Source organism: Crotalus tigris, unplaced genomic scaffold, assembly GCF_016545835.1.
Source record: "Crotalus tigris isolate CLP2741 ecotype Arizona unplaced genomic scaffold, ASM1654583v1 scf7180000020550.821452, whole genome shotgun sequence".
Classification (NCBI taxonomy): Eukaryota; Metazoa; Chordata; class Lepidosauria; order Squamata; family Viperidae; genus Crotalus; species Crotalus tigris.
This window is the reverse complement of record NW_024098074.1, coordinates 12,846-550,898: the sequence shown is the minus strand read 5'-3', so window position 1 is coordinate 550,898 and position 538,053 is coordinate 12,846. Positions and strand designations below refer to the sequence as shown.

Here is a 538,053-nt window from a genome sequence, read left to right as displayed (position 1 = left end):
TTTCCCAGCATTAGGCCCTTCTCCAGTGAGTCCTTCCTTCTCATTATGTGGCCAAAGTATTTGAGTTTCAACTTCAGGATCTGGCCTTCTAAAGAGCAGTCAGGGTTGATCTCTTCTAGGACTGACCGGTTTGAACGCCTTGCAGTCCAAGGGACTCGCAGGAGTCTTCTCCAGCACCATAGTTCAAAGGCCTAAATTCTTTTGCGCTCAGCCTTTCTTATGGTCCAACTTTCACAGCCATACATTGCAACTGGGAAAACCATGGCCTGGACTATACGCACTTTGTTGGCAGGGTGATGTCTCTGCTTTTTAGAATGCTGTCTAGATTTGCCATAGCTTTCCTCCCCAGGAGCAAGCGTCTTTTAATTTCTTGGCTGCCGTCCCCATCTGAGGTGATCTTGGAGCCCAGAAAAATAAAATCTGTCACTACCTCCATTTCTTCCCCATCTATTTGCCAGGAATTGAGAGGGCCGGATGCCATGATTTTGGTTTTCTTAATGTTGAGTTTCAAGCCAACTTTTGCACTCTCCTTCTTCACCCGCATCAAAAGGCTCTTTAGTTATTAATCCTATACAATGGTATATAAAACATTAGAACTCTACTTTTCTAGCAAAATCTAAAGAAACCTAGTAGCAGTGATAAGGAGAACATGAATGAAAATTACTGAAAATGACAAGGTAGCTTGTCATGCATGAATGAAACTTGAAAATAAATTTGGAACATTAGGATTTCAGAAAAGTCTGTTGTTGAACTAAGAATGGTTAAGACAATGGTTAAGGAGATTTCATTCACCAGCAAATCATTTATCATTTGAAATCCAAGGACTGTCCTGGATTTTGAACTTCTGTTGTGGCCAAGAGGGTCTTGGCATATACTCATCTAACATGCCAATTGCACCCATTGCTAGAGTAGGAGGATCTTTAGTTACTTATATCCAGACTCCTGCAATGGATCTACAATGGTCTGCCCTTGAAAACTACTACTGATTCAGAATACAGAAAAACACCAATGTTGAGCAGGCCACAATATGCCCATGTGCCATCACTGCTTTGTTAAAATAAGCTAGTTACCATTTGGCTTCCAGAAGCATTTCAAGGTGTTGGTTATAACTTATAAAGCCCTTCATGGCATAAGGCTTGATTATTTGAGGGACTTCCCATTTCCAATAATTTCTTCCTGCACATAAGATTGGGCAGAGTGGATGCCTTCCACATTCCTTCAACCAAACAATGTCTCCTATCAGGTCCTAGAAGCACACCTTTTCTGTCCTATGCCTGTCTTTTGGAACAACATCTTTCTGGAGATCTATATGAATCTCAGCCTGCAATCATTTTAAAAGTCATTGAAAACATGGTTTTACTCCAAGCCTGGGCTAGAATAGCTGTGGAGCCTCTGTTGGTTCCCCGCACTCAACGCCCATAGTTTGGGCTTGCTTCCCCCCCCCCCGCTATCCATGTTGCTCTTCTCATTTTGTTTCACACTTTTAAAGGTAAGCCACCTAAAGATGTCTGGGTGTTGGGTAACCATGGAGTCCAAAAATTATAAAACACTGTAATTAAATAGAATTGATTCTGATTTTCATGCATTTTCAAGCATGCTCTGAAAAGTTGGGGGATTTCAGAAGATTTGAGATGCACATAGGGAGAGTACCGTAATGGAATTCCCATTGTAGGAGTTGAAGTCCTCATATGACATTAGATGTACCTATGTAACAGGTAAAGTATTATGAATGCACATGAGTTCTAAAGATCAAACCAAATCAAATCTTTATTTGATCACAGACTAACAAATAAAACACTTTGCAATTTCTAAAAAAAGTCTGAATTTCTAATTCATCTCTTAATTCCTGAGATGAATTGTTTTAAAGAAAAAAACTTGTACAACTAATAAGAATCAATGACTGGTGCTAGAAGTGCCAGGATTTTAAAGGGAAATTAAATAGCAGTTTATATAAAATAGAAAAAACACAAATGGAACATTAACTATAGTTCCTCTCTTTAGATTTTGATAAAGGAAATGCAAGGAACTATCTTAAACTTCGGTTCTATTTTCTAACACGAATAATTCATTTACAGTTTTTTAATATGTTTTTATTTTTTCCAAGTTAGCTGTTTAATATATTACCAAATATGAATAATAATTATAGAATGCAGATAGTAACTGAATATAGAGGTGTTTATACAATAAAAACTGGAAAGTTAGCTCTGTGATTATTTAGATCAAATAAATATTAAAAGATGAGACAAAATTAAATCAGCATTAATATGATTTCTAGGACATTGATTAATATAAGGTTAATTGTAGTATTAATATTACATAGGACTGATAAAAATTTGCAAAATGCATTATATTAGATGTTTAAGCTCAATACTTAAGTCTCCACTATGTGGAAATTAAAAAAGGAGCTACTTGGAAAAAATAGACATTTATCCCTAACTTCCCCTTTCTTTATACTTCAACTGATTTACAATATAGTAATTCATATATATTCTTCAGCTGAAGTCCTTTGAAAAGAGAGTATGAAGAGGTCCTTCTCTACATTAACAATTAACGGTGTCCTCAGCTAACAGTGGCAGTTGGGACTGGAATTTCCATTGCTAAGCGATGCTGCCATAAAGTATGAAGTCACATGACCATGCTGCTTAGCAATGGGATTTCACCAGTTCCAACAGTTGTTGATAAGCATATTGTTACGTGGTTGCTGTTTGCAACTTCCTGTAACCACATGACATCATGCTTAACAACAGCTTCCCAGCAAATTTCCCTGTTGATGCTGCTTGTTGGAAGCCAGCAATAAAGGTTGCAAATGGTGATCACATGACCATAGGACACTGCAACATCTTGTGAGAAGGTTGCAAAACACCCAAATTACAATCCTGACTGTGGAGACGCTATGAGGGTTACAACTACAAATATTGGTCAGAAGTGCCACTTGTTCAGTGCTGTCGTAAGTTCAAATGGTTGCTGAACAAGTAATCATTAAGTGAGAATCACCTATATTTAACAGTGATAAATGTATGTTTATTAAGTTAAACAGTTTATTTTCAATTAATGATAGGATTGTGAAAAAGTATTAAAATCTGTATTTACCAATAAATAATGCTACTCTGCATCATACTAAACTGGGTTGGACCTATTTAGTATTTTTGTATGGGAGAACACCAGGAATTTCAGTACCGTAGGATAGACTGAAAAGTTGAAAAATATTCTGGAATAACAAAACACAACTATACTACTGCCAAGAAAACCACATGCATATATTTATATAGTCATCAAGAGTTGACTTTGATCCAAAATTGTCTCTATCTTTAAATTAAGCATTAAACAAATTATTCATATGTCCATCAGTTTTGAATGGGAATTCCTTTTGAAATTAAAGGCCTTGTTTCTGAATGATTATGTTTATGACACATTGCTTGATAAATTATTCACCTTAATATCTCATTTTATTCTCAATTCATCAGGTAATTTTCTACCTAGAAAAAAATGTCAAATTGGAAAATTATTCCAAATTATGAAAACATATGTAAAACTCTTTGATTTTTAATGTTTTTGTAGTTAATGCCCAAACACGTGATAGAGACCTTGAACAAAAGCTAAACATTTCTATTGCTTTATTTTACCCTAGTTCACCTCACCTAACGTTTGAGAACTTGGTGTCTCTTTCAATTCAGAATTCAGGGAAAGAACTAGCTTGCCCAGTGACTCTGATATCACTGTGAACATATGATGCACTGCAGTGGCATTGGCTTAATGACTTTAAAAAAATTAGTCTGATCATTCACTCTACAAAGAATAAATTTATATATAGGTAAAAATTCTTCACTTTTTGGATGAAGGTACAACTGAAAGCCAAAAAAAGAGGCAGAGGCAGCAGATTACAATTTTAAAACTATATGTTTGCAGTTGCATAATATATTTATGTCAATACACTGAAGAATTGAAGAAATAAACTTTGAATATAAATGCAGCAATTATGACTATCAAGGAAGCTTCCAATATAGATAAAGGAACAGTTAAGAGGTTGTTCCTGCTTATTAGTGCATGGGTGTGTGTTGTTAGGACAAGGACAATCTTAGCACACTGATTACTAACACAGATTTAAAATACTGTGTTTGACATGGGCAACAGGAATACACATATATTGCTGAATTTTGGTCATATGTGAAATATATCACTAGTTTTACAATATTTTTACACTGAAAATTTATCTCTAATATTTAACTAGTAACAGACACTAAATATTAAAAGCACAGTCCTTTAGTAACAGTTTAGTAAGCCTATTACAGAATACGTATAAAAGGAAAGTACTGTACTAAAATGATTATTAGAACAAGTCATCAATGAGCTCAAACTAAATGTTCTCAGAATTCCTTCAATATTCTAGGGCAACTTTAAAGATATAATATATAAATATACATGTTTTTAAAAATTATTTAGAGGTCAGATGATTAATTGCCTAACAAGCTTTAATGGATAGATAGCCCCATATATAATTGATTTCATAAACAACGGCTGTAGGAGTAAAATCACCAAAGACAGCAAATGTACACAATAGAGCCAATAGAAAAAATTGATTTTTTCCCTACAAATATCTTGTAAATCTTATAATAAAGTACTCTTGCTATAAGATTTATTTTTGGTTATATTTTATATTTATTTTTGTTCTTTAATGGGCACATAAGATTCATATTTAAAAATACACGAATGTTTTAGTGTTTTAATGAATTCTAAAATAATTAAAATTGACTTTAAGACTTCTGAAATATATTTTAGAACCAGATGACTTCTAAGAAGTTTGGTTAGACAGAATCAATTCGTAATATATATATATATATATATATATATATATATATATATATATATATATATATATATATATATATAATAAAATATAAAAATGAACACTAGGGTAATAAAAACTAAAGAAGTTTTTAATGGGTTAAAACTATAAAAGTTTTAAAAAGCGCCAAGCTTTCGCCGTCACCTGCCGGCATCCTCAGGGCTGGCGTGCCAGAGAATGAGAAGGTCTTTTTATAGGCGTGCCGAGGCGTGCCGATATGGTGGATCTAGGCCATAAGTTTAACTTTAGTGACGTCAGTGTATTGGCAAATGATAACACCAAAGGGGGCCGCCTTCTTAGAGAAGCATGGCTCTCAGACAGTAAGTCTATTAATAGGCACATTGACCTATGCCCATCCTATTTAGCCTTAAGATCATGGAGTGCCAATAATCGGCGGCAACACCCCCGACGGCTTGATAACAATCTGGGTAGCACCCGCACCGCCCAACGAACCAGGTGCAATTCGAAAGAAAGGAAGCAAACGCGAGGCCCCTTGACCATCCCCGCGGGACTGCCGCAATCCCAGAAGATCAGGGGAGGGACAAGAACCAAGGTCCGGACCCCCGGCTACAAAGAGGAGATGAGGGAAGATACGGCAGGTGGAAATGCGGAGGAATCACCAACCGCAATGGCCTGCCCACACACCAAAAGAAACATCGCAGCTGGTCGGGAAAGGAGGAGAAAACCTCCCCATGTAGCTGGAACGATCAGCTCCTCTGAGGACAAACCATGGGAGGTGGTTGATGATGAACCCCTACATACCGTTGGAGAGGAGGAAGGAAAGTCGGAGAGCGGCAGGGGGCGAGAGATCGAGCTGTCATACCCCCTACCTGACGATCCTGAGGACTCCCATAGAACATACGCGAGCGCTTCCAACAAGGTAAAAAAGGGGCGAACTAAGGAAGAACACGGTAACCAGGAGGGACGCGCCCCGATGACTGTGCACACACCCCCAGGATTGAGCACTCGGAGTAAGACACGTGCGAGACAGCTGGGCATGACAACGAACAAGAGACGACCCCTCCACCATGCGGAATACCCCCCCACGCTATACCAGACTCGTAACAATTTACGGGATTACCAGGATGATAAACATATTAAAACCGAAAGCATTGAGACCGGAAATATATGGGACTCTAAAAGTAGCAACCGGACAGAACGGGGAGGAGAAAGGAACTTGGAACGTCCACCACCACCCAAGCCTGAGGGGAGATCGGAACATGAAAGCAACCGAAATAACTGGAATTGCCATTCAGCTAATCTGAGGTTGGGAGAACTGGAGACGGACGAGGATAAAAATACAACTAAGAAGAGAAAAAAAGCGCAGGCCAACTACACACGGCTGAACTAATCAGGCCCCATAACAAGATCAAGGAGCCGAGTGCAAACCTCGGCACGCCTATAAAAAGACCTTCTCATTCTCTGGCACGCCAGCCCTGAGGATGCCGGCAGGTGACGGCGAAAGCTTGGCGCTTTTTAAAACTTTTATAGTTTTAACCCATTAAAAACTTCTTTAGTTTTTATTACCCTAGTGTTCATTTTTATATTTTTTTTTTTTTTTTTTATTAAAAGTTTTATAAATTTTACAAAAAAAAACAAGAACAATACAGAACAAAAAAAAACATATACAAAAGAAAAAAAAATTAAACAATACATATAAAAAAAACCCCCACCCCACACCCCTCCCAAAAACCCTCCCTTCCCCCCCCCTGAGCTTCCCAGAGCAGAATATAGGCTTAAGAAAAAAAAAAAAAATAATAAAAATAAAAATTAAATTAAAAACTTTATATTTATATATATAAAAAAGATATCTATAATATATATAAAAATAAAACTTATGACAAAGATATATAATATTTTTGTATACCCAATCTAAATTGTATAAATTTTATCCATTTGTCCCAGATAGCAAAAAACTTCTCTTGCGTTTGTTGCTTTAAGAAAGCCGAAATCTTTGCCATTTCTGCCAGATAAGCTACTTTAAAAAACCATTCCTGCAATGTAGGCAAAGATTCCTTCTTCCAATATTGTCCAATTAACAGCCTCGCGGCTGTGATCAAGTTTAACATCAATACAACCTCCTTTGTATCACAATCTGTAACAATACCTAACAAAAATAATTGCGGAGTAAATTTTACCCTCCTTCTAAAAATTCTCTGGATATTCCACCATATTTTGATCCAAAATGCTTTTATCTCTCTACATGACCACCAAATATGATAATAGGAAGCCTCCTTATAACCACATCTCCAACATTTAGGTTGCACGTCAGGGTACATGTAAGACATTTTTTGTGGATCAAGGTGCCATCTATAAAACATTTTATAAAAATTCTCCCTTAGATTCTGTGCTTGAGTAAATTTGACATTTCTCACCCAAATAGTTTCCCAGGTGTCCAATGAAACTGGCTCACCAAAGTTCTGCGCCCATCTAATCATACAATCTTTAATTAGTTCCGTTTCTGAGTCCAATTCAACTAAAACCCCATAAATTCTCTTAATGTGGGTTTGTCTTTGATCCTTCAGTTGCTTAATAAGATTTTCATCTTCTCTAAGAAAACCCACCTTACAATCCATCTTCCATCTATCTAGTAGTTGCCTATATTGGAACCAAGAATAAGTAAAATTTTCTTGTGCTAATTCTTCCCGTGATTTTAATTGCCAGTTTTGTCCATCCCATTTAAGTAACTGTCTGTAAGACACCATATCCATTTTAACCCCTCTTTTTATTCCTTCTATCGCATGCCAAGGTATAGCCCATAATGGTACTTTAAAATCACTTTTATAATATTTTCTCCAAATCCTAAGTAAAGAAATTCTTAAAATATGAGATTTAAAAGCCCAATCTATTTTTTTATTAAATATTAAATAGGCATGCCACCCATAAAGTAAATCCCATCCCTCTAGATAAAGTATCTCAGAATTTGTCAAATTTACCCAGTCACTAATTAATGTTAAAACCACCGCATCATAATATAATTTCAAATTTGGTACCTTGAGTCCGCCCCTCTCACGGAAGTCTTGCATAATTTTGAACTTAACCCTTGGTTTTTTCCCTGCCCAAATAAATTTATTGAGACCCTTCTGCCACTCATTTAAATTAATCTCATTTTTCAAAATTGGTAACATTTGAAACAAAAAAAGAAACTTGGGTAGAATATTCATTTTTATCACTGCAATTCTTCCCATGAGGGATAATTGCAGCTTTTCCCAATTCTTCAAGTCTTTCTGTACCCCGACCCACAACCTTTCATAATTATTTTTAAATAGTTTTGCATTAGAAACAGACAGCATCACCCCCAAATATTTTACCTTATTAACAATCTCAAAACCCGTCGAGTTAACCAAAATCTGCTTCTCCTGACTCGACAAATTTTTAGGTAAAATTTTAGTCTTATTTACATTAATCTTAAAACCCGAGACCAAACCATAATGGTGAATCAACTGTAATAAGTTTACTACAGAATAATAAGGTTGCGACAAAGTAACAACCAAGTCATCCGCAAAAGCTCTCAACTTATATTCTTTTTTATTAACATATATTCCTTTAATTTCCTGAGACTCTCGAATTTTATTCAATAATATTTCCAATGTTAAAACAAACAACAATGGCGATAAAGGACACCCCTGTCTAGTACCTTTCTCTATTGTGAAAACCTCCGACAAACCTCCATTAACAATAAGTTGTGCTGTTTGTTTTTGATATATTACCTTAAGGGCTTGTAATATGTTTTCACCAAAATTCATTTCTTCCATTACTCTTAGCATAAAATGCCAATTCAGTGGGTCAAATGCTTTTTCAGCATCTAAAAATATGAGCCCTGCAGGAACTTGGTTGTTCTTATCTAAGTATTCTAATAAGTTAATAATTTGTCTAACATTGTTTTTCATATACCTTCCTGTTATAAACCCTGATTGATCTTTATGCACAAGATGATGCACCACCCTCATAAGCCTATTTACCAAAATTTTTACAAATATCTTATAATCCACGTTTAAAAGAGATATAGGGCTATAGTTTTTTGGTAAAGTAAGATCTTGATCCTCCTTTGGAATCAATGATATAAAAGCACTACGCCATGAAGGAGGAATCTCTAAACCCTGTAAGATACCATTAAAAAGATCATTTAATGGTTGAATCATCTCCTCCATTAAAGCTTTATAATAAACAGCTGTTAACCAATCCGTACCCGGTGCTTTCCCTAATTTCAATTGTTGAATTGCTGAGGCGATTTCCTCCTTAGTAATTAAACCATTAATTTCATATTTCTGATCCTCAGTCAGTTTAGGAAAACTTGCCTCAGCTAACTATTTATTTATATCTAACAGTTGTACATTAGTAGATTTGTATAGGTTTTGATAATAATCCAAAAAAGATTTTTTAATTAATTCCTTCTGAGAAACTAGTTTACCCTTATAATTTATTTTCTCTATTATTCTCAGTCTCTGTTTCTTTCTTAATTGATAAGCAAACCATCTCCCCGGCTTATTAGCATTACAAAATGTATTTTGTTTCATAAATAATAAATTGGTTGCAGCTTGATCTGCTATCAACATATTAAATTGTGAACTTAATAACTTTACAGATTCTTTAGTACTTTCATCAGAAGGATTTAGAATCAAAGCCCTTTCTTTTAGTTTAATTTCATCTTCAAGGTCTCTACGTTTCTGAATCTGATTTCGCTTATAAAAATTATTCATTTTTATCAAAACACCGCGCATAAATGCTTTACCTGCATCCCATACCATTGACATTGACGTCCCCTTGTACATATTCAAAGCAAAATAGTCCTTTAAACACTCCTTTAGTTTTTGAACATTCTTCTCTTGTCTAAACAAATTTTCATTAACTCTCCAGGATATTCTTTCCTCTTTCTCTTGAATCAACTCCATCCAAACTGGACTATGATCCGTCAGTGATCTAGGAAAAATCTTTACATTCTTTACTTTATTATACAAATCCGTGGTAATCAAGAAAAAGTCAATTCTTGAGAAAGATTGGTGTCTGTCAGAAAAAAAAAGTAAAGTCTCTCTCCTCTTGATTACGTTCCCGCCAATAGTCCCTTAATTCCCAGTCTTCTTTCATATCAAAAAAGGCTTTAGGTAGCCTTGCTTGTTTAAGAAAAGGAGAGGAACCTTTCTTATCCCTTTGTGTATCTAAGACACCATTCCAATCACCCATGAATACCACCGATCTATAATCAAGCAAAGTTATTTTTTGGTGTAACTGTTTATAAAATTGTTCCTGTTGTTGATTTGGAGCATAAAGTCCAACTATAAGTACTTTCTTACCATAAATACCAAGTTCAATCATCACATATCTCCCCTGGGGATCTGATTCTACCAGACAAGCTGGCAGGTTTTGTTTGACAGATATAACAACTCCCCCTTTCTTCCCAGGTGCAGGAGATATAAAATGAGATCCCAAACGAGCATTAACTAAATATTTCTGATCTTTAAGTAGAATATGAGTTTCCTGTAAACAAATAACATCATTGGTATGTTGTTTCAAATAATACAAGATTTTTTTCCGTTTCTGAGGAGAATTCAATCCATTAACATTCCAGGTCAAAAACTTTGCCATCTCCCTTGGCACGCAGCCTGGAGAAGACACCATCAAACTCTGACAGAGCTGCGTGTGTTGCATAACTCTTGGGTCTTGCTCCTCCCACCGGCGGTGATGCACTTCCAGGAGAATTCTCTTTGGGCTCTTTTTTACGTTGCTCTGTCTCTTTACGCTTATAAGCTGCACGAGTCATCCTCTGCTCTTTAGCCTCCGTTTGGCGTTGCTTTGCCACTTCTATCATCCCTGCGGAAACCAAATCTAGTGCCTCAGATTGCTGCTCAGGGTCCTTAGCACTCAAAGATTTCCGACCAGATGAAGTTGAGCCTGCACTCAGGACCGAAGTATAGAAATCTCTAGCTTTGTCAACTGTGTTCAATCTGTAACGTGTCCCAGCATGGCTCAAAACGATACCCATCGGATTTTCCCATCTGAATGGCATCGATCTAGCTTTAAGCTCATTGGTTAAAAAAGCAAAGTCTTTCCTACTTCTTAAAATTTTAGATGGGATTTCCTTTAGAATGATGACATCTTGGGCGGCAATCTGAAATCTTTTGTTGAAAAAAGCTTGTATAATCTCATTCCGCAGGGACTTCTTTGTAAAGTAAATCACCACATCTCTGGGCAAATTCTTCTGCTTAGCAATCCAGGAGTTGAGTATATAAATTTTTTCTACTTCTCTCTGTAATTCTCCTTTATCCATATCCAAAGCCAGCGCCAGATCACTAAGAACCACCTCCATCAAATCTTGATTCATATCTTCATTGAGGCCTCTAATCCTCAGAGCATACTCCATTTGTCTGTATTGAAACATCAAAATATCTTCTTGTGAGGAGTCCAGCTTCCTTTCCACGTCTTGAATTTTGTCATCTAAAGAGTCAACTTTGTCTTCCACTTCCTCAAGCCTTGCATCGAGCTTAACCACCACAGTAGCCAAACCTGAAACAGCTGCCAGTATATCTTGTAGTAATTCATTATTATTTTCTTGCAATTTAGACTTTATCCCCGTTATCTCTTCTTTGAGATCAGATTTAATTTCTGATTTAATCTGTGAAACAAATTGAGTCATTTCCTCTCTCATTTGAACTACAATCTCTCCCATTATGCCTCTAAACTCTTGCACTGAAAGTCCAGGTAGAGGAGGGGAGGGTGGTGGCTGAGCCGGTGGTGCATGTTTAGATTGTTGTTGTAGCTGTGCAGTGGAAGTTAGAGGAGAAGAAATAACCTTGGGTACTGAGGAAGGCTGCTGCCTCTTTGAAGCCATTTTAAAAAGCACAATTGTCACTTCCCTTTCCCCTCCAGCCAAAAAGGGAGGATGAAAAAAAGAAAAAAAGAATTTTTAAAAAGAGACAAACTATAATCATTAAAAGTCCAGAATAAATCCCAAGAATAAGTAATAAAAGAACAAACAATTCAAAAAAAAAATTCTAAGCCAAAAGCAAAAGCAAAAGCAAAAAACAATCCTTAAAAAGGGAAAGTAAAACAAAAGAGAAAGGAAAAAAAAACTCCGACACTTTCAAAACGCCATCTTAAGTCCTTTCACTAGTATAACAAAGAAAAGGAGGAAAAATAGTAAAAATCAAAAGATAAAAAAATAAACACCTAAAATATAACAAAAAATCCTTTAAACTGCTCCGTCCGTTTAAAAATTACTCACCAAAATGCTGTAAACACGGAGATAGAAGCGGCGGTTTCTTTTGCTTCCAAGGAAGCAAAAACAGCTGGGAGGCGGAGATCAGCAAGAGCTCCGAGGGAACACTCCTTTCACCCCCTCTAGAAATAAATCCAGAGGGGGTTCAGGGGTTCTACCTCTACTCTTGCGTTCTCTATCCCTTCCCTTTGCCCGGGAAGGGATTTCCGAGCCGCGGGCCAGCTGATGCGCGCTGCGCTCCGCGGCTCTGACACTTCCCCAGCTGGACGGCTAAAAGCTAGCCGCCATCGCCGTCGCCTCCCACCGGAAGCTCCCCTAGTGTTCATTTTTATATTTTATTATGAATATCCCTAGGGTTCACATTTTTAACCTTTTTAATCATATATATATATATATATATATATATATATATATATATATATATATATATATACACACACACACACACACATACATATATATATATACATACACACACACACACATACATACATACATACATACATACATACATACATACAAACTTAATTTGGATTACACTAATATAACTAAGTAAAAAGCAAAGTGAAATCAAGCTTCTTCAGGCACTTGATTGGTCTTGAAAATGTGGAGGTTGAAATTTGACAGTGAAATTTGCAAGAAGGCATCTTTCTACTCATGCTTAAAAGCATTTCTTAGGTATGTAAAACTGGAAATGTTTCTTCTCAGGAAACACCTACAGAAAATGTTACATTTATTTATTATTTCAATTTTCTGCCCCCCCTCATTCCAGGCATTTATAGGTAAAATATAAAAGAAAACAAAATAGTTTAAGATGAAAAAAGAAGACAGTTTAGACTGCTCTAAATCTGAACATTTGGAAATTTAAGTTTAATGCAGAATCAGATAAGTGAACAAGCAATGTTTATCATCCTTATTTTTGTAGAAATTAAGACTTATTAAGATGAGTCTTACAATCTCTTAGGCCCAGTAATGCCCATTTTGGGGCCCTCCCAAAGTGTTGGATGCTGTTGTACCCTGCTCCCAGAGTTGCACAGGAAGACAATTTTAAATATGGTAGAAATATATTAAACATAATGAAATACTCATATTAATTGTATATAATTATATTTAAGACAATGTTTGTCTAGTCTTCACCTTTCTGGAATGCAGTGTACACTTCACTAAAATATCACAGGCAACTTCTACCAGAATATGATTGCCTCTGCACTATACATGTCTATACACTATACATGTAATAATTGAATTATGTCTTCAAAAAGCTATCTATGTGTAACTGAATCTTTATACAGAAAGTCCAACTTTTTACAGAATGAACGAAACACACTTGAAAGTTAATTCTTTCTAAATTAAGGTTTATAATGATTTTTTTTCTCTTGCTCCCTATCTCTACATGTATATTAGCTCAAATGCTTCAGTATGAACATATGTTAACCAAAATTCATAACCAAGAAATTCTGACTTAATATCTCATATAGGCAATTTAGGATGCTGAAAGAGATCATAGAAGTTGAGGCAATGAACAAATCAAGAAAGATGATTAGGGGACTGGAGGCTAAAGAATATAAGGAACGGCTGCTGAAATTGGGTATGTTTAGTTTAATGAAGAGAAGGACGAGGGGGGACATGATAGCAATGTTCCAATATCTCAGGGGCTGCCACAAAGAAGAGGGAGTCAAGCTATTCTCCAAGGCACCTGAAGGGAGGACAAGAAGCAACGGATGGAAACTAATCAAGGAGAGAAGCAACCTAGAACTAAGGAGAAACTTCCTGACAGAACAATTAACCTGTGGAACAACCGGCCTTCAGAAGCGGTGAATGCGCCAACACTGGAAGTCTTTAAGAAGAGATTGGACAGCCATTTGTCCGAAATGGTATAGAGTTTCCTGCCTGAGCAGGGGGTTGGACTAGATGACCTGTAAGGTCCCTTCCAACTTTATTATTATTATATGATTAATTGTGTGAATAAATTTACATCACAATACTGCATAACTGTGTTATGGCATACAATAGAAACTATTGATATATGTAACAGCAGCATAAAATATCATAATGTTCTATTGCATGATACTACAGCTAAATGGGTATATTATGGGACAGGTTAATCATTTGGCCAATCTCTGAAAAGGTTGAAAAATGCTGATTTAAGATTTAAACTACATAAATGTGAGAATTATTTTAAAATATTTAAAATTATCCTTTTGTGAAAGGTAAATAAGTTTTGAATTCACTTCTTACACAAAGACTAAGGTGTTTGAAAAAGCTTTCTAGACACATTGGAATATTTTAAAAATGGTTCCAAAGTGATTCTCAATATTTCAAAAGCTATGAAATAAATATTCCAAATGATTTCTATGGCTCAGTAACCTAAGTTTTATAAGCAAAGAACTAGATAAACTTGGCTTGTTTTGTTCTTTGTATTTATTAGATAAAAATGTATGATTTCATTTGAACCGCCCAGAGAAAACTGAATAGGCACACAAATGACACAATAAACAAATAAATAAAAGGGTTATTGAAACTAATAGTTTTAATTCAGAGTTCCCCTCAAAATCTTGTATTAGTAAAGAAAATTCCCCTCTTCTCAAAAAAAAAAAAAAAATAGAAACTTAGTCTTGATTTTAAAAGCAGACATACTGAATCAGGAACATTTTATTATACATTTAAGTCTTTATCATTACAACTTCTCATAATATTGGTTTACTGTAAGCTATAATACACTGCTACTTAAATTGTTGTGAAGTTTTTTGTTCTTTCTGCTTTTCTTGTAACCACAGTGAAATATTGTAGCCAATTGCAAGAGGCAAAAAATAGCATGAATCAATCACTCTTTTCACAGATACATCAAAATATAAATTGTAGATCACCTGATCTACATATTGCATTCAAATGTATTACCTTGCAAAGAGAAAAAACTAATCTAAAAGATAATGGAGAAAAGAAAACCCAATTGGTATCAAATTTGATTACCTAATTTATTTATTGATAATAAAGTAATATATGCCTAGTATAATGCTTCCAAGTATGCATAGTTTGGTTGTTTTAATATCTAACAACAGTTTGAACTATGCAGATTGACTATCACTTGTCCTTCATTATAAAATGAAGAAATTCAAAAATGTAATTAGTTCCAGGTAAAAGCTAAAAAAATGTTGCAAAAATATTTTTATACAATAATTTTTAAGCATTTACAGCAAGAATCTTCATTTCACTGTTTTGTAAAGGATTCTTTCTTGAAACATATTTTAATGCAGTAATAGTATACCTTAAATAATTTTGTAATATTTGAACTAAATAGAATGTATTAAAACTGTATCTTCAATAGTATATATCAATATTACACATTATATGTGTCATTTAGTATCATATTTTACAAAAACCTTATCCCCCAGTTCATAATTGGGTAGAAATATTTTCTAAGAAAAATGATCAAAACTATCAGAAGTGATTTTGACTTTTCAAGTTTTGAACAACTATTTAAAGTATATACCATTTTTAACTTTTAACTACTGTAATTTCTCTAGATTAATCAAATGTTCTAGAGGCTGAATTGAAAAGGACAAGCAGTTGCTACACACAGAACAGGGAAGCATAATTGATTCTCTCTGGACTAGGCAAACATCTGGTAGAGAAAGTTAGACATTTTCTAAAACAGCATGGGATATAGTGCAAAAATGTTGGAGAGGGAGATGGAATTGGCAACAAATGTCTTTTTCATTGTCCCTTCAGAATTTGCTAATGTATCGAAGTTCTTCTCTTCACAAAAAGGCTTTTTTTATCCTATATATTTAAAAGTTCACTCATAATATCCTATTCATATTTGCAAAGCAAATTCAAATAAATTAGGTGCCACAAGTTCCTTATTACAAAGCAAGCTATAAAACTGTGATATAATTACTTCTGCACTGGAAAGCAAATCATGAAATGCAAAATTACATAAATCCAAATTTTTAATAGGAGTTTTACAATAGGCAAATTATTTAAACCAACATTTATTCCTATATGTGGCCCTACAGAACTATCACGTGCCTAAATAAATCATATTTGGATACTATACTATAGTTTAGATAACATCATTTTTTTGCATGACAGATCAGGTATTAATAAAAGAGTTCATATAATTGTCCTAATTAAGTGAATACAAGTTCAGTCATGAACTTTATCTTAATATTCTTCAGAAAATATCCTATAGAAATCAATTATTCAACATTAATAGTTAGCAGATATAAATAACTGTGAATGTTATTTTATGATTAATATTTCTAATTTCTTACTAAAGGTAACTCATTCTCTTTATAAAGTAAGCATTATCCTCTAGCAGTACTATCATGGATGGGAAATAAATTTCCTGATATTAATGACCAAAAAAAAATGAGATGCTCCCATTTAGCAAAATTAAAACAAAATCATATGTCAGCAATAGATTCCCATAAATATAATACGATTTTGTAGAAAATTATAAAATCACAATTATAACATACTATATTTTGAGCAGTCATTTTAATTTAAAAGAGACAATGTTATTCATATAAAGCAAGGCTCATTTATAACAGAATTGGCTCACAAAGAATCATCTCATCAAAATGAATCAGTACAACTAAAACTGATGATAGAAATAAGAATTCAAAAGCAATACTTTGTGAGGAAACCTGGAAAATCTTACTGAGATTAAGTACTTTACACTACTAAATTCTATTGAAAACCAAATTAATAGGATATGGTTCTAATTTCAAAATTAAATATCACCAGTAATCTCAATTTGTTACAATATCAAAAGAATACTTAACCTTCTGTGGAAGAAATAATAGATTGCATACAAGAATAATAAAGAATAAAAGTTCACATCTCTTGAGTGTAACTCTTCATTTATATGATTAATATTTTTGATACAGATTTTTGTATATATTTCAAACAGATTATGCAATATGAATTCAAATAGAATTATTATGCAACTTGTAATACTAAACTAGTAATTTCAAAGTAAAAATTTAAAATCTTTCCATATTACCTAATAATGAAATATACCCTCAATTTGACATAAACATAATTTGTTAGAACGAGCTTATTTTGCATCCATAAGCAATTAAAAAAGCAGGTATGACCATTTTTTAAATCTATCAGCACAATTACTGAGAGATGCTTTTTATATTCTATATCATAAATAAAGAGTTACAGAATACTTTATTAAAAGTAAATGTTTATGGAAAAGAGCAATGGAAGTAACATTTGTATTCAACTGCATATTATAGGAAAATATTAGGACCTAGAATCAAATGGAATCCAAAAAACAGTAGTATAAAAAAGGACTGATATAATGGTTTTATTATACTACCAGCCAGTTAAAATGTTACAAAAGTAACATTCAAAATACATGTAACTTTAGTTTATATTATCATATTAATCAAAGTATCATAAAAGCAATGTTTATTTTTTCCAGATGTAACCTAAATTGTGTTGGACTAGCTACATACAATAGTGTATTTAATTTTCCTATACATATTTTCTAGTGTAAAATGAAGCTGAAACATTATTGCTATAATTCCTCTTAAAGCAACAGTTTTATGCTAAAACAAGCATTTATGTAGTAACTGTTTCCTTTTTTGGGCCCAGTTCAGAGTAACTTGATCTATAACTTCATTTTAAATCATCATAAACATAACTTAGACTGCAATACTAAGTGGTTGTTAATTGCTATATAGTTTGCATCAGTTAAACAGTTTCTCTAGTAAGGAAAAAAATAGCATTTTAGCTTAGTTTTACTGTTAAATATTCACTGATCAAAATTTAAGTGTAAGTGGCCTGTAACTAATGCAATCCAATTATTCCAATGGCTACATATCATTCTTACTGGAGGCAGAATATACAAAAAATCTTATTTTCAAATTCCAGTCACAGATTTTTCACACAATCAGTAGGTACTGGACCGCTTTTGGCAGAACATAAATAAATCTGCTCTTCACAATGAAACAAAATGGGTCATTTTTGGGAGATTAAGTCTATTCATTGTTTATATGCAGCATAAAAGACAAAAAGGAAATGTGACTATTAAGCTTGCCTAACGCTTCTGTTTGTTATTGATCCAGCTGTAAATTACCTCACCTCAAATCCAACCATACTTTCATCCCATCCTTCTCAATGTAGTCATTTTTATAAAACTGTATTGTTCGTACAACATACGGGGGAGAGCCCCACCATCTCCCACTACTAAACTGGCAGTGTCTAGGAAGAATACTGAGGCTAAAATTAAGCACAATTGATAACAACAGGATATTATTCATCATCTCAACCAGAGGAAAAAAACAACAAAGGACAATTTACAGAAAACGTTTAGCAAAACTAGACATTTTATTTGTCACTCATCCCGATTCTCTCATTCATACTGAGGAACACTCACACAGGAATATATACATATAACTATATACATATATATGTATATATTTATACATGACATGATAACTTACAAGCAGATGGAAAGCTGTATCATATAAAGGCGGCAAGGAGGGCCATGAAAGCAAGAGAGCCTGGCAGGACTCTGCTCAACCTTCCTCCCTCCCTCTTTCCAAAAGGCCCTAATAACGAGGGCTAAGTGGAGCTCCTCATGCCCGCCTCACCCAGTGAGGCCTACGTTCCCTGGGGGCATTTTTGCCTCATTTGGTTCCTATTTCGGCTACATTGAAACTAAGCAACTTCCAGCGCCACCGCCGCCAACGGGCCTCTTCCCCTCCCCCTCTCGCGCGAGGTATCCTTCCGCCGAGGCCTCCCAGCTCTTTACAGAGAAAGCGCCTTTCTGCCGAGCGAGTTTACCCGCCCACCCTCCACCCCGCCTCTGCTGCTCCGACATCTTCCCTCCGCTGTTGAGCCGGCACGCGAGTGCTTTCCGCCTCCCCTAGCACTTTTGAGGACCGGCAGCCGAGCCCTTGCGGGGGGGGGGCTATTGGGAGGTCGAAGGCGACGCGGGCAGGGGTGTGCGGGCCAAGGGGGTGTGCGCGCCCTGAGGGAGGGGGCCGGGACTCTTTGTCGCGGCGGAGGGATCGCGCTTGCTGGCGCTGAGGCAAACGGTCAGGAGCAGCGGCGGCGGCGGCGGCAGCGGCAGCAGCGGCGGGTTTTGCTGCGAGTTGTTGTTTCCTCCTCCTGCCCGGAGCTCGAATGGTGGAGCTCCGATTCTCGTTGCTGCTGAACAAACCGTGACAGCTACTGGGGGAGCGTGCTTTTCAGCTACAGGGCCCCATCGCCGAGGAGCTCGGCCTGAGCGAGCCGAGCTCCTCCGCTCGCCATGTCCGGGGACAGCGGCTCCAGCAGCGGCGGCGGCAGGCACACGGCGGAGCTGCGAGCGGGTAAGTGGGTGCCGGGCCGGGACTGCCGCCTTACAGGCCGCCTCGCCCCGCGCCTCGCCCGTGCTTTCACGACGTGTGTGTGTTTTCTCCCCTTCTCCCCCTCCCCTCTGCAGAGCTTTATTTCCTCATCGCTCGCTTTCTCGAGGACGGACCCTGCCAGCAAGCCGCGCAGGTAAGGATCGCCCGCCGGGGCCGGGCCTGGGAATGGGGCTACTTCCCTCGCCCTGGCGGCGCTGCCCCTGACCCTCTCCCCCTTTTTGTTGTTCCTCCAGGTCCTGATCCGAGAAGTCGCCGAGAAGGAGGTAAGTGATGCAGCGCCTTCCCCGCGTTTCTTCCCTTGCCCGCCCGCTTGCCGGAGTGCCAGCGGCTGCGGCGGCCTCGCCTCCTCCCCCCTCGCCGGGGGGCGGGCGGGCGCTCCAGGGGCTATTTTCTGGGGGGAGGAAGGGGTCGCTTTTAGTGACCGGCTATGTATTTTTCCCCCGCAGCTGCTGCCCAAGCGTACGGACTGGACTGGAAAGGAGCATCCCAGGAGCTATGAGAGCCTAGTAAGAGAAGCGGCCAGGCGGCGTGGTGCGGTGTGATGTACTAGGGAAAGTTTGCAAGCAGCCCTTTAAAAATTGAATTTCCCGCAATTTTTTTTAGCAACTAAAAAAAAAAAAAAATAAGGACAATTCTTAAACTCCTGTTTTCTGCCCGCGAACCAGGCGAGTTTGTTTTCTTAGTCGAGCAGGTGTTGTCTCAGGAGTCATCTGTCTGGGGTCCTGCAGTTAGGGTAAATAATAATAATCCTACTAATGCGAGAGCCGTAGAGTCACTATGCTAGAAATAAAGGTACGTCATGGATGTTGTGCAGGGAGAGCAGGAGGCGGGATGGGAGGAGCGAATAAGAGAGCTTGTGTGAGCCAACTAGGCCTGTAGGAGCGCTCTCTTGTATGCAGTCCTATTTCACATACACAATAGGGCTGTGCAGTTATTGAGGAATTATAAGCAGTCTTTAGGGACAAAATCTCTCTGTTTTCCATTTGTAATTTTGCTGAAAAACAAAGCAAAACAGGTGCAGAGAAAAGCTGCTTGTCTAACCCTGGCTGATAAGTGTTAGTTAACGATTGCACAGCTAACTCTTTCTGTCTGAATTTGGTGGGAGCAGAGTATTATTCTTAAACTGATATCTGTTTGACAAAAACAAACATGTGAACTGTTGTGTTGTTTTAAGGCACACTTGGTTTGTGGTATGTACAATGATCTTTCTGATCTGTTTGTAGTTAGTTTTGACTAGAGACATTTCTTGTTTTACATTCAGGAAGGGAACATCTATGGGACTAAGCTAAAAAACTTATGGATCTATAATGGACTATTGCTTGGGATAGTTTTGAGGGGGACTTTTTGGTAGTTCAAGGCAATTTTTCTGGTGTACAGAATGCATTTCTCTTTACCCTTTTTCAGAAGAAATGCCATGAGTTTGGTTGATTTTAAATGAAAGGAAAAAAAGCAAAAGGGTAAAAAGCAAAAATCTCACTTGTAGAGGAGGCAGGGAAATCTGATTATGGATTCCCTAGGACTTTTTCCTTGAATTAGAATTAATCCTATGTCACATTTTTAGCCAGATAAATTTTATTTCCTCATATTTAGACAAGCTATGGGTTGGATTTAGACTTCTTTCAAGAATCAAGAAAGAGACAACTTGGCCTAATTCTTTTTCATACTGGTATACCAATGCCACTTTTAAATTTAAAGAGGATCCTTTAGGTTTTTTTGGTATATGTTGGACAGCAAATTGTTGAAGACAAGTTTCTCTTAGGATTAGTAAATGGGACAAACTGTTAAACGCCACTAACCTTACTAGATTCAGTCTCCTCCCTCCACCCCCATCCCCCTTTATTTCACTATAATGCCCTTGCCTGACAAGTAGAAGAAAGTGGTCCCAGAGTATTAGCTCATGTAGAGATACAGTGATCTGACACCTTTGAAGACAAGATATAATGTTTCAGAAGCAGATACCATTAGATAATAATTTTGGACTATAGATGCAGGAAAATTCATATTGTGAATTTTGTGCTAGTAAAGGCTGATTGTAAGATGTATGGCAAGGCAAAACATTATAAAGATAGTTTATAGCGCCTCCTTTCCAAATGGGTATACTTCTCACAAAAGCTTTTAATCTATTGTTTGTGACAAACTAGTTTTTTAATGAGCTAAGTTTGGACATTGTTGGTAGAAAATATTCGTAAAACATGAACTGCTTGCTAAAAATAGGTAAAGATTAAGAGATTGGGTTTTATTTTGTATTACATTTTAAAATTAAACTACATGACTTCATATATTAAATTGTTCCAATTTTAAGTACAATTTCACACATTTAGAAGAGGTAGCTTTTGAATTATATTGCCTAGTGATAATACTGTTTGAATGGAGTATATAATTATAAGGAATGCAAGAAGATAAATCCAAGGTAAAATTTATAGCTGCTTACATTTTTAAAGTAACATTTTGTTGCTGGTTACCTGCTTCAATTTCAGAAATCTGATCATAAGAGTGCTTATTTAGTAAGGGATACATTTTTATTTTACTTAGGAATTGTATCACTTTGGTCTAGTTGGCTTAGTCAAGCTAATTGCAAAGCATATTTTAAAGTTTATTTAAAAACTTAGCTTATTAAGAATTGTTAGAACAAAATCTGTGGCTAAAGTAATATATTTAGTTTGATAGGTCAGAAGTTGCATATGTAAGCTTTATCTTTTAATTTTTTAAATGCATGTTATAAATAAATGCTACTAAAGGTGGTTTTTAATCTTATTGAGTATGCATTGTTAAACACATTAAGCTCTATTTTTATACAAATGTTATTTATCATTGAACATTAGTTCTAAATTGTGCAGTTCATATTAAAAGTATTTCAGCTGAACAGCAATGTTACTATGGTCTTATATAAATAGCATAGTTCTAACTATAAAAAATCAAATGAAAGAGCATGTTTTGCTTTTTAAACAGATGATTTCTGTGTAGCTAAGATCTTAACTGGTGTTTGAATTGTCACAAATGAATTAATCTGTTCTGGGCAGCAGTGCCCAGCTCTATTAGCAAACTTTAGAAAAGTTAAAAGGATAGTGCTGTGTTAGATCTATTAATTTCTTTTAAAATGTATAAGTATTTTATTGATCATATTATAGAAAAACATAAATCTTAGCATATTACTTAAATCATTGATAAGAACCAGTTATCAATTCCCAGTTATGTTACTGGAGTTTTAGAATGTGAGGACAACTGTTTTTAGTATTAAAGCTCCAAAATCATAGAAATCTGCAGAATGAAATAGATGGAAGTATAAATTGTTAATAGAGGTCTGTCTTATTTCAAATCTAAATTGCTTTACTTAAATTTTTTATCCCAGTGATATGACATGCTGAGCAATATTGTGAGTTATCTGGGTTGATATGTTGTGGAATTCAGCCTCTATAATTTGTAGATCATGTTATAGTGATTTTATGTTATGTAGTAGTTTTGCCCCTTAAAGTTAATCATGCTGAAAGTGTTCTAATTTTTAGAGGATTTAGATACCCATTTTTCTCCTCCCTGTCTTCTAAATTTTTTATGACCACCCCCTCCAGGACATGTTTTTTAAAAATAAAAGCAGCAGCAGTGTGCGTGTGTATTCTGTGTTTTTTCCTGAAGCTCAAGGTGACATACATAGCACTTTCCATAATTCTACAGAGTATGTCACCATTGTAGAAGCTGAAATTCAGAAGGGATTGTATAATATACTAATAAAAAAGTCTTCTTTTTTTGAAACATTGGAAAAATTACACATGCACTGAAGTACTTTTGTCTTGAATTGTTAGATAAACAATTGCATGGTTTTAATACAACATCTACATTAAATATTGATAGTTTTCTTCAGTAGACAGGAAATATGTATTCTTTTTTAAGACTGGGTACTTTAAAGTGGTGAAATGAAATTAATGTAAAATAAAATTTTTAGGTACTTTTACCAAAGTTGTTAAGTACACGAAAGACAAAAAATACAGCATGAAAGTTGGTGAGCAGCATCAATAATCCTGTGAACAGTTTACACAATTTTGAAAGTGTAGGTTATACTGTTTTATAGATGCTAAATATTTCCAAAATAGTTCTTCAGATTTATTTCGTATTTCTCCTGGGTAAATATGGAACAATCAAAAATTCACACTTCAGGGGGCTAAATGTTCCAATCTGAGAATGGAAAACCATTTTGCTGATTATTTTAAATATCTAAAGGTCCTTTTTTCCTCTCTTGGTGGGCATATTTATAACTTTGAGAAAACCAATAAAATTCTAACAAAATGACTGCCATAATGGTGCTGACAAATTAGTAAAGGCTAAAAGAAAATAAAACTATTTCCCATACATAATTATATGAAGAATATAAACTAACAAGGCCCAAGTAATTTGTGCATCTGAGTCTGAAGAGAGCTAAAAGTGTGAAAGCTAAAAATCAGAGTACATAAAGCCTAGTGGAAAATCCATTTTACAGAAAGTACATTGTTGATAATCTGAGAAACAACACCCAGGCAAAATATGTACTACCAAAATATGTACTACTAAAACCAAACATGACTTTTATCTCTAGTGGCTCAACAGAGACAAAACCCAAGGCTAAGTGTATACTGCACAGATGTAATCTCCTCCCCTTCATCATTTTTAACCTTTAAAGATGTTTCCTAGTATTTCCCAGTGTATCTTGTTTTCCATGTACATTTTAAAGCAAAAAGGCTTGTTCGTATTCACAAACCTTTTTAATATTCTAAAATAGTTTCAGGCTCCGTGTGGGATCTGGTGGCATGGTTGAAAGTAAACAGCTTTAGAGATTTGAGCTAAACTTTGATATATTCCAATTACTACCTAGTTATTTTAATTTCAAGAAAAAAGAAATGGTTCAGGAACTCTATTAGAACCTAGAGGGAAGTACAAAGATGCAGTGTTGCCCATAGACACCAGATTAGGTCTGTATGTTTGTGAATTGGAGACTTGTTACTTTTTATATAGTATTCACTGCTGTTAAATTCTTTACAGATATATAAGTTACACTGTAATAAAAAGAAATTGTGATATGGAGAATAATTTACTTATTCTAATCCTATTGATTTATGCTATAATTCATTTTTCTTTTGTAGTATTATAGATTAGTTTTAAGCATGGTTTTGAGATACCAAGATTCCAAATATGTATATAATTCAAGAATAGTTTTTTGTCTGTCAGTGGAAGTACAGTATTAATTTAACTGTAACTTCCTGTACCCTTAAAATTTGAGGTTTCAAGAGACCATTTTCATCATATTTTGACAGTGCATGTAAGGAAGATGTAATTGTTATCTTTGGATCTGTGAGTAGATTTGGCTTTACAGAGATTTAGTCTCAATTTTTGCTTAACTTAGAACTTTTCGAATACCCAGCAATTTTTGTTTATAAGTTAAAAGGTAAATATAGAGTCAGTACAATCATACATGTCCACATTATTTAGAGCCTGTTTCTTGTAAAATGGCAGTATTTAAAATCATGCATGTACCATTATTTTTCTTGAAATGTTAAACCTTGAAAATTAGCATTCTATAATTATTCTTGCCTACTATAACAGCGATTGATAAATGAAATCCAAACCATTAGCTTACATTTGTAATTTGGGACTTCTTGTTTATGCTTCCTGAGGAAGAAAAAAGTTTTCAGAGTGCATCTCAGAACTTGTATATTAGCTGCCAAGTTTTGGGAACTGAGATGGACAACAGGTAGTAGATAGAAACTATATGTTAAGGCAAGATAATTGAATTGGCTAGAAAGGAAAACTAAATCTTTTGCTCTGGAGTTTGTGTGATAGAAGAATATACTGGATCAGATTCAGGCAAGAATCATTGTGTTCTCCTTATTGTGAACAAAATATGAACAAATTGCATATCCATAGCATTTCTTAGGACAGCTAGCTGTTTTCAGATTCAAAATTCCTTTGCAAGAAATTCAATAGAACCTGAAACTCAGATGTATGTAGGGAAAATATGTTCCTAGTAGAACAGTCAGATACCCTAAGTAGGTGAAATGCCAAATCGATGGGACCCATCAAGAAAAAAATATTAGGAATAGCAAATTAAGATGAGGTAAAAAGATAGTTGAAAATACAACTAAGGGCAAAACTGTGTAGTTCACTGAAATTCTATTACATAATGAGATGTTGTTTCAACACAAAAACAATCTCAGTTGGATTACATGTGGAGCTATAATCTGCAATTTATATCGCCACTTCCTCTGGAGGATGTGGCTAGATTGTTTAAAAAGCCCTTGTCTGATTTTATTATTAAACTTCCCTGAAGCTTAGTAGAAGATTAAAAAAATCTTCTAAAAATTAAAAGTACTATTGTCTTAGTGGAAGATTAAAAAATCCTTTCATATGCTTGGAAGTGCCGTCAATATGGCAGAAACTGTCTTGAAAAAATGATATGAGCCTTCTCTGGCATAGTATTTTGCTTTACTATGGAATGTCCAATTGCTATAACTTCAGGGCTAACTAGCTCAATAACTCACAAATCATGTTAGCTGTGAGAGATTGGGGAAAGTTGGGAAAGGAATTGGCCAAAAATAGAGAGGGGGTCAGTTGACCACTTATTTCGTAAACTATATAGCCAGGTAGAAAGAAGTCTGGGAATAAGCATTTCAAAGAGGTTCTACCATAATGAATGCAAGTGCGAAATTCCTTTTTCAGTTTCTAAAATTTTGTTTACCCTATATTGGCACTGTAGTTCTTCCTGTTTTGATTGTAACAACTGTGGGATTTACACTAACTGACATTTATTTGATTATATGAACCCAGGTATCACGGTTTGTAAACTTGTATATTCAATCAATTGTGGTTTATTTAAGTAATCTAGTCCTTTTTTTCTTTTGGGGGTATGTGTTAAAATTTCAGATGTACTCTGTATATTGAAATATTTTGATTATCTTTGAATCATCATTGGACACCCTCTAATTTTACTTTCTGTGAGTCTGGTAGGATAGAGGGCCCCAACCTTTTGAGCACCAGGGACTGGTTCTGTGGAGAGAGTTTTTTCTGTGGACCAGAGGGGGCGTGGTTTCATGTACTTCCTGCATCCAGCGGATGGGGCTTTGCTTGTTTGTGCGGACCAGTTTCTGGCATGCCACAGCACAGTGCTGGTTCATGGACTGGGGGTTGGGGTCCCTTGTGGTAGGACCACAACCTACTTTTCCTCAATGTCTAACAGAACAGTAAAATTGTCTGGATTTTGGAAAAATATTATCCCGTAGGCTAATGGGAGAGGTAGGGTGTAATGAAGCTCCATAATCGCTTAGGCCTAGAAGTTACCATTGTACTTCAACTATGAGAGTTGAGCAGAATGCCTGGAAAGAGCAGCAAGTGTTTCTCCCTTCTCCTGTGTACAACAGAAGTTTGGTCAGTACAGTCATAGTGTGCTGTGGTCATGGATGATTGCATTATTTAAAAAAACACAAAACTTTAGAACAGCTGTGTCCAGCCTTTTGGCTTGCCTGAGTGAGTGAAGAGGAATTGTATGAGGCATATAAAATACATAATAGAGTTAATGTACGTAAATAACAAATGTATATGTGTGTTTGTGTGTGTGTGTATATATGTGTGTGTGTGTGGGTTTGTGTGTGTGTGTACAGACACACATACACACACACACACACTGTACACACCAGGAATGGAGACTAGAGCCAGGTAACTTTAGCTTCTCTGCTAGCCAGATGGGGATAGATGAGACAGTGTGAAAAAGTATGTAGAGTTAACTCACAGATTTCTGCCAGCTTGGCACTGACTTTTTTCTTCTGGCCTCTCATGTTAAATGGTTATGTTCAGGAAGAAAGAAATAGTATAGAAAAAAAAAATTGTCTAATGAAAACGTATGGTACCGTATATGCCGCCGTATTAGGCGACCCGGCGTATAAGACGACCCCCGTCTTTATAGCTGGGCCACATTCCTAGAACGTCGTCTTATACGCCGGAAACTACCAGTATTTCCGGCGTATAAGACGACCCCCGTCTTTGCCGCCGATTTCAGCGCTCGCGGAAGTCTTATACGCCGGCATTTACGGTATATTCTAAGAAGAATATGGTTCAACAGAAAATGCCAGTGCTCAATTAATTAATGTTAAATTACATACGAATATTGAAAATAGTTTTCAGCATCTTGACCTGAAGAAATTATAGGTAGACTTGTTTCTTATTACAGTTACAGGTAATCCTTGATTTACGACCACAGTTGAGCCCAAAATTTCTGTTGTTAAGCGAGACAGTTAAGTGATCCATTTTATGACCTTTCTTGCCACAGTCATTAAGTGAATCACTGCTGTTAAATTAGTAATGCGGTTGTTAAATGAATATGGCTTTCCTATTGATTGCTTGTCAGAAGGTGGCAAAAGGTGATCACATAACCCCAGGATACTGCAACTGTCATATAAATATGAATCCATTTCTGAGCATCTGAAATTTGATAATGTGACCATGGAGATGTTGCTATGGTTGTAAGCAGGAAAAACGGTCATAAGTCACTTTTCTCAATGCCGTCGTAACTTTGAACAGTCACTAAATGAACTGTTGTAAATTGAGGACTAACTGTATTGGAATTCAGCCTTATTACGGTGATAATTTATTAATAAGCAAATAGTATAGATTAATTGATAGTATAGATAAATTGAATTATTTTATTCCTATAATATACAGAAATGTTTTGAAAGCAGTTTATTTTGTAGTTTACATTATAGGAAGAAAACTTGATGTTTCACATTCTTGAAAAATGTAACGCTGTGACAAATGGCTAGAATCCTGCAGTATTCCTGACATCTAAACTAGCAAAAGGAATAATTGAAAGATGGTTTGGGGTATGAAGCCATAATAGCAAAGATTGGACTTTTGTGTATTGCAGAGTAAAAATTACCTTTCAATAAAGAGCCGATGGGGTTGTGTGTATGTGTGTGAGTGTGTGCATGTATGCTTTTTAATCCTCTTTCCCATGGCAGTATTTTGGAGGAATTGTATTTCTTTCCCATACTTTTATATAACCCTATCAATAGGGGCTATTCTTATCTCTTCCCATTTGTCAATCTGACTTAAAAAAGTGAACAAGTGAAGCTTCTTTTAGCCCTCTGATTGATATGTGCGAAAGACCTGAGATGAGTTGAGAATGGTTGTTTCTGTTGTTACTTTTCCATTGAGATTTGGTACAAAAAGTACCATTGCTGCAGATGGTTCTGCCCTTAGAGAGGCGGCTCACAATCTCTGCTGTCCTACAATTGTTTTTTAGATTCTGGCAATCAGAGTTTTATTTTATTTTGTTTCTTCAAGCACTTGACAAAGGTAGATAAATGGATGTTGTGGTATAACTGCTTAGATACTCAGATGTGCACCAATGATACTTAAAATCTATGGTCAATTATTATTTTTCACCCTATGCTTGATTTTAGTTAGCAGCATTAACCAGTAAGCTGTACCCTGTATCAGAGCTCGCTCTTTCGATGCTGGAATAATGCCAGGAAATTCAGTTGTTGTTGTTAATTGCGAAGTCGTGTCCGACCCATCGCGATCCCATGGACAACGTTCCTCCAGGTCTTCCTGTCCTCTACCATCTTCTGGAGTCCATTTAAGTTCACACCTACTGCTTCAGTGACTCCATCCAGCCATCTCATTCTTCGTCGTCCCCTTCTTCTGTTGCTCTCAATCTTTCCCAGCATTAGGCCCTTCTCCAGTGAGTCCTTCCTTCTCATTAGGTGGCCAAAGTATTTGAGTTTCAACTTCAGGATCTGGCCTTCTAAAGAGCAGTCGGGATTGATCTCTTCTAGGACTGACTGGTTTGTCAGGAAATTCAGTAGAGAGGTACAAAACTTGGCTCTGGTTGGAAAGTCAGTCAGTATTCTGGCCTGTGGGAAGTGGAGCCTTTTCAGAGTAGTGCATTCCATGCAAAGCCATCAGTGTGCTAGTAGTGTTTGTTGGGCCCAAGTATTTCTATCCAGCATATTTTTCGGTATATATCAGCTACTGCTGTCTGCATCGTGCTCCTACTTACAGTCCTATCAGCTTTCTTTATCTTTACTTTTGTCTTTGGAAAAAGTGAATTTGCTACTTGGTTGGGATCACTCCAGGTTCTGCTTAAGGTTTCTGAGACGATTTGCAATTTTAAGCATCATGGGGATTCCAGTGTTTTTGAACATTGTTGTTAGACCAAATTTCTCCCATGGGGGTCAGTTGGCATATTTCAGTATTGGTTATCCTAGTGTCTTTTAGACATGAAAGAGGCAATATTTTACAATAAAGATGTAGATTGCTTTAAACCTTGAGTCAGTGAGAAAAAATCCTGCAAGGAGGGGAATTTGGAAAAAAACAAAACAATGTGGCAACAGAAAGTATGTGGAGTATTTTAAAGATACAGATGCATCTTCAGATATCTTCCACACTCCTGTGCTTTGAGGCTTTGTTCCGTTTGGGAACAGAAGCCTATGAACAAAGAAAGAATGGGTTCTTCCTTCCCTTGTGAATAATCAGTAATATTGCCCTTGCATTGAGAGGTTTTACCAAAAAGTTTGACAACATGTATGGAATGTTAAAATTCTTATATAAAAAGTCTTCATGTTATATCACTTTGATTATGTACTATATAAACATGTTATATATTTATGTATCACTTAATAGAAACTACTATTTTCCAAAACTTGATTTTTGTGGGAAAAATATAGAAAATACCAAAGAAAATAGGTCCCCTCTTCTCCAGTGTTTTGATAGCAGACAAATCTTGATTTTCCATTTTTCTTGTAGTTGAATCTGTTGGCTTTCCAGTTCTTGTGCTTTTTACCCCAACAGTTGGAATAACTCTTTTTCCATGCTCTGTGTAGAGGAATTTAAATTTGCAGCTGCCAGGCCTGCTCGCCTTTTTACCATCTCTTCTTCATCCGATAGTGCTAATCCCAATTGTCATGGGTCATATGATCAAGATTTTTTTTATTTTTTAAAAAATGTACAAATTCTTTGCATTAATTTATTGAGCGCAACTTTATAAAAAGAAGCTTTTTTACATGCTGAATATCATGTGACTTATACCCACATGAATTTATGGTAATGTTTGCATGGGCTTGAATAGAAACTGAGCCAAAATGTTGCAAAAGCATACCGTCCAATTCTTAACTAAAAGTTTCTCGATGTTTAAAGAAGTAGTTATCTTGAATGAACTTTACTGAAGCTTATTTTCCTCTTATTATTTGTTCAGATTTGGTTTGATCAAATTGGGTCATTTGTTATACAATTCAATGATAAATGTAAGGAAAAATACTTGTATTACAAAAGAAATTTTAAAAAAATGTAAAAATCTGTTAGGTATTCCCTTTTGCTTCAGTTTTGCGATGTGAGAAAGCTTAACACCGCCAAATTCTTGGGAGAGAAAAGCCCTTAAAGAAAAGGCATTACACTTCTGAAGCAGAGAGTCTCTGATTATAATGTAAACTGACTTCATTAGATATCTGATGCACTTGGATAATTACATTTCCATGTGACAATTAAAATAATAATGAATATTTTTTTATCTGGAGAGAAGTATTGCATTTTCTTGGATTCAAAATACATTAACCTTAGAACTAAAATGCTGTTGGGAGAAGAGACATGCATATGTGCACACATTTTTTAATTTTTATTTTTTAGATAATTATTCACTCGGAAGCCATTTGTTAAAAGAATATCACACCAAATATTGCTCAATTTATATAACTGGTATGATGCTAAAAGGGAATGAGAGAAAAAAAATACTTTTACAGAACCAAATTCAGAGCTAAATTTTCTGAATACAGTTAAAATATAATTAAAATCTTCTCTTGATTTCTAAAACTTGCATTTAGGGGAACATTTTGCACTTGGGGTTTTGTACCAAGAACTAGTTTTAAAATAAGAAGGGGGCATTGGATTTAAACCACTCATGAAAGCATTGACATCCACAAGAAAGAAAGACATTCCAGTATTAATGATACAAAGTTTTGTTATTATATTGCAACATAACATACATACATATATATGAGGATGGTACATGTATTGTGACATCACAATGCACATTTCTTTTTACTTTAACTCCTTGACTTGCTGCAATGCCTTGAATAAGTGGACATCATCTATCATAATAATTCATAGAATTTTAGTCTGGATGTAAAGTCTAAAGTAGTTACACTTTCACTTATGTAGGAAATTGCACAATTGAAATAGATCCATTGAAATAAATTCCTTTTGGAGAGGAGCACTTTTATAATATCTGCCCTTTTCATTGCTACTGAGTCGTTTATATATTTTTTACTACCCCAAGTTAGTAATTCCCTTAGTGCACTGATGGCGAACCTTTTAGAGACCGAGTGCCCAAACTGCAACCCAAACCCACTTATTTATTGCTGGGTGCCAGGTAGGTGTGGCCCACTGGGTGGGTGTGGCCAAGGCAGGCGTGGTCACCTCGATGTTGCTCATGGGGAGGGATGCCTGTGGGGGCCAGGCAGGGTTGGGGGAGATCCAGGGGGTCTTTGGCAGGTGGGGCGGTGGGCAGGAGGCTTGTCCTGCGGGGTGAGGCAAGGCAAGGCGGGGGTGCCATTGTCACAGGGCAAGGCGAGGCAGGGGCTGGGACAGCTGCAAGCGCATGGGGCCTGACAGTGTCCTTCAGCAGCCACAGCCTGCCGGCCCCTCGACTGGCGCATTCTGGGGCAGCCCACCACCAGCAGTTCAGAGAAGCTGCCTCTGAGCTGGACGGACAGCCGACAGCTGAGATGATGCAGTGGGTCGTGCCCGGGAAAAGGAGAGCATGTGAGGCCAGGAGAGATGGGACGGAGGGGGGGGAGGGAAACCATACATCCAGCCACGTGGGACCTCGGCGAATTAGCAGGCGGTTGGTTGAAGAGGATGGTTGCCATCTCTAGGGCATGGTGTGCGTGCCCACAGAGAGGGCTCTGAGTGCCGCCTCTGGCACAAGTGCCATAGGTTCGCCACCACTGCCTTAGTGTAATCATCTACCTCTCTTTCTTCTTAACTGAAATTTAGGAAGATACGTTTCTACAGAAGAGGTAGATATGCCAACAGATATTGTCTAATTCTATCTAAAATGCATACAACTAATATATATCTTTAATTAATAATATTTTAGAACTTAAATGAAAATGACTCTAAATCCTGGTTCCTTTGTAATTATGTTTTTATTCAATGGGCACATTCATAATATATAAAATTTTTATAAATGTTATGCACCCAGAAACCAGGATTCACAGACCTTGTTCAGCCATAAAGACTCCCTTAAAAAATCTCGCCTGTCTGAAATTTAATACAGTTTATCTGTAGAGAAGAAAGTTTAGCCAACTGATATAACTTCATTCTGCTAAAAATCCCCCACAATTTTATAGATACTTTACTTTTTCAGAGAAAAGTTTTTTTTTTTTAAAAAATAGATCAGTGTTGTTTTCCCATTCTAGTTTACAGAAGGCAAAAATCTAATCTCAAATGAGCTCCTGAGTCAAAGGAAGTAACCTTCAATTTAGTTAGAGTAAAATTCTGCTTATTCACATCGGGTCTGATTTTTTACCTGTATGTCTTCACGTAAGAGAAATTTCACTTATTATAGTAACTGTTAGAATATTATACTATGTGAGAAGTCTTATATGAATGTATTCACCTTTCTAGCTTACATGTAAATAAGTATTCCTTGTGCACATTGTTAAAAGGATGTAAACTGAATCTTGAACAGTGAGTTTAATTTTCAAGAAAACAATTTCTAAAATATTACAGAGAAAAGCAAGCACCCTTTTATTATGTAGGACTGTCATTAGTATAGTGTAATTACTTGGATAGTGTAGTAGAAACTAAGAACTTCATAGTTAAAATTCATGAGTTTCCATGAATACATTAGATTATTTATTAGTAATTCTTTATGTCTTAACTCCAGTCGTTGTTGTGTAATAAAGAATTGGGACTGCTAATGTATCTGCACCATTTTATAAAGATTATGCACATTCTTTTAATGATACAAATATTCCAGTTAATGTTATTCTGTATTATATATTATTTTTGTAATGGTTAAAATGAAAACAATGTTATGATTTATGGACTGTTAATGGTTTTTAGCAAATTATTTATTTATTGTATATGTATCCCGACTTTATTATTTTTACAAATAATTCAAGGCAGTGAACATATTCAACATACCTCCCTCTTCCTATTTTAACAACAACAACAACCTTGTGAGGTGGGTTGGACTGAGAGAGGGTGATTTAAATTTAGAGTATAGTTTGTTTCAAGATACGATGTTTTAAATTGTTGTTGTTGTTGTGTAGGGTGTAAAAAAACGTCCTATGTGCCAAATGCACCTCTCAATTTCAAAATATTTTTTCACTTTCAAAAGTGAGAGTAAAACCTTATACCAATAATTTTTGGTTTATTAACAGGTAAAATACTATAGACACTTGGCACCTGATCATCTCCTGCAAATATGCCATCGACTTGGACCTCTTCTAGAGCAAGAAATTCCTCAAAGTGTCCCAGGAGTTCAAACACTATTAGGAGCTGGAAGACAGTCTTTGCTCCGCACAAATAAAAGTATGAGTATGCCCCCCAAAAGAAAAAAAATGGCTTGATCATCTTTTTCATTGTATGTTTATATGCTTATATTTGTTTTTTATATTTAAATAGGTTGCAAACATGTTGTGTGGAAGGGGTCTGCTCTTGCTGCATTGCATTGTGGGAGGCCTCCAGAGTCACCAATAAATTATGGCAGTCCTCCAAGTATAGGTAAGAATATTATTGCATAATTGTAGTAGCTAATATTGGCAATGTAACACTATAATTGTGGCAACAGTTTTTGGCATGTACCTTCTCCTGTGTAGGTTTCTTTAAAAAATGTGTATATTAAATCTGATTTTAGATTTTAAGAAACAGTCTTAAGCAACTGGAACTGACAAGGATATTTCTGAATGTATTTGGAAGCCTATCTGAAATAATTAGACAGCATACAATAACTCTCATTCTCCCTCCCTCTCTCTTCCCCTCCCCCCCTCTGTCTCATAGGGAGTTGAAATCCGGAATGTGGCTTCTTCAAATTTCTTAATAACATAAATATGTCATTGGAGCTATTCTATCTTAATCAATTTTTAGGCTGAACAAAACTGTTTAAGATTTTTTAGAAACAGAATAACAGAGTTGGAAGGGACTTTGGAGGACTTCTGGTCCAAACCCCTGCTTAAGCAGAAAACTCTATAACATTTCAGACAAATGGTTGTCTAATCTCTTCTTTAAAAGTTCCAGAATTGGAGCACCCACAATGTCTGGAGGAAAATTGTTAATTGTTCCAATTGTCAGGAAATTTCTCCTTAGTTCTAGGTTGCCTCTCTCCTTGATTAGTGTCCATCCTTTGCTTCTTGTCCTGCCTTCAGGTGCTTTCGAGAATTGGTTGGCCCCCTCTTCTTTGTGGCAGCCCCTGAGAATTGGAATACTGCTATCATGTCACCCCTCATCCTTCTCTTCATTAAACTAGACATATTCAATTCCAGCAATTGTTCTTCATATGTTTTAGCCTCCAGTCCCCTAATCATCTTTGTTGCTCTTCTCTGCACTCTTTCTAGAGTCTTAACATCTTTTTTATATCACGGCGACCAAAACTGGATGCAGTATTCCAAGTGTGGCCTTACCAGGCTTTATAAAGTAGTACTAACACTTCACATGATCTTGATTCTATTCCTCTGTTAATGTAGCGTACAATGCGTTGGCTTTTTATAACACATAGCAACAGCTTACATTGTATGCCAGTATGGAATGTGTACAGAATACATTATGGTTATGAAATCAAATATGTTAATTGTGATGCTACTGTTTGGAAAAGTGGAAATGTAAAAGATCATTTGCAAATGGGATATGTCAAAGACATGTTGCTTATTTCTACTGAAGAAACAAAATAATAAATGGCCGTGGCCGCAACCATTTTAGAGAATAACTTTCATGAAATTATCAGAATAGATTGTCTTCAAATAGCTATTCCTTGCTTAAAACCATGAAATGCTTGATTTTTCAGGTTTTGGTAGTTTTTATTTGGTAAATAAAAAAGGTTTGATTTTGCTCTTTATCCTGATAAGGATAGGATAGGATTATGATGCTTTGCTGCTGACACAGAATCCAGAATAAATTGAGTGACATTAAAGCTTATATAATAAATAAAATATTTTGATTTGCTATTAATTATGCACTATTGTTGATATAAATATCATCGATCATGTAGAAGAAATTGTAATAATATATCACTATGAAGTAACTTGGGATTTATGATTTAAAATATAATATGAACTAGCAGATGGCAGTATTTGATATTTGTTTCTAATTTTGCATTAGTAATTAAAAAAGCAGGAGGAAATAGCTTCATTTGTTTTATCCCAGGATTATGTTAAATATATTCAAAGAAGCAAAATTGCACAAGGTATCAGAAAAATTAGATTATGATCTCAGTACAGAACTTAGATGTAATATAAAACATTGCTTTTTGGTGCTTTAATCAGGGATGCTTAAGGTAGGGCTGAATAGCTCACATGTGCTTGTTTATTAAACAAGGAGTTTTGGTTGTACATGGCATGCAAGTATATAAATAAAAAACATTTTTATCTCCATTGATCAAAGTCTTTAAAACAATCAGTTATAGTAATTAGAATGGCATCATAAGTAGTAGTAGTAGTAGTAGTGGTAATAATCACTAAATCCTTAACAAATCAAAGTGCCATATAGGTAGCCCTTAAGTTATGATTCTAATTGGGCTGCTAATAACTGAGGATCTTTCACTCTAAGAGAAATATATTGGTCAGATGTGTGTGATTTTTTTCAAAGTGCAATAACTTTTCTGTTTGTTTCCATTATTGTTGAGACCTGTGAAGTGGTACTGTGTTTTCCCCAAAATGAGCCCTAGATTTGGGGCGAGGCGCACATCTAAAAATCAAGCTGGAGGGTGGTGGAGCTACCCCACGCACACTGCACCTGCATACCTTACTGATAGGACCGCAGCAAGCAGGCCTCCTAGCGGCAAGAGGCTGTATGGTGCTTTGAGCCATTGCTGCCGGTTGCGGCAGGACTCTGTGCAGTGCTTTCGGCCTTTGCCGCTCCTCACGGCAGGATGCCATGCAGCGCTTCGGGCCATTGCCGCTCAACACGGCAGGACTCTTTGCAGCGCTTCAGGCCATTGCTCCTCACCACATGGTGCTTTGAGCTATTGCCGCTACTCACGGCAGAATGCCGTGTGGTGCTTCAGGCTATTTGCAGGAGGCCACAAGGTGCTTCAGGCTGTTGCCAGTGGTCACAGCAGGCCGCTGTGTGACATCCTGTGACTGGCGGTGACGGCCCAAAACACCATGCGGCCTCCTGCAAATGGCCCAAAGTGCCATGCAGCCTCCTGCCACAACTGGCGGCACCAGCATGAAACACTATGCAGCTTCCTGCCACAACCGTTGGCGCTGGCGCAGTGTGCCATATGGCATCCAGCTACAAGTGGCGACAAGCAGCCGCTGAAGAAGTCAGACAGAGGCACGACAGGTGTCGGGGTGTAGGAAGCCTGGCTGCAGCATTCATTTGGTAGGACATCCCTGAAAATAAGAACTAGTTTCTCTTTTTGAGACAAAAAATATAGCACTGGGTCTTATTTTGGGGAAAACACAGTATGTACCTATGTTTTTGTTATATTCTGACATAATACAACAGTGGTTCTCAACCTTTTTAATGCTGCGACCCCCAACTGGTCGTATGTTGAGGACTACTCAACCGGTCGTAAGTCGAGGACTACTCAACTGGTGCAGCACCGTTTGCAGAATGGGACTTTTAGCGGCCTCAGCAGGGCAGAGACAACCTGGGCAATTCCTATTGGCTTTTGAAAGCCAATAGAATTAGACTCTATTCAAGAGAGTCAAAAGCCAATAAAATAAAAGGGAGTAGCACAGCGAAGGAAAAGGGGGGAAAAATGGCGCACTGCGTTGTTTGGCGACCCCCGTGAAATGGTCGTTCGACTCCAAATGGGGTCCCGACCCACAGGTTGAGAACCACTGTAATACAAATATATATTTAATTACATGAGTTATGTATATGAATAACTGCTGAAATCTTTCTTGATATTGCTTAACAGATATATCTTTCTGAACATATATCTAAATATATCAATTTTTTTATAGCTGAAACTCTCTTTTCAAGAAAGCTTAATGGAAAATACAGACTGGAACATCTTATTCCAACTGCTGTGTATCAGCATATGAAAATGCATAAGCGAATCCTGGGACATTTGTCTTCGGTATATTGTGTAACATTTGATAGGACTGGCAGACGGATATTCACAGTAAGTGCAGATTCATGAAACTATTTAAAAACATAGTTTTGCAGTGGAAAAGGAGTAAAGAGTGATGAGTACAAATTAACAAATAAAATGAAAGAAAAATAGATGTGTTTGAGAAACCAACAGAAAGATGGAGAATATAATTGATGTGAATTAGTAGAATTGAAACAAATGAAAGGAAGGTTAGACTTAAGAACAAAAGAGTTGAAATAGACATAAGAGAATATGGATTGGTATCACCTAGTTACAGCTCTCTATGAAAATAGGAAGTCATAAGTTGATGGAAAGTACATGTATTGCAAATAATGACAATGGAAGAACTGGGATTAGTTTTGGTAAAAACTGTGCAACTTTCTGAATGAATATGATCCAGGAGAAAGAATTATGATTAATAGATATGAATGGATGTCATGGAATAAGGTGAAAGAGTACAGGAAAAAGTGATTGGGCTGTCCAGAGATTCAATAATTAACATAGAGGATGATGTTAGGTTTGTTTATGAAAAAGAATAATAATAAGAAAGGTTGATTTGATCTTTCATAATGAAAGATTGAAGAAAGGTTCTGAATTTTGAACAGATCATAATTTGGCAGTTTGAAACATGCATCTTGGGGGCGGGGGCGGGGGTAAGTATGGGAGGGAAAAAAAGACCCCAGAGTGAAAGAAGAATGACTACAGGAAAAGAAAGTTTGAATCCTTTGTCCAACAGCATTAAAAGATATATAAATCTCCTAACAGAATGTGTGAAAAGTGGATATAAAAGAAAGGAGGATGTGGAAGTTACTTTAAAAGAATTATTTTGAACGCCATACATATGTGTGGAAGTATAAAAAAGAATGCTTAGTAAAAAAAAAGTTGTGGATGAGGAAAAAGAAGAGAATGCTATAAAAAAAGATAAAGGGTATTTTTTTAAAGAAAAAAAATGTATTAGCAACTAATCTATTCAAAGAAAGCCAGGAACAGGTAAGGTTAAAATAAGCAGAAAGAAAATTTGATGAAAAAAAATAAATTGTTCCAGGAGCTAAAAAAGGAGCCTCTCTCATGTTATTGTGGTCTTCTGACCTAGCTAATGTAATAGTTTGGCTGCCAAATTACCAGCTCTCTTGTAGGAAATGCTTGTGAGTTTCCCAAGGCGTGCCACAGAGGGCAAGCTGACTTTGCACCAGAAAGAAAGATGAATGGCTCTTCCTGCAGGGTCAACCAAGCCCCTCTCCTTCCCTGGAGCTGCCTCGCAAATGGGCGCAACAACTGGGAAGATTCAGAGCCAGCAGGAATCTGCCTGCCTGCATGGAGCATCAACTTGTCTCTCCACCAAAGTGGTTCCTATTTATCTACTTGCATAGAACATACTTTCAAATTGTTAGGTGGACAGAAGCTGAGGCAAATGATGGGAGCTCACCCCGCCACACAATGCTAGGACTCTAACCACTGGAGTAGAGACCATCTGCAGGGTCATTAAGTCACTGAGCAACTGTGCCTCCTTAATAAAAGGGATAAAATTTGGGATGAAAATAAAGTGAGGAAATGTTAGAAGTGGTAGTTTAGGGAGTTTAATGGGAATTACAGTGTATTTGTTGACATCTGAGAAAAAAAAATATGAAAAGAAAAATGATTTAAAATGCCAGATATAGGCAGGGTAATAAAGGCTGCCAGATATAGGCAAGATAATAAAAATGTTAAAATATAATATGTTTTGCTTATGAAGTTGTATGAAGATAATACAGGATTGTGCAGGTAATTAGATAAAAGTATATGTATGATATTCTGTTGGTTATTTAATTAAGTGATGGACAGTTGTATAAGAAATACTTTTGGTGACATTAGAAGTAACATTGGTTAGGAATATCAGCATATGTCCACATTTCTATGCAGGTAAAGCTGTGTTCTTGGCTATGAACTTGAATGATTTACAATGAATTTTAATTAGATTATACAATACAGCAAACTATATGGATTTGGTAATTAATGTATCAAAGACAAAGGTAATTATGTGTGAGGAAAAATTAGAGTGAATATGTGACAAAAAGATAGAGCAGGTAAAAGAATCTGTCTGCCTCTGGGCAATGTTTATTAAAGATAGGATAGAAGCTAGTTTGGCAGGACAAGCCATATCCAAATCATTAATTGATTTTAACAATACTGATTTTAATTGTGGTGCTCCATTTTTTATATAATTATAAACCTTGGATGCTTATAGAAGGAAGAAAGGATAAAAATGTTATAATTAAAATAAATAACGAATTGCTGTTAATTCATACTGAATTGGGACAAACTGTGATCACTTTCTCTGAAAGGGTTTCTGTTAATAGCAGACATGAGAAACTTGTTATTTGCTTTCTGGGGGAAAAAAAAATCCAGAGCAGTTTTGATTTGCTCTGCAAGTGAGATAGGAGGATTAGAAATACAGAAATTACAATATTTTTATTGACAATTTGAACTTACAAACAATATGTTCTGAAACTCAATGCATCCCATAAGCCTCTTTTATTTTCCTTAACAAAGACTACTACTTCCTTTCTCTTACTTGTCTGGAGAGAGGCATAATAAACTTGAATCATTTGCTTTGGATGGTTGAAGTAAATGATGGGGTTTATAGTAGCAGCTGAAGAGGCTTCCTGCCAGCATTTTCCTCTACAGAAATGAGAGGAATGTTTGAAATGATTTTATTTTAATTTTTACCCAGTATCATTAAGATAGGCAAGCAACACTTTCAATAAAGAATGAATATAACACTGAAAGGAACTGCTATTGGGCATAGTAGTGCTTTCCAGTGAAAGTTAGAATAAAAATGTACAGTCTGAAAAGACATTTGTTATTCTTTGCTGAGTTGCTTTCTACTTATCTGTTAAGAATGTATAAATAATAGTGATGGGAAAGCTTTGCCTTAACTTAATAACAGGGAAAATTATTTCCAGTCCTTCTTGGACAGAGCTTCTGACAATTGCAATGCAGTATTTGGAATTAATGTTGTTGCTTTTCCTTAGTTTTTAGCATATATGTAATAGCTTTAATGAGGCCGGTCAGCTTTATATAAATAAGTTTTTCTTTTACTTCCATGTAACTAGATTTAAGAAAATCATAACACTTCAAGGCATTTAAAATACTTAGGTTCAAAGAACTATAAGCAAAGCACTATTGATAGTAGCAGACCTTTATCTGTGTGTTCTTTTGAACGCTCTCAAAAGCAAGAGAAAGGAGTCTAGTATATTGTGGAGTTTAAAATTATACCATATACATTTCAAGTAATTTTTCTTTTCTTACCTAAAGGATTCCTTGGATCCGAGGGAGGATCTCATAGCCTAGCTAACCTTATAAATAAATTTTGATGATTAATCTGTTTATAGGGTTCTGATGATTGTCTTGTGAAAATCTGGGCAACAGATGATGGACGGTTGCTTGCTACTTTAAGAGGGCATGCAGCGGAAATATCAGACATGGCTGTTAATTATGAGAATACCATGATTGCTTCAGGGAGCTGTGACAAGATGATCAGAGTGTGGTGTCTTCGAACATGTGCTCCTTTGGCTGTTCTACAAGGACACAGTGCATCTATAACATCTCTACAGGTAAAATAGATGACTAAGCTTTAAAATTTTGGAAGCAAAAGGACCAATAAGGAAGTAAAACAGTTTATGCTTTTTCATGTATAGTACTGTAATTAACTATGTATTTTAATAAGGCAAGCATGTCTTTGATATAGAAAGATAAATGCATTGTGGGGTCCTAGGTGTTCTCTGAGCTTGCTTGTTTTCTTGCCGACGTTTCATTACCCTAACTAGGTAACATCATCCGTGCTGTTTGCTATCAGTTTATATTCTGGTGTCTTGCCTGTCTGTGTGGGTGGAGGCGGTCTTACAGATTCTTTGGTTCAGCTGTTTACTGATGTATCTTTGGCAGTTTCTTGATTGGGGTATTGCTTATTTGATTGTTGGTCTGAAGTTGACCTTGGAGTTAAATGCATTGTCTAGGCCAGTGGTTCTCAACCTGTGGGTCGGGACCCCATTTGGGGTCGAACGACCATTTCACGGAGGTCGCCAAACAACGCAGTCCGCCATTTTTCCTCCCTTTCCTTAGCTGTGCTACTCCCTTTTATTCTATTGGCTTTTGAAAGCCAATAGAATAGACTCTCTTGAATAGAGTCTAATTCTATTGGCTTTCAAAAGCCAATAGGAATTGTCCAGGCTGTCTCTGCCCTGCTGAGCCTGCCAAAAGTCCCATTCTGCAAACGGTGCTGCACCAGTTGAGTAGTCCCCGACTTACGACCGGTTGAGTAGTCCTCGACGTACGACCGGTTGGGGGTCATGGCATTAAAAAGGTTGAGAACCACTGGTCTAGGCAAATTTATAATTGAATTACTTGTTTTCATTATTGGGAAAAAATAATATAAGGCAAAGTGTATGTATGATCATACATAAAAGAATACATGGAAGAGAGAACTATTGCAGCATTTTCTGACAGAGCATTGCATTTGGTTCTAACTACTTTTCTATAGAAGTGGTAGTAATGACATTTTAGTATATTCCAAATCAGTTGATTACTCATTTCCTTGCTTACTATAAATCAAAGAATTACCTAACAGGTTTTTTTTTTTTTTTTTTTTTGCAGTTTTCTCCCTTGTGCAGTGGCTCAAAGCGATACTTGTCTTCAACCGGTGCAGATGGCACAATATGTTTTTGGTTGTGGGATGCTGGCACACTTAAAATCAAGTTAGTTTATATCTTCTATTTCTGTAAGATTATATACAGTATTTTGCAAAACTGTTCAGAAACTGCAAATGTTTTGTTTGCGTTTGTCTATGAGTACAAAATATTTTATCGAAAACAGTAAATTTGCTTTTTTTGGTGGAAAAATGGGGGAAATTTCTGAATTACAAGATTAGGATTTATAAATGCAGTAGGCCATGCACTGATATTAGTAGTTGATATTGTATCAACTATTGTGTCATATTGGCTACTTCTGTGTCTTGTAAAATACACAGTGCAGCTTAATTATTAGTAGGCTGTGGAGCACTTCAGGTATAGCACTTTGAAGGATGTAGAGTATGAATGTAGCACCAATCACCAGCACCTTAAATCAGCTGCCTTTGCACTCCCACATGATCAAATAGATCTGTTGCAGATTGAATCTTAAGCATTTTATAGCCTATTCTTTTTCCTGAAAACTCTTTAATGCTCAGCCAATCATTCAATATAGCTAGGTGGCAACACCTAGCTATCCTTGTTTGCTCTTGAAAAGGAAAGCAGAGTTGGATCTGATTAATATTTTTATAGATGATTGTCAAGAAAAAAGCATAGTCTGTTGACTAGAAAGGAAATCATATATTCTAGAAAAAAAGTATTGTAATTACTTCCATTTTGTTGCCAAGAAATATATGTGGATGTGTGCATGAAATAATCTTAATTCAAACGAGACTAAGTGGAGAGCCATTAATTTTATAGCTTGAACTCTTTTCAGTTTCTTGAAAATGGTGTATTTGTGCAGTTTAAAAGGAATGTCAGCTGCATGACCATAAGATTTAGTATATGCTTATACTTTAGAAATAACTTGATTGTAAAACAATGCACTTACAGTATACATTCCTGCTCAGGATATATACTAATTATGAAATAAACTTAAGTTGAACGTAATTTAAAATTAAATCAGTATACTTTAGTTTTCCTATAATAGAGCACTGAAAGGGTGGGGTTGGACATATGTCAACAGGTATTCAGAGATATATAATAGATGAACATCAGAATATAAAAAGGCTGCAATCCAATAATGCACACCCTTTGTGGATGTGCAGTGTATATAGTTCAATATTTTTATTATATCTTGCAGAAGTCATGAAGTTTAGTTTGACTCAACAGGAATAAATCAAAATGTTAATAATGTAGATGATGTAGAACAGAAATTTCCTCCACTCATAAAATGTCTTTAAATCCAAAGTATTTTATACACTGGCTTATAGTGTGTGTGTGTGTGTGTGTGTGTGTGTGTGTGTATGTGTGTGAGAGAGAGAGAGAGAGAGAGAGAGAGAGATTATTCACTTTCTCTGAGAAATTTGCTCATATTTAGTTTAATCTTTTAATAATTACTGTTTAATTCAGTTATCATTTTACATTGTCTTAATATATTTATTATATATTTTCAAATCTTTGCAGGACAGAATGTAGAACAGAAATTTCCTCCACTTATAAAATGTCTTTAAATCCAAATTATTTTATATACTGGCTTTTGATGTGTGTATGTGCATGTTATCATTCACTTTCTCTGAGAAATGTGCTCATATTTAGTTTAATCTTTTAATAATTACTGTTTAATTCAGTTACCATTTTACATTGCCTTAATATATTTAATTATATATTTTCAAATCTTTGCAGTCCAAGGCCAACAAAGTTTACAGAACGGCCAAGACCTGGAGTCCAAATGATCTGCTCTTCATTTAGTGCTGGTAAATTGCATAATTCTCCTTCCCCAAATTAATTGTATTACTGGAATATAATGAAAAATATTTACAATTAAAAAATGCCCACTATGATCCTATTCACGTTAACCACAAATGGCAATATTCTTAACTGATGCATAGGCGCTTTACCTGCATGTTTGATACATTTCTATCCTGCTTTTCTTTGGAGAGCTCAAAGTGACATACATAAATTCCTTCCACAGTTTTTCCACAACAATCCTATTTGGTAGGAGAAATGACCACCCATTGAGTTTTCACTTTGCCTTCAGCAGCACGCTGGTTCTCAAAGATACTGGTGCCTATGAAAGTTTAGAAAGAATTATGTAATAGTGTCAGAGTCCATCTTGCTATCTTAAATTCTAACACAACTGAAACCTTTTGTGTAATAAATATAATTTTTAGTCATGTTCCGTTTCTTCATGGGAGAAGCATCCTGGAATAAAGTTAGGGAAATAGATGTATGATTGTGGTTAAAAGTCAGTGTGGTATACTGCTTATTTGCAGTTGAGTGGAACTAATGTTAAAAGAACACATGGTATAAAATTATAGTACTATAGTAAATCTCCTTAGCAAATTGATAGTGATATTTCTTTCATGTTTGCTTTTCTTTAGGTGGAATGTTTCTGGCCACTGGAAGTACAGATCATATCATTAGGGTTTATTTCTTTGGATCAGGTCAGCCAGAGAAGATATCAGAGTTGGAGTTTCATACTGTAAATACCTTCTCTAAATTGTTCAGCTATTCGTTTGAAGTAAATTAATAACCTATAGTTATGTTGTTAATTTTTTCTTGTTCACATAGGACAAAGTGGACAGCATTCAGTTTTCTAATACTAGTAATCGGTAAGTAAATTACTTATATATTATACATATTTCTCCCATTGTGTTTAGGAAAATTGTACTGTTACATAGTTGTTAAAATTCAACGTGCTAGTTTAATTATCAAGTTTAATTTTTTATCTAATTAGACATACGTTGAGCTTTTTTTTTATTTTGCATTCTGTAACATAGTTTATATTATATAGAATTTATTTCCCATTAAATGTACATGATGTTGCCCTTTAATTAATATTTGATAGCTTCAGTGTCTGATTTTGGTTGAATTACTTAAGTAGCCTAAGATTTGTTTATGAGAAAGATACTTATAAGATATACATTTCACAATATACTTTGTTTCTGAAAGGTCTTGTAAGAAAGTTTTCATTAATTCCATTGATGCTTGCTTTATATTCTTGCATGGATATGTGGGATTATGTCAGGCTTGACAAGTTGCTTTGTTTTGAAAAAAAACTTCAATAAAAACGCACTGTTAAAGCAGAAATCTGTTTTGAAGTAATACATCAAATAAGGTAGCTACAAAATGATATAAAGATTTGAGATTTTCAGTACACCAGGAGTTGCAGTAGGCACATAATACATTGTAACATCATTTCTTGATGTAAACGATGCCAAGGGGATTTGAATGATTTGATGAGTTTTATCACATTGTTAAACCCTTGATCTTCATTCAGTTTTTCAGATTACAACTTCTTTTTGGTGGCCTGTTAAAAATCCCAATTTTACTATTTCTTGTGCTAATGGAATATTACACAGTTAGGAATTTAATTTAGCTCTCACTCTGAATATGGATTGAAGGCTGTTCATCCTAGTTGGTCCATGTTATTGGATGAAGCCTTAAATATTTGACATGATTGGGCAAGGTGTATGTCTTATGGCAAGGAGGAAATGGATACTGGAGTAGCATCATCAAGCTTGCTGGAAAGTTTACTGTTTGTTTTTTAAAGATTAGGGGTAACAATGCTACTTTCTCTGTTCTACCTTTTTTGTCTTTGGATTACCTATCTTTGTGAGACATTTTCATGATGCCTTTCTGCTAGAACAGGGGTAGGCAACCTTGGCTCTTTTATGACTCGTGGACTTCAACTCCCAGAATTCCTGAGTCGGCTGACTCAGGAATTCTGGGACTTGAATTCCATGAGTCATAAAAGAGCCAAGGTTGCCTGCCCCGTGCTAGAATATTACCATTGAGTCATGATTGCATATATTAAGTATCATGGTGATGAAGGAATTTCCTCCCAAGAGGATACTTATAAAGCCAACTACGTCAAGTTAGTAATACAGGTAGTCCTTTGAGCCAAAAATTTCTATTGCTATTTATCAAATGAGTTTTGCTCCATTTTGCTCCATTTTCTTGCCACCATTGTTAAGTAAATCACTGCAGGTGTTAAGTTGTAATACAGTTGTCAAGCGAATCTGGCTTCCCCATTGATTTTGCATGTCAGAAAGTTGCAAAAGGTGATCACATGACCCCAGGACACTGCAACTGTCATAAATATGGGTCAGTTGTCTAGTGTCTGAATTTTGATCACATGATCATGGGGGGTGCTGCAAGGTTCGTAAGTGTGAAAAATGGTCATGTCACTTTTTTCAGTGCTGTTGTAACTTTGAACAGTCACTAAATGATCTTGTAAGTCGACTACCTGTAATAGCATAGTTTCTTATCCAACAATGTCAAGTCTCTTTAAGTGACTGAACACTATTTCAATCAAGGTGATGGTCACTATTCACTCTCATGCCCAGTGGTCACTCTCTCTCAGCCCAATTCACCTGACAGGATTGTTATTGTGGCAAAAATAGGAGGAGAAAGGTGTATTATGTGTGCTCACCACATTGAGTTATTTATGAAAATAAAAAGGCAGGAAATAAATAAATGCTACTGCTAGAAATCAAGTGGAAAAGAATTTTTCACATAGTTTTTGAAAAAAGTTTGCTTTTAATCTGGGATCAAATATTTTCTGCATTGTTTCAGCACAATTTAAATTCTTTGCTGGACAATTTCCAAACCATTTATCTTAAAAGATGTCAGTGAATGTTTTCAAAATTTATTCCAGGGAAACCTGGAATATAGTAAGCTTATATATGGTACTTTTTTCATCTTATTTTGCCCCCCCCCCCAAAATAAGGCAATTTGTTTTACTGTTTCCTCAATATATCTTTTCAATGAATATTTTTTTTCCAAATTGAATATTAAGCAATTTGAATTGAATTGGTTTGCCTTCAAATCAGGAATCAAAAAATGCCCTTTTGATATCTTGAATTCATTTACATGGACCTATGAACATTTCTCTCCATACAGGGAAAATTACATATTTTGTGAGTAAGATTTTTGTTAAGTGGTTCATTCATGCTGTAGTTTTTGTTGGTGCACACATGCGTGTGTGCAGACACACACACACACACACACACACACACACACACACACACATGTATTTTAATATGATTATCCTTTTTTTAAAAAAATGGGAAATGGAAATGATCTGTGTATGTGTGGTCGTTAGGCAAGAAACACATTAAGTATATGTGAATATGTAAAATTAAATTCAAGTATTATGTTTTTTTCTGCTGATTTGTTCTTATAAGTAGCAGGAATAGCAGTACTACATAAACATATTGATAGTAACATATTCTGTTAAATATCTGCAAATTCTAGAGTCGATTAGATACTTGAATAAATAATAATACTCTTGACTAGAGTTTCAAGGTCACCAAACACAGGACAATCAATCAGTAGGCAAGAGTATTTCCGCATCAGTATTTCACAGCTTTAAAATGTCTTGTGTGTTACTTTGTCATTTCCAAAATCAAAACAATACTGGACATGACTTCTAGTGAAGTGTTTAATAACAGTGTAGGTTTATTTGGAGTAGGCAGTCTTTCAAGAATCTTGGTATCAAAGCCAGTATCTGGAAAGCTTGTGAGGGCTTTATGGGCCAATACCTTCACTTTGAAAAAGAAAGGAATTAAACCCAGTGATGATGATTAAGAATTGATCTTGAATTTTGTTGGTTGTATTTTTCTGAATTAGCAGCAGTTTGGCTGTAATTACTATTTATAAACTAATTTAAAAAACTTGCAGATGCTGTCATTTAGGTAATTACCAAAGACCATATGTAGTTTAATATCCTTACCAATTTCATAAATTATTATTTTTTTTAAAAAAAATTAATTAAAAAATTGTAATACAGTACTTGGTTGCTTTTTATGTTTCTAAATTCTATTGTACACAGACTCACTGACTCATTGCCTTCTCTGTATTACCTGCTTTTGATTTCCTACATTTCTTCAAGGAGTTTCACTATCCAGTGCCTTTTATTTTGGATATCCTCGTGTTCTAATCCCATTCATTTGGTTCCTAAAATTTATGAACCTGTAAATTAATTATATGGCCTAATATTGCTAGACTACATTTTGGATTTCTATGATCAGTTTTAAATGTTTGCATGGGGAAACATATGCTGTATGAGGATATATATTTTCTATTTTTTTTAGATTTGTGAGTGGAAGTCGTGATGGAACAGCACGTATCTGGATGTTTAAGAGAAGGGAATGGAAGAGCATTTTATTGGAGATGGCTACCCGTCCCTCAGGGTAAGTTATTTTTGTATTTACCTACATATAATATGGTTAATGATGTTAAAGTAGGAATAATTTTGTGGTAAGGGAACAAGCTAGGTGTCATGGTTCCGACAGACAGAGACAAATAAAGCAGAACTCCGAGGCTTGGAAATTCCTCAAAGAACATGTTTATTAGTTACAAAATATTGGCATGTCAAAAGTGAAACCAAGTCTGAAGGCACACTTAACAATTCCCCAATACAAAGTAAGAAATCCCACCCCTAAGGCTATGCAAGCAACTACATTCCCCAATACATCTTCTTGGCGGGCTTTTCACTAAACACCCAACCTGCAGCCTCAGGAGCAGCCAATGGTTCCCATGGGACAAAGGTTTATTTTGACTAGCGAAGCACCTGGAAATCCCCCCTCCCTTCTTTCAATGCGTCAACCGAAAATGAATAAGGAAGATGGTCACAGCCATGCTCATTTTCAAAGTTGACACTAGGACTATTTCCCAGATTTCTTTCAATTTTGAGTTTGTAGTTGATGCAGTGAATTCCTGACTCTTGGGAAACAAGATTGTTCTCTTGAAAAGCATGATGGGTGAAATGGAGAGATAAGTAGATGAGTTTTGCCAGGATTTAGTAGTTTTGTTCTACTTCCAGAATCACGGTTCCCTTGCTGTCATTTCAACAAAGGAAGGACACAATATGAGAGAGCTTTTAGTTATTTTGGTTAGTGATTTAGTTATCAGTAACACAGAGATGGATTTATTATGGTTCTGTCAATTTCATGGTGATATGAAAAATGCAGATAACACATACTGTTTAGATATGCTGCTGGATAAAGATGGGTAGGAGGCATTGAGGACTCATTGAATGAGTTTACCAAAAACGTAAATATTGCAGAATATACAGCCTCATGCTACATAACTCAGCTCCATTTCATGCTGAATAAACTAAATTATTAATGTATCTTAAATTGAAAACTACCTTTAGATAGATTTTTTTTACTGCAAAAGCATTTTATTAAAATAAATTCGATAAAAGTAAGAAAAATCCTATTTAAATTTAAAAAATCTTTTTTTTTCCAAAAATTGATTGTTATGCACCCTGAACTATAGTATAGAGTTTTTTCCCAGATCCAGAACTTGAAGTCTTAACCATTTTCTTAAAAGTTTTACAAAACTGAATCAAGAGGAAGTGATTTAGACCTGATTTCACCGAACATATCTAACATAGATGTTTCTGCTACCCAAAAATTGTAATAATGCTACAAGAATAAAAGTAGGCATGTAGCAATGAAACAAATACTTTGGAAACTAGTTCTTCTGAACTCTCACTGAGTCAAAGGCCCCTAAAGGCAACCATAATCAAGAGGAAGATTTAGGAAACTAAAACTTTTATCTTTGAAATCCACCAAAAGCTAATATATATCATCCTCTCATCTTTGTTTTAAAAAACCCAAACCAAAGACTGTCAGATGGGATTAGATCATACGTGGGACATAATTACTTTCTGTGAAGATGATTCCTGCCCAATTTCTAAATAGTTTGTTAAGTTTATGAAGGAAATTTGGCACCTTTGGAGGATTCAAAATACAGGTTTAACTACAGTTAGTCCTCAACTTACGACCACACCCAAAATTTCCGTTGCTAAGGAAGGCAGTTATTAAACGAATTTTGCTCCATTTTATGATGTTTTTGCACAGTTGTTAAGTGAATTACTGCAGTTGTTAAATGAATCATGTGGTCATTAAGCAAACCTGGCTTCCCTCATTGACTTTACTGGTGGGAAGATGGTTGAGAAGATTACAGATGGCAATCACATGACTCCATGACAATGCAATTGTCATAAATACATGCCAAGTGCTCAAATTGTGATCCTGTGACTGAGAATGCTTCAATGTTGTAATTATAAAAACCAGTCATGACACTTTTTTCAGCGCTGTTGTAACTTCAAAAGTCATTAAACAAATGATTGTAAGCCGAGGACTACCTGTGATCTTGTCTACTGTTTGATAAATAGATGGACATTGCAAATACAATACAAGGGTCCTTAAATAAAGAACATGTCAAGGATAAAATGTGGATTTGGGGGCTTTGGTTTCTCTGGTTAAATGACATACTGTGTGATTAGAATTTTACTATTTCTTGCTCCTCTCTGAGAAGGGAAAATAGGGCCTGTTTGCAGGCATGGATGGAACCTACTGTTCTGCAGTACCTCTGCGAATGAATAAAAGTGCTAGCCTTGCTTAATTCTCTTTTTGCAATCTCTTGGGTAGTAGGGTACAGTAATTACAAGTCATAAACCACGGCAGGAGAAAACTTTATAGCTTCCCCACTTTGGCTCACATGAACTAGTGGGACTTGCAGAGTTATGGCGATTTTCCTGTCCATTGTATCTCGTTCCTAATATTGATAGGCATGTTAAATCATCCACTAAAACTTTTAAAATAATCTTTAACTCTGCGTTGGAAATTTTCTCATTTTATAATGTTTCTATGTTCTGTTAATTCTTTATTTTAGGCAAACCCTACAAGGAGTAGAAGACAAAATCACAAAATTGAAAGTCACTATGGTGGCATGGGACCGTCATGACAACTCTGTTATTACTGCAGTTAATAACATGACTTTGAAAGTTTGGAATTCTTTCACTGGTCAACTTACTCATGTTTTACTGGTAATGAAACAATAGGATCAGTTACTTTTCTGGAAATAGCTCTGTCTTCCTAATCAGTTAAAATTGAGGTGTTTTGGTTATATACTTAGTATAGAATTTAAATTTCAAAATAATATACAGTAAAATCTTTTTTAAAAACACGTAATACATTCTTGAGTTTTTTGCATGATTTTTTGCAGATATGATAATCTTAACAATTTAATGTATGTGTTTATACATGAAAATAAACATTTTAAGATATATATATTGGAGGCAAAGGCTAATTTACATGTAATGATAAACAAACATTCTTTCGAATTCTAGCTTATTGTGGTCAAATAAACATGTTAATCTACACTGTTCATTTGATTCTTTTTGGTTATTCTTGGCAGCAGGAATAATTATATGAATTGGGAAGCCTTGCAGTGGATGAGAATTTGGATCCTTAAACTGGAGGCCTGGTTTCAAATTCTGTCCTTTTACTAGAGAAACTGTCTAGAGCAGTGGTTCTCAACCTGTGGGTCAGGACCCCATTTGGGGTCGAACGACCATTTCACGGGAGTCACCAAACAACGCAGTCCGCCATTTTTTTCCCCTTTTCCTTAGCTGTGCTACTCCCTTTTATTCTATTGGCTTTTGAAAGCCAATAGAATAGACTCTCTTGAATAGAGTCTAATTCTATTGGCTTTCAAAAGCCAATAGGAATTGTCCAGGCTGTCTCTGTCCTGCTGAACCCGCCAAAAGTCCCATTCTGCAAACGGTGCTGCACCAGTTGAGTGGTCCTCGACTTACGACCGGTTGAGTAGTCCTCGACTTACGACCGGCTGGGGGTCACAGCATTAAAAAGGTTGAGAACCACTGGTCTAGAGATTGTGGTTTACATGATTATTAAACTACTGATAGATTTCTTCTGTTTGTTTAGACATTCCTGCTGGTAGAAGAGCCAAAGTGGGGTAATATCAGGTTATAGTTGAGGATGCAAAGAACATTCACTATTAGAAATCCTACTGTTTAATTATATTCTAGTAGTTTCAACAGCTGAAGTTCCTACAGTTCTTGCTGGACTGAACAGCATTTTGTTGATCAAAATTTGTATATTGCAAATAGCAAAATCTGATGATTATTTTCATCTATTCTTCAGTGTGGCGTTATCTCTGATTGATTGGCTGTATGGATGAATATTTTTTGTTTTAGTAAATTGATTCAATGTCTTCAACTGAATTTTATTTCTAACTTTTAAAAAATTATTCTAGGGTCATGAGGATGAAGTATTTGTACTTGAAAGTCACCCTTTTGATCCCAGGGTTCTCTTCTCTGCTGGTCATGATGGAAATGTTATAGTATGGGATTTGGCAAAGGGAACAAAAATTCGTTCTTACTTCAATATGGTAAATATATTATTTATATTAATATGTTACCAAAGCTAGTTCTATCAGTTACTAATCTAATACAAAATGATAAAGTTGTGTGGTAAATATTTAAGCATTCATAGTAAGCAAGTAAAAAAGTAACTTTTTTACTTTAAATATTTTGAAAAGGTAATTAAACATCTCAATTTATTAATAATAGTAATGCCAAGAATAAAATTTAATTCTGCTCCTCTTTGGAGCTCCTTTTTATCAGTTGGGTAATAAGATATATGCAAGTAGTTCAGAAAAGCTAGCTCCAATTTTGTGCTCTCCCAAAATTTCCAGAATATCTGGAATGTGCAAAATAAGGAATAATGGCTTTAGATGATAGTATATTAGTTAAACTTTTGTGACAGCCCATCCTGTTACATATATTTAATCCTCAGATTATTCAGATCTAGTTTATAGCTTGGATTAAATCAGAATAAATGTAAAGATATCTTGGGCCTTCAGAAAGAAATTGTGGAAAACATTATGAAGCCGTCCCCCATCACTATGAGGAGCTTCATAGTTTCCCTTATTCACTGTGAAGATCTGAACAGAGTGTTTTCATTCAAGTTGTACATCAGTCAGCAATGTTTATAATTAACCATAATTATAAGCACAAGCAAAATACAATATATAATCGGAAAAATACAGTTTAACACTTCACAACAACTCAGGCCCTTCAATTATCTAAGGAATTTGAATGGTTTGGCACCATTATATTCCAAACAAAAAAAAGGTGTTGTAGAAATTGGATACAGAGTAAGCACATATTTTCCTAAGCCCGTGCATCTGCTTTATAAGTTAAGGGAAATATGCAGTCTTTTGAAGGGTTGTTGACAGATATTGTGAGAGTGTTTACACCAGACCTATAGCATCTTTGTTTGCTTTAGATCCAAAGACTTTACACTTCTACTTTGGAATTTCATAGCCATGGTTTAGGTAGATCCAGAATATTATAAATTGTTTAGGCTTCCTATATTAGCCATTGCTTGTTCAAAGAGTAAAGCAAATTAGTTCATTGTGGACATAAAAAATAGTTCATGCAGTGGCTTATTAAGCTGGGATACAATGCGGTTGCTTATTAAGCTGGGATACAATACACCAAAAGAATCATGTTCTATTTATCTAGAACAGTTTTACTTCTAATAGTTTTAATCCTGGGACATAAAGAATCAGAAATATGTTTCCCTTTTGTAATTTGTACGTATACTGCTTGTATCTTGATGAATTCCGTATTTAAAAGAGTGTTGAAATGTTATAATTTTAAACTGTCCTTGGATAGTACGCTATCTATTAATTCAGAGCAAATGGGTTTTTGTAAATCGAGCAGAAGCTTCTGGTGCACAAGGTAACTCCTTATCTCATTGCTACTGACAAAAGTGTTTGCATTTTTCATTTTTTTCTTCACACACACACACACACACACACACACACAGGCAATAGAAAAATGTTTTTAATCAAAGGATTTTGCTTTTACAGACTGTGGGTGTTATCATAAATTTGATGTAAATGTAGCAGACAGCAGTACAATTTATGGGAAGTCTTCCTTTAGACATGAACTATTCAACACTTTGATTGCTAATAAGTACTATTAGCACATTAATAAGGAAGACATGCTTGTAAGACATGCTTAACCTTAAGGCTGTACTATTTAATTTCCACATGAAGGGAAGGCCTATTGCATTAAATATATTTACAGTAAGGCTATCCTAATGAAAAGCTTGTATCCCAGTGCCTCAATGGTTATAACCATATAGCTTTCTTGGCAACAGTATGGATGTGGTTTCTGCTGTTTATTTGCTTCCTAAATTGGTTTACAACTCCTGTATCATCTGTTAATCTCTCCCATTAGATTAGTAGTGTTGATAGGCTCTTGCTGCTTTCATCAGAATGACAAAAACAGTTTTGCAAGTGCCACCCTTTTGAGCATATGTCCACCCAACACAAATAGAAAGTTAGCTTGCAGTGTGATACTGCTTACATTACTCTGGCTCTAGCCAGGCCTGACCCAGTTTTATCTTTCAAGCTATAAAGTCAGCCAGATGTGCTAGGTAAACATGCATCATCTTTAAATTGCAAATGTCATATGAAGTTAAGCTTGTTCAACTGGGCAATCAAATGTATCTTCTGAGTATCACCTCAGTTAAAATAGAAACTCTGAAATATGAAATAGAAAAATGTTCTTAATATTTTTTTCTTTGGATTCAGCACTGTGAATATAAATGTATTATAGAGGAGAAATATATTTCATGAACTCATTTGGATTCCTGCCATTCTGTATCTGTTGGAGTTTAGATCAAATTTGCTTGTTTTTTAAATGTGTCTTCAGAAGTAGATTCTTGAAAAAGTCTACTGTTTAAGAAATAGCAAGATGCTTAGAGTCAAAACAGATAGGTAGAGTTTTGGAGAACACTACTATATAAAAATCTTGCCCTTATAATGTATAGCTATACATTTTACTTATGCTAGTGGCAATAGAATAGTTCAAGTTAGCAACATTGCTTAAGAGACATCTTTGTTTTTTAATGGCTTTCCAATAAATTACTGCTATTATGATCCCTAGCTTTTATTTTAAAAAATATGAACATTTCTTGTGTTCTTCACTACTGTTATATTTATAAACTTAATTCATTAGATCACATTATAATAAGAATTTCTTAAATTTTAGTGTAGTAAGTCACTAATAGTGACTTCTTTAGAAAAAGAAGTATAAAGTTAAAAAAAATAGTTTAGGTCTAAGTATATGGAATCCAGTCAGTCTTAATGAGACACGAGTAAGTTTCCTGCATGTAGACCTTTTTTCTTCTTTTGTGTGAATATGTGAATGAAACAAGAATTTGCTTGTTTCATGGATCATGTTGTAGGAGAAGAGGAGGAGCTTGTTGATATCTCAGTTTTAGTTTCTATTTTTATGACTTTAAGAATCTTTCTAATGTGTGTCCCTAAATAGTGTACTATTACTGAAAAGCTGCTCTTTCTGAACTTTATTCACCAATCAATTCAGATATAATGAAGTAATGAATTTGATAGAAGGCAGTTTCTTATATTATAACTTTTTAAATCTGGAGAATACTGAGAATTGCATTTTAGGGTTTTAAAAAAAGTTAGCCAGTTTTATTTATATATATATATATATATATATATATATATATATATATATATATATATATATATATATATATTTATTGAAAATTTTTAAATTTTACAAAAACAAATCCCCTTCCCATACCCCCCCCAACCCTACCTCACCCCCCTCCTACCCAACCTCCCAAACCCTCCCCTGGACTTCCCAGAGCTGAGTACAGGCTTAATTGAGAAAAAAACTTAAAACACTTTTAAAACCTAAACAAATTTAAATACAATCATCATTCTATATAAACTCCCTCCAAAAACGCAAATTTAAACATTACTTTCTTTGAATATCTATACCTATAATGTAAAATCTAATTTCTCCCTCTTTCTTTATCCTAATACAAAAAAATAAATATATAAACCTTTGTTATACCATCAAAACTAAATACTCTTAGAAAACTTAAAGTAAATACATATTTCCTTCAATCTTCATAATCTTCTCACCTATCCAAAAAAAAACTTAAAAATCCTAAACAAATCTAGACACATTTAGTTAAACAAATTATTTTCTCTTAAAGATATTAATAATATTTAAAAACTTGAAACACTTTTGAATCCTAAACAAATCTAAATACAATCATCATTCTATATAAACTTCCTCCAAAAACACAGATTTAAGCATTACTTTCTTTCCTAAACAAATCTAGACATTTAATTAAACAAATTATTTTCTCTTAGAAATATTAATAATAATATTTAAAAACCAAATTTAAGCTTTACTTGGAACTTAAACAAATTATACTCCCTTCAAAACACAAATTTATTAGAATCCCCTCACTGAAATAAACAAATTATAATCCCTTCAAAACACAGGTTTAAACAATATTATCATTAAAGGTTTAAAACTTAAAGCTGAAATATATTATTATCCCAAAACACATATTTAGACATTACATAAGACATTTTCCAAAAACGATGTAAGTTTTACTTCTCCCACAATCTCAATAGTAAACTTCTTGTCTAAAGTTCTCATTCAATGTCCATAATTTTCTGTCCGATAACCAGTTGCACCCACTATAAACACAAACTTCTTATCTAAAATTTTCATTCAATATCCATAATCTTCTGTCTAATAGCCAGTTACATCTACTATAAGCACAATCCATATCGGTTTCTCTTGCCCGCAAGCATCAAAAAAAAATGCGTGGAATTCTGCCCTTGAAGATCGCTCCAAAGAGTTTGTAAGTCCTGGTTGACCCACAAGCTCAGGAATCAGTACCTGTGAAACTTCCTCAACCTCCTTCTTCTGTTGGTCTTTCTCTTTACATTTATATGTTACTTTTTCTTTACATTTATATGTTGGACAAGTCTCAGGGACCGATACCTGTAAAACTTCCTCAGTGAATTCCTCCTTGTGTTGATCTTCACAATTATAAGTTGTACAAGTTATCCTCTGCCCGTTCCTCTCTTGTTGGTGCCCCTCAAGCTGAAATTTCCCAATTTCCATTTCAGGCAGCAATTCCACCCTTGAAGATTGCTCCAGAGACTTTGTAGGTCTAACTTCTCCCAGAGATTCAGAGACCTTCTTCTGTTGCTGCTTTTCTTTGCAATTGTATGCTGCACAAGTTGTCTTCTGTTCCTCAACCTGGACTTGTTGGGGCCTCTCAAACAAGGGTTCCCCAATTTTCATAAATATAGGCTCTTCAAGCTGTAATTCTACATTCTTTTCTTCCAAAGCTTTAAACTTAATAGATGGCGATACACATACCCCCAGGACCGAGGTATAAAAATCTTTTGCTTGAGAAACAGTATTAAGTCTATAACATGTCCCCAGGTGGTTCACCACCATTCCAGTCGGGACATCCCATCTGAATAGTATTTTTCTCTTTTTAAGTTCATTTGCTAGAAAAGCAAACTCCTTTCTTCTTCTTAAAATTTTAGATGGGATCTCCTTAAAAATTATAACATCTTGTGAAGCAATTTGAAATCTCTTCTTATAATAGGCTTGCACAATTTCATTGCGTAGAGATTTTTTACCAAAGTAAATTACCACATCTCTTGGCAGATTCTTCTGTGCTGCCACCACAGAATTAACCCTGAATAATTTTTCAATTTCACTAAGTATTCCCTCTTTTTCTTTATTCAAAATCAATGCAAAGTCCTTTGCAACCATCTCTTTCAAATTTCCTTGCAAAGACTCTTCCAGGCCCCTGATTCTTAAGGCATATTCCATTTGTCCATATTGAAGCATAAGAATTTCATTTTCCATCTCTTTTTCCATACTTTCAATTTTCCCCTCCATTATCTCCACTTTTTCATCTACCTCTTCCACATGGGAGTTCATCTTTTCAAGAACAGAAGCAACTCCTTTTAAAGCCAAAACAAAGTCTTGTCTCAAGATCTTATTGTTTTCCTCTAAAATCTTTTTCATTTCTGCCCTAATTTGAATTATGACATCTCCCATCATGTCTTGCAAATCCTTCATAGTTGTTAGCTGACCCCCAGAAGAGGGTGAGACTGTTAATTTAGAAGCTGTAGAAATCCCTGGACGCTTTGGAGCCATCTTAAAAAAAAAACCCTTTAGTCCTTCTTAAAAAATTATAAAAATTCCTTCAAAAATCATAACTCCCTCCAAAGAAGGTCATTATAATAAAAAGAAAAAAGGGGGGAAAAAAAGAAGAGAAAAGGAATTAAAAAAGCTTTACTCCTCCTTAAAAATTGCAAAAATTAAGCAAAAAAAAGGAGTTAACTCCATGAATTCAAAAAGAAAGAGGGGGGGAAATCCTTCAAAAAGGGGTCATTGCAATAAAAGGAAAGGAGTTCAGAAAAAAAGAAAAGAGAGAAAGAAAAAAAAAGGGGGAGAAGAAAAAAATAATTAAATAGAAAAGGTCCGTTCCATTTTTTTTTTAAAAAAAAATACTTAGAGATACCAAAAACAAACACAAAGATTAAACAAAAATAATAATTCTAACAGTCCATTCCAATCATAAAAAAATAAAAAAGGAAAAGGGAAAGGAAAAAAAAAAAAAGCACCAAAAAGCCTGCCGGTCAGCATTCTAACTTCCAAAAAAAAAAAAAAAAACACCGAGAGATTTGCCGATCGCCATTTTACTTTCCCTTTCAGCAAAGAAGGAGAAATAAAAAGAGAGAGTAAAAATAGAAACAAGTCTTAAAAACTTAAAATCCAAATAAGTCAAAGAAAGCAAAAACTAAATCCTCTACTCAGCTCTGTCCGTTTAAAAAAAAAACTCACCAGTTCTCTTTAAGCACGGAGGTGTTTGCAGCGGCTCGTTTTGTCCCTGAGGACAAAAACAGCTGGGAAGCGGAGACAAGTCTGAACTCCGTGGGAGCACTCCTTTCACCCCCCAAAAAAAGGACTTGGGGGGTGCAAAAGAGGCTCTACCACTATTCAGACACTCTCTGCCCCCCCCCTTTGCCCGGGAGGGGGATTTTGAACCGCTGAACAGCTGATGTCTGCTGTTCATAGCAGTTCTTACACTTACCCAGGAGGACGGCTACAAAGTAGCCGCCATCGCGCGCGCAAAATCCACCGGAAGTCCATTTATATATTTTTTTCATCCAAGAAATGTCTGGGTGCATATAATTTTAAGGGATGAGGGGAAAGGCCCTAAACTTGCCTTACTTTTCTGCATCTCTGTTTCATATATTATATGCAAGTTATAGTGGATATAAAAAGTCTACACACCTGTGTTAAAATGCCAGGTTTTTGAGGTATAAAAAAAAATTAAATTACTTCAGAATTTTTCCTCCCTTAACATAACATTGAAGTTTCACAATTCAATCGAATAGCTGAAATCCTTTAAGGAGAACAATAGCAAAAAAATGTACAATAACTTGTTTGCACAAGTGTGTACATCCTTAAATTAATACTTTGTTGAAGCACCTTTTGATTTTATGACAGCATCCAGTGTTTTGGGGTAGGAGCCTATTAGCATTCCACATTTTGTCTTGGGAATCTTTGTCTACTCTTTCTTGCAAAAGCACTACATGTTACATTGTAAGAACATCTCCTGTGCACAGCCCTCTTCAGGTCACCCCACAGATTTTCAATTGGATTCAGGTCTGAGATCTGACTGAGCCATTCTAAAACTTTGATTTTCTTCTGGTGAAGCCATTCTTTGTTGATTTGGAGATATGCTTTGGTTGTTGTGTTGAGAGTTGAAATTCCTCTTCAGCACTTTAGCAGAGGCCTGAATGTTTTGTGCTCAAATTGACTAATATTTGGAACCGTTCATAACTCCTTCCACCTTACCTAAAGTCCCAATTCCAGTGGAGAAAAGCACCCCCAGAATATGTTGCCACCACCATGCGTCACTGTTAGTGAGGTATAGCGTTGGTTTCTATGCCAAGCATCCTTTTGGAATTATGGCTAAAAAGTTCAACCTTGGTCTCATCAGACCATAACACATTTTCTCACTTGTTTTTGTCAGACTTGATGTAGGTTTTTGCAAAATGTAATCAGCCTTGGATGTTTTCCTTTCTAAAAAAATACTTTCATTTTGCTACCCTACCCTACAGCCCAGACATATGAAGAATATGGGAGATTGTTGTCACACCTGGTATATAACCAGTACTTGCTAGAAATTCCTGCAGCTGCTGTAATGTTGCTGTAGGTCTTTGGTAGCCTTTTGAACCAGTTTTTTTCTTATTTTTTTTTTCAATCAATTTTGGAGGGACATCTGGTTCTTGGTAATGTCACTGTTGTGCCACATTTTCTCTACTTGTTGATGACTGTCTTCACTATGTTCCATGGTACCATGTTTCCCCGAAAATAAGACCCGCTTATATATTTTTTTTTGCTTCCAAAAGAGGCATTAGATCTTATTTTCGGGGATGTCTTATTTTTTTCACTGTCTCACCTCGCGGCAGCGGCACCAACCTCGTCCAGCAGGAGCCCACATGGCCCAGTTCTTCTGTGGCCTCTCGCCACCACTCGTACGCATTATCCTGGTCTCCCTTTTCATTGGCAGAGGCCTTCAGGAAAAGCTTCTGCAGCCGAGAATGGGGCCTTGGGTTGCCTGCCTCCATTTTGCCAGTGAAACAAAGGTCGGGGGCGATACACGCGTCAACCCAGGGCTCCTTCTTGGCTGCAGAGGCCTTTCCTGAAGGCCTCTGCTGATGAAACGGAGGCCGGGGGTGACATGCACTAGCGGCGGCGAGTGGCCACAGAAGAAGTGGGCCAGCAGTGGCCATGCGGGCTCCTGCTGGATAGGGTTGTTGGTGCCGCCGCGAGGCGTGTGTTAACTTGGGGCTCTGTTCTCAGCTGCAGAGGCTTTTCCTGAAGGCCTCTGCTGATGAAACGGAGGCCGGGGTTGACATGCACTAGCGGCGGCGAGTGGCCACAGAAGAAGTGGGCCAGCAGTGGCCATGCGGGCTCCTGCTGGATAGGGTTGTTGGTGCCGCCGCGAGGCGAAGCAGGTATCGGGGTGTGAGAGGCCTGGCTGTGGGTGCCCTGAAGTAAGCAGGTGCAGGGCCCTTGGGGCAGTTCCACCCCCTCCCCCACTTGCCTTGCCTCATCTTGTGGTGGCGGCACCGGAAACAACCAGACGGAATGGGCAGGCGGCCAGCTGCATAGGCTCTTAACTAGGGCTTATTTTGAGGGTAGGGCTTATATTAGGCGCACATGTAAAAATCAAGCTAGGGTTTATTTTCAAGATAGGTCTTATTTTCAGGGAAACACGGTATATCAAATGTGTTGGAAAAAAATTGTATCTTTCTCCTGACTGATACTTTCCAACAATGAGAGCCCTTTGATGATTTGTAAACTGTTTGCACATCATGGTTTTTGCTGTAAAAGGCAACTGAGTAAATGTTAGAAAAAACCTATTACAACAGCTGAACTTTTGTGAGTTTGATCAGAATCACTTTAATTGATGGCAGATGTATGCTATTTACCATCAGCTTGAATATGATTGATTAATTCTGAACACAGCCACGTCCCTAATTGTAAGAGGGTATGAACACTTAGGCAACATTATTGTACACTTTTATTGCTATTTACCCCACTAAAATATTCATTTGTTTTGCAGTTAAATTATATGGCCTATATGTTATATTAACAGTGGGAAAAATTCTGAACTGATTTATCGTGGTCTGATTTTTTTACATCTCAAAAATCTGGCATTTTAATAGGGGTGTTTAGACATTTTATATCCACTGTAGTTTTCAATACAAAGTTGTAAATTATGTGAAAGATTGGACTGAATTTTTGGTGCTTGGTGCAGTTTTTAAATTGCACGTTATAGATTAGAGTAATATAATGTGATCCAGCTGTTCTTTCAACTTTTTTTTTTCAGAAATACTTTTCTATGAGTTTTTTGCAACTCCAAAATAGACAAAAAAAAGCCCATACAGCCTTCATACAAATATGTGTACAGCAACAAAACTAAGACACTTCAGTTCCTGTCTTTTGTTATAGAGAGATAATGAGAGAAAACAAACTATTCTGATTCTGTTGATTTGTTGAAGCTATGTTGAAATAAGGTAATGCATGTCCTCCAAATTATTTAAAAGTAGGAAACTAATTGCATTATATGCTGCATAAGAAAGCACATATGACCATCAGCAGCCATTTTTTTATAGGCAGAAAATGCTATAATTTTAAGTTTTTTTTTAAAAAAAAACTTCTGATACACAAGAAAAAAAAATCCAAATATGCCCTTTTCTTCATATTAGGGATTTTTTTTTTTTGTCTCTGAGTCATAGCATGATATAACTGGGAACTACATGGACAAGCCTTACAAATTACATGGACAAGCCTTGCAAAGAATAGTGAATAGGAACTTTTTCTAAATCCATACTGTATTACTTGGAAATCAGTTCCATTTGATACAAGTAGAAATATGATGAAGTAATATATCTTTGTAATTTTGAAGCACACCTAACTTCGTTGCAAACTTCTATATATTCAGAAATAATCTAATATTATTAAGATCATGAGATTTTAGACTATCCACATCTGACATAATATATAACCTAGTACACTTTATTTTGTCAGGACCTTAACTTTATAGTAAAATAAAGGATTCCTTATCACTTTTTACCCCTGGGATTTTAATGCTCAGCTGGTTAGATTTATAGAAGGAAAAATTTATTCACTTTATGTGCATTTCTGCTTCATAGCCTTCCCATAGATAGGAAGAACAGATATTTGCTTACTGCTACCAAAATTATGGGCAACTAGGAATATTAGTAGGCTATGAAAGTTCAGAGTGGTGATTGGTCACCTGTGCTTGATTGACAGGTTACAGGGAAAAACAAAAACCCATTTGTTCTGGATTAATGGAAGTGGAAAACAGAAAATAAGTATCAGGTAAAATTCTTTTTAAAATATTTGGAGTTCTTTAGATGAGTTGCAAGCAGTCAAATATAGAACTTGTGTTAAACTGAATAAACAACTAGTCCAGCTGTGTACATACCATCTAATTGCAGTTGGAAACATTGGGCAGGTGTAAATTATACAGAATTCCATGTTTGTTTGTTTTTTTACCAGAAAGGCAAATTGCTATTAATAATTGAATTCTGGATAGAGTTTTCATACAGGTATACAAAAACAAAACAAGAAATAGGCAACTGTTCTGCTGGGTCTAGGATAACTCACTGAGGCCATTTCGCCGTGGCCAACTCTACTGTGAAACAACTTGTTGCAGCCAACTTGCTGTGGAATAACTCGCCAGGGACAATTCCACGCAGAATAACTGTTATCCACCACTTTTACTTCAACATTATTTCCATTGACAGAAATGAAAATAATGTCAAAGAAACAGTGGCAGATAACATCACGTTGAGTTATCCTGTGGCAAGTTGGCTATGGCGAGTTGCCCTGCAGCAAATTGTCCCATTCCAAAGTTCTATTAACCAAGGATGGATCCCCCTCCCCCTTTTACAGCTTCTTATTTTAATAATGAATTAAATAGCCTGATTCTAAACATGTTTACTTTGAAGTAAGTTTAGTGAGGTATGTTTGGTCAAAAATTAATTTGATGAGTGTTCTTTATAGTTAATTTTAATTAATTTTCAGGGTTTTTTTAATACTATCAAAAACATAATCAAATATAAACATAGTTTCCTGATTCTGGGAACTTGATTTCATTTACAAATAAAAATGAATGATATGTTGATTGTTTCGATTTAATAGAATTTTTCTTTTTTAATAGGTTGTGTCACATCTTGAAAATGGGATAGATTTCTGGTATTTAGTAATAATTTGTGTGCTGCTGTATTTCAGATTGAAGGACAAGGACACGGGGCTGTGTTTGACTGCAAGTGCTCTCCTGATGGCCAGCATTTTGCATGTACAGATTCCCATGGACACCTTTTAATATTTGGGTTTGGTTCCAGTAGCAAATATGATAAGGTATTGTACGAGAAACTGCTTAATTTGTAATTTTTGCATAAGAGATACAAGCTAATTCTAACCAAATGATTTCCAATATGAGTGAAAATTACATTCAGATTCCATTCCATTACAAATTAAATCTTAGTTTTTTTCTTTTATAATGAATGGCTTAGAAATATGCTTCTGAAATTCCATCTGACATCTCAAGATTCTTTTATTATATAATATTGAATGATAACTATTATATTTAATCTAATATTACAGGAATACTTAGTCATTGCTTTTAGAGAGATTCCATGTCCTAGGCTGGAGATGGCAACTTAATCTCTTTCAAATGTTTGAGAATAAAATTCTAATTAATTTCAACCATCTTGGCTGAAGTCTAGGAATTTGGTAAATTGTCCAAAATATATGGAAGTGCAGGGATTACCTATTCCAATGTCAGAACTATTCAGGGTACATTTTAAACCTTTTATTTCATCATCTCAAATGAACTATGTGAAAATTGTTTCATATAGTAAAGCCCTAAATTCAGGCATTTTTCACCCTACCCAAGTGTTTACAGTCATTCTCTTTCTATTTCATTGAATGAACACCTCAAAGGCTCTTAAGATAGAAAAGAAAAAAAAAATTCTCTCTGATCTCCAAACGCAGGAATGGTACCTGTGGGTTCATTTGCCCACTGACAAAGAAGTGATCAGTCTATCATTTTAATGGTAGTTTTATTTTAACAGTGAGAGATAGAATAACAACAAAAAATCCAGAAAAACGCATTTCAAAAAAGATATAAATTGATCTGCACTTTAATGAGTGAGAAGTATTTGATCCCCTATCAATAAGCAAGATTTCTGCCTCCCAGGTGTCTTTTATACAGATAACGAGCACTCTAGCTCGTTACCTGTTTAAAAGACACCTGGGAGGCAAAAATCCCAGATACAGGGAGTCCTCAATTTATATCCACAGTTGAGAGCGGAATTTTGGTTGCTAAGTAAAGGGATCAAAGTGAGATGTCTGATGACTGCATTGTTTAGCAATCAAAATTCCAGCACTCCTGGCTGCTGTCGTAAAGCAAAATTACAGGTCTTTAAGCACCAAGATTCCCAGATAAGAAGCATAGGAGTTTCCAGATTGTAAATTGGGGGGCTTTAGTGTTCCCTAGGGACCCTCAGCTGCTCCAGCCCAAAGCTGCTGTTCCCCAGGAAATCACAGCTGCCCAGTCAGTCCAGCAGCATTTACGACTTCAGGGATCCTACAACTCTCCATTCTCTCCCCCTTCCTGAGTGACCGGCACAGTAGCACTCACCAGTGGCAGCACCCAGACTGGACCTGAAATAGAGTCCCATGGTCTTCAGCAGTCTCAGTCAGCTGTCATCATCCCAGGCCTGTATTTCAGCCCCAGGGCTGCCACTGCCGAGTCCCACTGTGTAAGGCAGCCAAAAAAACATTGATCAGGGGGAGATAGGTGGATGGGAATTCCAGTGCCCCTGCGGTCATAGGTTTACTAGGCTGCCAAGCACTGGAATTTTGATCATGTAACTGCAGGGACACTGCAATGATTATAACTTTAGGCAGGGGGAATAAGTCTGGTTTTTTTCAGTGCTGACATAATTTTGAATGCTAAACAAATGGTCATAAGTCAAGGACTGCCTTAGTACCTTCAAACTATTAAAAAAAAGAATTACTAATGATATTTTAGGACAGTTTCAAAAATAAAAAGAATTTTAAATATTTTCACAAATTGATCTATCTTCTCATGCAGAAATAAGATGATTGGAAGAATCAGATTCCAATTCTAAATCAAACATCCATTGAGCTCCAGTCTGACTGACACTCTGGATTCTCAGCTTCTCTAAAGGAGCAAAAATATGTAAACATGCAAATAAATCCCCAGCTACAAAATCCTTCCAACTTGATTCCAAAAAGAATCAAGAATTAATCAGGATCTCTCTTCTGCCCTCCGTTTATGAAGAATTGCCTGAATGTGTTATGCACAAAAGATTTCAAAAATTTCATTGTTTTTAACCTTTGTTATAAAAAGATCACATCCTTGTATATAAAATATACCTCTTTACAATGCCCTGGTAAGGCCACACTTGGAATACTGCATCCAGTTTTGGTCACCATGATGTAAAAAAGATGCTGAAACTCTAGAAAGAGTACAGAGAAGAGCAACAAAGATGATTAGGGGACTGGAGGCTAAAGCATAGAAGGAACGGTTGCTGGATTGGGTATGTCTAGTTTAACGAAAAGAAGGACGAGGGGGGACATGATAGCAGTGTTCCAATATCTCAGGGGCTGCCACAAAGAAGAGGGAGTCAAGCTATTCTCCAAAGTGCCTGAGGGCAGGACAAGAAGCAATGGATGGAAACTAATCAAGGAGACAAGCAACCTAGAACTAAGGAGAAACTTCCTGACAGTGAGAACAATTAACCAATGGAACAACCTGCCTCCAGAAGCAGTGAATGCTCCAACACTAGAAGTTTTTAAGAAGAGACTGAACAGCCATCTGTCCAAAATGGTGTAGGGTTTCCTGCCTGAGTAGGGAGTTGGACTCGATGCCTCCAAGGTCCCTTCCAACTACTACTACTACTACAACTACTACTACAACTACTACTACTACTACTACATCATCTTCATCATCATCATCATCATCATCATTATTATTATTATATTTTCCCCCTATCTTGGAAACTGAACTTTTATTGATTTTTTAATGACATAGTTAATTCAAAATGTCTAGATCTCTAAAAGTTAAAACAATAATTTAGAAACTCAGTTTTGCTCAAAAAGTCTGCAACTATGGAAAACAGATCATAACAGCTTGAATTTCTTCCATTTAATTTCTTAGGATAACTAATGCATCTATAATAGCACTAACCCAAAATTAAAAACTTTTATTTGATTATTGTTTAGATATGGCAATTCAGAATTAAAAAAACATTTTTAGAGAGCTAGTCTTACCTGTATTTATATTGAAACTTTGAAAAAATGATAAGTAATTACAATTCATCTACAGCAGGGCGTTTCAGCCGGTGGCATGCGTACCACCTGTGGTACTTTGCCACGTGGCAGGTGGTACGTGACTGCTAGCCAAGTGTAGCAGGGGAGGGGAATGAGCCTAAGCGAGCTAAGTCTGAAGGAAAGGCAACTGCAGCTGCATGACTGTCTGGGCTCGACAGAAGCCACAGGAGCCAGCAGAGCTCCAGGTGATTGGCTCCAGCTGATTGGCACTTCCGGAAGCAGCTGGGAGCTGGAGATGAACTGAAGAAAAAGGAGGAGAGGAGAGGCTCTAAAAGGAGGTGGTTTGGGCAGGGGAAGGGAAAAAAAAGACAACAGGAAAGGTTTAATCCTTTAAACAAATGTAATTAGTTTTACCCCCTTAACTGAGTCTGTCTATGGCTTTTAGAAAGTTATCTTTGAAGGTAAACAGGCTTAATTTTAAAGCTAAAGCTTTTCGCAATTGCTGGAGCCTTTCAGTCTAGAATTGCAACATTGTGACACATGACTCGCCTGAAGCAGCTTAAAGAGGACCCCCCCCCCCCGAGTTTGTGTTTCTTGCTTTGCACTTGATTCCTGTGTCTTTAAGGGTACAGGGAAGGGGTTGGGAGAGTGCATTCTGACTATACTGTGGAAGAGCTCAGAAGGGAGAGAGGAAGAAGGGCTGACCAGCTAGCTCAGGAGTCTCAAACTTAGCAACTTTAAGATATGTGGACTTCAACTCCCAGAATTCCTCAACTAGCCATGAGGGCTGAGGAATTCTGGGAGTTGAAGTCAACAAGTCTTAAAAGTGCCAAGTTTGAAGACCCCTGAACTAGTTGGTAGTGGTGGATATTAATAAACATGGATGAATTCATCATACATTTGTCAGTTTAAAGGGAAAGTGATTCAGCAAAGGAAAAGCCACTGAAGAAATTAAAACTGGTACTTTTTTTCTTTTTTTCTACAGTTTGAAATATTTTATTAGATTATAGAATAAAATACAAAAATACAAAAGCAAATAGTAGGACACAATAGGGAGAAAAAGGAGAAAAAGTGAGGGGGAGAAGGGAAAAAGAACAGACTTCCTCTGTTGTAGAAGGAAGCATTAACATTGAACCTCAACTTTTTACTTTTTCATAATATTATAAACTAGCCATTTCTATAATAACAAATGAATCTAATCAGTAAAACTGAAAATCCGCCCCCCCTTTTTTAGTCATCAAGTTTTTGACACCTTGCTAAGCACTGGTAGTACTCAAATATTCTCATGTCCTAAAAGTGATACAATCTGTGAAAAGGTTGAAAAGCCCTGATCTACAGTATTAGATGTAAGATCTATTATATCACTTATATCAATTGGCCATGTTTTTCTTGGTAGAATTTTTTTAAAGTACTTTTTTTAATGTCAGATATATCATTCCATTATAAAATAATTAAGATACTAAGATAGATGTGTAAAAGGAGCTCATTAACCAAGTCTATATCTTTATGGAGAATTAATTAGTATTTATTTATATATCACTGTGCAGAAGTATTTCTTATTGTCTTCGTGAACCATGGCTCTCAAATATATATTTGCAACTTTAAAAACTCTTTTATAAAAGAACTGTGTAATTAATTCATCTGCTATTCTATAATTAGCAGTTTTTTGAACTGATGGCAATCTATATTCAATCACTTCTTAAATCTTGCCTAGATTTGATTTTTACAAAAGAAGGTTATCTAGAAAAGGTCACTTTAGCAATATGTAATTATTTTAATATTGATTCACAAATATACATTGCCAAACTTTCAATTATATATAGTCTATAATTCTAAAAAAATTTTTTATTTACAGATAGCAGATCAGATGTTCTTTCACAGTGATTATCGGCCTCTCATTCGTGATGCCAATAATTTTGTATTGGATGAGCAGACACAACAGGCACCACATCTCCTGCCACCTCCATTTTTGGTTGATGTTGATGGTAACCCTCATCCATCAAGATTTCAGAGATTAGTTCCAGGACGGGAAAACTGTAGAGAGGAACAGCTTATTCCTCAGATGGGGGTAACTTCCTCAGGTATGTACAACTTCCAACTTTGTATGGTACCTTACTGTTTTCTAAGATTTTTGAGAGGGGCTTTTTAGCATTCTTACCAGCTTCAGTTCCAAAGGCATAAGAATAAAGGTAAATGTTTCCCTTGTCTAGTTGTATCTGACTCTAAGGGGTGATGCTCATCTCCGTTTCTTAGCTGAAGGAGCCAGCATAGTCCAGAGACACTTCCATGATCATGTGGGCAGCATGACCAAATGCTGAGACATAAGAAACACTGTTACCGTCTCACCAGCCTTCTTTGTATTTCTAAATGGGTCATTGAAACAATGGCAAGTTTCTTATTCATAATCTCTTCCATAGTGTTTATGAAAGAGAAAATTAACACAATCAATGTTAATAAGTATTAATTTAGTGGTATTAAAGAAGTAGTTTTGGGGAAATTGTGTTCGTTTTCTCCAGTGTGTAAATAACAAGTACTTGATTCATTAACATTTTGACATCTGAAGGAATGAACATTTTTGTAATGGATTTGTGTCTATAACTATTTTACACTTTTTTCACAATTTTCACTAGATCAATTGAATGATATAAATTAGCATACTTTATTGAGAGATTAATTCTTTTTTGTTAAAATAGATAAAGAGTATGTGTACAAGCTTAATTTGCTCTATTAGTACTGATCTCTTAAAGATGGAAAAGGAATGTAATTTTATTTATAGACTTATATCCCACTTTCTGAGACAAGGTTTCATAGAACTTCAGTTTTGGTCAGTGCCAACATATTTGGATGTAAGATATAAAGGATTTGAAATTACACATCATTTATTCATTTGTGATAATTCACAGGTAGAAGATCTGAACCATTACATATTACACTGCAAATTATATCAGGAACTCAGATCTAGATTTATTATGTGTTTGTGAATTCAGCTGAATCAGTCCAACATCAAAGAAAAAAAGGTCTATTTGCATATAGATAAACATGTAACAAAACAACTTGCATTGCTTGCATGATCTTAAGGAAATACAAACTCAGATGTTGAAGACAGTGCTGTTAATTTTAGGGAGCATGAATGGAATTAATATGGATTGTGCAATTTTACATGAATTACGATAAAAACTTTCATTCCAAATAAATGTATTGAATAGTTGAACTCTTAAAGACTTTAGGCACTATTATAGACTATGTGCACTTTAAATGTATAAAATATATTTCATATTATACAAATTCTACTTTTAACAGGACTGAATCAAGTTTTGAGTCAACAAGTTAGTCCTTTGGATAGCATGATACAGCGACTTCAACAAGAACAAGATCAACGTCGGTCTGGAGAGGTTGGAAACAGTAATACAAATAGAATTGGCAGAGGTAAAAAAATCCTTGTTTAATTAATTTGAATAATTTAATATACTATATTTCATTTCAACTTTGGCATTTTTAAGTTGTATAAACTTCAACTCTCAGAATTCATACTGTCTGGGAAATTCTGAAGTCCACATATCTTAAAGTTGCCAAGTTTGAAAATCACTGATCTAGTAGATTGACTTGATTTTATCATGGAAATAGTATTTTAACCTAGTAGTAATGGCATTTAAATCATTTTGCAATAAAATATATGTGTGTTTATTAAGACATTTGCTCACAAAAACAATGTAATTAGTAACAGCTTTAAATTTCCTCTCGGTTACTTAATACATTGTTTAAAAATATTCATTTCTGTTTTGTTCTCTCTGTTTATGCTCAGTAAACTCTACCTCAGAAGTGCATTCACCACCAAATGTGGGATTAAGACGCAGTGGGCAAATTGAAGGTGTTCGACAGATGCATAGCAATGCCCCAAGAAGTGAAATAGCAACTGAACGGGATCTGGTAGCGTGGAGTCGAAGGGTTGTAGTACCAGAATTATCAGCAGGAGTATCCAGGTAATAGATGAATCTAATGGCATTGTATTTGTAAGCTTACATTATGAACAAAAGTGATGCTTTCTTTATGTTGGCACAACACAGCACAACTCTCCACTCTTCCAGGCAGAATTTTCTTTTCCAATTCATTCATAATACTGGAATTGTGTCCTCTGATTTATTTCTCTGTGGGCTTAAATTTAAGTCTTAATAAACATTCTATTTAACAAGCACAAAATTAATACTAGATTTCACAGTATGCTTTATGCTACATTATTTGCCTAGTTAGCCACAAGAAGTAACCTATCATCTTGATGTGATTGTTCCTTAATAATTTCTTACTGTTAGCTGATGCTGGATAAAAGATTAATTCGCCGCTTCCATTAGTATAAGGGTGGGGCGGAAATCCCCCTCCTTCCCTTTCGGAGGTATTTTGCTTCTTGGGGATCTTTTCCAGGAAATTAAATGTAAAATAGAAAAGAGAAGATTGAATTCCTCACCCAATTTCAAGCACGCTGTTCACAGTTGTGCTGGTTAGTGCTTTTGGACTTCAGTTGCTAATAACTTGGGCTGGTCGATACAATACAGCCAGCCTTTCTCCTGTCAAGTTAGAAAGCTTTCCCCAAGTTGAATGGAATGGCCGCCACTGTTCCAGAATCCCTGGAGCACCCTTCTTTCTTCTCACCTCTCTGGGGTGACTTAGAGTTAAACCCATTTAGGGTCCCCTGGCAGGGCGAAATTAGCCAAGGGGGTGCGGAAAATCCGCAAGCCTGTGACCATTTCCTACTGCGCAAAACCGGAAGTCCTGAGTTATTGACTCTTTTATTGGGTGCTGTAAGATTTATTATTATGAAGCTGTATAGTCTTAAAGAGATTGGGATGCAAATGTATGGCTCCTGCCACAAAAATTGAAATAATGCATGTAATTCTAATACATTGAAGTTAACTTTAATGCTTGAATTTCTGTCCTGCAGTAGGCAAGAAGAATGGCGAACAGCAAAGGGAGAAGAAGAAATAAGAACATACAGAGCAGAAGAGAGGAGAAAGCACATTATAAGCCATGTTCCTAGAGAAAATAAGATACCATCTTTGCCCAAAGTAAGCAGTGCCCTCTTGACAATAATGTAGAGTACAGGTAGTCCTTACGACCACAACTGAGCCCAAAATTTCTGATGCTAAGCAAGACAGGCTTTAAGTGAGTTTTGCCCCATTTTACTGCCTTTCTTGCCACAGTTGTTAAGTGAATCACTGCAGTCATTAAGTTAGTGAATCTGACTTCCCCATTGACTTTGCTTGTCAGAAGGCCCCAAAAGGTGATCATATGACCCCAGGGACACTGCAACTGTCATATAAAGGAGTCAGTTGCTAAGCATCTGAATTTTGATCATGTGATTATAAGGATGCTGCAGTGGTTGTAAGTGTGAAAAAGTCATAAGTAACTTTTTTCAGTGCCATTTGTCTTTGAACAATCACTAAATGATTGGTTGTAAATCGAGGATTACCTGTATTATAAACTGGAAAACAAATAGGCTGGACGTGCCTAGCTTTGACCTTATACTACTACTGCTCTGCACAAACTGTTGGCTCAGTCCTGCTACCTCTCCAGTTGAGCCCAGCGAGCAATCTTCAGCAGATGAGGCTCTGTGCTCACCTCTGTTTCAACTCTTCCCATTGGCTTATTTCCCCCCTCCCCCTGCCTTTTGCTGCCCTCAGCTGCAGCTCACCGACCGTCACTGTCTTCTTCCTCCTCCTGATTCCTCCTCCAGGTGCATGCAGGCCCCAGGATGTACATGGCAAGCGTGGCAGGGTAACAGAACCTTGTCTGCCAAAGGTAGTTTGCCTGACCTAGTTATGGAGGAGGCGGGATGGCAGTGCAGGTAGTGGCTGAAAGGCAAAGTTGGGGGGGTGGGTAGGTTGAAGCCCACCTGTGCTTGTAAATGCATGCAGCAGCCATTACTGTGAGGACCACTCATAACTCAGGACCATCAAAATAATGACTGAACAAATGAGACAACTATCTATAATAGTGGTGTTTAGTATAGTAGGGTTTCTTGCTCTATGTGAAAACCTAGTTAGCTAATGGGATTTGGGGGTTTTCAAATTGTGAGCCACAGAACTTAGATTCCATAAGAATTTGATGAGATTCCCTAAATGAACAAGGGCAAAAAGAAGAAAAAAGTTCAGTTGAATATAGTTTTCTAGCATTAGGACTTTTCTGTTTGATCAGGAATTTTCTTTTAATTAACAAGTTCTTCAGACTGAAAAATGTTGAAAGACCCTGAACAGCTCTTTAGGGTTTAAACATCTTTGTTGTCAGGTTGGAGAAAAAAATTCTTCAATTACCTGCAATATTATTTTCATATTTATTCATAGTTACAGTTTAAGAAATGGATAAACTATTTGAGACAATAGAACGTTATAAAAATTTCTACATTCATAGCACTAGTAGGGTGTTTTTGTACAATTCATCCCACTACAAGCTCCATGTTTTCACAGATATTTATTTAATGTTATACTTGCATTTTTGGTCCTTTGGGGCCATTCAGACTGTAATATTAATGTCAGAGTGTATAAAAGAGAACAGAGTTTATCTAAAGCCTTTTTATCTCCACTGGTAAGCTATGCCTTTGTATTGTTTCACAGTTTTTTCGTGATCCTGATTAATGGTCAGTTTATGTATTTCTAGAACCATTCACATGATCACGTATTGGATGTTGGGGATTCAAAAAAACAACAGGCCAACCAGCATAACTATCGAACCAGATATGCCTTAGAGGAAACTGTCAGGCCAAATGAAGACATTGAAAATGGAAGCAGTTCCTCAGAGGTAAGAATAATATTGTAATTCATTTTAAATTACAGCAAACCCTTTTTTCAGCATACATTGGATTAATGGACTACAGATATAATACATAAAGTCCTCAGATGTATCAGACAGAACCACAATTGATACATCTTCCAAACAAATAATAAATAATAAACACAGTTTTCCCTGGTTTATCAATATCACATTGCTATTTAGGGAAGGCAGTATAATGCCTCTTTCCCTATTTGCTGCAGTGATATGTATGGTTTAGACCAATGGTGGCGAACCTATGGCACGGGTGCCAGAGGCGGCACTCGGAGCCCTCTCTGTGGGCACACGTGCCATTGCCCCAACCTCGCCTCCCCCTGTGAGCCCCCCCTCCAGCAGCCCTCCTGAAGGAGAGTCGCCCCTGAGCGTGGCCCATGTGGAGCAGCACAGCCAAGGACATGGCAGCCAGGCAGCACAGACAAGACACTGCCCTCACACCCCATTGTGCACAGTTGATGCTGCAGGGCGCGGGCAGAGGGCATGGCTGCCATGGCGCTGCTGGGCTGCCTGGGTGATCTGCGGTGGGCCCTGGAGGCGGTGAGTGGCCCTGCGGGCAGGCGGGGCAGGGGATGGGGTGGAGCAGGGGCGGGGCAGGGGGTTTTGGGCACTCTGTCTCTAAAAGGTTCGCCATCACTGGTTTAGACCTATTAGAGCAGCTGGCTGTGACATCCTTCTTCTCTGAATACAAGAACAGAAAACATTGGTAGATTTTGTGTGTTATAAATATGGACTGCAGGACAGTGTAAGAGGAATATTCTTCAGAGGGATAGATAGGTTGGAAAAATAACATTCAGACTTTATATAATTTGGCTCTAATTAAACACCTTCCCCCCATTAATTAAATCAAAGACTTACTTTATGGCCATTATAATACATATGTAATTCTCAAAGCTTGGTATGTTCTTTTGAACATAAAGTACTATTTTGTCTGCAAAAACCTGATAATTTGCAGTTGATATATGCAGTTATCAATTAACATTCTGTAGTTAATTGTAAAGATAATTGATTATTTTGGACTTACACAATGAAATAAAGCAGCATTTAAAATTTTGAATGAAAAATGAAATTTCAGTACCATTTACATTATGAGCTGGATTCAAAACTGGACATGACTATTCATTGAGTTCTAATATGGTGGATAGGGGTTTCCCAAACTGAGATATAGCTCTTTCTGGGAGCTTCATAGAGTCCAGGGAGGTGTGAAGATTTTTATTTTATATGTCTTTATTAAAATAAAGGTTTGTTGTATTGTTTTCATTATTCATTTTGGTGTTGGGATTTTTAGGGGAGGTGTATACATTAAAATTGCACTACAGGAAGGTGTATTGACAGAAAGTTTAGGAACCCCTACTCTAGGTTGTTTGCATGTAAAATCATTTATAACTCCTGAGGTTACTTGACTCCTTTCTTAAAGGTAACATTTCCTGAACATTAGTTAATGCTTCTAGACCTGTCCATCTATCACATATACTAAATGTAACTTTAACTTTTCAGGAAGAGCTTTTTAGCAAATGTTCAAAGACATTTTGTTTTCTTAATACCAATCATGGAAAACCTGACTTCCTTTAACAGACTTACTTATTGATCATATAGGTAGTTATGGTGATTTAAACTAAAAATATTGTAATTAAGTCATAAAACTAAGGCAAATCCCAAACGATATAAAAGAGAATTCAGCAATCACATATAATATGAATATTCCAGTGCTATGGAACCTTTTACTGCAGGTTCAAAAACAAGTGGGGTGTGCTTCTTCTGAAATGGGCATTTTTTTGATGTTATACCCAAATTTATACCAAAGAAGGTGGCCTTTCTGATATTCTGGTTCCAAACCTTTTTAGTTTTTCTATATTAATTACCTGTTGTGAGTCTGTGGGTAGTAATTAAAGAGCCAGTGTTTGGTTAGATCTTAGTTTTCAACAAAATTGTTTTATGGATAATTTTTTCAACTTAACCATTTTATTGTATTTTGTTGGGGGGGGGGGTTGTGAGCCATCCAAAGTGGCATCAAAATTGAGTGAAATGAAGTCGCTGAAAAACTGATTCTTAATCATTAATTCCTTTATTAAAGCAATTAGAAGTCCTTCATTACTTTTAAAGAAGGAAGTCTTAGCATGTCAGAAGAAATGTCTGAATATTATATTGTTCTTAGGAAGGAGAAATTGTTGTTGCCAGTGGTGGAACATCAGAAAATGAAAAAAAAGCATGGAATAGTGATGGTAGTTCTAGGTAAGTGACTGAATATCAGAAACTATGCTGTTTAAACTTAAATGTGAGATTTAAATGCTAAGATATATGTTAATTGTTCTGATTCATAAAATATACTTTGAGTAAAAAATGAAAAACGAGTTTAAGAAATTTTTATGGAAAAAAGAATCCGGTAAAAAGACCGTATGTGTACAGGTATATTTCCACCACTTCTTCCCAATGGGAGCTGCCTCATTCCTGTTCACCTTGAAGATAGGAAAGTCCTTTGGAATGACACATGAGACAGGAAAGGATCATCATTAAACTCCCTTCTGAATATCTGTTTCTAGGACTTGGTGTTGATATATCATTACATTTTCATTCATCACGTTGAAAAACACAGGCAGTTCCCAGGTTAAGAATGTGTTAAGAATATTTAAAACAATTCTGAGATACCACTGAAGCCATGTATATATATATGTGTATGTATGTATGTGTGTATGTATGAATGTATATGCATATATGTATGTGTGTATATGTATACATGTATGTGTATATGTGTATATATGTATATAATGTATATATAATATTTAGCAAACAGCATGTTGTCTGGGTTCATGTATATTAAAAAAATGAATAATTAATTATCAGAAACAATATGTTAATCGCTCATTAGCCTTTTTACTAATATATATTCATTGTTACATATCAAATTCCTTTCTCTTTAACTCGTTTTTCTAGCCATTGATAAAAATTATCCCATGATCTAAAATACACTGAATCTTCTTTCTCTTTTTATCTTTAAAGTCAGTCTATCCATTTCTGCACACTCTAAAGCAGAGGTCCCCAACCTTTTGGGCACCAGGGACCAGTTCCGTGGAGAGAGGTTTTTCCACGGACTGAAGGGTGCATGATTTTGTGTGCTGCCTGCAACTTGTGGATGGGGCTTGGCTTGTTTGTGCGAACCGGTTGCTGGCATGCCATGGCGCAGTACCGGTCCATGGATTGGGTTGGGGACCCCTGCTCTAAAGTGGTACATTTTTTAATATACAGCCTGTTTTTAATAGTTTTTTCTGTAACTGATTTTAGTGGAAACACTAGAAGCTACCTATTAAATAGCAACATTTGGATCTTGCACAAAGGCTCATGGAATTTTGTTAGTGGCTCTTTTTCCTTTAATATTTTTACATTTTTTTTTTGTCAAACAGCAGACCTGAACACATTCTTTAGAGAAAAACATCTTCTCTACTATATTACAGCCTGCTTTTTCACATTCATCTTTGTTTTGTTTTTAAAAAAACAGCTTTTCATATAATTTAAACATTTTTTGTGCTGGTCCATGACCATAATAAAGATTGAATGAAAAAATGTTTTCTTTCTGACAATACTGACTTCAAAATCCCCTTCTTGGGAGTAGAGAAGTAATAAATAATTAGAGCATCTGATGAGTTAAGAGTATCAAATTAACATTTTATTATTAGGTAATTCTTGTTATCATTATTTTAGTTCTGGCCCATCTGGTTTATGCTTACAATTATAGCTTATGGTTCTGTATGAAGTTGCAAGTAACATTTGTTCAGTGCTTTTCATCTAAATTCATTCTAATTCCAGAAGAACTACGACAAAAATTATTTGTTTCATCTAGTATTCCTAGCTAGTTTTTCAGTATTGAAAACCGATAGGTTTTTTTTAATGTATATTAAATTTGCACATCAGTGCATATATACGTATTGATTCATTATTTCACTTCTAGTGATTATTCTAGTGATTACTCAGATTGGACAGCAGATGCTGGAATTAATTTGCAACCACCAAAGAAAGTTCCTAAAATTAAGACCAAGAAAGTAGAGAGCAGTTCAGAAGATGAAGAAGGTCCTGAAAAACAGAGGCAAAAACAAATCAGAAAAGAAAGGAAAAAAGGTATTGAAGATAAAGATGGTCCATCATCTCCAAAGAAAAGGAAACCGAAAGAAAGGAAGCAAAAGGTTGTACTAGAATTATAAAATACTAATTTAAAATGCTTCTTATCAGTAATGCTTATTTCTCACTAATGTAAATACATATGAATTATACTTTTAATTATCCAAATAGCTAATATATTAAAATTACAAGTTAAGAGGTGTTCATTTTGCAAGATTTTTGATTCAAAGTTTGCCTATAAGGAAGATGAATGGAATTTGTTAATATACCTTCTTATTCTGTTCATGAAATAGCAACGCTCCTTCATACATCTCTTCCCCATCTTACCAAAGTATGAATGGCTAACAGAGTGAATGAGTCCATTAGTGCTTGGACTGGAAAAAAACAATGAGCACTTTGTTCAAATGCAAGGTGCAGGGGTGAAGGACAAATTTCTTCCTACTAGTTCTCTTTGTTCAGATCAAGTTGAATGTGAGCATTAATGCACAACACAGGTTGAGTATTCTAGCTTCAGAATTTTTTGTTACAAGAATGTACATTATTAAAATGCAAAAAATAGAGCTCACAATTAATCTGAACAAACCTATAAACAACATTTAACAAATATAGGAAAGTGGTTTTACAGTAATAAAGAATAAAAAATGGAAGCAGCAACATGGTTCAGCCAATTATATTGACCACTTGGAAGCATGCAGAACTATGAGCCTGGCTTCATCCTATTTGGGATTTGTCAGCTGTTGCTGTATGAAGTTCAAACCCTTTACTAGAATGGACCTTTATAATTTAGATAATTAAATGGTGCACTAGGTTTTAGGAGCTATGTAGTTCCTGGCACTCAAAGGAAAAGTTATATAGAATTCATCATAGGTTTTGTACAGTTCATCTTCCTTTAAGATCTCAGAGCAGAGAGATACAGATATTTTGTCATGCTCCCATGTGCGCCTGCGTGCACACAAACACACACTCAGACCTTTTTAGTGTTGCAGGGAAATTTATCTATTTTTAGTACAGGTACATCTTCTGTGGTGTTTTCAGTTACTGGTATATTGACCACCAAGAGGCAGGCTCCATTGACCAGTTAAGTGGTTAAGCCAAAATTAACACAGAAATAACAGTTCCCTATGAACCCCCCTGCTAAGATGAGATTTGGGATGTACTTATATTGTTTCATATTGCATGGTTTTCTGTAAAACAAGAAAGATAAAGCATCTGTACTTTCCCCCATCTTGGCTGGCCCACATGAGATCAGTTGAAAATTAAAAATCAAATGTAGAAAAGGGCAGCACAAGGGGCGGGAAAAGATGAGTTGGATCTGATTCTGAGCAATTGCTGCGGGCTCCGTCAGTCGGCTGGTGGCCATGAGAGGGCGAGAAAAGAAAGCACTTTTCTGCACTTCCACAGAACTTGTCCCTCTCCTGGAACAGCCTGAGGAGGCGATTGTCACATGAGGGGATAGGGCTCAGCTGAAGCATAGCCTTTTAGTCTATTGGGCAGAGTTCAAGTTTCTCATGTGGCCTTTGGGGAAATTAATTGCCAACCCCTGCTTTAGACAATTTTTTTAAAAAAAAAAATTGGCCTTGAATTGATGAAAACAAGTTAAAACTCCTGAATGTTAAAATATCCATCCAGCCATTTCTATCTAACTCTTAGAAGTCTTTACAGATTCCAACAGTTTAGAACTCTAATATTTTGATCCAGCATTTTCTTCCATCATCTTGACACATATAAATATAGGCACTATGTTTTAATTAATTCATTATGTTTTAATTTGTCCAGTAACTGGAATTTTTGGAGCAGATTAGAACATTATTTAAAAATTTATGAATATTTTAAAAAGTAAAATCAGTAAAATAATACATTAGTAAGAACATAGCTAGTAAATTATTCTGTATTTCATTTCTAATCAGTCTAGAAAATATTTAGTCAGTCTGTCATGGGGGACAACATTCTAAATTCAATCACCAGAATTGCTTGTGTTTCTGCATTCACTATTACATATGTGAAAAGGACAGCTATTTCCACAACTTTGGGGTATCCCTAGTCCCAAATGCAAATGTCTAGAATATTAGGAACCCAGGTGGGAAATACAATTCTTTCAAGGTGAACTCTGTCCCTTTTATAGGAAAAAGGAATTAATAAATGCTATATTAGTCAATTAACATGAAGGATGCTGACATTTTTATCAAATACCTATACTAAGTTCAAATGTGATGGGCATGTTTATTTATTTTGCTAATAGAAAATTGATTGTGATGGTTTAATATTACTGAGCCTCATGCATACCTTATTCTAATATGGCTGTAAGAAAATTATTAAAAACCTTTATTTTCATTTTTGACATGATGTAGCTGATAATTGTATTGGAAAAGGAAATAGAAATTGCATATGTGGGGTTTGTTCCTGTATTGCTAAAACTGAATTCAAATGCTTTTGAGAACAGCTAAGCTTAAGCTAAATCTTAAAATTAAATAACAAGTTCTAGAATTTAATTTAGATATATGTGCATATTTCTTTAGAGGTTGGCTATGGGAGTGCTGACTGAAAATGGCTTGACATTAGAAGAGTGGCTTCCTTCAGTATGGATTACAGATCCTGTTCCTCGACGATGCCCTTTTGTACCACAAATGGGGGATGAGGTACTTTTTCTTTCATTTTTATGCATGCGTTTGCTTGCACTTTCATGTTCAGTTTATTGAAGTGCCAATTAAAAATCTCTTCCTCTGTCAATTACTGTTGAAATAAGGCAAAATTCTGATGGCTGTTTTAAAATAAAAAATTATCAAGTTGTTTTTACAAAGACTTAATGCTATTCTGGAACACAGGAGTCATGAATTAATGCTACTGTTAACATATAAGCTTAGTTCATTTTGTGCTCTCATTTGGAAAAGAAACTAGGTATTTGTTCCTTATACCTTCAGCTTAATTTAAGTTTTTCTATTTCTTTTACATCTCCCCTATTTTCCTTCCTTATTTTCCTCAAAAACAAGCTGTTTTATCCCTCATTTCATTCTACCTCTTTTTTCTTTTTCTTTTTGCCTGTTGGATGGTCCCAGGGAGTATCTCTCCCACAAACACGGGATAGAAAAGTAGAATAAGAATTATAGAATTATATTTGGGTTGGCATCATGACCTGTGAGCAAGGAAACTTAGGTTCAAGTCCACTCTCAGCTGAGTGACCTGGACCAGTCCCAGTCTCTAAGTGGAACTATCTCACAACATTGCTGTTGTGGAGAAAATGAAGAGAAATCTCAGAATGAACTACCTTGAGTTTCTTGTGAAAAAGTGGGCTATAAGTTAAAGAATTATGAATTATGAATGAGAAGAATTGCCAAGAAGGTGGTAGCCTTTTGTATTCCTCCAAAGAGACTCTGCCATGAGTTGTCTTTCTTTTGAATGTAAGAAATAGTAGGGAGCCATAGGCAATCATTACTAAATCAGTAATTTCAATTGAGATGGTGACCTGGGAGTGACTTAGTTCACATATCCTAGGCATCTTCCATTGGTTAGGCAAGACTCTGCACCTTTGAAAAGTGAGTCTCTTTTTGAAAACTCGCCATAACATTAATGATATTGAGAAATGGCAGTGTTCCAAGTTTAAAACACAAATTTAGTTAATTATACCAGCCACCGGAGACTTCCAATGAACATGGCCGACTGACCAGTCTAGGAGGAGTTTCTTCCAGACCGAAGCTTCTTCAACTATTAATGAGGAACTGGGTTCCCTTTGTTTTTAAAACATATGAAGTATCTTTGAGGGTGAAATACAAGGACAAAAAGATGTGACTCTATTTTATTACCTTTAAATAATCTATAGCTTTGGATTGTTTTGTTGTGAGTGGCTTAAACTTTCTGATTTTTAGAATTCTAATTGGTCAGGAAGCATTAACTGATTTATAAAATATCTACTCTTTGACCACAAGAGGGAGCTAAGAAATTTAAAAGCGTTTTTAAAGAAAAGTTTAGTGTTTTAAAATGGATGCTTAAAAAGTGTTTTTCCCTTTCCTGTTAAAGAATCTGAAAGAATAGAGTGAATGTTGTTAATATAAATGATGATAGTCTATAAAGATTAATAAGTGTAAAAAGAAATATTACTTTCCACGGCAAGGAAAAAAGAGATGGTTAAATTCAGGGCTTTTTTTGTCATAGAACGCCCAGAACGGAGTTCTGGCACCATTTTTGGATGGAGCCTTGTAGGGTAGGCAAGGCGGGTTGTATGACATGTGTGAGTTCTGGCACCTTTTTTTTTTAAAGAAAAAAAGCACTGGTTAAATTGATTGCCTTATCCAAAGAAGAGAATATATCTAATTTTGCTTTTATTTGGAAATTGCGTCAGGATTTTGTCCTTGTGATGGGAAAAAAATATGAAACTTTGATTTTGGTTTTGCTGATTAGATAGGTTTGTTGTTATGGAAATGGCTAGTATACAGTATATTACTATGTAAAAATAAAAAATTGAGGCTGTGATATCTTCTACTGTGCTAAAAAGAGTCTGAATTCAACACTTTTTTTCTCTTTCCCATTCTCCCCTATACATTTTCTCTTCCTCCCTTTTCTTTCCCCTAGTTTCCCACTATTTCTATTTTCCTTTGTATTTTACATTCTGATAAACTAATAAATATTTTTAAAATTATACCAGCCACCAAATAGCACAGAAGAGCCTTATAGGCCCCATTTGATTTTCTTCGTCTTTTCAGGGCATTTGTAACAATAAATTTCTAATGCAGCATTGGATTTTCAAGCCTCTCTGATTTTCGCTAAATATTTCAAAGAAGCTGTTCTCATTTCTGAATATTCTTTATTCTGAGACGGATTTGATTAAAATATATGATGTCTTCTAAGGGGTTCCAAAACAGGGCATACTATTTCTTTTTCTTCCTACCTATTTGTTATATTCTCTTCGTAGAAAGGACTTAATTTGAAACCTTTGTGAAAGGAATCAGAAATCTAACTGGCTGGATTGTCACTGTCTGTTAGAAACAGTAGCAACATAAATAACCCCAGATATAAAGTTCCCAGGTTTGCTTCATAAAACAACATCAATATTTTTACTTTACTGTCAAAGTTTACCTGAATATTTATAATTAAAAATGCGGCAAAATTCTGTCTTTTGATGGAAAAAGAATGATGGAAGTTTTCATAACCATTCCAATAGCCAACTTGTTAGGAGAATGATAGACTGAACCCAAAGTTTCTTTTTAGATTTAAGTAAGAAATACATAAATTCAGCTTGAAATAAGATACGTAAGTGTCTTATAAATCATTAAATTTTGCTAGAAATATATTCCATTTTTTACATGGCTACATAACAACCCACATCTGATGCCTTACACACTAAACGAGAAGAAAGTTACATTTTGCTGTCTGAAATAAATAGCCCTTTAGGACAGGTAACCCCTCACAAACTGTTAGGTCCAAAAGCTGATACTTCACAACACAATATTTATATCAGTGCTAATGACTCTTTATACTTCCTTTGTATTTGTTGAATCACTTGAGTTAGTTTATGCTATTAGCTGGTCATCAGAACTGAGGGATCCAATTAAAGAGGAAGTATTTTTTTTAAAGTAGGCTATAAATCGTAGTTCTCAAGTATTAATAATATAGCTGAGCATTCTCTGCAGATGATCTTACAGTGATCATCTTATATTCTGAGAATCATTCATCAGTGTTGCTGTAGTTTTTCTAGTATGTCTAACATGATCAAGTAAATAAATAAATGTTCTAATATATAAGTTTATGTTAAGTAAACTGTTTAGATGAGTATTGACAGACTAATAAATTGTGAATAGGAAAATGAAACACAGTTTTATCCATCAGGTATATTTATTCTTAATCTAGACCTATTGAAGAGAATATTTTAGATGGCTTCCTGTGTGGTAGATAAATGTAAATTGGAATGGTATTATTAATATTTCACATGCAATCTGAGATCAGTTGAACAATTTGGAAACATTTTCATTAGATATATTTGTAAATCCCATATAAATGCCCCAATTTGTGAGTGATGAGTTGGAGCCAAGGAAGAAGACACCCTATTTTTTCATCCTTTATGTAGCTCTAATCATAAAATATGACAAAATCAACCTTTCTGATTGGTCAGCGGTTATGCATTAGGATAATTTTATTTGAGATGTTTTGTGTGCTAATAAACATGATACATCATAACAACTATAAGAACAAAATGCTCAGACAATTGAATCTTGGTTAATTTACAGTAACTGCTTTATGTTATATTATTAATGAAAATGTTCCATAAATGTGCTGCTCTAAACTAAACAAAGCTTCAAATAGATTCTTTTTAACAAAAAACATTTTCATGAAATGCTAAGTAGGATTATAACATTCTAAAAGTTAATTGGCAACAGGTTGCTATTTTTAAATGAAAAATTGAAATATAACTCTGATTTTGGCAAATACTTTCAATTATAGTGTTGGGTTCTTTTAGATGTACAGATATTTCATGCATTAACTGTGATACTTAATTTCTGAAGGTTTACTACTTCCGGCAAGGTCATGAAGCATATGTTCTAATGGCAAAGAAAAACAAAATATATAGCATTAATCCTAAAAAACAACCATGGCATAAAATGGAGTTACGGGTATGTCTCCTCCTTGCTCTTTCTGTTTTACATTCTTTGTATATGTAAACTTATAGATTCTTACTTGGAATAAATCCTACTGAACTAAGAGAACAGAAGGGTACCTACCCTATATAGTCTCAGCTTTTAAATCTAGCTATATGTGTATTTCTACATACAGTCCATTGCATTTAATGGTAATTATTTTATCATATTTGAAAGGTCAAAACAGTAATATAGTAGGCCCATTACAAGTGTGCAAGAGTTACAAGCCATCCTCATTTAATGATCACTTTCAATGGCCATTCTTGCAACAGCACTTAACAAGTGACAGTTATGACTGGACCTTGTACTTACCATCCCTGTGGTTATGTGATTGCAATTTGCAATCTTTCCTGCTGGCTTCCCACAAACCAGCAGGAAATTAGGCGTTGTGGTCATAATGAGGCCCTCATTTAATGTTCTGCGTGATCCTTATTAAATGATGGCAACAAGCAGCCTGCCAAATTGCAGAAATAAAAGATAGAGATTATTTTAGGAACATTTTTGAAAACTGTTACTTAGAAACTGTATAGAGGCTATTTGTTTCCTATATACTTTCTTATGCAAGCACTAATTAAAAAGAATGTGAGAAAAGATTAGTGTTCTATTTGATTATACTCTCCAGGGCTGCCAGATAGACAGATAGAAAATGAATTTCAGTCACACTGCTAATATAATTTGGCATGCCTTGCTATATGTTACTGAAGCATTGCAAACAGTCACCAACATCTGTCGTAGATGTATTTACAGTTGGGGCTTGGGGGGGGGGGAATATATTACTGACTAGTTGCTAAAAAAACCCCAAAGGCTACAATTTCTGTTTGGTGGATGAGAATATTAGCGGGGGGAGCGGGACAATTAGTGTTGCTATCCAAAAGAGAACCCTTTCCTATTTAACTGCAGTTATGTGTAATAAAACTTTTAACTGCACAAAAAGGAGCTAAGTTTAAGTCATGGACGGACTGTTTTTAATGAAGGATTTTTTTTAAAAAAATAGCTGAAATCTGAAAGGGTAAAAAACTTCAGAAAAAAGCCACTTAAGTTCAAACATGACAATGTAGCAAAATGCAACATGGACTACATCAAAATGTACATAAGCAGTGTACATTCTATACACCGGTAGAAGTTTTGTCCAACATAGCCTCCGTTCTGTATGTGCAGCATCTGATGTTCACATGTGTGGTCTCATACTTGTCAAGTAAACAAGTATTCCTTGAACAGGTGATAAGTAGAATTCCATAGAATTTTGAAGTTGCACAAGCTTGACTTGGCTTTTAATTATCATCTGGCTCCTCTTTATACATGTGGAGAACTGGATCTTGTACTGAAATCAAGCCTCTCCCTTAATTAATAGATTATAATTTGGTTCTCTTACTAGCATCGTGTCTCTTACTTGTCTATTTTCAGGCATGACTGGTTTGAGTTTTTTTTTAAAGAATAGAATATTAGGTTGGAGACTCCCAGCTGGTCTTAAACTGAAAAAGAGTGGGTTGAAACGGGCAAGTTTCTATTTAAAACTATAGGTGGATATGTGTGTGATTGTGCTTTGTGATTATGTATAATTGTGCATGTATGTATCATAAGGCATTGCTATCAGCACCAGTTACATGTGCAACCTAAATAGAAGAATTAATTTCCCTAAATAACCAGGCAGCCCTTATTTAGAGGGGAAGTTTTCTGGCAGGAGGGAAATGTTATTTTAAAATTCAAAAGGGAGCAAAGTTGAAAAGCAAAAGGATGGGATAGAGCGGTGATTTTTTTGTTCTAGTCATACACTGCCCTGCATTGTTTTAAAACCATACTTGAAGTAAAAAGTATCGGGGTTGCGTCAGTTGGATAAAAACATATATTCAACAGTGCTAATTGTCAGAGCACCACCACTGAGTCCAATCAAGTTTTGAGTCCCTTGCAGAATTCCTATTTACTCTCTGAAGTCTTTCACCCACAGCTTTCATGTCTAGAATGGCTCCCTCAATACCTCATGCAAAATGGTTTGCTGACTCATCCCAAAACTTAATCCATTCAGCCTAAGCCAATGACAGTTCACCGTGGCTGACTTGCCATGGCCAACTTGCTGCAGGACAACTCCTCACAGCCAACTGGCCACAGGAAAACTGGTTGGACAAAAATTACACTAATATTAAAGAAATGGTGGAATAGATTCATTAAAAAAAGGATGCAAAAGAAGGGGCAGCAATTAATTTTTAAAATTTATTTTAAATAATTAAATAGAATTGTTAAATGGTTCTGCAGAGAGTTGTCCCATGGCAAATTGGCTGTGGCAAGTTGGCCATGGCGAGTTAGTCGCAGCAAGTTGGCTGTAGCTAGTTGTCCCATTCCCAAGCCAAGAAGCATGCTGTCCTGGCTTAGGTAGAAAGACAGAAAAGATTATGCTCCAGTTTTTAGACTGAAGACAGCACTGCAGTTAGGTCCCCTGGAATACCACTGAATGATTGTAATGAGTATATTTGGTCTCATTTTTAAAAAAGTGTTTCATCCTAAGCCTGAAAAAAATTGCATATGGTTAGAAGGAAGCTATTCATGAACTGTTCTGCTTCAGTTTATATTATGTATAAATACCATTTTCTGTCTGATTAGATTTTGAGCAAAGTACAGTGAAGATATCATACACAGTGATCAGCAGCCTCTTAGTAAGAGATGATAGAACATACTGTTTACCAGCTGCTCTCGCTCTATTAGTTGTTTGGTTTTTCTGTTTAATTCAGAGGTGTAAGTTACCATGCTTCTCTCCCCCCCTTCTTTTTTTTCCACCTGAAAAGCATGATAAATTACTATCAATATTTTTATTTTTGTTTAAGGAACAAGAGTTAATGAAAATAGTTGGAATAAAATATGAAGTTGGATTGCCTACACTTTGCTGCCTTAAACTTGCTTTTCTTGACCCTGATACGGGTAAATTGACTGGAGGATCATTTACAATGAAGTAAGAAAAATCCATGATCATATATACAATTTGATTTATATGTCTCTCTGTCTCTTTCTCTCTTAACCCCTCTCCCACATGTACAGCTTTGCGACATATTTTATGTACATACAAAATAAAACATGTTTCTAAAATTAATATCACTTAATTAGCTTAAATAGTAAATTTGGGGTGTAGATTTGGAGATTTAATAATATCTTATTACACAAGGAGGGTTTCCATTTCTCTGTCCCCCCCCCACACACACAAATCCCCCAATGCATTTCAACCTTCCAGGATAGATTTGGAAGACAGACTGGGAAGAGAATCTGATCTCGCTATGACAGCTAAACATTACTGGGTTTATTTTATTATCTACTTAAGTTAACAACATGATGCCCAAAATACTCCTAAATGGTTCCAGATACTCTTACATTTAATAAAAATATTTTTATTTTTATTTAAAATGCTGAAGCCTTGTATAATCTCCAATGAGATTACCGAAATCTTTGAGGGCTCTGGGGGATCATTTTGGGGAACAGCAGACAGCATCTAAAAATGTTGCCAGTCCCTCAGTTTAGCATAGACAGAACTGGATACAGGCAATTAATGTTTGATGATAGACATGTAATTGAGAGCATTGTTTATTAAAGCAAATGTCTGAAATGTGCTTTAAGAAACTTCATTTGATTGTAATTGTTATGCCTATCTCCCAATACAGAGGAATCTCTCAGGAGAATACATTTCTGTTCTTCCTGCCCTCAATATTCCTGCTTTGGGGGATGAAAATCTCTGAAAAGACAGAATTTTCCATTCTTGCATGACTAAAGGGCCACTTGTACAACATTATATTTCACCTACAGAACTTTTCCCTAATAGTGGAACATTTTTATGCTGAACATGTATAACTGAGGATAGAATTAGAAAAATAGCTGGCTTGAGAATTCAGGTTTGTGACTGATCAGGGAAAGGATAATAGGCATAAAAAGCCATTATTCCTATCTAGGCTTGATATCTATAGACAAGAAATTATTTCTGAAAAAAACTGGCTACTAGACAAATTCTGGATGAGAAATGATAGATGGTAAAAATGTAGCTATAGCTTTTCCTCGCATTCCCCACCCCCAAGAAAACGACAGATTTAGCTGCTTTTTCACTGAACTTTGCTATCAAACATATACTTTAGTGTCTAGTTTAAAATATGGAAATTAGGTGAGATTGTTCTACTATTTCTTGATATGTCTTGCTTTGAATGGATGAGTTCTTCAAAGTAACACGTTTTTCATACCATTTCATTTTGATTATGACTAGATATCATGATATGCCAGATGTGATAGATTTCCTAGTTTTGAGACAGCAGTTTGATGATGCAAAGCACAGAAGATGGAATATAGGTAGGTGCTCTAGAATACATTTCAGTGGTTTCATGGTCAAAATTCCCTGTGATTTCAATAAAATATATGATAATTACTTACCCTTTTGTATGTGTTTGGAACCTCATACTCTTCCATGGGTTAGAAGTTTGGACAACAATATTAAAAATCCTTGCTATTTTGAGAAATGCGTGCCATAAGAATTTTCATTATATTCTCAAGTGAATAATATTTTTGTTTCCATTTATAGTTCTTAAATTAGAAATAGCAGGCTGTTGCCATACATATACATAGTAGAACAACCCTGCCTCCAGAAGTTGTGAATGCTCCAACACTGGAAGTTTCTAAGAAGAGACTGGACAACTATTTGTCTGAAATGGTATAGAGTTTTCTGCCTGAGCAGGGGGTTGGACTGGAAGACCTCCAAGGTCCCTTCCAACTCTATTATTATTATTATTATTATTATTATTATTATTATTATTATTATTATGGATCATCGCACAGTCAGCCAGATGTTCAGACTGGATTTGGCATTTTGTCTACCTATCGAGTCCTTACCCAGGATCTGGGATAGGCAGATGTGGATGTTTGATGGTATTACAGATATCGTCGCAGGATGGATATTATTATTATTATTATTATTATTATTATTATTATTATTATTATTATTATTATTGATCATCACATATTATTATTATTATTATTATTATTATATCTGGAATAAGTAGTATAAATGTTTAATATTTTTAGATATAAAATTTATAGCATTCAGATTTATTGTCATTGGAAACCTCACTTGGCTTTCTTCTTTCTTCTTAATCCTTTACTCTCTCTCATACTGGAAAGTCACCTAGCCAGTTAAAAAAATGCTTTTTAAAATTAATTCCATAAGGGTTTTGATCTTTCAACCCGTGCACAGCATGGGACTAAATTATTTGAGGGACTGCCACTTCCCTATTACATCTACCCATTCCATCAGTTTGAGCAGGACAAGTCTACTAAGAGGCTCCATCTAGGATCTAGATGGTGTGTGCCTTTTCTGCTATGGCCTCCACCTTTTGGAACATCAACTTTGCCCCATCTCTATTATTCTTTTGGAAAAATCTTGTGTGGTTTCTTCATGAATAGTTCCCAGTGTTCAATTTTCCTTTGAGTTGGTTTTATCTTTATTTATATTTCATAGCTGGTAGAAGCCACAAACATACAAAATGACACTAATGCATAATTCACGTTGCACAATAGTGTCACGGCATAGGCACAATTAGCCTCACTCCCAGAGACATTCTGTGCTTAGAAAATTTTCCTTGCCTGTCGAAATAATATTTCTGGCCCAACTCAATTTACCTTTATAGAACATCTGACAACCTACTTGTTATAGAACATTTGAATTTTTAATTGTATGTATCTTTGCTTGAAAGACTGCTGGTATTTTACCTCTTCTTCTTCATGCAAGTGTTGTCAAATTACTATTAAAATAGTAATACATATAGAAATGGTTAATTATATAGTTTGGTGTACCTGTGCAGGTGATCGATTTAGATCAGTAATTGATGATGCATGGTGGTTCGGAACAATAGAAAGTCAAGAACCTCTTCAGCCTGATTATCCTGACAGCTTGTTTCAGTGCTACAATGTCTGGTCAGTATGTTTGTAAATACAGCAATATTTAATTGCTCTGGTTTTTAAAATTCAAGTGCATTTAACTGTAACTGTAACTGGTTAATGCCATTATAGTATTTGATATTTACTGTTTAAAATTGGCAAAACGTATTATCAGTAAATATTTAGATAAATAATATTGTCGAAAATGTTTTTTTATCTTTTTTTCTTTGAAGTTGGGACAATGGAGATACTGAGAAAATGAGTCCATGGGATATGGAGCCTATACCAAACAATGGTATGTGCCTATTTTCTCCTAGATGTACAGAAAGAGGATACAGAACTTAAAGTGTGCAGATGTGATAATCTGGAAAGCTGATTTTGCTTTAAAAGAAGAGAGAACTAGTTTTGGTTAATGAAATGATTAATTTTATTTTGTTTAATGCTTCTTGTTTTCAGGACTGTTGGGTTTTATTGGGCCAAATTATTGTGAACTCTTTAGAAGCAGTAGGAAGAAAATAATAATTTCAATTGTTAAGCCCCTTTTTTGTTTGTTTAGATTCGCATTAGTCGTAAATTGCCTAAAAGGTGTGAAAACCCACATATAAAGAGGCTGGGCTTATTAGTTAAGCCAAAAATTCTGGTCCTGTATTATTTTTATCTTCATAATATCATGTGATTAGACCCCCCAATTTTGTTGCGGGAGAACAATTCTTATGCTGCTATCAGGATAGTCTTTTTAGTCCAAAACTGTGAGTGAAGTTAGCCATCTATCTTGGCAAAATATGCTAAGTGAAACATAGAAACCTGTTCATAAATGGATTACTAATTAAAACAATTCCTACATTTTTATAGAAAGAGTATAATTCAGTACCTCATGTATAGAAGTGTGGGAACAGTTGCTATAAAGGAACAGTGATTAATTATAACTTTTAAATAATACTTTGCATTATTTCATGTTGGGAAATGTTACTATTCTCTTTCCTATCTACGTTTCTTTTTTTGTCTGCTGTTGTTATGTATTGGGCTATTAAAGAATCTCTTTTAGTCAGAAATGATGAACTGAATTTGGCCTAAAGAACAAATCCAGCTGCTGTGGGCCATAGGAGTAGGATAACAACTTCGGATGTCATTTAAATTTCAATCCTTGATATTTAGTTCTCTAGAGAAGTCACAGGGAGTCATTGCTCCCCATTTTCTCTAGAGAGCAACTGGATTTGCATGTACCTTCTACATGCATAGGGAAAGCGTACTGGAGAAATCTAATACAAGAGGAATTTTCCCCACCAGGTAAGTTGTTTTGCATTAATAATTATTATACCTAATGCTTTATTTCAGCTGTATTTCCAGAGGAACTTGGAACTAGCGTTCCTTTAACTGATACTGAAAGCAGATCGTTAATATACAAACCTCTGGATGGAGAATGGGGTTCCAGAACTCGTGATGATGAATGTGAAAGAATAATTTCAGGGATAAATCAACTGATGACTTTAGGTAATAATTTTACTTAAAGCAATGCACACAAACACACCCACACATACCAGCTCTCTAAGTAAAAGTTTCAATACAAACATTTTCAAATCAAATTTAACTCCTGCTGACTTTCATAAAGATATCCATATAGTTTTCTTGGCATCATAAAGAAATGGTTTGCAATTGCCTTCTTCCAAGATCTAGATTGCATCCTAATCTAACCTTCATCCCTGGAAGTTTGTCCCATCCAATACTAACCATAACCCACTGGGCTGAACCTTGCAGATCACCGAGATTGGCTGCATACGGCCACCTCGGTGAGCAAGTAACAGTTTTTCTTGTATTAGATAATTATAAAATCTAAATCTGGCTTCTATGTCTAATTTCTTATTTAAATCACTTGCTGAAGTAAAACAGGTTTTAGGATGCATTTCTAATATGGTGATCATTTTTTTGTAGAATAAAGACTCTAATGAAACAAATATTAAAGAAAATTCAGATACTTGTACTAACCATGTTTAAACAAACTGTTTAATGCTCTTGTTGCTTTAACATACATACATAACATTTGTTTATTTATTTGTAAAATCTAATAACATTTTATTGTAGATATTGCTTCTGCTTTTGTGGCACCTGTGGATTTCCAGGCTTATCCAATGTACTGCACTGTTGTTGCATACCCCACTGATCTCAGTACAATTAAGCAGAGATTGGAAAATAGATTTTACAGGTTTGTTCTAAAGTTCATTTTATTCAAACTTTGCGTATGCCACTTGCATTTCCTCATTATATACATTATATTAATTTAATGCATTAAAACATTAATGCATAGAATTATTACTATAATATTTTTACGATATCACTTAGGGGCATTCTTGATCTTGTATTTAATGTTTTCCTATGTGATTTTGTTAGTATCCATTGATCTTAAAAGCAATGTTTTGAAACTGCTTAAAAGTTGAAATTAGGAAGAAGGCTATTTCAGTGATAATGCTAAAGCTCTAGAATTTTATTCTTAGAGAGGTCTGTTGCATTTCCTCATTAATGACCTGGTGAAGACCATAATTTTTATTTGTGCTTTTTACTTGGTTTCCTTCCCAAGTGCCCTAATAGGTGCATCAACTTATATTGCCAGTTTATTCTCTTGAAACTAGTTTTTGTCTTAAGCTTTAGTAAAGAATGTTTTACTAAATGGTAAACAATGTTTTTTTTAAATTAAGTCTGTTGATAAAAAATAATTGATTAAGTGAAAACATAGGCAGTGAAAGCTTTGTTCTGTAACTGTATTTAGCAACCTAATGTTATCTACCCAAGAGACCTGTAATAACAGTATTTTCAGAAAACTGTTTTATATCAACTTTTGAAATGTTCCCTTTAAAGCACTTCATGAATTTTAACCAATAGTATTCAAGAACACTTGAAGCTATTTATATTTACATATATATTTTATTCTTCTGGCTACCGAGGAGAACATTTTTAGTGCTGGCACTTCAGATAGGAAATGTTCTTAGTTTGCCAGACATTAGCTTTATAGTCTTTCCAGTGCAAATTTTTCTTGCAATCTTTTTATTTTCAAATTTTATTTTATATTTTAGGGACTATGTAATGATTGCGTATGTCCCAGGGGGTAAAAGACTATAAAACACTATAACTCAAAAAAAAAAAAAGGCTACATTTTACTTGGATTTCCTAGTTTTTGTAATATATAAATAAATCTGTAGTTGTATTCTAGGTTTTTGGCAATTAAAGGGAAACAAAATAATTTATTAAACATTTGTATCATGGGTAACTAAAATTGTGTCTTAAAGTTACAATAATGTAAAAATTTTGAGTGTATAGTAATACTGTTTTGTTTTGTTTTTAAATTTCAAAGGCGACTTTCTACCCTTATGTGGGAAGTTAGGTATATAGAATATAATACCCGGACATTCAATGAACCAGGAAGTCCTATTGTCAAGTCTGCCAAGTTTGTCACAGATCTCTTGCTGCACTTCATGAAGTAAGTTAAGAAAGTTCAGAGAACAAATTTTAGTATAATTTAACATTTTTAATTTGTGAGTGAGATGTATATTTTACGTATTTATAGTTTATAATATGTTTACGAAGGAAAGAATGCACTAACTATGCTGGTGATACCTTGGGTGTATTAGCACTTGAAACAGTTGCAGACAGGTAAACTGAGATAATTCACACCAGGCCTTAATCAAAGGTTTCTCTGCTCCAGATTTGTCTCACAGTGAAATTTAGCGCCTCAAGAAATGTCCCTTTTCTTTCAATATTAGAGGAAAGGGATAGGTGCTCTTTATTCAGAAACTCCCATGACTCTTTAATATTCTTAGTAGAATCAAATAATTAGTTAGTTTTGTCCAGAATTAATAACCAAGACTACATATTATTCCACTTGCATCATCACCACTGAATGGATACAGACTGAATTGGATCACATCTTTGGACTGAGAAATCTAGTATGAATTGCTATAGTAGTATGTTTTGTCTACTACACGATGTTATAGGTTAGCGTTCTGTTACAAATTCTTCACTGAATTCCTTATGCTCAGCAGATTCAGAGTTTTGGTATAGCACAGGCACTTAACTCATCAAGACACACAGAATCTACACTACTGATCTTCCTGCTCTTAAAGCACAATTTTCTGAAACCATCACTGTATTACTCCCAGATACATAATGATTATTACTCTTTGTACTCTTGTTTAATATACTATCCATCACATGGATGAATAGCACCAACTCAGGTGAAGGATGAAAATGCTGCCTAATGAAGCATTTCTTGAGCTGCTTGAATTAGTGAATGTCACACATTTTCTACAACTGAATGGAATAAGTTCATCTTTTACTGCTGCACTGCAGCCATTGCAGTTGCTGTAACTGCCTCCCTTATTATCCCTTCCTCTGAAAGCCTCAAATCCTTCAGCTCACTGAGTTATGCGTATTATGATCCATGTACTTTGGGATGCAAGGAATGATTAGATACTAATGAATTAATTTCTGGGTTTTCATATGAATTAAAATACTTCTCTCACCGTTCTTTCCTAAATCCAGGAATGAATGTACCGTATATGCCGGCGTATAAGGCGACTTCCGCAAGTGCTAAAATCGGCGCCAAAGACAGGGATCGTCTTATATGCCGAGTCGTCTTATATGCCGGAAATACTGGTAGTTTCTGGTGTATAAGATGACGTTCTAGGAATGTGGTTCGGCAACAAAGACGGGTCATCTTATACGCCGGGTCGCCTTGTACGCCGGCATATACGGTATATGTTTCCATAAGACCTCTATCCTTATCCTTTTTCATAATCCCTTGTTAAAAGGGATTATGAAAAAGACCAATTTATTTTTAGTATTTGTCAGAGACAAATATTGCTACTATTCACATTTGCTAAGCAAATACTTCTAAAGATTATTCCAAGTTACTCTAGCATTTTGGCAACATTATTAAAGGTGTCTTGCTACTGGAACCTTTCATGCTTGCCCTGTTTTTCTTTATTCAGTGTTACTTATTGTATCATATTTCTTGGAAGGACTGCTTTGTTCATTATTTATAATAATTTTTACTACCTACCTCTCAATTACACTTTTTTTAAAAAAAACATGAGTTGATTTCTTTCCTTTGGCTGAATCTTTTGGTTATTATGTGCAAACTCAACCAGTGCCTTTCTGCAGCTATATTAATTTCCTATTTAACAGTTATGTATCAGTTTTTGAAATATATAGATTTTTTTTTAATGCTGTAGTATACTGGAGTAGAAAAATAAAAAGTAGCGGATGCAGATAAGTTCATTAATGTATAGTGTTTGTTTTGAACAGGGATCAGGCCTGTTATGATATAATCCCACTCTATAATGCCATGAAGAAAAAGGTCTTGTCTGATTCAGAAGAGGTAAGCTAATTCAACATGCAATACATTTTTAAATAAAGTGGTGATTTTGTTTCAATATTGTATAATTTTTCAGCCCAGTAATGCAACGTAAAATTAATACTGGCAATAGAAATAAAATAGAAAACCTTAGACAACAACCTACACAACAGAATTTTAATGCAGTATAAAATCTGTATTGGGAATAGATCTTTAGATATAAATGCCGGTTATCTGTCCTTTATAAATACTTGTTAGTAATTTCATCTATGCCCAGTCCTTATGCCCATGTATGGCTGTGCCAAATCTGGGTACAGGTCAGTGGTGGGATTCAAATATGTGAACAACCGGTTCTCTGTGTGGATGCCGCTTCTGGAAACCCATTCCAGGCCTGGGCAACAAAAAATTAGCTACTGGTTCTGCCGAAGTGGTGCGAACTGGCTGAATCCCACCACTGGTACAGGTAGTTTAGGGACTATGATTGAGACAGAAAATCACATGACCACAACTGTGCTAAGGATTTTACTTCAGCTTTCCTTTCCCTCCATTACCGTGCTGTATGGAATGCTCACCCCAGTGTTTGGACAATTAGCAAGAAGGGAATTAATGTTTATATTTATATTAATTGAAGATGAAGCGATTATAAGGAGTAAGCAGGCCACAATGAGAAATACACATAGAAAGGAAACTGTCTGTCTAGCTCACCCCCACTCCATTCCCCCCTTACTAGGCAAGCAAAAAGCAAAGCGGTGACATGATTAAAATCTTACAAGCAATAGCAGTGAAGTGGCTGGTTAAGGTTATAGAGATGAGCATGTTAACTTGCAGTTAGCACCTTTTAGAGAAGTGCTGGGGAGAAAAGCAACTCAGGAATAGGTCACTTGTCTAAACAATTTCTGCAAGGTGGGGAGAAAAGAAAAAATGGGTCAGGCACAGGACATTGTGTATGAACTGACTGCAGTGGTGAACATGTGACAGAAGTTGTAAAGGTTGTAAATGTGCATCTTGGTCCCAAAGTTATGCTTTTTGGAACCATTGCAATTTGTGTTGCTGCATAAGCTGGTTGATAAAGTGTAATTCGGTAAAACCTGCATTACATCTCCAAGTATGTAAGCCTTAGGGGTTCTATCTGCAAACTCATTTTATTTCTTAGAATCTTATCTTTTAGATAGAACAGAGTAAAAAAAAAGAGAGAGAGAATCTGTAATCTGTAATCCCACCATTTCCAAATGCAATGTACACAAAGGCCACATCTCATATATATATAAAGAAAAGATTACCCTGAGACAGTACAGGCATTTGTAAAAATCTCAAATGTTAAAATAATAGTTGATTTTATAATAGGTCATTGACATTGTCTATACATATTTTTAAATAGTTTTTTTTTTAAAAAAAACCAGACACTTTAAACTCAGAAATGACTTAAAACTTGGCCCTGTAGAATCACAGAGTTAATATTGAGATTGTTTATATATGATTATAATTGGAAGAAACCTTCTGAATGTTTATGATGCTGCAGTTTTTATAGTCACAGTATCATTTTCACACAGTCACTGCAGATGAATAACTGCTTTATGGTTCTTTATGAAGGTATAACGAAAACTAGAGTAGTAGCAAAGACTCGTGTTATTTTTATTCATAAACTAGTTTCCAGAATTCACATGCTGAAAGTTTAGGAAGGCATTCCCTTATTTTGTTTTGCTTTGCTTTTTTTGTTCTGCTTTTATTTATTTGTTTTTCCTTTTTGATTAAGCCTTGAAAAATGGATTGTATAATTTGTACTTTTGTAGTACTGACATCATATACACACAGAAGAGAAAAATGTTGCATCTAGTAGAACCAACTGCAGTAAAATGTGGTCTGTGCCCAGTGATAGACAAACAGAATTGTATTGTGCATTGATATTTTCTCTCCAAAAACATGTGATATCTATTTACACCCCACCATCACATGGATGGAAGGATGGCTAGGAGGAGAGATGAGATTCTGTTGCATTTTTGTCATTGGACAAAAATAATTGGATTACAATCAATGGGTTGTGCAGTTGCCATGTATGTTTTACCACTCAATAAAAATGCAGAAGCACATAGTTCTTAGATACAAATTTAAGAAGGAACTATAAGGTTGTATCAAAGTGAAGTGTTTTTCAAAGCTGAGTATTTCTACATCATATAATGGATATTTTGTTGCCCAAAGGAAGAAGAGAAAGATGCTGACATGCCAGGAACTTCCACTAGAAAGAGGAAGGTAACTTTTGTTTTAAATCTGAATTTCTGATTTGATAATGTGCATTTATAACCTCTAAGGGGAGGTGAGCAGCATAAAAATGTAATGAATAAAATAAAATTTGACATGGTAGGAGTCTGTCCACATAGCACAAATAATTCACACATTCCATATCCCATTTAACTAGTTTTATGTACCAAGAGCACAGAAGATAATAGTATTAGAAGTAACCTCAGAAGTTAATCCTTGTGACTTCCACAAAGGCACTTAAAAAGATGGCTATCCAGCTTCTGCCTAGTGAAACAGAGTTTGGGAACATAGAAGAGGCAACAAGATTCATGAATCCAGGGGAGGGTAGAAGTGTGAACTAGTGTCAAGTGCCCAATAACCAGAGACCCAAAAGTAACTCTCTCTTAATTACACTAGCTATAGGTTGTGTAGGAGAGTTATTTTAATAGTCTTTCGAGATTCTATTATATTATCCTATTAGCATTTAAGATATTTTCAGAAATCCAAATGGTTCTTTTTTTTTTCTGAGGTTGCTGCCCTTGCTTTTGATATTGCTCTTTGAAGGTGCCCAGGAAGGTAACCTATTCCACTGGTTGATAATTCTTACAGTCAGTTATTTTTCTGATATCTAACCTGAATCAATTGCCTGTAGTATCAATCCATTAGTTCTGGTCCTGCCCTCTTGGGGCAACAGAAAATAATATGCATCTCTCTGTTTTCTCTAGACTAAACGTTATTCGGTTCCTTTAATCATCCTTCCTAGGATTTGGTTTCTAGTTTCTTCATAAACTTGCTCAGGTGTATTGATGTCTTTTTTCTGCAGAACTTAACATATCTTAAGAGGAACATAACTAAGGAATGGTACAGTGGGACAGTTTGTAATATGGACCTTGTGCTTCTTTAATACAACCCAAAATAGCTTTTTTCATAGCAAAACTTTTGGCTCATACTTTTGGTTCATGTTCAACTACTATGTACTACACTCTGTCTCTATCCTTTTGTAGTGTTACCCCCTCAGAGGCCGCCAAAGTCCAGGCCCTCACAGCCACGTTCCCCTCCATCGCGCTCTGCAGCTACCCTCTCAAGGTGTTAATAAAGTGTCTTTTCCAGTGGGAGCACACGTGAAGTGAGGAGGTGGCAGATTCTTGTTGTCAGGGGGGGGGGGGCCTTTCAGGAACAAAGATGACCAGCTCCTAGCCCCTATAATCAATGCATGGCATTGTTTAACAGCCCTAGGCAGTTGTAGCAGCAATAGTCAATGATTTTACAATGACCGTTTGGAAACAAGGGTGTGGGGAAAACCCGCCCCCCAGCTCCAGGCACCAATGGAAACACAAACAAAGGTAGTCAGTGCTCTGCAGTAACGGCTCGTCCCGTGAGGGCAACTCCCTACAATGTCTATAACTTGCACAAGTAACAGTAATCAAAGTTTGGATGGCCGCTGGTCTCCAAAGCAATAGTGACCAGCTTCTCCTTCTCTTCTGTCATCGTTCGCAGTCTCAGGTCTTGTCGATGTCAAAACTCCTCCAACCTTTCATTTATTGTTAAAAACTGAATTTAGCAAACCCAGCAACTTTCTCTCTCCTCACTCTCTCTCTTGCCTCCACTCAGGATATCCCCCCCCCCCAGAAAGAAGCAATAAAATTCCACCTTCTCACTCTCTCCTTCCCTCTCCTTCTGAGAAAGGGATCAGCTAAAACCTCAAATCCCTCTTTGGCTTCACCTGGTCTCTCCCTAGCAACAGCAACCACCCACACCCCCTTTCTTTCCTCCTTCCGCCCTGCGCCCAAAACCGGCAGCAGTTGTCCAAGCTTCTCTCTCCTCAGGCAGGCTCCCACAAAGCCTTTCAGCCAACACTTTATTTCTGCCTTTGATTTATTTTCTCCCTAAATGCAAGAGCATTCTTCCTATTTTAGCCTAGTATTCAGGCTGGGGTTTTTTTTTAATGTTCTCTTTCTATTGTAGGGTATTAATTTGGCCCTCCCAGTGTTGTGTCATCTGTGGATTTAATAAACATCCCCCGGACACTGTCATCTAATCCTTTGATAACATGTTTAAAAGCATAATTCTTAGAACAGCTTGCCAGAGTCATTTTTCAGAATAAGATGGGTCATATAAATTTAATAAATATATTATACCCTATGCCCATATCTGATATGGAGCTACCTAAAATTACTTTGTAGTCATGACCAAGCTATCTCAGTCAATGCTACAAAGGAGGTTCTGAGACCGTCTCGTTAAAGAAAAATTATGTGCTAAGTTAGTACCACAATTTTCACACACTCGATGTCTGAAACTCAAAGACATATTTTTATGGTATTCCCAAAGAATTTGTGTCATTCAGAAGGAACAGTTAATTGTCTAATAAATAGTTCACATCACATGGAGAGGGTTAATAAAACTACAAATAAGGCTGAATTAATTTTAGGCTAAATCAGATCTCTTCTGATTTAATTGTTTGAGTCAGCTCAGATTTTGAGTCTGCATGACATGCCTCTCTATTCCCCATCTGTGCATCTACGTATGTCTTTTCATATCTCATATTTATGTGTTTAATAATTATAAAACCAATTGTTACATGATAACTTGGTAATTATAAGTTGGAATCTCAGCAAGGCAAGATGTAATAAAATATGGTAACAAAAACATAATAAAAGCTGTTTGAAATTGCCATTACAGGATCATCAGCCAAAAAGAAGGCTGCGTAACAGAGCTCAGTCATATGATATTCAGGCATGGAAGAGACAGTGTCAGGAATTGTTAAATCTGATTTTTCAGTGTGAAGATTCTGAACCTTTTCGCCAACCAGTGGATCTTATTGAGTATCCAGTAAGTATTGAAAAAAGTTAGCATTATACTGAAATATTTGTCTTTAAAAAATTGAAGTAAAAAAGTATGGCTATCCTATTTTTAACGTAATCAACAAATATTTAAAAATTAGGTATTTACATGTGGATTTTGCTCTTGGACTTGCATGGTTTCGTTAAAGATTTATGATTTTTACAAAGCTTTTACAATAATAGTACTGTTGTACTATTCTTATAATCTTATTGTTGATATTGATTATTGACATTTGTGCTTTTTAAAAGGATTACAGAGACATTATTGATACACCAATGGATTTTGCAACAGTGCGAGAAACCTTGGAAGCAGGAAATTATGAATCGCCAATGGAGCTGTGTAAAGATGTCAGACTGATCTTCAGCAATTCCAAAGTTTATACACCATGCAAAAGATCAAGAGTATGGTTTCACATTTTACATCTAAAATGTTTTAATATTGCACCATGGGATGTGTTTACTCCTCTGAACGTTAATTATATTTGTTATATTTGATATGGCTAATAGAAGTATAGAGAAGTATATTTGATATGGCTAATAGAAGTATAGATTTGACTTGATCAATGGTTCTAGAGCAAGATTTGGAAAAATAAAACTTCCTTTCATAATAATTTAACACAGGGAAAATATTGCAAAAAGGTAAAGGCAAGGGATGAAGCATACCAAATCTCATAGAAAATAATGCAGAGCATGACCATCAACTAACTTTAAAATCTGTCTCTTTTTAAATCTCTGATATTTTGTTTTGCAAAGATTTGGATGACACGTGCAGTGATACTAAAGATTGTGGAGGTAAAATTTTACACAGATAGAATGGGGAAATTGTAGATTTGGTTTTTTGGGGAGATTGAGTCAGAAGCTGAATTATCATCAGTCTTTTCATTAACTATTGATGAACATAGTACTATGAAAATCTGCCAGAGTTTTACTTTCAGAAGAAGCATGGGTAGTCCCTTACCAAATGTGAAAAGCATAGAGATCATATTAATAGAATGAGAGAAAGCATTTTTACTTTTTTCTTGATGGTGTGAATTTATGATTGTTTAGAGATGAATAATGGGCAAACAGAAGAGATTTAAAAATAGATAGCTAACTTCCTTCCCTTCATTTTCTAATGTGGGCAAGAGTTTTTGTTTTATTAGCTTAATTTTTAACAGAAAGTGTTTAAGTCAAAATATTGAAGTATGCAGAAATGTTTCACGTTGAAATGTTAAGGCCCTGAAATGCTCTGTTTTGATCTTAGGTGACAGTTAAATCTGTCAAAAATTATCCAAAGTCGAATGAGTTACTGCAACTGTAAAAATAGGTCAGAATGGTCATTCTTGGCTTCTTCTGGCACTGTCAGAATGAAGTTTGAACACTTTCTTGGAGTTTTAGTAGGGCAGTTAAGGGTGAGACTGTTTTGACCTTGAAACATATTGTAATTATTAATGTCTACCTGAATCATTTTACATTAATTGCTTTATACAAAATTATTCTCTATACTGGAATACTGTAGATTTTTCATTTATTTTAGTGTGTTAGTATTTAATGTGGCACTGACAAATATAAGCAGTTAAATTAGAAAATAGGGCAAGGCTTAGTATGTGTGTGTTTTATTTATGAAATTTCTAGCCCACATTTTTCATCACTGAAAACATTCTGACAGCATATATTGTATAGAAATGTAATGATGTTTGTAGGGGTCTATTGAGTATGTCACGTGATATTTATAACATCAGCCTCTTTTGCTATGTTCATGAAAGTTTGGGGCAGGAAGTAACAAGAATCTCTTGAACTCTGGAGAATTTTCCAGGGATAAATATACCCATTTGGTCTTTATTTATTTATTTATTTACACACACACACACACACACACACACACACACACACACACACACACACACACACCAATTATAAATGAATTTTGTAGGCAGTAATTAACATTTTATGCATCCATTCAAGATTTATATCATTATTACTTGTTTAATTTTTAAAATAGATTTATAGTATGAGCCTACGCCTGTCTGCTTTCTTTGAGGAGCACATTAGTTCAATTTTATCAGACTACAAATCTGCCTTACGCTTTCATAAGAGAAGCACAATTCAAAAGAAAAGGAGTAAAAGAAGTAGAAGCAGTTCTCTTTCAAGTAGTGCTGCATCAAGGTATGATAGAGTTCTTTCAATTTTATCTGAGTTGTATCAGTATTTTAATACTACTTTCTATAAGCCTTATATATTGTGTAAAAAGGGTGATGCCAATTTACTTCCTTGAGTAGATTCAGGTCTAGCTCCCTTTCTGTTTATTTAGGCACCACTATAATAGTAGAGATTTTTGAGGGGCAATTAATATGTATTTATTTTTTATTCTGTCTTTATTATTTTTATTAATAACTTATAAAAAATAATATAAAGACAGTGAACACAACTAATATTCCTTCTTCCTCCTGTTTTCCCCACAACAACCCTGTGAGGTGAGTTGGGCTAAGAGAGAATGATTGGATCAAAGTCAACCAGTCGGCTTTCATGCCTAAGGTGGGACTAGAACTCACAGTTTCTTGATTTCTAGCCTGATGCCTTAATTACTAGACTTTCATGTCATAACTAGCATTTCTGACCATTGACTAGCCAAAAGCTCAAAATACAAAACACTGTTGTAAATATATTTTAAGATATTTGAGTGGTAGAGTTTAGTGAGAAGATGGAATTATTCTGAAATTGTCCCAAGTGATAAAAAATATGTTGAAAAAATAAAAGGCCTTATAATGGAAAGTTTAATATCTTAAGCTTGTGAATTACATTCCAGGATGGAGCATTCTAGAGACAGAGAATGACAGTGGAGATGATTCTTTTTAATTAGCTATCTTCCAATATCTTCTAACTATCCAATTAGGATAGGGATGGGGGGGGGGGAAAGGAGGGGGCGACAAACTTAACTCTAAGCCGGATATTGTGTACTTCTTTATTTGCTTAGGATTTGAGCTTTTTGGATATTTGAGAGCATTTTGAATTCTAGGGAAACCATAAGGAGAGAGGAAAGTAGACCACATCTGAATTAAATCTCCACTGGAATTATTCATGGATTAAGTTGGTTGATGACCAAAGCATATTATTAATATTAATAAATATTGTTTTTATTTTACTCTATAAAATAGCATCAGTTATTGGACTTGTCATCTATTTTTAGTCCGGATAGGAAACGAAGATTAATAAAACCGCAGCTGAAAGCTGAGCTCGCCACTACACCTTCTTCTTCTGCGCCTGCACGTCCAACTTTATTGAGAAACATAGCAGCTCAGATGAATGGGAAAGTTGTTGACTCTGCGAGTTTGGTTCGAACAAGAAGTACTAGGGCAATAACCGAAACAACTACCAATGAACAACCTTCTACTTCTTCAGGTGGAAAGCCTGTAACTTTGAAGCCTAATAGTGCTGCTACATCAGGGAAAACAGGTGAACTAATTGATAAAATAATTTTAATTTTAAATTTGCCTTATGATTTCTATTATAGAATCAGACTCTATAGTGTAGGGTTGTATTCATGATTTTCAGTTACAAGGGAGTTTTTCTTGGAAATGTAACTTTCTTAGAGAAGCTTATCAAGAACTTCTTAAATAGTTTTGGTTGGGACATTTGTTTGTCTACATTCGACCTATTGTTGCTGTTGTTACTAATTATTTCTTAATGGGTACCCTCACTGTATATTCATTGTTAGTTTCTTAAAGGGGGTATTTTCCTGAGCTTGTACCTTTGGATTAAGGGGGAAATAACATTCTATTTCTGCCTCCGTAATATTTCCTGAACTCGAATAATTTCCTGAATCTGCACAGTTACTGTGTTAGCTCAGGACAGATACAGCAAGAATGCTAGATCTGAAGCACCTTTGCTCATTTTGGATCCCAATACTACATTCTACAACAATACAAAAAGATAAAAGAGTAATTGTGTAAAGAGTAAAGCTTTAGTAAAACTTATGAAAAGAGGATGAGTAAGTAAAATAGCATCTTGCTTTGCATGCACTTTATATATATTCCATATTGAAAACATTAATTTTATTAGTGAGGAGATACGTATTAGATTCTAATAAAAACTTACCCTCTTTTTTTGTCTAACAGTACTAGAAAATTCTACCAAACATTCCAAGAACCAGAATGTTTTACCAGTCCCTAATCAAGCCAATTATATCCATAACACTAGGAATAATACTGCAAGAGAAAATTTAGAAAAAGATAAGCAAATTAAACGTAAACCAAAATCAGCTATGGTCAATCCACAGGGTAAGTTTGTTTGAATTTTATTGGTTTGTTTATTGTTTATTTGTAAGATCAATAACATCTATTAAAAATATAGTAACACAATGCAGCAAGAATCTGACCAGAAAAGTGAACTCTACAAAATCATGCTTTCTTCTCCCAAGCCTTTGCTATGGTGTGATATCAAAGGCCACCAAGACATCCAAGGTCACACTGCCATTAGTGTCCTGATGCAATTCCTCTTCAAAGAACCAGATATCTGCCTCTACCTCATTGAATATCCTCCCTCTTTTCTTTTCTGTGAGATACAGGTCTTTCACAATTCTCACACCCCTCAACGGGCTGCATTTGCTATAAGTAGTCTGTGGCATATGATGTTGAAAAATAGATCACATTAGTAAAAAGTAATGAATGCATTTGATAATAAGGATGCTGTGAAACTGAGACTGCCTACATTTGGAGTTCAGTAGGTTGATCGCTCCAATTCAGCATTTTAACCTGTAAATTTAATTAAGATTTTGAAAGTTGTCTGTGCAGTTAAAATGGCTGCCATGAGTTACTTACACATTGCTTTGTTGTTATATCAGATTGCAAGAATAATGCAATGGCTTTGGCCTTGGGAAGCATCCAAGTAAATGGACATGGGGAGCAATCTTCAAAACCTGTATTTAAGAGGGGTCCTGGACGGAAACCCAAGATTGAGACCAACAATACGTGTGAAGTGGTGCACAAGAAAAGAGGGAGAAAACCAAAAACTCTGCTACTTGCTGAACAGAAACATTCAGAGGAGCACAGAAACCGGACTATGAAAGATTTGATAATGGAAGAAGCCTCTGTTTCTACTGCATGCAATTCTGTCTCTGAAAACAATGTGAAGGAAGACTTGTTACAAAGAAAAGGGCGTGGTGGGAGGAAACCTAAAAGAAAACTACAGGAAGATCAGCCAGAATTTGAACTTACTTTTTCTCCTGATCCTAAGATTCAGACAAGAAGCAGGAGGAAAAAGACAGATGAGCCTATTGAAGAAGAGACTGAGGAATGTAAAGATTCTGAACCTCATATGAGAACTAGAAACCAAGGTAGGAGGACAGCCTTTTACAATGAAGATGATTCAGAAGAAGAACAAAGACAACTATTGTTTGAGGACACTTCTTTGACTTTTGGAACATCTAGCAGAGGCAGAGTCCGAAAGTTGACTGAAAAAGCAAAGGCTAATCTGATTGGTTGGTAATTTTGGCATTTAAAAATGCTAATAAATAGGTACAGTTAAGAAATTCCTAGACCTAAGGGTATCTGCTTTCTGCTGCTATTTACAGATGAGAATATGTTCTAAATATGATAAAATATAGCAAAAACAAACTGAAATTTTCTTGAAAGAAGTATGTATTTTAAACAACTGCTATTTATTGTTCTCCGAGTAGGTTATGCATTTCAATTCAGTATGTTCAGTTGGTATAAATGAAATTCTTGATTTCCAGAAATGTTACTGTAATTTTGAGCAGTACATAAACCTCTATTTGAAAAGTAGAATTTTTACTGTAAAGATTGAGAACAGATCTCCTATTTTTGAATGAGCAAGGTACAGTACGTTTGTATAGATTGTAGAAACTGTATTTGCAAAATGATAGAGTATGGCACTAAATGCCATAGAGAACAAAATTACCAAATTTGCTAATTAGGTACTACTTATTCAATAGTGATTGGGCACAGTTTTATACAAACACAGGGCAGATCATTTTATCTAAGTTCTGCCAGAGAGAGAGAGATCACATATATAGATATATAGATAAATATATATATATATATATATCCACATTGGAAAAAGTTTGACTAATACGTCTAATTTTTCAGACCTTCATTCTTGTACCAATCATATATCTCTGTTTATTGTGCCAAAGACTGAGAAACAGAATAGAAAAAAAACTTTTAGTATGAGTGCAACATGATATTTTCAATTATATTTATCACTCCTTGTTCAAAGTATACATTATTCTGGAATATTACCTCTACTGGTATGCACTGGTAGACTCTTTTGACAGATATTGAAACAAAATATAATTTAATTAAAGGGTTCAGTTGAGCTGCGGGAAAAGTGTGAGACTCTGATGTTTATGTTATGACCAGATCGATTGCTTCTATGAATTGTGTTAAACTGACAAATTATTTTCAAAAGAAGTTGATGTGTATGTATATATTGAGTATATACACGAGCACATAAACATAAAATTACCCAGGTATAATTTTCTTTCAGGATTTTTTAGATTGCTCTAGAATATTAAAAATTTTAAATGTCAGACTTTAAGGGGAAGATTGGTTGTTTTCCATTATTAAAGACAAAAAGGCCAAATCACTTTTTATGCAATCATATTTTATACAGTGTTCTCATTGCACATTGTTTTTCTGCACTTTTTACAGTATACTTAACCAAGCTGACATGAGTCAATATATCCATCTTAAAGGAAAATCCCACTTTATGATTGTGCCTTGTATTCTATTATTTTGTGCATCTTTTGTAATCTTAAGTTGTCTATTGTAAATGATGACTGTATGACTTAGGGGAATGTATTGCTGTATGTACTGCTACGGAAAAAACAGTTATTTATTTGTTTATGGTACATTTACTTATTTTATCCCTTTTAAAACCTTAATACAATTTTTATTGTTTAAAATCATAGTCCATTTAAAAATAACAGAGTAAAACAGTTGTATGGTACAAAAATGTAACCTCACTTTTACTTTAACATTCTTGCAGGAAATGGGAGATGTGCAAAAGATGGCAATTTAATTTTGTTTGGTTTTATTTGGAAATACATTATCTAAAAATGCAGCTGTACAGCAGTGTGTTGCCTGTTCCAAAGATGCTTGGTATGATCAATTTTGACAGTAGAGTTTGAAGAGTAAGGATCTGAATCTAGGCTTCTATGTTTTCACCGAATTCAGTGTTTCATTCCTCCAAATAGATTATTGGCACTACCAAAGATTGTGGTATTGATCAGCTACTTGATCTTACACACAGTTGAAGAATTGTAGGTAGTTTTAGTCACCACAGCCAAATCTGTGCAAAGGAAATTTCAATTGAATAGAGTTCAGCACAGATGCAGGAAAGTTGCTTGCTTGGAATGCAAATATATCTAATATTCATTTTGAACCTCAGCCAATTATGTGGCAACCCAATTTTAAAATATATATTTGGTTTGACCACAGAAACCTAGAAGTGTATTTTTTTCTATATTCTTTTAAGCTAACCATATTTATAAGAATTAGAAATATGCATCATGTAAGAACTTGTTTCCCTAACTTAAAAAGTAATGTCATTATCATATGGCATTTTTAAAAAGTTCCATAGCACTTCATATTTCCACATTGTGATGTTTTGGGGACTCTTCATATTATACTGGCACAGGTCTCTTTGTATATTTATTTTCTTTAATATTTTAAAGAATCGCACATGCATATTTTAATACTGATTTTTAAGGGGAATGGACTTTTCTACATGTTTTTAAAAACAAAATGTGTATTCTTGGTAACATTTGGAGGCATTAACCATGAAAGCATGACAAGCTGTGTACAAAGACAATTCATTTTACAGCTTACAATGAAAAACATTGATTTAAATTATCCATTTTAGATTTTATCAGAAGGTAGGAAATTTAAGTTATCTGATTTTCTGATATTATCCATAATGGAAAGTTCAAACCAAATAGGAACTTATTGTTGTAATCCTACTGCATTTTATCATTTCCCACTTGGCATGTTTATGTATGTTGGTATAATTTTGGGAGAAAGAATAATATACATGACCATTACGGGACTTGAAAAGTTTTTTTTTTTTTTTTACAAATGACAAAAATTGAAAGTTTTATTTATAACACTTTCCTTTTTCCTGAAGAATTTATTGTAGTACTAAAAGGCCCTACTGTCCTTATCTTTTTTCTAATATTATTTGGGAATTTTCTTCAAAAAATAGTATCTATAATACTGTAGCTATGCTACTTTCTCTAAATAAGATTAAGCTTGACTTGACTTCAATTTCTTTAATTGATTTGGTTGTTTGATTTACAAGATTCTTGCTGTACCAACAAAAATGATTTTCATTTAGCACATAAATAAGCAATAATTCATGGTTTGGTAATTTGTGATGATCTATAATAAAATGTATTATAGATTATATTATGCTATCTTTAGGAAAATATATTTCTTGGCATATTTGCATAAAATATTTATGTTCATATCACCTCTTGGTACTTATGGATACTATACAAATTATTACCTTACAAACTTGGCAGTAATAAAAGCAAATGTTTAATATAACCTAAAAAAGGATTCTGATACAGCATGGACCATTAAGTTTCAAAATGCTAGCTATTTCATTATTTCATTGTTAACTATGGTTAATATGCTGTGGTCTGATAGAAAAGTATTTCACATTCATTGCAAAATAGGTTTTTCATTTTAAAAATTGAAAAATTCCAAATTTAATAATAAAACTAGCAGGCTTGAGTTTTGTTTCCCAGCAGTTATAATAATAACCAGCCTAATAGTGAATATTGAACAATGATCATTTTTGTTAGTGAGAAGTAATGAAGCGTAGAAAGAATTGTCTTCCTATATTAAATTGATTGTTCTAAGGTACATTTGCACCTAAGAGCAATCGATACTATGATTTGTACCATATTATCAATTTTATCAGTGAATATTACTTTATCTTTGTCAAACATTCTACAAGTCATGCTACATGTATTACATATCAGTTTTTAAATGGGCATGTGTGCACACAAACATCTGTCATATGCTATAATACAAATGTTCTTGAAGTACCAATTTAGGATTTCAGTTACACAAGCTTTAATAATCTTAAATAACTTTACAAAGGACCCATCAAAGGGTCCTGAGTTTTGCTTTCTCTAAAGAAAGTTGGTCCCAGGGAGCTGAAGATTGTCACCTCTGCTCTGACGTAAACCCTCTTCCCCTTGATGTACTATATCTAATGAAGGTTTAGGGCACAATCCAGTCCACTTTGCATTTCTAGTTTGCGTCAAGAGGCATACAGAGGAGTATGCTTTGACCTCTTTCCACCATCTGCAAAACCCCACAGGTGAACAGTTCAGTTGTGGGAATGCTCCATAGATGTAACAGGAACCGACTGGATCGGGCTTTTATTCTATGTTTTCATGTATCTGTTAATCTCGCACTTCATATAATTGGACCTAAGGATTCATCTGATAAAAGGGCTGCTCAGTTTCTACTGTAAATAATGTACAAATGTTTATATTTTAAAAATACGTACATTTCATATATGATGGCTAAGTCTGAATATCATTTTTAATCTAAATCACTGGTCTGTGCATTTTTACACAATTTGTAGTTACAATTGGCTATAGAAAAACATCTTTCATGTTTTTGTTTTCAGTTGTTCAGAGCTCTTTGAAGAGAGAACTTTAATTTCAGAAAGGTTGAAAGATAAAATCTAACATTATCGTAAACTCTGAAAGTGCTGGTGTGGTTTATTAGTGTTTTTTGTTGTGCACGGGCAACTAAGCTATTGAATTTGTCTGTTATGTATGTTTCATAACAGTTCCCACTAGCAGAAGAGTCTACATTTCTGGAGGGATATGATGGGATTCAACTCAATATAGATTTTTAAAAATATAAAAGAGATAGGGTGAAGACACTAATGGCATTATTTGTGGAATTACAAAAACCAAGCCCCAAATCTCTTTCTAAAAATGTATAATTTTAGGAATTATTTCTGTTAAACAAAAAGAAATTAACCAATGACTTACTTTGCATAGATAGGAGATACTGAGTTTTAAAAAATACCTTTTTAAAATACAGTTAAACACATCAAGAAACTGCTGTGATAGAAAATGAATTGTTGACAAAATGCTCTAGAAATTACTTATGAAATATTTGCACAGAATTTGTACACTTGCACAGATGGCATTTAACATGTACATATCAGACATACACCTAAAGAAACAAGTTGTCACATTATTTGTTACATTTTTGGACCATCACTGCAAAAATCTGAAAAATAAGTTAAATCTGAATAATCAGTTCACATGACTTTATTTTTAAATAAAACTTTCATCACTTAAAATGTGAAATATATAAAGTAGAACAATATAAGGAAGTTGTCTTGGAACATTTAGTTTTAAAACTGACACATTTAAAGCTATACTTGTTTTGTACAATATGTAAATCCCAGATACGTTTTATAATACCTTTAGGTTTTTTCAATTTCCCCTAGAAATTTCCTTAATTATACTATAAAGTGCAGTCTCTCACCTGGATGAACAGTGCCCTTTCTTTTTGTATATATATTGACTGAAACTTTTATTGTTATGTGAAACACTTATGTTGGTTTTGATGAATAATACTTGGAATCCTTTTATACAAACTAGAATGTAAGTGTAAGAATTACTGTCACTGCAATGTAGTAACAAACCTATTTTTAAATAAATAGAAAACTCGTTTTTCTAAGTTGTGCCGATTTCTGTCATTAATGAAGTTCTTGCAGGAGGAACAGTCAAGATTTTTTTCAAAAACAGTTGTACAGATAATGGAAGAATCAATTTTTAAATAATCCCCTTCATGCTACTTCATCTCTATTTTAATGAAATGGGGCAACATATTAATTTCATTGCTAAATAATTCAGCTGTAGCTAATTAGAAATAGAAAACTTCAAATACATTTGTTCTTGTAGGTTTGCAGAATTTTTGTTAAGCTGAATTTAGTACCAAAGTGGGGAGGGAAACAAATGGAAAATTCCACCCAGGCAAAAGGGAGGAAAAAATTATATTGCTGCCAAGAAAACAATGTATGACTATGTTATACTTGCATTGTTTTTCTTGGCAACAATATAAAATGTTTGCTATTATAATAAATCTTTTTATTTTCTCCTGTGATTAGTTTGAAAGGTTCAGGATTTCTCATAATTGCAATTCAGTGTAACTTCTGAAAACTTATTTTATTTTAGATTTTTCTGTTTTGTTTTGTGTGGCATTTATTCTACGACGGTATCCTCCTAGCGTGGATGATAAAGATCGACGTTATTAATCCAAGAGTCAATATACTTTCAAGAAATTTCAACTTGGCTGCCGGGTGAATGTTGAAAGTATTATTGGCTGTGGAATATGAAATAGGTTTTTCCTATTAACTTCCATGGCTAGCATAACTACTAAGAATAACCCAATTCTTCATTAGGCTGTTTCAGGAGTTTACCTGTTGAAGCCTTTTTTTTGTTTTGTTTTTTGTACTTCCCTAAAGTACAGAGTCTGAGTTAGCGTCTGGCTTGGTACAATGTATACTTTAGCCATGTTCAGATATTTTTCTGAACAAGATGCACTGGAAATATGTTAAGGAGCAAGCCATGCCTGCAATATGTTCTGAGGTGCAGGATCTTCCATAGGCACCTGTACATTCAGCATATATGAAGATAGTTTTCCATCTTAGCACAACTGGAAGTCCTATCACAATTGTGTAGGTACCGTACATAAATACTTTCATCTGAAAATCTTAGAAATCCTGCGGAAAATATTTCTAAGTGGAAGAATCAAAACCGAACAAAATTAACCTACCCAAGATTACCTTTTTTCATTAAAATTGGTGTCCTAGTACACAGTACTGAACCAATTTGGTTTGGATTATAAAGCATTGAGAAAAACAATTTCCTTAATACTTCTTGGACAAAGCCTAACTAAGCAATTTACAACTTAGCAATAAGAAAGTCACAATGAAGCTATTGTACAAATATTTTATTTAAAAAGCAGACTGCTTTGGACCAAACCAGACGTGTACTGCTGCATTAACAAAATTAATTTTTAGGTCTTAGAATAAATTTATATACACAATAGGACTATTGGCTGCTATATAATAGTAACTCTGAATGCCTTTTAGATAAACCAGTTTTCTAAGAAGTTGTACTAACAAATGCTCTAAAAAGGCGGAACCCACTAACAAAGGGAGGACTACAAGGTACATCTACCTATGTTTGCTTTGTTGAGCAACAGAATGTGTCAGTGATTACTTTAAAATGATGCTGGGTGCACATTTTCTTGCGTTGTATAATGATAGCTAAATAAAGCTTTCCATTAATTTTAGATATAACATCTGAACAATGACTTTCTAAAAACACTGGCAGGGATCCACATTTTTCACCCCATTTAATAAAAGACGTTTCTACTTATAGTTCCACTGTAATTTTAAATTTAAGACTATGGAATAATCAAGTAGAGCTTCCTGAGTACATTCTTCTTTATAAAGGTTAAACAAAGTTTAATTAATGGCTGTAGAGGTTAATTAATTCACTTTTATAAGAGCAGCCTTTTTCCTCTTCTTCTCTCCCTTTATTTCAAAAATGGCAAATACCCTTGAAGAAACGTAGATGGTGGCACTTTGGAGTTTCTGCTGAAAACTGAATAAATCTGAAGAATTGTCTATATGATCTTCAAGATGACCTTCCGACTCCTTTGCCTCTTCTTCCTTGATTAGCAGAGGTTTCCCTAGGGAGTGTCCAAATAATTGGCAAACTTCTTGAGCTTTTTGCTGAGCACTTCTAACAGCAGAAACACATACCTGCCTCCTGGAAAGAAAGAGCAGCAAGAGTTAGTTAATTAGTTCTTATTTAAATTGCAGTTTTATGCTTGTCAAACTCAGAATTCGATGACATTTCTTTCAGGTAAAGTGAAGTCCAACTATAGCCTCAAGATATATGATAACTTACTTCAGTATCACTAATTCCACATCTAGGCACATAATTACACACATTTTCGGCATGTCATAGTTACAAGTTTTCCCTTAATAGTATTTGTTTAAAAACTTGTTCTTTTCTGAAAGAAAGCCAAAGTAATTTTTAGGAACCAAACTTGTTTTTTTTCCCTTACTTATTCCTTTTTCCTTGTAAACTATGATAATTGTGTAGTTGAGAGCAAGGCTATTTTACCATTGTTCCCCACACACCATCCTGGAAATATGAAGATCAGATTAAAAAAACTTCAAATAAGTACAACCCCATCTTTAAAAATTTATTGCTATTCTGTTGGTTTCCTTAATTTAGTTACATGCTGCAATACTAGAAAGCCATCTGTAGGTGAATTGGTTAACTCACTTTCTCTTAGCCCAACCCACCTCACAGGATTCTTGTTGTGGCGAAACTAGGAGACAACATTATCCAACTTTCAGTTGCAGAAAAAATAAAGGTGGGTTATAATAAGAAGAATGACAATAGTAACGGTAATAACAATAACCTTCTTCCACTAGAACTTTCTTTTTGTTACAATATTACTGCTCATTTCTTATATTATTATCTTCCTTAAATTAAAGGAGGAAAGTTGGGAGATGAAAAATGTGTCCAACTTGTCTAATTCAGTAATTCATTCTAACATTCTGCAATATTTCCCAATCTCTCCCACCTCCAAGACTGACAACACAGAAATACATATTACAGTAGCAATCTGCCAGAGTAACCCCCGTCTTTTTATTAGTAACTCAGTGGTGATGGCATCCCTCTGCAGCTATGTGGAGATGCTGGTGTGAACCTGATGATCAGTTTTAGGTCTAACTAACAACCCTGGCCCAAAGGACAGCTGCAATCTCTATGTATGGCACAGTCAGTCCTCTTCACGTTGAGCAAGAAAATAGCATTTTTACTTGTGTAATATGGAACACACATTCATGGTGAAATTCACAAGCCAGAAATATACACTTTCTTGGGAAATGTATTGAGAAACTTACCGAAGGGTATCTATAGCCTCCACTGTATGGTAAAAGTGAGGTGAGCTGATGATAACAGATTTATCTAGTTTCTCAACAAGATGATTACATGTATCTTGCATTTTTCCAAAATCAGTAAATATAATGCAGACCTGTGAGTATAAAAATGTAGAAGCTTTTTTCCAATGGTTTAATTGCACGATGACCAAAACAAAAGATAGCAGTATATATGGATCTTTTTCCAGCCTCTCACTTTTTTTTAATTTACTCTCTGTCTCGCACAATGTTTACTATTATAAAGCTGGCTCACAATCTCAAAAGTAAACCAAGTATAGTGAATTAAAAATCAAGTTCTGGCTAGGGTATTATCTGAAAATACTTAAGATACAACTGATGCAACTAGTTAATATCCTAATGCAGTAAATCCAATCTTGGAGCATTGGCAAGCAATATTATATAACTATTAATCTATTATTAAATCTACTTAAGAAATCTAATAGAGCTGCAAAGGGTAGTCAGTTAAACACATAACTTATTTTTCTTTAAATTATATAAAACAAAATACTTAAAAATGGACAAATTTATAAAACTACAGTTACTATCTACATGAAGCTTTCTTCTTCTGTACTATGGGGTGACCCTGAAAAACACTAACATAAAAATTCAGGTCAATGAGAACTATGCAAATGGTTACAAATTATGCACATTAAAAATAGGGGAATACTTCAACACTTAAGTGAAAGAGAAATATATTTTTAAATAAGATTTTTTTTAAAAAAATCTAAGCATAATTTAAGGTGTTGAAATATAGGTAGTCCTCGACTTACAACCACAATTTCTGTTGCTAAGTGAAACATTTGTTAAGTGAATTTTGCCCCATTTTATGACCTTTCTTGCCACAGCTGTTAAGTGAATCACTGCAGTTGTTAAATTAGTAACAGGGTTAAGTGAATCTGGCTTTCTCATTGACTTTGCTTGTCAGAAGGTTGCAAAAGGGGATCACAGGTCCCCGGGATACTGCAACAGTCATAAATACGAGTCAGTTGCTGAGCATCTGAATTTTGACTACGTGACCATGGGGATGCTGCAATGGTCATGTGAAAAACTGTCATAAGTCACTTTTTTCAGTGCTGTTGTAACTTTGAACAGTCACTAACTAAATGAACTGTTGTACATCGAGGACTACCTGTACTTCTCTATTTTAAAACAGCTGCTAGTATCTACTAATATTAAATTAGGACCAAAGTAATCTATCAGAGAGATCTTCATTAGATAAGCTGTAATTTAAATAAAGGTATACACTTTCAAATATGAATCTATGCTACATTTTAGCATCACTTCTCTTCAATAGTGCTATCTATCTATTCACTTTATTATACTACTTGAAAATACTACCCATTCTTAGTTGATCAACATACAAGATAAGCAGAAGAGACATTTGTCCCAAGATACCACAGCAATTAATGACATTTTCAGAATACTTCCATTAAGTTTCCCATTAAAATTCTAAATTAGCTTTAACATGATACAATGCTAAATGACAAAGGAAATGAGTGAATTTAATAAAATTAACAATCTATATCTAGAGGAGCTTTAAAAGTTTTGTCAAATCAGAACAAACATTATATTTGAGACTAAATGTGCTCTTATTTAAAATACTTGCCTCTGCTTCCATCTTATATGCATTTTCTATTCTACTGAAGTTTTTTGTCACAGTCACATCATTTTCCTTGGGGAGGAAAAATGATCATTTTAAGTCAACTACTTAAAAACAATGCTCTTTTAGGTACTAGAAACAACAGACTATAGCAATGTATTTCAAAACAGTAAAAGAAAGTTGGAGATGAAACAGACTCACTAAAATCAACAGAGTTATATTAATAAGGATTAAGTCAAGATCCAAACTTAACATCCCTTCTTAAGCAGTTTTAGCTCATATTTTACCATGAAAACATTTAACCATTTGTTTGATTCAAAAATAAAAAAAGTGCTTCAAAGTAGAAGTTGCTGCTACAGTTTCTTAAAGCAGTTGTGACCCTTCCTGGAATCTTGTGAAAGATCTTTTTGCCTTCAAATTCAAAGGGATAAAAAAATCCTAATAAGCATGGATTGAGTGAACAATTTCCAACAAAACTTAACAAATTATGCTTTGAAAGACTGCAGTATCAGGAATATCCTAAATTACTGGTACCTACAAATTCCTGATAATCTTCTAAAGTGCCACATGTAGGACCGAAAGTGTTACTCAATAGCATCATAAATCATCAAAAGAAACTTAATTATTCTCTAGGATTTTTGAACTGCATTACAAACTGTGATTAACATAAATTCAAATATAGTGGCTAGTATCAATTGGGTGACTAGGCTATCGCTTTTTCAGCCCTAGAAAGAAGGCAATGGAAAAGCACCTCTGAAAATGTTGCCTAAAAATTGCATGAATTTGACTATGGAGTGACCAGGAGCCTGACTGACTAGAAGACCAAATACAGTATATTTATATTTTACTTGTGTGTTTTTCCCCCTCAAATTTTTTTCCACAGTGTTATGTCTTGTATCTAGTTTTATGAGGCATCATACCTAATCCAAAGGTACTAAGTTTTGTGGCTGAACGAAATCTGAAAATGGGTTGAAGTAATTACATCCATATGAACTCAGGAGAAATTATCACTTAGATCAGTACATAACTCCGTTGCTAGTTGCCCAATGACACCGCTTCATGGCGGCCAAATAATATGTATTATCATAGGAATATACAGAGAAATAATCCTTCCTTTGGGATGGTGGATTGGGAAATCTTTAGTAGGAAGGTGCAAACCACAGCTCTGTATCTGATCCAGCAGAGTAAATAAAGAAGGTATATTACCACTGATAAGATGGTCCTGGAGCAAGAGTACCCTAGTGATAAAGGTACTGGACTACTAGCAACCCCAACCCCAGCTCCTTGGTGATTCTGAGCCAATGAATCTCCCTAAACTCAATCTACTTCACGGCCTTGCTGCTGCAATTAAAAAACTTTATGCTATGTACGCTGCCATGGGCTCCTGGATGACAAGTGAGATTCAAATCAAATAAGCTGAGATCAATTCCTGGTGAATGCCCCTAAGCAACAATATAAAAATGATTTACGGCTGCCTACCTCTGGAATGGATAGGGGACTATCCAGATGATCCTTTATCCAAGTATTTCGATGTGTACAGCAGGCCGAGCCACCAATTAGCCAAGCATATTTTAGTCTAATTCAGCGGCTAGCGCTTCCCCATGCTAGCTAAAACCATGAAACGCGGGTAGTTTTTAGCGTGACGGCGACACCAAAGTTCTCAGAAACATACTTAACCTTACTACCTGGCTGAGACGCGAGTTCTCTGCCTCTGGAATGGTGGGACTAAAGCTAGGAAAGATTGAGCCCACTCGCACGAGACGACCGACCCTTGCAAAGGAGACCTACTGCGATTGCGCGCTGGGGAGGGGAGGGGAGTCTCCTTCTTTACCCACCGAGGTGCCGCCGCGCTGCCGAACCGTCTGGGCAATGTAGTCTAGTCTGCGAGCGACGCTGCTCTGCGCTGCGCCGGCTTCCCCTTTCCTGCTTCTCAAATAAACCGTGACTTTGGCCCGATCCGGTCCGGCGCTGAGCTCCGCGCTGCCGCTCACGTGAACTTCCCGCCCAAGCGGCCCTCCTAAGGCAGCTCTGGCCGGCTCATCCTCTCCCGTGCCGGAGTCGACCGGCGGGGACACCAACTCGGCGAACACCCGAGCTGGAGAGAGCGGCGGCGGCGGCGGCATTTGGCCGCAGCTGGAAATGAAAGGGGGAGGGGCCGTTAGGAGATCCTAGCAACGAGCGCGACGCCACGAGCCCAGGGAACGACGGAGCTTGTAGTGCTGATGGGAAAATCACGTGGAGGCCGCAGCCCCGCCCCGAACTGAAGAGGGGTGGGGTTTTGTGCCGCTGCGGAATCTTCTCTTATCATTCGCGTAGTATTGAGCGGGATGCAGTCTGGCGCTTGTGTCAGGATGGCCTTAGCAGTTCGTAAATCATGATTTATGACCTAGCATGGTTACAAACAGAACTCATAGTGATGTAGTCAGAGAAAGAGAGTTTATTCAGTAAGACATTGAGAATAATGATGTCTTATTCAATAAAGCAGTTTATTCAATAAGCCGTTGGCTTTAGGGTGGGGGATTGCGACGAGAAACGGTAAGGTTTTTCCGGTAAATTTAACATGGTTTAAGGAAGTGAGCTTGGCTTCCTGAGGATTAGGATGTTTTGTTTCTTATTATAGAGAATGAGCAGAGGCCTATAATTTTTAGCTGCCCTTGCTAGGCAGTTAAACTACTAGACCAGTGGTACCTTGGCTCTTTTATGACTTGTGGACTTCAACTCCCAGAATTCCTGAGCCAGCTGTGCTGGCTCAGGAATTCTGGGAGTTGAAGTCCATGAGTCATAAAAGAGCCAAGGTTGACTACCCCTGTACTAGACTGTTGCTATTTTACCTGGTGAGTGAGAATGTTGCTTTGGATCCTGCCGTGGAAGAATGAAAAATGTGCACTTTTTTTGAGATGGACTTTTTTGGCAAAGTTCTGAGCTTATCTTGGTACCCCGTGTTCCAACAGTCCTGTTCTCAAACATGCTGTTACTTCAAGCATCTTTGGAATTTAGGTCCAAATAAACATAATTAAAGTTGAACCTCAGAAATAATAATCGCATAAGTCCTTTTCTAAGGCCCCAAAGTGCCTAGCTTGGCTGGTTTTTGTTTAATAATTTTATTTCCAAAGGTAACACTACCCTATTATTCTATTATGGCTTCTATTATGGCCATTGCAAATTGTTTGATGACTAGTTCTGCCTTTAAGAAAGGAAACAGCCCGATAAGTCTTTCTATGCATCCTTTTTGAACTCTTTGAGATTTTATATATATACTAAGAATTTATCCACAGTGAAAGAAAGGGAGTACTAAGTACACGTCCGAAGTGCAATTTTGCTGGGTTTGGATTGGGTAAAATCATTCTTTGTTATATAAATTTATTGAGACTGGCAATTTATTTCCTTGAACTATAAATATTTATTGCAAGTGGCTTGAAGTAAAAAATCTACACACTTTTGGTATTTTAAATATTAACATATAATGACAAATTTATTGTAGTAACCTGGAAACAATATGGCTGTATAATAAAAAGTACATTCTAGAAGCAATTCTCTCTTTCTCCCACTGCCCATTTCCTCAACTACTAATTGTTACTTGCCTATTTTAATCCTACTTTGGACCATATCTGTTTGGATCATTTGAATATAGGAGGCACAGTGGCTCAGGGGCTTAATGACGCTGGAGATAGTCTCAGCTCCAGCGGTTCAAGCCCTAGCTCTGTGGCAGGGGGAGCTCCTGTCATTCACCTCAGCTTCTTTCCACCTAACAGCTCGAAAGCATGTTCTATTTGTGAGTAGATAAAGAGGTACCACTTTGGTGGGGACTTGGTGCTCTGTGAAGGCAGTTAGGTTCCTGATGGCTGTGAATTTTCCCATTTGTGGCACCTGCTTACGAAGCAGCTCTGGGAAGGGAGAGGGCCTTGGGTGACGTTGCAGGAAGAACCACTCATCTCTTTCTTGATTGTGAAACCAGCTCACCATCCTCTGGTGCATCTTGGAAAACAGGCAAGCATTTCCTATAACAGGGCTGGTACCTTGGAAAGCCAAACTTCTACTCTGCAATAGCATACTACTACTACTACTACTACTACTACTAATAATAATAATAATAATAATAATAATAATAATAATAATAATATAATAGCAGTAGCAGCAGCAAAAGAGGCTTTGCTGAAGAGGTGAATAAGGGAAACCTCTTGAAAACAATGAGATTGAAAGCAGAATATAGAAAGGAAATAATTGAGCATTGAGTTTCTAACTGGAAAAAGAAGCCTATGCACAGTCAGTACCTGAAGGACATTGAAAAACAGGCAGATACAAAGCTAATAAGGAACTGGTTGAGTTCAGGGATGCTAAAAAAAGTAACTGAAGGCATTATTGTGGCTACTCAATAACAAGCCTTGCAGACTAATTCAGTGAAAGCAAAAATTCAATATATCAGTAACAACAGCAAATGTCACTTATGAAACGAGAAGGAAGAAACAGTGGAACATCTTACCAGTGGCTGCAGCAAAATTTCACAGACTGACTACGTCATGACTGAGTTGCCAAAATCATACATTGAAAGCTTTGCCAGAAGTTTGGGTTCAAATGCAGCACAAATGATTGGGAACACCAAGTTGACAAAGTTCTTGAAAATGAACAGGTCAAGATCCCCGTGGAACTCTCAAATCCAAAGAGAAGAACATCTGGCCCACAACATGCCTGACATCATTATTATGGAAAAGAAAAAAGTCTGGTTCATTGATATTGCAATACCAGGTGAGGCACAAATTGAAGAGAAACGGCTAGGGAAAATAACAAAATATTGTGATTTGCAAATTGAGGTTGAGCAACTGTGGAGGAGGAAATCAATGATTGTACCAATAGTAATAAGAGCCCTTGGAACAATACCCAACGGGCTGGCTAGAATGATAGATGGAAATGTTGAACTTATTAAACCTGAAAATTCTGACTTTGCAAAAAAATCACCCTACTTGGAACTGAACACAAAACAAGATAATTGGTTACTCTTTGGTCTCTTTGTCTTTGTCAATATTTCTGGAGAAAAGATCTGCCAAAAGGACCTGCCAAAAGAAGACATTTTGAACACCTGAAGACAAATCTCCTGGAGGAGGCAAATTTACTAAATATTATAAATCATAGTGTGGATATAATCTATATTGGCTGGAGTCGTACCCAGATGCAATGTGTTTTGGCTGCATTCTGACCATTTGTTCTAAAGCATTTTGCAGCAGTTCTGACAAAATGCTTGAGCCATAAAGCCACATTTTGAAAAGCAAGGTAACTACATCAATATCAATCTTACATTGATTGCAATCTTCATGTATTAGTTTTCAATGGAATTTATATATGCCTGCTCTAATCAAAATGTTAATACTTGTAGTTGGGACAAAGTATGGTGAATTCAGATTTTTTGCAGCAATCCTTAAACAGACTGATTACAGATGAAACTGCTGAGAACAATTATTTTGATGTCCTTCCCTCTATTTCTAAAAATCTGCAAGGAATAGAAATTTAATCCTCTAGCTCTAAGTAGACCTTTAAAAATAATATCAACCTTGCTTATAATCCATATAATTCTTCTAAGAAACTATGATATCTCAAAACCATGATCAGGAAAGAATTATATTAAATTTTTATTTGAATTCTAAATATATATAAATTTCTGGAAATGTTGCTGCTTGGAAATAATCATAACATAGGGCAACAAAAATGTCTTGGATATACATTAGTGCAGCAGTTCTCAACCTGTGGGTCGCGACCCCTTTGGGGGTCGAACGACCGTTTCACAGAGGTCGCCTAAGACAGGGCTTTTCCTCCCCCCTGCCACTCCCCCCATGGCGTTGCCTTCCCCCTCCTTCACAGCTCACTTGCTTGTTGAAATTGAAAACAAGCTGCTTAGCGATGGCCTGCAGGAACCCTACTGAGTTGTTTCAACCAGACGCTGGTGGCCTTAGGATGCCCCACCCATTGGTGACATTGCCGCGCCCTGTTCCATGATGCCAAGGAATCCCCGCTCCGCCGGAGCCGGCCACAATAGAGCACTGGCCACCTGCTCTAACCAGGCACCAGCGGGCAGTCCTAGGGTGCGCCAGAGTCCCGCACGCCGCCCAGTAGGGTGCTGTCAGCTTCAAGGTCACACAGGTAGCCCTCAGCCACACCCCTCTCCACCTCCAAATTGATCCCCGATCGGAGAGAGAGAGAGGGAGGGAGGAAGAGAGGGAGAGAAAGAGAGAGGGAGAGAGAAAGAGAGAGAGGGAAAGAGATGGAGAAAAAGAGGGAGAGGGAGAGATGGAGGGAGAGAAAGGGAGGGAGAAAGAAAGGGAGAGAGGAAGAGAGAGAGGGAGAGAGAAAGAGGGAGAAAGAAATAGAGAAAAAAGGAAGGGAGAGAGGGAGAGAAAGGGAGGGAGAGAGAGAGATGAAGGGAGAGAGGGAGAGAGGGAAAGGGAGAAAGAAATAGAGGAAGAGAGAGAAAGGGAAAGAGAGGGGGAGAGAGAAAGAAAGGGAGAGAGAGATTAAATTAGTAACATGGTTCTTAAGTGAATCTGGTTTCCCCACTAACTTTGCTAGTCAGAAGGTTGCAAAAGGTGATCACATGACCCTGGAACAATGTGACCATCATAAATATGAATCAGTTGCTAAGCATCCGAATGTAAATCACATGACCCTGGGGATGCTGCAACGGTCATAAGTGTGAAAAATGGTCATAAGTCACTTTTTTCAGTGCCGTTGTAACTTTGAACAGTCCCTCAGCAAGCTGTTGTAAGTCAAGGACTAATTTTATGGGTTGGGGGTCACCACAACATGAAGAACTGTATTAAAGGGTCAGTGCGGCATTAGGAAGGTTGAGAACCACTGCATTAGTGGAAAGGATTCATTTTTTATCTGTTCTGTCTCTGCAGCTAGCAGCACATAATAGATAGTTTTCAGTAAAATTAAATCAGGCTGATATGATAGGAGCCAAAACTGAATTTGCTTGGGATTTTATTTATTTGTTCATTTATTGGGGGAGGGGTTGTGTTGAAGTTGGGGTGAGAGATAATTAGCAGATTCCATACATAATTTGCCATGCTCCATTTTTTCAAAGAAAGTGTATTATTTCTAACTCTTCTCTACTTCTTGATCGTTGGTCTGATGTTAATCTTGGTGTTAATCTATGCCCATCTGAGTGTTGACTGCTGATGGGAAGGTGTTTTGGTCTTTTCATTCCTTTTTGGCTTGTTGAAGGTCTCTTTTGCTCACTATATAGATGTTGTGTATGTCTATGTGTCTATTGATGGCCAATTTTTTAGTGCCGTGATCAGTGATGTAAATAAATGGGTTGGTTGTCATGGGAGCAGATACATGTTGAGGGAACAATATCCATGCATTGCAGCAGATTGTCTCCATCTGTCCTGGCCAAAAACAGTAGGAAGGGCTGTCCAACTGGTGAATTGAAATAGGGGTCAATGTCATGTTGAAACTTCTCCAATGTTAAAAAGGGATATGGGATAGTGGAACGACAATATTCACTTAATTATTGTCTTCTGAGTGCTTTATCCCTGTGGTGCTTAAACAGGACTAATGGCCAATGCAGTTTAGCATATCATAAAAATAGAACAAACACTATTTGTTTGTTTATCATATTTAAGAGCTGTCCATCTCCCTCACAGTGGGACTCTAGGTACTATATAAATGAAATATATAAATATATAAAATTTAGAAGAGACGAGTAAGATTAAAAATTAATTAGTAAGAGGGATTTAAGGGTTCCAACTAGCCACATGACTGCATAATTCTCTGTGTGCCTCAAGCAAGAGAGTCATGTTTCCAGCCTTTCTGGAAGGCTGTCCTGTGGATGTGTTTAAACAGAAGATATTAATACAATTCACCAAGAAAGGGCCCGAAAGAAGATGTAGAGATAGATTTTAAATGTTCAAGTTCAAAAGTTATTCTAAAAATTATTCTAAGGCAATTTTTGTTTGTTCCTAGATTCCTTTTATTGCTGTTTTATTTCATTATTATTATTTATGTCATATTACTTAAAAGAAACTAAACAAATATATTAAATATAAATAATAAATAAATAAATGTTACCTCTTTGAATTCTAAACTAATCCTAGAGTCACAATGCAAGTTGACAAGTAAATAAGTAAATAGAAAAGAGGATCTCGTACCTCAATCAGGGCTTTCCCTGCATAAAATAGGAATGTCTCCATTATTAATTCAATGATTCAATATTAATTTGAATAATCCAAATTTCTGCTATTATACAGGTGTTTACTGAAAGAGATTTAAAAAGACTACTTAGAAATAAATAATGTTTATATCTATAATAAAGGGTTGTCAAGTTGCATAGCATACACATAGTTCCTCCACATTTCCAACTTTGTAGACCGGTGGGGAGGGAAAGGGGATGGTTCTGTGTGAGTGGCTGGCAAGTGTGTGTGTGCATGTGCAGCTCCATTTGCATGAGCAGCATGCACTCAAACCTGCCACTCACACAAATGGAGTGCATGCACACACGCTCACCTGCTGTTTGTGCAAGGGCCGCACGTGTGCTCAATGGTTGGCCCACAGATTGGGGACCCCTGGCATAGTAGACCTAAGGAAACTTTGCATTCAATGCTTAGGTTAAATTGTTGATTTATGTACCAAGATACTCAGTCTTTATTTTCTCAGTCTTCAATGTATTGAGCTACTCTGAAGAACACCTCTGAAGAACATGGAAGATGTGATATTGAATGAATGGATGGGGATTGTACAAGCCAGCCACAGATAGAATGACTGAGCTGTTCCTTCTTGGATTATGCAGTTAGCTAGCATTTGCCTTCTGCACATCTTTTAATATGAGATCAGTTCAAAATAAACCAGTTCTTATCCATGAGTTCGGAAAGATTTTCTCCATATATTAAGAATTCATACCCCTCAGTAGGTGAGAATTGAGCTGACACATTACAGATCCTAATTAGAAAATTGCAGGACATCAGCATTGGCACAGAAGGCATTTTATAGGACTTTCAGCCTCCATGACAACCACAGAGCTGTTTCAGTATGTTGGCAAGACCAGTACGTTTTGGTGGACAAGTATTTGAGCTAGTGAATAGGAGCCTAAAGGTCCAGAATTGGAGATGCTGGATTTTATGGCATTTATTCATTTAACCCATTTGCATGAAGCTGCCAAAAGCAACTCTTGGCAACTCACATTTTGTAGTACTGTCCAACTCAGCAGGATTACAGATGTGGGTTGCACAGCAAATGCTTTTTTAAAAAGTCACGATGCCCTCAAATCAAGCTTGACATTTGTTGATCACATCCTTTTCTTGGCCATGCTAGAGATGCTTGCAATTGTCTTCTCCCAGATTGCTTTTCTCCCTTCCCATTCTAGCCAGCACCCTTGAATTCCCAGGCAGTTCCCCATCCAAATGGGGATGCAGTGCTGGGAAAGGTGGAGGGAAAAAGAAGAGGATGACCAGCAGCAAGGTGGATGGACTCATTTACATTGGCAATGAGTGTAACATTGGGAGACTTGAAAGAACAAGTTAGAGATCGATCATTATGGAGAAAAACTATCTATGTGATCACTAGGAATTGAAAACAACTTGATGGTATGTAATCAATCACTCGATTTTACTATTTTGACTACATTAATGAAGGTTTCAAAGAATTATGACAATAACCTGATACATCTTTTTATTGCTCTGTTCAAGTACAAATATTTGGTTCAGCTCCTCAAAACTATTTCAATAACTCTCCATATCTCTTCGACTTTTTTTTTTAAAGAAACCCTTAGCAGTTGTTTTGCTGTTATCCCTTTTTGTGGCTTCAGCGACGTCTTTTAACAAACACAGTTGCCTTGCTTCACTTGTTTCTGCTTCAGCTCCACTTATCCCAGTCATTTATGTAGATGTGGCAACCACTGATGTTTTATACTTCCTGGCACTGGAGTCTTTTCAGATTTAGGGGAGAGAGCTTTCTTGATCCTCTGGAAGAATTCTCTTCTGATTCACTCCATGTTCCTTCTCCATACCTGTTGCCTGCCAGCCAACTACTTTTATTTATAAACACATAGGTTTAATGATTTTTCAAAAGGACACTAGAATTGTGCTAAAAATAGGTGTGGAGTTCCTCTAAAGCTTGAGCAACTTGAAAGGTGGCTGAATCCACTATCTGGGCACTTGGCTATACTCTTTCTATTTTATTATATGTTCAGTGGAGGTGGAGGGGGGGAAGGAGGGATAAAGCAAACAAATCTACCCATTATTTATTTAACTTATCCTGCGTTTAAACTGTAAGCACCAGACTCAATCCCAAAACAGAATGCATCAAGCATTGCAATCAAGGACTGGAGCATAAGACATAAATGTCCTTGTGGAGAAGAATCTTCAGAGTGTTAACTTCAAAGGAAGATTGTGCTTTCCAGTTGATTTGTTCATTCAGCTCTAGAGAGTTAAGGATTTTTTGATTCCCCAAGAGCAGATGTGGATTGATCAACCCCAAGACTTCCATCGTACTCAGAGAGAATTGTAACCAATATCAGGCATCATAGACAGTGTTTCTATTTGTATGTATCTGTATTTTATCATAGGAAAATTCTTTGAAGTTTTTTTCAGGTTTTAACACTTTACTTTTCTTCTTTAAACATATACGCACATACTGTACTTTTCCAGTTTTTGTATTAAGACAAATTGCAATAAAAATCTGGCAGCCACATTAATTAGAATACCTGCTTGTGTAAAATATGAAGAATGTAGCATTTAATAATTTTGAATTCTATGATGGCCAGTGACTGAACAAAAACAGAGAGAGTTTGGAAGAAGAGCCTGAGTAGAGATCTTGAACCATGGACTCCAACAGCAGGTACTATGGGAACTAGTGGGAAAATGGAGACAACCCTACAGAGCTTATTAAGAGTTGTGTTTTTCCTGGAAAGGAATAAAGCTTTAGATCTCTGCAAAGTGGGCATCAATTGCCTTTTTGCTTCCCTTCTTCTGAAGTCATTGAATGATGAGTTACTGGTTTAAGTTCTCCTTGAAAATGGAGAGACAGCTAAAGATCCAACAAGATCCCCTTGGAATCTCCTCCCAGTTGCTAAAGCTAGGATATACATAGATCAGGCAGGTATGCATTGCACTGATAACACAAGGGGCTATGTTTTTTTTTAAAAAAACCAATAAAGCAGTTTTACAGTTTAATCCAATTGTACAATTAGGCTTTATACTAACTAGGGAAGAAGATGAACAAAATTAAGGTGAGTATTTCTTAGTATTACAATCCTAGTGAAGACATTCTGTTGACAGCATTGTTTTCATCAACAGAAGCATGTGTGTGCGTGCGTGTGTGTGTGTGTGTGCGCGTGTGCATGTGAGAGAGAGAGAGAGAGAGAGAGAGAGAGAGAGAGAGAGAGAGAGAGAGAGAGATGGGGAAAGATAGTCTTTCTTCCAGCCAACAAGATCCCCTTGGAATCTCCTCCCAGTTACCTTTGAGATGATGATTGGGTGCAGAGGGAGCCGAAGGGAAGGAGATGAATGACTGCAATCATGTCAACAGTCTTCTGTTCATTTAAAAGGTCTAGTGAAAAAGTTTCATAATAGCAATTTTTCTAGGACTCTTTTTCCATAACTGGATATGATGTGAAATGGAAACAGGTGTGGGTGGGAAAAGTGGTAATAGTAGTAGCATAATAGAAGGAAAATGCAGTGTGAGAGATAGGCAAGATGTGAGAAAACGCCTGGCTACAACCACCAGGGGTGTCCACAGGATATGGTCAAAGACGTCGAATTATGTGCATTGCGCATAAAAAAAACATCATACTGTTGTGGTTCCCATCTTGACTTTTTTGACCAAACCTTGTGGCTATCCTTGAAATGAGCTCAATTTGTAGGTGTTCTAATCTTTAATGTCAGAGTGAAAGCAGAACCTTTAGAATTCCTGAGGAGAATTTGCTGTTTGTTTGGGAATGCAACTAGATAGCAATAACAATAGCACTTAGGCTTATATACCACTTCATAATGCTTTACAGCTCTCTATAAGCAGTTTACGGAGTCGATCTATTGCCTCAATAAATAAATAAATAAATAAATAAATCAGAATACAGTTGGAAGGAACTTTGGAGGTCTCTTAACCCAACCTCCTGCTCAAGCAGAAGACCCTATACTAGGCATGTCAAACTCGCGACATCACGTGATGTCGCGTGACGTATCGTGACTTTTTCCCCATTGCCGGCAATGGAGTGGGCATGGTTTCAGTGTGATGTATCCGGCCCATGGGCCGGCAGTTTGACATGCTTGCCCTATACCATTTCAGACAAGTGTCTGTCCAGTCTCTTCTTAAAAACCTCGAGTGATGAAACACCTACAACTTCTGAAGGCAAGCTGTTCCATTGGTTAATTGTCCTCACTGTTTGGAAGTTTCTCTTTAATTCCAGATTGCTTCTTTCTTTGATTAATTTCCATACATTGTTTCTTGTCTTGCCTTCTGGTGCTTTGGAAATTAAGTTGACCCTCTCTTCTTTGTGGCAGCCCCTCAAATACTGGAACACCACTATCATGTCACCTCTACTCCTTCTTTTCTCTAGACTGGCCATACCCAATTTCTGCAACCGTTCTTTGTATGTTTTTGTATCCAGGCCCTGGATACAAGAAGTGCTCTTCTTTGCACTTTTTCCTAAGCATCTTTTTGTAATGTGGTGACCAAAACTGGATGCAATATTCCAGATGTGGTCTTACTAAAGATTTATAACGTGGTACCAATACATCACATGATTTGCATTCTGTGCATCTGTTTATACAACCAAGGATCTTTTTTGACTGCTGCTATGCACTGCTGGCTCATGTTTAAGTGATCTCACAGTTACTGTTTTTGAACCAGGTTTTGCCAATCTGTATTTGTCTTTGGTTTTTCCTGCCTAGCTGCAAAACCTTGCTTTTCTCCACATTACACTTCATGTTATTGGATAGGGCCCATTGTTCAAGTCTATCAAGATTTTTTTGGATCTGGTCCTCATTTCACTGACCTCAGAAGGATGGAAGGCTAAGACAACCTTGAGCCAGTCAGGATCGAACTCCAGGCTGTGGGCAGCCTGCAATACTGCATTCTAACACTGCATCACAATGGTTCTTATGCATTGGTATTAAGCTCTCTTCAAACTCTACTTTGGCCCTGAATGACACACAAATGGATCAGATTTCAAAATGATCATGTTTCTAATTGCAAATAGGCATTGAGATGCCACTGAATAGCACAGAGGCACTCTCTTGCATAATCTAAAAATATGGGGGAGGGGGGAGACAGATGGCAATAGCTATAAATGCAAGCTTCTTTTGTGTATAACTATCACATTTTTCTTTCCTGGAGATATTTTAAATTCCTTGCACCTGTTCTTTTTTTAAAATATAATTTTGTTTTATATCCATGTAGGCTTGACTCAGCTGTTTAGAATTTGCCCATTTTAAACTCACTGCCACCTTACATATTCTCACAAAGTGTTTTTTTTACTTTTATTTTTATGCGGTACAATATATTAAACACTGCCTAGAACAGGGATTTTCAACCTTTTCACCCATTGTACCACTGTTAGGATATGGCAACATCCGAGTACCACCAGTCACCTAGCAAGGTGTCAAAAACTTGATGACCAAAATAAAAAAAAGGAAAAAAGTGATGAAGTACAGGTAGTCCTGGACTTACAACAGTTTGTTTACTGACTGTTCAAAGTTACAATGGCACTGAAAAAAGTGCCCCCCAAGCCACAGCTGAGCAAGACACCTGCCTGCCCACCCGGCGGTGCTCTTCCTCCTGTCCGAGGTGTTCATTGTTATGAGCATTTCTCTTGAGGATTGGCAGTGGGGGTGGGGTGGTTGGTGGTTGGTTTTTATTCCCCCTGTCTGCTGGGTGGTTGCAGCAGGTTTTGGTCACTTCACATGACCCTGGGACACTGTGACTGTCATAAATATGAATCAGTTGCCAAGCATCTGAATGTAAATCACAAGAACCTGGAGATGCTGCAACATTCCAGCTGATCGGTGCTTCTTCTGGGCTCAGCAGAAGCACCAGGATCAGTTGTGCTTTCCAGCTGATTGGTGCTTCTTCAGGGCTCAGCAGAAGCACCAGGATCAGCGCCAAGCTCCAGCTGACGCCTGGCACTGATCCTGGCGCTTCCACTGAGCCCTGACAGCCTGCAGCTCCAGCCATCTCTCACTCAGGCTTGTGCGGTGCTGCCACCGGTTCAGCTTATTCCCCTCTCCCATTTTTCTAGGATGTCTGCATACCACCTGCCAGGTGCCAATGTACCACAGGTGGTACCCGTACCACTGGTTGAAAAGCCCTGGGCTAGTCTAAAGAAAAGAAGAAATAGGGGAGACAAATAGGGCAGTATTCCAGTATTTGAGAGGCCGCACAAAGAAGAAGGAGTCCACGTTATTCACCAAAGCACCAGAGGGCAGGACGAGAAACAATGGTTGGAAACTGATCAAAGAGAGAAGCAACCTGGAATTAAGGAGAAACTTCCTGACAGTGAGGACAATTAACCAGTGGAATAGCTTGCTCCCAGAAATCATGGGCGCTCCATCACTGGAGATTTTTAAAAAGAGGCTAGTCAGTCACTTGTCTGAGATGGTATAGGTTCTCCTGCTTGAACAGGGGGGGCTGGACTAGAAGACCTCCAAAGTCCCTTCCAGCTCTATTCTAATTCCAGTTTTGATCTTGCTATAAAAACAAGATGTGTGGCGTACTTCCAGCCTGTGTTGCTGTAAGCAGCGATAAGAGCTATAGTCCAAAATGTATGGACAGATTTTAGAGTAAGACAGCCATGTCCAATCCATGGCCCACAGGCCACATGCGGCCTTGGACAGCTAGTAATGCAACTCCACAAGGTTATAATAAAAAATATAAAAAATAAAGGAAGTTTGTTATCCACATACATTAACTATGTTATATATTTTATATGTGGCCCAAGACAATTCCTCTTCACTCAGTGTCACCCAGGCAAGCCAAAAGGTTGCATGCCCATGTAGTAAAATAGCAAAGGAATTTTTCTACTAGATCTATTAACTAGGGAGGAACACTCTTGGATATTACCTATATTCCCTCAGGCTTCTTGATTCATTAGTATCCAACTCTTTAATGCCTTCTAATGCCTTAAAGACCACTGTCTTCTAAAAACATATGAATAATGAATATTATAGAAGTTGTTTACGGGGAATGACTCTCTCCTAGATGTTAAATTATTTGTTTATGACTAAGACCACATATTGGGGGGAGGCCAGTATGATATGTATGCTCAGGAAGACCCTGAATGACGACTGGTTTCGGTTCTTCTTTCTGGCTTTACCAAACATCATACTACTTAATCCCTTTAACATTTTATAATTTCCAGTATTAGTCAGTAACATCTGTAATTTATTTTATGTCAAACATTCAGCTAATGGGATTCTCCAAAGACTGATTAGAATACACTGAATTCCCTCTGAACCACACTTCTGGGCAAAAAATGTTTTGTGGAAAATAACTTGTAAATTAGTCAGGGAAATTTTAGGCCTATGGCAACTTTCAGAGTCAGTTCTCACCTGTTGGTATTTTCAATTATCTCTGTTAAAGTCTTTAAAGAAATTCATGGCATTAACTATTAATATATTACCAAGCATTGAAAAAGAATTAATCAGAAAAGCTGGAAACAGTGAGAACCAGGAGTAATACTTCAACCTGGATTATCTGAAAGTAGAAAACACTCATTTTGTCTACCCCATTGTCATAAAGTTGCAAACAAAAATGAAATTAATCCTTGCTGGAGCTTTCCATAATAACTAATTTTTAAAGTATGCTGTTTGCTTTGGTTCTTGATTATGTATATAATCTGTGGATTATAAATAGGTGGTCACAGCTACAGTATTTGTTCATATGTGAAGAACAGTGAATATATGTAAGTTCTACGGTATTATTTTTCTCTCTGTTATTCTGAATCTTTAATGTAAAATGTATCAGTTCTCAAGTGTAATGACAAACTGAGTGGTAATTCCGATTATTATAGAATAGGACTTATTCAAGAATTCTTGGAAGCCAAATGAGTTTTCTGAACATGAAATAGCTATACAGCAGGAAAAAAAAGCCTAGATGACAGATAAAAGCTGTACAGTGTGACAGATAAAAGCTACATGATAGATAAAATTCTTAGTGTTCCTAGCATGGAAATAAAAGCAAAGCAAAGCAAAACATTTTAAAATTCAACTTTTGAAATTCAAACATTTGAAATTTGCAAGTAATTAAAGCTACAAAGATTTGTTTGGTGAAGGGGAGAAAGTGACCTCTGTATGCAAATACTATAAAGTAAAGTTCAGAAACAGGAAGTAGAAAACCAGGGAACTGTCCAAATTCATAGGTTACACACTATGAACTGTTCTTATTGATAGGATATTTGATCAGGAAAGAATTTGTGGAAAGACCTTGGTAAGTGGTGAACTTTAAGGCAGGGAGCTGGAAAATATTGTTTCTTATGGTTTCGTGCTGGAATACATTTGCCTCCTTATTTTACATCTTTTTCAAAACATACTTGGTCAGTAGCTAATTCATAGCAGGTTTTGTGTAACCCAGTGACAACTGTGGAGCCACAAAGTCACTCATGAAGACAGGATTTATATTACTTCAGCAAGGCTGGATGACACTAAGATATTACAGAGAGTAACATCATTGATGAACTAATCAAAGAGACTTATTGCACATAAAATCTAACTACAGAATCCTAGAAAGGCTTACTCTGAAATAACTCCTATCAAGTTCACTTATAGGCTTGAATTCATTATATAAGATTACAGTACTAGCATGTTGAGAAAGTGAATAATTATATCAAATCGAACAGGTTGCAGCAAGTCCTATTTCTTTACAGAGCTATAATAGAAATGAACATCGGAACTTTCTCACAGTTATTGCTAATGAAAAGAAATAGCGAGGCATTAAAAAGTCAGATATTTTTGTTGTTTCATTAGAGCAGTGGTGGCGAACCTATGGCACGGGTGCCAGAGGCGGCACTCAGAGCCCTCTCTGTGGGCACACATGCTGTTGCCCCAGCCTTGCCTCCATCCACGACCCCCTCCTCACCAACAGCCTCCCTGGAGGAGAGTTGCCCCTGAGTGTGGCCCATGCGGAGCAGCGCAGCCAAGGACATGGCAGCCAGGCAGCGTAGACAAGACTCTGCCCTCACGCCCCAAGCACACAGTTGATGCTGCAGGGTGTGGGCCGCCATGGTGCTGCTGGGCTGCCTGGGTGATCTGCGGCGGGCCTTGGAGGCAGTGAGTGACCCTGCGGGCAGGCAGAGTGGGGTGGAGCGGGGGCAGGGCAGGGGGTGGGGCAGGGGCAGGGCAGACGGTGGGGCAGGGGCGGGGCCAGTTTTTGGGCACTCAGTCTCTAAAAGGTTCGCCATCACTGCATTAGAGAATTGGCTTAAATTGGTAAAAGCCTCCTACAGGGATCACAAGCATAGCACATAATGATGTCCTTTACAGATTATGGAGACGCATTTCCATGAAAAAAACAAAACACTTTATCCAGCATTCTGCCAAAAGTTATTCAAAATCATTGAATCCCAGTGACCTATGATGAGCGCTTAGCACTGCTTGCATTTTAATGTGCCAGATGGGATTGAATTATACTCAGCCATGCACAGATTCATAGCATACAGTTCAGCCTACACATTTCCCTCTCCATAACTCAGGTGAATAAATCAGACGGCCAGGTGTTGTTTTCAACTTTTTGGGAAAGAACATCCATATAATTGAATGGGCTGTGAAAGTACTCTGAAGTACTCTTTCCAAGACATTCTTCTGTCTAAAAATTAATCTCCAAAACATTCTGGGTTGATACTTCACATCCAGCCTGTTAACGGCTTTGATTCTCACTGTTACTCATTTTTGATGAAACTACTGATGTTTTATCTAGATTTACCAAGCACCCTGCTTTTAAGTTCCACACACATAAGTACTGTTTGATTTCTCCCACTAGGTGCCAGTACTTGACCATTCTTGGCTGTTCTATAAAACTACATACTATAAATTGGTTTGGGCTGATTGAGCTCCATGAGTCTTATTTTCTTGTTGGATGATAAAATATGTATTTAAATAACATTCAAATTCTTTGGTCAATCCTGGTGTATATCCTTCACATTCCACTTCAGCTATCCTGGGTCTCTGTCTCTATTCTCAGCTTTCCTGCTTTTTTACAATAGCATTTACTATTTTCTGTTGCTGCAACAAAATGCAGCCATCTTCACTATGTGATGAAAATCTTGTAAATACACTAATTATGTACACCAGTCCACTTAGCTCAAATTATTGTTTAGTATCAATTTAGATGATTTCTACATATAGCATTCACCTTGTGAAAATCTATAGGATAATCATGGCATAAAACTCTTCGGAGTGATCTCTCCCAAGCCTGTGAAATAAGTAGTTCTGTTTTTCTTTTCACTATTTTGCTGGTGAACTAAAAGAATCCTTGCAGTATTAGGCCTAGTTCTCTGTTCCTCTATTTGCCTTAAAATTATATTCTTTGGAATGCAGTGTCCCCAATTTTCAAAAAATATTTGCTGTTATTAACTTGTACATATCTAACTTGAACCTTCTTCCAATATTCATATCAATATATTTTAAATAATTTTCAAAATAATCATTTCTCTTATACACATTACCAGCAAATATACAAAATATATCCAAATAGAAGGTATAAAAGTTGAATTTCTCTATAACTTTATCCACCTAACTAGAATTCCCTTGTTCTTTTTTTCCAGGGAAGAATAAAGAACATTGTAACATTCTTCATATTTTAATCTGCCCTATACATTTCTTTGAATATCTTTTGGCTTTAGTCAACTCCTGGATTAATCAACATTTTCACTATATTCTAATAGCAACTACAGATTACATATACCGTACCTCTTCTGGCAGGTAACATATTGGCAATGTTTTACAGCATACTCCTACAATGTATGGCAGAGAGGCAACACCTATGAACTCACATAAAGCATTCATGTTTTTATGCTGAGAAACCAGGGATGGATGCCAACGGTTTCAGAAAGAAGAAAAATGATTAAGCTGCTTTAAATTATAACCAGTGGGAATTCTCATTCAAGCTCCATCACTTCAATGCAAGAAGGTTTCCTGTCTTCCTCAAAACAAAAGTGATGTGGACACTCTTTCAATATATTCTCTTTCCACTGAAAAATTCTACTCATAAAAATGGGATTGCTGTAAAATGGATTGCAATGAACAGATATTGAGCTACCATTTATGTCAGCGGCAACTTAAAGCAACAATTTATGGCACATAGACAGTTCCATCCAGATACCAATGGGTTTCCTTAACGTCTGGGGGAGGCGGGAATTTTCTCAGCCCGTTCCAAGCCAATATTTAAGCCTGCCAGTGCAGTCAGAATTACAGCTCCCATTTATTGTCTGTTTCGTAACACTGCCAAATGTGATTAAATTACAAAGTGTGTTTTTGGCAGAACTTTTGATGACTCCTTTTTATATATGCCCATTACATTGGATAAAGCATAATCTTCAACCAAAAAAGCATAACTTCGCCTCTAATGTTTGTGTCTACATAGCAAAAACACACACCTCCCACTGAATAAGTTTATTGTTTATTCATTGTTTATGAAATCTTGCGTTTCATAAACAATGCAAAAAATTTAAGCTACATGTTTCAATTTATGTTTTTTTTTGCAGAAACAGATCAGAAGACCAGATCCTGAAAACTGAGTAATACCTCAGATCTACACTTGTAAAATGAGAAATATTTTAACATTAACATGCAGTTTATTCAATAAAATTGTCGGCTAGCTCTTAAGCGATTTCCCTCCCGTTACATTTGCTTTTCCTTTATTGTATTATCTATTTTTTTTTCCTTCCATGTAACCAACTTAATTATTGGACTTTTAAACTAAGGGCTGTAGGTATTCCCATAGGTAAACTCTACACAGGAGAAGAAGGAACCTTTGTACATCATAATTTTAATCAGAGTGCTGTTGCTCATGTAGAAAGTTGAAAATGCCAATCAAGAGAGAAAATTGAAAATTGAGTTGGAACTGCTAAGAAATGATAATGAAATCCATCAGGCGTAGACATTTCAGAATGACAACACAGCAAGAAGGAGACATGAATGGAGTTAAAGTAAGGAAAAGTCTAATGAGAATGGGCTGTAGTTCAGAGCCTTTATGGGGGTGGGTGAATGCTCTTACTCTGCCAACAAAGGGATTGGAAGCAACTCTCATTTCAAGCAGAACTTTATTAATTGGACAGATGCCACCATCCCATATTCCTAATGCTCGTTCATCTGGGGAGGAATCCATGGAAACTAAACAGGAAGGGCCATTGCATGTTCTAGAACAGGGTTCTCCAAACTTGGCAATTTTAAGACTTGTGGACTTCAACTCCCAGCATAGCTAGCTGAGGAATTCTGGGAATTGAAGTCCACAAGTCTTAAAGTTGCCATGTTTGGAGACCCCTGTTCGAGAATAGTAGTGGTTGGACCCATATAAGGCTCTACTTATTTTCTCACTAGGCAACTGAGGAACATGAAGAATTGCCTCGTGAGTAACTGATTTCTGGTTTGGAATGGGGCTTTTAGGGATGGACCCTTGGCCATGCCTCCTTCACCTTGACCCATTTACAGCGAGCTTTCCTCCTCTGCTGACCCTCCCCCACCCATTGTCCCTGGCCAAGGGGCCCCTGGCCTTCTCCCCCATGCCCTTCAGGCCAGCCCATTCGCCAAGGCATCTTTTGTCCTGGGCCTTTGGCTGCATGAGACAAATAGCTGCCAGCCAATTGGGTGGCAGACAGAAGCGGTGGTGTTGTGGGGGCAGCGTGTGATTGTTAGTAGTGATTGCAGCAGCTGGGAGCGGGTGGCTTCTGGCATTGAAGGGCAGGCATAGGGGGCATGTTGGGGTGCTAGTTGGTTATTCCCCAAAGATTCCCTAATCTTAAAACAGCTCTTGGGTAGTGACAATTACCCAGCATGAGGGGCTCGGGACGAAGAGGTACCAGCAATGCTAACTCCCAAGAATGAGAGGCTCAGAGGCAGCTACAAGTACGGGAGGGAGGGAGGATGGGGTGGGGGCAAAGAAAGAAACCTGATTGACAGGGAGCATAGTGACCCTGCCCCTACTCTGCAGAGGGCAGACGCCCACCTGTGCTCTTCCCCCTGTCCATGGTTTTCGTTCTCATGAGCATTTCTGTTGAGGATTGGAGGAGGTGGGGGGCTGTTTGGTTTTTATTCCACTCCCCCTCGATATCTGTCTGCTGGGAGATTGCAGCAGGTTTTGGTCACTTCTTTCTCGTGCTGGGAGGTTACCCACAAAGCACATTTTGGGGGGAGGGATCCCCACTTTGGTTGTTTGATTAAACCCTCCTCCTCCTCCTCCTCCTCCTCCTCAGTGGAGCCCCCCCTTTGTCTGCAAAGGTGGGGCAGGAAGACTCCTGCTAAGCTGGGGATGATGGGGATCTGCCCTCTGCAGAGTAGGGGCAGGGTTACTATGCTCCCTGTCAACCAGGTTTAATTTCCTTTCTTTGCCCCCCCTCCCTCCTGTGCTTGCAACTGCCTCCAAACCTCTCATTCTTGCGAGTTAGCATTGCCAGCACCTTGTCATCCCAAGCCCCTCATGCTTGGTAACTGTCATCACCCAAGAACTGTTTTAAGGTTAGGGAATTTTGGGGGGATAACCAACTAGCACCCCAACACGCCCTCCCATGCCTGACCTTCCAAGTCAGAAGCCATGCCCTCCCTCCCATGGCTCCTATGATCACCTACTGGCAATCACATGCTGCCCCCACAGCACCATGGCTTCTGTCTGCCACCTGATTGGCTGGCGGCTATTTGTCTCATGCACCCAAAGGCCCGGGACAAAGGGTACCTCAGCGAATGGGCCAGTCTGAAGGGCATGGGGCAGAAGGCCAGGGTCCCATTGGCCAGGAAGAATGGACAGCAGAGGAGGAAAGCTCATTGTAAATGGGCTGAGGCAGGAGGCTTGAGGCAAAGGAGGCATGGCCAAGGGTGGGAGCTGAAAGATCCTAGACCCTTTCTGGTTTACTATTAGCAGCAGGAGAGCAACAATCTGCTTCCCACAGGCGAGCTGAACAGCTAACTACATGGACATCAATCTGTCTCTTTCTCCCAGTAGCCATCTGATCAGCTTGCTGGTGAAGAACAGTAGTTGGGTCTCCCATTGCTAATGGCAAAGCAGAACTAGGAATTTCTTGGTTGATTTTTTGGATGAGAGGAGGGAATGAAATAGTTTTTTTTGTGGGTACATATGTGTTTGGTAGATAGGGTGGGATATATTTGAGTGCATCCCTTGATTATTAGGAACTATATCGACAGAATTGTAAGTGACTCCTATCTATCACAATGATCTCTCTCATGTGAGATCAAGCTGCTGATAACAAATGATTCTTGTTTCTGGTTTAGTTCCCCCCCCCCCCTTATTTACATTTTCTATTTCTAAACTGTCTAACTCCCTCAGAGCTTTTAGTTGAATATTATCGGAAAGTAGGAGGCTATCAGGTCCAATTCAGGAGACATCTGTTTTCCCCAGGCAGTTCAGGGTGTACAGAAAGTAGCAGTGGGAAAAGGGGGAATTCCTTGGTTTGAAAGAACTCTGGGTGTATTTTGATATGTAGATTTTTAGCTACTTTCTCTTTTTCATAGTGGTGGGTCTCAGGCCACGTTCAGGCTTCAGTTGCTCACCTTGTGATCCACTGAGCCCAAAATAGCTTTGCCAGTACCATATAGCACCTCTTTATCTTTATCTCTATCTCTCACAAGATACCTGGGACTGAATTGTCTCTTATTCCTCTGGAATGCACCCCTCTCTCTTGGGGATTCCATCACACATTGATACAGAAGAGTTTAAAGATTAGTATTCAACTGAAGCCAGATTTTTCCCTTTTAGGACTGATGGATAAACATTTAGAAAGGAGCTAGAAAGGAGACAATCACCACAATTGTCGTAGCAAGGTTACTATATGCACAAAGATGGAAAGATTTGTATTGTCCCCCATAGAGGAGTGGAAGTTGATGGAATTGACAGAATTGCCGAGATGGATAAACTGACTTATGTAATTAGAGAAAGGTCATTATTGGCATTCATGAATATTTTTTTTTCTTTGACTCTTCCTTTCCTTTTACTTTTTTCACACTTGCTGTACTATATTTAAGTATTTCTTATGTGTGCAATATCTTTTAATAAGAATTATACTTTTAAAGCAGGTGTCCATAGTGGGACACATCTATGCAATTGTGTGTTGAACACAATTCTTAATTCTTCTGCCCCAATGCTTAAAACATTGCCTCTGTATTTTTTTAATATGCAGATATGATTTCTATAGCTCAAATGCCTATTTTCAGATGACACATTTTGTGGAGCTTTGTGTAAGATGCACCCAACACTAACAAAATATATGATCATCCTAAAATAATAAATCAGGAGGTTCAATCTCACCCTAAAGGGATCTTCTGCATCCACTTTCTCATGTAAATATTTAGAAAATATTTAAAGTTATGGGACAGTATTGGCAAAATATCCAACTTTTTGTTTTTAAATATTTGTAATATTTAAAATATTTAATATTTAATATTGGGGGACATACAAGGCTTGACTGCAGGGAAAGCAATACTCATTTTACCCACTAAAATATTTATAGGTTATTAACTCGGGCCAGATTTTGTAGATATGAAGTTATTTTGGAGCAGTTTCTTTTTGCAAACAAAAACAACATGGTAAGAAAAAAGCGAAAAATACTTGCTGATCAAGCTGGACTTGCATCTCAATGTCCTTGTAACCAAAACATTAGAGTACTTTTCATGTAATCTCGGATGTTTTTACTGCATTTTTATTTTTAAAAAATTGACTTGTACAATAAATACAAGTGAAATAAAACAGTCTCATTAAACCAAACTAGCAGTTAAAAGCTTGGCAAAAAGACATTTTGTGATTTTTTTTTAAAGTTCTTGGAGAGTAGAGGAACTTCTTTGGCGAGAGTATTCCATAGCTTGGGTGATTCAGCAGAAGATCATCTCTATGGTCTTATTCATCTCTTATTCATCTGGATGAATAATTAGTAAAAACAATGGAAGCATCTTCAGAATTGACTTTTCTACTGATCCAACTAATCGGACAGATTCACAGCTGAAGGGCAGTCTCACAGATAGACAGTTTCTAGGCTCTTTAAGCATTTAGAATTAACACTGTGGTAGTATCTGAGATTCCATCGGTAGACAATCTTAATTCTAACCCAGGGCTCTCCAATCTTGGCAACTTTAAGGCTTGTGGACTTCCAGAATTCTCCAGCCCAACATGGCTAGCTGGGTTAATTCTGGGAGTTGAAGTCCACAACTCATAAAATTGCCAAGATTTGAGACCCCTGTTCTAACTCATCCCCATAAGACAATGCTTCTCAAACTTTTTCCTTCATTAGCCAAAACGGCTTATTAGAACATCCTATCAACGTTGGTAAAACATTTTGATTTAATTTAAATGTTCCTGTTGTGATTGGCTAATGAGTTCACGTATCATCACCCAAAGGAAAACCACTTTTACCCAATTTTGGGTAATTTACTCAGGTTTGGGAACCAATGCCATAAAGCTTTGCCTTGTTACTCTGGGCTAGTGTTCTCCTTACAAATAGCACCTCCATGAGGCCCAGAGTTAATGCAAAAAAAAGTCACGATACATCATGACACATCACATGACGCGACAAGTGTGACACCCGTGATTTAGAGATAATTAGGAGACTAAACCAATTACTTCCCATTTAAATCTCTCAAGCACTTTGTTCCTAGAGAATACTAACATGTTTTGATTTAAATCATGGCAGATGAACTATTGCTTTTCTGAAGTAGCATGCTAAAATGAAACCTTTTGCTGTAGATTTGGTGTCAAATTATGATTTACGGATAGTGTTTTCCAGTGGTGGTTCCTGTTATGACAGAACAAAAGAGTTCTTTTCCCCCCACCTATTGAAAAAAAATGGTTTAGATGACCTGGTTTAAAAAGAAATCAGCAAATCAGTCATGGACACATAATCTAATGAAAAAAAATATGGACATAAACACTCTTTAAAGTGACATTAATCTTCTCCTACTTTCCAGCTCTTTTGGGTCTTCAATTTATAGTCCCATTCAGAACAGCTGGCTGAATGTTTTACTTTGGTTTCCCTTCATTGCTAGCTGAAATATTTGAAGAGGAAGGTTTCCAGGCTTTTTGTCTAGACCAGGTATGTCAAACTCGCGATGTTGCGCGATGTATCAGGACTTTTCCCCCATTGCCAGCAATGGGGTGGGCGCGGTTTCGGCATGACACATTTGGCCCGTGGGCCGGTAGTTTGACATGCCCGGTCTAGACATTTTTTTCTGCCTTTTTTCTAAGAGAATATTTTAACCAGCCGAGCCAAACAAAACAAAAAAGAAGATTCCCCCCCCCCTACCAATTTGGTTTGGTTTTGACATTTTGTTTTATCTTGTTTTTAGATTGCATTTGTTTAGCTGCACTTAGGAAACATACAGAAAGAAGCAATTTAGCCTGATGGTTGGAGGAAAAACACACACACCAAGGCCGATGATTGTGTCCATGTTTTTGCTCTCTGACACTAAAGACACATCAGTTTCTAGTTCATTTCTGTAGTTGAGTGTGGCAGAATATCTTGTTCCAGAGGTCCTGGTTCCATGGTACTCTTAACGGGATCATGGTGGGATAGTATGTTATTGTACAAGCAAAAAGCCCAATTAAGTGTTTCTGACAAACCAGAGGAAGACAGCCATTCAATGTCCATTTTTGGCTGAATGCATAACTAGGAGATACAAGGTAGTTCTCAACTTGCAACCCTCTGTTTAGTGAATGTTTGAAGTTACAACGACACTGAAAAAAAATGATTTATGAGCCTTTTTCACACTTACGACTGTTGCAGCATCCCTGTAAATCACATGATCAAAGTTTGGTAACTGGCATATATTTATGATGATTGCAATGTTCCCGGGGGTCACGTGATCACTTTTTGCGACCTTCTGACAAGCAAAGTCAATGGGAAGGCCAGATTCACTTAACAACCTTGTTGCTAAATTAACAACTGCAGTGATTCACTTATCAGTTGTAGTTAAGGAAGGTCATAAAATGTGGCAAAACTCACTTACCAGCTGGCTCATTTAGCAGCAGAAATTTTGGGCTCAGCTGTGGCCATACATTAAGGACTACCTGTGCACATTTTTAAAAAGCACTTCACAAAGGCTAGGGTTACATTCCCTTCTCTGTGTTTACTAGCACGCAGAAATAAAGGTTAGTCCTTTTCTGCCATGATAAACCCTGAAATGAAAGGACTGAAGCTACTTGTGGAACATATTGAAAGCTCTCCAGGCCAGCAAAAGGGATCTTAAGCCATCTAATCCATAAGTCAAAATGCTGGGCCAGGGAGCGTCCTGCCAATTGCTGCAATTATCTGATTTGTTTGATTGCAAAAGAGGCATAATCTGAGCAAAATGCTGCAATTTAATTAACAAATGCATTAAGGCTGAATGAAAAGAAAAACACAGCCGTGGAAAATCGCCACTGAAAGCTGAACCGGGTGTAAAGGGATTGTTGTTTTTCATTTGCGATTTCAGCCTATAGTCAGAACAAGATGTTACCAGCAGGTGGCGCCCTCACTTCAGTCACTAAGAGAAAAATCCACCTATTTTCTACAGTTTCTTCTCCCAGCATCAGCGCTGAGATTAGAACATGAAAGTATTTGAAGCCTTTGGCTGAGCTCCTGTTCAATATGGTTTCTTGATAATATTGCTTGATCTGTCCCCTTGGAGAGGATTTGACAGCAGTTACTCAAGCACAGAATGGCACAGAAATAAAGCTTCGGTGGCTACGATCCAGGATTACTGGTAGCTTTCTTTTACACAGCTTTTCAAACCAAGTACAGTATCTGTAGAAACAACAATAGATACTGTTCTTGGCTGTCTCACTGCAGAGAGCCAACATTTTGCAAAGTTTCTTTCTTTGTGAATTGAAATGTAACAACTTAATTCTCTGCTTCTGGTCCAAGATGGGTGGTCAAGATGAAGGCTGTCCATCCAATTTGCATGTTTAGCATTGTTTGATGTCCATCACTTCCAGTTTCTCTCTCTCCTTCTCTCCCTCTCTGCTATCCCCTCTTCTTATGATTGATTGCCTTGTTATATCTTTTTACTTGTTCATTCTGCATCACTGTTTCTCATTAATGAATTTAAGTACACTCATTACAGCACGTCAATCCATCATCTCTTTTGAAACCCTACACCAGGGTAAGGAGAAACAGCAATGAAGCCATTCAACCTATGGTAAATATGGCAATTCTTCATGCAAGGTTTTGCCTTTTCTATCCTGGAAGACAGAAAAGGATTTCCCCCCACACACTTTCTGACACTTCCGTAAAAGTTGGGTTTTGAAATAGTAATTTTTTTTCTTGTGAGGATAAATTATTTAAGCCTCTCCCTTTGATTGATTTCCTCCGAGTCCTGATGAAGGCCTTTTGGGAGAAAAATCTATTAAAATAGTAGTATATTCTGATTCTTGTCTCACTTCTCTGTGTGGTGAGAAGCTCTAGTGGTGCAGAACTTATCTGGATTTAGTTTTCCTTTGGAAAAAGATAATTGGAGACTGATGGTATTTTATAACATTTAAGTTACCAATATATTGATATAGCACATAAGGCAGACACTTTAACAGACAGTTCACTCCCTGGTCATATACGAGTTCAGAGATGAGATATTCCTCAAGTTGTTAACTAATATTTCTCCCAAAACATAAATGCTTATCTCTTTGTTTACCAAACTCTCCTCTTCACACTACGGTTACTCCCAATTCTTTCTACACATACATCCGTGGTAAATTATTTTAGTAAAGAACAAGAGGCATGCCCCCATATTCCTGCTCTGATTGCTTTTTCTTGTTCAAATATTTCAAAGTGTTCAAGTAACTCACTCAGAGAAGCCATCCAAATATCGCTGACCATTAGCACTCCTATATCACACCTAGGAAGGTTTCAAGCTTGCAAAAAAGATTTAATGGCTGACTGGCATTCTAAAGTCCATCAATGAGAACCTGGTGTGAAGATTTCATTTAGAATTCTATGTCTGGGAATGTGATATTTCATTTAAGTCACTTCTGGTTTCCTCGTTTCAGCAGATAGACTTTGAAGAAACAGGAACGATTTCCCTCCAGAAGATGTGAGTGCTCCAACACTGGAGGTTTCAAAGAAGAGATTGGACATCATTTGCCTGAAATGGTATAGGGTTTCCTGCCTGAGCAGGGGGTTGGACTAGAAGACCTCCAAGGTCCCTTTCCAACTCTGTTCTTCTGTTATTTGTGGATAGAAACACCACTGATCCTTTTTGAAAACTGGTGTTGGGGAATACCACAGACAACCAGGAACACAATCAAATAGATCATTGAACAAATCAACCCAGAGTGCTCACTCGAGACACAAATGACCAGGCTCAAATTATCCTACTTGAGATACATAATGCAAAGACCCAGCTGTCTGGACAAGGCTCTAATGCTGGGAAAGGTGGAACAAAAGGAATGAGGACAACCAGCAGCAAGGTGGATTAATTCAGTTATAGTGGTGATGGATGTACTGTTAGAAGACCTGAAAGACCAGACTAGAAACAGATCTCATTGCAAAAATTTCTATATGGTTATCTATGTGGTCAATAAAAGTCATTTGACAACCATCTCTATCATCTCTATCTATCTATCTATCTATCTATCTATCTATCTATCTATCTATCTATCTATCTATCCATCCATCCATCCATCCATCTATCCATCTATCCATCCATATGTCTGTCTGTCTGTCTATCTATCTATCTATCTATCTATCTATCTATCTATCTATCTATCTATCCATCCATCCATGTCTGTCTGTCTGTCTATCTATCTATCTATCTATCATATCCATCCATCCATCCATCCATCCATCCATCCATCCATCCATCCATCCATCCATCCATCCATCTATCTATCTATCTATCTATCTATCTATCTATCTATCTATCTATCATCTATCTATATCCATCTAACCATCTATCCATCTATCCATTTAGCCATCTAGCCAGCTGTATCTCATATAATTTAAAATAGGGAATCCCTTTGTTGGAACTGATGTTCAACTCTGGAAGTAAAAAAAAAACCTCTGCGGATTTACTGCAGATCATTCGAAGACCTTTTTTTCTTTCAGCAATGCTCAGTGAAAATACAATTCCCAATCTAGTAGCAAAATCCATTTCAAACCAATAAGCAGTTTAGAGTTTTACCTTTATTTTCTCATTACTGTATTCAAACTAATAAATTAGAAATACAGATTTTTTTTAAAAAAACTATATTTTTAAAAATATAGTTTCAAAATGAGCAAAAAGTGCCAAACATATAGTAAAGCTATAATAAATACAATCACATATAGTGCAGAAGTAGTGAACCAATAAAAGCAAGATTAAAAGAAAGGTAATTACTTCCCTCTCTCCATTGTGACAGATTTCTGTGGCACAATCAGTACTATTTTTTCCATGATGCTTGAACTGAGAAACATGAATCCTTCCGGGCTATTGCATCAATAATTAAACTAATTTTTGGGGTACTCAATAATGGCAGAGACATTTTCCAGTTTTAATCTAGCTGTAATTGCTGGTAAATATCTTAAACTTGAAGGGCATATAGGTTTTGATGCTTGTTTGTGCTACAGCCAAAGTGGTTAGAAGCCTGGAGGTTTGATTGATTAGCTCGCAAAGTTAGCATAGAGCAGGATCTTGCAGTGAGGAGCCATCTAGTTAAAGAAATTAAACAGACTGCAGGTTTTTGTAATTATTGTGGCACAGTAAAGACAAGACAAGTAGCAAGTCTAACAGGAATATATATATATATACATACCCACCTCTGCAGATGTATATATTCCATTTACTTCAGCCAAAATTAAAATATGGTGGGTTTGAAACTTTTCTATTTAGCTTTAGCCATCCTTTTACTCTTTGCTTTTAATGGAATGAACCAAGAGGCACATTTCAATGAACTAGCACATTTTTTGCAAATGTTCTGCTCTATGCCAAGAGGGAGTTTTGATTCATGACTATGAAGCAAAGTACCGTTTTCCATTTGATTCAAGTGTACAACTCTCAACACCTATTTGTCTTCTGTGATGTTGCAGGGAACAAGCGAAAGGCTGTAAGATGTATTCTTCTTCTCCTCGCATGAGTGCAGCAGGGCATAGCAAAGTATTGCAGATCCTCCTGCCTCAAGATTTATCTCAACTGGCATCTGAACATGGTAACAAACCCACCTTGTGACATCTGTTTTTTTTTTCCTTGCCAAATCTCCCGTCAATGAAGGAAGCAGGCTTAACCATCCTTCACAGTCCAATCTGCTGTCATTCTGTTCTTGTTTCCCTAAAAGCTAGGATACAACACTGCTCTTCCATGCGTGCCAAAGAAGTAGATCTGAATTTCTCAGCACAGTGCTCTGGCAGCCTTGCTCTAGCAATATGTTAATGGTTCCTTGCCCTAAGCCATATATCTGCCTTACATCTCAACATGAGCTAAAATTCTCTCACCATTGCATTTCCACTATGGAATAGAGGAAACAGCAGGTAGCTAGTAAATGGCAAGAGAGGTCGGTCAGAATTAGTATATATAATAATAATAATAATAATAATAATAATAATAATAATAATAATAATAATAATAATAAAGTTGGTGGGATCATAAAATAGAGAAAGTCATAGAAAATGAAAAAATTAAACTGCTTTGGGAGTTCAGAATTCAAACAGGCAAGCACCTGCAACATAACACCCCAGACTTAACAATTGTCGATAAGAAAGACAAAAAAGTCTGGATAGTGGACGTGGCAATGCCTGGAGACAGCAGAATAGACGAGAAAGAACTGGAGAAGATAACAAAATACAATGACCTACAAATAGAAATAGAAAGACTGTGGCAAAAGCAAGCAAGGGTAGTACCAATAGTCATAGGCTCCTTGGGTGCAATCCCAAAACAACTGGAGCACCACTTGAACACCATTGGCATTGACAAATTCGCTATTAGTCAATTGCAAAAGGCGGCCTTACTAGGAACTGCTTCCATCCTGCGACGATATCTGTAATACCATCAAACATCCACATCTGCCTATCCCAGGTCCTGGGTAAGGACTCGATAGGTAGACAAAATGCCAAATCCAGTCTGAACATCTGGCTGACTGTGCAATGATCCATAATAATACAGTTGGAAGGGACCTTGGAGATCATTGAGTCCAACCCCCTACTCAGACAGGAAACCCTACACCAGTGGTTCTCAACCTTCCTAATGCCGTGACCCTTTAATACAGTTCCTCATGTTGTGGTGATCCCCAACCATAAAATTATTTTCGTTGCTACTTCATAACTGTAATTTTGCTACTGTTATGAATCATAATGTAAATATCTGATATGCAGAGTGTATTTTCATTGTTACAAATTGAACATAATTAAAGCATAGTGATTAATCACAAAAACAATATGTAATTATATATTGTAAAATATTTATTTCTAATTACAAATAAATGAAATTTTGTCTTGAAGCATGGGTGCCGAATCACACCTTCAGCTGCTCCACCTATGGCTCTGAAGGAGACCTGACCTTTTCTCTTCTCCCCTTGCCCTACAACACACAGACATACACAAACACATTTTCCAGGGTCATGTGATCGCCTTTTGCAACCTTCTGACTAGCAAAGTTAGTGGGGAAACCAGATTCACTTAAGAACCATTTTACTAATTTAATCTCTCTCTCCCTCTTTCTTTCTCTCTCCCTCTCTTTTTCTCTCTCTCTTTTGCTCTCTCTCTCTCTCCCTTTCTCTCTCTCTCCTATTTCTCTCTCCTCTCTTTCTCTCTTTCCCTTTCTCTCCCTCTCTCTCCCTTCCTCTCTCTCTCTCTCTCTCTCTCTCTCTCTCTCCCTCCCTCTTTCTCCCTATCTTTCTCCCTCTCTTTCTCTCCCTCTCTCTTTCTCTCTCCGTCTCTCTTCCTCTCTTCCTCCCTCTCTGTCCGATTGGGGATCGATTTGGAGGTGCGGAACTTTTGACCAGTTCCAACCCTCTGTGTGGAGATTATTGACTGGGTACGAACAGTCTGGGGGGCTTGGGTGGCGCAGCCAGCCTACAAAGGTTGGTGGGCCGGAAGTCCACGAAAGCCCTGAGCCTCTCTAGCTGCCAAGTAGAGCAAGGGCAAGCAGGCTGGCTGACCGGTTGGCTGGCTGGTGCGAGCGAACAAGCGGGCAGCCCATCCATCTCTTAAGCGTGCTGGCTTCCCCAGGTGAGTGGCGGCTCTCACCTGCCGCTTTCTTCAGTCGACAGCAATAAAGGTGGGGGCGGGGGTTGGTCCCTCTCCCCCAGGGGCATTAAAAGGCAGAATTGTTGCCGGGGAGCGAAAAGGGCGAGGCTGGCTCACCAAGCTCGGAAAGGAGGCTCCCTCGCTTGCACCGCACAGCCCCGCCACCCTCTCAGCCCAGTGCGAGGGAAAGTGGCAAGATGAAGTAGCGGTTGTCGCTGCTGTGGGGGAAGGAGCCAGAGGAGGCGGGTGCCGACGGGCCCCCGGATCAGTTGGAGGGTGTCACGGTTGCCCCCAGAAGCCTGCGGGAGCAATGAGCTTCTTGTCCTGCCTTCTTTGTGGCAGCCCCTGAGATATTGGAACACTGCTATCATGTCCCCCCTCATCTTTCTCTTGGTTAAACTAGACATACCCAATTCCAGCAGCCTTTCCTTATATGTTTTAGCCTCCAGTCCCCTAATCATCTTTGTTGCTCTTCTCTGTACTCTTTCTAGAGTCTTAACATCTTTTTTATATCGTGGTGACCAATACTGGATGCAGTATTCTAGGTGTAGCCTTACCAAGGCATTGTAAAGTGGTATTAATACTTCACGTGATCTTGATTCTATCTGAGCATTTTCCTTTGTTTTAATAAGAACCTGAAAGAGTATAATTGTGAAATTATAGGACAACTCCACTGTTCCCTATTTGCTCCTAGCAATCTGGGTTTTAATTTTTATTCAACTCAGAGATGAAAGTGTAGGATACAGAAGGAAGGGTTTTGGGATGAAGGTAGAGTTGAGAGATAAGAGTTCTATAGTCAGCCTCCCACTATCTGACCTGGTGATTGGTGGATGTTTCCCCCCCGACAATTGAAGTAGGGAGGATGAAAAAGAAGAGTAAACCAATCAATTTCCTTTCATACAAGGCTCATGAATGACCAGGGTGGCCTCATCCAATGGTGATTTAAAACAGAGGCAATAGAGGTAGGGTAGGGATAAGCAAGGGGGGCAGACAAATTTATTCCTAATTTTATATCCTTTCAGGGATGCACTAATGGTGAAGATGCTGGCCTAGAAACCAGGAGATTGTGAGTTTTAGTCTTACCTTAGCCAGCTGGGTGATCTTGGGCCAGTCACTCTGTCTCAGCCCAACCCACTTCACAGGGTTGTTGTTATGGGGAAAATAGGAGAAAGGAGTACTATGTATTCTCACTGACTTGAGTTATTTATAAAAAAATAAAAAAGGCAGGATATAAATATATACATACATTAATTCAATGTGTAGAAGGCCTTCAGACTACATCAGAAACCCATCAAAGAGTAATTGTCAAACTGGTCAGTCCTAGAGGAGATCAACCCTGACTGCTCTTTAGAAGGCCAGATCCTGAAGTTGAAACTCAAGTACTTTGGCCACCTAAGGAGAAGGAAGAACTCACTGGAGAAGAGCCTAATGCTGGGAAAGATTGAGGGAAATAGAAGAATGGGGCAACAGAGAATGAAGTGGCTGGATGGAGTCACTGAAGCAGTAAGTGTGAGCTTAAATGGACTCCAGAAGATGGTACAGGAAGGCCTAGAGGAATGTTATCCATGGGGTCGGGATGGGTCAGATACGACTTCGCAACTAACAACAACAACAACAACAACAAATAACAAGTGGCCTGCCATTATACAACTGAGACTAAATGAATTAGTATGGATAAGATCTTATTTGGGAGTATAAGCTATGATCAGATTAGTATGAACAGAGTAATGATGTAAGCCTGATCCTCGTCAAGCACATTGCACCTAATACATATTAAGAACACAGAACAAGGACTGAATTGAAGGGCTGGTGAGCTTATTGTAGAACATCTGCAAGTGGGGTGCAAAAAGTGAAGATGGCAGCCACGACTGTCTAACTCTAACCAAAGCCCTGACCCTTTTGCACATGCCTTGAGATGCACATAACGAAAGGCTGAAGCTTTGATTGCACAGTTGCAGATGTCACCTTGAATTATTAAGGCATATTATTAAGGTCTCCTCTTCTATATTCCAATGCAGAACAGCAGCCTATGCTGTAGGATTATTTTTTTATTAATCATAGCAACAGATCATATTACCAAATACAAGTATATATCCAGAAGGTTTCCAGAGACTCTCTAAAAGGATTGTGTAATTTAATTATACTAGTTTCATTAGCTGGAACATAACACTTGCTGGCAGTTTTTCATACTGCAAAGTTGTTAGTAATTTATAATTTGCTTATTCCTACAGTAGCTGCATGAGTCACACATTGTACTGTGTTCCACAGAAAAGAGAGGACACAAACAAACAAACAAACAAACAAATAAAGGGATTGTTGAGATAGTTTGTTTTTCAATTACTTTATTGACCACTTCTTAAGAACCTGTTTCACACTTTTAAATTTTTGAGAAAATAATTGAACATGATTTGAATTGGTAAACTCTAGTCCTGTCAGCAGAAGCCCAAAATATTTGAGGAGATCACATATGCAGTGGTTCTCAACCTTTCTAATGTCGTGACCCCATAATACAGTTCCCCATGTTATGGGGACCCCCAACCACTTATACATCACCGGGTGCCAGGGGCGTGGCCAAAGAAAAGGGGGAAAAAATGGCGGACAGCCTTGTTTGGTGACCCCGGTGAAATGGTCGTTCGACCCCAAATGGGGTCCCGACCCACAGGTTGAGAACCACTGTGCTAGATATCTAGCACTGAGCCCATACTAGAACTGAAAAGTGTCCTGGCATCCCTATCCAAGAAAGGGAAGGACCTTCTTCTCTCCAAGTGCTGGTACTTCAGAATTTTAGTTTTTAAAAAGTCATTTGGCAAGAACAGCCTTCCTCAGGAGGCGTTTAGTAGTGGAGAAGCTGTTGTGCCACAATAAGTAGTAGTATTTCCATTACATTTCACAGGTGATCTCAAATTAAGGGTAGAGCTAAACAGATCCTGAAATTAATTCTTTGTTGGGAAAATAATGCCTTTGATTTTGTTCTGAACATAGTGTGGCTTAATTACTGACCAATTTTAGCTACCTCTCATTTTGACAAAGAATTCATTATAGAAAAACAAATATGCCGTTTAATTACCGAATCACTCAGCAACCATTTTATAAACCAGGCACAGAAGTTGGTTTCTACTTATATGGAGCGGGGTGACAGCATTTTCCTTTATTTGAAATCAGTGCTCTAGAGAGGCAGAATTCATGCATCATGCTATGCCAGTGGTTCTCAATCTGTGGGTCGGGACCCCATTTGGGGTCGAACAACCATTCCACGGGGGTCGCCAAACAACGCAGTCTGCCATTTTTTCCCCCTTTTCCTTAGCTGTGCTACTCCCTTTTATTCTATTGGCTTTTGAAAGCCAATAGAATAGATTCTCTTGAATAGAGTCTAATTCTATTGGCTTTCAAAAGCCAATAGGAATGGTCCAGGCTGTCTCTGCCCTGCTGAGCCCGCCAAAAGTCCCATTCTGCAAACAGTGCTGCACCAGTTGAGTAGTCCTCGACTTACGACCGGTTGAGTAGTCCTCGACTTACGACTGGTTGGGGGTCGCGGCATTAAAAAGATTGAGAACCACTGTGCTATGCTATGGTTTGTTTTAATTCTGTCTGAATAAGCCAGTGATTGAATACCTGCTTTAGGAACCAAAGTGTTCATACATTAAACTAAGCCCCTATCATCACATAATGGTGTAGTGCAGGGGTGTCAAACTGTGTCAATGGAAGCTGCGCCCATCCCAGCTCCCGCAAGAGGAAAAAAGTCACGATACGTCACAACACATCACGTGACATGGCGAGTTTGACACCCCTGGTGTAGTGCAAGCAATTAGCCTCCCAATCATGCCACCAAACCTAGTCTTGTCCTCTGAGTGGTGGTTCTCCTGGAATGAAGTTAAGAGAGACATCAAAGACCTGAATGAAATATTGGTCATCTCTTCTGTAATGACAGCCCTTTTCTTATAATAATGTTTTAAAGTCAAAAAGACTGATTCACAGTTAGATATATTAAAACAAATTTAGTCTCAGTTGCTAAATATGTTTCCATTGGAGATTTGAGCATCATTGGGTTGTATTTACAAATGGATTGGATGTATACCGAGAGCTTTCACTTGCAAAGCCTATAAACTACTATTAGCTTCAGCCTGTGTCTGGGAACTTCTTTTGACAGAAGCAAGTAATTGTGAACCAACTCAGTGCATGGATTTACACATTACACTTAGCTAAGGGCTATTAATCAAAGTTTATTGAACAAGCTACAATTAGCTGCATTAACACAATACGCTGAACAATTATTACATCTATAGTTCTGCGTTAAGAGTAAACCAATAAAGCACATTTCAGTTTCATGTGCTGCTTGAGTCTCAGCCAAATTTATCTCACTTAGTGGTTGAGTTTTCAGATATGGCTCTGGGTTATTTTACGGAAGAATGGAAAATTAACAAACCCGATGTGTAGCACTCTGACATTTCCTCACCATTTTTAAAAAGAGCTGACCAGAGTACAGATAAACAAAGAGCTGCCTCTGGGAAGGGTAAAAGTGGAAAACACAAAAGAATTAAGCTACATACATTTCAGCTTTTCAGTCCCATATTTGTGATAACATCAAACTAACTTTGCTTACATTCATTTGAATCAAAACAGATTTTGTAAATGAGGAAACTATTCCAAATCTTCTTCATCATTTAAAAAATAAAATACTTCAGAAAAAATGCTCAATGTAAGACTCTGTTTTGAAAAAGGGAAAGAGAGAAAGCAATCCATCTTGAGAAGCATAATCATAATGTTCTCCCCATTTTCTCTAGTTGTGCTTAGGTAGACAAGACAAAGTGAGAAGTTGACAGGATCTCCTGATATGCTGGTCTTGGACAGGGGCAGGCAACCTCAGTTCTTTTATGACTCATGGACTTCAACTCCCAGAATTCCTGAGTCAGCATAGCTGACTCAGGAATTCTGGGAGTTGAAGTCCATGAGTGATAAACGAGCCGAGGTTGCCTACCTGTGGTCTAGGACAACCAGATCTTGCCCGTAAAAATCCAGAAGATCATTAACTGATGGAAAAAATACATAGAACCTGAACCCCTATACTGCAACCCCATGAGCTGAACCTCTCCAGTTCTTTCAGATCAGGAGAGGAAGATGTCTCTCTCTTCCTGTTTCCTAGAGACAGAGGCACAGAGGATTGTGGGAACATGGAGCAAGGCTCTTTTGGTTGAGGCCCCCATTCCTCTGGAATTAACTTCCAATAAAGGGCTTTTAAAATACCAACATCGAAAAGCATATATTTATTATAGTCTTTAATTTTAAAAAGTACTATTTTTGCCTTTTAGAATTATTACCCCATATTACTCAATCAGGGTATTCATTTTATTGAAATGTTATGATATATCAAAATTGTTTATTAACAATTTATAGAAGCAATCTATAGTTGTTTCCTCCATGGTGCAAAACAGAAAAGGGATCGCCCAGTATCCCACTTTCCATCCTTTTCTTTTTTATAAAGATTTTATTGTTTTTTTTTCATCAACATATGTTAATTTTTCCAATCAACAAGTCGTCTGGAGTTTGCTATGCTAATACATGTTCAATTCCTAATCCTTCATTCTTTCCTCTTTCCTCAACCTCATAGTTAATCTGTCCATCTCTGCACATTCCAATATTTTCCTGATTATTTCTTCCTCTGATGGCAGTCCTTCATTCTTCCAGTATTGTGGAAAAATTATTCTCGCTGCCGTAGTAATATGTAAGATTAAATATAATTTCTGCTTATTAGTCTTTTCAGGCATATTACCTAGTAAAAAAAGTTCAGGTTTAAAATCCACTTGTTCACCCAATATTTTTTCTAGCCACATATGTATCTTTCTCCAATAGGCCTTTGCCTTACCACATGTCCACCAAATGTGATAATACGTGCCTATGTTATGTTTACATTTCCAACATCTATCTGACATATTTTTAAACATTTTTGCCAATCTTGCTGGCAGCTTTCTTTGTATGAAATTGACATTGTTAATTTATAGTTTCTCTCCCATAACATTTGCCATTTTTCTAATTCTATATTATAATCAAAATTTTTTGCCCATCTTGTCATTGTTTCTTTCACTTGTTCACTTTCCATATCTAAAATAAACAAAAAGTTATACATTTTCTTGATTAATTTCTTATCTGAGGTTAACAAAATCTTATCAAACACAGTTTGATCCATACATTTTTACATCTTTTTCATATCTACTTTGCATCTGTAAATGTGCCCACCAGGACAAGTTAATTCCCTGATTTTCCAATTCTTGTTTAGATTTTAATTTCCCATCAATATCTAGAATATCTTTATATGTCCATATTTTTTCAAAGTCTACCAAGTTCGGATGTATAAATGCCTCCATCGTTGATAACCACCCTGGAATTTTTAAATATATTTTAGCTTTAATTTTTTCCCATACTGTTGACAAAGCATTTCTTATACAATGATTTTGAAAATACTTATGGACTCTGTTTTTCCCGTACTATAAGAAAGCATGCTACCCCAATTGTAAATCATGTCCCTCTAAGTACAATAACCTTTTATTTCTAAGTGTTACCCACTCTTTCACCCATGTTAAGACAGATGCTTGGTAATACAATGTCCATTCCGGCAACCCAAAACCTCCATTTTCCTTAGCATCTTAATTCTAGCTTTTTCCCCCTGCCAAATAAAGTTCAAAAGCAATGAATTTAAATCTTGAAAGAATTTTCTCTCAAGTTTTATCGGAATCGTTTGAAATAGCAATAAAATCTTCGGCAACACATTTATTTTTACTGTAGCAATTCTTCCTAATATTGACAGCTGCAGATTTTTCCATCTTTCCAAGTCTAGCTTTATTTGATTCAATAATTTTGTATAATTGTCTTCTTTTATTGACGAACACTTAGCTGAAAGATGAATACCTAAATATTTAACTTTTTTCCCTATTTGTACCTCTGTTTTCTCTAGTATTTGCCTTTTTTGTTTATCTGTGAGGTTCTTTACTATTACTTTGGTTTTTTTCTTTATTTATTTTTAGTCCTGCCATTTCTCCATATTCTTCTATCTTTCCACTTTCCATCCTTTTCTGCGACCATTATGTAAGTAAAGGGATTACATTTGGATTAACCAAAGACAGCACTCTCTGGGAGAATGGCTTTGAAAAGTCTTATGTCTTTTGATACATAATCTGAGCAGGGGCGTTGGACTAGATGACCTCCAAGGTCCCTTCCAACTTTATTACTATTATTATTATTATTATTATCATTATCATTATTATTATCATCATCATCATCATCATCATTATTATTATTATTAAGGATCATCACACAGTCAACCAGATGTTCAGACTGGATTTGGCATTTTGTCTACCTATCGAGTTCTTACCCAGGACCTGGGATAGGCAGATGTGGATGTTTGATGGTATTACAGATATCGTCGCAGGATGGAAGCAGTTCCTTTTGCAATTGACTAATAGCGAATTTGTCAATGCCAATGGTGTTCAAGTGGTGCTCCAGTTGTTTTGGGATTGCACCCAAGGAGCCTATGACTATTGGTACTACCCTTGCTTGCTTTTGCCACAGTCTTTCTATTTATATTTGTAGGTCTTTGTATTTTGTTATCTTCTCCAGTTCTTTCTCTTCTATTCTGCTATCTCCAGGCACTGCCACGTCCACTATCCAAACTTTTTTGTCTTTCTTATCGACAATTGTTAAGTCTGGGGTGTTATGTTGCAAGTGCTTGTCTGTTTGAATTCTGAAGTCCCAGATCAGTTTAATTTTATCATTTTCTATGACTTTCTCTATTTTATGATCCCACCAGTTTTTGCTTACAGGCAAATGATATTTTTTGCAGGTCTTCCAATGCACCATTGTTGCTACTTTGTCATGCCGCTGCTTGTAATCAGTCTGTGCAATCTTCTTGCAATTATTATTATTATTATTATTATTATTATTATTATTATTATTATTATTATTATTAATAATATCTTCCCTGCATTGTTCACATCTCTCTTTTTCTCTAAATTTGCCTGCTTTTTATTTTGTGGCCAGTTAAATATTTTTGAGAGTTATTGATGCTTAATAAATAAATAAATAATCAAAACAATAATAATCAGGAAGCTTTTTTTGCTAGTTAAATTGGGTGGCCTATATGCTTGCTCTGAGTTGGATACTGGGATTGACTGGGAATATACTGGGTGCAAAGGAAACTGGAAATTACCCATGGTCTTAATTATGATTAAGTAAAAGAGAATAAGACAATTTGTACAAACTGGGGAAAACAAAGTTAAGAGGTCAGAAGGTCCTCATAACGTTTAGCATTTCCTAAGAATTTTGACAGCTGTCTTAACAAATTATATTTTTTTTGCAGGCTTTGTAATGTTTTAAGTATTGCCATATGTTGACAGCTACTGCAAAGCTAGTTTCTGCATGATTTGACCAGTGTTGTGTTGTTAATGAAATACTGAGGATATAAGCACTGAAATTTTTACATCGGCAATCAAAGTGTCAATACCGCAGACGCCTCAGCACCTCAAAGAAAATGTATGTGGTTTTCAGGTTCAATCCTAACATTATTTTAACATAGTTTCCCCTCATTTTATAAGGGTTTATGGTCTGTGAAAATAGATTTGGAAATAGATGATATTAAAAGTCTAATGGGATTCTTCTGCAACATTTTTTTCCTGCATTTTTTGCTTTCTCCTTGATGTTTTCTTTTTTTCCCTTTATATTGGGTTATATTACATTTATCTTTTTGTTTAAAAGTATACACCCGCACCCCCACGCACACACAACCACACACACACACACACATACACACACATGTTATATTAATATTCTAATGCATAAAAAAGCAATTATCTTTCCATCTTAAAAGAGCATTTTAATTAGGTGAAACCAATAAAGCAAACATCAATAAATAGCTGTATAGAGTTTTAATTGGTGTTTATTTTGCTTTGTTTTGGTGGTGAAGGAAAATATAAGTGAAGAGAAAAAAGCTTTAAGAAGCAGCAGAGAGTTAAGAAGGAATTACAGTACTTTAAGATTATAGAGGAAAATAAGCACATCTCAGGCACATTTTTAAAAAGTATACTTCAAGTACTAAATTCCATTAAAGAAATAAATGCTCCTAATATTGCTTCTTTTGTCCGTGTAGGGTTTGCAATTTAACACTTTGTTCCTTCCAAAAGGAAATGCTTAAACCAGGGATGAAGAGATTGCAAACTTCTTATTGGATTTCTTCTCCCAGTTTCTGAACTAAGATTATACTGGCTAAAGTTTATGGATATGAGCTTCCAAACAAAATTTCAACATCCGGAGTTAAACTGATGTATTTTAGCAGCCATATCTATTTATAACGAGTCAGCTTTCCTTATTAGTCAAATCAACTTGCTTCAACTCACCACAAGGACATGGGACTGCACCCTTAACACCCATCCACACATGCTTACCAAATCCTACTATTAAGTTGGCCTGGAAAAATATCAGGCAGCAAGAAGATTGAGACAGCTAGTGTCAAAATCCTCTTTGTTCCATCCCTATTTTTTATATAGCAAAAGGCCTCTTGATCTCCTGAATCTTTGGAAAAAGGGAGAAAAAGTTCCTTCCAAATTTCAAGAGTTGGGATGAAGTGATAAGACATCCACTGACTGGAAACCCATTCAGATGAAAAACTGCTTAAATCAGTTGTTCCTTCATCTCCCATTTTGGGCTCTCCTGTCTTTTTGCTAGCTGGAATTGAAGTCATTCAATTGAACATATTTGGCGAGTGTTGAGTCCGTCGCGAAATGGTAAGAAACGAGAAGCAGTTGTAGTTCTAAGGAAACCTTTATTCTTCAGTTCAGCTTACATTGGAATATGGCGGCAACGCCCAAAACTCTCGGCCTCCTCTTATAGGCCTTTCCCGGGTCAATCTGCTACTTTTGGCGCGCCAGCACCCGCGCATGCGCACACGAACTGGCGACAGCCTGTCTGGTCCCGGGCATCCTGCACCTGCCCAGGACCGTTTGCAATGCCCTGAGCCTGCTCGCTCAGGCCCAGGACATAACACCCCTTCCCCTCGGGCTAAAGCTACGACCAATGCCATAATAACACACAACCCATTTTAATGCAGTGCTCTGCTCTGTGACCATCGGTCTCTGTGCCTCTATTGTTACTGGCTCTGTTTTGCCAATAGTGTTATGTAATCTTCTAAGTACTTAGGAGATTTCCTTGCTCTCTGTGACCTCCTAAGCTCTGGGTGCTTGCCAGGTACTCCCTGACTGAAGGGTGACGTGTGCCTGTTCCCTCCATTATGCCTTGGTGACCCCCAAGGACTGTGCTCCAATGCCTGGCCTGCTTGCTTGCCCACCGGGCTCGTCAGGCCAGGGCTTCTTCCAGTGTATGACCTGGTTGTCCTGCCTAGCTGTAGGCTCTCTGGCCCTTCTAAGTGACTGTCACTGTTGGGCGTTTCTGTAGAACCTCCTAGGTCCATCCAAGACCTGTCAGGAGGCTGTCTATCCCCTGAATCCCATTCTGTGTCCGGGCTTGTGTGGGTTTCAGTACTGTCCCAAAACTCAGTTGTCCCCTGAGTGTAGTCAGAGGTGTTGTAGTCGGGATTTGGTTCCTCGACCACCTCCCTGTGTGTTTGCCCCTTTCTAGGGACAGGGTTGAAGTCAGGCCAACTAGGAGGAGTGTGTGCCAGCTCTCTTGCAGGGAATGGATTGTTGGGATGCTCCCGGGTATTCTCTCTGACTGGAGTACTGAGTGATACGGGTGAGAAGTGATCATGCCCCCGGGGTGACTCCCTGGCTGGAGTAGGCGTGAATGCCTGATAACTGGTTAAGCTCTTAGAATTCCTGTTTGGAGCACTGGCGGAATTTTGGGATGGGCCGTTTGTGGCTCCCTCATTGGTAAAGGGCAGCATTCCATGCCCCTCCCTTTGCCAAAAGGGCTACCCCTCCCCCCCTGGAAAAGACCCAGGAGTCTCAGCGGGAAGATCCCATCTAGGGCGAAGTTGGTCAATGTGCCGACGCAGGACACGACCGTCGTCCAGGGATACCTCATAGGATAGAGGACCTGTGACCCTGGATATAGATGCGGGGACCCATGTATGACCAGGCCCGTAATTACGAGTCCAAACTGGGGCACCCACAAGTAGTTGTCTAGGTGCCCTGGGGTGTGAGACAGAAGGAAGCAGTCTGTCCGGATGCAACCGGTCAAGCTTGGTAGTCAGTTTGCGCCCCCAACGAAGTTCAGCTGGGCTTCTCCCTGTAGAAGTGGACGGTGTGGTGCGATAAGAAAGGAGGAAGTCAGCCAACCTGTGATGCCAGTCCCTGTAGGTGAGCCTCTTCAAGGCGTCCTTGGTGATGCGAACCATGCGTTCAGCCATACCGTTGGTGGACGGGTGGAAAGGTGCAGAAGTGGCATGACGAATCATGTTAGCCTGCAAGAAAACTTGGAATTCAGAGGAAGTGAATTGAGGGTCGTTGTCAGACACAATGACGTCTGGGAGCCCGTGTGCAGCAAAAATCCCCCTCAGTACCTGAATAGTCTTTGCAGTGGTGGTGGAAGAGACAGGTACAACCTCAAGCCATTTTGAATGGCTGTCAACGAGGACCAAGAAGAATTGACCCTGAAAGGGCCCAGCGTAGTCAATGTGCACCCTAGACCATGGAGACTGTGTTTCCTCCCATCTATGCACAGGAGCTTGGGGCATTTCAGGACGTGAACGTTGACAAAGGTGGCAAGCATGCACCTTAGCTTCTATGTCTTTGTCTACCCCTGGCCACCACAAGTGGCTTCGTGCAAGAGCCTTCATTCGTACAATGCCAGGATGACCCTCGTGGAGGGAACCTAAGACCCTAGTCCTCATTGAGGAGGGAATGACAACTCTGCTTCCCCAAGCAGACAACCCTAAGAGGTGGACAACTCGTTCCTTTTAGACCAGAAACTCTGAAACTCAGGACTAGGACAGTGCTCAGGCCATCCAGACCAAACCCAAGAAAGGACACGTGAAAGTGTGTGATCTGTGCCTGATTCAGCGGCTACATCCCTGGCATTCAGGGGGGACTCGGGCAAGGCTTGAATGGAGAGAATATTGATGGCTGGCGCGGGGTCAGCCTCTATTACCGGCAGGGGTAATCTACTGAGGCCATCAGCATGGCCCATTTCCTTCCCAGGCTTGTGAAGTAGGGAAAAATCATATGTAGACAAAAAGATAGACCACCTGAGCATCCTGGGGGAGATGATTTGGGGAGTTTGTTTACATGTGGTAAACAGTCCCAACAAAGGCTTATGGTCAGTGAAGACCATGAAATGCCTTCCATACAAAAAATCATGGAATTTTTTAATTCCAGCAACAACAGCTAAGGCCTCCCTGTCTATTTGAGCATAGTTGCGCTCAGCTGAAGACAATGTCCTGGAGTAATATGCAACAGGAACCCGAGTTCCATCAGCCCTGAGGTGGCTCAGTACAGCACCCACCCCATAAGGGGAAGCATCACAAACGATGCACACAGGAAGGGACTCATTGAAGTGAGCAAGTACACTGTTAGAAGTGAGCAAGGCCTTGACCTCATTGAAACTTGCCTCATGTGTTTGTGACCACTGCCACACTGCCTGTTTATCTAAGAGCCTGTGAAGAGGCTCAGCTACACTAGCCTTATGTGGAAGAAAGGAATTGTAGAAATTCAGAAGGCCCAAGAAAGCCTGTAGTTCGGCCTTAGACTTAGGCCTGGGAGCATGCATAATAGCTTTCAGTTTGGATTCAGCAGGGTGAATCCCAGTGGCATCAATTTTGAATCCCAGAAAATCAGTAGAAGGCACCCCAATTTTACATTTGTCCTTCTTAAGCTTGAGGCCCGTTTTCCTGAACCTTAACAGGACAGCCCTTAATCTCTCAGCTAAATTGTGTGTAGAGTCTCCTGCAATTAAGACATCGTCAAAATAGGGGCAAACCCCTGGTATACCCCGTAGTGTGTTTTCCATTACGCTTTGGAAAATTCCAGGAGCGACATTTACTCCAAATTGAAGTCTCTTTACCTTGAAAGCCCCTCTGTGGGTCACAATAGTCTGAGCTATAGCAGCGTCATCATCAACAGGCAGCTGTTGATATGCTTGAGCTAGGTCAAGCTTTGCAAAAACGCGCCCCCCCCTTGAGGGAGGCCAGGATATGACTGACCACAGGAACAGGATAGGCATGTTGCTGCAATGCCTTATTTAGAGTGCATTTGTAATCAGCACAGATGCGAATGTCCCCATTTGCCTTGAGAGGCGTGACAATGGGGGTCTCCCATGGACTGGAGTCAACTGGTTCTAGAATTCCTTGTTGGATCAGTTTATCCAATTCAGTGTCAATTTTACTCTTTAAAGCAAAAGGGACCCTTCTTGCTTTAATTCTAATGGGAGTGACCGTGGGGTCTACTTTTAACGACACAGGGGGTCCTTTGAATGTGCCCAGCTGGGGGCTGAAAACGTCTGCAAATTCTTTGCAGACTTCCTGTAGGTTGAGTGTTTGTAGGCTGTTGAGCCCTGTGACGTGTATCCCCAAGGCCTCAAACCACTCGAGTCCTATGAGACTCGTTCGTTCACCCTCTACTAATAGTAGGTCTAGTGGACCCTCAAAATCCTTATACTGTACGTTAAGGGTGGCTCCCCCTTAACACACACTCTGGAGTTTTGAAAATCCATTAGCACAATGTCAGAAGGCCTCAACTTGGCCTGGGTTCTGCTGCCGGAACAAATCTTCCTAAATGTGTGCATAGAAATGATCGAAAGTGCAGACCCCGTGTCCAGTTCCATAGTTAATGGAACCCCTTGTAGCTTCACCTTAAGTGACAGCTTTTTCTTAATGGGCTTATGTGTGCCTGTCCTGTAGATGCTTCTTCGTGAAGCGCAAAACCCCACCCTATTCTGGCTGGGGACCCTGGTACCTTTCAGGCGCAATTCTTCCTGAGGTTGTACCTTCTGACGGCCCAGGCACACAGCTGCAATGTGTCCTTGTTTTCCGCACGCCCGGCAGATAGCGGAGCGGAACTTGCAGTCGGCTCTCTTGTGGCGACCTCCATAACCGATGCACTTGAGGAGAGCTGAAGAGCTTCCTCTTGGTTTTCCTTCCTTTGTGGGGTGGAGACGGTCCACTTCCTCGTCCGGATCCTCCTCGGAGTTTCTTTGGACTTCTTCCTGGTGCATGGATGCAGCATCTGGACTGTTTCTGATCGGCCGCATGTTCTTGATGGCGCCGCCTGCTGCTTCTTCTGTGGTGACCTCTCTCAAGGCATCTTGGAAGGACAAATCCTCCTTGGCGAAAAGTCTCTGTTGTAACTCTCGATGCCTTAGCCCGCATACAAATCGGTCCCTCAGTCGTTCTTCGAGGTCCTTGAACTCGCAATGTTTGGCGGCTTTCCTCAGTGCGGTGATGTACTCCTTGACCGATTCTCTGGGTTGTTGATCCCTCTGCTCGAAGGTGTGGCGCCACGCGATGACGGACATCTTAGGTTGGAAGTGCTTATTCAGTAACTTCTTTAGATCTGCATAGCTGACAGACTCTAAAGGAACAGGTGCTGCGAGGTTCTCAGCGATTTCGAATGCGTCTTGACTGCAAATGCACAGCAGGGTGACAGCCTTCAAGCTCTCTTCCCTCACCTGGTTCACTTTGAGGTAGTTTTCCACCCTGGCTACGTAGGACTCCCACCTCTCTGGATGTGAGACGTCGAATTCCGAAAGCCTTCCAATCTTTGCCATTTCGTATCAGGAAGGTCTATCAGCCAGCCTACCCCCGAATGCACGCTGGATTGGCGGGAAGCTGCCGAGTCAATGCCGTTCCTGCCGCTCTGGACTCACACGGGTAAGCTTACACCTTTTCTTCTTCGATGTAAGGCAATCCCACCTTCGTCGCCAGTGTTGAGTCCGTTGCGAAATGGTAAGACACGAGAAGCAGTTGTAGTTCTCAGGAAACCTTTATTCTTCAGTTCAGCTTACATTGGAATATGGCGGCAATGCCCAAAACTCTCGGCCTCCTTTTATAGGCCTTTCCCGGGTCAATCTGCTACTTTTGGCGCGCCAGCACCCACGCATGCGCATATGTACTGGCGACAGCCTGTCTGGTCCCGGGCATCCTGCACCTGCCCGGGACTGTTTGCGATGCCCTGAGCCTGCTCGCTCAGGCCTAGGACATAACAGCGAGCTTTATGCTTTAAGCAGGAGATAGTTCAACGTCTTATTCATTGCCCCTCTTGACATGTAGTTATTACTTATATTGTATGCATCCTTCCTGCACAGTGGCTTTTTACAACATTACAACAAAGTATGGCTCTATCACATTATACCATAGAAATTTGCCATAGTTTCTAATTGTGTGTCTCTGTGTGAAAAGGTTAAAGTTGTGTATTAAGTAGCTGGACTATGTAGAAGCTACCAGTAAACAGAGAAACACCACAGATTTTGGGGGAATGATGGGAAATGGTTCAGGCTAGACATGCTGACTCCAGGTTATAGTTTAACTACCCCCCCCCCCAAATCAGGCAATGGGAGGGAAGAGAACACACAGTAGCCAGAAACACATTGCACATTTGAGCTTTGGGTGTGGCAGGAAAGGGAGAGAAAGAAGGAAGGTGATGGAAGAGAAGATGATCCAGAAGGAAACTACGCTTTCTATCCATGCTCAAAGTGAATCTTTGGGGACAAGAGAAATTTATTTATTTAGTGCAGTGGTTCTCAACCTGTGGGTCGGGACCCCATTTGGGGTGGAATGACCATTTCACGGGGGTCGCCAAACAACGCAGTCCTCCATTTTTCCCCCTTTTCCTTAGCTGTGCTACTCCCTTTTATTCTATTGGCTTTTAAAAGCCAATAGAATAGACTCTCTTGAATAGAGTCTAATTCTATTGGCTTTCAAAGGCCAATAGGAATTGTCCAGGCTGTCTCTGCCCTGCTGAGCCCGCCAAAAGTCCCTTTCTGCAAACGGTGCTGCACTAGTTGAGTAGTCCTCGACTTACGACTGGTTGAGTAGTCCTCGATTTACGACCAGTTGGAGGTCGCGGCATTAAAAAGGTTGAGAACCACTGATTTAGTATATGGCAGGACAAGAGAGAAAGAAGGGAAGACTTTAGTATTACTGGGGTGGGGATGCGGGGTGGGGTGGGGGTGGTAAAGGCAGAGGGAGGGAGGGAGGGAGGGAGAGAGAGAGAGAGAGAGAGAGAGAGAGAGAGAGAGAGAGAGAGAGAGAATCCCTCTGTCTTGCATTTTGTCCAAACAATTAACTAATTTTTACCTCGCCTTAAGGCAAACCAGTAAAACTCCCGCAAGCAAAACCCTAATAACAACAAGCACTAGCTTCTAGAAAGGGAATGATATAACTGGAGTCATTTTTCTTAGGAAGGTAACAGGCTTCAAAAGTGTTCTTACAAATATGGTTTAAGTAGGGAAAACAATGTCAGGTATCGCCTAATAACATTTAAATCCGTTCCATTGGGGGGGGGGGTGAGGAGAGGAAGAACTGAATTATTTACAATGCACCATGCAGTTGTTAGTTTTATAAAATGGAGTTTTAATTCTGCGTTCAGCCAAAATAAGTGGAAATAAAACCACGCCAATAAAACAGCCGATTAAACCAACAAGGGCAGATGGAATATGTTTTGATAATATACATCCTTCCGCTCTTGTTTGGAAAGAGACCACGAGCAAAGAATGATAAAATAAATGCTTTAGCAAAGAATTCTAAATGCCAGTGAGAGTATTTCCCCCCCTTAAAAGCCATCTGTTACCTTATGGATGTTGTGCTGCTGGAATAGATACTGATATTATTTCTGTCTGGCAAAGCTGCTGGCATAAATTCTCGCATGATATGCCGTCTTATCTTTCCTTGCTTTTACTACCAATCTTGTAATAAAGATTGTAGACAAGCTCAGCTCTAAAGACTTCCCAGACAAATTGATGGAAGTTTTCTTGATAATAACAGTGGGCCATTGTCAGGTTCAAAGGTTTGACAACAGTCCTCTTCTCAATCCCCACCTTTTGGGGCTGATTATTACCAGGGTATCCCTTAGGAAAGCTACACAGCTAACCATTGCCTCAAGTACAGAAGCTTTTCTTTTGAGTCTCATTTTAGGCGGTATTTATTTCCTAGAGATATGGAGTGGCTAAGACCTATACAAGGAGAATCATGAGTCTAAAGTCATGAGAGAGCAGACATAGTCTTTATTTTTTATTACATGAATAAGTTCATTTTAAATGAAAGAATTAGAAAGAAAGAAAGAGAAAAAGAAAAAAAGAAAAAGAGAAAACAAACAAACAGACAAATAGTGACTTGCAAGTCTTGGTACCCCCCACTTTTTTAAAAAAATGGTACCTTCCAATCACTGTTGGCTCCTGGTAATTGCTTGGACATGTCTCTTAAGTTTTCTTGGCAAGATTTCAGAAGTAGTTTGCCCTTGCCTGCTTCCTAGGGCTGACAAAAGGGACTCACCTAAAGTCACTCAGCTGCTTTGTGTCCATGGCAGGATTAGAACTCATGGTCTCTGAGTTTCTAGCTTGGTGACTTAACCATTATAGGTAGTCCTCACTTTACAACCAGTCAATAACTGTTTAAAATATGATGGTTCCCAAAAAGATTTATGATCCAAATTTGATGTTTCAAGAGGCACCCCACCTTCCCACAGTCATGTAGACTTATTTAGAGTGCTCAGCAATCAGGCCAGTTTTATGTCTGTTTGTAACATCTCACCGTCATGTGATTGTAACAGATGACTTTTTTTTTTTGCTAGAAACCAGCGTTTACTTGTGGTTTTTGACAAAAAAACAAACAAACCCACAGCCATTATAGACATTGGGTTCATTTAATGAACACAGCATTCACTTAATGAGCATGGATTCACTTAACAAACACTGCAAAAATGGTGTAAAATTGGCTCAGTCGCATGATGACCTGCTTAATAGCTGGTATGACTTATGATCATAGGTCCGGGCTCAGTTACAGTCATGAGTGAAAGATTACCTATATACGAAGTGCTCTCTGGAACCATTTACTAGTTAATAAATTCTAAATCTTAAATTCTAAGTTAATCCCCACCAATGAAAGAAAAATGACCACATAAGAGCTCGGGGACCGTGGTGTCTCAGATGCTACAAGTGTTATGTCCCGAGCCTTGCAAACGGCTCGGGCGTTTGCAGGCAGTCCCGGGCAGGTGCAAAGCTGCCCGGGACCAGACAGGCTGTCGCCAGCGCCGTGCGCATGCGCGGGTGCTGGCGCGGGAAAAGTAACCCATTTACCCGGGAGTTGCCTATATAAGAGGCTGCGAGGCGTTTGGGCGAGGCTGAAGCCATCTTCCTGTAAGCTGAACGCTGAATAAAAGAAACTGAGAACTCCAGCTGCTTCTCGTGTCTGTTTTCCCGCCACGGACTCAACACTGGCGACGAAGGTGGGATGCCTTGCACTACCTGGAAAGGAAGAAGTGTAAGCTTACCCAAGGAGTCCTGAGCGGCGAAAGAGGAACGGCGTCGACTCGGCAGCTGCCCGCCAATCCGGTGCGCATTTGGGGGTAGGCTGGCTGATAGACCCGTCTCCTGAAGATCCGAAGATGGCGAAAATCGGAAGGCTTTCGGAATTCGACGTCTCACATCCAGAGCGGTGGGAGTCCTACGTATCCAGAATGGAGAACTACTTCAAGGCAAACCAAGTGAGGGAAGATAGCTTGAAGGCGGCCACCCTGCTTTGCGTTTGCGGCCAAGACGCCTTCGAAATCGCAGAAAACCTTGCAGCACCTGTCCCAGTAGAGTCTGTAAGCTATGCAGACCTGAAGAAGCTGCTGAAGGAGCACTTCCACCCCAAGGTGTCCGTTATCTCATGGCGCCACACCTTCGAACAAAGGGATCAACGGTCCGGTGAGTCAGCCAAGGAATACATCGCCGCGTTACGGAAGGCCGCCAAGCCCTGCGAGTTCAAGGACCTCGAGGAACGACTGAGGGACCGATTCGTGTGCGGGTTAAGGCATCGCGAGCTACAACAGAGACTTTTCGCAAAGGAAGAATTATCCTTCCAAGACGCCTTAAGGGAAGTCACCGCAGAAGAAGCAGCAGGCGGCGCCGTCAAAAACATGCGGCCGATCAGAAACAGTGCAGAGGGTGCGTCCGTGCACCAGGAAGACGTCCGACGAAACTCCGAGGAGGATCCGGACGAGGAAGTCGACCGTCTACACCCCGCGAGGGAAGAGAACCAGAAGGGAAGCTCTTCGGCTCCGCTCAAGTGCATCGGCTGTGGAGGTCGCCACAGGAGAACCGACTGCAAGTTCCGCTCCGCTACCTGCCGGGCATGCGGTAAACAAGGGCACATTGCAGCTGTGTGCCTGGGCCGACGAAAGGCACAACCCCAAGAAGAACGCCTGAAGGGTACCAGATTCCCCAGCCAGAATAGGGTAGGTTTTTGCGCTTCGCGAAGAAGCATCTGTAGAACAGGCACACACAAGCCCATGAAGAAAAAGCTGTCACTCAACGTGAAGCTACAAGGGGTTCCATTATCTATGGAACTAGACACAGGGTCTGCCCTGTCCATCATTTCATTGCATACATTTAGGAAGATTTGTTCCAGAAGTGGGTCTAAGGCCAAGTTAAGGCCTTCTGATATTGTATTAACAGATTTTCAGAACTCAAGAGTGTGTGTTAAGGGGGAGGCCACCCTTAACGTGCAATACAAGAGTTTTGAAGGTCCACTAGACTTATTAGTAGTAGGGGGTGAACGAACGAGTCTCATAGGACTCGATTGGTTTGAGGCCCTGGGGATACACGTCACAGGACTCAATAGCTTACAAACACTCGACCTACAGGAAGTCTGCAAAGAATTTGCAGATGTTTTCAGCCCCCAGCTGGGCACATTCAAAGGACCACCTGTGTCCTTAAAGCTAGACCCCACTGTCACTCCCATTAGGATTAAAGCAAGAAGGGTCCCTTTTGCTTTAAAAAGTAAGATTGACACTGAATTAGACAAACTAATCCAACAGGGAATCCTAGAACCTGTTGATTCCAGCCCGTGGGAGACCCCCATTGTCACGCCTCTAAAGGCAAATGGGGACATTCGCATTTGTGCTGATTACAAATGCACACTCAATAAGGCATTGCAGCAACATGCCTATCCTGTTCCTGTGGTCAGTCACATCCTGGCCTCTCTCAAGGGGGGGCGTGTTTTTGCAAAGCTTGACCTAGCTCAAGCATATCAACAGCTGCCTGTTGATGATGATGCTGCCATAGCTCAGACCATTGTGACCCACAGGGGAGCCTTTAAAGTAAAAAGGCTACAGTTTGGAGTGAATGTCGCTCCTGGGATTTTCCAAAGCGTTATGGAAAACACACTACGAGGTATACCAGGGGTCTGCCCCTACTTTGACGATGTCTTGATTGCAGGAGACTCCACACACATTCTAGCTGAAAGGCTTAGGGCTGTCCTGTTAAGATTCAGGAAATCAGGCCTCAAGCTCAGAAAAGACAAATGCCAGATTGGGGTGCCTTCTACTGAATTTCTGGGATTCAAAATTGATGCTGCTGGGATTCATCCTGCTGAATCCAAACTAACTGCTATTTTAGATGCACCCAGGCCAAAGTCTAAGGCCGAACTTCAGGCCTTCCTAGGCCTCCTGAATTTCTACAATTCTTTTCTTCCACATAAAGCTAGTGTAGCTGAGCCTCTTCACAGGCTACTAGACAAACAGGCTGTGTGGCTGTGGTCACAAGCGCATGAGGCTTGCTTTAAAGAAGTCAAGGCCTTGCTCACTTCTAACAGTGTTCTTGCACATTTCAACGAGTCTCTCCCTGTGTGCATCGCTTGTGATGCGTCCCCCTACGGGGTTGGAGCTGTCCTGAGTCACCTCAGGTCTGATGGAACTCAGGTTCCTATTGCATACTACTCCAGAACACTGTCTTCTGCCGAGCGCAACTACGCTCAGATAGACAGGGAGGCTCTGGCTGTTGTTGCTGGAATTAAAAAATTCCACGATTTTCTATATGGCAGGCATTTCACGGTCTTCACTGACCATAAGCCTCTGCTGGGACTGTTTACCACACGTAAGCAGACTCCCCACATCATTTCCCCTAGAATGCTTAGGTGGTCTATTTTCTTGTCTGCATATGATTTTTCATTACTCCACAAGCCTGGGAAAGAAATGGGCCATGCTGATGGCCTCAGTAGATTGCCTCTGCCAGTAGTAGAAGCTGACCCCGCGCCAGCTGTCAACATTCTATCAATCCAAGCCTTGCCCGAGCTCCCTCTTAGTGCCAGGGATGTTACCGCTGAAACAGGTACAGATCACACACTTTCACGTGTCCGCTCCTGGGTCCTGTCCGGGTGGCCTGAGCACTGCCCTAGTCCTGAGTTTCAGAGTTTCTGGTCCAAAAGAAACGAACTGTCCCTTTCTCAGGGTTGTCTGCTTTGGGGAAACAGAGTTGTCATTCCCACCTCAATGAGGACTAGGGTCTTAGAATCCCTCCACGAGGGTCATCCTGGCATTGTTCGTATGAAGGCTCTTGCACGCAGCCACTTGTGGTGGCCTGTTTAGATAAAGATATTGAGGCTAAGGTACACGCATGCCACCTGTGCCAACGATCTCGCCCAGAGATGCCCCAAGCTCCTGTGCATAGATGGGAGGAAACACAGTCCCCATGGTCTAGGGTGCACATTGACTACGCTGGGCCCTTTCAGGGCCAGTTCTTCTTGGTCCTTGTTGACAGCCATTCAAAATGGCTTGAGGTTGTGCCTGTCTCATCCACCACCACTGCAAAGACTATTCAGGTACTGAGGGGGATTTTTGCTGCACACGGGCTGCCAGATGTCATTGTGTCCGACAACGGCCCTCAATTCACCTCCTCCGAATTCCAAGCTTTCTTACAGGCAAACCTGATTCGTCATGCCACGTCTGCGCCTTTTCACCCGTCCACCAACGGTATGGCTGAACGCATGGTGCGCATCGCAAAGGACGCCTTGAAGAGACTCACCTACGGGGACTGGCATCACAGGTTGGCTGACTTTCTCCTTTCTTATCGCACCACACCGTCCACTTCTACAGGGAGAAGTCCAGCTGAACTTCGTTGGGGGCGCCAACTTACTACTAGACTTGACCGGTTGCATCCGGACAGACTGCCTTCATCTACCTCACATCCTAGGGCACCTAGACAACTACTTGTGGGTGCCCCGGTTTGGGCTCGCAATTACGGGCCTGGTCATACATGGGTCCCCGCTTCTGTGTCCAGGATCACAGGTCCTCTCTCCTACGAGGTTGCCCTGGACAACGGTCGTGTCCTGCGTCGGCACATCGACCAACTTCGCTCTAGGCGAGACTTTTCTGCTGAGACTCCTGGGTCTTTTCCAGGGGGGGAGGGGGACCCTTTGGAGCAAAGGGAAGGGCAAGAGCTACTGCCCATCTCCACTGAGGGAGCCACAAACGGCTCGTCCCAAGGTTCTGCAATTGCTCCGAAAAGAAAGTCATGGAGCTTACCCACACAACAGGCACTCACGCCTACTCCAGCCAGGGAGTCACCCCGGGGGCATACTCACTTTCCACACACATCACACAGCACTCCAGCAACGGAGGATACCCGGGGGCATCCCAACAAATCATTCCCCGCAAGAGAACTGGCACACAATTCCCAAGGTTGGCCTGACCTTACCCCAAATCCTACAGGGGGTCAAACATACACAGAGTTAGTCGAGGAACCAAGTCCCGACTACAACAACCCTAGCACAAATCAGGGAACACCTGAGTTTTGGGAAAGTACAGAAACCCACACGAGCCCGAACACAGAATGGGGTTCAGGGAATGGACAGCCTCCTGACAGGTCTTGGACTGACCTAGGAGGTTCTACAGAGACGCCCAGCAGCGGCTATCACTTCAAGGGGCCTGAGGGTCTACAGCTAGGTAGGTCAACCAGGTCACAAAGTAACAGAAGCCCTGGCCTGACGAGCCCGGTGGGCAAGCAAGCAGGCCAGGCATCGGGGCACAGTCCTTGGAAGACACCAGGGCACAATAGAGAGAACAGGCTCACGCCTCCCTCCAGTCAGGGGACTTATGCCAGTAACCCAGAGCTAAGAAGGTCACAGAAAGCAAAGAAATCTCCTAAGTATCTAGAAGATTACATAACATTGCTGGCAAGGCAAAAGCCAGTAATCAGTGGGAGCACTGGGGAGCAAAATGTCATATAAAATAAATGTTGTATGTTGGTAGTAGTTTTAGCCCGGGGGAAAGGGGTGTTATGTCCCGAGCCTTGCAAACGGCTCGGGCGTTTGCAGGCAGTCCCGGGCAGGTGCAAAGCTGCCCGGGACCAGACAGGCTGTCGCCAGCGCCGTGCGCATGCGCGGGTGCTGGCGCGGGAAAAGTAACCCATTTACCCGGGAGTTGCCTATATAAGAGGCTGCGAGGCGTTTGGGCGAGGCTGAAGCCATCTTCCTGTAAGCTGAACGCTGAATAAAAGAAACTGAGAACTCCAGCTGCTTCTCGTGTCTGTTTTCCCGCCACGGACTCAACAACAAGGTCACCACCATCCTCCAGGCTTAACTGGGAGACTTTTTATTGAACATATAGTTCTAGTTACCCACCACAATTGTGAAAGGCAACTCTGTCATTAAGCATAAAGTTTTTGTTAAGTTAAACATCACAACGTTATGATCTATCTTCAGTTTACCTTTGCTTTACCAATTTGTAAAGATCATAAATGTGAGGTTTGGCCACTGTGAATGGTTACTAAACAAGATAGATGCTAAACGAGGATTGCCTGTATTCTTTTTCTTGAGATTATTTTTAGAACCTTGTCCTTAAATTTTCATTGAGCCCAGAAATTAAAGAAACTGACTTGGTATATCCAGAAAAGTTTGTATTTTATCTTGTTCAGCAATGAAGCTGGTGTTTGTTTCTTGAAGTTTGAGGTTCCATATATTCAATCAAGGCTTCAAATGCAGCTGCCAGAAATGCCAAGTGAAGTTGAAAGCTATCATTTTGAAAACATAAAGCCAGTGGTGGGATACAGACGGTTCGCAGCACTTCGGCAGAACTGATAGCTAATCTTTTGTTGCCCAGGCCCAGAATGGACTTCCGGAAGTGGCATCCACACAGAGAACTGGTTGTTCACATACATGAATCCCACCACTGCATAAAGCACTTGATCTTTTTCATTATAGGCCCAAAATAGAATGACTCCTTACATCAACTCATAAATCTGTCCAAGCATAATCATTGAAGCTCAGTGGGTAATTGGAAGAATTTTAATTGGCTCCTAGCTCTCCACAAATCAAAGCAATTAACCTGCAGTTTAATGCCCTCTTTTTCATGTAATTAACTATCTCAATCGTGAGACTGAGGACTTCTCAAGCAGATCATTCAAAAGACTTTTGGAAACTAATGCATGGTGATAAATGAATTTTACCACAATGAATATGAATTTTATTGAGGGCTCAATATTGTTAGATGAAAATGAATTTTTAGATGCACATGAATTTTATTGAGGGCTCAGTATTGTTTATTTTTGCTTATTATTTTAAATGATCATGTCTTTTTATTTACTATTTTTTTAAGGTCTTGGGTTTTTAGTTTGTATACCACCAGTGTTCCTTGAGGTAGATGGGTGGTTATCAAATTGTCTGACAAATAAACAAATGATATAATGCAACTCTAATACAGAAGCTGTTTTTAAACATTATTTGTCTGAAAATTCTGATTGCAAATGTGACATAATCAGAGCACCATCAGACAAACTCTAGTTATTTTCTCCCAATAATTCGATCCACCTTCGGAGATACTATCAGATTTAGTGGTGGATTTCAAGACTTGAGAAGATAGAATTCATTTTCCAGTGTTGTTTTTAGGTACTTTTTATGAAAACACAAACATTTTTGAAACTTATTAGCCATTTTTTGGGGAGAAAGGGGGAGGAATGGATGAGTTTGGGGAAGGAAATTTTCTTTTATTGGCAAATTCCGTGTGTTTCTTAACAACTTCCCCTCAAGAATTAGGAGAGGTTGATTTCAGCTGAATACTTTAAGCTGTTCAGGAACATTTAGGATTTTCTAAGCATTATTGTAAAGGATCCGTCTCGTCAGGGCAAAGAAATATAAAAAGGAAAGCACTTTGGCTTTACAATCCCAAAGGCTAGCAAAATTTGAAACTGGCTGATGTAATAAATAAAAGAGACATCAAAGAATAAATAAGAAGAGTAACACGAATAGTTTTCTTATCTTGGATTTACAAAAGAGACAATTTAAACTTGTGAAGGAATTTCACAAGAAGGAGAATCCATTCTGTACCAAATGATACAGTTTGCCGGCTCAGCAAAATGCCAGCCCTGAAGATTGCCAGCCATGGTGTGTTTATCTTTTCTACCTACTTACTGTCTGTCACGTTATTATTATTTTTTTGCATTAGAAGCAAGAAGGCTTTGCAGTTATCCCAAATTTGTTACAACACCCAAAGGGCCTCCAACTATTCCATGACTCATAATAAGGATTCTGATGAAATATGTGATTGTCTATGTGTTGTGTGTGATAGTGCCAAATGTTTGGAGCACAGATTTCCTGCCAATCTTGTCCTAATATATGCTTCATTTTTTTGTAACTTGGCAATTAAAAAAAAAAGTGTGAAAACCCCCCAGATGGGTTTTCTAAAAATACAAGTATTTATCTCTCATTGTATTCATGTAATCTATACTAAGGAGTAGAAGCAGGTTTAAAGACCAGATTTGTTGTTGTTGTTAGTTGTGAAGTTGTGTCTGATCCATCGCGACCCCATGGACAACGTTCCTCCAGGCCTTCCTGTCCTCTACCATCTTCTGGAGTCCATTTAAGCTCACGCCTACTGCTTCAGTGACTCCATCCAGCCAGATGGGGATACTTAAAAATGTAGTAGCTTCTGACGTCTGTCTGCATAATTATGATTCAAGTTTATCCTTAACCAATAGATGAGCCGAAAAGATTCCTAGAAGGTGTGGCTGATCTACAGATTATGTACTTGCTTTTCAACTGATTGCTTGAATAAAGCCTGAAGTGACTGACTGATGTGACAACAAGGCAGGCATTATCTTCGTTTTGACTGAATCTGAAGATGGAGATGGCTGATCAAAGTAGAGAACAACAGATTCCCCTGCCCTGGAACTAAATAGTTATCTTTGGTTTTTATTTACTTTGTAGAGTTATGATGGTTGAATGGGCGTAAGTGGGCCTTCTAAAAAGTATTTGAAAATGCTTAAGACGTGTAATTACTCCATTTCTTGCACCTTGTACTCTTGTCTAAAGGCCTATTGAAAGAAAGAGAGCATTTATTTCCCCATAGCTAGCTAGCTGCACAAGGTATTTTAATCTCTGTGTGGGATATGTGCCTCAGTTATATACTAGTTTCAATTAACCACAGAATGATGCTTTTTCAGTTAAAATAATAAGCATCCAAATTAAAACATCTGGTCTATTTCATTAAAACTAATTTCTTCAATATGCATTATTGCATATTGCTTTATTCATAACCCCAGTATTTTTTCACAAGACATACATAGTATACAATGCAGCCAGATTTAACAAATGAAAATGAAAAGAGAGGATTCTTGAATAAATTGGCAAAAATTCACAACCTTGGAGCCAGGTGACAACGTGGAAAGTGATCCAGGACAACCTCTTTGCCCTAGTGCAAGGGCATTTGCAATCAGTCAATCAATCAGTCAATAAATCAATCAATCAGTCTCAATGAGCCTCAGTCAATCTTTATTACAGTCACAGACCAGAACAAAAGTTAAACATTAAAATAAAGTAAAACAGGACTGAACAGAATTGAACAGAACAGGATATGATATAATAATCTATCATAAGTAGCCCACTTGCTCTTTTTAGTGAATAGGCTGCCTTTGTCTCATAATCCACTCACAGCTGAGGAGAGGTTTAAGTGCTCAGTTTAGATGTAGATTCTTCCTTTTACCTGTACAACAACAACAATAATAGTAAAGTTGGAAGGGACCTTGGAGATCATCTAGCCCAACCCTCTACTCAGGCAGAAAACCCTATTTTGGACAAATGGCTGTCCAGTCTCTTCTTAAAAACTTCCAGTGTTGGAGCATTCACCACTTCTGGAGGCAGGTTGTTCCACTGGTTAATTGTTCTAACTGTCAGAAGGTTTCTCCTTAGTTCTAGGTTGCTTCTCTCCTTGATTAGTTTCCACCCGTTGCTTCTTGTCCTGCCTTCAGGTGCCTTGGAGAATAGCTTGACTACCTCTTCTTTGTGGCAGCCCCTGAGATATTGGAACACTGCTATCATGTCCCCCCTCGTCCTTCTCTTCATTAAACTAGACATACCCAATTCCAGCAACCGTTCCTTATATGCTTTAGCCTCCAGTCCCCTAATCATCTTTGTTGTTCTTCTCTGTACTCTTTCTAGAGTCTCAACATCTTTTTTACATCGCAGTGACAAAATGCAGGACATAGTGATGCAATGGGGAAAGTGGCTAAAATTGTTCCAGGTCAGCACACCTGTGGCTCCAATTGGTTGTGCCAATTTTCTGTGTAGTTGTTGCCCCCTTTCATCCAGTGTCAAGACTTTTGCTCTTGCCCTTCAATCTTTCTTTGGCTGTGAGGGTGACAACAATTGTTATTTTCATGGCTATTTTTTTTAATGAACTCATCATTGGCTAGTCAATCTAGAATAGGGTTGTCAAACTGGCGGCCCGCAGGCCAGATGCGTCGCACACAGGCCACACCCACCCCGGCTCCACAAAGGCAAAAAACATCGCAATATGTCACAATACATCACGTGACACGATCAAGTTTGACACCCATGATCTAGAGCCATGAACAGCCATGAAACTGTTCCAGGCTGGAGCAGAATAATTAGAAGGACTCATCTCTTTATTACATCTTTCTTGTGTATAGTGAGTCTGAGTGTAGGTATGTGTGGGTGTGTCACTTTGAGTCAGTGTTGACTCCTGGCAACTGCCTGGACTAATCCCTGTACTTTTCTTGGCAAGGTATTTTGGAAGCAGTTTGCCCTTACCTCCTTCCTAGGACTGAGAAAGATTGGCTCAAAGTCACCAGGCAGAAACCAGGAGAGTACGAGTTTTAGTTCTGCCACAGGTGTGAAGGCAGCTGGGTGACTTTGAGCCAATCTTTCTCAGTCCTAGGAAGGAGGTAAGGGCAAACTGCTTCCAAAATACCTTGCCAGGAAAACTACAGGGATTAGTCCGGGCAGTTGCCAGGAGTCAACACTGACTCAAAGTGACACATATTGAAATGTCGAACTGGCCATGCCCACTCCATAGGCCACGCCCCCAGGCCCCTGAGGGCAACCACAATGCTGATGTGGCCCTCAATGAAATTGAGTTTGACACCCCTGCATTAGAAGAACTAACTTCTATATATACTCTAACTAACCTTATTCTTGGTTCAATCTAATATACCCGTATATGCCGGCGTATAAGACGACTTCCGGAAGCGCTAAACTCGGTGCCAAAGACGGGGGTCGTCTTATATGCCAAGTCGTCTTATACGCCGGAAATACTGGTAGTTTCTGGCTTATAAGATGACGTTCTAGGAATGCAGCTCGGCGATAAAGACGGGGGTCGTCTTATATGCCGGGTCGCCTAATACGCCGGCATATACGGTATATTGCATAAGCTGGAAGTCTTAAGAAAGTGGAAGAAAGAGGGAAAATACAACTTCTTTATAGCTCTACCCAGGATTGATTCTAGTAATACTTTCTAATATTTTTATGATACAAAGCATTTGATGTACCTATCTTATTCTCGGAAAAAATTTTCTTAGGCAAACATTTGAGAAAAATGTTAAAGTCAGTGTGGCCTACAACTAGCTCTGTATAAGAACTCCATCTAACAAAATTTATGCGTGCCTACATTTTATTCATACCATTATATTTAACCTGTTGAGGAAAATATTGCTTGAAGAATATATTTTCTCTATGTCCCAAGGCCTTACTTTTTATGCATGCATGAACATGCATATCGTTAAGGCAGATAGGAAAGCAAGTTGCACTGAATCAAGTAGGAATAAATAAGAATAAATCACTCAATTCAGTCTTAGTTGGATGTCTGCCCAGTTAATGGAGTAGCAGAGTAAAGTGTTAGTTTGCTATTCTGGCTGGTTGGCCCTACCAGAATAAAAGACTAAAAACTAACATTTGTGTGTTCTCACAAGTATAAGGTCACGTTTAGAAAAAAATCAAATGTTAAATTTCTTTTAAAGATTAGCCATGAACCAATTGGTAAAGGAAAACAGAATTATTCAGTGAATGAATTCCTTATGAATGAAAAACTAAAGGAGACCCTAGAACCCTATAAGAGCCGAGGTGGCGCAGCAGTTAGAGTGCAGTACTGCAGGCCACTTTAGCTGACTGTGTTCAGCAGGTCAGCGGTTCAAATCTCACCGGCTCAAGGTTGACTCAGCCTTCCATCCTTCCGGGTAGGTAAAATGAGGATCCAGATTGTTGGGGGCAATGTAAATATATATATATATATATACATACATTGCTTACTGGTGTACACTGCTTAGAGCAGCGGTTCTCAATGTTTGTGTGACGGCGACCCCCGTCACACAAACGTTATGCGCATGTGCGGTGCGCCCCCCATGCGCGGTGCGCCCCCATGCGCGGTGCGCATGCGCGGTGCCGCCCCCAGAGGGGAGAAAATGGCGGATCGCCGCCTTTGGTGACCCCCCAAAAATGGTCGATCGACCCCAAATGGGGTCGCGACCCATAGGTTGAGAACTTCTGGCTTAGAGAGTGCTTGCACTTAAAGTGATATATGTCTCATAAATAAGTAAATAAATAAACTGTCAACATAATCTGTTTTACACATTTAGAGAGGCTACTCTATGCATTCCCAGGGGTTTATTGATGCAAAAATCAATATATTCTCTGTGCTTTTGATTTTTTTCCTTTTGATTCCACACCAAGGTCTCTGCACTATTGTGGCATAAAAATATATCACTTACCTGTGTTGAAATATAAATACAAATGAGCTTTCTTTGGCTTTGATTTACCAGTGCTTAGATGAACTAAGCTATTTAATATTAACAAAGAAAGAAATTAAGATACCTTGAATCTGGAACACTTTTAAAAATAAAGACATTCTTAACATCCCTACATTTGCTCGGAGATCTGTAATTGATTATTAAATATAGCATTGATGTTTAAATATATGATGAGTTGCAGTCATCATTCAATGTGTATGGTGGAGCTAATTTGGTGGGGAAGCCATAGAGCGCGGGTGTCAAACTTGTTCCGTCACATGATGTGTCGTGATGTATTGCGACTTTTTTTGCATTGCTGGAGCTCGGGTGGACGTGGCCTCCGTATGATGCAACTGGCCGTGGGCCAGCAGTTTGACACCCCTGCCATAGAGTATTGAATGCAACTATTTTCTAGTTCTACATTCTCTTAAACTGCTGCTTTATCTATTCCCCTTAAAAAGCAAAGAGCAATGAAAGGGGGTTGATTCTGATCAGGAAAAATTATTTAGAAGGAAACAGTTAAGGACTTTCCCTGTGCTGTTTCCCTGATCAAAATTAGTACGGGTAGTCCTCAGCTTATGACCATAATGGAGCCCAAAATTTCTGTTGTTAAGTGAAACATTTGTTGAGTGAGTTTTACCTCATTTTATGACTTTTCTTGCCACGGTTGTTAAGCGAATCCCTGCAGTTGTTCAGTTAGTAACTTAACGATTGTTAAGTGAATCTGACTTCCCCACTAACTTTGCAAAAGGTTACAAAAGGGGATCACACATGAGACACTGAAACCGTCATAAATATGAGCTGATTGCCAAGCGTCTGAATTTTGATATTGAGGGAAGTTAGCCCCAGAGAAGGAAATATTAAAAGGACAGAAAAATATATTTTTCCTCAAAAGGATTTTTAAAAGCAAAAACCAACCCTGCCCCCCACTCTCTCTGTCTCCAGCAGGGGCCAGGCCTATATAAATGCAATGTAAAACCATCAGAAAGTTGGAGCCAGAAAACTCAAGCAGACAAAGACCTAAAATCTGCATACCCCACCCAAACTCTAGGAGTCATTAGCCCCATCACTAGGGAAGCAGGATATGATAATAGGATTAAACCACAGATACCAAGGTCTATAAAAACACTTAGACTTAGTTCAAAGTTCATGCCACAGGAACAGGAAACTATTCCAAACAAAAGGCTTTCAGAGGGTATAAAAACCTACTGCCCATGTGCTCAGGCCTTTCTTTCCTCTGGTCTTTCCTGCAAGAACCATTTTTCTGCCTCTTCAATAAACTGTAATCATCTTCCCAAAGCAGTCGCCATGTTGCTTATTTATTCCCGGCTTGGATGAACCAGGATGAAGACTTTACTTCCAACAATCTTATGACCATGGGGATGCGGCAATGGTCGTAACTGTGAAAAATGGTCATAAGTCACATTTTCCAGTGCTGTTGTAACTTTGAACGGTTGCTAAATGAATTGCTGTAAGTTGAGGACAACCTGCAAATAACTTTCCCTTAATTACTTTACTTAAAAAAATCAGGGAAATCAGTCACGAATAGGAGGCTCACTCCATGTAGTTTACTGGACAGCCTTTTTCAGAAACGGGCTAGAATTTCTTCTTAGGGCTGAGAGCATCTACTGCAAAGTCACCCTGTCAGACTGGATCCAGTTTACTCCCTAGGAAAGAACGAACCTTGACTTCCATGGATGTTGGAGAAAAGGTACTTTTACTAGAAATACTGAGTGCAACTTGAGTGAGGCAAGCTCTGAAGAAAAAACATGCGAAAATCCGTATATTGAAAGTAATCCCCAATGTCCAAAGCCCTCCCCCTGGCCAGGGCAGTCCAATCCAGTCCTGGTCGGACTGGATTTGGGAACCTGGGACCTCAGGCACTGCTGTGAATTCCTTTCCCAGGGCCGGCATCCTTGAGGGCAGGCCGATGGCTTGGTTTGGCATCCTCTGGTTTTTGTTAGTATCCCAACTCCCCCAAATTCTCACAGCATTCTTTCACACCTCCAGCCCTCTTCCTCTCCCAAATGCCCCCTCCACCCATTTTGGCAGTTGCTAGCGAGCTTTAAAGAAAGCAAAGATAGGCATCTGACACACCCAACTGGAAGTTATGCCTAAAGCAGTAGATCTCACAGTCTCCTGCTTTTTAAGGCCAGTGCCTTTAACCACTATGCCAAACTGGGCCTCTAATATTTTGTACTTTCTGCATTCTGTATGTTTTGTCTAAAGCGATAGCACATCCATTATCTTCTGTATGGATGGAGGAATTTAATCAAAGCATCACACATGCTATATAAATGCCCCTCTTGTGAAAAGATTGGATCCATATTTAATTTCTCAACAGTTTCTTCTTTTGATTCACTAAACAGTGAGCGCTGCTAAAGCAGTGAGAGCACTGAAGCTATATATAATGATGAACCCTCTAGATAAAAATTGGTCACGTATGAATATTTCAATGCAACTAGCTGGTAGCAAACATTATTTATGCTTCCTCTGATAACTAGTGAATATTAATGGAGAACTTCTCTTATCAGCAGGTGGCACGATATGTATATTTGTTTCCAGATTATTCCATGGTGGAATGTTAAGATTTCAGAAAGCCGCTCTAGGCTAAAGACATGAATGACATAAATTAGCCTTGAAGCCGCAATGTTCCTTTAAACGTTGTATACATATCATGAAAATTAATTGTGATATGTAAGGTCTGCAGTAAGTGGAAATTAATGATGAAGAGCTCATCATCTTGTTGACAGCCATATATGAAGGCAGAGTAAATTTGCTGAAAAGGTGATGCTGAAAAATGATACAGAGGTCAAATACAAAGGCAAACTCTGCTCTGAATGCTATTTGTAAGTGGTTGATGGGAACAATTGATCGTGTGCATGTGCTGTGGTGGAATCTCCAGATAGACTGGAGGGAAGTATTAAGGATGGGGGAGGGGCACATTTAGAGTTTTTGCATTGCAGGAAAATGACACAGGTTTGATCTTCTCCCAAATCCTTGAAGCCTTATCTGACTGTTTCCAAGGGAATGCAGTCATCTGGTGAGATTCTTCTTAACATAGTTGACTAGCAATAAAACTTCTATTTGAGGCTATTCACAAATGGTTCTTATTGCTTTCACCTGACATGGGGGACCCAAACGTCTTATGGATCATCTGCTTTCATAGGTATCCTCTGAGGATTCCCTGGATGCAAAGGACAGATGGGGGAGAGGTGAGGAGATCCCATATCTCAGAGGTCCCCACCTTTTGGGCACCAGGGACCAGTTTTCCATGGACTGGAGAGGGCATGGTTTTGTGTGCTGCCTACATCCTACATGTTTGTGCGGACCGGTTGTTGGCATGCTGCAGCCCAGTACTGCTCCACGGACCGGGGGTTGGGGACCTCTGCCATATCTAACAGACAAAAATCAGAGTAAATAGCTTATGTCAAAGGTGAAACTGTAAGAAGTAAACTTGTGGGATGAGATCACAAAGTGATTTCCCACAGGAATTTGAGCAAATACAAGGTAGAGAAGAGATTGTATTATGGGTTTAGGACAGTGGTTCTCAACCTTTTTAATGCCACGACCCCCAACCGGTCATAAGTCGAGGACTACTCAACCGGTCGTAAGTCGAGGACTATTCAACTGATGCAGCACCGTTTGTAGAATGGGACTTTTGGCGGGCTCAGCAGGACAGAGACAGCCTGGACAATTCCTATTGGCTTTTGAAAGCCAATAGAATTAGACTCTATTCAAGAGAGTCTATTCTATTGGCTTTCAAAAGCCAATAGAATAAAAGGGGGTAGCACAGCTAAGGAAAAGGGGGAAAAAATGGCAGACTGCGTTGTTAGGCGACCCCCATGAAATGGTCGTTCGACCCCAAATGGGGTCCTGACCCACAGGTTGAGAACCACTGGTTTAGGAGTATAATTTAATATAGGAATATAATTTAGCCCTGTTAGAATTATTAGGAGGTTCCTAACATGCTTCCCTCAAGAAGCTTTACAGGTAGTTCTCAACTTGCAATCTTTCTTTTAGTGTCTATTCAAACTTACAACAGTACTGAAAAAAGCGACTTATGCCAGTTTTTACACTTGTAACTGTCGTAGCATCCCCATGGTCACGAGATCAAAATTTGGGCACTTGGCCATTGGTGTGCATTTATGACAGTTGCACTGTCTCTGGGTCATGTGATTCCCCCTTTGTAACCTTCCCAGCTGGCTTCCAACAAGCAAACCTAATGAGGGAAGCCAGATTTGCTTAACAACTGCATGTTTCACTTAATGACTGCAGTGAATTGCTTAACAACTGCAGCAATAAAAGATGGTAAAATGGAGCACAACTCACTAAACTGTTGTCTTGCTTAACAATGAAAATTTTGGACTCAATTGTGGTCATAAGTCAAGGACTACGTGTATTATGACATATTAAATATGGACAAGTGGAAAAACATGTAACAGAAAATAAGGACCCATAACAATAATGTGGCTCCAGTCTTAATTTATTAATAGTGAAATACAAACCACTCCAATCATTACCACCTTCGAAAAAGCAGTAGTGGTTAAATAAAAAATATGATAGTGCTTAAAATAAACTGAACAAAAAAGAAATATCTAATAAAATTCCACATAATTTTCATTTTGTATCAATATGGTATTAATACAGTTCTTAAGTCTGTCATAAAATATATGGAAAGGTATAGAAACATATTGCTTCATCCGCCAATTTTAGAATATAATTATCAAAAATAGAGAACAGACTCATATCCTGAATGCAGAATATGTTTTTTTCCCCCATTTATGTAAATACAATTATATTTTTGCCAAGCCTCAAACTTGGCACAGACAAAACTCTTCATAAAATGACAAATTCCAGATTTAGAAATTGAATTTCACATCACGTTTAAGTCTTGAATTATATTTATTTCTAAAATTATGCTAATGTATGCTATGATTTGAAACCACAACTAGTATTCAATGGCGTCTTTAATGTGACAGTGAGGAGGGGTCCTGCACTGTGCTTGAAGTAGCCAAAACAAAGACGTTGCTTTATTTCAGTAATTTCAATTTATTTGGCTTTCATGTGTTTCAGCCGTAGGGCATAATAAATTCAAAATGCAAGTGTCACAGTCAACTTTAGCATAAAACAAATGATAAAATAAAATACACGAAACTGCAATAATAAAAGAGCAGAAAATTACCGTAAGTTTACAGACTGAATTGAGCATAATGAAGTCTATTGTAGCACGTATAGTAAAAACAGAACTTTTACTAAAGTTATAAAGAAATAAACCATCTAATGATCCAATCTGTGCAAAGACCAGTGTGGATTCCCAGTCACCAATGTAGAACTGTTGTGGTAGCCCACCACACCAAACTGGGTAATAATTATTGTTGACCAATAAAGAAGAATATTTGCAGCTCAGGGTTGAAATGAGGGGTCCTTGGTGCTCTCTGAGCTTGGTTGTTTTCTTGCAGACATTTGATTATCCAAACTAGGGAACATCATCAGTGCTATGATGTAACTGATGATGTTACCTAGTTTGGGTAATCAAACATCTGCAAGAAAACAACCAAGCTCAGAGAGCACCAAGGAGCCTTCAATTGTTGTTGAATCACTAGTAGAGCTAATTTAAAAAATCCAACAAATTCAACCCCTAATCAAATGTAATCATCAGGGATCAGATTTGACAGCACTGGTTGATTGCCATGCATCACACTCTATGTCAGACATGTCAAACTCGCGACGTCACGTGACGTTGCGTGACGTTATCAGAGCTTTTTTGCCACTGCCGGCAATGGGGTGGGCGCAGCCCCGGTATGATGAAACTGGCCCGCGGGCTGGTAGTTTGACACCCCTGCTCTATGTTCTTAATACAAATTATGAAGTGTATTCAATCCAATTCCCTAGAAATACTTACAGGTTACAAAACTAGATTACCTATTTGTCAGGGTTTCACTTGGCTATCCTAGTAGAGCAGGGGGTCTTCAAACTTGGCCCTTTTATGACTTGTGGACTTCAATTCCAAGAATTCCTCAGCCAGGCACTCTGGCTGAGGAATTCTTGGAATTGAAGTCCACAAGTCATAAAAGGGCCAAGTCTGAAGATCCCTGGAGTAGAGTCACACAAATTTTTGTGTGCAGTTTGACTTAATTTTCTTTGAATATCCATTGTACAAAATTTAGAGATCATCATCTTGATCTTACAACCCCACACTGATAACAATATCATAATCATTACAATTGGGAGAGAAGAGGGACAAGACAATCTGACCTCCATAGCAGAAGATTGTTCAGCTAAACTGCTACTTCAGGCAGTTTCTGATTCTATATGCTAGAAAACAGGACACAAAAAATGCTTGCTTTAGCAAGAGGAAGAGTTTCCCTTCCAGCTGCTCATGCTTTGAGAAAACCTACTCAAGATTGTCCTTCGGTCTCTGAGAGCAGAATTTAATAGGATGCAAACAGCTGCAAAAAATGAGAGAATCAGTGAAACTGGTTGGACCCCTGCAATGTATTTTATATGAAAAGGCCCTCAGAGTCCAGAATGCAGCAATTTAGTCAGGAGCAACCAGATTTTAAGTTTACATTTACTCCTAGCAAATTCCTAGTAATTATATGCCAATTTCTAACACAACCATTTGAATTATTTAAAGTAATGTAAAAGGATAGAGATCTCCCAAAATGAAAAAAGAAAAGAAAAAAGGAAACGTATATCAGAGGTGGGGAACAACTGCAGATGTCTGATACAAACACTCAGTCCTTAAGAAATGACTAGAGGAGGAATGTTATTAAGTATTTTCATTTAAATGGATCACATAGCTATGGAGGATACTTATATGTACTATAATTGCATATAGTTCAATATTCAGATTGCAAACATGCAGAGATTTTTTTTATCTTACTTTGCTTACTTTTTATTTGATTTATTTCAGTGTAGAGCTTAGGCTAAAAAGAATCTAGCTTCGGTTTTTGTCTCCCTGAAGGATTCATGAATTTTTATAAATGAAATACAAAAAGATTTTTCAAATAAAATTTCTCCATTTTTTTGAAGTTGTATCCTTTCATGTTATTAGCCGAAGGCACACTATTTTTTAATCACTTGAATTGGAAAGAAGGGACTATTCAAACTATGAGACAACTTTCCTGCTCAATTCAAGAGTCCCAAATTATGCAATGTAAATCCATTATTCTGTGTCATGTTCCTAGAAGCAATGGAGAACGTATCTTGACTGTTACATTCTTACCTGTATTCGAATATATCATATTCATATCAGCCTTTTCTCAAAACTGGCATTGGCATTTTTTTCAATCTCCTAAGGCTGAGTCTCCAGTCTGCTGATAATCTTCATCATTCTTCTCTGAACCTCTTCTTGTTTTTCTGAATTCTTAAAATATGATAGTTGGCAATGAAAGTGATATTTAAAGAGGAGCCTGAATGATCAGACTCACTTTAAACTATTAATTAATGTAATTTGACAAAGCATTCAGAAAAAACTGCACTTACTTTTTTTGCAACCATATTATGGCACTGATTCATATTTTTCCCCAGTCAACAAAATCTTATTATCAAATTAGATATTTCCTTCTTATGCCAGTATATTTGATTTCTATTTCCTAAATGGGGGTAAAGAGGCGCAGTGGCTCACAAGGTTAGGATGCTGGGCCGATGATCGGCAGGCTCACATTTGAGACCCTGTTGCTGCCATAGGATGGGGTGAGCTCCAGCTCCTGCCGACCCAGCAGTTTGAAAGCAGGTGACTGCAAGTAGATAAATGGGCACCACTTTGATAGGGAAATTAATGGGGATATGAAAGAGGCCCTTAACTGGGCATCCCCTGGGCAATGGTGATGTCACTGTTCAATCCCTTCAACCTGGAAGTGCTTTGGTGATAGTAATGGAGGGGAAAAAACCCCCTCTGCATTTGTCTCTGATAAATCCCACCCTATTATTTCCAGTCATTTTTGTAACCTATGAAGACCCTTTGGAACTTTACATCTGTTTTCTAGGGTGTTAGCTATTTCATTTGTGATCTGCAAATCTGATCACCATTGCCTCTACCTCTTCATCCATGACATGAATAAAAATGATGAAAAGTACAAAACCTAGAGTAATTAACTCCTGTTTCATAAGGAACCACTGATGTACTCAACTGTGATTTTTAAGCCTATTAATTGCCAAGACATCCAGCCTACACTTAACCAGCTTGCTAATCAGGCTGCCATAGGTACTTTATTAAATCAAGAGAGGGTGATGGCATTCCCATAACCTATTAAGGAAGCTGTCTGGTTTTTAAAAAATGAGATACTATTAGTCTGGCAAGCTAACTTTGATTAATCCATTCTGATAATTGAGATCCAGTGTGATGGCTTTCCTGAATGGCAGCTCCGATGACAAGGAAGGCAGAGCTGGGGACTTCGGAGGGGAGTGAGGACAAGCATTGGGAAGATGCTAAGGCCCCTGAACGAGGAGTAGAAGGGCAGCCTCTCCTCTGCTAATGAGTTACACCAATGCGCGGCTATTTAGCCCAACATGTGGAGCAATGTGATGTTGAAAACAGTACCCATTTTCTCTGCCGTGTGTCCACAACTCCTGTTCTCATGATTTTGGATCTGTGTTTTATGTGAACTTATGTTTGGATTTCAGACCTGCTTCTTGGATTTTGGACTTGTACCTTAGCTTGGATTTACCGTGTGTGGACTCTGAACCGTGCCTGGAATTCAGATTGTGTGTATGTGTGGACTTGTGCCTGTGGACTTTGCAACTCTATGCCTAGACTGAGCAGACTTGGACTCAGTGGAACTTTGCAGTTGGTGTGAGTGGGATCTGGGGAATACTACAATAATATTCCTCCATCCAGGATGATGTGGTATCTCAGTAAAGTCTTTAAAGCTCTCTCTATTTTTGTGTATGTGTGGACTGGGACAGGACATCCAGTGTGGCTCATTGGTTGGTCTGGTAGTGGGTTGACTCATATTCTTATCTATTCTTAACCATGGAGGCTCCCTGCATGACTTTGCAGGTTGCCCGCCCCTTTTCTAAGCTTGCACCATGTAACACCCAATGCTTGTGTTAAATCAAATCTTTTTATTTGTAATAGCTGTTCTCATACTAATAGCCACCAGTACTCTTTTTAACTGAATAAGGGCACACTAATGATGCATTGTACTACTATTAATTCAGAAATGAAAAACAGGCTCTAATAATTTGCCAGTAAAAGGAATGAATGTTTCTATCCATACTTCATTAAACATTTGTTAGCATCCAATATCAGCTGGTGATTCTAGGTTCTTTATTTATCCAGGCAAGATTTGTCAGACAAAGTCGATAGCCATTCTTAAAAAAAAAATATGTCCATTCTGTCGAAGTCTGCAATACATTTCTTCAATACCTCTTCATTGTCTCTCTTTGAGTGGACGCAGAAAAAAGATGCATTTTTCATCACCACATCATTATCTAGAAAATATAAAATCCCATGTGTCTAGCAACTTGCAAGGAAAGCAAAACACAAGCCTGGTCAACTGCATTTTGTCTAGAAATCCAGCCTTCCTTGTTTAATGGGATATTAAGAGCCGAGGTGGCGCAGCAGTTAGAGTGCAGTACTGCAGGCCACTTTAGCTGACTGTGTTCAGGTCAGCGGTTCAAATCTCACCGGCTCAAGGTTGACTCAGCCTTCCATCCTTCCGGGGTAGGTAAAATGAGGACCCAGATTGTTGGGGGCAATGTAAATATATATATACATTGCTTACTGGTGTACACCGCTTAGAGAGTGCTTGCACTTAAAGCGGTATATAAGTCTCATAAATAAATAAATAAATCAGACTACTTCCACTTAGCCTACCCTTTCCTTTCAAAGGAATAATAAATCGAGAGTATTTACTATTTAAGCAAGCACATGTTTAGAGTAGGCTGATGTTAATGTCAGGGAATGATAAATTTCCTTCTTGCTAATACTGCTCTTAGGACTCCAGTGTATCTAATACTGCATCAAAGACCTGGGAAGTGAAAATGAAATTTAGGAATAGAATATTTCCTAATTAGAAATATTGGCAGTGGAGAATAGTCTTTCTCATTTGTGGGCAACATGGTTTCAGTCTTTTATACAAAGAGATGGGAAGAGTTTGGAAAATGTTTCTGGTATTCCTCTTTGAAAACATTTCCCCAGTCCCACTTTCATCTACTTATGCTTTCCCGAACTAAGAAAGTTTTATTTCAATTCATTTGTTCTTCTGGTTACCTGATTTTCTTTTCCTGCATTCCCAGTTTTCATTGTTGGCTAGTCTTGATGGTTCTTCCCCCCCACCCCCCACAATATCACTCCTGATTGTGAATTGTAAATAGATTTCCTACTTAGAAGGATCATGTTCTTCTGATTACATAAGAGCAGCAAGGTGCATTTGGGACCATTAAATCCTGAAGAAGCAAGAGAGATAGGCGGTAGCCATTTCACAGTGGTATTCTGTTCATTGATCTTGAAATGGATTATTTTCTCTGAAAATATTATTCTCTGAAAGATCTTCTTGAATTAGACTAAAATTTTGACACATTTTTTTTCTTGCAGGCAAACCTTCCAACGTTGCAAAGTAATTTTTAAAAACATAATAAAGGAAGGCTACTATCCAATTTATGCATCCTCTTGGAGAATTTAGTGGAACTTGCTACTGTGCACTCCCAAAGCTTTTCACATTGTTAGTTAATTCATACAACTTATGAATAGGTTATATTATGTCATTTAAGACATATATTACGTCACTTTAGACATTAGTAATTTGAATATAGATCTTTCCAACATTTATGTGTGTTACTGCGTTCTACTAATCCAGATGAAATGTTAATATGTATTGCTAGTCCATGTATGATATGTCATATGCTGAATAAAAAAATAAGTAAGTAAGTAAGTAAATAAGTAAATAAATAAATAAATAAATGTCACTTAAAACTTTAACTTCATGCTACCATATCCACAGTTATTTTTGCTGGCAATTAACCATCTTTTTCTAGGGTTTACTGCTGGCAACATGTAATAATGGCATAAAAAAAAAAACCCAGTGGAGTTCATTCAGTTCAGTCCCCAACCCAGTTTAAAATTTGCAATGCAAGATGAAACAACAATGTCCCTGGCAGATGGCAATCTAGCCACAAGAGCTTACCACCTCCTGAGACAACCTATCCCACAGCTGACCAATGCTACAGATGGGATTATTTGGAATTATTATTTTCTTTGGCATGCTGTAGATATGATTTTGTACATAATGCCACAGACACAGGAAGGTCCAGATGGTTCTAAAAGTGTTGACTGAAATGCAGCAGCACTGATAATCTGTGTGATGCTTAATATGCTGTGCATTTCAGAGTCACTGAGGTAAAGTGCTTCCCTATGTGTAGGGAGCTCATCCAGGACCCAAAGCATCCATCGGCTGCAGAGTCATCCACCTCCTAAGCATATAGCTGGAAGGGGCCTTGGAGGTCTTCTAGTCCAGCACCCTGCTCAAGCAGGAGAACCTATACCATTTCAGACAGGTGAATGTCTAGTCTCTTTTTAAAAATCTCCAGTGATGGAGCGCCCACGATTTCTGGGGGTAAGAAGAGGATTGCTGCAGGAAGAGTGGAGAGAAAGGGACAGGCAGAAAAGAACATGACAGGATGAGGAACTGTTCTCCAACCGCACAAGTCTCCCACATAATTATAAGGAATGCCCCACTATGTGTTGCTGTTCAGTCAAGAAAGAATGACTTGTGCACCTGTGTGCCTTTTCGAGACAAGCTTGACTCTTGGCAACTGGAGGAGTCCCTGCCATTTTCTTGGTAAGATTGCAGAAGTGGTTTGCCATTTGGCCCAAGGTTGCTATGAAGTATACTCCTTGCACCTAAGGTGGGAACTAGAACTCAGAGTCCCCTGGTTTCCAAACCTGGTGCCTTAACCACTACACTAAAGTGGCTGAAAGGAAATGACTGGGGATAATTCCTGGCATAGTTAACAGATGATATAATAGTTACACAGGTTGTACAGAGCAGCTTTGCAAGAGCAATGTTGCAAGCAGGGGTGCTTTTAATTGCTCTCCTTCATGTCAGTGTTGCCTGTTGGAAAGGTTTCCTCTCACCTGGGAACAATGAGAAAGAGAGTAGGAGGAGTCGTGCTTCAAATTGGCTGAATGATCAAAGATAATTAATTACCAAGCTTCTCATTATTATTGTAAGGTTTCAAAGATAACCTCTCCGTCTCCCCTCCCCTTGGGCTGCCTAATAAGATATTGTGCTCGGTGAGAGATTAGTTAGAGTGGAGGCAAATTTAATTGCCTTAATAAGCCACTTAGTCATTTGCCTCAGACAATGGAAATGACAAAAATCATAATTAAGGCCTCCATCCCTCAGTAGCAGAAATGGGCTCACAGAAAAGCTTGAAAGGAGAAGCCCATTGATAAAATAAAGCATGACAATAAGCTGTTATTCATGACTAGATTTGCTCCATTTTTTCATTGTTGACACTTGGCAATGGGAGGAGGGACTGGATCGTTGGGTGTGGGAAACCTGTCTGTTTTAGAAGTCAACCTTTCATTGTGCAGAACAATGCAAACTCCTGTAAACGGCAAACTCCATGGCAATGATGAATTTATAACAGGATGACATTCTCTAGATAGTCAGAGTAATTGTGGAACAAAGCCTTGATGCATATTTAGATTTCTAACTACTGATAACAAAGATGAGAAGAATAACTTAAAAAGTTATACTGAAGAAATTTGGGAGGACATGTATTAAAATATCTCAAGGGATGATAGCACTAGAGGGTGATGGATAATTGTTGCTCTGTCAATTTTATTCTATTGGATCCCATACTTATCACTAAACTATGAAAGTTTTCAACTGAGGTTAAATCTAGATTTCAGTGTGTTTGCTAAAGCGGGGAAAGAATTACCTTATAAAAAAGAATGAATGCTTTTTATCTATAAAAGAGGAAAAAAAATCCCTCCTGCTCTGCTTTCAATTACACTGCCACAAAGAGACTATCTGATTGCCTGAAGTCACCATGGAATGATACTGCTCTGCCTTTTGGCAATTAGCAGTTAATGAGGGAGATCCAGGCAGCTCTGACCTTGCTTGTCTGTTTATGTAATTAATGTTGCTGCCTTCCTAACAACATAATTTGCTACAAATGTCTCAGGTGGTTGAATAAGCAGCCTCTCTTATTCAAGATGGGATGAGCTCTCATAAGTGAAAACCATGGCTTTGGGGGCAGCCATAAAATGGAAATTTTGACTGGAGGAATGTACCTTTTCTCCTGCAGACCCTGGTGTGTTTTGTAAAAACACTCAGGAATTTGAGGGACTTTTCTAAGCAGGTATGACACATGTGGAGGATGTGGATGTAGAGGAAGAGAAATCCCATTGCACGGGTGGGTTTCTACTGTACTACATAGCCATGGGTCCCACCCACTGATAGCTAATATTCCTTCATACTTTAAAGCTGTATACGTTCAAAATTTAATCTTAGGTTATTTGTAAAATTCTGCAAATGAATTATCTTTTTTTCCCCAGAATTTTTACTATACCCAAGAGCTTACTGCTTGTTAAATATCAGTGTGCTACCAGTGATGCAAAAAGCAATTATGCAAAAATATGTTTATTTCTCCTTTTCCCTCCAGGCAATGACACAAATATTTAAATCCAATTATGGCCCACTTTTCTATAATTTAAAATTCAAAGAAGCTAACGCTCAGATTAAAGACACCGATGATCAAGAATACCTCACAATTAACACACACATACACACAAAGCTTACATGAAAACAGATGATACAGGGACACCTGTTGCTTTTTTCAGAAAAGTTCAGATTCCAGAAATTATTACCCCAAAGAAAGAAATTGGTCTTAAGACAAGAAGGCAAAGAGTTTGCTGTGGTTAATATAGATATGATATGTGACAGATGATATAATAATATGGCTGATAAAGCATGACAGATAGGACTATGCCACACAGGTCTGGCCCATGGACCATTTCTCAAGGGCAAGAACACACATCTTCCTCTGCTTGTCCCCAATCCTCTAAGAAGGCAGCCCCCATCCATCTCTGGCTGCCTCACAGCAAAGTAGCTTTTCTGATTCAAGCAGTGCTTGCCGGTTTGTTGGCTGCCTCTTCATTCCTTGTAGGCAGATGCCTCTACGGTTCTCCTCCTGGCTCATTTGTGCTGTGGCAGGTCAGCCTTTTCATTGGTTGCTGCTTTCCATGACCATTTTTTTTTGCTGTTAAAAAACAACATTGTAATTGATAGGTGCATCTTTTCATTGTTCCTGTTCTTTTATTTTTTTTAAACAGTGAAATTTGAATAGCCTTCTGCCATTTTCCCTTTCTAACCCAAACGAGTGGGAAAAGGTTAAGATAGTTGTGGTTTCCTTTTCTAATGTTATTAGTTCAGAAGGGGAGAAAGAAGAGCAGAATTTATCAAGAAGAGATACTGGTAAATATAGTCCAGTCACAATGTCAAGCTACTTTTATAATCAAAGCTTGAAATCTACAGTTGGATTATCAACCTCCTCCTCCTCTGAAAAATAGAAAAGTAAGGTACAGGTAGATACACAAGAAATCTAAAATACCACAATAGCACTTTGCAGCAGTTGGATTTTCTCCCCAAAGGAAAAACTGTCCTGGAAACTGGTGATGGTTGAAATCATATCTCTGTCTTCACAGGAAGACAGAAAAGAGTGATTTGCTTTCTCCCAATGATGTAATTTCCATTGACACTTATTAAGCAAATAATAATCTAATCTGAAAGAGTTTGTGAAGGGCCAGATGCAAGTTAGAAATAACTAGTGATTTACCTATTCCAGCACACTAGGTGGCTCTTTCGTGTCATTGATGGAGTCTTCAGTTAAGTAATGAAGAAGCAGAATGTTTCCTTAAAAAAAGTTCATAACATGAATGCAGAATATGAACATTAGTGAATGCTAGAAGGCACTTATTTATTAATCAAATTTATACGCAACCCATCTCATTGTCAAGCGACTCTGGGTGGCTTACAACGTTATTAAAACAGCAATAAAAGAATAGAAAAGAGCTGGAAGGGACCTTTGAGGTCTTCTAGTCCAGCCCCCTGCTCAAGCAGGTGAACCTATACCATCTCAGACAAGTGACTGTCTAGCCTCTTTTTAAAAATCTCCAGTAATGGAGAGCCCACGATTTCTGGAGGCAAGCTGTTCCATTGGTTAATTGTCCCCCTGTTAGGAACTTTCTCCTTAATTCCAGGTTGCTTCTCTCTTTGATCAGTTTCCAACCATTGTTTCTTGTCCTGCCCTCTGGTGCTTTGGAAAATAATTTGACCCCCTCTTCTTTGTGGCAGCCCCTCAAATATTGGAATACTGCTATCATGTCACTCCTATTTCTGCTTTTCAAACCCAAGTTCTACAGCCGTTCTTCATATATTTTACTCTCCAGGCCTTTGATCATCTTAGTTGGTCTTCCCTGAACTTTTTCCAAGGTCTCAACATCTTTTTTGTGATATGGTGACCACAATTGGTTGCAGTATTCCAGGCGTGGTCTCACTAGGGCACAGGTCGGCAACCTGCGGCTCCGGAGCCGCATGCGGCTCTTTGAGCCTTCCCCTGTGGCTCCCAGCCTCCTCTGCCTTTGCAGAGAGAGACAGAGACAGAGAGAGGCAATTGCATTTCCCTGCTTTACTCTCTCTCTCTCTCTCTCTCTCTCTCTCTCTCTCTCTCTCTCTCTCTGTCTCTCTCTGTGTCTGGGTGTGTGTGTGTGTGTTTGTGTGTGTGTGTTGTGTGTGTGTGTATGTGTAAAAGAGAGTGCACTCACAGTGTTTTCCGAGGAGCTGAAAAGCTTATTGGGTGGAGGTCCTCCCTTTGCTGGTCTCTGCAGGAAGCAGGAAGCAGGAGAGAGCTAGCTAGCCCAGCTAGGCTGACTCAGGAATTCTGGGAGTTGAAGTCCATGAGTCATAAAAGAGACGAGGTTGCCTACCCCTGAGCTTGTTGGACAACAGCTTGAAGCTTGCCAGGTGAGCAGCAGATAGGAGGGGGGGGAGAAAGAGAGAGAGACAGAGAGAGACAGAGAGAGAGGCAAGAGGAGTGGCAGACCAAGGGCAGATAGAGAGGGAGGGAGAGAGAGAGAGAGACCCTTTTGACATCTAAAATGAAGATAACACTGCATATATCCTTTTTTTACCTTTGTGTGTATGTAATTTTATTCTCTTAAAGCATTCTCTTGGTGATCATTGTTTTAATAGTATGGATATTCCCAATAGTCATATTTTTACTTTTATTTTTAATGTGTATATATACATATACATATATACAGCACAAAGCCGAAAGCACCAGCTTGAAGATGACGAATGAGACTTCGTCAAAACATTACCAAAACACTTCCAATTTTATGTGGGAGAAAACCCGAATAACCAAGGACCTACATACATATATACATATACATACATATATATATATATGTATATGTATATGTATATATATATATATATATATATATATATATATATATATATGCAGGAAGTTTTTCAGACAGATGTCTAATTGATTACACCTTGACATTTTTTAACTGCTATACTGCAGTTTTACTTTTTTTTACAATCTCTTTTGCCTTGCAGCCCCCAACTAGGGGCGTTAAGCAGGCTCAAGTCGCAACTGCGAAACATTACAAATCCAAATTTCTTTTTCTGACAAAGAATTAAAGAATTAAATTGGGAGACTAAGATGGCCATTTCGAGCTCATTCTGCTCTCTTCAGTTAGCCACACCCTTTATGGGATGTGTGTGTGTGTATATATATATATATACACACACACACACACACACACAAACACACACACACACACCTATAATAAAGGTAAAAAGAGATATATGCAGTGTTATCTTCATTTTAGATATCAAAAGGGTTTTGCGGCTCCTGGTGTTTTGTTTTTGGTGGGAAACTGGTCCAAGTGGCTCTTTGAGTGTTTTGGGTTGCCTACCCCTGCACTAGGGTTTTATATAGCAGTACTAATATTTCGCGTGATCTTGATTCTGTGCCTGTTTATACAACCCAGGATTGTATTAGCTTTTTTGACTGCTGCTGCACACTGCTGGCTCATAGTCAAGTGATCATCCACTAGGACTCCAAGGTCCCTCTCACAGTTACTGTTTTTGGGCCAGGTCTTGCTTAATCTGTACTTATATTTTTGATTTTTCCTATCTAAATGTAAAACTTTGGTTTTCTCCACATTAAAACTCATTTTGTTGAATAGAGCCCATTGTTCAAGTTTGTCAAGATCTTTTTGGATCCTGAGTTTGTCTTCTGGGTTGTTGACTATTCCTGCCAGTTTAGTGTCATCTGCAAATTTGATGGGTTCCCTTTTATTCCCTCATCTAAATCATTAATGAAGATATTGAAGAGTACTTGGCCTAAGATGGAGCCTTGTGGTACCCACTGCTTACTTCTCTCCTTGTGGATGTAGTACCATTGAGACTACTCATTGAGTTCAGTTTGTCAGCCAGGTACAAATCCATCTGTTGATAATGTTGTCTATTCCACCTTTTTCTAGCTTACCAAGCAGTAGATTGTGGTCTACTTTGTGGTCTACTTACTGAAATCTAAGTATACTATGTCCACAGTGCTTTGCTTGTCTACTGACTTAGTCACTTTATCAAAGAATGAAATAAGATTGGTTTGACATGATCCATTTTTAACAAATCCGTGCTTGCTATCAGTTATAACTTTGTTTGCTTCTAGTTGTTCACATATCTGTTTTTTGATTATCTTTTCCAGGATCTTCCCAGGTATTGATGTTAGACTGATTGGTCTGTAGTTTCTTGGGTCTGTTCCTCCCCTCCTTTTTTTTAAAGATAGGAACCACATCAGCCCTTTTCCAATCTTCAGGTACTTCCTGGTGCTCCAGGATTTTTGAAAGATGTGGCACAATAGTTCTGAGATAACATTTGCCAGCTCCTTCAGAAAGTAGTCTGTCAGATCCTGGTGATTTATATTCATTAAGGTCAGGTAGGTGTTCTCTTACCATTTTCTTATTTTAATTGTTGTTTTTAGTTTGTCTTTTGCAGTAGTTTTTTTGGTATGTTGGGCTATAATTTCTTTGATGCAAATAACGAGTTAAGCAGCTCTGCTTTCTCCTTATTGCCTCTTACATCCTTGCCATCTTCTCTCTTTAGTGGACCTACATGTTCCTTGACTTTTTTTCTTGTTATTAATATTTTGAAAGAAACTTTTTTTATTTTCTTTGATTTCTATTGCAAGTCTTTGTTCATTCTGAGCCTTTGCTTTCCTGACTTTGTCTTTGAATGTTCTGGCTGTCTGCTGATAATCAGCCTTAGTTATGTGTCCCTCTTTCCATTTTTTGTACTTGTCCTTTTTTGTCTTTCAGTTTGTCTGAGAGATCTTTGTGCAGCCATGCTTGTTTTTTTCTTGACTTTCTTGTTTTTCTTTTTCAGTGGTATTATGCTGGATTGGGCTTTTATGATAGCATTTTTCAGAGTTTCCCACACTTCTTGAGTTGTTTTCCCCTTTAGAATTTTCATCCATGGAATCTTTTCTTTGTTCTCTCTGAGTTTGTGAAAATCAGCTCTTTTGAAGTTTAAGGCACTGGTTGAATTATTTTCTGTTGCTTGTATTTGCATTATATTCAATTCCAATATGACGTGGTCACTTTCCCCCAAGGTTATGGCAACTTCAACTCCCTCTATCACTTCTTCTCTATTAGTAAAAATTAAGTCCAGTATAGCTTTACTTCTAGTTCCCTCCTCTACCTTTTGGATGACAAAGTTATCAACTAGGTTAATTAGGAATCTGTTTGATCTGCTCGCTGCAGAGTTTGTCTCCCAGCTGATATCATTATTACTATGGTATGCTTCCTACATATATTAAAACAAACATTAAAAATTTAAAAACATTGAACATTAAAAGTTGACAAAAAAATTACATGAGATAGGAACCACTACACAAATGGGGTGGAGGTGCAATGTTCTTCCTGGTTTGCTGACTACCTCCAGAGTGTGACACCCTTATCAGGACCTCAGGCCATTTGGCAAAGCCACATTTTCAGGCCCTTCAGAAGACCAAGAGGTTAGGAGGGGGGCAGATCTCACCTCGAGTGGCATGATGTTCCAGAGCGTGGGAGCCATGGCATAAAAGGCTCTTCTCCTGGATCCCACCAGCCAAAGTTTCTTGACCCACAGGGTCCTCAGCATGCCTCTTCTGTCAGAGTGAGTGGGGCCACGCAGAACTACAGATATTAAGCTCCCAGATCCTGAGGTTCCATTTACCTGATGTACTGTTTAAACAATGTCTGTTTGTTATATATATATTTCACAGAAGAGCAAGAAACTTCAGTTGAAATTAGGAGACTTTTCGTCCGTCTTTTGAGAATATACTAAGCATATTTTTGTAAGAATGGTGAATGAGTGTTGCAACAGGGAAAAGTACACTTTAGCAGCACTTCATGTTACCACATACTGTACAGGTAAGTCCTCAACGTATGAACACAATTGATCCCAAAATTTCTGGTGTTAAGTGAGACATTTGTTAAGTGAATTTTGCCCTATTTTACAACCTTTCCTGTCATGGTTGTTAAGTGAATTACCTGCAATTGATAAGTTAGTAACCCAGTTGTTAAGTGAATCTGGCTTCCCCATTGACTTTGCTTGTCAGAAGGCCACAAAATATGAATCAGTTGCTAAGTATTTGAATTTTGATTACATGATCATGGGGATGCTACAAAGGTCGTAACTGTGAAAAATGGTCTTAAGTTACACTTTTCAGTGCTGTTGTAACTTTGAACAGTCATTAAACAAACAGTTGTAAGTCGAGGACTACTTGTATTTATATCACATCTTTTATTTCTGTTGTCTATAGGTAGTCCTCGACTTACAACAGTTTGTTTAGTGCTAATAAACAAACTGTTGTAAGTCGAGGACTACCTATAGACAACAGCTACAACAGCACTCAAAAAAAGTGATTTATGACCGTTTTTCACACTGATAACCATTGTGGCATCCCCAGGGTCATGTGATCAAAATTCAGACACCTGGCAATTGACTCATACTTATGACGGTTGCAGTGTCCTGGAGTCATGTGATCACCTTTTGTGACCTTCTGACAAGCAAAGTCAATGGGAAAGCCAGATTCACTTAACAACCGTGTTACTAACTTAACAACTGCAGTGATTCATTTAACAAATTTGGCAAAAAAAGGTGGTAAAATGGGGAAAAACTCACTTTAAAATGTCTCAATTAGCAACAGAAAGTTTGGGCTCAATTGTGGTCATAAGTTGAGGACTCACCTGTATTAACTTATTCATTCGTACATAAATTTTTGCTTGGCTTTTCAGAGGAGTAATATCCTCTCTTGACTCGGTAAACCAGTTTAATCGGATACATGTTTTCATTCTCCCTTTGAAAAGATTTTGTGTCCACACTGCATGCATAAACGTTCAAAGTTATTTGTCACAGCTAAAATGGAAATTCCATAGGGGAGCTTAGGAGAAATAAAATGGCCTGTAGTATCTCTTCTGAGATTAACCTGCAAGTCTTAACAGTTTGTTGATAACTCTGGATAAGGCCTTGAAATAACTCCTTTCTCCCCATTGGTGGCTCCAGGAAGGCATTTTTGAAATATCTGTCATGAAATGTAAAAAAATGAGGCAGGATGGAAAATGACCATGACCTTCCTGAGCAACTTAATTCTCAGACCGCCTCCTAACAATTTTAACATTAAACAAGGGAGAAAGAGAGAGAGAACTCTCTAGTGTCAGTAAAATGCTTTTATCTGGCTTGATTTACAAAACATGTTCCTTTTTTCAAGGAAACTTCTGGAATGTGTTTGAATTAATTGGCTGGAGGTTCCACAAAAAAACAATTAAAGCCCAAGAAGAGATATCTCTTAACTTAAGGCATCGCCTCCCAGGAGTTTTTTGAATGAAGCATATAGATGGCCCAGAAAACCTGGAAAATAAGGGTGGGATAAGGAAGAGGAAATTAACAATCCCAGCATACTACTCCATCTCCCAATTCATAATAGTTTTCAAATATGAAAGGAATTCTAAAACCATCTTGAGAACAAAAAATGAGATAGAAGACTGGTTTTTTTTTTTTTTTTTTTTTTTGCCAGGAAGATTGGAAAGTTGATTTCAGTTCAGGAAATTGGAAAGTTGATTTCAGCACAGGATTAACCTGGAGGATTACATAGAAATTATTTGCACACAAATAGATATATACAAATATGCATATATTTGCACACAAATACAAATATACAAATATGTATGTATGTATATGTATGTTTGTATATGTATGTTTGTATGTATGTATGTATATATATATATATATATATATATATATATATATATATATATATGAATTAACAAAATTAACAAAAGCAAAGTATCAATATGAAAAGTTTCTTTCATGTCGTTTTTAAAAAAAAAATAGAAAAAGAAAATTTATGGTAATATGTATCCATAAAAAATGGTTTCTCTGTAGCTTTCATATTGCTTCCCTGCCCTTTGAACAAAAAGAGAACAAGTTTAAAAGCAAAAAAAGAACACATCTAAACAGTCCCCTGCAGTACATAAAGATATGTGAATTTATCTTTCTAAAGTTGCTTCATCATTTCCTCAGTTGGTGCTCAAGTACAAAGTATCTATAACTCCTGGTTAGTTGATAGATTCTATAAATTAGGAATGGAGTGTAGAAGAATTTATGTATCCTGGCCTGGTTCATTGAGCTTCTTTCCTGCATGCACTGTAAAATGCCAAGCAGCAGGATTTTCTACCAGTCAGCAATAATATCCTGAGATTTCAGGCAGAGTTGCTACCTCCATCCCCTTGGCCTCTGGCAACACAAGGTACTTGGATGAAAACAGCCTCTAGAAAGAGCCATCAGCTTTTGAAGGCATTGCTATCATTTGGATTTTTTAATTCTCCCATCCCACGCCTCAAAATCTTTCCAGCATCTTGAACACCTTATTCTGTTCTTCCCATCTTCTTCATCTCTTCATCTTGCCAACAACATTCCTCCCTTCCCAACCTGAATCATTTTGCAAAAAAATCTAGTTTTTACCCTGAAAATGATAAAAGTCTGGATGTCCACCAGAAGACAGCAAAGATATAGTTGTAGATTTTTGGAACCCAGATCTTATGGCCTTAGTGAAAGAACAAAGACCTGAAAGTGAGGACTTAAGTGGAGGGAGGATGGAAGTAGTTTGAATGAGGAAGTCACTCAAAAAGGCGGGCGTGTTCCAGCCCTGTACATACTGCTCCTGGAGACGATGCTCTACATGTTCAATCTGCTCCTGGAGATAGGCTCCATGGGTTGTTCTTGAGACAGAGATGGAACTTATTATGATGGCTGGTTGGAATTGTTGACCCACTGCTGCCTTTAAAAGAAAGAAGAACTTTTGGGAGTAGACTGGATTCAGCAACCCAACTCTGCACCAAGTGGAAGATCAAACAGATTCCTGACAAACCTAGCAGACAACTTTGTCTTCCCAAAAAGTAGAGAAGGGAACTAGGGGATTAGCCATATTGGATCTAATCCTCACTAACAGAGATGAAATGATAGAAGGTGTTGAAGCCACAGGAACCTTGAGGGGAAGTAATTATGCAATATTGGAATTCAACATTCTGGAAGCACAAGCAATAGAACACAGTCAAACTAGAGTCTTGGACTTTAAGAGAGCTAATTTCAATAAACTTAGCTAGGGAAGGATTCAATGGATGAGAATCCTCAAGGGGAAAACAACTCAAGAAGCTTGGGAAATTTTGAAAAATGAGATTATAAAAGCCCAGTCTAGCACAATACCAACAAAGAAGAAAAATAACATCTCTCAAAAGAAACCAGCATGGCTGCATAAAGAACTCTCTGATAAATTGAAAGATAAAAAGGACAAGTATAAAAAGTGGAAAGAGTGCACATAACTAAGGCAGAATATCAGCAAATAGCCTGTGCCTGCAAAGATGAAGTGAGGAAAGCTAAGGCTCAAATTGAACTAAGGCTTGCAACCAAAGTCAAAAATAACAAAAAAGCTTCTTTCAACATGTAAAAAACAAGAAAAAAGTTAAGGAAATGATTGGTCCATTAGTGGGGGAAAGTGGCAAGAAGGTGACAAGCAACAGGGAGAAAGCAGAACTATTTAACTCATTTTTTGCATTTGTCTTTACATAAACGAAAAAAACAGCCCAACCTATGAAAAACAGTACCATAAAAAAGAGATTAGAAACACAAGTTAAGATGGTAAGTGAGCACCTGTCCAGCCTAGATGAGTTTGAATCACCAGGACCAGATGGATTACACTCCAAGGTTCTCAAGGAACTGGCAGATGTGATATCAGAACCACTGAACTATATTTTTCAAAGATCCTGGAGCACGGGGGAGTTACCAGAGGACTGGAAAAGAACTGATGTAGTTCCCATCTTCAAAAAAAGGGAAAAAAATAGATCCAGGAAACTACAGACCTGTCATCTTGACCTCAATACCTGGGAAGATTCTGGAAAAGATAATCAAACAAAGAATCAGTGTACACCTAGAGGCAAACAAGTCATTACTAAAAGCCAACATGGGTTTGTCAAAAATATCATGTCAGACAAATCTTATTGCATTCTTTGATCAAGTGACAAAATTAGTGGACCAGAGGAATGCTGTGGATATAATTTATTTGAACTTCAGTAAGGCATTTGATAAAGTAAATCACAACCTACTACTTGATAAGATAGAAAAATGTGGGTTAGATAGCATCACCACCAGATGGATTCGTAGCTGGCTGACCAGCCGTACTCAGTGTGTGGTCCTCAATGGAACTGCATCTACATGGAGGGAAGTGTGTAGTGGGGTGCCCCAGGGCTCTGTTCTGGGCCCAGTGCTCTTCAACATCTTCATCAACTATTTGGGCGAGGGGATAGATGGGGAACTCATCAAATTTGCTGACGACACCAAGCTTAAGATACAGGAGGATCAGGACAGACTTGAACACTGGGCGCTATCTAACAAAATGAAATTCAATGGTGAAAAAAGTAAGGTTCTACATTTAGGCAAGAAAAACCAAATGTACAGGTATAGTATAGGTGATACCTTGCTCAATAGTAGTAACCGTGAGAGGGATCTCGGAGTCCTAGTGGACAATCAATTAAATATGAGCCAGCAGTGTGCTGCAGCTGCCTAAAACATATAAGGAACAGTTGCTGGAATTGGGTATGTCTAGTTTAATGAAGAGAAGGATGAGGGGGGGGGGGGACATGATAGCAGTGTTCCAATATTTCAGGGGCTGCCACAAAGAAGAGGGAGTCAAACTATTCTCCAAAGTACCTGAAGGCAGGACAAGAAGCAACGGATGGAAACTAATCAAGGAGAGAAGCAACCTAGAACTAAGGAGAAACTTCCTGACAATTAGAATAATTAATCAGTGGAACAACCTGCCTCCAGAAGTGGTGAATGCTCCAACACTGGAAGTTTTTAAGAAGAGACTGGACAGCCATTTGTCTTAAATGGTATAGGATTTCCTCCTTGAGCAGGGGGTTGGACTAGATGACCTCTAAGGTCCCGTCCAACTTTACTACTACTACTACTATTACTACTACTACTACTACTATTATTTTCAGGTTCTACTTGTGGTACTTAATCTTAGATACAGATAGCCAGTAGGAGAGTTTTAGATAAGATCTGATAGCTGAAAGCTTGTTTGTAATTTATTAGTGCTCTCCTTTACATTTCCATGCGCTCCCCTGTCAGCAATATATCATCCCATAGGAATCTTGAAGGGGAAAGCCAGGGATGTCTCTATGGTGCTTTTGTAGTCTAGTATGATTATTACACCATCTCCTATTGTCTGCTTTAAACAATACGGTATGATTTATTTATCAGCCGAGACCTGAGGTCTGGCTGAAAACGCAAACAAATTATCGACTAACTCAAGCAGAGGAAACATGTAGTTTAGGCCTTTTGGCATGCATCTCATTCAGAGTGCATACCCCAGACTGTATATCTAACATTTGAATGAACTTCTATATCAGTGTTTCTCCACCTTGACAATTTTAAGGCATGTGGACTTCAACTCCCAGAATTCCACAGCCAGCAATGCTGGCTGTGGAATTCTGGGAGTTGAAGTCCACATGCCTTAAAATTGTCAAGGTGGAGAAACACTGTTCTATATTAAGGACCAAGTGTTCTTGGACATTAATGGGCATGTTTTAAGCAGCAAACCTGTTTCAAAGTTTTTTGTTAGAAGCAATTGACTTAAAATGTGTGATGTCCTGGGTAGTGGTGGTGGGAATACGGAATATTGTTTGACGGTAGCCCTATGTGGTCCCTTTATTTATAATGAGTTGAATATATAAGCAGGGTTGGCATATCAAAGTGATCTCTTGTCTGCCACTTCCATGTTTTACAGAAAAACCTGTATAGGAAGTTTTGATGTGACATGGAGTCCCAAGAATCTGAGATTCTGAATCAGGCACCCGCATATGTAAAAAGTCCCTGCCCAGAAGGAGGAACCATTGGCTGCATGTTAAGTCAGGCATGCAATTATTCATCTAATTCACCCCCAACTTCTAAGCCTCTAAATAAATATGTTCCAAGGCTGTCATATTTACTTGAACATAAGTCCGATGAACTCATTGGGGATTATTTCTGAGCTGATAGCATTTCATTTCCCATTTTGTAGAAAAGAACATATTTTATCTCTTCTTTCTTAGGGTTCTTAGCAATTTTTAGTGGTGGTATCAGTGTTATGTACATCTGGGTGGCTTGATTAACTGGACCGAATTGCATACAAGTACTGTATTTTCCGGCGTATTAGACGACTCGGTGTATAAGACCGCCCCTGACTTCGGAGCCGATTTGCATGCTTTAGAAAGTCATCTTATACACCGGAAAATACGGTAGTCAGCTATAAAAAAGATGACTGTTCACTGCAGCTTGTTCAAACTAACTTATCCATTCATTTTTCAGGACACAAGAATGTTAATGCTACTTATTCCTATAGCAAAAATATTGAATTAGATGTTCTTCGTTCTTTGAGTATTTTACTCAATGTTACCAGAAGATGTAGGGTCAAGCATTTGGATTTTAGTGTTCATTAGATCATGAACAAAGTGGTCCATGTTACTGAATAATATGCTGGCGGTGATTCCTTATATAGGGTTTTGATCATAGGCTACACAGTAATGAAATATTTACATTACTTGAGAAGTAAGGAGACAATTTTCTTGCCAAGAGTTTCTGTTATGATTCTAATGCTAGCCTCCGGTTATGATGCCTAGCTTACTAAGCCTTCAGAAAATTTCTGCAGTTGCCAAGTGCCCAAAATTTGATGATGTGACTGTGGGAATACTGTGACACTTGTTGGGAGGGGGGAATAATTCCACACCCTCATCATTTTCACTGTGTCTGCTGGGTGCTGGTTTGCCCCACCTCCTCTGGCTGCTCAGATAGCAATCCGTCTGGTGGTGCTGGAGCTGGCTGCTCGCCAACTTGCAAGTGCAAAGACCAGGTCGTAAGTCACCTTTTTCAGTGCTGTCATAACTTTGAAGGGTTGTTAAACAAACGGTCATAAGTCAAGGACCACAATCCAAGCTGTCGATTCCATTTTTGTAATGTAAACAAGTTTCAGTCTTCTCTTTACGCTAGTTTCTGAAGGTCTTCAGGATTTCTGAATGCGTTTTCATTTCTGTGTGCCTGATTGGGTGAGTTGCCTTCAGTCTGGGTTACTGTCTGCTTTGTCTGTAGTTTTACTTTTCTATCCGATTTTATTTTTTCCAATCAACGATACAGAAAAGATAAAAGCAAGCTTCCAACTCAAGACGCTGTAGTATATTAAAATTTGGACCCCTGTTCAATTTGAATTTAATTCTCAAATAATAAAAGACCAGAGGTTCCGAGTAACTGAGATAAATGAAGCATTTTGTCAGAAATAATGGCATCCAAAGAAAGCTTGGATGCTTGTTATCAAATTTGCAGGAGAAAACAAGAAGTAAAATTTCAAACCAGTGTCTTTTATTTGATGTGCTAGTGCTGAATTGCAGTTGCAATACAGAAATACTTTGGTGCCTGTTATAAGAAAGTATTTCCTTTAAAAAAAAAGGCCTATTATTTTTTGCAAAAGGAAATACAGTTCCTTATTTCAAACATCAGGCAAAATGTGACTTTTATAGTAGAAAATGCAAAAACCTTCCATTAAACCATAAGTAATTGTTGCACAATGAGCAATTTGTTGCAACAATAAGCAATAGATGATGGAGAAAATCTGGGATGGAGAATTCCACATAGGCAAAGGTGTTTAATGATTATGGTGGCAGGTCATTATTTGCCATTTCTTGTTTATACTAGTCTCAATTAAAAACCACCACAGCTTTTATTGAACAGTGTCCATCTGAAGAAAGTCCTTGAAGCATCACAGAAGATCATCTTAGCCAATTGGTTTTCCTCTGTATCTGAGAAACGTACAAGGGAGAGCCCACAAATTATACAGGGAGTGGTAGCTGAGAAACGGTCACCCTTCATTTATTTTATGTTTTGGAAATACAGAGGAATTCTTTAACAATGCCAAGAAGTTCCTCAGCTGAGCTTCCATTTCTCACTCCTGCAGCTGTGAGTCTCCTTGCTTTTCAATGGATTCATTGTGGGAGACATTTTCCCTTTGTACATGTTGGCTGGCTGTGGAGAAACAACAGAGGCATGAGAGAGAAATTGGTTCCACCATTCTCTCCTTGGCATTGCCTCTGAGATTGGGGCCTCCACCTAATGCGGGAAATTGCAAAATGGATAGCAGAATAGCTAATAGAAAAGCGTATTTTCTATAGCATGTATATAATTCATGTCACTATTTCTTTTAATCTATTGATTAGAAACTTGAATTTTAAGGCTAAACTACATATGACACAATGCCTAAATATCCAGTATCCATCCTTCCTTCCTTCCTTCCTTCCTTCCTTCCTTCCTTCCTTCCTTCCTTCCTTCCTTCCTTCCTTCCTTCCTTCCTTCCTTCCTTCCTTCCCCTCTCTTCCCCTCCCCTCCTCTTTTTCTTTCCCTCCCCTTCCCAGCTGGTAGATGGGAAAGGAAACATTGAGGCTCCCCCTATCCCCGTTGCAGATGTCTCTGGAAGCATGTGCACACTGTGCTTCTAATATAATATGCACTTTCGGGAAAAGAAATTTGCAGTACTTATATTTTAAAAATGGAGATCAATTTAAATTTTGCCATGCTGGAATGGAAAAAAACCTAATTATGGAATTATTAATGGAAGTGATAATATGAACATACCGCAAATTGAATGGAATAGATACATAGTTGCTTAGTCATTGATTTTGGAGCATTAAAATTCCAGAAGGATGCAATCCAGACACTATAACATTATAAAGCAGAATTTTATAGATTTTTGTTTGCTTCTTTTCAACAGCCTCACTTTGTGTGTGTGTGTGTGTGTGTGTGTGTGTGTGCTTGCGCGCGCAATAAATGGTCATTTTTTAAATGCTCTGCTTCAGAAATACTGCCAGCTCAAACCAGGCCATATGTTCAAGCTACTGCAAATTGTTCCATGGTAATTTTAAGGGGGGGGGTTGCCTTGTGTTGTTGACCTTCTGAGTTACTGTGGGCACCCATCATCCCATGGCTGTCATGGTGGGCTCAGATTTAGAGTCATTAGGGCATTACAGTGCAATAGACCCTCATTTGGGAATGCTAGGACTGGAAACTGAACTGGAAAGTTGAAGTGGAAAACTATTTTTGTAAACACTTGCTTAGAAAACGCCAGAGCCCTGTCTGTGAAAGATTTCCAGGCTTAACTCAGAGGAGACTTTACCTTTTATGAGTCCCCAGGCACATTATTTTAAAACTATAGCTCAGCTTCCCTTGGCAGCACATAATAGAGAAAGCTTCTGCATCAGTGCCCTAAAACAATTGGGGAATTTATCCCATACATCAAAAACAAATGAAGGCTGTAGTATCTGTTATGATTTATATACCTAGTCTTAGGAATGGAAGCACACGTTTCTCCTGAGTCAGCACTGAACTGTTTCAATGACCAGACAAGACAACTCTTAGTGCTGTCTAGGTAGATTGTAAAGATTAACCAAACTGGGATGATGAGAAACAAATTTGTTAGCAGATTACTTTTCTTATCAACAATAATCATCCGATCCCTAAGTTGCAGAGTTCAAATTAAACCTGCGTGAATCTCTGGAGTTGGAAACGTTAGAAGCCTAAATAAAAGGGATGAAGAACAGCAAAACTTTCTTGCAGAGATGCCCCTCCAGTGGTGGGATTCAAACCAGTTCTCTGTGTGGATGCTGCTTCCGGGAGTCCATTCTGGGCCCAAGCAACAAAAAATTAGCTATTGGTTCTGCCAAAGTGGTGCTAACCAGCTGAATCCCACCACTGTGCCCCTTCATTGTTTCTGGATGTTGCCATTGTTTTGTCTGCTACTGATTCTTCAGCAATAACTATTTTTATTGTACAAAAAAATGCTCACGTTTCTTATTAAAAAAAACTAATTCGCTTTTCATTAATAAAAGTGTCAAAACAAAGATTCATCATCATCAAAAAAAGGAACACATAACAAAAACCCATTTCCAATAAAAACCCTTTGAAAATACCCATATCTTTAAAAAAATGTAAACCATAAATCAGCCCCAAATCCAATTACATAGGACAGGGCCCAAATACTGTATGTGAAACATCAATAGCAAAACAGAACTCACAGCAACACAATTTTAACTTAAAACCTGGGTGAACAGATGTGTGTTACTTTAGCTATCTTCAACCAGGTTATCCCAGATATGCTAAGGAAGAAGTCCAGAATTCCTCAGTCTGGTGGTTAATTGTATTGGAGAAGGCAACTTGGGCAGTTGAGGGGGTGGACACAACCTTCAATGGATTCCTTGCTTGTGTGTGTGCATGGCTTCCATCACAGTGGTCATATTCACTTTTTTTTTAACCACTTTCACAGATCCCTGGAAAAATATCATTTGAGGGGTCCCTGTTGGTAAATACTGATGGGATCTAGACCTGATGGCTGATACTTTTTCCCAAGCTATTTGTTCTCCAAAAACTTGTGGGAGGAGCTAGGATAAAAACAAACATGGACTTCATTTCATTTTCCAGTTTAAGAATGTGAATAGGGAGCCAAGTCAGTAGTTACTCATTTTCCCTTCTATCTCAAAAAATGCAGCCTGGCAGGAACTTTTGTTTTGAAGGCTTTCGGTATCTCAGGTTGCGCTCAATTTCTTCTCTTGAAAAGGAACCAAGTCTTTACCTCTAACTAAAAAGCAAGCATGCAATTGGCCAATTCAGCTCAATAAATCTGTTGCTACCTAAAAAAACACTGAGATAATTAGTCCCATCGGCTGGCTGCCCTGAAGCCAGAATTCACCTTTTTAGATACAAAAGCTAGAATCTCTGTCTTAGGGGAGAGAGTTAATGGAAGAGTATAGGTGAATCGTGAGCTGCAGTGCCTATCTTGTACTGTGGCACTGTCCTTGAACAGGGAATAACCAGTTGCTTTTTAAACCACAAGAACCACTTCAAAACAAATGAACTAGTAATTTATGCACCTCTTTTTTTTTCCTCACAAAGTATTATTTAACATCATGAGCAGAAATATCCTCAGGCAGCAAAAGAATACCTTGGCTAGGGATAGATATAGAAAGCAAAGAGGATGACCTTGACAGAGAGAAGATAGATCCATTAACACAACAAAACAGCAAGAACACAACAACACATATTTTCTTGTTTTGGACTCAAGCCACATTTTGAATCCAAACTAAGGTTAGATGTTAACATCTTAGACAAACACTCCCTAAATCACATGAGTATAATAAAGCATTTTCAGAGTTATAATATTGATAAAAGTAGTCCATCTTGATAAGAGTAGTTTTAGATTCCCATGGAGTTTGTTTCTTGGTATTGTGGGGCTGACCATAGGCAACCTTTGGGGCCTAAGGCCATTTTGGGCATGGGAAGGCTGCATTCATATTAAATACGCAACAGGGCTGCTTTGAGGGAGCTCCTGAATGGGGCTATGCCTGCTTTAGGATCTACACTGCATTTCGTATCTCTTCCCTCAACTCAAAATGGTTTAGAATTAGGCTCTCCATTTTTAGCAGTCAAGATTGAAAGAGGTTCAAGGGACAGAAAAGGAGGATATGGGAATGACTGGCAAAGTTGAGATTACAGCTTATTTACTCCTGCCGTAGATTGCTCAAGCAAAGTGAACCATGAATCTGAGCAGGAATACTGCTATTTCTTAGGTTCTCCTTCTCTCTTCCTTCTTCATGTACTGATGTAGCTAAGCATTTGGAAATGTACCAAAAATGGACTTCTGGTTGTTTTTTTCAAAGCACCAAGGAGGAGTTTGAAGATGGCAGCTAAATGCAGAAACAGGAATCTGTGACTCGCTGTAGGGAAAGAGGGATAACTTGGGATAAGACAAAACAAATCTTGCCAGTTCAAAATGCTCCCTTGCTTTGAAAGCAGACTTTTGTCCTACAGGAAGGTACAACCAGCTGAGGATCTGATCCCAGCTCTCTTGTACAGGTAGTCATTGACCTATAATTGTATGGAGCCTGCCCATTATGGTTCACATGTTGTGATGGTCATTAAGCAAGATTGCCTCCCTTAACAACCCCCAGAAGCTGTTCTCTCTGATGAAGTCATTAAACTTCAATATGTTGGAAGTATAAAATAGTAGAACTTTGAAATATATCATAGATGCCTTGGGGGAGGTAAAAGGGAACAAGTGAAATGTATTGCTTTGATGTGTACTTTTTTTAAATGATTGATTTAATTTGCCTGGAGCCACTGTGACTTTCATAGCCATAAAAGTCAAAGAAAGAAATAAGTGGCACAATCTGTGTTTTGATGGAAACCACTCTGTTTATGTACTTTTTTGTGATACAACATACTGTAAGCATGAAAGGATAGAGCTCGCATTGTGTCATCATGACATACATTTCATAATTATTACGATTAGAAACGTAGATTTATAATATATACACTTTGGGGCAGTCTGTGATTGTATTGTTTTGGTTCAATTTTGGTAAGTTGTTAATACGGTAGTGGGAAAAGAAATGTCATTTCAAGATGCTACAGTAACTTTAAAATATATATACCCAAAATTTGGAATTTAGTAATGTATGAAGAACTCTAGATATATTATGCATAGCTATAACCAAAAGGGTGGTTTTACTTTTCTGTAAAGATGCTGTTATGCCGTTATGTTAAACTATGGATTGATTATATCTGTCTATTTGCCAGCACAAATTGATATGATAGCAGCATGGAGGAAAGACCAAACAATATCCTTCTGCGTTGTCAAGGTTTAATCTAGTGCAGTGGTGGTGAACCTATGGCATGCATGCCAGAGGCGGCACTCAGAGCCCTCTCTGTGGGCACACGCGCCATTGCTCCAGCCATGCCTCCCCCCGTGGCCCCCTCCTTACCAGCAGCCACCCTGGAGGAGAGTTCCCCTGAGTGCGGCCCGCATGGAGCAGCGCAGCCAAGATCATGGCAGCTGGGCAGCAGGGACAAGATTCCACCCTCACGCCCCATTATGTGCAGATGATACTGCAGGGCATGGGTGGAGGGTGTGGCCATGACGCTGCAGGGCCACCTGGGCGATCCTTCAGCGGGCCATGGAGGTGGTGGGTGGCCCTGCGGGCAGGTGAGGGTGGAGCAGGGGGTGGGGCAGTTTTTGGCCACTTAGTCTCTAAAAGGTTCACCATCACTGATATAGTGTTTGAGCCATTCCTCTCCCGTCCCATCCCTTTTTATATGTCCTTTTTATGCATCTTGTCAGGATGATTTGCCTGGATGGTGTGGGGTGATGGTCTCTAAGTTAAAATGTTTTTGTCTTCTGTGTTGAAAACTGAGCTCAGTGTTCTTGTAGACACAGAGAAGCTCTCAGGCCTAATTAAATCACCTGGATGCAGGCACAACTGCCCTGTAAGTGAAAAGATCTAAAAGTTGAGAAGAGCTTATCAATGGAGGCCAGGTAGTAATGGGACATGGCTGGAGTTGTACCTGAATGGCCTGGTCTGGAGAGACTGTTTTCAAGAGGACAAACCTGCAGCCAAATGCCCGACAGGGGCAAGCAGGATTCAAGGAGGAGGTCTGCTGAACCAACCAACCAATGGAAAGAACCACAGTTTTTGGAGAACACACCAGAGATCACTGAGAACAAAAGCACTGGCCTCCAAGAAGCTCAAAAAGATGATTTTTGCCTTTCCATTCACCTCCTTAGAAAGTGAGCCCAAATGTCAAAGTTGCATAACTCAGGGAGAGATGTGTAAAGGTGGGGGCCAGGCTGAGGTCGTGTGCAGAACACTGCCCCTCCAAAGCCTGTGTGCCTCTTCTTCTCTAGATCTATCTCCCCCCTTTACATCACCATGGCGATGTGAAAGTGCACAGGTCTATGTGACCTTGCCTGCCTGATAACAGCTAGCTCGCATCAACAAGATGTTATTGCCAAACTGCTCTGTTTCTGGCCTCTGGCTTCTATATTCTTGAGGATTGGTTGGGAGTTTAACCAATGAAATGCTATTGTCATGTAGAAACTTTTGCTGCTTATGAACTCTATATAAACAATAAAATGCTGTGTACCGGCGGCCATTTTTTGCACCCTACAATGACTGAGCACTGATTACTACAGAGATGGAATGAAACAGATAAGACATCATCCAAATAACACTGCTTGGAATTGCCTGCATAGAGCTGGTTAGGCACTGTTTGTTAAGCTCAAGCTTCTGTATAAATATGTCTATATCTGTCAAAAAGCACCACAATATTAAGTACCACTATAAACGAGAGAAGAACAATCTGTGCATCTCTATTTTCCTCACCCTCCGATATATTCTAAAGTCTACATATAATTTATATTATTCATTTGCCTTTTCTTTTTCTCTGACTCTATTTTTTATTTTCAATAGTATTTTAGCATCTTTTTTGTTAAAAAAGATCCAACAAAACCACTTCCAGGAATGCAGTTGCCTGAAAAATATGGAGCCACCTGAATAGAATCAGGACAGGCCATGCCAGAACTCAGGCAAAGCTCTTTTAAGTGATGAATGGTGCACCAGACAAATTATAATACATGTAGTTCAGAATGTCCTCTCAGGAAATTTAAAGATACCCAGAATGATCTCACTGCAGCCATACCAGAAACAGTTAGATGGTTAGCTTCCTAAAGTTGCTAAAATACTTTAATTTTTTTTAAAGTATGGTATGGTGCATTCTCTCTCTCTCCCTCCCCCCCCCCTCTCTCTCTGTGTTTGTGTCCTTGAATCCTTGTTGATTCCTAGAAGCTACCTAAATAGATCCCTGCAATTTTCTTTTCAAGATTTCCAAAGTGGTTTGCCATTTCCTTCTTCCTGGAGCCAAGAGAAAGTACACAACTAACTATGAGTTATTTGTAAAGATTTTTTTTCAGCCAGTATGCTATTTTTTACCTTGCCTTTGCTGCCTCCCATTATTCTGAGTTTGCATGAATCTTCGAAAGTATACTTTCATTCATTACTTTAAAGATAAGACAAGAATTTCATAGGGCAACCCATGAGCATTAGTCATTTCCCAAAGGTACCAGAGATAGCCTTTCTCTTTGCAGATTTACACTTCTGATTGCTTCCTAGAAGGTCCATCACTTCCAACCCATTCCATGGGCATTTCGCTGATGGTGCATTGGCAATGCACAGATCTGTCTTGGCAAGATGCAAAATTTTCCTCTCATTAGTTTAGTTGGCAGTGACAGGACCACGTCTCTTGCAACATTTCAGTTGTCTCGCTGTTGTAACACATTGCATCGACTCTGTTAAAAAGGACACCAGTTTACTTACAACCAAGTATTTTGTTTTCAGTTAACTCAGATTTATTACTCACCCTCAATTAAGTTTCCTTTGGGAGTTTATCCTTCACTTTTTATTATTGTACTTTGACTCCTAATAATCAAATGTGTTTACTTGGATGCTTGTACATCATGCCTTTATGACTATAATTTGTTCCAGCGAGGAGATATTTGTCTTTGTTAGTCTGAGACGTTCATTTAATTTTCATATTAGTTTGGGTTTGTAACTCAGTTCTGCAGCATATCTTGGAACCATCTACATCTTCATTAGCTTTTTACCCAAGCAGGAATAATTGCTAATGGCTGAAAGAAATTGCACTAAAATATGCTAATTCTGATCTAGATTTCATGATTAGAAGAGGCATAATCCATTATATAGAGGACTGTAGATTTGTGACTAGCATTTTATGCATCGTGCAGGATTTACACTGGTTGCTTTGAAACGGATGAAACAGATTTCCTAAAATTCTATATCAATTACAAATTCTCTTAAGCTGAATTTGCCACTTCTATGAGAATGGTCCATGTCTACCATTAAATTATAGTTTAGTAAGTTTTCTTTATATATCACGATAAAGTAGATGCAGCAAAGGATTCTCCAGCAAGATTGTTTCACAGGATATGGCTGATCCATACAGGCAAAAAGAAAATACAGATAGTCCTCGGATTATGACCACTTGTCTAGTGATCTTTTGAAGTTACAACAGACCTCCCAGGGTTTCTCACAACCCAGATTTGAAGTTCTGCTAGCCAGCCACCCCCCACAAAATCCGGTCATCATGTATCGGGCACTGAGGAACTGGATGCATTTATTGCCTTTTGCAGCTTCCTGTGGTAATGTGACAATGTTTTTTTTTGCTGGAAACCAGCATATACAGTACTTCTGGTTTCTGGTAAAAAAAGTTCATTGAGGACAATGAGTTCACTTAATCACCACCATAAAAAACCAAAAAGTTGTAAACTTGGATGCGGTCACAGGGTGACTTGTTTAACCACTGTCATGACTCACAGCCATAATCCTGAGCACAAGGACCACCCGTAATATGGGACTGTTTTTTTTTTAAAAAATAAACTCTGCTAGATCAGATCTAGATGTATTTTTTACGACAGACAGTTCAAGCTGTCAGTCCTGCCTGAACCGATCACGTATTTTAAATCCTAAATATAGAATTCTATTTGTAAGCGAGTGTGCAGGCACAAATTTCTGTAAATATCATCTTTATTGTGCTTCCTACCCAAATATCACATAGAGCAATTTGTCCCTAATCATAGCAGGTAGTTACATTTCTGACTGTTTTTCTTTAATATTCCCTGAACTGACTTGTCAGCAAACATCTTAATTATGTTATTATAAAGTAACCGAGTTATAACTATTCCTATAATACAGAATCATCCACTTTAATACTTGCAAAGCCAAGGCTATTTAATAACTTAATTATATATAATTCAGCCACAGTGGCTCATGAATTGGCAGGAAGCAGATTACCCTAACTAATAACCAGGGACTACTTAATAAAAGCATTCAGAATATTTGTCCAGAATGTGAATCCTGTGAAGGAGGAGGAGTTTTACAATACAACCTTAACCTACAACAGTGCAATAAAGAATGAGGTGGCGCAGCAGTTAGAGTGCAGTACTGCAGGCCACTTTAGCTGACTGTGTTCAGCAGGTCAGCGGTTCAAATCTCACCGGCTCAAGGTTGACTCAGCCTTCCATCCTTCCGGGGTAGGTAAAATGAGGACCCAGATTGTTGGGGGCAATGTAAATATATATATACATTGCTTACTGGTGTACACCGCTTAGAGAGTGCTTGCACTTAAAGCGGTATATAAGTCTCATAAATAAATAAATAAATAAATAAACACAATATGACACAATTCATATCACTAAAGACATAATGGATGTAGGAGACAAAGGATAGTGATTTGCAGAGAGTGCCATAAACCCGGGTTATTGGTGATGAATCTGTTGTCAGGGGTGGCGTGGTGATGGTGGTGATGGTGTTGGTGGTGGTGGAGGAGGAGGAGGAGGAGGAAGAGGAGAAGGGAGAAAGGAGGAAGGAAGGAGGAGGAGGGGGAGAAGACCTTATTTGCATGTAATGTTCTGCCTGCCAACCTTGCAGTTGTTTCCCAGTACAGTATTCTGGCACCCAAGATGATTGGCTAATTTTGCCCCAAGATAGGCCTGTTATCAAAGGAAGGCTGGCAAAGCCACCCATGAACAGAAGGCATGCTGTCCACTTCCAAATAGGGAAGAATGGAAGGAAGCAATGCCTCAGATATGACATGGTCTTAGACAGGCCCTGTGCACATCACCTAGGGCCAAAGGATGTGAGAAACATAGCAGTTTGATTTGATACAACTTTTTCATAGGCTCCTGCTGCCAAAATCCAGACCATACTGGATGGCAGCAAAGAAATACTGCCTTCTATGGTCCATGGTTTTCCCAGTTGCAATGTATGGCTGTGAAAGTTGGACCATACAAAAGGCTGAGCGCCAAACAATTGAGACCTTTGAACTATGGTGCTGGAGAAGACTCCTGCGAGTCCCTTGGACTGCAAGGCGTTCAAACCGGTCAATCTTAGAAGAGATCAACCCCGACTGCTCTTTAGAAGGCCAGATCCTGAAGTTGAAACTCAAATACTTTGGCCACCTAATGAGAAGGAAGGACTCACTGGAGAAGAGCCTGATGCTGGGAAAGATTGAGGGCAATAGAAGACGGGGACGACAGAGAATGAGGTGGCTGGATGGAGGTAGTAGGCATGAGCTTAAATGGACTCCAGAAGATGGTAGAGGACAGGAAGGCATGGAAGAACATTGTCCATAGGGTCGTGATGGGTCGGACGCGACTTCGCAACTAAGAACAATAACAATGGTCATCTGCAGGGTTGCAGTCAAGCTTAGAAAGCCTGCCTCATATCAAGGATGCTTTCTCCTGCTGTGAGACTCCGAGAGTGCAGGGACTCTTGACCACTGACCTCCGCCCAGTCCTCCTGCTGACCAGCTTTTCTCCTAACTTTTCCAAAGGCGGCTGGAGACTGGAAGCGAGATCAATAACTTAAAAGAATCTTTCCGTCCTAAGTTTCAGGCCACGGATAAAATTAGCTGTCAGCATTGGTAATAATATTTAGTCTAGACATGTAATGGAGAAGGTTTTCTTCCAAACTGTTCTTAATGCCAAACAAATGGTAATTATCCGTGTCATTCTTCAATCTCAGTAAAATGAAAGACATGCAACTCTCTTTCGCTGAGTGCCTTTGAAGCCTGGGAGCGAGCCCCAAACGGTTTCCGCATCAATACCAGCCTCCTTCTCCATGCATTTTATTCAAGCTGTTATTGAGCTCGTTTTTTGCTTAGCTCACATGGTCTTGCTGAGCACACAAATAATTCATGTGAAATCAATCATTCAATGCAGCTGTGTCCTTTTGTATGTTTTCCCCAATAAGAAGGGGGTCCACGGAACCCCAAATATTGAAGACACGATTTATGTTAATTTCTTAAAAGCATTCTTTGGGGATTTTGTGCTCCTATTAAATGAGACGTTATCACCTTTGGGATTAAATATACATCTTTATTGCACACATTTCTTTTCATGTAGAATTCAAACTGCTAGCTAACAAGTGAATAAGTTGGCGGGGGGGGGGTTTTCCCAAGGATAGACTTCTGCAATGCTTAATCATGTATTAAAAAAATGTATAACATTTATTAATATTCATCTGTGCTGCCGTAGGCCAAACTAATTTATTCTAGCATATGAGACCTCCCAGTGCTCCAAATTCCCAGAATTTACATATTGTCATGTTATAGTTATTTCAGTTACAGTTGCTGTATTATTTCAATTATAGTAGCTACATTCCTCATTTTTAAAAAAACCAGTATATAAAGATAGCCCTTGATTTATGACGGATCACTTAACAACCATTTGAAGTTATGATGGACTTTTAAAAAAGCTACTCAAGACCCATCCTTAAAGTTACAACTGTTGGACACTCATCCCTCTCCCCCACACCTGGTGTTTTTTTTTTGGTCAGTGGTGTTTTTTGCCAACACCCATTGGATATGCTGGATTCACTTAATAACCGCATGATTTGCTTAACAACCACTGTGACTCACTTTGCACCCATGATAAAAAGGATCATAAAATTGAGTCATCACGTGGTGCCTCAACTTACAACTGCAACGATTATGATCAAAATTCCAGGCTCCATTGTAGTCATAAATTGACGACTCATCATTGGCATCCTTCAGTCTTGAGAGACTATGGTATCGTGCTCTGGAAAGAGGTCCTAAGGCAGCATCTTGTGTGGCTAAAAAGGCCAATTCGATAATGGCAGTCCCTTCCACACTGAGGGCAGATACAATCTGTCCCTTGTCCAGCCCCCAGATTTTGCTGGTTCTGGGACTGCCTCTTTGCCTCAGCCTGCCGCACAAGTGTCTCTTCGAATTGGAGAAGGCCATGCTGCGTCTTTAGCCTCCAGGCTGAACGATCAGAGGTCAAGGATTCCCAGCTGTTAATGTCCATTCCCAAGGCCTTTAGGTCCCTCTTGCAGATATCCTTATATCGCAGCTTTCCCTGCACTAGTTCTCCATATAGGAGATCTTTCGGAATCCGACCATCAGCCATTCTCACGACATGCCCAAGCCAGCATAGACGTCGCTGTTTCAATAATGTATACCTGCTAGAAATTCCAGCACATTCCAGGACTGTGCTATTTGGGACTTTGTCATGCCAGGTGTTGCCGAGAATATGTCGGAGACAGCGCATATGAAAGGTGTTCAGCTTTCTCTCCTGCCATACATAAAGGGTCCAAGACTCACTGCAATACAAGAGTGTGCTCAAGACGCAGGCTCTATAGACCTGGATCTTTGTATGTTCTGTCAACTGTTGACGACTACTTGTATTCATTTTGTACATCTTAGCACGTCTGTGTGACTGGGTGTATAATCATATTTCCTACAAGCATTGGCTCTCATTTTGTATAATGTTATTGTTTTGAGCTCATAAGGAACATTTCTTTTTCTTTTTTTAAACTCAGTGGGGCAAGCAGAGAAATGTTTTAAATAAATACATAGGCTGTCTTGCCAGAGAACAAGAATTGGCAGGAATTTTCTGCTGTGCCTAACATTTTTGAGAAAAACTGCATGTGTAGAGAGCTAACAGATGAAATTCCTAACATTTTAAATTTAACTTTAACAAAAGTAAAACATATAGGGAACTCTAGACCTGAAGAAGAAGAATGATTTGGAGGAAATTTCCTCCAAACTAAATTGTCCTCTTTCCATGCCGTATTGTCTCATTAAATTCAGTTGCACCAATCTTGCGTTTTCTTAATCCCTTTAAGAATATTGAAAGGCTGTGACTTGCATCTGACTCTGAAACACTCAGTTACGTTATGAATGTGTGCATCACACCCACACTGATTTTTGTATGTTAGTTTTTAAAAAATATTTACAGAGGTTCAAATGAAGAGTGAATATATTTATGCATTGAGATGGCTTCCATCTAGTCTTCAAGTGAGTCACTTGGACTCAATGTTCCCCTCCTCTCCACCTCTCTTTTTGTTGTTGTTGTTGTTAGTTGCGAAATCGTGTCCGACCCATTGGACCCCATGGATAACATCCAATTGAGGAGGGTATATTCAACCTGATGTAGAATGCCTGCAACTTTCCATAACTTCTAGAGGTCTATGGAGATTCTCAACCATCCAGGTCGTGCTTTTTTTTCCAAAAAGCAACTGAACTTTCTGGGGTTTTTTTTCCTTTAAAAATGTTTCGCTTCTCATCTAGGGAGCTTCTTCAGTTCTGGATGAGAAGCAAAACATTTCCAAAGTTCTTTTTCAAAAGGCAACTGGACTGGTTTTTTTTCCTTGAGAGGGAAGAACAAAATGTTTCATTTCTCATCCAAGAAACTTGATCGGTTGTGATAGCGGAGAGGGTGGATGGAGGGAAGGATAAGTACTGACAGTTGAGATTGGGTGGTGGGGGCCTGGAAGGATAGGTTCTGACCAGATGATGGTGGTGGGGTGGAAGGATTGTATTTCTTTGCAGTCCTTTTAAAATCCTTCCATTCCCCCCCCCCTGCAAAAAAAATCCAGTCAGAAACTATTCTTCCACCTCCTCCCATCCAGTCTCAACTGTCAATACCTATTCTTCCATTCCTGCCCCTCCCCACCACCATCTTCTACTTCCTCAAGGAAAAAAACAGTCCAGTTGCCTTTTGAAAAAGCACTTTTGAGACAACTAAGACCTGGATGACTGAGAATCTCCACAGACATTTTTCCAAAGGAAAAAAACAAAAAAGTCCGATTGCCTTTTGGAAAAACCACCTTTGGGACATAACATATGCAATGAAATGCCAGAGATATTAGTTATAGAACTGGGATCCCAGCCAAATAAAGGAGTTTCAGGTTCCAGCAAATTCTTTGAACTCTGTTAACAAGAAAAACCACATAGACAATACCTTGAATGGCTCCCCTATTGCCCACCCTCCATATCCATCTTAATCTTACCACTTCTCAAAAACCCGGGAAAGTGTGCGTATATGAAAGAGAAACACCTCAGCTTTTTGTAAAGCTTCAGATTACAAACGATGGTTTCTTTGCTGGTACGTATCCATCATGTACTAGGTTTTTTTTTAAAAGCCCCTCTCTTAGTAGTATGCATAGTAATACGCTTAGACAAGCAGCAAATGAGCTGGCATTTTTAATGTGTGGGCTGTAAGGTCTGTTATATACCACAGTCGTTGGATTTTATTAGTAAGCTGGCGGCACTTGGTTCAGCCAGTCTGCAATAAGAGTGATTTAGAACTTTCCCCAAAGTCCTAAATGACGGCTTATTTCATCAGCAGGATGTGCCTCATATATTGAGTTTTGACCAGCTGTATCACTGAGAGATGATAAGAAAATCAGATATTACCTAGAATTATAGACACAAGAGAGTGGGAAAGATGTCTGTATGTGCTTTTCCTCCCCTCTTAGCCAAATGAATAGCATATTTAAACACTCACTGTGCAAACATTTTTATGCTCATAAAATAGTGGAGAAGGCACATTTGCTGTTTTATGGTGTGTGATTGTTGCAAAGGTTCACATCTCCAATTTCATTCCCATTTAAAAAAGCCTTCCATGAGCAGCAGACTTCATGGTCCACTTCATGGGGAATTCTGGGAGTTGAAGTCCACATGTCTTAAAGTTGCCATGATTGAGAAAGACTGGACTGACGTGGGTTTGAGAAGAACTGCTCTACAGTACTGTAATCCCAGACAGCCACATATTTGGCAAGTATGCAACATTTTCTTTTCTTTTTTTCATGCTCCTGTCAATGCAGTACTGTTTCAGGCTGCATCGTATGTAACTGAATTAGGATCCAATTCTCAAATGTGCAGCCTATAATCGTAATTTGGCTGCTTCCTTTCCTGTTCAGCTTGATTCACTTTTTTAGTGAAGTGGCCTGGAGTGCAGGGTTTAACTTTATACTAAGCTTAGCTGTATTCTATGGCTAAAATATTTTTTTTGTCTCACAAGTTCTTCCAAATAAAAGATATTTAACAAGCAATCAGCAGATAAAGCTTTAAAAGCTGCCTTTTTTCTGCTTCACCCTAATTATAAAGACCAGAGATACCAGTTTATTATGGAACGTGCCTGTAGAGATTATGGGATTACTTTCCAGAGGAAAGGATATGGGCTGATGTTCATAACTGAGATATTTATGTACAAGCTTAATTAAAAAAAAAACACCTAGGTTCTATATCCTATAAGCATTTTCAGATAGAAGGTAAATGAGCTTCAATTAGCTCATTTGAATCCTAAATGCCTTTATCATCACATATAATATAAATGACTACATGGCAAATGAAGTTCACAGATAATGAAACCAGAAGCGCCTACAGCAGTGGTTCTCAACCTTTCTAATGCCGCGACCCCATGTTGTGGTGACCCCCAACCACTTATACATCACCGGGTGCCAGGGGTGTGGCCAAACAAAAGGGGGAAAAAATGGCGGACAGTCTTGTTTGGCGACCCCCGTGAAATGGTTGTTCGACCTCAAATGGGGTCCCGACCCACAGGTTGAGAACCACTGGCCTACAGCAATATGAGCAATTTCTTAAAGTTCACCTGTGTACAAGCTTATTCATAAAAGCAGTATTTACATGATAGCAGTGTTCCAATATCTCAGGGGCTGCCACAAAGAAGAGGGAGTCAAGCTATTTTCCAAGGCGCCTGAAGGCAGGACAAGAAGCAACGGGTGGAAACTAAGCAAGGAGAGAAACAATCTAGAATTAAGGAGAAACTTCCTGACAGTTAGAACAATTAACCAGTGGAACAACCTGCTTCCAGAAGCGGTGAATGCTCCAACACTGGAAGTTTTTAAGAAGAGACTGGCCAGCCATTTGTCTGAAATGGTATAGAGTTTCCTGCCTGAGCAGGGGGTTGGACTAGATGACCTCCAAGGTCCCTTCCAACTTTATTATTATTATTATTATTATTATTATTATTATTATTATTACTACTACTATTATTATTAATTTATCTATCTATCTATTTATTTATTTTTTCTGTTTAAGAAACAGGAATATGGTCTGCACACAAACACAAAGAGGGTGAGTGAGTGAGTGAGTGAGTGAGGGAGGGAGGGAGAGAGAGAAATATTCTGCTACATTTGCCCATTATTTGTTGTTGTTGTTAATTGCGAAGTCGTGTCCGACCCATCGCGACCCCATGGACAACGTTCCTCCAGGTCTTCCTGTCCTCTACCATCTTCTGGAGTCCATTTAAATTCACACCTACTGCTTCAGTGACTCCATCCAGCCATCTCATTCTCTGTCGTCCCCTTCTTCTATTGCCCTCAATCTTTCCCAGCATTAGGCTCTTCTCCAGTGAGTCCTTCCTTCTCATTAGGTGGCCAAAGTACTTGAGTTTCAACTTCAGGATCTGGCCTTCTAAAGAGCAGTCGGGGTTGATCTCTTCTAGGACTGACCGGTTTGAACGCCTTGCAGTCCAAGGGACTCGCAGGAGTCTTCTCCAGCACCATAGTTCAAAGGCCTCAATTCTTTGGCGCTCAGCCTTTCTTATGGTCCAACTTTCACAGCCATACATTGCAACTGGGAAAACCATGGCCTGGACTATACGCACTTTTGTTGGCAGGGTGATGTCTCTGCTTTTTAGTATGCTGTCTAGATTTGCCATAGCTTTCCTCCCCAGGAGCAAGCGTCTTTTAATTTCTTGGCTGCAGTCCCCATCTGAGGTGATCTTGGAGCCCAGAAAAATAAAATCTGTCACTACCTCCATTTCTTCCCCATCTATTTGCCAGGAATTGAGAGGGCCGGATGCCATGATTTTGGTTTTCTTAATGTTGAGTTTCAAGCCTACTTTTGCACTCTCCTTCTTCACCCGCATCAAGAGGCTCTTTAGTTCCTCTTCACTTTCTGCCATCAGAGTGGTATCATCTGCATATCTTAGGTTGTTGATATTTCTCCCGGCAATCTTAATTCCAACTTTTGATTCATCTAGCCCTGCCTTTCTCATGATGTGCTCTGCATATAAGTTAAATAGGCAGGGCGACAGTATACAGCCTTGCCGGACTCCTTTTCCAATTTTGAACAAATCAGTGGTTCCGTGTTCGGTTCTCACTGTTGCTTCTTGACCCACATATAGGTTTCTCAAGAGACAAATGAGATGGTCTGGTACTCCCATCTCTTTAAGGACTTGCCACAATTTGTTGTGATCCACACAATCAAAGGCTTTTGCATAGTCAATGAAGCAGAAGTAGATGTTTTTCTGGAACTCCCTAGCTTTCTCCATGATCCAGCGTATGTTGGCAATTTGATCTCTAGTTCCTCTGCCTCTTCGAAATCCTGCCTGTACTTCTGGTAGTTCTCGATCCACATACTGCTGGAGTCTAGCTTGTAGGATTTTAAGCATAACTTTACTAGCATGTGAAATGAGTGCAATGGTTCAATAGTTTGAACATTCTTTGGCATTGCCTTTCTTTGGAATTGGAATGTAAACTGACCTTTTCCAATCCTGTGGCCACTGTTGAGTTTTCCAAATTTGCTGGCAAATTGAGTGTAGCACTTTTACTGCATCGTCTTTTAAGATTTTGAATAGCTCAGCTGGAATACTGTCACCTCCACTAGCTTTGTTGTTGCTCAGATTTTCTAAGGCCCATTTCACTTCACATTCTAGGATGTCTGGTTCGAGGTCAGTGACCATCTCATTGTGGTTATCTGGGATGTTAAGCTCATTCTTGTATAGTTCTTCTGTGTAATTTTGCCATCTCTTCTTAATCTCTTCTGCCTCTGTTAGGTCTCTGCCATTTTGGTCCTTTATCATGCCCATCTTTGCATGAAACGTTCCCTTCATATCTCCAATTTTCTTGAAGAGATCTCTGGTCCTCCCTATTCTGTTGTTTTCTTCTATTTCTTTGCACTGTTCATTTAAGAAGGCATTCTTATCTCTTCTAGCTACTCTCTGGAATTCTGCATTCAATTGGGTGTATCTTTCTCTTTCTCCTTTGCCTTTCGCTTCCCTTCTTTCCTCAGCTATTTGCAAAGCTTCCTCAGACAGCCATTTTGCTTTCTTGCATTTCTTTTTCTTTGGGATGGTTTTAGTTGCTACCTCTTGTACAATGTTGCGAACTTCCATCCATAGTTCTTCAGGCACTCTGTCTATCAGATCCAGTTCCTTAAATCTATTTGTCACCTCTACTGTATATTCATCAGGAATATGATTTAGTTCATACCTGAGTGGCCTAGTGCTTTTCCCTACTTTTTTCAATTTAAGCCTAAATTTTGCAACGAGAAGCTCATGATCTGAGCCACAGTCAGCTCCTGGTCTTGTTTTTACTGACTGTATAGAGCTTCTCCATCTTTGGCTGCAGAGCACATAGTCAATCTGATTTCTATGTTGACCGTCTGGTGATGTCCATGTGTAGAGCCGTCTCTTGGGTTGTTGGAAAAGAGTGTTTGTTATGACCATCGTATTCTCTTGACAAAATTCTATTAGCCTGTGCCCTGCTTCATTTTGTACTCCAAGGCCAAACTTGCCTGTTATTCCGGTTATCTTTTGGCTTCCTACCTTAGCATTCCAATCCCCCATGATGATAAGGACATCATTTTTTGGTGTTAATTCTATAAGGTGCTGTAGGGCTTCATAGAACTGGTCAATTTCATCCTCTTCAGCAGCAGTGGTTGGGGCATAGATTTGGACTACTGTGATATTGAATGATATTTAACAGCATTAAAATATGCCTATTTGTATAATTTTGGTACTGAATTGAATTTATCATCTAAAAGTAAAATTTCAGAAGACCATGGGACCACGTTGTTAGGAATGTCTCTTCCAGAATTCTCAGCTGTCATGGCCAGTAATTCATGCTGGCTGGATATTCAGGATAATTCAGGCTGGAGATGTTCACTCAATGTTCAGTTTTGGTGTGTGTTCCTTAAAATAATGCCAATATATTTTAGCACTCTTTGCTTTACATTTGTTAGTAGCCAAAACAAATACACATTTTGCGACTGCTTGTCAAAACAAGACATACAAAATACAAAGTTTCTCTCTACACATTTCTTCTATATTTATGATAACAACAGGCAATTCCAAAACCAGACACCATTTCTGCTCTGCATTTCTTTAAAAAAAAGCTTTATGACGAGCAGCAATTGCCTTTACTGCCACCAACCTCAAAACGCTGGGAGCACAATCATTGTTCCTTTCAGCTGCTTAACAGAACTCAAATCAGAGCATTTTCTCAGTGCCTCAATCCCTGAAATAAGTTTCTAATTCATCAAGCGCTGATTTCTCAGAACAGAACAGTGGCAAAGCCGAAAAGATGCAAAGTCATCTTTTATTTTATTTTTAAAATTTTTAATTTTTTTTTTTAATTTTAGATACTGTCCCATCCCATCCATCCATCCAGTTTAAAGGCCACTGACCCTGGGTGACTCTGGGTGGCTTACATTTAAGAAACAGAAATTGTAAGTAGTCAGAAGAAAGACTCTCAATAACAGTAAAACAACCTATAGAGACTCAGCCACTGCTCTGCCCCAAGACCTGTGAAAAGAGCCAGGTTTTCAGTGATTTTCTGAAAGTCATTAAGAGTTAAAGCAGTGGTTCTCAACCTTTCTAATGCCGCGACCCCATAATACAGTTCCCCATGTTGTGGTGACCCCCAACCACTTATACATCACCGGGTGCCAGGGGCGTGGCCAAAGAAAAGGGGGAAAAATGGCAGACAGCCTTGTTTGGCGACCCCCGTGAAATGGTCGTTCGACCCCAAATGGGGTCCCGACCCACAGGTTGAGAACCACTGAGTTAAAGCCATACAAATCTCTGGGGGATGCTGTTCCTGGGCAGCATTGCTCAAAGAAGACGTGCTTCCTGGGTCCTGATACATGGTACTGTTTTGTCAAATGAACCTGAAACACACCCTCTCTGCCCAATCTCATTGGCCAGGCAGAAATAATTAGAAATAGGTGGTCCATTAAATAAAATTTGAAATATAATAAACATTTGCATGGTAGGTGTGTACAGAATCTCTAGCTGCTTATAATTTTTCAATTTTGCCTAAGTATTTGTTGAATTCAGAATGTTTTACTGTTCTGTTATCTTCATTTGGGAGGCATAAAGAGAATTTAAAAGTATTTCAAAATAATTCATTGGGAAAGTTGATAATCTCAGAAACGAAACTCACATTTTAATGGATCAAAAAGTTTTAGCTTTAGGAAACATGGACAAAGATTTTGATCAAATCATCAAACTATTATTTCCTTGAAAATCTTTTGAGCTGAAATTTAAAGCTGTCTCATTCTTAGTACCCCCAAAATAACAGTACATATTGAAAAGTTTTCAGGTAAACATGGGTAAGACATGTACTCATTCTTTGGGGGAATTGCATTTTACTTTGTTGGGTATGGTATCTAAAGTATGCTAAGTGTGCTATTTTATAGTAGCAATGAAGTCCTGACTGTTCCTTTGCTACTAATTTTGGGGTAATGAATGGATTATGTATTTAGTAAGTGGCCTGGAGGTTGGATTTATTTGGAGTAAGCCCAAGGTCACAGTGTGACAAACGCTAATGTCTATAAATACACTTGCCGTCATATCTGAATTTACTTTAGGAAAGTGGATTCTTTGGCTCTTGTAGTCTCACGGATGTTTCATAAAAAAGATAGTAGCTTATTTTTGCCAAAACCAAAATAAAACAAAACATGAAAGAAGGATGACCCTGGTCACATAAAGAAACATTGTGTTGGAATATTCATGAACAGGAAGAGTCATGTGGTAACTCAGTCAGTCAATGGGAAGAAAGTCCTACTGTGTCTGTGCAAAAGGAGTATTGAGTTAGGAGCTGGATTTCCAGTCTCAAGGTTTTGTCTCTGGTCTGTCTCTGTAAGAAGTCTTCAATTAAGCTATGTTGCTGTAAAGAAGAATGGTATTGTAAATATTTTTATATAAATATAAAGTTATTTGAATCAGCTAAATGCAGTCAACTGTAAGAGCTTCTGATTTATTTTTCACCAATTAGAGAAATTAAAATTCTCTAACACATTGCAATAAGCCATGCAAAGTCAGGTAAAATGTTACAATTCACAAAATTGTTAAGTGGAAATTAGTTTTTCAGTTAACGAAAGATAACATCTGTTCGCCTGTTTCTCTGTTTGCACTGGAGAGGGCAATTTGCTTGTAAACAAGAATTACCATATCATCAAAAACTATCCGCTATTGCAATCCTATACAAATAGGACATTCACTGAAACATTCTTTTGAGAGAAGATGCTGAAGGTTGCAATTTCTGTATATGAAATAAATATATCATCTTCCACAACATAAACCTTTCTCAAGATAGCCTCAGTCCCTATACAGTATACTATATGGAGGTATATTGTTCTTTTTAGCAGTTTTTTATTGTAAATTATTTACCATCTTTATATGCTCTGCTTTGTTTGGCAATAAGTATTTGTATTTGGACAGAAACTTTACATTTTGTTTATAGCAGTATTATACCAGCTTCTCCAGCAGCATGGGCAGCTTCAATGTTATATAAAAAAGCAGACAATTTTAGCGTGGAAAGGGTTTAAAATCATTCCAAAGAATACTGAATATAAAATGACCATAATTTCCTTGGCAGCATTTTCCAATAAGTTTTAAGTGCCTTACATACTAATCTTTGATGAAGTGATCGACTATCAGTTGAATTTCCTGGGTCTACAATTATTAAAGTAAGGACATCCACCATAAAATGCTGAGGATACCACACGGTGATTTCAACAGAGGTTACTTGTTCATTATTCTGCTTAATAAAATAGAAATCCTGGAAGTTAAATATTAAGAATATTAATAATTATCCTGTTTAGAACTCCATTTAAATAAGATAGACAAAGTTACATTCTTTTGCCTATGTATTTATTTCAGCTGACTTCTTATTAGCATATATACCAGGGGAATCAGCAGTGACAATTGATAGCTTCAAAATCAAGGAGAGAAGCAACCTAGAACTAAGGAGAAACTTCCTGACAGTTAGAACAATTAACCAGTGGAACAACCTGCCTCCAGAAGCGGTGAATTCTCCAACACTGGAAGTTTTTAGAAGAGACTGGACAGCCATTTGTCCAAAATGGTGTAGGGTTTTCTGCCTGAACAGGGGATTGGACTAGATGATCTTCAAGGACCCTTCCATCATCATCATTATCATTATTACTATTATTACAGACATACAGGACAAAGTTTGCATTGTGATACCATGTCTGCTATCTAGCATTTTTGGGACACCAAGTTTGGAGATCTTTATGGGGAGGATGACTGGAGGGGGATCATGCACGCCTCCAATTTAGAAGCAAACACTCCTTGTGGGTTTTTTTTTTTCCTATTGGGCAGCTGTCTTCACAGTTTATAATGTGAACAAGTTAACCCTCTAAACAAAAAAACTGTTTTGACTATTAAACAACCAGGAAACAAATTAAAGGCTTTTTAAAATTCATGCTGCTTACTGTGTTCAATTTGCCCTCTGTCCAAGAAGTTATTATATATGGCTTATCCACTCAAGGTTATTGAGACATAGATTATTTCAGTAATTGTATTACAAAAACGTCTTCACTTCCATTTTCTCCTTTTCCCCCGCAAGCTAAATATTACCTTCATTTTATGTAAAATATACCTGAATAAAAACTGAAATCTTCCACTATCATTTGTAAGGCCATCTTAATGGGTTGCAACAGGTTTATCAGGTTCAAATTATTGTTCAGACACATCATGTGAAGATCTAGCTGTCTGGGGAAGGCTCTAATATTGGGAAATATGAAAAAAGGAGAAGAAAGAGAAGAGGACAGCAAGATGGATGGATTCAATTCTAGTGACAATGAGTTCATAGCTGAAAGACTTGAAGGTAAGGCTAGGGACAGATCATCATGAAAAAAGTCTATATGGTTGCTATGAGTCAACAACAACTTGATGGCACATAATCAATGAAATAGGGTGTGGGTCAGTGCTGGCCTTAGCCTAAGCTAAATTCCTGCTGAACTAAAATACAATTCCTATTTTGAAGGTGGCCCGTCTCATTTCTATAGGGTTGAAGTAACCCTGATTGGTATTCTCTGGTTCATTCACCAGCAGAACACAAAGGTGTAAGTAGAAACAAGTACTGGAGTAGCTGGAGACATATGCATACGGTCCAAATGAAAAGGAATATTGATTATAATAAGTGCTGTGACAGAATGCTTGATCTTTTGGTCATCATGGGAAGTAAAGGACATATTGATTTCTGCAGAAGCATGGTGGAGGGGAGAGCTTAGGAACAGAAGTCATCCAAAGGAGAAAGCAGAACAAAGACAAAGAGAGTCCTTGGCTTGCCCTCTTTACTCTAAATCAGTGGTTCTCAACCTGTGGGTCGGGACCCCATTTGGGGTCGAACGACCATTTCACAGGGGTCGCCAAACAAGGCTGTCCGCCATTTTTTTCCCCTTTTCTTTGGCCACGCCCCTGGCACCCGGTGATGTATAAGTGGTTGGGGGTCACCATAACATGGGGAACTGTATAATGGGGTCGCGGCATTAGAAAGCTTGAGAACCACTGCTCTAAATGCACATAGTGGTCAATAGGAGGAAACAAGCAAAGAATAAATAATTCCAGAGTTTTAACATCTTCCTTATTAGCAACCTCCTGGAAGTTAATACAGACCCTCCAATTCAGAAGATTTTCAAAGCACCATCCTGTTGCTGCTTTAACATTTTAAATCTTTTTATAAGTGCTATAGCAATACTTCGTAGTTTTTCTTGATTGATTTAATACTTCTGCTATTTAACTGACAGTTTAGAGCAACGCTTCTCAACCTGTGGGTCGCGACCCCATTTGGGGTCGAACGACCATTTCACGGGGGTCGCCAAACAACGCGATCCGCCATTTTTTTGTCAGCTGGCAGCACTGCGCATGTGCGCCATGCCGCGCATGAGCCGCCGTGCATGTGCGCCACGCATGGGGCACCGCCGCACATGCGCACCGCACATGGGCGCCGCCGCACATGCGCGGTGCGTCCTTATGACCAGGGTCGCCAGAAAAAAAAGGTTGAGAACCACTGGTTTAGAGGAAAAGTTGGTTAAAATGTTTTTAATTGAGAGTGAAGGTTCATTCTCCGAGCTTGTGGGTTGGTTTCCGAATGTTTCATTATCAGGCTAGGTAACACCTTCAGCAGAGTTTAAGGGATGTCAGTGTCAGTGTTCTTCTGTTTATAAGGGTTTCAGGTGTGGGTGTGTCAAGTAAGGGTCTTGTGATAGGTCTTGTGATGTGTCAGGTGTGAGTCATCAGTGAGTCTTGTGATGGGTAGGTTACATCAGGTCAGGGTCATTGGGAGTCAATGTGTCTGTTGATGGAATTGCTTGTAGGGCCAGAAAGGGGACCTTTGCTGAGAATGATTTCCTGCAGATTGGCTGCTATGAAGGGTCCTGCAGAAAGTAGGCAACTCTCTGCATTTTTGCAACGGAGCAGGAAAGATGGGCAGAAGCTGCCATTGTGCTGGGCCAGAGATGAGTAGAGGATGACATTATGAATTCCTGTCCTTGGCAAGTAGTTAGTGGGGCTTCCTTGCACTGCAGCAGGGCAGTAAGCAGGCTGTGCAGGCAAATCCTGGAACTTGTTCTTCACCCCAGCTTTTTCTAGCTGTTATGTCCTGGGCCTGCTGAATGACTCAGCAGGCTCAGGAGACTGCAGAAGGCCCGGGCAGACCATGTGATTATCTGGGACCAGACAGGCTGTCTCCAGCCTTGTGAGCATGTGCAAGGTGGGAGACTAGCCTTGCATTGATAGGCTGATGCTGTCCCTGCAAAGGGAGTATAAAAGGGCCAGCGCCATTTTGTTTGCTGTTCTGTTCTGTTTGTGATCTCAATAAAGAAGTTGTGTTTTGTTATTCCTGCCTCGCTTCGATGTCTCTGATTCTAAAACAGAACACTAGCGTTCGTGTATCTTTGATGCAGTAGAGGACAAAATCCAAAATAAAGAACTGACTTTGCTTTCCTGAAGTGGTAGTAGCTTTCTCTGCTTTCAAGCATTAAATTTCATCCAGGAAAGGAATGAAGAACTGCCATATCCCTTAGCCATATTCTAACTACTGGTCTATATTCCACGAAAATTAAAATCATTTTAAAGGAACTTTATTCATTGATAATTACTACGGTATTACATTTATAATTATTACTAAGGAAAAAATGCAATTACTACTTGAATAAACAAAATTCTTCAGTTTAATACACCAAACCTATTTTATATCCAAGTTATACATATACCGGTAGTATATTTATACTTACAGAACATACTAAATGATAAGCACTGCATATACTTCATTGTTTCCCAATGGTTCTGAAAGGGGATTTCCTGTGAGTTCAAAACTTCTGAAAACTTCATGAAGTAGTCTTGATATTGACAGCAGGATTAACCTTCCTTTTTCATTCTCTTCCAACTTCCTGAACTTAAGCTTAACCTTAAATATTAAGATACTGTATTTCTTAGAGCAACTAGAAACAAGCATGTAAAGCTGGCCTTTCATCCATATCCTGCAGAAAAGCAAGCAGGGGCAAGGGCCAGCAGTAGCTGTCTGCTCCAATTTGTCTCTTATTCCATATTTCAGTCTACCAATACAAACAATTTCAAATGTAAGTATCTTTTTGAGGATTTTAAAGCCGGACAGTTACAGGAGGGGGAGTATCTTTGCTAATAAATGAAGACAGTCAGTGAGAATTCTAAAGCTTGGTTCTTGAAGACTTTATTATATTAGTTTATAATACTTCAGAGAAGAAACAAGAACTCAAGAGAGAATACAAACATAAATGGAAATATATTCCTTTCCTCCTCTGCTCTCATTTTTTTTTATATTAAAAGCTAGAGCAGTGGTAGCGAACCTATGGCACGCATGCCAGAGGGGGCACTCAGAGCCCTCTCTGTGGGCACATGTGCCATCGCCCCAGCCCCACTTCCCCCCGTGGCCCCCTCCTCACCAGCAGTCCCCCTGGAGGAGAGTTGCCCCCAGGCACGGCCCATGTGGAGCAGCATAGCCAAGGACATGGCAGCCAGGCAGTGGGGACAAGGTGATGCTGTGGTACGTGGGCAGAGGGCATGGCTGCCATGACACTGCTGGGCTGCTTGGGTGATCTGCTGTGGCGGGCCATGGAGGCAATGGGTGGCCCTGTGGGCGGGCAGGCAGTGGCAATTTTTGGGCACTCGGTCTCTAAAAGGTTTGCCCTCACTGAGCTAGAGCCTTTGGGGCAAGAGACTAAATATAGAGTTATACAATATTGTTGATATCTCAATTTTGTTAGATAAGGTAGGCTATATTTCTGTGCAAAAATTGGTTAGGTGCCATTAAGGTGGTGATGACTCTTAAAGACCACATAGATAGACTTTCTCAATAGGATGTGTCCCCGGGCCTGACCTTCAGGTCTTCCAAGGTGCATCCATCACCAATATGATTGACTCCATCCCCCTTGCTGCTAGTTATCCTCTTCTTCTCTTTCATTCCACCATTAGGTCCTTCTTCAAAGAGCTACGTCTTCACATGATTTGTTCAAAGTATTTTAAGAATCGATTGTTTCAAAAATTTATTTAACTGTTTCTTGGAAACATATTCTCTTTCTCCTCTCCCCTTCCCACAATTTCCCTTAAACTCCACCATCTTCCTTGATTTTCCCTCCAATCTGGCTCTTCATTCATTTTGTCTTTCATTTCCCTTTGTTTCCTCTTTTCCTTCTGTTTCTTATTTCCCTCCAAGGTATTTGGAGCTTTTCATAAACTTTATGCAGTATAATGTGTCATGGAAAAACCCAATGAAAAAGGTAAGAGACAGCAACACAATACAATAATTCTTACTTTAAGATTCAGAGTTTATTTTGCTAATAATTTGGAACATAGCAAGCATAATAACACAACATCACTTACATCAATAACCCATTGCAATGAGGACCATATGGCATAGCAAATTCCAAAGGACAGCTATAGGCCAATGGCCCTGAGCTAGTCTTGAGCCAACATTTTTATATCTTTTTTCTAACGACGACCCACAGATAGTCATTATCTTGCAAAACCAGTTCCTTGTTCTTTCGTACTGACCAGTAGTTTCCATATACACCTGTGTACATCTGAAACATCTATCCATCTGTTACTTTCAGTTCCTCTTTTCCCACAGTTACAATACTCCTGTTCCAAATATACACAAAACTACCTACTTTGCAATTTCATATTGCACAAAGCTCAGCAGATTACAAACAATACGTCCGCATTGTGAAACAATATAGAGTTGAAGTTAAAGCTTTGTGGGGCCTGTCTCAGGTTTGCTCCAGCCTCACCTTATTATATGAGGAGGGGGCTATATTTTCATCTCCCACAATGGGAAGGATTTTTTTTGTTTCTGTTGCTTGACCTTATTAGTTATTGCTATTAATATTCTGTTTCCTACCAATGTTGATTAGTCAGCAGCAAAAGGAAGCAGCCAACAAGGAACATCCATTTTTTTTTTATAATACATGCCAGTGGTAAGTGTATCCCTAAATGTTCTGTGTAGAATTCATATTTTAAAATGCATGATAAAAATGCTTACTTTGGGTCGCAATGAAAATTACACATGATATTTATGCCTGCTTCTTTTTGCAACCGAACAAGCAATTTGCCTCATAATATCAGCACTCTATTATTCCCAATAGAAGATAAAGTGAGATCAGCACTCCAGGCATTATTAAGTTAAAAAGTTATGGGAACTGATGAAATACCCACTGAACTATGGCAAGCAACAGAAGAAGGATCAATCAAGATCTTCAACAAGCTATGCTATGCCAACAGATTGGAAAAGATAAATATGGAATATCCAAAAGAGAGAGCCTTAACAGATTGTGTAAACATACAATATCCTTAATTTCACGTGCTAGGACACTAATGCTTGGGATGATCCAATGCATATTAGAGCCCTACATGGAAAAAGAGATGCCAGATGTTCAAGTGGGCTTTAGAAAAGGCCAAGGGACAGAGACATTATTGCTGATACACACTGAATAATTGAGAAAACTCAACCTAAAGAATACTAAAGTAAGTGCTTTGTTGACTGTAAACCCAGCTGTAGACCAGTGGTTCTCAAACTTTTTAATGCCGCGACCCCCAACCGATCGTAAGTCGAGGACTACTCAACCAGTCGTAAGTCGAGGACTACTCAACTGGTGCAGCACCATTTGCAGAATGGGACTTTTGGCGGGCTCAGCAGGGCAGAGACAGCCTGGACAATTCCTATTGACTTTTGAAAGCCAATAGAATTAGACTCTATTCAAGAGAGTCTATTCTATTGGCTTTCAAAAGCCAATAGAATAAAAGGAGTAGCACAGCTAAGGAAAAGGGGGAAAAAATGGCAGACTGCGTTGTTTGGCGACCCCTGTGAAATGGTTGTTCGACCCCAAATGGGGTCCCGACCCACAGGTTGAGAACCTCTGCTATAGACAATTGGAATGTCCTAATAAACATGTGGACACTTCCTGGCAATTCCTATTGAAAGTAAAGCCCATCATCACTTTAAAGTTAAGGTCTTTCCCCACTGCCAACTTCAAGTGTTGTCCACCCAGCCCAGGCTAACATTTGCTGCCAATCTCTTCTAACCTCCTGACCTTGCATTATATAGGGATGGATAGGGTTAGACATCTGCCATGCTAATTTGTTGTAAATTCATCTATCAAAATGTTGCACTTGCAGAAGCAGGAACATCTGAAAAGAGCTTTTTTTCCCTCTTCCCCATTCCCATTGCTCTCCTTCTTCAGTTGTTATTAGAAATTTTGTGAGGTTGGAGCACAAAAATCTTCTGTTTTGTAATTCTGCTGTCTTAACCAGTCTGTGAGATAGCTCATTGGATGTTGGAGGAGCAATAATACTGTATTAAGTAGAAGAACCAGCTCTCTCAAGAACCAGATTTTGAGAGAGCTGGGCCCCTGGCGTTAGCATGCTTGCCTCTCCCTCCCGCACACAATCTGTTGTTTGGTGAGCTGCATCAAGCTGCAATATTTTTTCCTCACGATGGGAAACAAGAAAGCACTGCACACAGTGGAGTCTGGCTTAGATCACAGGGCAGGGATCATGCCCAGATCACCCTGACACTACACTGGCTCCATTCCCTACTGGTCATCTAACTGCCCCACTCAGAGAATAGCGTGCAATGCATATGAGGCTTTCCAGACCTTGCAACTCCCATGGGTTGCTGTCATTTTATAGGAAAAACGTTCATTTAATACTGGAATAGTTAAAGATGACTTAAGGTTGTCTTACTTTTGTGCTAGGAATGAAGTAAGGAGCACATAGAAAAATAAGGAGGTTACCAAAGTATATTTGCAACCAGGTTAGAAGCAAGTGAGAAAGGCCCTTAGTCAAAGCTAACTGTTTAGGCACTTATTCCTAATCCCAGGAGAAGAGATGCATCATTTTTTTAACATTTAAGTTCTGTTTGGTTTGTTTAACCAACCATATAAAACACCTAAAATATGCCATTAAGGAAGATGTGCTATGTTGCCTTTTTCTTATTTCCTAAAGTGAATAAATGTATGAATTCACTTGTCATATGTTGCTCCACCTCCTTAATTTTTCAGAACAAAACCATAAAAAGTCTAGTATAACTGAACACAGTTTTGTAATTAAAGCAGGATCAGAAGATGCACATATCTATGGACTGTACTGTTGCAGACTACCAAATTTGAACATTTCCCCTGCTCTCAAAAAAATATGCTTCTTGGTCACAAAAGATCAGAAAGTTAGCAGCAAGTCCAGAATCAAATCTTTCTGCCTACCATGTTGAAATGAGAACTCTATGGAAGTAAAGCAAAGCAATGCCTGTGACTTGAATGCCTGAATCTGTTATAGAGGAAGGACACTCTGTTAACACTAATTTTTTGGAATTCCATATTGACCTTTTCCAATTTTTGGCACAGCACAGCTTGGTTAAACCCTTGACTGGTTCTTCTTCTGTTGCTTGCCATATTCCATCAGTTCTTGTAAACTTCTAACTTGAGAATGACTGGAGTACTGATCTAACTTCATTTTCTAACTAGGAATAGCAGATTGCTGATATCATGTACATGCACACCCAGTGGGAACATGCACGTGACTGGAATATCTCCTTCTCCTTACAAGAATACTATGAGATTTGTAAGTATGCCACAGAATGCCATTTGTAGTGCTGGTTTAAGCATAAACATCTGATTCCTCATTTAAGCTGTACTAGGTAAGAATGCATTTCCACAGCTGCTCTTTTTTGCTTGGCAAATAGGACCTATGCCTATAATTTTTTAAGCTAATTGGATGGAGGGAGCAGAAATCTGCTTTTAATTAGCAGGCTGAAGCTCACATATTGCTATGTGACGGGGCATAAGCAAAACAAGAATTAGCCTGTAAAAAGCTACAAAAGGTCTTACAGCACTTTTTTGAGCTCAGCCACCAAAAATCTGTTCCATTGCCTGATATTATAGATGATTGACTGAAAATGAGCTATAGCCATTAGAAGTATGTGTGAAACAATTTTGAAAGCATTAACTGTTGTGCAGATGTGTAGGCTATTAACAAACTGAGGTACATAACTACTATGTCTCTCCCCCCCCCCTTTTTGTGTCCATCCTTTGTAGTAAGACAAAAATTGAGAGTGAACCTTTTCATTTCCTGGCATTTGTTTAGTTGTTTTTAATGTTGTTAGCCACCCAGAGTTGCCAGTGAGTGGGTGGCCGTATAAAATGAATAAAATAAGTCAGTAAATAAATCTACCTAACCAAGAGATAACAGAACCTTCAAAGTCCAAGAATGTCTGAAGCAGGCAAATATAACAACTACCCTTGAATCACAAATTGGAAAGAGATATTTGCACATCACTGTTTCAAGAGGAAGTGAAATGACATGACTTCTTTCTGGAAGAAATGGTGCAAATCAGTTTGTGTTTATTGCTGCTTTGATATTTCCATCTAAATGCAGATTTTTAGCCCCTGTTTTGTACATTGTGAAGTCTCCCACTGCAGAGCAATTCTTTAAAAAAATCAAAAGAAACAACACATTTTCAAGACTGACTGCAAATTGTCCATTCCTCTGAACATACTTTGCTAAGACAAACAGTGTGAAAATAGATTAACATTGAGAAAATGTAGTGATTGGAAATAAACTACTTTTATTCTTAGTTCTGTTTCATATTCCTGAAAGTCTAAACTTTAAAGAAGCCATGCTCACTCTTTGTTCCCTCAGGTGAATATTTTTATTTTAACCTTCAATATTAATCACTCGTCTATAGTCCAAAAGCTTCTCAGTGGCTGATTTTCAATACAGTATCTTAAACTTAGCAATAGCAAGAGCGCTTAGACTTATATACCATTTCATAGTGCTTTACAGCCCTTTCTGAGTCGTTTTACAGAGGCAGCATATTGTCCCCAACAATCTGGCTCCTCATTTTACTGTTCTTGGAAGAATGGAAGGATGAGTCAACTTTGACCTACTGGTACTCGGCAGAGTCAGCCTGTAATACTACATATCTAACCACTGCACCACCATGATTTCCTGATATAATTGGGCATAGACCTAATTAGAATAAGTTTGTGTACAGATAATTCAAATAATCACGGAGTGAGATTTATTCATTTTATGCAACTTCTTCCAATCAATTTTTACCAATGGCACCTAACTGATGTGAGCAAAAAAACCTCTACTTGGTTAGATAATATAATTCCATCCAGCTAGGAATATCCATTTTGCATCATTCTTGGGGCTGTTTTATTAATACATTACTGGGGAGGAGTGGGGGAAAAAATCACATTTAAAGGGCTTCAGATCTTCATTGGGATTGTATTAAAAATTATTGCCTGCAGGAAACACATGGGTATACTTCAGAACATAACTGCATAGAGTCTTGAAAAAAAAACCCATTTGAGTTGTACATTATAAACTTTATTTCACAAATGCTGACACTGCGAATTCAACTGTTGGAAATGTTTCTAGAATCTTAAGATCCAAGAAGAAAATTTGTACAAAAGGGGATTCATAAGTATCTCCATTACTAGGAATGCCAACAAAGAAGGGTAAAAGGCATGCCTTCACATTTTCCATGGAGTGGGACTCAGTCACAAGGATCACTTCATTTACATGCTACCTTGTATACCTTCACAAATCTTTGGAGGAAGTGATACTGGTGTTCTTTCAGCTTCTCATATTAGGAATACTATGGATCCAGGGAGTTAAGAGTATTGTTTCGCCAGAGACCAACTTCTTCTTTCCAAGACGTATTCAGTTATTTTTTAGAAAAAGCTACAGTAGGCTGTCATTGGTTAGGCCAATGGCATCATCAGGAGAAGAAAGAACCAAAATAGGCAAGATTGAGGGAACAGTGTTTCAAGTCAAGTTCCCAATCTCTTATGTTTTGAATATCAGGTTAATTTTACAAGCTCTAATCAGTGCAGTGACAAGTTTGAGGGTGTTTTGCTAGGGATTTCTCATTTAAGAGCAGGTTTGGGGGAGGGGGAGAAAAGGGCTTAAAATATCCTTTCAAAGGTCCCTGTCAGTGCTTGGGAAAGATATTTAGAGCATTCTTACAATTTTGTAGAAGTCCCCAAAGCACAATGCTTAGCGTACACAGACCTGGAAATGAGAACTTTTGGGGGAAGAAATGTCTTTTTTTTTCAGTGATTGCAGCCACGTATCCAAATAGAAAAGACTTGTTTGGAAAAGGGAAAGGAGGAGGAAAGAGGAATAAAACATGCATGTGAGAACAATTTTATTATTTCTGTATTACTTGCTTGAATAGATTGTAAGCGTCAGACTATATAGAGCAGTGGTTCTCAACCTGTGGGTCGGGACCCCATTTGGGGTCAAACGACCATTTCACGGGGGTCGCCAAACAACGCAGTCCGCCATTTTTCCCCCCCTTTTCCTTAGCTGTGCTACTCCCTTTTATTCTATTGGCTTTTGAAAGCCAATAGAATAGGCTCTCTTGAACAGAGTCTAATTCTATTGGCTTTCAAAAGCCAATAGGAATTGTCCAGGCTGTCTCTGCCCTGCTGAGCCTGCCAAAAGTCCCATTCTGCAAATGGTGCTGCACCAGTTGAGTAGTCCTCAACTTACGACCAGTTGAGTAGTCCTCGACTTACGACCGGTTGGGGGTCGTGGCATTAAAAAGGTTGAGAACCACTGATATAGAGAGATCATTGCACTGAATAGTCTGGCAGAGAGCATCTTGGTTTCCTGATGGGCTAATTCTTCTAACCTGAAAACAAAAGACTTGTTGTTCTAAAGGGGTCAAAGACTGAAAACCAGATTCTTTAGTTAGACCAATTGTTCTTAGATCTGATTGAATGGCGTACTTATTTCTGATATCAGGCGTCTGACTAGCAAGATGAGAAATTTTATTTCACAACTGGATCCAGCAATTCCACATCTGAACAAAGGAAGGAGCCAGATAGTTTTAATCAGCTACAGTGACTTGCTTAGCAACAGAAGTTGTGTGCACAATTATGATTGTAAATGCCTGTACAGAATATTATGGACAGAAGATATATTCCTTCAAATACATTCCACAACTGTCCTCTCAGAGTCCCCGAGAAAAATAAAATGATTGGCTTTGTTCCTCAATACGTTTCATCTGGCTCTTCTTTGTCACTTTTCTGTCACTTGAGTAATGTCTTAAGATTCAGTGCAGAGTCTTTTGATTTTTCCAAGTGCTTCAGCTAATTCTGTTTATTCACCCGGAAAAAGCTTACCTTCAACTTTAATTACCATAAGAAGATTTTATTTGGATTTTTTGATATTTGTCTCTGTACTGACCACAAACTATTTATCCCAATAGAAGAGAATATATGTAGCTCAGAGTTGAATCAGAGAACATCAAGGACTCCACAAATTAATTAAAAATGGACTTCTCTGCCTTTTAATCGATACGTATCTGTGCCTTTTTTTTCTCTTTCAGTAGGGAGAATAAAATCATAATACAAAAGTCAAGACAATGAAATCATACTTAAGTCCTCAACTTACAACCACAATTGGGATCACAACTGCTAAGCATGGCAGTTACTAAGTGAGTCATGTCTGATTTTATGACCTTCCCCCCACACAGTTGTTAAGTGGATCATGTGGTTATTAAGTGAATCCAGCTTCCCCCATTGACTTAGCTTGTTAGAAGCCAGCTGGGACAGTCACACATGGTGATCACGTGACCCCAGGATGCTGCAACGGTCATAAATACATTCTGGTTGCCATTCTGGTTGAATTCTGATCATGAGAAGGCTGGGATGCTTCAACTGCCATAAGTGCAACTACTGGATGTAAGTCACTTTTTTCAGTGGCATTTAGGTTTCTCGTCAGCCTCAATTCTCAAATTGGACTACGACCAAGCAAAACAAACCTTGCGTCAAAGGGTAGAGGACATCGAGAGGCAAGTGGACCTAGGTATAGCTCCACTGTTTCTGGCTCCAGACTCTATTAGATACGTGGTTACACCTGCCAGGTATCTTAGTCAGTTGGAATCAGTAAACCACCGGAAAGCATTCTCGCTTGCACGGTGCCATGCGTTTCCATCCTGTACGGCAAGTATAAAAAGACACCATTGGCTGAAAGACTCTGCTCCTGTGGCTTAGGAGAGGTGGAGACCATTGGAAACATACTCCTTCGATATTCCTTCTATAGAGCTATTCGAAAAAACCATATCCTCCCCATAATTGATAGGTATCATGGTCATTTGGAAAGTATTTATCTCCAGTGGCTGCTTAAGGATGAGCAGGCAGCAATCACGGCACAGGTGGCTAGATTCTGTGCAGCAGCATTGGGGATTCGCCCGAAACATAAATAAACATTTCAGCGGCATTTTTCATTCGAAAAGTCAAACTTGTTCATTAATGCTACTTAATTCAGAGGTGGTGTTCATTGCATGCTAGTCAACTATGCTTAAACCCGTGTGTCATAAAAACTTAGCACATAGCGGTTAATTTCTGGCTGAGTGTGTTATGTACATTCAGGAGATTGGGACCGTTCTATTAATTGTGATTAAGATAATCAACAGGTGTTTCAGTTGAACATAGTTCTAGGTGATCACTTCTTGCTTATTGATGAAGTCAGGCAGGAGAGGTGCAGCCCCAGTTGCCACACCAATGCTCAGTATAAAACAGAGAAGGAAAAAGTTCAGCCTTTAAGATGTATTTGACTCAGTATGGCTTAGTAATGAGAAATGCTGAGATTTTTAATTTTCAGGGCCATTGATTCCCCACTCCAATGGAGACCAAGTCTAGAAGCGGGACCTGCTTGTATTTGTTTTTTCCACAAGATTAAATTTGCCTATTTGGTATTATTTACAGAAAAAGTGTAGCATGTTAAGAATACAACACCAGAAAACATATCTAGATTGAATGCTACATGGGCCTGGTATTCCTTGGATGCTGAACATTATGGTAATTCAAGATGAGCAATCACATTCGTTGCCTCAGATAGTTGTGTCACTTGGGTCATTCTGGTTTCAGCATCTCAATTTTATTGAAGTTTCAAGAAGGAAGCATTACATATACCGTGGCAGTGTTAAGGCTATAATTGAGTTTTGTGTCAGACAGACTCTTGAGTGCCGTAGTTATATGACTAGCAACAGAAAAAAAAGGACAAATAACAGTAATACACAAAAGCGTGCAAGCCATTAAAAAGAAATCAATTTCCCATTGACTGAATAAGGATACGGCCTTGCCCCAAACCAGTTGTTTGTCACACTGGCACAGTGTGAGAGGTGACAAAGTTAGTTACTTCCCTCAAGGTTAAGTGCTCCTCCTTTCTTTTTAAATTAATCCTCCCTAATTATTGCCCTGAGGTCTGAGACCATAGATTTGAATGGCGTTTTACTGATAGTCTTGCAGAGAAAAGCAGGAAGGGAGGGGCATGCTCCAATGGAAAGCAGGGAGCTGAATACAGTTTGTGTATTGATGATCATCAGAATGCAAGCTCAGCTCTTATCTGATTTGCCATGCCAGCAAAAGACAAGGAGTGCAGTCCAAATGCATTTGCTAGAGTAAAATCGGGTTAACTTTGCCTCAGCCCCAAGATCTTCTTAGCTCTCCTGCCTTCCTCCTTGCCTTGAAGAAAGCCCTGTGGAGAGAATAAGCAAGTGATCAGAAGAGGGCAAATGGACATCATCTCACCATGGCAGATCTTCTTTTTGTCTTTGGCCCATTCCCCATGCACTACTCACAGCACAAATGTGCATGACCTCTTTTTTCCCCCTTTTCTGGCATGCCCTCATGAAGATGTCTTCATCTCATCCTCAGTCTATCCCTTCAAGTTGGCATTAGTTGTTCCAGAAGTAAAAACAGCATTTTTTCCCCCCCACAAGGATCCAACAAATGGTAGCAATTTTGCCTTGGATACAATCTCACTTGCTTGACTGACTGTTCTGTGAATGTCACAGCCATGTGTTCCCTGGAGGCGAGATCAGCTTGGCACCTTCTAGTTACATAAGGCTGATGTGGTCATTTATCCCCTCTGGTTCTGGGCTCAATCTTCTAGCACTAATCTCCTTTGGATGAGAGGTGACTCAAGCTCTTTGAAACTGCATTCTCATGCTCTACACATTAGGTCTCCAAGTTGATCCCTGGTTTAGATAGCAAACTTTGCTGTCACACCTTGAGCAGCAGAGACCATAAGGAGCTGCATTCTGAAGCAGGAGAAAAAGCAAAACAGTTGTAGCTTTTTCTGCTGCTTCATGGCAAAACTCTCCCCATGCCTTTCTAGAGGTTATAAAGCAGTGGTTCTCAACGTTTGTGTGACGGCGACCCCCGTCACACAAACGTTCTGTGCATGTGCAGCGTCGCGCGCATGGGGGCGGGGCTGTGCATGGGCGCCCCCGCCCACATGCGCAGCGCACATGCGCGGCGCCCCCCCCCGAGTGCAGAAAATGGCGGATTGCCTTCTTTGGCAACCCCCGAAAAATGGTCGATCGACCCCAAATGGGGTCGCGACCCATAGGTTGAGAACCGCTGTTATAAGGCTGCTCCACTAGATGTGGCTACTCAGTCTTAGCAGGACCCAAAATCAGGACCAAAATTTACTCGTATAACCTTTGAGTAAAGATCTTTATCAGTGAGCAAAACAGATCCTGGGAATCTTCTATGAGGCTTAGGTGGGGGTCTGTGAAAAAAAAGGGTGGGGCAAAAAGCCTATTTTGTGGGGCACATTTGAAATCTATTTTTAGCACTATGCATTTTGACCTTAGACTTGGATCTTGCTTAATAATCAGTGCAACCTAGATTGTCTTGCTATTACTTCTGTTAGAGACTGAATGACATCCAAACTCATAGGCAGAATCAAGACTGGTAGAGCTCAGAGTAATAATTTTGGACAGAGCATAATTTTGCCCAAGGCACTTCCACTTATATTGTTAAGTCCATTTTTTTCTTTCGGAATATGGACATATGATAGATCATTGCTTTCCACTCCTCTATATATAAACACAAATGAAACTTTGATGGGGAGAAGATATTCCAGAAAAGTTTAAATAATGCATACCTGGATACTTCATTCACAGGAAATATGAGCACACTCCTCTGTTTATCGTAAACTCTTGTGCATAAACTAAGCGCTACAGGGTGCTAATAGCCTTTGCTCAAGATATACAACCTAACCAGAACTCAAAGGTTCACGAGAAGAAAAATGATTTAATTACAGTAAAATAGAAACCAATCTTCTGGAAAAGAGGCTCTGACTAACAGAATATTGCATCAGATGGTTTTGAGGCAGAGAGGCATATTAATGCGGCTGTCCTTTAGCTGTCTCCTCCTCCAGCACCTCCTCTGGAAGAAGGGATAGCAAATTGTACGCGTACTTGGATGAATTGTTTGAGTGAGAGAGAAAAACTGGTGAAAGCATACGGGAGTCAATTAGCTTTGTACATGGAGTCAGATAATAAACTTTAATTAGTACAGTGGTGGCGAACCTATGGCACGGGTGCCAGAGGCAGCACTCGGAGCCCTCTCTGTGGGCACACGTGTCGTTGCCCCAGCCTTGCCTCCCCCTGCGACCCCCTCCTCTCCAGCAGCCCTCCTGAAGGAGAGTCGCCCTGAGCGTGGCCCACACGGAGCAGTGCAGCCAAGGACATGGCAGCCAGGCAGCGTAGACAAGACTCCGCCCTCACACCCCTTCATGCAGTTGATGCTGCAGAACACGGGCAGAGGGTGTGGCCACCATAGCGCTGCTGGGCTGCCTGGGCGATCTGCGGTGGGCCCTGGAGGGGGTGAGTGGTCCTGTGGGCAGGTAGGACAGGGGATGGGGGGCAGAGCGGGGGCAGAGTAGGGAGGTGGAGCGGGGGCGAGGCCAGTTTTTGGGCACTCGGTCTCTAAAAGGTACATCATCACTGAATTAGTACTTGTTTCTTCAGTATCTCTATGTTGTGGTCTTGATTATTTTTTGGGATGTGGCTTCTGGGAATGCTAGTTTATCAAGAACTTCTCCTTTCTTTCTATATAGGCAACCAAGTCTACTTTTAGTTCTTCAGAGATGGCTTGCTATTGACACTGCATCGTTTCATTGAGTATTTTTTTTTTCAGAGAGCAAGCAAGCCATGGAATTAAAGCACTGAGGATCTTGTAGGCTGTGTGCTGTATCGCTATTGAACAATTTGGACAACCTGCCAGCCCTGGGAGAAAAGATGTTTTAGAGTGTGCAGGGCACTCCCCTACTGCCAGTTGACAGCTCTTCTTCTCCCATGATCTGCTCCCTCCCCTCTTGCTGGGAGCTGCCATTCAGGGAAAAGAGTTTAAAAATTGGCTGATGGGTGCCACCTGCATCCCTCTGCCCTCTCCAAACATTTCTTGTTCAAGATCCAAAGTACTGTATGGCTCTTGTCCCCAGCTCTTTAGCCTTATTGTCTTTTATTTGTGACAGCTGGGCTTTAGATTGTATCCCAGGTGTTCTACCTGTATTATTTATTCTAGGTAAGCTGCCAAGAGTCTTTTTTTTTAATTGTTGCAAGAAGGAAATATGCTAAACAAGCACGTACAGTACATTGAGGCTGCAGTAGAATGGCAATGGATTCCATTGCTGGCTAGGGTTATTATGCCCATGTCAATCGTAAAAATCAGGATGTGTTCCTCTCATTCCCCTGGCCATTGGTCATCTAGTTTTGCCTGCAATGCGGTGAAGCATGACAGGTTTTTATTCACTTGGTAGTTGTTGCTGGATGTGATCAGCTGAATGGGAAAAACACATATTAACATGGATAAGGATGACTTAAGCCAGCCTCATTCATGAGCTGGATGTGAAATGAAAGTAACATCATGGGGATATAGAAGAAGAAAAGATATTGGCAAGGTAGATTAAACCTAGGCTATACATAAAAAAACATCCAATAGGGAGTTATCCAGAGTATGATCTGAAACTATCATAGTGCTAAGTAGCTTGAATATTTGCTTGGTATCCTGCCACCATACAGATCCCATAACTTCGGAATCAAATCAGCATTTCCCATCAACTCTTTATTCTCTTAGCAGGGATTTCTAAACATTTTGCCATCACACCTCCATTTATATTATCTTAATATACACAACATGCCTAAAATCCAAACACTGGAATGAACATTGTCTGAGATGGTATAGGTCAGTGGTGGCGAACCTATGGCATGCGTGCCAGAGGCAGCACTCAGAGCCCTCTCTGTGGGCACACGCGCCGTCGCCCCAGCCCCACCTCCCCCTGGGACCCCCTCCTCACCAGCAGCTCCCTGAAGGAGAGTCACCCCAAAGCGCAGCCCACGTGGAACAGCACAGCCAAGGACATGGCAGCCAGGCAGCAGAGACAAGACTCTGCCCTCACGCCCCATCATGTGCAGTTGATGCTGCGGGGCGTGGACAGAGGGCATGACTGCCATGGGCCACGTGGGCGATCTGCAGCAGGCCATGGAGGTGGTAAGTAGCACTGCGGGTGGGTGGGTGGGGGCAGGGTGGGGTCGGAGCAGGCGGAATGAGGGCAGAGCAGGGGTGGGTGGGGGAGCAGGGTGGGGCTAGTTTTGGGCACTTGGTCTCTAAAAGGTTTGCCATCACTTGTATAGGTTTTCCTGCTTGAGCGGGGGGCTGGACTAGAAGACCTCTAAGGTCCCTTCCAGCTCTATTCTATTCTATAAATGAACAATGAAAACAACACAATGAAACTTTGGGAAAGCAAGATGTATTGCAACAATAGAACTAAAAGGCCTTCACACCTCCCTGGACTCTTCCCCAAGGGAGGTACACCTCACAGTTTGGAAAACCCAGCACTATCTGCTTCTTGCTGATGAAGAAATCTGGAGATCTTGAAAGCTTGCTGCACATTTCTTTTTGTACCTACTAAATTGGTCTAATAAATACTTCCATCCTGAGTGGCAGTGTGGAAGAGTGGTTAAAGTATTGAATTAAATAGTGAAGACCCAGGTTCCATTCCAATCATAGCCATGGGGTCACTGCGTGAATTTGAGGCAGTCCTAACCACTCAGCCAGCCTAGAAGTTTGTTCTTGTTGAGCGAAAAGTGATGTAATAAATAACATGTACGGCCTAGCTATAGCCAGTAATTTTCTCAGGATGAAGATGAGTAATACGGTAGTAGTATTGTACAGTACAGTAATGTAATACAGATACAACATTATCTCTTGATTGAAGAATGAAAAGAGACTATAGTAAACATTTGGGAGACCTCATCAACCCAAGGAGTACAGTTTGGGAGCTATAGCAATAGCAACAACACTTAGACTTATACACCGCTCCACAGTGGTTTACAGCACTTTCTGAGCAGTTTACAAAGGTCAGCATATTGCCCCCAACAACCATTTTACTGACCTCAAAAGGCTGAGTCAAACCTTGAGCCAGTCAGGATCGAACTCCTGGCTGTGGTTAGAGTTTGCCTGCAAAACTGCATTGTAAAATGACTCTTTAGTATTATATCTAAGACTAGAAAGACAGATTTTGGCAACCAAGAGCTTCCAAGAAAGTTCACCTTTTCCATAGTTAGAGAGCAGCCAACATCTATAATTTCTTTATCTACTATGCTTAGAAGCCATCTAAGTGGGAAGCTGCACTTTTTATTTGCAGAATTTTTCTATGCAGAGAAATAATGCAGGCAAGGTGATCTTTATCCCTCCAGTCATTTTCTACTAAGTTTGACTTACAATAGGCATGAGTCTCTCCACTTCTATAAGCCACTTACCACCAAATCTAATTTTAATCCTTTTGATCACATTAAAAACTCTTGACTTGATTTTCCTGCTTATATAAACAGAGTCCACCAAATTCTTGTTCTCTTTTCTTTCCTGCCAGGCTTCAACATTTCTTAGGAAGTTTCAATGGAAAAATTTGTTCAGAAGAGCCAGCTGGCTGATGGAAGAAGCATCCCTTTTTTCCCCATAAGCTTGCTCTCTAATAGTTTTTCAATAACAGGTGAGTTATTACCATATATGCCGGTGTATAAGATGACTTTCGCAAGGGTTAAAATCGGCACCGAAGACGGGGGTCGTCTTATACGTCGAGTCACCTTATATGCCAGAAATACTGGTTGTTTCCGGCGTATAAGACGACGTTCTAGGCATGCAACTCGGCGCTGAAGATGGGGGTCGTCTTATATGCCGGGTTGCGTTATATGCCGGCATAGACAGTATTATTATTCAATTAAATTGAGAATCCATAATAATAAAACTGGGACAAAAAAAATAGAAGTAGAGTCTCGATTCTTAGGAATTGAAGGTAGTCCTTCAGTGGTGGGATTCAAATACCTGAACAACCAGTTCTCTGCTTGGACGCCACTTCCGGAAGTCCGTTCTGAGCCTCGGAGGCCTGGGGGAGGCCTCCCAGGCCTAGAACAGACTTCCGGAAGTGGCATCCTCACACTTCCAGTGGGCCGTTCTGGGTCTGGGAGGCCTCCCTGGCTCAGAACAGACTTCTGGAAGTGGCGTCCACCCACTTCCAATGGTCCGTTCTGGGCCTTGCGAAAAAGGGTTAGTTCATCAGCCGGTTCACTGAAGTCAACAAAAAATTAGTTACTGGTTCTACAGAACCGATGCGACATGGCTGAATCCCACACTGTAGTCCTTGACTTAATGGGGCCTGCCCATTACAGTCATGACGGCCATACATATCAGGCACATTACCAACCCAATTTTACAACCTTTTTTCAGCAATCATTAAATGAATGTAATGGTTATAAAGTGGCTGCTGCAATCATTAGGTGAATGCAAAAACCATTGTAAGTTTGACTGATCACCAAGGTACTAAGCTACTGGTCATAAGCAAGGACTACCTTACAATAAATTCAATTGTATTCACTCTTTATGATATATTTGTTTCGCACTGTACTGTTACTTTGAGTTTCCCACTTTTCCCTTTTATGTACCACCTAGAGTCACATTGTTTGAGTTGGATGATAATATGAAAGAAAGATCCCACTTTTCCCTTTTATGTACCACCTAGAGTCACTTTGTTTGAGCTGAATGATGATAATATGAAAGAAAGATCCCATTTTCCCCTTATATGTACCACCTAGAGTCACATTGTTTGAGTTGGATGAAAGAAAGAAAGAAAGAAAGAAAGAAAGAAAGAAAGAAAGAACATCAAAAGACAACTGGCAGGAGGTCAACATTCATATTAAACCGGCAAAGACCTTCAGTATATCATTTGTGGGGGAGCCATATGATTCTCCAGGGGTGGATGGAGGTGAGGGTGATCAGAACGTTCGTTTTGAGTTGTGTGTCATCACAGAGAAAGATGAAGGACATGTCCATATGGCAGATCTTTTCGCTGTCAGAGTGAGACATACTCTTTCCTCAGGGTCATTCTCATACTTTAAGCCAGTCACCAACCACACATCTGGTGCTTTGGGAAAATAATTTAAAATCTAAATTCTTTATTTAGATGCAATGGCTGGACTAAGGTCAAATCCAAGGGCCAAATCATTTGCAATGTACATGCAATTGAGCACCAACTGATGAGTTGTTCATATGATAATCATCCCCTCAAGGTCTCTGCCTAGTTCTTTACAGAAAGAGAAAATGATCCAAGGAGCATGACCTGTGAAAGATGATACTGGGAAGAAAATCTCAAGAATTCTCACCACATTCTGAAATCAGAATCCCACAAAATAATTACTCAGCTCTAAGTTTTGGAATAGTTATTCCTGGAGCCATTCTCTGAACTTTTAATGACTACAGCTTTGTTTTTCTCACTTGGCTATTCCTTTCAGTGCCATTTAGTGTACTAAGTATTGGGTTAACGTTTGGCATAAATTAAATGGTCTCAATATACTTTGTCTAATGATTAATTCATCCTCTTCCTTTTTTAAACAACTCAGAACTACAGTTGTAGTATTCGGAGCAGAGTTTCTTAATCTTGGCCATTTTAAGATGGGTGGACTTCAAATCCCAGCATGCTGGCTGGGGAATTCTGGGAGTTGAAGTCCACCCATCTTAAAATGGCCAAGGTTAGGAAATGCTGGTTCATAGTAGCTAAAGTGAGAGCTTTTTTTTTTTTTTGTGGCAGATAGAAATATCTATAAGTATCCCAGATTCAAAATGCACTAAGCAATCTGCTCACAGTGTCAGATGCCAGGAACATTACTGCTGCAGGTTGACCAGCTTGCAGAAAGATAATGAAATCAAAAGATAGATAGAAGACAGGGATTTAAACTAGGCCACAATGTTATTAAACATCTTATGAGAAACATCAGAGAGAGGCTTTCACTTGATGACCTGCTGCACAGAGAGATTGGCACGCCAGCCAGCTGCAGTGCCCTTCTGCCCCCTCTTCCTGTTTTAAGCCCAAATGAGTTCCTAAGAAACAAGAAAGTTGCTTCAAATGGAAAGACTCTGATAGCCTCACAGGCCTTAGAGCATTGTGGAGGCCAGTCCACTTCTTTGTTACTGAAGGTTACATGAAAGTTCCAGGCATATAATCCATGAAGCTTTTCTCACAGCTCAATAATAGGGCTACCTGGCAGAAATCTCCATTGGCCTGAAATTTCTTGTTCCCAGTATTTATCACTAGCAAACTTCTATTGTCCTGGTTCCCAGTCAATGCAGTCCCGACTTCCATCCAGTACAATGTGGGTGAAAGCTTAGCCAAGTTTAGGACCTTGAGGCAACCCCCGGTGAGCGACCAAGAAGGAAATGCCTTTTTAACCCTGGTGGGTTAAGAATGGGCTAAACTTGTTTCCCTCATAGTCTTGTGGAAAACGAAAAGACTCTTACGAATTCCAGAGGGTTTTAGCAGAGAGATTTATTGTGCAGGTTCAGAAGCAAACCGCAACCAGCAATTCTGAACCCCGAGGGCAGGTTCAGACTTCAGTTTTATACTTTCCCTTTCTCAGGAACAAAGGAATATGCATTGAAATACACATTGTAATACATTAGGTTCGTTTCTCATGGGTATACAATGGAGAATTTGCTACATACATTGTATCCAAGTGCAATGCGCATTAGGTTAGTCACATAATACTGACACAGCATTATTCCAGTAATTATGCAGACACATCATTATTCTAGTGATTGTTCATTATACCACATTAATAGGCTGGGGATAAAATGGATGCAACCTTATAGGAATGTGGCGGAAAATAAAAGAGGTTGCCAGTACATGTTATACCATAATTAAATGTAACAAAGGAAGAACTCTATGTCCCTAACCAGGAGCCTTTTTATCTATCTATAATAATATAATTAATATAATATACCTATAATAGGAAGATATCAGACTTGCTTTGCCCCACTCATTTCCCCACCAAATATTCTTAAGTATTCACTTGTCTTCCCAGATTTACTACCCATCTATAGCTCTATTCAGGCAAATCATTACTTCAAAAACATAAAGCAAAAATTTACATCCCTACTCGTGTCATTCAGCAGCCTCTGGATCAGCAGTTCCCAACCATTTCTATACCCTGCTGCACCCCTAGAACACTTCTGTTATATTCTCGCACCCCTTACAAAGGTTCGAAATAACAGCAATGAATTATGCATGTACACTATAATTTTGAAAACCCAAGTTTTCGCACGCCCTGGAATATCGTCTCGCATCCCTGGTTGGGAACACCTGCTCTAGGTCTACTTTTTAAGGCCATTCGCTTTGCTGCCTAACTCCTACAACAAACATATGCTCCCTTCTGCCTATCCCCTTCCGTTCCATACGCTCTTTTCTAGAAACCATAAAAGGTGATATCATAGCAGCCTTGCTGGCAATAATCTCTCCTTAGAATTTCCAGGATCCCCACAAAACTGCTTGTGCACCATCTCTTTTCCAGGGCTGCTGAACTGTTACTCCAGTTCTGTCACCTGCAGAGATGCCCCAGGCAATTATTGGCATCTTCTGCTTCTCTTTCCCCTCCCTCCCCCTGGTCTATGTGAAAGAGGAGCTATTGATCATCAGAATTGAGTTGCCAGAAGGCAACCTAAGTAAAGAGTAAGAAAGCAAGAACTCTTTGTAGCCCTGACTACAAATCAATCAATCAATCAATCAATCAATCAATCAATCAATCAATCAATCAATCCAGCTAAATCCCAGTTTGCAGCTATAAAATGTAAAGCTGGAAGAGCCTGACCAAGATCAAGGAACATTAGCAGAGTTGCACACAATGAGTTTTGGCCAATGACTCCACTTAACCTGTGAGTAGCATGTGAAGGAGCTGCACGCCAAAAAGGAAAGCATTGAGATTAAAACTAAATTTGATTTCATTTTTTTAATTAAAATATCATTAAACCGAATGAACTAAATAAATAAAACATTAGTTCATTCTCTATGGATTTTGCCACCCACCTACCCCCTCCGTCCCTTTATCAGTTACAAATTTGCTGGTAACTTTTGCTATGTATTTCTGCACTTTCCAAATCTTTCAGAAAATGGTGGTGGATTCATTTAATGAATCAAATGAAGACACTACAGTAGGTTTTCCTGCTGCTTCTTTTACTGAAATTTCCATAACACTCTGGTCAGTCTGCAGAAATGTCAACATTCCCAGGTGAGCCAAGGTAGTGGAATAACAATATAAGATGATTAGCAACTAGTATCAATAGTAACTCAAAACATTATAATATGCAGCCCAAGCTGGTCATTCCTGCATCACAGGGAAGAAGGTCTACATCAGTGGTTCTCAACCTTTTTAATGCTGCGATCCCCAACCAGTCGTAAGTCGAGGACTACCCAACTGGTCGTAAGTCGAGGACTTTCCCTGCCCGGGAGTGCCGCGCATGCGTGGTGCCACCCCCTGCACTGGCCCAAGGGAGGTAAGGCACCTGCTGGGCCCCATGCGCGCCAGCAACCCTCCCTGCGCCCGCCGGCCTCCCACCTCCCACCGCTGGCCCTCTTTTATTTACATTTTTAGTAGTTGCTCAGCAGGGAGGGGTGGAAACTTCCAGACAGCTCGCCTTCACTGCAGACAACTTGCAGCACCGTTTGCAGAATGGGACTTTTGGCGGGCTCAGCAGGGCAGAGACAGCCTGGACAATTCCTATTGGCTTTTGAAAGCCAATAGAATTAGACTCTATTCAAGAGATTCTATTCTATTGGCTTTCAAAAGCCAATAGAATAAAAGGGAGTAGCACAGCTAAGGAAAAGGGGAAAAAAAATGGCGGACTGCGTTGTTTGGCAACCCCCGTGAAATGGTCGTTCGACCCCAAATGGGGTCGCGACCCACAGGTTGAGAACCGCTGGTCTACATCTTTCCTACCAGGCTTATTGAAAAAAGAAGAGGAGAATAGAAGAGCTTCTCCACCCTGCCAAGTTGTTGGAAACTACCTTGAGCATAGCTGATTTGAAACTGAATTGGGATTATTAATTCAATGAATAGCCTCTCCTATTGTGAATGTTGCCTTCTTCTCAGAAAGTCAAACCTCACAGGACAAAATCACAGTGGCCAAATGTGTTTTTCTCAGCAGCAGCTGGACCTTACCAAGCAATTTACCAGCATGAGAAACATTAGACCCGGCATGTTTACAAGGGGACTTTGACCGTGCAATGCTGGCTCTTTACTACCACACCAGGGAAGATTCAAAAAAGGTGGTCCATGCAGCACAACTGCTCATTGCATGAAGATCATTCCAGGTTTGAAGGGTCTCGTGAAAGCTATCATAGAAATTGTAATGCCACTAAGTCAACTTACAGGGCTATATGACTTACTTGCTGAATTTCCCCTTAAATACGTTACAAGCAGGGACAAAGTAAATGGGATTTCAGTACACCAGGAAAGGGGGAAACAATCTGTGTTTTGGGGAGACAGTTGAGTACAGATGAGAAGCATCTTTGACTTATCATCAAGCAGGATCAGGCAAAGAGGGATTTAGTTGAGAATTTGTTGACCTTCTTTAAGAAGATTTTGAAAGCAGAGCATGGCCATCATTTTCCCGCTGAATGAACTTCTGTCCATATTTTTTCAGTAACTTCTCCTCTTACGTATAAAGAGGGAACTTAAAATGTGACAGACAATCAGATTTCCTGTATGTGCCTCCATCACTTCTGAATTCTCGGAGAGAAACAATAGCCACCCTTTAGGAGAACAAAGGTCACGGCAATATCATGCTACATTCTCTCTGGAATGATAAATGACATGTAAATCTTGAGGAAATGCTAATTGGTTCCATTAAAAATATAGCTCTAATGCTTCTCTCCATTCCTAAACAGAAAGTGACCTCCTTGGCTGGTACTTCAGCTAAGTAAAATTTGATGAGAAAATTAATTTAAATGAGTTCAGTTGTGCATTATTCACATTGCCATTTCTTAGCAACTGATTTATCTTTAATAAAGAAACTGGGATTTTACATCCCTTAATTAATGTTCTAAAAACTTTAAGCCACACACAATTCAGCTGGGTTGTTTAAGATGTTCTACATATAAGGTTGATAATGAACTTTTTAAAAGGAGAAAATGGTTATTTGAATTTTTCTGCGATAAATGTGCTTCTTAAGCTGATCATTTAAAAGAAAAAAAATCAATAGGTACATATTTTGTACTTGAGTGGTTTAGATCTCCCTTCTTCCATTGTTTCACTCAAACACAGCTATTTATTTAGAATCCCTTTCTTAAGGAGCTTATGGTCCCTAGCTTAGTCTGAATAAAATCTTGTTTGCTTTCCTTCAATTGCCTCTCTGTAGGAAGCAATCTCAAATAACGCTGACCTCCTTGGCTTCACTAAATGCAAGGTCTAAATACAAGACCCTTCCATCAGAAGAACTGGGCGGTTCAATTATACTCAACCTACTCGACATGCAAAGTTCAATCACTTCGTGCCAGGCCTTTGTTGCCTTTGTGTCATAAAACCAGGAGAAAGGGATCTAATTTGACACAATTTTTAAAGGTGAAGACTAAGTTCTTCATAGCTCCTTCTCAAGAAATCCTATGACTTGTTCTTGGCTTCCCAGCTAGCTTTATCAAGCTGATTCCTTCCGGTCAAAGCTGTTCACACCCCATTTCTAGGGCCTTGCTCTGTTGCTCTTTGGCTGTACCCATTAGTCTGGTTCTGGTCACATCTTCCTTGAAGGCAGAAGAAATGTGTGTGTGTGTGTGTGTCCGTGTGTGTCCTTGTTTGTAGATGCATGTAGCTGAGACAAACTTTGCAGCTAGTAGTTTCTCTCTTTCCATATGTATGGACTTATTTTCAGAGGTCTGAGTCAGATCTGTTTGAAACTCCAAAAGCCTATAGCAAAGCTTGGTGGATACAAAGAGCAGCTGTCCTAGCTGTGTAAAATATTGTCGGCAGCATCCAGTAATAGATACATGGAACATCTAGGGAGACTTACTGCTTTTTTGTTTGTTTGTTTCTTTATTTTACAAGTGAAAATCTGATTGTTTTTGCCCCCAAATCTGAAAGTATATCCCCAGGAATGGAGATAAAAGGGCAGAGTTTTGCTTTTACGTCTTCTTTCTGTTCTGTCTTGTAAATATTTCTTCTTCACATCCTCCATGAGCATCTAATCCTTTTCGTAGCCTTGGCTTTGCTGGATAGGGAGGATCACAATTCTCAAAGCTCTTATTGTTCACTAGTTGCCAACACATCTGTATTAATAAGTCTCTCAACAATCGGCTCCCATAAAGAGACCTCCATTAAGGACTATTAACAAGCCATTTCCCTTAAGAAAACATGGCTCATCAGCTACCACCACAGTATTTTATGTCAGTAAACAACTACATCATTAGATGAAACATGGCAGAATCTGAACAAATTACTGATTTTTTACTGTGCTTTTTTACCTGCTTACCTAATTGCGTTATCTTTTATTGTGTTAATGGTATGTCTTGGGTAGATCAATTGTAAAGAAATAATAGCAAGAGTGCCAGTATTATATTAATTCTATCCAATGGACATGAAGGATTATTTGCCTCCCATAGATATTTTGCATTATATTTTCTGTTTTTCGAAATCAAAACAGAGCCTTTTCACAAGACATTAAATAACCTGACCCCGAAGTATTTAGTCATTTACTTTACAGAAAAGCTTTCTTACTGATTCTTTCTATCCTATTCATATTGCTCTTTTTTAGAACTCTTTTTAAACAAATTTGATTTTATTCTTGCATTTAGTGGAAAACAATGTGCTGCAAAATAGGGAAAGACACTGCATGGTGGAAAATATTAAGTTCTGAAGGATGAGGTGCCTCAATGTCCAGCTGAATTTATCAAGAAATAAATTGCACACCGTAATACTTCTCCTGAAAGTAGCTGAATGAAGGGTTTTAAAGGTGGCCTTTGAAGTGGTGCTACAGTTGCAGATTAAAAGTGCTTTTTAAAGTATTAAAAACAGTTTCTAGTCTATTTCATTCTGGGGTTCCATAATATTTATACAAAGTTTTCCTTGATAGGATGTCCTCGTCTCCCTTGATAAGTTTGTCTCCTTTCTAACAGTATGGAAGATCTTCTATATCAGTGGTTCTCAACCTGTGGGTCGGGACCCCATTTGGGGTCGAACGACCATTTCACAGGGGTCGCCAAACAAGGCTGTCCGCCATTTTTTTCCTCTTTTCTTTGGCCATGCCCCTGGCACCTGGTGATGTATAAGTGGTTGGGGGTCACCACAACATGGGGAACTGTATTATGGGGTCGCGGCATTAGAAAGGTTGAGAACCACTGTTCTATATGGAGGGTAATAACCAGAAGACAAGCTCAGCTTAGGGGGCCATTGTCAGGTCCCCAAACCCTCAGCATTTTCCCTTGCATATATATTCTACTTTAGGGGCCTGCCATTCTGCTGGGGGGGGGGAGGGGCGCTTGGGATAACTTTCACTTTCTACTTTTCCTCTCCTGCCTCCATCCCCTTGAGAAAGCAATGCGTCTCCCTTATTAGGGAGATGGTGATAGAGAAAGGTAGCTGGAGAAGACCTTGAGATGCGTGCCAACTGTGCCAGTTACCCACACATCATACCACCTGTGGATTGGCTGGATGGACATTATGACTTTGGTGGGAGGAGGAATATTGCTAGCTTAACTATACCGGTTACGCAAGATTTTCCCCAGATCTCGCCTTGACTTCTCTTCGGTCACTAACCCCTATTAAAAAGTATTCTTTTGAGACGATACCTGTTTCAAGAGTTCTGCTTTCTTGGGTGGTTAGATGAGGTGGGTCCTTACAGCCATCTTCATCAGTTTTGTTTCTCAGACATGCAGGTTTATTCCCAAGTGTGACCAAAAAACTCAAGATAATGTAAGTGATGCACATAAAAAAAAAAAAAATCCAGGCAACCCTTCAATTACACTGTCACGACTCCAATCTTGACTTTTTTGATCACATGCTGTGGGCATCTCTTGGAGATGTGTGTCTTCTCAATGTAGCTGTAGCCCTGGGGTTTCTGGGTGGCTTTCCATCTAATTATTAATCTGCTTGCCTATCAGATCTTTGAAACAGCTACCTCAATTCCTTATAAGAAGCCTATATTTCCTCTGTGTTTTACTTCTGTTTCATGACCAGCCTTGCAATATGTTCAACTGTTTTAATAATCTTTCCTTTCTGGTCCTCTCACACCGTGTCCTACAGGCAGTGCTTGATTTACAATTGACCATTTGAAGCTATGACAGATCTTTCTGGAGTACTTACAATCTGGTTCCAAAGTTATGATGGCTACCGCCCCATGATCATGTTACTGGATGTCAGGTCCTTTGCAACTGACCACATTTACAGCTGTTTGCAGTACCCCACAATCACATGACCATGTTTTAAGATGTTTTTGTTGAACATCGGCACTTACTTCTGATTTTCAGCAAAACTGGCCCATAGCAAACAATTGATTTATAACATTGATTTAACGACCACTGCAAAAAAGATAATAGAATTGGGTCAGTTGTGTGGGTGACCTGTTTTAGGACCATCATGGCTTACAGTCATAATGGGTAGGCTCCATCATGGTCATAAGCTGAGGATGCCTTGTATACTCCTGCAGTTGTTCAACTTAGTCCAAAGTAATTCTTACTTTTTGACATTGTCCCCTGGGCGATACCTAGAATCTATCCAGCTTTGCACCAGGGGCTGTTTCTCACCAATGAATAGATTTGCAACGTATAGCCCTTCAGCACAGAGCTGAGTCCTGCTGTAGCAGAAATTATATATGCTTTGTGCAGGTTCTCTCCTTCTGGATACTGGATGTATATGAGTGTATATGAGTAGCTATGACCTTGTCTGATCTTTTACTAAGGCAGAACAGTTAAAGGGTAGTCTGGATTATGACTTGGAAAAGATCTGCCTCTCTCCTTTGCTCAGCTTTTCCATTGCTATGTTGCTTATGAGCATATTTCTCAATTCATGCCTTAGGCAGGATAAACAGATTGTAGGATATTTAATATTGAAAAATATTTAAAATACTCACACGTAGTTCTCTTATTTTCATTTTTCAGTTATGTCCAGTCTTTTTCCAGATGTGTGTGTGTGTGTGTGTGTGTGTGTGTGTGTGAGAGAGAGAGAGAGAGAGAGAGAGAATGAGAGAGAGAGTGAGAGAGGAAAAAGAGAGAGAGTTTGAAGATGTCCTGTAAGACAGCCTTCTTAACTAGGAACATCATGTTTTTCAAAGATGTGGGTATAGGAATAGCACAAAAAGAAAAACTAAAAAAGCTTCACGGGAATAAAGCAAATTTGTCTTATTTAATATGAATCTCTGATTTGGAATTATGAATTTATGAGAATATTCAATAGATCCTGAATGAGATTTTTGAGTCATTGTTACAACTGGGAAAGGGAGACCAATTCCTTCATGGCAGACCAATTCCTCCAAGTCCCTCCATAAGAGAGGGACTGCTACTACTCCCCCAGTATCTCCTGGCTTTCCAATGGCCCATTCCAGTTGGGGACCTCTTACACCCTCTGCCCAGGACTTTTCCTTGAATCCCGGCTCAAGAAATATTCTCCAGAAATTAAGAATTTAATAAACTTGTGCCAATCCTGGAACACAAAGGATAGCAATGTAATGCAGTCCTGAATACAAGATATGTTTGAATGAGAAATTCCTTTATAAAGCCAAATGCAGCCTAATCCCTAGATATAAAAAGGGTATTATTGAGAAAAGAAAAATTCAGAGAAAACAAGAGAAGGCAAAATTACACACCCACAGACCTCCAAATAAAATCAATACAGTCAGCAGAGCTAAACAAATTACTTATTACTGCTTTAATAAGCTCTTTACTTTGAACATGTTCAGTGCAAAGAAAACGACCGAAGACAGATCTCTTGGGCCTTCCGCTTGGATATTCATAGCAGGACCTTCATGTTCTCCCCACCATCACTTCTTCTGTTTTCTGAATATTCTCTCCTAATTTCAATTGCTCCGCCCTTCAGGTCTTAGCCATCTCAAGGTCGGACTATTGCAATCGCTCTACCTGGGGCTACTTTGAAGAGGATTTGGAAGCTACACCTGATGCAGAGTATGGTGGCATGGACAGTTCTTAGGGCCTAAAGAATGACTCCACTTGATGCCAGTCTGCTTCTGGGTGCAATTCAAGGTGTTGGTAATCACTTTTAAAACTCTTCATGGCATGGGTCCAGGCTACTTGACGGACTGTCTTATCCTACTGGGATTGGCCCATTACACCTGTGCTGACATGCTGTGGTTTCCATTGGCCTGATTATTCTGGCTAGTGGAGTCCAGGAAAAGGGCTTTCTGTGCCATTGTGCCTGCCCTCTGAAACATCTTGCCCCCCTCCCAATGTGAGGTCGGCCCCAATGCTCTTGACCTTTCGTAAAAGCCTAAAGACCTGGCTCTTCCAGTTAGCTTCGGGAACCAATGGGGGAGCATCACAGGGAAAGTGGTACATCAGTTAACAACAGATCCCACCTCCTCCCCACTCTGCCCCCACCCTGCCCATCTGTAATTGGATTGTAGTGTTTATTGGTATTAATTTGTGTGTGTGTGTGTGTGTGTGTGTGTGTGTTTGTACGTTTGTATATCTTTTATTATTGTACGCTGCCCAGAATTACCCTGTGGTAAGATGGGCAGCTAAACAAACAAACAAACAAACAAACAAACTTTACAGAATATAAGATGAAAATGAGACCTATGTAAGTTCCATCTATGGCATTCTGCATCTAGCCAGAAAATCAGAAATTACGTATTGGCTAAACTCACAGTCCTAAAAACATACCTTCCATAGCCATCATACTTTTTGCAACCTAAAATAATGGTTTGGAATTCTTAAATAGATTACACTATTAACTTCCCCGATTCAGGGTTTCTGCTTCTTAAAAATCGACTGGATTCATTGATAGCCTGTGTTCCTGTCCACTCGTTTGGCCCATCTACTGCTTAATTGGCCCCAGTCGTCATTAGCCTGAAGAGCACAGTAATCTTATCAGTAATTAAAACATTAATGCGTGGCAGGAAATCATTGTTATTCCAGTCGAAAACAAAAGTGGTGCATTGTATAAGGAAATGAAATGAATTTTGCTTACATGGCTGCCTTCTGAAGCCATATCCCATCAATCGGTCGTTTACTAGATCATTTCTTTGCAATAATGGAATGGTTTTACAAAAGACTGGTCTGCTGTCCCCTCCCCCCCCGAAGTATTGAACTGTTTTATTGTTCTTCTCCCACATAGCATTTCCATGGAAAGACAAGTGCAATTGCTGACATTTTATCTTGAGAACTATCATCGGATTGGCTTAATTAAAAAGGGTAATAGGTCTTATTGATTTCCCTCTTCCCCTCCCTGATGCGCTATACCCGATAGCCCTTTTGTTCTGATCAAGGTATTTTGCTAATCAGTCTTGAATGGGTAGCCTCCGAAAAAGCCCCAACCCACTCAGGCTGCACAAAGGACCTCAGAATGTATTGCCAATAGGGCGAAGAGGTTGTTTCCCTAAAAACCACAAAGAAGCTATTAAGATGTGGTGATAATTAAAATTTCACTGACAGACTCTCTCAAGGGACGTCCAGTAAATATCATTAAAAATAAGTTGTCTTTCAATTCAGTCCCCATCCCTCAAAAAACTGGGGTGCTGGGAATTAGGAATTGAAAATACAGGAAAAACAAGGGAAGGGGGAAAAAGAAAAAGAAAAGAAACCACATGCAAATAACTTGTAACTAAACTCGTTACATATTATCTTCTGTAAAGGTTTTCAATTCCTGTTCAGAGTCAGTTGGAGAGAATGGTTGGGGACAGAGGCATCATATATGTTTCACTAGGCTAGGCAAATTAAATCAGCCTTTTCAAAGTGGCTGGTTTTCACTTATCTTCCATATTGCATACAATTGAACATAATGCTCAGAATAAAAAAAAAAAAAAAGGAAAGCCTGCCTAATCACATCCATTTTTTTTTTAATTCTGAGCATTATCTTCAGTTGTATGCAATGTGGAAGATAAATGAAAGCCAGCCACTTTGAAAAGGCTGATTTAATTTGCCTAGTCTAGTGAAACAGATATGATGCTATGGATATAGATGTGAATTAAAAATATTATTTTTTTCTTAAGGACATGCAGGTATTACTGAGGTTTCCCCAGGTGTGTCATTGCATAATAGGGGATATATTGAAGAGGCTTTTTCAAAAACAAAATTTTCAATTATGTCTCAACAGGGATAATGGTATGTGGGCACGATCTTGGGAGACAGGAGGAAAAACAGTAAAATAGGCACCAGTCACCTAAGAGGCCAAGTCTGCAGAAGGAATGGGGGCATTGCAAATGTCTTAGAAAGGATCTTCCCTACTCTTTTGGCCTGTAAAAATGAGGGAAGGAAGAGATGTACTTTCAGTCATCTAAGATTCAGTAACTTTACAATAAAGATAGTAGTAGTACTCCTGAGTGTGCTTGTTGTCTGGGCTACTTCACAAGGATAATAACCGGCTTCTCAGCATGAAATCAACTTACTTGATACCGTGCTTCAGAAGGCATAGTCATTCTGGTTATCTTAGAAGGCTATCATCTGTGCATAGACATGCCATGAAATTACCCACAGTTTATTCAGTGTTCATTCCTTTGCCAAAAAAAGGGCAACTCCAAGGTTGGCTCCAGTTACCACACAATTTCTCTCATCCCTCCCACTAGCAAGATTCTTCTTAAGATCATACAACAATGTCTGGCACCAATCATTGAAAGGGAATTACCAGATGCTCAAGTGAGCTTCAGAAGGGGTCATGGTACTTGTGCCCATATTGCGAATCTACCCTGGATCATGGAAAAATCTCAAGACTATCAATAGAACATTTCTTCTGTTTTATTGATTACAAGAGCTTTTGATTGTGTCAATCATGACAAGCTTTGGAGAGCCCTAGAAGACCTGGGAATGTCAACACAAGTTGGTGCAATTGCTGTACACAAATCAGGAAGCCACTGTGCAAATACAATATGTAGACATTAATTTGTTCAAGATAGAGAAATGAGTGCAGCAAGGTTCATCTTTCTTATTAGCCTATATAGTATGCTGAAGTGATCATGATGAAGCCAGAAATTGAAGAATCAAAAATCAAAGTAAAGATTGGAGGAAGGAACATAATCTTTGATATGCTGACTCTTCTTTCAGAAACCAGAGAATACCTGAAACATCTGATCAAAAGGATAAAAGAAGAAAGTGAGAAATTTGGCCTCTTCCTGAACATCAAAAAGACCAAACTCATGACCACTGTGAGGAATGGAAATGACAAAATAACAATTGAAAGTAAAGAGATCAAATGCATGCAAAAATTCATTTTCTTAGGATCACAAATTGATCAAAGCAGTGAATGCAGTCCAGAAATAAAGCAACAAATTGCACTCACAGCAATGATGAGCATGAATCACATATGGAAAAGCAAGGACACCATCCTGGCAATGAAATGCAAATTAGTCTGCATTACCATGTTTTCTATAACTACTTTTAATTGCAGAAGCTGGATCTTTAAAAAAACACACAGTAGAAAAATTGATTCATTCAAGTTCTGGTATTGAAGAATTGTGCATTCCTTGGATGGCAAAGATGATCAATGATTAAGTATTGAAGCACCTAAGACCTAATATATTGCTGGAAGGTAAAAGTCACAAAATTCCACCTTACTTATTTCAACCATAGCACGTGTTCAAACTCACTGGAAGAGAGAGTTATAAGGAAACAAAATCACCAAAAAAACATGGTGGCTAGGCATCAACAAAGTCAACATTAGCCAGAGCATAAAACAAGTGAAAGAAGCCACATAAGATCGGAAAAAGTGGAGAGAGCTGGTCCAAAGAATTGTTGAGAATCAGACTTGATTGAATGGATAGCATGTTTAGCAAATGTAACTATTACCAGTAGTACACTTACTAAGACAGTGTACTACTGTGGTTTTGGCTAGCAGGTTTCCAAACTTGTTATACTCTTAGTGTGTTAAGAAGGGTGTTGCATTTCCAAGATAGCTTTATCCATTCATTGCTTAAATGGTTTTTTCTACTGTAGATGTATTTTCCATGGAGACATCTGATTTCTCTGCCTGCCATGTAAACAATATTCCTAAGATACCACAGGTCAGAAGAAATGTTCAACTCTCCTAAATGCTCCCTCTTTGTGCATATTATACATATGCACTTAGAAAATCAGTTATGATGAGAGCTAGAATTGTAGTTTGAAATTCAAATCCTATGCATACATTCCTGAAGCAAGTCCAGAGAAGGTATACATCTGAAGAAACACATTCAATTGCACTGGAATTTCCTGCCAGATACAATCTATGGATGTTCCAATACTACAATTTCTGTCAAACATTCTCTCTCATTAGCCTTTTTCCAGAATTCCTTTTGTTACAAGTCATTCAGCAGTTCAGATTCTTCCAGATGAGTCTTTCATCATCCTACCTCATTAGGTGAATTCTACAAGGCTGTGGCTGATAACTTTTACTTGTAACCCTCCTGATCTTCTCTCTTTTTTCAAGGCAGGAGTTAAGAGGAAAACAATGATACTCTATTACAGTGTGTTTTAATTAATACAGTTAAGATGTATCTTCAATTGGAGGACCTTATTTACATCCGGAGAGAAAATCGGGTTAGAAAGTCCTGTTGCTTCATGAAAAAGCATTTGGGGGATCAGTTTATTCCTGTTTAAAAGAGTTTTAGGCTACCCTTCAGCCAGGTTTCTGAAATGGCTAAGAATAAGAAAACCGTTTGACAATATAACTCTGCATATTTTGGGGAAAAATAAATCCAACTACATTTCACAGGACTAATTCTCACAGGGAAGCAAGCATAGGTTTGTAGCATGAAACTAAATGGTGAAGGTCAGGGGTAGGCAACCCTTAGCTCTTTTATAACTTGTGGACTTCAACTCCCAGAATTCCTGAGCATGGCTGGCTCAGAAATTCTGGGAGTTGAAATCCACGAGTCATAAAAGAGCCAAGGGTTGCCTACCCCTGGTGTAGGTAGTATGTATTGGTTTCAGTGAAAACTGAAAAGCTTACTTGACAAAGATGGGAAATTGGGAAGTGTACAAAATGTGTGTGTGTGTGTGTGTGTGTGTGTGTGTGTGTGTATAATTCTTTATGTGTCTTCCTTCTGGGGGAGTAGGTATGTTAAAGGTTGGCTTCCTTTTCAATAAATATGGTTTTTCTGACCTCTCTCTCTCTCTCTTTTTAGCATTCATATAATCCATGTATATTGACATGCTTCAATGTTCCCTAGGAACTAGGGTACATTTTATTGTTTGTCTTGATCCGGAGCTTTATGTGTGCTCAAATGTGCAGATACAGATTTCCTGACATGGGATGCTTCTTCTCACTGTATTGGAAATTAGGAATAATCCTCTTTCAATCTATGTCCTGTTATGAACTTGCAAACAACATCTTGGCTGTAAGAATAATTGTGTTTAAAAAGAGTGCAGAAATCATTCTTTCGTCAATCATAGGATGACTGAGAGACTTTTGATTGTTCCTTATTATAGGCAAAGACTTTTCTTGTAGGTTTGTAATAAAGATTGATGATTGCTTGGGAACTATTCATACAAAGTCATTGGTATTTAATCAGAGGAGTTAAACTTGATAAAAATAAGACCAACTATGGATAAGGTTTCATAAAGAGTTTGCCGAGAAGTTGGTGCAAGGCAGGAAAGGTTAAAGTTAAGCATATTAGTAAGGATGCAGGAAATAAAATGCTTGGAAATGAGGGAAGAGATACAGTTTTGGGGAACACACAGAAGGCTTTTTCTAGTTTTATTTATTAATTTATTTTATCTTGGGCTTCTTGGCTCCTATGTGTTTTGTGATGTTCTTTGCTGGTTGGTAGTTGCTTTTTTAAAATAATAATAATAATAATAATAATAATAATAATAATAATAATAGTAATAATAATAATATTGTGATCCATCCAACAATGGCCTATTAATTAATGGACTGCTTTTCAAGCTTAGAAGCTCATCAGGGCTATATGATACTATAAGGGGAAAAAAGGATCTGCATGAATGTCAAAGGAGATACAGTAATGTATGGGGGTATGTGGGGGTGTGGGTGAAGGCCTCCAGAAGGCAGGAGCTGGCCAGTAAGGCTTGCCTCTTCCACATGGATGGAAGCTAGAAATGTTTAATCACATCTTTTGGTGCCCAGACTCCAAACTGAGCATTCTGCCTAGCCCTGAGGTCAACCCACTGCAATCTAAGCTGGAATTTCTGAAGGAGGCTAAAATGACTATAATGGTCTGCATAATTTCCTTTACATCAGTGGTTCTCAACCTTTTTAATGCTGCGACCCCCAACCGGTCATAAGTCGAGGACTACTCAACCGATCGTAAGTCGAGGACTACTCAACTGGTGCAGCACCGTTTGCAGAATGGGCCTTTTGGTGGGCTCAGCAGGGCAGAGACAGCCTGGACAATTCCTATTGGCTTTTGAAAGCCAATAGAATTAGACTCTATTCAAGAAAGTCTAATTCTATTGGCTTTCAAAAGCCAATAGAATAAAAGGGAGTAGCACAGCTAAGGAAAAGGGGGAAAAAATGGCGGACTGCATTGTTTGGCAACCCCCGTGAAATGGTCATTCGACCCCAAATGGGGTCCCGATCCACAGGTTGAGAACCACTGCTTTACACAATCAAACTTTATAATGCTAAGTGGGATTATTTTTCTGGTGGTGGTTGAAAGCTTTTTGTCTTTGCTGTTTGTTTAAAGTTAAGAACTACATAAAAGCTTTTAAGTAAAATGTCATATATATATTGATGTCTCTGGGAGATAATTAGGGAGACATCCATCATACTGTTGAGGATGGATTGTAGAGTAACAGACATATACTGTTTTTTGGAATAGATAAGTACCGCAAATTTATTGTTATTTGGGGATTTAAAATATTTGAATAAGTTCTGATAAATACAGGTATGGTCAACAAGGCAGCTAATCTGCATCAAAATATAAATAATAGGCACATATTTATAACAAAATATTTAAAACATCATCTTAGCAAAAAAACCTGGTTAGCAAAAGCCACTATATTCCCCCTTCACTTCTTATGTATTTATTGAATCTTATGCTATGTGTTTAGAGGTCTTTCCCTTGCAAATTCATTCATAGTATCTTATTCTCAAACTTGCTTACTGCGGCATGATTTATTAGGATGAAAGTTGTTTTTAATGAAGCATGGGGAATCTAATAAGCAGACTGGTGGCAATGAGACTATCAAAACAAATCTTGGGTATAATTGGCTATTTATTTATTACAATTAGATAATCTCCCTAAATCATGATGCCATAAATATCACAGATTAGCCCTGGTTAAACATTCTGTTGGATTTTACTGAGCCACTATACAAATGACATCTAATGTTTGAATTTAAATACGTTGAAGCATGGATGTGACAAAAGTGCATCATATCTTTGTATATATGAAGATTGTACCTGACCTCCTGATCTTTGAAAAACCATACTTGTTGGATAATATCTGAAACAGTCTGAGAGAAATGCCTCGTTGAATGTACTGGTCTTAAACAATTTGATATCAGAAAAATTGTTTTCTTTTACTAAACAGAGTGTTGGGAAATGAATTAAACACCATGTTTGCTTTCTTAACACACACATATACATACATACATACATACATACATACATACATACATACATTCATTCAATTTCTATAGCCACTCACCTCAACCAATGATTCTGGGGAGTTTACTATTCTAAAGAAGGCTGAAAATATGGCAACTTTCAAAGTTTGTCAAGAAAGGGCTTATTGATGCAGACTTTCTCTAATTTTTTCCAACATCCAGATGGAGATCTAAAGAGGAGGTTTATTCGTATTGGTTTGAAGGGAAATATGTTTAATCTATAAAAGCAAGGTTCCTGGATGCATGGAAAACCAAAGGCACTTTCAAGCAAATACAAGAAGAGCTACCACTGGGGTGCACTGAAATTGGAAACAAAGCGGCAGAGCCAGGGGAATTCACTTCCCTGTTCTCAGTCTTATTTGGTGTTTTCTAACATTTAACCAAGGGGTCTTCAAACGTGGCCCTTTTATAATTTGTGGACTTCAACTCCCAGAATTCCTCAGTCAGCGTGCCTGACTGAGGAATTCTGGGAGTTAAAGTCCACTAGTCATAAAAGGGCCACGTTTGAAGACCCCTGATTTAACCAAATAACCTTGTTTGATGTTTCCTACCATTTAACCAAAGACTAGTGCTTTCAGGTGTCTTTACCTATTCTAGATCATTAAAAATCAACTTCACTTTGAACATGTTTATGAAATTCTCCCCAAAATCCATGTACTCCAATTGATTAAACATAAAGGCTAGCGTTCGCGCAAAAATGGAAGAGCAAAGAAATTCCCACAGAGGAAGAGACACTATATAAAATATTATCATGTGCAGAAATGGACAGGCTCACAATGGTATTGAAAGACAAATGTAGATCAGTTTATTTCGAAACCTGGGATAAATTTTACTGCTGGAGGGATTCGAGGAGGACGGTTGGGATTATAGGCTAGCGTTAAGATAGAAATATATGTAATTTTAGGTTAGCAAATAGAGAAATAGATTAAGTATTGTATATAAAATTTAGATGTATATTCAGAGATGAAGAACCAATTGTAAAATGTGAAATAATTTGAGAAGAATGTATATACTGGAATGTCACATTATATCCAATGTTTCTTTTAATTGTATTATAAATAAAATTGAATTAAAAAAAAATCAACTTCACTCATTGTCATGTTCCAAGCCCAAATTAACAAAATGAGAAAACCACAAATACATTGCATGGTATATTCTTAAAAATAGGGAAAAAAACAATCTTAGAGAAGGATTCCATTAGAATGATAATTTTCCCCTTTCTCATATTACGGTTTGAGAATGTCAATAGCAACACTCATATGAGGAGTATAATATAAATAGAATAATCCAAAACTGTTAGGCGATATAATGTTATTGATGTAAATGTCGTCCTGTTAATTATATCAATAAAACAAAAAGGGAATTAGCGGAGTTTCTTTTAAAACATTTATAGCTTTTGTCAAAGGACTGGCTTCATGACTACATACCTTTCAATCAAACCCTTTAATACTGTTGAAATGTTTATATTTATCAACACTTCAAAAGTTGATCAATAAACAAAGCAGTATAATACAAATTATTTTGAAACTAGCTACTATGACCATCCTAAATCATTTTCATAATTTCTGTTTTTCAATGCTCATTTTAAAATATGCATTAGGTTAAATAGAGTAGGACAGCTAATTATTTCAAATTATGATCATACAGATTTTGGGCAATGTCCTAAGAATTGAAGAATTAGTTGAATTTTCTCCTTCATAATCATAGAAAGAGTGTTTTCCTTGCAGAGAGAAATTCAGTGATATGTTCCCATCATTTCCTTCAACCATCTTAATCATTTTTCTTTCTGATCTCAAAAAATTGATGTAGCCTGAAAGAGGAGCACAGGATTGTGGGTCTGGTGAATGCTGGTGAAGGCTGTAGATCTGAAGACTCCTAAGGCTAGTTCCTGGGTATTTCCCACAAACAGATACACCAGTAGGACCAGTGGTGGGATTCAAATATGTGAACATTCTCTGTGTGGATGTCTCTTTTGGAAGTCCATTCTGGGCCTGGGCAACAAAAAATTAGCTACTGGTTCTGCTGAAGTGATGCGAGCTGGCTGAATCCCACCCCTGAGTAGGACATCTGTCTAGTTTGAGGCTAAATAAAGTTCTTCTCATTGCAGAATGCAATGCAATGGTAAGGGTCAATCTAAACACATAGAGAAACACAGTATGAAAAGGCAAAGTGATATAAACTGCTTCCTGTCTCTTCTGCTTTCTCAAACTTTAGCACCAGGAAGTAAGGAATCTTAGATGCATTGAGGTCAGTCTCACCCTGAAAGAATTCTATGATAGATTTCATAACCGATTGGCCCATGGTCCCCTTATGCAGTAACTTAGTAGGGATTTCACCACAGCTCTAGGAATTATTTATTAAAAGATAGAGATAAGGAGAAAATGTGATTTGATTGTTTTAGTATTAATCTTTGACTATACAGTATGCCCTTTTTCTGAATAAGACTACAAAGCTCTTTATCCTGCAAAACATTTAGAATAGCCTGAAATGTTAACTTATTATTTTCACTACATGGGGTTTTCCCTTCCCTGACCAGGATATTTTCAGGCAGTTATACCAGATTACACAGAATCTAGGTCTGAACAACATGCTGAGCCTTTAAATAACCCAATTAACGGTCCCCAAACCTGCCCATTTCCAGCTAAGGAAATCTTTTATTTTATTTATTTTGGTAAAACCTTTACAACATGAGAATAATTTGTTGGGTGCCTACATGTCAATGGTTGGAGAGCTTGGAGTTGGCCTAGTTAGACAAAATAGCACACAGCACACCGAAACCTCTTTTTCCTTAAAGCCTGATAATATCAGAGAACAGATTCATCATATCTAGCTAAAATTTTTAAGATCTGATATCCAAGAAAGCTTTTCAAGTTGAAATCAGGAGTTAATGATAAATGCAATAATTTAAATAATTAAATTTGCTCTAGGTACTAACATACATAGATGTAAATACATAGATCTTTTCTTTTTCCTGCTCTCCCTTTTATTTATTTCTTTTTATGTTTTGTTTAACTACTATTTTATTTTATTTTTCAGGGTCCCCCCCCCGAAAAATATTGAATATTCAATTACTTTTTTTATTTTTGACTATTTTAATAAAAAAATAAAATAAAATCAACATTTTAAAAGGTCTTGACATCAAGATGGACTGGATATAAAAACAGAACAACTTAATGCTTAATCTAGAGTCTTTTAGGTTCTCTTCATCATGGATGTTGATCTTCCTGTCTAAATACTCAATTAAAGTCAGGGTTTTTTTTAAAAAAAACAAAATGGACGTGTAATTCAACTGGCTCTTCAAAGATTTTGGTTCACTATGAGTTTAGTGCCCCCTGTTCTGGTTAGTTCAATAAGGAGTGTGATGTTTAATTGAATGACACAGATTTGAGGCTGGGAGAGGGTGGGCCATTATGTTGGTGGTCTCCTTGATTTTTCTGCTTTGGATGGAAATGGATTTGTACTTGCAATGTCTTGTATGAACACACAGTTGGAATTTATTGAGAATTGAACTGTTCTTCAAATTTCTTGACTAAATGTATGAAGAGAAAAAAAAACAGTCAAAAATGTAATTTAGGTATCAAAGGTCTTGCACAGTGAAATTCCAGTTAATTCATCACTAACATAGTGTATAACTATTCCCTGTTTATTCACATTTTAAAGTGAATTGAGATGGCTATGGGTGTAGCCCAGAAAAATCGGCCTTTTTGAAATAAGATATCTGATGGTCTGCACCAAGTCACTCAGGTTATTAACCTACATTCTTCTTTCTTCCTTTTGGCAGTCAGATTTTGATAGCGAAGAGGTTACATAACAACCAGTGCTATAGAAAATGGATTAGAATCATTACACTGTAAACAGATACAGGATCAGAAAAATAATTCACACGTGGCACACCTAGTTTAAGTAAAAATTATTGGCCTGTCTCAGATTGTAGGAAGTTATATTTTTGAATCGCCCTAAGTATGAACAAAACTTTTGCACATGAAAAACTATTTTACAGCCACGTAAAACCCCTTGTTTATACAAATAACAGCAAACTGTATGATTGAAGCCTCACCCTTTTTAATATGCATTGCACACAGTGTGTACGTAAGCTATGCAAGGGGGAGGGAGGGCTTTGATTATGTTGTTGAGCCCACCAAGTTGCACCCTGATTATCTTTTCTTAAAGTTACTTCACAGGGATTGCTTCATGGTTTTGAAACTTTAGGCTGTGTGTAGAAAAGAAAACCAAAACACTTTCTGTCTCAATTAAGTAATCAATTAAACTGAGTATCATATATAATTCCAGACATTCCATGCAAATAAGCATGGACTATCATGGTTAGCATAGGTCAAGAGGTCAAGAATGAGGTTTCAGAAGCTCAATCAACAGCATTTAAAAACTCACATAGGAAATGTCTGGGAAGTATTGAAGAAGCACAAATGTCAGAAAACATGGGAAGAAAAGTTTATTTTAAAAGAATGTGTTTCCATGTAGTAACTGCTACCATCAAAACCAAATCTTATAGCATAGTGGTTTTCAACCTTTTTAATGCCGCGACCCCAACCGGTCGTAAGTCGAGGACTAAACCGGTCATAAGTCAAGGACTAAACCGGTTGTAAGTCGAGGACTACCCAACCGGTTGTAAGTCGAGGACTTTCCCTGCCCAGGAGTGCCACACATGCGTGGTGCTGCCCCCTGCGCCGGCCGAGGCGTAGCTGGCAAGCGGCAGAGACAGAGCAGGCCGACCACCAGCTGGCCCAGCCCAAGGGAGGTAAGGCACCCGCTGGAAAAAGGGGAAAAAATGGCAGACAGCCTTGCTTGGCGACCCCCGTGAAATGGTCGATCAACCCCAAATGGGGTCGCGACCCATAGGTTGAGAACCACTGTTATAGCAGAAATTACAAATATAGCGCAAACTAATATTGAGGATCTTGCTGTTTAGAATGACCATGCAAACAGGACATTTTAGCTTGCTCAGATCGTGCATGCAAGATGTAGAATCTGAAATACCTTTGAAGTGTTAATATGGTATATTTGAATATTACAGCATTTATTAAATAGACACCAAGTTTCTCTCATTCACTCATTTCTGGGGAGCTAATCCTTCACAGTATGGCTCAAGAAACTGAGACAAATTCTACAAGATGTCACTTGTGCATAACAACCTGTTTTTGATGGATTTGCAACTGCTTTTTAAATCTTCTTTCCAGCTTCATTCTAATGAATGCTCATGAATGAGCAGTTATACTCCTGCCAAATGAATGTTTATGGGGGACACTAGCTGGTTGTCTAATAATCCAATAGTACAAGGTTTTGCTGTCTCTCCAAGGGAGCAGAGGCACAAGCAATTAAGTGAGCCACACAAGGATATGGCTTTGAGTTGTGCAATTCAGATCACACAGTGGAACTGCTTTGTGAATGAAAGGAGACAGATTTATATTCAAAGTCTCTCCAAAGCTGACAGTGGAAATCACATTAGATTTGCACTGTGCAGTATACATCCATCTCCAGGAAGCATTTTTATAAAGAACAGATAGCTCCTTCCTTATACCTTGTGGCATCTCTGTCTGCTATTTCTCCATCAAAATTTGATGAGAATGGCCTCAAGAGTTTGTGAAGGCTATGGGGGAAGGCCGAGGAAGCTACAGGTGAAGAGATCAGGGTGGTGGAGAGACACGGAGAAAATATTAGAACACACACCTGGACTTTTCAAAATTGCATATGGTGTACAAGCCATAGATTGTGCAGGAATGACCAAAACTATTGGCTCTTTGAAACAATAAAACATATTCTACCAAAAATTGTTTGAGTGATATGTCATATTCATTCCTGTAATTCACTGAATGTATTGCTTTTCCACTCTGGCGAATATTCAAGGTAGCTAACAAAATGAAAAGAACAACAACAACAACAACAACAACAGACAAAAAGCTAAAGTTAGATTAAAATTAACAATTAACTATGCCTTAACCTCTACTAAATCCTATTTAATTTATTTAAGAGCTACTTAAGCTCTTACAAACTCTGCCAATCTTCAGAGAGTTTTTTTTTTTTAATGCCAGGGATAGTGGGCCAAACTCCCAAGGGAAAGCTCTCTGTAATATGGGACCAACACAATTGCTGAATACCTGACACTGAATTGCAAATGACTTTTTGGGTTCAATCCAACTCTGCAGAGAGAAGAATGGCTCTGCTCATTTGCTTGCTACAAATCCAAGTCTTTTTAGATGATGATTAATCCAGTTTCTAATGCATTGAAAACTAACTCTTTCCAATTTCTGCTCATTTTGCCTTCTATGCAAAGGGATTCCATGTAATAGTGCTTCTAGTATGGTACCTAAAGCCAGATCCCCAGCTGTCCTTCTGAGTAGTATGGGCAGGAAGATCTCCAACACAGCTGGGACAAATGCTACACATCTCTCCCTAATATGAGTGTATCATGACAGCCAAAGTCTAAAATGAAGCAAATGTACCACCATTCCTTCCACTGACAGGCATGCTTTATCTCATCAACATCTTCTGTTTGTTTGTTTTTTCCTGTGTGACTTTGCCAAAACTCGAATTAAAGGTCCTAATGAACAAAATCTATCAGAAATCACAACCTGTATCATTGTAATATTTAGCTGTCAATCTTAAGCTTTTTGGTCTGCTGGTCTTGCATTGCTATTGAAGTAGTAATTTTTGCAAGGAACGAGGGAAAAAAAGAAGGCACCATTTATTCACATTTTGTTGCTTAGTGTATATACTGTATTGACTGGTCTTCGGCTAAAGCCGTCAAATAGCTAACAATAAAAAAACTAATGTTATATTAAAAGCACAAACATGTTTCAGCATCAAAGACATCTAGAAATAAAATTTTCCAGGACAGAGAATTCCATAAATGAAGAGCTATGTGTCAAAAGGTGCTGGGAGTCCCTGTAGCAACTTAATTGCCTTCCTGCCAGTGAGACTGGGTGGCAGAAGTATTACTTATCCACATGTTCTACACTTAAGCTGAATTTTACTTCAAGGGTGGGAAAATCCTGGATTTAAACTGATCTAGAACTGGAGAAAGAGGGAGGAGGAGGAAGAATTAAGGGAGAAGGCATAGCTCCTGGCTTAATGGGAATCCCAAGGAACCTGCTAGGGCAGGGGTAGGCAACCTTGGTTCTTTTATGACTCGTGGACTTCAACTCCCAGAATTCCTGAGCCAGCATGGCTCAGCTTGGAAACCTCTCCCTTTCCCCTCAACATGGCTGGCTCAGGAATTCTGGGAGTTGAAGTCCACGAATCATAAAGAGCCAAGGTTGCCTATCCCTGTGCTAGGGATAAGCTGCCTAGTTCCTCCATCGGTAGAAGCAAATAAGCTTTCTGACTTTTTCCAGATCAGACAGAAAAGAGTTCAAGAAAATAACAACAACCCAAAAAATCAAATGGGTGACAAGATGAATTGGACTTTCAATTGCCTGCACTTGTTTATCTGTTTTTGTGAACATTTTGGAAGTCCCTGAAGGGTAGGTTTTTCGGAAATCTTATCCACTTAAGGAAAACGATCCATAATTTATGTTCCCTGAATAAGTGAGAATTCTTTCAGCCTCTTGTCACAAAGGAGAGTTGGTGTCTTTCAGTCTTGTTCCCTCGGGTTAGATGAGAGTGTTCTGACATCACCCTTCTCTCTGAGGTTGTCAGAAGAATTACTGGAAGCTACAAAAAAGTCCTGCATCCAATCTCTTGGACTATTCGAATCTTCTGTTGAATCACATTATCAGAGCAGATTTATGATCAAAATGAAGCTTGCTTGAAAGCCTCGTACTGAATTGGCTGAGTCCAAAGCACTTAAATGAATGTTATGCTGTTTGGGAATTTTTACAGATAATATACCAATCACTACTTCAGTACCATAAATGGGCAGCATAGAGAGCGAGGATGGCAGCCTTGAGTGGTATGAGGTTTTTGCCCCTGTCAGGAGCAGCCAGGCAGAACTTTTCTGAGATGGCAAGGCTAACACTGCTCTGGGCTTCATTCACTTGAACAGCTTTCAACTTCCTGATGTGGCCAGCATTAAACTGTTATTTGGCTGTCTCTTGTTAATGGAATGTTACACTCCTGTGTAGGTCTTGCCAACACAATTGGGAACTCAGCTCCTCACTGAAATTGCAGTTTCAAGGCTGAATTTACTTTTAAATTCTGCACCCTTGGGCTAGGTTTAAATCGTTGACAGTGGCTAAATGGATACCAGGTTAACGTTTACCAGTATAGTAGTGGGCCAAACGGGATAACGATCAGAATTCAAAGCCACTTTGGATATTCCAAAGAAATTAAGTGGGAACCTGAAAGGCATACTCTTCTAGACTTTCTATCCAAAATGGTGGATTATATTTAATACACTTACATCTATTTGCCAACAAGGAAGGAGTGGAGTATCTTCTTTTCAGATTCAATTCCAGTCTCCAGCCTTCCTGATTTTCTCTCTCAACCCAACATGTCATGCTAATGAGAAATATAGTCAGTAGTGGATAACTGTATTCTGAGGCTTACTCTTCTTCCTTTAAAAAACTTTAGCAGACTGTAAGGTTTTCCCCAGGCATGCTAATACATGGTGGTGTCAGTGTTATTCTGGGAAACTGGAAGCCGAAGGAATAATACAATAATAATTCTGGGAGAAATGTTGCAAAATGCTTTGGGTTCTGGTTTTGGAAGGTCATTAGATGGTATGGCAAAGATCTCTTCCTCCTATTTTTGAAGTTCTTTACTTAGAAATAGTTTAACTGTAACTTCTCAAATACTAAAAAAAAACATCCCTAAAGTTGTATTTTGAGGAAGAAGAAAAAAAACCCTGTAATAGTGACTGTAGGATGGTTTGAATTTTGTGGAAATATATTGAATTGGGTCCAACTTATTGCAAGCTTTTTTTTTTTTTTTTTTTTGCATAGGTTTATCCAAAAGTTGTCTTTATATTTCAACAGTCACCATTACACTAATGGTTGTCCTCTGTCTTAAGATAGTACAAATACATCACACAACTCCTGTGAACTTCCTTTCTGATTGCTTACCTGGCTTCTTAATTATCTCCCTTGGAATTAGTAAACTTGCTTGCTAAGCTCTTCAAATACAAAACACTTGTGGCAGACCAGAAATCCCTATGCTTAGATGTGAGCAGCTCCAATTAAGGCATTCAACTTAAATAATGTGAGTGAAAGAAAATTAATGTGACCTGTAGCTGTAAGTATGCCCAAGGGGCCCATGACTGATCCTACATTAAGCAAAGTGAGGCAATAAACCACAAATTATGCAAACACTTGTAACAATCCTTTAGTTGCTCACCTAAATTCTCAAAGCATTCACCTGTCTTGAAAAAAGAAAACCAAACCAATTTTGTCCAAGCAGTTTACAATCTGAAACCAAGTAGATGGTTCCAGTGGTAAATAATGGCCAACATTTTATGGATTATGAATAACATACGATGAATTTTCTGTTGGGGGTTTATTGAATGCAAATGAGCAAGATTTCATGAGCTTAATGGAAGGGCCTACAACTGTCTCATATTGATACAAAACAGAAATCCCACTGAACTCAGGCTGGCTGTTGAGTCAACCTCTGTAATTATAAGGGCTTAATGAATATTTTAGCTCAATCTGGGGTGGCTACTTGCCCATCACCCCAAACGAGGATAAAGATTTGCTTGGAATTTACATGTTCTAAATGATATGTACAGATGCAAACAAAGATATGATTAGTATAATTATACACAATAATTATAAATTATTTGTGCTAATTTATAAGTACTAATGCAAATGTAGAATTAATTGCTATAATTAAAATAGAAATATAACACAGTTCAGTAGTGTGAAGGATGGCAACAAATAACCTATATGCTATTCACTGTTAGCGGGTAACAAAGGTTCCTAATTTTTTTTTCCATTTTGCTTTTTAATTTTTTTAAAAAAAATCAGATTAAAGTTAAGTTTGAGTCATGCTAAAATTCTCGTGACTGCTCAGACATAAGCATGAACCTTTTTCTGTTTACGATAATATAGAAAGTTTATTACAGTCTCTTGGGCTATTTTGATTTCTTAGTCTAGTCCACTGTCCTGGAGTTTCCTAGTACTCTGCATCCAGCTACAAAACAGGCCAGACCCTGTTTAGCTCCAGAGCCATGACTGATTGGCTGGTTGATATCATCTGCTTAAACAAATCAGAATTAAAACACCTTCAAATAAAGCAGGGGTCTTCAAACTTGGCCCTTTTATGACTTGTGGACTTCAACTCCCAGAATTCCTCAGCCAGGCACACATGCCTCGCTGAGGAATTCTGGGAGTTGAAGTCCACAAGTCATAAAAAGGCCAAGTTTGAAGACCCCTGAAATAAAGGATTGTACTCCAATAGCTCTGTAAACAGACATGCTTTCTGTATAATACAATTCCTAATTATATTTGATTTTGACTGTACATCCATTCTTAACAGAATTTTGCTCCCCCAGAAAGAAGTGTTTTCTTTCTCATTATGGAAAATAGGCAGTTGAAACAATTGAATAAATTGAAGGTCATATTTTTATCCCTTGTCTGAGGTAAACCACAATCGACTCTATGGAAGACTAAAAGCTGCTTTTATTTAGGTTGGCTATAGTAACATAATCTTGCAAGTCTGATTATGTTTCCTGTCTTCCCTCTTCTATATTCCTGGGGTCTGTTTAAGACATTTTATAATCCCCCATCATTTGGACTCAAGCAATTCTTTCTTTTTTGTGTCTCCTCCCTCTCTGTCTACACTGGCCTGCTTACAGACATGCTCTATGACAGTGGTCCCCAACCTTTTGGGAACCAGGGACCAGTTCCCTGGAGAGAGGTTTTTCCATGGACCGGAGAGGTCGTGGTTTCGCATGCTGCCTGCATCCCACGGATGGGACTTCGCTTGTTTGAGCAGGCTGGTTTCTGGCATGCCACAGACTGGGGCTGGTCCATGGACCGGGGGTTGGGGACCCCAGCTCTATGATTTCCTCAGGCAACGTTGTGCCCTCAGCTGGGATTGCACCTCCCAGAAGTCTTTAGTCAGCTCCTCAAGAAAGTGCCAGTTTGAGTAGCTCTTTTAATCAGATTGTGCAAAGATCAGATATAATTGAATGAGGGAAGATGAAGGGTGGATCTCTGAGACTGGGAGGCTGGGGGTCAGATCTCTGAGATCCCATTCAGGAAGGAAGATTGGTTTGTTTGATTAGGTTAAAAGAAGAAAATAGTTATATCTGGTTGATGTTGTTGGACTTTTGCTGATTGGCATACTATTTGGACTTTGCTTACCTAAGAAATAAACTAAGGAGACAAGAAAGATTATTCTTTGTTTAGCAATGTGATAAGCTAGTAAAATTATTTTTACCTGCTGGGATGAAGGAGAAAGTTTATTCTTTATTCTTTCTCCTTCCCTTTTGATTTTTTTTTTTTTTTGGTTTCGCATACCCCCTTTTTCTTTTATATTTTTCTTTTTGTATTTTTTTTATAGTTTGTAATAACTTTTGTTCTCTTCATTTATAATTCCTAATAAAATTATTTGGAAAAAAACGGCTCCCATACAGGAATAGCCATCTTTTTGCTCAAATAATAGTTTACTGAGTTTACTTCCTTTTCTAATCACTTTTGGAAATTGTTAACTACTTCTCAGCTATAAGTAACATTTGGACCAACAAGTTATACAACACCAGGTGAGTCTCCTTTGATCCTTTACAAAAGACATTTTAAATACAGAGTCTGAGGAATTTTTTAAAAAAACTTTTTTTAAGATAAATACAAAAAGGTGTTTAAAAATTTGATTTTAGAAAGTTACAAATGGACTAAAGGTTTGGATGGATTTGACATAAGATTTTGAAATGAATTATATGAGCCCTTTCTGTGGGAAAATGCTGCTGTTTTGAATTATTTTCAAAAAAATTGTAGGATGAGACTTTGAAGTATTAGAGGGAACCAGAAGAAACTAAAAATTACAATTAAAAGACAAGAATACCTAAATTTGACTTACTAATACAGAATGGAGCAAAATATTTTAACATTAGACATGATAGCAGTGTTCCAATATCTGAGGGGCTGCCACAAAGAACAGGGAGTCAAGTTATTCCCCAAAGTGCCTAAAGGCAGGGCAAGAAGCAATGAATGGAAACTAATCAAGGAGACATCCAACCCAGAAATAAGGGGAAATTTCCTGACAGTCAGGAATCAGTGGAACAACCTGCCTCCAGAAGCGGTGAATGCCCCAACACTGGAAGTTTTTAAAAAGAGACTGGACAGCCATTTGTCCGAAATTGTATAGGGTTTCCTACCTGAGCAGGGGGTTGGACTAGATGATGTCCCTTCCAACTTTATTATTATTATTATTATTATTATTATTATTATTATTATTATTATTACTACTACTACTACTACTACTACTACTACTACTACTACTACTACTATTATATTGGGGAATCTTTGTGAGCAGTGGACTCAGAGGTTAATTTAAAGAGTGTCTGCCATTATATGTTTAAAAGATGTTATGGAAGTTTTATTGGACAAAACTGAGACTAATCTAAAATGGATTTAAAAATAAAAAGTCTACAAAAATGATATGAAAAAATGCTACACTGGATATAAAGATTAAACTGTCATAATGTCATAATAATTAAAATATGAGAACAAATCAAAAGAATATATTGGATTTCAAACAAGAGACTTGTTAAAGTTTTGAAGAATTTGTGAGAAGGGACAAAGAAAAAAATAGAAAAGAAATCAAGTTCTAGGTCTAGGACATTACCTGAAGGGATTAAAGATCAAGATTGTTAAAAGTAAAAAAAAGAAATATAAAGTTGGCTTATAAAGTTAAAATAGATATGTTGTTATCTCTGGTGACATGTAATGGACTTTTGCTGACCAGGGATGAATGGACAAAGCTTTAAGGATTTATTTATAGATAAGAGATGGGATATGGGAAGAAGAGATCATTTCTTGTATTTTAGGAGGTGATAAATTTCTTTTTCTTTTTTCTTTCTTTCTATTTTTCTTTTCTGCACTTCCTATTTTTCTTTAGTTTATATTAGTTTTTATCTTTTTAATTGTAATTTTAATAAGTAATTAAAAAGAGGAAAGACAGTTTGACAAATATGCCTCCAAAATGCAGATTTGCTCTGTTTGATTGTTAACATACATAATAGAACCATTTTAAAATATTCTAGCCCTCTCCAGTCTAAATTCAGCCTTATCCAGTAAACAATATCCTTCAGATATTTGGGAAGTACAATTCTGGTATGGCTGACTCTGGAGGCATCAAGTTGGAAAAGGCTGATGTAATGTATTATGCCAAAGGTTGTGTAGGTGATAACAGATATTCTAAGTTCAAATATAGTGCATTGGGATATGAAATCTGATCCTATGCATGTTTTTTCAGAGTAAACCTCACACACTTGAAATCTCCATTGTCCATATAAATCCAGCCTTCCTTGTTTAATGTGATATTAAGAGCCGAGGTGGCGCAGCAGTTAGAGTGCAGTACTGCAGGCCACTTTAGCTGACTGTGTTCAGCAGGTCAGCGGTTCAAATCTCACCGGCTCAAGGTTGACTCAGCCTTCCATCTTTCCGAGGTAGGTAAAATGAGGACCCAGATTGTTGGGGGCAATGTAAATATATATATACATTGCTTACTGGTGTACACCGCTTAGAGAGTGCTTGCACTTAAAGCGGTATATAAGTCTCATAAATAAATAAATAAATAAATATTCTAGGGCAGTGGTTTTCAACCTATGGTCCACGGACCCCAGGAGAGCTACAATGTTGTCATAGGTTTGAAAAAAATTATGATTTAAATCTTGACTTAAGCCTTGGGGGTCCATAGCCATGTTCTGTGGCCACAAAGGATATTTAAAGGGGGTCTGTGGTGAAAAAAAGATTGAGAAACACTATTCTTGTCCTGAAGGCAGGACAAGAAGCAACAGATGGAAACTAATCAAGGAGAGAAGCAACCTAGAACTAAGGAGAAACTTCCTGACAGTTAGAACAATTAACCAATGGAACAACCTGCCTCCAGAAGTGGTGAATGCTCCAACACTGGAGGTTTTTAAGAAAAGACTGGACAGCCATTTGTCCGAAATGGTGTAGGATTTCCTGCCTGAGCAGGGGGTTGGACTCGATGACCTCCAAGGTCCCTTCCAACTTTATTATTATTATTAAATTCTAGGGCAACTCCAAAGGCACTAATTCATATCTCCACATGATAGCATAACAATTTTTACATTCCTCTTCTGGGCAAGTATACAACAGTCAGAATATAATGTTTTCAAGGTTGTTGTTGTTTTGAAATATCTAGGGCTTCAAGTAACAACATTTTACCAGTATAACAACCCATCCCTCTGTTCTGTTAGGATATATTGGCTTCTCTCCATGGTATTTTTAAATTCATCTTTCTATATATCAAATGCAAATGTTTTGCAAGCTCAGTAGATGCTGGAAAGTTGAAGAACTGTTTAGAAACAAAGTAGCACTGCTTTGCCCCCACAGATGCCTCCCCCGTGTAAATTAAAATGCAAGGCGAAATGTATTTGCACAGAAGCACTCTATAGGACATGCTTAAAATGCATGAAAGAGATAAGCGTTAAGACTGGGAAACCTAAGAAAACAATTCTTGGAGCTGGCTGTCAGAGAGATCTCATTGCCTTAAGTAAAATTGCTTTCTCATACCTTATCCTTTCCCCCTGGCATTCTTGAAATATTTTCATTGCTGCTCCTTTTCCAAGCAGAACTTCTGTACTTCCCTGCCAAATAGCTCAGGCCAAGTCTACTAATTAGCTTTATCTAAAACTCTGTTGACAATAAAAGTTCTCAACATTCGGAAGAAGATATTGTTCACATAAGGCAAATTGTTTTTAGCTCTAGGCAAAAAACTTCCCTTCCATAGCATCGAGTCATTTGCATATCCTGCAGGAAGTGGGGTTTTTCTTCTTCTTTTTCTTTTCGGTATTATAAATTCAAATGATTTCTACCAAAACCTCACTCCTCCATGAAGCAGAATAAATGATGGAAGACAGGGAGTAGAGGCCATGAGCTAGTGGGCACGCTCTCTAGAATAAATTGCATGGAATTAGTTTGGTGCATTGCTTCCCAACTCATTTTTGTTTTAAGATTTAAAAGCAGAAATTGAATGAATATGAATACTTTTTTTTTTCTTGAAGAGGAGGAAGAAGTTTGAGTCACTGAGTGTTTTTCAGCCTCAGGCAGCAGGGACTGGAAAAATCCACTGATGCCAGTGTTAATTATTGGACAATTGAAGATGCCCATGCTGTCCAAAGCTTGTCTTTCTGGCACAGGCACCGGGAGAAGCTGCTCTTTCTGCATTGCTCCCAGGCTATAGAAAGCACTCCCTTTGGAGTTGGGATTGACCCAAATTTCTTATGAAATGTACAAAAACACATTTTCTTTGCCAGCATTTTTAACTGGTATTTTATTTATGATTTCTTTTATTGCTATTTTTCAGGTGATCTGTTGAGGGGGGGAATTTTATTTTTGTTTTAAAATTTTGTTAGTTGCCTTGAGTTAAAAGTTTCTAGATCAAGGTCTAACTTTTCAATGTGCCACGGTTTGTTCATGAGCCCAATAGTACTTCAAGAGTTCAAAGACCTGTGCTTCATCAAGACCTACTTGATCCCTTGCAACTGCAAAAGCCAAAGCTCAAAGGTGGGACACTCTACAACATGGGTGTCAAACTCAATCATGTTGCGTGATGTATCATGACGTATCGTGCCATTTTTTGTATTTGCAGAGCCGGAGTAGGTATGGTCTGCATGTGATGCATCCAGTCCACAGGCCACCAGTTTGACACCCTTGCTCTACAAGGACAATGTTATTTACTATTTTTTTTTCACTGTTTAACCTTTTGCATGTTTGTTCATTCTATGAGATTGACTACACTGAATGTTGAGTTTGAATAGGAAGGTGGGATATAAAATGAGGAAATGTAAATAAACAGTTAATCTCATCTGCCACTAAGCTATAGCAGGGGTCTTCAACCTGGCTGGGGAGTTCTTGAAATTGAAGTCCACAAGAGATCCCTGAGCTATAGGTTTTTTTGAGGATTTCACCAATCCACTGTGAAATTTTCAGCGTCACTGTTCCCCAATCCATTGACTTTTCTTATCCTGGAAGTTGGTGCAGCTGTCAAATAATTGTGATCCATCTTATGCAAATACATACCCATGTTGCTATTCTCTTTTGTGCTAATCAATGTTGCGTAATGTGTAGAAACTGAGTAAGAAAGAGTAAGGCATGCAATAAAATATAAAATATTTAGATCTAATTTCCATGTCACCCCTAGTTCTCTATCAGTATTTGCACATCTGAAAATTTCCCCTCCCATATCCCATCTATGATAAATGTTTTGCTCTGGTACTGTATAGAAAATCATATACGTATTATCGTTCTTCATTCATGTGATTCATAATTTATGGATCATGTTATCCATAAATTATATCCTCTTCACGGCAAAAGAACTTCATGGCTGGTATTATGCTATATATGGAAACAGAGGGACTGGGAAAAGCCAAATTCTTTCCTTCTGTCAGTTTACCAAGTATTTATTACAGTTATTCCTGCATGATTATGTTGTTTTCATCACACCATTCTTAGTAGTTTTCCTTGTGTTATTAATTTCAACTTCCATCAAGACAATTTGTTTTTCCTAGATATGTTTGCCTTTTTGCTCCATAAGTCTTAGACTGGATGAGGTTTTTTTTAAATATCTAAAAGTGAGCATGAATTTGCCTTCATTTCTGTTTTGTTTATTTTTCTTCTATGCTGCATTTTCCCCTGATTGTTCCTTTCTTATGTGAGCCACTCTTAAAACCTCCCTTCCCAGCTATTCCTGTAGTTAGCAGAAACAGCTGTGTGGGGGATGGAGCCTATGGGGAGTGGCATCTGGTGAAACCACTGGGCACCAGAAAGAAGCTATTTTCTATAGTAGTGGTTCTCAACCTGTGGGTCGGGACTCCATTTGGGGTCGAACGACCATTTCACGGGGGTCGCCAAACAACGCAGTCCGCCATTTTTCCCCCTTTTCCTTAGCTGTGCTACTCCCTTTTATTCTATTGGCTTTTGAAAGCCAATAGAATAGACTCTCTTGAATAGAGTCTAATTCTATTGGCTTTCAAAAGCCAATAGGAATTGTCCAGGCTGTCTCTGCCCTGCTGAGCCCGCCAAAAGTCCCATTCTGCAAACAGTGCTGCACCAGTTGAGTAGTCCTCGACTTACGACTGGTTGAGTAGTCCTCGACTTACGACCGGTTGGGGGTCGCGGCATTAAAAAGGTTGAGAACCACTGTTCTATAGGGAGTTCCCTTCTGCAGCTTTTTTCCCCCTCACTGGCTCCATCTCCATATTAACAGTGTTATACACAATACTAAGGAAATGTCCTTCCTCCTCTTAGCTGCGTGCACCATTTCCTTTCGGTGGATTCATTCACCCCATTGCATTCACTCTTTGTTTGTACCTTGTCTAAGCACTGCTGCATCCTTTTTACTTTTTTTCTGTTGGGTTATCACTGCTCTACTGTATTCATCCAGGGTCAATAATGCAGAGCAAAACTGCACATGTATTGTATATATTTCCCTCACTTACGCTCCGTGTTCCTGGAAAATCTCACATATACTATAATAAATTTGCATAAAGCTAGATACTGAACTAGTGCAAAAATGGAAGTTACAAGATACAATATGTTCAATTTTGATTGCAAACGCATTGTGACAATTTTCTCATAATTTTTAGAGCCTTATTCTTAAGCACTACATTATTCAAACACATTTGCTTCCTCGTGTCACATTTTATGTGCAGTGGAAACATGTTTCCTATCTTTTCTGGATGTTTAATGGATATGGTTATCATGGCAGACAACGGGGCAGAAAACATCCCAGCATTTTGAGTTGTATTACCATTCTTCATTGTGTTGTGAACAGCAGATTTTCCCAGGCTAAAAGCTTGTCCAAAGACTGAGGATCCTTTGTCAGCTTCAATGCACTGCAATTTGTCTAACTTTGTTCCTGGTGTCAGAGAAGTCCTTTCCCTTTTCCTTCTGGGAAAGGGGGTTGGACAAGATGTAATAGTTATAGCTATTGCAATTACAAAATAAATGGGAGATGGGATGCACAACCAGAACAGGATAATAACACAATGGTAAATGCAGGAATGAAGACCGAAAGAGTTTTGGTAGGAAGAAGTCTTTGGCATAAATTGACTAAGTTGGCACAAATCACATAATAGTGATTCTCCCCCCCCCCTGCACATAAAGCAGATTCTTACACAAAAAAAATATCAACCCTATGATGGCAAATTTACATTAACTGAGTGGAAACCTATATTTGACTTTCTCTCTCATTGCAAAGCCATGTGATGACTGAATCATTCAGCCTTCATTAGAGAACACATATGTTAAAGTTACGTAAGGAGGATGACCCAACTTTGCATGCAGCACTATAAAAATGTCCCCTTTTTGCCCGATTGCAACTTTACTTTCTAATTCTAAACATTTGAAAGTGAAGTTGCACTGATTAAGCTCACTTTGGCTTTTCCCATTCTGGTGTGATAATGGTGTTTTATTCTGTGGATATAAAACACTCACTGTTAAAACTGTCACTTGTCTTTTAGATTAAAAAAAAAGGGAAACACCAGCTGATCAGCAAAACATAATGCAGCATGTTTGAAACTTGTGTTCTCACAACAGGCTGAACCTGCTTGCTGAATTCACAGAGTTTATGCTAGTATGAGGCTAGTGTATTGCTAAATTTGATTCTGACACCTTGGCAGGTTTGCATTTTCAATGATTTACAGTGCAATGTGGCAGTGTGAATAGGCCATAGCTACTTCCTGCCACATGGCGACTGAGGGACGATAGCTGGTCAGTCAAGGGAGGGCCTGTTTCCTTATTGCCTGAACAAAATAGTTGTGTCAAGGGGGCCATGTGCTTCTGCTCCTGGAAGTGCTTAAAATCATCTCAAACTTTGATCAACAGTTCTAGTAATTGAAAAAAAAAAACTCCTTTGCTGGGGTGTTTCCTGATTATTGAAATGGCCAGATGCAGGCCTGCAACTGGTATGTTTCTTGCTATTAAAACGTTATGTATGCATTTCTGCATGACTGTTTCACAAGCAAACTTGACGGGATACTCCATGCAAATCTGTGTCAAAGTGAAACATCCATTCAAAGCTTTGCAGTGCCTAATCAGACCATGTCACTATAATGTATATAGATACTGATAGAGATATCTCCCTATCCAGACTGTCCTCCCTTTGGAAAGTTAAAATATTAGAGCACCATTGAACAGCTTTTTAAATAGCATATTCATATTGCTTCAGTATGAACAGGATACAAAATATGACATACTTCTGCTCTATGATAAGAAAAAAACAGTCCTTTTTGAATAAGCAATGAAGTGGAGAGCTAAGAGCATTTTATTTAATGGCATTACTCAAGAGTTCATTAGGATCCATTTTGCAGAGACCAAGTTCTAGTTGCTGACTTAAAGAGCAGTTCAGTCCCACTGAAGCTGAAATAGATTAATACTACAGCAGATCAGCTAATCGTTCTTCTCAAAACCAAAACTTTGCTGGGCACATAGAGAAAATAGCATTAGCAGCAAATATGTGTACCTCACGGTTGAAATTGAGCTAGGTTTTCTTCTTACAGATGTTTCAATATCAAAATAGGTCATTTTGCCAGCACTCTGACACAAGTGCTTGGGAATTGCTGTTTTTTTTTAAAAAAAAACATTTGAAAGAACTTTGAAGTATTTGCAAAACAAAAACCCAAAAAACCTTAGTAAACACCAAGATCCCACCATGGAAAAAGTCCCTGTTTCAATGCTAGGCATCAACAGAAAATTTGAAGCGCTACCCTCAGAGAGTCTATGAGCATGCAGCTTCATGTGGGCTATTTTAGCTCATACTTCCATTCTCAGCCATAGCTGGGCTTTTTGTGTAAAAACAAATCTGTTCAATTACTTCAAACAGGCAAACAGAAGAGAAAAGACCTTCCATTTGCCAGACAGATGATAGGTACCAGGCCCATCATCTGAAGTCAGCTCACTTCATAACTGGAAGGTCAGGAACCAAAATGAAATGAATCATGTCACCAGGATGTCTTGTAGTGATATGAAGTTGACAGCAGTTGTGAAACATGCCTATATAGGGCAGTTAGCTAGACTAGCTGCTGACAAAAATGACAAGACAAAGTTTAAGACAAGAGGATCTGAATGTTTTTTTGGCTAAAACCTTTGATAGATTTATGCCTGAGAAAAGCATCGCTTCCAATAGGCATATACCCATTTACTCTCCCCTATCATTAGAGCTAATGCCCACACTCCAATTCAAGACCTGATTGTACGTGGTCATACTACATTCAGCACCTGGTCATAAGACTGCTTTGCTATGAGGCTGTCCCATGCCAGTGTTTTGCTTATATCCCTTGCAAGATTGCTTAGATCTGCTTCAGATACTGAATAGTCCATGTGCAGCACTCATTCGTGAAAAACTATATAAGGTAGCAATTACTTTTCTACATGATGAGTCAAATTTGTTCATAAATTTACTGAGAAATCCTACACAAATTTAGGCAGAATCTCATTGTTGACTGGGGCAGAGCATCAGCTGGCCTCTGTTTTGGTTCTCTGTTTCCCTTTCCTGCCCAGCTTTGGCTGGTTGGAAGGCTCAAGTAAAATAACTTGTATGGACATAACATGGAAGGGTAAGAACCCTGTATGCTTGGATGGTGAGGCAGAAAGGAATATATTGTTTTAACTTTTGATGGAAGCTGCCCAGAGTTGGTTAGAAGATGGGTGGCTGTATAAATGTTTTAAATAAATAAAAATAAATGGAAGTATGGAAATGCCCTGAGTCACCATCTGAAGTCATTAAAATATTGGCACACATATTCAGGCTTCTCCCACTCTTTAACTAAAAATTTAACTTTACTCCTAAATGTGGTTATACAATTTATTTAATTGGGTCCTTTCACACTGCCTAAGTTTGCCAAATGTCAAAGCTTGTATGTCCCTGTGCCCAATATAGGTGGCCCAGAAAAAAAAAGTTTCTATTATTTAACACGGCCATGAATATTTGCAGCTATCTTAAAGCCAATCTGAATTGGCTTAAATTTATTCATAGTACATCCAGCCAATATGGGCTCTGATTTAAAATGAGATTCTAGGGACTCCTTGTAATGGCTTCTGGACAGCTCACAGAACATCAGTTGTACAGTTATGAGGCCCAGGGCAAAAGACAATTATTTGTAAGAAAGAAAGAAAGAAAGATGTGCAGCCAAAACAATAGGTGGCAGCCAGTGGTACACAGGAGATCAGAGATCAAAGACAAAGAAACATTCTTTTGAGAGAAGGCTAGAATACTAGAGACTCCCTCTTTTAATTAAGCGTTTGAAAAGCGTTGCTGCTTCCTATTAAAATCAGGCCTCACATTGAAGGGACCAGGAGAACATTCAGATAAGCAACCGAAGATTTAAGAAATGATGCATATGCTTTCACTTCAATATCTGATATTTTTACATATCCTGGCAATTTCTCATCAGAGATATGACACTAGACTTTGGGAGGAAAGTGCATTTCAGAGCTCAAAGTGCATTTCAAAAACTTGGAGTGGAGGAGTTGCTAGCCCTGATAAAAAGCATGACATCCCAGCTTTGGCCCAACTAACCCTTTGCTCTTCTCCTTAGTGTGTGATCTTACTAGTATTCTGTCTCTGTTCTGCCAGAACTCATAAACCTCCTTTCTATTAACTTAATTTAGCGACTTTCTCCCACCTTCTCTATATTCCTCAACTTCATATTGATTTCTGTAAATGTTTTCTAAACATATTACCTCAATCTTGGTAATAAGGTAACAGTCTTTTAAATATTTTTTTATTTGTATCAGTAATAAATGTGATATGGGGAAAAAAAAGAGATATGAGAAATCATAAGTCATTTAGATGGGCTTGCATAGCAATAGCAATTAGACTTATATACTGTTTTACAGTGCTTTACAGCCTTCTCTAAGCAGTTTACAGACTCAGCCTATTGCCCCCCCAACAATCTGGGTTCTCATTTTACTGACCTCGGATGGATGGAAGGCTGAGTAAAGCTTGAGCCCCACCAGGATCGAACTTCAGGCTGTGGGCAGAGCTAAACCTGCATTACTGCATTCTAACCACTGCATCACCACAGCTCTAAATAAATAAACGGTTACTTCAACTTTCCCCAACTTGGCACCCTTCTAAATATCGTGGGATTCAACTCCTGTAATCTACAACAGTATAGGTAGTTCTCGACTTACAACTATTCATTTACTGACCATTTGAAATTACAACAGCACTGGAAAAACATGACTTACTTTTTCACACTTATGACTGTTTGCAGCTCCTCGTGGTCACAAAATTTGGATGCTTGGCAACTGGCATATATTCATGATGGCTGGAGAGCCCTTTTTGTGACCCGAGAAGCAAAGTCAATGGGGAAGCCAGATTCACTTCACAGCCATGTTACTAATTAACAACTGCAGCAATTCATAACAATTGTGGCAAGAAAGTTTGTAAAATGGGGCAAAGTTCATTTAATAATGGTCTTGCTTAGCAATGGAAATCTGGGGCTCAACTGTGGCTGTAAGTTGGGGACCACCTGTATACGGGGCACCAGACTAGGAAAGGCTGAAATCATGCAACAATGAAAAAATATGAAATCTACACATTTTTGAAATTGCTTTTTTCTTTCATGTGTGAACTGATCATCTCCGCTTATTTTTAAAATTTGTTTTTGGTTTCTTTTTAGTGCCATGTATCCTTTGAATTATAGAGTGCTGGTAATGAAAAAACATTAGTATCTGAGGGAAGAAAACAATCTGTGGTGAGATGCTCTAGTTATTATTCTCTCTCATTCTAAGAAGTTCTTAGATCTGGCAATCAGTGAATTCTACTGGATCTGAATAGACAACTACCCACCCAACAAATGTATACAATTGAAGAAGACTGCATAGAAAAAATTAGTCAATGTTCTCCCTATGTTAAAGGTCTACAGCAGTGGTTCTCAACCTTTTTAATGCCGCGACCCCCCAACCGGTTGTAAGTCGAGGACTACTCAACCGGTCATAAGTCGAGGACTACTCAACTGGTGCAGCACCGTTTGCAGAATGGGACTTTTGGTGGGCTCAGCAGGGCAGAGACAGCCTGGACAATAGCTATTGGCTTTTGAAAGCCAATAGAATTAGACTCTGTTCAAGAGAGTCTATTCTATTGGCTTTCAAAAGCCAATAGTATAAAAGGGAGTAGCACAGCTAAGGAAAAGGGGAAAAAAATGGCGGACTGCATTGTTTGGCGACCCCCGTGAAATGGTCATTCGACCCCAAATGGGGTCCTGACCCACAGGTTGAGAATCACTTGTCTACAGCATTTCAACAAAGGGCTTGTATTTTTACTCATTTTTTTTTAACAAAAGCAAAAAACTGTGTTACCGCATGACACACATTATTATAAATGAGTGGAAGTTTCATTTAATTCCTTCACTCCACTGGCAGCTTGAGCCTGATAAACAATTGTTATGCAAGAACTATTCACTGGGAAGATCCGTTTCACATTAAAGAACAGTGGTGGGATTCAGCTGGTTTGCACCACTTCGGCAGAACCATTAGCTAATTTTTCGTTGCCCAGGCCCAGAATGGACTTCCTGAAGCGGCATCCACAAAGAAAACTGGTTGTTCACATATTTGAATCCCACCATTATTAAAGAGTATTTAAAAACCCAGATTCCTAGAGTGATCACTGCTGATCACACATGCCTTGGAGAAAGGAGTTGAATTTTATTGAAGGGATACACAAAGTAACCTTCATCCAGTGTCCCTTTGCTATGTCTTTCCTCTGTCGGCCTCTCGTGGGATAGAGCCAATTTGGTCTAATGGTTAAAGCACCAGACTAGAAGCTAGGAGACTGAGTTCTAGTCCTGCCTTAGACATGAAAGCCAGCTGGGTGGCTTTGGGTCAATCATATTCTCTCAGCCCAACCCATCTTACAGGGTTGTTCTGTGAAAAATAGGAAGAGGAAGAACATATTAGCCATGATTGTCACGAGTTATTTATAAAAAATAATAAAGGTGGGATATAAATAAAAGAGAGCTCTCAGAGGTCTGTAGTGCTGGGAAAAGTTGAAGGAAAGAGAAGAAAAGGACAAGTAGCAGCAAGATGGATGGACTCAAATACAGCAATGATGGATGCGGTGTTGGAAGATTTGGGGATAGAATCATCTTGGAGAAGATCTATGTTAGGGGTCTTCAAACTCGGCCCTTTTATGACTTGTGAACCAACTCCCAGAATTGCTCAGCCAGCGTATGCTGTCTGAGGAATTCTGGGAGTTGAAGTCCACAAGTCATAAAAGGGCCAGGTTTGAAGATCCCTGGTCTATGTGGTCATTAATGACACACATCAATCAATCAATCAATCAAGCCCTGAAAAAAATACAACCTCACAGGACCTCTCTGCAATGTGACTGGGAGCTGTCAATCAAACTGGGCACAGACATATCTGGGTGGAAATCAGTCGTTATCTGCATTGACAGATGTGTATGTAAAATTAAATGCTTAATGGAACATCTTTACTCACTGTCCTGCATGGTTTCCTATAACTGAGTAGTAGGGCTGGCAATGAGTAACCAAGAAGTTCAGTTATAGTTTGGTGGCAGGAGCATGAAGAACTAGCCCATGCAGGGCACAAAATAGCTTTCTTGTTAGGGCAGCATTGTAAATCAAGTCCATAGGAAAAAACTGTACCAGGAGAAATGGAATATATTTCTATTGGACTAGAGAAATGAGCTTTTAAGCAGTCATTTTTAGGCTAAGAATGACATCAAGGCTATATTATAATGATATGTCCTTTAAAAAGGTTTGCAGAGCATCTTCATACTACAATTAGAGGAATGTGAGAATGGGTGCACTGACAGCAACAATGAAAACACGAACCATGTTCATGAAGCTCTCAATGGAGGAAGTATATTGATGAGAAATGACAATTAAAAGTATCAATCACTGGGGAAAAAGCATTTATAATAATGAGGAGTACTGATAGGCAGCAAAAAAAAAAAAATCCCTGGGGGCCAATGATTGAATGACATGTATAATATAGCTTTTGGGATAGACAGCAAATTGAGGGCATGGGCAGCATAAAGTGTTTTTGCTAGAGTCAGAAGGAGGGGAAGAAAATGTGATCAGTATCAGGGGAAAAGAGACATTCCTATGAAAAAGAAGGGACTAAGAAGCCAGCTTATAGTTAAAAATTTTAAATATGGAAAGAAGAAAAGAAGAAGAAGAAAAAAAGGAATTGAAAAGCTACTGTGTAAGAATACTTCTAGAGAGGGAGGGAGGGAGGGAGGGAGGGAGGGAGGGAGGGAGGAAGGAAGGAAGGAAGGAAGGAAGGAAGGAAGGAAGGAAGGAAGGAAGGAAGGAAGGAAGGAAGGAGTATCAATAGCTGCTTGCTATGCTAATGCTTTTTGGCTGGTCAGCTTAGCCTTGACTTCCTGAGCCCATGGTCATCCTGGAGCTGATGATTCAGACTAATACAAAAGATTATCACTGATAGATATGTTGTTTAACCTGGACCCACTTGATCAATGAAGCCAATTGGTTCTAGCAAGCTATGAAATTTAACTCTGTTGGGGCTGCTTCTAAGACCTAGAAAGTTTATGATCCTAAGGATTCTGAGGACTAAAAGTGTAAGTGCAATTCAGTGGAGAATCCCAACAGTCTGCACCAGCCTTGCAGTCAAGACACCTGAGCTCAAGTCTGTTAAGGGGGATTGATCTTAAGTGGTTCAAAGAGCTTCCCTAAAACAAGCAAAAACTTGCAAGGAGGGAAAAAATGCTAGTGAGAAAATTTCAAAATGAGTTTTGTGTGCATCTGGCTGACTCATAGGTTGGGGGCTTAACACTCTGTTTCCCCAATATGGATTGTACAAAGGAGCTGTTGAGTCATCTTTTTTATTAAGGACAAAGATTTCTCAATTGTACTGCAAATGTTCCTGGGACTCCTTCTTTTCCACTGCATTCAAGGTAATCAGCAAGGATTGTAGTACAATTAATATTTCAAACTCTCCCCCCAACCCCAAATGGAAGTTGTACTCCTATTTCATCAAGAGAATTCTCAGAAAACAGTTTTAGAAGTTTAGCTGCAATTAGGGATTTTCTCTTTTGGAGAGCTAGAGAGAACATTGTTTACCAAAAAAGCTGGGAAGAGGATGATACAAATAACTTTTGAATACAGTTTGTAAAGCAACTTTTAACAATCCTCCAAATAGCTATTGAGTTTTCATATATTTTCTTGCAATTTTCCCCAGGTACTATATTGTTTCTACCCCAAATACAAAAAGGAAGAGAGGGACTAGGGACAGCCATTGTTGCTCAAGTATTTTTCTCTCATTTTAAAATACAAAGAGAAACATTTCAGAGTGATTATGGGTGTATTTTTTTAAAAAACAAAATCTAGTGGGATTTTTGAAGTTTGTAGAGAAAGAGCTTTTAAAAATTCCTATACTAGTCACAGAAAATGGCCAAGCATGCTAATTTGCTACTGTCATAGAGTTCAGTTGAAGAAAATTAAGACTGATGTGTCTAATGGAACATGCTTTATTTTTAAATGAGTTTCAGGATCCAGAGAGAGAAGAGGGGGAATTACTTGGAACGTGTAATAAAATTTAGTGATTAAAAATAGGTTCTGCACCACACTGAGTCTTAACATAATATGCTTACATGTGGATGACAGAAAAAATAACCAAGATTTATAGAGAATTTTGCTTATTGGATAGCTAAGAAGGAAAACAATGCATTTTAGTCAAGCCTTATTCATTCTAGTTTCATTTTAATTTCAAGAGATCTAGAATCATAAGGCCATAGAACCGAACTCTTCAACTGAGATATAATTATAACTATATCTTTATATGAACACATACATATACATGCACATACACACATCCTCTGACATTAGATGGGTGGGAGAATCTCAGGAGAAGTATGATAGCCAGTCTCTCTTTTCCATTCCAGCTTTCCACATGAATAGGGAGGAACCTGGTCATCTTTTAGCTGGATAATAATAATAATTGATAAGCACCTGCCATATAGCACCTGAGATTTAACACTATTTGATATGAAAGACAAAAAAGTTTGGATAGTGGATGTGGCAGTACAAAGTACAAAGTTCTGCAAGGAGAAGTAGAACAAAAGAAAGCAAAGCTAGTACCAATAATAATAGGCACCTTGCATAAAATCCCGAAACATCTGGAGCACCCCTGGAACACCATTGGCACTAACAAAATCATCATCAGTCAAATACAAAAGGCAGTTTTACTTGGAACATCTTGCATCCTGCAATGATACTTTTAACACTATCAAACAACATCTTCCTTTCTCAGGTCCTTGGGAAGGACTCACTAGGTAGATAAAAATGCCAAATCGTCTAAACATCTGGACAATGGTACAAACAGCAATAATAATGAGTTCCCCATGGGGCTGCCTTTGTAGGCTACTCAGAAACTATAGTTAGTCCAAAATACCAAGGCTTAAACATTTAGGGACATTATCCAGTTTGAGATCTCTCCTGCATTGGTTCCCTGGTTTCCAATTAGTGGTCCAGGTATAATTCAAAGTATCTTATATAGCTGATCTCATATATTTATGCAGCTTTCTACTGAAGAAGGCAGCTGTCTATTTAATAAAGGCCTGGGCCCCAACTCCTAGGGACTTTTGTTTTCAGAGTTAATGGTGGATGAATTTTCATTAGTGCTCTCTCCTTTGGAACAACCTGACTAAGATTTTAGAAAGTTGTTAAGACTTGGCTTTTCTAAAGTGCCTATGGGAGGTGATATGAGTACGGAATCCTTTTTAAAAATGAAAAAATTTCTTTGATTATTGTTTGACTATACTTTATGCCACATTTTGTTATATAGTTTGGGTTCCTGAATATTTCAGAGCAAGCAATTTAGAGTCAAAAGGAAATTTAGAGGCACATAAACCTCAATCAATCAAACAATAGGAAAAGTCTGCAGTACTCCAACTTGGTAGATTCCACGGCAAGAATCATACTGCATTGCTCATTGAAACTTCCTTACATATTTAGCATACAGAAGGAAGCCTTTAATCCCATGGGCTGATTCTCCTAATTCTTCCTTCTTATTATCAATACATTTAGGGGGTTGAGAAGCTCTAAGATATATCCCACTTGATCCTCCATTTTAGATTTAATTTCCTTCCTTTTGACTTGACAAATTATCATCTTATTGCTCTCTACTGCCATTGGTGGCACAGTGCTTAAAATGCAGTATTGCACAGCCAGGAATTCAATCCTGACTGGCTCAAGGTTGACTCAGCCTTCCATCCTTCTGAGGTCGGTAAAATAAGGACCCAGATTGTTGGGGGCAATATGCCATCTCTGTAAACCACTTAGAGAGGGCTGTAAAACAGTATGAAGCAGAATATAAGTCTAAGTGGTATTGCTATTGCTCTCAACCACAGAATAAACTGAAACCCTGTTTTGTTCTCTCAGTGAATACAGGTACAGTATACAAAACAATTTTAAAGATACTACATACACTTCCATGCAATGCCATCATGCTCATATCTGGCCAAGCTATGGATCCTTTTTGGGCCAAATGGATAAGTAAACAAGACTGACTCATGTTAATGTTTGGAAATGTGTATTTGCCTAGCAGCATTACATTGAAATGGCAACGTTCTCTTCCCAGTTTTTCCAATATGGTTGCCACCAGATATGTAACATTATCATTCTTAGTATTCCTGGCCACTGTTAGTGGTCTTATGGTTATTGAAAGCTGGAATCCCAAATTTTTGGAGGGTATAGACTAGAAAAGGTTAGACTGATCTTTACTAAGGAAACCATTCACAGAGCATCACAGAATGCAAACTCATTTGTTTAAAAGACCTTGAGAGTTAATATTTTCTCCTGGCTTTTAGAATGAAATCAATCCCCCCCCCACACACAAAATGCTGAACTAATGTGTACAAAAATGCAACTTGCATGCCTCACATCCTAAATATTGAATTTATATACCACCTTATGTACTGCATCCAGAAATTCTTCTGCAAGAAATAGAATATTTAGAAAGTGTCATGTCATTATATTTTTATGAGGGGAGATAAACAGTTTAGTTTTATATGCAACATAATAAAATACCACAATAGTGGTTGTTTTTAAAAAGCAACTTGCACCTCATAAATAAAAGGAATACTTTAGCAAGTGTGGACAAAATGTATTATTTATTTCTCTTGACTGTCCAAGTTACTATTTAATTATAATGCTGGTTGCATTATTATAACAGAAATTAAAATACTGAAAAATAGTTTGAGTAAATGTTTGCTCTTGTGAATCAGTGTTTGGTTTCAAGTGGTTAACTAGGAGAAATGAACTTCTTCTGAATATCCCTATTTTAAAAATATTTACGTATTTTTTTATTGTCACATAAGTTCCCCTCAGATAGGTAGGTAGATAGATACTGTACATAAACATGCAGCCATGTTTATTTATAAGCCAATTGGGAGTAAGAGCAATGCTTCTGCAGTGGTCTTATTGACAACCTTAGTCAACCAAAGACACCAAATAAATACTTTTGCAGAATGTTCACAATTACTCCAAACTTTTGGGAAGCAGTTTTTTTTTTAAAAAAGCAAAACAAATAAATTTACTGATTTGTTTTGAAAAGTAGTTCTTCTTTTTGGCTCAGATCTATTTATATTCTTAAAAACAAAGACTAATATTATCTCGCTCTCTTTGCTCCCCCCACACTTTGTTGTTTCTTTCGCCCTTGAGCCCAGCTAATAATAAGTATTCAAAAATAATAAACTATGAAAAGAGGCAAGTTTGGCCTTGGAGTACAAAATGAAGCAGGGCACAGGCTAATAGAATTTTGTCAAGAGAATACGATGGTCATAACAAACACTCTTTTCCAACAACCCAAGAGACGGCTCTACACATGGACATCACCAGACGGTCAACATAGAAATCAGATTGACTATGTGCTCTGCAGCCAAAGATGGAGAAGCTCTATACAGTCAGTAAAAACAAGACCAGGAGCTGACTGTGGCTCAGATCATGAGCTTCTCGTTGCAAAATTTAGGCTTAAATTGAAAAAAGTAGGGAAAAGCACTAGGCCACTCAGGTATGAACTAAATCATATTCCTGATGAATATACAGTAGAGGTGACAAATAGATTTAAGGAACTGGATCTGATAGACAGAGTGCCTGAAGAACTATGGATGGAAGTTCGCAACATTGTACAAGAGGTAGCAACTAAAACCATCCCAAAGAAAAAGAAATGCAAGAAAGCAAAATGGCTGTCTGAGGAAGCTTTGCAAATAGCTGAGGAAAGAAGGGAAGCGAAAGGCAAAGGAGAAAGAGAAAGATACACCCAATTGAATGCAGAATTCCAGAGAGTAGCTAGAAGAGATAAGAATGCCTTCTTAAATGAACAGTGCAAAGAAATAGAAGAAAACAACAGAATAGGGAGGACCAGAGATCTCTTCAAGAAAATTGGAGATATGAAGGGAACGTTTCATGCAAAGATGGGCATGATAAAGGACCAAAATGGCAGAGACCTAACAGAGGCAGAAGAGATTAAGAAGAGATGGCAAAACTACACAGAAGAACTATACAAGAATGAGCTTAACATCCCAGATAACCACAATGAGATGGTCATTGACCTCGAACCAGACATCCTAGAATGTGAAGTGAAATGGGCCTTAGAAAATCTGAGCAACAACAAAGCTAGTGGAGGTGACAGTATTCCAGCTGAGCTATTCAAAATCTTAAAAGACGATGCAGTAAAAGTGCTACACTCAATTTGCCAGCAAATTTGGAAAACTCAACAGTGGCCACAGGATTGGAAAAGGTCAGTTTACATTCCAATTCCAAAGAAAGGCAATGCCAAAGAATGTTCAAACTATCGCACCATTGCACTCATTTCACATGCTAGTAAAGTTATGCTTAAAATCCTACAAGCTAGACTCCAGCAGTATGTGGATCGAGAACTACCAGAAGTACAGGCAGGATTTCGAAGAGGCAGAGGAACTAGAGATCAAATTGCCAACATACGCTGGATCATGGAGAAAGCTAGGGAGTTCCAGAAAAACATCTACTTCTGCTTCATTGACTATGCAAAAGCCTTTGATTGTGTGGATCACAACAAATTGTGGCAAGTTCTTAAAGAGATGGGAGTACCAGACCATCTCATTTGTCTCTTGAGAAACCTATATGCGGGTCAAGAAGCAACAGTGAGAACCGAACACGGAACCACTGATTGGTTCAAAATTGGAAAAGGAGTCCGGCAAGGCTGTACACTGTCGCCCTGCCTATTTAACTTATATGCAGAGCACATCATGAGAAAGGCAGGGCTAGATGAATCAAAAGTTGGAATTAAAATTGCCGGGGGAAATATCAACAACCTAAAATATGCAGATGATACCACTCTAATGGCAGAAAGTGAAGAGGAACTAAAGAGCCTCTTGATGCGGGTGAAGAAGGAGAGTGCAAAAGTTGGCTTGAAACTCAACATTAAGAAAACCAAAATCATGGCATTCAGCCCTCTCAATTCCTGGCAAATAGATGGGGAAGAAATGGAGGTAGTGACAGATTTTATTTTTCTGGGCTCCAAGATCACCTCAGATGGGGACTGCAGCCAAGAAATTAAAAGACGCTTGCTCCTGGGGAGGAAAGCTATGGCAAATCTAGACAGCATTCTAAAAAGCAGAGACATCACCCTGCCAACAAAAGTGCGTATAGTCCAGGCCATGGTTTTCCCAGTTGCAATGTATGGCTGTGAAAGTTGGACCATAAGAAAGGCTGAGCGCCAAAGAATTGAGGCCTTTGAACTATGGTGCTGGAGAAGACTCCTGCGAGTCCCTTGGACTGCAAGGCGTTCAAACCGGTCAGTCCTAGAAGAGATCAACCCCGACTGCTCTTTAGAAGGCCAGATCCTGAAGTTGAAACTCAAGTACTTTGGCCACCTAATGAGAAGGAAGGATTCACTGGAGAAGAGCCTAATGCTGGGAAAGATTGAGGGCAATAGAAGAAGGGGACGACAGAGAATGAGATGGCTGGATGGAGTCACTGAAGCAGTAGGTGTGAATTTAAATTGACTCCAGAAGATGGTAGAGGACAGGAAGACCTGGAGGAACGTTGTCCATGGGGTCGCGATGGGTCGGACACGACTTCGCAATTAACAACAACAACATGAAAAGAGGTCCTCATAAATTAAATGCAAAATTTCTTAAATGCAAACATTCTGTTCAGTGATTATGTTAAAATACAAATGTTTGTACCGCTGTGAAAAAGCACCATTTTTTTCTGACAATGTAGATTTATATGACTTTTACTTCATTACTCACTTTTGATATAAAATAAATGATTGGATGTTACTGTTAATATGTTCATCAATCAATCAATCAGAATAGAGCTTGAAGGGACCTTGGAGGTCTTCTAGTCTAACCCCCTGCTCAAGCAGGCGACTTATACCATTTCAGACAAGTGACTGTCCATTCTCTTCTTAAAAACCTCCAGTGATGAGGCACCTATGGCAAGCTGATCCACTGGTTAATTGTCCTCATTGTTGGGAAGTTTCTTCTTAGTTCCAGGTTGCTTCTCTCCTTAATTAGTTTCCATCCATTGTTTCTTGTCCTGCCTATAGATGCTTTGGTAAATAAAGTGCCACTCAAATACTGGAATACTACTATAATATCTCCCTTAGTTCTTCTTTTCTCTAGACTAGTCATACCCAATTCCTGCAACCGTTCCACATATGTTTTAGTCTCCAGGCCTTTAATCATCTTAGTTGCTCTTCTTTGCACTTTTTCCAAAGTCTCAACATCTTTTTTGTGAAATGGTGACCAAAACTGGATGCAGTATTCCAGGTGTGGTCTTACTAAGGCTTTATAAAGCAGTACTAATACTTCATGTGATATTGATTCTACCCTCTGTTTATACAACCAAGGATTGTATTAGCTTTTTTGGCTGCTGCCGCACACTGCTGGCTCATATTTAACTACTCTGGGGTTTGTGGACATCATATAAGATAGGAAGGAGTAGTTATACCCAATTTTACAAATATATTTAAGTGAAGGCTTAGTCTAAGATAAAATAGATCAGCCAGTGGACAATCATGTCAGCATACTATTAGTAATTTATTTTTATTTAGTTTATTATAGTTTATTTGCAAAAAAAAGAAAAGAAAAGAGAATCTTAGTTCCTAGCCATGTTTTCTTGCTAAAAACAGTAATAAAGTCTTGAAATCATATATCCCCAGCCCAGAGGCTGAAAGTTTTAGGCCAATATCTTTCTCTGCATCCTTCCACATTTTGATACACCCGAAATTTGGCAAATGAAGGAACCATGAGACTCAGACTTCAAGCACTTTACAAGCGTCTGCTGAATATAACACTGCCTTTTAAAAGCTAGAGATCCCTAAGGAATATCCTTTTAAAATCCAAGTAAAAGCAGATGCACATAAAAGGCTATATCCACAGGAGAGCAATATAGATTGACGGAAATGTACATTTAGCTATTGAACAAGCAATTTACATGCTAAACCCATCATCTGAGCTAATGGCCTTTTGAACGAGAGGTTAACTCAGCAACTCATGATCTTTGATTGTCTTGGACAATTAGGAATATTGTTTAATATTTGTCTATTGTGTTATCACTACCTCTTATCACTGCAAAAATGGTCAGAAAATGAGTGCTTTGTTAATAGCTGACAGCATTTAGATGTTCTGTAGGATGCTAGATTTCCTTGGCAGGCCATTAACATTTTGGAAAAGAAGAACCAAGATAGGAAACCAGAGGGCAAAAAGTCTGTCATAGTTCAAATTACATTCTTGATCTGACATTTATGGGAGGCAATCTGCACAGCCATCTGATTATGCTGTTGGAATACAGACTTACAGTCAACTCTTGTCTCACATTCTGGGCAAGAGAAAAAAGGAAGAAAATCTGTCTTAGCAATGCCTTCATCCAGTTTGTGGCCATGTTTGGAAAGAAGACCTTGCTTGCTGCAGAAGCAGGACATGGCAACTTTTCTGCAAAGCTGGGTAGGTTGAAAGACTGGTGGGAAGGCATAGTGACACACTAAAGCCTATTGAATTCAGCAAAATTGGTCTAGGTTAATTCCTGAAAGGGTTCTCTAGCAAACTGATTGCCGGCAGATAATGAATTTATATACTTGCTTGTTTATTCTTTCTTCATACAATATCTCTCATGAAGAATATATTTATCTGGAATTTGTTTCTTTTTCTAGTAATGAGAGAGGCACATGTCAATGACAAGAAATTATAATGAAAATAATGTGAAGGTAAGGGGAAAAAAATCTTTTGGGAAGAAAGGGGAGCAGAGCAGAGCAGAGTGGAGCGGAGTGGAGCGGAGCGGAGCAGAGCAGAGCAAAAAAGCACTAGATGAGCATCCAAGAGTCAGGAGATTTGACCAGATATCAATCAAACAAATGATCTGCTTTTGGTAGCTATTGCCTAGTTTTTTTCTCCGTTGTTTCTCCTTGTTTATTGCTTTATGATTCAGTAGTGGGCACAACGCACAAGACCATCTGAATATCTGCACATCTGCTTCATACATTGACCTAGAGATAGCAGCAAACATTTTTCCTATAGATGGGAAGAATCCAAAGAAATGAACTAGGGGTGACAAGGCAGGTTAATTTATATAACCAATTTCTTGGGCACACGGTTCCAACAAATACACCAGCAGATGCTCCAAGAATGCAACTAGCATTGTATAAAATATATGTGTTGCCCTGCTGGGGCCATTGTACATAGTGTGGGGCATTGTGGCCAAACTGTGGCTTACCTAAAGCAATCAAATCACTTTGAGGATCAAACCTAAATTGATTAAACAGGCATCAATACAGTGTACACTGAGCTCACAGCAAAGCACTGGCAGCTTGCTGAACAGCTCTGAGCAAAAGCAGAATCACAGTTTAAAAACCTTTGCCCTACTACATTTCAAGGACAAGACAAAAGGAAAGATCAACACAATATAAGTTACAGCATGACATCGGAGTGTTTTTGATAAAGCCACCCAAGTGACTTTCTCATAATTTACCCTTTCCTATTAGGTCAGAGTATCAGTTATACTATATCTGAGAAACAATCATTAAAAGAAACAACTTGGTTTACTGGGTCACAGGGTCATGAATGAGTTATCCCCCTGTCACCACTCAGGATGATTTGAACTTGCTATAAATGTTAACACTGAGGGAGTATGGTAGAGCCCTAGATTGGATTGCAGGTCCCTTTCCACAAAAACAGAAGCCAGCCCCATTACGATGATATTCCTCTAACAGAATTTAGAGGAATATCAACATGAATTGACCATTTTATTAAGTAAGTCAGACACTGGGTGCTGACATTTCTTTTTTGCAATCAACAGCAATGTTGATGCATGTCCCTTTACTTATTTTCTTCATAAGGCAAAGGCCACCGTTATTGTGAAAAGCTAATACGATCTTTCTATTTGCTTAATTGTAGCAGATTAGGATCAGCATAGGGTATTTTTTAATGTTATGTTCATGGTAAAAAAGAAAACACATCCAAAAATCAATCAAACACCTACATCTTCTGTTCCCTGAGCATTAAATACCCCAGTGGCTTTTAGTGGTCAATTGCCTAACCACTATTCTTATAGCATTTTTGTAATATAGGGGATAGTAAGAGAGACAAGGTTGAATGAATCTCCCTTTTCTGCATGAACGTATAGGGTCTGCTTTTACTCAAACGTTTGTTACAAGTAGGTTCCATTTTTATTGGCGGCTACCTGTTAACACACTAGGCAGTGGGGAGCTATAGTTCAGAAAAAGAAGATTAAGAAATGATTCTGGATCCTAATTCAATTCCAAGCTTTTGGAATTTCAAGGGTGGGGAAAATCCATGTCTGAAATCTTGGAAAGTGGCTGTCAGTCAACCTGGGAAAAATACTGATCAATGGACTCACTTGGCATGACCAGGTCTCAGCATGGTTTTTGTCAATGTCTGAGTTCCAAATGTCAAATTGGTTTTCTCTCAATACAGAGAAATGCTCCCATTAATAGCAGCAGCCAACTATTAGCAAATTAGCAATATTCATTTAAATATTTATTAGTCGATCAAAGGAATATTCCCAAGCATTACCAAAGGAAAGGTTGGAGAGCATAAAATCAGTTGCTGCAGAACATAGTTGCAGTAAGAAGATTGCATGCACCGTGCACAGCATGCACTTTCTTCAGATCTTTGGGGGGGGGGGAAATGCATGTTGCTTTGCTTCATGGCAGCGGTGCTCAGTCTATAGCCCAGGACATTTTTGCAAACTACTGCACTCTCCTGTATAGAAAACAAGATACAATGTAAGAGCAGAAAAGTGATTTGAGCAATGGTAACTAAGCCCAATTAATAGCAAAAAAATTTCCTGTCTCTGATATTAATTACCAGAATGAGAAAACCTCTTAAAGACTAAAATAAAAATGATTTATATAAGTAAATAATAGCCAAGAGAAGAAATGAAGTAAGATAGAAAGTATTAATGTAGAAGTTTACAAATATAATGATGCCCACATTCCCCTTCAGGGTTTTGAGTTTAAAATTAATCCTTGTTTGTTTTTGCTCTTTAATTCATTTTGGATTAAATAAACCAGCTTGAAGTATGCCCCTCGCTGCAATGTAATCAAGCTAGAACTTTTTGTAATATGGCTTCCTACCGTGCAATGAAAGAAAAAAAATACATTATAAATATTGTAGCATATAGCTAGTTGGATACAAACAAAAGAGAAAGAGAGAGAGAGGGAGGGAAGGAGAGATATTTCTGCACTTTAAGAAAAATAATATTTAGAAATAAATAGTAAGGGAAAATTTGTTCCTTGGTAAGTCAAATCACTGGATCTCTGTTATTTAAATCTTTAGTGAAATTTCTCCTCTCTGCTTCCCCTTATTACCTGGAGGGGGGGGAACATTCTCAGTGACAGTTTGACATCAGGAGGAGTTTCGTAAAATTGACACAGAGAGAAAACAACAATGTTTCAAGTGTGAATTTTGTTTTTAATTCTGATGATAACCTGACCATGTGTGATTTGGCACAATGTAGCTGATTTTGTAAAAAAGGATCCATCTTAGAAGGCTCAGATTCAGTGTATGAAATCCATATGGCACTGAGAGAAAAAACAAACATTGAAGAATATATGTTTTTCTGCTTTGGGGCTGGGTCAATATATGCATGCATAGGTGGGGGATGTATGTTTATATGCATTCCCTCAGGGATTCTGTCTCCATTCTTAGAAATGGAATTCTTTGGGGAATGCCATTCACAGGAGAGAGGCCTTATACCAGGAGTCTTCTTTTATGACGTGTGGACTTCAACTCCCAGAATTCCTCAGCCAGCATGCCTGGCTGGGGAATTCTGGGAGTTGAAGTCCATAAGTCATAAAAGGGCCAAGTTTGAAGACCCCTGCCTTATACATTAATGTATCTTTAAAAAAATGTTTTAAATGCTTAAAAAAATTAAAAAAATATTTGTAAGAAGCCTTAAGCCATTGGGATTGGGCTATCTACGTATTTAATAAAGTTTTTAATTCAAATACCCAAAATAGTCCAAACTCCAAACAATCATTCAATCATATGACATGATATAAACATCATAAATGCTTCAGTGGAACAGAAGACTCAAAGAGCTCTTCAAACCACTTCAAGTGATTTCAAAAAGATTCTGTCACAAAGATTTCCAAAGCTTCCTTCTGGAAAGCATCTATATTTCTTCTGCAAAAGAAATGACTATGAAGATCTTGGGAGTTTGCACTAACATCCAAAATTTATCTGTATTTCAAAAATAAACCAGATACAGAACGTAATTCAACTAGGAAGCCATTTTTGGATTGTATTATAGTTCCATATATGGGGTTGAATCACATTCAGAATTTGATTTTTTTTCCCACTGGACAGAAAATACTGTCATTCTTAATCTCATTATATAATTTATATTGAGCTGTTTATTCACTTTGTATTTTATTTTTTCCATTCTCTCTCCTCTCTTTTCTCCATCATTCTTTTTGTATCTTTTTTTAGTTTCCCTTTCTCTTTTCTTAAAATGCTTAATAAAAATGTAATAACCATAATAAAAAATTCAGTAAGATGAATGAAGAAGTGAGTCTTAAGCACTCAGTGAAATTGGGCTATGGGAGAATCTTCTGAGGCACCACCAAAAGCAGAGAATTGTTTATAAGGGACTACATTATACAGGTAGTCCCCAACTTATGACTGGTTGGTTAGCAACGGTTCAAAATTATGACAGACCACTCCCCTGCAAAAGCTACTTATGACTCAGTTTCAAAGTTATGGCCATTGCACCAACCCTCTTGTCATTAGCCCTTCTGACTGACCAAAGATTGCTGTAGCATTTCTGCCCCATCTCCTCCCCAGCGCCATCCCACCATAGGCCTTGGGCCTGCTTCCCACCCAGCCACTCAAGGGAGACTTAAGGTAGTTGCAGAGGCTACTGGCACATCTTGCAATCCTTGGGTCGCTTCCGATCCAGCCATTCAGCCACCTAAGGGACTTGCAAGACTCGGTCTATTCCTCACCAGCTCCAGAGCCCAATAGTATCTTTCTGTTTCTTGCAGCTTCTGAGAGAGACGTTCAGCAGATGTGATGAAATGTGATACAAGGCTCAGCTTTCCTACAGAGACCGCTTCAAGGCAGCCTCCTGTTATTCATCAAGCAGATTCTATTCTCTTGAGCCTATAGGGGGCTCCTCCGTTTCCTTTCCTTAAAAACAGAACCTCTTTAAAAATGGAGGGTTCCAAAGGATCGCAAGAATAGCACCTGCTTGCAGAATAGCAGGAGGCTGCCACAACCACTTCCTTTAGCTAGTTTGCCTCTTGATCACTCATCCTGCATTCCTACATCCTTCCATTGTTCTCCATGGCTTTCAGTCTCTCCTAACCTTAAAAAAATATGAAATCCATCTTCTGCTTAGCTCCATCTTGTTTCTCTGTCTTTTTGTCAAGTCCTTCCTTCCTTTCTTCCTCCCTCCCTCCCTCCCTCCCTCTGCCATCCTTTCTTTAAATATTCTTATTTTTAATTTCCTTCTAAATCAGCATTGCATTTGAGATAATGCAGCATCTTTCACTTCTGTCACAGAAAATAAATTACAAACCACATCCCAAGCGATCAAATCTGGCCACTGATCATTGTCAGAATTTCTTTGCTGCCACCAGGAAAAATACAAGTTAAATTGTATCAGACATAAATGCTAAGTAGGTATAATTGCTTTAGTTTAATGCCAAACACGATTCATTTTAATCCTGACATATGTGCTCTAAATGATACATACCAAAAAGAAAACAGGTGTCAGGAGGAGTTGAGCTCCCTAAAACATTTTTAAGTGTGGCAACACATATGATTCATTAGATGGTTATGAATTCAGCAATACTCAACTCAAAGTTGAAACTATAGGAGCCCTATTTTAGAAAATGGTAGTGGTAAGCTCCAACCAGCTTTCTGAGCTATAGGTTTGTCATATTGTTAGGAATATGTTGTACAATATATTATATCATCAAAACTCTGCCACACAATTACATTTGTTTGCCAGGTATCCATTAAAACATTTTATGGAATACATAGGTTTATCTGTTGATGGTGGTGAATATCATGCTGCCAGATTTAAATGAGTGGATACTGGTATTGTGGAATGGTTTTCTCCACATGGGGTGACTGCCATTGCTGGCTTCTTTGTTCAACATTACAGCAATGCATCAGTCTCTCTTAATAGAATTCTTTCAAAATAACATAAAGCTGGAGTAAATGTGCTCTTCTATGCTGAACTACTGTGTACAAAATAGCAACAACTTCCTTCAGATGAATGAAAACAATACTTGCATCCTGGAAGCTATACAGATACCTTTTTCAGATTTTAAAATTTGTACTGAATAACTTTTTCCTCCTTCCTTCCTTCCTTCCTTCCTTCCTTCCTTCCTTCCTTCCTTCCTTCCTTCCTTCCTTCCTTCCTTTCCTTCCTTCCTTCCTTCCTTCCTTCCTTCCTTCCTTCCTTCCTTCCTAGATGCAACATATGATAGCATTGTATTCAGTAGATGTCAGGTAGTCAGTTGTCAAAACAGAATTGCTTCCTTGAGGTGCAAAGACTTCTAGGAATAGCAGAGATACAGCACCACTAAATTATGTATTTGATCGATTTGACACAGTTTCTTTTGTTTGTTAGCAAAATTTGCTATCCTGAATCTGTGCCCAGATAGAACCTTATACTGTCATGAACTGTGTCTAACCTTCACCCGACTTTTGGTTATAGCTAGTTTATATATATGTTGACTGACAGGAAGTAGTAACTTTAAAGCTTTTTTTCCCATCACAGGCACACAATTTTAGAGCTCTAAGAGTAAATCGTCCCCCAATGTGGAAAGCTGGATTTTGGATGAAATCTCCTTTTCACCCATAAATGCTTTGGTCACCAGAATGGTCAAGCAGAGGGGAAGATTAAGTGACAGTGATAAAAAGTTGCATGCTATTTCTTTTTGATATGGAGTTGGAATGAGGGGTGATGCTTCCAGATCTGTGGCAATCAGAGGTCAAGACATTTATTGAATGTTCTTTTATGAAGCTTTGTATGTGGCAGTTGGAGGGACGGATTGGTTTGTGATATTTCTAACTGTTCTTAATGTTTCAAATTGGATGAAGGGAGGCAATCATGGGTTGGTTGCCTTAAAGTTGTTTTTTTTTAATAGTTATTTGGTAGAGAAAATAATAGTGGAGTAGACTAGCCTTCAGTTGTTGATCAAAGGCAATTTTTATTTACAATTGATTTACAATTTTATTTACGCATTTGAGAAATATGGCTGCTTTCTACTGTTTGCAGCTTTTTGTAGCAAAGCTCATAAGACTGTCATCCACCTGTCACCATCTCTGTCAAACAGCTTGAGGCTGAGATTCTTCCTCAGTAGGCCTCAAAATTCGAGCTAAATTAAGCTTTGTCTTTTATGTTACCTGAGATTAAAATAAACATATTGGTAATTTTCCTTTATCGTGGCAGGTCCTTTTTTGTTATTGTGCTAGGTGAATAATACAACTCAGGCCCTAGCAGTGACATGTGTTCCTAAAGTAAAGCGTAGGCAATTTGATGCTTTCCAAATGCATTGATGTTAAAAGCCTTGCTGACCACAACAAGAGATAACAGCAATTGTAATCTAAAGCCTAGGAAAGTACCAAATTATCTTCCCCTGCTTCATGGAATGTATAGTAGATATCAAATACTAAGCTAGGATGTGGGAGTGAGAAACCTGTAGCTCTTCATGTGCTGCTGAGCTGTATAACTTTGGTGAAGGATGCTGGGAATAGTAATTCAGTGATTCCACTTCTAAACTGTTACTGTTAGAATAATAAGGCCATGGGGCTCTGACAGAAAAGATGCTTCTTTCCCTGAGGAAGTAGGCAGAGAAAATGTAGTATAGTTACAATCTGGTTTGGGTTTTTGCGTGGGTATGGAGAGGGGGTAGATAAATCACTGCCAAATATACACTGGAGCCTCCGGGAATATGTGAACATAAGGCACAAAGCACAGCTTATGTTTGTGCAATGGATAAATGCTAGTAAAGAGAAATACCTTAGCATCCATGGATCTTTGCTACCAAACTTCTTCCACCCACTCAAATTTGCATATCAAGAACCCAGTCATTAGCCAATTGTTCAAAAGTTATAGAAATGGATGATCATTTAAGAAAAGAAATTCTTTAATAACTTTGCCTATTCCTACAAATGTCATATTATTTCCTTATTCATTTCTAAAGACAACACCATTCGGTTTCGGAGAAATAAGCTTATTTTTTCCAGCCTAAAGAAAATGGCTTCAATATTTTTTTTTTAATTATGTCAGAAAGAGGAACACGGCTGCCTACTATAGTTTTTAAACTGAAGTCATTACAAAACAGAAAATGCACAATTAGATTTTATATTAGAATTGGTAGTCTTCCTTCGTTTTAAAGCCTTCTCCATTTCTTTCTTGTCATCTCCTGAGGGCAGGCTATAAATGTTAATAAATGGGATAATTTTTACCAATGGTTAGGAAAACGAACTAGTGAGAATTGATTGTGATATGTTACTTTGAATATAAATTAGTAAGAAGAATGATATGTGTTGACCAACTGATACTGTTTATGATTATTGTTTATCATATTCACCACAGCTATTTACTATTATATTAATTAGTATTAACTGAACATATGTACCCGGACAATAGTCTGTTTGCTAAAGCTTGAAAATGTTACTGGGGGGCAATCCCAATGTTGTTCCCAATCCTGTCCCAACCCCAATCCTGATCCTAACCCTTCCCCGAACCTTAATCCCTATCCTCGTCCTATCCCTTCCCCAACCTTCTAAAACTCAATAAAAACCTTTATAAAAAAAAATAAACTGAAGTCATTACAAAACAGAAAAGGCACAATTAGATTTTATATTAGAATTGCTAGTCTTCCTTGGTTTTAAAGCTTTCTCCGTTTCTTTCTTGCCAGCTCCTGAGGAGAGGCTATAAATGTTAATAAATGTTAAAACAGTCAATAGTATTGCCATTCTTTTATTAGGGAAAGTCCATTTGATGGGAAAGAAAATGAAAAATAATCTTGTTTTCTTGGGTTAAATAAGAGATATACACGAACAATGTACAAGAGATTAAAAAAAGAGAAATCATTTACAAATTTAGACACTATCATGAATGATAAATGTATTTCAATGGAAGATCAGAACAGTTAAAGCTTTCCAGTGGGAATGTCCGACTGTGAAAGCTGGACAAAGAGAAAAGGCTAGAGGAAAAAAAATACAGGCATCTTTAGATATGGTTGCTCTGAATACAATATATTATCAAAAAAACAATATCATTCAATCCACAATCAAAGTCTGACAATTCTGTTGAGATTATGATTAGTAAGTACAAACTCATATGGGCATCTGATTTCAGTAGATGATGGACTGTAAAAGGAATTAAAAAAACATGAAACAAACCTGTATAATACACATTAGCTTAATTTTCGCTATAGTTTAGAGCATTTAATATTATAGTTTACAGCATTTAATATACTGAGCAATGCTTATCAATCTGATAAAGAGCCAGATCATAAGTAGAAAGCAAGCATATAGCATAAGTCTAAGAACATAAATGCAGGGTTGCGCCATCTTTTCATTGTAAAAGAATACGCCATACTCAATAAATATGGAACTCATTGTTCCATATGCCATACTCAATAAATTCATAGTTCTTCAAGCAGTGATTGTAGGGGCACGGAGCTAAGCCCATAGGATGAAAAGTTGGAGGTCTTCACTTGCCCTCTCAGATGTCTCTGAAAACTGTCTACCATTCCACCTTGCCTTCCTGTTGTGTTGCATCTAGTTGGTAGTTAAGGATGCCACCATTTCTTTGTTTCCCTATCCTGCCTCCAAGCCAGCATAGGGATCCCACAGTTTAGTACCCTACTGGGATAAGACAGGGAAATAATAATGATAACAATGGTGATAGTAATGGTGATAATTCTAAGTTCTGGCTCTTAGGAAGATAAGGCCTCTCTCTCCCTCCCTCCCCCTCTCCCCCTCTCTTTCTCTCCCTCCCCCTCTCCCCCTCTCTTTCTCTCTTGGAATAAAATCAATCATACAAAGGATAAACAAACTGTTCTGAGGAATCAAAAAGAGATATAAGGCATAGAATTATAGAGGTATTTAAGTATAATCAACAGAGAATCTAGTCCCCACTCCAGAAAAACAGACAGGGGAGATTAAATTAAGAATAAAGAGCAAAATATGAGATATTAAGGAAAGCTCTGTCAAGGATAGAAAATTCCTCTAAGCACTGGATTTGCACAGGTAGCAAAAATATCATAGGGCAATGAAAGTATCCAAGTTGATAAAGCAGACCGAGCATTCACAGCTATATCAATGCACAACACCGAACACAGATTTCTAGCCAAAATGTTTACCTATTCTTTAGAGGCAAGAGAGTTTTTAAAGCAAATGATCCACTTTTCTTCTGTGAAACTCCCAGAGGGTTTCTAACCTTTTTCTTCAGATGCTTCTGTTCTTTGTTTTAGTCTTACAGCTTTCAGAGGCTTGGATTAAAACACAATACTCTTTTGTACTCCAGAAAAAGTAGAGATTGAAGATATCTCCATGGCCTACCTGCACATAAGCATTAACTCTCCAGCTTTTGATCAAGGATGCCACTTCTGTGCTTGGAGAAAGTTGACTGACATCATGAAAAAGATTCAAAGGTGCATAATTCAAAATCCACGTATGCCTTTGAACCATATGACATTTCCTAAAACCATATTAATAAGCCTAGAGGCATGATGTTTCATGGTCAAGCTCATGTTCAAGCTATGATATTCACTAGAAAAGAGACTAGATATTCTCACAAACCCTTAAATACTTATTTATTCTACCTGTACAATTAAATATTATTCTCTATTCATTCTTGTCTAAAATAATTTAAAGGATTTCAGAAAGAAATTAAAGAAATAACAATATACTATATTATAATTTGTTCTCAGCTAGTTATGCTGGTGTCATTGAGCCAGGTTTGAATTCGATGATTGTGAAGACAAATGCTTATCACCTTCACTTTCGTTTCATAATAACACATAGTTATTTTTGTATTATTTTACTGTTGTAATATTAAAAGGGCACAGCTTACACATTATTATTGTTTATATTACAAATTAATAAATCTATGATTAGGGGTCTTTTTGTTGTTGTTAATTGCAAAGTCGTGTCTGACCCATCGCGACCCCATGGATAACGTTCCTCCAGGTCTTCCTGTCCTCTACCATCTTCTGGAGTCCATTTAAGTTCACACCTACTGCTTCAGTAACAACTGTTAATTATGTTTCTTAAGATCTTAACATTTGATTAATTCAGCATTTTTTCATGTGTATTTAAGACTTCGAAGAAGATTTTAGAAGGTTAGGATGTCAACATCTGTATGCTGGAAATGTAAAATGAAAGAGGGAACACAATATTGTTTCATGTCAACTTCTATAGCCTTCTCTGCTCTGGTGCTACATATAACCAGGGTTTGTAATAAAGTTGGATAAAAGAACCAATTGGGGGGGGGGGAAGAGAATTAGAAGCAAGGAAATAACTTGAATGTTAGGAATCTGAGACTCCAGAGTTTAGCAGGAGATAGGAAAGACAAAAGTAAATAGGAGGAAATAAGGGTAAGAGATCATGGAATGCAATAAAGATATTCTTATCAAATAGAATGGATCTAGCAAGGAAATCAGATTTGGGGAGAGGAAGGCCAAAGAACTGAGAGGAAGAAATGAAGTTGGGGTTTGGGAAAAAGCTACAAAGCCTGTGGGAACAATGGGAGAGAAATTTAAAATGAGAGAGAGAATACTCACGAGTCAGGCAGTTTAAGAAGACACAAAAGAAACAAGAGATTCCAATTAGGAGGGCGGCAGAAACAGAATAACTACTTTGTGGTATGAAGAGACAACCTGGCAAGCCCCACCCCGCCCCCTGCCAGCATTGGGCCATTCCTGGATGTTTGCCCGCAACTTGGGTGCAAGGAAGTTGGATAGGTGGGACAGTTCAACCTGTGAACAGAATCACGTCTCAACCAGAGTGAGGACAAACAGCACCCTGTCAGATTCAGTTGGGAATAGATTGGGACTGGCAGAGCCAAGGAACCTACAAGCAGTCAGTCTGGATTTGGACAATGGGCAGAAGGAAGAACTGTGAAGAACTCAGGCAGAGCAAAAAAAAAAAAAAAAGGAGTGGAAATAGCTCCATGAGATTTTTGTAAGGCAACTGTTAGTGCTAATGAAGTAGGCAGAGTCCTTGAAGCTGTAAGTTCAGCTCCTTTCTTTTAAATCCATGTTCACCTGGTTAGTCGAGGCCTCCTGGGATGTGGCTCGTGGTTAACACTTCTTTGCAGGAGAGATGGTTTTGCTTGCTTTGAAAGAGATACTTGTTCACTGATTTGGTGATTTCAACTGAGATAGACAAGTTTTAGGCCACAGGCAAGTTTACTTCAATCTTCCCCTTTTTTATCTACAGATTTTTCCAATCATGTTCTAGAGTGGGACTAGGATGAGGGTGGTGCATCCATTCTGGCCCTCCTTGATCTCCGGTAGCTTTCAATACCTTTAATTATGATATTCTTCTCCACCAGCTTAGTGGGTTAGGAATGGGAGGCATATTTTATGGTGTTTCTTGTCCTTTTTCAGGGCTGGGGGTGTGGTTGGGGACGGACAAGATTCAGCCCAGGTTTAAGGACTCTGCTCTGAAGAGTGCCTCAGTGCTTTACTGTATCCCCTGCCCCTACGTAATCTCTATATGAAGCCATTAGGTGAGGTATCATCAGTTCAGTGTTAACATCTTTCTGTCTGTCTATCTGTCTGTCTGCCTGCCTACCTTGGCAAGACTGAATGGCTATGGATTTTGAGATCTCCTGGATTGGATTTCTGTCCTTAACTCTGAATCAGGTTGCATTCCCCAAGACAAACTTGATGAGCAATTTCGAGGTTCTCATAGACTCATGGCTCCTGCTCCAGGAACAGCTGGCAGCTGTGGCTAGGAGGGATTAATCTTTTGCCCCAATTGCATCCATTTCTGGATTGAGAGAATTATAGTAGCTCTTGCTTGTAATGTATACTGTCTGTGGCTGTCCTTGGAGAACATTTGGAAGGGTAACTGGTCCAGAAGGTGGCAGTGTGGGCAGTTCCCTACTTTTCATAATGATTCATTATATTCTGTGAACTATACTGGCTTCTGGGTGCAATTCAAGGTGCTAATTGATAATGCTGCACATGGCACAGAATCAAGTTATTTGTAGGACCACCTGCTTCCTATTGTTTCTGTTGACTCCCACCAAATGAGAGGATGAACATGCCCTGCATTTTTTACACTAAGCAAAACCATTTTGTAGAATCCAGGAGATGTGTCTTTTTGGTTGTGATGCCTCTGTTGTGATGTTAAAGGGCATCTCCCTGGAGATTTGGCTGGCCCAACTGAGTTGGTCTTTCATAGGGCCCTAAAAAACTGCTTGTTCACTCAAGCATTAATTCTAGGGTCTTCGGTGTGCCCTGTTTGTTTATTAAATTTACATGCCGCCCATCTCCCAGATAGAGTGACTCTGGGCAGCTCCGTAGCTTGATTTTTTTTGTTATATTGATTGTAAGACAGAATGATCTGTTTGGACCCGTTGGCATATGGTACATTGACGATCGTTGTAATTTCTTTTTTTAATTTGAATTTTGTTTTCTGAACTCTTCAGAGAGATGGGCAGCCGTATGAATGTATATATAAACAGACAAACAAATGTATAAACAGAATGTATAAATAGACAAACAATACCGAATCTTTTAAAAAGCCCTCCTGGCTGTTGTAAGAGAGAGAGAGGTGATGAGGGAGGGAGGGAGGGAGGGAGAGAGAGAGAGAGAGAGAGAGAGAGAGAGAGAGAGAGAGAGAGAGAGAGAGAGAGAGAGAGAGAGAGAGAGATTACATTCTGCAAGCAAGTGGTGATTCATTTTCATCGGGTTCAGTAGCTACTGAATTTGTTGTGCTAGTCTAAGTGGTGTTGTGTGTAGATCCGTTATTGGAAGCAATAAAAAAAGGAGAGAAATGAAAGAAAACAACCAAGCTACTTGGAAACATTTGTCAAGAAAGGTCATAAAGGCTGAGCTCAGCTGAGCAGAGGAAATCTTCCCCATCATAAAAAAGTAGAGAGAATAAAACAAATCCCTAAGACTGCCCCACCCACCCAGACAGGCAAGACACCAGAATATAAACTGACAGCAAACCGCACTCGTTACTAGCACTGATGATGTTACCTAGTTAGGGTAATGAAATGTCTGCAAGAAAACAAGCAAGCTCAGAGAGCACCAAGGACCCCTCATTTCAACTCTGAGCTACAAATATTCTTCTTCACTGATAAAACAAACAATCACAACTAGTTAGCAATAGCAATAGCCCTTAGAGTTATATACTGCTCCACAGTGCTTTACAACAGCGGTTTAGAAATGTCAGTATATTGCCCCAAACATTCTGGGTCCTCATTTTACCGACCTCAGAAGGATGGAAGGCTGAGTCAACCTTGAGCCGGTCAGAATCGAACTCCTGGCTGTGGAATGCAGAGTTGGCCTGCAGTACTGCATTCGAACCACTGCACCACCACAGTTGCTAGTTAGGAATCTGAAACTTTAGAGCAGGGGTAGGCAACTTTGGCTCTTTTATGACTCGAGGACTTCAACTCCCAGAATTGCCTACCCCCGCTTTAGAGGAATACACCACATATCCAGGGCTTTTACTTCATATCTCTGGAGCAGGCCAGTCTTCTCATTGAAACCAGCTCCTTCAATGGGCTGCAGAATACCTTTGAATGTGTTATTTTTTCTGTCACATTGCAGACCCATCAAAAAAATCCTGAGTTTCAGCAGCCAGAAAAACAACTGCTAACACAAGTGCCTGTAGAGAATTGCTACAATACTGCAGTTCAAAACATGGCACTTAAAACAAAATATGTAGGAAAACAATGTAGTGCTCTACTGAGATGCCATGTCAAGTTTGAACAGATACATGTACAAAAGAGGCAAAGCAAAGAAAAACAAACAAAAAACAAAAAATAAAATAAAATTCCCCAGTCCTCACAAAAAAAGATATATGGATAATCAATCACTAACCTAGAGGGCTGGCTGCTTCTGTTGACAAAGCAGTCAGCTCCAGGAACATCCTTGTTTTAACACAATTCTTCTAACAATGGGTTGGCTCCAAAGCAGTGATTAACAGAAATTCATTTGCATTGGCAAAAGAAGCTAGAAAGTCATTTTGTGATATTTTTTTTTTTGCTCCTGTGTGACTTTTGAGTTTTTAAATTTAGAGAAAAGATGTCTCTGCACCTGCCACTGTCACAGTTAAGGCCACTAAAAGCTAGCCCTCAACTTCTGTGGGACTTGAAGCAGAGCATGATTTTCTATCATAACAAAGTTCTGCTACTTTATTTAATATCCAATTTCATTAACAATCTGAATGACAACAAGTGCGCAGGAATTGCGTCTGACAAGTCAATATCACATTTCTTAACTAGCTGCATACTGCTCCTCATTTGTTTTGGGATTGATGGCTGCAGGCACAAAATATAGAAATTACTTTAGTCAGCCTGAAAATGTACATTTTATCTGAGAGACTATTATGTCTTATGTTGTAAAAACATGTTCACTTTGAGTTGGACCTCTGGAGTTGGTATTTGAGCTCACAAAAGTCAGTATACTTCAATAATGGCACACGTCAGTTTTGAAATTCCTGAAGTATATTCCACGTGCAAATACCTTGCATGTTGTTGTCTTCATCCATATTCCCCAAGAGAATCATCTCTGCACCTCAGGATATCTGTGAAGTGGAAACAGATGGGTTTGAGAGCCTCGTGGCATGCTGACCATCCTTTTACATTCCACGTAGCATAATTTTGAAAGCGTACACAGCCTACGCAAGAAGAGTAAATTCTATTGATACTATGTGCAAAGAATGGTAATGATGTTCTAACAACTCTGAAGAAGTTTGATGTGTTCAGTCCATAAAACACAACTCTGAATTAATGTGCAGTAAATCACCTGGGTGAGCTCATCTTTCAATATTGGGCACTGCGTTCATAATCATAGAGGAAAATGGAAAGTTGTTTCTTTTTCGATACCCTTCCTGCAAGAGTTAGACGCTGGGACTCAGGAGCTATATTGTTTCATCCTTATTCTTAACAACTTTATCAGCATAAGATCATATTTTGCAAGAAGGTTGAAAATCAAGAAGAAATCGCCACAGGTTCACCTGTGCACTTCCTAGACTCCCTGTGATCTCAAAAGAGCAGGTTAGAGAGAGTCAAGGCCAAGGCGCCCTTGATAACTCAGTCTGGCACTTGCCTCCAAAAGCTTGCTTGTCTCTGGACAACCTCTTCTAAATTCTCGGTCAGTGTGTTCTGTGAGCACCATTGCTCAAGAGTGGAAGTTCCTGGAGGTAGCCATCTGAAGCTTTGCTTCTTAAATGAGGTCATCTACAAGTATCGGTCACTCAACCACTCCTTCTGTACCTGGTAATAGATGTGGTCTAAAATTGGAGGGTAGCAGAGCAATCCTTGTTGGACCTACTAATTTCTTTGTTTGTTAAGATTCTTGGAAAGCAGTTGGTACCACTGTTCTTTGGAAATGGATTTGGCGCTAGACATAGCCCACTGAAAACAATGGAACACTTTGTGTAACATTCAGGGATTCACTAACGTGAATTTACTCTATAGGAAATGCCTGTCAAGTCAAGGTAATATGAGAAATACTGTGACTTGCTTACCTGGCCCCATCAGAGAGGCAAGTGCACCCCATGGCCCAAGGGAAAGTTGCTTTCTTTTGGCACAAACTTACTTTTGCTCCTGGAAGGGGATGCTGGATCCATTTGCACAGAAGCAGATTTCCTCAACTCTTTCATGAGTGAAGGCTTACAGTTTTCCTACTGTACTTCACCATATGGGATACTTCCATAGCTCCCCCCGATATCCTGCTGTGTAGTGAATCAAGAATTCAGAAAGTCTCCTTGTTCCCACCAAGTAATATTGCTTTTCCTTGATAATGGCTTGATTTGAAGCTTGTTTAACGGATGCTTAGAGTGAACCAGGGGATTTCTCGCAAAGCTATTACTAACAATGTGATTCTGTACTCAGGTTATTATTTTTTCTTCAGCGTTTCAACTACTTGTTAGTATAATTATCTAAGTGGATAATAATAGCTAGTACAAGTAACATATATTAAACAACAACCCATAGTTATTCACTAAAATAGACTAATATTCATATCAGTTATAGCTGAGTCTACATTTTGACTACTGTATTTGGAGAATTTTGGGAAGTTTCAAGTAGCCTTTGGAAAAAATAAACCTAATTAAATCCATAATGATCATTTTTAGTAGGGTTGTACAAAGCATTCAAGAAAGGCACTTTATAACGTTCATTGATAAAAATGTAGCACCTCTCTTCTCAAAGTATTGAGGCAGCCACTTCTGGAAAATTCAACAAAAAGACCTGTGTTCAAATTTGTTTTTTCTTTAGCTATAAAAATTACTATGTATTAATCTTCTCAGTAAACCAACTATTCTTTGTCTGTTCTAAATAGCAATTTTCAATGTTATGCATTTCATTAACTTTAATGATTATGATTAATAATAATACATGAACACTGTACAATTTATAAAGCACATTGTTATATTAATACTGCAAAAGAAGGAACTGTAGAGAATGCTTGCAGCTTTACAATATTTTTGTATTTGCTTAGGAAGACTTACTGAATAATTTGAACACAATTCCATGAATATCTCCTTCAAAGTAAGATCTTCTGACTTCAATTAAATTTATAACACAAGTATATACACAACTGTAGTCTAGAAAAAAGAAACCTCTCCTTTGTTTACTCAGTTTTAATAAAGGATACTTTTAATAAAGAAGGTAACGCCTACTGGTGTTCTTACTGGAGGAAAGAATGAAAGGACTTGAGGAAAGAATTTCTATACTGCAATACACCAGAGAAAGTGAGACCGTCTTAGATAAGATAGGTGGTGCTCCTTAAGAAGGGTAGAGAAGGGGAGTGAATACAAATGAACAGAAAGAATAGGAATGTAGAGAATATGACGTAGAGAGGCAAGCAAGATGTTCAGGAGGTAAGCAGTCCAGGTGAACTTATCAAACAGTATTAAACATAGATGATTCACAGCCATCTGAGCAAATCTCTCCAATCCCAGCCTCACAACTCAGAGTGGACAACACACACACCTCCATGGGTTGAAAAAGCTCACGAACCATATTGAGATAGAAGGGCCTTGATGCTAGAGGTAAGTTATTCCATGTTGAGAGGAATCTAGGCCATGATATACAAATCTGATATGAAGTCAAGGGAAGTGACTTCAGATTATGGTGAGAAGCTACCAAGACTCCTTCAAACATATTGATAATTCCCTTTTCCTATGGATTCTTATGGGGACAAATGATACTTCCATAGGTTGGCTTGTCTCCCCTATCCTCATATATCCCATTTGGGCATGTCCCAAGTTTAAGAATATAAAATAAAATTTGGGACTAACAATATAACCCCAGAGACAAAAGACTTGTGATTGACAGGAGACCCCAAAAATAAATTATTCACATAAAGTAGGATTATTGCAATTGATTAGTTCCTAGACAACTACCTCACTGGAAAAGAATGGCTGAAAGGAAACATAAATAAGCAAAAAAAAAAAAAAAAAAAAAAAAAAAGCCACCTTGACATCCTTTTTTATTTTCTAGATCCAGTGAGGAAAAGTGGTACTATTTTATCTAAGCATAAATTTTAGAATACAGTGAAAGCAAAGCTCACTAGTGCAAAAGAAAAAAAGAAGAAGCAGCCCATTTTCTTCCCCAGATAGTGGAGATTTCAGGATACTATTAACTCCTCTTCTTTAAATCTTCTTCTCCACCAAGACAAAGCTTTGCTTTTTGGAAGCTTGCATTGAACTGGTGTCAACTATCAGAAACTAGGAGGTGATGGCCCTGAAAAGGCACTTGGGAAACAAAATGCCCACAGAAAGGATAAATACTGGAAGATAAATTGCTGCCTCAGAGACTAGCAAAGTGATCATTGGGCAAGCTGTGCCAATCCTCAAACTCACCTCTACTCACACTCACAACAGATTATCTGACATCTACTCAAAGATTAGAGCAAGAAAGCATTATAGATTTTTCATGCCATGAAACTTTGATGGGACAGTGTTGGCCTAAGGGACAAAATGTTATTTTAAAATTTGTTGCATCAAATAGCCATTCTACTTGTTAGGGACAAAATGAGTTCCAAGGAGAAGGATTGGTATTGTTCTGGTATAATTATTGATGTTGACAACTACATACCATATTTTCCGGTGTATAAGACGACTTTCTAAAGCATGCAAATCGTCTCCGAAGTCGGGGGTTGTCTTATACGCCGAGTCATCTTATACACCGGAAATTACGGTAGTTTCCGGCATATAAGACGACTTTCTAAGCATGCAAATCATCTCCAAAGTTGGAGGTCGTCTTATACGCCGAGTCGTCTTATACGCTGGAAAATACGGTATATTTTACCCTTAAAGAACAAGGTACGTAAGCCAGAAGAGTGCAAGTCCATATACCTTGACAAAATTCACATTGTCCTCAAATCTTGCTGTTAACTTCCTCATGTTTCTTCCTATAAAAGTTTTATGTTGAAAATTAATCACTGCAGATGATGGGAATGAAAGAGAAAGTCTAGGCACGTGGACAGATCTGTTTTTCAATATTAAAGTTATAAACTACAAATAAATCTCAGGAATGGTTGATATTAAGTTTGAACATTTTAATATGATCTGGTAGACAAAATCTGTCTGAAAACTTAAAATGGGACTTCACTACCAGTTGTTTCCAGAAAAGTGAGCTGTTTGGAATTTTTAAAATACCTTTGCCATCTCACTTTTCAATTCCAATATCCATAAATTCCCGCTGATCAGTTTTTTAACTATTGCAGGTTTCAGAATCTGCACTAGCACCATTTATTAACTTGAGAAAAAGACTTTTTACCACCACAGGATATTTCAAATTCTTGTGTTAAGTGATGAAGGGCAATAATGTGAACCCACTGCAAAGCAAAGCATTCGCATCAATCTGGATTTAGCAACCTTGTGTAAAAGTGCTGGCAATCCCACTGGTGCCTCCAGAACCATCTCTAAAATATTACTGCTGCCCAATTTCTGATCCATTGCTGGTTGGTTGATTTGCAATTTGGAGGAACTTTATGCGGCAAAACAAATAGTTTATTTTTTACTCCCTTACTTTAAAAGTCCCTGCCTTCTTCCCTCTCTTCAATGAAGGCTTTCCAAAATGAGAAAACAGGTCTCTTGTTTGCCTGGGCAATACCACCCAGGCAGCAAAAGAAAAAAGAAAAAAAGGGGTGGGTGGGTGACTTTGTTCTGGCCTGATAAGGCAAAATCAGCAGGTGTTTTCTCTGCAGGCTTTTCTTTGTCTTCCTCTAATATCCACCATCTCCTTCAACCTGCCACACCTGCCTTTTTTCAGAACAGCCTTTATGCTGAGCAGACATTGCAGCACTTATCACGGTCTGGAACTATGGCTCACTCACAAAGAAGTTGGTGGTTTTTCCTTTACCCACACTCTCATTTTTGATGATATGAATTTACAGAGAAGAGCAACAAAGATGATTAGGGGACTGGAGGCTAAAACATATAAGGAACGGTTGCTGGAATTGGGTATGTCTAGTTTAACGAAGAGAAGGACAAGGGGGGACATGATAGCAGTGTTCCAATATCTCAGGGGCTGCCACAAAGAAGAGGGAGTCAAGCTAGTCTCCAAGGCGCCTGAAGGCAGGACAAGAAGCAACAGGTGGAAACTAATTAAGGAGAGAAGCAACCTAGAACTAAGGAGAAACTTCCTGACAGTGAGAACAATTAACCAGTGGAACAACCTGCCTTCAGAAGCAGTAAATGCTCCAACACTGGAAGTTTTTAAGAAGAGACTGGACAGCCATTTGTCCGAAATGGTATAGGGTTTCCTGCCTGAGCAGGGGTTGGACTAGATGAACTCCAAGGTCCCTTCCAACTTTATTATTATTATTATTATTATTATTATTATTATTATTATTATTATTATTATTATTATTATTATTATTATCGATCATCGCACAGTCAGCCAGATGTTCAGACTGGATTTGGCATTTTGTCTACCTATCGAGTCCTTACCCAGGACCTGGGATAGGCAGATGTGGATGTTTGATGGTATTACAGATATCGTCGCAGGATGGAAGCAGTTCCTAATAAGGCCGCCTTTTGCAATTGACTAATAGCAAATTTGTCAATGCCAATGGTGTTCAAGTGGTGCTCCAGTTGTTTTGGGATTGCACCCAAGGAGCCTATGACTATTGGTACTACCCTTGCTTGCTTTTGCCACAGTCTTTCTATTTCTATTTGTAGGTCTTTGTATTTTGTTATCTTCTCCAGTTCTTTCTCTTCTATTCTGCTATCTCCAGGCACTGCCACGTCCACTATCCAGACTTTTTTGTCTTTCTTATCGACAATTGTTAAGTCTGGGGTGTTATGTTGCAGGTGCTTGTCTGTTTGAATTCTGAAGTCCCAGAGCAGTTTAATTTTATCATTTTCTATGACTTTCTCTATTTTATGATCCCACCAGTTTTTGCTTACAGGCAAATGATATTTTTTGCAGATCTTCCAATGCACCATTGTTGCTACTTTGTCATGCCGCTGCTTGTAATCAGTTTGTGCAATCTTCTTGCAACAACTTACCAAGTGGTCCACTGTTTCTTCAGCTTCTTTGCATAGGCGGCACTTACTGTCTGTTGCTGTCTTCTCAATTTTGACTTTGTATGCATTTGTCCTTAAGGCTTGGTCTTGTGCAGCCAGAATTAGTCCCTCGGTCTCTTTCTTCAATTTTCCTGCTCTTAGCCATTGCCAGGTTTTATTATAATCTGCTTTCCCAGCTATTTTTTTCATGTATTGGCCATGTAGTGCTTTGTCTTCCCATGCCTCTATTCTGTCCTTCATTTGGTCTTTCTTGTAGGCCAGTTTGGTCTCTCCAGTAGTTAGTAAGCCTTCCTGATATACTAATTTCAGTGCATCTTCATCATTGTTCTTCAGATATTCTTCCAAAGCCATTTTTTCTTCTTCAACCATCTGATGTACTTGTAGCATTCCACGCCCACCTATTTGCCTTGGTAGATAAAGTCTATCAATGTCACTGCGTGGATGAAGGGCATGATTCATTGTCATTATTTTTCTGGTCTGCCTATCCATTGCTTTTAGTTCTGCTTGAGTCCAGTCCACTATTCCAGCTGTGTACCTAATGACTGGGATTGCCCAGGTGTTGATTGCCTTTATGGTATTTCCTCCATTGAGTTTGGATTTTAAGATCTTCTTCACTCTCTTGATGTATTCACCTCTAATCTTTTTCTTGACTTCAGTGTGCTTGATGTTGTCAGCTTGAAGGATACCCAAGTATTTGTAGTACTCTTCCTCATCCAGACTCTTAATGTTATTTTCGTGGGGCATCTTGATTCCTTCAGTTTTCACTATTTTTCCTTGTTTGATAGTAAGTGTGGCACATTTGTCCAAGCCAAACTCCATTACAATATCTTGGCTATATATACGGACAGTGTTGAGCAGCGATTCTATTTCAGATGATGTTTTTCCATACAGCTTCAGATCATCCATGTAAAGGAGGTGGGATAGTCTGGCAGATGTTTTTGATGTTTGATAGCCATGTCCTGAGTTATTCAGTATTGTTGACAGAGGAAACAGTGCAATAACAAATAGTAATGGTGATAATGAATCTCCTTGAAATATTCCTCTCTTGATATTAACCTCTCCCAGCCTCTCACCATTGATCTGCAACTGTGTCTTCCATTGTGCCATCGATCTTTGCACAAATTTTCTGATGTTTCTACTGACTCCTGTTATTTCTAGGCACTTTATTATCCAATCATGTGGCAGAGAGTCAAATGCCTTTTTGTAGTCAATCCATGCCACATTCAGGTTGGTCTTCCTTCTCTTGCAGTTTTCCAAGATCATTTTGTCTATTAGGAGTTGATCTTTTGTTCCTCTGCTATTGGGGCGGTTTCCTTTCTGCTCAGGTGGAAAGAGATTGTTTTCAACTAGATGCTCTTGCACTGCATCAGCTACTACACCAGTTAGTAATTTGAAAGTTGTTGGTAAGCAGGTAATTGGCCTGTAGTTACCTGGTGTTGCCCCTTTTGCTGGATTTTTCATTATTAGGTAGGTTTTCCCAGTTGTTAGCCACTTTTCAATTTCTCCTCCTTGTAGTATATTGTTGAACTGCTTGGCAATGAGTGGGTGTATAACAGTTAGATGTTTCAACCAAAACCCATGCAGTTCATCTTCACCTGGTGCTGACCAATTTTTGATTTTCTTTGCTCTTTTTTCTACCATTTTTGTTGTTATTACTAGTTCTTTCATTTCAACTTCTGTTTTATTTGCATCCACCTCTTTTAACCAAGCCGCATCCTTGTTGTATTTCTTTGGGTTATCCCATATCTGCTTCCAGAACTGCACTGTTTCTTCCTTGTCAGGTACTGACTGATTCCTTGCAGTTTCTCCATTGATGGATTGGTAGAAACGTTTCTGATTGGATTGAAATTGGAGGTTCTGCCTATAGTTTGCAATTCGAGCTTCATATCTACTGATTTTCCTGGCTATAGCTGTTATTTGTTGCTTTATTATTTCCAGTGCTTCCTTGATCTTCCTTGTTTCTAAGTGGTATTTCTTGATTAGGTATTCTTTGGTCTTCTTGTTCTTCAGCTTCTTTTCTTTCATCTGTTCTAGTTTGCTTGCATGTGATCTTAACTTGCTGATCTTATTTTCTAGACTAACCTTCCATTTTTCTGGTGCACTGTTTGTTTGTTTTTCTTTTTTGTTGATTTTGCATCCCAGATATTCTGTTATAACTGCAGCTGTGCTGTACATTAGTTGGTTTGTTTCTTGCAGTGAATTGGTGCTTATACTTGATATTGCAGTATTTGCATCTTTTAATGCTTGTGCTAGCTGTTTCTTTGGAACAAGCTTTAATGCGGGTAGTCTTATTCTGTTGTTTTTGTGCTGTTCTAGATGCTCAGTTATTCTTTGTTTCAATTCTTTTATTTCTTTAGTTAGAGGGTTTTGTTCTTCCTGAGGAAGAGATGCCTGGTTTCCAAATGAGAACAGTTGTATATCTCTACTGGATTCTTTCACTGCCAACTCCCCCTGGTTTGCCTCTACATTCTGAATTACTTCTGGTAAGGCTTTGATTTCTTTGTCCTGGGTAAACCTTTGCAGTTCGTCCAATTCTGTTTCTGTAAATACTTTATTTCGTGTTATAAATCGGCGTTGATCTGCTAGTCTCTGTTCTGTTATTTCTGATTCTGGATGTTGTTCTTTCCAGAACTGGTGCATTCGTTTTAGATATCCTCTTCTTGTTGGACTTGATCTGTAGTAACAGATCATTATTTCTTTGTTTTCCATCACTGTGTATCTGCGACAGGTAAACACTTTTCTTCCAGTAGTTCTGCAGCTGCTGGCCCTGGTTGCTCAGCCAACAGTCCTGAGTCCTGTAACCCATTTTTCACCAGATATCCAGGAACTCCAATATCTAGCGCGGACCTTGTTAACCCGGGCGACGTCCGATGATGATGATGATTATTATTATTATTATTACCTTATCAGGATGAGTTGTTTCATATTTCCTACCGACACTGACTGCCAAGCAACTCATTCCTTTTCAAGCTTTTCTCCTAATAATATGGCAAATTACCTCATCCATTCATTTAGATACATTCATAGAAAGCCCTATTCATATGATAAGGTCATAGAAATAATTGTACGGTGTCCATTAGGCAGCAAACAGAAATGTAGAATTGTGACTTCAATGATAGAAAGGGCAGCTGAATGAGTACTGGAAACCCCTCAGTCATTTCATCAGACCATTTTCACACTATCCTAGGAATTCTTTAGTATCTTAAAAGAAAACTCGGAAAAGATTTTGAATGCCACTGATAGGCTACTAGCGGCCTACCAAAGTTGCATCTGCCATCTCTTCTCTTTCTCTATGTCCAGCCCTCTGTTAACTCTCATTTATGGTCTTGACATGATGAATATCTTCCTAACTGGAGTTGATTATGCACCCGTGAATTTGCTGCTGAAGTATCAGTTTATATTTGACACATTCTCCTTGTGTTGAACATGTTGTAATGTTATGAAATTCTTGTTGACATAGTCAAGGCCATCTGTAGGTAGGAGGATGACTGATACACAATGGGGAGTTACAGCACTAGTCTTCAAGATGTGCATGTTTTATAACAATATGGTTTTATTGATTTTATTAGAGGCATAGGTAAAGTAGAACAACACAAGGAAAAATCTTGTACATATAACTCAAATATTTGTATAGGCTATGGGCTATCTAGGAGCTGGAGGCTAAACCCTTTTCTCTCAGGTGTCTGAAAAATAATAACATAGTAAACCCTTGAATTTATTTTTTAAAAAGAGAGAGAGGAAAAACTAGCTACTCAAGAAAATAATGTAACTGAAAGAAACACAAAATATTTTTGCAAGGATTCAGACTGGCAATCTTCTCCGTGCCCTATGAAGATCTCAACCACTATGCTATTTCACCAAGGCTGATAAAGGAAAGTATAAAAACTCTTAGAATGCATCATAAGCATTGATTGAGGTAGAGAAGCCATTCTTCCTCTGCAGAGTAGCTAGTGAGTTACCTGTAACCAACCTGAAGTGCTATAACCCAAATGAGTAGGAAAATTTGAGCTTCCATAACAGAGAAAAGTGTGCTGTAGTTCAGATGGAGCAAACGAACACACCCTCAAATCAGGTAAATGGAGAATTAATAGAGGGAGGAGACATCATACCTTTGTGTAATTTAGAAACTGTTACCTGCTTTTGCTGATAATGTAACAACAGGGCAGTTTAGATAAGCCCTAAGGATTTTCCCTAAGATTACCTCAGCTCATTAATTTGGCTCATATTCTCCTAGTAGGTGTTATGCACCATTTTAAAAGGAGCCTTATTCCAAATAATCAACCTTTCTGGAGAATTCAAATCAAAATTATTTTTTTTTAACTTAATAGTGCCCATATGTGTCTAAGTGCCTTAAGTGCTGGAAATATCACCAAGTTCCTACTATAGTCTGAATCAAGTGTTTGCCAAGATTTGAAAGATACCCGATAGTATAACTGAATATTGCATTTTAATAAATACTAAAATCAATATAATTTTCAATATTTTATAATTTACACTAAATTGCTGATATTTGAAATTTGGGAGATTAAATTTTCCCTCTTCATACAAAAGGCATAGCTTTAAAATAGCAATCCTTAGTGTATTTGACTATTCATTAGGACTTTTACTTTGGAAATCTCTCTTTTCCAGTTAAAAGTGCAACCAAATCCCTAATATGGGCTTCTGAAAGCTTTGGTAGATTTATTCTGTGTAAAAAATCCATCCATCTGCTTGGTAGTGTCACTTCATTTAGGGAAAGCAGACTTGAATAAAACTCCACCAACTGAGAATTTGCTTTATAATTTCTATGAATTACTCTTGTGGAATCTTTTATCATAGATATTATTCTTTTGTTTTGGATGTTTCAAACATGAAGCCAACAGTTTTTCAGGTTTTTCTCCTTGTTCCCAATAGAACTGCTCAATACACTTTAATGAATATTCAATACTCAGAGCAGATAATTGGTCTAACTCCAGTTTTACAGCTCGGAAGGCACAGTTATGATTTCAATGTGTGATTTCTACCATAAATATTCAAAGCTTCCTTTACATGCTTTTCTAACTTTTTAAGATACAGTTCATGTTTTTCTATTAATATGACTGTGTGTGTCTATGTCTGTGTTATTGGTTAATAAAATGAGGCTTATCTGGTAATAAAGCATTAGTATATCTGTTCTCTATAATTTGAATTTTTTCTGTCTAAAATGTCTGATATTTTTTATCAAAGCATTATCCAAAATTATAACTGAAAAGCTCTGGTTTTGAACTAGATTAATCATTGATTGATTTATTAGAAACTCCAATCCAGCCCTATTAAAGCAAGTTCCTCCTTCATGGTGTCAACTATAGATGATCTTCTAATTCTTCATTGTATGCAATAAGCCTTTTTAGCATCTTTTAAAATTCTGCACCACCATAATTAAAAGACTATCTGAATCATATTCTAAAACTTCAGGTATCTATTAATCTCACAATAATCTAGAGTTTGATATATTAAAATGAGAATATGTATTTTATGTAAAGCAGACTTTGTGCTAGAAATTTTATGAAGACTATTGCAATTTATTTGCATTGTATTTTTTTAAAGAAAATATTTGGATATGCCCATCCCACCTCATTGACCAGTTCCTTCTTTCTTCTTTTTCCATACGCCTTTCTCCAAACCAAACTAAAACAAATGCTACCTTTAGGTTTGGTTCCTTGATAAAGGTAAGGGGCATCAGAACCTGATAAACTATGAAGGCTGTACACGTATGGATAAAATTAGTGAAATGCCATTTACATTCACAGAGCGAAGGATGAAATAAATCCCAGAATATTAAATAGTCTGAAGGGTTTTGGGTTCACATAGTGTGCACAGTTCACTGCTCCAGGGAGGACTTTAGATGCGGCAAAAGAGCCTGGTTAAAATGCATTCAGGCAGCAGCACACAAATCAATTTTGCTAGAGTTGATTGCAAAATAGGACAAAAAAAGAGAGGAGTATACAACAACCCTGAATTAGCTGGATGATGGAATGACCTCTTAGAATGGACTGCATGGAATTTCTGTAGAATTGTTTTATACCAGATCTTGCTGAGGCATAACTCTATAATTTCACTTCTGGTCTCCCCGAAGCATATTCTAGTTGTGCTTTAGTTGAAGGACAGAATAAGTGCATATAAAATGGCCCAGGCTTTATCCAGTAAACCATTTCAGGAACTTTTCTTCTCTGATTAAGGCTGATCCTGGAAATGTATGAACTCCTACCAAATCTTTCCTAGTCTTATTTTTTTTTAAAAAAAAAATAAATCAACGTACTGACTTTAGTCCCAGCAACAGGGTCAATACAAGTAATGAAAGTTCAAAACAACAATTCTAAAATTAGCCATCCCGTGAGATACACATATGATCGAAAGACCAAATATAGAAGAATACAAAGAACTTAACCAAAGCTGAAAAAATGTTCTTCATGCCAGAACGATCCATTTATTTGCAAACAGGACCAATGAAAGAAATCACGCCAGAACGAACAGGAACATGAGATATTCCATTCCATACCAATGACTGTTCCTCAAAAGTGGACATGGAATGGTTGGGAAAACATTAGAAATGACAGTGATCCATGGCCAAATTGATCATGTTTTTTTAAAATATAAAAATGTAGCAGAAAAAGAAATAAAATATAGTGGTTGCAGAGATTTAGCAAGATCCTTGCTTTGGAAAAATTTCTTTTCTTGTGTGAACCTTCTTTAGTAAAACTTGGGTAGATTGATGTTTTCTTTTTCTTAGGAAATGCCACTGAGATCTCCCTGATTCCTGTCTAGATGTATGCAAAGTATCTTATAGTAGGCATGTAGGAATTGAACAATAGCATTTTTTGAGCCAGTCTCAATAACAACCTTCACATAATGAGCATTTTGTTCACATGTTCAGTTTCATTTAAGAATCAGTGGACAGAGAATTTTTCCCCCTAAATTCTATTAAAATTAGTTTGATTAGGAATATTCACAGTGCCAATCAAACAATTTTATTCTGTGTAGTTGAGATTCCAAAAGAATAATTTAATTATTGAAAATACTGTGATTAGCATTCGTTGTTGTCTTCTAAGCTTTCATTTGATCCTCCAGGTTTTAGATCCATTTAAGAGAGATATTAGTCTCTGTAGTGATTGGGTAAGGAAGATACTGTTAGATTTCCTTCCAATTAATTGGCAAAGAATCTCTTTGTTGCTATGTAAATTACTAGTGGGATCTTTTATGAGGCTTGACTTTTGACCTATAACTGAGTTTGCTTTTTAATGATTCCAACCCTCCATTCAGCTCTCACAATCTTAAGCCATCTAACACTACCACTTGCACCTGCTGTCAAATACTTCTCTCTCCCTTATTCCCAAAGTCTAGTATTGTTATTGATAATGATATTGCTTTTCAGGAAATTCAGACTGCTCAGCATTGCCTTAAAAGATCAACTAAAATCTCCGAGTCCTAACATTCTGCAGACCATCTTAATACTGCTACATTCTATTTGAAAACACCTACCAAGGCACTTCTGGGTTGAAAGGATTAGCCAGTGACATCACCATTGCGCAGGGAATGCCCGAAGGGCTTCCTTTCAATCCCTGTTATTTTTTTTCCCACTGAAGTGGTACCTATTTGTCTACCATACTTGCACCTGTATGCTTTCAATTTGTTAGGTGGGCAGGAGCTGGGACAAATTGATGGGGGCTCGTTCCGTTATGCAGCTCGCAGTCTCGGGTTTTGAACTGCCGAGCTGTCGACCTCTCAGTGGTCTTCAGACCCAGCATCCTTGCCACATGAGCTACTGCGGCCCACTGATCCTTAATCACTGATGGAGATGTAGCTTTCTATCCCATAGGTATCTATGAAGCTGGAAGTCAAGTTTATTAGATTAGACCTATTGTAACACAGGTCAGTCCTGTGATTTTTCATGTATACATTCCACACATGCTGAACATATCTCAATTTTCCACCATACTTTCTTAGCCTACGAGGCCCCTCTCATGCACTTCTGCCTCACACTAACATCTCAATGGAGGGGGAAAAAATTCAGCATTCTATTATTGATTCTTGGTGCAGGAAGGGTAGATCAAATTATTGATTCAATGGAGAGGATATGTGGATGTTGAGTGGCAAATAAGATACAAGTACTTCTACAGTTTAGGTTATCATACTGTCCTAATTGCTGGCACAAAAGCAGTTCTGGCAGATGCAAGTCACTTTTTTTCTATTTCTGTTGATAATTACACATACTTCACAGGGCAGAGGACTGAGGTAAACAGACTGAGCTTGCAAAATTTTCCCATCCCTCCTATTGGCACGGATATATCTGCAATACTTATAATGCGTATTTAGTAAGCAAAAATTTCCCTCTTGTCTGCAGGTTTTGTAATAACACTTTTAAAATATAACTCCAATATTAAACTGTTTAGCAATTGAACCGTAACTTGCTTTATCATTTCTTAAGTTTCAATCCTAGTACACGTTTTACAAAGATCCGCTAAAAATTAGTAATCCTGTCATAGGTGTACAGTGCACCATTGGATTGTAGTCATTTAACAGTCCTTCTTCCTGAGTTATTTTTTATGCTAATTTAATGCAAGGGGGCAGATCTGGGTGTTCTGAACCTGACCCCCAACATTTCTATCACCATAACTTCCAATATGTAGAAGATTTTAAAAGTATGATCAGTAAACCTGGATGATTATAGTTTGTAATCACATGGAATATCCTGTCTATATGTGTGCAGTATAACTTCTTCTCTTCAAATATTCTGAATTTTGTCATGAAAAGAGTGGTGCCTTTTGTGACAGGGACATTATGAGGCAAGGGCCATGCACAGAGTCCTACACATTTTGACCACATGGAGAACTAACTTTAAAGGTTAGAAGAAACAAGAGATACAGCTGACATGCATGCTCTTAAATGCCAGACTTATTTTCTTAGTATTTTCACTACAGAAATTTGCTATTTATTTTCCCTGAACATAGATCTTCATGTATGATTTATTCTGAACGGACTACCCAGAAAAAAAAAAAAACTCATGAAACAGCAAATGGACAGTGTGAGTCTTCTGCTTGATTATATCTCAAGTTTCTTTCAGGACATTTTTTAAAAAATGTCCTTTGTTCTTCTTAGTCCATTGAAATAGCAACATTGAAGACAGGCAACCTATTTGTCATAATGTGACTGACATATAAGTCTACTACATATCAAAATAAATGACGTTCACAAGTCAAACCTTTCAATTATCTTTATTCTGTTGCCCAAAGTGTTCAAAACAGTCTTTTCTGGCTGTACCAGATCACATGCTCATTGCCACCAAGAATAAAAGCTAGGAAACCATGAAAAAAAATACTTGGCTAAAACGAATTTACATATCTATGAGCTTAGCAAATTTGGTGGCTATTGGAAATAAGAAAACACCTATGACACTATCTAGAAAATGATGTCCAGGATGTTAAGTCTGGACCAAATAAAGGAGAGGCTGATTTGATGTATACTGTTTCCCATCCCTCCCTGACAAACTGATCAGCAAGGTAGTCAGCTTGTGACTACCTATAGGAATCTCTGGCTCGGGAAGTTTAAAAAAAGTCCTAGAAGGTGATGATGGCAAAGAACCTCTAAAATGCGGAAACTATAAGGATGTCCCTGTGAAATTAGCAAGAATCAAATTTAATTCTCAGGCTTTACATTAATGATCTGACTGTAGATATAATAAAAGGATGATCATATTAATCTATGATAGCCAAACTCAGATGATGTGTAGCACCTTACTATCACATTTTATTAATAGGCATAAGCTTTTGTGAGTTGCAGCTCACATCACCTGACTAATCAAGCTTATGCCTTTTAAATAAAATGCATTTTTGGAAAGATGCTACCAGATGCCTTTGAATTCTTAACTGTGACATTACTGATATAGAGGAAATACATGAAAATCAGAGGAAGCTCAGAATTCAGAAAAAGTGACAACAGAAACAGAATTATGTATGAGCTACACTGGAAATTAGTAACCTCATTCTATTAATCAGTATTATCATCAGGGATCCATATATCTATTACAGGGATATGTATAGATATATATGAGAGAGAGAAATCCTGTTTAGAACAAAAAAGAACTATTCATCTATTGCTTCTTCTCTATGTAGGATGGAGTGAACTGATATCTACCCACTGATCTCTAGGTTGAGTAGTATAGAGTACAGCTTAGAAGAGATCCATGCTATCTATATTCAGTTGTGTCACCTGAGACCTGCTGAAAGTTTATCGAATTGCACCGTCTCTAAAATCTTTTATGAAAGCTAATTATGTGCTAAGAAAGCTTCCATACTTTCATACAGCAACTGTGATGAAATGAACTCCCTCATGCACAAGGGTTCCCATTTGGTCCCAGTATCATTTGTACATGTTGGAAAGTATAAGAGGCTTTGGGTTGGTACACATATAGTCTTGCACATAAAAAAGGATCTTAAGATCCTTAAAATCCTCCCTTGATAGAGAAGTCTCTCTAAATGCAATTGGTAAACCTATAGATTCCATTCTCATAATTCTGGCCTGTTCACTAAATGTGCAGTTAGGCAGTGAACAAGCTCGGCACTTGGCTGGGTTGAGTCAGAACATGAAAACCAGTAAGTGGAACCCTATGTGTTAAGAGCGTTTGAACATCTGTGATGTTATGATGTTCTTTTCTTTGTCGTATCTGATGGCATCATTTCTATGAATCAGATTCAGTAGGATTCACTCAATACAACAAAAAACAAGCATAAAAGATCTTTATTAGGAGTCCTAAGAAATATATCTGTTAATGTAATAAATGTGATATACTCTCTTCATGCATCTTTTTGTTTGAAAAGAAAAATTGTTGTTCAGCTAGAACAGTGGTTCTCAACCTTTCTAATGCCGCGACCTCATAATACAATTCCCCATGTTGTGGTGACCCCCAACCACTTATACATCACTGGGTGCCAGGGCTGTGGCCAAAGAAAAGGGGGAAAAAATGGCGGACAGCCTTGTTTGGCGACCCCCGTGAAATGGTCGTTCGACCCCAAATGGGGTCCCGACCCACAGGTTGAGAACCACTGAGCTAGACGTTGCAAGGCTCCGTAGCTTTCTCCTAATTAGCTATATTAGGGGTAGGCAACCTTGGCTCTTTTATGACTCGTGGACTTCAACTCCCAGAATTCCTGAGCCAGCTTGCCTACCCCTGAGCTATATTGAACACAGAATAAGCGTTGGAAGAGACCTTTGAGGTCTTCTAGTCCAAGCCCCTATCGTCGGAGCCCAAACTGCTTATCCTTGTTCTAGTTGCTTCCTGCAATAAATGGGGGAGATGTAAGATAAAATTACTTTAAAAGTGACTACCCTATCAAAGGCAGGTATTTGTCACCCTTTGAATACCACCATGAAAAACCATATCACAGAATCAGATGGTATAATTCTTACTTCTCCATTCCACTTTAGACTGAACATGACAATAGATGTCACAAATTTGAAAGTTCTTCAAAATATAATTTTCTATCCTGCTCTTCGATTACAGATAGTCCTTATTTAGCAACTGTCCTTGGACAGCAAACCTTCAGTTATGATGGTGATGAAAAAAACAACTTTGGAACCTTTTGTAAAACAAAGGGATGCTGAAGTATGACAATAAGCACGGCTGCAGTTTCACTTAATGACCATTTCACTTACTGAGTTCCTTGCGGATCCCAATTGTAGTAGCTACACAAGGACTGCCTGTAAATAATTTCTTTTTCTCGTAGAATTAAAGCTTCTCATTATTGGTTATGAATCATTTAAACAACTTTGTTAATTAGAACTAAGATCACATAAAGGCATCATAACTTTTTAAAAATTGTGAGATACGTACAAACAAAAGTAAAGACAGAAAATAGATTATGGTGAGATACAAGGCTGACGCTGAATGTTACAAAGTGAAATCTTTTTCTTCTAACATAAAACAATCAAAAGAATGAAAGGTAAGAAAAATAATTATCTCTGCACAATGATGTGCTGACATATCTGAATATTTAGAATGTCTGCTATCTTTCTCAGATTTGTTGAAGACTTATAATAGAGTAAACAGTTGTCAAAAACACTTACTGTGATATATTTGACTGACATAAATAAATTTGTTTAGGAAGATTTCCCTGCCTATTTTGAACAAAATTAAAAGTGCCAAAACAAAATATTCAGGATTAGATTTAAATAATTTCACTTCTGAATAATATCTATAATATCATTTCTGACAGAATCCTTTGGTGGGAGATGGAAGGAAGAAAGTAATCTGAGGCTATCCAGAATATATAACAGATTGGGGGTCCTCTGTGGTAAAATATTTCCCCACACCATGGTTGCAACAGTCCAATGTCTTAAATTCAATATATAAGTCAAAAATATCTTCCACTGTAAGTCTAGAAATTGACAGTGGGGCACCGTTTTGCTCCTTGGAGTGCCAAGTTACTGTCTGGGAGTTACAGTATTCACCATCGTCATTATAATCATCATAATGTCAGTTTAAAAAGAAAAGAGCCAAGAGAAGAAAGGGAGGAGCTGGAATGTTTTATTTCATGTCTTTGCAGCTTCTACTTTCCCACAAATGGATATCTGAGTAGAAAAAGATATACTGTAAAATTCTTGTGCAGTTTCCAGGTTTTGTATGATTTCATCTTCTATTATATTTGAAGGAATGCAAGTAAAACTGAAAAGCACATGATTTATAAACCTACAGGAACAGGAAGTATCTTTTTTATTTATTCTACTTCTCCATTATGTCTGTTGATTGAGCAGCAGACTCCTATGTCTGCCTAATGAGCAACATTAGCTTGAAAGGAAGCATGTTGTGCTGAGCTCAGAATCAAGAGTAATTTTCAAAACTAGCATGCAAAGAGAAAGCTAAATCTACCAAAGGAGCTGTTTTGTCTGGCACTGAACACAGGCTATCTTCTCTGATATAAGTGGTTCTAGAGCCTTATTGGGTAAAACATTTAATTGCTGGCAAAATGTTTGATTTGATGATTTCATCTTACTTGTTTTATCCTAGCTCAGTGAAAGAATTCAGCTAATTATTCCTTTCGGCTATAAGTATTGAAGGGTTATCAGAATATGCTACTACTTTGGTTGAGTAATTAGACTCCACTCCATTTTTGTGTTAATGATTCTCTCATTAACTAAAGAAGTTTAATGATAAAAACGATTAACAGTGAGCACAAAAAGAAACGTGAGCAACTGCCTAACTGAATTATTGAACTGAATATAGTAAATTCATGTTGGTAAAAAATGAAAATTAAAGCTACAAGGATCCCTCAAATCAAGGAATTTCCTATGGCTTGCCAGATGTTTGGATGCAATTTCCATCCACACCTAAAGCTGCCATTATAAACTTTTGCGGCTGTCTAGTGGTTATCAGCTCAGGTGAAACAATTCTCCACTCACCTCTTTTCATATTGGGCATGATTGATGGGAAATATTATTCATCGTAAGACACAGGTAATTTGAAATAGAACAGAAGAAATCTGAAGAGCAAAGAAGACATGAGGTTATGACAGACAGAATAATAGATTCTTTGATGATGAAGGCAAATATTGGAAATTTCCCCTGATCAAAACTATGAATGGTCAAGAGTTTTGTATAAACAAAAATCTATAACAGTTGAGAGCATATATAGATTCTAGAGGAAAACCTTTTGCCTGCAATAATAAAAATACCATTAACTTCATATTTTCAATGCAAATAGTTGATTATTTTTAAAAGCTATTCATTTTAAAAGCTTAGGGTAAGGATAGTGTTGCTTCTCTCCTATATTTTTTTCTCTGTTGCAGTTTAGTTACGCTCTTATAATCTTAGACAGCTACTTTTGGTGGAACAATGCTTTCCATTCTATTTTTTTCTCATTAATTGTTGAAATGGCTAATGGCCAAGGTACACATTATGTACGTAAATTGCCTGAAAGATCTTTTTAAAAACAGCAAAATTCTCAGATATTCAGAAACTTACTATATATTGCAAAAAAATGGATGAAGCATTGGGACTTTTCACCTAATGGTGAAATCTATGTGATATGCTTCTATTAATTACAGGAGCTGTCTGGAGTACTAGAGGGTTTTTATTAAGTACTTGTAAATGATAGATCTTTCCTAATTATGGATGTGCCAATCATTCATTTCTTGAAGAAAGAAGGGAAAACTTTTATCCTTTTGACCTTGTGTTGCGATTTCAATTTAAAAAGTCCTCGACCTGTACATCTCTGCTAAGAGATCTGTTTTGAAAAGGAAGTAAATTGATAACTATGGAGAATCAGTCAGAAATTGAATCTGCATCAAAAGCCAAACTGTGGCATAATTAATTATGGTCAATTAAGGTTTCATTCTGAGAAAATTAAAAACAAAATATTTGATAGAAAAAAATCAATTTTGAATCCACATTGATATTCCTCATTGCAAGATGTTTTAGGAAACAATTCCCTATTCAGTAATTAAAGTTGAAGAGGGAGGGTAGCGTGTTTATTCATCATTCCCCCTTATCCATTGTAGAATAATTATGACTCAATCTTAATTATATTGGAATAAATTGCAATTTATATAGCTACTATATATACACACAAATATATATATATATATATATATATATATATATATATATATATATATATTACACACACACACACACACATATTTTATATATATAATACACATACACATATATACATGTATTTGTATTAAAAATTATTCATCATACCAAAAGAAAACAATAGTTTTTTTTCCACATCTATCCATCTCGCAATAAAACTCATATAGCTTTAAAATACATCAAAACTTCAGCAAGGATTACACACTTGATTTATAAACAATATGATAGTCTAATTATTACACCTTGCAGGTATCTAATAGTCACAATAAAGAATGTAATAAATTCTTCATTGTGGAAATGTATTTAGTGCTTTCCAACAGAAAATAGTTCAGAACCTTTTCCTGAAAGCTGTTGAATGAGAAAACATAACTTATAAATAACAGTTCCTAATCATGAAGACTATTCAGAAAGCTAAAATTTAATTTCACAGCTAATTTTTAGTATCAGAGCTTGCAGACATCTAATGGTCACAATGAAGAATGTGAGAAATTCTTCATTGTGGAAATGTATTTAGTGCTTTCCAACAGAAAATAGTTCAGAACCTTTTCTTGAAAGCTGTTGAGTGAGAAAATATAATCTATAAATAGCAGCTTCTAATCATGAAGACTATTCAGAAAGCTAAAATTTAATTTCACAGCTAATTTTTAGTATCAGAGCTAATCTGCTTTATTCAAAGGGAAATATTATAAATGTTGCTCGAATTTTAGCCACCCAAAAACTGAACTGGCCATCATGAAACTGCCAAACACCCAAGCAAGCAATATCTGCCACCAATAAAATAAAAAATGTATTAACACCTTTGTTTCAGAGCTTCATTCTCATTCAGTGGCCTCTTTCTTAGCAAAAGCTGGTCAGTTTCTTCCTTCAGTTTCTATTTCTGTTGCATTCAAAAGTGTACCCAGGCGCCATAAATAAATACAGAACAAGGGAAACTCATCAGAGAGATGGAGCAAAGCTTGATCAATGTCCTGCAAAATCTTTTTCTTCTCTTTTACTTCATAACAAAGACTGGTTTTGTTCTTTTGCTCTCTGTATGTTTCAAGAAGCTGTTCCAAAATGTTACACAGAAAGAAAATATTTTCATACTGTACATTATATTTGGCTTGAATCTGGGATGGAAAAAAAGATAAATAGCAGCGTCAGTATGAAATAATGTATACAGTAGCCTGAAAGAAAAAGATATATGATTATTTTGTACATGCATTATTTTATTTATATGCTGCCCATCTCACTGTCAAGTAATTCAATGAAGTGATCTTCTTCCTAGTCCACTAACTATCACAGTGGGATGCCCCCATTGGGACCCCAGGCCAATTGGCACAGCCAGGTTTTGAGGCTCTTTCAGAGGTGGGGAAGAATCTCACCTCAAGGGATATAATGGAACCAAGGCAGAAAAAGGTATTCTCCTGAATCCTATCAGTTGGAATTATATTATGTAATACTTGATGATACATTGCTAATAGTATGTACAGAATGCGCCAAAAAATCCTATGCGAAGTAATGTTTAGTCTATTGGTGTTTTAATTTATGATGGGTCATTCATCAATGTACTACTAGTTAGTATTAATAGTACATTGTTGGTACTTCTGCAATCAATGATAATAAGCAAATGCAGATTGAAAATAAATCCTAGAAAAATTTATGGTGTAGGTCAGTGGTTCTTAACCTGGGCGATATTGCCCCCCAGGGGGCGATTTCATTTTTCAGGGGGGCGATGGAACAAAAAGGAGCGACATGGGGGCGAAGGAACAAAAAGGGGGCGATATGGGGGCGATGGAGCATGAAGTTTTGGGACTTTTGAGACTTTTTTGTACAGTGAACGGCTGTATATCTGTCGTACAAAAACATCAGATCACTCGCTATTAGTGGATTGAATTGTGTTTTCAAATGTTCCTCCAGCTAGCTTCAGTACAGAACGCTGTATATATGTAAATAGGCATTGCTTATCTTCATGCGTGTTGTACAGCAGCCTCTACCCATACAATGGCGCGCCATTGGCCAGAATATGGGAGATATGGGGAAAAGACTGGAAATAAATTATTTGCATCGATATGTCCTGATGAACAATTTTAAAGAAAACAAAAAAAGTGTTTGCATAAATTGAAGAATTATTTCCCATGTTGTGATTGAGAAGTTATGTTGGGGGAGGGGGGTGATGACAATTTCCTCATTGGCTCAAGGGGGCGATTCGTTCAAAAAGGTTAAGAACCACTGATGTAGATACAATGCATTCATTAAACAAGAAAAAAAAATATTGCTTCACAGGAGACAAGTCACTAGATTTTCTTTGTTTCTAATAGATCAATGTAAATGACTGGCCATATCAACTTAAAGTAATAGTAATATGAGGAAACCATGAATATCTGGAGTAAATTATGTATACATTTTTCAGCCTTCATTTCAACATGCTTTTTTATTAATGTAAATGTATTGTTTTATTGAATGGTGTCAAAGTTTGCTTCTCTTGAATAACAATGAAGCAAATACTTTGAATACAGTTTTCACTTTCTATAAAGACAACCTAATGGGCTGAAAATGGAGTGGAATAATATCTGACTCCAACTGACAAATGACCCACCCAGAGACCTCATGCCACATTTAAATAAAAGGTGACAGTGTAGAACCTGGATGCAATCTCTTCCCTAATGCCAAAATTGAATGAATTCAACCACAAAGCAAGATAAACCAACAAAATACCAAGTTCCCCAATCATTGCAAGTAATCCCGCAGGATACCATGGTTGATGGTATGGAAAGCCTCTGAGAAATCAAAATAACCAGAATGGTTGCACTACCCATATTTTAGATCTACCAAAAGCCATAAACAAGTGTAATTGATGCTGTCTCCATATATGTTTGAATATGAAAACCTCATTGAAAAGGATGCATATAATCAGCCCAGTCCAAGGCCTCAGTAGTAACAGCCCCACCATCTTCTGGATAAAAACAGTCCAATATAGTTAGAGAAATATTCTTGAGAAGGGGGCATAACACCACTCCTTTAAAAAAGCAAGGACCATCCCCTCCTTCTACAAGACCCATATTACAGCATGGCCCAACTGAATGCCTTCTCCTGGGCTGACTTCACAAACAGGAAGGACATGGATGCAATAAACAGGTGGTTGGATTAGCAGTCTTGAGGACTCTGCTTATTTTCTTAGAAGTTAGCAGATTTTAACTTATTTTTATTTATTCATTTGTTACATTTATTTGCCACTTATCTAAATTTATCTCGCCATGGGGCTACTCTAGGCAGCTTACAAAAAAAAGGAGGAAACGAAAAGAGTGTAAACAGAACAGAAGTAAATAATAGAATAATAAAAAAGAACAGTTGTTTCAGCTAATCATATAAGACCACTTTGATGTGACTTGAGCAGTTGGAGTCCAGTTCTGATCTATGGCCCTGTAGATATTCTTAAGACTCATCTTTCTCTAGCACAGTGGTTCTCAACCTTTCCAATGCTGTGACCCCATAATATAGTTCCCCATGTTGTGGTGACCCCCAACCACTTATACATCACCGGGTGCCAGGGGCGTGGCCAAAGAAAAGGGGAAAAAAATGGCGGACAGCCTTGTTTGGCGACCCCCGTGAAATGGTTGTTCGACCCCAAATGGGGTCCCGACCCACAAGTTGAGAACCACTGCTCTAGCAGAGTACCATAGGAGTCATTTTAAAAGATCTGCTGGACAGCTACCTGCAGATGTGATTTTAAGCAGAAAAAAACTAATTTTTGCCTAATCCCTAAACTAATCCCTAACATGGGGTCTTATTTGAGACCCTTATACGCCTTATCTCTGTTATAGAAATGTTATTATTTGAAATAGTTCATTGCCTCCTATTGATACAAAGCTGCGGTTTTGTCCTATACTCATTGCAATTTAATTATCACAGATTAGCAGACATTTTTCCTTGAGCCTTTTGTCCTGGAAGCGGGGTGGCTCTTGGTTATTGATATATCCGACATCTCTGCCCTGAAACTATGGCATTCAATTTAACTCTTACATATTGAACCTCTGGTAGAGAAAGGCATGGCTACCCACTTTTCCATAACAGAGAAGATTGAATAAATAAGTATAAAAGATGATAGTGTGAAGTAAACTGATACGGAATTTACTCCAAATAGGATAATAGGATAACCTATTATAGGTTATATAGGATAACCAAATAGGATAACCAGAATATCTTGTAGTTCCTTAAGAAAAAAAAATCTGCTATACGTTTTACCAGCCTATATTAATTATTGTTTCATAATAAAACATGGAAACTATAAAAACAAATATAATTTAAAAACAAAATACACATTAGTAAGTTTTCTTTATTTATAATTACATTGCCAGGCACTATTTATTTGTTAAAATTTGCTGGTTTAAATAAAGCATTAAAAACCATTTTAAAATGAAACAAAGTTCATGCAATTTTACATGTATTATCCATTTGTGGAGAACAATTAACCTACTTTTTGACACAAGAGTTTGAATTACACAGCAATAATATTACAGGAAAGGCATATATAGCAGACCCATATATTTGTAGTTGAACGTTTGGAGTGTATTCAAGAATGCTGAAAGGAAGGTATGATTAATCAGCCCATTGAACAGATAGAAAGGAAAACAGTCTTGTGAAAATTAATATTTAAGCTTCCTGTCCTCCTGATATTTTCTTTATTAAAAGATTCCAGGTGGTTGAAAGTAGATTACAGTTCTAATTTCAATTGTTACTGAACAAAAAGCCTGACACAAAGTTTCTGCTAGTCATGCAAAATGGACTTGAAAAACTACTTATGCATATATATGAAAACATTAAGGTAAACTGGTAATTTCTAACTGGGTTCATCTCAAGGTAGCTATTTTAGGAATAGGTAAGGCTTTTCAAAAGCCATTTTGTGAGTGCACTCATAATTTATTCTCAAAATTCCAAATATGCCTATCAGTCTAAAAAGATGGTGACTCCTTTTATGAAATTTTATAATTAATTGGTTGCTGTTGAAAGATTACATTAACTATATGCCCTTTATTTTGAACTAGAACAGCATTTCAAATATTTTGTTATTTGTTATGACTGTCAAAAATACTTGATTTTTCCACCCTAAGAAGACTGTTATTTATAGCAAAACAAAATTTGCAAATTTCATCTTTCTCAATCAAATTCTTATGTAATCTTTCCCCACCCCAAAAGAGGAACTTATTGTATATGCATCTCTCAGTAAGAATTGTATTAAATAATGCAATTTAGTAAGAATAGTATTCAAGGTTGGATGGTGATGATACGCCAGGTCCTTAGGAAGGAACTCATAGGTGGACAAAAAAACAAAAAACAAATCCAGTCTAAATGTCTGGCTGTGTGGCTAACCATAATAATAATACTCCAAGAATCATATGATCTAACCATCTAAGCCTATTTTTTAATTAACTGGGATTTCTTTAAGTATCAGTTTTTTCTCCAACACTTTGTGCTTCACACTGTTTATCTAAAACATTTAAAGCTTATCTTAATTTTTAGCACTTCCACCATTATTCAATATTAATCTAATATCAAGTAACTTGTTTTTCTTGTGATTGAAGGTATTGAACCACAATATTCCTTAGCACCATAGTTCAAAGGCATCAATATTTCTTCAGCCTTACTGGTGGTTCAGCTTTCACAGCATATACTTATTACAACTGGAAAGACCATAGCCTTGACAATATAAACCTTTGAAGAAAGAGATGATACTCTTTTCTTCCATTACAGAGCATGCTGCCAATTCTCCAGGATTTTCTCAAAGAAAATGCATTAAAATTTGATCAGAGCTTGCTTGTTCTTTCAGTACTCTATCTTGCATTTTATGTGGCCATGAAGATTTCAACTCATTCAATGAAACAGGTATATTGCATATATGTCAAATTTTCATTCTGGAACCTGTGAAGAGCATTGTTGCTATTTATACCGTATTTTCCAGCATATTAGATGACTCGGCGTATAAGATGACCCCCGACTTCGGAGCCAATTTGCATGCCTAGAAAGTCGTCTTATACGCCAGAAACTACTGTAATTTCCAGCGTATAAGACGACTCGGCGTATAAGACGACCCCCGACTTCTGAACCGATTTGCATGCTTTAGAAAGTTGTCTTATACGCCAGAAAATATGGTAGTTTTCTGATAGACCGTAAACTATAATGTTGAAGAAGACCGAGGCAAAGTAGAGGTTAGGTAGATTTGCCTTTTCTTTGTTAGTATTTTTCTCTCTTAACTGAGGAGCTAATATATTTTCTTTTTGCTCCATTTATTCTGAACTTATCTAAAGAAGTTTTAGCTTTCCTTCAATACCCTCACATCATTTGGAACATTAACTTTCTAGACCTGCTCTCTACAGTTTCAGGATACTTCTTTGGTGACTTGACTTTCTTTTCATCTTCTGTATATATCTACTTTTGTTTTCAGATCTTCAAGAAACATTTTGTGCATGTACACTGGCTTCTTCTGCTGTCCTCCATTTTTTCTCATTTAGATATCTGCAATTATGCTTTTATTGTATCTTTTTAAAGGAACTCTAATTAATCTTAAGCTTCTTTTTTCATTAGTTTCTTCCCAAATTATATTTATCATTTCTCTTAGTTTATTAAAATCTACTTTTCTGAAGTCCAATATCTGCATTTAACTAGATTCAACTTTAGTTTCCTTTAAAATTTCTAATTCAAACTGTTGAACATCACATTTACAGTACAGCACTGGGATATATCAGCTAACAATTTGTTAAAATTAAACCATTTAGTTCCAATACACTTGAAATTACCTGCTATGGTTCTCTCCTGCTGGTAGCCTCCATTTTATGCAACATTTTCCCCTTGGAAGTAAAGAGAATCCCCTACTGTACAAGTACATGATTCTAAAAACAAATTAAAGCAGCACTATCCCAGTGGCCATTTGATCCTGAAGGACACATATGGTATAGTCATTTTTATTATTTTTTATTATCCATACCTTTTAAACTTATTTTAATTTTGTTGTACTTAGAGTCCTTATGGATTTGGGCAGGCTATACATACAGCAAAAGATATATTAGAGGTAGTTGTTGACTTATGTCTGATCGCTTAACAACCATTCAAAATTATGACAGACTCCTCAGAGCTACTTATGACCCATTTTCAGAGTTACAATGGCTGCACACATATCCCATGGTCATGTGGTTGCAGTTTGGTTTCTTGGTAATTGGTTCACTTTATGGCCATTTTCAGTGTCACATGACTGCAATTTGGAACATTTTTCCAGATTACTAGCATTTACAGTACTTCTGGTTTCTTTTTTAAAAAAAACATTTTATTAATTTTCTAATTTTACAATCATAAATACTTAATAAACAACGTGTTGTCTGCGTCCATTGGTAATTCAGTGGTGCATACAGTATTAACTTTCTCAGCTTAGTTCCAATAACTACACCATCCAGTGCTTCTTTGGTCCTCTCTTCTTCTGGTGGTATGCATTTTTCCACACTGGGCAAAAACAATTCTTGTTACTGTTAATACATATACAATTAAATATAGACATATTCATAGCATTTTTCTGGTATTATACATAATAATATCAATAATGTCAGTTTATAATATCTTTTCTAGCCTAAACATATCTCAATTGCATTTGCACTTAAAATCCATTTGTTCCATCACAGTGCTTCTCAACGTTTGTGTGACAGCGACCCCGTCACACAAATGTGCCACGCATGCGCAGCGCCGCCCCCACGCGTGGCACCGCCCCCATGCGCGGCGCGCATGCCCAGCGCCGCCCCCCGAGAGGGAAAAATGGCGGATCGCCTTGTTTGGCTACCCCTGAGAAATGGTCGATCAACCCCAAATGGGGTCGCGACCCATAGGTTGAGAACCGCTGTTCCATCAGTATCCTGTTTTTCCCGCTTTTCTTTTTAAATTTTAATTTCCCATCAATGTTCAAAATATCTGTCGCTTATAATTTTCTTATATTATATTTGAATAACCAAAAGCTTCCTTTATTCAAACCCTTTTAGAATTTTCATATTTCCCATCTTATAACAAAATATAATATTCTAGTTAGAAATCCTATCCTTCTAGTTATAATAATACTTTTATTTCTAACAGTTTTCTATTTTCTTAACCATATTCAAACATCTGTTTAATAATATAATATCCCGTCTCTATCGCTTATAGTTTTCTCATAGTAAATTATATTTGGGTAGCCAAAAGTTTCCCTTATTCAGACCTTCTTAGCATTTTCATATTTTCCTTCTCATATCAAAATATAGTATTCTAGTTGCATATCCTATATTTCTAGTTATAGTAATACTTTTATTTCTAACAATTATCTATTGTCTTAGCCATGTTCAAACATTTATTTAATAATATAATGTCCCAAAACCTCTATTTTATTCAGTCTTACTCTGGCTTTCTTCCTTTGCCAACTAACTTTCCAAGTCAATGCATTTCAGTCCTCAAGTAGTTCTTCCCCTATTTTTGTGTATATTGTTTGAAGTAAGAAAGAAAATTTGATTAAAGTATTTTTGGAAGAATACTCAGCCCATTTATATTCATTAAACAGCCTCCCTCCTTCTCCAATTTTCCACAATTCTCCTGATAGCTTTATCCTCCGTTCAACCAGCTCTTCTTCCTTATCCTCAATTGTATTCTGAGATCTTGGCAAATAAGATATCTTTTCCATTTCCAGTATTATTGCTGCATCTTCTAATTTTTCCTTTGTTTGAGTCTGTGTGTTAATTCCTTCCTTTAGGTCCTCCATCTTTGGATCTGCTTCCTCTAATTTTCCTTCTATTTTGTGTGTTATTGGTTCCTTCTTTGTAATCATTTTCTGAATTTGTAAGTTTAGATTAGAAAATTGTTCTTTTATCTTCTTTGCATTATTTTTAGTCTTATTATGAGCTAAGACAATTGTCTCTTGTATTGATTTCAACATAGAAATAATTTCTTCCTGAGATTTATCAACATTTTCTTGTTGGTATGTGAAGCTGGGGGTTTTGGAGACAAATGTTAGAGATGCTTTTTTACCATTTAAGACGAACATCCATTTTGGTTTTGTATGTGGCCTTTATAGTCCAATCTATTTTGAGATTTAAAAAGTTTCAGTCAATTGTCATTTGAACTCCAAATTACCCAGCCAGCCTATCAGTCCATCCTTAGGCCTCTCCTAAACAAATATAAGCAAAGTCCAGGTTTTTCTGTCCAATGAAAAACATATCCTTTCTGTCCAGTAAGAAAAGAAACAATTAAAAGTTATTCATCACTCAAAAGTTTATAATCCAAAGTGTTCCATCATCTCGATCAGTCATGCCTGTTTCTTCTTCAGGGAACTGTTCCACAACACAGCTCTAAAAGTCAGTTAGTATTCATAATCCAAGCAGGCCAATTTCAAAATAGTTTGTCTCTGCCACACAGATAAGCAGCCCAAGAGATTTTTTTTTTCCTTCTCCAGCTGCAATCTTCAAAAATGAAAGTTTCCAAGGACACCCAAAGTCTTATCTGAGTCTGGGCTTCAGGCCAAATTTCCTTTTAGCATAATAAATTGTAGTGCCGTGTTTTGCCACTAGATGTCGTTAACACCTTCTTCCAGCTTCAAACTTATATTGCAAGTTTTTCAAGTCTGTTTTCTAAAAAAAAGTCTCAAAAGCAATTTTAGTCCCCAAATTTCAATACATACCTATATTGATTCCAAATTAGTCTTATAATTTTCTCTGTTTTCCCCCAAGCAGTTAGTTCACCACTTTTTTCCTGAGGGAATGGGGTGGAAATTCCCTTTCCCTCTCTCATTGGGGAGGATTCTTTGCTTACGATATTTTTTTCCAGGAAAAAGTCTTAAAGTTATAAAGAGAGGATAGAGTCTCACTCAGTTTCATCCACATTGCTCAAAAGTTGCTTGTTAGTGCTTATTTCCTTCGGTTGTCAGCAGCTTCTGACTAGCTACATGAATGTAGCCAGTCTTCCCCCCGCCGGTTTGGAGGGCTTCCTCGGATCAAACGGAAGGGCCACCACCATTCTATGATCAACGAGGGTCCCCTCCTTCTTCATCACCTCTTTTTCGCCAGTGGGGTGAAATTGAATGTGGAAGACGGAGCCCCATCTTCCTTCATCCATTATGCTGCGATGTCAAACAGGAAGTCTCAGTATTTCTGGTTTCTTACTTATCCACCTTTTCTTCATTGACTTTTCAAAGTTTAACTAGAATTATTTGATAGCTCTTAAAATACAGATATAACAGCTATGTTTGCCTGATAAATCTTATATGAACTTATAATTTGTAAAGCCAAACACCATAGTTTTAGATTGTGGTCTATAACCAATCCTAAGCTATGTTTAGATCTATACAGACTATAAAGGACCATTTATGTCCATTCTTGCATCCTCTTGTTTCTCTGGGGCTTGTTCACAAGGTGTTTTTAATGAACAGTGTCTACCTAATTTTGAATGAAGCAAAAGAGTATTTAAAAATATTTTCATACTTTCATTTAGGTCTAATTTAAAATTTATAATAGATTTATAATTTAAAATTACCAATACAAGCAAATTAAAAATATATAAAAAGAATATATATATATTCTATATAAAGGAGTATACACAAAGTTAAGATTATTTGCTTGCTAAAACTCATAGGTAAGAAAGAGTTTTTTATTTTAACATCATTATTTCTTCTGTCAAGAGCTTAGTATTTGAGCTGCATTTTTTTTATTGAGATGGTGAATTATAAATGTCAAACCAAGTCAAATTTAATTTAGTTGTTCAACCATAAGCCATAACATTCAGGGCGGAAGAATAGGGGATCAATAGTTTATCACATGTGCAGCATTCCACTTAAACTTTAAAATACCATTTATACTGATCACACACTGGATTTTAATGTAAACATACACATTTCCCAAAGTTGCTTAAACTATAATTATACAAAATTTAAATATTATGTATATTAATTCAGATTTCCATAAAATAACTAATTATCTATTTAGATATACTGTACATTCAGAATATTTTATTAAATGTATATTCATAAGCTCTGTTCAGGCAAAATGTAATTACATATATTACTTTGAGTTAGACTTTGAGACAAAGTTTATTATTTTGGGATGCCCATTTTCTTTTGGATTACACACTTATTCCATGAAAAATGACAGGGGAGGACTAAAGAAATGGATTATCTTTGGTGTTCTTATTGCTGAGAGATAGTCTTTCAACACAGGGAATACAATTTTAGTCAGTGTTTTGAAGACCTGATGCTACTTGTAATTCAGGAACAATGTGCTTATAGACATAGACCTTTGTATGGACAAAACACGCATACATACAATAATCCCTCAAAAGCTTTGCGGGTTTAGATGGGGAAGGGAACTATGTCCAACCACCAAAGTCTGGGAATATTCCATCTTTAACCTTGTTCAGGGAATGAAAAAAAATATGCCTTAGATTATTGTGTCATACTTGTGTTTATCATTGTGAATCAGTAGAGCAACAGTATCCCCAATACTACTGCAAGAGAAAATCCAGCTCCCATTAATACTAATTTTTGTCTTTATGTGGCATTTTAAAGAGGAAAAAAATCTGGAGAAAATAAGAATTTGCCAGAGAAAGCCTAGCTGAATTGATGCATGTAAAAATATCAAATTATCATTTTCTTTAGTGAGTACTCACGAATAAGAATTTGGTGAAATACAAGTCATTAAAATCCAAAACCAAATGTTAACAACCAAATATAGTAAGGTACTCATAACGCAAGCTCACATTACAGAGTGAATTAGATTTATTGCATAATCCTACTATGTGTACTTAGTAATATTTCACAGAATATTGTTCGAAGTTCAAAGATACACTGACAGTCTAAATCTGATTTTTGTTAGAACAATAAGTAATTCACTTATTATTTGATTCTATCAATTTTTCAGCATGTTATTCTTTAAAGGTAATTTGCATTATCATACCCAATTTTCTAACAAACAAAATCTTCTAATTAGTTATTCCTAATATGAGCTATGTTTAATATATTATGTTCCCTGTATGAATAGTTTCTCTCCAAATGTTGTGTTGCTTGAATTGTTAAATAAATGACTATGCTAGAGAACTCATTGCATGAGAACTGCATTATTTCCATCTCCACTGTGACAAAGTCAGCAGTGACTGTTCACACCATTTCAGTCTAGTGAATTGTGCAATAGATTTTTTAATATTTCCCAGTTAAATGTGTGCACAATTTCACTTACTAGATTCAGATTCATATAAAAAATATTTGTATATTGCCTTTTTAAACAGAACTTTCAAAAAAATTCACAAGTATATACATGTAAAACACAATCTCTAGCAATATATTATCAAAGCAATTGCCTAACAGATGCACGTTAAAAAAATCACTGCAAAAACAATTCCTTATAGACAGAACAAGCTTTGATCTAGGAGGCATTCCAAGAAGAATAACTTTTTACACAGCTGCTGATCAAGGCAGGTCTTCAGTTCCAAGTTCTTGTACAAATTATGAGAGTACAGGAAGTTCTTACTTACTAGTTTAGCAACCTTTCAAAGACAATGCTGAAAAAAATAACTTTATGGCCAATTTATACTCATTTACAACCTTCAGAGTGTCCCTTAGTTACATGATTGCTGTTACAGTCAGTACATACCATGTTTTCCCCAAAATAAAATCCAGCTAGAAAATAAGCCCTAGCCAGATTTTTTGGGGTGGGCTTAATATAAGGCTTACCCAAAAATAAGCCTGGGCGGGTGGGCATGGCCAGCACAAGAGGTAGTGAGTGCACGGGGGCCGATGGTGTCTGGCAGCAGCTGCAACCGCTGGTTCCTTACCACAGTGTATGTAGGTCCGAGTGTGAAGGCGGCGGGGGGGGGGGAAGGCAGGCAATCCAGACACGTCATTCACTTTTCGCCCAGAGGGAGACTAGAAGCTTTATCTTGCTTGCAAATGGGGCGCTTGGAAATGGAGTGATTCTCTCCGTTTCCAAGCACCCCATGTGCAAGCAGACAAAGCTTCCAGTCTCTGTCATTTCTCTGTCCAGGCGAAAAATGTTTGGGCACCTAAGAGGTGCTTGAAAATGGAGTAAATCACTCAGTTTCCAAGCGCCCCATAGGCGTCCAAACACTTTTTGCCCAGAGTGAGACTGGAAGCTTTGTCTGTTCACAAATGGGGCACCGCTGCCTCCCAAGCTCCACCCTCGTCCATCCCAGGATTTTCATGCGTGTTGGCTGGCTTAGGAGGCAGCGCTGGGATACAGCTCAGGCTGGCCCAGCAACAGCAGAATCCTCCCAGGACAGCCCCGCTGGCACCATGTGTGTGCTATTTAACCCTAAGCACCCAGACCAGAGTTTTGGGCTGGTAAGGAGGTGGAGGCTCCAGGAGGGGATGGTGGCTGCTAAAGCAGGCTAGGCAATGAATAGAGCACTTCACCACACCGCTGCTTCCCCCAGAGCTAAAAGCATGAGGCAGCTCTGAGAGGCATTGCCTGTCTCTGAAGCTCCGGTCTAGGCACTTAGGATTAAATAGCACATAGCTGGCATCGGCCAGGCTGTCCTCGGGAAATTCTAGTTGCTCGTGGCGGTGGTACCAGTGCACCTCGTGGCTTCCTGCCCTGTTGTGGCCATGAGGAACCAGACAGTGGGACGGAGTTGGCGGGCGGCTGCAAAATAAGACAATCCCAAAAATAATAGTCATCTTCAGGCTGGGGTCTTCGGCTTCGTGCTTGTGCGAGCAAAGTGTGATTGGAGCTGCCGTCTCTCTATATATATTGGGGGGGGTGTGTGGAGTGCTGGCTTAGTTGCTGTAGGTGGATTGGTTGGCTGTATAGGAGTTATTGTTTGTGGATTGTTTGGCTGTTTTGTAACATCCTGAGTAGTTGAGGTGCTGGCTGTGTGCCCATTAGTCTTTTGTGTTGTAACGACCTGGGTAATGGGTTGTGTGATAACATCCTGAGATCTAGGGTAGTGATATCCTGAGTTCTGTGTTGCACCATCCTGGGTGATTGGCTGTGTTGTAACATCCTGAGCTTTGGCGTTGTAGCCTCCTGAGTTCTGTGATGTGATGTCCAGGGCTAAAGGCTGTGAAGTAACATACCGGGCTTTGGTTTGGCTCTGAGTTTGCGGTCTAGCTCTGTGTTCATGGCATGTGTCCATTTGCTTTGTGTGGGGGTCGGGGGGAGGTGTAGCAGCTGGTGATGTCGTCGTGGTTTGGCTTCTGGATGGTGGTTGCATTTGGTCTAAGGGATGGGTTTGGGCTTGGGTTTGGGTCTGGTGAGGGTGAATGGTGGTGGCATACTGTGTTGTTCTGGGTCCAGTGTCAGTTTTCGTGGCTAGGATTCATTTGTTGATTAGGGCTAGTTTCCAGATGTCTGGTAGGCGGGAGGTATCGTCACGTTTATTCATGTTGTGGGGCTGTTTTTTTATTTTGATGGCTTCCATAATTATTTTCTTGTTGTGGTGTTCAGTTTTGGAGATTAGTTTAGTTCCTTCAAAATCAATTTCATGTCCTGTAGCTTTAAGGTGCTGGAAGAGGGAGGAAGTTTTTTCTTCTTTTCTGACTGCATTGTGTTCTGCGATGCGTGCATTTATTCTCCTATTAGTTTGTCCAATGTATGTGGCTGGGCAGATTTTGCATGGTATTTCATAGACTCTTTGGTTTTCTAGCTGGATCGTATCTTTGGGGTTTCTTAAGATGTTGGCTATTTTTTGGTCGGTGCCGAAGGCTGTCTTGATATTGTGTTTGTGGAGAATTTTGCTGATTTTATCTGTGGTGCCTTTGATGTAGGGGAGGAGGGCGATGTCGTTGTAATGTTCTATGTCTCGGTCCTTGAGGGGGGTGTTTCCCTTTGGATTAGGTTGGTAATAGTATTTCTTTGGAATCTGTTGGAGATTAATACGTTTGTGAGAGTGTGTAATTCAATTTTCAAGTGGTCTTTGTCAGCTAAGCGTTTGGTTCTGGAGATGAGGGTCTTGGCTATGAAGTTGATCTATGCAGGGTGGTGGTGGGATTGTGCGTTTAAGTAGCGGTTGGTGTGTTTTTTTCCGGTAGATGGTGTGTCCTATGAAGCCATTGGGTTTTTTGTAGATTAGGACGTCCAGAAAAGGGAGTTGGTTGTTAGCTTCTATTTCCATCGTGAATTGTATTTTCGGGTGTAGGCTGTTGAGATGTGTGTGGAAGTTGTCCAGTTTTTCTTTCCTGTGTGGCCAAATTACAAAAGTGTCATCTACATATCTGAGCCAGAGTTTGGGTTTGTGTTCAGATTTGTCTGAGGCATTGGTTTCGAAGTGTTCCATGTATAGGTTTGCAATGACAGGTGAGAGGGGTGATCCCATAGGTGCTCCTTCTATCTGTTTGTATGTTTGTCCATTGTGGATGAAATATGTGTTGGTTAGGCAGTGGTTGGTCAGATCTAGGATGTGCTTAGGGGGTTGTATTTGTTTTGGATAGCTGTCAGGGCTTCTTTGATAGGCACTACACACACCTATATCTACACATACATACATACATATATTATATAAAAGGATTTCAAGAGAGAAAGCTGTTCTGTAGTATTCCCATGGCTCCCAGCCCTGGGCTGTTGATGCAATCACATTATTTTCAATGTGTACAAAATAGTAAGCAGGTATCTGAGTCTTCTAAAGGGAGGGGGAGCCCCGGTTAGGTTTCAACAAAAGTTGAAAGTATGAAACTCAATATTCTTGTCTCTTTCCAACTGGAAAGCATTATCATGTGATCTCCCACTTAGCAACCACTCTGCTTTGTGATGGACATGCCTGGTCCAATTGAGGTCATCAAGCATTGCTATACCTGTAGCCTATTTCTGAATAAAATAAAAAATGACAGCTTTGTTACAGATCAGAGTTAGTGACCAATTCATATAAGGTTGCAGAGTTTCTGCAAAGAAACTGTTGAAAATTTGTTATAGCTGACAGGTTCCATTATCAGAGAAACTACATAGTCTATAAGTAAGCCTTTCTCAATTTCTCTGAACCTCTATATATTTTTTAAAAATATGAAAACTTCACAATATAATTCATTTCTAAGTTACACAATCCATGCTTTACAATGTTTTCAACGGCAAAGCAGAAGGCGGCAGCCAAGTTTGAGTATGTAAAAATTCAGGCTTCCATCAAACATGCTACTCTGAAGATTACTGTATCAGCTTTACTTCAAAGCTGAAGAGTTAACAATAAACAAAGGTATGTAAACAGAGCAGAAGCTTGGTCACAGAGTTTTCTTTGAAATAGAGCAAACAGAAGAATGCCAATCCAGGGTTGTTAGCCAGTCCAGAGATCAGATGTTCAAGGTTTCTTTCACAAATAGGAACATCACACAAAAGCCAGAGGTCAGACATTGATCAGCAAAACCATGGTCATAACTCCTTTGGCAGCTAAGACTGCAGCCAGCTGTCATTAATCAAGAGATTTACTTCCTTGACGAGACTCCCACTCCTCTACTCTCTACTCATCAGGGGAACAGGATGGGAGGCCTTACATCAGGGGTGTCAAACTAGCAAACCATGGGCCAGATGCATCATGCACAGGCCATATCCACCCTGGCTCCGCAGAGGCAAAAAAAGGTCATGATATGTCACAATATATCACATGACGCAATCAAGTTTGACACCCGTGCCTTACATCATTCTCATCTGACTTCTCCTCCAGCTGATGCCTATGGTTAATTAGCTTCATGTGATTCCTGGCCTTGTCTCTTCTGAAGCTGACATTCCACAAGCTCAGCTATTGCAGCTTCTTCAGGCTCATATTCTGAATCTGAGTCCTGAGCCTGGGCCACGACACCCACCACTGCAAGAGCTAGTAGTGAATGGTACATGAAATCCAAAAATAATTGTTTTTTAATCACAGTCTCTCATGGAACTCTAGATTCTGTGGAGCCCCGGTTAAGAAAGAATGATGTAGATAGAAACATATTTCATCGAGGATACCAAATATTTAGCACATATCAAAATCAGAACTACAGTTGAAGACTATAAAGTTTTATTTCTCTCTGTAACCTGATATAGGACAATGGCCTGTGCTCTCTGATAATTATTTGCAACCTTTCCATCTCATGTGACTAGGGTAGGCAGACAGCTATTTAATTCAATTTTATTGCAGGAAAAAAGGAGGATAATTAAATCAGTTTTCTAAAAATAATACATGGATAGATTTGACCAGCATGCTATTCTAGAGAGGGCTGTTAAATATATGTTTTCCTTTCATAATTTAATATTTAAAACACTATTGGTCCTTTTTCAGGCTCACACCTGTGCCCAAGATGTTTTGTTGGGAAGAAGGAAACAGAAGCACTATAATTATTTAGCTGACCCAAATTAATGCTCTCTTATTGACAATTAGATCCAAATATGGAAACCTCAACAGTTTCTTTTACACCCTCACATCTGGGAACTCACTTTAAAGTATTTACAATCTACTTTATTTTTGTGGATTTCTGGGCAAGGAACAAGAATAAGCCAAAATAAACCTGCAACAATAACAAATGCTCTGGATTCTATATTGCAATATACAAAACTAAGAATTAACTATGGCTCCTAATGACAGAAAAATTTGGATAAATAGTCAAGTCTTCATTTGGCTCTGGAAAGAAACTGACAACTAGCCTTAGCATAGAGCATTATATTACTATTAAGAACAGTGTGTGCAGGCATATTCTAAAAGGTAGCACTCCAAAGGGAAACACAGAAATATATACTGGAAGTCCTTGTTTAGTAACAATTGGAACTGGCACCTCAGTGATTAAGTGAGGCAATTGCTAAGTGAAAACTATGTGACTTGCAATTTTATTTCAGCCTTCCTTTGCTTTATAGTGTTAGAAGGATAAGCAAGATTTCAGCTTGATTGGATGAAAGCATGAGGCCAATAACCATGATTTCAAAGGAGGAAACAGGCCACATTTGAATTGTAAGGTAATACTAACCAGTCACAATACTGCCCTTGGGTTTTTCTGCTGTCTTGCTAGTTATAGCTAGGACTGAATTAACCCAATAGCAATCCAATCCCAGCTCTGATGTAACTCAGGTTTCTGCAGGAAAATAATATAATAAAGTGATACTCAAAAAAAAAAAGCATTAATATTTGATGGAACTGACTAACCTGCCATAAACTCCTTTGAATTATCCCAGAGGAGTTCCTCTCTAAACTGATTTTGCTTTTTATCTTCAAATTTATTTTCCATATCCCTGAGGTTGATCGTTGGACTGTTTAATTGCAATGATCATATACAATGGGTCCCTGAATAATGGAAGCCAGTTGGAAGCCAGTTCGAGGGAAGGAGGAAGATGAGCTGGAACTGGAACCCTCAGATGGGATTGACATGAATCCCCAGGAACATCCACAGAGCCCAGGGGTTGAGGAAAATGTAGTCCTAGATCTATCTGGCATCAGGGGGAATTGTTAACTGGATGGTCAGCTGCCTGCACTAGAAGAAGCAAGGGAGGATCAGCTGCTGATGGTTAGCACTGATGAGCAGCAACAGACCACCTCTAAAGAGGAACAGTTGCTACTCCCACCCAATCCGTGGACACAAAGAGTGGAGTGTAGAGAAGCACAGAGAAAGTTGGTGAGACTACTTGCAAGGAAGCAGCCTCACCCCTCCTAACGGAAAAACACTGGACTTGAGAGATTTAGCCAGATATGGGAGAAGGGGAGTTTGTTGGAGACAACCATTTACTTCTGCAGTGCACTCTTTGACTTCATGAACTTTGGACCTTGCTTTGTAGATGTTGGACCTTGTTCTTGCCTTTTGGATTGCAGACCCTGCTGTGGACTTTGGGCTCTGCTGTCGCCTTGTGGAATTGCAGACCTTGCTCTTGTGGTTGTCAGATCTTGTCCTTGGGATTGTGCTCTCGTGGATTGTAGGAGGTTGTCCTCAGGGAAATTGGGGCCAAACTTTACCAGCCTGACTACAGAAAGGTTGGGGGCTGTCAGGTTGCTTTGAGAAACAGCTCGACACAATACAGTTGTGCAGTAAACATACCATACTAGCACCTGCTCCTATTTGTGTGACTCCGGTCAGAATACCCTGTAAGGGAATCCTGGCTTCTCTCTAACTCACGGGTGTCAAACTCGCCGCAACACATGACATGTTGTGATGTATTGTGCCTTTTTTTGCATTGCCAGAGCTGAGGTGGCCGTGGCCTCCATATGATGCAGCCGGCCCACGGGCCAGCAGTTTAACACCCCTGCTAAGTCATCCCTGACTAATAAAGCTCTAACAGCTATTTTTTCCCAGTTGTGTTTGCAAATCCCATTCTAAAACTTCAAATTTGTTGGAAATAAGAGGGAGGTCTGTTTTATTTAGAACCTTTTCATGTAAAACGTTATCCTATATTTGGTTGTTTAGCTGACTTCCATGGGGAGAAAGATCTAGGGCCAGTACTGTGCTGTTTCTTTTTTACATATCATATAAGCCCATAGAAAATCTTGCTCTTGGCCTTTGTCTCACTCAGAATAGGGTAACTTATGTTTAAAAAGAGTCCTAAAATATGTTAATATAATTAGTGATGGGAGGCTTGTGAAATGTGTATTACTAGGCTGATGTCTCAAGCTCCTCCTACACATTGAAAGGAATATGCTAGCACTTGCTGTTTGCCTAGCCGGCAGTAATAATAATAATAATAATAATAGTAGTAAAGTTGGAAGGGACCTTGCATCTTCTCAATATTAGGCAGCAGATAGTTTTAAGCTAATTAAGATCACAGAGCTAAGATTGTTAATTTGAGGTTAGCATTTTTTAGAGAGGAGCTCTCCTGCCAGAAGCAGCTCAGGAAGATATAGTTTAAGCAATCCCTCGACTCTGGAAAAATGGGTCAAGCACAGGATAATGCATACTAACTGCTAAACATGTAATTCAGAGATGCTGCAAAGATCATAAATACATGCATTGGTCACAAAATTAATTTTTCACCATCATAACTACAAATTGAGACAGTCCCTAAGCAAGGATGGCCTGTAGATGAATTTTTAATATAAAGGATATGGATTTATCATATATAAACAGGGCTTAGATGAACTAATGACTGCCATTCTATTGAATACAAAACACTTAGGATCATATTTTAATACTCTAGGTTGCTTTTTGGATGACAGAGGAGTGATCAGCTGTGTCTGAAATGTATATTGGCATTTCTAAAACACATTCTTATCTATTCCATAGGTACCAGTTTCTCACAATCTGGAATAATAATACCTTGTTGTTTTCATTCCATTTAGTTACCTCCATCTAAATAAATTCTTTTCCAGAGAATTTTCTATGATTTTTGCATATCAAAGAGATCCCATGTTTCAACTAAAAAGACTGTCAGCCTGATTGGCCTTCAGCATTTCAACTTTGAATAAAGGTAGTCTTTGACCTACAATCATTTGCTTAGTGACTGTTCAAAATTATAATGGCATTGAAAAAATAATTTATGGCTGGTTCTCACACAACTGTTGCAGCATCCCCATGGTCACATTATCAAAATTCAGATACTTGACAACTGACACAGATTCATGGACAGTTGCACTGTCCCGAGATCGTGTGATCACCATTTGCAATCTTCCCAGCCAGCTCCCACAAGCAAAGTCAAGGTTCACTTAATGAATGTGGATTCACTTAATGACTAAATGATCCACTTAACAGCTGCAGTATTTCAGTTAACTGTGGCAAGAAAGGTCACAGAATAAAGTAAAATTCACTCTTGCTTAGCAGTGGAAATTTTGGACTTAAATTGTGATCATAAGTTGAGGACTACCTGCAATCTATTTCGTAGACAAGCTTCCCGGTGTTTTGCTATTTCATGCCAAAAATCTTATAAAATTAAGTTGCATCTTCCACATAAGAATGGGATTATCAAAACTGTAAAGCAACTAGAGAACTTCCGTTTGTTAAAAACATGTTTTATTCAGAGCAAGAGTGGAATAGTGAATGCAACTGCTTTAACAGCTGTTATCCATAGGATATAATTACCTGATTTTACCTGATAGAAGTGGTGACTCATAATGACCACACATTATAAATGAAGTTTACTTCAATTTGGTTTTTGTTTTGTTTTGTTTTTGTAGCATGAGAGATATATAGCTACAGAGTGGAACAACTCTAAAATAAATGAGTCCTACAATCAATATACGAAGGGAGGCTCAGCCAATCTCATTGTACACATGTTGTACTTTGACAATAATTTATGGTGAGGATATGTTTGAGTGTTTTTAGCACAGCTTCAGGGAATTCTCAGGACTCACTCAAACCTTCTGCAGCCACCTGTTATTTGACAGCCCAGAGGAAAATGTGAAGCAAGGGCTACCACCAGTCTTTCTGCTGACAAGTACCTATCTCAGCATGTTTCTCCACAGGTTAAATCATCTTCAGCAGAGCATATCAGATCTGATTTTCTCTGTTAATGTTTTTCTGTTTGTTTTACAGTTCTGTGCTGATTTTTAATATGATAATCTATATCTGCTGTCAATAATATATTGGACAGACATCTTATTCTGAATGCCACTGTTTCTGTGCTTGGCATTGGATTCAGAATTCTTTATCTAAGTTCCTGGTTTTCCGTAAGCTTCCCTAAAACTGATCCGAGTAGCTCATCATCTTCTGCGTCAGCACAGGTCTCTAGGTTAGGTATGTCCAACCTTTTGGCTTGCCTGAACCGCACTGAGTGAAGAGGAATTGTCTTGGCCCACATATAAAATATATAGTTAATGTATATAAACAACAAACTTCCTTTATTTGGGGGGGGGGCTTGTGTGCCCACATGATTAGCTGTTCAAGGCTGCATGCCGGCCACGGGTTGGGCATGCTTGCTCTAGTTTGTATATTTCTTCTTAGAACCCTGCTACTACAATATTTTGGGTACAGAATCGATAAGACTCGTGCTGGCTAAGTCACAATTACAATCACACAGCATGCATTTTCTTAAGAGCACCAACTTGTTAACTAATGGCGTCACTTCCCAAAATGTTTGGAGGCTCTTTTTCTTCTTCCAGAATGCACAGAAGATTAAGGAGGTTCAAAAAATAATCTAGGGTATCTCTCGCCATCTTTCATCAGACAATGGACTGTCATGCAATTGTTACTGCAGGGACTTGTCAATTATTTTTACAGAAAGACAAATGGGGCCTCTCTCAACATGCAGATAAAGATGCTCTAAATGCATTTTATCTTAAACCTTTTTATAATAAATCATTTCATGTTCATGAAAACAATGTCATTGCTTATTCAGCTGATGAAAAAAATAGACTTTTGTTTTCTGATTGTCACACTCAGTTTTGTCTAAGTTTCTGGTTTTCCGTAAGCTTTCCTAAAACTGATCCGAGTAGCAAGCACCTACTCCTAATCTGCAAAGCCCTGGTTCTTTTTTTTTTTTAAATCATTCTCCAGGTTGACTGGCAGGTCACATTTTTTTATATATTTTCTTGCCATTTCTAGAGTTGACTTATAGCCAATGTAGATCCTGGTCAGCAAGGAACTATTATGCCTCAACTGAGACAAAACACAAGGAACGTCATAGAATTCAGCTGAAAGCCCAGATTCCAGTGCATAGGAACATCTCTAGTACCCCTAGTACATTTCTGTGGGTGACAATTCATGCTTTCTTCTGCATTATTTATACGTCATCTCTGTGCAGAACATTTTACAAAGAGCATGTTATGACAGCGCTCTATTCCCACAAGCTACAGGAGCACAACAAAGGAATGGAAGACGGAGGTATGCTAACAAGAATGGATAAAAAAAATTAAGTATATTTTGACTTATTTACAATAAGATAAAGGAACCATCTTTTCATCTCTTATACCACTGCCAACTGTGGTAAAAGACTCTAAGAAACTCTAAGAAACAGTTTAGTGAACTTGCTCCATTTTCTGGGAATCAATCCTTCTTAACAATACCTAATCATTTCATTTCATTTTGTTTATCTTTTATCTTCTTTTATCTCTGTATCTTTTAATTTCCTCATCTTAAAAGCACTGAGCTACATGATCTGATTATCTAAACACTATAGGAAAACCTGCATAAAGCATTCAAATCAGCCACTTGACAAAGCAGGTTGATGTAAGTAAACCAGCCTGTCTTGAAACATTAAAGTAGCCATTGCACTCAATGAAGCTTTCCCCAGTTGTTTCTGGATGCATGTGCATACATGGCTGCTTCCCCAAGGTTCATTAGTGAGAACGTTTTAGATGAATTTCACCACTGGCTGTATTAATCATCCCTACATATACTGAAATCTGGTTAATAAACTATAAGTGAAAGTCAAAACACTTATAAGAAAAGAAACCTTCAGGAATAATAGTATTCAGGTAAAATCTATAACATTTATAACAGCATAAAATCACAGAATTGTACCTTATTCGCATGCTGCAATTTATCAGCAAATTGACTGATTTCTCTGAAAAGCAGGGATATTGTAGAGCGCCTCAATATGCTACATTGCCCAAACAGAACAAGGGTACGGGACATGGAATCCTGAATCTGAAACTGAATAAAAATATCAATAAGTTTCATCTCATTTAAAAAATGCTTTAATTAAATTAAAATGTGCAGATATATTCAGAACATTTTCAGGGCATCCAAAGGACTAGTAGAGACTAAACAAGCAAGTCAAACACATTTTATTGAAATGTACCATGCATCAATATAAAACTATTTTGTATACTTCACAATCATTAAAAATATGACTAGATATAGTCAGAAGTTTATTTGATCACAAACAGCATGTTAAATTACTGCCTTTCAGGCCAATGAACCAATTTTAGAACATTCTCTGGCAAAACCACCATTAGATATGCTGGATTTGATTCATGACCACCTGGTTTGCTTTATGACTATTGTAAAAATGGTTGTAAAATTGTATCTGGGCACATAGTGACCCGTTAGACAACCGCAATAACTTGTGACCAAATTTCCAGACTCAATTGTGATTAATTGGGGTCTACCTGTGAGCACCTGCAAAACCCAGAACCAAAGCACACAGAAGTGCAATTTTTTTCTCTCCCCATCCAAGATAAAAAACAAATCAAACTGATACTTTCAATTTTTGTTGTGTCTACGTACAAGTGCTCCTAACAAAATAAGCCCAAAGGATATTGTGAGAGTCGCAAGCTTAGTACGTTCTGAGCAATCACAGACCACTTATATGTATAATAAGAAGAACTGAAATTTTCTTCACTGAAGTAGAATTACCAAATTATAGGATATTCACTTTCAGGGGTCATCATAACCCTTTCACAGCTCAGTCCAACAAATTGCTGAACAATCAAGCCATACATTCTGATACAAGGATTGCAGAGCTATATAAATAAGAAAGTTCAGTTCCTGCCTTCAAAAGTACTTTACCCTCTCCCTTTTTCCTAGCACAGGATTGTATGGCATTTCTGTTCATTTCTGGAATTCCCAAAACAATGTTATATAAAACTGGAGGCATAAGCCTACACAAATTTGAGGTAATGAATTGCCAATATCTGATAGTTTGTCAACATCAGAATATTTTTCCTTGTTTCTTTCAATTTCAGTTTACAGTATATATGAACAGTTACTATTATACTATTATATTATACTATATATTATATGGTATATTATTATACTATTACTATTACTAATTTAAATGACGTGGATTACCAATATTTGTAACAGTAACAATGACAAATTCTCAATACATGTTATTTGTACCATAGGTACAAATAACATGTATTGGTGGCGCAGCAGTTAGAGAGCAGTACTTTAGCTGACTGTGTTCAGCAGGTCAGCGGTTCAAATCTCACCGGCTCAAGGTTGACTCAGCCTTCCATCCTTCCAGGGTAGGTAAAATGAGGACCCAGATTGTTGGGGGCAATGTAAAGCGGTGTACACCAGTAAGCAATGTATATATATAAATATATATATATACATTGCTTACTGGTGTACACCACTTAGACAGTGCTTGCACTTAAAGCGGTATATAAGTCTCATAAATAAATAAATAAATATTGTTTATTAATTTAAGAAAGTACCAATTTTTAAAGCCATCTTCATATTCTCTGCTAAACCTCTGTTGATGACAACAACCTTGTGTTTTAGTCTTAATATACTATGACTATGCATTAATTTTCAATAAGTAGCAAAAATGAAACACAGTGTGAGAGTCCTGTTGCTTTGTTCATTTCCAAGTTGATTTTCAGAATTTCAAAATCTCACTCATCTTGCTATCATTCATTTATTTTTAATGGCTATATATTAAAATATTATGAGGGATTCTAACCTTCCATTGTTTAAACTGGCCAGGTTTTACATTTTTCTATGCATATAAAGAGAAGATATATAAAATTGATAAACTCAGAATAGAAATCTCAATAATTCAAATGCCTCTTTTCATTGAATATATTGACAGAATGGGAACTTTGTTCAAATTTAATCTGCTGTTTAATTCAGCAGTATAATTATTGTGCACTTCATTTTTATTATTATCTAAAGCTGTTATGGTTGTTTAGTATCTCCAAACCATTTTTCCCAAATTAGTTTTATTTTAAAACCATGAAAGTAGCACAGCTATCTAAATCAATGGTATTGTTCTAGATTTCTTCCTATGCAGGCAACTGACCTATATTAGATTATTCTTAAGTTGCTGAGAATCGGGCAGTGTATCAATATTTTTATCTGTATTATTCATATCTGCTTATTTCAGTGGGATTTACTCCCACCTATAAATACAATTATGAGAATCATTTAGACATAACAACTGCAACAGCATTCAGACACTTGTTGGGTTGGGATGCCATGCTTCCGGTGAGGTTTTCTCTCCCGGTTCCATCCACCAGTATAGTTAAAACTAGAGAGCATAGAAAGAGACAGTAACATTAGTATTCATTTTCTATTCCATTTTTTCCTTTAAATGTTTTGCCTTAATGAGTCTAGATTATTTGAAACCCTGCCATTTATGCATCTTAATAATTTATTAATGCTATGAATTTTGAGTTGGACTATTAATCCTATATATCTCTGTAGACTAAACAAAGAAAGAGTTATATACAAAAAAAATTTATCTTGGAAATTCTTCCCTGGGCTTATTTACCTATAAAGAACAGCAGAACATTAAAGAAAAATCTCAACCCAAAGCATATTACATATAGAAGCAATTTAACATTCCAGCATAGCTGAACACTTACTCAGGGATACGGAGGAAGAATAAGACAATGCAGTGTTAGAAAATGGTTAGATCTTTGAATGGACAGGTAATCAATTTATGACTGATACAATTAGCTCTGGAATCTTCTTTTGGCGAGTGAAATGGTCATTAAACAAGGCATCATATGGTTGCTTTGTTCAATGAATGCAATACTGGCTCCCCCATTGTGGTCATTATCTGATAGCATGAATTGTTAGGCAGAGTGCAAAGAAGCCTCAGGATGGTGAAGACAGCAATAGCTATAGGGCCCACTGGTATGCGGAAAGCAGCTGTGAGCTGGGAGGCCCAGTCTGGCTATTACACAGGGTCTACCATTGTGCAGAACACTGCTGAAGGTGCCCAGGCCTTTTCCTCCCATACTTGGGAGGCTGCTCCCCACTGTATCGTACCCGGGAGGCCTGCATAAATTGCAGCAGTATGCATAGAAGTCTCAACTTACTTTGCATTTTTCTGCAACTGCTGTCAGGTATACTCAGCTAATGGGCGGTGCATCCTTTCTACGGAGGCCTACATGCCAAGCTGATGTGCAGTGCATCCTTCCTCATGCTTTTCTGCAATGGGTGCCATTCTCACGACTGGAAAGCTCTTATTTCAAACTGTGTGATTTGGAGAATGAACCTTCCAAATGATTGAGAGAATGGCGGCAGCCTTTGTGATCATTTGGAAGGTTAGAAAGTTTATATGGGTGGCTGTAGAGTAAGCTAGATCAGTTAAATATACTTTCCCCTGCATTTGTATTAACAAATAAGTAGGTTACTTATTGAAAACTCTATTTGTTGATTCAGGAGACATCGTAAATTTAATAAGGCTTACTCCTGATTAAGCTTGCGTAAATTTGTAACCATATAAATAATACAGCAGCAGTTACTTTTTTTTCTTTTTCTGAACAATACAAAATCATACACAGAAAACTTTTATCCTTTTTTTAGTCTGGGATAGGTAATATACTGCTAATCCAAAATATCCATAGACAAGAATGGACCAAAAACTTCACAAATGGCATTTAGACTTTTACAAACAATAATGTTTAATAAAATGCCACTTGCCAGAAGTTAAACACTCTAATGATAAATCATGGTTAATTTTTTACCAATAAATCCTTTCAGTGATGCTTATAATTAATAAATGAAAAAGATCAATGAAATGCAGAAGAAAGAGATTAGTTGGGGGTACAAAATATAAAAGTTAATACCCAAATAATGAAATGAGGCATGAAGAGGATTTGAGTGATTAATTCAATAAATCCCGAGACCATGATATATTGCCTTTTTTATATCAGTAAGCTAACTAGCAAAGGACTACTTACAATTGCATACATTCTTCCATCTGGATTAATGTTCACTCAGTTGTCTGGACTGATTATGTTAATATATTTACATTCAATCTCTTGGGCATTTTAAAAAAATATGCTTAGAAGGTTACAAGCATTACTGTTTCCAGGACAGAGGTTTTCTATTATATGAAATATGTATCTAAATAATATCCTGAGTAAATTATTTAATATTGAATTTGTTCTATTCTTAAAAATAACTTTAGGCCTTTCTATATAATCACACCATGTTGGATCAAGATATCTGACTGTTTGAGGCAACTGATAAAGTGGCATTATAATCTCAATTTCACATTTCTGATAGTTGAAATTTCAACACTGATGAAGGCAAACTTTCTTTCAGCTGAGGGCAACAATGATAGCTTAAACATATGGAACATTATCAAAAGTTATTTGACCCTCCCAATATTGCTGGGAAAATATTCCTTGTCCTAGGCAACAAGAAAGAACCAATGTTAGAGGAGAGAGACTGACTGTTCACAATCATGAATTATAATCTGTCAAGTGCTTGCAAATGAATTTGGTTGGCCACATTGTATAAGATAAATCATGGTTTAACTTTCTAATTTCCAAACATACAGTATTTCCTTTTAGTGGACATACGATCTACAAAATAATGGATAGGATTCCAACTTGAATAAGAGAGCCACAGACAGAGACTGTAAAAAAAAAAAGTTTAGTTTTATATTACTTTCCTTCTTGTTTCATGATTTTCATGAGATTGAAACAGAATGGTTGGGCAAATGCTGACAGCAGAGTCCAGGGTAGATTCTATTTGTATGCCACTGCAACCTGTTTAAAACCTCACATCTGGCACATGCTACTTGGCTTTCATACAAAGAACACAGCATGTAGCAACTGCGCCTGGAAATCAGCATAAATTGAAAGCCAGAGAAAATGTTACAAGGATTGCAAGAAACAAGGATTCCCCTTGCATACTTTTAGAATGGGCCAGTTTACTTCACAGATGTTTGCTTTTTATAGCTAAGACAAACAATGCCGCCAGGTGCACTTAAATTATACAAGTACCTTCCTAGTATTCCTTTTTGTAACTTCAACATGTATGTAAACAAACATTTTAGATTTATGTACGCCAGAAATGCTACCCCTTTGAGATACCAAATTGTTTTCCAGCAAAAGATGATAAATAGAATATGATTCTACTGGCTATAGTCAAGGAACTCTCCCTGGTTTAACCATGAAACTCTGAAGGCACTCAGCAATGCAACCTGTAGACTCCAACGTGTCTCTGGTACTACAGCGAGGAGAAAATCTCCGATCTCTCCTAATCTGGAACTCAAAGGAAATGCTTAGCCCAAGGACTATAATAAATCTTGGATATATATTTAGCATCTTGCCATAGGTAAGACTACTTTTTCTTCTGATTTAGCCAATCAAAATTTATGGTGCAAATGACTTTTAAGAGGGAATAGACACTATCTTTTGTTCTATCAAGGTATGTCATGAGGAGCTGATATCTGCTATTAAAAAAACCCCAAATATTTCAAACATTGTTCCAAAAAGTGATGCTCCTAATATTTAAAAACAGTATTATCTCCTGGAACATCATTTACTTTTTCAATAACAACATGAGGTCGAGAAATAGTCAGTGTCGAAAGGTCACTAGACCCTGGCCAACCAAGGCTCTGAACCATGATTTCACCATATATTTTTCTTACATTATATATAATCTAAAAAAGGGTTAATCACATACTCCTATTTCTGTGCTGTTGGCTTACAATTTCTATGATTCCAGATATTGGCCATATTGATAGGGTGGTGATAACTGAAGTAGAACTTCCAACCACTTTTCCTAAAAATATGATAAAGTTATTCTTTGTTTCTGCAACACAAAGATGTAAAAGGCTGTATAGTCTTAATTAGAATGAATATGATTAATAATTATATGGAGAGAAACTGCCTGTTAACACAAATAAGATGAATTTGATTAAATTAACATATTTTCTAGATTAAATCAGCAAAGCCTAAAAGCACAACTAGAAATATTCCCCTAGTTTGCATTTTTTATACAGGATCAACAGTCAAAGACACTTCCTTGTTAACTACATTGAGCATTAGGTTTTCTTTGCAAAAATATTGTTTTCAAGGTTGTCACTCTTCAGTACAAGGAGACATGTTCTTTAAATAGATACTGAAACAAGATCTTCAAAATTAATAAAGTTAAATCATATTTAGCTTCTAATGTTCTATAAATCATTGAAATTAAATCAAAGAATAACTTTAACTACTTTCCAATTTTATGAAATACAGGAAGAAAGAATCACCATGCCCTTTTTTAAAAACTGGGAAGAAAATGAACTGTATCTTTTAAATGTTAAGCACTAGAGTAGATCGTGACAGAGATGAAAAATATAATGAAAAAACATAGTTAGTTATAGTAGTAAAGTTGGAAGGGACCTTGGAGGTCATCTAGTCCAACTCCCTGCTCGGGCAGGAAACCCTACACCATTTCGGACAAATGGCTGTCCAGTCTCTTCTTAAAAACTTCCAGTGTTGGAGCATTTACTGCTTTTGGAGGCAAGCTGTTTCACTGATTAATTGTTCTCACTGTCAGGAAGTTTCTCCTTAGTTCTACATGGAGCAGAGTATACAGTAATCATTTCAAAGTTTACTGGTGTAAATACATTATTTTTATTTACTATATTTATTTAGTGAATGTACTCCTAAATAAATAATCCTAAACCTATTTACATTTAAATTCCAAGAATCATGACCCTAATCAAACAAGATTTCTCTGGTTTCTTTTCTCTAGCTCAAATGAAGTAAGAAAGAATAAAAGGTTAATGCAACTTTCTGCAACCCCAGTGCCCCCCATCAAATTCTGATGTTTTACTGCTTTTATCCCCAGCCAACAGATTAAAGGAAATCTAGTGTGCGCTCGTGGCTCCAGAGAAGTTAAAGAACTTTATTGGCTTTCAAAAATATTCAAGAGGTATGTTTACCATGACTTACCAGATACAATTCAGCCATATTTTATTTTTCAAACTTGCAAGTTATTGTTAGCATATGATTTCAAGGGAATATGTAACACCTGGGGCTTTTAATTTCAGAGCTTTAACAAGGAGGCAAATTCCTTCATACTCAGCTTAGTATTAAACAATTTGCTTTACTAACCACTACAACATATTCATGTCGTTTATAAACATAATGCAGAAACTGATTGCAAACCAGATTAAAAAGATATATACTTGAAGTATAAATGATCTCTTCATTGAACAAGTTCTATTATATTCAAATTTTATTGAGAAACTACTGATCTGCAACTTTAGACTGAAAGACTGAAAATCCAGTGGCACTATTGGGATCATCCAACTCATTGGTGATTATCTTTATTTTCATAAACTGAAACATATATGCGTGTCTCTAGCTACATATTTACAAGAAAAAAAGACCTTAACACATACTCATCAATATTTTCATTTATATAATATTTCATAGGTCTCAGCCTGGTGCTCGGGATATAAACGACTCTAAACATCAATGGCCATCAGGTGCTTTCCTTGTTATTAAGTATCCAGCCCACCAGCATAAACACACACTCACACCCAGAGGAGTGTGGAAAGATGGGAAACCTTTAGGAAGCCTCTTTACTTCAAAGAATACTCTAGGCCCCAAAATGGCCTCTATAAGCTTTCTTAAGGGAAACAAAGGATGGAATGGTTACAATCCTATGGTTGTTTGGAACTGTATTCACTGGCCCAGAAAACTGGCAAAAGTAAACAGACCTAAGAGTGTTCTGCAGCAGGAAGAACTAAGATGATGATGATGATGATGATGATGATGATGATTGGGTGCAATCCTAAAACAACTGGAACACTATTTGAACACCATTGACATTGACAAATTCACCATCAGTCAATTGCAAAAGGTGGTAAGGACTCCATAGGTAGACAAAATATCAAACCCAATTGAAAATCTGGCTGACTGTGCGATGAACAACAACAATAATTTTCAATTATTTTAAAATTGCATATCAAAATCAAATAGCTGTCTGGATCATCAGTCCTTTGTACTTGGTTATGTTCTCTGGGGCAGTCATTTTATGAATAGGTAAATCTCTTCAGAAGTGATTTTGCAAGTTTACCCATAATCTTTGAAACATTTGATAACAAATATTGTTGCAACCCAACTGCTTAAAAATAATTATTTTAAATACACATAGGAAGCAGATTCCAAGCTATATCAAATCTAACTTCTTCACAAAATAAACAGTTTGACTCTAAGAAGGTAGTTATCAGAAAGAAAGAGTGATTGAAAGGATACTCTTAATAAGCGACAATCTGTGTTTGTTTTTAAATTATACTCCTAGGATAAATTACATATTCCTGGCCATATTTGCCACTAAAAACAAGTGCTATTTATAAATAATTGATTTAACAATTTGTTATTCTGAATATATTAAGAGGTCTCTCTTGATAGAAGTGTTCTTAAATTGAAAATATAAATCAAATAGAAACTTTTGAAGAAGGCAATTTAAGAATACTACTATGTCCATATTTTTACTATTCACCAGTTCAGAAAAATGTTCTGTATAGTTATGCAACTTGTTTCTCCATTTCCTTTATTTAAGGTGCCACAAGAGGAATGACAGGTATCTAATCTATAATTTTTTGAATCAAAAATACTTTTCTATCATTTCACAATCAAAAGTGGATCTTTAAAGTCTCATTATCTAAAAATAGCTGGTATGTTCTGCTACTGTGATTTGAAGTTTAGATATTATATTTTGATCACCAACTTTTAGTACTCCAAACAAAGCAAAGCCAAAATCTAATTAAAATCTTGTAAAACTTTTACGTTCAGGTAATTTTACATTTGAGATTAATAAATGTCATATAAATGTTCTATAAAATATTTTTTTGAAGTTTCTTAAATACTATTAGTATGATCTCATTTAATAGGGTTTTTAATTATTATAGCTGAAGATCATAATATTAACTATTATGACTTCAATCTGTAAATATTTAACACCAAAAAGAGCTATCACTTAAATATAAGCCAGCAATGTGCTGCAGCTGCCAAAAAGCCAACACAGTTCTATGCTGCATTAACAAAGGGATAGAATCATGATCACATGAAGTGTTGATACCACTTTATAATGCCTTGGTAAGGCCACACTTGGAATACTGCATCCAGTTTTGGTCATCACGATATCAGAAAAACGTTGAGACTCTAGAAAGAGTGCAGAGAAGAGCAACAAAGATGATTAGGGGACTGGAGGCTAAAACATATAAAGAACGGTTGCTGGAATTGGGTATGTCTAATTTAATGAAAAGAAGGACAAGGGGTGACATGATAGCAGTGTTCCAATATCTCAGGGGTTACCACAAAGAAGAAGGAGTCAAGCTATTCTCCAAAGCACCTGAGGCAGGACAAGAAGCAGTGGATGGAAAATAAGGAGAGAAGCAGTCTAGAACTAAGAAGAAATTTCCTGACGATTAGAACAATTAACTAGTGGAACAATTTGCCTTCAGAAATCATGGGCGCTCCATCACTGGAGGTTTTTAAGAAGAGACTAGGCAGTCACTTGTCTGCAATGGTATATGTTCTCCTGCTTGAGCAGGGGGCTGGACTAGAAGACCTCCAAGCTCCCTTCCAGATTCTATTCTATTCTGTTCAATCTTTGTATTTCAGATTTCCACTATGTTTCAAAACATCCCTTAAATTATAAAGTATTTTCAAATGCTGACATTCTTTGAAATTCTGTCCTTATTAGAAAGCCAAACCACCTGGATATATTATCACCCCTTGAGCTCATTTAGTAGGAAAGAGCTGGATTCTCTTGCACTATGAAATATTTGAATTTAGATGACACAGGCTGATCTTCAAAATGCATGCATAATATTTATGGAGTACTTCTTGAGCGGTGATTGCCTGATTCAGACATATATGGGTTGTACATTATTCACAAACTCATTGCCTTCCGTGCTCTCATTCATGCAAAAGGTTAGCTCAGAATTTCCAGCAATGTAAAATGCTTAACATTGCTTAAAGAAGTATCATACAACTGAATGGTCGTTATGCTTACAACCTTAGAAATACAGTAATTCCTGGAATGTATTTTACTTACTCTGTTGAGACAGCTGCTGTTTAAAATAATTTGTACAAGTCTTTCCATAGAGTCTTCCAACTTTTTTAAACACCTTCCCAATATCCGACAAGAAAAATCAGCATCATTTAATAATTTAGCTATGATAAAAACAGCCTGAGTCATAAAATCTGGAAAGGGTTGTTCAGGAAGGTTATATGATGTAACCAGACCATCGAGTAACTGGGAAAAAGAATTGGACACCACGGAGCAATCCCTTCCAAGTTTCATCAAATCCATTTTCATACTATTGGACTCTGCCAGATTTCTTATTTCAATGAAATGTTGTAGGAACTGCATGTGCAGCATCACAGATTGATTCTTGCTGGAAGTCAATGTGGGAAGTACATTTGACAAAATGGGAGGGGGAAAACTGTTGAAATCATGTCCCCTGAGGCTTAAGCTAGGCAGGTTTTCTGTACAATCACTTGAGATATCACACCCAGAGTCTTCAAAAAGGTCACTGCAGTCTGTTGTATTAGAAGCTGCCACAGACTGGCCTGTAAGTGGCATAATCCCTGAAAGACAAGAAGAAAACTAGACATCCGTATATTATAATGGATGGAGAACTGGATTCTAAGTCAAGAGACCTGAGCGGGACTCAAAATTTCTAAACATATTACATTAAGCTTCAAAAGCTCCTAATGCTTCCGTTGTTTTCAATCAATGCCATTGAACAATTAGAAAATCATATTAAAAGTTTTATCTAGTTTTCATAGTCATAGTGTAATTTACTTAGAGGAAACGACTGCTTTTTCTGCAAGTGTCATCTATGTCTAACAAAGGTATGACCATTTTCTGTATTTCTCCATTAATGGAGTAACATGTAAGCCTCTCTATTATTGAAAAGAATGGTGAAGTCAACAAATAGGCTCTTAAGGAATATGGCCCCAGCATCTTAGACCCTGTTCTTAACCCTATCTCTCAGTCAACAGACCTTCAGAGTGCAGGCTTTTGGGTGCTGCTATTGAAGTTATCCTTATTTGTGATCTGATCACAAATAAAAGGAGCGACGTGGTGTGTATTACCAAAACCTGACTGGCTTTTAGGGCAGTTGTGTGAATTCAAAGATGCAGATAAGGGCAGGGAAAAACTTGACCAGTTTAATTTAATTTAATTGATATAATCATATCTTTAATAGTAACCCTCCTCTATTACATAAAAAATAAAATTATGTGGCCACTTTTTGGAAAACCTCTGGAGAGCACATTCAAGGCTTCAGGGGTCTACACACAGCAAAAACAAAAATAGGTTGTGATCCCAAAACCTAGAGGAGTTTGCAGCCTGCTACTGCTCAAAGAGGCAGTGAAGTCAGCAAGAGATTTGGGCAACTCATCAGTCTTCCATGCTGTCTAGCTGTATCTATTCAGCTTTACTTCATTTTAAGTTCAAATACTAATGGCAAGGCGATTCATAATTTCCCACATATATGAATAACAGTTATTGTTAAATCAGTGGTTCTCAACCTTTCTAATGCCGTGACCCCATAATACAGTTCCTCATGTTGTGGTGACCCCCAGGGGCGTGGCCAAAGAAAAGGGGGGAAAATGGTGGACAGCCTTGTTTGGCGACCCCCGTGAAATGGTCGTTCGACCCCAAATGGGGTCCCGACCCACAGGTTGAGAACCACTGTGTTAAATAGATAATTACTAGAAATATATTTGAAACTTACTGTTTTTTACACTGACTCCAGAAAAACATTTATTCAAAAGGAGCTGTTGCCTTAAATGAAGAACTTCCATTTCTAATGCTTTAACTCTCATTTTCCATTTGGAATCCTGTTCAGATACTCTATTGGCCAGGTGCACTGCGTATTCTTTGCTGCTTTTATCTGGTGGCTTGGATCGGATAATTGCTAAAGCCAGTGCCAACTGCAACGTTTTGAAATACCATGTTGCATCTTCTTTATCTTTTATGTCTGTTAGAATGAAAAAAAAAGCCATATTAGATACTTCTCTCCAATTAAAAAGTTGCTTTATATTTTATTTATTCAATGATCTAAAAGAAGTATTTTAGCTCTGGAAAGGCTTACATTAATCCAAAGATTCAGACAAGACAAGAAAAATTAAAAATTGCAGTGACATGTTGTCAAAAATAAATTATGAATCAAAGGACTCTCATACTATGCTAACATATAAGGACCTGATTTTATGAAACTTTAGATAGTGTCTATGTATACTTGTAAGTGTACAAATACATTCTATTAAATTAAAATTCAGAAGCTATGTCCTAGTCCCGTGGTGGCGAACCTATGGTACGCGTGCCACAGGCGGCACGCAGAGCCCTCTCTGTGGGCACGCACGCCATCGCCCCAGTCCTAGGCCTTCAGTCCTGTACATGAGAAACCTGCATCAAAATCTCCCCAGGCAAGCTGAGTTTTATAAAACTTTTTCGCTTTAGGCCTCTGCCATGTGCAAAAAAAGTTCAATCAATCAATGAATTTCAACTTCTCGCAGGGAAAAAAAAGATCTCGCAAAGTTAGAATTGATTGATTGAACTTTATTTTTAGTCCCATACAGCGGCGGAGGAAGTGACGCATTGGAGCTGGAAAGAAGGTGCCACGTGGGGGTGGGGAGAGCAGCATTAGCAGGGCACTCCATGCAGGGGTGGGGCGGGGTCTGTGGAGAAGCAACGCGGTGGCGCTAGCATGGTGGTAGGCCAGTCGCTTCCCTCCCCCTGCCAGACATCTGCCAAAGCCGAGTAAGACAAGGTTGCTGCGCCGGCCCCCAAGAGAATATTTATGCTTTACCTGATGTGAAGCCACTGATTCAGGCAGTGGCTGTGAAAACAGCTGAGTCCATGGTCATTCTAGATTCTCAGTCTTTAAATATTCAGTTGAAAGATGAAATACAGATACTAATTCTGATTAATAATGAGCAAAAGTTGCCTTTTCTCAGAGTTTTTCCATATCCATCCCAACACCTAAATCTGTGTTGCTAATGTTTCTCTTTAAAGGCCTTTAATTCAGGGGGAATCCAACCAAATTTGGATTTCAACTATCTCTATAAATAAACAGCATTATGAGCAAATAGTACACAATAGTACATAATACATACAAATAGTACATATGCATGTTATGAAGATGATTTGGACAAAGTGTTTTGGATCTCATGTGAACATAGAATTTCTCATTTATTTACTATTTTCCCAAGTTTGAAAACAGATCCCTTTGCTTTCAGAGGTTTATTAAAGATTACTTTAATGATTCTATTCATTAGAAGAGTACCAACTCTTCTCAGGGTCAAGTAGAAGCTTGAAAAAAGATTTGAGTGCTTTAATTTATAGGGGCGGTACTGTATTCACATGAGATTCAAACCACGTCTTCTGAATAATTTTCAAAACACAAAGCTTTATTAGCTACTATACATTACAAAAAAGTACTTTATAAACAACTGCTTGAAATAAACTATTACATAATTAATAGTTTATGTATATTTATAATTGCTTGAGTTATGTTGGCTTTTAACAAACAAACTACAACATTTGCTTGAAAAGATGTTATTTAATCTCTAAAATAATTACCTTTGTACTGGAGTATGTTTAATGCACATCAGTAAATTTGCAAGCAACCACACTCATTGAGGAGAGGACCCTTTTAACTCTGTTCACAAAGTGACTACTAGAAACGAATTAATTGCTTGAATCAGGTTTTTATTTAAAAGATGATGATATGTCTGAAAGGGGGATATTAATTCTTTCTTAATGAAAAAAAAAGAACTCTATGAAAATGAGACAAAGTAAACAAGCTTGGCATTAGACCAGATAGGATTTGTGTTTCGGTTTATCACTGTTATCCCTGTCTGCTCTTCTGTTTTGGAGAGTTGATCTAAATGCGGGATTGTCTTCCTTTTGGGTAAACACAATAATTTTACAAGCAATGCTAATTTTCATATTCGCCTATAAAAAGGTAAAGATTTCTCCTGTCCAGTTATGTCCGACTCTAGGGGGCAGTGCTCATCTCTGTTTTCTAACCGAGGGAGCCAGGAAGACACTTCCATGGTCATGTGGCCAGCATGACTATATGCTGAGGCACACGGAACGCTATTGCATTCCTACCAAAATGGTACCTATTTATTTACTTGCATTTGCATGCTTGCAAACTGCTAGATTGACTGGAATATAGCAATCTATTAATTTAGATCCTTTTAGTACTTTCCAATGTTGTACAGTTAACTAAAGGGAAAAAAACCTAGCCATCTATTACAGCTGAAAAAATAATAATTCACCTATTTGTATGAATTTTCTAGACCAAAAAAGAAAAGAACTTTAGCCAAGCCAGAACATGATGAAGAGTTGGAAAACTTAAGAAATAGTCTGACTGTTTTTATACAAACTCAAAATTCCTCTCTTAAAATATTTTACTTCATATTAAAGGATTAGAACATTAAGGATTATGAAACCACAAAAGCAGAAAATGTGCTTACAACTTTGACGCCAACCCACACTTTTTGTAGTCCCTATCTCTTACCTATAGGGACCACAAAAAAGAACGAGTCCCAAAATGTACAAACATCTTTTTTTAATCCTATCTTGAAATATAAAGGCACATTTAGATTGCCAGTTTAACAGGCTTTCCTCCAGCCATGAGACTGCATGTTAGTAAGTCTCTATAAATCTCCATCAACCACTATTTCTCCTGTGCTTTGGTAAACTGGGAAGTAGATGGTGCTGGCCTAACAGCTTTCTGAGAGGAAGTTAATATGCAGTGTTTTGTGGATTTCATGTAGGAAATAAGGACATCTGCCAATCACTCTCCCTCACATGAGACGTGGGGTTGGGAGAAGAGGTAAGGTCTGATTTATGGCTAGACTAGTGTCTATCTAGAGTTTAACCATTAGTTGATCCAGGGGGTGAATGGGAGCTTTCCATCTATCCTGTTTTACTCAAAAAATCCTCCTGTATCCCATGGGTGATCTGTGGATTATCCTTCTTACTTTTCTGTCTAACTCATCTGTCTCTTATTTGCTTGTCTGTCTCTCAAGTTGTTTCTTGCTCAAGTTCTCATTTTATCACTTGCATACTCTCTCCTATTCATTCATCTTTCTCCATCACATGTCGTTCTTATTATTCACCGGTTCTCATGCTTGCTGTATTGGTTACTCATGCACTTCTGTCACTTACTCGTATTCATTTGCCCTTTTTTTGCTTTCACTTGTCTGTATTGTGCAACTGTCTATCATTTTTGCTTGTCATTCTTGCTCATTTTTTTACTTGCTCATCTTTCTTGTTTTTGTTTGTCTATTTGTATTCTTTTTTGTATTCTCTTCTGTATTCTAGGAACTGCCGATAGAGATGGCTGATAGGTGCTAGAAAATAGTTCCCCGTTATCCAAGACCAGGTAAGTTTTGGCTTTTTTTTTTATGTGTCTAGTAGTCACACATGACAAAAGAGCCATATAATGTCTGACCTGTACTTGGTAAAGCACCACTCAGACATCATGCAGACAGATGCCTGATGTCTGAATATTCCTCCTGTCCAATCCAAAATAGGCTCTTCCTTGACTTAAGAGGAGAGTGCTTCCCACAGCAATAGAAAACAGTCAACAGGAGTTGGGCTAACCTGAAGCTTTACTTCATCCCCACGATGTTGCACGCTGTGTATATAGCAAGTCCTATGGTGGGAGAAGCTAATAAACACAATTATTAACAATTATGGATTGGATAAATGAAAAGTTTAGCAGCTCTAGGATGCTGGTAAAGAGAAGGTTCAGTTATGAGGACATTTCATTCAAGAATGAATTACTGAATTATTAGCCCCTATTATGGAGACGTGTGGATGTGCACTGGAGTACACAATGCAAGAATTTAAGTGATTTTTGTGCATATCAGAATCAGCACTAAAAGGACCTACTTACTAGAGCAGTGGTTCTCAACCTTTTTAATGCCGCGACCCCCAACCAGTCGTAAGTCGAGGACTACTCACCCGGTCGTAAGTCGAGGACTACTCAACTGGTGCAGCACCGTTTGCAGAATGGGACTTTTGGCGGGCTCAGCAGGGCAGAGACAGCCTGGACAATTCCTATTGGCTTTTGAAAGCCAATAGAATTAGACTCTATTCAAGAGAGTCTATTCTATTGACTTTCAAAAACCAATAGAATAAAAGGGAGTAGCACAGCTAAGGAAAAGGGGGAAAAAATGGCGGACTGCGTTGTTTGGTGACCCCCGTGAAATGGTCGTTCGACCCCAAATGGGGTCCCGACCCACAGGTTGAGAACCACTGTACTAGAGTATTATGTTAGACACTGTTTCGGGGTATCGGAAAGAACAGACCAAGAACAAATACTATCTTAAAAATTATAGCATTTTAGTTATATTTACCACATCTACAATGGATGCAGAGTATTTAAAACATAATCCATAATGTATTAAATCAGGACATTAATCAGTTTGTCAATGTCTCAGGCTGTAGAAGCTTGAACCTTTTAAACCTTTCTTAATAACTTCTGAACTGAAAAGATAGGTGTCAGCTTTGCTAATTTGGGTTATTTTATTAATTAAACATTTTCCTCAGATTTAGGAGAAGATATATAACAATTCTTAGTAATAAAACAAAAGGATTAATGATGTATCTTTTTAGCTACAACGATTAAATTGTGTTTGCATCAATGGTTAAGTCATTGAAAAAAAATGAACTTTTCCCCCTACTCATGTGCTTTTTTAATATTCTCTTTTGAGACCTCATTTTTTATTTCTTATTCTTTTCATTTTTGCATCTTTATAAACCTAGACATATACAACACAATTTCAAGAATGTAGAAGATATTACTATTTTGATAGCTACTTGAGAATGTGGGAAAAACAAGTGACTGGGAAGAATATAAATTTTAACAGAGATGCAAACAATGAGAGGATGAGAAATGAGATAGATATATTAAAAGAGGAAGAATGTGTATCAAAATCCTATTGCACTCTTAACGTGCAATTTTATTTGTACTTAATGATAATTAAGCATCACTAAAATTAGTGAGATTTCTTACAAGACATTAAAACAATATATTAATTTTATACAAAAGCAATAAACGAACAAGATCACTAAAAATAGCATGGTCTAAGGAATATCGTGATCTAGATTAAGTTAGGAAGTTTTACTTATAGATCACTTTAACAAAATGTTTAGGAAGCTCCTATATATAAAACTTTTACAGTCTTCATTGTGTTCTACATAACATTTTCCCCCCTGAATTAAAGCAATGACAGCATCTATATTAATGGTTCTTACTGTTTGATCCAATCACCCCTTTTCCCAGACTCCAATAATATTGTCACTCTGCCTCTCCAGAAAAGCCAGACCCTGTTGTTTTACACAACCACCCTGTCCATGGCAGTCCCAAACTGGATCTTGGATTCATAAACCAGCAATTACAAACTGCTCCATTATCTTTAGAATATGCCCACATCACCATCAGTTTAAGAACCACTAATCCATGTTATGCCGCATCTGTATAGAAATGACTAGCTGATCTTACTATTTTATTTCAGCTAAGGTTAAAAAATTAGAATAGATGCCGGTTTTAAAGTATTGCTTCCAACAATATAGTTGAAGCTACTTATGCACATGCCAGGATCTAAGAATTTAATCTTGGCACATGGCAGGTAACCTAATGCCATTTCAGCCAAGAATTGTTATATTACATTTACCCACATAATCTTAGGCTCAAGAGGAAAGGACTTCACAGAGCAGCTTTCAAATGGCTTTTCAAATCTTACCCTTCTGCTTATCTAGATGATTAGCCTTCATCTCCCTGGAAAGATAACCTATATCCAATTTTTATGTAAAGTGGAGGAATGAGGGGCCCAATTAGTCTCATGAAAATGTAGTACATTTACTATAGATCTAAATGTATAAAAGATAATGAAAGCACATGAAGTTCAAGGAACACAATAAAAGAAAAAGAAAATGATAAATTCCTGTGAGTTGTATGTCTGTGTGGAAAGATGGAGGGGAGTGGGAGGAAAAAGAATGGCCCTTCTTTTCTAAAGGCTCAGTAAGCACACCAGAATGTCAGTGGTGAATTAGCAGAATGATAGAAAGGCACAGCCTATATGTTATTAAACAGATTACTAAGTTACAAGTTACTAAGTGTCACAAAAGGCAATGAGGGGAAGGGAAAATTAGGTTCCTTGTCAGCATTCATGACACAAGCAATACCCAACCACATTATGTACAATAATGTACACAGACTGTAGAGATAGCTACAAATCCACTGCTGGAACTGGGGAAATGTAACATTTTGCACAATTGAAATATAATCTTGACAGAAAAATAAAGTACACTTATGATACTAATGCGTAGTACTTGAAACATAACTGTCCTTTATTCCAGACTGGCAAATTTGGAAATGTTCATTAGAAGAAGAAGAGGAAGAGGAAGAGGAAGAGGAAGAAGAAGAAGAAGAAGAAGAAGAAGAAGAAGAAGAAGAAGAAGAAGAAGAAGAAGAAGAAGAAGAAGAAGAAGAAGAAGAAGAAGAAGAAGAAGAAGAAGAAGAAGGAGTGATATGAGGAATTGTGACTAAAAACATATATTTTCCTTTCCCTTCTAGTTTTCTTTGTGAGAAAATAAGGTTTATGCTACATGCTATGATAGATGGTGACCAACTTTAGTAGCTTAAAATCAGGCTTTGTGTGGCAAAGAAGAAACCATATACCAAAAGTTAAGTAGTTCCAATTTTGCACAGGGAATTTGAGATCCATCAAAAGATGAAACAGGTGTTTTGAGTCTCTGCTAACCTAATGGTGTAATTTTGTTCCTTAAAATGTGCAACCTCTGGGGACTGGAAAATATTAATCTTATTAAATTGTTAGAGAGCAAGAATTTTAAGACATAAGCATATATTCTGAACTTTCAGTGATAACAGGAATCAAAGAATATAAGCAATAGCAATAGCACTTAGACTTATATACTACTTCACAGTGCTTTACAGCCCTCTCTAAGCAGTTTACAGAGTCAGCATATTGCCCCCAACAATCTGCATCCTCATTTTACTGATCTCGGAAGGATTGGAGGCTCAATAAAGAAAAAACTGCCATCAGTGGAAAATTATAACTGATTCATAGCTGGACACAAAATGATTCTAGATCAGGGGTGTCAAACTGCTGGCCTGCGGGCTGGTTTCATCATACCAAAGCTGCGTCCACCCCATTGCTGGCAATGCAAAAAGAGTCGTGATATGTCACGACACGTCACGTGATGTGGTGAGTTTGACACCCATTTTCTAAATGCTTAAAGTTGGGTCAGCAAAATTCAGGATCTTACTTGACAGGAATTATATCTGCAGTGTGAAATAGATGTCATTTGTCTATGTATTCTCCCTTTATATGTACAGGAGGGAGATACTGTATTGAATAGTGGGTGGTATAAAATACTAATCTATGATATGATTTTCCTATTCATGAAGAATTGTAGCCTTGCTATATTTTTCTCTTTCAAACAGAATGCTGTAAGTTGCTGACATAAATATGGTAAGAGAAAAATCACTCCCACTCATTAGGGCTCCATGGCCAAAATAATCAGTAGCAGGAATTGTGCTTTCTTTGGCAAGAGAAGAAAAACTCACATAATCCACTATCTTATGCTGTTTATTTTTTTAAAACCAGTCTTCTGGTTTCAAGAGAAATTATAATATTTTTAGGCACTGCAGCAGAAAAGACAGGGTAGCTAAAACATGCAGAGAATTTTTTTCTTAGAAATTACAATTTAGAGCCATGTTGGCGCAGTGAGTAAGGCATCAAGCTAGAAACTGGAAGATTGTGAATTCTAGTCCTGCCTTAAGCCCAAAGGCAGCTGGGTGATCTTGGGTCAGTCAATGGCAAGCCATTTCTGAAATCTTTCCAAGAAAACTGCAGGAACTTGTCTAGGCCATCACTAGAAGTTAACATTATCCAGAAGGTACCAAAAAGATTGCAATTCAGCAAATAATTTTAAGGCTTTAATTTATAAGCTTCATGACAATGTACTTAAAATGTGTAAGGTTACTATACTATATATTTCTTCTTGAACTTTCAATCCATTAACCTCATCTCCCAATCTTATTTCCTTGTTAGAAAAATAAGCCTCTTCAGTGCTGTCTCATGAGAATATTTAAGAGAATCTAGATTTAGTGAACAATAACTCTGAACTTCAGTGATAAAGCAGCTAGTAAATTAATAAGAGCACAGGGAGTCTATTTCATCATAACCTTACAAGGATGAAAATATGTTTCCTACATCCAGGTTTGATTTCCAAACACAAATCAATATTAAAATGTTAGCATAAATGTGATCTTATTTATAAACTAAAAGTCATTTATATTATCTGAAAACCAGCTATTGCAGTTTTACCTACATCAAGTTTCTAGTAGGGACTTTTTAATTATGAACATTTCAGAGATAACATACAGGGCAAAGCTCTGAAAATCATACTTCTATGCCAGGATTCTGAACGAAATGAGACATCATTCAGGCTAATAGGAAAAGGTGTCTTGCTCTCAAGAGCAATAATTTTGTATATTTTGGTCTTTGGAGAAACATCACTCCTTTGGCTAAGAAAAAGGAAATTGCCTTATTTAAACGTGTGTTTATCATTTTATAAGCATGAAGTAAATATAAATATGTGTTTAAAAATGTTCCACCAATTAATAGTGAGGTTTTTTTCAGTTGATTAATTTTATTGTGTAATCTGACGAATCAATTGGATGTCACCATCGTTGAAATTGTGTTTTTCGGAGCCATAAGCTTGCTGGACTTCCTAACATATTGCCAAATGTTAAAAAAAAAACAAAGCTAGGAGCCTCTTCAGAAACAGCCTCGCTGTCAAATGACAATACAGGTAAACCTTGATTTACAACAGTTCGTTTAGTGATTGTTTGAAGTTATAATGGCACAGAAAAAAGTGATCTATGACCATTTTTCACACTTAGGACTGTTGCAGCATCCCCATGGTCACGTGATTTACATTTGGATACTTGACAAGTGGTTCTATTTATGACAGTTGTCATGTCCCCCGGAGTCAAGTGATCCCCTTTTGCGACCTTCTGACAAGCAATGTCAGTGGGGAAGCCAGATTCACTTCACAACCGTATTGCTAATTTAACTGCAGCAGTTAATTTAACTGTGGCAAGAAAAGTCGTAAAATGGGGCAAAACTCACTTATATTTCTCACTTAGCAACATACATTTTGGGCTCAACAGGACTACCTGTACAATAAATCGAGGACTACCTGTAAAGAGGAAGAGTTGTGCCAACCAGGAGTATTGGGGGCTCACTTCACTTGAGACAGTCTGCTGCAAATATAATGTGACAGCCCCCACCAACACTCAATTCCAAGCGTTCACCCAAGATGGCATGGCTCCATGCTGAGGCAAGTGATTGATGGTTGTTTCCCTGCCTGCAGGGAAGGGGGAACAAGCCCAAGAAATTCCCTATCTTGCCCCACATTAAACCAGTCAGGATAGCCCCAATCAATGGCCTAGTTCTACTGGCAGAATCAGAATTAGCCAAAAAGGGAAAACGGGTTTAGGCCAGAATGCTTTTCTATCGCCTCAAGTACTGCAGGATAACATTTAATCGGGGCCTTCTGACTGATCTGAGAAACTATTTTTCCACATAAGTACACTGGAAGACAACGAATTCCACCTAAGTTATTCTGGAACTGGGATAGTCCTGTGGCATTTCAAAGGCGCCTTGCCAAGGACGCTGGATTTCAAAAGGAGGTCAGGCATCTTCCCACCATTTCTTGGCAGAAGCGTCAGCCGCCGGGCATACCGCATCTACTCAGGCTTCTCATTTTTCAGCAGCCGGGGCCACTCACCTGCAGGCCGTCGTCCTGCAGCGGGCAGGCTCTCTATAGGGCTGTTGTCTTTCCCCGAGGAAAAAACGGGGGCCTCCATGCCGTTCGCCAGGCTTCACTCCTACTTATCCCGGCGCTGCACTCCATGCAAGTCCGAGGCACAACGCCGCGTTCCCTCCCGCGCGAGGCCCATACGCCTCAGCGAAGAAAAGCGCTCGCGCGATGAGGACGCGGAGAAAGCAGCTTGGATGGTTTGGACTGTCCCGCGTTTTGCTAAACTCCGTGCAACTACGGCTTTTCTTTTTTTGAAAAAGCCCAATACGAGTACCACAAAATCTGATTACGCGCTTACAAATGGAAAGAGTTTGCACTTAAATACCAAACCAAACCAAACCAATCACTAGTTTGGTGTTTACTGTCGCCTTAACGAGGGAAAGGTAGAAAGAAGCTGTAATAGTAAACCTCTCTAATCCTTTGAGAAGTAATGCAGTACTTCCGTCAACAGAAACTGTGTTTTTATTTGGGGGAGGGAGTTGCGGGGGGTCCCCTGGATAATAAATCATGATAGCGCTGCAACCTGCATGGAGCAAATTTAGACAGCTTCTAGTGGATATTCGTGTTTATTCCACAAAGGTGCAACGATCTTAATAATCACCCTGGAAACTTGAGTAGAATAGAGTTAACTTCTGAGGTAATTCCACAGGTTTGTAAAGAAAGGCACGCAGCAAAGTTGTCTATAGCGAGAAACAACTTTTTGCTCTACAGAGAGGAAGTAAACCTACTTTATGGCCAGTGTACTTTCTATGCTATTATATTTGTGTCATAACAAATGAATTTTTTAAAGTGTTCAACTCGTCCTGCTCTTTCTTCCAACTAACTTTATCCTCAACCATGTGAGGTAGGCTATTTGTTCATTGTTAGATTTATAACCACATTTTCTTCCTGTATCTCAGAGCAATGTGTATAGTAGTCCTTCCACAGTGACCCCTGCCCTCTCATCCTACATCAAACAAGTCTGAGGAAGATTGAGCTGGGAAAAATTGACCCAAGACATTTAGCTTCAATGGCTAAAGATGGCTTTGAACCTCGGGGTTTTTAATCACCGTTAGAGGTCATAGTCAGAAGTCTTTCCATCAGTTTTCTACCTACAATATTACACTGAAACAGCATTAATCTACTTAGAAAATCCATATTTTCTACTAATGAAAATGGTCCTTGATCTGAAATATCAGAAGGTTGACAATGGGGAAAAAGCAACCAAGCATCTGAAGAACAAAGTCAATATGCAAAAAATACAGTGAAGATGGAGAAGATTCTGAAAAGCAGGTAGAATTAATAAAACAATTTCAAACAAATGATCCTTTGTGTTATCCTTATTATAAACATACAGTTTAATAGAGTTGTTCTAGAAAAATCTTTCATACTTAGTTGGGTAGGGGGGTTGATAGAAACTGTATTGTAGTGCATTTGGAATTCACATTGGAGAAGGATGCTTCAAAATTACATATTTAAAATTTTGCTTCCATCTTACTCCACATATATTGTTTTGCTCATTGACACTATTGTTTTCTTTTTAATGAAAGATAAACATTTTGATGTTTTCACTTTGTACTGTGTAATCAATTATAATGAATTTGTAACTTGGTGCCTTATAATCTTGATAATTATGATGACAGAAATACAATTCAAATATACACAAGCTCTTTAGATCTCAGTTTGCAACTGTAGGTGGATCTATTGAATCAGAATGCTTAGGGAATAATGAAATGTTTCTCTAGGAACTTTTCAAAATATCCCAATTTGGCTTCAAGCTTTTCCATTCAGTTGAATTCCCATTAATATGGCTCAGAATATATGAAACATGGTACTTCTGTTTCATTTCTAATCAAAGAGGAAAATATTTTTCAGGAAGCTAAACAATTATGCTGTTCTCTTTGAATGATTGGTGAAGCAATAATGCAATTCAGTAACTGTCTAATCCAGACATGTCAAACACAAGGCCCAGGGGCTGAATGCGGCCTGTGAAGTGGTTTCATGTGGCCCGCGAAGCCATCCTGGAAACAGTGAGGGAACAGCCTCCTCTGCCTTGGCCCTGGCCGGGAGCCAATGTACAATTTTGTGGTGGCCATCTAGGCTGAAACGCATTCAGTCTTAGCTCCACAAGGCTGTCCAGAAACAGCGAGGAACCAGCCCTTGCTGCGTTGGCCACGCCTTCTAGGTGCATGCTGGGGAAGTGTCACCCTTTGTGAGGAATGAAGAAATGCACCATGCCTTGGTGCTTGTCCCGGTCCCACCCCCTTCTGCCAGAGAACCTCAGATCTGTCCCACTCCTGCCCAGACCCCCACAGGAACCCTTGATGCGAACGATGTAGAGCCCACCCAGTAGGCCACACCCACTCCATCCACACTCACCCAGTAGGCTGCACCCACCTGGCCCCCCAAGGGCAACCGCAATACTGATGCGGCCCTCAATGAAATTGAGTTTGACACCCCTGGTCTAATCCAATAGCTCATAATAGCATTATCTAAATAATAATATAATACAATATCCATTTTGTGATCTATACTTGCTTTATTAATGTGCTTTCTCACAACACTTTCTTGAAAGTGTGATATACAGCATTACCTAGTCAAAGTGTAAAACAATGTGGGTTTGCATAGCATACTAAGCCATGTTGAACTATGGTTAATTATGATTTGTTGAATACCATTATTGGGTTCACACATACTTGCTAAAGATATAAATCACAGTGGCTAAATTTAAACGACAAAAATTAAACTACATTGTGGAAACAGTTATATGAGGAGCAGAATATTCTGTGTAAATTATGCTATAGCTATAGTTGGCCACTGGCTGAGGAATTCTGGGAGCCATAAAGTTACCATATTTGGAGACCTCTGTGCTATAGCATTGAAGGTGCTATAGGGTCTTCCATGAGTTATAAGCTTACTATTTTCTGAACAATCTTCTCTAAAAAGATGGAAAAGGATATGGATACCCCAAAAATAAAACTGAGAAAAAGAGGAGTCTTTTCCATCATATCTTTGGGACTACAAATTACAAAGTGTAAATGTCATTCTTTTTTTTTTCAGTAGCCTATTTGAGCAGTAACTTTAACCTTTATGGCATGAGGAATATTATCTTTAGAAATTGCTCCTGATGGAGATATTAGAGGTACAGGTAGCTATTAAAAAATCTGGTTTTAATAAAAAGGTCAAGCCTATGTGTGACTAAAACTTTATTTTTGACTATTTTAGTACTTCAGTCTGGATTCCAGGAGCATTTTATTAAGGGTTCACAAAGAAAAATGCAAAACTATGATTGAAGTGAATGTGTAATTTTTTTGTCTTTATTGTCTTGGTAGAATATGACATTTTAGCCCTTAAAGCCCACTTCAGAAAATTGTTTTCTGTATACCATCATCTCAGGCGACAGTCTTTATATTTCTCTCAAACTTTCCTAGTTTAACTACTACAAATTGTGTGCTCTCTTATTTGAGAAAAATGATTTCTGACGATCCAGGTCATTTTTCCTCTCTGGGGAACACATCTTTTTCTGAAGGAAGGTACACATCGACCTACCTTCCCATAAACTATCTGTGGGAATAGAGTTTCTGGAATTCAGCTTAAGGAAAACTGACACAGATACCACAAAAGAAAGTGCTGTGTGGAGAAATTCACACTTGCACAAACACAAGGGCAATGGGGAATCGGCAAAAGAGATCCTCATGATTAGAATAGAATATATCTGTCACATCTCCTTACATCATGGCTAGAGTCAGCATCCCTGTGGAGTTTTGACCCAGGAAGATGAAGTCATTCTTTCCATAACATCTATTTGCATCAGGTGGGCACAATAGCTAGTATAATTTTAAGGGGTTTTTTTTCACGATGAACATTAGACTGGTTTTTGCATTTCCTTCTTCCACAAGACATTGCTTAAGTGTTCCCTGCTTCCAGCCACCAAACTGGTATCCTCAGCAAAGCTGGAGTTGATAATATTTCTTACAGCAATTTCCAATTCCAGTTTCTACTCAGCATTTCTCATAATATGCATATAAATTAAATAGGTAGAAAATATATAGTATTGATGAAAACCTTTCTCAGTTTTGAACTGTTTTCTTGCTTATATATTTTTTTTAATTGATAGAGAGATCTAATTGTTAAGATGGCGGGTGCCTGGACCGTCTGTGGCTGCATTGGCTCTCGAAGGTGAAAAGTTTTTGGAGGAATATAAGGAATATAGGCCACATGATTGGGAAGGTTTTAATGTGTTTGAGCAATGTAGTGGGATTAAGCTAACATACGATCGACAATCTTTGCTGGTATGGCGAGTTTTAAAGCTGTTTTGGAACTGTTGGTGAGACCATTAAAAGTCATTTGTGCTGTTTTAAATTGTTCTGCCGGCAGCAAGATCTGACTGCTGACACAGCGACGGATTCTATTGCAAATCAGGGCTGTTTCCGAAGGAGGCAGAGGAGGAGAGATCCTGGGGCTTATGGAGCAAAGGAACTGGATGAACCTGTCAGCAGGCCCAGAGGAAGGGAGAGAAGCTTTTGGAGGAGTTGTAGGCGGTGGCAGTGTGCTCCAGGGGCGAAAAGGAACAAAGCCCCTTTAAGGAAAAGGTAGAAGAGACAGGATCATAAAAAGAAAAGGAGGCGAGATTGTCATACAGGAATACAAGCTAATTTGAGGGCTAATCCACATGGAGCTCCGTTTCCATCTGTCCTGTTTGCCATCGTTCGCTCCCTAGAGACTAAAATGGATACTCTGAAACTTGAGCTGGCCACGAATAAGGCGTGTATATTAGAGGTGGTGACCCTTTGAGAGCTGTATGCAACGAAATTTCATTTTCATGTATGCCGATTGGGGTACATTCAAAGTGACAATAAAATAGTTGTTATTATTATTATTATTACTTTATTATTATTATTATTAGTAGTAGTAGTAGTAGTAGTAATAGTAGTAGTAGTACACTTTTTTTTAAAAAGGGGGCTATCTATAGTTTGTTGGTTGCATGCAAAGGATTTAGTATAATCTAGACATGTCAAACTCGCGAGGTCACGTGACATTGCGCAACATATCGGAACTTTTTCCCCATTGCTGGCAATGGGGTGGGGGCGGTTTTGTGACGCATCCGGCCTGCAGGCCAGCAGTTTGACACCCCTGGAATAATCAATAAAACAAAAATACATTTTTTTTTTTAAATTGAAAATTTTTAACATTTTACAAAATAAATCCCCTCCCCAAACCCGCCCACCCACCCATACTCTCCCCCAGCCCCAAACCTCCCTAACCCTCCCCTGAACCTCCCAGAGTTGATTACAGGCTTATCCAAAATATTTCAAAAGAAAAAAAAGAAAAAAAAAACTTAAAACACATATAAAACTTAAAACACCTATAAATCCTAAACAATCCTAAATACCTTAAATTAAATGAATTATTTCTAGAAAATAATAATAGACACATTATAATATACTCTAGAAATCTTCTAATCTTACTTATAATATTATCCATCCTTCTACATAAATTTCTTCCAAGACCAATTTTAAACACTACTTTCTTTAAACATCTATAACTACAATATAAAGTCTAGCATAAATCATAAACAAATCTAAATACATTTAGTTAAACAAGTTATAGTCCCTCCAAAACACAAATTTAAACAATCAGAACTTGAAACATTAAAACAAACAAATTATAATCAATCAAAAACACAAATCTGAACATTACTTAAAACTTTAAACATTAAAAACCCCACCCAAACACTAAACACATTGTAATATACTCCAATCCTTCTAATATCATAAATATTATTATCATTTTCATAAACTCCCCCAAAACACAAATTTATACATTACTTAAAACTTAAAGAAGGAAAAAAGGAAACAAGACACCTTTATACTCATTTAAATCTTATCAGATTCCATCCAAAGTAGACAGTTTATAACAAATTCCACCCACAAAAAACACTATAACAAATTCCATCCACCATAAACACAATAGATATTCAAATCTTCATCAATAACAAGTTGCAACCACAAAAAACCCAGTCCTTATCAATCTCAATTGTCCATTTTCATTCTCCATTCATTATCATACTGATATTATTATCGTCAGCCTCGATTGTCCATTTTCGTTATAAAGCTTAAAACAAATGCTTTAGGATCTGTCCTCAAAAGCTGCTCCAAATTTTCTGAGTCTCCCAATGACTCAGAAGCCAGTACATGTGGGGATTCCTTAAGCTCCTTATTCTGTTGGTCTTTTTCTTTACAATTATATGTTGCACAGATTTTCCTCTGCCCCTTCTTCTCAACTTGTTGACGCCCCTCAGGCTGAAATTTCCCCTTTTTCATCTCAAGTGACCCTTCCATCCTTGAAGATTGCTCCAAAGGATTTATGGGTCTTGCTTCTCCCACAGAATCAGCAATCACTAGGTGTGAAATTTCATTACTCTTCTTCAGTTGCTGCTTTTCTTTACAGTTTTGTGCTACACAGGTTGTCTCCTGCTCCTCAATCTGAACATGTTGAGATCTCTTAAACAGGGGTTGCCCAATTTTAGAGTCTTCAAACTGTAATTCTACATCCATTTCTTCCAAAGTCTTGAACTTAATAGATGGAGATGAACATACCCCCAATACTGAAGTATAAAAATCTTTTGCTTGAGAAACAGTATTAAGTCTATAACATATTCCCAGGTAATTCACCACCATTCCAATCGGAACATCCCATCTAAACGAAATTCGTCTCATTTTAAGTTCATTTGCTAAAAAGGCAAACTCCTTTCTTCTTCTTAAAATTTTAGATGGGATCTCCTTTAAAATTATAACATCTTGTGAAGCAATTTGAAATCTCTTCTTATAAAAAGCTTGTATAATTTCATTGCGTAAAGATTTCTTCCCAAAGTAAATTACCACATCTCTTGGCAAATTCTTTTGTACTGCCACCGCAGAATTAACTCTAAATAGTTTTTCAATTTCACTAAGTATTCCTTCTTTTTCTTTATTCAAAATTACGGCAAAGTCCTTTGCAACCATCTCTTTCAGATCTTCTTGCAAGGACTCTTCCAAGCCCCTAATTCTTAAGGCGTATTCCATTTGACCATATTGAAGCATAAGAATCTCATTTTCCATTTCTTTTTCCATACTTTCAATTTTCCCCTCCATTAATTCCACTTTTTCAGCTACTTCTTCCACATGGGAATTCAACTTTTCAAGAACAGAAGCAACTCCTTTTAGAGCCAAAACTATGTCTTGCCTCAAAATCTTATTATTTTCTTCCAAAATCTTTTTCATTTCTGCCCTAATTTGAATTGTAAAATTTTCCATCATTTGTTGCATATCCTTCACAGTTGTTGGCTGAGCCACAGAAGATTTAGGAACTGTGAAATTCACTGGACGCTTTGGAGCCATCTTAAAAAAAAACTTTACTCCTTCTTAAAAATTACAAAAATTCCTTCAAAAGAAAATCATAACTCCCTCAAAGAAAAATCTTTAAAATAATAAGAAAAATAAAAGAATAAAAAAAAGGGAGTTAGAAAAGAAGAAAAAAAAAATAAAAAAAAATTAAGATATACAAAATGAAAAAAAAAAAAAGAAAAAGGGGAAGGAAAAAACCAGAATGCCTGCCCTTTAAAAATACAAGAGACAAAACCACAAATCAAACCAAAACAAAAAGTTAAAGTATACACTCCAATCATTAAAGTAGGAAAAAGGGGGGGGGAAAAACCAAAATGCCTGCCTTTTAAAAATAATACCTGCCCTTTACAAGAAGCAAAACAAAAAATACAAAAGACAAAGCAACAAATCAAACCAAAACAATAATAATACTTCTAAAATCCATCATTAAAAAGAAAAAAAAAGGAGAAAGTAAAAAAAAGCCGATCGCCACTCTAGCTTCCCAAAAAAACGCTAGAAGATCTCCCGATCGCCATTTGCTTTCTCTTTCAACAGAAAAGCAAATAGTAGAAAAAAAGGACTATAAACAAAACAATAAACCTTTGGATTTAAAATAAAATCAAAGAAGACGAAAAATAAATCAATAAAAAAAATTAGAATATACACTCCAATCGTTAAAGTGAAAAAAAGAAGGGGGGGGGGAAACCAAAATGCCTGCCTTTTAAAAATACAAAAAGCAAAAACAAAAAATCAGACCAGAACAATAATGTTTAGAAAATTAAACAACAAAAATTCCTTAAAAAGAAGAAAGAAAAAAGAGAGAAGGTAAAAAAGCCGATCGCCATTCTAACTTTCCGAAAAAAAAACGCTAGAAAGTCTGCCGATCGCCATTTTACTTTCCCTTTCAGCAAAAAGCAAAAAATAAAAAGAAAGACTATAACAAAAGAATAAACCTTTAAATTTAAAATACCTATAAAGTCAAGGAAAGCAAAAAAATAAATCCTCTAAACAACTCTGTCCGCTTCTTAAAAAAAACTCACTAGATCATTTTAAACGCGGAGGTGGCTGCGAGGGCTTGTTTTGTCCCAAGGACAAAAGCAGCTGGGAAGCGGAGACAGTCTGAACTCCGTGGGAGCACTCTATCACCCCCAAAAAAGGAAAATTGGGGGTACATAAGAGGCTCTACCACTATTCAGACTACCCTCTGCCCCCCCCTTTGCCCGGGAGGGGGATTTTGAACCGCTGAACAGCTGATGTCTGCTGTTCATAGCGGTTCATTACACTTACCCAGGAGGACGGCTAGAAAGTAGCCGCCATCACCCAACGCAGATCCACCGGAAGTCCACAAAAATACATTTTTGAGGGGGAAGTCTCTCGCGTTTTCCATTATCCACTAGATATTTTCAATGTGATCCCAGATATCACTGGCTCCTCTGAAACCTTTGATAATTCTCTTCCCCTGTGTTGTTAATCTGGGTCATAAGATCTTTACTAGAAAATGAAATAAGTGCAAGTAGTTTGAACATTTATGGAGGTTCTTTTTAGGGAATATCAGTAGACTCAGGCAAAATGTGTGAACAAGCCAGTGAGGGATATCAGTATCTACATGATCTAGAAGATTTCTATTCTCCAAATAGGTTTTGCATACGCCTATTTTTTATATTTTCTGATTGATATTTTGTGGATATGCATTTATACTTTTTAGTGCAACAATTGGAGATAGTTTGGCATTGTGCTTCTTCTAGGAAGGCTTTTTTTGTCTTTCTAGTCTTGCCCATAACCCTGTAGTCCTATGATATAAGGAGTCTACTTGCCCAATCTTGCTTAGCTTCTGAGACTAGACAAGACTGGTGATCAGGTGTTATGGCTAAGTAAAATATTCAGTAGAATATTAATATTAATCTCTTGCATATATACAAATCCAGAATAATTGTTGTTAAATAACCATTATTATTGGCATTATTGGATGCATCACGTCCAAAGCTATTATTTGACATGTGTTTCATTGGCTGTTAGGGATCCACTTGGTTTCCAGTCTAATACTTTAGCTATAATTCTTTCTCTCCATAAGTTGTTGAAAACTATGACTGGATTGCTATTAAAAATAAATATAATTAAATCTTGTTTTGCTGTATTAAACTTTGAACTCTGGGGAGAAAATATGCTTCATTATAAATACATTTCCCATTCCTTCCATTTCCTTGGCTGGAAGGCACTGGGTCCAGCCAAGAAAGGAATATCCTCACCAGCAGTTGCCAATGAACACAATTATTTCAGAGAATCCTGTTCCATTTAAAGAGGCTGTCAACCTGGCTGACAGACTGATTGATTATGAACTGGAGTTGAATCACACTTTGAGGCATTCATTATAAGGTTTCTTTATTGTTGTTCTCATTATGTTATGTTTTTTTTAAAATATAAGACATCTTGAATTGCCTTGTTATTAAGGTGGCATTCAGGTTGATTAAATAAAATCAATCAATCAATCACTCTTACAAAGTGTATATTTTTACAACTCATACACTCAGATATAAAGTTGTTTCCCCAGATAATAAAATTAAAGAGTTTGAGAAAATGTTAGAATCTCATGATAAAAGAATCCACGCCCTCTAAAAGACTGACAAATCACATTCCGAGGAGCTTGGCAACATGGCAAGATGAGCTAATTCCAATTCAAGGCCATTTATGCAAGACAAAATATTGCACTTTTTATGCAGCCTCTAGTAACTGATAATATTTTTGTGAGATGTCCCTGTTTTTGTGAGATTTCTCCGTCGAAATTTAATCAGCTTTCTTGGTTTCATCAAGATGTCAATTTATCATAAATCAAATATAGTTGTGGGAATATTACTTAGGCAAACCCAAGTGATAATATCTTGCAGTTCTCTAGGCAAACAAGTTCAGAATATGCAGAAAAGAAATAATCTCCCTTGACTTGCCTCCAAGATTGTCAACAATCATAAAGAATTTAATGAAGGTTGTGAGATAACAAGACAACAAGGGAATAAGTCTTTATCCTGTCTCTTCCTGGAAGTTGGAAGGAGACTATTTCAGTTGTTTCCAAACACCTGAAAATACGATGTGAAATCATGCAAAATCCATTCAGATGCTGAATTACAACAGTAGTCCTCCCAATAATTTTGCATATATCAAGGAAATGATATAGATATCAGCACAGACAATGAAACAGTATCTGTGAAAGAGAATTCCTTCCCCGGGCAGGTTGAATGGGGCTTGGATCTTTGGGTTTTGAGCTTTGTTTAGATTGCCCAACACAGGAATTCCTCCCTCCGCTGAGAATGCAAAGGACTTTTTTTTAAGCAGGTGACTCTTTTATCCTGTCCACTTAATAACTTAATAACAATTGCTTAACAACCACAATTGGGAAAGCTAGGATTGTGATTACTTAATGAAGCTGCCACGTGGGCCTCTTGCTTAACAATTGCAACAACTTACAACTGAAATTTCGTGCTCGTTTGTGGTCCTTAGTAACAAATTAAACCCCAATCTCTTAAATATTAATAAGCCAGCATACTATAAGATTTAATTAACATAAATTCATATTGTCCTGCCTACAAATGATTTAGCAGAAAATATGCTTTAAAGTTTACATTCCTTAATATGCTGAATAATTTGTAGACAGAACAATATGAAATAATATGGCTGATTAACGTTTGATAAGTTTTTTGGGGGTTGATTTGTTATTTGGTTTTGCTTGTTCAGAACTGAAAAAAACTGATGAATATGTTCCATATTTCCTTCAATTAAATACCCACCATTTGGAACAGCTCTTTGGTGTATATAGACAGCCGAGGTGGCACAGCAGTTAGAGTGTAGTACTGCAGGCCACTTTACCTGACTGTGTTCAGCAGGTCAGCGGTTCAAATCTCACCGGCTCAAGGTTGACTCAGCCTTCCATCCTTCCGAGGTAGGTAAAATGAGGACCCAGATTGTTGGGGGCAATGTAAATATATATATATATATATATATATATATATATATATATAGTATGTATATATATATATATTATATATATATATATATGTATATGTATGTGTGTGTATATATATATATATATTATATATTATATATATATATATATATGTAGGTCTTTGGTTGTTCGGGTTTTCTCCCGCGTAAAATTGGAAGTGTCTTGGCGACGTTTCGACGAAGTCCCATTCGTCATCTTCAGGCTGGTGTTTTCAGCTTCGTGCTTCGAGGAGCAATGTGTGGTCTTGGAAGTGTCCTCGAAGCACGAAGCTGAAAACACCAGCCTGAAGATGACGAATGGGACTTCGTCAAAATGTCGCCAAGACACTTCCAATTTTACGCGGGAGAAAACCCGAACAACCAAAGACCTACATACAAACACCCGCGAAAACCTCAGAAAATATAAATATATATATTGCTTACTGCTTGCACTTAAAGCGGTATATAAGTCTCATAAATAAATAAATAAATATATAGTGTACTTAGTTTCTTAGCCAATTGAAAACATTTGCTCTCATTTCATTGGAAAAAATACATAATCAATCCAAAATCAAGCATTGTATATGTTTGATTGTCCTCATGACATCAATTAATTAATGACAATTAAATATAGTTATCTCTACCCACTATTTGTATTTATGCCCATTATTTGTAATTGGAACCAACCCATACTATTGAATTAAGCCTCAAATTAATCTCCATTAGCTATTTCTCCCAAATATTTTAGACACAAGTTTTCAATGTGTTTGTCATTTAAATCATGTAACAGTCATTATCTTTTTAATTAAATTGATCAATTATTCATGATCTCAGTTTGTAGAGAGGTCAACAAATAATAGGATGGTGCATTGATCTGAATGCTAGACAAAAAGCAGAGAAATTTTTAAAGCTCAAATAAATGTCCTTGTGACGATCAATATGTCTCAGCTTAACTGAGAGCAGCTGCAAGGATAAAAAGGGGAAGTCATATATGTTATATGCTGCTTATTAATCATTATCTAGCACAGACATGTCAAACTTGCGATGTCACGTGACATCACGCAACGTATCGGGACAGTTTTGGCATTGCCGGCAATGGGGTGGGCGCAGCTTCCACGTGACGCATCTGGCCTGCGGCAGTTTGACACCCCTGATATAGCATCTCCAGACATAGTTACCTTAGCATGAATGAAAGGAGCCATTTATTCTGGACATGGGACAAATGACATTTTTAAATAATCTATTGCAAAATCAGTGTTCAAGTGTATTTATTAACATTATCATCAGCTGTGGCATCTGATTTACACACAATTCTATTACAAGTCAAATTAATAAGATTAATATGATTGATCATGGTATTTAACTGTCCCAATATAAAATTGGTTTTAGTGAGGTTTTTCATCGGGATTGTTTTTCAGCCTTAAGAGTTTGACCGTTCCTTTAAATGTAACCCATTTTATTTATTGCATCCAAGATTTTGCTGTGGGTTCATATCTAATGTCCAGTGTTTTGTTGAGCTCTTTGATTTAGGCATAGCAGATTTTAGGCACTGTATATAAGTGTACGGCTTTATTTAAAATCATATTGTTCTAGTACTCTCTTAATAGACACCATATTGTCATTTTGTTGGATTAGATTTCAAATAATTAATTCAAAATTCTGATTGTAACCCTTAAATGTTGGTAGCTTTATAACAGAATATGTAAGTGTTATTTCCTGTCTTAAGAAACTGCTTGAGTACTATTGTTTCAGCTCCAAGTTTGTTTGATGACAGATGTACAACAGGCTATGCCTAATATGAAACCCACTTGTTCAGAACTGCCCTTCTGTGCACAAAAGCGCCTCAAAGTGTAGTCTAAGCTGTGGTTCTCCTAATAAATCATTATAAAACAGATAATGAGTTAGCATGGATGTATTCACAAAGACCAAGTGTATATTACACTAAAACCATAAAGTGGTTGTTTTGTTTTAGCTTAGAACAGTGTTTCCCAAACTTGACAATTTTAAGGCATGTGGACTTCAACTCCCAGAATTCCACAGCCAGCGTTGCTGGCTGTGGAATTCTGGGAGTTGAAGTCCTCATGCCTTAAAATTGTCAAGTTTGGGAAACACTGGCTTAGAAGAAAAAATTGCGTTTTATTTAAAATCATGGTTAACCAAACTATGGCTTTGCAGAAGTTTTGAATTTAGCACCATAATTGAAAGTCTACAAGTAGCTGTCTCACTCCTACTTCAAGACTAAGCTCCTACACCTTGAGTAGTAAGATTCTCATAAAATCCTCTTCTTAAATTATTTAATTCATGGGTCTGTGCACAAATTTAAATAAAGAGAGATGCATTCTGAAAAGACTCTGTTTGGAGTGAATCAGCTGGCTTACAAATCAGCAACCAAGTTGGCTCAGTCAAGGAGAAAAAAAGCATGATATGAATTAAAAGAAACAGGCACTGAACTTGGCAAGCCAGAAATGGATCTTGGAGTTTTAACAGAATAATAGAATTGGAAGGGACTTGGGAGGTCTTCTAGTCCAACCCCCTGCTCAAGCAGGAAACCCCATACCATTTCAGGTAAATGATTGCAGCAAAGTATCTGTCCACATTATGTCCCATGGGTCAAAAGATAAAATGGATGTCTGAATGCAAAGGTTCTTAGAAAGTTCAGCTTGAAAGCTCAATAGAAATAACTTGGTAGGGTTGCTTAGTTTTCATTTTAGCCAATGAAAAATGAAGTCGTAACAGCCTTCAGATTTGCACGAGGAAGCCACGTCTCTTAAGTATCCTTAAAGCCATGTTTTCAGAAGTTAATTGGGTAAAAAGTGGCACCCAGGGGGTTCTTCAAGCTGTTCATCTGTGGATATGAAAACATTTCAGTACTCAGTAATGTCTCCAGCCAAATAATTAGATTAGCTAGTTTAAAAATACCTTCATGGTGTATTGGACTGTTGACCTAGTAGCCAACCATTAAGGGAGACTGGAATAGCTATTTCGAGCTAATTAGCTCTCAGGCTCTTTCTCACTTTGTCAGCTATGTCAGGGAGGGAAGAGACAGGGGAGGAGAATTACCTTGAGTGTTTTTTGATGCACCCTGTGGGCCCAAATATGGGAGAAAGAAATCTTTTGCCTGTATCAGCTCAATCTAGAGCCATCCACAGGCATCAGACGCAACTGCGACATCATTTATATTTTTAAAATTTGGATTGCTAACAAAGAATTAAGGGAGAATGGAATAGCTATTTTGAGCTAATTAGCTTTTATCAGCCAAGTATATATATATATATATATATATATATATATATATATATATATATATATATATATATATATAAGCTTTACATAAAGGTACTCCATGATTTATGACTGATTGCTTAGCAATTGTTGAAGTTATGATAGACCCCCCCCAAAAGGTACGTACGACTGGAATTCAAAGTTACGACGGACCCTGAAAAAGAAACCCAGATTTAAGGTTATAATAACTAGCACCCTTCCAGTCACATGACCACCTTTTGGGCACTTGGCAACAGGCCTGCATGTACGGCCATTTGTAGCAACTCACAGTCATGTGACTCCAATTTACTACAATATATTTTCACCAGAAAACAACATTCACTTCTGGTTTCCGGGCAAAATACCCTTTATAACAAGCAATGGGTTTTCTTAACAGCCCAACATTAGCTTAACAACTGCCATATTTACTTAATAACTGCTGCAAAAAATAATAAAATTGGGTGCAGTTACATAATGACCCACTTAACGACCATCAGGACTTACAAATGTAATTGCAGGCTCAATTACAATCGTTAAGTCAAGGGTTACCTATATTACCATCAGGATCCTGTTCCATATTTCCATATTTTGGAATCAGCTTCCAGTGAAAATGGTATATAGGTAGTCCTCAACTTACAACAGTTCATTTAGTGACCATTCAAAATTACAATGAAAAAAATGACTTATGACTATTTTTCACACTTACGACCATTGCAAAATCCCCCTGGTCACGTGATCAAAATTCAGATGCTTGGCAACTGACTCATATTTATGATGGTTATAGTGCCCCAGGGGTCATGTGATCAAATTTTGCAACCTTCTGAGAAGCAAAGTCAATGGAAAAGCCAGGTTCATCTAACAACCGTGTTACTAACTTAACAACCGCAGTGATTCACTTAACAAGTGTAGCAAGATAGGTCATAAAAAGGGGCAAAATTCACTTAATAAGTGTCTCGCTTAGCAACAAAAATTTGGGGTTCCATTGTGGTCATAAGTCGAAACCTGTAGTTTCATTTCAAACTTAAGCAATGGGCTGGAAATGTTGGCCCCTTTATATACTGTACGTCCTAAACTTGCCCGTTCTTTCTGGAAGCACAAAACACAATAACTGAACTTTGTCCCTAACACCAATTCTTGCCATGGAAGGAGAAAGCTGCAATATTAAATATTAGAGATGTCTGCACATAATTTCCATTTGTCACAGTTATTACCAGGGCTTTTTTTTCTCATAGAATGCCCAGAATGGAGTTCCGGCACCTTTTTTGGATGGAACCTTGTAGGGTAGGCAAGGCGGGTTGTATGACATGTGTGAGTTCCGGCACCTACCTTTCTTTCTTTCTTTCTTTCTTTCTTTCTTTCTTTCTTTCTTTCTTTCTTTCTTTCTTTCTTTCTTTCTTTCTTTTTTCTTTTTTTAGAAAAAAAGCACTGCTTATTACTAAGTGTACCATTATTTTACTATGGATGAAAGAGTCAGTTTAAAGTGAAGAAGGCTTTGAGCCAACAATCTCTTTTGTCCAGCTATTTACATTCAAGTCTCCAATTTCTGATAGAACAGGTATGGCACTCTGTAGCCTGCCCATAGTCAGGGGGCTACAAGAGCCTTCCACAGAAGCACACAGAAGCAAAATCTCTTACTGTAATCCTTGTTTGTTATAATTTCATTACATGCTTTCAATAACATGTGGCTGCTACAGAAACTCAACACAATCTGTGGTAAGACAGAAATGGGATAACTTTCCAATAGAGACTCTGCTGCAACATAGGCAGCGCTTCGGCAAGGATGCTAACGTCTTTTGTTCTCCACTTAGACCAGGAGTCCCCAACCCACGGTCTGTGGACCAGTACCAGTCCATGGCCTCTTGGGAACCGGGCCACAGAAGCTGTGAATGAGTGAACGAAGCTTCATCTGTGCACGTGTGGGATCTAGGTTGCGCGTGTGAAACCATCCCGCCCCCACCTCTGGTCCGTGGAAGACAATTTTTCTTCTGAAACAGGTCCCTGGAGCCAGAAAGATTGGGGACTGCTGACCTAGGCTTCAGAAAGAGACAGGTATTTCAGAAAGAGAAACTATATAAATGGCAGGGCAAGAACTGCTGCGCACAGAAAAAAAACCCAAGTCTTGTTGAGAATGTTGAGCCATGCAGAGAAAGAAAAGTCCTGAGAAGAAAAAGCAACATTTCTGAATTAGTCACAAATACCAATAGAAGAGAATAGATAATTAATCACAGATAATTAGAAAGTTGGCATGAATTCTACCTTCCTTCCCATTTTACAGCTTTAGATTATCAATTTAAAACTGGCAAAAGAGCTTCAAGACAGGGTTGAAGAACAGGGTTATTTAAAAAAAAATATCCTAGATGATACAACCAGATACAAGTTTGCCATAGCATATGCATATATAATCCATTCAGGTGTAAATGTTCAAAAGATGAGCACTGTAGGAGAGATTTTTCTTCATATCTAAATGAGCTTCTTCTGAATAAAAACCACTATATGAATATTTTATGGGTGAATCATAAAAAATAATTTTGGCAGAAAAAAGGAATACTGGGTTTGTCTACCAAACTGAATTCTGTCTTCCTTCTCATTTCACAGCTTTAGATTATTCATTTAAAACTGGCAAAAGTGCTTCAAGGCAGGGTTGAAGAATAGGGTTATTTTTTTAAAAAAAAATCTCTACAATGATACAGCCAGGTACAAGGACACATACACCTATAATCCATTCAGGTGCACAGTTGTTCAAAACCTGAACACTCCAGATGACTTTTTCTTATCTAAACAAGGCCCTTCTGCATAAAAACTACTGTGTGAATCATAAAAATAATTTTAGCAAAAAAAATATTGAATTCCCTCTGCCAGACTACAGAAATAAGGAGATTTCATAACACCATTCTTATCCAGAAGGGAGAAGTAATTATCTATATTAAATATGCACATATATGTTATACTTTCACTTAATACAGATATACAGAAATGCAACCATTCATATTTTGTCTCTTTAAGACAAAATTAAAAAGGAATAGTATTTTTTAAAAATCTATCCAAACATATAGTTTATTCCCCTCATGGACGGTTTTGAAAAAAGAATGGATGGCATCATAAAATTCCTTGGTTTTGAATAAAGTGTCAATATATATCTGAGTTTATTTAATTCATAGCAGTAACAAATAATTTCCCCCACAACAGCTCTTAAGTTAAAGAATGAACTAAAAACACAGACTGTAAAATAGAAGCAGACGCAATTAGAATACATTCGCTTTGCAATGAAAACGTGAATAAAGTGGAAGCCCAACTGCGCTTATATTAATTAGGCAAACAGAAGTGGCATTGCCAAAAAGATTTAATCAAGTTCTTGCTTTTACCTGTACAAAATGTTCTTCTTTTCTACTTGTCTTTCTTTAGCTCTGTTTTCCATGGAAGTCAAAAAGCCCCCCCAACCTCAATATATCACTTTTTTCAGTTCTCAGTTCAAGAATGTTCTTTTTAGTCACTTCTTCTTCTCTTGCCTGAGATCAACATGAACTTTTCTTCACGTTGTCCACCAGTTTAAAGGCAATTGGAAAGTGCTATCAGCCAAGCAAATTATGAAACAAATCAAAGTATTGAACTTGTATCAATAATTTATTGGGAAAATAGAAATACACGTATTCCTCAACTTACGGCCAGTCGCTTGGCAACCATTTGAAGTTATATTGGACACCCCAAAAGAGTCTTACAACCCAGTTCCAAAGTTCCAACAGCCAAACTTCCCCCCACGGTCATTTTGGAGCGCTCAGCAACTAACCCACATTTACAGACATTTACAGAGTCCTATGGTCACATGATCATGATTCTCAACATGTTTGTCAAAAACCAGCATTTACTTCTGGGTTTTGGTAAAAACACCCTATAGCAGTGTTTCTCAACCTTGACAATTTTAAGGCATGTGGACTTCAACTCCCAGCAATGCTGGCTGTGGAATTCTGGGAGTTGAAGTCCACATGCCTTAAAATTGTCAAGGTTGAGAAACACTGCCCTATAGCGATCAATGGGTTCATTTTAAGAACCACCGAGATTCACTTAACAGCTGCCACAAAAAAGATTGTAAAATCGGGTCAATCATGTGGGTGACCCGCTTTACAACCATCATGTCTGGCAACCATAATGAGCAGGCTCTATTACCATCATAAGTTAAGGACTACCGGTTTGGTAATATTTAGATAAATATTACCAAACTGTCTATTCTCCAGATAGCTGATACTATAACATTAATACTGCATTGTAATTAGCGGAACATGAAGAAAACAGTTTGGGTGTTTGACAGGATATATGTCCTGTATTTCAATATCAGTAATTGAACTTCCCAGTTATCTAAAATGCAAGTTGGCTTCTAACTTCGGGACCCTGAACACACTTGTGCTTAAATGAAATTTAGCAAGCTGAGTCAAGCATTTGATCAGTGATTGTCATTGATTTCAGGCAGGTTATGTCCCGATTTGCACACAGAGGTTTTTCTTCCTCCAATGACATACCAGAAATAAATAAATAATATCCGTGAAAGATGAACAAGATTTGTCAATGTTATTGTAAGATGTTCTGTGGCAGATGCAACTACTGCGCAGAAAATAGAAACAATGGCCAGTGTGTGGGTATAGCCAAAGTGTTAACTGCATTTGAATACATTCTCAGACAAATGACTATCTCATCAGAACCTTTTGGTTGTTCCAAACCATATCACAGGTCTTACATCACTAGACCACTGCCACTATTATAAACTCACTAGAGCACTAGCATTATTACAACCTTCCTAGAACCTTTAGCCCATTCTTTCAGAAAATATATAAAATTGTAGTATTATAACCTTCCTAGAACAGTTTTGAACCTTTAGCCCATTCTTTCAGAAAATATATGAAATTGTAGAGACCATTAATATTACAGATCATTTTTCTCGTCTTGGAAAATTAACCAGCAACTGAACAGCCCTTTTAGGATCTAGGGCAGTATACAAGTACTGGCAATTATTGACAAGAATGAATTTCTCATACTAATTAGAATTTATGTAAGCAAATGTAAGTGTTTTCCTAACTGATCATTAAATTCTTACTATATATAAACTTGAAGAAGTTGGAACCAATATGAGTCAGCTGGTTTTATGAATTGTTTTAGAAGATTCAAAGAAAAAGATTATCTAAGGATTAGGAGGATTAAAAGGTATCTAATCCTTCTAAGTGGAATCATCATCAGTTTAACGTAGGGCTTCTTCCTTCTGTCTTTCCTTTGCTTCAGTCAGTTTCCATTCTTCTGAAGTAGTCCAGTGTCTTTTTCCATAACTGTTTCAGTAAGACAGTTCTTAAAATTGTTGTCACTCAATCATCCAGTTCTGTCTATGGGCCATTTTTTGTAATAGTGTCCTCATATAAATGCTTCTGTAAAGAAGGATGCTTCCTGTAATGGCATAACACAACATTTTTGTTTTGTTTTAATGTGGGAGTCAGTGCATCCCTTTGATAGCAGTGCATATTTCTGGGGGCAACTAATATTCCTGTCTTCTATGATTGCCCCTGGGTTAATAGATACATATATTGTGTCTTCTGATATTGACTGACAATTAGTGACCTTCATACAAATTCCATTCATTTAGAAAGCAGCCTAGTATCAAATCAGGCCATCAGGGACCCTGACTGGCAGTGGCTCCCCAGAGTTTTCAACATAGCTTTTCCTAGCCTGACTTAGAGATGCTGAAAATGATGAGTGGTATCTTAGCATGCAAACCAGTTACTCCACTGCTGAGCTGCAGTATCTCATAAGTGGACTTGTGACTGTTTTCTTAAATCAAATCCACTTCATTCCCCTCTTACTTCTGGAGTGAAATAACTGATTGAATAAAGAAATAATCAAAATGCAAAGGAGCTATACCTATTGGTTATGTGAGCATGAATTGTGAGTGGAAAGGTGCAGAAAACTGAAATGTCCTATTAACATCCAAAATTGGGACTTTTGGTTCAAAGCCAGGAAGTGGAGTTCCTATTTGTGGATATGCCTGGATGCTCTGGTTAAATAAATGCCTGTATTTTATAAAGTCATAAATGAGCCTCGAAAGAAGATCAGGAGGTCACCTGAAAGCAGTGGTTCTCAACCTTTTTAATGCTGCGACCCCCAACCGGTCGTAAGTCGAGGACTACTCAACTGGTGCAGCACCATTTGCAGAATGGGACTTTTGGCGGGCTCAGCAGGGCAGAGACAGCCTGGACAATTCCTATTGGCTTTTGAAAGCCAATAGAATTAGACTCTATTCAAGAAAGTCTATTCTATTGGCTTTCAAAAGCCAATAGAATAAAAGGGAGTAGCACAGCTAAGGAAAAGGGGAAAAAAATGGTGGACTGTGTTGTTTGGCGACCCCCGTGAAATGGTCGTTTGACCCCAAATGGGGTCCTGACCCACAGGTTGAGAACCACTGCTTTAAAGAATTATTCTAATTCGAACATTCCATCTGCAATATAGATTAGAATGTGTAATCCTGGGATCATTGTTCGGTTACTCTGAATAATGGAAAAATATAGCTCTGGTGCTGCAAAGAACCTAGTAGAATACAAGTTCTTTGCTGAATATGAAGAACAGTTTATGTGAGACCACCAAAGATATCAAGGATTAGACCACACATCGGTTTTTATCAGAGGGAACTTTCCTTTAGTACAACCCAGCTAAAAATATTCTGAAGAAAGTTCAACAATCACATTTTGGCTTATTCACTGCTGGTGAATATGCCGAATTAGAAGCTGTACTTGAATGTATCACTGTATAACATGGCACACATTTATATTTGAACTAGTTTTGTATCTCCTTTCCCTCCATCTCCAAGATCTTTATTCATATGGAAAGGGCTTCAATACTTTAATAGAGTGCAGGGAACATTATTTTGGCAAGAAAATTACAAATTGCATTGAATGTTGGCATTTCAACTGATTCCTAAATGGTATCCCATGTCAGGGTTACTTTTGAATGATGCTGCCTGCCATTTTATTTTGACCTCATAGCAATAGGTTAAGTATTATAGAGACTGTTTCACTGGCAGTGCGCTCTCTCTCTCTCTCTTTCTCTCTCTCTTTCTCTCTCTCTCTCTCTCTCTCTTTCTCTGTGTGTGTTTCAGTATGTCTTATAACTCACACAGATTCTCTAACATATTTTTTACACATTCATACATTACACATTCACCCTTTCTTCAAATTGCCTTTTAGATCAACATAGCATTCTTAATAATAACAAGCATGGGGTTATATAAAGATCTTAATGTGTCTTAGGCCTCTTAAAAATTATCTAATTAAGCCGGTGACAACTTCTCTTTAATCTATGTTCAGGGAAGATCATTTCATCCACCACAGAAGTTGGATGAGTTGGAATACATGGCAGATCAGATGAGGTAATTGGCAAATTGGCATCACACAATAAGAGAGGTTGCAAAGAAAAGCAGTATTGTTAGATATTTAAGAACACAGGCAATACTCAACCATTCATTTGCTGACTGTTCAAAGTTACAATGACACTGAAAAAATGTGATTTACAACCGGTGCTTGCATGTACCACTGATGCAGCATCCCTATGCTCACAGGGTCAAACTTTGGGGGCTTGGCAACTGGTATGTATTTGCAGCAGTTGCAGCATCTTGGAGTCATGTGAAAGTCACTTCCCAGCTGGCTTCCAGCAAGCAAAGTCAATGGGGAAGCCAGATTTGCTTAAAGATCACAAGATTCACTTAACAGCTACAGTAATTTGCTTAACAACTGTGGCAAAAAGGTCATAAAATTAGGCCCAACTCGCTTAACAACCACCTCACTTAGCAAAAGAAATTTTGGTCTCAATTGTGGTCATTGAGGACTACCTGTATCAAGTTACTCTGTCCCAAACATTTGGCTCAAGTTCATGAACACATGCACATCACTTTATTTGTCTAAACCTTGACTATGCTATGCTAGATACCCTATTCTAGATCTCCCTTCCTTCCTTCCTTCCTTCCTTCCTTCCTTCCTTCCTTCCTTCCTTCCTTCCTTCCTTCCTTCCTTCCTTTTTCTAACTCCATGGTCAGCCACCCATGCTACTGTATAGTGAATAAAGAGGATGGCTCGAAAAACAGAGGGAAGATTGACTTCCAAGGCAGCTATCAGATTAACCAAACTTGAGCCCAGACTAAGAAAATAATTTATATAAAAACTCCTTAGAAGCCCCCCCCCCGCCCCAATTCTCATGAAGATAAAAGGGGGAAGGTGGATAGTATAGTCATATTCAAGGTTCGAATAGCTGTTCTAATAAAAAGTGGCTTTTTGTTTGTGTGCTGTCTGTTTTTTATTTTGGTCCTTCTAACAGGGCTGACATACCATCTTACATAAACTACAAAATAAACAGTAATACATGTGTGGAATTAGAAGCATAGGCCTACTCTGGACTGAGTCTTTGCAACAGGCTGTCATGAACGCAAGTGCCAGCTGTTTTGTTCCTGCATGGTGACATTATACATACAAAGAAAAGGAATGGAGCATATGGCACTTCGGCTGATACTGCTTTTGCAATTTTGAAGAAAGCAGCCATACCCTGGGACAACCTATAGTGCTGTGCTTTGCTGGAATAATTTGAGGGACTATATTCATTTGCCTCGGATAAGAACAAGATTCCCAATAATGGAGGAATGCCTCTTGGTCTGTAATGAATTTCTTGTATTGTTTCCTCATATGTGAATAATTTTCTGTCTATGTCTTAAGGTGTTGTTCTTTAGTTTTGATATAGTTTGCTTTGTTCAATAAATCTTTTCAGCTTCTACCTCAGGCCTGGATCTGTTGCCTTTGAATCCATAAAACTAATGCCCTCCTTTTGCTGTGGTGCAAAAAAATCTAAAAAGTCCTATATGAAACAAAAGGATTTCTCCAGATATCCAAGACTTCGGTCATTTCAACTTTCAAATGAGGCCCTTCACCTGCTACTTAGGGTCCCTGGGAAAGAACACAAGAAGATAAAAGACCTGAGAAGCATAGGATGATTATGTATCCTAACTTCCAGTTGGATTCCAGAAATGTCCTCTGTTGAAAGGGACATTTCATTGTAGTCCTGTTTTAGGTCAGAAGTACTGAGAGGATGAAGTCCATATAAAGATTTTAGTCCAAATCCAATTTCAAGATAACAAGGCTTAAGAGGGAAGGGTAAAAAAATATCCATCCAAAGTTTTCCTCTTGGACAGCTGACTGAGCAAACACACAGATCACTGGTCATTGTCTTCCACACCAAAGTGAGCTATGTTGGGCTTCTATTTTAGTTATAGTAATCTTTTCTAAAACTTAACCTGCAAATATAAATTTTAAGTAAATCATGCTTGTTTTGAGTAAACAGGTTACAGATTTCTAGCAAAAAGAAACACAGGCGTGGCCTTTCAGATCCCAGCTTCTACAAATTAATTTCAAAACAAGAATCTTTGTTTCAAAACTGGTAAATGGTTTCTATTCGGTTTCATTTTATAACCGGCCTCAATACTCATGGTGAGAGGCTTGTTTACGATCAGTCTAAATTCGCATAGGTACACATGGACATGTATTCATGAATAAATGATTTACAATAGGATAGAAAAGACCTGAATGAGCCTCATAAATTTTTAAAGATATTAAGAAGCAACCATTTCTTGCATGTCTTAAATTCAAGAGCATTTTCTGTGTCCAGAATAACAAGGTGAGATTAATCTTCTAGTTTTCTGTAGCTCTCTCATACATAGCAGAGATGTTACTTGATATGTGTAAAATAAAAGAATTACCCTTATAGTTTCAAAGAGTAGATGTTGAAATGATTGCTTATGAAGAATTTATTTAACAAGTAGATGTCTTGCTGGTTTATTGTTAATGTAGATTCTAACATTTACTTTACTCATCAAAGCAGCATTTTAGCCTTCAGTTTCCCATTAAAGTCAATGAATGTCACACTGCTAAAATATACTCAGTTGATTGGAAGTGTACCAGTTGCCATGCTGGGTGCCTAGCAGTCATGAAAATGTCACAAAGGGGCAAAAATAAGCTTGAAAAATATAATTAAAGTGACAGTTGACAAAAAGTCACTAAAATGGTGCTATAACTGGTAACTATAGCAACCAATACAACACAAGAAAATGAGCACTATATAATAGAATGAAAACAGCGCATTTAATAGGGAAATTAAGAATTTAACCATGTGGCAATCCTCCTCCTTAATTTGTACAACAGGTATAATGAACAATGTGATTTGTTTGTATTATACCATGACAACCTTGTGAAATAATAGTGACTCTCAGTTTTTCAAATGATGGCTCACATCTGTTGACAGAGTTGTCGAAATGAGCTAAACTTAATTGCAGTTTGATTACTTGAAACCAATGGAATATATTACTCACAATTAGGTCATAAAATGAAAGGCTTACTAATCATTGAAGGCCAACTACAAAGGCAATGGCAGAAGGTACATGTGAGGCCAAATATTGAATGTTAATGAATGTTCAGAAAAGCCTTAGAAATCTGAATTACTTTGTAAGGAAGCCAAATTATATGGAAGCCTTGCTAAAGATGCTGACTTTAATATTTAATCTATAATCCTTCTAGCCTACAAAACAAAGAAAATTCATTGAACCATATAATGGAATCATATGAAAACGTAACAAGATTGAATAAAGGATATGTCACAACGGATAACTAAAATATAGCTAGGACATAAATATCTTTGAAAAGAAGTGATGCAAGTAGAAGAAATATGTAAGAAGTAGCTTATTCAAAATATGAGAGCCTGTTTGGTATAGTGGTTAAGGCATCAGGCTAGAAACTGGGAGACTGGGAGTTCTAGTCCCGCCTTAGGCACAAAGCCAACTGTGTAACCTTGGACCAGTCACTCTTTCTTAGCCCTAAAAAGGAGGCAATAGTAAACCTGTTCTGAAAAACTGCAGGGACTTGTTCAGGCAGCCTCTGACAATCAGGCATGATTGAATGAGAGAAAATAAATTCAAAATTTGGGATTAAAAACAAAAAAAGAGCAAGTCCAAAAATTACCTCTTCTGGTTTTAATATCAAATATACATATATTCCATTATGCTAAAATTATTAATGTATAGAAAACTCTTGCAATATATCAGACTTAATTGTTTACCAAACAAAAATGAAATTAATCGTAAATCTCCATAGAATGATTAGAATTCTTAATTCCACTATCTGGATAGAATGGACAGCCATTTGTCCAAAATGGTCTGCACAGGGGGTTGTACCTCCAAGGTCCCATCCTACCAGTGGTGGGATTCAGCCAGTTTGTACCAGTTCGATAGAACTGGTAGCTTATTTTTTGTTGCCCAGGCCCAGAATAGACTTCCGGAAGCATTTCACATATTTGAATCCCACCACTGAGTATACGTCAGAAGAAAGTACAAAATCAAGGTGGTCATTTCAGAGATGTGATTGAATTTGAAATGCCCATAATTGAAAATATAGAAACCTGCTAGAGCTTATATATAAATTGCTACTGAAATCTGATTTGGAGACAGAACAAATTAAAGATGGCATAATCAAATGGTGCAGAATATAAACAGGACAATTGATCTGCAGCAATGGGAGTTATCAATGGAAGACAAAAAAAAAAAATCAAATCCAATTTGAATTAACAATAGAAAGTGCTATAAGATGTTCTTCCACTGATATATTACCCCAGTAATGAGTGTTAAATGGGCAGTATTTCTTATTCCCATTTTTATCTGAACTATTGTATTCAGTTTGTTTGTAATTTGTATACTGCAGAAAATCATCCCGAGTTAGCAACTTTATAAATGTAGAAATAGCTTTTTTAAAAAAAGCCTGAATTTCTCTTTTATACACCCAAAATCCTCCAAATGGTCTGGATTCCAACTCCTAGTTATGGGATTTCATATCCTAGTTGGAAGAAACTGAGCCAATTTTGGTCTTCAAAAATGCCTTCCTAAAAATAAGAGGTTTCAAATCTGCAGCCTGGAAAGGCAAGAACCAAACCCAAAGACAGTAATAGTGAAGGTTATTTGAAACTACTTACTGTATATAAACTCCCAAAGTGCCATTCAAGGAAACAATGCACAATACATTTATTAGATTGGAAATGAACATTCTGGACACATGTAGGAAAATTGAGGCAGACAAGCTCAGTGGGTTAAAAATAATAACAACAAATTAAAAAATGTGATGCAGCTTGTTTATTGATTGCAAAGAGAACTCTCACCCAGGACTCTTCCCTGGTGATCAGTTTTACAGTTGCGCTAGCACTAAATTAGCAAATGAGTGAACTTTTCATTACAACACATTATTGCAATGGAAATGATCAGAAAGATGTGCTAGGTTCAGAACAGACCCTGAGGTTATTGTAATGAAATATGGCCAGGATAAAGAGGGGAGTCAAAACACCATTCAGAGATTCCTTCAATGTTCTAATGCTTTGGAACTAAAGTTTTAAGTGAGTACATTTCTTAGGATGGATCCCTTGAAGCTATGAGTCTTAAGATTTAATAAGGGTTGTGACAGTGTTAAACATAACTATAAACCTGTCTCTAAATCCTAAATTTATAGATCCTTTTGAGGTGTAATTACACAGGTATATGTATATGTGAACATATACATACAAAAATGAATAAAAAATAATGCCTTTACCTCCATAACTTTAGTTTAGTTAGGGCTATTTAAATAGTAATTGAAATGAGCTATTTTATTACCTGTGTAGAGCTATTTAAATAGTAATTGAAATGAGCTATTTTATTACCTGTGTTTACTTTTCCCCATAATTGTCACTGTTCAGGCAACCAACCACGGACAACTTCTTAAAGTCACAATAAAAGAATTCCAAACTTTGTCTCTTCTATCAAGGTCTGAAAGTGTTTTCCATTTCTTCATTTGAGTCAAACAGATGCCCACAAAGTTGTTCATTCAGTTTTGGGAAAAGGTGGAAATCACCTGGGGTTAAACGTGGACAGTATGGAAGATAAGACAATAAGATCCATCTTTGCATTTGCCTCCTGGGTGTCTTGTGAGACCTAGCACTGTCATAGTGCAGCAAAATTTCCTTCTTGCACTCTGACTTCTGCTTAGTAATTGTTTCGAAGTTTGAGTGTTATCTGACTTGATAGTGGTGCTAGGTTCAAGGACATCCACTTGAATAAGAACATTGCATATTTTTTTAAAAATCTCTGTGATCATGATTTTTCTTCTCCTGAAGCCTGGGTTATTGATTGATGGAAAGGAGGTTTTATGATGATATTCTATGGACTGACATTTTATTTCTGGATCATAAGGTTGAACTCCTGCTTTGTCAGCTGTCATGATGCTGTGAGGACATTCCTTCCTTTCATTCTCATTGCATGACAACAACTGCTGGCAAATTTAAACTTTTGAAGCTTTCATCTCTGTTGACTCCATTACCCATCTTTTTCAAATCTTCCAATATCAAAGAACATAAATGGTGTCACCAACACATTCCTATAAGACACTGAACTTTCCCTTTGAGTGATCTACTAATTGTCTTTCATCAGGCTATCAACCTTTCTCTTGAGAAAGTTGGTTGCTGTCACAAGTCATCTACTTTGTTCTTGGTCACACAAATCAATTCTTCCCATTTCACCTTCTTGACATCTTTTGTCTCAGCATAAAACAGCATCCACACTCATATTATACACAAACTACATTCAGCAATGAATACTTCATCAGTTAAAAATTCAAAACATTGCACATTGCTTAAAGTGCACTGATGAGTTCTTTCTGCAGGCTTTTATTTCACAAACAATAGTAGCACAACCATTTTCCATCACCATTTCCTACCAAGTGAAATGAAAGAACAGATGTTAAGGAATACCACAGAGTTTTTAGTGCGTCAGTATTGCCATTTGTGGCAACTTACTACATTGGGGGCATTATTTTTCATTCAATCCTTGTACATATACATACAAACATATACATAATATAATTAAGTAAAAGTACCAGAAGGAGTTGCATCTGGAACATTCACTGTAGTTCATGTTTTAATTTTTTAAAGATAATTTTCTTTCACTTTCTCTTTTCATAGAGCAACCTTCAAAAAAGATAATTATTTATTGCAATTCATCAAACACATGTAGATAAACACTTATATATCAGAGAGATGGAGATGACAAAATTATATTGCCCAGAGTCACTGGAGGGCAATGGGATGGGCAGTTTCTAAATTTGATAAAAATAAAATGAAAAATAATGATGTTTTTCTTATTCCTGAACGCATTCTGTGAATGAACAGGAAGAATTTTGATGGTTATTTGTCTGCTTGGAGACTGTTTGGGCGAAACCTTTTTGACTGATAGAGCTTTCTTCAAGCTCAGACTTGCCAATATAGGCTGGACCAGGATGACACTGTGATGAATATCAACATAGGTCTGAGAAACTTAGGGTAAACCAAAAGAAGGAGGAATTCATTTAAATGTGTTATATAAAGGTTTGGGAATCAGAAGATTGAAAAGCCCAATTATTAAGTGGGGCTGAGCAATTTCTCTCAAAGCTACACCAACTGCAATGGCTCCAAATCAATGTTTGAGCTACTTTATTGTGCTTCATTTTAGATATAGAACCAGAAAGACAGAGACCAAATTATCCAATATATTGTCTTTTGTATTGGCTAAATATCCCAAAGGTGCTTTCCAAAAAGTCTACTGGACATTCTTGGGGGGGGGGTTTCCCCCTTGAAAGCATTTTGCTTCTCCTCCATGAAGTTCATTGGTTGAGAAGTGAAATGTTTTCAAGGAAAAAAACAAGAAAGTCCAGTTACCTTTTAATAAAGCACCTTTGAGGCAACCATGACCTAGGTCAGTGTTTCTCAACCTTGACAATTTTAAGGCATGTGGACTTCAACTCCCAGAATTCCACAGCCAGAAACACTGACCTAGATGATTGAGAATTGCCATAGGCATATTGGCTAAATAGTTCTATCTAAAGCTAGTTTGGTAAGGTGTCAGCCTAGAAACCAGGAGACTGTGAGTTCTAGTGCCATCTTTGGCATGAAACCAACTGACTGGTTTTGGGCCAATCATTCTCAGCAGGCAATATACTTCTGAGAAACCTCTCCAAGAAATTTCAGGGGCCAGTGCCAGAAGTAAATATGACTAGAAGGCAAAACGTCTATTTATTTATCGCTTCTTTCTTATGCTTTTTGGGGAGGGAGAGCAAACAAAAAGTTCTCTTTCATCCAGCTCTTTCATTCACTTTCTAGTTTCTCATAGTTTTAGTCTGGGTTGCAGATAGATCTGTGCTGTCTATATATTAGCATGACTTTTAAGGCTGCATTTTTGCTTGCTTTTTGTAGTTATGGTACTTTGTAAATACTTAACATTTTATGTGTTTGGACAAATGTGCCATTAAACCGAGAGGACATGTAATACATTTTATAAAGCAAGTCACTCAATGCATAGACATAATTATATTATTTGACATGACACATTCACCTCTCTTGTCTGTCGAAGTGATATTTCTGCGTATGTCTTTCCTTTCAATGCTCAACCTTTTCTAAGCAGTTGAAATTTAATGGCAAACTGTGTGACAACTGAACTGAGAGACCCCACAGAAACTGAACATTTGTACCTCTGGCAGTAATAAATCATAGATAGTTCTCTGACAACGTGACAATTATAACTTGTGCCACTCTTACTGGGTGTTCTTTATAAGTTACGAAGAAGGACAAAGTAACACCCTAAGGATTAGCAATCTTACTGATGGGAAGGTAACACAGTCATTGGCAGCTAAGATCTGCTTTCCCACTGTAGATGAGACTATAGAAACTTCACTTCATCTAACTCAGATTGCAGTCCCTCTCATTCGGTACTATCTGCCTTTGACCCAAATCAATATTTTTAAAGATATTTGCACTTCTAGCACCTCTGAAAATGATTGTAAAGGCCAGTCTGTGCTCTCCAATAATGACTTTCTAATTTTATCTGGGGATTCTGGACAGTGAAAATAGAATCTTCTCATGGAAATCGTGAACTCCGCAATTATCTCTGCAAGCACCAGTAAAACGCATAGTGATACGAATTGTATATAGAGATTATATGCCTCTTGGAAGGGACCTACTTCAGAATTATTTTGATTAAAAATCTTCCTCATGTATGGGTATCTTTGTAGTATTTGATGGTACTTGGGCTGCAATACTAACTAAACTGAAATCATACAGAGGTTTTCTCAGAAGCAAATTTCACTGAGTTCAATTGGGTTAATTATAAGATTGTATCGCCACCCCTACTACACTCCTAGCTCAGTGGGCATTTATTCTGAGCAAACATGCATTGGATTGGTCTTATATAATTGCTGAGCAGGTGCCATCAGAACTACAAGTGGTGCTAATGACATACAAATAATTTGGATTATATTGGAATACTAGCATTGCTTTTTAAATCAGCCATATTAATCTGAAATTACTAATATGCCAACTTCTCTAAATAGATGTAGGTAGGGAAAAATGTGCAGAAGCTTTTTGGATTTCCCTAATGGATCTTCTTTGCTTTTTTCCCAATCAGCACCTCTGGATGGGATAGTTAATTTATTACTTTTCATAGCATGTCATAATAGTAGCTTTGGAGCCCAGAGCCAGTCTCAATCCATGGTCAAAGTCAACTATTATGAAACATTTCTGTAGGGCAGCCAAAAGAGAAATCCAAAGGCAAGGAAAAAAACAGGTAATTGGTAAGTCTTTCCTGGAACATTGTAGTAATTCATGGCAAAGAAAACTATTTCTCAACTTGAGAAAGTCAGTTTGGGGAAACTATAAAGTTGAGAGGGAAAAGAAGCACTTTCAGATTTGGAAGATTTTGTAAATGTACAATAAACTAGTGTCAGTCCTCATGACACTACTTAGTAATCTTGCAAATCTGAAAGTATAGCATGGAGAATTGGTGATAGTTGTAAGTGCAAGGGTGAGTTGTAAGTCACCTTTTCCAGTGCCGTTGTAACTTTAAACAATTACCAAATGAATGGTTATAAATAGAGGACATGGGAATGGGAAAAATGGAAGATGACAAAAAGAATGAATAAAATCTGTTTTACAGACATTTAAACTATAAGTCTAGATACTTGGAGGGAGAAAGCCTAGCTGACATAATAAGTACACCTTGTCTCCATGCCAAGACTTATTATGATTTGTAGTTGTTCTATTATTGTGGTTTATAAACAAAAGTCTATTGGTTATATTTGAAATCATTATTTATTATTCAATAAACCATGGTTAAAACTCAATGCAAGGTGTGGAGCCAGCAAGTGGCCTTATATCTAAGTAAATATATATTTAAAGTTGCATTTTTTAATTCATTCAGTCACAGATTGACATTACACTATATTAACTGATGACAATTTTCTTGATTCATATTAGTTTTAAAAATTAAAAAATTGCTTAGGTTCATGAATTTGGGAGATAATTAAAAATGCAGTTAGCCTGAAGACAGAATAGATATAGTGATTCTTGTTGGACCAGTTAATATTGTGGGTTCTAGTGACTATTGCAAAAAAAAAAAATAATGTATCACTTGGCCATGAATGATGGAAGTAGATAAAAGCAGTAAGTTCACAGAATTGATTTTTCTGTGTCAACTTCCTGATTTTGCAAGCTGCCTTTTTCTCTTAAACAGCCTGACATTAATATTTGGGCAGAGGCTTCTACCTTGTGTTTTTCAAAATAGAAATCAAATTAGAAAATATAATAAATGATACAAACTTCTTCAATACATACTAACGTGTTATGCAGCTCTCTAGATTTTCAAGTACACTGCAACACTTCAAGGCAGTCATGCCTTTTTCTGGCATCCTGCAACTACCTCTGCAGTTTTTCAATTGTTGCAAAGGGGTGCCATATTTGTGGTCCCACATACTCCAAAGTGCCTTTTGGAGACTGAATCTGAAGAGCTACAATACATGGAGATGTGTGTGTACTGAATGGGTATGTCCTTGTGTGTACCTGTGCATTAATTTAAAGAGTCTCTTTGCTTTTGAGTGAACCAAATCTAGTAAGTATTCCATATCATGAGCTTTCAACTGAACACAACTGCACGCCTATTTGTGTCAATAATCCTAGCCCTCAATTATGAGAAGCACTATAAACATTTTCAGCTTAAGGAAAGGTCTGGAAGATACATCACTCCTGACTCTCCTCTGCTACTATCAACATTTTAAATATGTTACAACTATCAACTTACAAAGAAAAAATCCATTAAAAGCCTTACAGGAGTTGAGACAATGGTCTTCTTGGAATCAAGAATTTCCATTAAATGCTTCATACAAAGCTTGTATGCATGGATAGAGACAGTCCTCATTTCTCCATATTTATAATTAAAGTTCTGATAAACCACAAATAGTGGCAGAAATAGTTCTATACAAAGTGCCCCGAACTCATCAGATTTGTAAGGTCCATTTCTTAACAAATAAACGCTCTAACCAGTTTTCCTGAAGAACCAACACTCTTTTCATAAGGATAATTTATTTTCATTTCCATTTGTTAAAGATCTGTCTCATAATGAGACTCCTCTTTAGTTTTGTTCTTATTCTGATCCTGTTTGTTTACCATATATAGCTACTTCACAAGTATTTCTCAAATTATTTGTTTCTGCTAGATCAAAAGATTAGTGCAGGTGAAATCTAAATTAATTTTTTGAAGGTAATTTAAGAGAGGTGACTACTCAGCAGAAGTATTTTTTCAGCAGTAAGAAGAAAATGAATTCCTTTTAATATAACTATAAAGTAAAAAAATGAAATGTATTTTCTGTGCTCAGTCGTACTGTGAAAGAAGCAAAATGAGTAAAAAAAAAAAAAAGGATTAAACACAACTTGCTGTTTTAGGCTACAAAAAGATTATTTCTTTACTTACATTTTTTTTCTCCAAAAGAGAGATATGGATTTGCTGTTGAAGTTTATACATTATAATCTGGTATTTTGCAAAAAGAAAAAAAAAACTTTTTGAGTAGTAGGTAATATAGAGATGCTGTCTTCTCCATGCTTGTCCTGTCTTCCTTGTCTTTCTGAATAAGTCCTGGGATTTCCAGGGCATTAAAGGATAAGATGGCAATATTATTATAGTACAGCTCCAACCATCAAAGTTGGTAAGAGATGGGAGAAGCTCCCTTTTATTGTGTACTCTGCTTACTGACTCATCCAGTATGGAAGTGGGGTATGAATTTTTCCAGTTTAAAACATGTAGTGAATTGCAAATTGAACTGAAATATCTTGGACTAAGGTTGTTAATTAATGTATGTATGTATGTATGTATGCATGCATGTATGTGTGTTTCATATTTCTGAACTGCCCATCTCTCTCAAGATGGGAGTTTTATCCTTCCCTCCCTATGATCTCAACCATTTCTCTTTTTCTACCAATATTGATATTTTTCTACCAAGATTGTCATCAAGTCTTACAATAATCTTTCTTTCTAAGGCTTCCTCTTTCCACTATGTATTCAAGATGGACAGTGATTAATATTTATATGTTATTGATATGTAAGAATGTAGGTTTATACATATGTTGTATGTAGCATGTTTAAATGTTATGATTTTTGACAGAAAGCAACAAAATTTCATTTATAATTATGACAGTAAAGGTTATCTATCTATCAATATCTCTGCAACCATCATAGTCTCTGGGAAATACACTTTCTCAGTACTTTGAATAAAGTACTGGACAATGTGTGTGGCCTGGGCCCAGAGCCTCTACCTCCTGATGCAGAAGTGATCCTGTGAATTGGATACTGAGGGTGTTCAGAAAATGTTTGGGATGGGACCCTGTGATCTGAGGAGGGCTTGGTGAGGTCAATGGGATGGTGGTAAGTGGAAACATCAGTATGCTTATGGGTAGAGGGAAATATGATGGGAGTCAGGAATGAGCCATACTCAGGGAATCAAGTTCTCAGGCCTTATTTTTGGTTTTGCATTCTGTTCCCCTAATTTCTCCCCAAATTTTGTCAGAGATTCTGTTTTGATTTCCATTCCTTGCTTGCTGTTACCTTGTTACAGTTGACTTTTTGTAAACTGTTAATTACCATAGAACTTAGTACCATAGAATCAGGACATAATCTGGGGTTTGGGAGTGATATAAATTGAGATTCCTGGGCAGTATGAATAGCTTTGATAATCTGAAATATTCTAATGCCTTTCAGAGGCATTGCCCACAGATTACTGGATGTGAAACTTATTTGCAAAGCCATATCGTTAAGGTGTTAAAGAAGTCTAGTAGAATTGGAAATAATCTACCGTATATGGCGCCGTATTAGGCGACCCGGCGTATAAGACGACCCCCGTCTTTATAGCCGGGCCGCATTCCTAGAACGTCGTCTTATACGCTGAAAACTACCAGTATTTCCGGCGTATAAGACGACTTGGCGTATAAGACGATCCCCGTCTTTGGCGCCGATTTCAGCGCTCGCGGAAGTTGTCTTATAATTTCTGGGGTGATAATGTTCCAAAAGGCAAGTACAAAGGTAGAAAAGGAGATAACATTGGTCGGGCTGACCAAGTGATGCTATCAAAGTTCTTTCCTAGTACCTGGAGACTGTAACAGTCTGGATAGGAAAAAACAGGCTCCAACATAACCATAGAAAGGTAAGTAAGGCTCCCCTGGACATAGGAATATTCTACTTTTAGTCCTTGACAAGGTTTCATTCCCACAGGCAGTCATGTTATATAATTTCTCCTAGACTCAATGTTCCTGTTCAGGAACAGGTAATAGTTGTGGCCAGAATGACCGTTGCACAGATTAATTTTCATTTGCAGAAAGCTGCAGAGCTTGTGTTACAGAAGCAAAGCAAACCACTCTGATGATGGGTCACATGGTGAAATCCCAGAAGAGATTGTCATTTTCCAAGCAGTTACAATTCAGTGTGACTGTCCTGAAAAGGGTAGCCATTTCTAGATTGCACCATGAGGCCTAGCCATGGAGTCACCTGTCCTTCTTCCTGAACCCAAGCTCTGGAGATCTTTGAAAGGTAAATGTGTGGTGGGTGACATGAGGTGAGGAGGGTGTGGGACCCAGTAAGGAAGCAGACCCAAGGCTTGCAGGGATCCTGAAGGATGGGGAGGACAGTGATTCAGAATAGGGGAATCCTTGGAAGGCCTGGAGCAGGGCCTGCACTAGACCCACCTAGGGCCTCTGAGTTATTCCATACTTCACTGAATTGCCCATCTATTTGTTTAATGAGTACATCATGAAGAGCAGGGAAAGGGAATCATAAGTGAGGCGATCACATGGGTGCTTCATCATGACTTTCCATAGGCAAGGTTCCATTACAGGCATGAGTCAAGGATTACCTGTAATGTTGTAGTCTTATACTAATCTCAGTAGCTCAATAGATATATTGCCCAGTTGGCTTTAATGTTTAGCAATTTAATATTTTATTCAGTAATTTTATTGATGCTTTATATTATCGGTAGTATTAAGGTGACCAACTGTCCTCCTTTAGGGAGGACAGTCCTCCTTTTGTGAGTTCTGTCCTCTTTTTGTGAGTTCTGTCCTCCCTCGAAAAGTGTCCTCCTACATGTCCTCCTTTTCGATATTTGAAGACTAATCTGCAGGGCTTTTTTTCCCTCATAGAATGCTCAGAATGGCATTCCGGCACCTTTTTTTGATGTTTTTTTTTTTCAACTTTTGCATGAGCTGTGCTACTCCCCCTATTGGCTTTCGAAAGCCAATAGGGATTGCTGCTGAGCCCGCCAAAACACCTGGCCAGCAAACTTTGCACATGTAAATTGTCTGCAGCGAAGGCAAATTGGCAGGAACTTTGCACCCCTCCCTGCTACCCAACTACACCATCTCCTAGTTAGTCCCGAAGATACGTGGAGGAGACTGGAGCAGCGACGCCACGGTAACTTTCTCTTGATCTTCGGCCCTGCTAGGGCAATAATGGCTGTGGACGCAAGAGGCAGGGGTGGCGGGGCTGCTGCAGGCGGGGGTATGAGGGGTGGCAGTGGCCAGCTGCCCCATGCTGTGGGAGCTGCGGGGCCTGCTCTACATGGGGTTGCGTAGGGTGGGCGGTGGTGCTGGCGGGGCAGCTGTAGGCAGGGTGTGTCGACGGCAGGCTGCCCCCCGGGGCCGGAGCCAGCACAGCTGGTACTTTGGGAGTCATGGGGCCCACTCTACATGGCGGGGCAGCAGTGCTGGTGGGGCGGTTGCGGGCGGGGTTGCGGCATGTAAGCATAATTACAACATCAAATGTTATTGTTACAAATGTTTTTTATTATGCATTTATCATATTATAGTGTATTCTGTATTATTGTTGCAATGAATAAAATGTTTCTTTTATTTACGATATTTTTTTCTTCAATTTATTTGTGTCCTCCTTTTCACTGTAAAAAAGTTGGTCACCTTAGCAGTATGGAACTAGGTGGACCTTTGAAATCAGTTAAAAAGCTAGGATTCCAAGCCATTAGATCAGTAGATCCTTTTTGATATGTATCGTACTTATATGTAGCCTGCTGCTTATCTTGATAGGTTAAATATACCATAGCTTTGAGAAACAGCTACATTCTAATGGAATGACAGGAAGGAGCTGCCAAGTCTAATTGTTAAGGGGATTTAACTGTCAGAATTAACATTTCCAGATGATTACAAAGCTCAGGGACTTTATCCTGGGATAGCTGTGCTGCTGCCTGAGTTTTGATTAACCAATTAACAGCTCTCTTTTCCATAATTTAATCCCCCAGTCTAACTCACTAAAGCAAAGCATTCTAAAAGCAGTGTCAATACTGTACAAGATGATATAAGACCATGTCAGTAAACAGACAGGTAATATAGTTGTCAGTTATGAAAATAGAAAATACAAAATGTTATATTGCTGGAAATGAGTTCATTTTCAACTTTCTGCTTTTTGTTTTTGGGTTAACTTCATGCTGGCTGAAAATTTGGGGTATTAAAGTCCACACATCCTCAGGCTGCCAAAGTTGAAAAATATTGGTTTGGGGAGACTATGGATTTTAATGACAGAGTGATAGAATGGAAGCAGAAAAGCAACTTGGCCCTCTAAATGATAGATTATGGCCAACTAGGGAACACAGAAATGATGGTCATATTAGCAACCCGTTCCCATCATTATGAAGACATTATGAAGAGACTGCTGCAGATATTAAATATTGAAAGAAATAGAGGAGTAAGAACAAACATTTGTTTTGAAGCTTTCTAGACATTCGCTTCTGTTGGAAATGAATACGATGTGTATTTTGCCTGTACCCCTAAGCTAGGTTGTTTGTCTCAAACAGAGTAAAGAATATTGTTCTGCTATAATTATTGAGGGGGTGGTACTGTTTTATTATTTGTAAAATATAAATTTGATCTCACCAGACCAGTTCTGGTGAGATCAAAAGATATCTTATACAGTAATGAGTTGTTGCTGATATGAGAATGGAACCCACAACTGAGCCACTTGTGAACGTGTCCTATTGTCGGTTATATCTGTGTAATACTATCCGACCATATATTTTCTATTCAACTTTGCTATATTCTGTGGCTGATAAAGGAACAATCTCTCTTTATGAAAAGTAAGCAATTCCACAGTCAAGAGATCTAAACTGAAACACAATTTCAATCTTTTAAACCTCTGACTCCCATTAATTACATAAATTTTATACCATCTTGATGGCAATCCTAGCATTCATTATCATAATCTTCTTGAAATAAAAATTACCCTCTTCTCATTTAATCCATTTATTAACCTTATTCTGATGGTGAGATGTAAAGCATATTTCAGCAAATCTGGATTTAAGACTATTCTTATTTACTTCTGAAAAATTAAATTAGCTTCTAGATAACCTGATATTATTATACATAAATCTGTTACATAGATTGATGGCTGTCTTGGGTATGGCCTTATTTTTATTAAAGAACATAAGCTAAAGTACAAGACTTGTGGTCTTTTTAGTTGCTGATTATTACTCTCTAATTTTTGCATTCCCAAGCAAACACAAAAATAAAACATTTTTCAATCCCATGGATGTGCTTCCATTTATGGCTAGTGGACTTTATTGTCTACTGAGACACACATTATATGAATTCCTTCTGTAGTTTAATCACTATAGCATTGTATATTCATGTCAAAACATAGTTTGACATCTCTAGAATCTAGCTTGGTTTTCCTCTCCTTGCATTGCTATTTTTTCTTTAAATTACAGTTGCTTAGCAGTCCCTATCAAACATTCAGTATTTTCAGCATTTCCAGGAACAGCACCTAGAAGGAAAGAAATTGGAAAGATTAAGTATCAAGCTAAATTACATCTAGAGCAAAGGTAAAGTCAACCAGCCAAAAAGGCACAAGATTAAGCACCAACATTCAAGACAGACAGCTGGCTCTTGATTCATCACAAATGAAATATTTATGGAGAATGGAGATAAGGAATCTGAGAATTTGCTTGTAGCTCTGGCAGGCCCTTGTGCAAAAATCAGGCAGAAATGGTTAGTATCAGATGAACCTGAATGATAAAATTTCTTTTTCTTTGTGAAAACTAGGGAGGGTCAAGTCTGAACACTTGTGCCTCAGATTCAAATTTATTTTATCTTCCCATTGCCTTGGCTGCAACTATTCCTTCTATTCCTCAAGGTTATTCCTACTATCCATCTACTTTATCTCACTGGGTTCAGAAGAACGTTTTGATTGCTTGATGCACAGTTATACTGTGTTCTCCTCCATGGCCTTTTATTGTATTTCTAGACCCTTCATGATTTCTTAGTTTCTTTCCAAGCAATCATCTGATAATCTATGGCTGCTCAGCATGCTCATTGGTTATTTTGAGAGTATTTCTTCCTCGTTCATTTTTTTTCCGAAAGGTTTTTGTACTTTTACAAATATTTGGGTGATGCTTCTGTTTTTTTGCATAAACTATCAATTAATATAGAGGAATAGCATTTCTTTATTTGTAAATTCTTTGTTTAAAGAATAAAGAGAATTGCCTTGAGGGAGAGAGGTGAGAAGCATTGTTAAAGAGATGAGGAAAAAAAAACAGATTAAGTCTGGGACAAATAGAAAGTGTGCGCAAACATCTCCAACAGTTACAAAAGAGAAAAGAGGGGAGCAGAATCAGACTTGCAAGATTACTACAGCTAATCTAAACAAAAGGGGTCTTATTTATTTCTTGATTAGGTCTGCCTTGTGGAGTTGACAACATGGCCACCACTCTTAAACAACTCTGGGTGGCTAATGAAGAATACATAAAAGCCATGTAAATAATAAAAGAATAATAAATATAGCACAATTAAAAGTAAAAAATAATCATCATACTATGACCATGGTGCCTCAGAACAACCCACCCTTCAACAGGTATTTGAGTTCCCTTGGAATATACTTCAAACATTATCCAAAACAATAGAGACTCAACCTGGATAGAGAGACTGGGCTGTGTTCTTTTGTCCTGTGATTTGTGTGATGAATGATGTGGTCTCAGTGGGAATTCTACTTGCCTTCAAGTGAAGCAGACCTTTCCTTACAAGTGTAGCTTCACTAGTTGTTTTCGGAGTAGTGAAAACTGAGTTTCCACACATTCTTTGGCAGGTACCGGTATGAATAAAGTTAGTGTTACGATGGCCCCATTGGTCTCGTTTTTTCATTCAGTATACCCAAACATATACTGTAAGTGTACACTTTAATTTATAATCATTTAGGCACAGAGCAATTTCTTTTCCTTGACATTGTCAAGATAAGAATTACAAAATTTAAGATTCACTGCTCCCAAGAGATAACTGTATTATTTATCAACCAAAACTCTGAGTAGAAGGAGAGTATGAAGTTCAACCGGAAAGAAAAATCAATTAAACAGAAAGCTGTTTAGAAACAAACTTCAATAAAAGGAGGTAAGTGTGAAGAACAGCAGAACAAAGAGCTTATAAATAGGGTCAATTTATATTCCAGACAAAGAAAGGTTCTAATTAGTTAATCAAATAAATCAAATAAATAAATAAAAGGGATGACAAGAAGGTAACAATTGCTATTAATATGTTTTAAGTGGAATAGAGTGTGAGATATGGAGGAAATCATTTTTACACTATATGCATATGTATAAAACAGTGATGTTTGGTGGGACCCAGGAAGCATACCTTGTCTATTCTAGTCCCCATTTTTTGGAATGTTCTTCTTCCAGAAATTAGGATGGTGGCCTTTTGTAGGGCCTCAAAGACTTGGTTGTGTACGAGGATCTGGGGTCCTGAGTATGAGAAGAGTCCCATCCTGGGATTCTTCTAACACACCACTGATAATAATATCGTCCTCAGTTGCTCCATATTTTAATTTTTATATTTGTGATATACATTTATTTTAAATTGACTTTAAGATTGTTGCCAGCCAGGGTCATTTGTTGAGATGGGTGGCCATACAAATTGAATAAAATCAATAAATCCAATGAATGTTGTTGTCATTCTGAAATCATAATCTGCTCATTTTGAATGCACTGACTTAACAGTATGTGGGGGATTTCTTTCTGGTGGGGGATTTCTGATATAGTGATTAAAGGTACTGCTAGTTATTGCACCAAATGTTCTGTTGTGAGTTCATTATAGTCCTTTAATTATTTGGTTGCAAAGTTTTGGGCCATAAACGTTTGTGGTTAAACCTAAGAGATCTAGCTTTGTTAAAAGTAACAGTGGCAAAATTTGCTTCTCCTTTTATTATATTATTATAGTTGTTTTGTATCACTGAATCTTCTGGAAAAAGAACCATTTTGGATTCCTGTCCCTATTTTCCTTGTTTATGTGGGGGGAGGGGGAACACCCAGAACAAAATTGAAACTTGCATCTAGGAAAAAAAAGAGTTTGAAGTTTATAAAACATCTTAAGAAAATTTGTTCCTAGAAATGTGATTGACTTTGGGAATTAAAATTCCTATTGGAACCTTCAACTAATATTCCACTCATATATTTCTAAATCAATAAAACATATTGCAAATTCCATTAACCTCATTCCAAATAAATTAAACTGTGGCTAAAAACTGGGACTCTTGGATCAAAGGTGCTTTTCAAAAGGTAACTAGACTTTGTTTTTTCCTTGAAGATGTTTCGCTTCTCATCCAAGAAGTTTCTTCAGTTCTGATTGAATGGTGGGAGGGAATGGAAGGGTTTATATTTCTTGCAGTCATCTGCTCTTCATGACCTAGATGACTGAGAATCTCCATAGACCAGCAATCTCCAACCTTTGTGGCTTGGCGAACTGGTGGAGGCGGTGGTGGGGGTGAAGAGGGGATGGTTTTGCATGTGTGCACATGATGCTTTCACAAATGCAGCTTTGGGCATGCATGCACACAATTGCCTGCCACTTCTGTGGCCAGGTTCCAAATGGGCTGTGGCTCAGGCCACGGACCAGGGGTTGAGGACCCCTGCCATAGACATTGGGACACTTGGAATTTCACTCAAAGAACATTAAGGCCCATATCCGTAGCAAAAGTTCAACTTTTGTGTATTAAGAATATAATATTATATTTAAATGCTGAAAATGTTTTCACTACTCTTCTTCTGAAATCCCAGTAAATAAAATATCTGTATCTTTAAAAGCTCAGAATAGGCACAACAATGATAGTGAGCCCTACATACAATACCTATCATGATGTAGTCTCAATTTTTATAGGATGTACAGTATTGGTGAACCCACTGTCTTTTTAAATTCCTGCAGGCAGGATCTTTCACATTCCAATATGCTGCAAGATGAATGGATGTTAATTCATAGAGCTGTAATCAAAGAGTAAGAAAAAAATATTCAAACAAAACCTTTAAGTCATTTCTTTATTAGCAGTATATATATATTTGAGTTCACAAAGATATTGTTAAAAAAGTAAACTTAGATTTGCAAAGTAATGTAATAACTGAAAATTCATGTGTGTGTGGTGCAAAATGTAACATTTTGTGTCACCTCCTTATAAGAGAGTGGCTGATGATTTCCCCCCCTCCCCCCACATCTAACCATAATGGACTTCTTAGAACAGCGGTTCTCAACCTATGGGTCGCGACCCCATTTGGGGTCGATCGACCATTTTTCGGGGGTCGCCAAAGAAGGCGATCCGCCATTTTCTCCCCTCAGGGGGCGGCGCCGCGCATGCGCATAACGTTTGTGTGACGGGGGTCGCCGTCACACAAACGTTGAGAACTGCTGTCTTAGAAAGTTAGGAGACAAATTCCTAATGACCTCTTTCTAATGCATAAAGCCAGAATGCACTGTCCTACCATTAGGCTGTTTGATGTTTTGTGAAAAGCCAAGAAGCATACACAAATAAATTAAAAATTAAATATATGAAAAATGGAAGAAATATTCTACAACTGATAATATATTTTTTTTTGTTAAATGTTTGGTGCCTCTTCAAGTCAGTTTTGTAACTATCTGAATCCAGTCCCTGCAATTTTCTTGGAACCTCAGAAGTGGTTCCATTAATTTCTTCCTAGGGCAGTGGAAAAGTAACTACCGTAGTCCAAGATCACCTATCCACTCTCAGATGGGACTAGAACTCACGTTTTCCCAGTTTCTAGTCTGATGCCTTAATCCAGGGGTCCCCAACCCTGGCAACTTTAAGACCTGTGGACTTCAATTCCCAGAATTCCCCAGCCAGCCATGTTGGGGACTCCTGCCTTAATCACTACACCAAACTGGCTCTCTTTAACACACACACACACACACACACACACACACACACACATGCTAGACTAGTTTTATTAGCATTTCCAAGCTTTCTTATTTTGGTCCTCCATTCTTTTGCAACTTTAAAATCACTCGGCCCCACTTTAATTTGTGGGAGGTTACCAGGGTTCAGTCCCTGCGACACTTTGTTATTTAAATGGCTATGATTCTAAATCAAGAAAACACTCTCTAAAAAAGATTTCAGACCTTGTTAACAGTACTGCTTTAAATACAGTGACCACAGGTAGCCTTGCAATAATATCCTCATAATCAGCAATTAGCAAAATAAGGAATGTACTAAATTATTTTTTGGGGATACTAGAATGGTATTTCTGCAGTGTCAGATTCTCACAAAAACCATTTTTATTGACATTAAGAGTAAACCAAAGTCAGTCAGAAAATTACAGCCTAACTTAAAATATCAAAAGCTTTTCACATAGTCTTAAAACAGAATACATTCAGTCCTTGCTATTCTAGTGTGTTAATATATAAACATAAATAGATGATGTTTTAACATTAAAAAAACAAACATAAATATGTGTTCCTTTGAACTTGAGAAGTAGCACAAATGGAAAATACACAAGCTTTAATATTTAAATTTGAATAAATTTAAAGATGAATAAAATAATAGGTGTTGGTTCAGGTAAAAGGGTTATCCTTGCTGCTAATTATCACTTTCTTTTCCATTTTGCTTCAGATATCGGTGATGATAGAAAATCAAGCACCGTATCTTAAATCTTTTATTTTATAGTGTCAAGCTTTCTATTATCCCAGGCATAAACAATAAAACAAATGCTTCAAGAATAAAAGTATTTATATTAGAAAGCATAATATTTGTGTTCAATTCTATTCTACTATTAATTTTTTTTTGTGCTAAAAGCAGATAATTTGAAATTAGGAAGAATGGATAAAAATTAGAAAAAAAATAGTCTCTAAATTCTAACTTTCTGGAACAGAAATCCAAAACAACTTCAAGTAAGACTTTAGCAAGATTTCTGATGCATAGCAAACTGTAAGACAAACTATTATGTCTTTGTTACATTTACAGATGTAAATATCTGCCAGATATGATCAAAAGTTTTTTTCCCATAATGAGATTCCAGAATCTAGAAAACAAATAGTATTTTAGTTAGAGGAGGCACGCATTATACTATGTATACAGTTACATACTGACAGTATACCTTACACTACATATGATCATTCAGAAAGAAGCATCTGTTGACTTCAACTAAGCTTTCTTCTTGAGGCATATGCATAGAATTATAGTCATATTTTCTTTTTTTTTAATGTTAAGGATAACAGTTTCAAGAACAATACATACCTGGATGTGTATTACATCAGTTATGCTATTTTAGACACACATCTGTGGCACTGAGAATTATAATTCATTATCTTATCACTGGAGTAATGGAAAATCTATGGGAATCTTCCCCATTTATTTATTTATACCATTTATATAGCTCCTCATCTCAACTTTGGAATTCTTGGTGGCTCACAACAGAAAAAGCAAAAGCATACAGAATATTATAAAAATAATATTCTATTGTAATCACGCCCCCTAAGATTTTCAAAATCTTTAATTTTACAGCTCTCCAATACAAATACTGTGTCAACTCTACAAACAAGCATGGCCGCAACCATTATAGATTATAGACACACACAGAGCTAGTGAAATAAATGCAACATTTTAGATAAGGCTGATGTAAGTCCTGTTTATTTCAGTGAGGCTACTGTACAAATGGGCAAATCTGTGTATGGTTTGAATGCTGGAAATATGTAGTGCTCCTGGAAGAGAAATATTACATTGTGGAAAAATGCCTGCATCCTTGTAATAAATGAAACACTCTTCAGACCTTTACCTGAATATATGAAATTTTAAAACAAATAAGGCAATTGGACTGTGCATGGAGCAATTAATTCTATTTCTCCATACATGTCCTAGTGGGTTCAAAAATTGGAGGAAAGACCGCCCCATCCTTCTTTACAAATTACAGATCTCTCCTGCTTATATCTGCATTCAAAAATGGTTTGATGGAAAGACACTATAAAACAGGTGCTATAAGATGAATAACAAGATGAATAACAAATAACAGGTCATTGGCCTACTTCTCTGTATACTTTCTAAAAAGCAGATCTGTTTCAATCATACAGTTATTCCATAAAAGAATTGATAATTAACAAACTGCTCATTAGCTGTTCTCCCCAAGCCCGAATATTAAAAACAACTTTGAAAAATTTTGATAGCTTGTCTGCGTTCTTTAGTATCCTTAGAACATGTAATGAATATAGATGACCAAAGATAGACTGCCTGTCATTATCTGATAATGTCAAAGCCATGGCAACTTTAGAGCAGTTCAGGCTGGATAAATTACCCATGTTAGTAAATTGAGCTGCTCTTTTAAGTTGTGGGGGGGGAAATGGAACTGTCCATTGTAATTGTTGCAGTGAAAGAAACTCAGAGAGTAAGATGGGAGAAAGAGTTTGTAGGAGAGGAATATATGTAAAATACATTGTTCAAACTTTTCCAGGCATTGTGGATTACTGGAATGCCTTGATCCTTTCTAGTAGCTTAATATATTAAGGAGTTCTACATATTCAAATGTATTCTGCTCAAGTAAGACAGGAGCAGAACTTCTCAGTATATTAAATTTTCTGGTGATGCCAGGTTATTCAGTTCTGCTCTGAATTGTCTATTCTGTCTATTAACTTACTGTATTATTAGAGAAATTACACTAAATCTGAGTAACTGGGACAATACCGCTCAGGCTCATAATTCATTTCTTTAATATTTAAAAACCTCATATTCATTATCACATGTGCTGGTAATACTTAATGCGTTTAAATCAAAATTGGAATAGCTGATGTTGAAAGATAATAAATTGGTTGAAATGAGGAGAACTAGGGGCCAATGGGCTACAATCCTCTCTGAATCCAAATTTTGTGTACTAAGAAGGGTATCAAGGCTTAGCTACCGGTAAGTTTGATGGAGTCCTAAAAACCCTTATGCTGGACATGCAAATTGAGCAGTGCTGACTCTTTAGCACCTCATGATGCATTACAAGGGGAAGTAAAGTTCAGGTAGAGAATATAGAATTTCCTCTATGTCCCCCCTTTGTCCATTGTTCTACCTATCCAAGACATTGCTAATTTAACAATTCTTCTCTCTTCCATTTTTTCCTGGTACATGTGTACAGACAATACACTCTTTGACTCTCTTCTGGTAGAATATAGTCAGCTAGGGGCTGCACTTTGCCAATCCATATAATACCTATCCAGTAAATAAATCATTCCATCATCATTATAAAGCTTGTTCCACTCAGGCTAAATTGCTTATATTCAAACAAAGAATGCTTCAACATCCAACATACTATATGCAGCCTTGCCCCATTCTAGCTATCATTCAGTCAGGTCTCAGTCTCTTTCTATTTCCCATCATTCTGGTCTCTCATCTCCCTGCTGTCTTCAGCTTCTAGGAAGAATCTAGAATAATAATAAATGGTATTGTCTCTTTTTTTCTTTTAAAAATATAGTTGCGTTATATCCATCACACATGATTTTGAGCCAAGCAACAAGCACAACATCCTGAATGTAAAGGGTTCTTTCTTCCTTTTCTAAAACCTGGATTCATTAGCCAGCAAGGGGAAAGAGAACTGCAAATGGATATGAATAATAAAGGTGGGATAATTGGCAGTAGCTGAGGAAGGGAAAGATGCTGAGAAGATTGAAAGCAGGTGGGCATTACAGGCCATATAACAGAATAACAGTTGGAAAAGACCTTGAAGGGCTTCTAGTCCACCCCCCTGCTCAAACAGGAGACCCTACACCATTCGTTGCCCAATATCCTCTTAAACACCTCCAGTGTTGGAGCACCCACAACTTCTGGAGGCAAGTTGTTCCACTGGTTAATTGTTCTCACTTTCAGGAAATTTCTTCTTAGTTCTAGGTTGCTTCTCTCCTTGATTAGTTTCCATCCATTGCTTCTTGTCCTGCCTTCAGGAGCCTTGGAAAATAGGCTGACTTCCTCTTCTTTGTGGCAGCCCTTTAAGATATTGGAACACTGCTATCAGGTAGGAAATGAGGGGAAAAAGGACACATGCCTTAGCCTGCTTTCCCCTTAAAATCATTCTGAGTTCCTCTGAATTTTATTTGGCTTGAAACCCAGAGCAATCAAAGTGTTCTGGGTTTTGTTTTTGTTGAACGGTAACAAAACCTGTGACTTAGCAGAACTTCTGGGAGGCAGTAGAATATTTTTTAGATTAAAAAAACTGAACAATCTTTTTCAGGAACATTTCTATAAAGCAGAATAGATGGAAGAAGAAGCAACATGGTTTCTGGAAACCTGGTTTTGCCTCATTTACCTTCTAAACAGATTCAAAGAGCCAAATTGCTTCACTAGAGACTCTTCAGCAAAATTGGAAGTACTACACTAAGAGAAGAGGTCCTTGTGTGAGACTAAGCTGAAAATGCCATAATTAAAATGAAGCAGCACATAACCAGAGTGGACAAAAGCCAGGAATCTTGTTCAAAGGATCCCTTTGGAGAAATAGATAAGAAGGAAACAAGTTGATAAGGAAACAAAGGAAAAATATCACCTGAACCAGATAAAGGAAGCTGGGCCTGGATGTAAGCCTTCATGAAGATTGAGAGACATACTGTCAAGGTAATCTTTATAGATTTCATAGAATCATCTTGTTAATACCTCATTCTTTTGGTTACAACATAGTTGCATTTTCACAAGGACAGAATTGCAAATTCAACACTAAGGTGAATTACATAACTAAAACAGCTCCAACCAAGAAATGAAAATGGACCATTTTTAATTCATAAAACAAGTATTAAAATAACTTTATATAGATTGCTACAGTGGTGAGATTCAGCCGGTTCTACTTCAGCAGAACTGGTAGGCGAATTTTTTGTTGCCCAGGCGCAGAATGGACTTCCGGAAGTGACATCCACACATAGAACCAGTTGTTCACATATTTGAATCTCACCACTGGATTGCTACCAGTTGTTTTTCCTACTGCTTTTTTATGTTAGCTCATTATGTTTGCTAGAAGTACTTCTGACACTTTGGTAAATGTGCATAATAAAATTCCAGTTAACAAAGCTGACTGTGAAGTGTCCTAAGAAAATGGATAGTGATGGTATCATTACATTTATTTAAATCAGCTTTAAAACAGTTAGCATTCGGTTGCAGTTCTTTTTGAGATTTGAGGGTAGGAACAATACTTGAAAAAACAAAATTTGTTTCAAAGCTGCCACCAACTGTTTCGCTTTCAAACTGCAATCTAATTGAAATCTACATTGATAAACTTTCTCAAGTTTATCAACTGTCTCCAGTTTTCTGTTTTGCCTTTTACTTCTTAGTAAAGGAAGGGGATTCCATGGCATACATATTCAGATGTTACTATACTTTTTGTAGAAACTTCAAAAAGAGTAACCCCTTTAATCTACATACCATCAATATATAGTATGTGCATGAGTTATTCTCCTGTAGGCTCTTACACAAACAATTTATACAAGTAAGAGGGTGGCACACTATTATTCTAAGCCACAGCAAAGGAGAATTTTCAGTCAATGCTGTGTCATACATCTTGATTTGTAAACTACTTCCCTATATACAAGCCTGAAGAAAGTAAAGAAGACAGAACATGGGGGGGGGGAATTGGCAGAGACAGTACATGCTAGTCAGTCTCTCTGTGTCCTGTAACTGTTCATCAGTCCTTGATGAAAAGAATTTGCTTATTTCTTCCTTGAATAGAGGAATGTCCCCATGTTTGATGATGACCAAGAAGCATATAGAATTTTTATTGACAGTGACATTTTTCCTCCCTTAGGGTCAGGTTTGTACACTTGACTGCCATCCTAAATCACAAAAATTTGTAATACTACCCACAGGTATCCTTGATAGGAGCCCCCAGGAAATTGTAATTATTTACAGCTATTTGTGGCACTAGCCTAGAAACAACATGGTTAAATCAATTAATATTTTCTGTCTTCAGCAATATAAAGCTTAAATGCTTTTGGCAAAGGGAATGATTGCTCAACTTTATCATATGTTCAATTGTTCGTTTCTTTATACTTAGTGCTATCCTGATATTCAGTGCTAGAGTTAGGCAGAATGAGAGAACAAGAAGTCTTGGATTGGAGGTTGAGGGTGGGGAAGAGTGAGTTGCAAAGTATTGAAGTGGGAACAACTGTGGCTATGAATATTCACAGCTTTCTGCTTTCCCTAAGTGGTTATCTTCTACAGCATTTGTCTTCAGGCAAAGCAAAGAATAATTAGTTTTGAAAACATATTAAACCACCATGAGAGTTATTTTCCATTTGTGGAGGAGAGGAGAGACCATTGCATCCATTATCTCATGTGTAAGTTTAAAGTTATGGAAAGCATTTGGGACTTTTACCAAGCTTGTTAGTGCAAACTAAATGTTCTTCCTGAAAGCTTCAAAACATCCATGCCCAATAAAAGGCTTATGAATTGTCTCAGGTGGCATGATCATTTATGCATGGACAGATGATATGTCCACTGAGACTGCCAGCAAAGCAGAGTAGCTTTACAGGCAACCACACACTGCCAGGAGTAGCCTTTGAAGTCATGCATGACTTTTCCACAGCACATGGCTGTTTTTATGCTTCTAGAAGGACTATCTTTCTAAAGAAAAAAACCAAGAAGAATAAACCTCTTCAGCTTTGGAGAGAGAGGAAAACCATTTCAGCCAAAGAAGATCACACTTTTTTTTTTTGAAGAAATGCTATTTTTTCATTATCTATTAAAATAAAAGCAAAAAAAAAAAAAAAAAAGATGTGTGAAGAAAGAGGGTCTCTTAGCACCATCCTTCTTATTGCCTCCCCAAACTAGTCCTAAAGAAAAGGATGCTAGCCTTAGGGAATTCGATGCTTAAAGGAAGGAGGGTTTTAGAAAGCTGGAATGGTCTGGCAAGAAAGCATTCAAGTAAATTAAGAAGTTTCAAATTCAAGTCTTAATACTGATCTTTTAGACAACAACATGTAAAGGGGTCAAAATCTTCAGTTGACACTTGTGATGAAGCCCCATCGATAATGCCCACACAAAAGACTTGAGGCTCTAATCACAATGAAACACTAACTATCTTGTAGATTTGGAAACATCTCCTCTCCTCTTCCCTGTACCCTGCTTTTAGAGTTTAGACAAATCATGATTTGGGGATTTTCCCCTCCTAAAATTAAATTGCAGGGATTTTGAAATAAATAAATAAATGATCTCATTTTTGGCCTCCAGTTGATGTATGCAGTCTACAGATAATAATGTTGCTGTGCCTTAAGAATTTTGTAAGAATTAGAACTGCTTATTGCACTGTTTCTCAACCTTGGTGGCTTGAAGATGTGTGGACTTCAACTCCCAGAATTCCCTAGCCAGCATAGCTAATGCAGTGAATACAGTATTCTATACTAATTGGGTTACATTTCAATAATTTTGTAGTTTTCTTCATGTAAATCCTGGATCAGGGCCCAGGGTTTTATATCTATAAGAACTCAATTTGGCCTTGGATTCCTAATACTATATATATATATGTGTGTGTGTGTCTGAAATAGTATAAAATAGTATGCAACTCTCAAATAAAGGCTAAAATATTAGTTGTATTAAACTGAGTAAAATCTAATAAAAATTAAATGAATATATTCCTTGTGAATGCTAACATTTTTTTTGGCTCCATGATATACTTATTTTTCATCAAGACATGCCAGTTAGGAAATGTAACTATTTTTTAAAAGACACAAGATGCTGTTGAGGCCAATATAGAGTTTACCTAGAAACGATTGGCGCTGATATTTTTGAGAGTATCATTGATCAATGTAATGAGCCTATCATGAGGTTTGAATTTCACAATTGCTCTTCCTGTAGCATAGTTACCTGAAATTGCACTAGTAATCACTGTTGATGTTGTGGAAAGATTGATTTCTGAGAAACTCAGTGGAAAAGGCATAAGAGAAGTTGCTCCAAAGACAGAGCAGGCCAAGAACAATGTGATTGGTAGTAAAAAAAAAAAAAAGGAAAGAAGGAAATTGAGAAGTCACAGCAAAGAAATTCAGGAAGGAAGCAGAAAAATAGAGAAACCACAAATGGCTAGTTAATAGTTTAAACCCCCATCACAGGGCTTTAAAAAAAAAATCACTACAGATAGTCCTTGACTTATGACTGGTTATCTAGTGACTGTTCAAAGTTACAGCATACTTGAAAACAGTTAATTATGACTCATCCTCGAAGTTATGACTGCTGCACCGTCCTGCAGTCACATGGTTGTATTTCAGGCACACGGTGACTGGCTTTGCAACTGGTAGCAGTGTCCTACAGTTATGTGCTTGTGTTTTACAATGCTTTTTGTTGTTTTCTGGCAAAAAACATTCATCGGACAAGCTGCACTTGGATTTGCAACCACATGACTTGCTTAACAACCATGGTGACTTGCTTAATGACCATCATAACAGAGGTCATAAAATTGAATATTTATTTAACAACTTAAATTCCAGGTTCAATTGTGGACATAAGCCAAGGTCTACAAAATAACAGAAGCAAATTTTTCTTCTTGTTGTTGTATATCGAATGCATCAGTTCCATCAGAATAAATGTTTACTATTTATTCAAAATATTTGGTCCTCCCTGCCACATTTTCAGAAATTTTCTATGGGTGTTTATACTAAAATGTATTTTTATAAAGCAGCTTAGACAAAGGCATTTGCAAACCACCACATTATACTTTCCCAGGAAAATAATTAGCAATTGAAAACGAGTACAAAATATCAAAAGAATAAATAGCACCAGTGATTGCCAACCTCCAATAGGAATACTATTGAAAGCAGCTCACAAAATTAAAATCAGAACATTTAAACATGAAATCAAATGATTCCTCAATACACAGCACATTACAATGGCACAAGATAATATAAGCAAACATAATTAAAAAGCTTGAGACAAACCAATCTCAGTCCACTTAAATGCCTATGTAATATATTGAGATAGCATTCTAAAGACCCCGACTAACTTCCAAGTATTGATTTGTATGAACAATGTTGTATGATATTTTTTCCTGACAACCAGAAATTCAAGGATTTCTTTGGAAAAAAAAGGGGGATTAGGTATGAACTTATTTACTAATCCATTCTCTTTGGAGGCCCTTGATACTTCCAGAAGCTATATTAATTTACCAGGAAAATACCCTTGCCTCTGGATAGTTTTAGGTTTTTATCATAAAAACATGTTTCCAGCATTCCTATCATCCTGAAGAACTTTACCACTATGATTCTGCAATTGTATCATGCTCTTTTCCAGTAAGTAGAGTTCCTGTCCCAATTCCTACTTCCTAGCCCAGCTCCTTTGCTTAGACTGAGCATCATATGGTTAACAAGAGAGGAAGAACAGTTTCAATCAGTTGCCAGTGTCCTGGTGTTTGTGAATGAATTGCTTAGAGCTGATCTTCTTTTAGTCCATATTTCCTTTATGTTTGGTAACTTGCTATGTTCATACCCATTCTGAGCTTTTTTCTGGTGTTACTGCTAAACTACTAAGCTAGCAGAACTGTTGTGTCCAGTTACACAACATGTTAGTTTTAGAGGGGGACTAGCAAATTTTTTATTGTTGTGAAGTGGGATGAAGAGATTATTGTTGTTTCACAACTGGTGACAATTCAATAGTTTGGAGATTCAGCTACTAACCAGACTGGATGCAATGAACAGAAAATATATTCATACTGTCTGCTATAAGAACTGAATTCCAAAATATAAAAATGTCCACAATCATGGCATTTGAATATCAGAATAGACCTGAAAAAAGTAGACAACTCAGAAAATTTAGATTTCATTTGGGAAATGAAAAGATTGTGGGTATGGAAGTGTCCCTATTGATTCTTCAGAGAAAAAAAGATAGAGGACCCAGCTACACTGCGGCAAAATTATTGCATATTCTAGAGAACATGAATGTTTAGATGTATACTGATTTCCGAGAGGAGGTAAGGCATTTCACCAGCCTTACCATAAAACAAAATGAAGAATATCTCGCTTCAGTGAAAATGGGTGGCGGTGCATCTTTCATTGGCCTTTCAAACTAGAAACATCTGTCATCTCTTTACTGAAGGATGGAGATGTCCTTGCAATAGGCTATGCCTAGTCATTGATAAAAGAAGCCATGAAAAAAAGCCAAAGACCATAATTCACTATAGTTTTTCAAAATATGTTTCTACATTTCAATGAAGAAGTAGTAATTAATAACTGATTACACATTGCCATTCAGGAAGACTTCTCCGATATACATCTTCTATATACTACCAAAATTCTCAAATCTGTAACCTTTAACTGGGTGAAATGATGCATCATAGAGCAAAGCTTTTTCAACCAAAGTACAGAGTGCAAGGACCCATTACTATTGAGAGAATGATATTTGGGAAAGATTTTGAGAAGATTCAGCACTACCAGGCTGCTGCTGTGTTGCTACAGTCATATGATCCTCATTTTCAGCATTTTCTGACAGCTGCCCAGTCATTGATGCAATACCAACCTCCTTCCCTCAACCAGAAGCAGACATATATCTTCCTGCAGGGCAGGGCAGGGCAACAGGGACAAGGACAGGGAGAAAGGAGGGAGGGAGGAAGGGAGGAAAAAAGACAAGAAAGAAGGAATAGGGAGGAAGATTTTCAACACTCTCTGCCCCCTTCCCACAATGAAATTCAATGGAGAATTCTGTTTCTCCTTTTAGGTAAAGAACTATCTCAAAGTGATGACCTAAAGATTGCCTAGTGCAGAGGTCCTCAACCTTTTGGGCACCAGGGACCAGTTCCATGGAGAGAGGTTTTTCTGCAGACTGGAGGGTGCATGGTTTTGTGTGCTGCCTGCATCCCCCTGCTTTGCTTGTTTGTGTGAACTGGTTGCTGGCATGCCGCGGCCCAGTGCTTGTCCATGGACCGGGGGTTGGGGATCCCTGGCCTAGTAGGTTTTATCATTACCAGCGTTTTGAGAATATATATTCAGAAATCAGAGTTACATATTAAACTTGTATGCTACCCAATTCAACTACTCTGGGCAAGAATAGCCACTCTCTAGAATCTCCCAGGCTATATACATAAGCAGGGAGTGGTAAGGGTTTAGTCTGGCAAGATTCTGTCTGCTACTTGTAAGCAAATAAAGAACTGAATGCTGGCTGAATTGTTCCAAATCATTCTTGGACTTAATTTATACATACAAGGCTATGCACATGAAAAACTGTTGACAGAAGTCAATAATCTAATGAACACAAAGATGCTTTGTCTTTTTTTAATATAATCTTCCTAAACCACAGTGAAATTAAGTAAGGGCCATTTTAATTATTTCTATTAACATTTCCATCAAAATGAAATGACATTTTTGAGACTTTGCCAGTTTTTTTTTATACAACTGTAAAACTTTACATCAGGAGGAAACGTGCAGCCTATACCCGTATATGGCTTGTCAGAGTAGTGTTTGTTGTGTGTGTGGGGGGGATTTAGAGATATATAGCACCCATTTTATCCCTTAACTTCCCTAAGATCAGTTCCTTCCCTTCTTTTCTCGTATGTGTATACTTATCTCCTGCATGCCATACAAAGGCTGAACATATAAGAGTTGTGCACAACCACCTTACAATAAAAGCTAGTTCTTCAATCAGAAGAGGTTTTATTAGAGATCTGGAACAGCTTGATGTAATATGCAACTTGGACAGCAGTCTATTTCGAGGAAAACTATTAACATTTAGCGATTTACATAAATTTCATAGAAAGTGATTCAAGGCTGAGACAACAGAATTACATACCATTTTAATAAAAGGTACAGATGGATTGTATCTTTGGACACTTCCCAAATGTAGCATTTGCAAGGCAACTATACAAAATATTTATCATGGTTTGTCAATTTGCTTCATATAATGTGAGTCTGGCATGCAAAGTTATTTGCTTGTATACTATAAAAGAACATTTAAATGGTACCAATTTTCCTGCAGACTAAAGTGATGAGTTCAGAATTATTTCATCTCTCAGTCTTCCAATAGATTTTATAGAATTCTCTCCTGCTGACAATTACTGCAGTGTGGACTTTTCATTCTGCCTAAGGACATATATCACATCTACTTTGGTTTCTATTACTAGTAGTACGTGCAGTGTACAGTTATTAGAATATGAAATTTGGAAGAAAAGATGATCTAATGTCATGAAATTAAGAGATACTCTGTATTTGTTTAACTATTCCATTGGTGTTGGGCAGATTATAAGTTCAAATAATAAAGTATTTTGTATACTTTCATTTTAACATAGTTTAATACAGATATGTCAAACACAAGGCCTGTGGGTCAAATCTAGCCCATGATTGGCCCAGATTTGCTCTGCGGGGCACCCCGGAAACAATGAGGGACTGGTCCCAGCTACTCTGACCCCACCCCACCCCAGTCTGGCAACCCCCTGGTGGGAACACAGGAGGCGGTGAGTGCATGGGGGCCAATGATGTCCAGCAGTAGCCAGAGCCCATGGGGCTCTCAGCTGGAGCACTGTGGGGCTCCGCAGCCCACTGCAACCACCGGGTGGCCCTCTAAGCAGCAGACGGAGGCAGCGGTGGGGCCGCAGCAAGGCAGCCCAGCCGGTTGCCATCACCGCCACACGGCGGCCCTCTTTGCGCTCAGCCCCTGCCATCCAACCTCCTCCTCCAATGAGCACCCTGGAAGCTCAGGGCCAGGCCACGTGCCCACCTCCTAGGGCCCCAGGCAGCCTCCCTCCACCGGAGATCCCTGGATCCCCTCCACAGGCACCCCCAATGTGAGCAACATCGAGTTGGCCACACTCACCCAGCCACGCCCACCACAGTCACACCCTGTGACCACCCCGACCACACACCTTTGTCCCCTGAGGGCAATCACAATGCTGATGCGGCCCTCAATGAAATCGAGTTTGACACCACTGGTTTAGTATATATAACAATTTTCAAGACCGTTTTAACCAAATATATACAAACATTATAAATATAACATAATACACAAATATGATAAATATAAGCATAAGTATAAGGTATACAATTTAAACAATATAAACTAGTAATTAAAACTACTGAATAACAATATCCAGCCACCATGCATATCTCACTGAATAAGTCTTCATTTCCTTCCATAGGCATGGGAAGGAGAGGGATTAACCTTTTTTATTTGACAATTACATACAGATAATAAACCTTTAAAGGTCACATAAATCTTAACATACAAGAATAATGGGTCATGTAATGTGCTATGACAAAGCTAATCGATTAAAATGAAAATTTCAGCTTCCTTTTAGTCTGCCTTGTTCAGCAAAACCCTTAATACTGAAAATCTAAATCATTTATGTTTAATGGAATTTGAGTTAAAACAGAGAGCAAGTAAAAGTGCCGCTCTTTCTCAAAAAAATCAAAATTATCTGAGATTGGTTTATCCCTATGGATCTTCAGTAAATGCACAGGGTTTTCTGTGCTAACAGTGCCTTCTCCTGTGGATTAGATCCCTTCCTTCTCTGCCAGATTAAGCTATCCATCTGGTGACAGGAGGCTCAGTGAATGTGGTGGCAACTGCATTCTTGAGTGAAGAGTTGGCACATGCCACCTTGAAGAAGCAGTGGTGTGTCCACTCCTCAAGAAGCCAATGTGCCTATTTTGGAAAGTTATGATTAGATTATGCTGAAAGAGTAAATATAAAGAAATAATCCCCATAAACAATCAACTAATAATCATTTATCCATCTAATTACTATATTTAATCATAATTTGATTAATGTTTATTTCTGTTTTCTATGAGCCAACCTGCATTTTATAACTGGTAAATTGGGCCATATATGAGCAATGTATTTAACTATTTAACTTTTACCCCTTCACAGGTTAGATCAGTGGTTCTCATTTGGGGTCGAACGACCATTTCACGGGAGTTACCAAGCAACGCAGTCCGCCATTTTTTCCCCCTTTTCCTTAGCTGTGCTACTCCCTTTTATTCTATTGGCTTTTGAAAGCCAATAGAATAGACTCTCTTGAATAGAGTCTAATTCTATTGGCTTTCAAAAGCCAATAGGAATTGTCCAGGCTGTCTCTGCCCTGCTGAGCCTGCCAAAAGTCCCATTCTGCAAACGGTGCTACACCAGTTGAGTAGTCCTCGACTCACGACCGGTTGAGTAGTCCTCCACTTACGACCAGTTGGGGGTCGCAGCATTAAAAAGGTTGAGAACCACTGGGTTAGATGGTTGGCTTAAAAAGTACCCTTTAAAGATCACAAATTAATTAAAACACTGTTAGATATTTCATTACTATCAAGATTAAATTACACGCAAGAATGGAAAGAGATGATCTCACCCATATCTGCTCCAGAAATAGACTGTATAGAATGGATTATTTGGTGCACTTTCCCTGGAATTCGCCTAAATAATCTATATTCAGAATTGGATGTGAAACAGAATTCCCTCTAGAGCTATAATCAAGTATGTAGGCCACTATGCAGCCTTTCTATAATGCTCTCCTATTCAAAACAAAATGTTGGGGCAGTAGGTCATAACGCTGTTATAATAAATCAAACACTATTGTGCCTCTGTTCAACATAGCACTGAAAGGCATGAGAATTATATTCATAAAACATATGTTCACCGCGTGCCAGTGCTTCCAAAAGAACCTACCCCAAAAAACTCTCCCAGTCAACCTTGTCTTGAGAAATTTGGCAGCAGGAAGTAAAGGGGGTGTGAGGTGCCCCGACTATGGAAAATCAACCTATTTTTCATCTGTGCAAGACTCAATGTATGGCTATACCTGACGTGTAATGGATTTCCATTACTGATTTCAGTGTCTGAATCTCACATTTCATTTTCATTTTTTTGCCCAATCACCATGAAAGTACACACTTTCTTAAGGGAATAATTGGTGCAACCGTTTTTACATTGCTCCCCCATAAAATGAAGAGGTAGGCATCAATGGCCATTGTCCAGTTGAACTCAAATAGTCAAAGCAATCTGAGATAAATAAGCATACTAAAGGAACCCTCTCCTGAAGGCTCTAATGGGAGAGTGGGTGGAAAGGTATGCACATCTTGGTAATTTAAAGTTTTGTAGGTCAATTAGTATGAGGCAGTTCAATGGCCACAGGATCAGCTGCTAAATGTATCCATGTCATAGAAATTAAAAATAAGTGCATTATGTTGCAATGCTTGCATGATGTCTATGAAGATTCTCAGTCATCCAGGTCGTGGTTGTCCCAAAGGTGTTTTTTTCACGAGGCAACTGGACTTGCTTGTTTTTCCTTTGAAGATGTTTTCGCTTCTCATCCAAGAAAATTCTTTAGCTCTGGCTGGATTAGGGGAACCTAGTTAGATAGGATAGCCGAGAGACAGGGAGATGACATCGTTTACTATTTGCTTTTGGAAAATACCAAGATCAATCCCAGTATCTCCAGATTGGTCTAATGGGGGGGGGGGAGCTGGAAGCAGGACACTCTGCATAGACCAGTGGTTCTCAACCTGTGGGTCGGGACCCCATTTGGGGTCGAACGACCATTTCACGGGGGTCGCCAAACAACGCAGTCCGCCATTTTTTCCCCCCTTTTCTTAGCTGTGCTACTCCCTTTTATTCTATTGGCTTTTGAAAGCCAATAGAATAGACTCTCTTGAATAGAGTCTAGTTCTATTGGCTTTCAAAAGCCAATAGGAATTGTCCAGGCTGTCTCTGCCCTGCTGAGCCCGCCAAAAGCCCCAGTCTGCAAACGGTGCTGCACCAGTTGAGTAGTCCTCAACTTACAACCGGTTGAGTAGTCCTCTACTTACGACCAGTTGGGGGTCGCGGCATTAAAAAGGTTGAGAACCACTGGCATAGACAATATTGAAATAGATCAATAGTCCAACTTAGTATAAGGTAGTGTTTTATGTTCCATTACTGAATGAATCGAAGGCGTTCTGGAAGTTTCGCATTTTAGGGGAAGTTCAAATTCAGATTTCTTAATACTGCTTTGATACACAAATATGAATAGTACTTCAGTGATATGGTATGCCCAGCTAAGTTTTATGTATGGCACCAACCATCACTCCAGGGCAGAGGGATTGAAGTGGCTGTGACCGTCTAAGAAACATTGGTGGCTTTCAGAAATGCTGCTGCAGATAACTGATTGGGAGACTCTCCTGTTGAGATTGGCCTCTAGGTATCACAGGGGATTGTTCATGATATTACCATCAGTACTTTGTCATGGTCAGGTCATTCAAGTTGTGTACAAAGGTTTGATCGCTCTACCGCAGCACTGAAGGACACTGGGGTTTCAGAGGAAGTTTACAGTTGTTCTCGAGACTCTGATGCACACTAACTTGAATGAGGGACAGGCAACAGCCCTGGATTATCTCTTGCTGGACTATCTGTGGAAGCCAGACAGCTCTCTAGAGGAAATAGATTATCCCTTTTCATTTGTGTTTCAGACTGGGATACTATATCAAGGTGGCCTTGATCACACTTGTAAATGATCCTGATGAGACCAGGATGGGGTAGTACATTTACCTAGGCTACCCATAAACTTTTGATACTATCATGAAGGACTGCTTTTCCTGATCACATCTACCTGATTCACCAAACCAGGGAGAGAGAGAATGCTAGGAGTCCCCTCTCTTTAAAAAGTCCATCTATTGGGACCAAGAAGGATCTTCTCTGCGGTGGCTCATTCTGAGAGTTTCCTAGATATCCATAAGGACATCTAGTGGAGGTAAGATTGACCACCCACTTTGACACTCTTTTGCAAGACCCTGAAGACCTGGTTTTGCCAATGGGCCTAGAGACCCATACAGTGGGATGGAGCCCATCAAATGGATCACTGAATTGTCACCAGTGGGGATGGGAATTATTGCTCTTTTATTGTTGCTATATTGGGTTTTTATCAAATCAAATCAAATCAATCTTTATTGTCAAAATACAACATGTGTACAATGAGATTGGCTAAGCCTCCCTTTGTGCACCCCCGACACAACTCACACTGACAACAAACACACAATCTTATTACACCATGTGAACTTATTGCACAACGCGCCGGCCCCACAAGTCTATCATACGTGGAGTTATTTCCCATTTAGGAGTTCATGGGTAGAAACTGTTGGTGCGGCTGGCTATGCTTCTATATCTCCTACCTGATGGTAGGAGAATAAAGAACTGCTGACCAGAGTGTGAGTCATCCCTGAGGATTTTCCTCACTCTTCTAAAGCAGCGGGCACTAGCGATGTTTAGTGGTGTCAGGGAACAGCCTATGATGTTTTGTGCTGTGCTCACCACCCTCTGTAATGTCTTTCTATCTGTGGCTGTCAAGCCAGCATACCACACCACTGGGAGTGAGTTGGAAGGCCATAATAAGAAAGAAAGAAAGAAAGAAAGAAAGAAGGAAGGAAGGAAGGAAGGAAAGAAGGAAGGAAGGAAGGAAGGAAGGAAGGAATGGCTTCAGATGGCATGGTATTGAAGGGGTTCTCCTTCCTCAACATGGAACTGCGTGGTTCAATATAGGGTTAAATATCCTCAGTATATTTATGATATTCAGCTATATATGTATCTTTACCCTAGGCTTATTAGGTGATACCATTAAGTCTAGTGTCTAGGTGGACAAGAACAGACTTTGGGGACTTTCTATCTGTCTGGACAGAGCTGCACTCCCCCAGTCAGAATTGATGCACAGCTTGGGGTTTCTCTTGGATACTCAATTCCTGCTGGAAGAGCATGTGTTAGCCATGGCCAAGGGCGCCTTTGTATAAATTCATCTCATCCTTTAATTGCATCCATTCCTGGAGCAGGGAGCCTTGCTCATGGTCACTCATGGTGTAATCACCTTCTAAACTACTGCAGTGTGCTTCACATGGGGCTGGCTGACTTGGAAGCTACAATCAGCCCTAAATGCAGTGGAATAGATAGTTATGAGTGCAATGCGGTATGTCTACGACTTTGTAAGATGCATTGACTTCTGAATACAATTCAAGGTACTACTCATCCCTTACAAAGTCCTCCATGGTTCAAAGTGGGGTTATTTGTGGGACCTACTGTCACCAACTGTTTATGGTTGTCCCAGAAGATTTATTAGAATGAACATGTTTCATGTCCTATGATCTCATGGGATCTTTCTCTGTGACAGCACCTGCCATTGGTCCAGCATAATCCTTCAGCCCCAAGATTCAGACAGCCAAGCCCGGTTTGCCTTTTGTAAGATTTTGAACATTTGGAGTTTTTTTTCCCTCCAGGCATTGAGCAAAATACTGGATAAGCTATCTCAGAATTAGTTTGAATTGGAATATGTTGTGGTTGCCTCAGTTATAGTTAAGTTCTGGAGGTATGGAGTCATGGGCCTTTTTTTGTGTTTTTAATCATACATAAGATGCCCAGAGTTGCTTTTGTGTCAGTTGAGCAGCTGTACAAATTTTTGAGCAGCCATACATATTTTTAAATTTTTCAAAAATAAATTGCAAACTAAGAAATGGAAATAGCTGACATTTCTTAGTAAGATTGATTGACTTCACAAAAGACTAAAATTCCCAGAGTCCTGTGTTTTGAGCAGAGCTGTGTACCATCTTTGGATTTGAAAGCAGAAAGAGGTTTCGAGTATATGGGTGTGCATACTTGGCACTTGTCTCTAACTGTTGAAACTAATTGTGTCTTTTTTTAGGATTGTGCAGTAGGTACACAGGACAACCACATAAATCCAGATAAAGATGTAGTTGCTTTAGCAGGCTGCACTCTTGCATGCTCCAAAGTAATTTCTTGTCTTTCCATTCCAAAGTATTGCATAGGTCTAGTTGCAAATACTTTTGGTGTAAAAGTAAATTGGCTCTTTACTTTACAGCAAAATAAATGGTACTTCTACTTTGGCAGTATTTGCAGTTAATGCTTGGGGGAATTACTGCTAAGACCTAAATGTATTTGTCATGTTGCGGAAAAAGAGTCAGCAAAGATGCAGAAAATTTCATCATTTTTTTTCTCTCCGGCTGTTCAATTCAGTATTTCACAATATAACAAGAACACAAGAAAGAAAAAATTAGATATAAACAGAAAGTAAATGAAATATGATTACTGATGGACAAACCTAATTTCAGAGAGTAAAATAATGTCAGATATAAAACAAAACAAGAAAAAAGAAGGAAAGATAGCTTATAAGAAAAATTCCCTATTTAGGGCAGAATTATTTGCAGTAGCAAATTTCTTCTTGTTTAGCTTTACAGCATAACTTGTATATTTTCTTTAAAAAAACCAACAACAAAACCAAACAAAATATGAGAAAAAGCATTTTAATATAACGGGGTTTTTTTTTATACTTCATCTTGGAAAATCAGAATAAAAATGTGACTAATTCGAACTGGGCACATTTCTATTCTGATTTTCCAAGATGAAGTTTTTGGGATTATTACTAACTGATATATACAGCAATTCAGAGATTAATCTGATTTAGATATGATGGCCCAAGATATGCCAATGATCTTCATCACACTTAAATATAATATTTGGCTTCTCAGGTTAAAACCCATGATTTAAGGCACAATAATGCACAGACTTCAACCTATTAGTGCATCTTGATAGACTAAAGCAGTGTTTCCCAAACTTGACAATTTTAAGGCATGTGGACTTCAACTCCCAGAATTCCACAGCCAGCAACGCTGCTGTGGAATTCTGGGAGTTGAAGTCCACATGCCTTAAAATTGTCAAGTTTGGGAAACACTGGACTAAAGAATAAAATAAGTTAAGATTCTGCTGTAGACTTGATCCCCCTTATAGAAAGCTTCTTTCTCCACTGAGGTTTTGACAGAGAAGACATCTGTTGCATTTACAGCCAAGGACAAGAAGCCATTCTCTCTCAATTCCATTTACTAAAAGAAACCAATAGTAGAATCGTGGCAACTTCCATTAAATCTGAGGGTAGCAAGAATGGCTGCCCATTCAAACAAACAGGCTGTCTTAAGGAAAAACATTCAAACAAACGTTTAAGCTGTCTTAAGGGAAAAAAAACCATTTTCAAAATGTGGATTTACAGGTAGTCCTGTCCACGACCACAATTGAGCCCCAAATATCCATTGCTAAACAAAACAGTTAAGTGAGTTTCACCCCATTTTATAACTTTTCTTACGTGAATTGCTGCAATTATTAAGTTAGTAGCATGGTTGTTAAGTGAATCTGGCTTCCCCATTGACTCCGCTTGTCAGAAGATCGCAAAAAGTGATCACATGACCCAGGACACTACAACTGTCATAAATACATGCCAGTTGCCAAGCGTCTGAATTTTGATTACAACAACCATGCAACAGTCCTAGGCAGGGCTTTTTTTCTCATAGAACGCCCAGAATGGAGTTCCGGCACCTTTTTTGGATGGAACCTTGTAGGGTAGGCAAGGCGGGTTGTATGACGTGTGTGAGTTCCGGCACCTTTTTTTTTTTTAAAGAAAAAAAGCACTGGTCCTAGATGTGAAAAACAGTCATAAGTCACTTTTTCCAGTAAGTTTGGATGGTCACTAAACAAATGGCTGTAAGTTGAGGACTACCCACACTAAATGCCATTTTGCATCCCCTTTGTTCCTGCTTCATGTTTCTTCTTTTCCTAGGCAGACAGACATTCATCACACCATGCATAGTGCCACAGTGGTCTGTCATTTTTATTTTCTACAAAACTATATAAAAGATTATGGAAGCATGCTCAGAGATTTATTTCAAAATGAAGATGGTGGTCGAGGCCAGTCCATAAGCAGTGAAACCACTATTTCCATGTACCTAAAAAAGTATATTTTAAATTATATAACAATTAAATAGCCAATTTTAGAGCAATGATAAAAAAAGTCTAGAAACAGAACCACAGAATATGTATTTTAGCAATTCACTTAAAGTTTTATCCTGCTGTTGTGATGACTGATAAATCTATAAAGTAGCTTAGTGATATTATTCATATCTACTATTTTCTCCATGTTAGGGATGGAAAACTGAGACTGAGAGACTGGCCAAAGGCTACTTTGTGAATTATAGCAAGGAGGAAATGTGTACTAAAATTGCTGATTTTTAGCTCAGCTAGTTCTACGGTACTGCAACCACCCATCATTAATTCTCACTGATATAAGTAATTTCCCAAAGAGAAGCACTATATCATTCTTATTCTAGTGTGTGTATGTCAACCTTGCATAGTTAGACTCACTGAAAAGTTGCTATTATTTTTAATTCAATTTATTCTTTGTTAGACACTAATATTACTGACCTGACAGGGACTGTTATTATAAAAATAATAAACAAAATGAAAAATCTAAAGTTCTCTTCTGTAGAAAACAATAGACAGCAAAATATTTTATGTGTTTAAGAGATGTACACCATAACACCTTAGTCTTTGTTCTAGGACAGGGGCCCCAATCCCGAGCTGCAGCATGCCAGCAACCAGTCCGCACAAACAAGCAAAGCCCCATCCGTGGGATGCAGGCAGCACATAAAACCACACACTCTCTGGTCCGCGGAAAAATCTTTCTCCACGGAACCGGTCCCAGGTGCCTAGTTGGGGACCTCTGTTCTAAGATGAAAGTGGCATGATTCAAACTGTCATAGTGTATTTATTGATTGACTATGGCAGCTATCATGAAATGCCTCTTAATCTCCATTTAACCCCCCCCCCCCTTGATTAATACTTGACAATCAAGGTTACAAGGATGTGGCAGAGAGGGGAATTCCTTGAGTCTTAAAATATAAATTTGGTCTCCTGCTTAACAAAATTCCTTAGGAATTTTCTGCCACCCAGCATACGCCAGAAACCACAGCTATTTGCACAGAAATTGTGCAAATGCTTATTTGCTTTCACATGTTCTTATACTAGTATGAAGAATTTAAAGTCAAAATGTGCATATTAACCTGACTCTATAATCTAATAATCACTACTTGAGTGTTTTCATCTCTCTATTATTTATATACCACAATCAAATATTTGCACTGTAACCTCATTATTAGGATAATTAGGCTTACATTTTTTATTACTCTAGCTGCTTTACTATATGGACAATTCTGTTTTCTACCATTTGCAGTTGGCTATATTCAAAATCTTTAGCTCTAGGCATATTATTAGTATGTGGATATTTTTACCAAGTGACATTTTGAAATGTCTTTTGAAATGAAGCTTACACTTGGGAGCTTCCAAAGTTAAGCCTTTTGTCAAAAAGGATAATAACAAACTTAATGTGGTTTCACATATGCTTATGACTGAACTGTAAGATATTATCACATTATCCAGGAGCACTCATAAAAGTAGATAATTTTCTTTAATTGATGAGATTCTTTGGTTCATAGATAATATCGATTGACTCTCTCTGCTCATGAATTTGTAAGAATATTGATTTTTCATTATCACTGACAGTTATGACATCTAATCAAATAAACAGCTCTGTTTGGTAAGTCACAATAACACTACAGTAAAGAATTTATTTTGTCTATGAAATATAATGAATATTATATTTTTCATAAATTTCATCTTGTTTCACTATGTTATGATGCTTATTATAAATTAATTCAATGCTAGTCCTATGTTTTTCTCTTATTACAAATTTAGATAAATTTATTTGTCCTAACTTCTTATTTTCAAATTAATGAAGGTAATGGCATGAAACATAAGAAATATTTCTTAAATATGTACTGAATAAAAGTTTTCTCATTTGGAGTTTCAAATGTCATATGAATTTTGAAATCTAGGAAAACATGAGTTTTTTAAAAAGTCCATTAATATTTTGAGCTTCACTAAATATATATTTTTTTTATTAAAAAGTTTTATAAATTTTACAGAAAATAAAAGACAATACAAAAACAAAAAACAACATATACAAGTAAAAAACAAACATTACCCAACAAAACCCCCCTTCCCCCACCCCTACCCAAACCCCCCCTTCCCCCCCCAGGGCCTCCCAGAGCAGAATATAGGCTTAATTAAAAAAAAGTTAAAAAAATTTATATTTATAAAAAAAGAGAATATAAAATAGAAAATATATATATAGAGAGAGTTAAAAATTATGAAAAAACTATATAGTATTTTTTATATCAAATTTAAATTGTATAAATTTTATCCATTTATCCCAAACAGCAAGAAATTTCTCTTGCGTTTGTCCCTTTAAGAAAGCCGAAATCTTTGCCATTTCCGCCAAATGAGACACTTTAAGAAACCATTCCTGCAATGTAGGCAAAGATTCCTTCTTCCAATATTGTCCTACTAACAGCCTCGCAGCTGTAATCAAATTTAACATCAATATAACCTCCTTTGTATCACAATCAATAACTATACCTAACAAAAATAATTGTGGAGTAAATTTTACCCTCCTTTTAAAAATTCTCTGGATATTCCACCATATCTTAATCCAGAATGCTTTTATCTCTCTGCACGACCACCAAATATGATAATAAGTAGCGTCCATACAACCACATCTCCAACATTTAGGTTGTAAGTCAGGGTACATAAAAGACATTTTTTGTGGATCAAGGTGCCATCTATAAAACATTTTATAAAAAGAGCTTCACTAAATATTAACAAAGATTTTTTGGGGGGGAGTTGATCCCTTGTTTCTAAACATTTTGTTATTTGGGAATTTTCACAATTACACTATCGAATAGTTTTCAGATACAGAGCCTGTCTGTGAAGAAATCATAAAACAACAATCTCCAGTGGGTTTGAGAGCTCTGGGAGCCAGGGAAAAATAATCTTATAAAGGAGAATATCTGTAACTTTGGGTTGAAAAGTTACAGATAAGAGCCGAGGTGGCACAGCAGTTAGAGTGCAGTACTGCAGGCCACTTTAGCTGACTGTGTTCAGCAGGTCGGCGGTTCAAATCTCACCGGCTCAAGGTTGACTCAGCCTTCCATCCTTCCGAGGTAGGTAAAATGAGGACCCAGATTGTTTGGGGCAATGTAAATATATATATACATTGCTTACTGGTGTACACCGCTTAGAGAGTGCTTGCACTTAAAGCGGTATATAAGTCTCATGAATAAATAAATAAATAAAATAAATAAATGTGGGATCCTAGGTAATCTCTGAGCTTGGTTGTTTTCCTGCAGACGTTTCATTATCCGAACTACATAACATCATCAATGCTAGTATGGAGTGGGGTTTGCTCTCAGTTTATATTCTAGTGCAGGGGTGGAGAACCTTGGCTCTTTTATGACTTGTGGATTTCAACTCTCAGAATTCATAAAAGAGCCAAGGTTCCCCATCCCTGTTCTAGTGGCTTGCCCTGCCAGTTCTTTGGTTGGACTGTTTACTGTTAGCTTGTCTGGCAGTTCCTTCATTGGGGTATTGTTTACTTCTCGTTGGTATGATGTTAATCTTAGTGTTAATCTATGATCAACTGGGTGTTGATTACTGGTAGGGAAGTTTGGGGATCTTTTTGTTTCCTTTTTGGCTAGTTGATTGTTTTTTTTTTTTTTGCCCAACATGTAGATAACAATCCTAAACTGTGATTCAGTAACTTCATTTGGTGGGCGAGTTTGCCCATTTTCTTTTTTTTAATTACATTAGGAAGTTACTTGTTATTGATTTTCTGAATTTTAAGAACCTTCTGAAAGGCAAATTTTATCACACCAGAAAGATTTTCTTCTACTCTGGATGAGAGAAGTTTCATCTATGTTTAAAGATTAAAAATGAAAACTTTATGTTTTAGAAAACAGGAAAAGGGGACTAGATTGTGGATTTTGGAAAGTTAAGGGGTTAGACTTGAAACATTATTTCCTATAGACTGTTTAAAATTTTATAAAAGAATCCATGAAGATTTTGAAATTAACTATAAGAAATCGTCTTGTGGGAAAGTTTTGCTGGTTGGACAATAACATATAATAAGAGGGGACTTTGATGGTTGACTAGAGGGAACCAGAGAGAACTAAAGATTAAAATTAAAGAAGAAGAGACCCATTAATATAATGGATACTATTTTACAATACTATTTGATGTTAGAATAAATCAAAGCTGTCTGGGAACAATATTCTCAGAAATTTCTTTCAAGATTGTCTGGCACTATAAAAATAGATATAACAGAGGTTACAGAAGAGAAACAGATTTTATTGGATAGAGACCGAAAGTGATTTGAATGTTAATTTGAAAATGGATTTTTTTTAAAAAAAAAAAAATGTCAGACTACAAGAGTGATATGAAAAAAGATGCGGATGATCTAAAATTAAATTTAAAAATGCCAAACATGGAAAAAGAGGTCACAATGGCTTTACATATGAAACAAGCTGATGTCTTAATATCTAAAGAGGACAAATGGAATAAATCAGAAGAGAGATTTGGAAAACCTTTTTATCTTGGATTTACAAAAGAGACTTGTTAAACTACTGAGGATATTACTGAAAGGAGACAAAGAGGAAATAAGAAATCAACTTGACAGATACTATTTGAATATCAAATGTTTTTAAGAGTAAATGGAAAGAATATAAAGTGGATTTATTTAACCAGGGTTAAAATATATATGTTGTAGTTTCTGGTAGCCATTAATGATTTTTAAATTTACATCTAGGACAGAATTACTTGTGAGGAAATGGGGAGATATTTTTTTTTGCCTCATGACATTATTAATGTTATTGTATCCTGTCTTTTTCTCAAAGAACATACAATAGTCACAAGGTATGTAGCCTTTTATTATTATAGCATGCTCATACAATATGCTTCAGAAGAAAGAATTTGAGATTATCCCATGACTTTTATGACAGAATTAAGATTCTAAGGGAATTTTTAATTTATATTTAATACCCATTCTAAAACATCAACTTACAATGTAGTGATATCATGGCGCAGAATGGAGCAAAACAATCATCAATATATTTAACCCATATTTTAAAGTATAATTGTTAATTTGTTAACAAATCACTTATTGGAAAAGCCTTCCTTCCTTTCCTTTTTTAAATATCATTTGTAATTTAAATACAAATTTAAACTCAAATTTATTTTCCACCTTTCTCACCAAGGGGCTACTCTAGGTGGCTTACAACAATAAAAATGGAGAAATGAAAATATGAAAAATATATTATAAATATATTATATAAATATACAGTATTTACACAGAATTTCTTTATTTACATCAGTAAGTTCGATTTTCAACTACAGTTTTGTAATGCAGTAATTCCCATGAAGCTTTCATTAAAATATATTTTCCACCAATGACAGAAAAAACAGAATACTCAAATTTTGAGAAATTATCACTCATGGTAAAATATAGAAGAAAGTGAAAGATACAAAACTTAAGATATAATGGGTTCTTAGACTTCTGTGACTTGTATATTTAACAGAAGCAACTCATATTCTTACACTAACTTCTTTTAAAATGCTTATCATTATTTGCTTAATTCGTATCCCACCTTCTCAAACAACACATGGAGCTCAAAAATTCTAACAATCAAAACACAGCCAAATAAATGTAGTATAATTAAAAACTCAGCAATAAAACAGACAGCACTGTTCCAGTTCCACAACAAATGAGTTTACATTTCAAAGGCCAGATGAAAATCAGTGTAAAGCCAGAGAACAAAAGAATAATTTCTAACTACTGGCAACGTTATCTAAGTAAAGATCCCTATTTTCCCTCTACTGGGGAAGCAAAACATGGTAAATGTTTTATATAGGAAGGGGTGGGAGGAAGAAAAGAGATGTTCAGATGCTATTCCCAAGCACAAACATGTCCTAGTTAACCTAAAGCACTTCCCTGATCTTGTTTGAACTCAGAATTAAACAGGGTTGGCCTGGCCAGTACATGGATGGAGAACCATCAGGGATTCTCAGGAGTGCAGGTTAGACTGGGAAGAGAATACCACTACAGTATAGGAAAAGGCCACTACTTTTGTGTTGCTGCCAAATAAATTGCATGCTGAAGTCCAGAAACTGAATTTGAGCAAAAATATCTTTACCATTTCAAGTGTTTTTTCTATGATTATTGAAAGAGGAGGTTAAGTTCTAACTTTAATAGATTTCCTAACTAATAGGCTTCCTAACTCAATAAGGATAAATGCAATCCAATCTCAACAAAGATTTGCAGTTTTCTTTTAAATGTTCAAACTTTTCTCAATGTTTTCTATGACTCTAGAAGGAGATTAGTGTCTTTATTAACAGCCAAGTCCTCCAATTTCCCAGGGAAAAGCATTGATGTGGATGGTGATCCTTTCTATATTTTTGGTCCTGATCTAAATCAGGTCATGTCACTTCTTATTCCATTATCTTCACTTGGGCTATTATTCTTACCTCAAATCTGAATTGCTAAGTTTCAAGGGACACCTACCTCAAAACAGTTTTGTCCATTGTGACCTTAAGACTAGCTTGCAGTAAAACTTTGGTTCTGATAGTAAGTAAACTTTTAAAATGTTTTAATATATTACATTTGAATTAACTTCTCAGTGATTAAATATAGTGAAGGCAATTTTCACTTGGTGATGCTAGCTAGCAATTCAGTTTCACTGGAAACACAATGCTTCATTTCTACAGTACAACAATGCATTTAGAAATCTACTGAAGTAATAGGTGTATTTTAAGCCAGTTATTTAAAACAGAATCTATTTCCATGCACAACATTGAGATTGTATTGATTTAGGTGGCTCATGAGTCTTCATGCATTTAGGCTAAATGTTGACAAAGACATTTGCATTGATTAATTCAGCCACTCCATCTAGATCACAGGTGTCAGACTTGCCATGTCACATGACATATCCTGACTCTTTTTGCATTGCCAGCAATGGGGTGGGCGCGTCTTCGGTATGATGAAACCGGCCCACTGGCCAGCAGTTTGACAGCCCTGATCTAGATGATACAAGAGCAGGAACTTCTGCATTAGCACCATAATTATAGAGGAACCCCTGGAAATTCCCCCTTACTCTGACCTAAATGTTTCAGTCCATGTTTCAGTCACCATGAACTAAAGATTCTTCCATTGCACAAACAAGCACCCTTCTTCAAGCAGGTTTCAGAATGGAAGACTCTGCATGAGGACAAGGCTGAAGGCTAGAAGTGACCTTAAAGAAAGCTGAGCTTTCATGCTAAGAGTTGGCAACCACAGTTCAAAGGCAGACGAACAGCAGCTGGGGAAATCTCAAATATCCTGTATGTTACCTGGCTGCTCTGGCTGTCAGTAAAATTCTCTGGACCACCTAAAGCAGTGTTTCTCAACCTTGACAATTTTAAGGCATGTGGACTTCAACTCCCAGAATTCCACAGCCAGCAATGCTGGCTGTGGAATTCTGGGAGTTGAAGTCCACATGCCTTAAAATTGTCAAGGTTGAGAAACACTGACCTAAAGAAAAAAACACTGCCAATGTTTCCGAAACAAGCCCCTCAAACTTCTGTTAGTCATTCCTCTACCTTTCTCAGAGCACTTGCTGGTTTAAGAGCACAGTTGAAAACACATGAAAACACCGGATCAATGTTTGCATTCACAGTTCTCCAAGAACACTGGTGGGATAACTCCCAGTTGTGGGTGCACATTATCCTAATGATTCAACTGATAGGAAAGGATTTGTCCACCTCTTCTGCCAACACTGTGTAATGGATATCACTTTCTTATTCTGACCGTAAAGAGTTTTAGGGACATTTGGGATTTGGTTCTTTTGGGTGAGTCACCAGGAGTTGCCTAAGATTCAACCAAACATAACCACCACCTTTGGGGACTGGTACTCCGTTGAATGCTTTCTCTATACCTGTTGCTTTCATTATGCAGATAATGGGATGGAGATTGGCTAGAGAAGAAGGCTGGGGGTATTAATTTAAGACAGGATCGCTTTCTCTTCCCCACAAGGAAATTGGGTAAGAAAAGAGAGGCGGAAGTTATTCCAAACCCAGATCCAATTTAATGATCCGATCCATGGAAGGCTTATGAACCTCTATGTATCCGACGCACTTTAAGGACTTGGCTCCACTTAAGGAAAACAGGACAGCCTAGACTTACAATGGAAGCGCCCCCTCTTGGGAGCCTACGCTGCAGATCTCGATGGAGTTGCTTACTCCCGTGTAAGCGCGCTTCGGGATTGGGGTACTAACGTATCTTTCTGAAACGCTCAACAATAAGCGCTTTGACGATCGCGTTGGAGAAGATTATATAATAATCTAGGATAAAACCCAGCTTTGGATCATTAAGGCGCCAAGCTTTACACGCAGAACGCCCGGACGTTTTCCTCGCTCGCCGAGATTATACGCCGGCTAGTGGAGACCAAGGAGAGACTAGGTAGCACGTCACGCTGTGTGATTTCCCATCTGCATCAGGAGCAAAACCCAAACGCCGGGTTGTTTATAAGAGAGCGAGGATAAAGTCATCCGGCTACTTCAACTAGGCGCGGCACCGCGAGAACGAGCTGCCCACCAACAGCTCCGATCGGCTTCGGTCCTTATTTCGCTTATTTCGGGAAAAGATGCCTTCAGACCGAATCTAAGCGCGGCCCTCGAGAGAAGCGACAGTGTCTGCGCGCGAGTTCAAAGAGCTTCGAGGAAAGTCCGGTTCTCCGCCACCCAATACCCTCCCCGAGAGGACCTCAGTTGTTCACCATCGACTTCGGGGCGCGTTCATCTGGCGACAGATAACCCCATCAGCCCAGTCCGACCGCGACTTCGTACGATCGGTTTATAAACAGAGACGACGACGACGATAGCAAGTTGTCTCGTACGACTTTGGAACCGAGAGGCACCCCATAAATAACAAAAATAAATGAAAACCACTCTTAAACAGACGGTTACTAATTAATAACAAGGCGAGAAGGTTCACAGCTAAAGCAGGCTGTACAGGGCGGCAACACGGCGAAGCGCCAGGATGGATTGAGATTTAAAAAACAGGCAGGCAGAGCCCAGTAAGCAGGTTTGCTTAGCATTAAGTCCCTCTAAGCTCTCAGATTTGCCTTCCTTCCCCCCCCCCCCGCCCGAGAAGGAAGGGGAGCGCCGTCTATCCCTGAGCCCTGTATCAGAGCAAATTCTATCAGCTTTATTGGGCGTTGCTAGGCGTCTCTGTGGCCCCATCGATCCGCTCTGGGCACCCCGTGCTTACCGAACCCCACACTGGAAACTGAATCCGACGACCTTTGCGCAGGGCTGCAGATCTCTTATGGCGCCCCTGTGGAGGCGCTGGTGCAAGAAGCTACACGCCCGTATTTGCAGTCAGCCGGAGCCTGAATCCTCCGCGGTGAAATGCTGCGAAAGGACGAAGCGGTTTCAAGTAGGAGAAAACCGAATTGTCTTTCCCAGAATTCTCCCCCCTCCCCCAAAAAAGTCACTGGTCAAGAAGAGAACAACTCCTGAGCAGAGTCACAATTAAAAGCAAAGATTTCGCCGATTTTGAACCTATTCCAACCAATTGAAGAAATAGTGCAATTTTAGAACAACTTTCCGAAGTAAATCTCCACGGGCTTCCCCAAAGTTTATGCACAGGAAAGTGTCTCTTTAAGATTGCAGCCAAAGCCGAAAATCAGCACACAATGGCACAATGACACTTAGGTTAGATGGAAAGTTAAGAACATGGAATAAAGCTGCGTAAGTGAGTAAGAAAACACCAAGTTAGACCCCTCTAGTTCCATTTCCTAGTTCTACTAAAGGCCAGAAAGAGATTTCCAAAACCACATGCGGGAGTTGAGAAACTCTCTTGGTTGGATCTCTCTCAGCCATGCGGGATATTCTTGCGTCTAAAATATGATTTATCGCCCACTAAGGACAACAGCTGGAGAACTACATTGACTGAGCTGTCCATACATCAATGTAGAAAAAGCGAATCCGAGTTTTGGGTTTGATGTTTTCACCACTTCTCTTAATTCGGTTTCGGTTGGTATTTTGAAAGCCCCTAGTTTGCGTTCGACGCCGTTCCGTTTTAAGTGCCCACACCACAAGTGCGAGTTGCCGTCGATGTTGTTATACTGCTATTATAATCATCACTGCATTTTAAAGAGAGAATAAGCTCGGCTCAACTCAGTGTAGAATCTCCACCGACAGTCAGCGAGGTTGGCGAAAGGATACATTCAGGCTCCTAATAGGTTGGGGGCAAATGAAGGGTCGGTATTAGGACCCGGCGGAATCCTCTCGGGGCAGACTGAGGCGGGGCGGTGGCGAGGGGCCGGGAGCCGGAGCTCCGGGAGAAAGACCACGAGTTGCCTTGTTAAGCTCGCGCAGAAAGGAGCGCAGTCTGAGCGGGCGGGCCAGTATATATATATTGTAGCGAGAGAGAGAGAGAAAGGAGGGAGCAAAGCAGAAACAGGGACGGCGCGCTTTCTATTCCTGAGGCGCCGGCCGCCTCTGCCGGAGAAGTCTGCATCCGCTGGACTTTTGAGCTCCGCCCTGGGAGAGACCCTTACTTCGAGAGTTCCCTGTGCTGCCTACCTTCCAGCCGCCCGCCCGCCGGCTGCTGCAAAAGTTGTTGAATTGGTACCATGGGGGGCAACTGTGCGTCCCGCGCTTCTACGAGAGAGAAGACACCCAGTCACGCCCGGTCAACGGTGCCAACTACGCCGCCAGCTAGCCCTCTCCCGGTCTCTTCGCTGCTCCGTCTCGCCCAGGGATCGTAGCGGCCACCTCCGCTAAGGAAAAGGAAACTCGCCGCTCCTCTCCTGGCCGCCGCTGCCTCCGTCGCGACGAACTTCGTACCTCCGCGGGTTTTTTTCTGAAGGGTGGGGAGATGTTCCTTCGTCTGGACCGCTGAAGCGGCTGCCGCTGGCAGAGACGTCCTCGCTTGGCAACCGCCACGTGCTCAGGCGTCGTCGGCTTGGCTTTTGCAAAGGGGGGAGAACGCGGCGGCAGCGGCGGCGGCGCGAGCCATGGTCCGCCCGGCGAGCGGGAGGCGTCTCCATTGGAAGAGCCGGGCGCACGTGCTCTCTCTTCCAGTCCCCGCCACCGAGGCGGCTCGCGGGCCCTCATTCCACGGGCGGGATTCTCTTCAGGCGTGGCGCGAGGAGATGGCGCTGCCCTCCTCGGATTGCTGAGCCTGGAGGCGCCACCCCCCCTAGCCCAAGTTCCCGCCAACTTGGTAGGCATGGATCAAGCTAGGCTCTGCCAAGCCACCACAGGCCTAAACGCCTTCCACGCCAATGACTCTGACCAGGCCAGGAATTGCAGTCCTGAAGAAAGCTCCATCTACCAAGATGGCACCCCGTTCTCCTGGAAGGTTGTTCTCACCATCATCTTGGCTCTCATCACCTTGGCCACAATATTGTCCAATGGTTTTGTCATTGCCACCGTCTACCAGAGTCGTAAGCTCCACACCCCGGCCAATTATCTCATAGCTTCTTTGGCAGTCACTGACCTTCTGGTATCCCTCCTGGTCATGCCTATCAGCACCATGTACACTGTGACTGGGAAATGGACCCTGGGCCAGATTGTGTGTGACATTTGGCTGTCTTCAGACATCACTTGTTGCACTGCTTCCATCCTCCATTTATGTGTGATTGCCCTGGACAGATACTGGGCCATCACAGATGCAGTTGAGTATTCTAGTAAAAGGACTCCCAAGAGAGCAGCAGGCATGATCGCCCTGGTGTGGGTCTTCTCTATCTCCATCTCCATCCCTCCTTTCTTCTGGCAGCAGTCTAAAGCTGAAGAGATGTCTAACTGTATGGTGAATTCAGATCACATCTTATATACCATCTATTCCACAGTGGGGGCTTTCTATTTTCCTACCTTGCTGCTGATTATCCTTTATGGAAGGATCTATGTGGAGGCCAGATCTCGGATTTTGAAACAGACGCCAAAGAACACCGGCAAAAGATTAACTCGGGCTCACTTAATAACAGATTCCCCAGGGTCAACATCCTCTGTCACTTCTATAAATTGCAAGGTCTCAGAAGCATCCAGTGAAATGGGGTCTCCTGTATATACGAACCAGGTCAAAGTGAAGGTATCAGATGCTTTTCTGGAAAAAAAGAAGCTGATGGCTGCCAGAGAGCGGAAAGCAACCAAGACTTTAGGGGTTATTTTAGGAGCCTTCATTGTCTGTTGGCTACCCTTCTTTATCATTAGTTTAGTGTTGCCTATTTGTAAAGATGCTTGCTGGTTCCACATGGCCATCTTTGACTTTTTCACGTGGCTGGGATATCTTAACTCTCTGATCAACCCGATCATCTACACTATGTCCAATGAAGACTTCAAACAAGCATTTCATAAATTGATACGGTTCCGATGCACAAGTTGAATTATAAGTGCAGTTAATTGTAAGTCTCTGGTGTCGGAGGCTTGAATGAATGCATTTTGTGTGACTGGTTCTTCAGGTAGGTGATTATTCTTACCGTGCTACTGTCTCTCCAGAAAACAGTATCTTTTAATGACAAAATGGAATTCAGTAGAGAGGAGAGCCATGTCAGTTAGCAAAGGTTCTCATTCAGGGTAGAAGTAACTATACAAAGCAGCCTCCTTCTGAGCCTGGGTTTAAAAATATGCTGCGTCTTAACTCTGCTCCCACTAATGTTGCCGAAGAAGTCTTTTTGGCCTTAAAATGAGAGTTGACTCTGGATTTTGCCTTGTAGAACCATTGTGGTAGGAACTGGAAAGGTTTTGGACAGCTTTTGTGGAGACACCCAATCCAACGTGACTGTACTGTACTTGAACTAAGTGACTCTCATCCCATCTCTTCCGCTAGGAGATCTTTGCCTCTCAGACATCTGTGTTTGAAAGTGCTTTGCCATGTTTCCCTCCTTTTTACTGTTAGCTTGCTAAATTAAAGACTATGCAGAGTAGATTATATATGAATTGCGCATGATGCTTAGTAGTTATATGGATCAGAGATCTGGAAGAACTAGTACCGATAGTCTTACGATAACCACTCCTTCACTTGCTTATAATAAATGAGCTGGAGGAACCTTTGGGAAGCAATCAAATATAGAGAAAACTCAGCATGAGAAGAGCAACTCATCTTTTGTTTTGTACAGATGTGCCTTCTTTTTTGTTTAACAACTTGCCAGTATTCCCCCCCCTCCAAAAAAGCCAAACTATTCTAAGTGCATAGTGTGAGAGAATGCATGATAGCCTGCAGAATCAAGTGCCAAAGTTTGCAAGCTTTTTTTTCTTTTTCCTTCCTTCCTTCCTTCCTTCCTATCATATTTTTAAATAACTCATTATAAGCTATTCTTTTGTTCATTTGCATTTTAATTTTAGTTGAAAATCTTCTTTTCAAAGCTTACTTACATTGTTTTCAAAAGGAAAAATTGATGTTTATTCCTTATGTAGACACTGAACAAACTGCAGCCATCATGAGTGTAATACCGTATTTTCCGGCGTATAAGACGACTCAGCGTATAAGATGACCCCCGACTTCGGAGACGATTTGCATGCTTTAGAAAGTCATCTTATACGCCAGAAAATACGGTACTTCTTACTAAATGAACCTTTTCCCTCTGAAAAGGACTCTTTCTCTATAATGCAAGGCAATTTTCCCTTAACACTGATTTTATAAGCATAATTTCAAATCTTAATATGTTCAGTTCCTAAAGGAATCTACTCTCTTTTCCTGATGCTTTCTACCACAGTACAAAACCTTATCTACGGTTTTAATTTCCCTTATCCTTACTCTTCATTCATCTCCTCTCATATTTCCCATCCTATCCTTTCCTGAAATGCTTTGACAAATAGATTGAATGAGTGGTTCCTCGTTATTAATGTCACTAAGGCAATAAGGCAGGACAGGTCCCAGTTTCAATAACTGAGAAACCTGCAAAGTTTCTTTGTTAATTGTCGAAAGCCCAGATGCAAAGAGTGACTCTTATATCATATTCACTGTTTTGAACAAACTGTATTCAAAACTTTATTACAGTTTATGCTTGCTATGTTATATAATCCTGGAAAGAAAGATGACTGACTCAATACATCCCCTACATTCAAGTTAAAGGCATAACTAAAACAGCTTTTATTATAGAGGACAGTCTGGTGCAGGTCCCCTATAGATTATGAACTTTTTTTTTTGGTGGGGAGGAGAGATCTCCCGGGAATAGGTTTTGTCTTTGATATTAAATTAATGATGGCACATCAAGCCAGAAGCCTCACAAAAGTTTTGATTAGAATCCTTTTAGAGAGCTTTCCTTCTGTGATCTGGGTCAGGATTGGCAATAGCTTCCTTTGCCCATGTGATGGGTTAAGTTGAAAATCTGACTAATGCTTCTCTGTAGTGATATAAATAGAAGTATAAATTAAGACTTCAATGTATAGCCAAGCTGCCCAAATGAGGAATAGAGAAGAAGAAAAGAAAACCCTCTGTATCTTAACTTCTGCAAGATCTAGAGAGCTGCACCCAGGATAACTTCATGTGACCCATCTTAGCGTTACTCTGTCTTACCTGATTCCAGCAGCCAAGGTAAGGAAGCACAACGGGCACTCACTTTTGCTACCTCATACTCTTCTACATTCTCATGGAATTCCTTGCCATTTTTCTCCTATAAAAGTAGGATGTGATGTTTATAATTTTACTTCCCTCTCCCCCTGAAAAAAACACATACGGATGCTTTCATCGTGTGAGTCACTTTCACCAATCCTTGTTAGCCAGTAAATAAGATTTATATACTATCAATAAAAGCATTCTAGCTTCTTTATTCCAAGAGACCTAAAACATAAATACTGCCTGAGATTACAGCAAATGGGTAGAAGAAAGAAATGTCAAAGAGTGAATGTGAACAAACATAGTAAAATTTTATATTTTATTTTTGTTGAACTGAAATAAAGATAAAACTTGATTGGATTTTTTTAATGAGGCCTTTATGGTATGCTTATTTAAATCCAGTTCTTAAAAATGATGGGTGAGTTCAGGAAGAAATTGAGAATGAATATTTTACTGATTTTGCAAATATAACTTTCCTCTGCATTACTATCTGATTTTCATGTGTTATGTCTGCATTTTTTTCATGTACTGTAGCTAATTCCCAATTTTTCCTTGAAAGAGCTGCTAATCTCATTCTGAAAGTCCTGAAATGTAAACCTTTGCACTGAAATGAACTGTACACTGTGGCATAACTTCTTCAGGTTGCTTGTTTATGGAAAGCAAATGGTTGTTCAAGAATTATTTATTTTTGTTTTAAATCAGTAAGTGTTGATACTGTAATATTGAGACTTATTTAGCCATCATACTTCACAGACAGGAAGTGGAATGGATTGCTTGTCTCTTAATATTGTTTGCACTACTAAAGTCTTTTTCAAAAGCAAAGGGTCTTGCGTTCCTGTTTGGGGAACGTAGGAAAAACGTGAAAGTCCTGTCCTTTCATCTTTTTAATCAATCTGGAATTTAAAAAATAGCCATTTGATGTTGTGATCTTACAGATTTTTTAAAATATGTATGATACTGTTAACAGAAATTTAAAATCACCTGAAATTCTAACCCCTGTTCTGATCCTCTAGGTTGTTGGTGTGTACAATTGGAACCTACTTTATTATGTATTTTTACTCTATGTTTTTGAAGATTAGATAAATTATCTCTATGTAATAAGCCCAGCAGTCAAAATTTAAAAATTCAGACTATGTTGTTCTGTTCCATTTGCTTTGAAAGGATTGCATTGCAAGTGTTTGTCTTAAATGTAGCTGAAAATCAAACAATAAAAAAAGCTTTACTGTGATAACAAGAGTATTTGATAGAAATTGTGTTACCAAGGAAGATGATATTTGTTTACTTGACTGAAGCTTTATATCATTTATAAGATGATGAGACAGCAGGAAAAAGATAATAATTAATTGTAGCTAAATTTGGCAACTGTAATGTGGAGCCACAACAAATTTAATACCAAATATCTTGGGACTGCATTCCACTTCATCAAATATGCAGATGTGATCCTTAACAGTGATTGGGCTCATGCATATACAAAGCATATGAAGTTATTTGAATATGTGACAATTGTCTGGATTCATATAACATGGTAAGCAGTAAACCAAGAAGTATATAATAATTTATCCTGATATGCAAAGCTGCCAATGTATCTGGTGGAGTTCATCATAGGTTCATGTATTCTTGTTTTGGGGATGTTGCAAGACGCTGTATTATTTAATTTAATTCTGTATGCTGCCTTTTCCCCATCATAGAATTCAAAGGATATTCATGGAGGTTTTCAGATAATCTCTTACCAGGCATTGACAAGACAAATATCTTCATATTGCCTTCATTCGTGAGACATATACTTGTTTAGATAGATTCAGCAAGATGGCCACATCCTATGTCCGTCTTTTAAATAACTTTTTAGAAAGGCCTAACTTCTGATAATTATTTTTACTTCCACTGGAGACATTGGTGGTAAATCCAAGACTCCTAATAAGTGTAAGTGTGGTTTCCCCTTTGCTAGCAAGTGAAGCTGGCTTGGAAAGACAAAGAACATTCTGTATTGAGCAGGGCATGTGGAAGATGTGTGGGGAGTTCCATTGTTAGCATGCTGGCACACATCCTGTGATGTGCATTCTTGAGATCCAGGCAGTTCTTGGGCTAAAGAAAATATCCAATTGGTTTAAAATACTAACAAAGATGATAAAGGATCTGGACGCTAAATCGTATGATAAATGGTTGAGGGAGCTAGGTATGTCTAGCCTATTGAAGATAAGGATTTTTTTGAGGGGAGGAGGGAAACATGATTATTATCTTCCAGCACTGGAAGGGACTGTCACAGAGAAAAAGGGAATGACTTATTCTCCAAAGCAGAGGGTAGGACAATAAATAATGGGTGGAAGTTTGTTAAAGAGAGTTCCGATCTAAATATAAGGAGAAATTTTCTTACAGTGAGAACAATTAACCAATGGAACAGATTTCCTTCTGCAGCTGTGGGTTCTCTATCACTGGAAGCTTTCAAAAATAGATTGGACAACAATTCGATTGGGGTGGTATCAGGTCTCCTGCTTTGAGCAGAGGATTGTACTAGAAGATTTTTAGGTCCTTTCCAACCCTATGATTCTATATTCTAGTAAGTTTTTTTCCTCCTTTGGAGTTATTGACAGAAATGAGAATAATTCCCCCTTTAGATTTATGTGTCTAAATTCCAGGCCTTGCTTAGATGTAAAAAAAACTTAAACAGTATTGATTTATTTACTGTTCTTGCCAACTAATTGAATTGAGACCTCATTTTTTTTCTTTGCACACAAGATTCCTATTAACTGCATTAAATGCAACTTATAAATATTGCTGACTGGAAGCTTGAATAGGACATTCTAGTTACTTAAAATCAGTTTCCTCATTAAAGCTCAGTTAAGAAGTTAATCATGCTTACATTGTATTGAAATATGTGGGACTCATAATAGATGGGATTAACTTTATTTTTGAAGCCAGAGAATCATCAAAAGGCCTTTTCTGATGTTTTAAGTCTGTGGACCTGTGCATGCACGGAGGAGAAGGAGTACCATTCATGGACCCAGTCTCTACCTATTGATAACCGCATGCTTATAGGTTCCTTTTCTACCATTGGTAATTGCAAAATGCCTGGTCCTAATCATGGGAAGGGGAAATCATCCCCATTTAATCAGTACAAGCAGTCCTCGACTTACAACAGTTTGTTTAGTAACCATTTGAAGTTACAATGGCTTTGAAAAAAAGTGACTTATGACCATTTTTCACATTTGTGTTGAAGCATCCCTGTGATCACGTGATCAAAATTCAGGCTTTTGGCAAATGCCATGTGTTTTATGATGGTTGCAGTGTCACAGTTCATGTGATCACCTTTTGTGACCTGACAAGCAAAGTCAATGAGGAAGCCAGATTCTCTTAACAACTGTTTTTACTAACTTAACTGCAGTGATTCACTTAACAGATGTGGCAAGAAAGATCACAAGATGGGGCAAAATTCACTTAACAAATGTCTCACTTTGCGAAAGTTTGAGCTCAATTGTACTGTAGTTGTAAGTCAAGGACTACCTGTATAGTTTTGCAAAGGATTCTGGAATTTTGGCTTTTGGGGATAACAAAAAACAGGTCTCTAAGAAGTATAATAGTGAAACTCTAATATGGAATTTACCTAAATTAGCAAATATTCATTTCTAGGTTGTGGTCTCGTGCTACAGTATTTATCAATTAAGACCAAATATTTCCTCAAAGCTAAATAGCTGTGAGACGCATCTGTTTAAAACGTACATTCAAGCACAACTAAGCATTAGAGATTTCCAAAATTATTGTAACCTTTTGAACATTCATTTTAAAATGTGGATTTTTCCAGTAGGAAAATGTATTTTCTCAAATGTGCTCCTTGAGGTAATAAAGAGGTATGCTCCTTGAGGTAATAAAGAGGTTGATAAAGTAAATTGAAATGGTTCTTTCTTTGATTTTCAAACTTTTATTGTATTGGAGCAAGTTTGCAAAGATAAGCAAGGTGATCACTAAATTTAATGTTTTGTCCTAGTTCTCAGTTTGTTGCTTACTTCTAGAAGTATATATGGTTGATAAACTAAATTTGTTCCAATGCCAATTAAATTTTCAAAATTTAATTGGCATTGGAACAAATTTTCAAAGATGAACAAGGTGATCACTAAAATTAACATTTGGTTCTAGTTTACTTATCCCTTACTTTTAGGAGGAATAGAAAAGACCAACATGGGAATATTAATTCATTTGCAAGGAGGGAGAAAATACCTAGCATTTTAAAAAAGAAATTTTGTTTCTTGTCTTTCTGTAGTTTTTATTTTTGCCAGCTTCTTTTCTTATTTACAATTGTGTACCTCTGATTGAGTAATAATGATATCCACGACCAAGTATTTGCTTTACTTTTCAAGTGCTGAAGAAGGTAGACTCAGACTGAAGCATGCCTAATACATAGATTCCTTAATTGGCAGGCTATTGTAAATATAATTGTTATGACCTTCCATAAATATCCAAGCTTCAGCAAAAGGAGATAAAAATGGTCAGTTTTATCCATGAGCTCATTTATCCAAGACACATACTTGCTCCTCTATTCTTTCAGCTTGTTGCCATTGTCACCCATTGCATAGAGACATTATAGCTAGTCTTTCAGCATGCAGTTGGAATATTCGGCAAAAGAGGACTGCTACCATATAAGAAATAATTTTGGCAATAAGACTTTACTACCTCCTGCAGCATAAAACAGTAAGGAGCTCCTATTGAAACATCCTGTATTCTGCACAAGTGTTAAAAGATACCAAAGCAAAGCTCCCTTATGTTTTGAGCATAAGCATTCCTAGAGGTTTTTGTACTGATGCACACATTATTTCTTGGAAGTGATGCCAGATAGAAATACCGCAAAAAGCTTGTTCATCAGAATCCTACACCTAGTTGGCACTGAAAATCGATTCTTGGAACATCAGTTTTGTATCTGTTGTATCTATTACCTTTCACTGAATTAGGGAAATTACCTTAGGTAAGTGTTTTTTTAAACTCACTACTCAAAAGATGTCACAGACAGCTCTATAAGAACTTTTCGTGTTACAACTGAAAAGGAAAAAAAAGTATGGATATTCATAAGGTAAAAATGTGGAGAATTGTAAATCAGCTGCAGCTGAGAGAATGGATAGGACAGCATTCCCTGTGGAATTCTGAAACAGATGTTTAGAAGAGTTGTAGATTGCATTTTGGAAAAAAAAATTACAATATATTTATTGCAATCACAGCTTGAAGAAGAGAAATTTATCCAGAAAGAGACTAGCAACATTTGTAAATGGCAACAATTTGCATCTTAGGGAGCACCAAGAGGCATGGTGGTGCAGTGGCTAGAATGCAGTACTGCAGGCTACTTCTGTTGACTGCTGCCTGCCAGCAGTTCGACAATTGGATCCTGATCGGCTCAAGGTTGACTCAGCTTTCCATCCTTCCAAAGTCGGTAAAATGAGGACCCAGATTGTTGGGAGAAATATGCTGACTCTGTAAACCGCTCAGAGCTGTAAAGCACCGTGAAGCGGTATATAAGTCTAAGGGCTATTGCTATTGTTATTCTCTCAGCCCAGGAAATTTCTGATGCTCAGAAATGTCTGTGTCAGGGATAGATAACCCGGTACCCTTTAAGATCTTTTATACTTTCGTTGCCATGTCACCCTTAGGCAGCATGACCAAAGCAGTAGTTGTAACCCAAAAGTTATAGAATACCTCAGATTGCCTATTCCTAGTCCCTGTGAATGACAACAGCTCTCCAAAGTTTCAGACCAGATTTTTTTTTCACAGCCTTTTTTTCAGTGCTGGAGACTGAACTTTCTGCGTATGCACCATTCATGTGTGATTGCATTATAGCCCCTCTTTCCATTTAGGATCCGAAAAAAAAATGTGTCCTCTTCATTTCTGCTTTCCCTATGGATTTGTAAAAAGATAGGGATATGGATGTGTGATTTCTCACAGATGTTGCAGTAAAAATAGAGAAATGGTTTATGTTTTCTTCTTTCTTTATAAAGTTTGAGTTCAGCTTTATCAATCTCAACCAGGAGCAGCTTTGAGAAAGGAAAAAAAATTAATAAATTTGAGATGAGATTTTAACTTGTTTATTTCTCTATGTGAGATTAATAGGGCTTATTTTTTTAAATACACATGCATAGACTATGCCACTAAATTTCTTTAGAATGCTCAAACATATATAAAAAATCTGTTATTAACCATGTCTTGTTCCTTGGCATCTGTCCCCCCCCCACAAATATGGTACTTAGTACAGGTAGTCTTTGTTGTACCACCACAACTGAATGCAAAATTTGCATTGCTACGCAAGACAGTTGTTAAGTGCATCATGCCCCATTTTACACATTTTTTGCCATGATTGTTAAGTGAACCACTACAATTGTTAAGTGAATTGTGCAAATTTGGTTTCCCCCATTGATTTTGCTTGTTAGAAGCCCCCTAAGAAGGTTGCAAAAGACAATCCCAGGACCTTGAGATGGTAAATACATGCTGGTTGCAAAACAGCCCAAAATTTGATTATGGGATGCAGTGATCGTAAGTGTGAAAGCTGGTCATAAGTCACTTTTTCCAATACTGTGGTAACTTTGAATGGTTATTAAATGAATGATTATAAGTCAAGGACTACCTGTACTCTAGAATTTGGTATTTATTAACTAATCACCTTTTTGTTCAGTTATTTTATAACTGACCAAAGTAAGTTGTAACAAATTTATTTCTGTGGTGATAACTAAAATATCTTGGAGGCATTTATCTAAGGCTAGCCTGGATTCTCTTAATAAGGTTTATGATGTGTAAGGAGGATAAAACTATTAAGAGAGTTATTTGGAAATCTCAAACTGGAATCATATTAATATTGTAGATGCTAATTGCTCCTTGTAGGTTTCTGTTCCACAGTTTCTTACCTCTCATCCTGCTGCTAACATCAGATGTTTTTGCATTGACAAAAGATGGAAATGTAGCCATCTTTTACCTTTTGCTTTTACATGATGCTGAGAGGGGGGATGTGAACAAGAGTCCAGCTAGACAACAACACTAAAACTAGCGTGAGAAACAAGGTTATTGTAACCAGAGCTGATAAGGAATTGGGCTGGAGAACTGGAGAGGAGGCCCGTGCTTCAAGCTAATTGGGGAATGTGATTTATGACTGTTAATTGGAGGAGGGAATTGTGCTTTGATACTATCTGCTCAGGGGAGGGGAATTCAGTTTTTGGCTTCGATTATGCAGTGCTGATGTTATGCTACTCAAAATAAAGATTCTTTAAGGTAAACAATGCCTCAAAATTCTTTTGAAGAGTTTCATCTGTCGGAACCATGACATTGACTCTATTAATTAATCATTTAAATACTTCTTTTATATCCTTTTAAATTTATTAATAATTACTATAATCACACAGCTTTCTTTAATGTAAACAGTTTTCACTATCTCCAGCATCTATGTATAAGTGTTGTCATTTTAAAAATGCTTTTACTAATACAATTGTTTTTTACATGCTGCTTTCATCCATAATGTAAATAAACTTGTTTTTCTATTAATTACATGTGTAACTGTTAATACAATTTTCATCATCTCTATGATGTGTTTGGATAAGTTAACTTGGAATTCAGACATCTAAACAATTGATATTTATTCTGTGGTCCATTATCAGATATATTATGATGCTCCTCTATTTTACATTAACCAAGCTTCATAGATCAGTGAGTTTCCATTGCATTATACATTAATAGTTTCCATATGGGAATTATTGCAATATAAAAATTAATGTATAGAGAAGTCTGAGCTGAGATTCTAGCTTTTTAGAACTTCTGCTTAAGTGAATGCTGTTTGTTTCCAAATAGTTAAAAGCAAAATGCTAGGTGTCAGCACACAAGGCTCTTGCTTTGGGAAACTGCAGTAAAGAATAAAAAAACCCCTTCTAATCTATGAGTATACTTTATTTATTTAATACATTTTTACCTTGTCTTTTTGCTGAAGCAAGTATTCATGGTGACTAACAGTTTTTAAAAATAATTAAAATATTAAAATTTAAAACTGATTAACAAAAGGTTCTCTTTGGGGGATTTTAAAGGTGTCAGTTGAGGCATTTAAACATGGGCCTTTCCAACAGATCTTAACATATTTGCCACAATCATTGGGTGATTGATGGGTAGCTATACAAAAATGATAAACAAACAATACTCCCCAGCTCTCTGTGTGGAAAAATAATGGCAAACACATTGTTTTACAAACACGTATAAGATCCATATTTTTCTAACAGTCCTTATTCAAGGAAAAATAATGTTACCAGCTACATTTAGCTGTGTTCCCTTTATATTAAGCATTACATGTACAAGTACATAGAGAGTGCAGATAGTCCTGCTATTGCAGCTTACTGCAATTTCATAACTAATGCTAGTATAACATAATTTCAGATCTGAGCCCAAGCAACAATAGCAGCAGCGAGAAAGTCACAGTGGTTGAACAAACAAAAGCTAATAGCAGTGTGGAACAATAAACTACACTTTTTAGCAACTGTGAGATCATTGGTTCATGAACTCTCAGAGCAGCGAAACCCTGTGTATGGGGACATGACATAATATAACACCTGTATCTCTCTGCTGTGAGAGCTTAAGCAAAAATGGGCTGTAGTATAAACCTATTCTGAGAGCTTCTAGGGCTAGGCATCCCTTCCTGAAGCTGCTGAGGGTCAGCACTTGGACAGCTCCTAGATCTAATCTCTGTATATAATCATCTAAAATGTGAAGTTCTGTGAATTCAATTCTTAGAAAAAGGTTTGAACTCCAAAGTATAACATCTGACTATCTGTGTCTGATAATTCCCAATAAGGATAAATCTAGTAATTTAATGCCTCCTGATAACTAAACAACAAGAAATATACTGTGTAAAAATAGAAAAAAAACTATATAAACTTAATCCTTGACTTACAACCACATTTAGTGACTATTTGAAGTTATGATAGACCTCTCCCAAAATGTACTTGCAACCCAGTTTTGAAATTCCAGTCCCCCCCTTCTCCCAGTAAGTTGACCACATTGTGGTGGCTGATTGCCAGCAGTTCAATCCTGACAGGTATGGTCACATGGTGTTCCGCTTTACAACCATCATAACTTACAACTATAATTGCCAGCTCAATTATGGTCATAATTCAAAGACATAGTAACCTATATTTTTTTGATTTGAAAACTTAAGGGAAAGTAAACTCTATATACCATCCTGAAGCCGATATGTATCTTTCAAATACGTTTGGTTATACTAGGTGAGTATCTAAATCTATCTGTTGAGTATTATCCTAGATGATTTGAATATTCCTTATGTGGAGGGCAATGCAGGATATTTAGAAGACCCACTTCAGAATCCTTTCAGTCTCACTTAGAGCAATGGGGATAAATTCAGGTAGTTGAAAATGCTGAGAAAGCTGTCTTTAAATTTTATAAGTGGCCAGCATTAGATAATATATATATTCTCAACTGATCTTGAGAATTACATAAATTCTTTTTGTTCTATGGACAGGAAGATGGATGATGTGACTCCATTTAATAAATGTTGACACCTTTTTTCAAAGCAATAACTTGATTCCATAAGGGACAAGAATGAAATTGACCAAGTCTGGTATCCCCTGAAAAATATCCTATTTTTTATCCATATCTTCATTCTGCTCGTTTTCTGTCCTTGCCCTGTAGTTGCCACATCAGACCAAGGATGTCACAATTCCAAGGAAGGCAATTTTTAAGGGGGGAAAGCTATGGATGAATAAACAAAGCAAAAACCTGACCCTCCATTGGCTGCAAGAGGCATAGTGTGGTGCAGTGATAGTTCCAAAGAATGCAAAGCTATTTTTTCCCCTTTTTGTTAAGAGAAGGTTGAGTGTAGGGTGTTTTTAAGTGTAGAATATATCTGTTAAATCTAGCAAAAAATTAATGTTCCTCTTTTAACTTTTACTGAGCATGCATAGAAAATACATTTATGACAATATGATCTGGAAGTTGAAGATCAGAAGGGAACGCAGGTTGGAATGTCTATCTGTCACCTCTTCAAGGTAGTCTAGACAGGAATACAGATAGTCCTTGACTTATGACTGCAATTGAGCCCAAAATTTCTGTTGCTAAGAGAGACAATTGTTAAATGAGTTTTGCCTCATTTTATGACTTTTCTTGCCACAGTTGTTAAGTGAATCACTGCAGTTGTTACGTTAGCAATAGTTGTTAAGTGAACTTGCTTCCCCATTGACTTTGCTTGCCAAAAGGTTGCAAAAGAGGATCACATGACCCTGGGGCACTGCAACTGTCATGATTCAGTTGTTAAGCGTCTGAATGTTGACCATGGGGATGCTGCAACCATCATAAGTGTGAAAAATGGTCATAAGTCACTTTTTCCAGTGGCATTGTAACTTCAGAGGGTCATTAAATGAACTGTTCTAAGTAGAGGGCAACCTGTACTGCTACTTTTATTGTAATGTTACAGTAACAGAATCTTGCAAGTCTGAAACCAGACTTTGCCTTTACTTTTTAGAGAATTAGTCAGGGTTCTTTCTGAGATGCTTCCTTCATCTCCATTCCAACTGTAAACTGAGACATTGCCCTGGTTGTGTCTGTTCTTCCTGCAGCCCATCACACTATCCCTGCACTCTAGCAAGAGAAGAGAACTTACACCTCTTTAAATATTGCTGAGCCTTAGCTGACAGCTTGTGGGAAGAGCCATGATGAATAAGGAAATTATTGCATTTTGATTCTGAGTTACATGAGAAACTGACATTGTGGATAAGGTATTTCATTGGAATACTTGGATTTATCAGATCAGTACTTTAAATTAGATGATTTTTAATACTTATTTTAAGTACCTTGAGAGATTGTATGTTCAATATGATTTATGCACAATATTTGCTTTGCAGTGTGTACAATTGAAACACATATGAACTAAACAGTAAGGTCAGAGTCCCTATCTGAAATACCTGCAATATTAGGATCCTTAGGCGATGCAGTGCTTGAATAGAAAGTCAAAATTTGATAAATTTAAATAATTTATTTTAAATTAAAGTTAGAATTACTTGTATATCTGAATAGAGGAATGAAAAATCGGAATATTCAGTTTTGGAGAATCAGTTGGTGCAAGTGTTCAGCATAGTATAAATGCGTTTAGGATTTAAAAATGAACATTCTAAAACTCTGGTATTATTTCGTGTTTATGGGAAAACAGTATGATTTATATTCTGGGCAATCATTGTGCTTGCTTATTTTATCTTTCACATGCTGTATCTTAGCCTTTTCTACCTTAGCTTATTAATAGGTAGTTCTAATTCACTGAAGGCCATCTATGCAGTATAGTATTCTTCTGACCCCTTCTTTCAATATGGCAGTCTGATCTGCTTTCCTCCATCTGTGTAATTACTGAAGTACTCTTCCATCTGCCATCCCACTATCTTTCTTATTTTTATTCTCCTTCTATTATTTTTTCCCCAAAATATCCTTAGGTGGTAATGATATTTCAGTAGTCCCGTAATAAGATATCTCTCAATACGATCCAGCAAATACTTTTTTGACAGCTCCCCTGTATGGGTTTAATTGTTTTCTTCTTTGTCACTGGAAGAAATATGAAAATTTCCTGGTGGATTCGCCTTCTGTCATCCTTTTTATCGCATTTGCAGAGTTTTCCATTAGCTTACAGCAACATTTCTTCTCTGTCAGGGGCCACTATGAAGAATAGGCCTTCTGCCCACTTTTCTGTTCAATTTTTAAAGTAATATTTCTTAGCGCACCACTTTTAAAATTATGCTTCTTGAGGAGAACTGAAGCAGGTTATGTCATACTCTATATTCATTTCTTAACAGATTGATGCAGGTCAAAAATACAGTACATCTTTTTTTTCTCTTTCAAGAAAAATATCAATTAACAAGGAACACTAATATAAACTCACTGATGCATATAGAAAGAGCCCGGTATCCCCTTTTAACAAGTTTAACAAATTTTATTGTAAGGCATAAGCTTTTGTGAACTGTAGCTCCCTTCATTACATGCAGGGAGTGGCTTAAGTGATGTACGATTTCAATACAGTGGGATGAGGCAGGGGAAAAGGAAGGACAAGACAGAGTGATTATGCATGTGAAGGTCTTATCTGGATATATTGCAAATAGCTTATCAATTAACAATTTTAATGTGTTAAAAACCCATTGTGCTCTGAGATAGCTTGAAACCTATTGTTGAGGTAAGCTCAGCTGTCTCCCACTCAATTGTACTTGAAAACCTGTTTGTCCCAAAACTATGACTTTGAGATCTATAATGGAATATACTGGGAGGCTAAGCTGCTCTGCTGCTATTTTGTCCTTGATATCAAATTCATGTCCATTAATGGTTATATACAAAGTCTACCCTGTTTTGTCCCATGTAGGATCCAAAGAAATATTGCTAGCAAATGATAACAGATATCACATTAAAAGACCATGTGAATATACCTATAGCTTTGTGTGTGAAGCTGTTGGGGCAGATGATGGTAATGTTGGTGTAAATGAGGAGACAAGCTAGAAATATGGGGAGGGGAAGTTGTAGGTTCTGTTTTCCATGTTACTATCATTGTCTTTTTTAAAAAATATTTTATTAGGTTTTATAAGGGTGGGGAAGGGATAGGATTGGTATGGGTAATGGTATGGGGTTGGGGAATAGGTTTGGGGTAAGGTTAAGGGTAGATACAATAGTGGGGTTGCTCCCCACAAAGAATTCAACACTTTAGCAAACAGACTATCGTCCAGGTACAAATATTAAATAACAGTAGTTAATATAATACTAAACAGTTATAATCACTGACAGTAACAATAATCATAGAAGTAAAGCTTAGGCAGTAAATATCATTCATGCTATTAAATTTCACAATCCTTTCTCGCTCTAACATGATGCTAGCTATCGATAAAATTTTTCCCGTGTTTAAAATACACTGAATCTTCTTTCTCTTTAATCTCTAAAGTTAGTCTTTCCATTTCTGTACATTCTAAGATTTTCATGATTATAATCTGGTCAGGTGGTAAATTTTCATTTTTCCAAAATTGGGCAAATGCAATTCTCACAGCTAGTTACTATCATTGTCTTGTTGCTCTTTGTGAGAATATGCTTCAAGTGGAGTAGTAGAACTTACCATCAAAGTGCCTGTAAAAGTACATTTCATTGTCCAGGATAGGAAGTAGTTTATTAATAATGCTTATGGCTGGATTAAGCTGTGAATTGTAGATGACAATCAGTGGTGTTCTGTTGTTCTCCTTTTGTGGTCTCTTTTAATAGGTCCTCCCTGGGAATTTATTTGACTCAATTGATTTGTACATTGTATTGATCAAGAATTAATTTAAAAGCAGGAGAATCAGAACCATTGCAATAATTTCAACAGCTGTATTTGGACAAAGAATATGGAATGCTATACAATATAAGTTATGTGTACTACAGAGTTGTGGGTGCTTCATGTCGGGAAGTTTTCAAAACTAGACTGGATAAACTTTTGACCAGGATGATGTAAGGTTAATTGAGCAAAGAGATGGAGTAGAAGACTTCAAGATTCCTTCCAGCCCTATGATTCTATGTGCTATAAGGTTTTTTTTTAATTCTACACTGTTATTTTTTTTCTTGCTATGAATTTATGTAATAGAAAAAAGGGATATTTATCAGTCTAGTTGAGTGGTTGGTGAACTACCATTCAAATACAACTCTCAGCAATCCTCATCATTGCCAAGACATTTTTTTATTGTTTAGTTTTTATATTGAAAAAAACTTACAGCACCATCAGAAAAAAAATAAAATTATAATTATATACTGAAGGAGAAAACTTAAATATATGATTAAAATAAACTAAATGTATTCTGCATGGTGGACTTGTAAAAATGTTAGAAAAATTTGAGTAAAAATATACATATTGATAAAAAGATTTTAAAAGAAAAATATTCAGATGAAACCAGTTCTTTTTTCTATTGGGATCTATGGATAGTCAAGAAAAAACAGGATTGTCTTAAATTAATTTATAATTAACTTATAATTATACATTAATTTAAATTAAGCTGCCATGAGCACAATTCAGCAGCAGCTTAAATGTGAAGTGCAGATAGGCCATTACTTAGTGTTTTGATTTTGATGTAGATTTACAGACATGACTCATCTGGATAAGAATTTTTACTACAGATAACAATGAAGCTGTACCAAACATATGATTGGCCACAACGAATAAGAGAACATTTGTACCTTTGATAGTTTAAATTCATTGCTTCCCTTGAATTAACCAGCTCTAGCTGTAGTACTTGGCAGCCTGATAGCTGAGCAAATGTATGATTATGTAACTGACATTTTGGCCTGAAAATCACTGGTTCCTAGCTCAAGCCTCACCGTTCAGAAATCATATGTAGAATTATAGCTGAAAATAAAATAGGAATGGTATAATAATAATTTGCAAATGTTTGGATATGTGTCTATGTATTCAACAATGCACAACATTGAGAAATGTCTGGCAAAGCAGTGCATGATGAATAGCCATTGTCATTTTGTTTGGAGGAATGAACATACCTCTTTATGTGTCCTGGGAGACCTTCAAATATTTATTCATGCATTCTATTTCCCACTTATGCCAGAGATAAGGAAATGCCAGTCACTCTCTCCTTATCTGATACGCTTCCTAGAAGGAGTCTCCCTTTTGCCAGAATTTTGTGCAGTTTAACAACTTAATGTTTTTAAAATAAAGATACAAGAAAAGGCAACCAACAGAATTGCTTTAAAGCAGGGGTGTCAAACTTTCAACGTCACCTGACGTGTCGCGACATATCACAACTTTTTTTCCATTGCCGGCAATGGGGTGGGCATGGTTTCGGCATGACGCATTCGGCCCGTGGGCCGGCAGTTTGACACCCCTGCTTTAAAGAAAAAAAACCCCACAAAAATACAAAGAAAGGAAAGAAACAATGAATTTTACTTTCATTGAATGTCCTAATATGTCAGCATTACAATGCCAAATACAGGACACTGCCCTAATTTTCCATAAAAAAATCCATAATAATAAATCACATTCCTAACAATTAATTTATAAACTTGTCAAACTTCCTTTAAAAGGTGCTTGTTTTGTACTTCCTGATTATTTGTTTTCCTATACCTGATCACTATATTCTTTTAATTTCCTACTACAAAGACTTACTTACATTTCTCACTGACTTCCTTTCCTTACTGGACAACCTCCAATTCTATCTCTGATTATACCTCAGTTTTTGCCATCCAACCAAATTTTCTGCATTTAATTTTTTCTTTTATTTCTGCTTTCCTTTTCCTCATTTCTCTATTTCTAGAGCTCTCAGTATCACATTTCTTTTTATCAACATAGATTTTTTTTCTTTATATGTTGCTTCCTCCTTTGCTTCATGTACCACATTGAAGCTTTCATTTCTCAGAAGTTTTTTTTTATTCCTTAGAATAACAGAATTAAAAATAGCAATATAGACCACTGAGTCCAAGCCTTCCTCAGTACAGAAATGTAATTTCAAATACCCTTAATAGTAGCTGTCCCTGATAGCCTTCATAGCTTTTTCTGAGAAAGGCACAATAACATGGAGTTATTAATTCCTTTGATTTGGAAATTATCTTTCTGTTGAGGCAAGCTAAAACTGCATTTGCGTTTTTGCAGTAATCTCACATTGCTAACTCATATTCAGTTCACAGTCAATTAATATTCCAAGTTTGTTTTCACAGGAAGAATTACCAATCCAGGAACTGCCCAGCTTGTTTTTCTGCATTTGATTCTTTTCATAAATGAAGAACTTTGCATTTGTCTGTGTTAAATTTCACTCTATTAATTTCTTAACCTATCAATATATTTTGAACTTTAATTATTCCATTTAGGCTATTAGTTATGATACCTAATTTAGGATTATATGCATACTTGATAATTATTTTCTCTAAGTCATTAATAAAAGTCTTGATGAGTGCTGGGCTCATGACTGAACTTTGCAATCAATACTCTTTCCAATTTGATAATGAAACATTGAGGAGCATAGAGTACATTTTTAAGCCAACTGTATATCCATTTAATTGTCATGCCATCCAGCCTACACTTAATTAGCTTGCTAATCACATTTTCCTGGGGTGTTTGGCAAATGCTTAGTTGAAATGAAGATACATTCTGTCTATAATGTTCACACAGTCACCTAATTAAAAAATAAGATAAAGTTAGTCTGGCAAAACTTGTTTTTGACAAATTCATATTGACTTCTGGTAATTATAATAGTTTTCAAGGTCCTTACAGATTGATCTCATTATAATTTGCTCTAAAATCTTCTCCTGTAGTAGTGTCAGATTGACTCATCTGTTGTTCCTTGGTTTGGCCTGTAGTGAGGATATGGACTGCAAGCTATACTATTAACTCAAATACCCTCAATCCACTCCTTCATGAAGGAGAGATGCTGTTTTTGTTATGTAGATACAAGAGGGATACCCCAGCATCTCTCTTTGTTCAGTGGTTAGTAAACTTTTGATTTCTGAAAACTAATATAAAAATTGGTACATATAGATTGAGAAGTGGAGCTAACATACTGTAGTTGCCTCTTTAAGTCTGGAATTTACAGGAAATATTTTATTTTTGGAATAAATAACAAATCTAGGAAGTCATTTGCACTGAAATTTTGATGCTAATTTATCACTGCTCTGTACATTTTTTCTATTTCTCTCAGTAAGTATAGTCCAATGTTTAATGCACACCTTCAACTCTGCATAAGGAAATCATTTACCTATGGATTTTTGTAGGATTTGGAGTAAAGATCTGAAATCTTTCCCAACCTTTTTACTGTGACTTTTAAAATATCATTTGCAGCCCTAAACTTATATCCATATAAATCCATGTGAATTTCCTATGAGATTGTATTTATTTTCCGTTAGAGAAGACAAAAAAACTAAAATTTTAGCCATGTTTCAAGCTACATATAGACATTATGAATGTCTTTTTTCATTTTCATTTTTCAACTTTTAGAAAAATGGAACAGGAGAAACCTTTCTCTCACACACAAAGTAGAGTTATAGGAAAAATATGGAAGATAAATGGTGGCAGCAGGAAATGCTAAGACATTACACCAAGTCAGGAGAAGGGCCAAGACATTCTGGCTTGTTCTGCTGTTTTCCTTTTTCTCCCTTAATTAAAATTGGTTAGAACTGCATTTTTATAACCTCTGTTTTTAAGCAATCTCTACCCACACTGAGTTCCTTTCCCCTCTGACTTCCCCTGGCAAGCAATCGTATTGATCATTTCACTGTTAAACTGTGTTTTTGTACTGATATAATAATAATAAAGTTGGAAGGGACCTTGGAGGTCATCTAGTCCAACCCCCTGCTCAGGCAGGAAACCCTATACCATTTCGGACAGATGGCTGTCCAGTCTCTTCTTAAAAACTTCCAGTGTTGGAGCATTCACTGCTTCTGGAGGCAGGTTGTTCCACTGGTTAATTGTTCTAACTGTCAGGAAGTTTCTCCTTAGTTCTAGGTTGCAATCATGTCCCCCCTCGTCCTTCTCTTTGTTAAACTAGACATACCCAATTCCAGCAATTGTTTCTTATATGTTTTAGCCTCCAGTCCTCTAATCATCTTTGTTGCTCTTCTCTGTACTCTTTCTAGAGTCTCAACATCTTTTTTACATCGTGGTGACCAAAACTGGATGCAATATTCCAAGTGTGGCCTTACCAAGGCATTGTAAAGTGGTATTAATACTTCACATGATCTTGATTCTATCCGTCTGTTAATGCAGCCCAGCACTATGTTGTCTATTTTGGCAGCTGCAGCACATTGCTGGCTCATATTTAAGTGATTGTCCACTAGGACTCTGAGGTTCCTCTCACAGTTACTACTATTGAGCAAGGGACCCCCTACACTATATCTGTGCATTTGGTTTTTCTTGCCTAAATGTAGAACCTTACTTTTTTCGCCATTGAATTTCATTTTGTTAGATAGCGCCCAGTGTTCAAGTCTGTCCAGATCCTCCTGTATCTTAAGCCTGTCTTTTGGAGTGTTGGCTATTCCTGCCAACTTGGTGTCATCTGCAAATTTGATGAGTTCCCCATCTATCCTCTCGTCCAAATCATTGATGAAGATGTTGAAGAGCACTGGGCCCAGAACAGAGCCCTGGGGCACCCCACTACATATTTCCCTCCATGTAGATGCGGTTCCATTGAGGACCACATGCTGAGTACGACTGGTCAGCCAGGTACGAATCCATCTGGTGGTGATGCTGTCTAATCCACATTTTTCTATCTTATCGAGTAGTAGATTGTGATCTACTTTATCAAATGCCTTACTGAAGTCCAAGTACCATATATTCCAGCGTATAAGGCAACCCGGCATATAAGACGACGCCCGACTTTGGCGCCGAGTTACATGCCTAGAAAGTTGTCTTATATGCCGGAAACTACCATTATTTCCAGCGTATAAGACAACTTGGCGTATAAGACGACCCCCGACTTTGGCGCCAATTTTAACACTTGCAAAAGTTGTCTTATATGCCGGAAAGTACGGTAAATTATATCCACAGCATTCCTCTGATCCACTAATTTTGTCACATGGTCAAAGAATGCAATAAGATTTGTCTGGCATGATCTGTTTTTGACAAACCCATGTTGGCTTTTAGTGTAATGACTTTGTTTGCCTCTAGGTGTTCGCTGATTCATTGTTTGATTATCTTTTCCAGAATCTTCCCAGGTATTGAGGTCAGGCTGATAGGTCTGTAATTTCCTGGATCCGGTTTTTTTCCTTTTTTGAAGATGGGAACTACATCAGCTCTTTTCCAGTCCTCTGGTAGTTCCCCAATGCTCCAGGATCTTTGAAAAATATAGTTCAAAGATATGTAGGCGTGATCTTGGGAGACATGAAGAAAAGTCACAAACTAGACAACTGTCATAGAAAAGGTATATCAGTTCACAGAAGGAAAAGGGTTGTGGGAATCATCCCTAGTTTTCTGGAGTGTAAACGTAAAGGAGAGGAAAGATGCTTCCAGTCTTGCAAGACTCTCTTAGTGTAACCATACAATAAAAGTCTCAACTCACGACCACAACTGAGTCCAAAATTTCTGTTGTTAAGTGAGACATCAGTTAAGTGAATTTTGCCCCGTTTTTATGACCTTTCCTACCTCAGTTGTTAAATGAATCACTGCAGTTGTCAAGCTGGTAACCCGGTTGTTAAGTGAATCTGGCTTCCCCATTGACTTTGCATGTCAGAAGGTCGCAAAAGGTGATTGCGTGATCCTGGGACACAGCAACAATCAAAAAGAAATGGAGGATAGAGCTGCTACTTTAGTTGCCTGGAATGATTGCTGAGGCTGCCTTTCTTGTTGTCCCTCCCCTTTTCTTAACATACTTTTTGAGAGCTTTAAACCCTATTCCCCCCCTCTGCCCCCCAAACATCTTTGTCAAACATCAAAGGGGATAACATTTTGCGTACCCTCCCCCTCTCCCAACCTCCAAAATTGATTTTTATTGGAGTTAATTTAATTAGTGAGGTTAATCTTGGTGTACGTTTTTTTTCCTGCCTCATTTTCTTCCTATTTCCCTTTTATTTATATTTATCCCAGAAGACTCTTGGTTTTTTTAATGCTCAGTGGGTAAAACTCCCTCGCTAGTCAATTTGTTTGTTTGTTTGCTTGCTTGCTTGTTGATCCACTCCTCCATTATTTTGTTTTTCCCCCCACTTGAACAGAACACTTGATCTCCTTTGTAATCAATAGCCTTGTGGGAGGCAAGAAAGATCTTTTGATGGGGAGAAGCAGAGACTCTAGCCCTCTGTTTCAAAAGCTGCTTTTCTCCCTTCTCCTATTAAAAAAATGGGGAAAAGGAGACTGCACAAGCAAGGTATCTGATGTACTGGATGGCTCCAAAATGGATAAAAATTCAGGAAACTACTGTAGTATGTAAACAGCTAACTGCATACTTTTCTCTTGTCTGTGAAAAGATAGTCAAGGGAAAGCAATTAGAAAGAAAATATAAAAATTTCCATTCCTCTAATGTACATTGGACTATGTTGGTTTAGAAGCCGTTCAGTTGCCAGAATTCTTATTCTATTCTTTGCAGTTGGGGGATGAGAGGTGGGGAATGAAAACTCTGGCAGGGCTGAATATTTTTCAGTTTTTATTTCTAGTTGTTATTTTAACCCAGTGAGTTTCTTCCTTTGTTTGGTTTTCTTCTTAAGGAAAGTCATTTAATGTGTCCCTTTGTGCCATAGTCATGTCTTTGTTTGAGCTGATAATTTTTCATGCTCTCTTTGATGATGTGTAGCCATACCCCATTTAATGTTTTCTTCAAGGACTCCAACAAACTTGCATTTGCTGAAAATATATGCCACACACTGCATGTACATATAAGAGTCTTGGCAGGAATCTTCACTGCTGTTTTTAAGAATAGAAATTTTGTGGCACAGCCAGGAGAAAAACTTACATTTCTTTTTTTTTTCCTTTCTCAGGCTCACACATTGACTAAGTACATATTGTCAGTTGATAAAAAAGTTCTTTTCACAAACTTGTATTACTTCTTCTTGTTCCCTTGCCTCCTAGAAACTGCTAAGCTAAGCTTTTCTTAGCCTCTGCAGTTGCCTCTGCTTGCTTAGTAGGAATCAATCACCCCACCAACTCTCAACACACACATTTTGCAATAACACCTATTCAGATTGCCTTTTCACCTTTACAGCTGAATACACAGTCTCCCAGGATACATACGTTCTCTGGTTTTTCTTCTCTCTTTGTTTTTTTTTTTTTTCCTGTTATTGAACTCTCCTGCCTAACTATTTTTAGTTTTAATGCTTGTCAATCAGTTCAGATGCTCCCTGGAAACTTCTTTATTTTTCTCTTAAGCTCTGTTCTCTTTCATCATATTTAGTATATTTCATAAATCACTCGGCAGATGGCATTCATTTCAGAATAATTCACAAACTGATTTACTGTGCAATATTAATCTGACTTTCAGTTGAAACATGCTATTTCCCAGTAAGTGTGTATAATAATGCAGCCTCTTGTGATTTGACCTGGATTCAAAATTTTAGATAAATCTCTCCTAATTCAAATATATTCATATGAATTCAAGAAGAACAGAATCAATCTTTACTGCTGTTCCTGTTGTTCTAGGGCAGATAGATCTGGGAAAGAATTCCCAGCTACAAATATCTTGAATTCAGTCACACAGCTGTGAAGAAACAGAAGTATGGTGTATGGATTATCTAAGCCAGGGGGTCTTCAAACTTGGCCCTCTTATGACTTGTGGACTTCAACTATCAGAATTCCTCAGCCAGGCATGCTGGCTGAGGAATTCTGGGAGTTAAAGTCCACAAATAATAAAAGGGCCAAGTTTGAAGACCCCTGATCTAAGCCCTTTTCATTCAGGACTTAGGCAGGCCTACAGTACTACGAAACCACTGGTTGTACTTAGGATGGGGTTGGGATAGGATTGGTATGTCTGTGCTGGCTCTTCTGATTTTTTCAGGGGTGTTATAGACTATTGTCCATCATATCATACTAGGTCTGCACTGGGGTTTAAAAATGGGGGACAGTGTTTTGCAGTGGTTTTCCTCCTTCCTCAGTGGCTGGTACCAGTCAGAGTAGGGGAGCAGAGATCCAGCCACAGGTCGTTGTTATGTGGGGTGTCTCAGGGTTTGGTTCTCTCTTCTTTCTATGTAATGCCTACATGAAGCTACAGGGTGAAGTCATTGCCAGCATGGGATTCAGTATAATCACTGATGACACTAATTATACATCTCTACCCCATGCCAACCAGGTGATGCTTTTCAGGTGCTTGCCCAGTGTTTGGAAGCTGGCAGGCCCTGTTTGGGAAGAAACTGGCTATAACTCAACCTAGCAAGACAGAATACTTGGTAAGTATTTGGCATTCTGGGCTCAGGAGAAGTGACATATTTGACCCTGAACTGCGTAACACTCCCCAAGACAGAGCTAGTGTGCAGTTTGGAGTCCTGCTGGACTTTTGGCTCCTTCTGGATGAGTAGATGTCAGCCATAGTCAGGAGGGATTTCGCACAGACTCACCTTGTGCAACAATTATGCCCATTCATGGATGGGAGGTTTTTCTTGCAGTCACTTGCCTTAGTTACTTCCCAATTGGGTTACCGCAACATACTCTACACAGGACTGCCTTTGAAGACCACTTGGAAGCTGTACCTGCTTCAGAATGAAGCAGTGCACATAGTTCTGAGCACTCTGCAACTTGCCCATGTTGCACCGCTGTTGTGCAAACTTTACTGGTTTTCAGCTGTTTTCTGGGTGCAATTCAAAGCGCTGGTTATCACCTTCAAAGCCCTGCATGGCACAGGACCACATTATTAGTGGGACTGCCCTTTCTAGAGGGTATCTGGCCATCCCACTATGTTAGATTGCCTCTCTCCAATGTTGTCACCTTCAATAGCCTCCCATCTGAGATTCAAAAGGCCCTACCCTTTTAGTCTCTTGGCTTTCCCCCCAAGCATTGGGTTAGGGTGGAGTTGAATCAATGGTATGGATGGTTCTGGTGTCTTGGTGAGAAGGATGTGATCTGCTTCATGTTGTTGTTCTTATTAGGTTGCTCTGAATGCCTAGAATCATTGTGTGAGACAGGTGGCCATATAAGTTCTTTAAATCAATTGGTTAATTGGTATAATTTGTATTCAATCAATGCAAATTATTAAATACTGTGTGAATCTAATAGCACAAAAAGTAATCAAAGATTACTTGGTATTCATTAGCTAAATTAGCAATTTACAGGCTAACATAGAAATGTTAGTAAAAAAAAGAATCAAAAAGAAAAAAAGGACAAAAAATACAAAACGATCAAAACATTAAAAAAGGTGCACCAAAGAAAGCCAACACATATAAACATATCCTCTCTAGCTGAATAATGATTAATAGATTACTGCAACATTAGTTCTTTATGAAACAGGCCTTCCTAAATTTTAAACTACTAAATCTATTTACAAATAGATAAATTATTTTTGTGACAAAGTAGTTAACAGGAAGAATAATAATACTAAAAGAAAACACAATTACAATTTCAAAACTCTCTATTAACAAACTGTTATTGTAATCCACTGCTAGAAAGATTACCACGGCACCTTGGAATTGTGTATTTTGTATTTTAATCTTGTCTCAAACAAAATAAAATATATTTAAACACTAACAACAAATTTCAGATAAAACATAGCAGTAGTTAGTTGTTTAACAGCAGCAGAAGCAGCAACGTAGCCCTGTAATATAATATAGCACAGGGGTCCCCAACCTGTGGACTGCAGCTGGGTACACTCCCTCAAAAATAGGATGCTGTGCCAAGGGGTGCAAAAACGAGCCGCTGCTGCACCTCTGGGCACAAAAATGGGATGCTACCATGCTACAGGGCATGAAAACAGGCACTGTGGGGCACAAAAATGGACCACCATTGCACCTCGGGGTGCAGAAACGGGCCACTACCATGCTGTGGGGTGCAAAAACGGGGTACTGCTGCACCATGAGGCCCAAAAATGGGCCATCACTATGCTGCAGGTGCAAAATGGGCTATCACCACGCTGCAGGTGCAAAAATGACTGCAGGATGCAAAAAATGGCGCTACGCTACACAAGAATGGGGCAGGGCTATTGATTATCACACGGGTGCTAGCCCCATCCTATTTGCGGCATGCATGTGCTCGCAGTCCTGTGTGCATGCACGCATGTAAAATGCCTCCCCCTCCCTTTTCCTCCAGTCCACCAACCGACAAAGGTTGGTGACCTCTGTTATAGCGGCCAGTTCATTGCACAGCCTGCAAGTGGAGATACTGAAAAAAGGGGAAACAAGGGTTAGCAGGGAAATCAAGAAATCAAGAGAGTTCACAGTCAGTGGCAAATTCAGGCAAATTGAGTCCCGACCTGGAGACTTCAACTCCCAGAATTCCTGAGCCAGCATGGAATTGAAGTCCACAGGTTGTAAAATTAGCCTAGTTGCTCACCCCTGGTGTAAAGGAAGTAGAGAAATAAGAAAAAATAAAGACAATACCTGATGAGGCTTCTCACCAAAGCAAGAGGGAAAGAGATCCAGAATGAGGTTGAAAAGTATGAGACTTCTTCCCCAGCAAAAAAAAAACAAAAAACAAAACCCGAAACTTTCTTGCTACAGCAAAGAAGGTAAGAGATTTAAGGATGATGTAGCATTCCCCCCACCCCCCCGCCCGCCCTCACACACAGAGAAAGAGACCGAAGCTGGAGGGCATCTGAGCACACCACAAGGCATAGCTCAGCGTGGAATTAGAGAATAAAGAGAGATGTGCTGGTGTTTTTTGGGGGGGGGGGAAGAGAAAGGGGGTAAAGGAGATTTCTGAATCAATAAGGCAAAGCAGCAGGGGAAAAAAATCACTTTTTGTAGCAGGATTGGGCTGCATCAGGCTATGTTGCTAGCACACAGGCTTAGTCAAGAAGATGGGAAATTCCAAGGAAAAACTGGGGCGTGGGGGTGGAAGAGTTGGTACACTGCTGTACAGGAGAAAAGACACACAGAGAGAATGCAGGAACTGGCCTATGCCTTTCACAGAACTGTCCTGAGTCACTAGCATTGCTAGTTCAACCAAACACACCTGAGAAAAATGGAGGAAAGGAGAAGGTACTGGAGACTAACAAAAGAGCCTTAGGAAGGGACAGAGAAGAGGAACATGTTCTGCCAGGAAGCTGAGTTGTTTTATGGCTTTCCTCCAGCCATGAACAAAAGATGGCAAAGGAGATTTTTGCCCAGGAAAATATCATGGCTCAGAATGATGTTCTCTATGCCTGCTAGATCTGTCATTCCTTTGTCAGGGTTCAGCAATTGGTGATAGAAATGGGAAGAACTGGGTAGCGCAGGGGTCTTCAAGCTTAGCCCTTTTATGACTTGTGGACTTCAACTCCCAGAATTCCTCAGCCAGCATATTACTCTAGTTTCTAATGCTACCAGTTGACCAGAGAATCATGGAAGGACTTTGAAGGTACCTCTCTTCTTTCTCAGGCTAGAGCCAGCCCACTTCCTTTTTTGATATAACTTTATTAAATTTCCAAAGCATGAATAAAAAGTAAAGAAGCAAAAAGAGAGTTGAAAAGAAAGAAAAACTAGATAGAAAGCAAGTAAGATAAAAGTGAAATAAGAAAAGTAAAGAAAAATGAAAAAATGGCTTACAGCTTTCTTTGATACAGATATAAAAATACATCCAGCTCTTCCTCTAAGTCTACTTCACGGGTGTCAAACTTGCCGCATGACTTGACGTGCTGCGACGTATCGCGACTTTTTTTTGCATTGCCGGAGCTGGGGTGGGTGCAGCCTACACATGATGCAATCGGCCTGTGGGCCGGCAGTTTGACACCCCATCCATCCATCCATCCATCCATCCATCCATCCATCCATCCATCCATCCATGATTTGTTTGCTGTCTCGCTTATAATTTTATATAATTCTAATCATCAAATCCCCAAATCAAAGTTTTATTTCTGTCAGTTTCTCAAAAGAAATTCCATGTGGTTTCCAAGTAAAAGTAAAATTGGTCAAAGTCTTTTCTTTAATCAAAGTTGTCATCTGCCAGCTTTTTTCTAAATCACACAGTAAGGGTGTCAGTTTAATTTTAAGTATGGATTGCTTGCTACAAGTGGTGCTTTGGCCTCTACCTATCTATCACTAATACGCTGCTGTATTTTTTTGTTGTTTGTACCCTGCAGTTTGCCCAAACAGTGCATTATACCAAAACAATTTGAATCAAGGTACTTCAAATCCACTAAATTAAAGAATGCATAATAAACCTGGGACCTATTACTTCTATGGAATTGAAATTTGCATGAAGTTCAAACCACTTTGATTTACAAAGTTCTAGCTGTGATTGTTTAATCCTTAAGCCCTGGTGGCACAATGGTTAGAATGCAGTATTGCAGGCTAACACTGCCCACAGCCAGAAGTTCGATCCTGACCAGCTCAAGGTTGACTCAGTCTTCCATCTTTACAAGGTCAATAAAATGAGGACCCAGGTTGTTGGAGGCAACTTGCTACATACATTGTAACTCCTTTTGGTCACTAACAAATTAATGCTAATAAGAAATAATTGTAATTGAATTGGATTCTTGTCAAAAATACGATGGAACATTAAACTGAAATATTAGATGAAATGTTCACACTTAGTTGTTAGCACTTATATTCATACTGTAGAAGAAATAATAACACCAAGAAGCCAATATGAAGGCCTATATAATATAAGGCCTAATAAAAAAGACCTATAAAAGTAAAAATTACTTAAAGTGACCCCTTGAGGTATTGTCATCCCATCAATAATTCTCACAATGACTCTCATATATTCTCTCATTCTCATCATGTAAATTTTATTTCCATGCTTTGTCAAATTTTAATCATGGCTGGCACTTTAATTATATTTTCCAGGATAAAGTAGATCTATAAAAACATTAGCCTTTACTAATATGTTCTGATTATTCTTTTTCTGTCCAGATCCCTTAAGCCTTGTCCTAATAATCATTTATTGTTCCACTGTGTTCCAATTGTCCAGTTATCTTTAATTTTAGTCTTGCTTTTCAGTTACAGTATAAATCGCCCTGAGTGTTAATGAAAATAGCATGTATTGTACCAAATTACCATTGTATTAAGATTTGTATCCAATTATGGTTTTGTAGAAAGGAGGAGTGCTTCTATTTTTTCAAGACATGCGTTTTTTTTCTTATTCATTGCTACCTAATGGTTAAGCTAATAAAAATAGTTTTTTTATAGCTCAGTGTTATCCCTGGATACAACTGAAAGTATATAATCTATACCATTGTTTGGTTTTAAACAGACTTGGGAAAGAGCTAAAGTAGATGTGAAACCACATCTGGCACATAATGATGATAAATATAATAATAGTCAATTGCAAAAGAGAGCTTATATCCTGTGATAATACTTTTAACATCATAAATAACAATATCTACCTATCCCAATTCTTTGATAGGTAGATAAAATGCCAAATCCAGTCTAAATATCTGGTTCATTGGGTGGTCAACCGTAACAATAACTGAAGAACCACTTTATTCTTTCCAGATTTTTCACAATAAAAACTGTTCCTATTAAATCATGCATTTTGTAGGGCAAAGATGGGCAGTCCATAGCTCTCCAATTGCAGGATTATTGGTGCCATCATCTCTGAATATTTCTCATTGGTCAGAGAATGGAATTGGAAAGTTAATAGAATCTTTAGGGACATAAGATTTATCACTCCCTGCATCGGAACCTATGGATAAATGTATACTAAACTGGGAATAGGAAATACGTGTGCGAAAACACACCAGCCATATATAGTGGGCCTTTAGTTCATTTCCAAGTTTTGCTATAAAAATTCAGATGTCCACTAGATGGCATCTAGAACTAAAGTTTTGTATCTCTTCACTGCCATCTACTGGTTTCCTGGGATTTTGCAGCCCATATAATATGGTAACCCTAGTTTTGAGGGGATTTCTGAAACAGAGAGTTTGTCAAGCATCTGGCATTATTAATGGCTAACAGGCTGCATTTAATGTGCAGGCCAGATAAGTACAGGTAGTCCTTGACTTAAAACCATTTGCTTAGTATCAAAGTTACTATGACACTGAAAAAAGGGACTTGTGACTGATTTTCACACTTACAATCGTAAGCATCCCCATGGTCACATAATCAAAATTCCGATGCCTGGCAACTGGCATGTATTTATAATGGTTGCAGTGTCCCAAGCTCATGTGATCACCTTTTGTGACCTTCTGACAAGCAAAGTAAATGAGGAAGCCAGATTCGCTTAACACAGTGGTTCTCAACCTGTGGGTCGGGACCCCATTTGGGGTCGAACGACCATTTCATGGGGGTCACCAAACAAGGCTGTCCACCATTTTTTCCCCCTTTTCTTTGGCCACGCCCCTGGTACCCAGTGATGTATAAGTGGTTGGGGATCACCACAACATGGGGAATTGTGTTATGAGGTCGCGGCATTAGAAAGGTTGAGAACCACTGGCTTAACAACCCTCCTTACTAACTTAACAACTGAAGTGATTCTCTTAACATCTGTGGCAAGAAAGGTCATAAAATGGGGCAAAACTCACTTAACCACTGTCTTGCTTAGCAATGGAAATTTTATGCTCAGCTATGGTCATAAGTTGCGGACTCTCTGTAAAAATATTTTTTTCTTTCCTAACATTTTTCTCACAAGTGCAGGGTCTTCTTCTGGATCATCTGAGTGTTGATCCATTAGTTGTGACAGGATTTGACTGACTGCCTAAATCTGACATCATGGGCTAAGTATTCATCTCTTCAGTTAATAATATAAGAACAGGCTTTTAAAAAAGATACTGGCTCTGTGAGTGGTCCAGCACTGAGCATATTCATAGCAAAATACCAATTAAATACCAATTTTATCAATTGTATGTTTGAAATGACCAAGGCAACTACAAACTAGGATACAATCAACATTTTTTTTACTGTAAACTATTTGCTTTCCCTTCCTTATGTTGGAATAACCAGATAATGCCCAACTAGCAAATATATTAATGGGCCTATTTTACTGAAAGGCTTTTCAGTACATTTGCAATGCTTGACTCCAGCCGTGTTGCTATGGATCTTATGATGTAATCCATTTTTTGCCCATTCTGAGAGATCAAAACAGATACCCTTGAACCAACCCATTTAGCTTTCCAAATGGTGATTGCTGGAAGAGGGAGAAGGATGCTTTTTTTAAATCCATATTTGGGAGCTATAACTGCAGTTTTAAATGAGATGCATTTCCATCCTTTACTCTGGAACTGCTAAGAACAAAAAAAATCTTATAGTAATCACAATATAATTGAAAGAATTATGTGCTGGAGTTATCAGCTCTGCCAATTGTAGTTGAACTTAAGAATAATGAAATGAAAATAAAGCAGAGGATGATGTTAGGGATGTGCAAAATCTTTGAAAGAGGTTCTTTGCAAAGTACATTAGTGTAAACATAGCATCCCTCTTTGAAGTATTAAAACAGCCTGTTGCATTTCAAGATGTATCTAACTGCTTCAAAAACTGTCTATGTGTACATGTCAGATGATGATTCTGCTGGAACAGTCAGTGAAAAAAGGGGCTACGTGCACATTGTCAGCCACAGGAGGTGGACCGGACCAGAAAATCCACAGGAAAACCAGAACTATACTTTATTGAAATAAGCTATAATAAAGAGATTGTGTTTTATCTTCCGTTCTCTTTATATTTCAGTGAATCAGGGAGGAGTCATTCTGCGTCATTCTTGAATTCTACCTTGTGTCACAGGATTTAAAGAATGTTTCCATTTTCTTGGCTTATGTAACATTGCTTACATATTCTTGTCAAAATCAACTCCCCTACTTTCTACCCACATACATGCTGGGACAGTTAGGAAAAGATTTTACAGCAGCTGCACAAATTGTGGGTGTGGCTGCTTTAACACTTCAAAGAAAGGTTTGGAAAGCACCTCTTTTAGAGTATTTTGTCCAGCCCTAGATGCTATCAAAAATGGAATTATGTTTTGTCCCACTTTGCCCCTAAACCAGGAGTGTCAAACTGGTGGCCCACAGGCTGGATGCGTCATGCACAAGCCTCGCCCACCCCGGCTCCACAAAGACAAAAAAAAATATGTCATGATACGTCACGTGACGCAATCAAGTTTGACACCCGTGCCCTACACCTATATATTTGTCTTGGGGTGTACAAAACAAATATGATGGCAAAGATAGCATAGTGAAAAGGGGAAGATCTTAGCTTTGGGTAGAAAATAGAGATAGGTGGAGAATTAAGGTACAGAAGATAATAAGTAAGAGAGTACTAAGTTTGTCCTCTGACCACAGATATCCCTGAAAGTTTCCAGTTAGAGGACTTTGTCAAATATTCAAATATTCTTCTTTATTAGGATTTTGTCATTTGCCTCTAAGCAACTGTAGACTCAGCTATGCTAATCCCAAGGAAATAGGTATATAGGAGACCAGTGGAGGGATTCAGCTAGTTTGCACCACTTTGGCAGAACCGGTAGCTAATTTTTTGTTGCCCAAGCCCAGAATAGATTTCTGGAAGTGACATCCACACAGAGAACTGGTTGTTCACATATTTGAATCCCACCACTATAGGAGACCCAATTTCCATGATTAGCAGTGGAAGTCTGGCAGATGAGCTGTAAAATATGGTTATAAATCACTTGTCCAATAATTGTTTCCAAGCAACTGTAGATGAATATGTTTCTACTCACTATAGTATACTGATCCTAAAAAAAATGGTACATAAGAATCCCAATGTTATGTACCCAATAATAAGGAAATAGGTACATAGGAATCCCAGTGTTCAAAGGCTGCCTCTGTGCTGCATGATACTGAGTTTTGAAAGAAAGTCAGTGAAATAACACACAACATTGTTTACATTAGATTGAATTGTGTTCAATAACATTTAAGTAAGATAGGGGTTAAACTATTTCAGTCACCATGTCATACTGTGAGAGAGATGAATGGCAAAATAATAAAGGTGGATTCTCTTCCACACACACTCAGCACATCTGGCTTACAAATAACAAGTCATAGCATGGGTTTGCATTCTGCATAAAGCTGTGATTTGCTACACGCAAGCTAAAGCATAAATTCTGGTTTACATCACTAGAGCAGAAAATGCAGAACACATGAAATTAAAATAAACCATACTCTGGCAAGCAATAGGATGGCTTCTCTAAATATAATACATGACCCCAACCATCATGTTTTGGAACTTAATGCAATATGTAAACTAGGTTACTCTTTCAATTCCTACCCACTAAGAAAGGGGTGTCAAACTCAATTTCATTGAGGGCTGCATCAGCATTGCAGTTGCCCTCGGGGGCCGGGTGGGTGTGGCCAGGATAGGTGCGGCCTACTGGGCGGATGTGGATGGAGTGGGTGTGGCCTATTGGGTGAGCATGGCCAGCTCTACATCGTTTGTGTCAAAGTGCCTGTGGGGGCCTGGGCAGAAGTGGGACAGATCTGAGGGTCTCTGGCAGAAAGGGGTGGGACTGGGGCAAGCACCAAGGCATGGTCCACCGGAAGAACCTCACCGTTCCTCTCAGGCCATGTGGGGGGTGGATGGTGGTGTGGGCTGCCCAGAGCCCTGGGCAACAGAGGTCAAACAGCCAGCCTGGCCCTCGAGCACCTGCAACACTAAGCCCAGCCCCACTTCCCCAAGGGGGCACCCAGCTGCACTTACCTCCTCCTCAAGGCTGCTGCTGCTGTGCTTGCTCTCCTTAGCCAGGTTGCTCATGATGGGTACAAGGGCAAAGTCAGAGGGAGGCCCTTCCCTCTCCATGGGAGGAGACCTGGCTTTGTATCCAAAGCTTCCTTACAATAGGATGGGAAACCCCCAGGATAGGCCAGGAGGAGGGGGCAAGGAGATGGTAAAAGGGCAGCAGGGCAGGACTAAGGTAGGACTCCCCTCAGACCCTCCATCTCCTTCTTTCCTTCTTTCCTTCCTTTCTTCCTAAGTACAGAGTGGTGGGGAAATATCTGAGATGAGGGAGGGAGAAAAACAGACAAGAAACACAGCTGGGAAGATCTCACCCTTTGTGAGGAATGAAGAAATGCACCATCGCCTGGAAGTGGCCAGCACATGGCCCTCACCTACTTCACATATCTGGTTTGGTGGGCTCTGGGGGAGGGGATGCCATGAGCAGCGTGAGAGTCAATGTTACCTGCTCACTGCTGCACAGCCCCCAGCGTGCCTGGTTTCCTCACAGTGCTGAGAGGCTTTCCTCACAGTGCCGAGAGGCTGAGCCAGGCAGCATGAATCTGAAAAGAAGCATGATGCTGCCCAGCCCCCAGCCTGCCCAGTCTCAGCAGGCAGCGGGGCGCTCTCCTCACAGTGCCGAGACGTTAAGCTGGGTGGTGCGAAGCTCGTCAGCTTTGCACCTTGCTGCCTGCTGAAACTGGGCAGGCTGGGGGCTAGGCAGCATTGCACTTCTTATCAGTTTTGTGCCACCTAGCTTAGCTCTTGACGCTGTGAGGAGAGTGCCCTGCCTGCCTGCTGGGCAGGCCGGGGGCTGGGCAGCATCGTGCTTCTTTTTGGATTTGCGCCACCTGGCTCAGCCTCTCGGCGCTGTGAGGAGAGCGCCCCACTGCCTGCCGAAAACCCTCCCCCAGAGCCCATCAAGCCGGATATGTGAAGTAGGCAAGGGCCATTTGCTGGCCACTTCCAGGTGATGGTGCATTTCTTCATTCCTCACAAAGTGTGACACTTCCCCAGCATGCACCTAGGGGGCAGGGCCGACATGGCAGGGGCTGGTTCCTCGCTGTTTCCAGATGGTCTTGTGGAGCTAAGACTGAATGCATTTCAGCATAGATGGCCACCACAAAATTGTACACTGGCTCCTGGCCGGCCTGGGCTAGGGCCAAGGCAGCGGGGGCCGTTCCCTCAGTGTTTCCAGGATGGCTTCGTGGGACACATGAAACCACTTCGCATCCGGCCCCCGGGCCTTGTGTTTGACATGTCTGCACTAAGGTATGATATTAATTTGTATCAGGAATTTGAGGCAATGATCAAACTACAGCTCATAGCAACCCTAGCTGCCATGGATAATGGTGAGAATTGTATTCTAGTTCAAGCAACATTTGAAAGATCCAAAATATAAATGTAGTTCCATATATTTACCTGAGAAGGTTTATTGCACATTAGGGGGCTATCCATATATAATAAAGGCAGGATACATATGAATGAATGAATGAATGAATGAATGAATGAATGAATGAATGAATGAGACATATTGAAAAGTCTGAGCTTTGTTGATAGGATTTTGAAAGGCAAAAATGATGACTGATTTTATTTGCCTTTCAATTCAGCAATTCAGTCAAGATAGTAAAAGAAGATTTTTCTTTTATCTATCAGCATATTGTTATCAACTACATGTGGATGTGATTTATAGAGAGCACCAACCTTATGTATTAAACACTTAAACCCCCTTAAACAGAGGGTTTTTTCCCAAGTTTTGAAAATATTCTCCTTTTTTACAGAAACATCTATTTTAATTCTTACACTATTTTCTGCTATTAATAATTAAAACAGGATAGGCAGTCCCAAAAAGAGAATTTGTAATCTATACACAGGTCTAGCCTCACTTCACATCAGGGAATGCTTGATTATAGCGTAGTTGTTTGCAGAGGAACATGTTTCTTTCTCCTTGTCTTTTCTTCGATAAACCACTAAGTTCAGAGCTGATAACAGAGATACATTTCGAAATGAACATTTTCCTTAAAGTTGCTGTGTTTTTAACCTAATCTAATTTCAAGATGCATGCTTTCTTCTTTTAATAAAATGCCACCTGTTTGTGCTTTATCCTCCACATTTGCTTTGCAAAAAGATTGCTGACAAGAAAATGTATTTGTTGATAAAAATGTTTCCTTGGGGACAAGAAAACTTCTTCTGTATCCATTGTGTATACTAAAAATGTAAAAAAAATAAAATAAAAATCAAACCATGAATCTTCAATGAGAGAGACATATCATTATAGTATAACCATATAGCTAAATGACCTATTGTTTTGCCATTTAAGGACCAAAGATAAATTTGTTTGTTTGCATTTTCATACAAACATGTCCAGTTTTGCACTTCTGAACTAATGAACAGATCAAAGCAATTCTTCTAAATATGCACTTCTCCAAATGCCATGATGCAATTTTCCAATAAATAATGTAGACGATACAGCATTTTTAAGAGAAATATTAATGAAATGAAAGACACAAAACTGCATTATACTGAAGAGACTGTTTGTAAGTCCTAAGGCAGGGGTGTCCAACTCGCAACATCATGTGACGTGTCGCAACGTATCGCAACTTTTTTACCATTGCCAGCAATGGGATGGGGGCGGTTTTGCTATGATGCATCCGGCCCGCGGGCCAGCAGTTTGACACTCCTGATTTAAGGAGATAAAATGGCATACAAAAATACTATAATTAGAAAAATGAGGACGTTTATTAATTTTTGTACAAATCTAAAAAAAGTCAATAGAAAAATACAAGGAATAACTATATACAGAAAGTCAACTAAACTGAGCTGTTCTGATCAGGGTATTGTCTCTGCCAAGTAGCTATATAATCTGAGCTGTTCGGCAGCACTGCGTGTGTGGTTTTACCACCAGTTGGAAATCTGGCGCCCTTGCTGATGTCTGTAACAAATCACTCAGAACAGAGCAATACATCTGTAGAACTAGAAAATACCCATTCTTTGTTTCTTCACTTACTTCCAACTTCCAAGAAGAATAAGAACACAATATGCAAAGGTCAAAAGTCTTGTGTTTTGCAGGCAAAACAACAGATGGTACGTTATGTAATGAACCTTCATCTTAGGTAGTGAATTAAATGGATTACATAGTTTCCCAGTAGTGAAGTTGAACTCTGAATATATTTTATTAGGATTAATAATATTTTATTAAATATTTTTAAATATTTTAGTATTTTATTAGGATTAATAATATTTTGACAATGCCCATTAAATAATATTTTATTAAATATTATTAAATATTTTAGTATTTTATTAGAATTAATAATATTTTGATAATGCCCATTTCTTGTCTGGTTCCTTACCAATTCATTTGCATTTAGTAAAATACAACCAATTTTACATAACAACGAGCTTTCTATTTCTTAAGGGGCTTAGATATAGTTTGTATGTACCTTCAAATACTTACTCTGCTGTCAGTTGTTTTATTATGTCTAATAATATTCACATTTTAATATTCACGAATCATTTAAAAACTATTTTATAATAGGCATATTTCAATTTCATTCGTAAGTGTACTGAAATCCCTTTTACTTCAATGGGTCATAGATACAGAACATATTTTCTGAATTTCTTTTGCTCATGCTCATGCTCATGTAATAAATCCTTTTCCCCTGGGAAAAAAAGATATTTTGTATCATCCACATTTTGGCAGGTATGCCATCACTAAAGTTGATTGTATGTATGTATGTTGGTTTTTCTAGTAGATTGTATCGTTAGGTCTGCTCTATGCATCATTCGGACCATTAAGGGTGTCAATTCCCATGGAGTTACTTACTTACTGCTAAACGTGGTTAAGATCATTTAACAAATTTACAAAAAATGCTGAGGGTGCGAAGACAGGAGCAAGAGGAAATCTGTTAGAAAACACCTTCTCTGTGTAAAAAAATGGTACAGGGGGTTTGAAACTGACTGGATTTTGTCCTCAAATTTTATTGCACTAATGATCTAAACTGGTTGATCTGAAAGAGACATTGACAAGCATTTCAATTGTACAGCTTACCTTTGTAAGGGAAGGGAATGTCCTTAAAGTAGTTAAACCTGTAAATTTTCATCCAGAAAGAAAGAAAACAGGGAAAAATTTGTACATTATACTGAAGACAGATGAAGATAGGAAGTCAAGGAACAGGAAACCCAAAGATAAGATGGCTAAGGAAATTGCAAAATGTGATTTGGTCATGGATTGAGAATCAGGAATGTGAGGGAAGAGTATGTGAAGAAAAAGCTTCAGGAAATGAGAGTTGGTGAACTAGACAGCTACTGATGTTGCCATCTTTGTTTCTCTCTTCTCCCCTCTCCTCTTTTCATCTGTATGTCTTATTGCCACGTTTTAATCTTTTGCACTGGGTATGTTTTAAATTGCATTTTGTTTCTGTAGGCTGCCAGCAATCATTTTGATTATGGCAGCATACAAATAGGTTTAGTGAATAAAAAGCGAACATGGTAAGAGGTGTGGATTTGGAAGGCTGAGTTTTTTTTCTTCAGGAGAAGTTGGCAACTTAGAGTTGGCTAATTTCTTTCCTTGTTCCTTCTTGTGCATTTTATACGTTTTTTTTACTGAATGTTTTTTGTGGATATAGCAACACGGGCGATCTTCACTTAAAGGAGTCCTCTGGAAAAAAAATATAGAATCTCATAGAAACATGATTAAATATTGTCACATTAATACTTTTTCTCACCATCCCTCCCTCTGGCCTTGCCCTTCATGCATACCAATGCTTTGGGCTAGTATTTTAAGTGCAGTTTGAAAGAGTGGTACCAAAAGTATCTCAAATTTTAATAAACCTACACACCATCTGCAATTGGTAAATCTCTTTGACATAAATCTGTGTTGCTTAGCAATAAATACTGCTGCAGAGGCTCAAAAGTCATAAAGAGCTTTCATTGCTTTGTCATCCAGCCATTTTGTCAAGCCTTGAAGGCTAAAATAGACACTTATTCATTCAGGATTAGTGTATGAGAAAAGAGAAAGCCAGAAAGAAGGGTAAGGCAAGCGGACTTGGAGTCATGAAAAACTGCAAAATTTACAGGATGGAGGAATAATAGCAAATGAACTCTGATAGTTCATTGCAGTAGAATTTATTGATTAGCCACCTCAGAACATTATTGCAAGCCATGACGTATGAATATTTTAGAATATATTAAAGTACAAGGCCAAGAAATTATTGAATCTTATTGAGCAATTAGAAAATAGATGTGAAGATGTTCATTCTAACATCTCTTCCAACACGTGTTACATGCCCAATAAAACAAGAAATATTATACTTATTTTTTTTTAAAAAAATATTTATTTACCATGCAAGTGATAGATTTCATATAGTATGATAGCCTGGAGTCTTTAAATTCTCATAATTCCAAGATAGTTCCCATAATCTCCAGGCTATAGAGAGGGTACAAAGTCTGGAAACACTATAATAGATTGCTAAAAAAAATAGAGAGACTTGAGAGTGGAGTTGTGCAATATTTTTCACGATGCTTTAGGATAATTAAATACACATGAGATAAATGCCTTCTTCTTTTCTGTGCTGATAAAAGATAATCAAGGGACTTTCAGGGAAGACATTGCAAACTGAAGACAGCTGTGTTAAAAGCAGAACTGATGACTGCAGTAGAATGAAGACCTAGCAAGAAGACCAGACAAGAAGAGGGTATGAAATCATCCACAAATGCTCCAGACCGTGTTTCCTCATGTGGACACAGCAAGTCAGCGGTCTCTGGTGGGTTTAGAGCTCTGGGAGATAAAGTAATAGTAATCTTGCTTAAAGCACAGTCAGCCACTTCAAAAGGACACTGGGTTTGCATACTTCCCTTTCTAATTACTTTTGGAAATTACTTGTTAACTGCTTTTCAGCTCTTAGGAAGCTTTGGATTGACAAATTTTGCAGCACTATGTGAGTTTCTTTTAATCCTTAGCAAAATATGTTTTCAGTACAAATTGAAGGATTTAAAAAGTTCTTTTGGAATAAATAGCAAAAAGGTGATTAGACCTTTGATTAGAGAGTTAAAAAAAGGGCTAGGGCTAGATTTGAAATATGATTGGGGAATTAATTATAAGAATCCTTCCCATGGAAAAATGCTTCTCTTTTGAATTTTCTTAAAAAACATGATAGGATGAGGTTTTGAAGATTGGACATTATAGTGAACCAGAAGGAAGTAAACATTACAATTAAAGAAAAAGAACGCTAAAGATTGAGATTGTTTAAAGTAAGTCAAAGGAATATAAAATTTGTTATTTGATCAAGTTTAAAATAGATATGTTATCTCTGGTAACGCCCAATGGACTTTTACTGATCAGGACTGAAACAATGAGGTTTAAATATTTTTTATAGATAAGAGATAGGAAATAAGATATTATTTGCTGCATTTTAAGAAAAAGTGATGTTACGGAAATTGTTTATACTTGTGATGAAGGGGAAAGAATTTGTTTATATATTTCATTTCTTTATCCTTATTTTTTTCTTTTTTTTTTTTTTTTTTTTTTTTTTTTTATTAAAAGTTTTATAAATTTTACAAAAAAAAACAAGAACAATACAGAACAAAAAACAACATATACAAAAGAAAAAAAAAATTAAACAATACATATAAAAAAAACCCCCACCCCACACCCCTCCCAAAAACCCTCCCTTCCCCCCCCCTGAGCTTCCCAGAGCAGAATATAGGCTTAAGAAATAATAATAATAAAAAAAAAAAAAAAAAAAATAAAAATTAAATTAAAAACTTTATATTTATATATATAAAAAAGATATCTATAATATATATAAAAATAAAACTTATGAAAAAGCTATATAATATTTTTGTATACCCAATCTAAATTGTATAAATTTTATCCATTTGTCCCAGATAGCAAAAAACTTCTCTTGCGTTTGTTGCTTTAAGAAAGCCGAAATCTTTGCCATTTCTGCCAGATAAGCTACTTTAAAAAACCATTCCTGCAATGTAGGCAAAGATTCCTTCTTCCAATATTGTCCAATTAACAGCCTCGCGGCTGTGATCAAGTTTAACATCAATACAACCTCCTTTGTATCACAATCTGTAACAATACCTAACAAAAATAATTGCGGAGTAAATTTTACCCTCCTTCTAAAAATTCTCTGGATATTCCACCATATTTTGATCCAAAATGCTTTTATCTCTCTACATGACCACCAAATATGATAATAGGAAGCCTCCTTATAACCACATCTCCAACATTTAGGTTGCACGTCAGGGTACATGTAAGACATTTTTTGTGGATCAAGGTGCCATCTATAAAACATTTTATAAAAATTCTCCCTTAGATTCTGTGCTTGAGTAAATTTGACATTTCTCACCCAAATAGTTTCCCAGGTGTCCAATGAAACTGGCTCACCAAAGTTCTGCGCCCATCTAATCATACAATCTTTAATTAGTTCCGTTTCTGAGTCCAATTCAACTAAAACCCCATAAATTCTCTTAATGTGGGTTTGTCTTTGATCCCTCAGTTGCTTAATAAGATTTTCATCTTCTCTAAGAAAACCCACCTTACAATCCATCTTCCATCTATCTAGTAGTTGCCTATATTGGAACCAAGAATAAGTAAAATTTTCTTGTGCTAATTCTTCCCGTGATTTTAATTGCCAGTTTTGTCCATCCCATTTAAGTAACTGTCTGTAAGACACCATATCCATTTTAACCCCTCTTTTTATTCCTTCTATCGCATGCCAAGGTATAGCCCATAATGGTACTTTAAAATCACTTTTATAATATTTTCTCCAAATCCTAAGTAAAGAAATTCTTAAAATATGAGATTTAAAAGCCCAATCTATTTTTTTATTAAATATTAAATAGGCATGCCACCCATAAAGTAAATCCCATCCCTCTAGATAAAGTATCTCAGAATTTGTCAAATTTACCCAGTCACTAATTAATGTTAAAACCACCGCATCATAATATAATTTCAAATTTGGTACCTTGAGTCCGCCCCTCTCACGGAAGTCTTGCATAATTTTGAACTTAACCCTTGGTTTTTTCCCTGCCCAAATAAATTTATTGAGACCCTTCTGCCACTCATTTAAATTAATCTCATTTTTCAAAATTGGTAACATTTGAAACAAAAAAAGAAACTTGGGTAGAATATTCATTTTTATCACTGCAATTCTTCCCATGAGGGATAATTGCAGCTTTTCCCAATTCTTCAAGTCTTTCTGTACCCCGACCCACAACCTTTCATAATTATTTTTAAATAGTTTTGCATTAGAAACAGACAGCATCACCCCCAAATATTTTACCTTATTAACAATCTCAAAACCCGTCGAGTTAACCAAAATCTGCTTCTCCTGACTCAACAAATTTTTAGGTAAAATTTTAGTCTTATTTACATTAATCTTAAAACCCGAGACCAAACCATAATGGTGAATCAACTGTAATAAGTTTACTACAGAATAATCAGGTTGCGACAAAGTAACAACCAAGTCATCCGCAAAAGCTCTCAACTTATATTCTTTTTTGTTAACATATATTCCTTTAATTTCCTGAGACTCTCGAATTTTAATCAATAATATTTCCAATGTTAAAACAAACAACAATGGCGATAAAGGACACCCCTGTCTAGTACCTTTCTCTATTGTGAAAACCTCCGACAAACCTCCATTAACAATAAGTTGTGCTGTTTGTTTTTGATATATTACCTTAAGGGCTTGTAATATGTTTTCACCAAAATTCATTTCTTCCATTACTCTTAGCATAAAATGCCAATTCAGTTGGTCAAATGCTTTTTCAGCATCTAAAAATATGAGCCCTGCAGGAACTTGGTTGTTCTTATCTAAGTATTCTAATAAGTTAATAATTTGTCTAACATTGTTTTTCATATACCTTCCTGTTATAAACCCTGATTGATCTTTATGCACAAGATGATGCACCACCCTCATAAGCCTATTTACCAAAATTTTTACAAATATCTTATAATCCACGTTTAAAAGAGATATAGGCCTATAGTTTTTTGGTAAAGTAAGATCTTGATCCTCCTTTGGAATCAATGATATAAAAGCACTACGCCATGAAGGAGGAATCTCTAAACCCTGTAAGATACCATTAAAAAGATCATTTAATGGTTGAATCATCTCCTCCATTAAAGCTTTATAATAAACAGCTGTTAACCCATCCGTACCCGGTGCTTTCCCTAATTTCAATTGTTGAATTGCTGAGGCGATTTCCTCCTTAGTAATTAAACCATTAATTTCATATTTCTGATCCTCAGTCAGTTTAGGAAAACTTGCCTCAGCTAAATATTTATTTATATCTAACAGTTGTACATTAGTAGATTTGTATAGGTTTTGATAATAATCCAAAAAAGATTTTTTAATTAATTCCTTCTGAGAAACTAGTTTACCCTTATAATTTATTTTCTCTATTATTCTCAGTCTCTGTTTCTTTCTTAATTGATAAGCCAACCATCTCCCCGGCTTATTAGCATTACAAAATGTATTTTGTTTCATAAATAATAAATTGGTTGCAGCTTGATCTGCTATCAACATATTAAATTGTGACCTTAATAACTTTACAGATTCTTTAGTACTTTCATCAGAAGGATTTAGAATCAAAGCCCTTTCTTTTAGTTTAATTTCATCTTCAAGTTCTCTACGTTTCTGAGTCTGATTTCGCTTATAAAAATTATTCATTTTTATCAAAACACCGCGCATAAATGCTTTACCTGCATCCCATACCATTGACATTGAAGTCCCCTTATACATATTCAAAGCAAAATAGTCCTTTAAACACTCCTTTAGTTTTTGAACATTCTTCTCTTGTCTAAACAAATTTTCATTAACTCTCCAGGATCTTCTTTCCTCTTTCTCTTGAATCAACTCCATCCAAACTGGACTATGATCCGTCAGTGATCTAGGAAAAATCTTTACATTCTTTACTTTATTATACAAATCCGTGGTAATCAAGAAAAAGTCAATTCTTGAAAAAGATTGGTGTCTGTCAGAAAAAAAAGTAAAGTCTCTCTCCTCTTGATTACGTTCCCGCCAATAGTCCCTTAATTCCCAGTCTTCTTTCATATCAAAAAAGGCTTTAGGTAGCCTTGCTTGTTTAAGAAAAGGAGAGGAACCTTTCTTATCCCTTTGTGTATCTAAGACACCATTCCAATCACCCATTAATACCACCGATCTATAATCAAGCAAAGTTATTTTTTGGTGTAACTGTTTATAAAATTGTTCCTGTTGTTGATTTGGAGCATAAAGTCCAACTATAAGTACTTTCTTACCATAAATACCAAGTTCAATCATCACATATCTCCCCTGGGGATCTGATTCTACCAGACAAGCTGGCAGGTTTTGTTTGACATATATAACAACTCCCCCTTTCTTCCCAGGTGCAGGAGATATAAAATGAGATCCCAAACGAGCATTAACTAAATATTTCTGATCTTTAAGTAGAATATGAGTTTCCTGTAAACAAATAACATCATTGGTATGTTGTTTCAAATAATAAAAGATTTTTTTCCGTTTCTGAGGAGAATTCAATCCATTAACATTCCAGGTCAAAAACTTTGCCATCTCCCTTGGCACGCAGCCTGGAGAAGACACCATCAAACTCTGACAGAGCTGCGTGTGTTGCATAACTCTTGGGTCTTGCTCCTCCCACCGGCGGTGATGCACTTCCAGGAGAATTCTCTTTGGGCTCTTTTTTACGTTGCTCCTTCTCTTTACGCTTATAAGCTGCACGAGTCATCCTCTGCTCTTTAGCCTCCGTTGGCGTTGCTTTGCCACTTCTATCATCCCTGCGGAAACCAAATCTAGTGCCTCAGATTGCTGCTCAGGTTCCTTAGCACTCAAAGATTTCCGACCAGATGAAGTTGAGCCTGCACTCAGGACCGAAGTATAGAAATCTCTAGCTTTGTCAACTGTGTTCAATCTGTAACGTGTCCCAGCATGGCTCAAAACGATACCCATCGGAATTTCCCATCTGAATGGCATCGATCTAGCTTTAAGCTCATTGGTTAAAAAAGCAAAGTCTTTCCTACTTCTTAAAATTTTAGATGGGATTTCCTTTAGAATGATGACATCTTGGGCGGCAATCTGAAATCTTTTGTTGTAAAAAGCTTGTATAATCTCATTCCGCAGGGACTTCTTTGTAAAGTAAATCACCACATCTCTGGGCAAATTCTTCTGCTTAGCAATCCAGGAGTTGAGTCTATAAATTTTTTCTACTTCTCTCTGTAATTCTCCTTTATCCATATCCAAAGCCAGCGCCAGATCACTAAGAACCACCTCCATCAAATCTTGATTCATATCTTCCTTGAGGCCTCTAATCCTCAGAGCATACTCCATTTGTCTGTATTGAAACATCAAAATATCTTCTTGTGAGGAGTCCACCTTCCTTTCCACGTCTTGAATTTTGTCATCTAAAGAGTCAACTTTGTCTTCCACTTCCTCAAGCCTTGCATCGAGCTTAACCACCACAGTAGCCAAACCTGAAACAGCTGCCAGTATATCTTGTCGTAATTCATTATTATTTTCTTGCAATTTAGACTTTATCCCCGTTATCTCTTCTTTGAGATCAGATTTAATTTCTGATTTAATCTGTGAAACAAATTGAGTCATTTCCTCTCTCATTTGAACTACAATCTCTCCCATTATGCCTCTAACCTCTTGCACTGAAAGTCCAGGTAGAGGAGGGGAGGGTGGTGGCTGAGCCGGTGGTGCATGTTTAGATTGTTGTTGTAGCTGTGCAGTGGAAGTTATAGGAGAAGAAATAACCTTGGGTACTGAGGAAGGCTGCTGCCTCTTTGAAGCCATTTTAAAAAGCACAATTGTCACTTCCCTTTCCCCTCCAGCCAAAAAGGGAGGAGGAAAAAAAAGAAAAAAAGAATTTTTAAAAAGAGACAAACTATAATCATTAAAAGTCCAGAATAAATCCCAAGAATAAGTAATAAAAGAACAAACAATTCAAAAAAAAATTCTAAGCCAAAAGCAAAAGCAAAAGCAAAAAACAATCCTTAAAAAGGGAAAGTAAAACAAAAGAGAAAGGAAAAAAAAACTCCGACACTTTCAAAACGCCATCTTAAGTCCTTTCACTAGTATAACAAAGAAAAGGAGGAAAAATAGTAAAAATCAAAAGATAAAAAAATAAACACCTAAAATATAACGAAAAAGTCCTTTAAACTGCTCCGTCCGTTTAAAAATTACTCACCAAAATGCTGTAAACACGGAGATAGAAGCGGCGGTTTCTTTTGCTTCCAAGGAAGCAAAAACAGCTGGGAGGCGGAGATCAGCAAGAGCTCCGAGGGAACACTCCTTTCACCCCCTCTAGAAATAAATCCAGAGGGGGTTCAGGGGTTCTACCTCTACTCTTGCGTTCTCTATCCCTTCCCTTTGCCCGGGAAGGGATTTCCGAGCCGCGGGCCAGCTGATGCGCGCTGCGCTCCGCGGCTCTGACACTTCCCCAGCTGGACGGCTAAAAGCTAGCCGCCATCGCCGTCGCCTCCCACCGGAAGCTCTATCCTTATTTTTTTCTTTCTATTCTTTCTTCTTTTATTAGTTTGCCATAGTTTTTATGTTTTTAATTGTAACTTTTAATAAAAATTACCATTAACAAAGATAATTAAAACATATGGCAACACTGAAGTCTTTCAGGAGTTCTTAAACCTCTAAAATGTATAATAGGAGGTAAACAGATGGGGAGAATGTAATTTGTAAAAGGTTCTCCCTTCTCAGTTATAAGATGCATTCAGGTTTATAGTTTTTAGTGCATTCTAATAAAAATAGAGAAAAGGGTAACTTACTTCTGATCTACTGGAACACATACATATTTCTTTTTTTTTTTGGAGAAGATTGAGCCTATTCTGCTTGAACTGCTTTGCATTATTTTGTATGTTGCTTTAGCCCTGGTGATTTATCCTTCTGTGCCTAACTTTGATTTCACTATTTATCTTAATAGCTGTAACCCTTCACTTCACAACCTCCTAGGACAGGGGTGTCAAACTGCTGGCCCATGGGCGGGCCGGTTGCATCATACGGAGGCCGCGCCCACTCAAGCTCCGGCAATGCAAAAAAAGTCACGATACATCATGACACATCACTCGATGCAGTGAGTTTGACACCCATGTCCTAGGTATATGCTGATCAAAAGAATTCCTAAAGTTTCTTGCAGAGACCAGCTGCCCTAGGAAACTTCCATGTGATTGTCAGACGTAAACAATCTGATCAGAATAGCTAAAAATAATATTTGTTTTACTTTGCATTTCTACAATAATTGTTACAATTCTGACAGTCTCATTATTCTTTTCAGCTAGCATCTGTTTTGAATGAAGGGACTTACTTTTGATTTTCCATTGTATCGGGAATCAATTATTTAGTTCATCCATGTGTAACAATAAAGTTATTTGGGATTGAAAAAAAGAAAACCAACAACAACCCCCAAACACTGAAATGGTATGATATAAGAGGTTTGTAATATGGAATTCAAATATATATTTTTTAGGAAAAGAGATCAGAGCAAAATAGGAATTAAGAAGATCTGACTTTTCCTTGTCATTTGTTAGCATTTCACCTCCCCCCCACCCCGAACTGGTATCTTTTCTTTTATCTTAAACTTATCCAAAGATTTTTTTTTATGTTTGATATCTTGCAGCAATTATCTAATTCTGGGCTTTAGTTTTCATGACACTGGTGGTATGGCTAGCTAGGCAAACTTAATGTACTCTTCTTTCTATCTCCTATATTGTATGTGTCCATTTTAATTTTTATTCAACACTTCGTTAGTTTTCTACATAACTACCTTACTTTTTTTTTTTTGCTGTCTTTTATTTTTCCCCCTCATTTGAGTTATCTGCACACATGCAATTAGTTTCTCCTTTTGGAGAAACTAAACCTCTCTTATCATGACTTCTATTTATCCTTGTTCTTAGTTTATTAAGATTCATCTATATGTCTAATACAGGGGTGTCAAACTCACAACATCACGTGACGTGTCATGATGTATCACAACTTTTTTTCCATTGCCGGCAATGGAATGGGTGTGATTTTGCCATAACGCATCCAGTGCGTGGGCCGACAGTTTGACACCCTTGGTCTAATAGATGAATTCAACTACATTGTGCTTTGGACAATGGCCACACTATAACTTAAAACTAATTTTGCACTCAATTCTGGCTACTTTGATTTTAAGCCATTTAAGGCTGAGAATCCTTGGCAATAGCTTGTAAGATATTAAATCCAGAGTTCAAGTTATAACATCCTCCACCTGTTGTTGTGTCCTTCCAAATTTCTGCCCCAGGAAAGCAATTGCCTATCATTTCCTTACTGTGTGCTGATGTTACTGGGCAGGTAAATATTAAAAGTATCAACATACAGTACACATACATGCAGGCACAACAATCAGCTTAATATCAAAATTCCTTACTTATTGCTCTGATGGTCTCTAATGACTTCTATTTTTACCATAAATATGGTAATAGCACAAGGTTATAATATCTGCTGCTGTATAAATAGAAGCTTGCTGGTTCAAAAATCATCAGAAACCTCTTTTAAAATGTTTTTGTTCTTCTTTTTGTCAGCCAGCTGTGTTTCCTTGGCTTTTCTGGGCTTTATTTTAAGACTTCAGGTTATTTATCAAGTCAAAGTAAGCCTAGATTGGATAGCATATTTAAATTGCAGGCGTGCTGCAGATGTAATGAATGTTGATTTAAATGAAGCTTTTGAAAAGTGCTACATAATATTCTAATATGCAAGCTAGTTAAGTGTTGGATGGCACAAGTGGTTTAAAAATCATACCCTGAATATTTATCAATAGTTCCTCATTTAACTGTAGAACAATCATGTACTGTTTGAAAATAATGCAGTTACTTTAATGAATTGCAGGCAGCTGTTGCATTTGTGCTCTTACATGTTTCAAAGCATCTTTTAGAAACTGAATCAAAAACACTGGCCAGATCTTCTGGAGAGATGTATTGAATGGATTACTTCAAATTTTAAATTTTTGGTCCTTTGTTCTTCCATTTTGGTCCAATGTTCTTCCACTTTGGTCCTTTGTTCTTCAATTTTTAAAAATGATTTAATGGAGAGGTTAATTTACTTATCAAATTTGAAGATAATACAGCATTGGATGGGATAGTTATTATCCTTGAAAATAGAAATAAAAATATTATTTGGATAGAGAAATATATTAACAATAACAAAATGAAATTTAATAGAAACAAATGTGAATATCTTTACTTTTTCAAAATAGTCATAGGTATGTAATGGAGAATGCCTGGCTTTATCATGGAACTTGTGAGGAAGAATTTGAATAGTATTGATTGCAAACTGGAAAGGAGTCAACAGTGTGATGTAGTTACAAAAAATACTGTAAAAAGAATTCCGGAAATTGAAACCTATTTAGAAAATCACTAAGGAACTAGAAACCAGCCATATTTAGCCTTGAGAAGACTATGGAGCCATATGGTAGCATTTTTCAAAAACCTGAAAAAATGTCATGGAAAAAAAATGACATTCTGTTCTATATTGTTCCAAAGTGCAGAGTGTAAAATAATAGATTTAATTGCATCAACTGAGTATCAGAAAATACTTCCTAAAAGTAACAAACAATTTGACAGTGCAACCAATTACACAGAAGAGAAGTGGGCTTCTTTTTACTGAGATCTTCAAGTAGAGCAGCATAACTCTGCCTGAATACAATCTGCATTGAGGGTGTTGGCACTGAGCAGGGATTCTTGTAGTGAGCAGAGAGCTGGATTCAGTGGCCTTAATAGTTCCTTCCAACGTTGTGGTTCTTTGATTCTAAAGGCTGCATTCCAAACATAAGGTTCACTCCGGTAGGTTTGTCACACCTATTAAACTACAACAGTGTGTTAACAATTAAAACTTATCTTGCTTATTTTTTTGTATTCTGAGCATCACTTTATAAAAAAAGGTCATGAATTCCACGAGTCAATATTTATTCAGTTTTTTTCACTGAATGTCCTTCTACAGAATACAAATTTTTATTTGGTATCATTCCTGCAGGATTTTACTCTCTGACCTCTTAAAGCAGCAGCTCCTAACCTTTTGGGCACTAGGGACCAGTTCCGTGGAGAGAGGTTTTTCCGCAACCCGGAAGGGGGCATGGTTTCACATGCTGCTTGCATCCTGCAGAAGGGGCTTCGCTTCTTTGCGTGGCCCAGTTTCTGGCCTGCCATAGCTCGGTGTTGGTCTGTGGACCAGGGGTTGTGAACCCCTGCCTTAAATATTCAGCTTAATGTCCTTTTAATAAAGTTTGATATGCTTTAGCCAAACACATGTTTACTGGGCTTTGTGCGTTCAATTGATATCATACCAAAAGTTCATCATGTAGAAAACTCAGGCTATAATGCCAACAACATTTTTTTTCCCTATCAATGTTCTATGTACAGCCACTCATACTTTTGTGCAATACTTCTCTTTTCTGGGAATATTACGTGAATATCATCTAAGCCAGGGGTAGGCAACCCAAAACACTCAAAGAGCCACTTGGACCTGTTTTCCACCGAAAACAAAACACCGGGAGCAGCAAAACTCTTTTGACATCTAAAATGAAGATAACACTGCATATATCCTTTTTTACCTTTATTATAGGTGTGTGTGTGTGTGTGTATGTATGTATGTATATATATTGAGTTATATATATATTGAGTTAGAAAATCAAGGAGTATATGAAATCCCATGCACTGCTTATCCCAACACATACATCGGACAAACCAACAGAAGAATAAGTGCATGCATTGAAGAACATAAGAACTCAGTCAAAAAAGAGGAACCAACATCTTCCCTGGTCCAACACCTTAAAGCCACAGGACATGAAATTGACTTTAAAAATACCAGAACTATCGCCAAAACTGAACATTTTAATAACAGAATAATCAAAGAAGCCATCGAGATAGAAAAACGCCCACACAGCATGAACAAACGAGATGATACCTCCCGCCTACCAGCCATTTGGAAACCCGCCCTTATTGACAAATGACTCCCTAACACAAAAAATGACACCAGACCCACACTCACAAAAACCACACAGGATGTCACCACCACACATCCACACAAAAAGCAAACCCAAAGCCACACCGATGATGAGGCACGACCACAAACCAGAAGCCAGACCTGGTCTGCCAGTCCTCTTCCCCCCACTCCCTCTCTCCTATCTGCTGCTCATCTGGAAAGCTGGCTTCAAGCTGTTCTCCAACAAGCTCAGTGGTAGGCAACCTCGGCTCTTTTATGATTCATGGACTTCAACTCCCAGATTTCCTGAGTCAGCATAGCTGGGCTAGCTAGCTCTCTTCCTGCTTCATGCAGAGACGCAGCAAAGGGAGGAGCTCCACCCAATAAGCTTTTCAGCTCCTCGGAGAACACTGTGAGTGCACTCTCTTTTACACACACACACACACACACACACACACACACACAGAGAGAGAGAGAGAGAGAGAGAGAGAGAGAGAGAGAGAGAGAGAGTAGCAGGGAAGTGTCTCTGTCTCTCTCTCTCTCTCTCTCTGCAAATGGCAGAGGAGGCTGGGAGCCACAGGGGAAGGCTCAAAGAGCCGCATGTGGCTCAGGAGCCGCAGGTTGCCGACCTGTGATCTAAGGCAAAGTTTTAAGGATTCTAGTCTTTTAGAATCAGTCTTGGTCTGCTTATATTTGCGCCTTACTATATGACAAGCTAAAGGCAAAGCCAGTCACATATGCTGCTACTGTAATAGTGTGTGGGAATGACCTTGGGAAACAGGAGGAACAGCCGCAGCCTAGACAATGGTCTAATAAATCAAATTTGAGTCCTAAGGAGGAAGGATAGTAAAAACGTCTCAGAAGGGGCTCTCTCTAGGTCAGGGGTAGGCAACCCAAAACACTCAAAGAGCCACTTGGACCCGTTTCCCACCAAAAACAAAACACAGGGAGCCGCAAAACCATTTTGATATCTAAAATGAAGATAACACTGCATATATCCTTTTTTACCTTTATTATAGGTGTGTGTGTGTGTGTGTATGTGTGTGTGTGTGTGTGTATGTGTATACACACACACACACACATACACACACACATTAAAAATAAAAGTAAAAATATGACTCTTGGGAATATCCATACTATTAAAACAATGATCACCAAGAGAATGCTTTAAGAGAATAAAATTACATACACACAAAGGTAAAAAAAGGATATATGCAGTTTATCTTCATTTTAGATGTCAAAAGGGTCTCTCTCTCTCTCCCTCCCTCCCTCCCTCTCTGCCCTTGGTCTGCCACTCCTCTTTCCCCACTCTCTCTCTCTCCCTCTCTCTTTCTCTCTCTCTCTTTCTCCCCCCCCCTCCTATCTGCTGCTCACCTGGCAAGCTTCAAGCTGTTCTCCAACAATCTGAGGGGTAGGCAACCTCGTGTCTTTTATGACTCATGGACTTCAACTCCCAGAATTCCTGAGTCAGCCTAGCTGGGCTAGCTAGCTCTCTCCTGCCCTTCCTGCTTCCTTCGGAGACGCAGCAAAGGGAGGAGCTCCGCCCAGAAAGCTTTTCAGCTCCTCGGAGAATACTGTGAGTGCACTCTCTTTTGTGTACACACACACACACACACACACACACACACAGAGAGAGAGAGAGAGAGAGAGAGAGAGAGAGAGAGAGAGAGAGAGAGAAGCAGGGAAGCGCAATTGCCTCTCTCTGTCTCTGTCTCTCTCTACAAAGGCAGAGGAGGCTGGGAGCCACAGGGGAAGGTTCAAAGAGCCGCATGCGGCTCCGGAGCCGCAGGTTGCCGACCTGTGCTCTAGGTTTTGGGAGTGGAAAAGTGAAAGACAGTAGAGGTGTCAGGCACAAGAAATCAGAAAGCAAGGCAGTTCAAATGAATACAGGTTTATTATATGCTAAGAGTCTCTACAAGAACCTGAACTAGTACAGGTCAAAACAAATTGGTGGTAGATAAGGGTTACCATAATTCAAGGAGGGCTGGATTTAGATCTCTTGTGGGCACGAAAGGACTGGATACTAATGACGGCTTGACCCCTTCCCTCAGGCTTAGCCTGGTCATCCCCTACATCAGGTATTTTCAGACTTGCAAGATTCTGTCAATATAACCTCACAATAAAAATAAAGTTAGTACTTCTGGGTGTGCTTCTTGCCTGGATTAATAACAGTTCTCTATAATTTGAGAGCTTATATAGCAGAAGGTTTGTACTATGTATAGATATCCATTTATCTCCCTTCCTAATAACCCAGCCTATCTAGGCCACTTTACTGTCTAAAACTAATTGCACTGTAGGAAGCAGAAGGACATATGAGTTCATTTCCCAGGAGAGGGATCTGAACCATAAAAGATCTATATAAACTATAACTGCTATGTGTGCCTAATAAGTCTCAATGAAACTGCCTCCTGATGGTCAAATAATATGGAACCACCAAAGAAACACACAATGAAATAGCTTCTCTGGAGAAGGGTGGAGTTATAAAACTTCCAACATGAGGACATGGCATAATAATTGCTCTATATTTCTAATTTGTAAGCTCCTATAAAGGAAAGAATCTACTATACATAGATAGCTTGTATTCTCTGTCTCTTCTTCTGCCGCAAGGACTCAAAGTATGTTTCTGGAAAGATCCAGAAAAACTACTTTCAAATTCTAACACCGCAGAAGATCTGTGTTTCTTGCTTCTGCTTTTATTCTTCTCCATTGAGCTTGTTCTTTGAAATAGTTTCTGCTAAAGAAACTATTTCTTTTTTAAACCAATAAATGTTCATTGTTTTTCATCAATTGTAGCCAGTTGCTGTTCCAATCCCCTGACTTTTTCTTCAAGCCTAAACTTGCATTGTTGCAAGGATATGAAAGATAGTTATGGTACAGGATCACAAATGTGCTACAAACATTGGAGATAATGACTGCAGATTCCTATTAATTCCTAATTACTTTAGTTTCTTAAAACAATCAGTAGAATAGAATAGAATAGAATAGAATAGAATAGAATAGAATAGAATAGAATAGAATAGAATAGAATAGAATAGAATTCTTTATTGGTCAATGTGATTAGACACACAAGGAATTTGTCTCTGGTGCATAAGCTCACAGCGTACATATAAATAGCAAATAATAGTCATAGATTATAAATCATAGTTGCAATCATTAATCAATTAGTATAAAGGATTCTTAAGAGTTCTCATGCTCTCAAGTTACAATCTTTTAGGGATTTCCCCCATCAAACACCATGGACAAACTATTAATTCTCCATATTTCTTTGTTAAAAGCATTTGCTTGTGTTATTTTAACAGTCACTGCTCTACTTAGCAGGAAGCAGTCACTTAAATACAATTAACAGTCAGCACCTCTCAGGTCACATCTCTTGCAACTAGCAGCAGTTTCAGAAAATTATCCTTTTACTCAGACAGCTAAGCATACAAAAGTCCAGAACTTGTAGCATCTCTGGATATTCTATTGTCTTCCTTGTCTCTTCTACCTCATTAACTCCACTAGTAAACTTCTGTTTGCTCTCATTCACTTATTCAATAAACTTCCTTCCTTCCTTCCTTCCTTCCTTCCTTCCTTCCTTCCTTCCTTCCTTCCTTCCTTCCTTCCTTCCTTCCTTCCTTCCTTTTATAAATAATTCAAGGCAGCAAATATGCCCAACTCACCTTCCTTCTCCTATTTTCCCTACAACAACAACTCTGTGAGGTGGGTTGAGCTGAGAAAGACTGATTTGCCCAAAGCTGGCTTTGATGGCTATGGTGAGACTGATGGGGAGGAGGGAGAGGGGATAGTTTCACGTGAGCAGTCGGCAAGCACGTGCACAGCTCCGTTTGCATGAGCAGTGTGCCCGCATGCCACTACTTACAAATGGAGTGCAGATGTATCTGCTTGCTCAAGTGGGGATGTGCATGCATGCACATGCTTGCCCGCCATTTCTGCAGCCCAGTTGCAAATAGCTCACAGCCCCCTAGTGGGCTATGGCCCAGAGGTTGGGGACCCCTGTACTATAGGTGAAACTGGCATTATATTACTCACATAGAAGAACAGAGAAAAACAAAATGTTAATATACTATCATCAATCAAACATTCTTTGCTATGCAAGCCATATTTGAATACACAAGGAATTTAAAGGAACAATATTTGATGAATTGCACTTTTTATCAAGAAAATTATAACACCAAAAAAAATCCTGAATGTTTAGGAAAAAAATCCAAAATGTTGAAGAGCAAAGATTTAAGTTTCCTCTAGGCTGTAATTTTATGTTGAAATGCTGAATGAGTTACTTGACCTTTTGTACCTCTGCTGAATCTAACTGTGGGGAATAATTAGATAAAAGTTCAGCCTTTCAGAACTGTACAGAGTATCACTAACAGAATTATTTTAGCAGAAATAGATTTTTAAAGGCTAATTTTGCTGAACACTCTTCTTGCATGTTTTTCCCCAGCCCCTTAGACATCAATGCTTGGCCCATGAATATGATTATTGTTGAAGTTAGTAATCCAAAAACAGACAGAAATGGCCATCAAGTAATTATGGTTCTAATGAACTGAATGCTGAATATGTCAAATCCAAACTAAGCAGCACGAGTAAATATACTAGCCAGAAAAATAGGTTCATTGCAGTTGGAGACACAAGCAGATCCTGAACTAAACAAAGAATTTAAAAACTTGGACTGGAAGAAATTTTGTATGGTATCATGTATTCAGATGTAGTGGAGAAGATCAGCTTGCTCTTTAGCTCCCAAGACAAGGTAGACCAGGGGTGTCAAACTCAATTTCACTGAGGGCCGCATCAGCATTGCAGTTGCCTTCAGGGGGCTGGGTGGGTGTGGCCAGGGTGGGTGCGGCCTACTGGGTGGGTGTGGATGGAGTGGGTGTGGCCTACTGGGTGGGTGTGGTCAGCTCTACATTGTTCGCATCAAGGGTGCCTGTGGGGGCCTGGGCAAGAGTGGGATAGATCTGAGGGTCTCTGGCAGAAGGGGGTGGGACCGGGGCAAGCACCAAGGCATGGTCCACTGGAGGAGCCTCACTGTTCCTCTCAGGCCATGCGGGGGGGGGGGTCTTATGGAGCTAAGACTGAATGTGTTTCAGCATAGATGGCCACCACAAAATTGTACATTGGCTCCCAGCTGGCCTGGGCCAGGGCCAAGGCAGAGGGGGCCGTTCCCTCACTGTTTCCAGGATGGCTTCGCGGGCCACATGAAACCACTTTGCGGGCCGCATCCAGCCCCTGGGCCTTGTGTTTGACATGTCTGAGGTAGACCAAGAAAAAAAAAAGATTCTTTAATGTTTATCTATTATTATAGATAAACTATATAGGTTTTTTTTTTACATTCTGGATTCATCAGTACAGTACTGCTCCCCCTTTTTAATGGACATCCATCAAAGAAAGGACACTGCCTTTTTTTAACGGACCATACACCAGAATCTCCCAAGACTGATTTTTCTATAAATACCTACTACATCCCAAGGCTCCTGCTTTACAGTATGTTTTACTTTTAAGTAATGAAATATAAAACTTGTTCTGGTTTCTCCACTTCCAGTAATATCATTACCATGGCCCTTACAGACCAAGTGTTTAAAATGTGCTGCCTGTGTCTGAAAATTGTGTTTGTGACCTTGATTTATACTCACCTCTTGTCTTGAGTAGCATAACCTATATACACTCATAAAGGAGACACTGCATATTCCAATGGCTCAAAGAGATAGAACATGAGAACCAACTTTTTAAATTGAGATCAAACCGGTTTTTATACTAACAAGCCATCCACACATTAATCAAAATAACCACTCCTAATTAGAGGTTTTGCCTTTTCCCAGAACAAATTCCTGAGCTATTTTCTTTATACACAGAATCTGGGGCCAGCAATATCTTTGGCTAGAGCAGAGTAAATTTTGGCAATAAAGTGCAATTGATAACTGACAAAACAGTGAAACAACACTGAAAATGCAAATGACATACTGAAAGGAAGGAAGGAATTGTAAATGAGAAAATTAATTTTTCCTCCATTTGGGGGAGAAAACATGTCATTTGATTAATATGCCACAAGCTTTGACAGTGCCATTTCTGTTGAACAAGACATATGCTTAGCTGTTGATATCTTTTCTAGAAGAATATGCTGTGGATATCAATTCTGACAAATCATAGTGGAAATATTTTCATCTTCGTGCCTGATTTATATCATTAAAAAGAGACATTTGATGAGAGCTTTTGGGAAATATTAAATCAGGATACAAACTGATTCTTTAAATTCAAAATGGCCTTATCTCTTACATATCCATGAACATCAAACTTTTTCCTTGTCTCCATGGGACATTTTGCAGCATAAGTATTTTGCTGGGTACACTTTTAAATATAACTAATATTAAACTTTAGTTCTTTAGTCAGACTTCTTTTTATATTTTGTTTCTTTGTTAGAAATATATTCACTTTATATTTTTTAAAGCATTTGTATTTTGACACTTCTTATATCTGTAATAACAGAACTGATGTAGTTTAATGATAAAGGTTTCAATGCTTTACACACTTTTGATAACCCTGTAATCCCTTGGAGCAGGGTGAAGTTGGGGCGACTGAAGGGTTCTGAACATTTACCGGCTGGATGCCCTTCCTGACATCTATGTGGTGCTCACAGCAGATATTTTCTCTTTGCACCAAGAGAGAGAAATATGTGTTGCTGCCTAGGATCAAACTCACAGCCTCTTGATTGTGAGGAAAGAGCTCCACTTCTAGGCCACCATGCCACTCCAATGCTTTACACACCAGTTTTGTTGTAATTCAATAAATAGTCATCTGCAAGGGGCAGTATCTGATTCACTGTACAATAACTAGTCTTGAAAGCTAAGGAGGGTCATCCTTAGTCAGAAATTGGATGAAGGACTGTTTGGATATCAGAACTATTGTCTAATTTGGAAGGTCAAAAACTCCTCAAATAATTAACTTTGGAATCCCGAATGAGTGTTTGATTCACATACCATGGCACCAATCTTTTGTTTTACAGAAAAAGTAACAGTAGCAATTTTATCTGGATGCACCTAACAATCATTGTTTGTGTTCAAATTATGGTTTGAGTAAATTATTGTGTGTTGCCAAGATTTCTAACTTCTTTGGACTAATAGGCCCAATTTGAATGCTGGGAAAGTATATAGACACTCGAACAAAAATATTATCATGGGGATATACACAGATACAAAACGCTGATAAACTAGAATGCAAACTGGTGAGGGTGCCCCCAACATCATCTAGAACAGGGCTTTTCAACCCTTTCACCCATTGTACCACTTTTAGGATATGGCAACATCCGAGTACCACCAGTCGCCTAGCAAGGTGTCAAAAACTTGATAAAGTACAGGTAGTCCTCCACTTACAGCAGTTCGCTTAGTGACTGTTCAAAGTTACAGCGGCACTGAAAAAAGTGCCCCCCAAGCCACAGCCAAGCAAGACACCTGCCTGCCCACCCGGCAGCGCTCTTCCTCCTGTCCGAGGTTTTCATTGTTGTGAGCATTTCTGTTGAGGATTGGCAGCGGGGGTGGGGTGGGGAGTGTTTGGTTTTTATTCCCCTTGTCTGCTGGGTGGTTGCAGCAAGTTTTGGTCACTTCACATGATCGTGGGACACTGTGGCCATCATAAATATGAATCAGTTGCCAAGCATCTGAATGTAAATCACAAGACTCTGGAGATGCTGCAACATTCCAGCTGATCGGTGCTTCTTCTGGACTCAGCAGAAGTGTCAGGATCAGTGCTGCTTTCCAGCTGATTGGTGCTTCTTCAGGACTCAGCAGAAGCACCAGGATCAGCGCCGAGCTCCAGCTGGAGCCTGGCGCTGATCCTGGCACTTCTGCTGAGCCCTGACAGCCCTGCAGTTCCAGCCATCTCTCGCTCAGGCTTGTGCGGTGCTGCCACCGGTTCAGCTCATTCCCCCACTATTTTTCTAGGATGGTCGCGTACCACCTGCCAGGTGCCAATGTACCACAGGTGGTACCCGTACCACTGGTTGAAAAGCCCTGTTCTAGAGTATTCCTTGTCAGTCTTTTCATTCACAACAGCAAAGAACATTTCAAAACATTCAAATAGTACTTGTCGGGCAAACTATTCTTATTCTGGCTATCCTATAAAAACTGACCAGTTCCTTTAGAATCAGGGCTTGAATAGTTCTTTAATATCTTGGCTGTAATTTTTTTCCCTTCCTCCGAACATGTGGGGTTATTTATGACATCTGTCTTATTTATGATAAAATTCACAAATAAACATCTTCAGCATATTCTGTTTCACTTCTAGGATGCAGATAATAGCATTGGCTCTTATAAAGATTTTGGAGACTGCATGTGAAATCCTGTAAATAACTTGTATTCGTGTGCCTCCCTTATACCTGACATATACTCCATCTCTGCTTTAGAGACAAACTGTGATTTAGGCAAAGAGCTCTTTTTTTTTCAGTTAAGCACCTGCAATATACTCTTCAATATAAAAATATCACGAGTTCGTGTAACTTAGTTCAATGATACTTTAGCTATATGATACTTTAGCTATATCAAGAGTAATGAAGAGTATAAACTTAACAATAAGCTAATATACAAAAGTTAGCAAAGAATAAAATATTGGTAAGGTCCAATTATATAAGTCTTTTGCACTCATAAATTGTAATAATTTTGACAATACATAAGATAGGGGACTAATTAATCTTCCACTTTTTATGTCTAGCGTATCCCTATACTTCCATCTAGATAAATAAAATGTTGAAAAATGCTGAGCTGGCATAGGGTTGAAAGTTCATCTTACTCCCATTATGAACTTGATCATTTGAATATCTTCTTTATTACACCTTTCTTCTAAAAAGAACAGTCTTACTATTTTTTAAATCATTTTAAACATATCATCATCTGAATATTTAATGGTTAGGCACTTACAGCAAAGATTTCCAAATTCCTAATAGACCTAATACAAAATATACTCAAATCAATAACGAAGGTTCCTGCCTTTTTATCAAACCAATCAAAACAATGTAATTCCAGGTACTTTTGTTCTTTATTCTTTCAATAACTGCACAAAATAACAAAATTAACAAAGGGACCAAAAACAATTAATCTCAGATGAAACTCAGCAGAGCTATTTTAATCCTCTAGAATGGTTAGTTCTTGGGTATATTTAAAAAAAATATCCCTCAGTTATATCTCACTGGATATAACTGATGATCCATGTGATCACCCATCATAACGTGGATCGCAATATAATTTGTTACATGTATAAATCTGAAACATGTCACAGATTTCTTTGTGTGAGAAAAAGAAAGGGAGGGGAAGGAATTTTTAACCACATCCGCATCAGGAATTGGGTTTTATTTTCTTCAAGTGAAACATCTTTTGGATTAATCTTTGTAGCCTTGTGCCAATCAATTATACTAACAAATCCATTACTGTTCCTGAGAACAAGGGTGACATCTAAGTCTCCATTTGCCCTTGTCATCATAGGGAGTAGCTACAGGAATTGCTGTACATAATACACTCTGATGACACTATTAAAATGTAATTAGCAGCACACATTTAATTCTGTGAGAAAATCATGAGAACTTCAAATCTAGTTTAATGAGTACTTGACCCTTTATTGTTCAGTTAAGAGGCGAAACAAGGCACTTGGAAGAATCTGACATCATTTGAAACATTCTGGGGAAAAAACACGAAAGAGACTTGGGCCCTGTAAAAGAAAACGTGATTTTCACTTTTTAAAGTAGGCATATTTCTGTTTTTTATAGAACAGTAACTGAACCAAAAGTATGAATATTTTTTTTTTTTTTTTTTTTTTTTTTTATTGAAAATTTTTACATTTTACAAAAACAAATCCCCTTCCCATACCCCCCCCTACCTCACCCCCCCCCCCTTCCCAACCTCCCAAACCCTCCCCTGGACTTCCCAGAGCTGAGTACAGGCTTAATTAAAAAAAAAAAAAAACTTAAAACACTTTTAAAACCTAAACAAATTTAAATACAATCATCATTCTATATAAGCTCCCTCCAAAAACACAAATTTAAACATTACTTTCTTTGAATATCTATATCTATAATATAAAATTCAGCGGTTCAAAATCCCCCTCCCGGGCAAAGGGGGGGGGTAGAGAGTGTCTGAATAGTGGTAGAGCCTCTTTCGCACCCCCCAAGTTTTTTTTTTGGGGGGGGTGAAAGGAGTGCTCCCACGGAGTTCAGACTTGTCTCCGCTTCCCAGCTGTTTTTGTCCTCAGGGACAAAACGAGCCGCCGCAAACACCTCCGTGCTTAAAGAGAACTGGTGATTTTTTTTTTTTTTTTTAAATGGACAGAGCTGAGTAGAGGATTTAGTTTTTGCTTTCTTTGACTTATTTGGATTTTAAGTTTTAAGATTTGTTTCTATTTTTATTCTCTCTTTTTATTTTTTTTCTTTGTTAAAAGTATGAATATTGTAAGTGCCTAGTGGTATGATTTTTACTTGATTTGTCTTTTCAAAGCCAAGAATACCATTTTGAAAAAATGGGTCTCCAATCACAGAATCGCTTCTTATGAGATGAGCAGCCATATATATATATATATATATATTTAATAAATAAATAAATAATGGCTTTTTCAAAATGTGTACAAATATAAAGTCATGCTTTGGAAAAGTAAATTACTCTAGATCAGGGGTAGGCAACTTCGGCTCTTTTATGACTCATGGACTTCAACTCCCAGAATTGAAGTCCATGAGTCATAAAAAAGCCGAGGTTGCCTACCCCTGCTCTAGACTGACCTCCATAATTGTCCCGTGACCATTATTTGCATAAAAATAAAATTAAAAATTGCCCCCACTGAAATACTTTTTATTAATTCTCCCCCTAACTTAGTGCTTCTATGCTGACTTGCCAGAGATGATAATAAATTATAACCTGATCCAAATAATTGAACATTTTATGCCATGTATGGTTTAGTTATTGCATGAAAATGAAAGCTTTAACCAATCAGGTTTAAAAATGCACCTATTCCTTTTAGCCTTGGTCGTGAAGATTTTGTTATTTCCTGGGGGAGAAGACTCATGCATTTTAATGCCAGAAAACATTATTAATATCATCTATTACACACTTGAGCCTTATTAAAGGTATCACTTATTATACCCCTATACATCTTTGCTGAGTACAGAGTTGCTGTAGTTCAGAGTTATTTAATAGTACAGTAGGGGAACTGGGATGGAAATGTAGCCTGACTACATTTGCCCTCCCCAAATCCTGTGTCCTCTGCCTAGACCCCCCCCTCCAACGGTCCTAATCTGCTGGAAAAGTAGCTGCAGTAGAAGACCTGTTCCACCGGAAGCAGGCTAGGAAGTGATCTGGCATCTCCACGGTAGCTCAATGCACAGTGGAAAGTTGGCAACTGGGAAGCAGTGCTTTTTTTCTAAAAAAAAAAAAAAGGTGCCGGAACTCACACACGTCATACAACCTGCCTTGCCTACCCTACAAGGTTCCATCCAAAAAAGGTGCCAAAACTCCATTCTGGGCATTCCATGAGAAAAAAAGCCCTGCTGGGAAGAATACATATACCGTATATGCCGGCGTATTAGGCGACCCGGCGTATAAGACGACCCCCATCTTTATAGCCGGGCCACATTCCTAGAACGTCGTCTTATATGCCGGAAACTACCAGTATTTCCGGCGTATAAGACGACTCGGCGTATAAGATGACCCCCGTCTTTGGCGCCAATTTCAGCGCTCACGGAAGTCGTCTTATACGCCGGCATTTACGGTATTCTGCCTTCAAACAAATATTTACCTTTTTGTTTGTCACTTGGATTTCTAATAATCTGAAAGCAGTATAGGGTATTTTTCAAAATAATTGTTCTAGAACTTGGACATAAATCTCACGTAGAGAATATTCGTTGAACATATTGGCTTTATTCCATTTTTCTTTGCACTGCTTCTAAATAAATCCGAGCTTCCTTTTCTAGTAAAGTGCCCAAACCTAGTGGCATAAAATGTAGTTGTGATTACAATATTTCTACTGTAATTGTAATATTGTACAATACTTCTGTAATCACCAACATTCACAGATCATTTTAACCATAACATGTTTATTCACATTTTGGTTATTTCTAATACAACTTAAGTGCATCATAAAAGCAAGTTAAAGTATGAATGGATAAGTGGAGGAAAGGATAGGAAAAAAAAAAGAATGGGCAAGATGAAGCCATAAAGGAATTTTATGAAGAAATTCTACCATCTGGAAAGTTAGAAAATCAGAACTGATAGGAAGGCTCTAGGCCAGGGGTCTTCAAACTTGGCCCTTTTATGACTTGTGGATTTCAACTCCCAGAGTAGTCCACAAGTCATAACAGGGCCAAGTTTGAAGACCCCCTGCTCTAGGCTGTCAAATAGGAAATGAAAACAAAAAATACTGAGCTTGAAGGAGAATATAAAGCTAACTAGGCTAAATGGAGCACACATAGACCCGCTGGTCATCTTTCCTGGGCCCCTTAGAGAAGCAGTATATCATAATAAATAAATAACAGTATATTGTTGTCTTAGTCTGAAAAGTAAGCATTTCTTTTCTTGGATAAAATATTATATACAAGCTTGTTAATATATGAGTCATGGATCCTGCTGGTCAGGAGAGTAAGTAGGTAGAATTTGGGATGGGTGAGAAGCATAGTCCTTTGGAATTTATAGATTAATAATCCCATATTTATCTCTCTAAATATAGAGAACAAACTGCCATGCATGAGTATATTGAGGTCTACAACTAAGCATTTTTTGTGGAGCAAAAAGAATTTGCAGTGAGAAAGATGAGAAATTTGGCAAAAGAGAATGGCTAAGATAAGAAGAACACTCAATACACGTATCACATGACCCCAGGACATTGCAATGGTCATAAATATGAATCAGTTGCTAAACATCTGAATTTTGGTCACATAACCATGGGGATGCTGCGACAGTTATAAGTGTGAAAAATAGTCATAAGTCACTTTTTTCAATGCCATTGTAACTTTGACCAGTCACTAAATGAACTGTTGTAAAGCAAGGTATTCCTATGAATAGCTTAAAGGTTTGCTCACAAAGTAATACAAAAGATACCTGAAAATATAACCACTGAAGTTATTGAACATATTCTGCTTTATTCAACTAAAATAGAAGACACTGGTGTTCATGACGTTTTGTGAGAAAGTTTCTGCAAAGAAATACAATTTATTTTGTTGCTGGCTTTGCTGCTTTGTGCATTAATATTCAAAATGTTCTTCTTCATTTCAGGACTTGGATTAATTTTGTTTTCACCAAAGACTGCTGAATGGCTCTGGATAGATCCAGTTAGTCTTTGCTCCTCAGTTCACCCCCTGTAAAATGGAGATAATATTACTCCCCTTTCTCACAATGGCATCTTGATAGGATAAATATACAGTAAACGTTACACAATTCATCCATCTCCAGCAGTGAAGGCTTTAACACAGAGAGGGGGAGAACCTCTCAGATTTATCAGTGCCCGGAAGCACGTTCCTTTGTGGGTCACTTGTAAGACATGAGAATCCATGTTTTTAATGTAAGAGTGCAGTGCTTGTCAAATGGAATGGCCCATTTTGATTACTTCTGCAGTTCCCAGAGCAATAAAGTCATGAGGGTGTTTTAAGATGTAACAGGTAGCACCCAAGGAAATGAAAAATATATTAGAATTTCTACTATCATGCTTATAATAGAAATAGTGCCAAGCAAATAAGAAATCTGGAAGGTCTTTCCTTCACCTACCCTCTGCTATCGGGGCCCGTTATCTTTTGAGCAAAACCAGTGTGCCTCAACAACTCAAGCCTGCTCTAAGAACAGAAAATGCTGCCTGAAATGAAATTCTTGACATTCTAATCACTCTCCTTCTATAGTAAAGCCATATTTTCACAAAAGAATAAATTTTGGAGGGAGCTCTAATGAATATTTTAAATTGATTCATTCGGTATATTTTCACAGTGATGGGAACATTTCCTTGTCTTATTTTTTAAAGAGCTATTGTGGAGAGACTCCCAGAAAGCAGAAGAAGAAGAAGAAGAAGAAGAAGAAGAAGAAGAAGAAGAAGAAGAAGAAGAAGAAGAAGAGGAAGAGGAAGAGGAAGAGGAAGAGGAAGAGGAAGAGGAAGAGGAAGAGGAGGAGGAGGAGGAGAAGAAGAAAGAAAGAAAGAAAGAAAGAAAGAAAGAAAGAAAGAAAGAAAGAAAGAAAGAAAGAAAAAGAAATACAACTGATTGATTTATTAATTTAGCTTGTTACTGCAATATATCAAGAGCTTTTCTATTTCATATATACCTCCTTCAGGCATTATGCAGATTTAACTGTGCAAAGAAAATGAGACGTGTATTCCAGTTCCGCTGGTATCCATGCCTGTCTCTCCATAACTACGGTTGCCTGAATGCCAGTGTGGCTATACTGCTCAGAACAATGACTAATCTTCAGGGTCAGGGTTTCTAACCACATTCTAGCATTCAGTGGTCCACAGTTATGGTTTTGCTCCCGAACTTTCTGCCAACTCGAGAGATCAGTTGTGCAGGCATAAATCTTCATTTCTCGCTTTGCTTGCATTTGGTAATGGTTGAAGATGGCAAGTTGTAAGCTAAAATCCTAGAAAGTGGATTTCTAAGGACTTCTAGTACCTTTGGGAAACTCATTTTTAAGAAGTTTTATATCTGCTAACCCATCTTTTCCAAATTTGGAATATTAGGTTGTGATATTTTAGTTTAGTCATATTTGGGCTTTTCAATCTCCTGTGCAATCACAATCATAAAATGTGGTGGTGGTAGTGGCTCTCACCAAGATAATGAGTAAGTTTGTAGCACATTTTATATCAACTATAGGTTCCAGGTAGTTTTCAAAAGTGATCCAATGTTGAATGAAGTAGTTCATCTTAGATGTGAAAGGGACATTTGTCGTCCAATTCTAATTGTCTGCAAGAAGATTAGTAGGTTTTGTAACAGGTTCTTTTCAAATCTGCTTGTGAGTATGTGATAAATATTGTTGTCTTTCTCCTTTCTCATTACTTGTTAGCACAAATAAGCAAATCACAACTATGTTATATTAATAGCAGACATTATGTTCTTTTAAAAATAATATCATGAGCTTTCCAATAAATTGCAAGGATTTCTTATTAGGAACTCTTATACTAAAAGAGTTTCTCATTTAAAGACAATTATTCTATAAATGTACTTATCTTATAATCTTTGTTCCAAATTGCTGAATCCCATTTCAGATGGGGAATAGAAATGCTGTCAGTCATGATCCTATTACATAGTCTTGAAAATGTAACAAAAAGATACAATTTTAACCCAATATAGTTTGTTGATAGATTATTACATTCCAAATATATAAATTAAAAAAGCTAAAATTGGCCTTTGCTAATGTATTCTGTACCCTCTACTCAAGCATGTCTGAAAATAAATCAAGAACAATGTGAACAAATTTAATAGATTGTTCCAACAGAGAAAGAAATGTTTAGAGTAAAAAAAAAACCACCTTTGTTACTTCTTTCTCTTTTAGATGAAAATGATTATTTCACTTTCTGCCCAAGGCTAAAATCATACAACCCAAGAATCATAAATGTAAAGGAGTTAGTAATTTTTAACACTCATGAAAATAAAAGCTCATGAAAATCAGCATGCCTTCTGTTTTTTCACTACACACAAAGCAGTAGCCAAGCAGATTTCTAACAAGAGAGTTCCAGAATTATTATTATTGTTAACTGCTGAGATTATGAGTGATTGTGGCAGTATACAAATTGGATGGGTAGATGGTTAAACAGACAGATGCATCATAACTAATAACTAAACAACCTGAAAGGAACTTTGTAGATCAGTAGCATTGAATCCCAGATAATAGTTATTCAGTAATACTCAGTGCTTTTTTTCAAAAAAAAAAAAAAAAAAAAAAGGTGCTGGAACTCACACATATCATACAACACGCCTTGCCTACCCTACAAGGTTCCATCCAAAAAAGGTGCCGGAACTCCATTCTGGGCATTCTATGACAAAAAAAGCCCTGGTAATACTGCTAAGCAATGGACAAGGTAAAGTTGTCATTTTTATCCAATTGCTGCCAAATATGTTTTTTTTTTTTTTTATTAAAAGTTTTATAAATTTTACAAGAAAAACAAGAACAATACAGAACAAAAAACAACATATACAAAAGAAAAAAAAATTAAACAATACATATAAAAAAAAAAAACCCCCACCCCACACCCCTCCCAAAAACCCTCCCTTCCCCCCCCCTGAGCTTCCCAGAGCAGAATATAGGCTTAAGAAATAAAAAAAAAAATAAAAATTAAATTAAAAACTTTATATTTATATATATAAAAAAGATATCTATAATATATATAAAAATAAAACTTATGAAAAAGCTATATGATATTTTTGTATACCCAATCTAAATTGTATAAATTTTATCCATTTGTCCCAGATAGCAAAAAACTTCTCTTGCGTTTGTTGCTTTAAGAAAGCCGAAATCTTTGCCATTTCCGCCAGATAAGCTACTTTAAAAAACCATTCCTGCAATGTAGGCAAAGATTCCTTCTTCCAATATTGTCCAACTAACAGCCTCGCGGCTGTGATCAAATTTAACATCAATACAACCTCCTTTGTATCACAATCTGTAACAATACCTAACAAAAACAATTGCGGAGTAAATTTTACCCTCCTTCTAAAAATTCTCTGGATATTCCACCATATTTTGATCCAAAATGCTTTTATCTCTCTGCATGACCACCAAATATGATAATAGGAAGCCTCCTTATAACCACATCTCCAGCATTTAGGTTGCACGTCAGGGTACATATAAGACATTTTTTGTGGATCAAGGTGCCATCTATAAAACATTTTATAAAAATTCTCCCTTAAATTCTGTGCTTGAGTAAATTTGACATTTCTCACCCAAATAGTTTCCCAGGTGTCCAATGAAACTGGCTCACCAAAGTTCTGCGCCCATCTAATCATACAATCTTTAATTAGTTCCGTTTCTGAGTCCAATTCAACTAAAACCCCATAAATTCTCTTAATGTGGGTTTGTCTTTGATCCTTCAGTTGCTTAATAAGATTTTCATCTTCTCTAAGAAAACCCACCTTACAATCCATCTTCCATCTATCTAGTAGTTGCCTATATTGGAACCAAGAATAAGTAAAATTTTCTTGTGCTAATTCTTCCCGTGATTTTAATTGCCAGTTTTGTCCATCCCATTTAAGTAACTGTCTATAAGACACCATATCCATTTTAACCCCTCTTTTTATTCCTTCTATCGCATGCCAAGGTATAGCCCATAATGGTACTTTAAAATCACTTTTATAATATTTTCTCCAGATCCTAAGTAAAGAAATTCTTAAAATATGAGATTTAAAAGCCCAATCTATTTTTTTATTAAATATTAAATAGGCATGCCACCCATAAAGTAAATCCCATCCCTCTAGATAAAGTATCTCAGAGTTTGTCAAATTTACCCAGTCACTAATTAATGTTAAAACCACCGCATCATAATATAATTTCAAATTTGGTACCTTGAGTCCACCCCTCTCACGGAAGTCTTGCATAATTTTGAACTTAACCCTTGGTTTTTTCCCTGCCCAAATAAATTTATTGAGACCCTTCTGCCACTCATTTAAATTAATCTCATTTTTCAAAATTGGTAACATTTGAAACAAAAAAAGAAACTTGGGTAGAATATTCATTTTTATCACTGCAATTCTTCCCATGAGGGATAATTGCAGCTTTTCCCAATTCTTCAAGTCTTTCTGTACCCTGACCCACAACCTTTCATAATTATTTTTAAATAATTTTGCATTAGAAACAGACAGCATCACCCCCAAATATTTTACCTTATTAACAATCTCAAAACCCGTCGAGTTAACCAAAATCTGCTTCTCCTGACTCGACATATTTTTAGGTAAAATTTTAGTCTTATTTACATTAATCTTAAAACCCGAAACCAAACCATAATGGTGAATCAACTGTAATAAGTTTACTACAGAATAATCAGGTTGCGACAAAGTAACAACCAAGTCATCCGCAAAAGCTCTCAACTTATATTCTTTTTTATTAACATATATTCCTTTAATTTCCTGAGAGTCTCGAATTTTGATCAATAATATTTCCAATGTTAAAACAAACAACAATGGCGATAAAGGACACCCCTGTCTAGTACCTTTCTCTATTGTAAAAACCTCCGACAAACCTCCATTAACAATAAGTTGTGCTGTTTGTTTTTGATATATTACCTTAAGAGCTTGTAATATGTTTTCACCAAAATTCATTTCTTCCATTACTCTTAGCATAAAATGCCAATTCAGTTGGTCAAATGCTTTTTCAGCATCTAAAAATATGAGCCCTGCAGGAACTTGGTTGTTCTTATCTAAGTATTCTAATAATTAATAATTTGTCTAACATTGTTTTTCATATACCTTCCTGTTATAAACCCTGATTGATCTTTATGCACAAGATGATGCACCACCCTCATAAGCCTATTTACCAAAATTTTTACAAATATCTTATAATCCACGTTTAAAAGAGATATAGGCCTATAATTTTTTGGTAAAGTAAGATCTTGATCCTCCTTTGGAATCAATGATATAAAAGCACTACGCCATGAAGGAGGAATCTCTAAACCCTGTAAGATACCATTAAAAAGATCATTTAATGGTTGGATCATCTCCTCCATTAAGGCTTTATAATAAACAGCTGTTAACCCATCCGTACCCGGTGCTTTCCCTAATTTCAATTGTTGAATTGCTGAGGCAATTTCCTCCTTAGTAATTAAACCATTAATTTCATATTTCTGATCCTCAGTCAGTTTAGGAAAACTTGCCTCAGCTAAATATTTATTTATATCTAACAGTTGTACATTAGTAGATTTGTATAGGTTTTGATAATAATCCAAAAAAGATTTTTTAATTAATTCCTTCTGAGAAACTAGTTTACCCTTATAATTTATTTTCTCTATTATTCTCTGTCTCTGTTTCTTTCTTAATTGATAAGCCAACCATCTCCCCGGCTTATTAGCATTACAAAATGTATTTTGTTTCATAAATAATAAATTGGTTGCAGCTTGATCTGCTATCAACATATTAAATTGTGACCTTAATAACTTTACAGATTCTTTAGTACTTTCATCAGAAGGATTTAGAATCAAAGCCCTTTCTTTTAGTTTAATTTCATCTTCAAGTTCTCTACGTTTCTGAATCTGATTTCGCTTATAAAAATTATTCATTTTTATCAAAACACCGCGCATAAATGCTTTACCTGCATCCCATACCATTGACATTGAAGTCCCCTTGTACATATTCAAAGCAAAATAGTCCTTTAAACATTCCTTTAGTTTTTGAACATTCTTCTCTTGTCTAAACAAATTTTCATTAACTCTCCAGGATCTTCTTTCCTCTTTCTCTTGAATCAGCTCCATCCAAACTGGACTATGATCCGTCAGTGATCTAGGAAAAATCTTTACATTCTTTACTTTATTATACAAATCCGTGGTAATCAAGAAAAAGTCAATTCTTGAAAAAGATTGGTGTCTGTCAGAAAAAAAAGTAAAGTCTCTCTCCTCTTGATTACGTTCCCGCCAATAGTCCCTTAATTCCCAGTCTTCTTTCATATCAAAAAAGGCTTTAGGTAGCCTTGCTTGTTTAAGAAAAGGAGAGGAACCTTTCTTATCCCTTTGTGTGTCTAAGACACCATTCCAATCACCCATTAATACCACTGATCTATAATCAAGCAAAGTTATTTTTTGGTGTAACTGTTTATAAAATTGTTCCTGTTGTTGATTTGGAGCATAAAGTCCAACTATAAGTACTTTCTTACCATAAATACCAAGTTCAATCATCACATATCTCCCCTGGGGATCTGATTCTACCAGACAAGCTGGCAGGTTTTGTTTGACATATATAACAACTCCCCCTTTCTTCCCAGGTGCAGGAGATATAAAATGAGATCCCAAACGAGCATTAACTAAATATTTCTGATCTTTAAGTAGAATATGAGTTTCCTGTAAACAAATAACATCATTGGTATGTTGCTTCAAATAATAAAAGATTTTTTTCCGTTTCTGAGGAGAATTCAATCCATTAACATTCCAGGTCAAAAACTTTGCCATCTCCCTTGGCACGCAGCCTGGAGAAGACACCATCAAACTCTGACAGAGCTGCGTGTGTTGCATAACTCTTGGGTCTTGCTCCTCCCACCGGCGGTGATGCACTTCCAGGAGAATTCTCTTTGGGCTCTTTTTTACGTTGCTCTTTCTCTTTACGCTTATAGGCTGCACGAGTCATCCTCTGCTCTTTAGCCTCTGTTTGGCGTTGCTTTGCCACTTCTATCATCCCTGCGGAAACCAAGTCTAGTGCCTCAGATTGCTGCTCAGGTTCCTTACCACTCAAAGATTTCCGACCAGATGAAGTTGAGCCTGCACTCAGGACCGAAGTATAGAAATCTCTAGCTTTGTCAACTGTGTTCAATCTGTAACGTGTCCCAGCATGGCTCAAAACGATGCCCATCGGAATTTCCCATCTGAATGGCATCGATCTAGCTTTAAGCTCATTGGTTAAAAAAACAAAGTCTTTCCTACTTCTTAAAATTTTAGATGGGATTTCCTTTAGAATGATGACATCTTGGGCGGCAATCTGAAATCTTTTGTTGTAAAAAGCTTGTATAATCTCATTCCGCAGGGACTTCTTTGTAAAGTAAATCACCACATCTCTGGGCAAATTCTTCTGCTTAGCAATCCAGGAGTTGAGTCTATAAATTTTTTTCCACTTCTCTCTGTAATTCTCCTTTATCCATATCCAAAGCCAGCGCCAGATCACTAAGAACCACCTCCATCAAATCTTGATTCATATCTTCCTTGAGGCCTCTAATCCTCAGAGCATACTCCATCTGTCTGTACTGAAACATCAAAATATCTTCTTGTGAGGAGTCCACCTTCCTTTCCACGTCTTGAATTTTGTCATCTAAAGAGTCAACTTTGTCTTCCACTTCCTCAAGCCTTGCATCGAGCTTAACCACCACAGTAGCCAAACCTGAAACAGCTGCCAGTATATCTTGTCGTAATTCATTATTATTTTCTTGCAATTTAGACTTTATCCCCGTTATCTCTTCTTTGAGATCAGATTTAATTTCTGATTTAATCTGTGAAACAAATTGAGTCATTTCCTCTCTCATTTGAACTACAATCTCTCCCATTATGCCTCTAACCTCTTGCACTGAAAGTCCAGGTAGAGGAGGGGAGGGTGGTGGCTGAGCCGGTGGTGCATGTTTAGATTGTTGTTGTAGCTGTGTAGTGGAAGTTATAGGAGAAGAAATAACCTTGGGTATTGAGGAAGGCTGCTGCCTCTTTGAAGCCATTTTAAAAAGCACAATTGTCACTTCCCTTTCCCCTCCAGCCAAAAAGGGAGGAGGAAAAAAAGAAAAAAAGAATTTTTAAAAAGAGACAAACTATAATCATTAAAAGTCCAAAATAAATCCCAAGAATAAGTAGTAAAAGAGCAAACAATTCAAAAGAAAAAATTCTAAGCCAAAAGCAAAAGCAAAAGCAAAAAACAGTCCTTAAAAAGGGAAAGTAAAACAAAAGAGAAAGGAAAAAAAAACTCCGACACTTTCAAAACGCCATCTTAAGTCCTTTCACTAGTATAACAAAGAAAAGGAGGAAAAATAGTAAAAATCAAAAGATAAAAAAAATAAACACCTAAAATATAACAAAAAATCCTTTAAACTGCTCCGTCCGTTTAAAAATTACTCACCAAAATGCTGTAAACACGGAGATAGAAGCGGCGGTTTCTTTTGCTTCCTAGGAAGCAAAAACAGCTGGGAGGCGGAGATCAGCAAGAGCTCCGAGGGAACACTCCTTTCACCCCCTCTAGAAATAAATCCAGAGGGGGTTCAGGGGTTCTACCTCTACTCTTGCGTTCTCTGTCCCTTCCCTTTGCCCGGGAAGGGATTTCCGAGCCGCGGGCCAGCTGATGCGCGCTGCGCTCCGCGGCTCTGACACTTCCCCAGCTGGACGGCTAAAAGCTAGCCGCCATCGCCGTCGCCTCCCACCGGAAGCTCCAAATATGTTTTGTTATTCATCTGACAAAGAAAATATTTTAAATTTGTTGTCCAAAAAATGCTCTCTTGTTAAGCCATCATTACTATGTCACAGATCAGAACAAAACACTGATATTGATAATATTATCTATTGCACTTCCCCACAAGCCAAGTATTTAAAAAATGTAATCTCTATCATTTTGGTTTCCAGATAATCAGTCAGAATAGAGCTGAAAGTGACCTTCAGAATAGAGCTGGAAGGGACCTTGGAGGTCTTCTAGTCCAACCCCCTGCTCAAGCAGGAGACCCTATACCATTTCAGATAGGTGACTGTCCAATTTTTTCTTAAAACCTCTAGTAATGAAGCACCTACAATTCCTGAAGGCAAACTGTTTATAGGTTAATTGTCCTCACTGTTAGGAAGTTTATCCTTAATTCCAGGTTGCTTCTTTCCTTAGTTTCCATTCATAGTTTTTACCTTGCCTTCTAATGCTTTGGAAAATAAGTTGACCCCCTCTTCTTTGTGGCAGCCTCTCAAATACTGGAATACTGCTATTATGTCCCCCCCCCCAGTCCTTCTTTTCTCTAGTCTGGCCATAGCCAATTCCTGCAACTGTTCTTCATATGTTTTTGTCTCCAGATCCTTAATCATCTTAGTTGTTCTTCTTTTGCACTTTTTCCAAAGTCTCAACATCTTTTTTGTAATGTGGTGACCAAAACTGGATGCAGTATTCCAGGTGTGATCTTACTAACAATTTATAAAGCTGTACTAATACTTCATGTGATTTTGATTTGAAGTGAGAAGTGAGAGTTCCTTTACCCTAACACAATTATCATTCATTTGTTAGTCATGTAGCCTTAGACCTGATCATCCATCCAGGCTGTAGCTCCATGAATCTCTTACCACAGTGTTTTAATAAGTTGGAAATCTTTCCAGAACAGCTTTAGATAGATATGGAGGTACATCGAAAAAATGGCCCTTCTACCATAAGAGGAATGTTGTGTCTTCTAGTTGCTTCAGAGTACTTTGACCAGATAAAGAATCGCTTGCAACATATCACTCTCTATCATCTGTTGTACCATTCCCATTGGCTGGAGATTCCCCCCCCCCCAAACATAATTTAAAACGAACATTTCAGTCCTACTTGCTCTGAGTTAATGTTTCCAAAATGGAGTGCCCTCTTAACTTGTGGTCTTTAACTCCATAATTCTCAAGTGGATTAAGGAGATTAACTTCACACATCTGGAAGGCATACCAGTTGGGGAAGGTTGGCCTGGGATCAGAATAACAATAGTGCCACTTACTTTCTTATATTTGGGTCCACATCAGAAAACTTACTTGCATCTTCTGTTGTCTGACATAAGGTCAATGAGAATATAAGATGGTAATTTTTCAGTTGGGGCATTCAAACAATGGAAGAAACACTATTTTGCTTTTGAATCCAATGCACTATAAAACTCTACCAATTAACTAATAGTCATATTCAAGGTTTTGCTTTTGATCTTTGTCCCTTGGCTACCTGACAGTGCCAAGAGCATCAGAAATCTTCCTGCCTGGGCTGAAAGAATAGCAATAGCATTTAGACTTATACACTGCTTCATAATGTTTTACAGCCATCTCTTCATAGTGTTTTACAGCCTCAACAATCTGACTCTTTATTTTACTGACCTCGGATGGATGGAAGGCTGAGTCAACCTTGAGTTGTTCAGGATCGAACTCCTGGAGTGAGCAGTGAGTTAGCCTGCAGTACTGCATTCTAACCACTGCGCCACGATGGCTCTTCCACCTTCCCATGACTTGGTACATATTGATAAGGATATCGTTCTCTCTGGAAATGCTCTTTCTGCTAAAATTCACGAAGTTTCTTTTGTTACATCTCTGAGGCAACCTTTTTCTTTGTGAACATTGAATGAGTGGCAGTTTTGGTTTTGTTTTCTTTTTCTGACCCCTGTTCAGATAATATCTTTTAATGTCATTTTCCTGGAGAAAATCTATTTATGTGGTTGCTAAGAGTCAAATCTAAATTGATGCACCATATAATCAATCAATATTATTTTAATATATTGTTTTCATTAGTGCAATTTTGTAACTTCTATTGTAAGCTGTTTTGAGATGCTTTTGCGCAGGAAACAGTTTAGCAATAAGTTGAAAGATCAAGTAAAGAAGCATGCTTACAAGTTGCCTCCATCTGGTGAATGAGACCATATGCATGTACACATTTCCCTAATCTATTTTTAAAATGGCCCCATGTAACACTGGAGTTCTGGTGCAGGAGAAAATGGGATTACAACTATAATCTCAGGCGTAATAGTCCCTCTTTCTAGATAAAGTAGAACAGCTTCTCTTGAACTACAATCTCCTAGGCAGCTAGTTAATAATAAAACTTCTGCTTTTTGACTTTTTTGTGGAAAAATTATAAAATATACAAAATCATAAGCAGGAGATTCTTTAAATATCTGCAACGAACTATACACCATTATTTTATTTCAGCCTTCTTCATTCATTTTAAATATTAAGATTAAAAGGTCAAATCTGTTGAATCAGACCAAACATTTACTTAATCTGGTCCCAAAGAAAGCCTGCCAGAAAGATTTTTGGGGGGCAACAGTTAGCACACTCCCACTAAGATGGGCAGGGCAAGATACTTCTATATAAACAGGGAGGAAATCCCACACTCATTTTCACTGATGATGTTACCTGGTTGGGTAATGAAATGTCTGCAAGCAAACAGCCAAGCTCAGAGAGCACAAGGGCTCTATAGTTCAACCCTGAGCTACATATAATTGTCTTCTGTTGAATACATGTTATCTCTTTATGGTTGTTTACATTCAGCTGTCCATCTGTTCAGTTCAAAGAGTTCTTTGTATTCTGTTTTTGGTTTTACCACAATGAATAATTTGATAGACTGGAAGCATGAAAATGCTTCTGTATTAATGACATCAACTGTATCTTTCTTTACTCAGCTGCTATTTCAAAAGTACAAAATGATTCAGCCTTTTTTCCCCCCTAAACTGTCACAAAAGGTAGCCAATTTCCTATTCCTTGTCCCAACTAGAGCTTCGGGTGTGTTATACTACACAGGTGGTCAGTGGTCTACAAAAGGGGTAAAGGTTTGATTGCACTGTCATAGCTACCATCTTGACTTTTTTTACTACATCCCTGTGGATCCCCCCACAGCTGGTGTTCTAGTTTCCTTAGTCACTTCAGACAATGTGATATTCATTGCATAAAGGAAAAATATAGCTTTTTTTAAAAAAAGTGAAAGATATTTAGACTTTAGAAAAAATACATTTAAAAGCCATTACCTTCTCTTCAGAACCAGCTTCATTTTTATTATTTTATGACTCTGAATTCAGTTTTAAACCACTGACAGCATAATGACAGAAGTTTGCTGCATAATTGTAGCACCACTTATTCTACTATTTATCTTGACTTGAAAATGGCAGATTTTTGCCTCTGCAAGCAGAGAAAAAACATTTGATATATCCTGCCCAGCAGTATATTCCTCAGAATTGCATTTCTCACCTACTGTGCATCTTTTTCTGTCGCCATCACAGTTCCCCCCCAGCTTCTATCTTTCTGATGATTCATTTTATTAAAAACAAGATGGATCTTGTAGCAACTTAAAGGTGAGAATCTACTTCATCTGATGCACAAACCTGACTTCAAATGGCATATGCACACCTGTATGAATGAGGCTATATACTCACAGAAACATAATCCCCAACACATTCACTTGTGTGTTTGTGCATATGTATGTATGTATGTATGTATGTATGCATGTATGTATGTATGTATATATCTGCAGAGAGTTATGAAGAAATTGATCAGTATCTTTAAAATACACTAAATCTTAAAGAATATGTAAAATAAACATCAAAACTATTCATAATTATAATTACTCACACCCATTAGCAGGCCTACTACTCTATTGAGTTCAATTCAAACGACTCTTCATTGCATTGGTGATGGCATATTGGGACCCCTGCTATGTAAAATAGAAGAAGCACTTTGACACCCACCATTCTGGGTTGTCTAAAGTAATTGCCCCTCAGTAATGGCAAACCCTAAAATGTTTTATAAGTATAAGACATGAGACCTTATTAGAACAAATAATGCTTAACTGCTTAAAAATAAACCATTTTAGCATGGTTAAGGTAATTAATACTAGTCATCTGGTGAAAGTTTAATATTACTCAAGGAATCAAGCCTTATTTTGGTATGTTTCTGATAATTATCATATGAAGGGGATAGCAGACCACAATTTTTTGTCTCTGCCTGTGTTCTTCCACCCTCAGCATTTTAGCCCCTCCCTTCTTTACATTGGGATGAATCTCTGTAAAACCAAATCTATTTCATATTATTGTTGGTTGCACAATCAACCAAATGTTTAGGCTGGATTTGGAATGTTATTGTCCATCTATTGAGTTATTTTGAAGTGGTTTTGAACAGATAGTGATTTTGTCAATGCTGGTGCTCCAGTGTTTTGGGATTGCACCCAAGGTATTTATTATATTGGTACTATGTTTGCTTTCTTTTTGCTACAGTTATTCTACTTCTATTTACTGATCTTTGTATTTTGGGATTTTCTTTAGTTCTTTCTCTTCTCTTCTGCTGTCTCCAGGTAGTGTAGTAACTGAAACTTGATCTCAATTGTTTGGCTTCCATGAGATTAAAGCAAATATGAGGTGTAGCACAGGGCAACAACCAGAAGCTCTCTGAACCCAGTTAGATCATTCTGATTTCTGATTATATACTTGGAGTTTGAAACTATTTAGTTCCCACAGGGCAGGCCTACTAATCTATTGAGTGCAATTCAAACGACTCTTCATTGCATTGGTGATGGCATATTGGGACCCCTGCCATATAAAATAGAAGAAGCACTTTGACACCCACTATTCTGGGTTGTCTAAAGTAATTGCCCCTCAGTAATGGCAAACCCTAAAATGTTTTATAAGTATAAGACATGAGACCTTATTAGAACAAATAATCCAATGCAATTGAATTATGTAGCAGTTTGAGAAGCTCAAGTATTGCATCTGTATTTCTCAGCTGTGTTTACATTTCCTCCTGATCTTTTCTCAGTACACTTGGCTTATTTTACAAAAGAAAATAAACTTCATTTTCAAAGAGTGAAATTAACTAATTTTATCACTGAAAATTTTGGATAATTCCCAAAATTGTCTCAACTGACACATGATTAAAAATAAATAGAAAGAAACAAAAAGTTCAGCTTGTACTTTTTTCTTAAATGCATCTGTTGGCCCTGCTTATGTGGCAGCTGAAGCTCAAGCTTCATTTTCACCCTTATTTATTTTTTAAAAAATATCCAACTAGGTATAAAATGAATCATGAACTGTGACCAAAGTCACTTTTGAACCAGGTTTTTTGTAGGAACAGTGATATATACATGTGCCAGTGGTCAGATGGCCTTTTTTCAGAATCATGGCTGTTGCATGCCAAGTGAAATTTTGTGTCTGCTTGATTTGAAGGCCAAATGCCCATATCACTCAATTTGGGAAGTATGATGGAATGTAGTGAGGAGATGGACCCACAGGAGTGAATGGCAGTTCGTTCAAGATGAATTCTTCATTGCTTCATACCAGACTGGCAAGTCTGCATCTACTATCTGCATCTACAATATACCGTTAGGAAATATACCATCTTTCTTTCACATATGATATCTGGGATGATAATAATAATAATAATAATGATGATGATGATGATGATGATGATGATGGAAGGGACCTTGGAGATCATCTAGTCCAATCCCCTGCCCAGGCAGGAAACCCTATACCATTTTGGACAAATGGCTGTCCAGTCTCTTCTTAAAGACTTTCAGTGTTGGAGCATTCACCGCTTCTGGAGGCAGATTGTTCCACTGATTAATTGTTCTAACTGTCAAGAAATTTCTCTTTAGTTCTAGGTTGCTTCTCTCCTTGGTTAGTTTCTGTCCATTGCTTCTTGTCCTGCCTTCAGACGCTTTGGAGAATAGCTTGACTCCCTCTTCTTTGTGGCAGCCCCTGAGATATTGGAATACTGCTATCATGTCCCCCCTCGTCCTTCTCTTCATTAAACTATTAAACTAAACATCAATTGACGGCTGTGGCTGCGAGGACCTTTGCACAAGTTCGCCTGTTGCACCAGTTGCGACCCTACCTGGACCGGGAGGCTCTCCTTACAATCACTCACGCCCTTGTCACCTCACGTTTGGACTACTGCAACGCGCTCTACATGGGGCTACCCTTGAAAAGTATTTGGGGACTACAGTTGGTCCAGAATGCAGCCACGCGAGTGATAGTGGGTGCTCCTCGATACACCCACGTTACACCTATCCTCCGTGAGCTGCACTGGTTGCCTATTGGTCTCCGGGTCCAATTCAAGGTGTTGGTCATTACCTTTAAAGCCCTATATGGCTCAGGGCCAGGCTATTTGCGAGACCGCCTACTACCTCATAGTTCCCTACGTCTGGTTAGATCCCACAGGCTGGGCCTCCTTGGGGCCCTGTCGGCCAAGCAGTGCCATTTGGCGGGGCCGCGGAGAAGGGCCTTCTCTGTGATGGCGCCCACGCTTTGGAATCAGCTCCCCCCGGAGATTAGGACCGCTCCCACCCTGTTGGTCTTCTGTAAGCTACTTAAGACCTGGCTTTTCCGGCAGGCCTGGGGTTTATAAAAACTTATCCCTGGATGATTGTTTTTGTATTGTTGTTTTGTTATGTTTTATGTGTTTTTTATTGTTAGCCGCCCAGAGTCCTTCGGGAGTGGGGCGGCTTATAAATTTTATAAATAAATAAATAAATAAATAAATAAATAAATAAATAAATAAACTAGACATGCCCAATTCCAGCAATCGTTCCTTATATGTTTTAGCCTCCAGTCCCCTAATCATCTTTGTTGCTCTTCTCTGTACTATTTAGTCTTCTCTGTGTGCCTTTTAGTCTTCTGGAATACAATCCCTCCTACATTATATTCCATGATAGGAAAACAGCTAAATTCAAAAAGTAGAATGGCATGTTGTAGAACTGATTAATGTTGGGCAACCCTAAAGTTTGCATAGAAATAATCAGTCGGTTCTTAACACAAGTCATAGAAACATACACTTGGGAGGAGACAGCCTTGCTTAGTGCAGGAATGTAACTGAAATAATTTTTAACAGATGGCTTCTTAATTTCTGCTCAGACATGAGCACTGGAGTGCACCCTCTTTTTGAGTAATTGGTTCCACTGTCAAATTGTTCTTATGATTCAAAGTTTTTTCCCCCCTCACTAAATTTCTTTGTCTTGCATTTAGGAACAATAAAGAACAGGTTTTTTTCCTGTGTAACACCTTATTTATCCAGACCCCACTAAATTGTATTTACAGTGAAATCCTTTTATTCACTGTTGCTCCAGTGTTTAGTTTATAGTAATACTACACACATCAAAGCCAATTGGACTAAATCATCATCATAAAAAGAGGATAATTGTAATAAATTTCTAAAAAGTCTAGTCCTAAAGCAGGTGATTTTCTACCCCATCCAGATTACAGGTAAAGGTTGACATCTACCTACATCTTCATTGTGCATCACTCTAATCTGGAGTACATCTGTAGTCCATGGGACTCAGGGAAAAGAAGGAAATAATCCAGGTAGTCCTTAACTTACAACCATTCATTTAGTGACTGTTAGAAGTTACAATGGCACAGAAAATGAGTGTTTTTCACTTACGATCTTTGTGATCTTCAGCCATTCGGCAAC

General features: G+C 37.9%; 4 protein-coding genes across 11 annotated transcripts; 2 read left to right on the top strand and 2 right to left on the bottom strand.

Annotated features, from left to right (window-relative positions):
* The first annotated feature begins 19,040 nt into the window (after window positions 1-19,040).
* Window positions 19,041-111,597, top strand: LOC120318920 (pleckstrin homology domain interacting protein). Its single transcript, XM_039367082.1, has 40 exons — window positions 19,041-19,390; window positions 19,504-19,562; window positions 19,663-19,692; window positions 19,876-19,935; window positions 33,829-33,979; window positions 34,073-34,171; window positions 37,576-37,736; window positions 41,078-41,299; window positions 42,339-42,439; window positions 44,096-44,166; window positions 44,794-44,894; window positions 44,984-45,024; window positions 48,511-48,609; window positions 51,104-51,257; window positions 52,490-52,624; window positions 63,954-64,082; window positions 68,881-69,106; window positions 70,326-70,451; window positions 70,828-71,005; window positions 71,959-72,082; window positions 73,671-73,811; window positions 75,991-76,067; window positions 77,779-78,010; window positions 80,462-80,581; window positions 84,437-84,544; window positions 87,385-87,509; window positions 88,800-88,882; window positions 90,388-90,499; window positions 90,697-90,758; window positions 91,799-91,954; window positions 92,543-92,663; window positions 93,807-93,932; window positions 95,759-95,831; window positions 98,004-98,054; window positions 100,722-100,871; window positions 101,132-101,284; window positions 102,864-103,027; window positions 104,049-104,314; window positions 104,977-105,138; window positions 105,702-111,597. Exons 1-40 carry the CDS (start codon window positions 19,330-19,332, stop codon window positions 106,343-106,345), a joined length of 5,454 nt encoding a protein of 1,817 aa, XP_039223016.1. The 5' UTR covers window positions 19,041-19,329; the 3' UTR covers window positions 106,346-111,597.
* Window positions 108,935-118,676, bottom strand: IRAK1BP1 (interleukin 1 receptor associated kinase 1 binding protein 1). 2 transcript variants are annotated; one of them, XM_039367083.1, is made up of 4 exons: window positions 118,322-118,670; window positions 116,493-116,558; window positions 114,851-114,981; window positions 108,935-113,699 (listed from the first exon to the last, which is right to left on the bottom strand). In XM_039367083.1, exons 1-4 carry the CDS (start codon window positions 118,607-118,609, stop codon window positions 113,417-113,419), a joined length of 768 nt encoding a protein of 255 aa, XP_039223017.1. In that variant the 5' UTR covers window positions 118,610-118,670; the 3' UTR covers window positions 108,935-113,416. The 2 variants fall into 2 exon arrangements, with proteins under 2 accessions (XP_039223017.1, XP_039223018.1); XM_039367084.1 differs by lacking the exon at window positions 116,493-116,558 and having other exon boundaries at window positions 118,322-118,676.
* Window positions 118,677-241,486: 122,810 nt separating this feature from the next.
* MEI4 (meiotic double-stranded break formation protein 4) lies at window positions 241,487-456,582 on the bottom strand. 6 transcript variants are annotated; one of them, XM_039367093.1, is made up of 10 exons: window positions 456,508-456,582; window positions 456,244-456,321; window positions 454,925-455,067; window positions 371,631-371,876; window positions 369,941-370,476; window positions 359,705-359,836; window positions 337,191-337,502; window positions 335,200-335,279; window positions 315,771-315,831; window positions 241,487-242,109 (listed from the first exon to the last, which is right to left on the bottom strand). In XM_039367093.1, the coding sequence occupies exons 4-7, from the start codon at window positions 371,719-371,721 to the stop codon at window positions 337,245-337,247; spliced, it is 1,017 nt and encodes a 338-aa protein (XP_039223027.1). In that variant the 5' UTR covers window positions 371,722-371,876; window positions 454,925-455,067; window positions 456,244-456,321; window positions 456,508-456,582; the 3' UTR covers window positions 241,487-242,109; window positions 315,771-315,831; window positions 335,200-335,279; window positions 337,191-337,244. The 6 variants fall into 6 exon arrangements, with proteins under 6 accessions (XP_039223027.1, XP_039223026.1, XP_039223023.1 ...); XM_039367092.1 differs by lacking the exons at window positions 456,244-456,321; window positions 456,508-456,582 and having other exon boundaries at window positions 454,925-455,425; XM_039367089.1 differs by lacking the exons at window positions 454,925-455,067; window positions 456,244-456,321; window positions 456,508-456,582 and adding an exon at window positions 381,743-381,902.
* Window positions 456,583-456,867: 285 nt separating this feature from the next.
* On the top strand, window positions 456,868-522,404 carry HTR1B (5-hydroxytryptamine receptor 1B). Of its 2 annotated transcripts, none has more exons than XM_039367095.1 (2): window positions 456,868-460,198; window positions 522,283-522,404. In XM_039367095.1, exon 1 carries the CDS (start codon window positions 456,893-456,895, stop codon window positions 458,045-458,047), a length of 1,155 nt encoding a protein of 384 aa, XP_039223029.1. In that variant the 5' UTR covers window positions 456,868-456,892; the 3' UTR covers window positions 458,048-460,198; window positions 522,283-522,404. The 2 variants fall into 2 exon arrangements, with proteins under 2 accessions (XP_039223029.1, XP_039223030.1); XM_039367096.1 differs by lacking the exon at window positions 522,283-522,404 and adding an exon at window positions 496,940-497,138.
* The last annotated feature ends 15,649 nt before the right edge of the window (window positions 522,405-538,053 follow it).

What these genes read in the sequence shown, in the direction of transcription:
- LOC120318920 (XM_039367082.1), top strand. Translation starts at nt 19,330, where the DNA reads ATGTCCGGGGACAGCGGCTCCAGCAGCGGCGGCGGCAGGCACACGGCG. An exon ending in CCAGGAGCTATGAGAGCCTA is followed by an intron (nt 19,936 to 33,828) that starts GTAAGAGAAGCG and finishes GTTTATTAACAG; the next exon opens with GTAAAATACTATAGACACTT. An exon ending in TTTCAGTGCTACAATGTCTG is followed by an intron (nt 90,500 to 90,696) that starts GTCAGTATGTTT and finishes TTTTCTTTGAAG; the next exon opens with TTGGGACAATGGAGATACTG.
- IRAK1BP1 (XM_039367083.1), bottom strand. Translation starts at nt 118,609, where the DNA reads ATGCCGCCGCCGCCGCCGCTCTCTCCAGCTCGGGTGTTCGCCGAGTTG. An exon ending in GGCAGCGCGGCGGCACCTCG is followed by an intron (nt 116,559 to 118,321) that starts GTGGGTAAAGAA and finishes TTCCTCCCCAAG; the next exon opens with GAAAATGATGTGACTGTGAC. An exon ending in GAGGCTATAGATACCCTTCG is followed by an intron (nt 113,700 to 114,850) that starts GTAAGTTTCTCA and finishes CTTTCTTTCCAG; the next exon opens with GAGGCAGGTATGTGTTTCTG.
- MEI4 (XM_039367089.1), bottom strand. Translation starts at nt 381,821, where the DNA reads ATGGAGGCCCCCGTTTTTTCCTCGGGGAAAGACAACAGCCCTATAGAG. An exon ending in TGCAGGACGACGGCCTGCAG is followed by an intron (nt 371,877 to 381,742) that starts GTGAGTGGCCCC and finishes TCATTCTAACAG; the next exon opens with ACATAAAAGATAAAGAAGAT. An exon ending in AATTGCAGCATGCGAATAAG is followed by an intron (nt 337,503 to 359,704) that starts GTACAATTCTGT and finishes TTTCCATCCCAG; the next exon opens with ATTCAAGCCAAATATAATGT.
- HTR1B (XM_039367095.1), top strand. Translation starts at nt 456,893, where the DNA reads ATGGATCAAGCTAGGCTCTGCCAAGCCACCACAGGCCTAAACGCCTTC.